Source organism: Neovison vison, chromosome 3 (genome assembly GCF_020171115.1).
Source record: "Neovison vison isolate M4711 chromosome 3, ASM_NN_V1, whole genome shotgun sequence".
Classification (NCBI taxonomy): domain Eukaryota; kingdom Metazoa; phylum Chordata; class Mammalia; order Carnivora; family Mustelidae; genus Neogale; species Neogale vison.
Genome location: NC_058093.1, coordinates 66,487,000 through 67,037,063, shown reverse-complemented (window position 1 = coordinate 67,037,063; position 550,064 = coordinate 66,487,000). Strand labels below are relative to the sequence as shown.

Below are 550,064 nucleotides of genomic sequence, written 5' to 3'. Positions count from 1 at the left end.
AATTTTTTTTTTTTAAAGATTTTATTTATTTGACAGGCAGAGATCACAAGCAGGCAGAGAGGCAGGCAGAGAGAGGAAGAAGCAGGCTCCCTGCTGAGCAGATAGCCCGATGCGGGGCTCGATCCCAGGACCCCGGGATCATGACCTGAGCCAAAGGCAGCGGCTTTAACCCACTGAGCCACCCAGGCGCCCCTTGTTAGTCGAATTTTTAACTATTTCCTCCTGTATGTCAACTTCTGCAATAAGCACTGGAGAAAGAAAAACAGCTCAGGCAGTGTTCCAGAGCCTATGGGGTCCCTGGGTAGATGACAGACAAATAACATAACTAAGCACTGGAGGTTCAAGAGAACTAGAGAGTTGCATTAAGACTCTGGTAACCAGGCAACTTCCTGAGAAGGCAGGATAAGGGGAAGGTAAGGGCTCTGCATTTGGCTTAGTATTTACCCAGAGATTAAATTTTAAAACAAAACTGACATTACTTTTAATTGGTAAGTGCTTTTTTCCCGGCCATAAATGGAAGTAGGGGCTTCTGAGCAAATCAAGCACACCAAACAGAGAAAGTTATGTTTCTGAATATCTAAAATATGACTGTAAACCTTAAACACATTACATATGTTATCTTTGTTTTCACCTGGGTTTTAACTGCTTCCTAAAGCCATAGATTGCTTAGTTTCAATAGGTGGAAGAATGGGAAGCAGTGAGAATGACAGAAATTTTCAAGAAGTATCAGATAATGTTATTGCAATTTGCCTCTCAATACCCTGTCTCCTCTCATTTTTTAAAAGTACAATTTTTATTCTGACACAATGCTGCCATATAAAGACTACATTTTCCTGAGTTTCTTGCAGCAAGATATGCCCGTGTGACTGAGTTCTGGCCAATGATAAAACTGTTCAGTGGTGTTTCTAGGAACGCTTCTTAAAAGAGGGGAGATACGCCATCTTCCTTCTTCTCCCTTACTGCTTCCTGGAGTACGGATGTGATGGCTGGAGCTTGAGCAGCCATTTTGGACATGAGGTAAACCTGAAAATGAGAGCTATAAGTGGAGTATGGCAAAGAAGATAGGTAGGAAACTGGATTCATGATGACATGGCAAGCTGTTGTACAAGCTCTAGACTGCTTCCCATTAGTCTTCCTTACCAGGAGAGAAATAAATGTCCATAATTTTTAGGCCATTGTTATAATGCAATTAATCATAAGTAAACCAATAATAGTTCAGAGTATTATCCTATCACATGATGAGAACATAAGTTGATAAATGATATAGAAATACACAAAGATATGTGGGAGCATAATTAAGGAAAAAATTTACCCAATCTGTTAAGTCCCAGAAGACTTTCTGAAGAAGATGAGCTTCAACGGACCCCTTAAGATTAGGATGGATTTTTCAAGACAGAAAAGAGGGAAGCCACAACAGGCTTAGAAAACAACATGTGCCAAGTCACAGAAGCACAAAAAAGTCTGGGAAGTTCAAAGAATATGAGTAATTTTTTGAGGCTAGACTCTAGGATTCTTCTGGATCTAGAGAGAGAGAACAGGAGGGAAGGAAGAGTGATAAGAGAGAAGTATATGACTTCTCTGTTATGCATTAGAATTTAATTACCTTTCAGATCTTCTGATTCAAAGACCCAAAGGAAAATTATTTGTGTGCCCAGCTAGAAAGAATAGGCAGCTCAAGGTTGCCCTTCAGTTATTTTGGAGGCTGCCTCTATCTCATTCATTTTATTCAACAATATTTGCCTTTATCCTTCCCTTATATTTTTTAAATAATAAAAATACCATCATATAACTTCTGCTTCTGGGCTTATTTGAACTGACCTGTTCTTACTGGCTCCGGCTCTTTGAGGTCCCAGCTGTGGGCCTCAGTGTGGCCTCTCTTAGTGAGGTTATCCTACATCCTCTCTTAGAGCCCTTTCCCGAACTTGAACTTTCCTTGCTCTTCTTAGGTTTTCTCCTTCTGTTTTCACTGAGGTCAGTTCCGCAGAGAAGACATGCTTAAGCAATTTACTATCTAATAGACTTAATTCACCCTAAAGCAATTAACCGTGACCAAGAAGTCACTTATAGACAGAATAAACAGACTTCATTAAAACAACCTTAGTAGGCTCAACACTGGCCAGCTGAGCATGAAGGGACAGCCCTCTGTTGCAATTAAAGAGTGACCCAGCAAGAGTCCACTGGAGAAATGGATGGCAAGCGTCCACTCCTGTGTAGAGAACACTGCACTTTCCTGTTTTCAATCTGGTTATCAGCAGGAACTACAGGCTGGGGCAATGGGTTCCTGAGCTGGCCTGAATCTCTGCAGCAGAGCATAGAGGAAAGAGCAGGAGATCACCACTCACCCAGACCATCACCAATCCCTGGTGGCCTCACATGAACCCCACACAAGGAAACTTCTTGGAAGCTCCAGCATCATAGGAATTTGGTTTCAGAGAAGCTTATTAGACCTTGTAGGTAGGTGCTCTGTCTTTCCTGGAGTCAATCTATCACACTCAGGTTCAGTAAATAGAGATCTTGTGAAAGACGATTATCTGTGTGTAATGAAAACTAAAAGGAATTTGAAAGGCTTTATGGTACTTTGTTTGCAATAGGAATATAAATTCCAGTTCTCTTGCCATCCAGAAGGAGCACCAAAAAGTAACAGTAGTACCTTTTTGGCTATTAGTACCACAGATGCAAGCTGCAACCCTGCCTAGCAGGTCTCTCTCCAAAAGGAGAGATGCTTCTTGTTCAGTGCGATGGGAGAGTCAGTGCACGTAGCTGTGATTCAGAGACAAGCAGGCATCCCCCACTTACACATATGGATGCCAAGAGCCTGCAGAATGGATGAATGGTGAATGGCCGGAAGGACTGTGAATCTAAATAACCAGCTCTCATTTGGATAATGTTTATAAACATACATTTTGTTTTTTGAAAAAAAGGCAAAAGGCAAAAATAGTGGTCAGTGTTTGTTTTGCAGCAAGCCATTATAGGGACAGTGCAAAGCCCAAGCAATGAAAGAGGCCCCACCAAGCTCCTTTCCTCGGAACTACACTCAACTTCTCAGCATCACCCTGTCATAGCCTTGAATCCTGTCTGGGAACATCTGTATTTTGTCTCGATTTATGTTGTGTGTCCATTACCAATATGTGTCCTAAGGCATCAGAAAAGCCTTTGGTCTTGGAATGCTCAAAATTTTTTCTGTATAAATTAATGGCAATTGCTTCTTTGTTTTACATTATTTTGGCTCAAAAAAGATTTCATAGGAACACTCTACTTTTCAGGTAGCAGGGTAAACCTGTATTTGATCTGAGTTTTGCCTGCCTGGATTTTACTCCTGTGATTTGGACCCCAAGTTCAATTTCTATAAAGATGATCTGCTGCACACAGACAGTATTAGGGCTAGATGAGACTAGGAGGAATGGGGTGATATTAAAGAGAGTCCCGAACCTATTATTACCCATTTTTTACCTGGGTCCAGCAAACACAATGGGAATCAAGTTAACCTTCTTCTCCTAATAAATTGCTTTTCTGAACAGCTACACTGAATTCATTCTGGTTCCTGAAATGGAGAAGGAGCTGGCTGGGGCAAGCACCTGGCCTCTGGGTAGCCAATCTCCATTTAAACCATTGACCTATGCCGGAGCATGATGCAGAATGATAATCGGGGTCAATGTGATTCTCTCTAGGTTTTTTCCCCACCTTGAACCGAAAAAAATTAACACAAAACTAACAAAAGAATGAAGGAGTTTAGAAAGAGAGCTGAAGCTAAAAGATCCATGATGACAGGGAAGATGGGAAAGGTCACAGAGCACAATGAACACGCTAAAGTTTTAGGAAGCAGAAACTATGAGTAGGCAGAAAACCAGGGAATGAGGAGAAAACAGGCCAGGGAGAGGAGAAAGGAAGAAATGTGTCACAAAGAAACTGAGACCCGGTAGGCTATTCTTGAGTTCCTTTATTGAGTGCTGCTCTCTCTGGTGCGTCTAGAATATTATTGGTCCCAGCATTCTGTTCTTGGCCCTATTCTCTTCCCATTCTCCACATTAATTGAGAGCTCACTACATGTCAGTGGCTCCCTAATTTCTATCTCCTGCCTTGACTTCTCCTCTGTCTTTCAGTTAGTGCATCCAACTACTTTCTAGATGATCCATTTTTATTTCCCAGGGGCACCTCAAAGTCAGCATGTTCAAAACCAAACTTCTCTTCTTCCCCTAAATCTGCATTCCACTTGGTTGTTGGAGTCAGAAATTTGGGTTCTACACTCTCCCATAACCCCACATCCAACTGGAGAAGGCAGAAAAATGGCTCCCAAAGAAGTCCACATTCTAATGCCCAGAACCTATGAATACTCTACCTTCCACTGAAAAGGGACTTGGCCGATGTGGTTAAGGTTAAGGACATGAAGGATTACCTTAAATTATCTGGATGGACTCGATTTAAACTCTAGTCCTTTATTTAGATTTATTTACTCATTTGAGAGAGAAAGAGCAGGAGCATTGTGTGGAGGGGCAGAGAGAGAGAAAGAATCTCCAGCAGATTCCCCACTGAGTGAGGAGCATGACATGGGGCTCGATCCTTTGTCCCTAAGACCACAACCTAAGCTGAAATCAAGAGTCAGATGCCCAACTAACTGAGCCACCCAGGTGCCCCAATCTCTACTTATTTAAAGCAGAAAAGAGAGGCAGAAAGAAGGGGCAGGAAAGATTTGAAAAGTGAAAGGGACTCTATTTGCCATTGCTGGCTTTGAAGGCAAGGAAAGGGTGTCAGGTGCCAAAGAATGCACATGGCCTCTCAAAGATGGGAACAGGCCTCTGCTGATACTCAGCAAAGAAATAGGAACCTCATTTCTATAAATGTGAGGAACTGAACACTTCTAACAACAGGAATGAATAAGGAAACCAAATTTTCCCTTAGAGCCTCCAGAAAAATGTGCAGCCCTGCCAACACTCTTGATTTTAGCCTCGTGAGATCTATGTCAGATTTTTAACTTATAGAACTAGAAGATAATAAATTTGTGCTATGTTTAAGCTTCTAAATTTGTGGTAATCTGTTATGACAGCAATATAAAACTAATACATCAATCAAGTACCAAGTCCTATCAATTCTACTCCCTAAATTCCTTTCTAATCACCTCATCCCCTCTTTCATGTCCTAATTCAGTCACTTATCATCTCACACCCAGACTACTCCAATATCCTCCTTATTTTTCTCCCTGCCTCTACCCTCATCTCCCTCTAATCCATCTTTCACTTGGCAGCTAGAATTTCTTTATAACATACAAATCTGACCTTGTTATTTTCTTGTTCAGAATTCTTCAGTAGATCCACACTGCCAGCATGATAAAATTTCAACCCCTCTGCCTGATATAAAACGGCTTTCCCTGTCCATCTAACCAGTCTCATCTCAAACCACTTCCTCGTGTGCACCTGATGCTGCAGTACTGTATTGCACAGTACTTGTAGCTCCTAAAGCAGGTCCTGTTATTTTATGCCTCAAGGCCTTTGCATATGTTGTACCTTCAGTTCAGAGTGCTATCCCCAATTTGTCCACCTGGCGCACATGCTTCTACTCATGCTCCTACTCACGCTTCGTGTTTCTTTAGTATTCAGCATAGCAACACTCTATAAATTTTTGCTGAATGAATGACGACATGAAGGAATGCACACAAATATCCATTTATTGTAAGTAAGCCAAGAAATCATGCCAGTACTACATATGGCTTGGTCCCCAAAGTGGCGTAAAATTAGACAAAGTGAAACAGCTCCTTTGGATGTGAGCAAATTCTAACTAAATTATTCATACAAGCAGGATTTGAGGAACAAAGGAATCCCCTTGGGTGGTGATTTAGGTTGGATTTGACAATACAAGCCTCATCTTTATTCTTCGAACCCTGAATGTCCCCAGATCTTTGAACATATCTGACCAAAAGGAGGAAATAAATCATGATTAAAATCTCATCACAGACACAATCTAATGTTAGGACCATTACACACATATGCATGGTGGGTTGGAGATAAGAGGAGATCAATACTAATAACTACCACATGTTGAGTGCTAACTACCACCAATCTCCTTGCCAAACAATCCTATGAAATAGAAATTATTACTCCAGTTACACAGGTGGGGAAAATGCAGTTTAAAAGAAGAAATTTTCTTAAAAATATCTAACAAAACGTGGGCAGGTCAGGTTTTAAACAAGTATTTCTATCTCGATACCCATACTCCTCACTGTTTCCTGTATTTTATTTCACGAAGAGTCCATTACACTGGAAGATGAAGAGAACATACATGCAAAAAATGACAGAAAAACAATTAGCAAGCAACACCTGTACAAGGTGCAAAATGAAGTCCTCAAACACAAAAGCACACTCACCAAAGAGATGCTGAGTAAAAAATTTCTCAATAAGACTGAGTTAATTAAGAAAAGCTTCCTGGGGGAAAAAAAAGGTAAAGCTTCCTGGAAGCTGTGAATTTTAAGGCAGTTCCTACAAGGTACATATACCAGTTGATGAGGGGAGAAGGGTGTTAAGTAACAAAAGGGAGAATATAAAGAGGAAGACACATTAGTATAATAACTAATAAGTAATCATTAACATGCAGTTAAATAAACTCTTCAGTGTGTTCCAATGGTGCCCTATTTATTTACTCATAAAAGCAATAAAGTAAGAAGCTGAGCACAATTAACTGTTCTGCGAGTATTAACCACAGCAGCAGAGCTGCCATCCTGATCTACAATTGGTAGATTAATGAGGTTGAATGGCTAGGTGTGTATCTATGTCTCGTCCCTAAGTTATCACAACCTAGCTCTAGCCAAAGTTGCTCTTCTCCCTAGGGCACAACTTAATTGTTCAAAATCAATTACTTAAAATTTTTCATACTCATTCACAATATATGACTCCATCTTAATATAGAAAATTCCCCAGCGCAGGAAAATAGTGTCAGGGCAGAAGATCTTCCTTGGCCGTATGGTCCTTCTAGCTGGATTTAGAATCAAACTGACATGAGAGAGACTAAGAAGGAAAGTCCAGTTTAATAGTATATGCATGGGGAATCCACCCCAACACGGAGTTCCAAAGACAATGAAGCAACATGAAGCTTCTGAGAGCTAAGGAGAGGGATAGGAGCCTGAGAACACAAAGAGGAGAAAGACCATTAGCAAGGAGGTGAAAGGAAATGTTTAGAAAAACAAAGGTTTGTCCTATTATGCAGATCATTTTTTATGTAAACTGAGGCAGTTGAGGGAGAGGTAGAGAGCTTTTCCTGCATCTACTAAGTTTTGATTACCTTTAACACAAAGTAATCTTAATGCCAAAGTGGCACATTCTGGGGCATCTCATCCCGCATGTATTCAACAGGAAGCAAAAAGCAAAATACCTCTTCGCTACCACCTCTAATCCCAGAATCTCGCCTGTATCAGTGTGGCTTGTAATCTTTTAGACCTTTTTATATGTGTTTTTAGTATTTTCTATAAATGCATAAAGACTGTTCTGCTGTGCAATGAGTATATAATAAGTATAATATAAATTTTGTGATACACATAGTTGAGGATGGTAGAAATGAGATTAAATGCTACATATAAGTGTCCTGGTACTTCTACTTTCTATTCAATAACATGGCTTAAAGATCATCCCATGACAACTTGATACCTAAATAGTATTCCACAGTATAGGCATACTACAGTTTATCCATTTACTCCCTGATATTCAGATGGTTTCTATTTTTTTCACTCTGAGAACGAAGGTTGAAATGGTTTACACATGCCACATGTCATATGTGATTTCTAACTTTTAAAACCTTTCTTAGGTGACAAACACCAAACATTTGTCACTGAACATTTAGGATCTTACTATGTAACTTAAATGCAAAAAAGAGTAGGCACAGATTGACTCATCTTCTCAAGGTGGCCCAGTAAGCAATTCCAGAGCTGAGGAGAGCTGAGGAGTAAGTGAACGAAAAGGCCCTGCAGGCTGTGGAGAGTGCCCCTAAGTCATACTCCATACAACACACTGTGAATGGGAACTCTGAATAGGTGAACTCCACTGGTGTCAGGCTTTGAACCCTGCTGCTGGGTTCCATTCTGCAACTTGCAAGAATTTGCTACATAGATTAAACTGTGAGGTTCTTGGGGTAATTACCTTGACATATGGGGCACAGACCAAGATTTATTCAAAATATATATGCTATAAATCTGCTAAAGAGGAATCATTTGAAAAAATTAAGTAGTTGAAGATATTTCTTTAAAATCAGAAAATAGAGGATATGAAAATGACACGAATCAGAATCACAGGGTGCCTGGGTGGCTCAGTGGTTAAGCATCTGCCTTAGGCTCAGGCCATGATCCCAAGGTCCTGGGATCAAGCCCCACATCAGGCTCCCTGCTCAACAGGATGCCTGCTTCTCCCTCTCCCACTCCCCCTGCTTGGGTTCCCTTTCTCGCTGTGTGTCTCTCTCTCAAATAAATATAAATAAAACCTTTAAAAAAAAGATCAGAATCACAAGGCTATACACCGCACCTCAGTAAATATGAAAGGCAGTTGGAAAAGACATCCATGCTAAGTGCTGCACCATAAAGTCATCTTCCTATCAGGGTCAATTCTTTGAAGTAGGGAAAAGGAGAGGAAGAGGTCTGCAAGGAGAACACTAGATGAGGTGTCTGGTAGGAAATAAACGTAGAAAAAGAAAAGCATCTTTTCCTTTACCCTTTAGGTTCCCGACTGGGACCTCTGTAACAAGGAACAGATTAATTAGAAAAAAGCATACAAATTTATTTAAAAGAAGTTTTACATGACATGGTAGCCTTTATAAGGAAATGCAGACTTGAAGAAATGAGCAAACCTGAGTTTTTTTATGGTTTTTGTTTGTTTTTGAGAGAGAGAGAGAGAGAACACAAGCCAGGGCCAGGGTGCTGGGGAGGGAGGCAGAGGGAAAGAGAAAACATTAAGCAGACTCTACACCCAGTGCAGAACATGACAAGAGGCTCATTCTCACAACCATGAGATCATGACCAGAGCCAAAATAAAAAGTCAGACGCTTAACCAATTGAGCCACCCAAGCAACCCTGATTTTGATTCTTTTTTTTTTTTTAAGATTTATTTATTTATTTGAGAGAGAGTGAATAAGAGCATGAGAGGGGGTAAAGTCAGAGGATTAGAGTGAGAAGCAAACTCCCCACTGAGCAGGGTGCTCGATGTAGGGCTCAATCCTAATTGAGAATCTAAGATCGTGACCTGAGCAAAGGCAGACACTCAACTGTCTGAGCCACCCGGGCACCCCTGATTCTGATTCTTAATAACCAAATTTGACCCTGTCCCTAAAATAGCACCATCTGCAGTGTTAAGCTATAATCCTTAAAATATAAAGTTACCACATCCAATCACAGGACTCATAACAAACCCCTTCTTAACTATTTACTACCAGTAAGTGACAAGATGTTCACTTCCTCTGGCGTTTCAGCCCTGCAAGAATCTGTTTCAAAGGTCATTTCAGAATCTCAAGACTACATTACATTCCCCATGTCAGGGGTAACTACCCCAGGCCTATGTTTGATCTTGGGTGTGTTACAGAGCTTTATTATTCTTTGGCCACTACACCGACATTTCAAATGTTCATAAAAGTTGCATTTTCTCATTCTCTCTAAAACACATTGGGGTACATTTCTTTCCACTGTACTCTCCTATGCAAACACTTAGGACACACAAGCAACTCAGCCATGCATGCTGAGCGCAGGATAAAGTAAAGGACAATAAAAGGTGCCATGTCACTAGAGATGATGGAGGGGACAAGTGGTGTGTGGCTCACTGTCTGAGCCAATGTGATCATCTGCTGACACCTGGTTCTTCAATTTCCTCCTTCAACAAGAACTCAGCAATGCCATCAAATCCCACTGCTAAAGTCTAATATATCAGGGAAAGAGATCTTGCCCAAGGGCTGGCTATTGACCCTTTTTCTCCTTTTCCATGCACAGAGTCGAAGTCACAAGTCTATTTTTCTCACACAGTTTTAAATGCATTATCTGTTAATTCATGATTGAAAAGAGATGTGTTTCAAATATATCAAGTTGTTCTCTAAATGTTTTCCCATCATCAAATTCTGGACTATTTATGTGGGTTCTGTGGGAACCCACTCACTGAAGGTGAATATTACGGTGTGTCTAAGGATTCTGGCAATATAAAGTCACTCCCCAATTAGGGTGACATTTTAGGAAAGAACAGCTTTATACAGTGGCATGAAAGTCACAAGGACAGGGTAGTGGGCCAAGGGATAGGCAATGCTAAACAGACATGCTAGACATGCTGTTCTTTCCTGAAGTATCTTTTTATTTTTTATTTTTTAGGTGATAAGAAGGGAGAAGTGAAAGGAGCTAGGATATGCCTCCCCAAACTCACCATCTGTGTTCATCACACCTGATCCTCGAGGATCTATTAGTTTAGGTCCAATCAGAAGGCAGAAAAACACTATTAATTTGAACAGGGAAATTTTAATATAAATAATTATTTACTTATAATAGGAGATTAGATACTGAGGATAAAAGAAATCTAACAAGTACAGGAAGAGCAGATATTGGAAAAGAGCTACTACCTTTAGCTGAGATAGAATACCCAAGGAAGAGACTAATTTAGAAGAGCCCCTGACCCAAAACCAAGACTGAGATCCAGACCTCTCTGGAAAGGATGTGACCATGACCCACAGGTACTGAAGTTCTCTGAGGTAAGACAAGGCAGCGCTGGCAAACAGGAAACCACCTGCCCAGATGCCTTTGACACTTAAGTGGGAAGCTACTCAGTGAGTACTGGTAAAACTCACTGTAGAGTGAGCACCACTGGGTGCCCCAAAAGCCATAGAAACAAGAAGAAAAAAGTATACCAAAACAAGGAAGAGGCCCCTTTCCTCCTGCAGTGGCCTTCCAGTGCCCTCTACTGACAAAGCCTAACATCTGCCGTATGGCAAAGGAGGAATGTTTATGGCGTCTACTCCAGTATCACAAAGCAGGGCAAAGAAGAGTAGAGTCAGAGCTGAAAAGCACCAAATTAATAACGGGTGTAGGAAGGAAGTGAATGGGAAACAGAGAGGTGCTGGAGTGTGTTCTTTTTTATTTTTAGATGAAACTAAAATTCTTCAGGAAATTTCTATTTCAGGCTTGCAATAGACTACTTCCAGCCATCATCAACTGAATGAGTCCAGTATCCTCCAACATTAGGTGCACTTGCTAGATATATTTCAGAGGTAATGAAGAGATAATGGAAACCTTCTTCCCCCACTTAAAAAATCTGTTTTGTTATGATGCATGAAATTTTCTCATTAAGACTCACTGTTTTCTATCCCAGAAGCTCCTTATTGAAATGGGAATGTTCTGGAAAACATCTTATTGTAAACCTTTATTGGCCAAACCTTTACTTGGGATAAATGGCAAGACAAGAATAAAAACTTAGAAAAAGGCACCCAAAACAAGGACCAGTGAGCAGATAGGACCACAACCACAGACTTAATCTCTTTGTGATTTTCCATTTCTATGGTCTCAATTTTGTGCAAGCTGACAAACTTTAGAGCCTGGTAGTATGACACCTGATTTTATTCTTTCTGGACTCTCTCTCTGCCTCTTAGATTTCTCTTAGAAAAGAATTAATGACAGTCAGCATGGATCAAAATTCTTTTTGGATAATGGCCAGGATAATGGCCATAGAGGGGAACTCCTTTTTCTTCTGGGCCCCCTTTCCTACCCACATAAGTAATAAATAGTGAGGAGGCTGAAGGGAGCTGATTAATGGTTTTCCCCCCTATTCTCACAAGCCAGCCAGGAACCCATGACTTTCCCTCGGCTGGATTATTTTTGCATAGAGTCTAATAATATTTTTATGGTCTTTACCCTTAATTTCTTGAGCACTTATTATGTATAAGCACTGTGCTAAAAATTTACTCATTTAACCCTCACATATACTGTGTGAGGCATGTTACACAATTGCTTCCTAAATAAACCAAGGCTTAGGGAAGCTAGATAGTTTTCAATGCAGGCTGCTGATCCCAAAGAGCACAACCGCAACATTTGCGTGTCCTGCTTCCCCATTTAGGAATTCCTTTTGGTTAATTAGACAACACAACATCTTTAGAGTCTGCCAGAGCAATTTATATCATATTAATGGGAGAAAGGGGGCCTAATTTGATAAGCCAGCTCAAGCATAATACTCTTCAGATCACCAAGACATTAGCGAGCAAATCCAAAGAATATTTTGTTTGGGATGAGGAAGGATCAGTAATAGGGACTATGAGCTGGGAATGTTTTCATCTGTTGAGTTTTATGCATCCTCTGTCATTCAGCTCCCTCCAAAGTCACAGCTGGTAAAACCAAATGGGTCATTTTACCACAATCAGACTAATGTCACAGTTCAAGAAGCACCATTTGTCCTCTGAGGCAAAGCCATGCACCTAATTACAACACTCTGTTAATAAATTTATAATAGACAAAAAGAAATTGACTGCTATGGATTTTTTTTTCTTAGCAAAGCAAAATCATTTAAAGGGCAGATTGCAAATCTATTCCTTCTTTTATTGTTTCAATAAAGTTAGCAATATATTCTAGATAGGAAAAACCAGGGCAGACCTAAGACGAACAGATTGTATCATCAGATCCTACCACATTGTCTCTAATGGGGGAAATTAACAGCTGAATATCAACACCTGTCACTGTGAGCAGACCCTGGCATACACACCAGGTAGGAAGGCTGTGCAGTTCCTTAGAGCAATCTGAGCCTGGGCCACCAGAGACAATATGCATGCCAATGCCCACAGAAGCAGGCTCCACTTAATATAACAAATGCCAGGGGAGATAAAGCAGCAGTTCCTACAGAGGTCTGGGTGTTAACAATTGTGAGCTCTAAAGAGGTTTCAGAAAGACTGTGCTAACTGCAAGAATGGAATCAGACTTGGGCAAAGACTGGTCCCAGCAGGAACCACTGAACATTCATCCCTTTTCAAGGGCAAAAGGTACCACCAGAGCAGCACCCTCTCTCACACTTGGGTGGTTTGAGTCATGTCTCCTCTGGGTAGATTATAGTCAATTGTTTTCACCATCCTCAAAATCAATTACAATCATTGCTACTGAATGAATTATGTCTTAAGTCCAGGCAGTTTGTGAGCAAGCCCAAGTGAGCAAGCCCACATTTATTTTTCTGACATTGTAAGCATGTCTTCTCTTTACAAGGGCTTTGGCTATTTTTCTCCTGGGTTGCCTAGCAACCTTTGAAGGGACAGAAATATGGAGGAGGGATGCTGGAGACATACTGATGAGTGAATCTGTATTTATTTCACAGTTTCCTTTTTTAAAGTCATTCTGTTGTCCCTTCCTGTGGTGGGTGTGGGTGGGGGTCTGTGTGATACTATCATAGTTCTGCTACTCTTCTAGCAGGAACATTCAATGCCAGCAGATATATTTACATAAGCATATTCAGCAAATGGGAGGTTAGACTATTGCATATTACTACAGATGAAGATGAATAAACACATCAGAAACTCATTGAGTAAACACAATGCCCATTTGACTGCCCTCTCGTAAGGTCTCAGACCATGCCAGAAGAAAGCTCTCCTTTCATCCTAGTGGTGACTAGAGGATAATGCTGCGTTCTTGTTTGCCTCCTGTCCTGTCTTTTACTAAATTATATATGCCCACAAAAACAACCCATTTTGTTCAGGTGTCAAGTTTATTTGCAATGAATTGAGTGAAGGAGTTTCCCATGATTCTTTTAACTACTTGTGTGTCTGTGGTTACTTACCTCTTTTTAAAGTTGTTTATGTTTTTCTTTTTTCGTGATTAGATAACAAGTCATCTATTTTGTTATTTTTATCAAAAAAAAAAAGCTCATGACATATATTGGTTCTACTGCTTCCTATGTTTTACTTCATTAACTTCCACTTCTATTTTATTATTTTTTTCTACTTAGGTTTAACTTTTTTTTTTAATTTCTTGGATGGGAAGCTTTATTCATTACTTTCATTCTTTCTTGGTTATTAATATAAGTATTTAGGACTATGAATTTGCCTCTAATCCCTGCTTTAACTATTTCCCCTTAATTCTGATATACAGTGTTTTGACAATATGTTCTAATATATTCTTCAATTTCCAAGTAGATTTTTTTAGAGAGAGACAAAAATAAATATGTATCTATTAAATAAGTATGTATGTATAGTACATTTATATAACATATGTAATATAAGTATATATTACTCTCATATAAAAATTTATAGATCAAAACTTGTCCCTTACAACTAGAGAATGCCCTTTTCAAGTGCCTCTGAAACTTTCACAAAAACTTATACCATTACTTATTTTTTATGTATTGTGTCTGTCATGGATTGAAAGAGGCTCAATAAATAACTTCTGCAGCCCTGTATATCTTCTAGTAATTTATGTAGTTTGTAGTTCCTGCTTTATGAGCATGATGCCATAAATATACTTTTTGTATCTTCATTTAAAATATCATTTATTAAAAAGTTCCCTTCTTAGACTAATTTAACGATTTGGGTCCTGGATTCAGTATTGTCTAATATTAAGAACACAGTGCTATAATTATTGCTTCATAAAATCTTTTCTCTTCCATGAAGTTGAGAGAAAATGAGAAAAATGTATTTAAGGAGTCTTTCATAGTAACTCAAATGTCCACCATTTCTTCAGCTCTTTATTTCTTGCTGTGGACTTCAGTTATCATCTGTTATCATTTCCTCTCAGTCTAAAGGACAACCTTTAGTATTTCTTATAAGGCAAGTTAGCTAACAACAAATCTCTTAGTCTTTATTTAGGATTGCCTTTATTTTGCCTTCATTTTTGAAGGACAGGTTTGCTAGATACAAGATTATTGGTTGACAATTTTTTACAGCACTTTGAATATGTCATTCCATTGTTCTCTGATTACCAAGGCCAGATCGAGTGAGGTGATAAGTTAGCCATAAACCATATTGATGCTCCTCTGTACATTGTCAGTTATTTTTCCCCTGCTGATTTCAAGATTTTGTCTTCATCTTTAACAGACTGATTATGATGTGTATAGGTATTTATCTTACTTTGGGTTTATTGAGCTTTTGTTTTATGCTAATATTTTTCATCAAAGTTGAGATGTTTTCATCCATTATTTCTCAAATACTTTCTCTGGACCCTTATCTCTCTTACTTCCTTCCTGTGTCTGCTGAAATTTATGATGGTATCCCACAGGTCTCTGCAGCCCTTTTCATCTTTCTTCGGCTCTTTTTCTTCTGTGTTATTCAGACTAGTTAATTTCTACTGACCTAGTTTCAGGTTTACTGATACTTTCTTTTACCATATTAAATATGCTGAGTTCCTGTGACTTTGTCATTTTAATTATTATACTTCATACTGTCCTTGTGGTGGATAGAGGCAGCCTAGCATAGTGGAAAAAAACACAGCTTTGGAGTCAAGCTTCATGAATTCAAGTCTATAGACCACTATTTATTAGCTGTGTGACCTTAGGCATTATCACTTGACTCCTCTCTATCTTGAATTTCTCATCTATAAAATAGATATACTAATAATTCCTACTCTGTAGTGAATGCAGTATGAGAATTAAGATAATATATATAAAATGATTAGAACAGAGCCTGCCATAATGTGAGCACCCAATAACTCTTTGCTATTATTACTACTGCTGATGTAGGAATTTGGTCATCAGTAGGGGATATGGTCTGGAATTAGTTTTGTATTGCAAGTCTGAAATCTAGTATAAGAGTAATAAGCCCCAAGTAGGTGATCCCTTTAATTATTCTTCCCAAGTTCTAATTCCACTATGTTTGTTCCCTTGGTATATTTGGGTTTCTCTAAAATTACACTATACTTACAACACCGGGCTAATGCTCTGCCCACTTGGTGAGAACTGTAGCACATGACACAGATTTTTCTAGCCCCCTCTCCGGAAGGCCTGGACCTTGATTCTCATGCTTATAGGGGCTAGATATCATCAGACTCCAAACCACACCAACCTTTTTTTTTCTAGTAACTGTTAATATGCCATAGAACTTTGGGAAATGGTGCCCTACACCAAGCTGCCTCACAGGAAAGAGAGGGAAGGCCAGATTGTGTGAGGCTGGGGGCTCTTTGGAGCAGGACACATCTTTGAGCAACCTCTAGCCTTTCACCAAACATTTTGTCCACCAAACATGATCTCTGTAAGTAAAAAAGAACCCTATTGATAGGACAAAGTGGACTATTAGAACGAGGATAAGAAACAAATAAAAATTCACAGGTGTATGTAATATAAGACTGGGAATCTTCCCAAGTGGCCCTAGTTTTCAAAATGGAGTTTACAACACATGTACATCAGAATCATTCAGGAAATGTGGTAAACATGAAGATTCCAAGACAACACAGAGACCTGATGAAGAAGAATCTTTGAGAATGGGGCAGAAGAATCCACATTTAAAAGCTCACTAGATGATTATGCCACAACTAGAATCTGAGAGGCATAACATTTGGTAGTCAACAACAGATTGGAGACTTTTCCAATTGAATCAAAGTCACAAACCAAAATGAAAAGGGCCTGAGATGCATCCAGTGGGGGACAATTTAGTTCCATGGTAAGTAACCACATCTCAATGAGACCAGCCTTCCTGGGGAAGACTATTCCATGGTCTATCAGATCTCTTCATTAGGGAACTTCCCTGCTATTCCAGCTAAGTAGCTTTCCTTAATTTGATCTTATTACTCCCATGCTTTATACAAAGCTGAGTATAGCAATTATACTCAATAAACAAAAATGCCATATAAATGCCACACCAGGCTCATCTTTCCATTCAATTACTCTCAAATAGTCACATCTCCCTACAAAGTGAGGGTCAACCTAGCTGTGCAAGCAAGCTTCTCTAAGTCTCCAATCTTGATTTGGATGAGTAGTGCCAACTTCAGAGTTAAGTGTATGGCCCCATTCTTGCAAACAGATGGCATTCTCACAGCTCCTCAGCCACATTACAAAAATTGGGACTCAGAGGGCTGCCCAAGATGGAGGCACTTAAGGAAACTGTAATATAACCGTAACTATCGACTCAGTTACAAATGCTGTGATTGCCTGGCCTCAAGAAAAGGATCATGAATAGGATAACATCAGTATCATAACAATCAAATGGAATAAGCCAAAGCAGCAGGAGAGATGTGGACTGCACATCAGGAAATATCTGATGACTATCTTGATTATTAGGAATGGCAATAAGCTACCAAGAGAGGTGGTATGGTATCCTCTACAGATCATTACAAATCAAAATACAATTTTCTAAGATAATTGCCACTCAGATACAGGTGTGTAGACATGACAAAACTTTTCGGATTTTAGAATAACGATTATGTGAGTATTCAGAAGATGCAGTTAGTGAAGATTGTTCTTGGGATCAACAACAACAAAAAAGCTCTTTGGAAGAGTAAATGATCCACTTAGAGATCATTTGAAGAATTTCAGTTGATTTTCTGGGGAATACTTCGGTTTAGTAGCAACTGGTAAAGAGTTCAATGTATTGGTACACCTAAATTCAAATAATCAACTTTAAATTAGATATACCTCATTATTATTTATACCCCGCCCCACAAATATGTGTGTGTGTGTGTGTAAACATGTGCATGTATGGTTAGAGTTTTGAAAGTTGTAACACCTGGGTTTCCCAGTATGGAATACTTAGAAAATTATTCCACCTAAAAATTCAATGACAATAAATAGTGATCCTGTCCATAAAATAAAGCAGATTCCCATGAATCATAAGTTAAATGCTGCTTCTGATTCCTGTAAGTTCAGTCTGTTCAAAAGTAAAAGAGCGGAGACATTGAGTGCTATTTAAGAATCTTGAGAACCAAAAAATAACAACAGAACAGTGGCAAGATGTGTATGATGTGAAGCAAAACCTGACTGCACTGAAAATATCACTCAAGGCCTTAACCACTTAATACAAATTCCACACAGTTAATGAGCTCCTATAAGGAATGGCTGATGCTAAATGAAATACATGGATATCGGTCAACCACCCTTAAGGAGCATAACTGTGGACAAAACTGAATAATGCTGATTAATGGAGTCTTAGTGTGCTCTTTTTTTTTTTTTTTTAACACATTCTATTTCCAGAGATTTACTTCCAGCAGGAGATGCTTTTCTTCCAACACTTCCCATTCTAAATCAATCTTTCTTTCCATCTATCTATCCACCTATCTAAAGTAATCTCTACATGTGACATAGGGCTCAAACTCAAGACCCTGGGATCAAGAGTTGCAGGCTCTTCCAAACTGAGTAAGCCAGGTACCCACAAGGACTCCCATTGTAGAAGAACTTCCCATCTCTATCAACTAACTAAAATCTTAATCTTCTCTTAGGACTTGCCTCTCCCCACAGCCATCCCAAGACATTTAGCTTAAAATGCATTGTTCCTTACTTGAACATTCATTCATTCATTCATCCCACGCTGCTTGAGTGCCTACAAACAATACCTAGCGATATATAATAAACTCTGTGCTCAGAGCTGATGTTGACATATTGTGTGTGTGTGTGTGTATGTGTGTGTGTGTGTGTGTGTGTATTCCCTTTTCTTGGCTATATTCTCTGTTCTCCATAAGTTAAAGATCCAGTGAAAGATCCCAAGACAGAACAGCATAACTGAAGGGAAAGAATGCACTGATTGGGAGCCAGTAAATGGCATCACTACCTGTCTGCAAGAGATGTTACTAGGCAGGTTTAAAGCAGGGAGGGATAAACACTTCATCAGGAGGAATGCAGCTTCATTTCCCTCAGAATCTAGCACTCTGTGGTGAATTCATGACAACTGTTGGTTGGATGAATTAATGAAATAGAACCTATTTAACCCTCAACTGGGAAAATGGGCAAGTCAGGTCCTGGCTCAAGGTTATTGAGGCCTTTTGGGGAGAAGTGCTTGGCAAAATCTGGCCCCACTACCAATTCTAAACTGCACATTAAATAAGCATAATAAAAGATGTGAGTTGGGAGGGGAACTGCCAGCAGGATGTTATTTTTCTGAGAATGGCACATGAGAATGAACTGGATGAGGGGATATCAGAGGGGGGAGGCAGTAGGGAGGGAGCACAGACCCCTTCTTCCCTCTTATCCGTCAGGCTTCTGGTTCACTAAAACCCAATTGGACCCTTGTTTTCTTTCCTGGGCCAGTAATGAATGGCAGTAATTATGCATGCAGGGCTCTGTGTGAGTCACGAGGCAGCTCTGGCTCCCATTTCCTTGCAATTTTGAGCTGTGTGCGTGTGTGTTTTTCACCCACTACTATTGAGGAGTGGAAAAATAGATTACAATTACATTCCGGCTGGCTTTTGAAGACTTGATAGACAGCTGGAGAGAAATCTTCCCTGCAGCTGCCGGGATGAGAGGGTGGCCAAAAGGTGGGTGTGGAGAGAAAAAAAGAGGCCCTGTCAGGAGAGGAGAAAACCATACAAAATGGATTGCAAACATCCTCAAAGGTATTTTTAAAACATCAGGGTTGCTAATATTGAAAACAAATCTAGTGTCCAGGTGGCTGGCTGCGTATCTGCGGGAAGCAGGTCCCTTTCAGGAACACGTTGGGTCTTCAGGTCCAAAGATGCTATCATGGGCTCATACAGTAGCAAGATCAGACTTGAACCAGGACTGGCCCTGGGGATGGGTACAGCCCACAGCCCTGAATCAAAGAGCTCAGATACCTATTTCTGCCTCTACATCTGGAATCGCTTCACTAGGTTACAGCGGATATGTTTCGCCAAGAGGACAGATGAGATGATTTCTATATTCCTTTCACTCCACCCTATTTTTTTCATTTTTTGCAAAGGAACTCTTATTGCTTACCTAATACTATATGCTTACCACTATGCCCCATGAGTTCTGTATATATCCCATGTAATCCAGACCACTTCCCCTCAGAAGGAAAGGTCATAACCCTCATATTACAGAGGAAGAAAGCGACGTTCAGATAGGAAAAACAACTAGCTTACAGATGTTAACTGTCAGGGTGAGCAACTGGCAGGTCAACTTCAAAAGGAGTCTCCCACCCACAATGCAACACTGCGCCTTCATCCAGTCACAAGGTTCTGTGGTTCTCTGAAATACTGTCTCACAGGCCACTGGAACCTATTACTGAACCTATTATCACCTTATCAAGAACTAGTCAACCAGAGTGAGGGACACAGGTACAGGCAAATACAAAACAGAACAAGAAAGGCCCCATGTGCTGGGTGTGGTTCTGCGAGAACCCTCTCAGTGGGGTGCTAAAACACAAAGTATAGGAACAGCAAAAAGAGTGCAGAGGACAGTCACAAGTAGGGCAGGTCTTGGGAAAGGATGGCAAAGCTGAGCTGCAAAGACAAATTCAACCTACTTCCCACCTTGCCTTGGACTAGCCCTGACTCCGGGTTGTTTGTGCAATCCATACCTAGCCTAGACCATAGACCATACCAACAACTGTGTCCCTACAACATTAAGACACGACAAAAGGGCAGGCAAGGGTACACAGGTGGTGTGGCATGAGCACTCACTATGACCTCATTCCCAGTATCAAGGCAAGGGGGTGTGCCTTTTGAATATATGAAAACCACAGGTGTATCTTTAGATAGAGCTTTTCAATGAGTCAGACGTCTTCAAACAAACCTGCAAATCAGGAAACCAAGACGTAAGAATTCTCATACACTCCTTAGTCTACCCAGGAAACCAAGACGTAAGAATTCTCATACTTCCTCAGTCTACCGGAGACTTTGTAAATCTTCCTTAATCTGCTTAGAGTATCTCCTAACTGAATTATACCATAGCCTCCTACTCACAAAAAATAAGTAAGAAAATGATTGAAACAATGAAAACAAACCCTGCTTTGGAACAGCTGGCCCATATTTGAACTTTTTCTCAACACAATGGAGTGAAATCAGGTTACAGGCCTAAAGGGCAGGTATGGCATTTCACTTAGGGCCTGACCAAGAACTATTTATTCTTGCTTTGTTTCCAGATTCACTTGGACAGGACAGATAGATTTGGATCACTAAATACTCATCTATAAGATGGAAGGGAAAGACAAATACCTTTTCACTTGCTAATAGTCACCCTTTAGGCTAAATGCAATGTGCCTGCCATATTTCATCCAATCATTCCTGTTACTGAAATAGCATGCCAAAGCAAGAGAGACAGATCAAACCTGGCATCAAGGATGCAGAAATACAACAAAAGATTTTATCTTAATAAAATATTTCTGCAATATTTTGTTTCTATTATATTTTTTTAAAGATTTTTATTTATTTGAGAGAGAGAGAGAGAGAACAAGTGGTAGGGACGAGCAGAGGGGGAGAAAGAGAGAGAGAGAGAAGCAGACTCCCCCGCTGGGCAGGAAACCCGATGCAGGGCTCTATCCCAGAACCCAGAGATCATGACCTGAGCTGAAGGTAGAAGCTTAACTGACTGAGCCACCCAGGCAACTTTCTGTTTCTATTATAATAAAAAAACTAAAACTTTGGAAAGCAAGAATGCCAGTTACTCCAAGTAGTGGAGGGAGCAATGCTAACATATTTATCACTCTTCTCTAAAATAGATAGCCAGTTGTCTAAGTCCTAAAATTTCATAAAAAAACATAGTGTTTAAAAACAAATAAACAAGGGGCGCCTGGGTGGCTCAGTGGGTTAAAGCCTCTGCCTTCGGCTCAGGTCATGATCCCAGAGTCCTGGGATCAAGCCCCACATCGGGCTCTCTGCTCAGCAGGGAGCCTGCTTCCTCCTCTCTCTCTGCCTGCCTCTCTGCCTACTTGTGATCTCTGTCAAATAAATAAATAAAAATTTTTTTAAAAAAATAAATAAACAACAGGGGCACCTGGGTGGCTCAGTGGGTTAAGCCCCTGCCTTTGGCTTGGGTCATGATCCCAGGGTCCTGGGACCAAGCCCCACACTGGGCACTCTGCTCAGCAGGGAACATGCTTCCCTCTGCCTCTCAGCCTATCTGTGATCTTTCTGTCAGGTAAGTAAATAAAATCTTTAAAAAATAATAAAAATTAAAACACAAACAACATAGTTACATCACAAATGAAATATCGATAGCTCCTCTATGTGTAACTTAGACACATTTGTAGATATGTGGGTATAAGATCGTCATTCTGTGTAGGCACTGAGGAACTCACCAGCTTTAAGTGATACTATAATTCAGACAACAATTGTAGGTAAACATGTCCTCCAAACCACAGGTAGGTATAATTTCCCTAACAGATTGGAATGGATTTCAACAGGCCCCTAACATCCAGGGAGGGTGGTTAGCATAGTGGTCTGCATGGACTACATGAAGGTGCCAAATAAAATATTCAGAGAAGAATTCCTTAGCCTTAGCTAACTGCAAAATAAACACTTCCACTTTTTACCACCAGCCTTCCGTGCAGGGTTTGCTTCAATGTCATTTTGCCTATTGGTTTAGATCAAACATGGATCACAATTTAAAAACTGTTCTGGTCAGGGATTTCTTTATTCAGTAACATACTAAGTAGGCATAGTTAGCTTTTACTGAAGGCCAGGAGCAGTATTAAATACTAGGAGTGCCTTCCTCATGTTTCCACTGCTTACAGATCAATCACTGATAAGTAAGTGGATCATTGCAAAATGCTGTATGGGAGTCACAGCTGAATGGGTCACAGAAGGAGGTTGTGCCAGATTTTGGCTCCCTATTATGATTTCATCAAATTCTATACCAGTCTTAGAGGTGTTCACGTCATAAAATCATAGCAAACCCTAACTTCTCCCTGGAAACTTTTTTTGTGGCTATGAAAAAAAGATGAAAACCTGAAGAAATGAGCATCTTAGGGCACATGGTTATTTAAGTGGTACAAAGGATGGAGAAGAGGGTATACAAAGAAATAAGACAGTCTCAGTTGCAAGGAAAAAACTATTTGTGCCAAAAAAATATTGAAAAATAAGAATAAAGTTAAAAGATGAACACTTCCAGACTCTATAACTTACAAATCAATAGTAAACAAAATAGTGTGGTATTGGGGGCACGTAGGTGGCTCAGTTGGTTAACCATCTGCCATTGGCTTAGGTCATCCCAGGGTCCTGGAATCAAGTCCTGCACCAGTCTCCCTGCTTGGCAGGGAATCTGCATCTCCATCTCCCTCTGTTCCTTCTCCTCACTCTCTCTCTCAAATAAATAAATAAAATATTTTTTTAAAGTAGTGTGGTATTGGCATAAGAACAGATAGATAAATAGAATAGAATTGAGAGTCCAAAAATAAACCCATATATCCATGGCTGACTGATTTTCAACAAGGGTGCCAAGGTCATTCAGTGGGGGAAGAACAGTCCCTTCTGTTGCATGCTGGGACAACTGGATACCCACATGCAAAAGAATGAAGTTGGACCTGTACCTCACCCCATATACAATGACCAATTCAAATGGATGAGAATCTAAATAGGAGAGCTAAAACCACAGAGCTCTTTGAAGAAAACATAAGAGTAAATCTTTACAACCTTGGATTTGGCAACTGATATTTAGATATGGCACTGTAAGTACAAACAACAAAAGAAAAAATAGATTAGTTGTGCTTCAAAGGACACCATCAAGATATTAAAAAGACAACCCATAAAATGGGAGAAAATATTTGCAAATCATGCATCTGATCAGAGTCTAGTACGCAGAATATACATATATATACACACACATATATATAAACGTATGTATATATATAAATGTATATACACATATAAAACTTTTACAACTCAGTAACAAAAAGACAGTTAACTTAGAAAATGGGCAAAGGATTTTAATAGACATTTCCCCAAAGAAAATACATTCAATACCATTAATCATTCAGGAAATACAAATCAAAACCACAATTAGGTAACACTTCACCACTTCATGCTAAGATGGCTATAAGTTTTTAAAAGTGGAAAATAACTGGGTTCCTGGGTGGCTCAGTTGGTTAAGTGTCACGATCTGGATTTCCACTCAGGTCATCCTCCCAGGGTTATGACATCGAGCCCTGTATTGGGTTCCATGCTGGGTGTGGAGCTTTCTTAATACTCTTTCTCTCCCTCTGCCCCTCCCACACCCCATGCTGTACACATTCTCTTCCCCTCTCTCTCAAAAAGCAAAACAAAAACAAAAACAAAAACAAAACAAAACAACAACTTGGAAGGTAACAAGGCTTGAAGAGGATATAGAGAAATTGGAACCCTTAGACCTTACTGGTGAGAACGTGAAGTGGGGCAGCTGCTGTGGGAAACAATTTGGTAATGCCTCAAAAAGTTAAACATAGAATTACAAGAGAATTAAAAACAGGCACTCAAACAAATACGTGTATATACACGTTCCTAGCAGCACTATTCACAATAGCTAAAAAGTGAAAACAGCTCAAATGTCCATCAACAGATGAATGGATAAACAAACTAAGGTATATAGATATAATGGAATATTTAGACATAAAAAGGATTGAAATGCTGATACACTACAATGTGAATGAAACATGAGAACATTACGCTAAATGAATGAAACCAGACACAAAAGGTCACTTATTGTATAATTTAATTTGTATGAAATACCCAGAATAGGTAAATCCATAGAGTCAGAATACAGATGGGTGGTCAGCATGGGCTGGGGGAGAGGAGAAATAGGGAATAATTGCTTAGTGGGCACAGAGTTTCCTTTCGGTGAGATGAAAGTGTGTTAGAAACAGAAGTGGTGCTTATACTAAAACTCTGAATATACTCAAATATATACACTGAATTGTTCACTTTAAAATGGTTAATTTTATGTTGTATGAATTTTGCCTTTAAAAAATCCAGTAACTACAAATTTAAAAATAAATAAATAAATAAATAAAATGTCTATAGAACCTTCATTCATCCATTCATGCCACAGCAGGAAAAAAGGTCCAATGAGGAAATACTACTATATATTAAGGTACTTTGTTGGGGAGAAAGTGGTAAGCATACCTGTACCAGTCTAATGGCAAAGTCAGACCTTAATCAAATAATCATTTTCTTGAAGCATAAGCACCATGAATGAAAGAAAATGGTTCTAGACTAGATCAGGAAAGGCTTTTCTGAAGATATAAAAAATGAGCTGAGATAGAAAAGGTAAGTTAGAATTAATTAACTGAAGTGAGGAAGGATGGGTTGGGGCAACTGGAAATAACATTCCATTCAATGGAAACAAGGCATGCAAAGATCCTGTGGTAGAGACAAAAAGGAAGCCAATACAACCTCCGCATTTGAAAAATTTATTGTTAACAGTTTTGACTATTTGTAAGCCACCCACAGGCTTATTACATGTAGTAATTTACAATTTTACAGAGACGCTAATTCAAATTGTGAGGCTATGTGAGTGGCCTTAGTCAACTTTGTTATATTCATTACCACATTTTTTGTTGTTGAAGAGGACACTTAAAAGTCTTACATACTCTGTGGCATTTTATGAGGAAATGACATGCCATGGTGGTATCTATGATTTTAAAGATCCCAAGAGGTCCCCTTGAGAATATCCAGTGCCCTGTAGACTCAACAGAGAGAGTAAAACTTTGGTAAATGGCCAGATTTGGCCACAAAATATATTTTGTTTGGCCAGCATGGCCTTAAAAATAAGATTCTGAATGTCTTTTGGGAGGGCATGACCTCTTCAGTCTAGCTCCAGGCTTCTCTTCTTACTGTCTAATTTGACACCACCAACCTGTTTCTCTTACTTTCACTTTCTGTTTGGCCTCTGACTATGTTTGAATTTGTGCTCCTCCCGCCCCCCACAAAGAACAAGGAGAACAAGGAGAAGGCAGCTTGATCCTTACACAAGTCAAGACTGTTGTGGTAGCAGAGATTTCTGCACATTCGTTGACATAAACCTTGGAATCGATCTATACTTACCAGGACTGCGGAGGTGCCCTTGTGCAGAGAAAGAGAAGGGAGGTGCACATGTCTCATGCCAAGCAACACAGCTACAAAATAATTACAGAAAGCAACAGTTTCTTTGATTTTTGCCTTCAGGTTTTTACATGTCAGAAAGGCCTCCAAGGGGCACCGCCTACAGCAATTACAGCCTCTCCTTGCAATGTTGCAAGAACAGAACATTTGTGTTTTCCCAGAACTATTATCACAGTATGTTCTGAGACAATGGAGTTCAATAGGGCAAAGAAAAGGCTGGAAATAGGAGGCCAGCACATTCAAATCATTTTACCCTAGCCAGTCACTCAATAAATATTTATTGAGTACTTACCATGAGCTGGAGCAGGCCAGACATGGGAGACAGGAAAGAATAACTTCCCATTTTTAACTGAAACAAATCATTCCCTCTGTCTATGACACAAAAGGTCTTGCCTTCACACTTCAACTATAGTCCTAAAGAATTCTGATATTATCACTGCCACATTCTACAATGAATAGCCTCTGGAAGGGTATATATAGAAAATTAGCGAGAAATGTTTTGGGGGTCAGGGGGAACAAATGAGGACTCACCCTGCAGCTAAAAAAAAAAAAACAAACAAAACTCTTAAAGTAATGAAAACACTGTGGCACTGTTTTAATCACAGAACAGAATAGGAAGTGCAGAAACAGACCCATGTGTCTGTGGTATTTTAGTGTAAGATAAACAGACATTTTGATCATTGAGAAAGGATGAACTATCCTTTAGAGTAGAAGGGGATGAAGAATGTATCCTGTGGTATTGGGACAATAGGTTACTCATATTTTAATAAGCCTACTTACCTTCTGACTTGAATTAAACATAAAAATAAATTCCAGATGGCCTAGAAATCTAAATATCTAAAAACCCATATATTTCTATTATCTAAACACAAAACCTCAAATGATAAGATAAAAACTTTCAAAATTTTAAAGGTAGGGAAGAATGTCATAAGCATGATATAAAATTCAAAAGGCATAAACAGAATATCTGAGGTTTAACTGCATTAAGATTTCAAATACTATAGAGAAAAAGATAAATAAAATTAGAAGTCCTCCCAGAAAAACACAGAAAAAAAACTATAATATATAACAGTTTAGAGTCACTTTATAAGCATCCACAAATTACTAAGAAATATAAACCCCATTAAAAAAATCTATGAAAGCATGAACAACCAATTCACTCAGATAAAGTACAAATGACCAAAAACATAGAAATATATTAAACTCTACCAAAATCAAAGTAGTGAAAATAAAATTATTTTTACCCACCACATTTGAAAAAATGTTGAAGACTGATAAATTCAGTATGGATAAAAATGTAGGGAAATGGGTGTTCTCATACACAGGTGGAGAAAAATACAACTGGCACAGCCACCTTTTTAAATAATTTAGCAATGTGTGTCAATATTAAAAATAAATGTATCTTTTTACTCACGAGTTCCACTTTTTATTAACTGTCCTATAGAAATGCTCACAACAATACACAGATATACCAATGTACACACAATGATATTCACTGAAATTTTGTAATAGCAACAAAAAAGAAACAACCCAAAATACTCATCTATAAGAGAATAAATACATTACAAAACTCCGGTACTGTGGGATACAACACAGCCGTTTTAAAAAGAATAAGCTGGGCCTATATAAGTACTGACAAGGAAAGAGATCTTTGATAAAATTGGTAAGTGAAGAAAAAAAAGTTAGTAAAACATGAGCATTATGATGTTTTGGTCAAAAACTCCATTTACAAATAAGTGTGTTATATAAATATAGATTAATAGGTGCATAAAAAAGTATAAATGCACATTAACACATGAATACATATATACATATACCAGAAAAGAGAAAATGTCTGGGAAAGTACAAGCCAAGCTCTAATCAGTCACTACATCTAATAGAAAGATGCACGGTAGTCTGAATTGTAAAATCTTTTTATAACAATACCTATCACAGTCCTTTCATAATAGAAAAGCTAATCAAGGAATAAAGTGATAAAAAAAAGGGAGAGTAATGCGTCAAACCATCTTCTTTGTCGCTGCATCATGACTTCAAAACCGTCATCACCCTTGCCTCCTAGTCAACATCTCCACCCCCGCCTCTTTCTCCTATAAGATGCTTAACATCTGAGAGGTTAGTTAGCATCAGAGGTTTTTTGCAAGACTCATTTCCTAAGCAATGATCTCAGTGAGGGAGGTAAAAATTTTTGAACCACATGTGCCTCATGCCCTGGAGACAGTAATAAAATTTCCCCTACCCAACCATGGCATATCTGGGCTTTCCCTAGAATGAACTTCACAACTACAGGAAGTCCTTCCTGCTAATAGGAGTGTGTTATAGCCTTCAGCAGTTTGGAGGCAGGAAGAAGGTTGCCAACCACTGCTCTAAGGGCTGGTTAGTTAGATCCTCTGAAATCTAGTGACACTGGGATTGTTTTTAACTACTTAATACTTAATGGGCAGTAATACTTAAGATTGATTGTATGGTCCCAAACAAAGCCAAACTCATTCAGTTGTGGGAAACAGGAAACTAATTCATTTAAGGTGTGCTTTCATTCCATATAATGTTTTTTTTCCCCATTTAAAACTCTTAATAATTGGGGAGCCTGGCTGGCTCAGTCAGTAGAGCATGGGACTCTTGGTCATGAGTTCAGAGTTCAAGCCCCATGTTGGGCATGGAGCCTACTTAAAAAATAATAGAAACAATTTTTCAAAAGTTAAAAAATTTTAAAACTCTTCATAGTCATATTAACTAGATATCAACTGTGTATAATTATATATTAACTCTAAGAGAAATACTATGTAGAGTAAGAGTTAAAGAAATACAAGACCACATACAAAATAAGACTCTTCTTCACAAAATTTCAATTTACACTGTTATTACTCATTGTGCCTCTTCCTTTTTTAAAATCAGAAGTCACGAAGATCTCATTATCTGCAGCAGGGTTGAGGGTTTTAGGAACTTCGAGAACTGCTGAAGGATACATCCAGCCTGGTGGAAAGACTTGCTGACGCCTGCTCCCACAGTTCAGTCTTGCTTCAGGGCTTCAGAGAAGTATCCAAAGCTCACAAACACCTAGCTCTTTAGAATTTCCCAGTAAGGCTTTAATTTGCCTCCTGCTGCTAGCTGTAATTATCTAGCCAGCGCCTGAAAGGGAAAATCCACCCTCCTGCTTCTACTCTGCCTCTATGACAGCTCTATGTTGCTTGCTTCCTGTAGGCTTTCTCATCCTGCATAGACCTGGACACAGAAAAAGGCCCTGAAATACTGGGCCGCGTGTCCTCAACATCACCTTCTGCATAACTGTGTACCACACAATTAGGAAACAATTACTCATGATAATTATCATTTCTTATTGCAAGTAGACTATTGAAGATTAGCCATTAAACCACTCCAACAACTTCCAACTGTTGTATTGTTTGCTTGACGGAAGCTAGGATTCTGTCTACAGGCATTCTCTTTAAATCTGCCTCTTTCCCCATCTGACCATTTTAAACACAAATTGAAGTTAGCAAAAGCATTTGAATGTGAGAAATTTATTAGTAACATCCTACCTTAATGTGACTGTGTTTTGTGCCAAGAACATAAAATTAGAATCATCTGTAACTATTAACAATTCAATTTGAGGGAACCATGATTCCCTCAAATTTCAGATAAATCAATTGATCTACAAAGTAACTCAAAATAGCAACATCCCCAAATTGGATATATGAATACATTGTCTGGACTCATTTAAGTCTAGGGCATCTTCATAAGCCAACTTGGATGCTTCTTCCTAGGATTTCAGTCACCAAAATAAAACCTGGTTGAGAAGATGGTGCAGATAACTAGGGTCCTTGTGGTCTTTACTGTTTGGCTGAGGAACCACCACACACTGACAAGAGATTGGTTTAACATTCGGGGAAATTACTCTCATTGCCATCAGTTGATTCCAGCTCCCCTGTCTATTGGAACATCTTGCCAAGGCTGGGATGTCTCCTCAACAGGCAGCCTGCACAGATGTAGCCTCTAAAAGCCTGATATTCCTCCGCGCCGGCACCCACCATGGTTTGTCAACTAAGTGAACAAACCTTCTTTTTGTAATTAGCACCTCTTCTCCAGATTTGTTTTGATTCTCCGAGAGACCTGGTGTATGGAAATCTGTTTCGTCTTCACTTTTGGCTAGTTTTGAGATAGAAGACCATAAAAACAAAAACAAACACTAACTCTCAAGTTTTACCAAATAAGCCATTTAAGATATAATGTGGCAAATTTCCAAAAAAGCAGAAAAATAGCCCCCATATATCTCATTTTTGTTTCACAAGCGTAGTTGAAGCTGGCTGCAAATTAGATGTGTCAGGATGAAAACAGGCAGTAGGAACTGGTTTCAGTCTTATCACTGTTACTGTTTCTTCCAAGGCTCAACCCCTTCCTTTTTTAAACCCCAGTGGTGAAAATAAAAGGAGAAATCGGTAGGCTTGCATCTGTAGCACTAAGTCCTTTATCCTACCATTCTGGTCTGGTCCAGCCACCAAGTGCCTTATGCCTGATTACCAATCTCCCAAGAAGGCTTTCCACATTACTCTACCCCAGAGGGACATGACCTGGGGGGAGTGGTGGAGGAGGGGAAGGGGTTGGGATAAGATATGCAATGTAAGAATTTAGAAAAGAATTCAGGATCCTTAAATTGAAGGTTGGAAGGTTGGAAGACTCACTAGTCTTCTCTTGTGGCTCTAAATCACCTAGCATGGTATGAAATAAGAGAGGTGCTGATATGCAGATAATGACTCCATTTTTTTAATATGGGCCACCCCCCACACACATATCAGAACTCCAGCAAAAAGACTGACAAAACCTACACTATCAAGAATACTGTCCATCAAAATAGGGGAATGAGAACTTATGAACCACATAGAAATGTCATGTGTTACCTCCACTCACATTTCCTTGGTCAAAGCAACTCCCAGGGTGAGGCCCAGTTTTGAAACCCTGTGCCAGAGGAAGGGAACCGGAATACAGACCAGCTCTAACCACTACCATGCCTGCACTGCATACCTCAGAAGGGGCTGAGGATCAGATGAAACAAGATATGAAAATGCTTTTAAAAACTGCAAACCCTATACAACAGTGAGTTCTTTTACTAATGAGTTCCCCACCACTCACTGACAGTATTCAACACCTTTACCACACTGAGATTGGATAACCTCAACCCAACAATGCAAACATGTTTTCCGGCATTCGGAAGATGCTTTAGCTCTCATCAGAGACCCCATATAATTCTTACTGTAATCTAAGAATGTAACATTTTTCCATAATGCCCCTTCCCCTCACTAAAAAGCTTTTTACCCCTATTTCTGAGATCCCAGAATTGGGTTCAAATCTGTTTATACTCACTGTCCTGGGAACAAAGTGGGAGAAAATGTAAGCTATACTACTTGGTTGCTACTCTGGTCCTAACATAGGCTAGTCCTGAAATCTTTTTTTTTTTTTTTTTACATTAATGTAGGTTCTCCCCAGATTATATATATTTTTTTCAATTTATTTATTTTCAGAAAAACAGTATTCATTATTTTTTCACCACACCCAGTGCTCCATGCAAGCCGTGCCCTCTATAATACCCACCACCTGGTACCCCAACCTCCCACCCCACTGCCACTTCAAACCCCTCAGATTGTTTTTCAGAGTCCATAGTCTCTCATGGTTCACCTCCCCTTCCAATAGTCCTGAAATCTTAGCCAACAGCGCACCTAGTGGTATCTCAGACCTGCATTTTGCTTCAAGTGTGTTTGCACTGGGGCACCTGGGTGGCTCAGTCAGTTAAGCCAAAGACTCTGGATTTGGCTCAGTATCCTGGGATCAAGTCCCTCCTGGGGCTCCATGCTCAGTGAGGAGTCTCCTGCCCCTCCTTTCTCTCTCTCTCTCTCTCTAATAAATAAATGCATCCTTTTTTAAAAAAGAGTGTTTGGGTGTAACAGACCCAGAACACGCCCGTTCTTCCAGCCTGCGACCACCCTGCAAACTCTTTTCCCTTCAGAAAAGTGTTTTCCCTACTCTAGCCATCCTCTGCCTCCAGGGCCAGCCACCTCCGTTTTGGGGGCTTACCTCCTTATTGCCGACCAACCGGCAGCTCCCAAGTTTATTCCACTGAGGTGGAGGCTGCCATCAACCCCCTGGTAGACAGGCATCCGCAGGCCTCCTACAACTACCTCTCCTTGGGCTTCCATTTTGACCCCATGAGGATGTGGCTGTGGAGCGCAGCAGCCCCTGCTTCCCGAGTTGTTGAGAAGAGCAAAGGCTCAGGTGCATTGGGACCAGGGGACCTGCCCACAGCCACGCCCCATCCCAGGACGTGCAAGAAGAGCAGGGTGCAGCCCTGGAAGCCGCCAGAGTCGGAGAAGAGGCCAACCCCAGCCCTCTTGGGCTGCATGCTTGGGTTCTGCCTGCGCTGACTCCCTGCGCTGACTTCCGTCACTTCCTGGAAAGCCACTTCCTGAATGAGGAGGTGAACCATCAAGAAGATGTGCAACCGCCTGACTCACCTGCCCAGTCTGGGCTGGGCAAGTATCCCCTGGAAAAGCTCACCCTCAAGCACCACCAGGAGCCTCCAGAGCCCAGTGGCCTTTGGGTGGGGCTCTTCTGAGCTCCCCCAGTGCCAAGGCTTGTACCCAAGTCTCTTCCTGAAGCCACTAGACAGGTTTGTAACTACCTGCAGTCCTCTCCCAAGCCTGAGACCAAATGGAAACAATAAAACTTTTGGCAGAAAAAAAGAAAAAAAAAGCAAAAAAAAAAAAAAGCAAGAAAGAAACCTTAGCCAAGGGGCACCTAGATGGCTCAGTGGGTTAAAGCCTCTGCCTTTGGCTCAGGTCATGATCCCAGGGTACTGGGATCGAGCCTTGCATTGGGCTCTCTGCTCAGTGGGAAGCCTGCTTCTTCCTCATTCTCTCTCTGCCTGCCTCCCTGCCTACTTGTAATCTCTGTCTGTCAAATAAATAAAATCTTAAGAAAGAAAGAAAGAAAGAAAGAAACCTTAGCCAATCTTTCTGAGTCTCAGTGTCCTGTGAAAACTGGGATCATTAGCAGCTCTGCCCTACCAAAGGTATCTGAAAGGAATAAATGTACATAATAACATAGAAAGTCCTAAACCCAGTACCTGACTCACAATAAGCATTTCATTAACATTGTCTTTTTTTTAAGAGAAAAGAAACCATAAAGTTATTTTATTTTTTATCTTAAAGATTTTATTTATTTATTTGACAGACAGAGGTCACAAGTAGGCAAGAGAGGCAGGCAGGGAGAGAGAGGAGGAAGCAGGCTCTCCACAGAGCTGAGAGCTCTATGTGGGGCTCGATTCTGGGACCCTGGGATCATGACCTGAGCCGAAAGCAGAGGCTTTAACCCACTGAGCCACCCAGGCACCCCAGAAACCATAAAGTTATTTTAAAGGGCCATGGTAGCAATGAAGGTAACTGTTAGGTCAACCAAGATAGCAGCAATGTCTAGGGAGCAAGGATGGTCCTAGAAAATGGGACCTGACACTGCCTCCGTGGAGTAGTCACTCATTTAATTAGTCAATCATTCAGGCATTTACCATTCTTTCTACTTCAGGCACTATGCTAGGCCTATGACTCCAAAGATAATTAAAACACTATCCTTCCCTTGGGAGCTCACAATCTGTTAGGGGAAGCAGACGCATAAACTTACTGTTATTCCAGAGCATAAGAAACATGGTATGCAATATAAATCCTAAGTGAAGTCCAACACAGTCCTTAGTCACCCCCCATCCTAAACTCCCATGACAGGTTACCTTGCTTGAGATCTTGTCCCAAGATTTCTAGTCCTTCTGTGTAAAGATTTACCTCTCTAGTTAAAATGAAAATCGCACTGAAAGAAGGATCACATTGTTGCTTCTTGCCAACCAAGACCAGACTTAGGGTTATGATCTAGCTGGCCTCCGGGGAGAGCCCTATTCTCAAACTCTTCTCCCTGATCCTGCCATAGGACCTAATATTTCACAAAGGTTCATTCATTTGGATCATTCTTTAGGCACTGGGGACCTGATTTGGAAAGAAAACAAACTGCCTTTAGAATGATTCTAATTCTCTAGACGAAAATTCCCAGAGAACAAGCCCTGAAATATATATAGCATATATTTATATCACACAGATATAAATACACACACTTACAAGCCTTCATCAAAATTCTATCAACTCTCCAAATATTATTTCTAGAACACAATTATCATCATTATTATTTCCTTGCCTAATCATTTTTCCTTCATATAGTTGTGTCTTTGGTCTCATGATGGCACCTGTGATAGGCTAGAGTTCCCTAATTGTTAAAAGTACATTCATGAGCTATTCCTATAGTATTGCTGCTCTACTAATCATGAACAGCGATTAAATATCTTGCAAGTAATTTTAACATTCATCAAGCTGATAATGGCAAGAAACAAATTGGAGCCTTTCCGTGTTTTACCAGATGTGCTCTCTAATTCCTTATTACTCTATATATTTCTGGAAACTATTTCTATATACAAATCAAGCTGAAAAGAAATGTGCTCTTTGCTGCAAAAATAAAAGAACACGTTTAAAGCTGCTTGCCACCCTGAGTATAATCACAATCACATTAAAATGCAGCTCGATGGCTCATCTTTTGTCTTCCTCTCTACCAGTCAGTAAATTAATTTCTTTATAGATATGAACATCAATATTCTATTTTTGTTAAAAGTGCCTTTTTTTTTTTCAGTTACTTCCTGGGAAAAGTAGAGTTACTATGGCAATCTCTGAATCTTGCATCTGTAGCTTTAGACTACCACTGTTTTATAAATGGGAAGCTATACTTTAGTTCAATTCATTTTATAAGGTATAAGAACACCCACGTGTTCTTGACTGTCTGTGTCAACAATATGATATGTGGGGGGAGGGGTTGTTGCTAAAACCTATAATGTGGGATGGGGAGTGGGGGAATGAATCTTTTCCTAGGGTGAATTTTTATACGCAGCACCCACTGAATGCCTCGGTCACAATGAATGCCAGATCAGTTTGCTGAAAATGAAGATGAAGGAGAAATTGTGTATCTATCTTATGAATTTCTCCTATGACTCCCTCCCATTAATAATTCTATTCAACGTGTGAAGGAGAGCAATAGGTGAAAAGATTGTATGCTCCTTTGGGCTTTGAAGAGTGGTCTCATGGTCCATGATACCATCCCATTTTAGGGTTCTGCTCAGTTCTATAACCTCCTTTTAATCCCACAAGATGCCACTTTGCAGTTCCCCAACACCTGGATAACAAGAATCTTCTTTAACTGGTCTGCACTGATATGGAGACATCTAAGTAATCCTACTGGAAAGCCCAGCTGAATGTCACTCTGTTGTAAACCATGCAGGTGGAGCTGTACCATTAGTCACCAGTGGTTACACAGATTAGTAACATCCCAGCAACTTCTATTTCACCTTTAGATTCTACGTGGGTTGATGGATGGCCTTTAGCAATCTGCTTTGGACCAGCTTCTTCTTCTTTTTTTTCTTTTAAGATTTTATTTCTTTATTTGGGAGAAATAGAGAGAGAAAGTGAGCAAGAGTAGGGGGTGGATGAGGAGAGAGACAGGCAGACTCCCCACTGTAAGCCGAAGTCAGATAATTAACCAACTAAGGCACCCAGGCATCTGCCGAGTTTCTTCTTTTTACCACTCCTCTTTCAGCTAAGCCTCAGATGGGAAAGATAAGAGAAGTTCTCAACCACACACAGTCCAGCGCTCTGCACACCAGAGTGGGATCTTGGAGATGGGATTAAGACCAAAATCCAACATAAAAAAATATAGGGCCTTCTTCCACTTGGAAAGACATCCCCCCTTTGAAGGGCCTATAATAAATTTTCTTAATCTGGGGCCATGGATGAGTTTCAGAGCTCCATAAACTCTCAGATTAAGAGGCAATATTTCATCCAATTTCTAAATAGGAAGTTGTATGACTTTCAGCAGGCTCCTATAAGCTCAGGACCCCCAAAATGGGTGAAGCCCACTGGCTCAGCAAGTCTAGAGTGGGCTTCAGATAGAAGTTTGGAGAGGATAGCTAGAATTCTTTGCAATAATGTCTTCAACATACTGAAAGAAAATAGCTTTCAATATGGAATATGGAATGCCATTCCCAGATAGGTTATTTTTCAAAAGTGAAGATGGTTTATAGTAAAAAATAAAAATATTTTGGAAAGATAGAGAAGCTTATTATTCAAATACCATAAAAGAACTATTTAAGGTTGTACCTTGACCCTGAATGAAAAAATAGGATAAGAAGCTATGTTGAACAAAGAGATTTGGTAAACATGAGTAAGTTTTTTAAAAACAGATAATAGTAATGACTAATTCAGGAGATTAAAAGTGAGGTACAGTAGAATACATAGAAAATTCATAGAGAAGAATTGAGAGATTTATAGAGTTAAGTCTTTTTAAGGTTCTTTTATTGTTTAGGGAATAGGTAAAGATACATATTACCTTTAGATCTTGTTAAGTCAATATATGTTAAAAATTTAAGGGTCTCCAACATCCCCCCAAAATTTAAGGGTATCTACTAAAATATAAATCTAATATACAATTTCCAAATGATATAGAGGGAGGAAAGGAAGCAATAAGGAAAAATCAATGTAATAGAATATACACAATAAAAGGAAAGAAAAGGTGGCGGGGGGGTGGGAGGTTGGGGTACCAGGTGGTGGGTATTATAGAGGGCACAGCTTGCATGGAGCACTGGGTGTGGTGAAAAAATAATGAATACTGTTTTTCTGAAAATAAATAAATTGGAAAAAAAAAGGAAAGAAAAGTATCAAAAATAAAAAATAAACTTAAATAGTAGAAATCAATCCAAAAATACCAGAAATTATGCATATAAACAGAACAAACTAACCAATGAAAGAATCTCAGATTGATTTTTTAAATCCAACTATATGTTATTTATAAGGTATACAATTAAAGTTTAAAACTAATAGGAGATTACATAATAACAAAGGGAATTATTCATCAAAAATAAATAATAGTTCTATAGTTGAAAAGAGGAAAAATTAGTCAATCCAAGGTCAGTGTGAGAATTTTTAATATGCCAAATTTAAAGGCATATCCTTATGATTAAAGAACACACATTTGACCATGAACTAGTTCACAAATTCTCAGTAAGTAATATGAAACTGAGGTCATACAAACCACAGTGATTAACTATAGTACAATAAAACCAGAATTCAATTTTTTTAAACATAGCAAACTATTTTTTGCAAGAGTAAAACAAACTGACAAATAATTTAGGCACTAAAGAACAATACAAAAATAGAAATTAGTAACTATTTAGAACTAACACTAAAAAACTATATATTCAAAATTGTGAGATGCAACAAAAATGGTTTTTAGGAGAAATTTTATAAAATGTTGTATTTATGTGTGTAACAAAAGGGAAACAGGAATATTGACCTAAGTCTTCAATAAAAGATTACAGAGGAAAATAGCAAGATAAGCCCAAATAAAATAGTATGAAGTGAATTTTATTTGTAAGCATAGAAATTAAGAAAATAGAAAACAAAGAAATAACAGGATTGGTCAAACCAAAACCTTTTCTTTAAGCTTTGCGCAGTGGCAGTATCGTAGCCAATGAGGTTTATCCAAGGCGCAATTATTGCTAATTGAAACCTTTTCTTTAAAAGTATGGAGTAAACACACAGTCTTGTCTCACACTGAATGCAGCTACAATATGTGGACAGAATTCATGAAGCAGTTATTTGAGGACTCTGAAAAGTAAATGGGAGCTGGTATATTGAGAAAAATGATCCAAATTCTAAGCAGCACTCAACCAGTGGTGAATTAATCATTTTTCCCCCTGCATATCCCCCAGACTATCCTAAAGACAGACTAAAACTCAGAAGCGAATATTGGCATAGACAGAGAAGGCTCCAGGACAATACCTCTAATTCAGGCTTGAAAGGCAAAAAAAGGGGGGTCTCCTGATAGGAAATGGCACCTAACACTCTGAAAGAAGAGAACTTTCCTCTCTGATCAGATGTGCTCTGGTCCCAAAGAGTGAATATCTGTTCTTTTTTCTCTATCATCCAATCATTTGGCTCCAGATACATGTGCTATCATAGAAAGTGTATAACGGAGAAAGGTGACTAAATCCCCAGATTCGTGGCTGGATGATTAAAACGGGAACTCCGGGAAGCCAGACTGTACCATGGAGATTACAGAGAGGAGAGAGCTTAGGAAAGCAACCCATAAAGTTGTTTATGAACTCATGAACACACTCCCAAATTCTCCCTGTGTGGATCTGATCCTAAACAGCATACCAAAAAACTTAGAGAATTTAACTAGGAGATAAACCACTACCCAGGTCCCAGATTGGCCAGTGGATGGTGCACATGTTGGACAATCTCAATAATACTGTAAAGGCTTTGAAATTGATGGTAAAATCACAACTCACAGACAGTTGGATGGAAATTTTGGCCTAAACTCAACCAGAGCAATTTCCTACTAAAACAAAAATATTGACACTCCCCCACAGAATTAAATAAGACTCAGAACCTTAAAAATATACTACTCAGAATGTTGAGTACACAATCCTAAATTATTCAGCACACAAAGAACCATGAACATCTTGACTCAGATGGGAAGACAATGAATAGATATCAATACTAAGATGAGACAGATGTTTGAATTATCTGACAAAGATTTTAAAGCAGCTATTATTAAAATATTCTAACAAGTAAGGACAAACATTGCAGAAATGAATGGGAAGAGTAACAAACGTTCAACAATGAAACAGAAGAATAAAATACACAAATTTAGAACTGAAAAATACAATAATCAAATTTTGAAACTCCTAGAAGAATTAAATAGAGAACAGAGATGACAAAGGAAAAAGCCCATGAACTTAAAAAGAATTATCCAGTCTAAAGAATAGAGAGATAAAAGACTGAAAAGCTAGTTTCATTAATATAGTTATTGATTGGGGTGCCTGGGTGGCTCAGTGGTTAAAGCCTCTGCCTTCCGTTCAGGTCATGATCCCGGGGTCGTGGGATCGAGCCTCACATCGGGCTCTCTGCTGGGCAGGGAGCCTGCCTCCTCCTCCTCTCTCTCTCTCTCTCTCTCTCTCTCTCTCTGCCTGCCTCTCTGCCTACTTGTGATCTGTCTGTCAAATAAATAAAAATCTTTAAAAAAAACATAGTTATTTTTATAGTTACTAACTTATTACATTAACAAATTAAAGAAGAAAAATACATGATCATCTAAATGTTTAAGAAACATTTGACAAAATTCAACACTTTTTCACGATTTAAAAACATAAACTTTAAGCAATGTCAGAAAAAATTTATAAGCCCAGACAATATTATCACCAAAAAATATTTATAAAACAGTGGAACCATCTCTTAAATTAGGAAGCAAGAAAAATGTCCACCATCTCTTCTATTCAACATAATACAAGAAATAAACATCAGAACTAGTAAGAACTGGTATTAGAACAAACAAGAAAAATACCACTTAAAATAGCAAAAAAATACTAGGTATCTAAAAATAAATCTTCTTTTAAATATGCAAAACTTTTATTAAAAGTATAAAAGTTATCTGAAGGACATAAAAGACCAAAATTAAAGGAGGGCTATACCATTTTGACAGACAGAAAGACTAAATATTTTAAATAATTTCATTCTTCTCAAATTACTCTTTAAATATTTACAATTCCAAATAAATTCCCAATAGGACAGAACTTTGACAGACTGCTTCTAAATTTCATATGGAAAAGTAAAATGCCAAGAAGAGCCATAATAATTTTTGAGAAGGGGAAAAGGGAGAAGAAGGAATGTAGTGGCTTTGACTAGATGTATTTGGGGAAAATCCCTAAAATAGGCATAAATGGGAAACTTCCCACACCATGTAGTACAGGTACAGACAGAGGCCAGTTGCCCCAGGGCTGATCCAGCAAGAACCCCATGGACAGTGTAAAAGAATTACGGCAGTATTCATATGAGGATTGCCAAATAGACCAATGGAACAGAATACAGAGTCTAGAAATAGGTTTACAGGGACACCTAGATGGCTCTGTTAGGTTAACCGTCTGCCTTCGGCTTAAGTCATGATCTCAGGGTCCTGGGATCAAGTCGTGCATCAGGATAGTTGTTCAGCAGGGACCCTGCTTCTCCCTCTACTTGCCACTCCCCCTGCTTGTGCTCTCTCTGACAAATAAATAAAAGCTTTTTTTAAAAAAAAAATAGGTCTACATCTAGTAAGATCTAGACGTACAGTAAATAAGACATTGTAGGTCAGTGGGAAAAGATCAAATCAATAAATGGTATTGGCACAACTGGTTTTCCATATAACAAAAAATTGGGTTTGTTTCTCCCATTATCAAAAAATTGAAAATTCCAAATTAAAGACCTTAAATGTTAAAAAAAAAAGCAACACTTTAAAAAAACATATAGAGAATAACTTTATGGTTTCTATATAGATAATGATTTCTATAATACAAAAAATACATAAAATGAAAAATAGACTGAGAAATTTTTTTTTTAAAGATTTTATTTATTTATTTGACAGAGAGAGATCACAAGTAGGCAGAGAGGCAGGCAGAGAGAGAGGAGGAAGTAGGCTCCCTGCTGAGCAGAGAGCCCGATGCGGGACTCGATCCCAGGACCCTGAGATCATGACCCGAGCCGAAGGCAGCGGCTTAACCCACTGAGCCACCCAGGCGCCCCTAGACTGAGAAATTTGACCACACTAAAATTAAAAGCTTCTGCACAATAATAAACACCATAAACAAAATTAGAATACAGGCCACGGCGCACCTAGGTGGCTCAGTCGGTTGGGGGTCTGCCTTTAGCTCAGGTCATGATCCCAGGGTACTGGGATCAAGCCCCACATTGGGCTCCTTGCTCAGCAGGGTAGTTTGCTTCTCCCTCTGCCTGCCGCTCCCCCTGCTTAAGTTCTTTCTCTGTGAAATAAATAAGTAAAATCCTTAGGGAAAAAAAAATACAGGCCACAGGAGAGTAGATAATTACAACTCATAAAATAAAGGATTAGTATCCATAAACTATAAGAAATTCCTATAGATTAATGAAGACAATAAGTTCTTTGAAATGCAAGTTGATACTATTTGATTAAGTTGAAGATGTGTATATCCAAATACAGCAAGTTGATACTATTTGATTAAGTTGAAGATGTGTATATCCAAATACAGCTGCTTTACCTCTAGGTGTGTCCTCCAGAGAAATCCTCATACATGTACACAAGGAGACAAGTATAGTATTGCTTATAATAACAATGCCAATGCCCATCAATAAGGACAAGGAAAGATAAAGGGACATAGTCTAATAATGGAATATTATGCAACAGATCAAATGAACAAATGACCTACATGTATCAACATGGATAAACCTCAAAAATATGATGCTTAGCCATAGAAAAGCAAGCTGCAAATGAACATATACATTATGAGACAGTTTATGTGACATTTGAAACAATTTTCTATGTTATTAACAAATGCATATTTAATAAAAGTTTTTTAAATGCATGGGAAAGATATACACCGATTTTAGTGTGATGGTCACCTCTAGAAAGAAGAATGAGATGGGTAGGGGTTCTTTACCTTTCTCTATTACATTTTATTTGTTAAGAACAAGGAATTTAGGAAGATGTGGGAGGTTCACAGGTCTAAGATTTGTTGCATGTTTTAATGTTTAACACAAAAATTAAATCAAAATTCACAAATCGAAACCACTCTCTCCAGGGAATATATTATTATAAACATTTTTCCCAGAAGGTTCCCTTCTCTCTCTTTCTTCTTCTCTCCATTATTCACCAAAATTCTGTATAGGCTTCAACTCCTCTGGAAAATCTCCCTGACTCTTCACTCTGCCTCTCTCTCCCCCTCCCTCCTCTGTAGCCCCACTGGATACACTGTTACCAGAGTTACCACACTGACAAGACCCGCTGAACCACAAAAGACTGCTGCTCTTTCTAGGTCAAAAACATTTGAATATTGGGAATGTCATATGGTTCCACCAATAACTACATTTAGATATCTGCCTTTCCTACCAGATTCTGGGCTCCCTCAGTATTCATGTTAGATGCACAGCGTTGTGCAGGGGTATCATAGGGGTGTTCAGTGGTCACTTGAATTGAACTGATTCCATTAAGGATAGTCATTCCTCTTATGCCTCTTCTTCAATCTCTTCCCACTAGATTTGAAAGGGTAGATAACTGGTACAAACATTTTTTTCCCACCTATAGCATCAAGGAGCTCTGGAGTGGTCATTCCTATGGTCTTTGCTTTATGGAAGGAGCTAGAATTAAAATAGGTGAGCAAAGAACTCACAAGAGCTGCTCAGCTGTGGGGAAAAGGGATTCTTGGGAAACTGAGAAGCCAGTATACTGCTACACTAATGCATGAAGATGCAGGTCTATGTATCTATCTATTCATTCATTCATTCATTCATTCACTTATTCATTTGCTCAGAATCAGACGCAACTTATCCCGACTTACTAGGTACAACCCAAGAATCCAAGTGTATTGTGCCAATTTAACTGCCATCTTCAACTACTCCTCATTGTGAGCTTTCTGATATCTACACAGAGAATTGACCAGCATCTTTCAACTGAGGAAGAGGAAATCACCATTGTTGTTAGTGGCAGTTGGGTTCAGGAATGAGCCAGTTTGTGCTGCTTTACAAAGGACCATAAAGATGGTTCACTTATTTCCTTTCTTCTGTTTTTATAAAGGGTTGTATCCCATAACTGCAGTTCAAAGCAAGAGGAGATATTCTAACAAGGAAAAATAGCATAAAATTTAAACATTATAATGAATTCTTTTTAGTATTTAAGATATTTGGAAGCTTACTTAATAGCTTCAAAAGCTTGCAGCTGTTGCCTAAAATAGACTGTGTTATCTGAATTCCAAAGAGTTGTTTTATAAGGGAAATGGAATGCATTGTAGAAGAGATTCTGAGTATAATCCTTTCCTACATCTTTGCTGTATATAGGACTATGACATTCTTAAAATTTCAAGCAGGGAAACCTGCTCTGGTTACCTTGGTGATAAACTGGGGATAAAAATTACACATAATTGCTTCTGATGTCACTACTACCATATTGTTTCCAAGGCTACAGATTGTCTCCAAATAATTGTAATGCTTTGTGCACTGGAAGCCCACTCTGTAGGAAAAAGCTTCGTACTGCAGTTACTCTTTCTAAATCTATGTAATAAACCATCCATGGCCTCTCAGGGACTTTGGATAATTATGGAGATAAATTGGCATTGAAAATGCCTCTATCTTAAGCTATTCCAGACACACAAACATAATTTGAAAAATCTAACATAGGGAAAAGTTAATTTCTACTATGATATATCAGAAAATTTCCTTCTAAAATACATTTCCTTTAAATGCTAGCAAATAGAGCAAGTTGCAGAAATATGTGTGTATGTGCACTCTGCATGGAAAACAATGAAAAATGTGCAGCAGACTATATATACCTCAGTGGTACCCTCTGAGGGGGAGGATGAGGCGGGGTTCATTCTCTACAAGACATACATTTGTATGATACGTGAATTTTTTAAAAGATTTTATTTATTTATTTGACCAACAGAGATCACAAGCAAGCAGAGAGGCAGGTGGAGAGAGAGGGGTAAGCAGGCTCCCTGATGAGCAGAGAGCCGATGTGGGGCTTGATCCCAGGACCCTGAGATCATGACCTGAGCCAAAGGCAGAGGCTTAAACCACTGAGACACCCAGGTGCCCTGATATGTAAATTTTTGCAGTCTGCATATATTATTTTTGTAATCAGATAAAATAGTTCACGTAAAACAAAATTCCTAGTCCCTAGCAGAGTTATCCTTAAATTACCAGCCTAAAAGAAATAGTTTCCTAAGTTAAGTGAATAAACGAAGCCATTTATAAAGGTCACATTTCCCTCTAACACGTTTCATTTGTAAAAGCAGTGCCCAGTGAGTTCTTTGTGCAATAGCACTCAGCCACAGCACAGTTATTCTCATATGTTATACTATGCAAAAATCAAGAATCTCTTTGGGAATCAACAATTAATGTACGCTGATTTAATCACTCGTGTGTGTGTGACCCATAGACTGCCCAAGAGCTCACCACAGAACAGCTGTGGTCAATGAAAAACACCATTAAATTTTAGCTTCTTGGGAAATCCTATTTAAAGCATATTACATTCAAAAAACACTCCAGTAATGATGTCATTAACAATAACAATCATTAGAATAGAGTATCTATGCCGCCAAAGTCACCAAATCTGCCAGTAAAACTGAGTTTCTAGGTGCAGCTGGGGCCCCGGATTTAATTGCTCACCTGACCAACAGGCAGAGCAGGGCCCTTCCACTCAGCCCTCTCCAGGTGCTGCAGGGGTCTTGTGCTGCTTGATGACACCCAGTTCCAGCAGTGACCTTGTCAGCAGGACATTTTCCACTGGAGCAAAACAGCGTGGTGCTCACTGTATCTTAGCTGCCCTTGCTTGCCTAAGCAGCAGGTTTTGCACAGTAACAATTTACCTTTGGAGCCCATTTGCCATACAGTGCATGAAATGGTCCACATCTGGTGGTTCGGGAGGGGGACTCATGGAACAATCTTCATCTTTTAGACTAAAATATACAGAAACTAGAGATAGGAACTTTAATGCAAATAAATAATTTTTTTTTTTTTTAAAGATTTTATTTATTTATTTGACAGAGAGAGATCACAAGCAGGCAGAGAGAGAGAGAGAAGGAAGCAGGCTCCCGGCTGAGCAGAGAGCCCGATGCGGGGCTCGATCCCAGGACCCTGGGATCATGACCTGAGCCGAAGGCAGCGGCTTAACCCACTGAGTCACCCAGGCGCCCCTAATGCAAATAAATAAATAAATAATAAAACCAAAACATAGCCTTTTGTATCAGAGTTCTGATTCTTTTTCTGCTAGTGAAATTTACATAGGCAACTGTAGCTATGAAAGAGAATGGACATCAAAGAACTATGTTTACAAGAAAAACAATGGGATGTATTGAGCAGGTATCACGTTATCCACCTGTGAGGAACTGAATACTAACTTCTACTTGCCTTTTGATGGTCATTATTTGAGATTCTAATAACGATTAAATGATTTATTTTTGTGCTTCATATAATTGGCCATTTACGTGACTACTCATACACTTACAACCTAATTACTGCTACAGACTGTACAATTAAGATGGCACGACTATTAGGTTATAGGATTTACACAACATATAAAATGTTTTCTCATTTTACCAAAGTTGATTCTGGGAGCTCTTAGATAACCATAAGCATATAGGTTCCACTCTAGAAAGCTCTTTGGGACATCATGAGACCAGAATTAATATGGCTTGGGTTTTACGAGCAAGTAATCTATAAATAACAGAGGACTCAGTCATATTGCTGCAAGGCTCTCTAAGTGACCCATATGCCATTTCAATGAACCATTGTAGGAACAGTTCAGTGAGGACTTGATCCCACACCAGTTTCTGCATCACCCACTCCTGACTTGGGCAAAAATCTCTATGACAGTGGGTACAGATAGGAAATCTATACCAGCTTTTTGTATAACTCCATTCATCTAAAGCAATAATTACTATGTCAGGAATACAATTCATAAGTAAACTATGAATGACCTCTTCCAGAAGATGACATTGGCTAGCATGAAAAAATACGGAACCACAACTCCAAGAATCTTCACTCATTGCAGAGAGGAGAGCAGTTTGGATTTAGCAAAGATTAAATACTTCTGCTGTTAAAAAACCATAAATGATGGAGATTATTTATTTATTTATTTAAGGATTTTATTTATTTATTTGTGTGTGAGAGAGAGAGCACACAAGCCAGGGAGGGGGCAGAGGAAGAGGGAGAAGCAGACTCCCCACTGAGCAGGGAGCTCAACACGGGGCTCAATCTCAAATCCCTGAGATTATAATCTGAGCAGAAGGCAGACACTTAGCCAACTAAGCCACTCAGAAGCCCCATGACAGGGATTATTTAAAGCTTCATAACCACTGTAACTATATGCAGATGCATTATTTTTATTTTAATTTTCCTGTGTGAACAAAATATAAACACTATGGAAAATAAAAATTTCTTCCTTTACCTTCATAGAATGTCAGATAACTGGCTTAATCCATTTTTTGTTTTGTTTTCTGCACAGATTTTACTGGTTTTACAACACTGTGTGTTTTCTGCAAAGCATGAAACAATTCCTTAATAAACATGCCTCAGAAATCAAAACAAAAGGCAAGAAAACATTCTTGCCCTGACTATGAGTACTACTTATAAACACCAAACTCAGTTTTAAAATAAGGTAGTACTAAGCTAATATGTGAGTAGAAAGTTCAAGAGGCTCTAATGCTGTCTTTCTAAATAAAACAAAATAAAATGGATGCAACTGACCACTGTATAGGACATAGTACCCATGAAATATGTAATAGTAATGCTAATGACTCAATTAAACCAAGTTCCAAAGTAAAATGTAGGAAGGAGATGACAACATTTGGAAATTTAGGATGAAACAGGATTGACAGTAACTAGAGACATGTGCAACTTTCAGTATCTCACTTGGTGGACTCTATCCTAAGACATCAAAAAGTCCTGAAACAAATAAAAAAGCCTATTCACTTTGTTTAAACCAAAAGGCCCAAATGTACCTGATCACAGCAACTTTCATAAGTCATAACTGTTGTTTTCAATTAGCCTATTTAAACAGTCTATGAACCAGTGTTTAAGTCTGGGAGATGCTGGCTTAAGACAAGAATAATAATCAGTATTATTTAAAGCTCTCAAATAGTGAATAGGCAAAATGTTAAATGAGGGCCAAGCAGAAACTGGAGCTTAGGAATGTGGATTTATTTCTCTTTGAACAGTAGAACCAGAAAATGGAGAAATGGTACCTTCTGTTTTGGTGACATTTTGATGCCAAAAAGGAAAATCATATTCTATAATTAACATCCCTATTATCTGGACCCTAAGGTCACAAGAAAATAAAAAATGAGAACTGAGTAAAACTATACATTAAAAAGTATTAAGATTTATTATTAAGAGAAATTAATATGTTATATGAAGAAAATCCTGTTTTCTTATGCTTTCTTTTCTTTTTGATAGATTCATTTTTTTTTAAAGATTTTATTTATTTATTTGACAGACAGAGATCACAAGTAGGCAGAGAGGCAGGTGGACAGAGAGGAGGAGGTAGTCTTCCCGCTGAGCAGAAAGCCCAATTCGGGGCTCGATCCCAGGACCCTGGGATCATGACCTGAGCCGATGGCAGAGGCTTTAACTCACTGAGCCACCCAGGCGCCCCGATAGATTCATTTTTTTAGGTCAAGTTTATTGCATTATAATTGACATTTGGCAAAACTCACCCTCTTTAGGTGTATAGTTCTGTGCATTCTGACATATGTACAGAGACATGTGGCTACCACCAGAATCAAAATACAGAACATTTCCATCACTCCGAACAGTTGTCTGGTGCTCCTCCATGGTCAATCTCCAACCCCACTCCTATGTCTTTCAGTTTTAATTCTACAGAATAATTTCCTGAACACTCTATAGCAGCATTCATTCAATATTTACTGATGCCTATTAGCACCAGACACTGTGTTATATGGAAGTGAGAATATAAGGAGAGAAGAAGCCTTGTGCCTTTCCTCAGAAAGCTCCCAGAGATAAGCTAGTCAAAGCTCTCCTGGTTGCACTGAGAAAAACCCGTTTCAAATAGCTTGAGAAAATGGAGTTTTATTTAAGGGTATAGCACTCCAGTGAACCTGAAAACAAAAATTACATTCAAACAGGCCCCAAGTGAACCAGGCTGGGAGCAAAAAAAAGGGTAAGAAATTTGGATTGGATCCTTACACCATATTGTCTCACCAACTCCTCCTAAAGTTACCTAGTCTCTCTCTTCCCTACCCCCTCTCCCTCCCAGCTTGCTCTACTTATCCACCTTGGTATAGATCCAACATGGTCACCCCAGCCCCAACTCTTTCCAACCTTTCAGCCCATATAATGCTACAGACGGAATATTTGTGTCCCCATCCCAGAAATTCATACATTGAAACAAATCCCCAGTGTGCTGGCTATGGGAGGTGAATAGATCATGAGAACAGAACTATCATAAATGGAATTAGTGCCTTTAATAAATCCCACAGAGGTCCCCCACTCCTTCTACCCTGTGAGCACACAGCATCAGAATGGCTTTCTATGAATGAGGAAGCAGGTCTCTTCAGACACTGAGTCTTTTAGCACCTTGATCTTGGACTTCCCAACCTCCCAAACTGTGAGAGATAAATTCCTTCTATTTATAAGCCCCTCAGTCTATGGTATTATATTATACCTCCAATTGGAACAACCCTCTATATCTCAGTTAAAATTTCCAAGAGAGAAAATCTGATTGGCCCAGCACCTTAATCTATGGTTCCCCCATTTAAAGCAGGGATCTCCAAAAATATTTGCAAATGATATATACAATAAGGGGTTAATACCAATATATATAAAGAACTTATACAACTCAACATCAAAAAAGCAAACAATCCAATTTAAAAATGGGCAGAAGAATCTGAATAGACATTTTTCCAAAGAAAACATACTAATGACAAACAAGACAAATGAAAAGATGCTCAATATGACTTATCATCAGGGAAATGCAAATCAAAACCACAATGAGATATCACCTCACACCTGTCAGAATGGCTAAAATAAAAAAGATAAGAAACAAAAAGTGTTGGTGATTATATGGAGAAAAAGGAACTCCTGTGTATTATTGGTAGGAATGTAAATTGATACAGGCACTGTGGAAAATAGTATAGAGGTTTCTCTAAAAATTAAAAATAGAACTACCATATGACCTAATAATTCCACTACTGGGTATTTACCAAAGAAAATGAGAACACTAATTCAAAAAGATACATGCACTTGTGTATTTCCTACAGCATTATTTGTAACAGCCAAGATATGGAAGCAACCTGAGTGTCCATCTGGTTGTCCATCTATTCATCAATAGATGAATGGATAAAGAAGAGGTGGTATAGGGGCACGTGGGTGGCTCAGTGAATTAAAGCCTTTGCCTTCAGCTCAGGTCATGATCCCAGGGTCCTGGGATCGAGCCCTGCATTGGGCTCTCTGCTCGGCGGGAAGCCTGCTTCCTTCTCTCGCTCTGCCTGCCTCTCTGCCTACTTGTGATCTCTGTCTGTCAAATAAATAAATAAAATTAAAAAAAAAAAAGAAGGGGACGCCTGGGTGGCTTAGTGGTTAAAGCCTCTGCCTTCGGCTCAGGTCATGATCCCAGGGTCTTGGGATTGATCCCAGGGTCCTGGGATTGATCCCTATATCAGGCTCTCTGCTCTGCAGGGAGCCTGTCTTCTCCTCCTCTCTTTCTCTCTCTGCTGCCTCTCTGCATACTTGTGATCTGTCAAATAAACAAATAAAAATCTTTAAAAAAAAAAAGAAGAAGAAGAAGAAGAGGTGGTATACACACAATGGAATACTGTACAGCCATGAAAAGGATGAGATCTTGGGACACCAGCGTGCCTCAGTCTGTGAAGCTTCTAACTCATGGTTTAGGCTTCGGTCATGCTCTCATGGGTCATGAGATCAAGCCCCGTTGTCTGGCTCTGCACTCAGGAGAGAGTCTGCTTGAAGCCTCCCTGGGCCCCTGCCCCCAATCACCTGCTCGCTCTCTCTAAAATAAATAAATAAATAAAATCTTAAAAAAAAAAAAATGAGACCTTTCCATTTACAAGAACATGCATGGACCTAGGAGGTACTATGCTAAGTGAAATAAGTTAGACTAACAAAGACAAATATCATACAATTTCATTCATATGTAGAATCTAAAAAGCAAATTAATAAATGAACAAACAAAAAGCAGAATCAGACCTATAAATACAGAAAACAAACTGGGGGTTGCCAGAGGTAAGGGTTTGGAAGTACGGGCAAAATGGGTGAAGGGGAGTGGGAGATACAGACTTCCAGTGATGGAACAAATAAGTTGTGGGAATAAAAGATGCAGCATAGGGAATACAGTCAATGATATTGACTGTAATAGTATTGCATGGTGACAGATGGTAGCTACACTTGTGGTGAGCATAATATAAAGTATACATAGTATAACATAAAGATATTGAATCACTATCTTGTATATCTGAAACTAATGTAAAACTGTGTGTCAACTATATTTTAAAAATTTTTTTGAAGATTTTATTTGAGAGAGAAAGAGAAAGAGCAGGAGCAAGTAGGAGAGGCAGAAGAGATGGAGAAGCAGGCTCCCCACTGAGCAGGGAGTCCAACACCAGACTTGTTCCCAGGACCCTGGGATCATGACCTGAGCTGAAGGCAGATGCTTAACCAACTAAGCTACCTAGGTGCCCCTAAAAAAAATTTTTAATAATAAAAAAATATTTTAAATAAAATAAGTGGTATCTCCAGGCCTCTTTTTACTAACTTTGGCCTAGGAAATTGGGGTCATTTCAAGCTGAGGAATATATATATATATATATATATATATATATTCTAAGATTTATTTATTTTAGAGGGAGAGTGTATGCACAAGTGAACAGAGGTGAGGTTTAGGGTGGAATCTCAAGCAGACCCCTGCTTAGGACAGAACCTGATGCAAGGCTTGATCACACAACCCTGAGATCATGACTTGAGCAGAAATCAAAAGTTGGACACTGAACCAACTGACCCACCTAAATGCCCCTCAAGCTTGGAAATATCTTATTCTAGGGACAGGTCAATTATCACTAAAAGTATTTATTAGACCAACATTATGTGGTAAGTGCATACAAGAGACCAATCCTGCTTGGTGGGTTTGAAGATTTCATAGAGGAGGTGATAGATTAACCAGGTTTTAATAGGTGGTCACCAGTGCAAATAGTGGCAGAGTCCAAGGGTAATGTGGAAGAGGGAGTCCATGAGAGCATTCCAGGCTGAGAATACAGTATGCGAAAAACATAAAGAACCATGCAAGAGCATATCTTCTTTAGGGAACTTAATCTGATATAATTGAAGAGCAGAGTACCTTTGGACAGTGACAAGAGGAAATAAGTAGGAACCAGAATATGAAGGGCCTTCAGGCTATAACAAGAGATCTGAACTTCATCCTATAAGTAATTGAAAGATTTGAGGCAAGAGAAATATTCTAGATTTGTTGATATGATAAACTTAAGAACTCAGAGTCCCAAAGTCCCAGAATTCTCAGATCCTACCTTTGCCCAAGAGAGAAATGCAGAAAGATTGCTCCAGGCTAAATCACTCTGTTAATTATCAGCTGAGGCTTTCATTCCAACCCCCAGGATAGTCTTTGGGTGAGGTGGGCCAGACTTCAGAGGGCTGAGAGGACCACTTCTGACTTGGCTCCAGGCAGCCCTCAAATCTACACCCAAACCAGGCTGAGTAACCTCTTTGGATCCTTCCTGGAGACTCACTTTTAAATCTTGACCCTCTTGAGCTGGCACCCCGGCTGGCAATATAAATTTGATCCCAAGGGAAATACCTGCTCCCCACAACCTCCATCTAAAAGAAAAGGGGAAAAGAGTAGTTTGCCCAATGCTCCTTCCCATAATAGTTACCATCTCCCCACCTATGGCTCTATCCCTACTGTGGTCTTACTCCATCTACTGTCTGGGCCCACTGCTTGTGAGTGAGTGGAATAAAAGGGGGAAATTTGGGATCTCCTAGAGTGTTGAGGGTTCCAGTGGTGACAAGACTAAATCAGTCTTTCATTAAGAAGGCTGACAGCAATCTAAAGAATGAATTGCAGTTTGACTGTGGGGACTGGAGACCATTTGGGAGAACTGTTCCATTGGCTCGGGTGGGATGTTGATGAAGGACCACAAGAGAGCGGTGGTATAGGGCTTGGAAAGGAGTTCTTAAGCCTTAGGGTGCATCAGAAGCACCAGCAGAACTTGCTAAAACACGGGTATGTGGGCCCATCCCCAGAGTTTCTGATTCAGTAGGTCTGGGTTAGGAATTGAGATAATGCCTTTCTACCATTCTGCCCAGTGATGCTGATGCTATCGATACAGGGACCAAGCTTTGAGAACTACTGGAAGAGCACATTCCATGAACTAAGTAAATAATGAAGCATTTTCTTTTGTCCCCATTTGTAAAGTGGTATGTCCTTTGCGGTAAGGGCATTAAGATAAAATGTAGAACATTAATAGTCCCTCATCAGTCAGAAAGGTTCCTATACACAAAAAGCTATTGTCACATTGTTATATATTGAACCTCGGTACAGAGTTACCCAAATCTACCAGTTCCCACACTAAATTCTGAGACTACATTTGAAGCAACTTGAAAACAAAAGCAATTTTAAAGGTTTCCAAATTTCATTGCAGGTAGAATCTGAGTCAGCGCTGAGCATAAAGCCATTAAATCCTGCTTCTCAGTGGTCAAAATTCTCATTATGACTTAGCAATTTTCACAATTTCTTAATAAGATCAGGTAAGTAGCACTAATATATCACTTTTCACAAGATAATTCAGCTTAAAGAATTTCTGGGTTCATTGCATGTTAAAATGGTTCATTCCAGTAACTCTCAGCATTAGGCCACACTGTACTCTACCCACTGAGCCAGACTCAACACAAGCAGAGGCAGCAGATGGAGGAGGTTGAAAGTATCAAATACCAAAGTATCAGCTTTACTAGGCCACCTCCCTTCATAATTTAGACCCTTCTGTTGGAGATTTGAAAATATATTCTAGACAGATGACATGTTAACAGAATCATTTCATGGTTCAGCGTCCTCTCAGCATGATTTATCTATATCTGTAGGCACCGGAAGCCCCCTAGTCAAGAGATTTATGAGCTACCTATATAATTCTATTTTGTCGAAAGGAAATATGTGCAATTATTGAAAAACAAAATGATAATATTTATTTTAAGACTATGCCATTTTCCAATTAGGAGCTTTAGAGCTAAAACATGTTCACCACTTTTCTGTTCCCTGTACCCCCATCCACTTCTTTACCCCATTAGCAAACACTAAAATAATACCTTGAGGAGAAAAGGAAGAGGACCTCCTCATTTCTAAACTCTTGGGAAGGACTTGAGTTTATAAGACTGGATATAAATTCTGAATCTGCTATTTAGTAACAATCTTTATGGGCTTCAGTTTCTGTATCTGGAAAATAAATATAATACTTACTTTCAGAGCCTGAGAATTAACTGAGGTAAAAATATGTGGGGGTGCCTGGGTGTCTCAGTTGGTTGAGTGTCTGTCTTGGACTCAGATCATGGTCCCAGGGTCCTGGGATCAAGTCCCATGTCAGAAAGAGCCTGCTTCTCCCTCCCTTCTACTCACCCCCCACTTATGCTTGCTTCTCTCTCTCTCTCTCTCTCTCTCTCTCCCTCTCTCTAATAAATAAATACCTTTTAAATAAAAAAAAGCTTTAACAAATAAATAAATACCTACGGCTACAGTTTATCAATGGTGAAGCATTACACAACTCCATGATTCTAGAACTAGTAGTAGTAGCAGTAGTGTTAGTTGGAGTAAGATATCTTTTTTTCCCTTCTCTCACATTTACCATACAAACTCAGCTAAAGAAAGGTTGATGAAAGTTAACAAATGTCTAAGTTCATGCAATAGCCATGAGTGAAAGCTCCCTAGATGAATACCTCCTTCCCTTGGGCCACAGCTCTGACCCCTCAGCCCGACCGAGTTCTATCCTCAGCTGCCATTCCAACAACCTTGCAACAGCTGGAGGCCACACAGAATGGTGGTTCTAGCAGGAATGGTCAGGCTATGGCAGACTTCCACGCAGGGCACAGCATCATGCAAGTTGTTAGATACTACAAGTTAAAACAGCATTGAGTTCACAACCAAGGAACAGAAAAGTCAAATCCAAAATCTGAGAAAACAGGCCCAGGGAGAAAAAAGTGCCTCAGATCTAAGCAGCTGTGTGCCCAGAGTATATAAAAGCTGAGCACTATTGGAGTAAAAAACATGATTTTATGTCTCCACCACGCTATCATTGTCAAGTCATTCTCATCCAAACTCTAGTCCTGTTTCTCTTAAAACTACTGAACAGACTTACTAGTTCTCTTGTTTCTTTTTATAATTTTTTCTTTTAACATGAGTAACATATAAATATATCCTCCATGTAAAAAACTGAAATAATACAAAAGTACAGAATCAAAGTAAAAGTGAGGCCTCTCCTCAGGGGAAAGCATTGTTTGGAGTTCGGTGTATATCCTTTGAGCCTTTTTCCTTTACATGTCCATTCAAATATGTAGAGATTCATAGTAACTGGGAACATACTGTACATAACAATCTTCAACTTGATTTTTTCCATTTAGTTGTTCTCTAAGTATGGACCCTAGACCAGCTATATCATTATCACATGAAACTTTTTAGAAATACAAATTCTTCTGCCCTGCCACCAACACTAGGCCTCCTGAATCAGAAAGTCAGGGAATAAGCCCTGAAATCTGCCTTGTAACAAGTCCTACAGCTGGTTCTAATGCACACTAAAGCTTGAGAACCTCTATTTTTGAAATCTTTCCAGGTTGGGCCATACAGATCTATGCATTCTTTTTAATAGGTGCACGTTATTCCATAGATTGAATATATCATAGCTGTTTAGCCATTGTCCACCTGACAGTTTCTCCTAAGACAAAAACTGCAGCAATGACCATTCCTATCATGAACTTCTGTGGTATGTCTATAGATGGATTGCCAGGAGCAGACTACTATGCCGAAGTGTTTTGTTTTGTTTTGTTTTGTTTTTTCAGATTTTGATACTATCAAGTTGCCCTCCAAAAGTGTTTACCAGTATTCCCATCAAGGGTGAGAGTGCTCATCTCCCCCACATTTTTTTTTAAGATTTTATTTATTTATTTGACAGAAAGAGATCACAAGTAGGCAGAGAGGCAGGCAGAGAGAGAGGGGGAAGCAGGCTCTCCACAGAGCAGAGAGCCCGATGCGGGGCTCGATCCCAGGACCCTGAGATCATGACCTGAGCCAAACGCAGAGGCTTAACCCACTGAGCCACCCAGGCGCCCCCCCCACAACATTTTTAACAACAGTTGTTATTAGCAGTTTTCCTCAGTTTTCCCAGTCTGATGAGTGAAACAGAAATGACGTAGTAAAATCACTTGTTACCAGAGGGTTCAGGTTAAGTTCAGGTTCTAAAGTGGTAAAGTGAAAACCATGTATAGTCAAAATTATTTAGATGATCTCTGAAGGATAGCTACTTTGGAGACTACACACTCACTCCCAATAGGGACAGCCCAACAGACTTTTTTCCAGGCTGTTTCTGGAGATCAAGATGACATGTTTGGGGACACTGTCATAAGAAAAATACACATCTTTATCTTTTTTTAAAAATTATGTTATGTTAGTCACCATGCAGTACCTCATTAGTCTTTGATGTAGTGTTCCATGATTCATTGTTTGCATCTAATATCCAGTGCTCCATGCAATCCACGCCTTCCTTAATACCCAGCACCAGGCTTACCCATCCCCCCGCCCCCTCCCTTCTAAAACCCTAAGTTTGATTCCCAGAGTTCATAGTCTCTCATCATTCATCTCCCACTTTGCTTCCCCCCCCTTCATTTTTCCCTTCCTTCTCCTAATGTCCTCCATGCTATCCCTTATGTTCCATAAGTAAGTGAAACCATATGAAAATTGACTTTCTCAGCTTGACTTATTTCATTTAGCATAATCCCCTCCAGTTCCATCCATGTTGATGCAAAAGTTGAGTATTTATCCTTTCTGATGGCTGAGTAATATTCCATTATGTATATGGACCATATCTTCTTTATCTATTCATCTGTTGAAGGGCATCTTGGCTCCTTCCACAGTTTGGCTGTTGTGGACATTGTTGCTATGAACATTGGGGTGCATATAGCCCTTCTTTTCACAGTACACATCTTTAAATACCAGACTCACACTCCATGAGGTAGGAGTCTCTCACATCTAGAAGCAGCCTGTGAAATATGCAACCATATGAGCAAACAGCAACTCCTCAGCTCACACCTTACCTTCACCACCCCACTGAACCCTCTGTTGAACTGGATTCAGGTAACTTATGTGCCCCCTTGAAGCATCTCAAGTGTGTTCCATTCTTTTATTTTACATTTTCTTGATTTTTATGTATAGCAATTGGGCATTTTAAGCACATTTTCAGGTTTTCAATGGCCATTTGTATTTCTTCCATAGAATGCCAAGTTCTTTTGCCTTTTTCAATTGGACTACTTTTTTTCTTACTTATTTGAAGAGGTTCTTTATATATTTTGGACATTAATTTTTTATGGTATGATATTACAAATAAGTTCTTTCTATTTGAGTATTGTTCATTTGGTACTCCTTTATATACTTGTATTATTTATCTGATTCCTATGTCTTTCCAATTAGATGACTATTAAGACTGAAGAGCGGTGAGTGTGCCTTATATTTTAAAATGTATCTCCTCACCTCTCCAGTCGCCAAGTTTATAGTAGAGTTACAAATAGTTCTATGTTCAGTAAACTGAATGAATTATTATATAGGAAAAGCAAAGTCTTAAGCGCATAACCACATGTTATTCAATATTTAATAGTCTGAGCAGTTTCCATTAGGATTCCTTCTTTCAAACACTCTGTCCATTATCCACTATTTTACATTATTACCATCAGAAGAAATCTGTTAGAAACCATATAAGACTGTCTAAAGTTTTGTAGACCTTCCTTTAATTTCTGACTCCGTGGATGAGAACTTGTCATAAACTAGGAGGAATAAACTCTTTAGAGATCCCTCGTTATGATGCTTCTCTAAAACTTGGGCTTTCCTTCCCTCACTTATATAAGTCCTTCCACTCCCTTCATGACAGAAAAAAAAAATGACAAGCATACTTCTATATACAAAGTAATGATTTTTTTTTAAAACACAAAAACTGTTAAGAAATAGATGAGCCAAGGAAAGAATTACTTAAAAGGGGCACCTGAGTTAAGTGTCCAGCTCTTGGCTTCAGCTCAGGTCATGATCTCAAGGGTCATGATCTCATGGGTCATGAGATTGAGTCCCACATAGGGGCCCATACTCAGTGCACAGTCTACTTAAGATTCTTTGTCTCTGTCTCTGCCCCTGTCCCCACTCAGGCACGCATATGGGCACACACACTCTCTCTCAAGCAAACAAATAAAATCTTAAAAAAAAAATTTTTTTTAAGAATTACTTAGAAATATTCTAAAAGCAGGGGCACCTGGATGGCTCAGTGGGTTAAAGCCTCTGCCTTCAGCTCAGGTCACAATCCCAGGGTCCTGGGATGGAGCCCCACAGCGGGCTCTCTGCTCAGCAGGGAGCCTGCTTCCCCCTCTCTCTGCCTGCCTCTCTGCCTACTTATGATTTCTGTCTGTCAAATAAATAAATAAAATCTTTAAAAAAAAGTATTCTAAAAGCAGTAATAGCTTCCTGTAGATATGCTACAAAAATATAGTTAGTTTATAACCAGCAATAAACCAAATCAATCAGTTATCTAGAAATCTATTTTTTTAAACTCAGAGAGTATACCAGGAAATGGATTAAATAGATTAAAATTAGTCTAAAAATTAAAATTAAATGCACTGTTGACTTTCAATGTATTTTTACAGCCAAGGTAGGCATTCAATCTATTACTCTATAAAATCCAAAATCTGTATTAGGCCAACCCACCAGAAAGTTACACATGTGAGCTGCATTGTTTTATTAATTTCGACTGAATTTTTTCTTTATAGTCATGATGCCAATCTATACTGAAAAACTGTGTTGGATTTATCATAAAGATGATAGTAAAAACACTGTCTATTATGTTACCCATCTTTTTTTTTTTTTAAGATTTTATTTACTTATTTGACAGAGAGAGATCACAAGTAGGCAGAGAGGCAGGCAGAGAGAGGAGGAAGCAGGCTCCCTGCTAAGCAGAGAGCCCGATACAGGATTCAATCCCAGGACCCTGAGATCATGACCTGAGCTGAAGGCAGCGGCTTAACCCACTGAGCCACCCAGGCGCCCCTATGTTACCCATCTTGAGCACACTACTTGTTTTTATTCTTCTGACCACTGTAAATTGTGCAACTGAATGTATTCTGCTTTTTGGGTTGGCAACTAGAAAGTTCAGAAACAAATGAGTAGTCCATGAGTGAGTAAGAAATTAAGGTGTGCATTTTGTTTTTCAACCTCACCTTGGCTTAATCTTTTTCCTATCTTTGTTTTCTATTTGCAAAATTCTTTTCCTCACATATTTCATCTGATTGTATAGTCTGTGTTTTTGTAAATGGTTTTAAATACTTTTGGGAATGAGCCAAGTGATGAAGCAATGGATACCGAACTAGAGAAAAGAGAGAAATCAAGGTATAAGAGTGGAAGCTAAAAGTAAACCTTCAACAGAATCACAGATTTTGTTCAATCTACAAAGCCTGGCATTACCTGGGCCATAATCCAACCTGGGGACTAAATTCCTTGAACTCCCTGCCTATCTCCATCTACCTTGAAGCTCCTGGTTTTAACATCTCTGACTTGTTGGCTCCTTCACTTTTCTTCCTGGACCTTACCTCATCTAACCCTTGACTGTCCTCTGCTTATAACTACCTGCATCTTGGCATAGAGACCTGAGTCCCTGTCTAATTTGCTGATTTTGGCCCCAGCCATGCTATAATTCCTCCCAAATGCACATATGATAAAGGTTTTTTATCACATTTACCTTCCAAGCTATACAGAAAGTGCTTTCTTTTAGAATCTTTCTAGAATGCATGAATCTTTTCAGAGTGTTGGAGTCTCCAGTGGTATGATTTATAGGCAAAGAATTCATAGTTCTCTGAAATTGAGGCCAAGCCTTAAAAATCTAGAGGAGCTACATGTGTCTATCTCCAACCAGAGGAAGACTGGGAGACAAGGACAAAAGAGCCTTCCATCAGGAGGCAAAAAAACTTAAATAAAGAGATTGAGTCCTGCCATGACAATAAAATCCAATGACTTTCCGGTTTATAATCACAGCATTCTAAATAGAAATCTGTAAAATCTTAAGAAGGCTTTTTAAAACCCTGCCCTCTTTGATGATCTCCTCTCACATACCTTTATTTTCGACTCTCCACTTGCCCTTCAGCCTAACCCGATATTCCCACATGACAGGCCCTTTCACTGTCAAGCTGTGCTCACTGCCCTCAAATCCACTTACAGCATAACTTTTGCCACTGGCTTCTGGTCCTCAACCCACCTCTACTCTCTTGCAAAATCAGGCCATCATCATAGGTCAAATCAACAAACATCTGCTTCCCAATTTTCATTGTATTTATCCTTGTAAGTGCATGTGACAGTAGTAATAATAGTAGCTGCTACTTATTGAGCACCAACTGCATGCTAGGGCACTTTGCCACATCATTTCTTTTCCTTATAGCACCCAATAATGTTGACATTATCTCAGCTACGAGAATTCACATACCTTATGCCAAATCACACAACCAGCAGGTGGAAGATTAGGGTTTCAAATCCAAGAATGTTGGAAGGGTGGTTTCAAGGTGGCTGCAAATTTTCTGCCACCACTCTACTGGTCAATTCTCAATCTCTTACTTAACTCAGGAGCATCTGATACAGTTGATCATTCTCTCTCTTTCAACTCCTTCTTGTGGCTTCTGGAGCACCACCCTTTTCCAGGTGTTCTCTTGCCTCAAATGACCACTCCTTCTCAAATTCCTTTCCCGCTTTCTCTCCTTCTTTTCCATGTCTAAATGTGGAACTAGGCTTCAGGATCTTTTACCCTGTTCATCTACATCCACTGCTAGGGTAAAGACTACTAGACCCATGAGATGAGATAACATGTACACTCGGATGCCTGGGTGGCTCAGTTGGTTAAGCATTTGCCTTCAGTTCAGGTCATGATCCCAGGGTCCTGGGATCAAGCCCCATGTCAGGCTCTCTGCTCCTCCCTCTCCCTCTGAGGCTTTACCTGCTTGTGTTCTTGCATGCTCTCTCTATCTGCCAAATAAATGAATAAATAAATAAAACCTTTAAATATCATGTACACTCTGATGATTCCTACATTTATGCCTCCAGTCCAGATGTCTCCATAGAACTCCAGACTCCTATGTCTCACTGCTTACTCATTATCTCTATTTGGAGGACAAATTTTCATCTTAAACTTAATGTCTGGAACAAAAGTCTTGATTCCTGCCCTATCCCCCACGACGCCATCTCCTCCCACAATCACCCCTACCTCAGAAAATGGCAACTCCCACTTTCTAGTTTCTCTAGCCAACAACCTTGAAATTTTTACTATATCTTCTTTTTCTCTCATGTCCTATATCCAACCTATCAGTAATCCTATCAACTCTGCATTCAATTTATATCCATAATCCAACTAGTTCTTACATCATTCACACCTTGATCCAAGTTGCCATTCTCTCTTACCTGGATTATTACACGTAAGAACCTCTTACCTTGTCTCTCTGCCTCTATTCCTACCAGCACCTCCCTCCTATTCACTAGCATTCCAGTCTCCATGTAATATCCAGATCTTTAAACAGAAATCACTTCATGTCACTTCACTACTCCAAACTCATAATGGTCTTCTATCTCATTCATAGAAAAATCCAAAATCATATGGAGGACTTAAGGCCTTACATAGTCTGTCGCTAGCTCTCTCTTCCATCATCTCCTACCTTTCTCCCTTTCTCTGTGTTCCAGCTGCCTTGGCCTCCTTACCATCCCTAAAATGAGCCCTCTTCCTTCCTATTTCAGGGCCTTTGCTCTTACTCTTTCCCAAGGCATAGCTTGTTCCCTCACTCCTTTTAGACTCTTCCCTTTACCTTATCAGACAGGCTTCTCTCAGCACCTTGTATGATAGTAAGTCCCACCCCAGCTGTCACTCTCTATTCCCTTTATCCCACTTTACTTTCTTTAGTTCAGGCACCTATCATCACCTAGCATAGTATATAATTTGCTATTATTTCTTTCCCCCCTTTAAATTACAAACTCCATGAGGTTAGGGAATTTGATTTGTTCACTGCTATGTCTGATACAGTGCCTGATCACAGTATACACTTAAGTTAATTGAATAAGTTAATTGCAAGCATCAGCTCAAACTTCATTTTTAAGTAGGTCACTATTTACACATATGCTCCTAAAGACCTGAAAAGTTTTAATTAGGAAATGCTTACATTTTGCCAAACTCATTTGGCAAACATTTTCACCTTGGGGTCATTCTTTCTTTATGTGTAATTGTGTGCCAGCACATTAATTTTTTTTCAACCACTTTCAAGTTGGACTGTATACCCTTACCAAGCCATTTAATTCTTTCCTTGTTGATATACATACATATTTACAGTTAGGTTTTTTTTTTTCTTTTAAATAGATACAAAAGTGCCAACATGTGAACTTTGGGGAGGAAGTGAAGGGTGGGGCCAGAAGAAGGACCACGATCTCCAGGGAACTGCATCATCATCAAGGCAAACATGCAACACACTTTCCATTTGTTCCTTTAAAGTCATTAGAAGAATGGTGAGCTGTGCCAGGTCATGGTAGACCACTAAGGCAGGACTGATGCCAAATCTAGTGATGAAAGGGACAGGTCAATCTCCCCATATTTAGCTCTCCTGCCACTGAAGCTGAACTTAGGAGTCAGAATATGTGGGACTCAGCCATGTATCTCTCTTAATTAGCCCTGTCACCTAAGAAAATTCACTTCTAGCCTCTGGGCTTCTTCTTCTGTTTATAGCTGCATTGGATTTTATCAGTGACTTTAAATGTTTTGGGGTTCCTAGACCCCTTTCAGAACTATAAGCTATTGTGCTAATTTCTTAGGTCTGCCATAACAAAGTACCACAAACTGGATGGCTTAGCATAATAGAGCTACTTGTTTCACAGCTCTGGAGGCTAGAAGTCCAAAGTCAAGGTGTCAGTAGGACCACGCACCCTTTGAAACCTGTAGGGAAAGGATTCTTCCTTGCTTTTCCAGCCTGTGGTAGCCCCAGATGTTCCTTGGCTTTCCAGCAAAACTGCAATCTTCACATGGTGTTCTCTCTGTATCTCATACTGTCTTCCCTCTGTAGGTCTCTATCTGTGTGTCCAAATTAACCCCTTTTTTATAAGAACACCACACCAATCATATTGGATTAGGGCCCATCCTAATGATCTCATTCTAACTTACCTATCCCTGTAAGACATTATTTCCAAATAAGGTCACATTCTAAAGTAGTGGGGGTTAGGACTTCAACATATCTTTTTTAAGGAATACCATTCAACCCATGGAACACAACCATCTTCCTAAAAACAGTCCATATGCATTCAATCTTGGGAAATTTACAAGCCCTTTGAAGCTCAGCCACTTACTAGTTTTTATTAACTATATCTCTTAGAGCAAACCATAAGTCTTTTAAGCCCTCCATGCTCAATTCTAAAATAACAAAACTCTACTTATCAGAGTTGCAGTGGAGAGTCAAAGGAATCCATATAAGGCAGTAAGTGTAAATTGTGAAAAGACAAAAAATTATAAAAAAACAATTTACAGTGGCTGAAATGGGGCCCAAAGCTATTGGTTTAGACTGGGGTCTCTAATTTTTTTTGATTACACATTTTACCAGTAAGAAATTTTTGAGTATACCTCTAATAACAATTTCCTTTCTTATCAATTGTATACAAGTGTTACTAAATTTAAGAATGGATGAGATGAAATGTTTTTTTAACATTATCCAAAATATTCTGCAGTTAAACAGAAACATGAAAAAATGCTCTACATCACTCAGCATCAGGGAAATACAAATCAAAACCACAATAAGAAATCACCTCACACCAGTCAGAATGGCTAAAATTAGTCAAGAAACAACAAGTGCTGGTGAGGATGTGGAGAAAGAGGAACCCTCTTATACTCCTGGTGGGAATGCAAGCTGGTGCAGCCACTCTGGAAAATAGTATGGAGGTGCCTCAAGATGTTAAAAATAGAGGTACCTTCCAACCCAGCAATTGCACCACTAGGTATTTACTCAAGGATACAAACATGGTGATCCAAAGGGGTACCTGCACCCCAGTGTTTATAGCAGCAATGTCCACAATAGTCCAAATATAGAAGGAGCCCAGATGTCCATCAACAGAGGAATGGATAAAGAAGATGTGGTGTATATATAGTATATATAACAGAATATATATAATATATAATATATATAATGGAATATTACTCAGTCATCAAAACATCTTACCATTTGCAACAATGGTAATGTTGCAATTTTGTTTAGTAAATTCTGTTTTAATTTGACTTATGGGGGTCCTATACTAAACAAAATAAGTCAATCAGAGAAAGACAATTATCATATGATTTCACTCATATGTGGAACTTAAGAAAAAAAACAGAAGATCATAAGGGTGGGGAGGGAAAAATAAAATAAGACGAAATCAGAGAGGGAGACAAATCATAAGAGACTTGTAACTATACGAAACATACTGAAAGTTGCTGGAAGGGGGTGAGGGAATGGGGTAACTTGCGTGATGGGCCTTAAGGAGGGCACGTGATGTAATGAGCACTGGGTATGATATAAGACTGATGAATCACTGACCTATACTTCTGAAACTAACAATACACTAGATGTTAGTTAATTGAGTTTAAATTTAAAAAGAATTCTGCAGGTAAGACTCTAGAGGTTTGATGGTATCATACTGATAACTTCCTGCATGATACACATTAAGGAAGAGGTTCATCACTAACATAAATCCATAGTTCAGATAGTCTTTGTGGTAATTTTGAATTTTTAAAAACTATTCCATATAAATACGATTACCTTGTCATTGTTTTTAGCCTGACATGGCTGATGAAGAGCTTGTCCTAGGAGGAAAAGTTTCATCATCTCAGGCATTTTTTTCTGTTGCTCACTATCCTTGCATTAGAATTAGATTCAATCTGATGTTTCTTTGAGGAAATCTTTTAAAGACACTGGTTCACTTTGTGAAGATTTAGCAGAAATTCTATGGCATTTGCCATATAACCACTTAACAAGGCACCTTTTACTAAAGCGCTTTCTAGGACTCTAAAGTTGAACCTACAAGTGGGGCCTCCTGAACCCCTTGATGGAACTCCCTTATGATTCATCTGCAGATCAACCAGACAAAACCATCCAATGTTTAGACTGAGTGAACACACTAGTGTTGAACTTCATACATAGTAAGTGGAAAGTAAAATTTGTTTCTTGTTTTTTAGTCAAAAAAAAAATAGAAGTCCTAGTATTTTCTCTCTGCGCCCTGGTGAATTGTTTTGTATCCTCCCATGTTGGAGACCATTGGAACAGTCAGTATCTCTACTTTATTCCTCTTCTCCCTCAAGTTTATGTTGACATGAATGTGTATATAAGGAACCCACGAGGCCAAGAGGGTGAGGTCTGGGGCAGGGGAAGAATGGAAGAAAGTGGAAGAAGTGGTATGGGTTTGTTTCCTCTCTGGTTCCTTGGACTGATTAAAAGATGAAGACAAAAATGGAAAGAACTGCTTTTCTGGAGGTATTTGATGCTATTCTGATAGGAGAGGGTCAGAAGCTGACCAATATGGGGAGGGTCTGAGCAAAAGTAGGGCTGATCAGGGCCCAGCTGATGGAGTGTGGCTTGAAGCTGAGGAAAGGGCTTCCTTCCCGTCTTCTGAGTGAAACACAGAGTTTTAGTATCCTGAAACTGGAGGTTTTAAGAGTAATCAGAACCAGCAGCCCCACAAGCAGGGGTGTTCTTATGGTTATTAAGTGGACAACATATGAGGGCAAAGAAGATCCAGACAGGAAAGAAATGAGGGCAGAAGCCATGTAATGATGGTAGCTCAAAATGGGTGTAGGCACAAATGGAGCACACAGTTGAGGATTTCTAAGAATTTCTGGGCAATACTTTGGGGGAGACTGTAGGCAGAATAATGGACCCCAAAGATGTCCATGTCCTAATCCCTAGAATCTGTAAATATGTTAGGTTATATGGCAATAGGGAATTAAGTTTGCAAATAGAATTGCAGTTGCTGATCACCTGACCTTAAGATAGAAAGATTACTAGAGATTATCTCGGGAAGCAGAAGAGTGAGTGTCAGAATGATGAAATGTGAGAAAGACTTGACCAGCCACTGATGACTCTGATGATGGAGGAAGGAGACATGAGCCAAGAAATGTGGGCGGCCTCCAGAAGCTGGAGTAGGCAAGAAAATGAATTTTCCCCTAGACCCTCCAGAATGGAAGTCAGCTCTGATCTCTCCTTGATTTTAGCCCAGTGAGACCCCAGGTCAGACTTCTGACTTTCAAAACTATAAGATAATTAATTTGTATTGTTCTAAGCCATCAAGTTTGTGATAATGTGTTAGAGCAGCAATAGGAAGTTAACATAGGGGATGTGCAGCCCAGATCTTCCTATTTTGGAGTTTAGCCTGAAGACATAAGAAACACATAAATATAAACCAGTATTATCATGCAGAAGCTGAATGGCTTTCAGAAATTTCCAAATTAGCCAGGATCCCTGTGACTTGGTGGCAAACACCTCCTCAGCTCTTTAGGTACTATTCTTCCCATTCCCTCACTCTTCTGGAAGGAAGGAAACAAAGGGATACTTTCATCAGAGCTAGGTACGAACTCTAATGTAAGGACAGCCAGAAGAGGCCACACCCATCCAGACTAATGAGTAATGTGCCATGCATGTAGGAGCTTCCAGCCCAAGGGACAGGTGGCATAAAAAGAGGGGCAGGAGGGATTGGCAGTCGGACTCCTGATTTCGGCTCAGATCATTATCTCAGAGTCATGAGATCAAGCCCCACAGTGAGTTCCATGCCCAGCATGCTTAAGATTCTCTCCCCGCTCCCATGCTGGCTCTCTCTAAAAAAAAAAAAAAAGAAAAGAAAAGAAAAAGAAAAATGAAAAAAGAATACAAAACCAAGGTAAGTGGGAGTTGAGGGTTCAGATACAAAAGAAGCAGTAAGGTGGCAGGGTCCAGGAGGAACCCTCCTACCCACCCCGTTTGTCTCGCCATTCCCTGAACTGGCCACTTGTTTGTGTAAAGCTAAAGAACAAAACCCGGGTAAGGCCTGGTGGAGATCAATGCCCATATCTCACACCAGTACAAAACATAATTTGGATATGCCCACCTGCCCTCTGTGCAGGCATGAAGGCCCTTCAAGACATGAGAAGCAGAGAGTACTGCTCCTTGGATCATCTCCATAGTGCCTGGTCTTGCCCAGGTGGACACCTGGATTTTCTGGGAAACCCCCCTCAGCCTCACAGCACCTGTCTCAGGTAGGCCACCACAGCTCCTTCTGAATGCCCAAGTGCTACTTGTACCACACAGTCCCCTTTGTTCTAAGACGGCCAACTGACAGTTAAGAACCATCTACTTTCATTCCACACCCCATTCCAGAAGTCCTGAGTCTGGGGGAGAACTCAGAGAAAAAAATCCAGAGCTTTCTTTCCACACTGAACACTGTGGAAGGAAGGGAGCCTTCCCTGTCCAGGCAGGTCTGGATGAGGAAAGGAGTTCTTGGCTCAGAAGTCTAGAACAAGGAAGAAGAGAAAACTCTCATGTACCCACTTCCTATCTAGAAGCACACGGAGTCCTGCTAGGCACATTATGTAAGTATGTCTGGATTTCTACAAAAATACCACCTAGGGGTTGATGGGGTGGCCATTCTAACCCTCTCCTACCCCCAGGACTCTCCTAGGCAGAGCACCTCCCTTCCACCTCCAACTCCCCATCCTTAATCATGCCTTTGGCAGCACTCCAAGCAAAAGACTCAAAACGACATGAAGTCACTGTATCCTTTCCCTAGGGCTATCATTATAAAATACCACAAACTAGACGGCTCAAAACAATAGAAATTCATTCCCTCAGAATTTCATAAGCCAGAAATCCAAAATCAGTGTTAGCAGAGCCATACTCCTTCTGAAGCCTCTAGGAGAGGCTCTTTCCTTGCCTCCTCCAGCTTTTGGTGGCCTAGACTATTCCTCAGCTTGTGGTAGCGCTGTTGTCTTCCTGTGTGTCTCTGTCCTCGTGTGTCTCTGTGTATGTGTCCACATTTACATTTCCCTCTTCAAGTAAGGATGCCAGTCCTGTTAGATGAAGGGCCTACTCTGCTCCATTATGACCTCATTTTAACTTAATTACATCTGCAGTGACTCCATCTTCCAAATAAGGTCATATTCTGAGGTACTGAAGGGTTAGGACTTCGAGGTACCTTTTTGTGGGGAACACACCACCATTCAGTCCAAAGCAGTTATGGTTGACTATTCTGCAGGAATTCTATTTTCTATTTTAATGTTCTTCATAATGTGCAATACAGTTTTATCTGTATCATCTGTTATTTCTCAATTCTCAACCACAGAGTTGGGATGGAGAAGGCAGGAACCAGAATTCTCAGCAGAGATTATAGCTTTGAAATATAAATAAACAAACAACAGTCAAATGGTTATTTCTGGGCAGGATTTTTCTCAGCCCCGGTTATACCTTAGAATCACTTGGGGAGGGGCACCTGGTGGGCTTGGTTGGTGGAGCATGTGACTCTTGATCTCAGTGTTGTGAGTTTGAGCCCCATGTTAGGTGTAGAGATTACTTAAAAATAAAATGATAAAAAAAATTGGGGGCACCTGGGTGGCTCAGTTATTAAGCATCTGCCTTTGGCTCGGGTCATGATCCCAGGGTCCTTGGATCAAGCCCCACGTCAGGCTCCCTGCTCAGCAGGGGCCTGCTTCTCCCTCTCCCATCCACTTGTGCTCTCTCTCACTATCTCTGTCACTAATCTGTCTCTCTCTCTCAAATAAATAAAATCTTTAAAAAATTTTTTTTGATCTGAGAATTATCTGGGGCAACTTTGAAATATAAAACAATATGCATGTTATTACAGGGGTGCCTGGATGGCTCAGTGGGTTAAAGCCTCTGCCTTTGGCTCAGGTCCTGATCCCAGGGTACTGGGATAGAGCCCCACAACAGGCTCTCTGCTCGGCAGGGAGCCTGCTCCCCCCGACCCCCCTGCCCTCTGCCGGCCTCTCTGCCTACTTGTGATCTCTGTCTGTCAAATAAATAAACAAAATCTTTTAAAAATATATATGTATGTTATTACAAATATATATCTGGGTAAGTTAGTTATATATTTATATAAATGCTGCTCTTGACCCCAGATCAATTACACTGGACTCTCTGGGGGTGGTATCCAGGTGCTGCTATTGCTTAAAGCTCCCAGGGGATTCTAACCTAGAGCTAAAACTGAGGAATCCTGTCCTGGGTAACTCACTACTGCAGGGAACTACAGGGAATCACTGTAGGGACCATCCCTACCAGCTGGGTGATTACTCACATTCCTCTGTACTGAGACCCTTCAGAATACAGGGAGGAAACTGAAGAAAATAGTTTATATAGGCCCAGTTATCTGAGTGTAAAGCATTCTGCTTAAGGGTGGTGCCATTTCTGCCCCTCTGACGAGTGAAATGATGGACTGGTGACAGAGCAGGACTAGAAATAGCACCCAAGTGTCCAACCCAGTTTGAAATGCTAGCTTCAGGAGCATTAGGGCTCTGCCTGGCAAGCACTCTCTTGAAATAGTTTGAGTATGGTATTGAGAAGGAAGCCATCATTCCAAAGGGGTCTAACTGGGACATAGCCAATGTAGTGGTGGGGTGGTATTTGTTCTCTTAAATCTTATGTTAACCACACAGGATTATCTTACTGTTTGACTCTATTGGACTTACAGCTACAATCAAATTCATTTTTCCCCCTGTGGGTTATGAAGCCATGGCTGTCAAACAACAGAGCTCACCAGGGCTTCTGAGTTACTGGTTAGAAACCCTCATTGTTCTTGACAACTGAGATCTTTTGGGGTTCACAATCTGTCATCCATCATACCAGCTACTCTTCCATGAATGTGTCTAATAGGCTACCAATGTACAAATTGTAAAACATTCAACAGATAGGGTGGTCAGCAGGACCCTGACCGAGGCCTCTAGGACTTCCTTTGCCATGTTGACACTGACACCACTAGTCAACATTCCTTAATACAATCTTCCTTGGGTATGACCCGTTACTACCACCATTCTTTAGCCTATATTTTTCCATTGTGGCCACAAAGATATCACAACAGATTTTACCTAAAGGCAAAATTACAAATATATTATGTCTAAAACACTTCCATTTTGTACCAGTCTTGCCCTAATGCCAAACAAGGACATTAACCTGACATGTCTTACTTTTAGTGAACCCATGCTAATTCCTAGTGATCACAACTTTTGTTTCTAAGAATTAACAAACTATTCAAGGAAAAGAAGAAAAATCTTAGTAACTAGTTCATAATGAAAGTCAAGCTCACCAGGTGGTAATTTGCAAATTCTGCCTTCTTACCTTTTTTGAAGAATTGTAGCACATTCTCCCTTTCCACTTCCTGAACACTGTTCCTGTTCTGCAGAATTCTTCCAAGATCACTGATAGTGGGTCAGCAGTCTTACCTGTATATTCTCTCAGTACCTGGGCTATCACTCCTCCCAGCCAAGAAACCTGAACTCATCTGAAACAAGTAAGTGCTCTCCTTACAATCCCCTTGACTGGCTTGAGTTTCTATCTCCAGTTGCTAATGTTTTTAGCCTTTCCAGGCTGGGCTAGAAAAAAAGTCATTCTCTTTGGTGGAAAAAAATGGGAGCAAACTGGAGCCCAATCTAGAATCAGTGCTGCTAGAACTCCTACTCCTCTCCCTTTACCTGGGGACAAGAAAATTCCAGAACCTGGGGAAAGTTTGTACCTATCAAGGGAGCTAAAGGGACCTCTCTATAAAGGGAGCTAAAGGTGGAGGCAGCCAAACCCCCATTACACGACTCAAAGCCAAGCACAAAGCTACCACAAAGATGGAATTGACAGGAAAGGAAAAGCACTGTGGCCTCAGTAATCTTCAGAGGATGACAGCATCACTACTCGTCGTAGACACACGGGGAGTCGAGTCCAAGGCCAGCTCTGATTCCCAATGGACAATTCATGTCATCACATTCACAGGTGTGTATGGGGGCAGGGAGAGAGTCCATATCTCTTAGGAGTATGTCTATTAACAAAGGAGTTGTGAAATGGATATTCGTGGCAGAGTCCTTCAGACAGGTGCAGTAGAAGTAGTAAGGATTTACTGAAAATCAGTCTTCATTCTCTCTCAATTCCCCATACAATCATCAATCAATCACTTAGTTAAACTTTCAAATGATTGATCTCAGGATGGCTCTTTTGAATAGAAGTTTTCAATTCTTGAACTACAAGGGAAAGCAAATTCCTCAAAATACAACTATACCCAGAGATTTTTTTTTTTTCTGGAAGCACCCAGCAAAAATCAAATGCTTATTATAAACTGTTCTGAGCACTTTACACTGATAAACCGCTCACAACAATTTTGCGAAGCTGATAGTATTCACACCTTCATTTTACCAAGGAGGAAGCTGAACTACAGAGACATTAAGTAACTTGGTCAAGTTCATACAGCTTGAAGGCAATAAAGCTGGTATTTGAACCCACATAGACTGACTGTAGAACACTTATCTAGTGGTAAACTGATTGCAAAAATGGGACAATTTTCTACTCCTTCCTGTATCTATGCTTGGAATCCTGTCACCAATGTGAGAACAACCCTCTCTGCACAAAGCAGAGCCAAGTCATCCTAGCCAAGGCCATCCTAGACCAGCAGACCCCGGCCAAATCCCCAGCTAACCAGAGATGCATGAGTAAGCCCAGCCAGGATCCACAGAACCACCCTGAGACCTGACAGACTCTGAAATATAATAAATGAATCCTGCTGTAAGCTGCTAAGTTTGGGGGTGGTTTGTTACATACCAGTAAAGAACTGATACACAAATGCTTGACCACTACACTACATTTTCTTTCTGATGACGCTGGCTTCATCTGACTCTAAGATTGTCCTGGAAAAGAAAGTTTCTGCTGTGAAAACCCATCCTCCAGACTACTACCTAATCTCTCTTCATCTCTGTGTTGCCCCCTGCCCTACCACTATGCCAACTTATCGAGACAGTTTATAAATATTCCTCACCTTTAGTCCCTAGTTTTTTCTGGAATCAAGAGAAAAGTAGGGTACTTCAAACCCTTTGGTACTATTTTGAGCTCTGTTTCCTTCTCCATCTTCTTTGCCCATCTCTCCATCATTTAGGAGCTAAGCTGGAATTAGCCAAAGTAAGTGGTGCCAAAATAATGAAATCAGGGTAATGAGGGAGAAAGCATGTAGATAGTGCTGTAAATCAATATCGCTCCTTCTCAGGCCTTTCCCTTCTCTTGGGATAAGCTTCTTACTCAACATGGATAGGGACTGGCAGTCCCTGAAGGCACGCTTCTGCTTTGCCACCTGATCCCCTTGAAACCTTGTAGAGCTGAACTCTCCCTGTCTGCCAGGATTCAGGGAGGCAGCAAGCTGCACCTCCACAGGAACTAACAGTCCCTGCTGCTCAACTCAAATTAAAAAAGAGTTTGGAAACATGTTCCACAGAGTGGAAGCCTTCTTGGGCATTTCTTCCAGCTGCCTCCAGCTACTGTGTTCCCAAGGAAATGGGGGAGAGGGGGCACCCTTAAGGCATCCTGAGGGATAGGGACCACAATCCACTAAAAATGGGACTAGAAATCTCCCAAAGAAAGAAGAAGACTCATAAAAGACTACTGCTTTTTCCACTGGAGTATTTCAAAACTTTATTTTCTGTTAGGCACTCAATAAATGCTAAATGATGTTAATTCTTCTAGCTCTTCTTGCTTTAGGATTGAAGCCAAGATTGTGAGGGTTCATTGCTCAAAAGGCCAATAGCTAAGTGACCTGGGTTGGTGAAGAGAAACCAAAATTCCCTGGGGCAAATCTAGCCTTACTGTGCCATTAAACACCCACCCCCCTCACTCATTACACTTCAACAACAATAGCTTAGTTTTAATTTCTTTTCCTTATATTTCACAGCCCTAAGGGAAAATGTCCTGTGACAATTCTGTAATAGTAAGACAATTACTGGTGACTCAGGGCTCCCTGCTGCCTCTGCATCCTCTCGCAGCTGAGGAGCAGGCTTCCCACGTAGGAACAATTTGCCATGTGAATTAGTAAAGTCAGAATAAAAAGAATCTTTACCTTTAAAAAAATGACGGAAATCCAGATGAAATTTGATGAAAATTTAGCTCAAGGATTTTGTTTCAGAACAAGAGTCAATTGTAGGCACTGGGTGCCTGAGGAAACCTTTCAATTAAACTCACAAATATTTCAACTGGGAATTTACCTCTTCTGAGCTCACCACCCACATCATCCAGGAACCCCAAGAGTATCCTTCTTGATTTCTCCTCCTTGTTTCTCTTTTTCTGCTGTCTAACTTCTTCCTTTTTCATCTTTGACAATGAATAGAGGAGAAAACAGTGAAACTGTGCTCCACTTGAGAGAAAAACTGACAAACCCTGCCTTACAACTCAAACACTCAACCAGAGCTTAACTGAGAGTGAACAGTTAGAGATGTCCTAGGTTAGAGGGTATAGTCATTCCCAAATTCTCAGCAAACTGTGTTCAAAAACACTTTTGTGAATGGGTAGTTTAGAGCTTAGACACCTTTTTCCCCATAAGCGTAAAGTTCTAGGGATAGGCTAAGTCCTCAGACTCAACCATAAAACTCTACATGGCCACAAGGGTCTAATAATGTACTCAAAGTGAGAACTTTAGGTGTTACATTGCCTCCTTCTATTTAAACTCTAGTTTAAGTTAAACTCCTTAAACTTTAAAATAGTTTCCATGAGAGAATGCTTGAGAGGATGCCAGAAACAGATTTCCACTTACCCAAGAACCAAAGTGAACTTTTCCTATTAAAAAAAAACAAAAACAAACAAACAAACAAAAAAACCCACCAAAAAACGAGAGTTAGGTGAAGGGGGAGGAGATTCTGGTTCTACCAAAGTAGCCCTGATGTGGCAGGAGCAGGTTTTTCAAGGAGGGTAGGATGGAACAGGAACTTCTGGGTACCAGTGATAACCTGAAATGCCTCTCTGCTTTTACATAACATATATTCTTCAATTCTTTAGTTCAAACACTTACTTGTCTTAAGTGCTCCAAATTAGGAACTAGAAAGTAGTTACTTAGAAGGGAGCTTGGAGACGAAAGGGTTCTTTGGTTTGGGGGTCATAAATCAATCAATGAGCCAAGGAAGACCTACATTCACCTGTGATGACACTCTTGATTTCTGTTCTTCAATTTCATGGCTGACACAATCATTGATGCCAATAAAATTCTAACTCTTGGGTTTATAGTGGCAGTTTAAAATGGGAGCAAGAAGAATGATGCTGGATTATCACCTCTTTAAAGACCAGGATGTCCCATTTATTTCTGTATACTCCAGGCCCCTCAGTGCTTCGCTCATAATTCATCAATGAATAAACATAAGAGGGGCTTTAACTTTTCAATGTTCAAGTTAACCCTTAAACAACATGGACTTGAACTGAGTAGATCTATTTACAGGTAGGTTTTTTTTTTTTTTTTCAGTAAACATGGTACAGCGCTATAAATGTATTTTCTCTTCCTTATGATTTTCTTAATAATATTTTCTCTTGCTTAATTTATTGTAAGAATACAGTATATAATACATATAACATAAAAAATGTGTTTAACTGACTGTTTAAGTTATCTGTCAGGCTTCCAGTCAATAGTAGACTATAAGTAGTTCTGTTTTGGGAGACTCAAAAATTAAATACAGATTTTCAACCGCAGAGGGTTGGTGCCACTGCTGTGCAAGGATCGGCTGTAGTTGTAAAACATGTGGGCTTTAGAGTCAAAGTTCTCAAATTCAAACGATTTTCCTCCTGGGTGCATAAACAGGGGCTTTCTCCCTGGGCTTCCAGTTTTCTCCTCGAGGAAAAAAAAGGGTGGTGATGGTCTCTACCTCACAAGGTCACTGTAGGGATTGATGCATTTATATTTGTGAAACACATAGCACCACGCTAGCCACAATCTAAGCTATTACTATTTTTCCATCATCATTTAGCTCACTACCTAGAGTCTACCCCAAATTAGTTTCTCAGGGAATTTAGAAAACATGAAAGTTAAAAAAAAAAAAAAAGAAAAGAAAACATGGAAGTTGATGGTATAGTGGGCGGGCTCAACTGTGGCTCCCAGAAGATTGTCCAGGTGGAGCCTGAGAATGTGTCTTCATTTGAGATAAAAATCTTTTGCAGATGTAATTAAGACAAGGGTCTTGAGATGAGATCATTCTGGATTAGGATGGGTTTTCCTAAACCAGTAACAAGTATTTTTCTAAAACATGACAGACAAGAAGTCATCAAGAGACAGAGAAGAAAGCCACATGAAAATGGAGGCACAGATTGAGATTCTGCTGCCACAAATTAAAGAATACCAGAAGTAACCTGAACTTGGAAGGGGCAAGGAAGAATTCTCCTCTAGAGCCTTCAGAAGGAGCATGGCTCAGCCATCATTTTGATTTCGACTTCTGGTCTCTAGAACTGTGACAGAATACATTTGTATTGTTTTAAACCACCAAATTTGTGGCAATTTGTTGTGCAGTCTTGGGAAAATAATGTACAGTTTGGGTACAGTTTGGAACAACCTAAGTTTGGCAATGAAAACAAGCCCAAACATGAGCTGGTAATTAACATGAGGTTCTTTTTTCAGCATACTGTAGGGAAACTTCTCTTTAGGAAGGGAAAATCACTGGCTTCAGAGACTGAAATGTTCAGGCCATTCTATCCCATCTACTCCCAGCCAAATACATTTGGCTAGGAACCCTGAAAACATTCTGCATTTTTCCACAAGGAGTGAAGTGGAAGTACTTGATGTGTGTGTGGTAAGACAGTGGACAGAATCAGTCTCTATCTGGCCCCAGATAAATGGGCAAGCAATAGGGCTCTTAGATGATGTCCAATAAATACACTCGCACTGGTCCCCACTACCTTTCTGACTCCCATCTATGGAGGTCAAAGAGGTCATTAGCCAAAGATTCCAAGCTAAGGAAAGCTATCTGGTTGCCAAGAGAGCAACATAAGTGTATATGTTGAGATAAAGATCCTCTCCCAACTCTATGGGTTGTTGCAATCACACCTATGAAACAGATCTCCTTTTAAGAAAAAAATACATCCAGGTGTGGAACTAGAGGTTATTATGCTTAGCAAAATAAGTCAATCAGAGAAAGACAACTATCATATGATCTCCCTGATATGAGGAAGTTGATAGGGAACACAGGGGGATTTGGGGAGTAGGAAAAGAACAAATGAAACAAGATGGGATCTGGAGGGAGATAACACATAAAAGACTCTTTATATCACAAAACAAACTGAAGGTTGGGGGCCTGGGAGGAGGGGTAGGGAGAGAGTAGTTGGGTTATGGACATTGGAAAAGGTATGTGCTATGGTGAGTGCTGTGAAGTGTGTAAACCTGATGATTCACAGACCTGTACCCCTGGGGCAAGTAATACATTATATGTTAATTAAAAAATTTAAAAAAAAATGTCCAGGTCATCTGCAAGATCCTTCTAAGCCTTTGAAATTTTAAAGGAGTCCTCAGGAGAGTCATCAGAGAGATGGTGTCATCCACGGATGCCCAGAGAAATGGTTTTCATTCTTTGCCTCTCCTCTAACTCCTAGAGAAAAATAGCAGCAGACAGAGCAGCAACTGTCAGAGAGCGGTGACTTTTTTTGGAGCAAAGGCATTAGACAAGATGACACACGCTGACAGGTTCAGCAAATAGCGGGTGCTGTCATAACAGCAGATAATTTCTCTGTGTTTGCCATGTGAGAAAGACAGTGAGTCACGCAGTATTTCAAAGACAGGTCACGATTACTCCATGTGTCATCTTCTAACGTGAAGGTCAAAAGAAAGGGGAAGGTGCTCCAAAAGAAATGGAGGCAGAGAAGGGAAGAGCAAGGAGACCTGGGCGCAGGCAAGTCAACCACATCCAAGCAGGTCTCGCTTCATAGTTCCTGACAGTGTCCAGGGAACCCATGTAATTATCTGCTTTGTTGACATCTGAGGCTCTCCCCTCACATGCAAGCAACACTTCATTAATTCCTAAGTCCTTTGTAACTTGTGAAAGTCAGGTCTTCCCTTACTCAGTAAAGGGTTTCTTTTCTTCCCTTATTTTGGTAATTTACTCAGTTTATTACCGGTAAAGAAGGTTGTAAAGGGAAGAGGCAGGGTGAGGAAAGACACATACCGTGCCAAGAAGCCACATACAGTGTTTTGGATCCCAGAATACTCTGAAATGGACCTCACTGCTTAACTGAAGGGAATTCCAGAATACCTAAAACACTCATAACCAAAGAGGAAAAAAAATTAGAAGCCAAACAGATTCAAAGGATTTTTGTCGTTACTTGCCATTTTCTTTTCTCCATCAGGGAAGAAAATGCTGAGAGAATGAGAGAGAGAGATAGATAGAGAGAGAGAACCCCATGAAACACACAGGTAAATCTGGGTGCCTATTTAAAATACTTAAATGCTTAATTTTTCCCCTCTATCAGAGAGATTTTCTGAGGAAATGTACATTTTTAGCACTCAAAATTAAAATAGTGCACACACACGGGCGCTTTGTCAATTCACAATACTTTGTAAGAGAACTGCATGATTCTAATTATTAGGGTAATTTTTAAGTAAATAACTTAATGAGTATAAAAAGCTATGCAGTGTATGTAATTATGCTACATTAAACACACACACACACACACAAAAACACCTCTATCCTTCCTACCCAGGGAATGTCAAGTTGACTGTTAAGGTTGGAACAATGGCAAGTGTTCAGCACATATAATCGCAGTAAGGATCTGCTGACTGATTATTGTTGACATTACCTAGTTCAATCTGATTCATCACTTGGGCAGGAACCAAGAGATGTTGTAAAAGGGTAGGAGGTTACTTTAGGAGGAGAAAAACAAAGTTTCAAGCTATGTTTGGATAAGAATCCTTGTTGCCCCTGAGATCTTTTTCTAGCAATTGTCTTGTTCCTGGGGTTCACCCTGTCTGGAAGCAGGCAGTGGGAGCTTGGTTATTTGTGTTTCAGATCTGGAAGTTTCTCCCAAGATGGAAGAAGTGGGATGCAGAGATTACTAGGGACCAGAGATTTGGTTGCACTGAAGCAAGCTCAGAGGAGTCAACCGAGGCAAAGTCTATTTAAACATGCACATGCATGTGCGTGCACACACACACACACACACTCACATAGCCCTTCTAAGCTGCCTCACATTTACCACCCTATGAAATTTTGAACAGGTGGTCTGTACACAAACACATGTTTAAAAACAGAAAGAAAAAAATACACCCAAGTAGATGATCTCTTATCAAAAGTACTATCTTGCTAATCAGAAGCCACAACTTAATTCTGCTCTTTGGGAAATTATGTGGTCTCAGTAAATAAACTGTGAAAAGTAAATGATTTGTAAAAATCAAAGCACATATACAAATCATCCCAGACACCATTTCTCATTTTCTGACATAGTACTGCATACAATACTGGTCCTGCATTCTTACATCGTTTTGAATGATCACCAGACCATTAATTTTAAAAGTCAGTCGCTTTGTCTGTTCTAGTAATTGCCTGGACTTGTTTTTGTACTTTGGAAAAGGCAAAAAGATCAACCCTGAGTTGGGTGGGATCATTTTTGGAATAATGGTGGGTGGCTGTTCACATCTGGATTAGGTATAAAACGATAACATTATGATGATGAACGCCACAGAGCCTCATCTGCATATAAATAGACCTAATCAGAAATGCAAATTGCAATCAGGCAAAATTTTTAAAGGCTGTGTGATTGTACAGATAAGGAAAGGTTAACACTTGTATTGTTAAAGTAGTGAGCCCACCCAGAGTCTTCCTCTGAGAGAGAAATATTTTCGGAGAGTATAAATCTCTTAATCTGCAACCCAGCCAGGAAAGAGCTCCCTGATTGCTTCTTCTTCGGTAACCAGAAGCTTAAGCAGCCAAACAGCAGCCCGATTCCGATGAAAAACAAACAACCAAACCTCTTGCACAAACCTCTTATGAATACATACAATAGAAAGTATACTAGCATTTAAATGCCCTCCAAATGGACCTCTTTCAGCACAATGTCCCATTGAGATGGAAATCAGGATGGAGAGAAGGTCTTTTAACTGATTTACTTTTCTGATTTTTTTTAGTGCTGCTCTGAGTAGATATGAAAATATAATACTCACTTTTTCATCCCCAAATTTTCCTGAATATTTGAGAAAGAGTCAAACAAACAAAATGACCAGATGTGATTATATAATTAAAAAGAAAACCCAAGTATGTAAACACATTACTTAATCCAAAATTGCATTTTAGTCCTCTGGTGCAAAACACAATAAAGGAGTATTTCAGAAAAATCAAAGTACTGAAAATATATGTAACGGTTACAACACGTCCTATTTTCTTGGGATATGCTGTCTTTCAGGAGCATCCATCCTCTTTCCTCCTCCACTCCCCCTATTTTCCCAGAAAAGAAATACATTTTATAATCAGGCTTTCTCTGGTTTGGCCAGAAATTGTTCACGAACTATTTATTATTCCTTTTAACCAGCCTCTTTCACAAAGAACTAATGAGCCAAGAGCGCCATCTTGTGTCCTACCTTGGAATCTTAAAAAGCGTTTTCACAGGATGCATGTCAAAGAGGGGAGGGTCTCCATCCCCCAGTTCAATAGCTGTGATCCCCAAGGACCAGACGTCACACCGAGCGTCATAGGAAGAGTCATACTGCTGCTCACAAGCAATGACCTATCAGACAAAAGCAAAACATATCAACCCCACTGCCACCTCCGATGTCCTAAAAGACCCATGGACTATCCTAGCCCCCTCTTAGTTCTTTTGGTTATTCTGATATTGAATCCCAGTGATAGTAAGGCATGTGTCATCTAGATGTTATTTGTATGTGACTGATTTGTCAGCTCGATGTTCTTTAACTTTTTAAAATATTTCAATACAATAAGCATGCATTGAACCCTCTAGCAAGCACAGTGCAAGAGGAGGCATGAGGGTTCATACCTCACTGAGCCTGCTCTGACATCCCTTAAGGAAAGTCTTTGTCTGCCTTCACCTTATTACCAGCTGCTGAATTAACAGCAAGAAACAGTTGTTTGCAAAGATGCTTGTTTCCTGCACAAAATCTCCAGGAGTGTGGCCAATTGAGCAGAAAGATGTTTGGAAGACTGGAAGACTGATGTCGTTAACATAAAATAGGAACCACTCCCTTCCATCCCTTTTCTCTAAGAATACCTGCCCCTTCCACAAACCCCAGCAACTGGTTTGTAGTTCAGTAGCACCAGCTGCATCTGTTACTGGGCTGACTGTGTACAAGAGCAGCAGAACCAGAAATGTCCCTGGGCTTGTCCCTGGTTTGGGGAGCATGGAACCCTGTGAGGAAACCTCTTTCTATCAACCTTTTGAGTTAGACAGGAAAAGCCCCTCCACTGACACTTGGGGCTGTCACAGTAGGACTGGAAGAAAGCTGGGGTAGACCAGAAAATGTTGAAGAACCAGGTGTCCCTATTTGACCCCAAGTCTATCTCCTCAACCAAGGATGACCCTTGGCTACAGGCAGGTAGGAAATTCTGTACTGCTCTAAATGGCCTATGTGGCAGACAAGTGACATCACTGAAGAGCCCTGTGGGGCCAGAGTGACAGGCCTGCCCACCCTGTTAGGCCACTGGAAGGTATTTGGCTTTGATTCTGAGTAAGATGGGCCAACCGGCTATGAAGAACAGAGTGACAGATTCTGCTTTCACGTTAGCAGATCTCTGTGGCTGTTACGCTGAAGATACATTAAAATGGGACAGGAGTAGAGGAAGCAAAACCAATTTAAAATGCTACCACAAAAAAAAAAAAAAATGCTACCACAAGAATCCAAACTACAGACAGTGAGAAATAATCAGACTGATTGCATAATTTTGAAGGCAGAGCAAACTAGATTTGCTGACTGGGGCTCATGAGAAAGAGGAGTTGAAGACGAGTCCACAGGTTTTGACATGAGCAGTTCCAGAATAGAACTGGTATTTAATGAGATGGGGAAGACAGGAGGAGAAGCAGCTTCGGGTTAAAAGGCAGGAGCTCTGCTGCGGACCTGTTAAGTCTGAGATGCCGGTGAGACTTCGGATGGAAAAGTTCATTTTAGCGGGGTGAGTCTTATACCTGACTAATGACCTGAAGAACAAACATGTGTTGTTTTAAGCCTCACATGTGCAATATTACAATGGTAGTGACAGAAAACTATTATATCTCTTCTTAGACCCATTTAATTGGCCTTGCAATGCCAAATAATGCCTACCATCTCACCTGAGACCTGGTGCTTTTGCTTTTATCATTGCCCTCTACCCTTCTGGTTTCTGAACCGAAGTAGCTCTTTTCATGTTCTTGCATCCCTGGCCTGAACCCAGCCCTCTCTTCTGAATAGACTAGCCTGCCATAGAATATTGTGTCATTTTAAAACGTGATTTCCAAGTGTGCATTCAAACTAAAGTTCAAATAATTCCAACTTCAGAAGCAGAAGCCATTTCGCAGCCTCCCCAAACCTCCCTTCCATAACCCAATCAGGTGAGAAACACTGCTATTTTTAAAGATCTCCAGAGAAGGCTATTCACCACCTTCCCTTTCAGAAATGACATTTCTAAACATGTGGAACAAACATAATTTTAGACCTATCAATCAGCAAACAGCTCACCATTCTTACATGTTCCTAAGAGAGAAAGAAAAATAAGACTCTGTCCTTCTCCAGCAAAAGCTACATCCAACTAAAATTTAAAGTGAACCTATAAGTAAATGACAAACCATGACCACTCTAAATGTCCTTAGACAATATGAACTAGCATGTCGAATAAAGGATACGAGCTCCAAATGCTTGGGATACTAGAAGGAGACCATGCCTGGGGAAGTAAGACAACAAAAAGTGTCTAGTGCCCAAAGTCCACACTTTATGGGAGGAAATTCAAATGAACTTCCAGCCATCTTGGATGTGACACCGAAGGCAAATCCAAGAACCCACCCAAATGTGAGAATGGAGATATCCTAATGTTTCACAAGTGCAGTCATAAAATATTCAAAACATTTATCTGGTTTCAACTTCTCTTTACAGACAGATCTTATCTTCGGTTCTGTCGGACTAATAGTATCTTTTGGCCAAATTCTCCTCCCGAAACTTAGTTTGTAATTCAACAAAGAAATTCTTTAAGATCAGCCTTCCAAAGAGGTTTACAGAAAATTTTGCTACTAAAATAATTCACAGATAATTACTGAGTACTCATGAGTCAGGCACGGTACCAGGTCCTAGAGAGGGAAAGCTAAGTTCACACATGTAATATTCACAATTTAATTCCACATTGTGAATTTAAATTCACAATTTAATCTTCATAATCTTCTGTGAGGTAGGTGCTATCCTCAGTTTGCATAGGTGTGGAGACTGAAGCATAGCACAGTTAAATAGCTTACTCATGGCCCAGCTAGTCATTGTCACAGCCAGAATTTGAATCCAGGCAGAGAAGAGACAAGTAAACAAATCATTATAATATCATAAGTGTTCTACACAATAAAGTTTATGTTCAAAGAATGGCTGAATTATCAGCTGCTGCACTCATATTTTGAATAAATTAACCAGGTTTCTTGAGATTTTTGTCACTTAAACTCCCATCTCCTTGGAAGGAGTCTCTTCCAGGAGCAATCTTCCACAGAAGTAAAAGACCCCTTATGTGAGCTACATGTGTGATGGGATTCATAGACACACCCTAAGAGGATGCACCACAGCTAGGGTCAGCACATCTTGGACCTGGATTCCTTCTATCCAACACCAAAATCTACAACTATTTCTTAAGGAGAAGTAACCCCATTCTCCTCAGCACAGTATTCTCCTTATTTCTAGGTAAAATAAAGCTGAGTTAAGAATGCTTAGATGGTCAGTTGGTCTTTGGTTCCCTTGCCCAAAGGAGAAGGCAACCTTTCAAAGAGCTCTCTGAATCAGATGTTCTGCTACTCTCCTAAGAAAAGGACACTGGCAACAGCAAATAAGTACACTGTGCTGAGACCAAGTTTCCCAGGTTCTGTAAGTCATGTTTAACATGAGGGGTAGAGAGAAACAGAGTGAGATGGCATGGACTCAGGCCCAGGACCCCAAACACCTCATTCTCTTGTATCTCTTCACCTCACTTTACTACCACCACACTAAGGAGGAGACATACCCAAGGCAAGTGTATACATACATTCCTTGACCTCAAGTCTTTGCTTCAATCATAGGAGTATAAATGATGTTGGTGGCAGTGGAATAGGGAGGACGGAATAGGTATAAGAAAGAGCTCAAGAGAAGACCTGCAGGATTGGTCTTCCCTTGGAGAGGGATTTAATATGGGAGGTTATGGAAAGGGACACACCCAGAAAGACTGACATCTTGATCCTGGGTGATCAGGAGAATGATGGTGCCGTCAGGGATGTCGGGAGGAGAAGTCATTTTGGCAGGCAGTATGACAAGTTGAAATTGGGTCTGAGTTCTACCCCTCACCAGATGTAGAAAAATAGCTTGTACTCTTGGGAACTCACTTTTTTCCACATAAATGCAGTGAGAAAACCGAAATTCTCTTAAGATCAGAAGCAGACTATATACCAAAGGGTAACGATAAAATACATGTTTTCAGTGACTACATGAAGTTTTATGTTACAGTAAATATATCTTACATCTCAGAACTCTATAGATGTAAATCCTCCTATTGTTAGTTGCCAACAAAACTCCTCAAAATTTGTAGTTTTAATACAGTTATAAGTACCAGAAGCAGATACCAGGTTGTTTATCATAAACTTTAACAAATGTGTGTGTCTATCTTAATCCAGTGTTGTGAATAGAAACCTGCTAATAAATGTCAATTTTATAAAGTATGGATTCTCCAAAGTTGATTTTAAAGTCCCACAGCATGTTAGAGGTTGATGTGAAGAGGATATGCCTTCTGCAGTGTTCCATGAGACATGTATATGGACAGTTACAAATGTTTAGTGTACCCAGCAAAGGCTAAGAGCATAGCATTAAATGATTCAAAACAGAGACAGAGTCCTAGTACAGTATTTGCTAGTGGCCTAATGACTCCAAGATTAAAATATTCTCCTTTTGAGGTGCCTGGATGGCTCAGTCAATTAGGCATCTGCCTTCGGCTCAGGTCATGATCCTGATCCTCAGATCAAATCCCAATCAGGCTCCCGCTCAGCAGGGAATCTGTTTTTCCCTCTCCCTCTGCCTACTGCTCCCTCTGCTTGTTTTCTCTCTCTCTCTCTCTCTCTGTCAAATAAATAAGTGAAATCTTTAAAATAATAATAATAAAATAAAATATTAACTCTCTGACTCTTGAGAAGTTTCAGAGGTACATAAATCTTTACATAATTCTGCATAGCTGCCTTTAATAACCCCCAAGTCTCTGGCATATCAGTGTTTATACGGTTTCTGGGTTTTATTTTTTTTTTAAGATTTTATTTATTTATTTGACAGAGAGATCACAAGTAGGCATAGAGGCAAGCAGAGAGAAAGAGAGATGGGGAAGCAGGCTCCCTGCTGAGCAGGGAGCGCGATACGGGCTCCATCCCAGGACCCTGAGATCATGACCTGAGCCAAAGGCAGAGGCTTAACCCACTGAGCCACCCAGGCGCCCCTGTTTCTGAGTTTTAATAAATAGTTTTAACCACTTGGTGCTAATCTACTATTAACCTCATCATTTTTTTTTTTAATTTTTTAAAGGGGCCAGAGCCTTGATGATCTCAGTAAAGCGACCCCTTAAGTGAACAGAAGTAACCCACAGTAAGGATTATGTCTTATTTTTCTTTCCTTCCTGTCCACATCAATTTGTGGCACACTTCAGGGAAGCTGTGTTGAAAAATCTTCAGACTGGAATCTGAATGCAATTCAGAAAGTCTGAACTCCATTATTTACTAGCTGAGTGCCTTTGAGCAAGTCCCTTGAAAACTCTGAGCTGAGGCTTCTTGAGTTATAGGGCTCTCACTTTCTATCTATAAAACAGAAAGGTGGGAAGGAATGATCTCTGCTATCCCTTCCAGCTCATATACTCTTACGGCTTTATGCTTTCTAAATAAGTGATTTTGGGGTTGATATCAAACAGAGGTTAACCTCTCCATGCAAATTAGCTAGAGCAAACAGATTATTCTGGGGTGTGAGCCATAAGGCTGGAACCTTAAAGACTTCATTGTCAATATTTTTTAAAAGGTTGTAAAGTCTATGAAAAGATGCTGGTTGCTATGATAATGCCTGTTAGGAAAGATGAGCTTCAACATCAGAACAATGGTTTGGATGCCAGTTAATGGAGTATGTTCCTACCTTGAAATGTGAACTTATGGCTATGGCTTTTCTGGTACCCTTAGACTACACTGCTGCTTATTTTAAGATGAGGAAAAGCACTTATGCTTGGATTACTAACAATATCTATGCGTTAGCAGCCACAGTGCCCAATGGCAATAGCTATTTTAACCTGAAATGGGCTTGAGCCTCCCAAATGTCAGTCATTACTTCCTTGGCTGCCAAAAACTTCTCTTTCTAGAAGAACATGAGAACAAGAAATCAGTTTTCACTAACAGTTTAGCTCTACCAGTCTTAAGAGCAAAGGCTAGCAGTCAAACATCTTTGTTAGGGCAGTTCTCTTTAGCCTTCTTCAGGTTAATGTATTCCAAAGTTCCAGAACCTCTAAATGCCCTTTGTCATTCCTTCCCACCCCACAGAGGGAGGACCTCCTCCCTTCTTCCAAAGAAGTTCAGGGCTAAAACTGCACCCACAACTTGATAACACAACTGCTTTGACACATATCATCTCCTGGTCCACCACTGGGCATGGTCAGCAGATTTCTGTTGAGGATAGGTGACCCTTTCCTCATTTACCAGGGGAATGGCAGAGAAAAAACAACTCTTAGTAGCTCTTGGATTGTAGAAAAATTTGTACCTCTGGCTGGTGAAAGAAAATCCCAGAGCCAGGCACTTTCATCTTGGTTTTCCCAATCCCTTACTAGATTACATTGGCAAATTACCTCAACTCCTTGCACCTCTTCTTCCCATGCAAACCAAGCAACTGCTTTCTCTGGGCCTTGTTTTGATGTACTGATTATGAAAATGCTGGTTACCCAGCTTTTTCTATGGTATCAAAATTAATTAGAGATATCACTGTGTCACTGATGTATGGGTAATACCTATTTTGTTTACTTATTTAACCCTTTTTGCATTTTCTAAAGTGTCTAGAAGGAACATGAATTCTTTCTACAACAAAAAGCAAATATTGTCTGTTTTTTGTCTTGAAAACCCAAATAAGTACTAAAAAGTTTGCCTTAATTTTCAAGGACATCTTTCATTCCTCTAGAGTATTTGTTGGCTGTTGGGATTTTTCACCAATAAGTTGGCAGGTTAAAGGTAGTATCTTGGCCATGAAACCAGGTTCCCATGAGATTAACACAAGAAGAATTAAAGAAATTCCCTTTCCAACAATATCGCTTTCTATGTAAGCACAAGGCTACAGGTAGTACTTTCACTTTCTTAGGCCATCATGATCCCATGAAATGCTCCATGATTATAGTTTCATTTCAACCTTGACCAAGAGTAGGGCTTGCTGATAAAGCTCTGAAGATAGAATTAAGATCCACTTTCTATCTCTTGCAAAAATACTTGGGCTATAGGAACCTGAGGGAACAAAACAGTCTCTCCTCATCTCAAGGTCTTCATTATCTAAAAAGTACACCTGTATTAGATTAGATGTAAAGGGGATAAAAGACAGTAACATATGAGCTCCTGCATTCAGAAAACCTAGATTTCTCTGACAAGATATTTAACTTAAACCATTTATCAAATTATATATCAAAGAGCTGCTGGACTCAAATCTCAATAATGTGACTTTAACCAATACTTTCAAGCAAGTAGTATTATAGAAGCATCATCTAATATAAGGAAAAATATTTTTTACTCTTATAAAAAATAGCTCATCAAACTTAAAAAATAATAGATGTCACTCAGACACTCGCATTTTCCCACTAATATTTTTAAATGTCATTAAAAATGCAGTTAGGTTTGCCTTATATGTTCTGATTTCTTACCTTACTAGAATTGATGGTGTGATACAAAATTGTAATCAAAGCTCAAGATTAAAATTTCACTCAAGTACACAGGCAAAATGCTGTTCTTTCAAGAGCTAAATTCAGCTCTAAAATCGGCAAGGCAAATAGACCTAAAGCTATTAATCCTTGGCCGACCTTGAACCCAAAAATGCAGTCGACACACTGCCAGATAAGATGGGCTGAGAGGTGCATGGGCAAATAGGATTCCTCATTTTGCTTTTGCAATTTATGTAGCATAATCGGTATACGTTATTGATCCTAAACATTTCTGAAACAGAACTTTTCTTGAATCGGAAATTTCAGTTAAAAATATTTCAATGGCAAACATTATTCACCAGATTTACATACAAACATCTTAAAGTGTTAGAAGCTGAGATACTGAATAAACATATGAAGTCTCTTCCTTTAGATGAAATAGAACTTCAAGGAAGGATACATTTGAGATTTGCTTTTTTTTTTTTTTTTTTTTTTGTAAAGGGGATGTGGACTAGAAGATCTGAAATTGATAGGATTGGTTGGGTTTTCTTTTGGTGGGGGTTCTTTCATAAAACTCAAGGCTAGAATTGAAACTATATTTTATATACTGATAAACTGCCAAAAATAATTTAAATTATTTTTAAACCATCCTTATGAAAATCAGGAAAATCATCCTTATGAAAATCAGGAAGGTCTCGAATTAAAATATAATGTTTACAAGACTTTTCTCAGGATTGCTAACATTCAACTTTGCCTTTAGAGAAATAAAACAAGGTTCAAATTAATGCCTGCACAATACCAACTTCCCACCATGGTAGTAGAGGTTAGAGGTGAACTGGTTTTGGATTTGAGGCCAGGCTGACTTTGCACTTAAATTCCCCAAAACCCCAGGAATGGGTCATTTATTCTTATTTATGTGATAAGCCCCATATCCATCTCAGGACCAATATTCACAGAACTCCTTTGTGAAAGGTAAATTAGTGTGCCCATATTGTTCTATGCGCCCTTAGTATTCAAAATGTTCTGAATCCATGTAAGGACACAGCGAGGAGATGGTATCTATGAACCAGGAGACTAGCTGGCCCCACCAGATACTGAATCTACAGACATACTGATCTTGGACTTCCAGCCTCTAGAACTGTGAGAAATAAATATCTGTTGTTTAATTAAAAAAAGAAAAAAGGCTCTAAATGAACACATTTGCTTGGAAACCCAGTATAATCCCACTGTCCTCCCCTTGCAGCAGCTTTCCCTACCAGAAATGGATGCTAGAAGGGATCTTAGGATTCAGATTTTTTTGTTTGTTTGTTTTATTTTAAGATTTCTTTTATCTGAGACAGAGAGAGTGAACCAGAGAGGGAGAACATAGTGGGGTGGAGGGGCAGAGGGAAAGGGAGAAGCAGGCTCCCCACTGAGCAGAGAGCCTGATGCAGGGCTCAATCCCAGAGCCCCAGGACCATGACCCAAGCCAAAGGCAGACCTTTGGCAACCCCCTTGGAAACTCAAGTCCCAGAGTTGGAGGTGGAGGGGGCGGGAGGTGACTTGTCCAGAGTTACACAGCTGGTTTGTGGCCATACCAGGAGCAAGATCCATGGTCCCCCCACTTCCCTCCTGAGAGGCATCTCCTGGGAATTCTTATCAAACAGGGAACATTAGGTCATTGCCAAAGAGATTTCATGTACCATAAGCCATAGCCACAGTAACTTCCATACCTGGGAGCATGTAAGCACACCCTCCACTTAAGCAGATGGATTTACTGCTACCTCTCACTTCCTTGCTGTCCCTACCCTTTGCCAGCTTATGTTCCATTTCTTCCAGGGCTCAGTTAAGGAAAGAATGAATAGCAGTTCTACAATTCAGGGCATTTTACAGCTTGTTAGGTCAGGTTTTATTACCCCAATGAAGAAACAGATTCAGAAAGGTTAAGAAACGTGCCCAAAGTCACACAGCTAGTAGGTAATAGAATTGAAGCATGAGCCCACAATAAGAAACTAATGGGGATCTGGGGAACCTGGGTGGCTCAGTGGGTTAATTAAGCCTTTGCCTTTGGCTCAGGTCATGATCTCAGGGTCCTGGGATCGAGCCCCACATCAAGCTCTCTGATCAGCAGGGAGACTGCTTCCCCCTCTCTCTCTGCCTGCCTCTCCCCCTACTTGTGGTCTCTCTCTCTGTGTCAAGTAAATGAATAAAATCTTAAAAAAAAAAAAGAAAGAGGGCGCCTGGGTGGCTCAGTGGGTTAAGCCGCTGCCTTTGGCTCAGGTCATGATCTCAGGGTCCTGGGATCGAGTCCCGCATCGGGCTCTCTGCTCAGCAGGGAGCCTGCTTCCTCCTCTCTCTCTCTGCCTGCCTCTCTGCCTACTTGTAATCTCTCTCTGTCAAATAAATAAATAAAATCTTTAAAAAAAAAAAAAGAAAGAAAGAAAGAAAAGAAATAATAGGGGGTGTAGAGATTTTCTCTACTATAACAGAACTGCAGAAATGGAAAGGAAGCAAATCAAATAAAATATCTGAATGCTCCAACATAGGCATACCCCTTTATTTGCAAGTTGTCTCTGGATTCTGTCCTCTCACAGGCTGATGTCACCATGCAAACCAGGATGCCCTTGGGAATGTCATACACTCCTACCAGGGAGTCATTTCCTTTAACCTTCTAAAACTAAAGAAGGTGTGGAAAAAACCTGGGACGTAATAGAACACTACAAATACTAGTCTCCCCACACCCCACCTGCTCCTGCCTCACCCCTACCCCTTTCCTGAGGCTGAATACCCTCCTCCCTTTGCTTTCTCAGTGACCATCAGGCAAAAGACCAAATGCAAGGTTTGGCCTAGGCATGAATTCCCTTTCATGGGACTGAGCCCCTGGGCCCTGGGCCCTGGGCCCTGGGCCCTGGGCAGGGCAGTGGAGGCCCTGATGGAAGGGTAGCCACCAGGTAATTTGGGACTCAGAGCTCTGGAAGAGCCAAGGCCAGGTCTGACATTCCTTCAGCAAGTACTTTTGCCCCTGTGGGAACAGTTTGGCCCTTCTCACCTTCCCAGGGAGGGGTGGGAGGACAGCCTCGAAAGCTCCAAGTGTTCACAGAGGCCCTTATTTTGATACTACTTGCTCATCACTGAGTGTGGGATGGTGGGAGGAGAGGCGATAAAAGGCCTCTGCTCTGGCCCTCACATGCTTCTGCACATCTGGGAGCTGAAGCTTCAGATAGAGTTCTATATTTAGACCCACCGAGGAGGGTGACAACATGTCACCACCACCTCCAGGGCCAGCCCCCCACCTCTGCACTAACATATGACACATGACTCAACTTCCCTGCAGAGCTCCAGCTGAGAGAGGACCTCTGGCTGAAGCTGAGGTTAAAAGCTGGGGCTGCACTCAATCATTTTACCCTTACCCTGGGCCCTTCACCCACCAGAGCCCCAAGTACCTGGATTGTGCTTCAGAGCCCTTCAAGGCAGAACCACTGTGGGAAAGCAGGTAGGGTCAGCCCAGAACAAGAAGGAAAGGAATACCACTATTTCTTAGAAGCTGACATAACAGTCTGGAGGAAATCAGGGAAGACAAATGGGTACAGAATCTCAGGAATGAATGTCTTAAGGGAAGACACACAAGTCTTCCAGTCAGTGATCTGGGTGCTAAACCCCTCACTTGAATCTCCTGAGCAAACAAGCCCTGCATTTCTTTCAGAGATATGACTGGCACATGGGATCCCAATAATCCCCAGTCATTTAAAAAAAGTCAGGTAAAAATGGACTCTGATGTTCTCACCATTTATGCCACTTCTCCCATACTGAGAGCTTGGAGAGATCCTGCCTTCATCATCAGAGGAACACCAGAGCCATGGAATATGTGAGCTAGAGGAGGTTTTTCTCCCAAAAACCTATAAATCTTCTCTGAGAAACAGAAGAGAGCTTGGAGGCAGAAACTACCCAAGCCAATCTCTTCTTCTTACAGATGAGACCAAGTTAGGGAGGGCCAGGTTCAGACAATATGCACAACCATTTTAAAAAATACTTACTATGCCAGGGACTGCACAAAACATGTTCAGTGCATCATTTAATTTTGTCCTTTGAAGCTGTTTTTTTTTTTTTTCCTTCTCATTTTACCTCTTTAACTTCTACCCACCTTACTAATCACATATATTCAGGAACTTGCCTAAGGTCCACGGTTAGGTGGGTAAGCAGGATCTATAATTTGCTCCCAGGTCTGACTCCAAAATGTGTGCTCTTAACTTTTCTCCCCAAACTGAAGCCATATTACAATAACTAAGCCACAATCACTTTCTAAAAATGAGTGGCACGGCTAAAACTAAAATCCAAATCTCCTAAATTCTCTTCTGAAGAACTTTGTCATTTTGTTTTTTCAGATCCTTCCCTTGGGGATTAATCACATTGGCTTTTAGCATCATGTTGAATTATTACATTTTCCTCAACATATTAGGAAGGATCATTTTTATCTAAAGTAATTATAAAACTGAAAATGTTTAAATCTTATCTCGTACACTGGTGGTCACAAACCGTTTGCGCTAGTATAGCGGTTAAGGACTCTGGAGCTAAATAGCTGGGTTCAAAACCTGATGACATCATAATACCTTGTCCAAGGACAAGAAGAGTCTTTCTGTGACTTACTTAATCCAAACCACTGGACTAGTAATAGCACTGAACTTATGGAGTTATTGTGAGGATTATAAAAGAATTCATTCATATAAAGCACTTAGTGCCCAAAAAATGTCTGCACCCCTATGTTTACTACAGCATTACTTACAATAGCCAAGATACAAAGCAATACAAGTGTCCATCAATAGGTGAATGGATAAAGAGGAATGTGGTCTTTATATACAATGGAATATCACATAGCCATAAAAAAGAATGAGAGATTGTGACAACACAGATGGACCTACGGGGCATTATGCTAAGAGAGAGAAAGACAAATACCATATGATTTCACTTACACGTGGAATCTAAAACACAAAACAAAAGAACAAACAAAGCAGAAAGAACACCATAAATACAGACAACAAACTGGTGGTTGACAGAGGGGAGAGGGATGGCATGATGAGCAGAATAAGTAAAGGGGAATGGGAGGTACAGGCTTCCCAGCTATGGAATGAATAAGGCATGGGGATGAAAGGTACAGCACAGGGAATATACAGTCAATGGTATTTTAGTAGCATTTTATAGTGACAGATGATAGTTACACTTATGGTGAGGATAGCATAACAGAGTTACTGAATTACTATATTGTACTCCTGATATTAAAGTAACATTGTGTGTCAACTACACTTCAATAAAAAAAATAAGTAAATAATAAAAAATCATTTTCTAACAAAAATAAAAAATAATGCACTTAATACCTGGTACATAGTAAGCACTCAATAAATGCTAACTCTTATTTGGGGACCAAATCCATTAACTAGAGCTTAGGAAGCGAAATGGTAATAATGACAATACTATTTCAGTTCTGTAGTGTTTTTATGGCTTTCTGAGCCCTTCAACACAAAATATCTCGTTTGTCATCTCTAGTCCTGGCAGTACTAAAGGAAATCACATTATCGTATCATTTAGCTAGGAAAAGCATAATTAATGAAGGCAAGAGTGGTACAAAAAGCCTGTGATATTTCTGCATTGGTGTCAGCTTGTTGTTATGGCAACCGTCCCCTGTCAAGACCCTTTTTCAGGCAGAGACCCAGTTTTGGAGCCATCACAGCACATCTGTTTCTCTGCTCAGCTGATTAGCTCTTGTTTGCAACAACGAGCAGATGGAAGTAAAAACAAAAAAAATTTTTTTTCTGAAAAGAAGCAAATGTTTACTTTATCCACAAGTCTGCTTTCTAATACAGAAACAGACCTTTAGTTGTTTTAGGAAGATGCCAAGTAAACTGGATCCTTAATATATGGGCTACTTCTCTCACTGGTGGGACTATAAAGTGTAGTCAACTATAAATTACTGGTGGTAGGTCCTTCATGTTTGTGTGTCTTTTTAAAACGATGGTCTCCTGCTCCAGTTTCAGAATACTATTCCGCTACATCGCTGTGCGTCTTTGTTGTATGAGCTATCTCAGCACACATTCTCCACACTGAACACGCTTTGTGAACACGCTAAAGTGAAAGAGTACAGGGCTAGTAGGTTGGGAAACCTGAATTCTGGGACAAAGACTGCTCTGAACTGGCACAGAGAATAGCCTCTCTCTGCCTTAGTTTCTTCATGTGTCAAATGGGACCTGCATTCCATGCTGTCTGTAAGGCCAAACAGTTCAGGACTTACTAGGTATGTGGATTTGGGCATGACTTCTTTGAGCCTCACATTCCTCAGTGGTAAAATGGAGAAAATAGCATCTACTAGAGAGAGCTGTTGAAGTGAAATCATGTATTAAGCATCCCTAAACTAGTTCCTGATACATTAAAGCATCCTCAGCAAGTGAAAGTCCCCTGCCCATCATACATTGCTTAGCAGGTACAATATTTAAACTATCTGACACCCAGCTGGCTCATGACACTGGAGCTGGTCCTTGAGGTCCCTTACTTGACAGATACAACCTACAGTGGCTAAACCATTAGAAAATCTGGGGTGTCCAAAGGAAAGAGACAGGCACCTCTGGTGGCCAAGGAGAATTCAAGGGACTCTGGATGCCAGCCATTTACCATCCAGAATGGAAGTATTTCAATAATTTACCAATCAGCATGGCCACACACATGCATATCAGTTAACACCAAGGCATTATTCTAACATAGTCTACAAATGTCCCCAATAATAATGATACTTTGATCCCTTTTCTTGAGTTTCAGTCACTTACAAACATTCAGTTTAATTCTTTGCTACATGTGACAGTGGGAAGGGAAGATGAAGGATCAATTTCTCCAACCCCCACCATCACCATCAATATCCATAAAGTAGGCTTATATCCCATTTTGCCAGGATATTATGAGGCATGAATGTGATGCAAATACTAGCAGAGCAATACCAATACTGACAGTGGACATGGGTTGTACTGGAAATCTTCTAGTTCAGTGGGTCACAAAATATAGATCCTTGTCACCATGACCGACCTACCCCTACCACTTGGTATCCCTAGGCACTTAGCCTGCCAGAACCTTATATTCCTTATCTATAAAGTCACATACTCATGTCTAATTGGCAACCTCACAGATAGTTGTGAGCACTTAAAAAAAATATTTGTAAAAGTTATACAGAAATATGAGATATTATTATGCCTTTTATTATAGGAAAATGGCTGTCAGTATCAGATAAAGGGCTACTATCTAAAATATATAAAATCTATAAAGAACTTACCAAACTCAACACCCAAAGAACAAATAATCCAATCAAGAAATGGCCAGAGGACATGAACAGACATTTCTGCAAAGAAGACATCCAGATGGCCAAGAGACACATAAAAAAGTGTTCCATATCACTCGGCATCAGGGAAATACAAATCAAAACTACAATGAGATACCACCTTACACCAGTCAGAATGGCTAAAATGAACAAGTCAGGAAATAACAGATGCTGGCGAGGATGCGGAGAAAGGGGAACCCTCCCTCCTACACTGTTGGTGGGAATGCAAGCTGGTGCAGCCACTCTGGAAAACAGCATGGAGGTTCCTCAAAAAGTTGAAAATAGAGCTATGACCCAGCAATTGCACTACTGGATATTTACCCTAAAGATACAAATGTAGTGATCCGAAGGGGCACGTGCACCTGAATGCTTATAGCAGCAATGTCCACAATAGCCAAACTATGGAAAGAACCTAGATGTCCATCAACAGATGAATGGATAAAGAAGATGTGGCATATAGGGGTGCCTGGGTGGCTCAGTGGGTTAAGCCTCTGCCTTCAGCTCAGGTCACGATCTCGGGGTCCTGGGATCAAGTTCCACATCGGGCTCTCTGCTCCACAGGGAGCCTGCTTCCTCCTCTCTCTCTCTCTCTCTGCTTGCCTCTCTGCCCACTTGTGATCTCTCTCTGTCAAATAAATAAAATCTTAAAAAAAAAAGGAGATGTGGCATATATATATATATACACAATGGAATAATATGCAGCTATCAAAAAATGAAATCTTGCCATTTGCAATGACATGGATGTAGCTAGAGGGTATTACGCTAAGCTAAATAAGTCAATCAGAGAAAAAAAATTATCATATGATCTCTCTGATATGAGGAATTTGAGAGGCAGGGTGGGGGTTCATGGGAGAAAAGAAGGGAAAAACGTGAAACAAGATGGGAGTGGGGAGGGAGGCAAAGCATAAGAGACTCTTAATCTCAGGAAAAAAACTGATTGTTGCTGGGGGTGTGGGGGGGAGAAATTATGTGGCTGGGTTATGGACATCGGGGAGGGTATGTACTATGGTGAGTGCTGTGAATTGTGTAAGACTGAGGATTCACAGACCTGTACCCCTGGGGCAAATAATACATTATATGTTAATAAAATTTAAAAAAAATGAAATTGGCTCTCAGGAGACAGTAGAGGAGAAAAGAGACAATAAACATGGCTAATAGGAATATATATAAATATCTAAGACATAGGCTAAAGTAAGAGGCAGGAGACCAGAGCTCAATGTAAACAGAGGTTTGAGGGAGGTAACCTGTGTCACATATCTTAGGAGATAATTAAAAATGCTTGGCTAGAGATCAGGTAGGACAGAACAAAATTCTGAAGGTGCTGGGTACCCAGGTAGGAAGGCAATCTGCTATGCTTAGTACATCCAGAAAGAACTGTGCTTGCCTTAAACACCTGAGGCTGTGAGAGAATGGGGTGTGTGTGTGTGTGTGAGCACGAGTGTGTGTGTACAAACAGCCAAAGCTGGGCTCTCTAAGCTAGCTCCTCTAACATGCCGACCTGTAGATTCCAAATGACTATCTGATTACCTTGGAAACTTGAATTATTTACTAGAGAGGAGGGGTGTTAAGTATTTGGAGGGTTGTTATGGGTTGAGTTGTATCCTCAAAAAAAAAAAAAAAAAATGTTGAAGTGCTAACCCCCAGAACCTCAGAATGAAAACTTATTTGGAAATAGGGTTGCTACAGATATAATTAGTTGAGTTAAGGTAAGGTTATACTGGAGCATGGTGGGCACCTAATCCAATATGATGGACGTCCTTATGATAAGACAGCCCTGTTAAGGCAGAGGCACAGAGGGAGAGTGCAGATACTGGAGCTGTGCAGCCACAGGTCAAAGACTACCAGCAAACCATGAGAAGCTAGGAAGAAGAGAGAAAAGATCTTGGAAGCTTCAGAGGCAGCACAGTCCTGCTGATGCCCTGATTTTGGACTTCTAGCTTCCAGAACTGATAGATAATAAATTTCTCTTGTTTTAAGCCACAAAGTTTGTTCTATTTTTGCTATGGCATCCCTAGAAAATGAATACAGAGCTGACAGCGTTGGACCTCCAGGACAGAAGAGAACCTTCTTTACCTTCTTCAACACAAGATCAGCCTCATGGAAGTAAAGGAGGGTATCTGTTTGTACCAAGGGTACTTTAACTGGTGGCTACTGGAATGCTGGAGCCACTACTGCTTAGGCAAGGTTGTTCCCAAGTCAGTTTCTAACTACAAAGACGTGCAGGTTGCAGGGGGCGGTCTGGATTTTTGATGGCTTCACTTAGCTGCTGAGTCAACAAACTCTGCAACTGCCTACTTCTGTTCTTACACAAGAAACTAAATTTCCTATTGGTTAATTCATTTTGCTCAGGGTACTCTGTTAAATATATAGTTTCTATGCTGAATGTTTTCTTTCCTTCTTATCTTCCCTGACATAGTATGAAGTACTAGCACACGAAGGACACCCCTAGAATTTTTCTTATTCTATATTGCTGAGTTGATACTGCTTTTACCCAGTATTTTTCAACTTTAGTCATATCCAGATGAGGCAGAGAGAGGGAATAAATGGAGAGTGCTGATAATCTGTGAGTCAATGCCTGCCACAGCCTTGAGCTGCCCCAGTGAACTGTACGTTTGGACTGCTCATCAACATTTGATTGTGCTATGGTCACATTCCATTAGCTACCTGGTTTATAGTATAGCCTATTTGAACTAAATATTGAAATTACTCAAGCTGGTGAAATAAAAATGGAAATAAAATTGGGAAAAGAATAATTGGGTCTCATTTCTTAAAAATAAATGGTTCAAGGATCTTTCAGCTGCATTTTCAAAGAAAAAGCACTGGTCACCTGTAATTTCATCCCACTGGTATTGCACTGCATGCATTGTTGTCATGTTTAATCTGAACAGCACTTATTCACACTAGAGAAGTGAATGCATATTAAGATCAATATACTATGTAGGCTGTCATATGAAGACAATGTTCATTTGAACCTCTGCTGATTATACTTTCAAGATCTGCTCTTGACCCAAAGCTTTGCTCACCAGGGAGGATATAAATGTTTATGGAATCCACCTGACAAATGGAAGATTGTTCCTGTGGACATTTTTATGGAGAGTTATGAAGCAAAAAGCAGCTTTGTTGGAAAGAGTAATTCTCCATTTAGAAAATAAAAACATGAGGATTGTGTGGGCTTAAGTTTCAAGAACTATAGCCTGGGACTGACAGCATACCCGGGCAGAAGCAGGCATCCTGAGAGACTCTTTGAGGTAGGCATGAGCCATCAGGCACTTGCTGCTGAAAGGCACTGTCAAGGTCTCCATGCGGCCATCTGCCTATTCCTCAACCTAACCACTCTAGCAGGTAGGATGCCACGCTGGCTTTTCCCTGCTGAGAACACAACCAGTTCCAGACAATCCGGACAACAGAAGCTCACCACAGATCACTATACTGTCCCTTCTAGAAACATTCCCAAATATTTTATTCAACCTGGATGAAACTGAAAAGTCACAAACACCTCATGAGAAATGTAGAAAGTCAAGGGAAGGCTTCTCTTATTTATATTTTGTGATTCTGGAAACACTAGCTTGCTGTGGGTTAGAACAAAAACACCATCTTCTGTGTTATGTCACCCTAAATATGAGCTGAGTGGCCTCCGTTATGCTTATTACCAGATCAATCAAAATCTACAGAAAATTTTGTTGATACCAGTAGTTGTAAAACCTCCTCAAACTATCCTCCAAATTCATCTTCTCCTCTGGCTTCTTTTTTAACCAATATATTCATTTATCCAAGAGATGCTCACTGAGCAACTAGTGTATCAAGCACTATGTTGAGAGGTGGACATCACAGAACCCTGCCGACAATTATAATAAGATGATCACAGTGTGCTAATGGGGGCTCTAAAGGCTGCAACAGAAACAGGGATAGGAGCCTCAGCCAGGGATTAAGGAAGATTTTATACAAGGACAGAGGCATTTGTGCTAACACTTATTAAAGAGGAATGCTTCATGGTTCTGAGGGTTACTCCAGAAGATATAACAATGCATGGAAGGGTTTAAAGGAATGCTATATCAACATGGATTTGGGGTGAACTTGTTGTTCACTACTCTTGAGGCTTAAGAACTAAATTAGGGGGGCGCCTGGGTGGCTCAGTGGGTTAGGCCGCTGCCTTCGGCTCAGGTCATGATCTCAGGGTCCTGGGATCGAGTCCCACATTGGGCTCTCTGCTCAGCAGGGAGCCTGCTTCCCCCTCTCTCTCTCTGCTTGCCTCTCTGTCTACTTGTATCTCTCTCTGTAAATAAATAAATAAAATCTTTAAAAAAAAAAAAAAAGAACTAAATTAGGAATCAGTAACCTGAGAAGAGGGTAGGTAGGTAGATACATGTTAGAATACAAAAGGCTTTGTTCACCATCAAAGGAGTTTTGATTCTGTCCTACAGTGTTTCTCAAAGGGGGGTTCACAAGGTCCCTATGAAAATTTTTATGTTTTTGTTGCAATGATAATTTTATTAGTAATAAAATGACAGGAACAGTGATAAAAACATATTCCAAATCATCTGGATGACCGTTTGCCTCACAATTTCAGTGCCCCTATTTATGTTTATTACTAAGTTGGCATAAGCCAACAGAAATGTACCAGTCTGAGACCAAAGGAGATGCTGTTTGAACAAAGATCACCCTAGCTGAAATTGAGCAGAGCGGTGGGAGAACAGGGTCACTACATGGTATATAGTAGTAAGTAGGACAAGATAACTGAGAATAATGTATGCTGTCATGCTCTGAAACATATTCATATAGCAGAGGACAACTAAATTTCATAAAACAGTGTCATTTGGCTCATTAAATTAAAGGTGTTTATTTGAACACCTTTTATTTATTTACTGGCTTTGTAGCTTTTTCATAACACATTTTTTCCCTTGTAGTTTCATAGTTCTATAAACATAAGGCACAAGAAGTTTATATCTAGTTTTATGTTTTTGAAATCCTATTTAAGAAACAGTTAAGATTTAAGTAAACACTGAAATCTACATGGCTTTTCTTTTTCTCCAAAAGAAGCCTGTCCATTACCCAAGTATGAAAAAGGACCATAGACAACGGTGAGCCACTGAAAAACTTTCAACACATTGGTGTGAACCGATTACGGTGGTAGGAGACCACCTGTGCAGTCACATAGAGGAAGAACGGCCATGGGGACAGAATGGAGATAGAAAGACCTTTAAGGAGAAGACTGCCTGAGTACTGTTATTAAAAGCTCCCATTTGGGGGCGCCTGGGTGGCTCAGTGGGTTGGGCCACTGCCTTCGGCTCAGGTCATGATCACAGGGTCCTGGGATCGAGCCCCGCATCGGGCTCTCTGCTCAGCCGGGAGCCTGCTTCCTTCTCTCTCTCTCTGCCTGCCTCTCTGCCTGCTTGTGATCTCTCTCTGTCAAATAAATAAATAAAATCTTTAAAAAAAAAAAAAAAAAAAAAAGCTCCCATTTGCTTAATCCCAGAGACCTGCTCAGGGCAGAGGCCTCAGGACTGTGGAATTAAATGCTGATGGTGCAAGCAAAGCTGTGTGGGTGTTTCAGGGTAGGCCTTATCTTGCTGGAAAATTCCCCAAACTTCTCCATGATTCATCTCATGGAGGGCTTTGTGATGATGCCAGAACTAAATTAGGACCAAATCCCAGGTTTTACTAGAGAGCCAAAAAAGCATACAAGAGAAATTGCTATCGACCTCATAACAAAAAACAACCAGGACCTCTGCATATAGTGCTGTAGTCCATTTGAAGCTGAAATCTTTCTCAACCAGGACCTCTGCATATAGTGCTGTAGTCCATTTGGAGCTGAAACCAAGCCATGTGTCACTGGGGCTGCACCTATCAGGGAAGGTGACTTGCTAATTTATACAAGGCTGGGTAAACTTGCTAAGGCATGACCCGTGGAGAGAGCTGCATATTCTGGGGGAACACCTTTTTCTAATTGCATGAAGGTAACTTATAGGCTAGCTAAGACTTAATCCTGCTTTTCTCAGATTATGTGCCATCATTATCACTCCCCAAACCAGAATTTACAGTTCCAAAAATTTGGGGAAGCATATGATTTTCTCATGAAAAGGCATAGTACCAACACACTTAACAAACAGATAAATGTCTTCTGCTTACCTCGGGAGCCATCCAGAATGGGGTGCCAACAGATGTGTTTCTCCGTAGACGCGTACTGGTGAGTTGAGCTGAAACACCTATAAGAAAAGAGTACTGTAATTCAGCAGTGAACACAGGGTTGTGCTAGATCAGAGGTTAGCAAACTTTTTCCATGAAGGGTCAGATAGTCAATAGGCTCTGAAAGCCATAGGGTCTCTTCCATAACTACTCAGCTCTGCCACTGGAGAGCAAAAAGCACAGCCATGGACAACACAAACAAGAGTGTTGCTGTGTTTCCATAAAAATGTATTTATGGGTACATATAATTTTTACAGGTCATAAAATATTCTTTTGATTTTTTTTCCCCCAATCATTTAAAAATGCAGAAACCACTATTTTTCACAGGTCACATAATAGGAAGCAGGTCAGATTCAGCTGACACACTGTAGTTTGCCGATCACTGTGTAAGAGCATTTATTTACCACTCTTATCTAAACCACTAGACTATTTTTTTTCCTAATGAACATTTCCATCCATATTACTACAAAATTAGAGCCAAAAGAAAATATCAAGGGGCACCTGGGTGGCACAGTTGGTTAAGCATTTAACTCTTGGTTTTGGCTCAGGTCATGATCTCAGGGTCATGAGATGGAGCCCTGCGTCCGGCTCCAAGCTCAGTGTGGAGTCCACTTGAGATTCTCTCTCCCGGCCCCTCTGCCCCTCCCACTTATGCGCTCTCTCTCTCTCTCTCTCTCTCTAATAATAAATATTTAAATAAGTCTTTAAAAAAGAAAAGAAAGAAAATATCAAGAACTAAACCCAAAATGTCTTCCTATTAGATTTCCAAAATATTTCAGGTGATTTCTTTCTTAAAATGGTGCTTCATTTCATGGAGGAAGAAAATCAGCATATATTATTTATAATAGAGCATCAGTGTGGAGACATAAAAAGCTTCTAATCCCTTATCTTACCTAGAATCCCAGAAACCTGGCAAGAAAACTGTTTGTCAAGTGTAAAAAGAAGTAGCCTAAAAATATTATTATCTAGGGCTCAGTGTTGAGGATCTGAATTTTAATGTAATTCCAGTGTATTTTATCTATCTTAGTCTTCAGACAGTTCTCTTCTTTACACAACAAGTGAATAAAGTAGAAGTAAATATGTATCAGATGAGGAGTCAGAAGACCTGTTTTCCATCCCAATTATGCCTTTTCTTAATTGTATAACCTAAAGTAAACCCCCTCACTCTGAGCCTGTTTTCTTATCCTCAAGTTGGAGATAATGATACCTGGCACACCTAATACAGAGTTCTTCTTAAAGATCAAATAAGTAAACAAATGTGAAACAACTTAAAAATAGTAAAATATTTTACAAATATAAGGTGTTCTTTTTTACCAAGCAGACATCTAAGGTAGCCCTTAACAGAATGACAAGCATTGCCACTAACACTACTGAGGATGAGAACTTAGAAACCTGAATCAGGCACAGATTTGCGAAGGACTCATGGGTTATTTTGGTGGATCATTGCTGGACACTTACATTCTGTTTATTAGAAATCCAAAGAGCGCTCTCTAAACTCTATTGACCATGGATAATTTGTAATTTTGCCAAATTCTCTACTGTAATTTTGGTTAAAAAAAAAACAAACTTTACTATTCTGTTTTTAATTTCTAGAAATTTCTTTTGCAGCAGCTGGATGTTTAGGAACCTTCCACTGGCAAATTAGGAGACTTACTCCAAATCACAAAGCCAGTGAATAGATAAATCAGCATTAATCCCCATCCTCATCCTTCTAGGCTCTTTCCCTCACAATACATTGACTGCCCTTGGGACCATGTGTAAAATACAGATCTGATGTTATCCACAGCATATTCATAGGGTTACGCCATTCCTTATACAGAAGGAGGAGTGTAAGGAGTGCCTGGGTGGCTCAGCGGGCTAAGCCTCTGCCTTCAGCTCAGGTCATGATCCCAGGGTCCTGGGATGGAGCCCCGCATCGGGCTCTCTGCTCAGCAGGGAGCCTGCTTCCCCCTCTCTTTCTGCCTGCCTCTCTGCCTACTTGTGATCTCTCTCTCTGCCAAATAAATAAATAAAATCTTTTAAAAAAGAAGGAGGAGGAGCGTAAGACTTGAACAAAGTATCCCTCTGCTATTTTTCTTTGCTTGTTCTTAAATAAACCAGTACTCAAAGTAACTTCATTTATTTTTGAGTAATTTCTTCTGAGCAAATCATTCACTAATACATTTTAACACTGAATTCTTTCTTAACAACAAAGCAATGAATATTCAAAATCATCAATCTTTTCTCCTACCATGTTAATGTTTATAAAGAACATTTTAAAAAGTGCTTCCGTAAATATTTTCTCATTATTTGTAACAATCATACTGAAGTACTAACTGGTGTTGAACACATTTAGAAGATTAAAGCATTCAATATGCTTAAAAGGGAAAACCAAATGGTTTGTTGGTTTGTGACTATCAATACATGAATGAATATCGCAAGAAGATATTTAATAGGTCTCTGGCCTTACGTGATATTGCTCTGCATTTCCTCTCACACTTCCATTTCTTGTTAATGTTTCCAGTTCAACCAGCCTCACATGTAGCAGCAATAATCACAATTTAAAGGGATGTTAGCTGCCAGACCCAAAGGACTATTTTACCTTCTGCTCACGGGGAATAAGTATGCCTGAGGCTAGAAAAAGTCATTTGAAAGACCAAACTGCTTTCTCTTTTCATATGCAAAAGAAGAAATGACGAAATGTAAATTATAGACAACAGCCCTGAGACGAGAAATTCTTCCCAGAAAACCAAGTTTTTCCATCAAATTCTTCTTTTGAATTTGAATTCTTCTGCCCATTTCTTTTATTTTCTATCTTTAATAAAATTGCTTCTAAAGCTGAAAATAGATTAAGAAACAGCATCTCCTAGGGTGATCCATCTGGTAAAACCCCCATTCTCCAGTCTGTGTCTGACTGGAAAAGTCCCTCAGCCTATGGGATAGCACAGAGGCCCCAGTCTTCTGAGACTGCAATAAATTGTTGCCTTGGGCTAAACTGCACACATCAAGAAAACAAACGACAAGCAGTCATTACCAAAGTCAACGAGCTTAACTCCTCCTTCTGTTGTCAGAAGAATGTTATTCCCCTTGACATCCCGGTGGATGATTCGGTTATTGTGCAAATGCTGAAGGCCCTACGTGGTGTCCCACCACCACAAAACAACAGGAAAGACAAAGGGGAAATGTGAATGGTTATTTTAAAACAATTACCCTGCCTTTAAAAATCCAATCAACGTCCACATTTGGCTACACTGCCCTGCTGCTATACACCTTGCATATCACAGGGCTATTTCCACTTGTTAATACACAATAGTGACCCAACTGATCACAAATTGCCCCCTCTGATGTGATCCCTGTCTGATGGATGGTCTTACCAAGAGGGCCCCATATAAGATGTATGAGATCATTGCTTCATCCAACCGCTGGCCACGCCTGAGCAGACCTTTGACCAGCTCCGTGACTGAGCCCCCAGTACACAACTGCAGGAGGAGGTGCCAAGGAGAGAGAAAAACAGCGGGACACATACAAAAGAAAAACAAAAAGATGTTAAGAAGAAAAGCCGATTATTGACCTGATATAGCAAATTTACAGATCACAAAACTCCAGGTCAGAATAATTAAACTTCAAATGTACATTATGCAGTCAAACCTAAAGTATGTGTGTGTATTTATTCATGGTGATGATTTAAAACTGAAAGTACCTGTCCAAAAAGTTGATTGTCAAGTGAAATATAAAAGCACAAATTACTCAGACATTTGAAAGAGAACGTGCACGAGTAATCATGGTGTTACTGGATATTTTTCATTTTCCATGAATATTGTCTATTTAAACACACACACACACACACACACACACATTTTAAGGATAAGAGAAGACCAAAAGAGACAAAGATGGATGCCATTGACCCTTGGGAGGAAATAAATTTCATTTCGACCCTTCCTGTCTCCAGGGCCAGCACTACAGGCGCCAGAAGCCCTGCATGTCAAATTTATGGGGTGCAGTTGCCTCATCTGTGTGTTTACTCTTCTTATATTCAACCATGGGCATTCAGCAACTTTATGCTCTTTTCTGTAATGAAAAGCACTGTAAAAAAATATGTATCTTGCATATTTGCTCTATATTATTATACATTATATATTGTTACATATTATATATTGTTATATATTATATGTTACTGAGATTTGAGAGTACATGAACCAGGCAAACTATACCTTAGTGGAAACTCAAGTGTTTTCAAGGATGCAGGTTTGGACTTGCTACATGCTGTCTTAAAGGTTCTTAATTGGTGTGAGCAAGACATTTAAAAACCTAAAATTGTAGTCAGCATGTTATATATGCATCTTATATTTTTTCTGAGAAAATTCAGGGCTTTCTTCAGATTCTCAGAGCCATCCTTTCTTTTATGAGGTTAAGACCCCACTCTAGACCTAGGTTTCCTCCAGGCAACTTGTCAGCAATTTGGGAAAGAGTTAACTAGTGACGTGGCAGGCCCCCTGGGATGTGGCTGCTTGAATTAATTGGCCTTTCATAAACAAGGAAATATGAGGGAAGGAACACAGATTAGCACCTTTCCTAAAAGAAGACAACTCTTTGTCAACGTAATACATCTATTTCACTCTAATTATGAATATTTGTAATGTTTTAACAAAGGGTGAATCGATGTTTTTATTTGATATGTATTATTCCTTGTTACATACACAGCAGACACCTTGCATGCACATTAACAATCAAAATAACCTGGAACTGAGTCTGCCCATTTCTTACCATTTAAATTGCTCAAAAGTAATAATATGTGACTAAAAATCTAATACAGAATTAGCAATCCTTAAAACTATGATAAAATTACTATCAAGAATGATTTAGGAGGGACCCTAAAAGCGGTGAAATTCATTGAAGTCTATGATGGTCCCATCAGTTTGCAATTTTAAGGTCCTTTGAATCTACTCTCTACCAATGTCAGTTATAACTTGTAATTCAACACCCATCACTCTGAAGGCCCTAATGCTGTGAGTCCTGGGATCCTGTCTTCCAAAAGATTCCACATTCTTTTGATTATGACTATGTTTTGCATGACCCTGAAAGGGAAAATAACATTCAATATTCAATCTAATATTCTCTTGGGCCATGAATGTATTTTCAGTGCTATGATCTGTATTAAAAGCTAAGCTTTCAACAGACCAAAATAATTGTCCAGAAACCTCCGAACTCGATTCTATCTTTCAAGGAACAAACACTGGAGAAGTGACAAGTCAAATGATGATCATGACATGACAGAAAGTAAGTTCTCAAGAAAAAGAAAAACCCTTCTGGAGCTGGTGGTATAGAGCTTGGAGAGCTTGAGAGAACAAGATTGGAGTGACAGTGCTCCCTCTTGAGGGGTTCTAAATAAGGACACAGTTCTCACAGAAACTTCAATTTCCTATGACCCTCTTTTCTCTTGTAAATTTGAAGGCTCATAGGAGCCTCATGCCAATGAAGAGGTGTCCGTGTTGAATGGAAATGGTAGTAGGGCAGGGTGAGGCTGACCAAGGCTGGGACTTTAACAGTTCCCTATAGCCCATTCATGACTTATGGAAGATTCAGAACTTTATCGTCCATTTGAGGACAGGAACAAGACTAGAGTTTGAATGACAAGGACAAAGAGAGTGAGGACCTCATGACAAAAAGGAGTATCAGGGACCAAGGACATGGGCAGACAACAAAGCCAGATAGTACAGGAACTTAGGTTCACACACAATTCAAGGCCCCTGATCTCACTGCTATAGCTTTACATTAGCATCTGTTGTACACAAATCCAGATGCCATCCAGGACGAAGGGAAGAGGAAGAGGAAAAAAAAAGTTTCTACAAATACTAACTCTTTACCCCCATGACTTAGCTTTGACCTAGACTGTGAAAATGGGATATAAATAGTAGAATTTGCCCCTTTCCAAAGCAGTCACTCAGTTGGACTAAGTTTAACAGAATAAATTAAGATCAGTTGTCTCCTCTAGGTGGGCTAGGGGCTCAAGAACAAAGTTAAGTTCAGTTATTGAAAAGAAAGTTACCACTTTGTTCTCAATAGTTTGTGACGGTCCAGTTTATAACCCATTACTCAATACAACACAGTCCTTGACCTCAAAAAGCCCACAACCAGTAATAGACACATGAGTAATGAGGGCATGGCATAAGGAAGTAGAGGTATGCCTAAGGGAATGAGGTGGCACCAAGAGGGAATGGTGGCCTCCGCTGAGACAGGGTGAAGAGAAGACAGTCTGTGAAATCTTCTTAGAGGATGCAACATTTACAATGAATTTAAAGGACAAATGAGTTTAATGGATAAGAAGGGGAAGGGCATCTATGAATTCTAAATAATCAGCTACTCTTGGACAAAGAGTACCAAATTCCTAGGGCAGAAAGATGGGGAAGGAAGGTGGGGAACAAAAAATGGCAAGTGTGCCCTGCTAATGAGTACAGGCTTTATTACTGCACACACATCTATTATAACACCATAATATATCATTAGGTAGGAAGGGTAAACAAATCAGCAGGTTTTAGGCAAGAGGTCTCTATTCAGATTTATAGTCTAGAAGGACCTGGGCAGCAGACTGAAGAGTGGATAGAACAGGAAGACAACAGAAGCTGACACCTGCTAGGAGGTGTTGAAGCAATCAAAAAAGGGAGGGTCAAAAAGTCAAGAGTCATGAAGATGAAGATTCAGGGACAGATATAGGAGGCTTTTATGAGATAGAACCTGCTATCATTTCTGGCCCATTGGATATACACAGTGAAGGAGAGAGAGCCTAGGGATCTTATGAGAGTAAGGGAAAAGTCAATAAAGTTCTTTGATCCTCCAAAGCCAAAGTGATAAGGGAGCAGAAGGCATGCTGAGAGCAAAGCACAAGCCAACACCCCACATCCCCACCCCTGTGGTAGATATGTGACATTCCTCAGGCACTCCTGGCTGCCCTAGAACAAAGAAAAGAGAAAAACAAATAGTTAACTGATAGAGATCCTGGTCAAGCAGGACAGGAGTCTCCATTAGTTTGCAACTGTCTTGATGATTTACAAGGAAAAAAGCAATCTCCAGAACCTATAGACTCAATATCCTGGGGCCCTAACATTCCCCTCCCCTTCATAGAGTAGAAAATCTTATATAATCAGTCACACCTCACAACCCCAGTGCAGCTCTTTCTGCCCACGGGTCCTGTCTCTGTGCTTTAATAAAACACCACCTTTTTGCACCAAAAACATCTCAAGAATTCTTTCTTGGCCATTGGCTCTGAACCCTACCACTTCAAACCACATCAAAACAGTAAAAGGAATGCAAGGCACTATAACACCTTCAAACAGAACCTCTCCTGAGACTGGTTCTGGGAAGCACATGCTTTGCTGAACTCCAAGTGCACTATTAAAATTCTACCAAGAGAAAATTTCAATTAAATGCTCCAAGCTAACTCAACCCTGGAATTTTCCCCCAAAATGTCATTTTAGTCTCCCATGCCCTACTTTAACTGTGGCCACTTTTGTCACAAACACAGTCTATTCAGCGATATTTTATATAGATAGCCAACTTAAAAACTTTCTTCATAGCCCTAGAACCTATGAAGAGATTAAGAGCAGCCATTTCCATAGCAGGATCAAAACAGAGCTGTGGATTTAAAAACAACAAAAGGATCCTATTTGGTAGGTGTCTTTTGTTCACTAAATGTCAGAATTTAAGTGCTGTGTCACTTCCTGTGATTCACAGAAACGTAAAATTAAACTGCTCCCGGTCCCTTAAGGGAAGCTGTCCTGTGAAATTGAAATTTTAAAGGGCAGTATAATTTTAAAGGGCAGCCTGTGGGTTACAGAAAAAGGACCTTGGGTCCTCTGTACAAAAAAGGAAAGCAGGGACACACTGACAATTATCTTCCCAGTGTAAATGTTCAGTGAGATGAAATGAACATTTTAAAAGCATGACAAGAAATTACATTTAAATGCATCAAATAAACAGTCCCCTTAGAATTCTAAGAAGGCAACCACCCCCCCCCCCCGCCCCACCCCTGAAGGTTGGCGCCTGCAGCCCTTCCTTCCCACACACTCTGCCTGCCATCAGAGTCAAAAGCAGAGGTGTGTCGTCTCCATCCCTGTTTACTTCCCTACGGCCTCAGCATTCAGGAAATGTGGCAGCTGGATGCATCTAGAATTTAATGAGCATTTTGTTCCAAACCAAGAAAAATAGAAAAATCATTTATGTACCACATCTATTTTCTAAAACAGCGTTGAATATTGATTCAATCACAGTATGTGCATTTGCTAAGATGGCCATAATTTCAAGCAATAAAGTGTTCCTTGCTCAATAAGCCATCAACTTTCCTCCATGTTATTAAAGAATGGCCCATGCAGTACAATCACCAGAACTTTACTCTAGTCAAAGCTCCAACTTTCAAGTAGATTCTGTACTGGCATGTTAATTTGACCCAGTCAAATTGCAGAATTAAGAGGAATTTCTTTTCAGTGTCTTTTTGTTCAGTCAATTTTATCCTTCAAGGGTGTTGGGCTCAATAGGGAGGATAAAGCAAAAGCCAAAAATCATCAAAATTACTCAGTAAGATGCCTTAGTGAGTAAGGAAAGGGTTAAGTAGACAGGGAGAGATAGCAGGCCCTGACTCCCCTGACACTGCTCAGGCAAGGGGCTTACATGACCAGGCTCACAGAAATCCCAAATTCGGAGAAATGCTGAGGGGTACAAAACCAGAGATAAGGGAACAAACCATATCACCTGGCCCTGAATGTTAGCGAGTATTTTTTTTTTTTTTTTTTTTTTTTGGCAGCTACATTGTAATCACAGAAAATGACAAGGGTGTTATCAATAGTCCTTGCTCAAGGGGCGCCTGGGTGGCTCAGTGGGTTGGGCCGCTGCCTTAGGCTCGGGTCATGATCTCAGGGTCCTGGGATCGAGTCTGACGTCTGGCTCTCTGCTCAGCCGGGAGCCTGCTTCCCCCTCTCTCTCTGCCTGCCTCTCTGTCTACTTGTGATCTCTCTCTGTTAAATAAATAAATAAAATCTTTAAAAAAAAAAAAAAAAAAAGAATAGTCCTTGCTCAAACCAACAGGGCACAAGAATCTCAAGGTCACAAGCTTCCCAGTTAGTTCTCAATAAAAGACTGCCACTAAAACCCCACAGTGGCAACCCATTTGGGACTGCTCTGACTCTAGGGAGATTTTTTTTCTATTTCTGCTCTCACCTTCACTTAAGAAACTTTCACTTTGGGGCACCTGGGTGGCTCAAGCCATTAAGCATCTACTTTCAGCTCAGGTCATGATCTCGGAGTCCTGGGATGGAGCCCGAGTCGGGCTCCCAGCTCACAGGAGCCTGCTTCTCCGTCTCCCTCTGTGCCCTTCCCCCTCATGCTCTTTCTCATGGTCATTTACTCTCTCTTTCTCTCTCTCTCTCAAATTAAAAATAAATAAATAAATAAACTTTCACTTCACCTCACCCTTTTGTATCCACAAGATTCATTCTTGGACTCCATAAGGCAAGAACCCTGCAGCCCTGTGACATTAGGAAGCACTGTGCCGGTGCTGTCCTACTCTCATTAAGGCCAGAACAACAGATTTTTTCCTGCACACCGTTGGGGCAAAATAAATACAATACACATGATTGTATTTATTTTGCTGATGCCAGGTGAAGTCAATGGCTTGCACTAGAACAATGAAAACTGTGTCACTTGCAACTCTAGAGTTCCAGTCAGAGTGGGGAGGTAGGTGGGCCCTGAGATTCCCACCTCCCATCTCCTCTTTCTCCAGGGCACTTGCTTACTGGGGGTGGGGGGGTGGGGGAGAGTCCATCCCACTCCTTAGCTTCTCTCTCTTGCTTTTGCTGAAGACGCACAATACGCGTACATAGGCTGTAACACTACTGCATTTCAAAGTTCCTCTCTTCTCCACTCCCAAGGATCCTATAGCTTCCTCCTCCCCCCAGCAACCCAATTACTCTCCTTCTAGAACCCTGTGTTTGCAGTGTTTGCTAACCATCTCTGGCCAACCAAAATGTACTTGTCCTATGTTCCAAACTCTCAGAGTCCTGCTACAACCCTGATTTGTTAACATGATAAACTTGGTTCATGTCAATCTATCAGCAGGTGAAAATGGTTTAAAGTATGACACTTGCAGTGATAATGAGCCCACACCAGACTTCCTAGGGCCTTAAAGAAAAGCAAAAACTGGACAAAGATGTCTCCCTTCACTTCAGCCTAGCTTAGTTAACTTAAACACAGATCTCTGATAGAAAAAACAGATTTTTTTAAAAAGCTAGTTATTTTTATCAGGTTTTATAAATATTTCACTTTACAGACTCACTTATGTTCTCTAAACTTCAAACCGTTTAAGATGAACATGTGATTCATGCTAAAATTAATATTTCTATCTGATAAACATTTTACACTAAAAGGCAAAAAGAGAAAATGTAGTTTATACTTTAAGACCACACTAGGTATTTTTTCTAAGTATTATGTTTTTCTTAAAGGTCTAAATTCTTATATTTCATTTAGGTGAGAGGTAATAGGACTTACAGATTTTAAAATTTAATATTTAGATTAAAACTTATTCACAAATTTTCCAAAACATTATTATGTGTGTCTTTTCTCCACACCTTTCTGATACAGTAGCTGTGTGTTGACTTTCTGCTAACAATAAGCAATGAATTTCAAAAGTGATTTTTTTTTTTTGCTTTTGTTTTCAGAGTTGTAGTGATTTAAGGGGGTTATCAATAACATTTTCCTAGCCTCTAGAATTGCTCTATAGAATAGCTTGTCCCTGGTCCTTTCATTTCATTCAGCAAGGGAAGAGCAAAAGTAACATAAATTTAATCTCAGTATACATAATGATATGAACAATATTAAACAGACCATAAATTTGTTGTGTAAAGCTCCCTAAAAAATTACAGATAAAGCAAAATGGTCAGGGTGCTATGTAGACCCTCATGGTCTTTCTGCTGCATGTGTGGGAATGTGTGTGTGTGTATGTGTGTGTCCAGGAGCTGCTTTGAGCCAGAGAGGCCGAGTCTGTGTTCCCAGGACCCAACAGGCAGTGCCACAGGCTGTATCAAAACGTGATGGGAGAAAAATTCTTAAGTGTGGCTCTCCAACTAGTTCTGCCACAGGTAATTCCTTATGTAACCACAGGCATGTCACTCCTTCCCTGAGCTTCTCTTCTTCAACTGAATACCAGGGGACTGACCTGAAGAAAAGCCAAGGTTCCAGCCAGTTCTAGGAGCCTAAGAGTCCCTTTTCTTATAAGCATATTATAGGTACTGGACACACCTAACCACCCAGCAGCCCGGCAAAGATGGCCCATTCCAGGACCAAAAAAAAAAACCCCAAAACTAACGACATCTTGTTCTCCACACTACCAACTTTGGCAAGGACCAAAACAACTTGCAAAAGGCATACATATCAGCATATTGTATTGCTGAGATATGAATAATTCAGTATCTCAAGGTAGGCTCATTATCTGCCTTTGGTCACCCTGAAAAAAACAAACAACAGTCTGCAGGGGAGCACTTGCATGAGGTTTATTAGTTCCTAGTTCTGGGCTCCTTCTCATCTTTCAAGGCCATGTCCAGCCTTTCTGGCTGCCTTGCCAATGCCTGAGGGGCTGATGTTCAGTCACTCCTCATCAGGAAGAGCATTTATTCTTAGGGGGCCACAGGTGCAAGCAGCCCACCTGCCTGCCTGATCACATTAAGGGGAGGCCCCTTTTAAGACCTCAGAAAATTCTGGAAATTCCAGTCTTCCATGTTTGAATAGAGAGCCTTAATCATCAGTAAGTAAAAACAAACTGAAACTAAGATTTCTTGGTCACTGCTCTTCCATTATGAAATTGCAACAAGGTTTGAAACATGGAAATCCTTAAGAGCTGAAGAAGAATATAATCAGAGACCCTAGAAACAATACTTTGCATGTCCCAAGAAAAGCTGGATTTTAAAAATTAATTTTATTCTAGAGCTCATCGGCAGGATAAAATATATATTCTCCGGGTGGGGGTAGGGAATAATAAAATCCAAAAGAAGATACTATAAGAATATATTCTATAACAACCAGCCAACCAAATAGACAAAGATGATCTCTGAAAACCAAAACCCCTTACATATTTATATTCTGAGGAAGGCAATTGATTTGACAGAAACGTTCAAACTGGTTTCCCTGAAGGTTACCCCAAATGAATATAACAAATGAATTCCCCGTACACAGTTGCCATGGCAGCCAGTAATATATTGTTCCATGCCCAGGCCCTCTCAGAGCCAGGCAAAAGATTGCGACAAGAAGCTAAAGATGCATTGAGACCTGACCTCTTGTTTTAGCGCTTCTCTCTTAAGCTTTCACATATGTGCTTGTGCTCCTAGAGGGCATATGTGAAGTCAGGCACAGAAGTATGTCTGTTCAGAGGAGTGGAATCCAGAACAAATCAAGGTGGCCCTAATGAGCACGAGGCAACAGACCTATCCTAAGATACTAATTTCCTATATTGCCATTATTATGTCTTTCCCATTTTCAGCCTCACAGGGAATGAAGTTGTAGGGACTGACTCTTTTGCACCCAGATACACACATTTATTACTATTAATAAAAAAGAAAAAGGCAGGATTACAGTGTATACAGTGGTGCTCTTCCCAGATTCCTTCTTCAGAGCACATGCTGCCAGGAAGACTGCCTGCTCCCTGCTCCCTGCTCCCAGCTCCTGGCAGTACCACTCCCCAGGAACTTCCCCCAGCTACCCGGAACTGCTTCCACTTAGGTAACACCCCTCCCAAGGGAGCACCACGGCTGTGACTGGCTGATGCAGAGATACAATTCAGGACCGCTCTGCCATAGCATCCCAGCTCTCCATCTCCCAGAGAATGGGCAGCAGCCTCTTGTGACTACATTACTACTCCATGTCTCCCTTGCCCAGTCCTGCCTTCCTCACTTCCACCCAGGTCCAGATCCTGTAAGAACTCTCCAATAAACCTGCCACACGTGACACTCAGAGTCTGTTTGAAGGGAAACCAATCTAAGCTAAAGATTAATGAACGTGAATGGACTAATCCAGACTTGCCAAGCCAAATAAACCCTGGGTTAGCAATTTTTGAAAATGAGTTGCAATCAATTGGAACATGTTTTCTGTGAAACGTTCCCAGTTTAAGGAAAAAAATAGCCTTTTCCAACTGCATTCCTGTATTCACTCTGGATGAGAAGAAATTATTAAACTTTTGAAGCAGAGAAACATGAACATTTTTAACAACCTACCTATAAGAACTGCGGAGGAGATAGTCACATCTGTAAGGTACTTGTGACACACAGGAGGGACCAACTCCTCACATGAGTATCTTACACTCTTTAGGCAACAATGCATCTGCTTGTCCCTGGTGCTCTGTTTAAATGGATGGTTACCCAACAGGGCCTCTTACCTCCAGGACGAGCCAGAGCTGTCCTCCCACACAGGGATCCGCTTTGTAAAACATCCCATAAAATTTTACAACATTGGGATGATTCGGAAGAAACTGCAAAATGTTGTATTCTGCTTCAATCTCTTCATCCATATCCTATACAGGGTAAAAAATGCACGCTGGATTAAGTCTAACATCTGAGGAAGGGTACGGGTATTACATAATTTAATAAAGCATATTTACTCTGTATTTTTAACGTCATCATTACTGCATCTTGAAAATAGCTAACAATAGGCATTCACATCCAAATAAAAGCTGCTAATTATTACATCAATAAAATATCCTTATTATATCCTTTCTTCTTTAATAACACTATTTAAAATATCTATTTTTATTTTAAAATGTCTGAATTTTCAAAGCAGTTTAGGAGAAGTAGCTTGAAGGGACCCAACTCAGCTTAGGACACCTTATAACCTCACTGTGCAAGACAGCTTCCAGCATTACAAGGTGTTCAGTGCTCTGAAAGAAGATGAATGAAAGCCACAAGTCTGGACCACCCTGCAACTTAGAAAAAGACTAGACTCTGTATAAGGGAGTGAGAAACATAATCCTTTCCAAGAAAATAACTTTTGAAGAACTCAGAGGGTCAAAACCAAAAGGACAGTAAAATGGACACAAAACAGAAATTCAAAGAATTTTTTAACTCCAAATGGAGTCCTCTTCAAAATAAGCTGACAAATCATGACTCATTTTGAATTTCATGCCAGGTTTCATGAAAATCCTAACTAAAACCAGGAAAGAAGTTGAAAGCTTAACATGTGTGAGTTATATTGTGGTTGCAATTTACTACCATTACTTACACTGATTGGATCCAGAATTTTTACTGCGGCCAGGCTCCCATCTCTCTTGTTGGTTACCTTGTAGACCTTGCCATATGTGCCTTTACCTATGGTCTCTATAATTTCCCAGGTATCAGTGGGATCTGGAAGTGATTCAAGTCCAAGCATTGTGGGGTTATAATGAAACAATCCATACAGATGTTTCCTGATGGGGAAAAAATTTTGTTATGTGCAACAGATCACAGGATTGAGGGCAGTGGGCTTTCAAAACAAGAATATTCTTTAAAAAAAGGGGGGGATTTTATTTATTTGAGAGACAGATATTGAGGAAGCATGAGCAGAGGAATGGACAGAGGGAAAGAGAGGCAGAGCCAGAAAACTAAATGATGAGTTAAATGATTATAAAACTAAATGATTAGCAGAACAGAAAACTAAATGATTTTCCCACTGAGCAAGGACCCCCACCCCCAATGTAGGGCTGGATCCAGAATCCTGAGATCATGACCTGAGCCGAAGTCAGAAGCTTGACCCACTAAGCCACCCAGGTGCCCATCAGAACAAGAATATTCTTATTTCTTAATTAGCAACATTATGGTACTTTTTTCTTTTTATTTTCCTCTTTTAAGTAGATTACAAAAAAAGTATTTGAAACCTTCGTAAGTAATGGGGGTAGAAGGTGGAGGAGTGGGCAACATGATTCTGATATACCTTTTAAAACAATGATTATAAATGATAAGATTATATAACCCCTACAGGAAGGAGCCAAAGGGCCAGAACAGTTGCTACTGGGGGAAGAGTCTGAAAGCGAAAGGTCTAAGATCTTTGTGCTCAGGTTCTGGTAACCATGAGTACGCCTCCCTGATGGTCGCTGGACTCCAGTCTCCAACCTCCATGTGCAAAGTCTAGGCTACTAGGAAGGAGGATCTGGTGCCTCCACCAGGCATTAATCAATGTACAGCACCCACTGCTGACCAGGTTTTGGGTCCTGTGAGGATTAGTTAAGTTCAGACTCTATCTATACAGCAATAGCCTAGTGTGGGAACCACACTGAGTACTTCACCAGGAGCTGCAAACTCACTTTGCCTATTTAATAAGAACACAGCCCTGTGGAGTTAAATACTTTAAGCGCCAGAAGGAAGCTTGATAGGCAAATTAAGTCATCTAGGACTAATCCCATGAAAAAAGCCCCCTTAACTTCAGTTGCTCCCTAAAGAAGGGTCTCAAACCTGGTCTGTTTCTAATTGCAGGGGAGGGGCCAATCTGGCTTTAACAACAGAGTCATGGCATCCAATCCCCACACAGTGGCCTGGTAGCCATCCACCGTGAGCACTTCTGCCTCATCCTGGACATCCCAATTTGCACTTCTAATTCTGATTATTTTCTATACTGCATCCCCCCAAGGTTCAGCCTTCTGACCTGGCACAAGAATCCAGTTTTCATCCCCACCCTTTATGACAGGGGCATTTCAAAGATTATGAAAACCATCACCAAAACAAAATAAAATCCCAGTGAATATGGGGTTGATGCCGGAAAGACCTGTCTTTTCAGATCTCACCTGGCAGGCACACCAAGTTTCCAAAGGGGCCTATAATCATCACCTTAAGAGCCCAGGCAAGGTTGACCCTGGGTGAGGAACTGACCCCAAAAGACTGGACGGACCCCAAACAACTCCTGCCTTTCATATGGTCATTTCAAGATTCCAATAAATTCCTTTTCTCCTGGCCAATGTTTTATAAAAAATCTTTCTTACCACATGTTTCACTATTTTTGCCATCTGTACAGTACCTATGCTATCAGTTATTAAATATGTTTAATATTTTTTACTGGATGATTACACTCGTGACAATAAAGAGTTATTCAAAAGTTCAGCCAGATGCTGCTGCCTGTGCTTGCACTTTCAAAACAAAAAGGTGGGGGGAGACAGATCATCAAATAATGGAAGGGAATTACAGACAAGCACAAAGTATTCCTTAACATCATCAGAAGACCAGAAAAAAAAAAAAAAGAGCAAGGAAATAAATTTGTCTCTATGTGTTTCAGTGTTCTTTATCATGAGATTCCCAAAACCTCTCAACACCTTGAGAACTGTTCCAGGCGTAGCTTCTACAACAGCATAAAGTTGGACCAGCCGGGAGTACTGGTCAAGGCCAGACAGGCTCAAGGGGTACTGGGTAGTGAAATGTGCTTCCTGGAGAGAAGAATCTGGCCCATCAGCTAGATGGACTCACTTTACACTTGCCAGTGTAGTCTCTGTTCCCCCACCAGCTGGCACACTCACATCTGGGTTCGGTGTCCTGACAGTAGTGCTCAAGTCAAATTGTCTGCATGATTCTGGCCCTTCCCTGACCAACCCTGAGATGTGAACTGGCTACTCATCTCTCTGTACCTTGGTTTCTTCATCTGCATCATGGAACTGCTGCTATTGGTGATGCAACCCACTTCACAGAGTTGCTATTAGGATTTGGAGATGGAGAGAGAATAAAGTGAGCATTAATGAGAGCCCAGAGAGGGCAGTTGCCATCATAAAAGAATAGTACCAAGTTCTGCTTCAGAATAGGCAAGGCTTAATGGTTTCCTGTTTTGCTTTATCTCACTTCTAGCCATGAACTAAATGAGAACCAAATTAGTTTTACTCCAATCAGTTAATAGTTTCAGACAAACGGCTGGAATTTGGTGTGTGCAAATGAAATTAAATCACAGAATGTGGCATCAGGAGAGGACCCTAGAGGCCACTGAATCAAGTGGTTTTCTAATGATTTGGGGCCACAAAACCCTTTTGTTAAATTCAATCTCACTTAGGATGCTGATGTTGAAGCTGAAAGCAGCAGCACAGGTCTGGCTGAGGCAGGCTGGGGATCCCTGCGCCCCCATGGGAGACATGTAGAGTGACTAACCATCCTGGTTTACCTAGGACTGCTTTAGCACTGAAAATCCTATGTCCTGGGAAGCCTTTCAGAACTCAGAAAACTGAGATAGGCTCTTACTCTCTGAAGCCCCCTCAGAGCATTATTAGAAAAAAAAAAAACCAAAACACTGTTCAAGCACCCCCACTCCACCCCCCCAGTCCCTGTTATATACTAAATTGTATCCCCCCAAATTTATATGTTGAAGTCCTATAGTCCAACTATATTTGGAGATGTCTTTACAGATGTAATTAAGGAAAAATGAAGTCAGATGCAGAGCACTAATCCAATATGACTGGTATCCTTATAAGAGATTAGGACACAGACATACACAGAAAGAAGACCATATGAAGACCTAGAGGGAAGATGGTCATACCCAAGCCAAGCAGAGAGACAGAAAGATCTTGCCAATACCTTTATCTCAGACTTCAGCCTCCAGAACTGTGAGGAAATTCTGTGGTTTGAGCCACCCAGTCTGGGGAATTTTGTTATAGCAGCCCTAGCAAACTAGTGCACTCCCATTTACAGATGAAGAAAATAAAACCCAGATTGATGTCATGACTGTTTACAGGCAATGCAAGAATGGGAATCCAGGACTCCCTGGGCCTGATCCTGTGATCTCTGCCCCACAGAATAGAATGAAGGGAGTCAGCTGGTTAACAAAGGTCCTGTCTGACCAACTGCACCTAATATTTTAAAGCTCTGTGGTAGGATTACTCCCAATCACATGGAGCCTAAATGCCCCACAGATCTAATGGATGGCAATCTCTGCTCCCCATAGAACAAAAACAACTTATCTGGAGGAAGTCATCTACAGTTAGCACCAATGATGGTGAACAGAGGGAGGACGAGGTTCCACCGCCATGCCCATCACATCTGTCTGGGCATCCATAGATAGGGTTAAATAAATGTGCAACAGAACATTTGCACAATAACACAGTTGCCCGTCCTTCTCTCTTTAAAATCAATACCTGACTCTATCAACTTTCTGACGATTGATTAAATAGCCCCAACAATGGCTGCTTATACAGCTCTATACATGTGGTGGTAATCTGCTCTCAGGGGGCAGCTGGACTAGCCCTGCTGAGAGCCAAAAAGCTGTTCCTGGTCAGAATGTTAACCTTGGGGGAGACCACACTTCTGCCTATGTCTGTGTCTGGGGTGCAACAGCCAGAGCTGGACCTCATGGAAATGGTCATGAGTGCAGGGATGAACCTGACACCTCAGGACTGTGCAGAACCTCAGAAGTCCCTGCAGGGACACCTGGACTTCCTACAAGTCCTGAAACAGGACCCCAGTCATTTATTTGGACTAGAAATAAAGGGGTAACTTCAGGAGGCTACAAAACTCGGGTTATACAGGCTACTGTCTTTGAAAGACAAACAGGACTAGTCTGTCTCAGCAGAAGAAAACGATACAGTTCTCAGCGCAGGGTAGGCTCAAGCAACTCACAAACCAATCAGAAGTCCTATCCTTCACATGTCTATGTGTGCAGTTGCTCTAAAGCAAAGACTCGACGAACACTCTCTGGTTTTGCATTGTGTGAAAAGGGGTTATATCATAGTAAAGGAATAGATTCCTATTTTTGTCACACATAATTAGCCAATTATCTAGGAGACAGCCAAACCTCTCATTATTTAAGCCAAGGGAGAGACAGATTCATTGATTTAGTAAGAGACTTTACCCTTATGGTAACACAGTCTCTTGGACGTTAAGAATAATTGTCCTTTTTCTTGTTTTGTTCTGTTGTGAGGAGGTAAACTTGGAGAGGTCAGAAGCCACATCCCCTTGTTGAGAATATCTTGTAGTTGAGAATATCTTTCTGTGGATGAGGACTAATGGACCAAACACGACTGCTGCTTGCACAGTTAACATCAGGGACAGGGCTCACACCACCAGAGAGCAGCTCAGTTCCGGATCCCTCTTCCCACCAGAAGTGGGGGCTTACCCAGGTTACACACCACACTGCAGTGAGGAGTTTCCCATACAGCCGTAAAGTAAATAGCTCAGTGGCTGCTTTATCTTATCAGAATTGAATGTTTAGACTTCCTCAGGAGTTTGGGTTTCAATCATCAGCCAAGTACTTTAAAAAATAAGCTAGGGAATATTCCATAGTTAGTTTTTGTCAAACATGATTCCACAGATTTCTAGTTCCATACATATACACAAAGTCAGGCATTAGGCTTCCTAAAGGAAGAACGTCCCGCTACCTAAGACATGGTATTGCCAAAAAAATTAAACCCGAATCTCATCAAGCTTCTTAATTACCAATTTACACGAATAAAAAAGGGCAGGATAGTCACATCATAGTACATAGAACTGTCAGTCACTATGTTGTACCTCTAAAACTAAGGTAACATTGTGCGTCAACTGTATTTCAATAAAAAAGGCAGAGCCCATGTTAAATAATACAGTCTGTGTACAATAAGCAAAATCCAGACTTAAATCTCTCCAAGAAACTCTCCAAGACAAATGATCCAATATTCTCCAAAAATAAGTTGCAAATGAAAATAAATTGAGAAGGATAACCTCAGGATTAAAAGAGGCTTATAATACATATCAACTGTGAAATAAAATGTGGATTCCCAAAAAAACCCACTAAATTATAACATTTATAAGATACTCAGATCACCAATTAGTTATTTAATGATTATTAAGGAAGGAATTTTTAATTTTGTTTTAGTTGTTATGATTGTATTTGTAGGTTGTTTTTTTTTTTAAGATTTTATTTATTTATTTGACAGACAGAGATCACAAGCAGGCAGAGAGGCAGGCAGAGGGGAAGCAGAGAGTCCAATGCGGGGCTCAATCCTAGGACCCTGAGATCATGACCCAAGCCGAAAGCAGAGGCTTAACCCACTGATCCACCCAGGCATCCCTATGGCTATGTTTTCAAAAAGGTTCCATATCAGAGTGCTTGGGTGGCTCAGTCAGTTAGGCACCTGCCTTCTGCTCAGGTCATCATCCTGGGTCCTAGGATTAAGCCCCACTGGGCTTCCTGCTCAGTAAGGAGTCTGCTTCTCCCTCTCCCTCGTGCCCTCTCTCCTTTCTGTCTCTATCAAATAAATAAAATCTTAAAAAAAATTCCTTACCTTTTAGCAGTACACACTGAAATATTTACAGGTATAACATATGAGGAAAAAATAAGAAGGGGTATACATGACAAAACATTGGCCATGAGTGGTAATTACTGAAGCTGAGTACATGGCAGGGGCGGGAGTGGAGTTCATGGTTATATTCTGTTAACTTTCCTATGTTTTTCAATTTCCATAATAAAGTTTTTAAAATTTAGTTTAACTAATGTATGTAAGTGTACATTCTGGAATTTATACACCTGGTCAACCCTACCTCCCTGAACAGTTTCCCCACCACCACCCTTGATAATATTCTAAAAAGTCTCAAAGTCCCATGTAGACTAGCACTTCATTCATGTAAGAAACAATAAACCTTTAACCAAGAAAAACATACCCGAGAATTTGACACTAAAGCACCAACACTCAGACTGTCAGAAAGTCAACTTCTCATTCCCCCTTTCGCTGACCAAGGCACAGTCAGTGCCCCTCTGTGGCTGATGTCCCAGCCCAAACTTCCATTAAATACAGAACCATAGTCAGGAGTAACTAATGAACTGCTGAGCAGCACAGGAATATCAATAGGCAGAAGAAGCAAGTGACCTTCTTCTGTCCGTCCAACTCCTGCTCTTTCTTTCTGAAGGAAGAAAAAGGAAGGAACATCAATTTACAGACACTGAAATGAACAAGAAGACTCATAACCACAAAGATCTATAAACCTTTCCATCATGTCCCTGAAAAAGAAACTGCCCGTGGCATGAAGTTGAATTTGCCCAAGGCTAAAAACACAGTCACATAAAAGAAGAGAGAAATGCGTACTAACTAGCTGTGTGGGTGGCCCTGTGTGGGTGGCCCTGTGCAGCTGATGAAAGGCTTAGAAAGAAAATGAAGAATAGTCTAAGGTGAGCTTTGACTCTGGCAATAAAAGGAACCGATGGAACAAATTTCACATGATGCCCTTAAAACTGATGTGTTTACTGAAGAAGGGGGAAAAAAAACTAATCCAAAGGAGGAAAATGCTCTTGATAAATTCCTTGTTCATTCACCTGTATCTTTTCAGAGGCTCTAAGAGCTGGCATCAACATGGGGTCAAAAACAAATAGATGAACTCAATTCTATTCCAGTGTTGAAGTAAGCACTAAACATCCTCATTCTGAAGTGTGGCCATTTCTTCCAAGGCCTTGGTTTTTTCCTTATGCTTTACCTGTCACTTCTTTGATTAATCCAAAGCTAGATCTTTTAATTCCAAGGTGGTTGTACACTATCTCCCCTTCTTTCAATAATAGGTCACACATTAGACAAAATTACCGTAAAATTTAGTCCTGTGCATTCAGTAGTTTCTAAATGCTCATTGTATGCAACCCCTGATTAGGTTCTACAACAAATATAGGTAAGAGTAACAAACTCAACTCTGCTTTTGAGGTTCTAAACTTGTTTAGAAAACCCTTATGATTTCTGGAGCAAAATGGAGAAATGAAGTCAGGTACTGAATTTCCTTAAAACTAAGTGCATGAACAATGTTAACAAGAAAAAGCTGAAATCCAGCAAACAAAACAAAAACATATTAGCAGCAACTAAATAAAAGAAATGACAAAATTTCATGCCATTATCTTTGAAAAGCAGCATTCAGGGAAAGTGAGTGAGAGAGAAAGAATCCCACAGTCACTACTATGCTCAACCATGCTCTTTCTTCTCCCAGAAGTGTGGTAGGTTTTGGAGATGGTGAGTAGATAGAATGCTAAAAAACCTTAGCAACACTCCTTATCTAAAAAGAAGTAATCAGAGAGGGAGAATTAACAGCAGGGAAATTAATCAAGGCTCATTCACTTATATATTCAATAAGAATTTCTTAAGAAACTCTTGCATAATCACTCAAAACTAGGCTCCAAGGGTCATTAAAAGGAAGTAGAAGAAATAACCAGGTTCTATTCGAAAACAAACTGCATTTCCAGAGATATGCAGGAAAGATGCCTCCTGCCAGGTGAGATGACCCTAGCTCAGCACTTGAAACAATATTTCAGAAAGAAGAGCAAAATCAGTATCCATCAACCATGACTGCACCTAATGCCTAATACCTCTACATCAGGGAACACAATGAATAGGTCTTAGAGAGACAGACATTTCCTGATATAGCTACTGAATATCACAGCAGAGAGAGAATTTTTCAGTTCCCCCAAAATAAAACAAAAAACAACAAAACAAAACAAACTCTCAGGCACTCGATATTTAACACAAAAAAATACATAATCTATGCGAACAAAGTTCTGAAGGAGAAAAAGGTTTGAACAAGTATTTTTACGTTTAGCCAGATTGTTGTTCAAGTATAAAGACAACAGACATTTTCAGACTCAATAACTCAATGACTCTGTGAGTCTTACTTGAAAAAAAAAAAAAATGACTTGAGCCCCCAATCCAGAAAAACAAGAGATAAATGTGGAGCTCTAGTAAAAAGTCTGATAGGGAGAACTGAACCTAGACACATTTAGAAATTAGGTTAAACGACAGTATGAAGTACATTTATTTCATACTTGCAATGTTACACATTTCAACAATAAAAAGCAATAATAAACCAAATTCAACAGCCTGGGGAGAGGCAGAAGAAAAAATAAAGGTAGAATTTCCTAACATTTCTTTACTTATAAAGATGATAAATCAAGAAATTGAGATTTAAGTATTTGAAATTATTAAAGTTAACCAAGTAAAATAATATCAGCAAAAATAAGGACAAAGTGTATGTGATAATTTTCTTATCCATCTCAGTAAGTAGTCAACAGATAATTGATTAATTGATAAGGAGAGGTTAAAACCACTATGTAAATTTATAAAAGAAATCTCTAAAACACCAAAAAATAGACTACAAATTTTCAACATTATCATGAAAAAGTACACTTATTCACATTTGACACATACATACACCATAGAGAGAAAAGACAATCCATAGGGTAAGGGATGAGTTTGGGGTAGGGATGAAGGAATCATTTAAAACAGAAAATATGGGGCTCCTGAGTGGCTCAGTTGTTGAGTGTCTGCCTTCAGCTCAGGTCAGGATCCTAGGCTTTGTGCTCAGCAGGAAGCCTGCTTGTCCCTTTCTCCTGGACCGCCCCCCACCACCATCATGTGTGCCCTGTCTCTCTCTCTCTCTCTCTCTCTCTCTCTCTCTCGTAAATAAATAAAATCCTTTAAAAAAATAAAATAAAAACAGAAAATATAATGTAAATTTAAAAGTATTCATCTTATAATAAATATATTTCTTAATGAGGCCGAAATATAGAACAAAACAAACTGTAGAGATCCACATCTAAAATAAACTCTCCAAGAGACTCTCTATAACTCAGAAAATTTAAAAGTAAAAAAGACATCAAAGATAAACCAGGAAAACGGTAAGGGAAAAGAAAAAAATTCATAATCTTAATATCAGAAAGGAGCAAATTCAAGGCAAAAACTATTAAAGAACATATAAAGAACATAAAGGGTTATTTATACATTCAGTAATAATAAGTAAGCAATTACTATGCACCAGGAAATGTTCCACATACTATTAGAATCACTAAAGTTTAAGTCAATAATGTACTTACACATGTTATAAATCACCACCAAAAACAAAGTGATGAAATTCATTAAAAAAAAACCCTAGAAGAAACCAACAAAAGACAATAATAGTAATAGACATGGTTAACCATGACAGAACAAGAAGACAAAGTAATAAGAAATATACACAATACAGTCAATTTGGCTAACCCATCAGATATATATCATATATATCTATAACTACATAGATATCTACATATATATATATCTATAACAACATAGATATATCTAACATAAAACTTATTTTCAAGTACTTTTTAATTTTAAATTTAATTTTAATCAGAGAAGGAAACGTAGATTCATCATATTAACAGACTAAAAAAGAAAATCCATATGATCACCTCAACACATCCAGAAAAAGCAACTGACAAAATTCAATATACATTCAGGATTTTTAAAAAAATGCTCAGCAAAGCAGAAATAAACATGTACGTCTTCAACTTAATAAAGGCATCTACAAAAAACCCAGAGTTCCCATCACGTCTAATGGTGAAAAACTGAAGGCTTTCACCTTAAGATCAAAAGCAAGGCAAGGATGTCTGCTCTCATCACCTCTGCTTAACATTGCAGGGAAACCAGGGCAATAAGGCAAGAAAAAGAAATTAAAAGCATCCACATTGGAGATTAGAAAGGAAGAAACAAATGGACTTTATTTGCAGATGACATGTTCATCTACATAAAAAATCTGATAACATTTATAATAAGGCTACTAGAATTAGTGAATTTACAACATTATAAAATACAAGGTCAATATTTTAACATCAATAATATTTCTGTATTACTAAAAAGGAAAACTTTTCAACAAAAAATGCTGAGACAATTATATAGCCGTATACCAAAAGAGAAGAGGAACCTCTACCTTTTTCTCTCATATACAAAAATTAACTTTAATTGAGCATAGAACAAATGTAAAAATTTAAACTTCTACTAGATAAATGTACAAGGATGTTTATTGTAGCATTGTTTCTAATAGAAAACCAGATACAAACTTAAGCTCCATCATTAAAAAAAATCATGTAATAAACCATAATTACATAAAATGAAATACTATCCAAACACATGTAACCATTTAAAAGAAAGAAAATAAATTTTGTGTCAATTAATATGGAAAAAAATAACAAAATAAAAAATTATAGTTTTTAAAAATTATTGAACATCATGTAAAGATAACTTCTGTGTAAATAAAAAGAATATTTACATGTATAACTATTTTATGTGTATGTTTATGTGTATCTATATATCTGTACCTTTACATACATATTTTCCAGAAAGCTACAAAAAAAACTCTTGAACTTTAGGAAGAGGTACCAGGAGTCAGAGAAATTAGAAAAAGTAAAGATTAATATAATTTTTAGAAAATTTAGACCTTTCTATATTATTCATTCTTTTTGGGAGGTGCTAGTGCATATATTATTTTATTTTAAAAGCTAAACCATTTTTTTTTTAAGCAAATAAGAACTCTCTATAGAGGAGATCATTCTGGCCCAGATGCCTGCTGAAGTCATGGGAGAAACCATGTGAAGCTGTAGAAGCCCATCTGAGAAGCAGAGGAAAACAGAGAAGGAAGAAACCAAAAGGACCATGCTAAAAAGAGGACTGGCAAGGGGGTTCACTACCAATTCTAAATGCAGGCACTCTGAGGCCTGCTAAGCTTTGTCTGTCCTTATACATACATGAAATTTCCTACTGCATTCTTCTAACAAGCTGCTTCTTCTCACAAGCAAATTTACATCCTTCACAAGCTAGTTTTAATTTCTAACAACCCCAAAGGAGCCTGGCCTGTACCCTTTTTGAATACCTTTATTCCACAGTGGAGGTGCTGCCTTACCTTCTGAAAATGAAGCAATCTGAAGCATGTACCCTGTGAACTCCTGCAGTCAGTCAGGCCTAGAAAGTATGATTTAAATAGAAACTTGTCCAACAACATTTTCTACTTGTGAGAAAATTTATGAAAAAGATTTCCATCTCTGCATATGTTATTCAGAATATTTTGTCTAAATGTTATGGTAAGCTCTGTATGAATTACAAATCATAGAGGAATGCTTTTAAACCCAGAGAATAATTTTTAAAAAGAAATCAGAAAAGTAAACAGTGAAAGTTTAGAGGAAGGGGAAAGTTACACAAATATCAAATATAATAAACACCCAGAGACACCTCAAAAAAGATAACACCATATAAGCATGAACACACTACAGTATAATTCCAAACTAACATATAAGCAAGTATGTGATAAAATTGTATAGGTTGGTAAGAGATTAGAGCCATTTTCAGGAACTGCCTTCTTAACAAACAGAACCTACCTGTACAAGGCTACATAGAACCATTCAAGTAGCTTAGATGCTATCTCTTCTAGGAGGCCTTTCCTAATCTTCCCTTTAGTGGTGACCTTTCCTTTATGGTCTCACCGTATCAATACTCTTTTCTAGGAGTTACCACAATGCCTGACGTTTACAGATCACATGTTGGTCTTCTCCAAGTGGTCTCCTAGAGAACAGGGGTCATGCCTTCATAATTTTTTATGCCTCATAGGCAAATACCCATTGTATAATAAGTGCTCAATAAATTGTTGAATATAAGATTAAAAATCAGAACTTTAAGAACCAATAAAGTTTTCCTAATTAAAAAACAATACCTGTAGTTTCATAGAGCACTAAGAAAATGAGGAAAAATAAATGAAGAAAAATACAATGACAACGACACTCAAAATTCCACCATCCCAACTTATAACCACTCTTAACTATAAATATCATTGCAGATAAACACACAAAATCATTGATTCATTCATGTCACAACCTTGTGTAAACAAGTAACCTGCGATGACTTCAATGATAAATTCATTGTTGTCTAAATTCTTCAGTCAGATATTTAAGACCTCAGCAACCTAAATGCAGCCTTCCATTCCTGTCTTAAATCTCCTTTCATTTCTCTGTATCAGGCTTATGATGATTTTCAACCAAACCCCCTGTCATTTCCTGAATCATCCTTGGATGTAATTTTGCCCAAATGAAATTTTTCCCAAATGATTTCTACCATCAGTGTGTTCATTCCACCATATCCATGAATCACAAATCCTACCAGCCCTTCAAGAGCCAGCTCATGTTCCCTTATCCCTCCATGAATAGGCAGCTCCTTTTCCTCTGAAACTCTATAGTGCTCATACATGATAAGCTGGTCTGTGGTGTCATTTTGTGAATAAACCTCAACTGCCAAATGAGGTCCCAAGCACCATAAAGGCAGAGACTGTCTAATTCATATGACTCCCCTCTGCATTTACATTGGCTGTCACTCAATGAACACTTGTGAAACAAAGGAAGAGACTGAGTATAGTTAAATGTTAAACAGGGAGTGCTGAATGTTGGAGTCTCAAAGCAATAACTTCAGCTGATCCTTGAAGAAAGTATATACCTTAGATTAGCGGAGTGGGGATTGTGTGAAAGACATTAAAAAAAAAAATAACAGAGACATTTTGGGCATTTCAATAAGAAAGCCCAACATTGTGCAGGGCTATTCCATATATTTCAGAATTGTGTGTCCCAGCTCATTATGTACCAGCCACTTTCTATTGTGACAACCAAAAACCAAAAACATCCCCCAGCACTGCTTCCAGGTAAGGGGGGCCATGGGTATCTGGAGAGGGAATTCATGAGTCCTGACCATATCGGGCTGAAGCAAAAGAATTACTTCCACCAAAGAGGTGAGAAGAACACCCAGCCCCATCCACCTTTGAACTTCTCATGTTGTTATGGAGGAAGTAAGTCAACTGACAATGACTCCTTTTCATCTCTTTCCCAAGAGCTTCATTCATGCACATACTGAGTGAGAAGCTGTGAAAATTAAGGTAAAGAATATGGTCTCTAGTCCCATGCTAGGACTGATCAAGTCCTAGCTTTTATACTTACTAGCTATGTTGGCAAGGGAAGAAATGTTCAACCCTTCTGTGCCTTGATCTCCTCATCCATAAACTGGAAATAATGAAAGTACTCACCACTTAAAGTTGTGTGGTAGTCCCAGCAAATAAGAAGCACAAAATATATCATTTATTTTTACATTTTGGAAAAATCTGCTAGCTGGAAAAGAGGAATATCACTACTAGATACTCTTTTTACAACCTATAAAACCTCTATTTTAGGGAACATTTACTGAGTAAGTACTAGACATTGGACACTACACCAGATGGCATAGCTCCACGAGGCAATACCTACTACTATTCCTATTTTACAGATAAGAAAACTGATACACTGAGAGCTTAAGGAAGTCAAGATGGGAGCCAGGATTTAAATCTTTTTGTTTACCCCACTCTGCCTCATTGCTTTAATAAGTATTGAATGAGCATTTGCTACTTATCTGGCATATTTCCAGGTGTTGAAGATACAACAATGATCAAAATAGACCAAAACCACACCTTCATGGAGCTTATATTCTAGTTGGGGGAAAGAGAAAATCAACAAAATAAATAATATATATAGAGAGATATTAGATATATATTTATATACAATATATATTATATATGTTTATATATAATATATATTTATATATAAATAATAAATAAATAAATAATATATAGATAATAGGTAGCGATCAACTTCTATGAGAAAAATAAAGTAGAAAAGGTGACTAGAAAGTCAGAATGGGTGGTAGGCAAGGTAGGTAGCAGGACCAGGAAATATTCACTGAGCAGGATACATTTAAGAAATGACAGGAAAAAGATGGAAGAGTAAAATCTGGGGGGAAACTGTTCCAGATACAGAATACAGTAAGCACAAAGGCCCTGAGGCAGGAGTTTACTTAGCATATTCGAGGAATAGAAAGAAGCCAGTTGTGGCTGCACTGGAATAACCAAGGGAGAGAAATAGATTGTGGAATCAGAGAGATATGGGACAGGGAGGAGCAGATAAATCACATAGGTCTTTATCAGCCTTTGTAAGTTAAAGACCTGGCTTTTATTTAAACAGATCAAAAGCCATTGGTGGAATCTGAACAGTAGGGACATGATCTAATTTATGTTAGGTTACTTTGGTGGCTCTGCAGACAGTAGACTGAAGGAGGTGTCACTTGATCCCTTAAGAGCAGTCCAAGTTATTATTAGCAGAAAAAAAAGGAGCAATGCCTTCTTCAGTTCCAGCAGGTGTGATCACAATGGATTTTTTTTTTTTTCCAAGCAAAGTGCTTAGGAAGCCTCTTTCTACCCTATCTATGATGTCTTGTTGAATACATCAGTTGTAGGGAACCTCATTCAATTACACAGCCACTGGGAACCTTTCTAAAACAGGCTATCAAGTGCATCCACAGCGGCTGTCTAGAAATCCCTGCATTCTCACTCATCACTCCTCAGTGTTACCTTTTAGAACATGAACTTGAGCAAAGAATTGGTTGTCCATTCTTTTTTGTTTTGTTTTGTTTTTGTTTTTGTTTTTTGGTTGTCCATTCTTAGTACAAAGTTGGTCTACTGTATTTGAGACATTTAGAACACAGTCAAGTGGTAAAAGTACAAAGTCCAAAGAGAGCTAGGCTTAAGCTTAGCCGGACATTCTGCGAAATGCATACGGGAGTACCCACTCTGAGCAAGCCATTGAAAGACTTTAAAATGAATCAGACTCAGTTCTGACCTAGCATATGGTTCATAACAGTGAAAGGATACAGCTTAAATGCAAGAAGTATACACTATGGACTGCAGACTATACACTATAATTAGTGTATAGTCTAACTATAAGGAGGGGGACGGTCCATCCAGCTGGGAGGATCTGGGGATGGCATCTGACTCAGGCCTTAAAAGGAACTGGAGCTGGATACACAAAGATGAGTAGGCTAGCTGAGCAGATGGAGCAAAAGTAGAGAATGGAAAATGGAGGACTTGAGATGGGAACCATGGTTGGGAGAGTTTGGGAGGACCCAGGCACACCCATAAAAATCCCTTAGCAACTTATTTAAAATGCATATTCTGAGCTCACTCCCAGCAATTCTGAGTCAATAGTGGGTGGAAGAATCTATATTTTTATCAAGAACCCTCAAGTAATTTTAAAGTTTACCACTTAACTCCACACCTACTTTGAGAAACAATGGTGGAGATGAGTTAAAACCATCCCATGTAATCTCCCCTATTATTCTCTCTCAGATAATCCTGTTTATTTCCTCTAAGCATTAATTGCTACAGATACTATTTTCGCATCTACTTATTTATTTACAATTGATTTACTCCATAGAGTATGAGCAATGACTTTTCACCTTGGAACATAAGATTTCACCACAGAAAACTAAAATTATTTTTCTAAGTAAAAATAAGGATTCTACAGAATGTGTTGTATTTAAAATGCTGTTTCAGCTACCATGGTTTTCGTAAAGTACAAGTGTTTCCACAAATGAGATGCATTTTTAGGCAAGTAAATGAGACTTTTTTACTGATAGGTATTACCCCAAAATTCATATACTGAATCCCTAATCCCCAATATGCTGGTATTTGAAGGTGAGGCCTTTGGGAGGTCATTAGGTCATGGGGGCGGAGACTTCATGAATAGGCTTCCTACCCTTATACGGAGACAGTAGAGAGTGCTCTCTCCCTACCATGTGAGGACAAAGTAACCAGTAAGTGGGCTCTCAAAAGAACTCAGCTGTTCTGGTACCTTGATCTGGATTTCGCAGCCTCCAGAATGATGAGAAATAAATTTCTGTTGTTTAAGCCACCCAGTCTACGGTATTCTCTTGTAGCAGACCAAACTGATTAAGAGAGTCAACAAGCTACACCATGGATCAAAATGGAAAACTATAGGATCCAATCATTGAAGGCTATATATGGATGGGAAGAAAATCTTTCAAATTTACAAGAGTTTTTTACTAACAACTTCCAAATTATTTCACCTGTATGTAAGTAATTAATCAGCACTCCGGTGGACAATCAATAAATCCTGTCAGCTCTGCTCTAAATACAAATTCCTGAATATGGGTATGGGCACTGCCCCACAATCAGAGCCACCGCAAGCCACCAAGGAGCCTTTTGAGCAAATGAGAAAAAAGACCCTTCGCCAGCTCAGCCAGACCCCTCCGCCAGGGAACCAAGCACAGCACGGCCACCTCCTCTAGGCGACCAGGCCATTCTCATCCCCTTTGGCCCACAGTCTTGGGCTCCCTTCGGGTCCTCGACTTCCGCTCTCACCTCCTGCAATACCCCACCCCCGGCCCTCCCCCAGTCTGCTGTCCACGCAGCTATGAGTGCCGTCTTTTTCACAGTTGTGTAAAATGCCACTGCAGCTAGCACAGGATCCAGCCTTCTCCCAGCGCGACCGAGAGAACCCTCTCTCCCTTTCTGGCCGCGCCTTCTGCGGGTCACTCGCCACCGCCATCTTGCTGTCCACGCAGCACGTGGCATTCCCTGCCACCTCGGGGCTGTTTGGTTACCCTTGCTGTTCCCCGGGCGGAAAACCTCCGCCTGCTCCCTCCCGCCCTGCAGTTCGGCAACCTCCTTCCCACCATTCACAGCTCCATTTGTTTACCTCAGCCTCTGAGGAATCTTCTGGAACCACCTTACTCACGGTGGACCCTGAGATGGGTGGGCGGGAGTGTGTGGGCTGGTCTGGGGTCCCGCGAGGCGTCCCCAGCAGCCGTCCATAGGCTGCAGTTGGGACAGGAGTGAGGAAGAGCGCCGCCTGAAGGCGCCGCCTGAGGAGGGAGGGGAGCTCTGTGAGGGGCTTTTCTGGCAGCGTCCCAAGCTGCAGCAGAGTAAGTCTAAAGTTGGTTCGTGTGGGGCTTCTCGGCTATTGAATCTTACGTTGGACCTCCATTTGGGCTGGTGGCCCTGATGGGGCGAGGGAGCAGGGAGAGGCGCTCCGGGAGCACCCCACCATGACGAGGGAGGCCTGGAAGCAGGAGCAAGGCTAAGAGGAAGGTCTCCCTTCTCCCCACTGCGCGTGCTCGCGAAGGGAACCAAGTCTGGCTGCTGCGAACAGAGCCGGTAACCGCACGGTGCCAGACTAATTCCAGAGCAAGAGAAGCAAGGGACTGCACTGAATTGGAAAGCAGGACACCTGGTCTGCAGCAGCAGGCTTATCTTTCTGGGATCCCGGCAAATATCTTAAGTCTCTTCATCTCTTTGTGCCTCTGTTTCCTCTTCTAAAGAATGAAGTGGTTGAACGAAAATCACTGTTTCTCAAAGTTTCCTGCAGGCACTGCTCACTGTAGTTGTTTGCACCCAGGCCTGCTGACACGGAATCTTAGGCAGCGTGGGAACTGGCATTTTACAGGGCACCCAAGGTGATCCCAATGATCTCTAAGTTCCCTTCTCTAACGTTCTATGAATTTTTAACCTTAAACCTATACAAATATTGGGGGTGGGGGTGGAGAGTCATGGCATAATTGAATTTATTTACTATCATTCAAATTGCCATGTTACCAAATCACAAATCAGTCACGATGTTGCACTCGCTTAGGAAAAATACACAACCACAGCTATGACCAATGATTAACTAAGTGATCAGATTTTTCACTTCCTCACCAAAGCATGGGGAACTTTATCTTAGCTTTAGCTGCCTTAAACCTTACCGAGTGAAATACATTAAAAATAACTGCAAATTACTGATGACTAATGCCCTTCAATTTGGCCTCAAGCTGAGAAATTCTGTGCAAAATAAAGTGGTTTATAATCCCACACGTCCGTTCTATTATAAACTGCAGGTGGCAAATCAAGTGGCTATGAACAATGATGTGTGCGCGCGCGTGCGTGTGTGTGTGTGAGAAAAATCAATACTCAAGGAGGGTATTTCTTCACTGCTTTAAATTCCCCTTTAATGGGAATTTAACAGCCCAGGCAAAAGGCACATAAATGCAAGCTAGAAGCTCCAGGAATCTGGGTGGTGCCTCATAAAGGCCGGAGGCTAGAGTGGTCTTATGTCCCCCCTCCCCCAGGCCCCCATCTCTGCTGCACACCAGCCAAGGGCAGCTGTGCCTGCCCTTTGCAGAAAAGCAATCTAAAGCAAACACAGAAGCAAGTCGGAAGGAAAATAATTGCAACTCACACCGATGACCTATTTTCTGAATCCGGCTTATCCAAGATTGGATTTTCAGTCCTCCAAAAAGCAGCAGAACACTTCATGGTCAGAAAATATTGTCTTTGAGGAGTGTATGGATCAGAATGTATGACAGACACATTGTCACCAGAGGACTTTTTTCTGACCGAGGTTCCAAGTGGTGTTAAGCTCAGACGGCTATTGTGAGAGGGGCTGGTAAATCTACGAAATCCTTGGTGGCTTTGCTTCCCTGCTAGCCAAGATTAACATGATGCTAATGGCTTGTGAACCTGATCTGCTTAGTGTCTCCTACCAGCAGAAGCTGCAGAATCAAAACCATCTTCCCAAGCCCCACGTGCACATTATGTAATATCGCCAACTTTATATTCCCCCCACTTGAGGGTGCATTACCCCTTCATTCCAGACATGATACAAACATCATCTTTTTCTAAGTCAAGCGCTAAGCAAAGCCCGTAGGCAGACACACCTGTGAGTTTCTGGTTTGGCTTCCCAAGGAAGGAAAAGTGACTTTCAACAGCATTCAGTAGCATGCCCTGGGCTGTGTGCAGCTAACAGGACAGAGGAGGAGCTAGAAACAGGAAAGCAGGGCCTGCCAGCATACAGTGAGCTCCTTTTCTGGTCAGCCAAGGTGGCATGGAGGCACTTGTGAAATAAGCTGAAGACGGCAAAGCAGCAAACAGCAAGAGCCAAGTACCTTTGCATTAGCTGCATTTGTAATTTCTGAGAAAGAGTTGATTCAACTTGGGACTGAGCTCCAGTGGGATGACTTCCTGGAGTAGATAAACATAGGCATGGTTTTGAAGGAAGAAGTACAAAGGATAATCGTGCACAGGCAGGAACGGCACTCAGAGAATGCAGTTATAAGAGCACGGGTTTAGAGAATGAAGATGTACACCTTTGGTCAGTGCAACTTTTTGTGTTTCCATTTACTGTCATTAAGAATCTTAAGAATAAGGATAATGTGTTCTGTGTTCTTGTATTCCTCCTGGTGCACATAACGGATGCTCACATTTTGGCTTATACAATGACAGCATCATATAGTTGGACTGAACTTTTTGGTCATCCCACTTGTGTGCCAGATGAATAAATGAATAAATGTAACAGGATATGAAGAAGACCTGGTTTCAGGAGGAGAGGCAGAGGCATAATCAGGAGATGAAGATGAATTGACCGGGGGAACTTTCAGGCAGCCTACAGGGTTAAAATTTGATACCAGCTGTTTTTCTCGGAAAAGAGCAGAACAAGAAGGGCAGCAGGACACAGTTTCAAAGGTCACTGAGGACCTTTGGTCAAGAGGACCAAACTAAACCAGCTTTGCCAGAGATTTTTCCCTGGCCCTTCCAGATTATAGGGTCCCAGTAATTTATCCTGCTTTCCTTCCCACCTCTCCACCTCCTCCCTCATCCTCTAACAATACTTATTAGTTCAAAGTGAACCATCTGAAGGCAGGGACATGTCCCTGCAAATGGCTGAGAGCTCAACCTGCTCCAGATAAGTGTTTAAGAAGCGAGTTATGATGCATTCCCTGTGTGAGTGCAGTAGTGGCACCCTGACAGCTATTTGCAGAATTTCTCATAACAGGACTCAAAAATAAGAATAGGCAAACTGGATCGAATCTATTAATTTTAAATTTGTATGAGCTGCTCTTTTTAATGGAGGTAAATACTAAGCACCATGAAGTTTTTAAATCCACGAATTACATAGTATAACCTTTGTTTTCTCCAAGGAGATATTTTGCAGAATGGACACTTAATTTGTGTTACTATAGAATCACCAACTGATTCTGGAATGTTCAATTGCTCTGGAATAAGGTTGGAAGGGAACTTGTTTAGAAAGTTCATCTATGAGTGGCAGAAAAAAAAGGTATCAAAAATAATAATATATAATAATGGTATCAAGATAATAATAGTATCAATAATAATATATCAAAAGTAAGATATAAACACATCAAGTAAGCAATGACTCAAGAACCCTGAAGCAAAAGAATGTCATAGATGACTTTTACAGTTGCTGACATCACTACATGGTCAGTGACACATGGACGGGGACCATGCCTATCAGGTCACGTACTTCCAGGCCTAACATAAGGCCTGGCATGTGACTATAAGATGTTGAAAGAAATGACTGACTGGATGAAGGATGGAAGAATGAATGTGACCTATTTATATAACAAAGGCAATCCATATACTTTAAAAATGTATACGTAAAATTTATTTTTCCAAAAACCTAGAAATAGCAAGAATGTCATCATGTCCATTCATATACGCATATATGTAGACAAAAGTATTCCCAGACCGCAAGCAAAAACACCTTCAGAAGGTAAGTACATCAGAAAGAAAGGCTTTAATTTTTAAAGTCTTTACATAGCAGAAATATTCCAAAACTAGCAAAGCATATTATAACATTTGAAAACGAATTACTGCAGATTAACCTTTTAGTCGCCTTCATCTATTTATGGAATGCCAGGCACTACACTTGATGGTTAAAGAATTCCAAAGCAAGGGGAAAAAAGCTTCCTTTTGGGTTCCTTCCCCTGGATAATTTTTCCAAAGAACATTCTATTAAGTTTTACTCTAAACAGATGCATTTTTTGGCAGGGCCAAATAATCCATTTTCTGCTCTGTTTTAATATCCGTATTTTCATTTCATGGGTTTTATCCCTCAATTCCAAATGACATTCTAAGTCAAATGAGAACTTAACCAAAGTCATCAGCTGGTAGTTTTTGAAAAAAGTAGATGTCATTGGTGAAAGGAAATAAGATCCCTGGATATTAAGTCTGTCCTGAGTGGAGCGGCTGGAAAATGGCAAATAATGTGTTCAACTTGAGATTTTAAAGATTGGGAGGCTTGGAGTTCACCTGTTTTGTAATACCTACACACACACACACACACACACACACACACACACACACACACACGCACTTCATCTGTGTCTGAAAAAAACACGAAAGAAGGAATGGCGGAAGGACAGAGACAAAGACTGAGGACAGTGGTTTTGATGTAGGTCCTGTACTACCTGGGTGAAGGATTGTTCTGGAGAGTTGTTCCTACACTTTTAAACCTTGGTCAATGTACAGGACCACCTTCCTTCATTATGAACTAATATGAGATTGCTACAGTCATATTTTGGATAACGCCATGTTGACATCCTTTGGTGTTAGTATTTTTAAATTAAACCTTCTAACACAGCCTCTCATCAAAACACAGGTGGATTCATTCTGTCACCATTCAGTGGTGCCAGAGCATGATAGCTCCTGGTGACATAAAGCAGAGTTCTTGTGCTCATGAGTGTTACCGAAGAAAAGGAGAAGATAGTGCAGGAGGCCTAGACAAACAGAGCTAATCCATCCCACGAGGTGGTGGGCTCTCCAACTTGGTTACACATTGGAACCACCTGGGAGATTCCAAAATACTGATTCAGAGGTCCCACGCTATGATAGATTCTGATTTCATTGTTCAGGAGTGTAGCTCTGAGCTCCAGCAGTCTTAAAAGCTTCCCAGAGGAGTCGAATGCACAGAAACATTTGAGAATCATAGCTCATGGTTCTCAAACATTAGAGTGCACCAGAATTCCCCAAAAGAGTTATAAAACACAAGTTTCTGGGTCCCAAACCCAGAGTCTTGGGCATTAGTTATGGGGAAGAGCCCCAGAATGTGCATTTCTAACAAGTTCTAAGTGAAGTACATTCTTGTATACATACCTGATGATTTTAGGTCAAAGTCCTGGAAGCAGAATTGTTGGGTCAAAGGATTTGAACATTTTCAAGGTTTATGCATAAATTTGGGGGAGAACATAATAGCATAGACTAGAGAATGATCAAAATTCCTCAATATATTAAGAATATTTCTTGCGCTAAATGACGTTTTTTTCAATCATTTGTTCTTCTTATAAGCAAAAGACACCACAGACGTTTCTCTTTCTTACTCAGGTTTCAGAATAGTTCAGGGAACATGCATGCTCGTGGCTCCCAGGGAAGTTCTCACATTGCTTTGGCCTCTGAAGTCTTAACTAGCCGCTTAGGTCCTCTCAGGAAGACCAACACATTAGCCTTCTTAATTGTCCTAAGTACTGCTGACAACTCTGTTTGTCCTGTTTCTTCAAGGGGAAGCCTTCAGCAACTTCTTCTTTCCATGTCAGAATAGAAAGGCTAAGGACAATGATACACACATCTGCACACCCATATCCCCACACCTGCTCTTTTTTCAACAGGGAAAGTTTTCCTTGGCAGCCATCTGAATCACTGCCCCAACTCCTCCTGCTCACTAGGTCCCTAATGTTCCCAAATAACAATACCCTTTTTCAGGATCTGAACTGTTTCTATTTTACCAATTTTTCCCCCAGATTCTGTCTTCTTATGGGCAAAAATGGTGACTGTCTTCTTTACCATCAACTGCTGTTCTCCCAATGCCTGACAACAGTTCTCAAAACATGTTTGCTAAATGAAGAGATGAGATTTAGCGACCTCCCTTTTGTATGCAAGTCTTGTAAAATTCATAAGTATTTTGAATATTTAAAAACAAACTTGACAAGACAAAAACAATTTGCAAACAGCCATATGGTGGTTTCCTCACAAGACTTGTTAAGAATGAAAATCTCCTAGTTCTTCTGATTTGATCCAAACTGAATTAGCAATGCACCCATTAGAAGTAATTAATAAGAACTGAATATACAGAGTAGTGTTATTTCCCCAGCTAGATTATAAAGGGGGGCAATCTGTGGTTGCTGAGTATGGTTGGGGAAGTTGTACACTGCTCAAAGTCACCCAGCTGAGGAGACAAAAGGGTGCTGAAACACCTGTGCCCTGGCATGGGGCTTCATATCCTGAGAAAAGGAAAACTTTTCCTAATGGCTGCAAAGGCACAGTTTCTCACCAAGCTGTACAGCATTCCATAATTCACACAAAAAACTCTGGATGGGTCCTTTGTGTCTTATATTTTATTCATAGTCCTCAACCTCAGGTAGCAAAGTTCTTAAGTATGGAGGTACCCCATCAATATACATCAACTAGATTGAATTGTTGTTAACTGACAATTAATTGATACTTTTATTAAAACTACTTTGGAATGAAAAAAAAAAACCTACTTTGGAATGGGAATGGTGGTGGGAAATTCCAACTGAACTATGGTTTACTCTTTGGGGATCAAATACCATTTTAGCAGATGAAAAGGATTCAGAAAACATGTCGTCCTCATGTGATAGAAAAAACAGAGGGGTAGAGAGATGCCTTGTCACCTACATTAGTGGACTCTTAGAATAGCATTCTTAAGCCAAATAATCTAGGCCCTAAACAGCAAGCACATCATAACCATCAGGACCAACCATTTGGTCCCCTGCTAAGCAAGTGTAATGATAAGTGAGCAGCTCTGCAATCTGACTGGGACTTTGAATTTCAACTGAGTTGTTATATTGCATGAATGATTTTTTCATATCACCTCACATCAAGATATTCCCCTAACTTTCAAAATGAACTCTGATAGCAAAGAAATAAATCAAACTTTTATAAGATCTAATAGATGTCAGAGTGTTCTTTCTGTGGCAGGAGTTTTAATTCTTTTTTTGAAAAAAAGATTAATCATCAAAGCAACTTAGTATAAAATTGAAATTCCTCATTTATATTATATTAAATTTATATTATCTGCCGCTTCTATCAACTCTACAGGGGTAATTTTCTATATTGAATTATTTATATTCTCTTGTAATCAGATGCCTGATATACTTTTAAACATTTATACATCCACCTAATTCAAAGATGGTAAGTGAATTAAACCTGAAAATGAAAATCTGCCTGTCAGAACTCAGAGCACCACCGAATTTGTGTGTCTGTTTATCTATCCACTTACCTATATCCCCACGTGTATGATGACTGCTGCATAGTAGGTATCCAATCATTGCTAAATGAATGATGAATGAGTGTAATAAATATTGTAAATTATGATGGCAAGAGATAATGTCCACGATGGGAAAGAAAGTAATAGATTAGCAAATTACTTCAGTACTCTATGAATTTTAATGCAACCTACCTTGTTTGTTATTGCCGTTTCTATAGAGAAGGCTTGATAGTGTTGGTTTCTCCAATCATACTAAAAGTCTTACAATACAAGCTTATTTTAACTTGTCATTAGCCATAGGGATTCCTAATTCAGATACAGGCTACTAAAATAAAAATAATTAATTTGCTCCCTTTACGTGTCAAGATAATTTTTGTATTGTATAACAACTCTGCCTTTCTGTATTAGTTACCTAGTGCTGTTGCAAATTAACACAAACCAAAATTATTACCTTATACTTGTGGAGGTCAGCTGCCTGAAAAAAGTATCCCTGGGCTCAATTCAAGGTATCAGCAGGGCTGTGTTCCTTCTGGAGGGTCTAGTAGAGCATCTGTTGCCCTGCCTGGTCCATGTCTAGGGGGCACCTGCAGTCCTCGGCTATGGCCCTTCCTCCACCTGCAAAGCCAGCAGCATAACATCTTCAAATCCCTCTGGCTCTGACCCCAACTGTCCAGCTTCCCTCTTTCCTTACAAGGACCCTTCTGATCACATCAGGCCCACCCCGATAATCCAGAGTCATCTTCCCCTCCCAAGATCCTTCATTTAATCAATCTACAAAGTCTCTTTGGCCGTGTGAGTGAGCTTCCACGGGTTCCAGGGATTAGGATAAGGATATCTCCCAAGGCCGTTATTCTGTCTACCTCCCCTTCTAAAACTGTAGTTGGCATTTAGCATCAAGCACTATCCAGAGGGGTATGGCAAGGAAGCAGCAGACGGAACATGTTTTGGGAGTGGAGGAGAGCAGGGTTTGAATCCTGTCTTTGGCCACTTACTAGCTGTAAGGGTTTGGCTGTTTAGTGTATGTGGTGTTTAGTACACAGCATCTTAAACACTCAGAGTCTCAGGTGGTTTTTTTGTTTGTTTTTTTTTTTTTTCCACTTGTAAAATGGGGCTACAGTACCTACTTCATTTTATCGTTGCAAGGATTAGAGAGAAAACAAGCCTAATGCAGCTGGCTCCCAGCTCACAGTGGGTGTGGAATAAATAGGAGACGATTCTTCCCACTCATGCATTAAAAGGGCACAGAAACATTCAGCCACCTGCATGCTGATTTTTATTGTTCTGACATGAGGTTAATTATTATTAAATTCAGTACAGAGAGGTTTCCTCTGGCCCAGAAAGTTAAGGATGGACAGTTGATTACAGGTTTTCTTTGTTAGACAACACTGTTAGACACTAGCAGAGCTGCCTTAAAAAAATCTGCTCTATTCAGGAGCTTAAATGACAACCTGATTTAAAGCAACGGAAAGGATCTCTCTTTATCTCTCATTCTCAGTTACTTCCTTGGTGAGATATTTCTAGCCAGAAGTTACTAAAACTACACTTGAAATAGCAGGAAAAGATTGAATATAGTGGAATTCATATCAAAGGGCAATTAAACAATGCTAAATCTTACCTCCTACTAACTTTCATTATACTTTTTTAAATTTGGAAGTTATATATGCATAATATATGTTAGGTTGACAAGACTGACTAAAGAAAACAATGCAGTAATTATTTGAATGTCACAAATTGAGTTGTCATGGATCTAGCTTTAGATTTGGAATCAGATGATTATGATTATCAGGAGTCCCACGTCCAAGTCTCCTACCTATCCCACTCTTCTGCTGTGTGCCCTCAGGGGGTTCACATTACCTCTCTGAGCCTTATCTATGAAGTCAGGGTGACTACAGGGATTAACTAAGACTGAATGTGAAACCACTATACGTGTATAGGATAGTATCATCCTTTATTCGTTCAACAAACATTTTATCTTTACTCTGTTGTAGACATTAAAATAAAAAGAGAATTAAAAAATGAGTAAGACTCTTGTTGCCTTTCCTCGAGGCCCTGTCAAGATAATAGGGAAAGGGACAGAAACATACTATTTTTATAAAGTTTCCCCTTTAATTTTTTTACTTTTAGTTGCAATATAATTTGCCTAGAGTAAAATACTCAAATATTATACAAACCATTAAATCTCATTTTGTCAAGTGCATCTCAAGAGAAAACATTTCCACTACCCCAGCAAGTTTGTGCTCAATTCCCTAGCCAATCCTCAACCCCTTCAGACATAACAACTGATTAGATTTCTATTACCATAGGTTAGTTTTGCCAGTTCCAAAATTTCACATAAAAGGAAATATACATACATATATAATATATATACTTTTCTACTTTTTATATATATTATATATAATATATATATACTTTTATACTTTTTTTCATTCAGTGAAATTTTTTTAAAAATATTGACCCAAGTTGTTAATGCTTATCAATAGTCCTTTTGTTGTTTATTTTATTTTATTTTTTTGTACCAAATAGTATTCCTTTTCTGACTATCTTACAGCTTATCCATTCTCCTGTTGGTGAATTTGTGGCTTACTTCCAGTTTGGGGCTATTATGAACAGAGCTGCTATGAATAGTCTTATATAAAGTTTTCTTGTGGACATACGTTTTCTTTCTTAAATACCTTGGAGTAGTATTGATGGGCCATAGGATTTCCTTTCATTTTAAATTTAAAATTTAAATTTAAATTTAAAATAAAAATGTATGCTCTTTTTTATATGCTTGAAGTAATTATATGTATTTAATTATAATTTAATGTAAATTTATAATTTAACATAATTTAATGTGATTATAAATATTTTAAATTATTAATAACTATTTTGGACTTGTTAGAGCAACTCCTATATGAATAGAAATAACCCCAAGAATTTTTTTTTACCCCTATAAGTAAAACTTCTTTTACAAAGATAAAAAGAAGTTGAGGGGAATTGTATAAAACAAAACAAAGCCATTTGGAGAAAGTGGTTCTGGAAAACGCACACTGTGGGCCCGACTACCGGAGCCGGTGGCTAAGGAGCTGCCCTGTTTGAGGGCTTTCTCGGGCTTCTCTGTTCATAGTTATTCTGCATATTCCGAGACGGCATTGTTGATATCTTGTTTTTGTTTGATACTTACCTTGTCTGTCTCATTCCAATTATAACCCCATTGTCTCATACTCTCAAATCACATTCCTCAACCATCTGAGCAGGAGTGAGAATATCAGACACCACTGGGGCTCTTTTCAGGTCACCTCTGCCTCCACCTCTGGCCCATGCACACCCCCGCCCCCCAGATTCCACCTGCTCTCCCTGGGCAATCACGGACACCGGGCTGAGAATCACAGCATCAATAAGCTCTTGTCTTTGAGGGGAGGGAGTTGTATCCCTCAGATTTAGGAACTTTGCTCTAAACTCACCAAGTCAATCACTGTAAAGTGGACACAGACAGCAGGGAAAGTGAGAGTGAAAACACCATCTGCCAGCTCCTGGATGCACAATAATGAAAATGATATAGAGACTCGTTTGTTAGAGCCAAAAGCTTTCACCAATTTTTGACTCCACTTCCTACCGTAACAGACACAGTACTTTCACCATCTGATGTTGGAGAAACGCATCCTCGTAAGTTACTATGAATTTAGTAACACTGCTAAATGAATTTCTGTTTTATTCTTCCCACAGAAACATGGGCTGTGCCTGTTTTAAAGAAGCAATGCCTTTTGGAGGGATACACGCATCTGTTGTCCCTTTGTGATACTGCTGTGGCCTGGGCTCTGAGGTCTGTGGCTGGGGAGTGCAGGAGGAGAATGCGGATGGATTTCTCCTCTGTGAGAGAAAACTGGACAAGTGGAAATAAAGAACTCTGAACCGGAGAAAGGGTAAATATAGGGCAACATTCATAAGCCCGAGAGCAGCTCTATGGAGTCTGGTTTTCCATAAGTGGATCTCAAAACAAAAAAAAGCCCTGTTACCACTTGCCAACACATCCATACTCTCTGAATCCTTGGTTCTATGTACACCAGGCACATTAGCAAAAGCAAACGAGGATGATCTTTCAGCTATTTTTTTATTTCAAATATCCTTGGAGTGCCTGGGTGGCTCAGTGGGTTAAGCTTCTGCCTTCAGCTCAGATCATGATTCCAGAGTCCTGGGATCAAGCCCCGCATCTGGCTCTCTGCTCAGCAGGGACCCTGCTTCCCCACCCCCTTCTGCCTGCCTCTCTGCCAACTTGTGATTTCTGTGATAAATAAATAAAATTCTGTGATAAATAAATAAAATCTTTAAATATATATATATATATATATATATATATATATATATATATATATCTCCTTCTATATGAGTTACCTTAACCAGAAGGAGAAATCTATGATTCAGGAGAAGTTAGATGTAGAAACAAAACTGTGCAGTTAGTACATTTGAATAAGAATACACAGGTCACCGATACCTTGGTTAGACCAAGGGAAGAGGGAGAAGAAGCCAAAAGACCTTTCCAGAGACTTTTTTCTATTCTTCCCACTACCGAGAATGGGAAGAGTCTATGATCAAGTAGAACAAAGTCTTCAGGAAAGGTCGCCCTCACCAGGTGAACCCCTCCAGGTTGCTCTGGCAATGAGGCAGCAGTTAATGAGGATATTTTAATGAGATAATGAGGGGAAAATATGAAAATTGAAGAAAAGGTGTTTAGGGGTGGAGACAACATTTAGCCTTAATAATTAAAAAGTAAACCCATTTCATAACTCTTGAAATAGGCCATATCTTTTCCTTACAACTTTATCTTTGTCTGTAGCTCAAAAAGTTTGTAAATCCTAGCCAGATCTCCACTTTCAGGAGGAACATACCAGCTCATGGCTTCTCATCTCTGCCTGCCTGTTGGAATCACCACAGGAGCTTTCAAAAACACAGGCTCTTCCCTTAGCAATTCGTACTTAATTGGGCCAGAGCAGGGCCCAGGCACCTGTTCACAATGGCTGATATTATTAATAACCACACTAGCATCTTGATTATACAGAAACAATTTCATTCAAGTAGTTCATTAAGACTTACAGCATGTTTACTATTATTTACTATGCAGTTAGCAGACCAGATGCTTAGAGCTGGGAGCTACCACTATGTATGAACAGATTAGAGAAAAATGAGCTGCAATGTGTACTTTATACCATTAGCATAACCTGAAAGAGAGCAATCATTGGGAGCACATTAAAAATCCTGTAAAATGAAGTCTGTTGCTCCCATTCCCAGATGCCAGGGAGGGGAGTGATTGCGGTGCTGATCCAGGGAGACTGGTGGGTTTTGGTAAATGGTGCGGAATCAAGGAACTTTTCCAGTTCTGGGGCTTGTGGGCCAGGAAAGCATGGGCTGGAAGTCAGGAGACCCGGGTTCTACTCCTGGCCACCTGCTGACTTATCTCAGGGAAGTCACTTGAATTCAAATTAGGTACTGAGCCCCTTCAGAGAAAGGGACAATGACTGGGTTGATTTTTTTATCAGGCTAATTTTGAAGGACAAATAAAACCTCCAGGTTTGCACAGAACATAAAAAGCATTCAAGACAAAAGGAATTCTAGGTGGCAAAAGGAGGAAGCGTAACATGGCCCGACATGCTTGGGAACCAGAAGTACTTTAGCACGACTGGAGTATAAATATCCAGGAGAAGCAGAGGCAGGAGTGTGGAGACATAGATAGACCGACTTCCATGGGGTCTTATGAACCATGCTGCGAACATAGGCAACTGGAGAGTCGCTGGTTACCATAAGCAGCGTGATAACACGATTGTGTAGGCGGGTTAGAAGGATCATTCTGGCATCAGAGAGAAAAGGGGAAGAGCAGCGGCAACCCAGCAGCAAGAATTCAAATTAAGAGGCTACCACAGTCACTGTACCTCTCTGACTGTCAGTGTCCTCCTGTATAAAAACAAGGTACACAGATGTCGTGAAAAGAAGGGCCATCTGTACCCCAATGTTTATAGCAGCAATGGCCACGGTCGCCAAACTATGGAAAGAACCAAGATGCCCTTCAACGGATGAATGGATAAGGAAGATGTGGTCCATATACACTATGGAGTATTATGCCTTCATCAGAAAGGATGAATACCCAACTTGTGTAGCAACATGGACGGGACTGGAAGAGATTATGCTGAGTGAAATAAGTCAAGCAGAGAGAGTCAATTATCATATGGTTTCACTTATTTGTGGAGCATAACAAATAGCATGGAGGACAAGGGGCATTAGAGAGGAGAAGGGAATTTGGGTAAATTGGAAGGGGAGGTGAACCATGAGAGACTATGGACTCTGAAAAACAATCTGAGGGGTTTGAAGTGGCGGGGGGGTGGGAGGTTGGGGTACCAGGTGGTGGGTACTATAGAGGGCACGGCTTGCATGGAGCACTGGGTGTGGTGAAAAAATAATGAATAATGTTTTTCTGAAAATAAATAAATTGGAAAAAAAAAAAAACCAAGGTGTATATTAGTCTGGATACTATTTCTAAGTGACAGAAACATACTTCCAACCAGCTTTTTTCCCTCTTTTTCTCATGGTTAGAACTACAAGTGATGATGAAGATGCATTTCTTGCTATGTTGCATGACAGTAAAAGCTTTAAAGAATTATTTTGTGATCAGCAAACAAATCTTAGAGATAAAGGTAAGGAAAGAAGAGTGAAGACATTAAGCTACCTTTATTATTTTTTTAAGATTTTATTTATTTGTTTGAGAGAGAGAGAGAGAGTAAGACAGCAAAGCCAAGGAGGAGAGGCAGAGGGAGAGGGAAAAGACTCCACACTGAGCAGGGAGACCCAATTGGAGCTCGATCCCAGGATGCTGGGATCATGACCTGAGCTGAAGGCAGATGTTCCAGCAACTGAGCCACCCAGACATCCCAAGCTACCTTTTTTAAAAAAGTAGTTTCTTGGCTCACATTCCAGAAATGTCCAGAGATAAAAGGAGTTCAGGGGCACCTAGGTGGCTCCGTGGGTTAAAGCCTTTGCCTTCAGCTCAGGTCATGATCCCAGGGTCCTGGGATCCAGCCCCACATCAGGCTTTCTGCCCAGCGGGAAGCCTGCTTCCCTCCCTCTCTCTCTGCCTGCCTCTCTGACTAATTGTGATCTCTGTCTGCCAAATAAATAAATAAATAAATCTTTAAAAAAAAAAAAAAAAAGGAGTTCAGACCTTATTCACTCAAAAGATCTGATCAGGGTTGGTTTTCTCTATTTTTCTAACAGGATTTCCCTACATGAAAACCAGGTGGCCATCAACAACAAAAGGGTGCCCCACCTATATTCCCCTCAGTGGGCTAAAAGCTCCAAGAGCAAGGTCCCAGGGAGGCCTCCGGGCTCGCTTAGGTCAGGCGTCTAACCCTGAAGCAATCAGTATGGAGAAATGGAGCCTTCTGATTGGCCAGGCCTCAGTGACTACCCACTCCTGAGAGAGGTGGGCAGGGTCCATCACACTCAAGCCACGCAGAGTAGGTTCCCCATCGGAAATGGGACTTACGTTCCCAGATGAAAGGATAAAGGATACGGAATGGGCAAAAACAATAGATGTCCACTAGAAGAAGTTGGACTAAATGGTCTTTAAGATTCCCATGCTATAAGCCATGTTTTCACCATAAGCCCATTCTGTTTTCTCCATCACACCAGATTCCCAGAAAGACAAGCTCCAGTCCAGGAAGGGAATTTGGACATCTCTTACTGATGTTGGATAAAGTTAGGTCTTTGAAGAGAACACAGCACACACAGAGGCACGTGCTAATGTGGAATAATGAACAGACCCCATGACTTCTTCAGTTCTTGTATAGTCCATCTTTACATGAAAAGAAATGGGAAGAGGATAGTTTCCAATAAAGTTCCTCCTAAAAAAGCACTAGATATCAGCAACTCCACTTAATTACTTTTATTATGGAACTGGAGAGAGTTGAAAAGAGAGCTGCAAAATTAAAGTATCAGAGAATACGTTTCTGAAAAAGCTCAAGAATCTAGAATTTATCAGTGCAAAGAAAAGATTAAGAAGATTAAATAAAGGACTTGTACCAGAGAAATGACATGGTCCTTATCTGCTATATTCAAGAGTTGTATCAGACATTGGAATAAACTGTATTTATTTTTCCCTTTTCTCCCCTCTCTTCCTGCTCTGCCTTTTGACAGAAAGAATTTGGGGCATCTGAAAATGACAGAAAAAAATCCTACTAGTGAAAGGCACTGGAAATTAAAATGGTTATTAGAGTGAACTATTGAAAGAAAAAGAGAAAGAGACTGAGAGAGAGAGAGAGAGACTACAGATTCAACAGATAGATGGAAATTGCCACTTCTTTCCAAAGGCAAGGAGAACTAAGTGATGCTAAGGTCTCTTAAGGTTTTCTGTGTAATCTTAAAATTAAATTAGGTAATAATTTATATTCTTTTCACTTGACTTTTGGCCATTTTTTTTTTACAAATTTCCCCTTCATGTTTTAAAATATTTAACTATAAATAATTTAGTCAAACAATATTCTGTTACACATCATGTAATGCTTCAAGAAAACAATAAAGTACTATAACGCTAATATCTTCTGTTTCTAAGTACCAGATAGGATAAATGCATTGCTACTTAAAGATTTCCAAATCTTAAAAAATGTAACAAAGTTCCCACTAAGAAACTAAGTAACACTTAATTTTGTTTTTAAATTTCATGTTACCCATTTTTTGTTTAAAGTGGTTCATGATACAATTAAGAATATTTACAGGACATCAATCACATGCAAGATATTTTCCCAGAAACAGTGGAGAACATAAAGAGGCAGAAGGTAAGGTCTCTACCTCTGTAAAACATGTAATTAAAATCGTGTAGACAAAACATAAGTACTTTGACAAGTTAAACAAAATGCACAAGAATGGAGTATAAGAAATATCACCCGGCAGGTCATAAGGAATTACTAAACGAGTACAATACATTTGAAGTCCCAGCAGGGCCCAGCACTATGGATTGGGAAGACAGCATGCAAAAGGAGAATCCTGAAGGGGACCTAGATGAATGGGTAAGAACACAGGAGAAGGAAAGGTAAGTTGAAAATCAGGTATGTGAGGCTCAGAGCAGGAAAGCAAAAGGGACATCTGATCAATGAGAGCCAGCAGAGGATTCCTCTGGGGGAGCAGCAGAGTCTGCCTGGGTAAATATTTTGGGATAACTCTGGCCTTGAATTCTTTAGGGTTAAGAAGTTTCTTAAGAGAATTCCAAAATCAGCATTTGAGTACCATTTGTCTGGTTACAATTTGTTTATTTTTATATACTGCTTGTTATGTGGCAGATACAGTTCTAATTGCTTTAGAAACACTGACTCAGTTGACCATGATGATAAGCGTTTGAGGTAGATTCTAGGAAGCCAGAGCACAGAGCAGATACAGAAACTTGCCTGTGGCCACATAGCTAGTATGGGGCAGAGGCAGTATTCACAGCCAGGATTTATGCTGTGAACCACAGGACCAGGCTTTGCAGGGAACAAGCAGGAAAGAATGTACGTCCTGGAAACAGAATGGGAATTCCGACCCTGGGAGCTGACCACTGAGTCAAGGCAATGGTGGAAGGAGAGAAGGAGAAGGGACCCACTAGAAATATAATCAACTGGACAAAATGACGAATGGTTGAATGGGGGGAAGGGGGTGGTGCTAAAAGTGATAAGAAAGGAAAAGTCAAAGAGAACTTGAAGTCTTTATTTGTATGCTTCCTCTGGAGAGGAGGAAGTCTGGTTGGGGAAGATGAGTTCAAATATGGTAATGAATGAGTGAAAATGATATGAAAAGTATGAGCTCCTGGAAGTCAAACAAACCTGAGTTTGAATTCAGCTGTGTGACTTTGGGCAAGTTACACAATCTCTAAGTCTCTCTTTCTTCATTTGAAATGGGAATATTTCAGCTGATACGATATAAATCAGGGGTTAGCACAATATCTGACAAAGAGAAAGCCATCCATTTGATGTCCCCAGGCCGCTGGAAGTGTGGAACCCAGAGCTTGGGAATGAGTTCATGGCAGGAGAATGTGGAATCGGGATGAAAGAAAGGAAGAGCTTAAAATAAGCAATGACCAGTAATGTGACTGCCACTGTTCTGGGCTCTTCTAAAGCCTTATTATACATAATTCTCACAACTGAGTAAGGCCATTTACAGATGGGGAAACTGTGACCTACAAAGGCTGAGTAGAGGGCAGCTTTTTCAATATGAGTCTGCCTAACTCCAAAACCCTCAATCCCTACAGCTTGTGGTCTCTCTAGCTGAAACTATGTGAGAGACCAGATCATCAAGCCAGAAATAGGAGAGCGGGAAAGAGGGATAAGGAATGAACATAGGGAAAGGAGACCAGGAGGAGCCATGGGAATGTCTGCCCTTCTCCAGTGTCTTGTAATCATGGCTGCCATCTGCAAATTACAGTTATAAGCTGGCAAGTAGGGCTGTTCTTCAAATGTCCAAAAGTCAAAAGAGGGAAAGACCCTGGGCAGCAGTGGCCTTGTCCTCACAGTCTGTCTGTGGAATAATAGAAAAAAAAAATAGAAGAAAATCATATATTGGTTTCTGTCCCCAGTTCCTGCCACAGAGATCTCAAAACATTGTAATTTCCTAAATCTTCAAAACACAAGAATCTCTTTTTGTTCTAACATTTGGTCTTTGACCTAGGTTCCTGACACAGAGCTCCTAAATGCCTTGAAATGTCCTGGGTGATACAGAAGTGTCTTTCCTCTAATGAGGCAACTCCTGGTGGGCTCCTGGTTAGCTTCAGGGTAGAGGCCAGAAAGACTAGCCATTATTGGAAGCTTGGAACTTTCAGACCCTCTCCCTATCCTCCCAGGAAAGGGAAAGGGGCTGGGGATTGAGTAAATGATTGATCATGCCTGTATGATGAAGCCTACTTCTGGTTGGTGAACACACTACAAGCCAGGAGGGTGGTGCACCCTGACCCCATAGGGAGGCACAGAAGCTACTGCACTTGGGATGCTTCCTGACCTTACCCTATGTATCTCTTCACTTGGCAGTTCATCTTGTATCCTTTATCATATCCTTTATACATAATAAATCAGTACATGTAAGTAAGTGTTTCCCTGAGTTCTATGAACTGTTCTAGTCAATGACCTAATCCAAGGAGGAGGTCATGGGAACCTCAGATTTGTAGCCAAGGTGGACTATGGGTAACCTGGGGGCCTACTACTTACAACTGGTGTCTGAAGTGTGTGTGTGGTAGGAGAAGAGTCTTATAGAACTGAGCCCTGAATCCTTAACCTGTTGGGTCAGCTCTAACTCTGGGCAGTTAGTATCAGAATTGTTTGGTGTGGATAAGCCACACATCTGGTATCAGAAGTGATGGGGGTGCGGTAAGTAGTGATAGTAAAGGAGAAACGGAGAGTTTTTTCAAGTCGCTACCCTACATGAAAGCTCTCCAATCAACTTTGTCCCAGGTCTGGTACCCAGGAAAGGCCCAGGTGGGGGCCAGCTTTCTCTTCTTCCTGACAATCCTATTTCCAAGGCTGAGAGGCCTCTCTTTACCTCTGAACACAGCCTGCTTTGCATCTGAAATCCCATATCTGCTTTCCCTCTCAGAGACCTGCTCCCATTCTGCTCCCTTAAATACTGACATTGGCCCAGAATTGAACTGGAATTTTCTATGGCCTTTCCTTTTCCAGGGTGTTCTAACCCACTGGCCATTGACCTTTTCCTGGGAAGAAGCCACCTCTTCTGCTTTCCTTCAGGGCTTTCCTTACTCTCTTAAGCACAATAGACCCAATGCTCATATTCCCTGCCTGTCTTTCAGGCTCTTATCCCACTTCCATAAACTATTTCTGGCAGAGGGGTGAGTGGGGAATCCCCGTCACAGACAACCAGAGTGGTCAGTAGTGATAAAGGCTACCAGGAGACTGAGGAACAGGAAACAGCCCCTCGACTTAACTACTGAAGGTTAATGGTGGTTTTCAAAGATGCTGAACAACAGAGGCAGAAACCACATTGCAGGGATGAAGAACAGAGGAGCTGTAAACCACTTTTCCTCAAACATATATCAGTGAAGGAAGGGGAAAACAAGATATTGGAGAAAGGGGGCCACATGATCAACCGAGACTTTTTCTCATGATAGCAAACAACCTAGGGTTATTTTCAAACGTAAGATAAAGAAACAGAATATGGAACCAAAGTCTAAAAGTAATAAAATTCCCCTCTTGTTGATGAAATATTTATGTCTATTTGTCATCAAAAATTAACTTCACCTCCCAAAAGCTTTAATGAGTGAGTAAAGTATATATAAATATTGGTGTTTTTTTTAACACTTGGATTTTGAGAAAAATAAACATAAAAGCTAATACATGCAAATCCTTTAAAAATTATAAGCCCTGTCGTACTCTCTGACCCCTTTCAATTAAATTCGACTGGCATAAAAACAAGTAATTGAAGTATTAAGAATCAATTAGCAGCGATCTGGCCGATTGTCATTACACCTTTAATGAGCAGTATTGGTTTCAGTATCACAGTGCAGTGGTTAGTGGCTGCAAATGAATTGATTGCCCAGCCACCAGCTGACATTTTGAGAACCTTGAGACATCATCACTTTTTCCTGCTACTAATTAAGATTTATATCTTCCATGGTATTAATATTGCAAAGGCTTTTGTGAGGGAGGTAGGGTTTTTCCACTGTCTTTGTGTTCGTGGGTCTCATCAGTTACAAGTGTACAGGTAAACTCCATCCCCGGGACTCAGTTCAAACTGGGTCCTCTGCTGAATCATTCAACAAAGATTTATGAAATGATGGCCCTGTGCAGATCACCATGCTTAAATGCCAGAGCAAGTGAGGAGAGAGGACCACCAAGATGGATTAAAACACTGCCCTGAATTTAGGGGCCTTGTTGTTTCTGGGGGAGACACACATGGCAGAATGCAAATGAAAACAGGACAGAAATAATGAAGATGGGGGCATAAATAAGGGAGCAATTCATTCTGATTCCTAACAAGTGACTTCTTTTAATGCTACCGTCACCAAGATTCAAGGGTTCACCTGAGTCCATGCAACTGGGAAGGGGACTTTCCATGGATGATTCCACGGCCAGTCTGAACACTCATGGAAAAGGCTGCTCATCCATCTATAGCTGTGATTCCCACTCCGGAGGGAGCAGGGACTGGCACAGCCTGTGTCCCACTCTGGCCTGGACCTCTATTCACGGGTCAGAGGGGTACCTGCACCCTGACGGGCATACACTCTCCCTTTCTCCCACAGCCCCTCAATACCTTCTGTAGCTTTTTCAATTACACAGGGATGGCCACAATTGAATAAACATGCCCAAGAATCACTTTGGAAGCATTATTAAATGCCCATCTTTAGGCTCTACTCTGAGATTTTATTTAAATTGATGGCCTAGGTTATTCTGATGCTAGAAGTCTCCAGACCACATTTTGAGGAAAATGGCCTAACCCAGCACTCTCACTTTACAGCGGAGGGAATGGCACTCGAGAGGAAATCGTCCTAGGACGCACATAGTGTTTAACAAGAACAGACATTCTATGGCCATCGCCATGAGCAAGTTGTTCTCCCAAAGTTTCCCTGGGTGCAGAAGCCATCCCTTTAATTCTCACAAGTCTACCAGGTAAGGACAGGCATCATCTCTTGTATACGTAGGTAAGCAGACTGAGGCACAGGGAGGTGAACTAAGTTGCCCAAGGTCACACAGTGGGAAAAGAGCCCATCCCGCCTTTGAACCCAGACCACCTGACTCCAGAGCCCACCACAACCACTAGCCCAACAAGGTTGGGTTGAACCCAGGCTCCCTGACTCCCAGGCAAGCTGCTCTCCACCACACCACACTGTGTCTAAACCCATGATTCTCAGGTATGGACCTTGGGGGTTCTGTTGGCCACTGAGAGCTCCAGCGGGTTTTTTAAAGAAGAGCTCCCTTCTCTTAGAGACCTTCACATCACTTCTTCTCCTCTGCAACATTCTATGCTTTTCTCTGCTGAGAGCTTGTTGAGAACAAGAGATGCCCAACTTTAGAGCTATAGGTAAGCATCCCTTTGACACATTCTCTGAACAATTAAACTGAAGCTTTTCATGAGCAATTCCAGTAGGGCCAAGGAAGAAAAAGATATCCCATACCCATTTTCGAGTGTGTGCCTAGAATTAGAACCCCTCAAATTATACTTCCACCTTGGCCTCATCAGTGAACTTTTCATTTTTTTTTCTGCCTGAACAGACTGAGAGACCAAACTTCTCAAGGAAGACCTTGGAAACATCAGAAGTTCCAGGTCATTAAAAAGAAAGTATGGGAAGTCTGGCTGACGGAAATCTGCTCAAAAGCAGAGGAGCCAGACCACAGATTCGAGTGCACCCATCTGCACAAGAGAATAACCTTCATGAGACATTTCTCTTTATGACTCTGCTGTTTGCAATCTCTGGCAGGCTGTAACATCAATTAAGCAAAACTTCTTTATTTCTGAGTCCCTTCATAATAGAAAAAAATAAAATCTCCCTGGTCTCGTTAAGGAGCCCTTTCTTGCTTCTTTGTTCCTTGGTGCTGCTAGCTATAGGTCTGTGTTCCAGCTGGTTCTACAGCTCTGACCCCACCCTAATGTACTTATGGACTTTCAGAAATGTCATTGCTTAGTCTCTGCTGTTTTTCTGGGTGACGCTGGTGGCCGGCCAGCTCTGGTTTCCAGGAGGTGCCGGGGCTCAGCTGAACTGCCAGCTTCACACCACATGGCCTTGTTCTGAGCCTCTGTCCTTGTTCAGCAAACTGCTTCTCCACCTGCCTAATGTTGTCTTCACCGTGCTGTCCCTGCACAGTGTCATCACAGAAAGACAACCAGTGCAGTCCTGATGCCAGTGCCATGTGATTTAAGGAGCAGGGCTCACTTTTGCTGCATCTGTGTCCACGCCAACTGCTGGGCTCTGGATTGTTGGAACTAATGAGCAGAATTCTGGAAGCAGTGTTTCCTGGGACTTGATGGCTAGACCACACTAGGACAAGGAAGGCAACTGAGACGTAATGTTGTCTGGAATCTAAGCAGCCTTTGTTGGTTTTGCCACATTCGAAGTTTTTTGTAGATGCTCTTTATCAAGTGGAGAAGTTCCTAGTTTGCTGCAAATTTTTAATCACAAGTCAATGTGAAATTTTGTCTTCAAATGCTTTTTATGCAACAGGTGATATCATCATGTGCTTTTTCTTCCTTTGACTGTTGTTAGGATGGATTCCACTGATTTGTATTCAAATATAGAATCAGCCTTGCATTCCCACGATGGATCCCGCTTGGTTGTGGTGCAATATATATATATATATTTTTTCATGGCTGGACTTGTGCTTTTGTTGGGGATTTTAGTGTCTATGAAGGTATTGGTCTAGAGTATTTTCTTTTACTGCCCTAATCTAGTTTTGATATCAGGGTAGTACTGGCCTCATAAAATGAGTTGAGAATTCTTTCTCTTGTATTTTTGAAAAGAGATTATGTAATATTTATTTCTTCTTTGACATATTTGGTGGACTTAGTAAAACCCTCTGGTATTTGGAAGATTTTGACTATGGACTCAATTACATTTGGTAATTATAAGACTATTCACGTTATCTATTTTATCTTGGCTTAATTTTGCTAGTTTCTCTTTGTTTTTAAAACAGGTCTATTTCATCTAAGATGATAAATTTATGTGCATAAGAAACAGAAGCCTCAGCCTCACAGCCCCAAAAGAATGAATTCTGCCAAACTACATGATGACACACAGACCCAGCAACAGCCTGGTGAAACCATGTGGTAGAGAACATTGCTCAGGCACACCCAGACTTCTGCCCAACAGAACTGTGAGATGACAAATGTGTGTGTTTTTAACCACTAAATTTGCATTGTTAACACAGCATAGAAAGCTAATACAGTCTTTCCCCACCCTTTACCAGTATGACTATATTTGAAGTAAGTTTCTTATAGACAGAATATGGTTAGTGTGTTTAGACATATTTATTGATAAGTTTGGATTCTGGTCTCTTGTTTTATTGTTTTCTGTTTGTTCTATTATTTGTTTTGTTTTGTTTTTTTGTCTGTTGTTCTAATGTGCCTGGATGTATGTGTTTATTCATTTTGACAATCTCTGCCTTCGAGTACTGTTAGCTGGAGTTAGTCTCCTCTGTGCCTTCTTTTGGATGATTTGAACATCTTTTTTAGTATTCCATTTAAATCTGTTTATGTATTTTCTCACTGTATATCTGTGCATAGTTTTTTTCCCAGTGGTTGTTGAAGTGATTACAGCTTAGCCAGCATTCCACTTGAAGAAACACAAGTGGGCTGTGAGCACTCAGCATGAATTCGGGTCATGAAATGGAAATGATGCAGTGCGATGCACGGGGATGAATGACACGGGACATAATAAAACAGAGCCTATGCCCCATCCTTCCCACTCAAGCCAGAATGCCAGTGTCAAAATGCTCAAAAGTAAATTTTTTTTTTACCCTACTGGAAAATATTGGATTCTTTCCTGGACCACTTATCTCAAGTATTAGATGGATGTTATTGTTCTTTGGCCAGATTTGATATAATCTGGAAATTGGGTTTTGGGTTTTTTTTTTTTTTTTTTAATGTTTACTTTCTTTTTCTCTGTAGACCCACATACCCTGCCTGGAGGTAGTACTTGTGGGGCCTGGGGTCCTGCTTGAAAAAGTGATTACCACTCACAGCTGGGAGCCCCAGCCCAGCCCCCTTCATCAGTAGTCAGTCCTCACTGTGTCTAACAGACCATACGTATCTATCCCTGGAGGTCGACCCTGTGAGAAAAGGTCAGGCTAAGACGGTATTTTAGACCTTTAGTCTGGTGATTACACTGGGGCAGGGCCCAAAGCGGATACCAGCCCATTTCCCATCATGTTAAACTGCACCAGTAGACCTCTCTGTCCATCCTCTCCTCTTCTGCTGAGACTTCTCTGAGATTTCCAGCCTTCTCTCCTCTCCTGCGACAACTGTGTTCAGCACTGTGCCCAGGATCTCTTGGTCCCTGCGCCCTCAGCACCGTCCCCACGGCTCGAGATGCCAGAATCTCTTGAGATTTCAACAGAGAGCATCCCACCCAGTCACCACAGCAGCAGCAGGCAGCAAAAGGTGACTGAGCAGAGCAGTGTCACATGTGCAGCCTGAGAGAGACAACAACTCAGAGGCCTCTCCCTTGGCCAGACACGGGCAGCCCCTGGACTGCGCCATCTGCCTGTCTTCAAGGGCTTGTGACAAAGTATTTACCTTAATAAGTATTTACCTTAATAAAGTCCACTTAGATATACTTCAAAGGTGCAAGGGGGAAGGAATGGGCACAGCCCCGCTACCCTGCAAACCCCGATGACTCTGACCCTAGATGCTTATGGAGGCTGTGAGTCAGTTGCTCTTAAATTGTTTCTTCCTCCTTCCTTCCCCATTGACTTACACTTGGGTGACAAGAGGAAAGAGTTCGTTCCTTAAGTTACATGAATAATGTCTCATTCTCTTCCCTCTAGGTTTATAAAAGTCAAAGGGAACATATGTACAGTTGTGGTATACCATTTAAAGAACTCAAGGGACACAAATAATTACTTAGTACCGAGAAGAATAAACCATGTTGCCAAATGGAAAAGCACATTGTAGATAGTCCTGTCTATTGGTAAATGGTCAGGCATACACATGGACTGGAGCCTCCCTCCTTTCCTTCCTTCCTTCCTTCCTTCCTTCTAAAGTATTTACCAAACATTCATTCCATTCCTGGCACTCTGTTGTATTTACCAAACATTCATTCCATTCCTGGCACTCTGTTAGGCACTGGGATATTTTTAAGAATCATTCCATAGGAGTTAAAGAACACCCCTGTCCATCCAAAGCCACATTCGTGGTAATGTGACTGTAGCCGGATATAAAGTCAGGCTGATTTTCCAGCCTCTACTGCACTTACATGTGCCCATGTGTCTACATTATGCCCAATAAAGAATGACAGGTAACATGTGCCATTTATGACCCAAGCTTTTTAGAAGTAGATATGCTTCCTCTATGCTCTTTCTTCTTTTATCCATTAGGGGCAGTCCCAAATGAGAGGGTGGCAAGGCCGCAAGAGGAAAAGGAAATAGTCACATTCTTGAATCTCCATGTGAAGGAAGAGACTTTTTGACCAGGAATGCCTGCCTTAACTGTTACATACTACTTTCCTATTATGTCTGTACTATTACACATCTTGGGGCTTGGGGTGCAGTGGGCTGTTAGCAGTTCAGCTACTCTCACTGATGCAGAAATTGGTATCTCAAAGTGGGGAGCTGCTGTATGAAAAATGTGTATGTGAGAATTGGTTTAGTGATTTAGTACGAGATGCAAAGAATTACATATAGCGGGATGAAAAGGTGGAAATTCTTCTTGTCCTGTGGCCAAAATATTTAATAAAACTATTGTCTACGTTAACTTAGCAGGTTAACCCAGTATCTATCAGGCCTATAGCTCTAGGGTAGGGGCTAGTAAACTATGACTCCTGGGCTAAATTTTACCTGCTGTCTGTTTTTGTAAATAAAGTTTTATCAGAATACAGTCACCCTCATTCCTTTACCTATGGTCTATGGTTGCTTTTGCACTATAAGGGAAGTATTGAGTCATTGTAAGAGAGATCACATGACCCCCAAATGCTAAAGTATTTACTACCCAGCCTTTTGGGAAGGACTTTTGTCAACCCCTGGTATCCGGGGGTTGACAGTGACAATGATGGGATCTAAGTGATGATTCAGCTAGACAGTAGAAGGTACCTGGGTTCCCGGATCACTTTATGATGTACTGTTAAAGAGAAATGAGCTTCTACTGTTTTTGAGCCATTATATGACTTGGGAATTTATTTGTTTCAAGAGTTTAGTGTCTTTTACCTGTGGCAGATTGATGGGGAAAATGGCTCCAAATCCTCTCTCCTCCCTGGATCTCTTTCTTACAGAACTTCACAGTGCCTTCCCATTCTGGGTAAGGATTTCTATACCAACCCTTGACTCTTGGTTCAGCCACAAGACTTACGGTGGTCAAGAAGATGTTAACAAATATAACACAAACACATGCTTGGAAAAGCACTTACACGTTTTCACTTTCTCCCTCTTGTTCCTCTGATGTTGCCCTGAGAACAAGCCTAGGCTAGCCTGCGGGGGGATGAGACACATGGGCCAGAGCTGAGCTGGCACAGAAGTCTCAGCAAAAGCGCCCAGACACATGACAGAGCCCAAACAAGATCAGCAGAGCCACCCATCCAATGTATAAACTCCTAAGAAAAATAGCATGTATTGCTATAGGTCACTGAGATTTTTGTGGTTATTATAACAGGATGCTTCATTGGGGAGATAAATACCTGTATACCTATTAATATATACATATATGTGCTGCTCTTTCTTTGTGTTCATTCTGAGGGTTCTGGTTTTTCAGATGGGCTGGGGTCCTTCTCTTGTGTAAAGCTTTTACAAAATCTTACAAGGCAGCTGCAAATTCTTACTTTATATATAAAGAAAAAGACTCAGGGGTGCCTGGGTGGCTCAGCTGTTAAGCGTCTGCCTTCGGCTCAAGTCATGATCCTGGGGTTCTGGGATCGAGCCCTGCATCAGGCTCCCTACTTGGTGGGAAGCCTGCTTCTCAGTTTCTCCCTCCTCCTGCTTGAGTTCCCTCTCTTGCTGTGTCTCTCTGTCAAATAAATAAATAAATAAATAAATATATTTTTTTTTTAAAAAAAAAGACTCAAAAAGATAAAGTGATCTGTCCAAGTGACTCCAACTGAAAAATACCAGAACTGTGGGTTTAGCTCTGATCTTCACATTCCAAATGCAATGGGTTTGTTTGGGGGTTTTTTGCCTCAAAATCAAAGCAGCCTGTCCAACATCTTCCTCAAGAATCATGAACTCTAACTGACCCAGGAGCCAGGCAGGCACACGAACCACAAAGGGGACAGCTCGCATCCTCACCATGCTCAGGGAAGGGCAGAGATTGAGGGAAGTGGAAAGCATGTGGTTTATCGAAGGAACTGCCATAGTTCAACTCAGGCCAATTGCCGCCACACAGAAACAGGGTCCAGGTGGCCCCAAAGCTTGGTTTTGCAAGAGAAGCCAGAAGCCCAAAATGTTATGTAAATTGTCCTATTTTTAAATGTTAGGTCTATTTTTAAAAATACAGTGACGGCCAAATAAAATGCATATCCCCTATCGGGCCCAGAAGCCATTAGATCCCGGCCGAAGCCTTGTATTTGCACAACACTCTTTAGCTTAATGAGTAGTTTCATGTCTATTCTGTCATTTCTCCCTTAGAAAGCCACCATAATGATGGGGGAAATAGGTGCTCTTACTGACACTTGTATAGGTGTAGAGACCCAGGCTTAGAGGAAGTAGGTAAATGGCCCAAGTTCACGTGGCCAGCTGGTATCAGTCAAGACTAGCATCCCCAGGCCTTCAGGCTCCTATACCATTTTTACTCCTTTTTCATATCAAGCACACATGAGGGTTCAGAACATTCTCGCGTCCACGGCACTGGGGACAAGTGTCCCTGAAGGTTCCACTATTTCAGGGAGGCCACAGTCTGGCCAGGTCTGCCAAGCTCTGTGCTGTGGGCAGATCTCAATTTAAATTATGCTTATAGTCCCTCCCCCACATAATTTAAAATCTCTGATTATTTTTTTCTTTTCCTCTCTAAGTGAACCATATCTACTTATTTCTAAAACGTCTGCCTGCCCGTCAGATGGCCTCAGGCTACACAAACAAAGAAAATTCATAATTAAACTATTAATAGAGTTTTAAAAGCTAGCAGAAATAATGATAAAAACATGGGCCTCAAATCTATAAATTAAGCACAAAATTACGTTCAGAAACCATTTCCTCCCGGTATCCAATCAAGGCGGCTCAGTGGACTGCAAAGACGTTATAACGCGCAGCAAAGCGTCTGAGAAATAAATGGCCCACATCAAAACAAGCGTGTAATTTCTGCACAGGAAGCAGGACTGTTTTTACTTACTCACTTACTCTTTAACCATTTTAGCAAATTTATATTTGAATAAGGAGAGGCAGGGAGAGCGTGGGAGGCAGGGACGATGAATAGATGTTTTTTTCACAGGTCCCTGCCAGCCAGCAGCGGCCAGAAAGGCTTTAGAAGGTCAAAACCTTCCTAAATTCATTTGTCTCCATTCTGAGGGCTCTAGATTTTCAAATGGAATTCAAGGCTGAAGAGAAGTTTACAGTAAGCACAGGGGGGTGACAGCGGGGACATGCAAGGCCACCCATCTGTGCCAAGCAGGGATCTCTCTTCAGGACCAAGACCATTCACAGGCAGTCCTGTTTCCATGAATGCTCATGAGATGGGAGATATGTCAGCTTCTAGACTGACAGCAAACCACAGATTACCCACACAAGGAAACACAACTGAGTTCATGCTGAGCATAAAACATGCTTAAGGAAATTCCCCTTGTTGAAATTTCAGTCTTCTTTCTTACTATTTTGACATTAAACATATATTTGCTTTGGACTCACTATAGGGGGAAAAAACCAAAACCTCCTAGTCTGTGTATAGGACCAAAATAAATAAAAATGACTCGCTCACAAAATTGTTTTCATTCTGCCACATAAGCAAAGTGACCACTTGATAAGCAAGAATTGCACACAAGTCCTTAGATGATTATCACCAGTACAAGCTCTGTGAGTTGTTACTGATTGTTTCATTTTTTTTTTTCTAAGCAACTCAACAAAAATAATAGTCTAGAAACATCAGAGTGACAGAACTGAGTTCTGAGGAGACAGGACAACTAGATAAGTGGTTTGTAGAAAAAGACTATGGATGTGGATTCTCTACCGTTAAAATCCCAGAGTGTTCTGCTTTAGAATTAGAGTTTCTAGAAAGATCTCTTTGGCAGAGCTTTAACATCCCATCAAAGCTGTAGCCAGGGTGAGTCTCCCATTTGAAGCAGGTTAATGTTTCCTAACTGACTGAACTCTTATAGTCTTTAGACCAGACATTTGCAGGCACTTGTTTCCAAGGAGTTTGGAAGTTACCTGCAAGGGCACTTGGCTGAGACAGGCAGACACCTCAAGTCCCGGCTGGCTGAACACCCAGATGATGTGGAATGGGGAGACTGGAAGGTCAGGCTCCTCCCTCCACAAGCGGGTTTGGCACCGGTTAAATCCATTATGTCCCCCCTTGGAAGAAACAGGCTTGTCAAACGCAGAAAGGATGGAGCTTCCCCTACATCCCACAATTGCTGTCCTAGATATTTTTAGCATCTGACAAATACTGGTATTTAGGATTTCAACAAAGGGCTTTCTCGGCTAAAAATATATATATATGCCAGATATACTTTTCCACAGAGACAACCACTTCTAGACCCCATCGTTAATATTCTCTCTAATAAAGACTAGTAGGGCTTCACATGTGAGTCTGATTAGATCCTTCCTAAGTTATATGCAATCAGAGCATTAAAAGGACATTGTCCTTTTAATGTCAAGTAGACTGAATCTTTGGTGGCATCATTTGGACACTGAGCAGTCAGTTGCCTCCTCCAAAAGCACCTTCTTTTCACCATAGATCCTTCTCTAATTATTCACTCCTCACACATGAGTCGAAGCCCACGCTGTGACAGCCGCCGTGCAGGCCTGGGCGTGTGACAGTGACCACGGTGCTGTCTCGACCCCAAACAGATACTACAGCTGCATGCAGGAGAATCTTGGGCATCCTGCTTTTTCACATCCCAGGGAAAGTTGCCTTCTACCTTCATCTGAGGTGAGACTATTCCTCAGTATCCTACTATCCTCGGTTTTGTCAAAAATTTCTGATGAAAAAAGATATGTGTGCTCACTGAAAAAAAAACTGAGAAATATAGACATGGCTGAAGGAAAAAATAAAATCTTATGGAATCCTCTCACTCAGAACTTTTTCAGTGGGTGTGTGTGTGTTTGCCTGCAATTATATACACTATTTGGTGAAGTTTGCCCAAAAAGGAGAGAGCGAGAAACAGAGTGGCTGAAGTAGAGAATCGGAGGTATGTGAGGGAGAGAGGGGGAGAGAGGGAGAGAGAGGGCAAGTTGGCATTTTCCCTGAAATCAATCTAAGTCTCCTTTTCTCCAGGATCCATCCTTCTCAGGGTCCTGGGCAAGCCAATTAATGAGCCAAGAGCCTCTATCCTACTTGTCTTTCCAAGTACACTGTATCTCTAAACTAACCCTCAGTAACATGTGCACAAGCCCAAGGCCACTGGAAAGTTACATTGGGCCTATAAATAGTAAAAAGCATCACTGCTTCCTGAATGGTTTTTTTAAAAAAAATTTATTTAAAAAAATGTAAAGGAATTATGAATTTAGTAGCGTAGAGAGAGTTGGGGAAATATTAATAATTTCTATCACAAATTTTTGACTGCACATTTTTCAGTTTCTGATTAACTTGTCACATCACCTCCTGTTTTGACATTAAAAGCATTTCTTTGGCCAAAATGGGGGGAAAAGTACCTAGTCACAAACCAACCAAAGATTCTGACTGACTCCAAGGTCATCTCTGAAGAAAAGCAGATTGATGGCATTCAAAGGTTCTAGAATAAATGTTTTTTGTTTAAAAATACACCCAAGCCATGTGTCAGAACTAAGAGCCCAAAATAATCATCTTTTCAGGGAAAAAAAATTCTTACGATACAAAAAATATCCTATGCAAATTAAATTCATTTCTTACTCATTAGTGAGGGTTTTGATGTCACATGGAGAATGACTGTTTTCCTTCTGGTTAGAAAAGGAGAACAAGGTCTCTGACCACCCTCACTGAGCGGTCCCCCACCTTCCTGGATAACCTCCCAGAAAGCATTCTTCATGTTTCCAGGGTTTGACGACACGAGGAGTCATTTCCAAAGGAGAAGTAGCCACCTTGAGGGTCTGGGGATGGGCTGGGGCGGTGGGGACAAGAACACAGAGCATTCCCTTCTGTGGGAGAAGGAGCACCTGCTTGGGAAGGGCCTCTCTCAGCAAACTGCCCTGATTGTTCCCGACAAGGGCCAGTGGCACCCCTGGCTCTCACAGACTCCACTGCCTCAGAAGAAACCATGCTTGCTCAATTCGCTTCTGCCTCATCACAAGAACGGAGGTGGGGCCAATGACCAACTTTTCTGTTAAACATTACTCAAGGGGAACACAGTGAGCTCTTGAGATGTCTGTGATCATAGGACAGGCTCACTTAAAAATCATCATAAAACTCTCCAAAAAGGCTATGTGTCTGTTGGTGGGCTCTGTGAGCATTAAAACATGGCCCTGGGAAGACAGGTGATTTTCTGTGAATGCTTCCTGACTACCAGCCCTCCAGTCTCCCTGTCTCCCTGTGTCTGCAGATGGGCTGCCTGGAGGGTGCTCCCACCCTGGCTCAAGGCCTGCCAAAGGGCCCATATCAATTCAGGAACAGGGATTGTGATTAGGGGAGGGAAAGCCACCTGCTTCTCTGCTGTTGCTCCCCACTCCTGAATCCTGTCATCTCACCCTCCTCTCCCGATGACACAGTGTGGTCTTCCATCAGCCACCTGCCCCTCTGTCCTGCAGATGCCAGCCCTGGGAGATGGGGAAGAAGGAAGGGTGCTCAGCCTCCCACGGGCAGAGAAGGAGACAAGGCCTCCTTCCTCCCATCGCCTACCGGTGCTCGCAACCCTGAAGCCCTCCCAAAATGTGGAGAGATTGATTGCCAACTAAAATGTGGGGACTGTAGAGGGAAAAAAAAACAGGTAGTTTATTTCCTCTAAGCCCCAGGAAAGAGCAAGAAGTTCTGAGCAATTCAGCAACCCGTCTGCTTCCAATATTCCCGCTCAGCGAGGATGAGTCTGTGGCCTCCGTCTGCATGGACACCCCATCTTGCATGGCTCCTCCGGGCTCATCTGCAAAGGGAAGGTCTCACACAGCCTGAGGAAAGGAAGGCTGGAAAGCAGGACCCCTCACAGGGGGAGCAGGGGACACGCAGAGCACAGCAAACGTTGTTTCACCAAAAGATCTAATTAGAAGACAGGCAAAAATTTCCTATTTACTATACAAACATAGTTGCACTAAAATTCATAGCTGTTGCTTAACACACTTCTGACAAGAACACGTCAAACAAACATATATGTGGAGGGGTGCACAATGAGTGGTTTTCAATCGTATCTTAAATCAAATTTACTTAAACCCCGCTCATTTTAATTCTTCTTATGCTGCACCTAACAGAGTCATCATCACATGATTAGCAGATCTGGTATATATAGAAGATATTCTATATCTTCTATATATATATAAAAAATTCTTCAGGATGAAAGGATTCTTCTTCAAGATATAGGTATATAAATATATTACATACATACGTGTGTGTGTGTGTGTGTGTGTGTGTGTGTGTGTGTATACGCTCTTCTTCAGGATGAAGACAAAAACACATGCCAGAAAGATCAAGCCCAACTTAGGCTCATCGACCAGACCTACAGTCCAGTTCTCCAAGTGGAGAAGACATGGCTTTGGGGATTCTTTCTCTTACCCTGTTTTGTTTCCCTCGGGGCTTTCCCTGCTCACCTCCGATGCTGCTGCTGCAATGAACAAGAAGAAGAAACGCAGAATGCTGACAGCCATCCGACACCTGCAGCCCCCAGTCTGCACCAGCCCTCGGTGGCCACCGGGGACAGCGGTGGCGGGGGTGGAGAAGACAGCCATCACTGTCACTCAGCTCCGGGTCAGAGGAGGAAGGGCCTTACCTGCCATTGTTCACCTCGACCACAGGTGAGACTAACCCCGAGGAAGTCCGGCTCCCAAGATAAAGGACGAAGAGGGATGAATAATTAATAATTCACTGGAACTTGAAGCGGATGGTAAGTGTGAGGCCAGGGTGAGTAAAAGAAAGAAACACTAAACGAAAAAGCCAAGTTTTGCTTGTAAGGAAGCTAAGACAGGGGATGTTCATGCGGAACTGCTGGGAACTGGAGACACTTTTTCCAAACACCTATTTTTGGAAGCTGAAATCAGCCTTGGTTTCCCAAAAACCCCAAGGAGAAACTTGCTGTTTAAGGAAAATGCCCTCTTAGGAGCCAGTCACACTGGTTTCTGCACCTGGCCCCACACGCAAGTGGACTGTGAGGAGTCCCTCCCGTTCCTCATGTCCTCGGTAGTTCCCATTCCTTGGAAACTTCCTTTTCATCTTCAAAACATTTACTATTACAAGCACAACAACTCATCTAAGCCATTCGCTGATTCTTTCAATCATGTACCCTTCATTCAAGCCTCTCTCTGTGCCAGGATCTGTGCTGAGACACTGGCATCAAGAAGAAAAATAAGACCAAAGTGTCTCCACACAGGCTTGATGTCTTGTGGCTTTGAAGGCCTGGTCTTTGTCGGTGACCTCCGCATTGCTATCTCCAGCCCAATCTTCTCCCCTGAACTCAAAACTCAGAGCGAGCATCTCTCCTGGTTATCTCGTGCTGTCTAATAGGCGTCCAAGCAGAAGTTGTTCAAACCCAGACTCCAAACCTGCTATTCCCACAGCTTCCCCATGCACATGTTTCTTGAAGTCATTGATGCCTTTGGCATTAATCAGAGTCTGTTTGGGAATCTGATGCCACAAAAGTTATTTTAACAGAGAGGGTTGAATATAAATCATTTTTAACTGAAAAGGCAAAAGGAGACCCCTGAGGTAACACTGTGGTGGTCAGCGTTGGAACACCCCAAGAGGTAGGGGAACAGAAGACGGGTTGGGGTTATCTGAAACTACAGTCTGCAAGGTGGGGCCTGCAGAGCTAGACCTTCGAGGACAGAACCAGGGCCAGCAGGTGCTGATACCTTTGAGGGGGCCAAATGAGGCTGGTTCTGGGGGTGGTCGTGGTGAGGAAATTGGAACCAGCTACTGTAGCAGCGTCGCTGAGAGGAACAGGAAGTCCTCATGATGGAACATGTCTCCCCTCCTTCCCCAGGCTGGCAAACCCTCCTAGCACCTCCTGTCAGCAGAGCTTAATGTGGAGCAAACTGACAAAGTGGAAGGCTAGTCTGCAGAGAGACATGAGCCTAGAAACCTGGACTTAAGAACCAGCACAGTCCACCCCTTTAGCTGCTTGGCCTCCACACACCTTTCTACCAAACTGCTTTCTCTCAACTTGCCACTCGGCTCTACCTTTAAAATACTTCTAAGACTCAGCTGTGTCTCACCACTGCTCTGTCACCACTGTGTTCTGACCACCTGGACTGGTGCAGTAGCCTCTCAAGGGGCTTCCTTTACTTGCCCTCCAGTCAGTTCTCCACACCGAAGCCAAAGTTACTGTACTTACAGCTAGGGCTGCCGTGACACATTACCACACACTTAGTGGATTAAAATGGAAATGTACTCTCTCACCATTCTGGAGGCCAGAGGTCTGAAATCCAGCTGTCAGCAAAGGCACTGACTTCTACAGCCTCCTGAGGGGGAATCTCTATGTTCCAACCTCTCCGCTAGCTTCTGCTGGTTGCAGGCAATCCTTGGCCTCCCTTGGTCTTGTAGAATCCCTCCAACCATGGCTTCTGTCTTCACATTATCTTCTTCTCCATGTCTCTGGGTGTTTCCGTGTCCATTCCCCTTACTTATAAGGACAACAGCCATTGGGTTTAGGCCCATCCTAAATCCAATAGGATATGATCTTGAGATCCTTAACTTCATTATATCTGCAAAGACTCTATTTTCAAATAAATTCTCATTCACGAGTACTGGGGATTAAGACTTGAAAATCGTTTAGGGTCCACTGTTCAACCCACTACAGTGATAGTGTTAAAACACAGATCAGATCGTGTCACTCTTCTGCTCAAAATCCTGCAATGGCTCCCAGCATGCCCCGAGTAAAAACTGCACTTGTCCACAGCTCTGAATGCTACACCTCTGATTTCCTCTCCTCCTTCTCTCATCTTCTTCACGCTGCAGGAGCTCCTTTACTCCCCACACTCCCCACACATGCCAGCTTCAAGTTTCTGCATGTGCTGTCCCTCTTCAGAGAACATTGTCCCTCCAGATAACCCTGAGCTTCTTCAGATCTTTTCTTAAAAGTCACATTCTCAGCAAGGCTTTCTCTAACCTTGCTGTATAAAATTCCACTCTCGTCCTCATTTCCTGCTTCATTTTTTGCCAGATCACTTAATGATATATCTATACTATAAATTTTGAGTTCTATCACTTTCTTTTATGTCTCCTGCCACTAAAATGTAAGCTCCATGGAGACAAGGATTTTTTTTTGTCAATTTCATTCTCAGCTATACCTGAAGTACTTACTTTTTTTTTTTTTTTAAGATTTTATTTATTTATTTGACAGGCAGAGATCCCAAGTACGCAGAGAGGCAGGCAGAGAAAGAGGTGGAAGCAGGCTGAGCAGAGTCCAATGCAGGGCTCAATTCCAGGACCCTGGGATCATGACCAGAGCCAAAGGCAGAGGCTGAACCCACTGAGCCACCCAGAGGCCCCTATACCTGAAGTACTTAGAATAGTGCCTGGTACCTAGAGGCACTCAGTAATTATACTTTAAAATGCACCTTATACTTTAAAATGCAGCTTACATGCTTATGCACAAAAGAGAAAATATCGAAGTTCTTCTGTTAATAGGGGCCAATCCTAGAGAAGCACTAAAAACAGCATGTACGTCATAAATGAAAACATACACAAATCTCAATTTAGTGCATCTTAATCATCTTCTACTGGTGATATCTAATGATACCAAGCAGAAGCAGAATTGTCACCAGTGGAGTAAAATAGTTCGAGACTTTTCTCAAATATAAAAAATTTAAAAACCGATTCTGATTAACAATGATAGAGGAAAGACTGAATTCTTTCTTTCTAGCTGTGAAATATAATGTTACAAAATCCTTGCCATCTAGAAAGGCAATTAAAGAGTAGTCACCAAAAATTTCTATAGGGAAAAAAAAAAGGACTTTAGAGATATGCCAGAAGGTTAATTAATGAAAATCTGTTATTTTCTGGATTATTTTATGTTTACAGCATCTGTCAGCTTTTTAATGACATTTTAAACTACTTTAGTGAGACATAATTGCTGTAGAATAAACGGCACATATTTAGACTACACAATTTGATAAGTTCTGACATTTCTATAAAGCCATAAAATTATCACCCTCAAGATAGTGAATCATATCACAATTAAGATAGTGAATATAGCCATTACCCTCAATACTTTGGGACCCTTTATTACCCCTCTTTTTGCATTCAGCTTAAAATACTTTCTAATTTTTCTTTTGATTTCTTCTTTGACCCATTTAGAGGTATATTCTTTAGTTTCTAAAGATTTGGAAACTTTCCAGAGCTCGCTCTTTTGTTGGTTTCTTATTTAATTCCATTATGATTACAGAGCATGTTTTGAGTGACTTGGATTCTTTCAAATATGTTGAGACTATTCCTTGCTGCAGAACATGGCCTACCCTAGTAAACAGATTCTAGAAAGAATGTGTTCCCCTTAGATTGTTTTTCAGAGTCCATAATCTCTCAGAAACAATCTGAGGGGTTTGAAGTGGCGGGGAGGGGGATGGGAGGTTGGGGTACCAGGTGGTGGGTATTATAGAGGGCACGGATTGCACGGAGCATTGGGTGTGGTGAAAAAATAATGAATACTGTTATGCTGAAAAAAAAATGTGTTCCCCTTTGTGATCAGAGATGGCACACTTCCTAAATGTCAGGTGGGTCTAGTTGGCTGGTGGTGTTGATTTGGTCTTCTACATTCTCATTGATTTTCTTATTTATCTACTTATTCTATTGATTTTTTTGAGGGAGAGGTATTGAAATCTCTAGCTGTAATCAAAGATTGTCTATTTCTCTTATTTTTAAATTTTCTATCTGTCCCGTCTGTTCTTTAATCTTTTCCCTCTACTTTTCTGCCTCCTTTTTTGAATGAGTACTTTACACAATTTCATTTTGTCTCCTTACATGGCTTGTTGACTATAACTCTTCATTTCCTTATTTTAGTGTTTGGTTTTGGGAGTTGTACTCTACTTCATTAATATAGATGATATGCTTTCAAGTAAAATTATATCACTTTATGTAGAGTATAAGAACCTTACAACAGTGGGGCCCCTGGGTGGCTCAGTCATTAAGCGTCTGCCTTGACTCAGGTCATGATCGTAGGGTCCTGGGATGGAGCCCCTATCAGACTCTCTGCTCAGCAGGAAGCCCACTTCTCCCTCTCCCAATCTCCCTGCTTGTGTTCCCTCTCTCACTGTCTCTCTCTTTGTCAAATAAATAAATAAAATATTTAAAAAAATTTTTTTTAAAAAAGAACCTTACAATAGTATATTTCCAATTCTTCCCTTTAGGCCTTTATACTGTGTTTCACACATCCTACCTATGCATATGTTACAAAACTCCCAATTAATTGTTATTGTTTTTGTTTAAACAGCTATCATTTTTGTAATTGCTTTATTGAGATATAATTAATATACTATGCAATACACCTTTTAAAAGTGTACAATTTAGTGTTTTTTAGTATATTTGCAGAGAGTGAAATCATTACCACTATTTAATGCCAGAATACTTTTACCACCCCAAAAGGAAACCCCTTTTATCCTATATCTCCCAAATCCTCCATCCTTCCAGCCATAAGTAACTACTAATTTCCTTTCAATAGATTTGCCTATTTTGGACATTTCCTATCAACGGAATCATATAAGATGTGATCTTTTATGACTGGCTTCTTTTGCCTAGCATGCTTTCAAGGTGTAATTCATGTTGTCATATGTATCAATATTTTATTCCTTCTGATTGCTGAATAATATTCCATTATATAAATATATTACTTTTTTAAATACTTGTATCAGTTGCCGGACATTTGGGTTGTTTCCACTTTGAAACTATTATAAATAATATTGGTATGAACACTCTGAAAATAAAGAAAGGAAACCCCATTTTTTAAAAAGATTTTACTTATTTATTTGACACAGAGAGAGAAACAGTGAGAAAGGAAACAAGCAGGGGGAATGGGAGAGGGAGAAGCAGGCTTCTTGCTGAGCAGGGAGCCTGATGCAGGGCTGGATCCCAGGACCCTGGGATCGTGACCTGAGCCTGAAGGCAGATGCTTAATGACTGAGCCACCCAGGCGCTCCAGGAAACCTCATTTAAACTAGAGTCAGGAGCTCTGATGCACCACTTCTCAAGAACTATCACTCACTGTAAGAAGCATATCTTGAATTCCCCAACAGGAAGAAGCTCACTCTACATACCCCATCAGGAAGAAGAAAGGATTCCTCCTTGCCCAGAAACAGCCCAGCCAATGAGAAACCGCCACACTCAGAATCTGTAACAGGCCCTCCCAGCTTCTTTCTTTCCCTGTACAAGCAAACCCCTCTTCTCTGTTCCCTGATCTTACCTATGGTTCACCATAGTTGGCTTGTCCCAAATTGCAGTTCTCTGCTATTCCCAAATAAACTAATTTACTGAGAAAATACCTGGCTCTTTTTTTTTTTTTAATAATAATAAAAAAAAGGTCAACAGCACTCATGTATATGTTTTTTGTGTGGATATAAGTTCTTATTTCACTTTGGTATATGCTTATAAGTAGAATAGCTGAGTCATATGGTAACTGTCTGTTTAACCATTTGTGAACTGCCATACCATTTTCCAGAGCAGCTGCACCATTTTACCCTCCCATCAGCAATTATAAGTGTTCCAATTTCTCCATATCCTCATCAACACTTGTTATTGTCTTTTTGACTATAGCCATTCTGGTGGTATTTCATTGTGGTTTTGATTTGCATGTCCCTAATGACTAATGACCTATTAATTTTCTTTTATAAAATTAGATTTAAATATTTTTAAAACCATATATACTTAACCATGTAGTTATCACCTTCAATATTCTTCAGTCTTTTTTCTAGGTTCTTATTTCCATCTAGTATCATTTTTCTTCTGCTTGATGGACTTTATTTCTTGTACTATGGGTCGATAAGTGATAGATTTATTCATCATTTTATGTCTGTAAAGTTTTTATTTTGCCTTAACTTTTTGAAAAATATATTTGTTGGGTATAAAAATCTTATATTGACAGGGTTTTTTTCCTCCCCCTTTCAGTCTTTCTAATATGTTGCTCCACTGTCTTGTGCTTTCCTTGTGTGCTTGTGTGTATGTGTGTTTTCTGATGAGAAAATTACCATCATTGTTATCCTTGTTTTTCTGAGTGTAACCTGTCCTTTTTCCTCTAAGCTGCTTTTAAGATTTTCTCAGCAATCTGATTAGGGTGTGCCTTGGTGTAGTTTCCTTCTTTTTTTTTTTTTTTTGGTCATAGTCATTAAGCTCCATGTAGTTTTAATGAGATTTAAAAAGTTAGGGACCATTGTTCTTCAAATAACTTTTCTTTGATCATGTCCCTTTTAGAACCCTAATTGCTAATATATACTAGGCCCTGTTTATTTTTTTAAATTATTTTTCCTCTCTTTGCTTCAATTCAGAACTGATAAATCTCTCCCTTTTTTTAAATTTAATTTTTTTCAGTGTTCCAAAATTAATTGCTTATGCACCACACCCAGTGCTCCATGCAACATGTGCCCTCCATAATACTCACCACCAGGCTCACACAAACCCCCACCTCCTCACCTCTAAAACCCTCTGTTTCTGAGAGTGCACAGCCACATGTGTCACATGTGACACAGGGTCACAGTCTCTCATGGTTTGTCAAGTTCACTACTCTTTTCTTCTGAAATTAATTCTTCTGCATTAATTCTCTGTAATATATTTTTTCACTTCAGGCATTATGGTTTTTATCTCTAGAAATTTAACTTGCATCTTTTAATGACTCTGGTCTTTACTTACCTCTTTAAACATACGTCATGAAGTTAAAATGACTGCCCTATGTTCCTGCCCACCAATTCTAACATCTGTATAATTTTTAGGTTGACTTTTTTTTCTCCTTATTACAGGTCATATATTCTTGCTTCTATTCATACTTGGTAATTTTTTATTAAACTCCAGTTATGAATTTTTCTTATTGGTTGCTGGATATTTTTGAATTAAATATTTGAATATTTATTGAATATTTGAATATTGAATATTTGAATAAATACTGAATATTTGAATATTATTGAATATTTGAGTGTTCAAAAATTTGAATATAAATATTATTGGTTGTGTTCTGAGATGCAGTTAAATTACTAGGAAACAATTTGATTCTTTGTCATCTTGTTTCTAAGATTTCATAGGTGAGAGCAGACTAGTCTTCAGTCTAGAGTTAATTATTTCTCACTTCTTAGGAAATGTGCTTCTGATTATTTTACCTAATGTTTTGAAAATTTTGAAGAATTCCAGTCTGTGTGGTGGGAGGAGGTACAACTCTTGGCCTTGTACAAACTCCAGGTATTGTTCCTTCCAATCTTTTTGTTGGTTGTTTTCCTGGCCTTGTATAGTTTTCTTTCTTTCTCTCTCTCTCTCTCACACACACACACACACACACACACACACACACACTGAGGAATGCTCTGCCAAATACTTAAAGGGAACAATCTGTTCTTTGAAATTCTCTCTCTGTGCAGCTCTGTCCTTTCTAGTACTCTATGAACGTTAGCTCAACTCAGCCTCTTTATCCAGGGAATCAACCAAGTTCTCCCTGGATTTTTTTTTTCTTTGCCCTGTAGCTTGGAAACACTCAAAGGAGTAAGGTAGGGTAATTATAATGTTTATTTTATTTGTTTCCCATTTCTTGGGGATTAGTGTCCTTGGCTTCTCGATATCAAATCTCTTGAAAAATCACTGTCTCATTTCTCTTGCTCATTTTTCTGTAGTGTTGTTTGTTGTATATGGTAGAAAGCAAATGGGGTGCCTATTATTCCATCTTAGCCAAAAGTGGAAGCCTCTGTCAACCCTTTAAATTTTTAATTTATTATTATTTCTTTCCTCATTCTAAATAAATGTTCACTTTTCTACTTAATTTTTATCTGTCTAATCTCTCACTCATACTCGGGTTCTTGAGCTGAACCACATGGATTGTAATTCTGCCTCCACCTCCTATTAGCATTGTGACCTGGGACAGCCTCTCTCCTTCCATTTCTCCATCTATAAAACCAGGATGAAAATTGGACCTACTTCAAGGTGGTGAGCATTAAATGAGTTATTACATGTGAAACCCTTAGAAAAGAATTTGAAACCTAGAAACTACTCAATAAACTGTTATTATTTGAGCTTCATCAATATATAGGTGGTATTATAAATTATGGGACTGCTCATACAGAGTGTTAGTGCTTAGAATGACAGACATCCCCCTACATAACTGATGAGAGCAGAGAAAGTGTAGACCACAAAAGAAGAAAGAGCATGGCCAGAAAAAGGGATAACCAAAAGAATATAATGTCCTAGAAAACAAAGTAGGTAATCCTAAAGAAGGCAATGAGATTCATATATTCTATGTCACTAAAGATCAAAACAAGGACATAATAATGGCCCCTGAATTTGATAACAATCATGACTGATGTTGTCAAATAGGGATATGAATAGGCTGTACCATATATGTTAACAATGAGTGTTAAATAAGAAATTCATGCTAATTCCTTAGCACATAGTAGGCTTTAAAAATATAAGATATTATTGTTGCTATTATTATCAAAATTATGTTCACCTTTTGCATCACTAGATCCAACCCATGTCTCACACTAGTACATTAATGTTAGGGCAGATCCAGGGTCTCTCTCTGATACTGTCTTCTGTTTCCTTTGGCTTATCACCACTCATAACCCAAAGTATGACACGAGGATCTTTCTGTCACACACACATCACATCATGTCACAGACAATTGATACTATAGGCTACCTCGCTTTTTTCTGTGGGCAGCCATCTCTCCCAATATCCCTCCCTATCTTATGAAAATACTATAGACTTCATCAATTATTAGCGCTTCTTGTCGATTCAAAAGGCAAGGCCAATTTTGGGCAATCCTGGTTATATGCCCATACCCTTAGAGTCTAGGAAAGATGTTTGGGCCCAGCTCTCCACCACAGTTCCCCTATAAGTAAGAAGGGGAATGGACTCTTAGCAGCAAAAGACTATGGTCAGTGTTCCCTACACCAACCAATTTCAGGGATCCAGGATATAACCAACTAAACCAAAAGGAAGTTGTAGTAGATGAAACACCTTGAATTCTATTTCTAAATTTCCTTTTTAATTTAGGGAAACACTGAATCCATTTTTAAGTCCATATGGATTCCAACCAAAAAATTGATCCTGAGGTTCTGATTCATTGCTGTATGAATCACATTAATGCTATTTGCAAAGGTCTATGTGAAGTCTCAAATTATACCTTTCAAGACAGGAAGTATAATTTGTACCAAGAATCAGCTGATAAACCCCAAACACACCTGTGTTCAAGTTGAAAATTTGCTATTTGGGCTTCTCTGAACCTTGTACCATGAGTCTTTCTAGATGACTAAGTCTTCCAATACTTGAAAGTTTAATCATTTAAACAGAAGACTGAAGAATTTTAATGATGTGAGACAAAAATCTTCCTGAACAAATACAGTCCGATTTCATAAACAAAGCAAAATGAACATAATCATACCTTTTCTTAGAGACTCCAGGTTACTCATAAAAATATAATAAATAGCCCAATATAGAATAGATTTAAGACTCCAAGGATTATTTAAGCCTACACTAAATGGGCCCAGGTGGCTGGTTTTTGGTTTCTGGCTCTTATAGTTTTTTTTGTCTCCCTTCTTGTTGGCACCTGTCATTTCCTGCTGTTATCAGTCACCTACTGTAGTAGGTTCTTCCACATTTATCTGTTGCTTTTTATAGCTGAGAGTTTAGACAATGGATGAGAATTAGGTATAAAGTTTGTGTAAATGGATTCTGAATGGGGCCCTGGGAGATTTCACAAGTAAACAATCTGAAGTTGTTCTAATGCTCTTTTTGAAAATAGGTAGGGTATAAACAAACAAAACCAATGGAACATTGGGTAACATCAATGCTGGATTCTCAGTTGTTTTGTTGGTTTACTTGTTTTCCTTACTTTGTGATTCTTGGCCCTGTCCTGTATTGGTGAGGATGATGAATGGGAAGTTTCCCACAACAGAGACTAGGCTTCTGGTGTGTTTCCTTCTCTCTGCATCATCATGGACATCAGCCTGGTTGAAATATAGCCAGAATGACTAAAAGCATGAGCTCTTGTCCCAGGCCTTTTTGGAAGAACTCTGTTCCATGGGTTTGGATTTGAGCAGACTGAATCTCGTGAGGGGAAGTCAGGCTATCAGCCACCACACTCCCATCCTGCAGAACGGGCTCCCAAGCATGGCTTTTTCTCTGGACTCTCTTCCAGCAGCATCCCATCCAGTCCCAGAATTTCTCTGTACCAGGAAAAACCCTTGCCCAATGTTTCAGTATAATCCTGGGGAGTGTTTTCAATGGATGAGTGGGCTTCCAACCATTTAATTCCTTAAACAGCAGAAACTTCAACTGTTCCCAGGAGTCTGTGCATTGGCTCAGAAAAAAAACCCTGCTGCTTCTATTCCCTAAAAATCACTGGCAAAGGATGGCTGCAGCATCCATCATCTGTTAGCACAATGGCTGTAGGGGGGTCCGCTGGAGAGGCAGGGGTTCTTGTCCTGGTGCCTGTGTCTCATGGCCTCACCCCCTGCTCCCCGGACAGGCTGGCCCATGAGCTTCTTTCCAGCCTCTTCCCTCTGGGAAGCTTCTGGCTTACTTGACCTATTTTCCACAAGCTCAACACAGAGGGGATAGGTAAATGCTGAATCACTCTAGGGTCTGCATTGTGTCCAGTTATAAAGCCCAATGTCAAAGTGAAATACCAACCTTTAGCAGCCCCATGTCTCACAGATTTAGTGGTCAATTCTAATTAAAGATCAGTTTATGTTTCTTTATTTTCTTTCCCTAGAGTAAAAGGAAAAAAAAGTTCTTTTCTTTTAGAAGATTCTAGATTCTTTGTTTCTAAACATCATTAGAAGCTATATGTTGTCTTAATGATAGGAAGAGTAAAGATTTCATCTGTTCACCCAGTTAGGATAGAATTGTTTCTCCTTTTATTGTTAAGAAGTTTTCTCCTCTCTCCATCTCCAGCTCAGTGACCTGAGTCTCTAGGTACATAGCAGCTACTCAAGAAATATTCATTGATTGAGGGGGACCTGGCTGGTTCAGTCAGTAGAACATGAGACTCTTGATCTCGGGGTTGTGAGTTTGAGCCCTGAGTTGGGTATAGAGATTATTTAATATCCTTAAAAAGAGAGAGAGAGAGAAATATTCATTGGCTGAAAGAATGAATGGAAGGATGGCTGGGTAGAAAAACATCTGTGCACTGTTGTCTACCAGGGCACCCTCCCAACTAGGTAGAGAACCTCTCACAATGGTTCTTGGCAGCTCTTCTTTAGGGACCATTGAACCAAAACAAAATAGAATCTCTATGTCAGAGACAAAATGGAAATGGCTGACATAGGTACCTAAAGGAAAATTTACCTAACCTTACAGGAATTCATGGTTCTTAGAAATCAGCAGAGGAAGAGTGCCTAGGTGGCTCAGTCGGTAAAGTAGCCAGCTCTTGATTTTGACTCAGGTCATGATGTCAGAGTCCTGGGATCAAGCCCCACATCCGGCTCATACTCAGAGTGGATTCTGCTCAAGGATTCTCTCTCCTTCTTCCTCGGTCCCTGCCCCCCCACCCACATTCTCTCTCTCTCTCTAAAATAAGAAAATAAATAAGTCTTTTAAAAAAATCAGCAGAAGGCACAAGCCAATCCCTGAACACTAAGTCTGTTCATGACATCTCAGGACTTACTTGTTCCCCCGACTAAGCTACCCTGATCCAAATAAGAAAGAATACCGCTAGGCAGCCAATCAGCTGAAAAAGCCAAATAACTTCTGCATTTACCCATAAAATATCTTAGTCTGTAAGGAAACTTGAACTCCCTTCTCCCATAGCCATGAGCTTCCCAGTCTGCCATTTAAAAGTCTTGCAATAAACTCCTCTTCCTGTTTTGTTTTATTCACCATATGCAGGGTTTGGTTTCAGACAGGACCCACTAACCAAAGGTGGGTCAAAGGCCTATTTGGAGTTCATACGATAGAATTAAATGCTGAAGACACTTTTATTTATGTCTTTGTTTTGCAGAAGAGCTGGATGAAGACCTAGCTCTATCAGTCCTGGGTAGAATTTCTCAGTGGTTGATTGGAGGGCTTTGTGTTTCCCACACAGCTAGGAGCAGTCGGGCACCTTGGCATCCACTTGGTCCTGGAATGGCTGCGCATAACCAGCGTCTGAACAGGAGTTCAATTGGCTCCTCTGGGGCTCTGAAGCAATTGAAGTGGAGACTTCTTCTTCTTTGTCTTGAGGCTGTTGGGTTTTGTGGCCTTTGTAGAAGCCTTGGCAACTGCTGGCCCCATGCCAGAGGGCATCCCCGCTCAGATGTTCCTGGGTGCTGCTGGGCCCCTGAGAATGCTGCAGCCGAGGCTGCAGGGCCCACAGAGTGGAGGTCAGAGGCTCAGTTTCATGCAACCAGGCCAAGCTTTCCTCGGGCAGCTCAGTGACTCTAACTTCCTGCCTCCCATCCCCTGCAGTCAGTTTCTGCCTTTCCCGGAGCTGAGTCGGGCTTCTGAAGGCGGTCTCCCCCTCTCAATGGGGCCCTGTGATTAAGATCTCTTCTCTCCTCTTTTTCTCTGCTCCAGGTCCATCTGCAGCTGCCTAATCCCAGCAGTAACAACGGCAGATCTGATCCTGTTCCTGGACCGCCTACCACAGAGGGTTCTGAGCCAAGAGAAGACAGGCCTGTGGTCAGGAGAAATGGAAGGAACATCCCCAAGATGAAAAGGGGTCACATCTGTAACTCACAGTGCTTGGCATGGGAAAAGTGTTCTTATAATAGTTGCTGTTCGGAGACTAGTTGTGTCTTCTTAAAGTGACTCCCCACATATTACTCACCAGTGTCAAGGGAGGTTAAAAAAAAACCAGCCAAGTAGACAATGGAGAAATTATATGACACCTTGACTGGATGGTCCAGATGTCCATCTGCATGGGACAGATGACATGGTGTGGCTCCAGATGTGGAGGACAGGACACACCTCATCTGGGCAGAATTATGGCTGTGATTACATAACCAATGTAACCATGAGGAAACACCAAACACAGAAGGAGGAGCACGGCATAAAACAGAATGGCACCCAGTACTCACTTTGGCAGCAGATGGACGAATGCTGGAACAATACTGGAAAGATTAGCATTGCCCCGCACAAAGAAGATACACAAATCTGTGAAGAAAAAAAAATGGTGTGGGGGAGACAGGGGATTGACATCATAAAAACCAGATTAAAGGAGACTAAAAACATATGACAGCCAAATGTGGGACCTGACCCTGGACCGGGGAAGTGCTATAAAGGGCACTGACAGGTCAACTAACAACACTGACTTGTGGAGGGTAGATCAGAAAAAGCGCTTCACCAGGCTCTATGGTTTTGTAATAGGATACCTGTAGCCCTAGAAGACACACACTGAAATATTTAGGAGTGAAGGGCCATGAAGCATGGAACTTACTTCAGCATTGTTCTGAGAAGAATTACATTTTACATATATACATATACATCTGTACAGCTAGAGAGACAAATAAATACAGGTGTATATTCTATATATATGACATTTTCCTCTGAATGGTTTCTATAAATGTACACATATATGGAGTGGGGGAGAAATATGCAAAAATAAAGCAAGTGGAGGAAAACAAAGACAATATAGGTGCTCCTATAGTATTTTTATCTTTGTTGCTTTTTTGTAAGTTTGAAATTGTTCCCAGACAAAAAGTTCAAAAATATGGCTACAGGTTTTCGGTTCTCCTCTGTTTCACTGAACCTTTGGAACTTGGGCGGACAACAAGAGGCCACATCTCCATGAAGCCTCCCAGGCGCATCAGTCCTCACGAGCTGGGACCGGTTTTGAACTTACCTATAATTCTGAGGCCAGTGTTCTATGATGACAACCCCTCTGGGCCTCCGTGCAGGGAAAGGCATCCAGATGGACTGAGAAAGACACAAGCCCATCCTGGGTCTGGTTTGGAAAACAAATAAATTGGCCATCATTACTAAATACTCAACAAATGCAAATTTAAATTCAAATTTAAATTCCATTGTTTGAGCAAAAAGCAGAGATGCAGCACAGAAGTTTGGGTGTGGCGTGGGGGGTTGCGTGGACCTGGGTCTAAATCCCGGTTCCCAGGGCAAGTGACTGCCCCTGCGTCTCAGTTTCCTTCTCTGTGGAAGCACGGTGTACGAAGCTTGGTCAGGAAGCTCAGCCAGGCAGTACATATCAGGTGCTCAGGGGAGGGCATGAAGTTGCAGGCGTGGTAAGAGCTCTGCAACCATGAGGTATTCTGATCACAAAGATGGTATCTGCTCTTGATGTTGCAAGACGCGTTCTCACCTTTATAAAGGCTCTGGTGAGCCAAAAGGCAGGGACATCCAGGGGGTGCAGTTTGGGAGACATTGCTGCTGTGGGGGAAGAAGAGTTCCTTGGTGGGAGAAAGCCTCACCAAGAAAGCCACCTAAACAAGACCTCGTTTGCTCTAAGGAGCTTCCCCCAACTGAAGCTGTGGTCTGCTCAGGCCTTCCTCCACTGTTCACTGTTGAATAAGGACACACACACACACACACACACACACACACACACACCCTTTATTGGATCAAAGGGCTGTGCATACAGGACAATTTTACCAGAAAGGCCAAATCTCTGCTGTAGGAATTATCAATCCCTCTACTGAGGGATTGATATCAATCCCTCCACTTTCGCCTCCAACAAACACTGTAAACAAATAAAAATGCCTTTAAACAATGAACTCACCTCTAAGAAATCTTGAAGGCATGAAGGAACCAGAGTCTGGGGCAGGGTGGGGGGAGGAGGGCGACACTCCTTTCTGCAGGTCGTCATCACAAAACCTGGATCTGTTGCCCACTTTTCTGGAGTTGTCCGAGGTCCTCTCTGTTGTAATTCCAGAGACGCTTACTTGAGCCAATGTGGATTCTGATTTGGGCCCTAAATGCCTGTTGCCGGAACACCATTTGCCTATTAGGAGCTAACTCTCTGTATTTCTAAAATTCTTTTCCCATTGCCCTCTGTCTAGACCCTACTCTCAGCAAGCGGGATCCAAGGTGGCCTGTCGTCAACACAGTGAGCCACGGACAAGATAATTTCTTCAGACAGTTCTTTAATTTGATTAACATTGTCCTCACACCAGACCTCCTCTCATTCATGCCCCAGACATTTGCCTGTGAGCCAGGCACTGGGGTAGAGAGGCAGGCATGGAGAAGAATGAGCCATCATCCCTGCCCATCAGAAGCACAGCATCCAGCAGACAGATGGACACAAACAGTCAACACAGGGCAGACTCGCGGCTCAAACACCAGTGTTCCTCAATCCACCATCTGTGCCAGAATCCCTGAACAGCTCACTGAAAAGGCAGTCTCAAGGCCCTACCTCACACACCAGACCTACCAGAGGCAGAATGATCAGAGGCCTTGAGATCAACATTTTAATGGTAAAGCCTTAGATACTCCAACATTGAAAACTCACAGACCTGCCTTCTACCCTCCTACAAATTCAGACACCTCTGGGAGTTTCTGAGGGACCAGCAGGACAGGTCCATCAAGGATCTATTTCTGTGGGGTTCCTAGGAGCCCAGGAGACTGCAGGAGGTATCAAGGGCTAGCACAACCCATGGAAATTCTTCAGGAAATGGAAGGCCTGGAGCTTTGGGGACACAAGAGAAGGTAAAGGGGATTCACCCCACTCCAGTGTTGTGACTGTTGACGGAAGTTGGGTTGCAGCATGAGAGGAAGTGGAAGAGGCCATTAGGCACCACCATTTAGAAGCAGGAGCAGCGAGTCAAGCGGACCACCCAAGACTGATGGTGCCCCCCTCCCGTGTCAGGTGAGGAGGAAGCAGCCCTGAGGTCGGCATAGTCTGTCTAGCATGGCTGTGCCACAGTCTGGGGGCCCCCTGAACACAGCGGGGTCAATGTTTGGGGGGACGGGAACGTGAGTGAGCTGTCTACACCAGAGCTGCCAAGGTCTCCCATCGTCTGCTTGGAGAGAAACCTCTGGGCATTTCCAAAGTGTCTGGCCCCAGGGATGCTACAGCTTCCTCCACAGTTCAAATGGAGCCTCGTCCCCCAGGCCTCTGTTGAGTCCCCAGGCTGTGTGCTTTCCTACATATACCCCAGAGGGGCCACTGAGGAGACGAGTCCTGATTCGCAGGTGAGCCTGTGTTAGACCCAAGCTGGTTCATCTACACTGGCTTTGACATTGGCCTTATCGGGTGCACCCAGTCACTGGCTCTGTCCATGAGGGATCATGCGATGACAACTAGACCATCTGCAAGTCCACAGACAGCCAGAAAACTAGCCAGCCTCCAACATCCCGAAGTCAGTGCTGCTGGGCTCCCCACCTCTCTGCTGGGTGGTGGAAACCACACACACTGGAGCTCACAGAATCCTGCCTCTGCCACCGACTCATCGTGGAAGTTGGGGAAAATTATTTACCTTCTTTGAGCTTCAGTTCCCTCTTGTTTTAAACTTGGATTGTGACATGTATCTCACGGTACTGCTTACTAAGTCGCAGCCCCTTCCCACTTCTTTATAGTCATGTGTCCTACCAGGCCCGTGGATTTGCCGTGTGAAAAGACACGTTTATAATCGGCCATTTTGTTCATATTTTCACATATTGATCTCAGTTTGAACATTTAGTTAATAGAAAAGACTTTAGATGCATCAGGAAATTCTCCAAAGATATTTTTCAATGGGTGGTAGGTTTTAAAGTGTCTCTAGGCCTCTGGAATGGATGGTAGACAATTAGCCTGCCTCTTGCCTGAGAAATCAGACTAATTACTGATGAGGCTTGGCTAATGGGGTCTTTTGTGAACTCCCTCCCTAAAGGAGAAATCTTTAACTTTTCACGAAAACTCAATCTCATTTGTGCTGCTGATTCCTAATATTTCTAAATAAATGCTTGGCCTCTGGGCTTTTGTAGTCAAATAACCCAAATCAAACCAAGCTGCTCTGCCAAGGGACAAATTTATTTTGTGTAAATGTACTGGAAGAAACTTTTAGAATTAGTTTGCAACCACCATTGGCAAAGACTAGCTGCAGCACACTGTGGGGCAAGTTTTGTGGATGTGGGCTAAAAGATGAATTTACTCCATTTAGGCTTAAATGGCTGGTTGAGCTTGTTTAAAGAGAAAACACCGGCATGTTTAAGAGATCAGAGTATTCAAGAAGCAGACTTGTCCCTGGACCTCAACTCGACTGCTAAACGGAGACAGGGTCAGGGCTCTGTGTCTAAGGCAGAGGAGCCAAAAATCCAGGGAAGCCCGTTACCTGTCCTGTACCAATCTAGAAAGGAGGGGAAAGAGCCTGGGAGGACAAGAGGAGACTGAGGCAGGTGGTCACTCAAAGACAGTCAGACTTGAAACAGAGATACATGTAAATGCCAAGAGGAGTAGAGGGAAGAGCAATTCAGATCTTGGCAGGAGTCTGGAGAAGATTTCAAAAGTGACCCAGAACTGAGGTGTAGCCTACATGGTTGGCTGGGGGGACCTGCTCCAACAGAATCTCCAGTGACCTTGGAGGGGAAATCTGGAATGTTCTACATATGAGTCTTTCCTTCCTAGTTCTTCCTCATCAAGGACTTTCACAACAACTCTTAAAATACAGGGTCAAAGTAGAACTTGGGAGTTCTGGGTGTTTGGGGATTCTTTTTGTAATATTAAATTGCTTTGAATTGTCTCTTGGGTGACACTGAGATCTTCTTCCATTGTATTTTTACCAGCTCCATTGGTTCTTTCCAAAAAATTTCAGAAGAGATGGCTGTCCGTTCCATAGCAGCTAGGGATATTATGGGTTTGCAATCTATTCTGACTATGGAATAGAAAAAAAAAATTCCTTTTCTTTGGCTTAAAAAAGATACTATTCAATTTTTTTCTAAAAAAATTTTGGATAGAAAATTTCAAGAAGATAAAACAAAGAGGAACAAAAATAATTTCAAGAGATTTTTTTTTTAATTGTAATAAAGTACCTGGCAAATGTTAGGATCCCATAAATCCCTTTTTCATTCCCTCTCATCTATGCCTCCATTTGGCCTAGAATATCCTGACCAAAATCCTCTTTAAGTTCTTCAGTATCTCCATTCTGTAGTTCCATTCTTAGTATGTGCATTTCCCCTCCAGGAAGTAAGTTTAGGTAGGGACCTCAGTCATCACATGCAAAACTATGTATGTCTCAAAGGCCCATTTGTAGCAGAACAAGAAAGCCTCTCATTTCTAAATGACAATGCTTCTCAAACTGCAGTATGCATATGGACCAGTTGGAGAACTTACTAAAATACATAGTTTTGGGAACTTCTTCTAGAATCACCAGGTCTGGGGTACATTTTTGAATAGTCATTCTAGTTAATTCTGATTCAGGTATAAAAATGACGCTTTTGAAAGCCTGTTTGAGGGCTACAATCACATCATGCGTCTTAGAGAACCAGTATCAACTCCTAAGAAGAATAAAGGGTCGTTTCCCTCTACTTCTCAGAACCAAAAATGAATCATCATCAGGATGTGGACCTCAAGAGACCACCTGGTTCAGTCATCCCACTCCAAGATGGTTCTCTGTGAGTCTATGCTAACCACAACAGCTGCTACCTCGTCCTAAAGATCACATGGGAGCAAGAGTCCGTAGCCTCCCATGCAAAGCCATTTCCGTGTTCAATTGCCCTTCAGTTAAGAAGTTCTTCCTTACATGTAACCAAGTGTCTCATTGCAAGACTCATCAAGTTTTGCTCATTCTCTGTGGAGATGGACAACTTACTGTGCAATTTCTATACATTCATTGCATCTTAGTTGTTGATTGAAATAGGACACAGAAAATCAGGAAGATTATATAATTGCTGATTGAACAATCACCATCAGCCAACTTATCTAACTGACATCCAACAAGAGTAGAATATGAATTCCTTTCAAGTGCACATGGAACATTCACCAACCGAGACCATATCTTTGGTCATAAAATAAACTTTAACAAGTTTAAAAGAATTTGAGTCCTAAATATATGTTCTCCAATCATCATGGAATTAAACTAGAAGTCAGTAACTAAAAGAAAAACCAGGAAAATCCCCAAACATTAAATTCTTATATTAGAAAAGAAAAAGAAAAAGATCCCAAACGAGTTATCTAAGCTTCTACCTTAATAAACAAAGAAAAGAAGAGAAACGTAAACCTAAAGGAAGCAGAAGGAAGGAAATAATAAAGGTCAGAGTAGGAATTAATAAAACTGAAAGCAGGGAAAAAGCCAACAGGGGAAAAACACAACTAAAGGCTAGTTGTCTGGAAATAACATTGATAAATAAAATTGGTAAACATCTTGGAAGACTAAAAAGAAAAGTGATAAAAGACAATTTCCAAGATCAGGAATGAAGACATCACTATAAATTGAATAAGCATTACTAGGATAAGTGAGCCCTATGAACATCTCAATGCTCATAAACTCAAAAATTAGATAAAATGAAGTAATTCTGTAAAAACCTCAAACTACCAAAACTTACCCAACATGAAATAAGTAATCTAGGTAGACTTAAAACTATTAAACAAACTAAATCTATGGTCAAAATCTTTCTGAAAAAAGAATTTTCAGCCTCTGATTGTATCACTGCTTAATTCCATCTAACATTTAAAGAAAAAATAACGCAAATGTTGCACCATGTCTTCCACAAAACAGAAGAGGAAAAAATACTTTCCAACTTATTTTATGAGGGCAGCACTATTGTGATACCAAAACTCGACAAAGACAGTACAAGAAAACTACAGACTGATATCTTCCATAAGCATAGATTTAAAAAAAAAAAAACCCTTCAATGAAATATTAGCTAATTGAATCCAGCAATACAGATTTTAAAAAAATACAGCATCATCAAATGGGGCTTATGCTCAGAATGCAAGACTGGTTTCAATAATCAAAAACCAATCGATGTAATCCATCCTATCAACAATCTGAAGACAGTATCAATTGATGGAGAAAAAGAATTAGACAAAGTTTAACATCTGTTCACAGTCAAAACTTTCAGCAAACTAGAAGGAGAAAATACCTTCTATTAAAGGACATCTACAAAAAGCCTATGGCTAGCATCATACTTAGTGGGTGAAAGACTGGATACTCTCCCACTAAGACTGAGAACAAGGGAAAGATGTCTGCTCTTAAAACTGCTATTAAAGGGGCGCCTGGGTGGCTCAGTGGGTTAAAGCCTCTGCCTTCAGCTCAGTCCATGATCCCAGAGAGCCTGCTTCCCTTCCTCTTTCTGCCTACTTGTGATCTCTGTCTGTCAAGTAAATGAAATCAAAACCTTTAAAAAAAAAACAAAACTGCTAATAAATACCACACCCAACATCCTAGCTAGTGCAATGAGGCAATAAAAAGTAATAAAAGGCATGCAAATTAGAAAGGAAAAAACTGTCCCCATTCACAGATGACATGATTGTCCTCATGGAAGATCCCCAAAAAAGCTACAAAAATTCTTAGAAGTAGCAAGTGAGTTTGGTAAGGTCTTAAAATACAAAGCCAACACACAAAAATGGCTACTATACATTTGTTGGAAACTAAAAATTTTTCAAATGCCACTTATAAGATGAAGTTTCGGGTATAAATCTAATATGGAGCCTAGATTGTTTTCAAAATTCCTACTGCACTAAAGCATGTGAAAATGCTAACCTGAAGTTCAAAAACAGGTAAAAGGTGGGTGCTTGGGTGTCTCAGTGGGTAAAAGCCTCTGCCTTCGGCTCTGGTCGTGATCCTAGAGTCCTGGGATCGAGCCCCACATCGGGCTCTCTGCTTAGCGGGGAGCCTGCTTCCTCCTCTCTCTCTGCCTGCCTCTCTGCCTACTTGTGACCTCTGTCTGTCAAATAAATAAATAAAATCTTAAAAAAAAAAAAAAACAGGTAAAAGGTAAACTATGGTACTAGAAGACAGAGACATCACCGGCAGGGGCAAAGGATGTGGTATTTGAGGAAGGACATAGAGAGGCTTCTGGCTTCTCCGATGCTGTCCCATTTCTTGCCTCAGGTGATGATGGCATGTTTACTTTATGAGCATTCGTTTAAAAAAAACTACTGTGAACTGCATACTTTTCTATGTTCTCCATAAAAAGTTTTTAAATAACACTGATAAACATGAAAGGAGAATACAGAGTTCTGTCGTGTCTTGAAACATGTGTAAACTACACGTTGAAATGGCAGTTCTAATTTGGCATTAACCAATTCAGTTAGTTGGTTAATCGGTTAATTCACCTAATTAACAGTAAGTAAATGATTTGAGAAATCAAATTTAATTTAACTTCACCCGATTTACAAAGATGATTAGATCTCCATTAAATATTTTTTTTTAAAGATTTTATTTATTTATTTGACAGAGAGAGATTACAAGTAGGCAGAGAAGCAGGCAGAGAGAGAGAGAGGAGGAAGCAGGCTCCCGGCTGAGCAGAGAGCCCGATGCGGGACTCGATCCCAGGACCCTGAGATCATGACCCGGGCTGAAGGCAGCGGCTTAACCCACTGAGCCACCCAGGCGCCCATCCATTAAATATTTTTGTTTCATAAAATTTGCATCATCCTCACCCAAATTTTCTTTGCACTGTTACCTATCAACGATAGTAAGTGTTGTTACAGTGGCTAATGCTAATCATCCTTACAAAGCTTAAGGATGTCTTCATTTGGGGATGGTTGGTCTTAGGGTCAGAGAGTTGGGATAATGCCCATCTACACAAGGTCCATCTTTTTTGTTTGTTTCCAGCATCTGCAGTTCCTCTATTTCCCTCTCTGTCCTCCTCCTGCCCCTAGACATAAGTAACCAGAGAATGTCCTTGTGATCACCCTTATCTATTAATGTATTCTTTAAAATTATAAATGGTAGAAAGTTCTGGTTATACAGGATGAATGAACTCTAGAGATCTAATGGACAGCACAATGACTATAGTTAACAATACTATGCTGTGAGCTTGAAGTTTGTCAAGAGAGGAGATCTTAAACGTCCTCAACACACACACACACACACACACACACACACACACACACATACACACCCCACAAATGATTACTATATGAGGTGATGACTATGTTAATTAGCTTGATTGTGGTAAACATTTCACAATGTATATACGTATCAAAGCCTCACATTGTGTACATAAACATATACAACTTTTATTTGTTAATTATACCTCAATAAAGCTGGAAAAATTATGTAGTTTTTATGTGAATAATTTTTAATTTATACAAATGATTTATGCCATAAACCTTACTCTTTTTTTTTCCACCTGACACCATGGTTTTGAACAATTCTTTCATGCTGTGTGCACATCAATTTCATTATTTCTGACTGCTGCAGAGTTTAGGCAATGTGTATGTTCTAATTTTTTACCCATCTTTTTCTTCTGTGATGAACAATAAAAAGACACTGCATACTTCCTATGCATCTCTTCCTGGTGCAAAATATTTCTCTGAATTACATATCCAAGGCTGGGATAGCTAGGTCACCAAGTATGTACATTTAGCTTTGCTAGGTGCTGCCAAAATGCAGCTCTCTAGAATAGTATCCCATTACGCTCTCAGTTTGTATTTCCCTGATTGTTCGTGAGGTAGAGCATTTCTTTCATAGACGTACCAGTGGTTTAGATTACTGGTTTGGTAAACTGCCTATTCCTATCCTTTGCCCATCTTTCTTCTGGGTTTCCAAGTACTCTTTACTGATGTAAACAAGCCCTCCCCAAAGTACAAAGTAAACAATTAGACATCAAACATTAAACATTTTTCTTCCATAAATAACACATTATAGGCAGAATTAAAGTGCACCCAGATAACCAACTATGAGAAGATATTTGCAGCATCTAAAACTCACGGGAGCCTCCATTCTAACTTATTTAATTCTCCCAATGATCACAGAAGTCACTGCGCCTATAACTCCCATTTTATAGATGAGAAAATAGAGACCAAGAGAGGCTAAATAACTTACCGTGGTCCAATAGCTGATGAGAAGATTATTTGATTTTAAAGTCTATGCTCTGGGACTTCTGCTTTTCCTTTCCACAAGGAAGAAGCTTGACAGCACTCCACCCTAACAAGTAAAAAGCTGAACGGACTGGAATATCAGCAACTCGTGTGGGATCCATGAGCGCGGAAAGGACACCAGGCAAACCGCTGCCCCCAAGACTGGACAGACAGGCGAGTACATGGAGGTGCCACTGACTAGAGCAGAGACTCAGGAGGAGAATATCCTGTGGGAGCCACTTCCAGGCTAGAAAACCTGCCTGGAGTTGGTACTTTGCTGAAGACTCAGTGTAGACAGGTCTCAGGGTTAAAAACTCCGGGGGGCCCTGATCATAAGGGAAGCCCTCAGTATTACAAGATTTACCTCCAGGAGCTTGACTAGGTTCCCACAGTAAGTAAAGAAGAATCCCTCATATTTCTGGCAGGGGGAGGGGAAAAGAAACCATTTTGAAAAGCATCGGGGCACAGCGTTCTTCTTATCAAGGCCTGCCCACAGGAGAAACTATTTAAGCAGAGCCTAACCAGCTCAGATATTCTCAGAGCCTAATTGGCCTACGGAAGGGAAATACCAGCTCTAGCCATTTTGTCCCAGATAACAGGGAGGAAAAAAACCGAGAAATACCTCTGAAATTCACAGTCCAGAGGCATAGGCTCAGTAAAAGCCTGAGCCCTAATCCTAAGACTACAGAACACTTCCCCTCCCCCAACACCACACCATCATATTATGAAAAGACCTGTTTACAGTGGTTTCTTTTTCCCAGTACATCATGTCTGGCTATCAAGAAAAATAATTACAAGGCATACCAAACGGTAAGAAACACAATATGAAAACACACAGCAAGCATCAGAACCAGATATGGCTGGGATGTTGTAATCATCAGACTGGGAATATAAAGTAACCTTGATTAACATGCCAAGAGCTCCAATGGATAGACAGCATGGAAAATCACATAGGCAATGTAAGCAGAGAGATAGAAATCCTAAGAAAGCACCAGGAAGAAAAGAAGAAAGTTCTCCAGGGCGCCTAGGTGGCACAGTCGGTTAAGTGACCGACTCTTGGTTTCAGCTCAGGTAATGATCTCAGAGTCCTAAGGTCAAGCCCCACATCAGGCTTCAGACACAGTGGGGAGTCTGCTTGAGATTTACTCTCTCTCCCTCTCCTTACCACGCTTGCTCTCTCTTTCTCTCTAAAATAAATAAATAAATAGATCTTTAAAAAAAAGAGAAGAAAGTTCTAAAACTAATAATCTAAGTTTCCATCTTCAGATTCTAGAAAAAGAAGAGTAAATTAGGGGCGCCTGGGTGGCTCAGTGGGTTAAGCCTCTGCCTTCGGCTCAGGTCTTGACCCCAGGGTCCTGGGATCGATCCCCGCATCGGGCTCTCTGCTCAGCGGGGAGCCTGCTTCCTCCTCGTTCTCTCTGCCTGCCTCTCTGCCTACTTGTGATCTTTGTCTATCAAATAAATAAATAAAATCTTAAAAAAAAAAAAAGAAGAGTAAATTGAACCAAAGTAAGCAGAAGAAAAGTCTATGCCCTTAGCAGTTTCCTTCCACTCCTTCTAGCAGACTGAGAACACCAGTTCCCCAATTCCCCACCTTCTCTTGCATCTCTTCTTCCCCCTCCCCTCTGTCAAGGTCCATACTCCTCAATAATGTCAATGTCTTCAATGCTAGGAAGTTTTAATAGATTTTTTTTTCCCACTACACGACCTTTAAAATTTTCTTATTATACTAGCCAATTGTGGGTCATACTATAATTGTGATGCTAATTACTTTTTTACAGTTAACTTAATGTTTCACCAGCTACAGTATAACCCCCTTGAGTACATGGACGTTTTAATTCTTTGTATTGCCAGGAATAAGTACCATAGGGTCTTGAATTTAAGGCCTTCAATACATACATGGTGTTTTAAAATAAATAAATACATGAAACACCTCTGTGTTACTTTCTGTCATCAATTTCCCACAGAGAATGGAATGTGTATTTTAGGCATCAGCCTGATTTTCTTTTGCTGCTTGTGGTAAGTACGAACTTCTTCCTTTTTTTTGTTCTTTATAGTGTCTAATTAAGTAAACAGTTATAATAGAAAGAGATGAAAGATTTACTTGCATCTTTGGCCTGAGCATTCACTAGTTGAATCATCTGAGGGCAATGATTTCTGTTATTGTTTTAGTTTTCTTATTGGTAAAATGTGGAAGATTGTATCCTTCAGGGTCTTCTGGACAGAATAATACAAGAATATAGAGCCTTTGTAAACATGTGGATGGTGAATTAAAAAAAAAAAGTAGGGACGCCTGGGTGGCTCAGTTGGTTAAGCAGCTGCCTTTGGCTCAGGTCATGATCCCAGCGTCCTGGGATCGAGTCCCACATCGGGCTCCTTGCTCGGCAGGGAGCCTGCTTCTCCCTCTGCCTCTGCCTGCCATTCGTCTGCCTGTGCTCGCTCTCTCTCCCTCTCTCTCTGACAAATAAATAAATAAAATCTTTAAAAAAATTTAAAAAATTGAAAAAAAAGTAGTTGTTAAATCCCTTGGTGGATGAAGCAGCATCATACAAACCTATAAATGTGAACATATGCAGGTATATCTTACTTATACTATATCTTTCTATCCTTTTCAAAATAGTAAAATATGTATAACAGTGGTGACAGAGTAGTATTGGACTTGCAATTCAGACAGGTAGATCTAGAAGCACGTAGAACTGAAACCAAGGGAGGATAAAAAACAAACATCAAGGTTGATTAAAAACAATTAAAGGAGTATTAAGAAAGGCCCCAGATTTGTTGTCAGTCAACTGATCAAAAACAAAGATATCAAAGAGAGATTTACTATACAGAATCATCTGCCTTTTTTTTTTTTTTTTAAGATTTTATTTATTTATTTGTCAGAGAGTGAGAGAGGCAGGGAGAGGGAGATGCAGGCTCCCGGCTGAGTAGGGAACCTGGTTCAGGACTCGATCCCAGGACTCCTGGGATCATGACCTGAGCCGAAGGCAGACACTTTACCGACTGAGCCACTCAGGCATTCCTCATCTGCTTTTAAAAAAACAAACAAACAAAAAACAAACAAACAAAAAAAACCCCACAACTTTTTACTTTGAAATAATTACAGATTTTCAGGAAGTTGTAAAGATAGTACAGAGACAGCCCTATACCCTTCACCCAGTTCCCCCAATGCTTACATCTTATAACCAAAGTATGACTTCAAAACTGAGAAACTAACATTGTAAAATACCAGTGAGGTTCTGCCACTTCGCCATGTGTGAATTTGTAGAACCACCACCGCAATCAAACGCAGAACCATCCCATCCCACAAAAATCCCCCTGTTGCTACCCTTTATAGTTCAGTTTGCTTGTAAGGAAAGTAACAATAAGTAGAAAGAGAGTGAATTGAAAGCCCGGGGTCTGCGAGCACATTCAGGGATGTGTGTGTGGAGACAGAAGATGGAAGGAAAAGACCCTCCATGGACTGTCACTAAAGCCAGACTCTCCAGTGTGTTAGGAATTCTTGGTTGAGGCACTCCCACCGTTGCTCACGACTCCCCGGAGAGACAAACTCTTAAGTAGGAAGAGATTAAAATTTTTCCTGCTACATCACCCCCTAATGGTGCGCTCAACCTTTATCTTCAGCCCTGTATCTCCCTAACGTGGCACATTCACTGGTTGTCTGGCTTCTCACTCACTAGGAGTTGCACCCAATTCTCAAATCCCTCAGTCAGACCTGGCCTGCCCAATCTCACAAGTACCACCACCTCTCCCAGGTAACCCTACCCCACATGTACTTCTAAGTAGAGGTGTTCCCAGGACTCTGTCCCATACCCTCTCTTACTGTGTCTTATCCTCATGGCCCCATGGAAATCACCCCGGCTTGCGAGTATAGCTCCAGACAATTTGCCGTGTGGGAGCTCCCCGTGGATGGCACTAGCACCAAGAACTCAACTCCATTATTCCACTGAAACTCCTCCTCCACTGTGCTCCCTCTTGTGGTAACTAGAATCATGACCCTCTCAGTCACCTAGTCTAGAAGCCTCAGTAACCTTGAATTCTCTCATATCCCTCACCCCCAGCAACCACTAGACTGGTCTTTTGAGTACATTTTTGTGGTTCCCTAGTTTTTCCTGCATTCCCCTCAGATCCTGATTATTTCTCATGTGCATCACTAAAATAATTTCATTCTCTTTCACAATGCTGCAGTGGTCCTTCCCTCAAAACTTGGAATGGTCCCCTGCTCACACTCCCGGGATGGCTCATTGCTTATAAAGGTGAACTCCTCCTTTTGGCACGAGAGGCCTCCATTCCCTAGATACAGCGTGGGCTGTAGAGCTACACTGCCTTTATTCTGCTGCTCCTTCACTGTCCCTTTTACCTGTTTAATGAAATTCTATGCATCCTTCAAAGCCACTTTCAAAGCCGTTTTCTCCTTTGAGTTTCTTTGACAGATGGAATTAACCCTCCTTGGCATTCCTGTGACACTTCATTTTAACAATTACTTAAGTCTGCCTAGAAATACAGTTTATGAACATTACTAACATTGCAATCACCTTGGTATTTTCGATATAGCAAAATATTGAAGACAGATAATGGGTTTTAAAATTTAACTAGGGTTTGAATCTCAGCTCCTTTGTTGACTGTGGGACGTTGCACCAATCAGCCTCTGTGAGCCTAATTTCTTCATAAGTAAAATGAGATATAGTATCTACTAAGGTTGCTATAGGAATTAAACAAGATAATGTGGATGAAATGCCAAGCACAATGTCTTCTTACTCATAGTAGGCACTCCAAAAATATTAGCTCATGTCTCCGCTTTGTATCATACCTAATATCTAAGGCAAGGCTTTAGGAAAAGCAGGCTGTTTAAAAATGTTTCTGGGATAAAATTGATAATCTGATGGAAGAAAATTGTATTTAAAGAGTATAAGGAATTATAGCTAAAGCCACAAAGTAGCTGAAAACTGAGAAGATACTGGGAGAAAACATTTTTAAAGAGAGGAAAAAAAGGAAGGATGAGCTTTAGGAAGTAGAATGGTAAACAGGGATTCCTGGGGCCAAGAGCCAAGAGGAAGACAGTGTTTATGTGACTTCCTAATGAATACCAATAGTAATAACACAACCAACCTCACCTTTGAGGTATTGTTTTGAATTGTGCCCATTTTCTCTCATCTCTCTATCTTACCACAAATGCTGAGCAGTGGACAGTCCACTCAATGCTCCGTATTCATCCATTTCAGATTAGTTGCAATAAGAACAGGTACTTTCACAAATGCTTTTCTCAATCACAAGGGTAATTAGTTGACAGGCTTAGCCTTCCTCATCCACCAATTCAGGGTCTTAATCTAACATGTTCTCTCTATTATACCCTCTAGGTAGAGTTGGCAAAAAGAATTGTGGGATAGCTGATATATGGGAAGTGCACTTTAATATTAGGGTAAATTATGAAAAACAAAACAAAACAAAAACAAAAACACAACAAAACAAAAAACCCTGGGATGCCTGGGTGGCTCAGTCGTTAAGCATCTGCCTTCAGCTCAGGTCATGATCCCAGCGTTCTGGGATTGAGCCCCGAGTCGGTCTCCCTGCTCAGCGGGAAGCCTGTTTCTCCCTCTCCCACTCCCCCTGCTTGTATTCCCTCTCTCGTTGTCTCTTTCTCTCTGTCAAATAAACAAAATCTTAAAAAAAAAAAAATCTCTAAACCTACCAGACTAAATATCAGTGAGCTTACAAAACAGGTGTGAGAAATGCCTAATGACTTGTATACGATAGGAGACCCACTGGCTAGCTACCATGCATTCTGGGATTTGTCTTGTGTATTTTCCTCTATAAAAGTGAATTGCTATCAGGAAACACCTAATAGGAGAAAAGACACAGAAGAACCAAAAGTATAATTTCCCCCAACAGATTTGAAAGAACCTTACTATTTGTATCATATTTTAGAGAAATAAAATTATGTGTGACAAATTTTATCAACAGCAGTTAATATATGGTAATATCATAGATGGGAACCATACATTCTTATTTTATAAATAATTAATAGTTGAAAATTGCAGAGAGAATAATTTTTTGAAGCAACTCTTCCTTTGAATAACAAGAGCACTTAGGAGAAATTGCTTGTCTAAAATGTACATTCTAAGCAAGCAACCCATCTGTGTAGATGTCTCTGAGGTGATGGAATTATCTCTACATAATCATTCATCATGGATATCCCCTTTGGAAAAACTAAAGTGAAGGGCATTGATCTGAAGATATGTAAAGGTCATTGAAAAAAATATAACCTTAAAAAAAACCCCAAATGTCATATAAGGAAAGAAAACCCTAGAGATAAAGTTATATAATTATGATTCTTGTAAAGTATCCAGATGATACAACTAATGTGGACAACAAAGAAAATACAGTAGCAAGTGGAGAGCAAGAGAAATATAATCTATTTTTTGAAGGAAACAAACTAGAATATATGAGTTAATATATGGGGCAATATAAAAAACTCCATAACATTGAAATAAAATACTTTACCTCAGATAGAAATAATTCTTTTTCTTCTCCTTTTCCTTCTCCTTCTAGAAAGAGAAAGCACATGCGGGGTGGGGCAGAGGGAGAGGGGAAGAGAGAGAGGATGCCAAGCAGTCTCCATGCCCAGTGGGGAGCACAAAGTAGGGCTTGATTCCATGAGATCATGACCTGAGCCAAAATCAAGAGCCTGACACTTAACCAACAGAGCCACCCAGGTGCGCCAAGCGTCACAGACTTCTAATATCCTGATTCATGGTTTCTTTAATATAACTCTCTTAAAAATGTAGTAGACTTTTTTGTTGTTGTTTTTCTTTTTTTTTTTAATTCTTTTTTTTTTCCTTCTTTCCTCTTTTTTTCCTCTCTCTCCTCCTAATACACACTTTTTTTAGTAAGGGGAATACCATGATGTCGCTCTAGCCCGGTCCCTGTAGACACGACCCCAGGGCCTGCTGTTAAAACCACTGTAGAATCGAGAGCGGGAACTGTTGTAGTTGGTGGTCCGGGCACGGTATCAGGCTCGTGGGAAACCCCGGTCTGTTGTGCTGATGCCTGGTCTGTTGGTTCGTTTTGGGATCACCTTGATCTGTCTTCCTCTAAATAGGGACTCATCTAAGGCCAAAGAAGTCCTCACTGACTCTTTGTCTGAGCGCTTTGGGGCACTTGAGTGGCTCAGTCTTTAAATGTCTGCCTTCCGGCTCAGGTCATGATCCCAAGATACTGGGATCTAGTCCTGCCTAGGGCTCCCTGCTCAGCTAGGAGCCTGTTTCTCCCTCTACCTGCTGCTCTCCCTACTTGTGCTCACTCTCTCTCTTTCAAATAAAAAAAAAACAAAATATTTTTTAAAAACATAGTAGACTTTTTATCTACCGGTGTCCAGTAATTTCTAGGTTTTGAAAGTTCTAGCAACAATTCTTCTCTAGACATTCTTCTTAGATTTGCTCTGTATCATCGTTCTCTGGCTTCCATGACCCTCTTTCTACTTATTTGTAGGTAAATTAAACTTATCAGACCTCAGTGGGAGAGCCACACTTTTAGTCTCTTTTCCATAAGCCATTTTGTCCAACTGAAAGGCTATATTGCACACCACACCCTTAGTTTGATCTTTACTCTGAAACAAGTACTTTCACAAAGCCTTTCAGAGGTTTTAACAATGATGTCAAGACTATAATTTCATTTCATCTTTGCCAGAGGCTGAGTTTACTTTTACTAAAAACTTTTTCAGTTTTATCTTTTAGTAATTGCAGTTGAGAGAAGCTCTGTTTTCCAAGTCTTCAATTCCCCAAATTTCTGGACTTTTTTCTTTTTCATTCCTGCTACAAAATGGTCAGTTCTTTTCCAAGCTCACTTGCTCTTGTAATACCTTGTGTAATTCAGCCAACAGCAGGCAACACGTTCTGTTTTCCAGCCCTTTCCCCATAGTTACAAGTTTGTTAAGTATGTTATTCATCTTATAAATTATTGCAGACAACAGCTTAACAATATTTTGCCCCTGGATAACATAGAACTCCTTTTCATCCTTCATTGTCAGCTTTCTTGCTATCTACCATCAACTCTTAAAACATTGTCATATATTCTATTATTTTTTTGTCACAAAAAGTCCCATTTCTCATAGCAATTTCTCTATCAGTAAGAATAATTCAGATTATATTGCAATAACAAGCAATTACAAGAATCTCATCATATTAAATGCTAGATTTACTTTTGGTTTTTGTTTTTTAATTTTTTAAAAGATTTTATTTATTTATTTTGAGAGAGAGAGACAGAAACAGAGCATGAGCAGGTGGGAGTGGGGTGGAGAAGCAAACTCTCTGCTGAGTAGGGAGTCCAAAGCAGGGCTGGTTTCAGGACCCTGAGATCATGACTTGAGCCAAAGGCCGATGCTTAACCAACTGAGCCACCCAGACACCCCAAGATTTGTTTTTGTTCATGCTTATCCAGCACAGGGTTGGCTTATTTTCAAACTGGGGCCCAGTAGTAATCTGGAACAGAATAGTCAGCCCCTAGAGCATCACCAGTTGCCCTAACAATGGGAAAAACAACAGGATGAATCATTCACTGGATTTTAAGATTCTACAAGGGCGTGCACATCACTTGTAGAAATATTACATTGACTGAAGTAGGAAATTATAATCCTAACATGAACCTGAAAATGAACTAGAAAGTAATTGATGGACAGCATTAATGATTATCACATCCCCCAAGATCTTTATTATTTTCCTTTTTCACATTTAGGACTAGCATCTACCTAGTATAGATTTCGGTATGGTGTGATGTGATCCAATATGGATACCAGTATCATTTACTGAAAAACCCCTTCTCTTCCCACCGCTGTGCAGTGCTATTCTTGTTATAAATCAAGTGTTCACATATGCAAGGCTCTGTTTCCGGGCTCTCGCTCTGTTCCTTCGGTCTATTTATCTATCCTTACCCTAGCTGCATATAATCTTAATTCTTTTTTTTTTTTTAGATTTTATTTCCGTATTTCACAGACAGAGATCACAAGTAGGCAGAAAGGCAGGCAGAGAGAGAGAGAGGAGGAAGCAGGCTCCCCTCCAAGCAGAGAGCCCGATGTAGGGCTCAATCCCAGGACCCTGAGACCATGACCTGAGCCGAAGGCAGAGGCTTTAACCCACTGAGCCACCCAGGCACGCCCATAATCTTAATTCTTAGTGAACTATGGTTAAGTCCTGGTAACAGAACAAGTCTTATCTAGAAGAACTTTGTTCTTCTGTAAGAATGTCTTGGCTTAACTTGGACTTCTGCATTTCCATATAAAATTTAGAATGAACATACTTGAATTTTGATTGCCTAGCAATGTAAGGAAAAATAACATCTTTATAAATAAGTCAACCCTTTTATAACATGTAAATCTAGTTAGATTTTTCTTATTCATATCTTTGATTTATCTCAATATCATTTTATCTAAAGAAGTCTTACAGATCTTTTATTGGATTAGTTCACAGGTGTTTGATACTTGTATGCTTTTGTAGATGGTATGTTCTAAAAACCTTTTTAGTAAATAGAAATAATTGATTTTTCTATATTCATTTTATTTCTAGTAACCTATTTAAACTCTAATTGGAATAAGTTATCTATAGATTCTTTTGGACTTTCTGTGTACACAATCACATCATTACTGAATCTGAATACTGACTTTATTTCTTCCTCTTTAATCCTTATCAGGACATTACTACAATGTTGAACAGAGCAGTTATACAGTATATCTGGTCTTGTTCCCAATCTCAAAGGGCAAGTTTTCAATGTTTCAACATTAAATATGATTTTTGTAATAGGTTTTTTGTTTGTCTTTCTTCATTTTTTTTGTACCCAACCTTTATTAGGTTAAGGAAATTATCTTCTATACCTAACTCGTCAATAATTTTAACTATGAATGCATGTTAGATTTTTGTCACCTTTTTTTGCATCAACTGATCTTAACATTTTTTCTTTTACATGTTAACATAGCAAATTACATTGATATTTTAATATTAAACAATACTTCCTTTATTTGAGTGATAAGCTCAACTTTGTCATAATTTGTTATGGAAAATTTCAAACCACGTGTACCTATCCTCCAGCTTCAATAATTAATAGTACATAATCAGCCTTCTTTCATATATATTCCTATCTCCCCATTTCCCACCTTCACCTCAGATTATTTTTTAATTTTTTAAATTTATTTTCAGCATAACAGTATTCATTGTTTTTGCACCACACGCAGTGCTCCATGCAATCTATGCTCTCTCCAATACCCACCACCTGGTTCCCCAACCTCGCACCCCACGCCCCTTCAAACCCCTCAGATTGTTTTTCAGAGTCCATAGTCTCTCATGATTCACCTCCCCTTCCAATTTCCCTCAACTCCCTTCTCCTCTCTAACTCCCCTTGTCCTCCATGCTATTTGTTATGCTCCACAAATAAGTGAAACCATACGATAATTGACTCTCTCTGCTTGACTTAGATTATTTTAAGGCAAACTCCAGACAGTTTATCATCATTATCATATATACATCAGTGTATACCACTAGCACTCTTTCAAAATATAGCCATAATTATTTTGGATGTGTCTCTGGTAAACATCAAATGGTAGTTTTCTATTTAATCTAGTCTGACAACTTTTTTCTTAACCAGGAATTCGACTATTTGAATTTAACATAATTTCTGTAAGTATGAATTCAAATGACTACCTTCTTACATAATTGTATTTCTCTCTATTGGTCACATTTCTTTTTCACTCATTTCCTATGTTATTGTTTCTTAAGACTTTATTTGACAGAGAGAGAGCAAGAGGGCACAAGCAAGAGCTCCCTGAGCAGGAAGCCTGACAAGGTGCTCAATCCCAGGACCCTGGGATTATGACCTGAGCCGAAGGCAGATGCTTAACCAACTGAGCCAACCAGGTGCCCCTCGTACTATTTTTTACTGGTTTTTATTCCTTTCTCCACTTCCATATTAATTTGTAGGCTTTACCCTCTTCTTATTCTATATTAAAGACTTTTTAAATTACTGTAGAAATTTACTTTACAAGGTATAATATTAATCTTATTTCACTTACCAGAAAATATTGAATAGCTTCATATATCAAGTGAAGTAAAAAGCCACAGAGGTAAAATGAGCAAGCAGTCTGGTCCTACTGCTTTTTTTCATTATGTAAATACCATTTGTTTATAAAAAGACCTAAATATTTCATAAACATATTGTAAAGATTGTCAGCAGTCTATTGCATCTTTTTCACATATTAATTATTTGTTGTTGTTTTGGCTCATCATTTTGGAAGATCTGGCTGCTCTGGATCTTTACAAGTATCTTTCTGTACATCACACCTATCCTCACAAACTTGTAGTGAAGTATTATCTCATCTGGTCAGGAAAGCGATTTCAGCGAGATTGATTTTTCCAGGACCACATATCTTGTGACTGTTGGGCTGGATGTGAATCTGGATCTGCCTCTCTCTAATGCTTGTACTTTTTTCCACCATATTACTTGGCAGGATTTGTCAAAATGAAGACTAGAGAAATTGTAATGTGTATTAATATCTTAAGAGCACATGATTGTCACTTGATTTTATCAAGATATAATTTACATACTATAAAACTCATCTTTTTATTTATTTAAGAGAGCAGGGAAGGGGCTGATGGAGGGACAGAGACCCTTAAGCAGACTCCTCACTGAGCATGGAGCTTGATGTAGGGCTCAATTGCATGACCCTGAGATCATAACCTGAGCCAAAATCAAGTCAGACACTTAATCAACTGGCCACCCAGATATCCCAAAATTCATCTTTTAAAGTGTGCTGTTCAGTGCACTTTTATTATATTCATTTTATTTTTTTTATTATATTCACAAAACTGTCCCACCATCACTACTATCTCTTTCCAGAATATTTTCGTCTCCCACAGAGGAAACCTTCATACTATTAGCAGCCATTCCCTATTTCCTCTTCCCTGAGAACCTTGGCAATCTCTAATCTACTTTCTGTCCTTAGGGATTTGCCTATCCTGGATATCCTGGCTTCTGTGTGCAGCCTTTGGCTTCTTTCACTCAGCCTGTTTTCAAGCTCTTCCATGTTGTAATATGCATTAGTGCTCCAGTCCTTTTGTGGTTGAATAATATTCCATTGTGTGGATATACCACTTTTTGTTTATCCATTCATTGGTTGGTAACATTTTGACTATTGTGGATAATGCAGCCGTAAACATTTGTGTACAAGTTTTTGTATGGCATTTCTTTTTTGTTCTTTTAGGTATATAATTCGGAGTATAACTGCTGGGTCATGTGCTAACTCTATGTTCAAATTTTTGAGGAACGGCCAAACACAGCAATGCTACTTTACATTCCCACCTGCAAAGTATGAGGGCTCCAATCCTTTCACATTGTCAGCACTTGCTATTGTCCAGTGTACTGACTAAGCCATCCCAGAAGTCATGAGGTAATATCATACTATGGTTTTGATTTACATTTCCCTAATGGCTAATACCTTGTTAATAGAGTTTATTTGCCATTTGTGTATCTTCTTTGGAGAAAGTTGGTTCAAGTCCATTTTTTAATTGGGTTGTCTTTTGTTTATTGAATTATAAGAGTTCTTAATATATTTGGTATACTAAGCCTTATCATACATATGATTAACAAATATTTTTCTCCTACTCTGAGTTTTCACTTTCTTGATAGTGTTCATTGAAGGAGAAGTTTTTAATATAGATGGAGTTCAATTTATCTTTTTTTTTTTTTTTGAGGGGCAATGGGTTGTTTGTGCTTTAGGTGTCATTTCTAAGAAACTACTACCTAATCCAAGGTCATTATAACTGTTTTCTTCTAGGTAAATATTACCTTTACCCTCTTCTGAGACAATGTAAGAAATTTGAAACATTTCATTCACCCCTGTAGCTTACATTCTATCATTGCCAAACACTCACATACATACATATTGAAATTCTATATAATGATTATCCCAGTCACTTTATGCAATATGTTCACATAGCTATACTTACATATTCACCACAATTTTTGTTTGTTTCTTACTGAAATTTAATCTTCCACCAGAGCTATTTTCCTTTTTTCTGAAAAAATCTAGGGGGGGGGATTTTCCTTCCTTAGGGAGGATCTGTTGCTATTATGTTCTCTCAATTTTTATTTTAATGTCTTTACTTTGCCTTCATTCTTAAAGAATATTTCTGTTGAGTTTTCTTCCAACACTTTGAAGATGTTTTTCTACTGTCTACTTGTTTCCAATATACTATTGAGAAATCAGAAATCTTTTTTTTTTAGATTTTATTTGACATAGAGAGAGATAGCACAAGCAGGGGGAGCAGGAGATGGGAGAAGCAGGCTCCCCACTGAGCAGGGAGCCCAATGCGGGGCTCAATCCCAGGACTCTGGGATCATGACCTGAGCAGAAGGCAGATGCTTAACTGACTGAGCCACTGAGCATCCAGAGAAATCAGAAATCTTCTGAAGGTAGTCCCTTCTTTTTGCATTTTTCTTTCTCCTTCCACAGTCTGCCATCCGCCCCACCCCCTGCCTGCCTTCAGTTTCAAGATGATGTGTCTTTTTTTTTTTTTAAAGATTTTATTTATTTATTTGACAGAGAGAGATCACAAGCAGGCAGAGAGAGAGGAGGAAGCACGCTCTCTGCTGAGCAGAGAGCCTAATTCGGGGCTCGATCCCAGGACCCTGAAATCATGACCTGAGCCTAAGGCAGAGAGGGTTAATCCACTGAGCCACCCAGGCGCCCCTCAATATGATGTGTCTTGATATGGATTCCTTTCTATTTATCCTACTTGGGTTCTGCTGACTTCTTGAATTTATGGCTCAATGTCTTTCATCACTTGCAGAAAATCCTCAGCTATTATCTCTTTAATATTGTCTCTGACACATTCCTTTTCCCCTTTCTGGAACTCCAAGTGCACTTGGCATTTTCACAATGTCCTCTATGACTTTTATGTCTCTTACCCACTTTCTATCTTTTAAACTCTTCTTTTAATCCAGTTCACCAAGTCTTTCTTTAACTGTGTCTCAAATGATATCAAACAGCTCCATTAAGTTCTTAATTTTTTCAGTACCAGAATTTCTAACTGGTTCTTTTTCAAATTAAATAAAGTCACAATTTTAGTATCTAGAGTCCCTGTGGCCCATTACTATTATTTTTCTATTGATTTTGGCTTATATATATTGCCTCAACATGTCCTTTCACTTTATTTGAAATATTTTCTGAAATAATTTAGATGATACCTTCCGGGGAGGTTGTTCTTTTGCTTGTCACTGGAAAGCATTAGCAGTCTAGGACCAAGACTTTTTTGAGCTGGAGTTACTCCCTTCATTTCATCACTCATTCTTTTTTTTTTGAAAGAGAACATGCAAGTGGGGAGAGGGAGACAGCAGACTTAACAGGGAGCTTGAGGCAGGGCTTGATCCCAGAACCCTGAGATCATGACCTGAGCCAAAACTAAGAGTCTGACACATGACTGAGCCACCCAGGTGCTCCTACTCCATTGATCTTTTTGCGTAAATCTTTCCAGTCAACTTGTGGTTAGATAAAATGAATCTTTCTCAAAAATACTCATATTTGGAGGCTTAAAAACTTCTCAGGTCTTGGAACTTCAGAGGACAATCCGAACTTAAAATGATTGGGTTACTTTCTTTTCTAGAGGTTTTTGAAAGTCTGCTTTTGCATGTTGCCTTGCTTTGCATGTTGCATGTGAAGTCTGACACAGTATAATTATCTTGTCCTTTTTAGTTATTTGATCTTTTCTTGTCTGTAGGCCCTGAGAACTTTTATCTTTATAGTCTAGTCATGTTTCCAGAGTGTGTCTTAGATTCGGTTAAGGGTCACTTATTCTGGTACTCTGTGGGATCTTTCAATATGAACTCCAGTCTTCCTTTTATTTGAGGGAAATTCTTAGTCTAGATCTTTTTAAAAATTTCACATTTTGAACAAACTTCAGACTTGCTTAAGTTGTATGAATAGTGCAGGAAAATGATCAGAAAATGATAAAAATCAGAAATTAACATTAATTTAATACTACTAATTAAACTCCAGATCCTATTTGAATTTCACCAGTTTTCTCACTGTGTTTTTGGTGTTGAGATCGTATTGTCAGGATTCCACATTGCATTTAGGTGTTTTTCCATTGGCCCTTCCAGTCTTGTAACAATTCTTCAGTTCCTCATCTTTCACCTTGACACTTTGAAGAGTACTGTAAGTTATTTCATAGAATGTTATTTTGTAGAATGTCCTTTGATTGGGTTTGTCTGATATTTTCACATGACTGGAATAAAGTTATGCACTTTTTGCAGTTTTATTACATATTTCTCAATAAATCATATTAAGGGTTCATGAAGTCAGTAAGCTTTATTCCTGGTGATAGTGACTCTTACCTCTTCATTATAGTGCTATCTACCAGGTTTCTATACCATAAAGTTATTATCTTACCTGTTGTGGTTAATAAACATCTTGTGGGGCATACTTTGAGACTATACAAATACTGTTGCTTCTTCAACTTTTGTTCACACATTTGGCTTCAATAAGATGGGCCCCTAATGATCACCACCTCCTGTCTTAAACACTCTTGAGTAAATCCCTCTCACATTGTACCAGGGTTGGAATGTGTGGTGGAAGTTATCATATGCCACTCCCAAGCTCAGGTTATAAAAGACACTGGGGCTTTCATCTTGGGCATGTTTTTTTTATGTTCTCAGTCTTTCCTTCTCCTTTTGGATCACGTGTTCTAGGTAAAGTCAGCTGCTGTGTTCTTAGCAGTCCTGTAGAGTGTTCCGTGTAGTGAGAAGCTGAAGTCTCTAGTCAATAGCCACTGGCTGAGTTTGGAAGCAGATCCACCAGCCCCAGTCAAGCCGTGGACGACTGCTGCCCTGGCTGATACCTTAGCTACAGTTCATAAGGGACTCTGAGGCAGAACCACCCAGCTAAACTACTCTTGGATTCCTAAGCCACAGAAACTGTGAAGCAATGAATATTGTTTTATTGCATTAGTTTTAAGGTAATTTGTTTCACAGCAATCAATAATGTAGTCTGAAACACTTAATCTGATATTAATAGAAGCCAGAAGTGTCTATGTTCATTTAGTTATACCGGCTGTTGTCTCTATCACACAGATGAGAAACCAAAGTGTGGCAGGCATTGAGTTAGCTACCTAGAAGTCACTCACAGTCCCTTTTATCTGCCTTGTATTCCTCTAGCATAGAGGCTCAAAAACCAAAACACCTACCTTCCCAGATTTCTTTTCATTTAATAGTGGCCATCTGACAGTACTGACTAATGAGATTTACATAAAAGCACACTGGGAGAAGGCTTCTCGATGAACAGTGGGTAACACCCTTAGGAAGAAATGTTTGGCATTTTTTCCTGCCTGGAAAACAAGGTTAGCAGCCATCTTGCTTTTCATCCGCATAGCAGCCTGGAGATTACAGCTGTCTTGTGGCCATGAGGATGAAAACTATAACCTAACAATATAGAAAAGACAAACAGTAGGGGTCCAGATCCATGAGGATTTCCTTGTGCAGCTTCCCCTTCCCGGTCTGCCTACCTTGGCTTTCTCTTCCTTGAAACTAATAAACCCCTTACTTCTTCAAGCTATTGCTTAGTCACTTTTTTGTTTGGAACATGGCACATTCCTCACTAACACACTGAGGTGAAGTGAGGTCATTCGAACCCAGGTCTGCTGACTTCAAGCCCTAGACTCAGATAGTCAAACAACACACCATCTGAATAATAGCAAAAACTATCTGAAGGGAAGTTTTGATGCAAACACAGCCAGGTGTCCTACAGAGAGGAAAAGGACCTGGCCATTCTAGGGAGAGTCAAGAAATTGTTCTACTCCTCCACTTCATTGTCAACCTTCTACCTTCTCACCTCCAGAAGCTATACTTTGGTTTCTACCTCTACCATTTCACCAAAACTAAGCTTGGCAAACTATGGCCTGTTTTTATAAGTAGCTTTATTGGAACACAATCATGTCAATTCACACTTCCATAGAACAATGGAAGCTGTTTGCATTGCAATGGCAGAATGTAAGAGCAGTGACAGAAACCAACTGTTCCATGTGATGTCCCTGACAATTAGCTTCGAGTCTGGAACACTCAGGCACTTAATATTCCTTGCTCTCCCTCACCCTACTGATTTGTCAAGTCTCTTCTGACACTGTCCACTTCTGTCTCTACTAGGATTCACCTAGCTGAGCCAACTGTCATGTCTTGGCTCCTTCAACAGGTATCTAACAGGTCTTCCCACTCTGGATTTTTCTCCACAGTACAGCCAGACTGATTTCTCTAAGATGGAAATCGGATTATGCCACTCTCCTGTCTAAAGCCCTGAAATGTCTTCCCATGCTCTCTGAACAAAGTCTAAAACTCTTAGAAAGCTTATAAAATCCCTTTGTAATTTAGATTTTCTCTCTCAAAAGCACCTGTTAGAGTCGTAAGGATGCCCTTTCAGATCTTAACTACAAGTTCTCTCTCAACCGTGGGTCTTTGCCAATTGTACTCCCTATACCTGCCTGAGACATTACTCCCCACACCTCCACTTTCACCCAGGTGTCTCCTACACAGTCTATGGGAAACACCATAGACATCTCTATCCCCTGGAACCCTCATCATACTTCCCAAGTCTCATTTAGACGTTCCTTCAATAGTAACTTACACTCCATTCTCCTCCTAGCTAGCCCCCAACCCCTTAACACACACACCATTTGTAGTATTCATCACACAGAAAGCTATCAAGAGAAGGGACTATCTGGCTTTTTCCCCACTGTACTTCCAGTATTCATCACTGCTTGGTGCATAAGAGGAGCTCAATATTTACTGAATGAATTCAAATGATTCAACAGAAAAGCAGTTTGTCCTAATTCCAAATGAAAACTTTGAAAACTTGCATCACATCTCCTCATTAAGTCTCATCATGTTTTCCAATCCTATAACCCATAATTTACCAGCAGGGACCCCACACTCATTTCAATCAGTATTCCCAATTCTACCACCTGATATTGCACTCACCTCTCAAATCCCCAAATTATTAGTTAATTTAGTAGTCTAGTTTCTACCCTTTGGGTTCTGGACTCCTGATGTTAGGAGCTCTAAAAAGTCACAGAACCTTTCCAATTGCTCCATGGAAATGTGGCTTCTAACCCCACTGTGTCCTCACTATGACTTCTGTGGTACTTCTCTTTATTTCTAGCCTGTTCTCTCATACCATGTCTAAATCCTACCACTTAAGTCAAAACTCCCAGATACACTAGGCTTGCTCACCCTCCACAGATGATCCTGCTCCTCTGTCACCAACATAATAGGGACCCAGATATGAATCCTCTTCCTTTGCTCTAGACTTTCCTTCCATAGCCTTGATCTGTGCTCTTGACCTTACTTCTCTGGCTTGTTCTTGGGCTCTGCCACATTAGTTTTGTTATTGTCACATCTTACTTTGCAGCCATCCTTAAGATCCCATCATGCCTTTTCAGCTGGAGTCATGTTCACTCCACTGCTACTTGATTATGGCACACTAGGATGGTAATAGCTCTTTTGTATTTAATGTGCTTTGTTATCAAGGGGGCTTGAAGTGTCACAAATCAAGAAGTGATCACGTTGCCATCCTTCTGCCCACTCCAGCCAGATCATAAAGGAAAACAACTATGTGCTGTGAATGGGACTGAGACCCACCAACCATCACATGTCAGGAATAACCCTCAGTGAATGTATCTTTTCTTGTTAATTTGATTAAAATCATGGTTAAAATCACGTTGTGCTGGGTGCCTGGGTGGCTCAGTGGGTTAAGGCCTCTGCCTTCGGCTCAGGTCATGATCTCAGGGTCCTGGGATCTAGTGCCGCATCGGGCTCTCTGCTCAGCAGGGAGCCTGCTTCCTCCTCTCTCTCTCTCTCTCTGCCTGCCTCTCTGCCTACTTGTGATCTCTCTCTGTCAAATAAATAAAATTTTTTAAAAAATCACGTTGTGCTTTGTTTTTGTTGTTCAACAGGACCACAAAAATAAGCCAACAACAGGAACTTGAGAGTCAGCAATTACAATCCTGGAGATGCTACAGACTCTTGGTTCATATATTCTCTCGCACTCTTGTCAGTGTTTTCAATCAGCATCTTTTCTAAGTCATAGAAATAAATAAATGCTGGGTGGCTCAGTGGATTAAGGCCTCTGCCTTCGGCTCAGGTCATAATCCCAAGGGTCCTGGGATCAAGCCCCACATAGGGCTCTCTGCTCAGCAGGGAGCCTGCTTCCCCCCTCTCTCTCTGCCTGCCTCTCTGCCTACTTGTGATTTCTGTCTGTCAAATAAATAAATAAAATAAAAAAAAAGAAATCAATAAGTGCCAAAATATGTAAAATAGGAAAAAAAAGGTTTGTGAACACAAATGGATGCTTAGCTGATAACTGCCTGGTGAGCTTCAGGATGGAGGGGGTAGGAACGAACACTGTCAATTCCAACAAAATCACACTCCATTCAAAATAAACATTATCATACAGCCCTTTAGATTTCTGAAGTCTAGCTGAAATTTTTAGAAAGCAGCAAGGACCAAAGTAGTGTTCCTCAGATCTGCATACCCATTCCCTTCTCCCAGCTTCCAAAAATATACACTTAGAAAAAAGCTTTGCATTCTTTTAAGACAAGGACAGAGAAACAGGAACTACCTCTGCAAATAAAAGGTAAAAGGAAAAGCAAACCTTTATATTTAACTCCACCTTAGAGCAACTACCAGTTATGTTATGCTTTGATCTTTTCTGCTATGCTCACTTACACTTACTATTGTCAATACCTTAAAAAAAAGAAAAACATTTAAGAATTGAACATTTTAAGGATCTTTCACAAACCAAATGACAGTAGGTTTTTATTAACATATCTTACAATGTTGATTATTCCTAGTTTTGTAATCTCTGCTTAATTATAAAGATTGATTTAGCCTCTACAGTAATGTACTGTATTAAATGTTCATTCATACAAGATACCACACCAGTACATTTTTTTAATAATATACACACATCACTCTAGCTTGGACCTGTTATTTTTAAAAGTGGGCTTATAAATGGGACTTATAAAAGTTATGGGGGAAAAAATTAAAGTTCTAGTTTAGCAGCATGCATGTATGTAATTCAAGTACAATTTTCAACCAAGTGCTTTTTAAAAATTTACTGGTGACTAATTCACCAATATCAAAATAAACACTATCAAATACCCAAATTTTAATGTTAAGGCTAATATTTTCACTTCACATCCATATGCACAATCATAAAACATTCCATTTTAAATATGTAGTAATCAAAGTCTGAATACATTATACCATGTATATATAGCATCAGAGTTTCAAACTGTAGAATTATTCAAGTTCATGAATCCTGTATCAGTATTTACTAGAGATTTAAATTAGCATTTGCTCTTCAACCACACTTACAAATGGTCTGGTATTCAGAATGACCAATGCAAAAAATATGACAGGCTGAACTTATGATACAGTATTTAAAAAAGTAGCAATGTGTTTGAAAGGACAACTATTTAGTTAAACAGAATCATTCTCATCTTTCAGAAAGTTATCTTAATATTTTGGAAATGTATATAAAAATAGCAAGCTATTTCCATGTATTTTATTGTGGAGCTATAGGTAATTTTTTGACCTTTGAACACATTTGAATATGTACTGTTCTGCTGTATTTTAATGCAAGGCCATCATTTAATGTCCATTTTCACATTCTGTAATGTCATGTCATTCAATAATTTTTAGAACATAGATCTGACTTTATTTTTGTATTTTATCATTAGATGTTTTTTAGTTTATTTTTACATGTAAAAATGTAATTTTATATAACAAGCCATGGAAGTCCAAAGTATCAGGAATTGCTTGATAACACTATCTATTAAATAATCATCAAATTACTAAATCATTTGGAAGAAAAATCTTGTTAGCAATATATAACATGCTTTTCTGTAATCTTCCTTCTCTATTTATAGAGTGGGTTTTAGTTCAATCATTCCCATTCTTACTGATTAAAAAAACCCAACAAACATAAACTGCTTTTCGCAGCAGCTTCTAAGAAGAATGCAGATGCATGGCTCATTCATGAGGGTCATCACCACTGAGCCTTTTTTTTTTCCTTTTAGGAAACTAAGCAGAAATAGCAGTGATTACGCTGCACAAATACAAGACAGATGAACCTCTCGAGCTGACAGGAAAGTTCCAAAACTAAGCTTCATTTGTGGGTAAGTCTGAGCAATTTCCAATTCGATCACTTAAACAAAAACTTGGATGGTAATAAATGGTGGGCATGCACAGAATCAAAATCTGCCATATGTATGTTCTTAAAACATCTGATTTTATAGTAAAATCTATTTTTTAATACCTTAAGTAAGTCATCCAAATGAAATGGCAAATTTTTATTTTTAAGGACTCCCTTCCCCAACCACACATATGTCCCTCAAAATGTACTGTACTATATTAACAGCAGCTATCTACTTATTTTACAACTATTTCAATTATTTACCTGGGGAGAATATTTATGAAATTCCTGAGAATGAATTAAGTTTTCAGCAAAGCCTTAAACTTTTTAACAGATTCCTCACAATAAGAAAAAATTTTAAAGTCCTACTATTAGACCAACTTTTACTATACAATATTTCACATAAATCATGTTTTATATTTTTTTTTCTAATTACATACAGCAAAATTCTCAAATCAACACAAGAATGCCAGAGGGAAAGGATGCATTGTGTTTAGCAGATGCAAATTAAAACACACAGATATAAAGAAGCAGTAAAACTTTAAATAAATCACATCCACTCCAAGTATCAATGAATAGCTGATATGCATTGCTGGGAGAATCATTTTTAAATGATTTTGTCAACAAGTTGTGCTTCTTATTAATTGTGGACTTAAAAAAAAAAAGGACCACTAAAGAATGATATACTTGTTATTTGTTATGTTCTCCAGATACTTAAAAAAAATTTTATTATACCATTAATGTGATTACCAAGCACCTAATTTTGGAAAGGCTTTATAATATATGTTTTCTTTTTCTCCCTCAGCAAAAGCGTTAATCCCCCAAATTAAGGTAAAGCTTATTGTTGATAAATTCTTAATGAAAATGATATAATGCAATGCTGAGGTGGTGAGTCACAGCCCATTGTAATGTGGACCCCATCTTTTATTGATGTGATCAAAAGTATGAGAAATCCACTGTTGCTCAAGAACTTTGTATCTTTCCTTACAAATGTAGAGAGGTTTGCCTCGCCTAGAATAAAAAGGAAAAAAAGGTATTAAAAGTTGTACAATACAGTGAAGATTTCACACACATTTAAAAAAAATAGATTCTTTATGGCTAAAATCTCACATAGTAGTTTGGTTTATTTTATATTCCCTTAGCATGTGTAAAGTAAATTTCCTTAGGATATGTAAAGTATCTCAAAAACTAGAAACAGCTTTAACTTAATGACTATCAGAATTTCTTAATATAAAAAAATAATTATTATTACAATTACAAAGCCAGGAATGGTACATTGTTCTTATTGATGACACATCAATAAAACATTCAAATATATCCATGCATATCTAACCTAAGATCCCGATCTTCTTCTCCATGAGCATCCAAATACACAGAACCCCAGAGGCAGAAGCGGTGGCCTCGAATGATGATAATCACCGAAGCATTGATCAAAAGGAAAATTCCTGTTCCAGCACCACAGTTCTGAGAATGCTAAATAATTAAAAATATATCAGTGATCTTCATAATCAAATGGACTTTATAAGAAAATCAAGAATGCCTAAATTAAATTTCTTCTAAATAATACCAAATATCTCTTCAATTCTTAATAAGATTTCATCTAAGTTAATTACAATTTCATTCTTAACATTTCATTAGGAATACATTAGGAGGAATTTGGGTTAAGGATTATCTAGGAAAGCAATTAAGAGCCAACCTAAACCTAATTCAGAGGCTGGCACCCACAAGAGCAGGTATGACCACTGTCTTACTGCTCACCATGTAAGAGTTCCTATCATGAAAGGACAATGGGCACAGAGGGAGGAAGTGGAAGTGGACTTAAGAAAAGTTTTACTCACTTAAGTAAAGCCTCAGATGTTTGGGTTTTTCTTTTTTTTTAAACCCTTCTACTGGATTAACAAAAGAACAAAAACAAAATCCTTGTGTACTGTGTATTTAATTCAAAGAAGAGCTAATATGAAGAGCAGGATTAACCACATATACCACATTTCCATGTGCTGGTACATTTGAGATTTCATACATTTTCTATTATTTACTATTGCTTACCAATACACATTCACAGTAGCTTTGTTGCTTGCAGCAAAGTCCTTTCAGGCATACAAAAGTACCACAAACAAGGCAAACAGCAGGATCCTTAGGAACCTTAGTGCAGACACTACAGGTTTTTCTGTGGTAGTACTGAAAAATGGTGTTGTAATTCTCAGGCAACTGGAGCAGGTGTGGTAATTTCCATCTTGACTCTTGGATAAGCAAGGCCTAAAATATTATCCAAAATTACTCATTAATCCTATGTATTTAAGTCACTAACACAAAATGCTTATATTTTAAAGGCTTTTTTTTTTCCCTAAGAAAAACACATCTGTCTCTAAGTATGTGGCTTATTTTCTTTATTAAAACTCTTCTCATTTTCATTTTACAAGTGACTAAAATAGTACAATTACCAATCTCTATTTTAATGTTGTTTCCAATTACAATACGGTATCGGTTTTTAGATTATGTACCCTAAAACATTTAAACTTGTCATTACTTAAAAATATTAAACATAACTAAGACTGCACTAAGACTTAGTTATTAAAACTGCATAACTAAGACTGCATATATCTAGATGTACTTGTTTTTAAATATACTTAATGCAAAATTTTAATAAGTAAACTTTTAAAAAATCAACTTTTGATCTTTCTCAGATAAACAATTTATTGGCTTTTCTTCAGGTAAGGTTATGGTTATAACTCATTATTTCTACCTCAACAATTTATAATTTAGAATCTCCTAAGAAGATGTAAAACCCTCTTGTACCACCAGCTGTTAAGGCCTTTTGTATTCATAAGTGCTATGGCTACAACTCTTTTTATAAACTTTCTGCTACAAGTATGAAAAAAAAATGCCAAATTAGTTAAGTTTCCCCACAGAGTATACTTAATTCATTATTTTCAGTTTATAAAAATACTGGCAATAGCAGTAATTCCTTTCTAGACGCCCCTCCATGAATAGATAAAATGTAGTATGAATCTAATATCTCAAGAAACCGACAATTTCACATTACTTACAACCATAACCTATCTAAATCGATGCAGTACTTATGTAGTCAGCCTGGCATTTATCAATAAGCTCATGGATAAAGTGGCCATGGAAGCAAGGCCAAGGCCAATATATGTGCTTACAGTATGCTATTTGCCTACATTCAGTGCCCAAACTCAGACTGCATATTCTGTAACGGGTTGGTTATACCGCACTCTTCCATCAGTGGAACGGAGAGCAATTTGTCCTCACCGAACTTGATACCTATCTAGATTAGGCTGTCTATTACCCAGCAGCTCACACCACATGGTCTTAAAGAATTTTTTTCATAATGATAGATGTGAGGCAACAGGTGGATGTCTATGGAAGTAACTGATCCTAACATATATTCAAACATCTGACAAAACGGCTCATCTTTTTTTTTTTTTTAAGATTTTATTTATTTATTTGACAGACAGAGATTACAAGTAGGCAGAGAGAGAGGAAGGGAAGCAGGCCCCCTGTTGAGCAGAGAGCCCGATATGGGACTCGATCCCAGGACCCTGAGATCATGACCTGAGCCGAAGGCAGTGGCTTAACCCACAGAGGCACCCAAAACTGCTCATCTTTTAAATGACGAACTACTTCACTGATAGAATGCAGATGGTACCAGCTGGGAGAAAATAACTATAAAATGAAGTATATGCTCCTACAGAATGAAGTACATGCTCTAAAACAGCAACCAGTACATTGTGGGTGATCATTTTCCTGCAGATGAAATCCATCAGTCTGGAAACCAGGGAGTGAGAAGTGGTTTTGGCAGGTCTAAGAATTCAATTCTTTTGGGGCGCCTGGGTGGCTCAGTGGGTTGAGCTGCTGCCTTCGGCTCGGGTCGTGATCTCAGCGTCCTGGGATTGAGTCCCGCATCGGGCTCTCTGCTCGGCGGGACCCTGCTTCCTCCTCTCTCTCTCTCTGCCTGCCTCTCTGCCTATTTGTGATCTATCTCTGTCAAATAAATAAATAAATAATCTTTAAAAAAGAAGAATTCAATTCTTTTATTTTTGTTTCCTGCTATTCTGAATTCTTCTGTGGTTTAGGACCATTCTAAGAAAGCTGTGTACCATCCTCCATCAGAGGATATGATAATAGTCCCACTGAAGTAGAAACCAAATGTCATCTGGCCATTTCTTCTCACTAGAAGAAAGGAATGGCTTATAGCATAGTCTGAACTATCAAGAAGAATAGAAATATTGCTACACAATTAGAAGCAGAATGTTTTAAACTTAGAGATCCCTGAGACCCGCTGCTCACCATGTCCCAAGATCAAAAGATAAAAATTTAACACAAAACTATTATGGCCTTAATATAAGCAAGACAGAACCAATTACCAGAAGCTCAGATCTCTCAGAATAAAGTGTGGTTCACATCCTTGGTTGAATAAATACAACCCGTTGAGGTTCTGGTCACAGAAGATGCAAGAAGAAAGTCATATATTCGACTATATATTAGTTACAGCTTTATGACTACTTGTAAATGTTCTTGCTTACAATGGTGGCATATCTTCTTGCAAAACTTTCTCTTTTTCTTTCACTTAACTATGGAATTCAGGGTGAGGAGCTGCTAATTAAAATTTTCCAAGCCACCAGGGTATAAGTACAACAAATACAGAAGGAATGGACATCTCTCAGAGCCTCTGCATTCAGAAGGGTATGATGATGTAACTATTTGGATGTGACTTTATTTGCATATTTGGCAAAGTGGTAGATGCATTTGTGATAATAAATGCAATGGTTACATCATTTTGAACAGGGGAATAAATGAAACTCTGTGAATGAGAATAAGGATGTCTACGTGCCAACGGGTAAGATATGAAGACAGTGGGCCACCATTGTTTGTTATTTATGTTTTTCAATTTGTCCACAAGCTTACCTGCCTACTTATATTATTAACGGTATTACAGTATTTGGAAAATAACCTCTTTTCTTGTTCCATACAGGTCTGACAATTGCCCTAATGCAAGATCCTGCCCCATCACAGGGGTATACATAGGATACAGATTAGGTCAATCAGATCCTTTCTCCCAGGAATCTGAATCTTGAGCACCATATAGAAGGGCGGAAAGTGGTTCAGATGGGGTTATCCAGCAGTAGCACTTCAGAGAAAACACACCAAAACTGTCTGTGACCAAAGAATCTTAGCTGATACAAAAAATCAGAGCAGTAATTCAGACTTTCTTCCTAGGGTACTTTTGTTGGACTACTCAGCTCCAAATATTGTTTCTATCTTGTTCATATTTAAAGTTCCAGGTGAAGAAAATCTGGTTGACCTGGGTCAGAGTTGGGACTAGCAATAGAACAGAGCGGAACAGGGATAAAAGTAGGGATGCAGGTCAGATGGGAGTGCATTCAAATAACTGGAAAATTTTGGAATAAGTAGAAATAAATGACACTGTTCTGGCTCTAAAACAAATCATTATCACTTAATTTTACACAAAAGATGATTTTTTAAATGACAAATTCTTATTTTCCATCGATATCCATACTAATAATCATACATCTAACATGGGAGCTTGTTATTATACTATCAAATGAATTAATTTTTTAAAAGATTTTATTTATTTATTTATTTATTTATTTATTTGAGAGACTGTGTGTGTGTGTGTGTGTGTGCGCGCGCACGCACGCGCACACACACAAGTAGGGAGAATGGCAGGCAGAGGGAGAGGGAGAAGCAGACTCTCCTCTGAGCAGAGAGCTGGATGTGGGCCTCAATCCCAGGACCCGGGGATCATGGCCCAAGGAGAACGTAGACGCCTAACCAACTGAGCCACCAGGTGCCCCTCAAATGAGTTAATTTTTATCTATTGTTTAACCCATGACTCCTGTGAAAACAAAAAATTTTAAGTACATGTATACTCTTCACTTTCTCCTGTCCTGGTCCCAAGTTATATCCATCTCTTACCCCTAGTCATTCATTATAGGTTTCTAGACATCAATATATAACTTCAGATTCTAACTATTATCTAAAAATAAGGAAATTACTAGATAGGAAAAAAATTTTTATACATAGTGTACAAGGCTCAAATAATGTCCTGAAATTGTCTTTCCTTTAAAAAAGAGAGGGTATAAAATATTATTTCCTTAAGGATTTCAATAGAAAACAGAAGTGAACAAAAGCAGAGACATTTATTATTTATGCTTACCTTGCCTTTATTATTCACTCAATGTCTATTCTAGTGTGATACCTCCATCTAAAATACTGAGACTGGGTGGCAAAGTGAGTTAAGCATCTGCCTTTGGCTCAGGTCATGAATCGGGAGGGTTCTGGGATCCCATCCCATGTTGGGCTCCCTGCTCAGTGGGGAGTCTGCTTCCCAACTCCTTCTGCCCTTTCCCCTGACCATGCTATCTCTCTCTCTCTCAAATAAATAAAATCTTTTGAAAATAAAATAAAATACTAATTTTTTATTATCTCCTTTTTATTTATTTTTTATTTTTTAAAAAGATTTTATTTATTTATTTGACAGAGATCTCAAGTAGGCAGAGAGGCTGGTAGAGAGAGGGGGTTAGCAGGCTCCCTGCCATGCAGAGAGCCCAATGTGGGGCTTGATCCCAGGACCCTGGGATCATGACCTGAGCTGAAGGCAGAGGTTTTAACCCACTGAGCCACCCAGGTGCCCCTATTATCTCCTTTTTAAAATTAAAATTAAAATTCTCATTTTCTCTGAAACATGGCTCTTCTTTTACCAGTTCTATTTCTACCAATGATATCATCCTACCAGTTAACTGTTCTACAAATATTTATTAGGTGACCAGTCTATATCAGGTACTTTCTAGAAACTAGCAATTCAAAGAAAAATAAGGAACAATTTTTGCTTTTGGAGCCCCCCATTCAGACATATTAAACAAACAAAAGTGATAAATATGGTGACTGTTAGAGACCATGGCAAAAGTACTGTCATATAACACAACAGAGGGAGGGGATTAGAACTGAAGAAGAAAGATTATCAGACAAAGCTTTACAGAAGAGGTACACTTATCTTAGCAAAGCCTTGAGGAGTGATTAATTCAACAGGAGAAGGATAGGAAAACCGCTTTAGATAAAAGTAACAGTAAGAAGAAATAACACAGATGTTTAAAAACATATAGCACACTTAAAACATTCTTCTGCAGTTTGAGCAAGGTGGTAGCAGGGAAGTGGTATGGATGAAGTTTAGAAAGGCAAGCAAGATGGTGAAAACCCCTGAATGCCATGCAAAGACTCCAGTCTTCCTCCATACACCATCAACGGTATTTTAAGCAGGATCAGATTTTTATCAGAATTATGTCTGCTAGTTACTACTCTTTCAATGCTTTGTGTTCAGATCTTAAAGTCAAATATACATCTGGTCATCAAGTCCTATATAGTTTTCTCAAATGTCTCTTGCATTGGTTATATTCTGTCTAATTTCTACTGTCAGAGTAATACCAGATTTTCTTCACCACCTAGATAATCTCTGGCTTCTCTCTCTCCTTATTTCAATTTGCCTACTAAAAAATTACCCAAATTATCTCCCTAAAATACCTCCATCATATTATTCCATTTCTCAAAAACTGTAGTTCCGCTTATAGTTTGAGGTAAAAAGTCTAAGCATCAGACCATGGAATTCATAGCCACTTCCCACTGCCCCCACTCTACCTTTCCAGTTCACCTATCTTCTACACAAAACCCTTCACTAGCCAAGCTGGCAGGATAGGCCCAGCAAATTTTAAAATTAAAGACATGGCCTTTTAAATCTGCTACTCCAAATCTTTGATTTTTGTGTGACAGCTGTCTTCCCAATAAGCTTATAAGTTCCTTGTCTATCTTAAAATTCCTTTATATCTTTCAAGTCTAGGGCTATGATTATTTAAGACATTCAATAAAAGCCTAATGACCTAAAACCAACTTAAAGTAGCATATTAATAACCTAGCTTTGTTAACTTAAGTATTTTTGCTTTTAGAATCATAAACATGAGGAAACCATTTATTCAACATAATTAGTTTAGTATATGCTCCCCAAAACCGCTGACCTGAAATTTTTAATTCTTCATTATTCTCTTACCCTATTAACATATCACCCCTATGTCAAGTGGGCAATACTACTCTTTTTACGTACCTTTCCTTGTTCTGCATGTCTTTCAGTAAATGAATTTATCTCAAGACACCACTGAGATATAATATCAAATGCTGGAACTGGCCAATCCAGACAAGAGGCACTGATGAATGGATGTTCTGTTTGGTAAAATGTTGGCAGAAGTCCCAAGCAGCTGGAAAGAACCGAAAATTCTTCTTCTTCCTTTTAGACATGAAACAGAAAATTCTCAAGGCATTTCATAAAGAACAGTTCCCATTATAGATATTTTAAATGTCACCCTCATCAGTTACTTTTGGACAGTAAGAAAATTTTCTCAACGGAGTCAAGTAAAGGAAAGTATAGGGAGTAGAAGGAGCAAAGAAGAGATAATAGGTTCCCAGCTTTCTATTCAAATATCCCACAGTATTTCTCATTGAAATTTAAATCTTAAGTGATTTAAGATAGCGTCTGCTTCTTCTATACATTTATTTTTTAAATAGCGTTGCACATTTCTGGTGAATAATACAGTCTATAGAATCTAGCCACTCTATGAGAGCAAATATTTTGGGGGCAAAGGGAAAGTAACTTTTGCGTAAAAAGACATAGGCTGTCAGTGTGGCTGAAGAACAGTGAAAATATGGAATTCACAAGATGCAGTACAAAATAATATGCCAGGACCCTGAATGGGTATGAAGATCCAAAAGAGGGTGGAGTTTTTAAAAACTTGAGAGATCTAAGTGCCAGCTAAGTTGAAGTTCTATCAGTAATAAGAGAAACGAAGAAATCAGTGAGCTAAAGGACTCAAATCCTGTGTTTTAAAGGACTTTGTTAGTCTTATAAACACCAAAATACACCCCCCCACTCCCACTCTATTTAACTAAAGACTATTTAGGAGGCTAGTATGTTTACTTTCCCCTGTCCACTAATCAATTCCTCCCATCCTTCAAATGACAGCTCCCCAGGGAATCCTTCCCTGACCAAACTTAAAGACCCCTTAGATTACTCAGCTCCATTCAGCTAAAGTTAACCCGTCCATACTTTGTAAACACTTCTCTTCTTGTGTTTATATTTTCTAATAACTAATTTAAAAATAAATTAGCATTTCCTGTAAGACTATGGGAATAGTATCTTGGGATAGGGGCTCTGTTTTCCCACTGCTTGGCACATAGTAAACATTCAAACATCTGTTTGCAAAATTGAACTAATTATGTAGATTAAGTATAAATTCTAAAATGTGCTACAAAGGAAAAAAATAAAGATAAAAATGTAAAATGAAATGCAGGCTGAAAAAGATGTTAATTTTTGTAATCTCTAGAAATGAGGCTATACACCTCCCATTTTTCTAGCAACAATAAAGAAGCCATCTTAAAAAAACAATATAATTGAGGTGTATTACACATACCATAAAATTTGCCCACTTTAAGTGTAGTTTGATGAATTCTGACAAATGTATAGTCAGGTAACCACTACTACAATAAAACTTCAGAACAATTCCATCCCCTCCAAAAATTTTGCTTTTGCCTATATGCAATCAATTCCAGCCCCTACTCCTGGCCCCAAGCAATAACTAATCATGCTTTCTGTCTTTATAGTAATGGATTTTTAAAAAATTTCCACATAAATAGAATCAAACAGTGTGTGTGTGTGTATGTGTGTGTTGGTCTTTTGTGCCTGTCCTCCTTTCACTGAGCATATTTTGAGATTCATTCATGTTATTGTATCAGCAGTCCATTCCTTTTTATTGCTGAGTAGTATTATACTGTTTGGATATACCACATTTTATTCATGTGTTTACTTGCGAATGAATTCTGGGTTGCTTAGTTTTTGACTACTACAAATTAAGCTGTTTTAAACATTTATGTAAGTCTTTATGTGAACATATGTTCTATTTCTTTTGGTAGATACCTAGGAGTAGAACTGTTGGGTTGTACAGTAAATGTATGCTCAGCTTTTAAAAGAAATTGCCAAACTTTTTTCAAATTTGACTATGTACTACATCAAAAACTAATGATGTACTGTTTGGTGGCTAGCATAACATAATAAAAAATTTATATAAAAAAATTTGACTATGCCATTTTGCATTATCGTCAGCAATGAGTGAGAGTTTCAGGTACTCCAAATCCTCATCACTTGTGACATTAGTTTGTACTCTTCTAATCAACAGTGATGATGAATACATTTTCATGTACTTGTGGGTCATTCATATATATTCTTATGAGAAGTGCCTGTTCAAATTTTATACCCACTTTGGTATTTTTTGTTTTGTTTCCTTACATTACCAAATTATAGGAGTCCTGGATATATTCCAGATAAAAGTCCCTTCCCAGTATATTTTTTATTTTTTATTTATTTTTTATTTATTTTTTATTTTTTTAAAGATTTTATTTATTTATTTGACAGAGAGAGATCACAAGTAGGCAGAGAGGCAGGCAGAGAGAGAGAGGAGAAAGCAGGCTCCCTGCTGAGCAGAGAGCCCGATGCGGGACTCGATCCCAGGACCCTGAGATCATGACCTGAGCCGAAGGCAGCGGCTTAACCCACTGAGCCACCCAGGCGCCCCCCCAGTATATTTTTTAAATTGAGATGTAATTTGTATACCATAAAATCCATCCTCTTAACATGTACAGTTTAGTATATTCACAAAATTGTACAACATCACAAACCTAATAGAGTATTTTCCTAACCCTATTCTAAATGGAATTACTTTTTAAATTTCATTTTCAGATTGCTCATTTCTAGCACAAAGGAATAAAACAGATTTTTTTTTGTACATAGATCGTGTAGTCTACAAACCTGCTGAACTCATTTATTAACTCTAATAATTTTTTGGAAATTCCTTATAATTTTCCACATATAAGATCATGTAATTTGCAAAAAGACATTATTTTACCTCCTCCTTTCCAATCTAGATGCTTTTATTTATTTTTCTTGCTTAACTGTTCTTTCTAGAACTTCCAATTCAATGTTAAAAAGAAGTGATGAAGGCAGCTATCCTTGTCTTGTCCCTGATCTTAGCAAGCTCTCTACCTTTCACTCTTAATAATTATGCTAGCTATGGGTTTTTCATACATGCCCTTTATCAGGTTGAGAAAATTCCTTTCTGTTCCTTTTTTTTTTTTAGTGCTTTTACCATGAATGGGTGTTGAATTTTGTCAAACATTTTTTGACTACTGAGATGATCATATGCTTTTAACAAATCAATTCTATTAATATTGCAAATTAAATTAAATGATTTTTGTTGTTGAACCAACTATGCCTTCCTAAGATAAACCCATTTGGCCATAGTGTATTATTCTTTTCTAGTACTAATATTGTTAAGGCTTTTGCTTCTATGTTCATCAAGGATCTGGAATTGTAGTTTTCCCATGATGCCTGGTTTGGGTATCAGGATAAAATTGGCCTAATAAAATGAGCTTCGACTGTTCCTTCTTCCTCTGTTTTCTGAAAGTTTGTATGTATTGATACAATTTCCTCCTTAAATGTTTCATGGAAATCACCATGATGTTTTCTTTGCTAGGGTAAGTTGCTGACTTCTCTTTTTTTGAAGGATATTAATTATATAAGTTTAATAAGCTAAATCAACTTTCTTATTTGATACAGATCTAATCAAGATTTTCTATTTCTTCTTGAGTCAGTTTTAGTAATTTGTATTTTCAAAGAATTTGTCCATTTCATCTACATGATCAAATTTGTTGGCAAATGTTATTCATAATATTCTCTTATGTTTCTGTAGGGATGTTTCCTCATTCATTCCTGGTATTAGTAGTTTGTACTTTCTTTTTTTTCTTACCAATCTAGTGACAAGTCTGGCTCCTGGTTAAAAATCTATGTGTGGGGGCGTCTGAGTGGCTCAGTTGGTTAAGCAACTGCCTTCGGCTCAGGTCATGATCCTGGAGGCCCGGGATCAAGTCCCACATTGGGCTCCCTGCTAGGCAGGGAGTCCGTTTCTCCCTCTGACCTCTTCCCTCTCATGCTATCATTCTCTCTCTCTCTCTCTCTCTCAAGTAAATAAATCTTTAAAAAAAAATCTATTGTGATTTTTTTTTTCAGGCCTAACTATAGGCAGTGTACAAAGGTTTTACTTCACAGGTTCTGTGGGTTAAAACTGCTCTCCCCTATATCAGACTCCATATACTGCCAATGCACTGTGGTCTCTGAAGGAATTTATAGTCAAGGTCTCAGACCCCTATACTGCCCCAGTCACATTCTTTCACATATTCACATTCCTAGCTCTGGTACCTCTACTCCTAGGCTGCTTTATCTGAGGCCTTGGGAAGGGGTCTCTTCTACTCTTATCCCTTCCCCCCAACCTTTCTTTACCTCAGAGCCCATAACATTGCCAAAGCCCTTTGTTTGGGGGCTCCCTCAACAGATCCCCACATCTGTGCTGATCCACGTGATCCACAATTGGTGTTCCATTTCACTCCCTGAGAGTAAATGGAACAGGAGGAACTGGCATTTTCTCTGGTTTAGCCTCTTGCTTATACTATCACAGTAAGTGATTAGAGACTTAATTCTCACTTTTTTTTTTAAATTTTTTTCCAATTTATTTATTTTCAGAAAAACATTATTCATTATTTTTTCACCACACCCAGTGCTCCATGTGAGCCGTGCCCTCTATAATACCCACCACCTGGTACCCCAACCTCCCACCCCCCGCCACTTCAAACCCCTCAGACTGTTTTTCAGAGTCCATAGTCTCTCATGGTTCACCTCCCCTTCCAATTTACCCAAATTCCCTACTCCTCTCTCACTTTTGGCTAATTGCTTTAATCAACTACTCCAACACCTACCAGCTCAGTTCTTGCTCTTCCAGCTCAGCTGAGCTCCTAACATTTAGGTTTATCCATTTTTACTGGTCTTTGCAAAAAAACAGACTTTGATGTTCACTATTATTTCTCCATTACTATTTCATTGATTTCTGCTCTGATTTTTGCAATTTCCTTTCTTTTACTTGCTTTGGGCCTAATCTGCCCTATTTTTAGCTTCATAAAATAGAAATTTAGATGAATGACTTGAGAACCTTCTTCATTTGAAGCTGTATCTCTCCAAGAATTATTTCAGTGACATCCTGCTTTTTTTGCTATGCTATGTTTTTCATTTTCACTCAGTTTAAGTATTTTCTAATTTCCTTGGGATTTCTGCTTTAAGTTATTCAAAAGTATGTTGCTTAATTCCCACATATTTGGGGATTTCCATATTTTTTGTTATTGACTTTAATTCTTATGTGGTCAGAAAATATGCTGTATGATTTCAACTCTTCTAAATATATTGATAACTTGCATTATGGCTTGGCATATGGCATATTCTGAGGAATGCTCATGTGCACTTGTAAAAAATATGCATTCTGTTATTTTTTGGTGAAGTATTCTATAGATGTTAATGACACAAGTTGATTGATAGTACTGTTCAGGTGTCATTTATACTGTCTCCTTATCACTGACTAGTAAGAAAGAACACTGGAGTGTCCAGCTATCATTGTGGATCTGTCTATTTTTTCTTTCAATTCTGTCAATTTTTGTTTATGTACTTTGGGGTTTTGTTATTTCATGCATATATATTTTTAACTGTTAAAAATTTTCCTGCTGTGTTGAGAAAGGGCATTTATTTCCAATGTAAGGCACGGAAATAACTTGAGAAAAAGGGAACTACCAATGGTAGAAAAATTGCAATATTTTTCATCTTATGATAGGAAATTGAACAATGAATAAAAATTAACAAAGAACTACATAAATGAATTTTTTTTCTCCTGGCATTCATAGACTACTTCAGGATTACTTGGCTTATCTTCATGCAGCAGATGTTGAGTCCAAATGTGGGTCACTAAAATGAGAGAAACCCTAGCTAAGGAAAAACTTATGAAAGAAAAATAAAAGTTTCTCACTTGACTTAGATAAAATAGAGTGGAATATTATTCTAAACAAAGAAAAATCATGAGATACTTTCAAGATCAGATAATAAATTATCTTTTACTTATATTCATTTTCTAATTATTTTCAAAAGAAACATATAACAAGTAACCTGTAGAAAAAGAAATAAAATGGCTCCTAAATATGGAAATGCTCACCCTTAGGAGAAATGCTAATTAAAACTACACTGAAATATATTTTACCTAATCAAAAGATCTAGAGGCAAAGATCAAATAGTTTGAGAACACACTGCACAGACACATGATTAGGGAAACTCTCATACATTACTATTAATGTAATTGATACAATTTTGGTGAAAGGCATTTGGTAATAATCGTCAAAACTACAACTGTATGTAAGAGCTGACACAGCAAACCACTTCTAAGAATTTATCCCACAAATACAATAAAAAAAAACAAGCAAAATGTCTTGCATGTGCTATTACTCATTGTTTTATCATTTATAAATAGCAAAGGATTATAAATAACCCAAATGTTTACTAATAAAGGACTGATTAAATACATCCTGGTACATCATACAATGAAATATTCTTTATCTGTAAAACAGAATAAGGAAGGTCTTCATACATTGAATATGAAATGATCTCTAAGATACACTCTTAAGTGGGGAAAAAATGCAAGCTATACAACAGTATGTTTAAAAGGGGCTAAAGAAAAAATACACCCCTCTATAGACATATTTTTTGGTATATGTTTATCTGGAATAATACAGAGTAAACTGATAGCACCTAATAGTGACTGAGTGGCTAGGAAAAGGAGTAAAATAGAAATTTCTTTATTAGAAAATAACACAGAGATGGGGCGCCTGGGTAGCTCAGTGGGTTAAGCCTCTGCCTTCGGCTCAGGTCATGATCTCAGGGTCCTGGGATCGAGCCCCACATCGGGCTCTCTGTCAGCAGGGAGCCTGGTTCCCCCCCTACCCCCTCCTGCCTCTCTGTCTACTTGTGCTCTCTTTCTATCAAATAAATAAGTAAAATCTTTAAAAAAAAAAAAAAAGAAAGAAAATAACACAGAGAAATGGAAAGACATTCCATGCTGATGCATTGTTACAATAAATATTGTTAAAATGTCTAAACTACCAAAGCAATTTACATATTTAATACAATCCCTATCAAAATACCAACTGCATTTTTCACAGAGCTAGAATAAACAATCCTAAAATTTGTATGGAACCACAGAAGACCCCAAATAGCCAAAGCAACCTTGAAAACGAAAAGCAAAACTGGAGATGTCTCAATTCCGGACTTCAAGTTATATTACAATTCTGTTGTGATCAAAACAGTATGGTACTAGCACAAAAATGGACAACAGATCAATAGAACAGAAAAGAAAACCCAGAACTACATGGCCAATTAAACTTTGACAAGGCAGGAAAGAATATTCAATGGGAAAAAGACAGTCTCTTCAACAAATGGTGTTGGGAAAACTGGACAGCAGCATGCAAAAGAATAAAACTGGACCACTTTCTTACACCACATACAAAAGTAAATTCAAAATGGATTAAAGACCTAAATGTGAGACCCCGAACTATAAAAATCCTAGAGGAGAACAAAGGCAGTAACTTCTTTGACATTAACAATACCAACTTCTTTCTAGATATGTCTCCCAAAACAAGGGAAACAAAAGCAAAAATAAACAATTGGGACTTCATCACTATAAAAACTCCTGCACAGTGAAGGAAACAATCAACAAAATAAAAAGACAACCTACAGAATGGGAGAAGATATTTGCAAATGGTGTATCTGATAAAAGGTCAGTAGTCAGAATCTATAAAGAACTTACAAAACTCAACACCTAAAAACCAAATAATCCAATTAAAATATGGGCAGAAGAGATGAATAGACATTTTCCTAAAGAAGACATCCAGATGGCCAAAGACACATGAAAAGATGACTAGTATCACTCATCATCAGGGAAACGCAAATCAAAACTACAATGAGATATCACCTCATACCTGCCAGAATGGCTAATATCAAAAACACAAGAAACAAGTGTTGGCAAGAATGTGGAGAAAAAGGAAACCCCTGTACTGTTGGTGGGAATGCAAACTGTTAGAGTCATTCTGGAAAACAGTATGGAGGTTCCTCAAAGAGTTAAAAATTGAACTACCCTAGACCTAGCAATTATATTACTGGATATTTACTCAAAAAATACAAAAATACTTTATCGAAGGGATACATGCAGCCCAATGTCCATAGCAGCATTATTTACAATAGCCAAATTATGGAAACAGCCCAAGTGTCCAATGACTGATGAATGGATAAAGAAGATGTGGTCTGTCTATATGTTTATATATATAATGGAATATTACTCAGCCATAAAAAGGAATGAAATCTTGCCATGTGCAAGGCCATGGCTAGATCTAGAAACTATTATGCTAAGTAAAATAAGTCACAGAAAGACAAATACTATATGATTTCACTCATACACTGAATTTAAGGACCAAAACAAATGATCATGGGGGTAGGGAGGCAAACCAAAAAACAGACTCTGAACGTGGAAAACAAATTGATGGTTACTGGATGGGAAGTAGGGCGGCAATCAAGGAGGTGATGGGGATTATATATATAAGCAAATATAAATACCACTATTTCTCCCCTATCTGTATTTAATACAAGCATGCCTCGCCTTTGGTCACTTAATATATTTTTGAGATTTTTCCAGATTGGTACATAGAAAACTTTCTATTCTTTTCTTTTCTGCAGAGTATTCCAGTGTCTAGCCAGTTTCTAATTGATGAAAATATTTTCAATTTTTTTTGCTATTTCAGTATGTCCATTCAGCTATCAATAAATTATTAGCAGTAATATTAGTAATAGTACTACTAATAATATTAGTACTATTATTGTGGTATAAGAGACATCTATAGGTGGAGTATTCATAATTACACCAAAATTCAAAGAAATTCAAATATAATATGCAATATTATAGTGGTTTTTATAGTCTTAATACTAGAAGAAAATTACTTGAACTCCTCAAAAATATTTTGTGTAGCAAGCGGCAGCACAGCTCAGAGGTTAATAGTGCAGATTGGGCATCTAGACTAAATGTGTTCAAATCCTGGCTGCTTTAAATACTAGCTGTGAATCTTGGGCAAGTTATTCATCTCTCTGTTTCTGTTTCCTTGTCTGCAAAGTGAGGATCATAACAGCCACCTCATAGTTGTTGGGAAACTTAAATGAATTTAAGTACAAAGCACTTAAAACAGTGTTAGCTGTGTCAATACACAATAAATGCTAGGTATCATTATAATCATTCATGGAAAAACTACTGTTGACAGAAGAAAGAAAAAAATAACTAAAGGAGATACAGTAGAGCACTGTTTTTCAAATTTGGGGGGTGGTGGTGGTAATCATAGTTTCCTATAAGAGCACTGCTGGGTATTTACCCCGAAGATACAGATGTAGTGAAAAGAAGGGCCATCTGTACCCCACTGTTCAGAGCAGCAATGTCCACAGTGGCCAAACAGTGGAAAGAGCCAAGACGCCCTTCAACAGATGAATGGATAAAGAAGATGTGGTCCATATATACAATGGAATATTACGCCTCCATCAGAAAGGATGAATACCCAACTTTTGTATCAACATGTACGGGACTGGGGGAGATTATGCTGAGTGAAATAAGTCAAGCAGAGAAAGTCAATTATCATATGGTTTCACTTACTTGTGGAGCATAAGGAATAACATGGAGGACATTAGGAGAAGGAAATGAAAATTGAACTGAAGGAAATCAGAGGGGGAGAAGAGCCATGAGAGACTGCAGACTTTGAGAAACAAACTGAGGGTTTTAGAGGGGAGGAGAGTGGTGGGATGGGTGAGCCTGGAGGTGGGTACTTTGGAGGGCATGTATTGCATGGAGCACTGGGTGTGCTGAATAAACAAGGACTTTTGGAACACTAAAAAAATAAAAAATAAAAAATAAATAAATAGTCTGATAACCATTTTCTTCCATGAAAACTACATATGTACAAACATCTTACAAACAATGCTCTGGAATTCAAAAATTACCTGAAATTCCTGTGTAAGGAACTGTATCCTCTGTATTTATGCAGAGGATAAATGTGAGAGGCTACATTTGAGTAGGAGAAAATATAAGAGAACCATATAGACTACTATAATTAGCCCTATTATGGTAGTAGAAACAGTGCTTGACTAAAACATTTAACTAAATTGGGAAGGTCTAATAGATTACTGTGGAGAGTACTGTGGAGAGTTTCCTATAAGAGCACTGCTGGGTATTTACCCCGAATGTTTTGTTGGAATATGTACTACATATCACTCTTGATGAATTCCCATGCTTACCAAAATGTTAAAAAAATTTAAAAATTTATTGTTAAACTCAAGAGTCTCCTGGCTATTAGAAATAATTACTGAATTTATTAGCAAAATGGTTAAATGTAGATGATTAATGTTCAAAAATTCCAAATGGATTTCTACATTTTAGCAATATATTAGAAAATAAAATTTCAAATGATTCCACTTATAATATTAAAAAATTTAATTACATTAAATTCAAACACAAACCAAAGGCATGCACAGAGAACTTGAGAAGAATTCTCTTTGGGATAGGGCAGGAAAAAATGGATGCTGCCTGTTACTTACACTGTTCAAAATCCTAACTGGACATGTATTGAGACAAGAACAGAAAAATAAAGATTTGAAGAAAAGGGACAATACTGTCCTTATTCTCAGATGATATGATCATAATTACACAAAATATCTAAAAGAAGCAACAGACAATGGTGGTGGGTATTAAGGAGGGCACATATTGCATGGAGCACTGGGTGTGGTGCATAAACAATGAATCTTGGAACACCGAAAAAAAATAAAATAAAACAAAATTACCAAAAAAAAAGGGGAATCAACAGACAAACTATTAGAACCAGTAAGAGAATTCAGCAAGTGGCCAGCCACAAGAACACACCAAAATCAATAGTATTATTCCATTCCAGCAAGGAGTAATCAATGTGCAATAGAAATAAGACATCATTTAGATAGAAACTGAAACCATAAAGCCTCTAGGATTCACTTTATAAAGAACGCTCCAGACTTTAAAATGACAATTTTTAAAAGTTCTATAAAAAATATTAAAAGAAGACCTGAATGGACATATAAACTATATTCAATGCCTTAAAACTACATGTTCAAAGTAATTCTAATCTATCATCTTATAGGATTTTGGAAGAAAATTTATAAATTGATTATAAAATTATTTATGATTATGGATTATAAAATTATTATTATTATTCAAGTCTCCCAGGCTCAAAACCCTAGTACAGTCTGACTCATCTTCCTTGACTCCCTACATGTTCAACTAAAATCCCGACTATTCCATTTCTGAAATCTCTAATTTTTCCCTATTCTCTCCAACTAGCTTCTCTGTTCTCAGTCTCCATTCCCATACCCCCAAATCGGTCTTATTTTAGAATGAAATTTTATACTAAAATAAAAATTGAATCATGTCACATTTTGGTCTCAAATCTTTCAATGGTCCAAATTCCTTCATGTGAAATTCAAGATCCATTACAACTTTACTTTAATCTATTTCTAACACTATGTAGCATTGTTTCTTTTTGTGCCTCCTAATTGATGCATTTCTTTCCTGTTCTAAGCACATGCCTGGTATGCTACTACAAGCATCACAGTCAACACCCAGCCAGCTTTCAACGCCCAGTTCAAGAGCTTCTGCTTCAGGATTATTTCCAACTTATGGGATAAAAATACCTTAATAATAAACCAAAAAAACCCAAATGACAAAATAAACCATATAAGGCAATAAGCACACAAAGAATCATAACCTATGGCCTTTAAATATGAATGGAGAAAAGTTAATGAAGGAGGCAGTAAATTTTTTTCTATTAATCTCCATGCCTGAGGGTGCTCATACAGTGGTTCCCTGCCCTACACCTCCCCCCCCCCAATGACAGTTTCGCCTTCTGTGATTTCAGTTACTGGTGTCAACTGTAGTTTAGAAACAGATGATCCATCTTCTGACATATGGTCAGAAGGCCAATAGTAGTCTAACTCGACATTACAATGCCTACACATCATTCATTTCATCTCAACATGCAGGCATTTTATCATCTCACATCATCACAAGAAGGGTAAGTACACTACAGTAAAATATTTTAAGAGAGAGACTGTACTCACATAATTTTTATTATAGTATATCGTTATATGTATCTATTGTTATATGTCCCATTATTATTGTTAATCTCTTAATGTGCCTAATTTATAAATTATAGTATCATATGTATCCATGTATAGAAAACAAAAACCAGTATATGTAGGGTTTGGTACAAGCCCTGGTTTCAGGCATCCACTGGGGGTCTTAGAACATATCCCCTGCAGATAAGGGGGAACTACTGTACGCCAAAGGAAACACTTTTAAGTTGAAATTTAAAAATAACTATGAAAGAGAATACCTAATGGATGAAGATTTTTAATTTATTCAATATCCATAAACTTTAAATGTTTTGAGGATAAATGTGCAGAGTTTATCTTAAATCACTTTAAAAAAGCAAAGAATCTAAACTATTTAATGCAATGGTCAATTATGTAAGAGAGAAAGAAGGATCAACTGCTTAATTCTGATGTACTGCAGGCTTCAAACACCATATATGTGATAAATGTCTTAATTCCCATATCAAATTTCCTAGAAACAGATGACAGGAGTATAATCCTATAAGCAGTTTCACTGACTTACCTTCTGGTTCTCTAGTCTGCCACTTTCTTGCCTATTCACATCAACCAGTTTTATAAAATAGATTCAACCCATGATAATTTGTGTTTCCAAATTTTCAACATAACTATCTACAAATTGAACATTTTCCTGTTCTAAAATTATATAAATGCCATCATGTCTTCAGACAAACAGCTTTCTGACCAACATAACTTTTAAAAGGATAGTAAAAGCAGATGACAATCAGTGATTAATATATCAATATAATAAAAATAATGATAAATATATCAATATGAATACTATGGTCCTGTTCAAGTATTGGGCATTATCACTATTCTACAAAAGTGCTCAAGTATCAAGTATTAGTAATATTATCATAAAAGTGAGTAAATACTAGCAAATAAAAAAAACAACATTAATAGTAAATGTTCTAAATATTTATTCCTTAGAGTTAGACTAACATACTTACATAACAGTTCTATATATAGATGTATTATACTACATGTCAGTATATTTCAAAAAATTAATTAATTGTAAAAACAAGACTTCCTATTCTCTACCCCAAATTATACCTGGCAGCTAGGTAAATCTTCCCCAAAAAGGTGGTGCTGAAGAAGGCTGGTGATTCTGAGGAAAGGTAAGCAGAAGTCCTGTAAGTATTTTTCCATGGATTCAGGAGACCAAGCAACAGGGCTAACCTAAAGTTAAAAAAGAGAACCTGAACAATTTATTCTGTAATAGATATAGCTTAAAAATTATATTCATAATGGCAACAATATCTAAATTTTTAACAAATAACCACTACATCTGGAACATACCATTGCACATTCCTGAGTGCCCTCTTCATGGTATAACTTTCCTTTAGATAGTTCGCTTATCACAAAGCTCAGTAACACTTCATAAGACTTTTCTGCATCACTTGTATTCTAGGAAAAAATGAAAATTTAGTTCCATCAGTCAATGAAAATTACAGGAAAAAATTACATTGGAAAGAACACTTTTTAATAAGTAGAGGTATAATGGTGACTATATTTTTTTCACAAATGTAAACTTCAATTCCTCAAAATCTGTGTACAACAGTACACCTCTAGATTTACAATGAAATTGGGTATGTGATAAAACTATCCCAATACTTCTTTATTTCTTCAAGACTTTTTCAAGATTTTATTTAATTATTTGCTAGAGATGGAGAGAGAGAGAGAGAGCACACGCAGGAATTGAGGGTAGGAGCAGAGGGAGAAGCAGGCTCTGTGAGAGAGAAGCAGGCTCCATGCTGAGCAGGGAGCCTAACCTGGAGCTTGATCCCAGGACTCGGAGCCAAAGGCAGATGCATAACTGACAGCCACACAGGCACCTCTCCAATACTTTAAAACACAGATGTGGGGCGCCTGGGTGGCTCAGTGGGTTAAAACCTCTGCCTTCAGCTCAGGTCATGATCCCAGGGTCCTGGGATCAAGCCCCACGTTGGGCTCTCTGCTCAGCAGGGAGCCTGCTTCCCCCACCTCTCTCTGTCTGCCTCTCTGCCTACTTGTAATCTCTGTCAAATAAACAAATAAAAACTTAAAAAAAAAAAAAAGACAGACGTAAATTACATAATGTATGTGTAAATGAACATATGTAAATCATATCTTTTGACCCAGTAATTTCCACTCCTGGAAATTCTTCCTAGAGATATAAATCTAAAAGAAAAAAATAACTAAACACTTAAGACACAGCACTATAATACTGAAAAACCAGAAATGACCAACAAGTGAAGCAGCTACCTAAATTGGTAGGTCTCAACTCAAAAGAATATTTTATAGGCAGTGAATATGACAAATTTGAGCTATATGAAAAAATGTTCATAATATGATGTGAAAAAAGCCAACAGAAGGAATGTATACATACACTTATTACAATAGCAAAATCATACATGCATGAAATGGAAGAAATCACAGACCATAAATTTTTTCTTTTAGAATTTCCCTTGAATTCCTTGAACAGGATTTGTTAAAACAATTTAATGTAAAAATAATATAGGATAATGCTTATTAAAGAATGTATAGATACTTATATTAAATAACTTTACAAATTAATTAAGCTTAATGATGCTATACTTTTTATAAGAAAGGAGAAATAATGGCTATTTGTAAATTCAAATTTATGTTAATAAGGTTTTTTGGTTTTTTGGGGTTTTTAAAGAAAGAATGTGTGTAGTGGGGTGGGATAGGGGAGGGGCAGAGAGAGAGAGAAACTGAATTTTAAGTAGACTCTAAGCCCAGCACGAAGCCCCACATGGGGCTTGATCCCACAACCCTGAGATCATGACCTGAGCTGAAATCAAGAGTCAGATGCTTAACCTACTGAACCACCCAGGTAACCGGGTCAGTAAGTTTTTTACACATTAAAAAAATGCCTCTTTTTATATTCACTGAGATATTAGAGGTTGTTGCAAATTACAGTAAAGTGTAAACTGGGCTACAGTAATAACCTTGCTATGATGTCATTTATTCTACTCATAAACTATACTTTTTAAACAGTAATATATAAGACTTGAGTAAACACTATAGGATATATGCTCATCCTGACAGTCTGATAAGCACTAGTTGTCTGAGCTACAGAATTTGTTATTTGATGATACTTAGTCTTTCTATTGTTTCTCATGGGTAATTGTGCTCTCTTCACCTAGACAGTAAATTCCAAAATGTCAGGAACTATACTTTGTATTTTATATGTTTCCCTTTGCATAACAAAAATCTGAGCAATAAGTACCTGCTGTCTACTTGATAGAATTTATTTTGGTAGCACTGGAGTTTTTGACCTTGGAACTTGTCTAGATAATAAATTCTTTGTATTATCTTTAAACTACTCCTCTTACTGTCCTATCATTCAGCCATGTAGTGTTATCATGCCCTGCTTCTAAACTACAAAAATAGTCCTCTGACTCTATAACTGCACTCTTTAAATCATGTGATCCATCCCACTCTTGCCAAATTAACCAAGTGGATGACCACTTGCCAAATATGATGACCTATAGGTTACATATAATTCACAACAATTAATATCCCACTATTTTAAAAACAGCAATACATTATGTTCTTAAAATTAATTTAATCAGAGCTGTTTTTAAATAGGTAGAATTCACTTAAACTCAAAATGCAGAAGACTCGAGATAGTATTACCATGATTTTGCTGCTTATATCAATGTGACATATTAAAGTTTCTAAAAATAGGGTGCCTGGGTGGCTCAGTGGTTAAGCAACTGCCTTCAGCTCAGGTCATGATCCCAGAAACCTGGAATGGAGTCCCGTGTCTGGCTCCCAGCTCCACAGGGAGTTTGCTTCTCCCCCACCGCCCACCCCAAAATAAATAAAATCTTTTTTTAAAAAAAGTTTCTAAAAATAAACAATTCAGCCTAAAGGCTTCCTAAATTCAGTATACCCTTCAGTAAGAGATTTATAGTACAACAACAGAGAAGTATTTCAAGTCAAATACCTTCTAACTTATGAGGAAAATACCCTCCAATAAAAATAAATGATGTTCAGATCATCCAAGTAAGTTACAGAATGATAACCAGTTTTTAAGTCATTATTATCAAAATACACCTTAAGCACTTCTTTCATACATGGCAGGAACTATATGAGATCAGGAAGTCAAATATAATGTAATATTCACTCTTTTATGGAGAACTTCTGGCCAGAAGATTTATTAGATAAGAAAATAATTTTATTTCATACATAAGAAGTCTTAGAAGAACACATTATTATATAGGCAATATTTGAATTTACAAGTAAGGTTGTAAAGCTTAAGAGGAGTATTTCTGAGGCCATCGGTGAAAGACTAGAATTAAGATCAAAAGAATCCAAAGAGAAGGGTGCCTGGGTGGCTCAGTTGGGCGTCTTGCTTCCCCTGGGGTCATGGTCCCGGGGTCCCTGTGTAAGGCTCCCTGCTCAGCAAGGAGTCTATTTCTCCCTCTTTCTCTGTCCCTCCCCACTGTTCGTGCTTTCTCTCTCTCCCAAATAAATAAATAAAATCTTAAGGGAAAAAAAAAGAGAGAGAGAATCCAGTGGGAGAGATGGCAAAGATATATGGATTAAATGAAGAAAAGGATCAGAGGTTGAGACATGTAACAGTTATGTGTGGGGCAGATACTTTGTCTAAATTATAGTAGTTCTTCAAATTTTGCAAGTGACAGGCCCTTTGAGTATGCTGGATGCTATGGTCCCACTCCTCAGCAAAACAAACAAAACAAAAGGAAATGAAAGGAAAGGAAAGGACCTCAGGTTATGAAATCCCAATATAGTCTTTTAACAGAAATTCCACCAACCAAAAGAAAACAATTTATATCAACTGTAATTATGATTTTTCCAGCACAACAAAACTTCATTATCTTTTAAGAATACATAGTACCTATATTTTTATGGCCCTGGACCAGATTAGAGCTGGCAAAAATCTGTTTTCGTTGGAATTATCGTATCTGAGGGATAAGAAAATGAGGAATGTAATGAGTAAGTGAGACTCAATGAAGAAAGGAAAGAAGTAAAGAAGGGGGTGAGAGAGGGAAGTAAAAGAAGAAGGAAACTTTTAAAAAGGAATGAATGATGCAGAATAGTTACAGAAATCACACAATGATATGTTTCACTACTTGTAAATATTATTGTTGCTATTATTTACAATCTGCTATATATCTAAATGTTTAGATTATGGAAAAAACTAGAAAGAGTATTTAGAAAAAAGAAAGATAATTATAGAAGGTAAAATTACCCAAGAATGAACTATTTAGTGGCAGGACCTCAGCCTAGCATTCAAGCCAAAACCAATACCCCTAATTATGACATAATGAACTTGGTGATACTATATTAAATTTTTGTATATATGATCATGGTTTGTGAGTAAGCTAGTATAAAAGTGAAGACTATATTGAATTCAGTTCATGTGTAAGTTTACTTCCCTTTGATATAAGTAGATAATATGATTTTAATACAAACCTTTCAGTAAGGTTTATAACCTCTTGAAGGGTCTATAAACCAATCAATAGGTTTAATTAACATTGCACTTACTATTTTTTCCTACCAACTTCCCCAATAAACACTAAATTAATTTTCTTATTTTACCTATGCCTCAGCCAAACCACTAAGTCAGTTCTTTAGTTCTACAGTATCACTTTCGTTCTGAAGTCACTGAAAACACTTACGTTTAACTAAACTTGCATATTTTTTCTAAATTGCTTATGTAATTTTAACCAGAAAACTTTAAATTTGCTAAGAACTCATGTACATTTTTGAAGAGGGGAGGGGTGTGGGGCAGAGGAACAGGGAGAGAATCTTTAGCAGGCTCCAAGCCCAGCACAGAGCCAGGCATGGGGCTCAATGCCACAACCTTGCAATCATGACCTGCGTGAAAACCAAGAGCCAAATGCTTAACTGACTAAGCCACCCAGGCTTCCCACTTACGTATTTTTTTAGCATGGAAAAATTAGTATTTGAAGAAGCATAATTAAGAAAAGGCTAGGCTTTTTAGTTCATTAGTGATGAGTCGAAACCCATCTTTGGATTGATTGGAAACAGGAGCAAGTAGAAGAAAAGATGACAAATAAGTAAAATAGGTAAGTCTGCAGATATTTTATTACTTGCTCATGGGTTGGCACAATTTTTATAATTTCTCTTAAGTTTAAGACTTGCAAGCAAAAGCAAAACAAAACTTCCCATATGAAAAGGGAAAAAAGGCCAAGGTTTAAAGATAGATGCAGAAGACCTCATTGATTAAGGAAACATTTTTAACCTAACGGTGCTCCATTTCAATTGAAATACTTTTTTTTTCAAAAGGTTTTTTTTTTTCAAAATAAATTTTTTTAAAAAAGTTTGCCTTTCAAACACCAAATCTCATTTATTCATACCCCCAACTTAAATGAGTTAACCAAACTACTAAATGACAAATTCAGGCAAGACACTAACCTTTTTGAGAGCTCCCGTGTGTTTCCAGGCTGACCTATCTTCCTCATTGCATTTAACTGAAAGTGCCACAAGAGCTTGTGTGTATAGAAGGGTAAAAAGCACCTTCACAATGCAGGTGAAATGGTCTACAAGAGAAAGAGAAGATCATTATTTCTTTGAAATCTAGACATTTTGTACTCAAGACCATTTCACAAGTATATATTTTTCTTTAAACATGTAATTGGTTTTGTTCAACATTTAAGTAGTTAATAAAATGAGATTATGGGATATTATATTTGCTGCCAATTGATCTGAAACCCTAAAAGCAACATTCCTTTATTCATCCACAGAATATGTAAATGAGAAGCATTTAGTATAGCGTAAAGTGTGTTCTGTTTTAGAAGAGCAGAGTGCTAATGTCACTCAACCTTGAATAGCTGTGTAATGTTGGCAAATCCCCTTACTGGACATTATGTGATCAACAACACTGTCTAGGAGCTAGTGTTTAAAACCAACACTTCACCCGCTTCTAGTACCATATAAACCTTATAAAGAATACAATAGATAATACAGAACTTCTAAAAAAAATTTTAAAAAAGGAAATACCAATATTTTAGGTACTCTGAGTTTAAAAATTCAATTTAAAACTATAACAATGCAAAAACAGTGGTAACAATATATAAAATGCCTGGTAGCTTCTGGAACATATTCAGTACTTAATAAATGATAGCTCAAAAATCATAATATTTACAACCAGCTAATAATTTAGAAATTTCCTCAACCAAGCCTCGTAACAGTCTCAGTTGGACATCTGAGTTTCAAAAGGATGTGCCTCTATTAACAAAGCTAATAAGCACCCAGGGCTGAACTTGAATCCACACAGATCATTTTACTGCAGGTTCAGTTTCCTTCTATTGTTGACACTGCTCCACTAATAAATGGGTAGTACCACTTAATTAGTTGCTAAAGTCAGAAACCTACAGATATCCTTGATACTTTCCTATTTTATTCTCCCCACATGAAAACAATTACTAAGTCCTATCAATTCTACTTTTAATAACTCTCTCAAGTCAGTTCCAACACCCCGAACCAGGCTTCTAACCTTTCTTGCCCACACCTATAATCCCAGATTAAAGAGCTGTGTTTGGAGGTCCCCAAGACAACTTCCAAGCTGATGATGCACTAGGAGGACCCATAAAACTCAGCATATGGTCTTGTGATTTATTAGAGCAAGTGATACAAAGTAAAATCAGAGAAGGCAAAAGGTACATTGGGCATAGTCCAGATGAAGCTTCCAGAGTTCTCCAACAGTAGAGTAACACAGGGCATGCTTAATTCCTCTAACAATAGACTGTGAAAGCATGTGAGAAACTGACACCAGGGAAGCTCTTTAAAAGAAAGTGCCCAGGGTTTTCATTGGGGGCAGGTCACGTAGGCACCCTCTAGCACATATTAAAGTTCTAGCACATATCAAAGTTCTAAACTTCCACGAGGAAAGCAGATATGTTCAGCATAAACCACTGTTTGTACAGTTTAGACACAGCAAGCCACTCTCATCAGCTCTATGGATGGTGGAAATGATGGAGACCCTCCCCAAACTGTGGTTCCCAGATGCCAGTCAAGGCCTTGCAAAACTTAACAGTCAAGCCTTTTATGTTAACTCTTTCCTGCACGATGATTTATGTGCATCATCCCTTAACCCCCTGCAATCTACCTTTTTTTTTTTTTTTTTTTTTTTTAAGCAGCCAGTGATCCTTATAAAAGAAGCATCTGGGCACCTTTAAGTGGTGACTCCACATCTGTCTGCCTCCCCATGTCTGATCCAGCCCCCCAACCCAGCAACAGGGTCCCCAGGGAGCCTGTTCCCTTCCTGAGCCAGGGCTACTCAGACTGTCCTGTGCCTTCTCTCTCCAGGAGCTCAGAGCTTGTGGCTGCAGACCTAGCACCACGAAGCAGGTGTTCTGCCTCGGGCCCACCTCTGGCTGAGCAACCCCTACCTCCCCTCCAAAAGAAGTATTTGGTATCCTTCTACTGGGTCTCTGTACAAGTTGAAACACTCTTTCCTTCCTCAGAGCCTGGCTAACTCTTGGTCAGGTGACAACTTAAGTTCACTTACTAAGGAAAATTTTTCCTGATTTTAGAGTGAGTGAGTGGTATGTGTATGCACACATACACACGCACTGCCTCGTACTCATGTTGGTAGATTGGGGTGGGAACTTGACATAGCTGAGCAAGTTGGAGTGCCCATCTGGGATCTTTCTAACTAGAGGTAAATGGAAGGTATAAAGATGTGAGCCTGGACGAGCCCCTGGTCCATGGCAGAGACTGTCTAAAGTAACACTGAAAGAAGCAGACTCACAGAGAGAAGAGACCCAAGACATCAAAAACCCTGTCAGCATCCAAAGCCCTGGTTCTGATAATTCCCACAACTACCCTCAAATCTACAGTTTGGTAATGTGAGTCCATAAGTGTTCTTCCTCTGTGCTTTTAAGCCAAATGTTTTAAATGTCCTAACACCTAGGTGATGAACACATGCAGGATTCAGACAATAAGAACTTACAATCTGGATAGAGAGAAAGAGACAGACAGATGACTACACACATGCACATGATATACTGGGAGAAAATAAGAGGAGGAACTAATGGAGATAAGGACAGGGCATAGAAAAAAATTAAAACCTCCTGTACCAACCAGGAAAGTTAAGTCTTAAATAATAAAGAGAAATAAGCCATTTAATAAGGAAGGCAGGGAAAGGGAGAGGTAAGGAAAAGGGGATTCCAGACAGATGAAGTCATTTCTATGAGGGCACAGAAAAAGCCCAAGATTTACAAGAATTGTAAACTATCCAGTGTAACCAGAATACAAGTAGTGATTTTTGAGAGATGAAGCTAGAAAAGCACTCTTTGTGCTAAAAATGAAAGGCTGTGAACTATAGGCTACCTGTTTGCAGCCTACAGAGATATCTGGTTTGCCTTTACCCTGTTTAGTTTTTAGTTACTGATGTTTAAAAATAAAATATTTCTTATAGAAGTCTCAAATTCCCCTTATTCTAAAAAAACAGGAAGATCTGACAACCCTGGGCACACATTCTTATATGTCAACAATGATCTGAAGCTGAGTGATAACTGTCCTCTTCAGCCAAGCATACATTCTAGAGATCTGTCACAGTCCTCCACCCCTCATTATATCAAACCAAAGACTGTTTCACAAGGAGTCAGTACATAGCATTATGGTTAAGAATGAATTTAGGCTATGAAGCCAAATTGTCTAGATTTAACTCTGACTCTTCAGATCTTAGGCAGGTTAGTAATAACACTTTTGCTTTTATTTCTTCATCTATTTAATGGAGATAATAATCTCACCTACCTTAAAGGGATTAAGTGACATAAGGTTTATACTTAAATGCTTAAAACAGTAAACAGCAATGGCAATCAGTAAATATCTATTGTTATTAATATTAATATTTATGTTACTTGATTATCTATAGGCATTTGATTTATAGCCCCTAGACTGGCCAATAATGGAAGCCACTGAAGAACTTCATGCATCAGAATGATATGAGATTTTAATACATTAACTGTTGGTTTAAGGTTAAGATGGTGGAAGAGTATGGCAACCCTAAGCTTGCTTCTTCCCTCAAAAACAGCTAGATAAATATCAATCTATCCAAATGTCATACCCAAGAAGTCAATCTGAGGACTGAAAGAACAAAGCTACATGTCTACAAGCAGAAAAGGTGACCAACTCAAGGAAGGCGGGAGCTGCAGAGTTGATCTTGGGGAGAAAAGAGCCATGGGAGCTGTGGAGGGGTAGGAGCTCTGATTGCAGAGAGAGGACCAAAAGAGAGAGAATGAAGAGAGAGAAAGAGTAAAAAAGAGAAGGAGAAGGGGCAAGATGGCTGAGAAGTAGGAGATCCTGGTTCTACCAGTCCCCTGAATTGAGCTAAATATCTATCAGAACACTCTGAACACCCATGAAATCAGCCTGAGATGTAAGATTATACACTTCTAGATCTCTACAGGAGCCGAAGACACCAGTGGAGAGAGTGGAGTGGGAGCACTTGGGACTGATATCAGAAATAAACAGAAGGGGGAGAAAGCCACCAGAAGCGACCCATTGGAAAGAACTACCCCAATACGAAAGTGCCCTATGCTTGGAGACCAGCATTAACTTGGAGTCTGGTTAAAAGCACTCAAAAAGAACAAAGGGTCTTAAGGAGCAATTGGTGGAATCAGGTGGCCACAGGCACAGATCTAAGCCCACAGTCCCAGGGCAGTCACAGCTGGCACCGCCCCCCCCCCATGTCTGAGAGATCCTGGTGGGGGCCCCAGTTGGTGGTCCCTGAGGCCATGGCTTTCTGCTGCTTCCATCACAACTGGGGCTGTGCACATCCCTGCCCGTGTCTGAGAGAGCCTGACGCAGGCTTCTGCAGGAGGTTCCTGGACCCTCAGCCTTCTGTGACCTGCGCTATGAGGTCAGAGTGCACCTGACAAGGGCATGGACTCCAGACAGCGGTCCTGGCAATGGCAGCCACTGGCATCAGGCTTGTCCAGACCAATATCATGGCGGTTTTAATGGCACAGGGGTACAGGGACAAGCGGGGGCCTTGGGTGACCACTGAGATGGTGGCACCACCTGTGGGAAATTGCAGTATTCAATGGAGTACCCAGAAGGGGAGTCTGTGTGTTCTGGACCATCCAGAGGGGAGCAGACTGAGGCTTCTCTCTGAGGCATTGGTCTGGATGCCGACAGTTTACTTTGCGCTAACCCTCCAAAAAGCCGCAAAAAGCTGCCAAAGAACAAAAACCTCCAGAGAACAAAAGCCTGAAAAACCGATTTCCACAGAGCCCAGCCCCTTGAAAGAGGGCAGAGTGACTCGCCCCAAGCAAGACTAACTAAAAAACAACAGGGCAGGCCCCTCCTCCAGAAGACAAGCCAAAAGAACAAGAGGACAATAACCACAGGGTCCTCATAAAACTGTAAAACCCCAAAATCAGGGGAAAACAATATATTAAGCTCCCAGTATTGTCCCAAAACCTGTATATTTCATAGATACAACTTTTTGTTTTAATTTGTTCTCACGATTCTTCTGAATCTTCTGATTCTTCTGAATTCTTCTGAAAGCCTGCTTCCCTCTCTCTCTCTGCCTGCCTCTCCATCTACTTGTGATTTCTCTGTCAAATAAATAAATAAAACCTTTAAAAAAAAAAAAAGATACACCCAGGAAGAACTGAAATAACCTTTCTCACACGCATCAAGAGTTTATAACCTCCTTCCCATCTTATTCTTCTGTCAGTGTTTCTATGTATTTACTTTTGGTTTTGTACTATATAAATCTTACTCTTGGGGTTCATTTTGGCAGGGGTTTTCTTTTTTTTCTTTTCTTTTACTTTTATTGGTCTTTTTGTTTGTTCATTTTTGTTTACATATCTCATAAATCTTACTTTTGGGGCTCATTTTGGTTGGGTCTTTTCTTTTTTTTTTTTTTCTCTTTCTCTCTCTCTCTTTTGGTGGTGCCTTCCGATTGCTCCGAAACTTTCCAAGGTGCACCTTGACTGGATTGTGGGTTGATACATACATTCCTTCAACCACCTCTCACCAAAATGACTAGAGGAGGAACACCCCACAGAGGAAAAATTCAGAGACTGTGACCTCTGCCACAGATTGGATGTGGACATAAAACAACATGTCAGAACTGGAATTCCGGGTAACAATTATCCAGGCAGTGGCTAGGATGGAGAAGACCATTAGTGGCAACATAGACTCTCTAAGGGCAGAAGTGAGAGCTGATCTGGCAGAACTTAAAAATGCTATCAATAAGATCCAATCAAATCTAAATACTCTAACAGCTAGGGTAAATGAGGCAGAAGATCAAATTAGTGATCTAGAAGACAAACTGATAGAAAAGAAGGATCAGGAGGAGGCCTGGAACAAACAGAAGCCATGAAAATAGAATTAGGGAAATAAATGACACCATGAAGCTTTCCAGTGTCAGAATTATTGGGATCCCTAAGGGAGTGGAGAGAGAAGACTAGAAGATATAGATCACAATGCTTTGAAACTGGAACTTAACCACAGGAAAAAGTTTAGAAAGAATTCAAACACTTGGAAACTAAAGGCCATCCTGCTCAAAAATGTTTGGATCAATCAGGAAATCAAAGAAGAACTTAAACAGTTCATGAAAACCAATGAGAATGAAGACACATTGGTGCAAAACCTACAGGATACGGCAAAGGTGGTCCTAAGGGGAAATACATAGCCATCCAAGCCTCACTCAAAAAAACTGAAAAATCCCGAATACACCAACTCTCCTTATACATTAAAGAACTAGAAAATCAACAATAAATTAAGCCAGTCCCATGCACAAGAACAGAAATAATTAAGATTGGAGCAGAGATCAGTGAGTTAGAAACTAGAGATATGATAGAACACATCAATGAATCTAGAAGCTGGTTTTTTGAAAGAATAAGATTAATAAACCACGGGCCAAACTAATCCAAAAGAAGAGAGGAAGAGAGGACCCAAATTAATAAAATTATGAATGAAGGGGGAGAGATCATGACCAACACCAAGGAAATAGAAACAATCATCAGAAATTATTATCAACAGTTATATGCCAACAAGTTAAGCAACGTAGAAGAAATACATGCATTCCTAGAAACCTATAAACTTCTTCCAAGACTGAAACAGGATGACACTGACAACCTGAAATGACCAGTATCTAGTAGTGAGATTGAAGGAGTGATCAAAAACCTCCAAAAAAACAAGAGTCCAGGACATGACGGATTCCCTGAGGAATTCTACCAAACATTCAAAGAAGAAATAATACATATTCTCCTGAAGTTGTTTAAAAAAACAGAAACAGAAGGAAAGCTTCCAGACTCTATGAAGCCAGCATTACCTTGATCCCCAAACCAGGAAAAAAACCCCATCAAAAAAAATTTCAGACAAATATGGACATCAAGATTCTCAACAAGATCCTACATAATAGGATCCAACAGTACATTAAAAAGATTATCCACCATGACCAGGTGGGATTTATCCCTGGGATTCAAGGGTGGTTCAACATTCACCAATCAGTGTGATAGAACAAATCAATAAGAGAAGAGACAAGAACCACATGGTTCTCTAAATTGATGCAGAAAAAGCATTTGACAAAATACAGCATCTTTTCCTGATTAAAACTCTTCAAAGTATAGGGATAGAGGGAATATTCCTCAACTTCATAAAATCTACCTATGAAAAACCCACAGCAAATATCACTCTCAATGTGGAAAAACTGATAGCCTTCCCATTGAGATCAGGAACACCACAAGGATGCCCACTCTCACCACTATTGTTCAACAAAGTACAAGAAGTCCTACTAACAGCAGTCAGAGAACAAAAAGAAATAAAAGGCATTCAAATTGGCAAAGAAGAAGTCAAATGCTCTCTCTTCCCAGATGACATGATACTTTATATGGAAAGCCCAAAAGACTCCACCTCCAAACTACTAGAACTCACAGAGCAATTCAGTAATGTGGCAGGATACAAAATCAATGTGCAGAAATCAATTGCTTTCTTATACACTAACAATGAAAATATAGAAAGGGAAATTATAGAGAATTGATTTCATTTATCATAACACCAAGAACCATAAGATACCTGGGACTAAACCTAACCAAAGACATAAAAGATCTGTACTTGAGGAACTACAGAACACTCATGAAAGAAATTGAAGAAGACACAAAAACATGGAAGAGCACTCCATGCTCATGAACTGGAAGAATAAACATTGTTAAAATGTCTATACTTCCCAGAGCAATCTATACTTTCAATGCCATCCCGATCAAAATTCCACTGGCAGTTTTCAAAGTGCTGGAACAAACAATACTTAAATTTGTATGGAACCAGAAAAGGCCCCGAATCGCTAAGGAAATGTTGAAAAAGGAAAACAAAGCTGGGGGCATCATGTTGCCTGATTTCAAGCTTTACTAAAAGGCTGTGATCACCAAGACAGCATGGTACTGGCACAAAAATAGACACAAAGACCAATGGAACAGAGTAAAGAGTCTAGATATGGGCCCTCAACTCTCTGGTCAAATAATCTTCAACAAAGCAGGAAAAAATGTCCAGTGGAAAAAAAGACAAGTCCCTTCAATAAATGGTGCTGGGGAAATTGGACAGCTACATATAGAAGAATGAAACTTGACCACTTTCTTACACCATACACAAAGATAAACTCAAAATGGATGAAAGACCTCAACATGAGGCAGGAATCTATCAAAATCCTAGAGCAGAACATAGGCAGTAACTTCTTTGACATCGGTCTCAGCAACTTCTTTCAAGATATGTCTCCAAAGGCAAAGGAAACAAAAGTGAAAATGAACTTTTAAGACTTCATCAAGATAAAAAGCTTCTGTACAGTAAAGGAAACAGTCAACAAAACAAAGAGGCAACCCATGGAATGGGAGAAGATATTTGCAAATGACACTACAAAGGGTTGATATCCAAGATCTATAAAGAACTCCTCAAACTCAACACCCAAAAAACAGATAATGGCATCAAAAAATGGCCAGAAGACATGGATACTTCTCCAAAGAAGATATGCAAATGGCTAACAGACGCATGAAGAAATGTTCATCATCATTAGCCCAGAGAAATTCAAATCAAACCATACTGAGATACCACCTTACACCAGCTGGAATGGCCAAAATTAACAAGACAGGAACCAAGTGTTGGAGAGGATACGGAGGAAGGGGAACCCTCTCACACTGCTGGTGAGAATGCAAGGTGGTGCAGTCACTTTGGAAAACAGTGTGGAGATTCTTCCAAAAGTTAAAAATAGAGCTACCCTATAACCCTGCAATTGCACTAATGGGTATTTACCCCAAAGATACTGATGAAGTGAAAAGAAGGGCCATCTGTACCCCACTGTTCAGAACAGCAATGGCCACAGCCACAAAACTGTGGAGAGAGCCAAAATGCCCTTCAACAGATGAATGGATAAAGAGGATATGGTCCATATATACAATGGAATATTACATAGCCATTAGAATGGAAGAATACCCAACTTTTGTATCAACATGGATAGGACTGGAGAAGATTATGCTGAGTGAAATAAGTCAAGCAGAAAGTCAATTATATATGGTTTCACTTACTTGTGGAGCCGAAGGGGTAACATGGAGGACATCAGGAGAAGGAAAGGAAAAGTGAACTGGGGGAAATCGGAGGGGGAGATGAACCATGAGAGACTGTGGACTCTGAGAAACAAACTGAGAGTTTTGGAGGGAAGACGGGTAGTGGGATGGGTGAGCCTCATGGTGGGTATTAAGGAGGGCACATATAGCATAGAGAACTGGGTATGGTGCATAAACAATGAATCTTGGAACACTGGAAAAATAAAATTAAATTTTTAAAAAAGAGTAAAAAAGAATAAAAACACACACAGGGGACTGCACCAAAAAACCCTTCCCCAAAACCACTGATTGAGGAAAGGAGAAAGTTTAAATACTGCATTTTTTGTAAATAGCGAAGTGCAGAGTCTGAAGTTTCAGAGCTCAACACCATCACCAAGGTCACGACTGATGGCCTTAGTGGTACTCCTGTAGGGAAGAAGGGTGGAGACCAGGGAGTGGGCAGCATGGTCGGAGGATGCCCTGGGTCCCACAGAGAGAAACAGTTCCCCTGCTTGGAGTGCATTTGGCAGAGATTATATGGCCTCCATGGGGGTCAAGACCCTGCAGGTGCCACTGAGCTGCCCTCTTCAGCAGCACAGGGACAAAGAAGATGGCTGAGGGCAGCAAACCTTGGCAGTGGCTTTGTGCTATGATTTACTCTAAACTCCAAGCCACTGTGCAGTTGTGTGGCAGTTTTCTGGGACTAACCAGCACCAGCCAGAGTGCAGTGAGATCTTCCCCCAGAGGATCAGTGCAGGTCCAGCCTCAGGAGGTCTCTGAAGTTTGGAGTTTTGAAACTTAGCCGTGCCTGAGGTAAAATACAGGGGTGATGTACCACATGGCAGTCATCCAGCCTGGACACAGACAGGGTGAACGTGGAGATCTGATGGAAGCTGGAGACAAAGGAGGGGTAACTGTTTGCTTGTCTGTGAGGACTTCCTGAGGAGCGATGGGCATGAGCTCTCAGTCCTGAAGTAAGAGTGGGTTGAAGCCATTCCCCCCACCCCAACTCTGTCCCCCATCAACACTGATCAACTTCAGTGAGCAAAACATAACCACCAAGTGGAAGCCAGAGCTGCTTACACCAAGCTCTACCTCCCTGCACCCTGCAGATGCATCTCCACTAGGATAAGTCCACCTGAGAGTAAGAGCAGCAGGCCTCTCCTCCAGAAGACCAGCACAAACCGCTTGCCCACACCAAATCTACCAGTCACAGAGCACTGCAAAGCTTCAGCTCTAGGAGAAGCAGGATGTAACTTCTTTGGGGGTTTTCTTGGGTTTTTTGTTTTCTTTTTTGTTTTTAATACAGAAAACATTTTATTTTATTTTTTAGATCAACCTTCTCGTAACAAACAGACCAAAACACCCCTAGGATCTAGCATCCTTTATTTTAATTTTATTTTATTTGGACCTCCAAAATGACAAGATGGAGGAATTCACCCCAAAAGAAAGAAAAGGAAGAAGTGACAGCCAGGCATTTAATTAAAACAGATATAAGTAAGATGTCTAAACTAGAATTTGAAACAACAATTACAAGGATACTAACTGGACTTGTAGGGGGAGGGAGCATAGAAGACACTAGAGAATCCCCTACTAGAGATAAAAGAACTAAAAACTAGTCTGGCCGAAATGTTTTAAAAATGGTATAATTGAGATGTCAATCGGATGCCACAACAACAAATGGATGAATCAGAGGAATAAATCAGTGATGTAGAAAGTAAATGGAAAATAATGAAACTAAGAAGAGGGAAAGAAACATACTGGATCACAAATGTAGATGTAGGGAACTCAGCAATTCCTTAAAGTGTAATAACATTCATATCATAGAAGTTCCAGAAAATGAAGAGAGAGAAAAGGGGGCAGAAGGTTTGTTTGTGCAAATTACTGTTGAAAACTTCCCCTAATCTGAGGAAAGAAACAGATGACAAAATCCAAGAAGCACAGAGAACTCCCACTAAATTCAACAAAAGCTGGCCATTACAAAGACATATCATAGCCAAATTCACAACATACACAGAGAAGGAAAGACTCCTGAAAGCAGCAAGGGGAGAAAAGTCCTTAACTTACAAAGGAAGACAGAGGTTCACAGCAGATCTGTCCACAGAAATTTCGCAGGCCAGAAGAAAGTGGCAGGATATATTCAACATGCTGAATGGGAAAATACTTTATCAAGCAAGGCTGTCATTCAGAATAGAAGGAAAGATAGTTTCCCAGACAAACAAAATGTAAGAGAGTTCGTGACCACTAAACCAGCCCTGCAAAAATATATTAAGGGGAACTCTGAGTAGGGGACCAAAGCAACAAAGACTAGAAAGGAATAGAGAACATCTCCAAAAACACCACCTTTACAGGTAATACAAGGGCACTAAATTCATATCTATCAATAATCACTCTGAAAGTAAATGGACAAGATGCACCATACAAAGACAGAAGGTATCAGAATGGATAAAAAACAAGACCTATCTAAAATATTCACTGCTATTTCTTAGGAGAAAAAGACTGAAACGAGACAAAATTATAGGCAAGACAACGTATTAGCAGATAGCAAAAGTACCACAAATGAGAAATTAGGTGACCTGAACTAAGGAAGAATAATGATGATAGAGAGAATGAATTAGAGAAAGATTTAAATGATAAAAACAACAAGATCTGGTAGCCCTCTGTAGGTAGAGAATGATGGAAGTCTCTCACTGTACAACAAAGAGCAGACCAAGGTAGCACTAAAACTGAATGACTAAAACAGAGGAAGAGGGCAAGTTTGAATGGGGAGAAAATGAATTATTGTTACATATGCTGAGCTTGAGGTATGTGCGGGAGTCTGGATCTGGAGCTCACCAGGGAGTTGTCAACTGCAGCTAGAGATTTGGGAATCATCAGAGAATAGGTGAGTTGAAGTTATGGGAAAGAAGATAAAATTGAGAAGGGGCAGGAACAAAGAACAACTCCAAGAATGGTGAGAGGAAGAGGTCAATGAAAAGGAACGTTAAAAATAAGCAGAAAAGAGATAGGAGGAAAACCAGAATATGATGGTTTCATCAAGAAAAGAATATTTCATGACTTAACTGAATGTCTAAATAGAATGATGAACACTACAAAATTTGCCTACTAAGAACAAAATGAAGGAAGCCATTTATATTGCCCAGAAATAATACTCGTACATGACGTCCTCTCATTTTAAACCACATACAATTTTTTTTCTGCTTAAAAAGAAGTAATATATTTTAGGAAAATAATAGCTACCATATGCATCATCTTAGCTTTTCAATGTAGCAAAGTACTAATTTGGTCATTTTATCTGCCTTAATTATCATTTTCCAAGTATTTCCTATGGCAGTTTAAAGTTACAGCTTATGCTTAGATTCTCACATTCACTCATCCATCCAACAAATATTTACTAAATGGTTACCACATGAAATTAATGTTTTTTAGGGACTTGGAACAAAACAAGGATTCATTCATATAAGATGTACCTTCTCTATGCAATGGCATTTGTGTTGAGTTTTGTAAAAGTAATCCAAGGAACCTATAGTCTTCTGGGGAGATATTTACTAGTCTGCAGGTATCCTGCTCAGTGCAGATGATAAAACAAGAAGACAAACAGGATTCAGATACCTGCAAAAATTCCCTTCCCATAAACTGTTTTAGAGTTAAGATAATACAAAATGCTCCAAGTTTCTTTTAGGACAGGTATAATATATGTAAAACAATAAAACCCTAAGGGGAAAATCATATAAGTAAAAAGGAAATAATCTAAAGTTGGTATCAGACATTTTATTGTTTTCCTAAAATTATCATGAAAAGTTTCTGTAAAGAAATATACTATTCCACTGCCTTCATAAAGCTCTTTGCACATATCCATACAAACATCAAATCTTTTCGGTCTTCCTTTTTATGAAGGAACTCTGACTCTCTTCAAAAAGTCTAGTCTACAACAAAAATCAATTTTTGATGTGTTTTATGTAATAAGCTCAACGCCATTTTCTCTTTCATGAGTGAAGAACCCAAATAGTTTAATAAGACTTTCTTTACATTAATCAACATAGAACTGAGAAAAGATTCCAAGTCCATCTAACATCTAATAAGGCAGTTAAAGCTATTCCCTTGGCTATACTTCAGGGCAACTGTGGTTTGGGTCTAATAAACTGCCAACATCCTCAAAGAACATTATATAGAAATGATCAAAATATAAGATATAAAGTTTCAAACCAAAGCAATAGCTTTCTTGAATTCCCAAAAAGAAAATAACCAATTTACCAGAAAATAAGATAATTGGATATTTAACATATCCATTCCATAATCATTTACTGAGCATATTATGTAGCAGGTAGTCACTAGGGATACATGTAAAATGATACAAGTCCTGAAGGAACTGATAATTTAGAAACAGAGATATTAAAAGAAAACCTACCATTATGACAAAGAGACAAGTGTCAAAACAGAACTATATATGAATTATTATGGGAAAGGGAAAACCACCCATTTAAGTGAAAGGCTACCAGGAGAGGGTAACAAGGTAAAAGTACCACCATGAGTTAGTAAGTAAATAATGGAGAAATGGCAAACATTTAAACATACTCAAAACTCTCCTAACTTAACAAAACAAACAAAAATAACCTGTTTGACTATATCCAAATATAGCTTGTGCTCTCTCCCCACATTCATTCTTGACAGTTCTGCTGTTTCCTCATTGCTCCCTCATTTCTCATCCCACTATAATCTGCTTCTGATTCTCCAACTACACATAAGCAATTTCCTTATTACTATCCTTATACTGTATATAACCAGGAGTCCTCAGGAGAATTTATAGCTAACTCATTTTTAGGGGTCAAGATTCTTTTGAAAACCTGGTTACAGGCTATGGAACTTCTCAGAAAAAAACACTGCACATACACATACAAAAACTTCCTATATCATTTTAGGAGATGGATTCCTTCTAATGAACTCCTAAATCACAAATTAAAAAGCCTTGGTCTGAAAAAACTATCAAAGATTACTGGGGTCACATCATCAGAACACAAGCCAACACAAACCAAACACAAGTGTTTATACAGTTAGTGTTCTACATCGGGAATAAAAGACATCAACTTTGTTAAAAATCTATGCATTCATAATACTAATAAAAAAGCAATCATCTCTGGAGGATGCTTAAAAAAAAAAAAAACACTCCATAGGGATGCCTTGCTGGCTCAGTCAGTACAGCATGTGACTCTTGATCTCAGGACTGTCAGTTCCATGCTGGGTATAGAGATTAGTTTAACATAAAATCTTTAAACGAAACACACACACACACACACACACACACACACACACACACATATTAAAAAAACAAACAAACAAAAAAAACCCAGAACAATCTAGGCAATCATCCATAGCCTCTAATGTCACAAAAAAGAGAGACACCTGGAATCTGTCTTGTGATGAAAAGTATGTTACACCATCCATGAGGTGTTTTTTCCAAAATAAAAATAAGAAAATCTAGGTATTTAGATCTATCCGCCACTTTGCAGGAAACACATGGGAATAGAACATATTATTAAAGGTTGCCATGGGGATGCAAGTAGTAAAGTACAGACAAAAGATCCAGATTCTTCAACAAATAAAAAATAAAAGGAGAGGGTAAGCCCATAGAATTGAAAGAGAAATCACCACCAAATCCAAGGTGTAGACCTTGTCTGGATCCCAAATCAAATAAACCAACTATAAGAAACCATTTATAACAACTACAGAAATCTGAACACTGACTTGGTATCTAATGATATTAAAGCAAAACTGTTCATTAAAAAATAGGTTCATAGTACTGTGGTTATGTTTACTGAACAAATCTTTATCTTCTAGAGATATATACTAAAGACTATATAGATGAAATGATATGATGTCTGGGAGTTGCTTTGAAATAACCCAGAGTAGGAGGAAGAATGAAATAGGAGAGAGTATAAATAAGACATGAGTTGAGGGCACCTGGGTGGCTCAGTGGGTTAAAGCCTCTGCCTTTGGCTCAGGTCATGATCCCAGGGTCCTGGGAACAAGCCCCGCATTGGGTTCTCTGCTCAGCGGGGAGCCAGTTTCCCTTCCTCTCTGCCTGCCTCTCTGCCTACTTGTGATCTTTGTCAAATAAATAAATAAAATCTTAAAAAAAAAAAGAGTGATAATTGGTGGGTATACAGAGTTTCATTAAACTCTGCTTTTTATTGTTATATATGGTTGAAATATTCTAAAATAAACAGTTTATTCTTATAAAGCCTTGGTTTGTGACAAAGCAAGACTGAAATATTTCCTTTCTTAAAGTGAGTGAGAAATAATAAGTAATCTTCTATCTCTGGATGCTGGGTGCAAAAGATAGTCTATGATCCCTAGTACAGGATGTCCCACTAAATCCTGGAATCTCTATCCTATAAGGCATGATTGAACAGAATCATGATACTTCTCAAAGATTGACATGGGAAAGAACAATGACATGATCCAAATCTGAGTAAGTGACCCTTCCTAAAAAGGATGATGATTTTATGTTTTAAACCCCAGAGGTAAGAGAGAAGGAAGAACTTCAGCCAAAGATATGTATAAGTTTTATGTGGAACTTCCAAGAGGACTTCTTAAGTGCTCTTTTAGACTCAGACGTATTTTTTTTTTCAAAATTTTTTTATTTATTTGACAGACAAAGATCACAAGTAGGCAGAGAAGCAGGCAGGGGCGGGAGTGGGAAGCAGGCTCCCTGCTGAGCAGAGAACCCAATTCAGGACTTGATCCCAGGATGCTGGGATCCTGACCTGAGCCAAGGCAGAGGCTTAATCCGCTGAGCCACCCAGGTGCCAACCCCAAGAGGACTTCTTAAAAGAGAGAGCGAATTTCCTCTCTCAACTCTCCATCCTGCTGTCTTAATAAACAAGACTATTAAGGCCACAACTCCTGCAACTTCCTTGAAACATGAAGATGAGAGCCACATCATAGGACCACAGTCCTGTGAAGTAGAAGGACCTGACCTGCCTACCTTCAGACTTCCTACATGAAAAAATAAAAAAATCTGTCTTACTTAAGATACTGTGTGATCTGGGGTTTCTTTTCTATTCTACACAGCCAAGCCTGATCCTAAGTTATAAAAAACAAAACACGAATACCTGAAAATAGTGACATACCATAAATTACTTTAAAGCTTATTTTTGGATGCCAGGGATATGACAGGTATAATAATGAATAAAATATATGAAAATAGATAAAAGGAAAATAAACATGTATCTTTAATATACTAACTGAAGCTTCTAATGAGACAATTGGTGTAAAAAAAAGGTCTTTTAACCTAAATACAGTGCTAAACACTAAAAAGATTAAGGTAAATTTCTGCATCACCTATTTTAAAACCATGGGAGCATTTAACATTCTGCTACATGCAAACAGTATTTCCTTCACTTTCCCTTCCTCTTCTAATAACAACCAGTAACTAAATAGATATACAAATACATATTACAATAAAAACACAAATACAATAAAGACCAGTGCCTATTAACCCTAATGTCAATAGGGAATACAAAAGAAAAATTATATTAACAACTCCAATTATTCTATTCTACAACTTCCCACCTTCTTTAAAAAAAAAAAAAGCTGTCTGAGAAAAATTCAAGTAACTTATTATAATTAAGCTCCAAACTCCCTAGTAATTAAATAAAGATCTCTATCTGCTAATACATAAAGGTTTCTACTTAGTTCTCAATGTGTGACAAACTAAAAAAAATTTAATAAAGAGTGGCAAATTTTTTCTGGCCCCAAATTCTTTTCTTTTTTTTAAGATTTTATTTATTTATTTGACAGAGATCACCAGTAGGCAGAGAGGCAGGCAGAGAGAGAGAGGAGGAAGCAGGTTCCCCACTGAGCAGAGAGCCTGATGTGGGCTCGATCCCAGAACCCTAGGATCATGACCCGAGCTGAAGGCAGAGGCTTTAACCCACTGAGTTAACCCACCCAGGCGCCCCCGGCTCCAAATTCTAAGAGGAATTTATGACTACAATGACAGTGAGCATAACTATCACACAATACAGTATCTTTGAAGCTGTTTTATAAAAATAGATAATCCAATATTGAATTCTTATGAAGTTTTAAAAAATATAAATCATAGACTTTTAAAAAGATTTTATTTATTTATTTGATAGAGAGACAGTGAGAGAGAACATGAGTGAGGAGAAGGTCAGAGGGAGAAGCTGACTTCCTGTGGAGCTGGGAGCCCGGTGCAGGACTCGATCCCAGGACTCTGGGATCACGACCTGAGCTGAAGGCAGTTGGTTAACCAACTGAGCCACCCAGGTACCCCTAAATCACAGATTTTTTTAAAGCAATTCTAACTGAAGTTAATGACTCTTAAATACTTAGCTCTGTGGTTCTCCAAAGATAAAGTCCATGTTTTATTCATCTTTGCATCATCAGCATCTAGCAAAGAAGCATAGCAACCTGGCACATAGCAGGTACTCATTAAGTATTTCTTGAGGTACACCTAGGTGGCTCAGTTGGTTGAGCTTCTGAAGCCTTTGGCTCAGGTCGTGATCCCAGGGTCCTAGAATCCAGTCCTGTGTAGGGCTCCATGCTCAGCGGAGAGCCTGCTTTTCCCTCCCTCTCTGCTGCTCTCCCTGCTTGTGCTCTCTCTCTCTCTAATAAATAATCTAAAAAACTTGTTTTAATTAAAAAATATATTTACTGAATTGAATCAGGCAATGACTTTTACAACTAAATACTATATAAACAATTGTTGATTAAATTTGTCCCCTAAACAACATTTCTTTAATGATATTACTTTAAGGTACAGTTACAAACAGTATTATAAATATTTATATGGATGTTTCTCTAGATCTATTCAGTTAGCCATTATTAAATTAAGATCAATTTTCTTGACTCATATTTTAGTAAATAATTTTAGAATGCATTTCTAATGAATTTAATTTACTATGTTCAATTAATTCAACATATTAGGTCTTCTTCTGGTATTAAGTTCTCCTTCTATTAAAGGCTAGTGTCAACAGTTGTCATCTCATGATAAGGGAGATGCACCAGTTACAACTCTCAGACACTAATACAATAGGTCCTTTATAATCAACTGAACTATTTTTCTCTTCAGATAAGTATTAATTATAGAAATAAGTCTATTTCTATATATCAAGCTTCCTTCATTTTAGCTTCAGATTTTAGCTTCAGATTTATGTGATAATTATGCATATATGTAAAATGTATATTTAAATACAATTAATTAAATAAGTAAATATCTAACTATTTTGAAGACTTTATAAAACAAAGTAAAATTGTTTAAATTCCAAAATGGTATAACTAGAAAACTACAGTCAGGGAAAACCAACATAACTCCAAAGCAACTAGTTCCCTAAAATAAGGAAATCTAACTGAAGTAATACACACACACACACACACCCCTAACAGCTTATAACTAATTTTGCAAAGAGATGAAATTCAATAAGGCTATTTAACAACTACAAAATAAGTAATGAAATTCATATACATAGCCAACCCCCAAATAAGTAACATTCAAAAATATCTGAAATTTGGCAGTTCTTCAAGAAGTTAAACATAAAATGACCATGACCCTGCAAACCCACTTTTAGCTATGTACAGAAGAACTCAAAGACAGCTATTCCAACAAAAATCTGTAAACAAATATCACAGTAGCACTACTCACAAGAGCCAAATCGTAGAAACAATCAAAATGTCTATCAAATGATGACTGGATGAACAAAATGTGGCATAGTCCTACAATGAAATATTACTCAGCCATGAAGGGAAATGAAGTACAACACATATTGCAACATGGATGAACCTTGAAAACATTAACTGAAAGCAGACAAACACAAAAAGTCATATACTGTATAATTTTATTAATATGAAATATCTACTACAGGCAAATCCATAGAGTAAGGAAGCAGATTAGTGGCTTCTAGGAGTTGGGGAAAGAAGAAAATGGGAGTGATTGCTTAATGCTGGGCTAATGAAAATGTTCTGGAGCTAGATAATGGTGACGGTCACATAACATATGAATGTACTGAACTATACATTTTAAATTTTTAAAAAGGTGACTTTTATGGTTTTCTTTTAAGCAATATAATTATTTTAGAGAGAGAGCACACACATGAAGTAGGGGAGAGGCACTCAAGGAGAATCTCAAGCAGACTTGACATTAAGCACGGAGCCCAATACGGGGCTCAATCCTAGGGCCCTGAGATTATAACCGGAGTTGAAATTAAAAGTTGGCAACTTAATCAACTGAGCCACTCACAGGCCCTGTGAATTTTATGTTTCATGAGTTTTATATTTAAAAACAATCCAAAATTATCAGATAGATTTAACAGATGCACTCAAATAATTTCATCCCAAAACAACAGAATAATATTCAAGTGCACATGGGATATTCTCCAGAACTGATCACATATCAGGCCATAAAACAAGCCTCAACAAATTCAAAAAGATCAAAGTAACTGCATGCATCTTTTCTGACTACAACCACAAGAAAATATGAAACTGTAAGTCAAATACAAGAAAATATCTGGAAAGACCACAAATAGATGGAGGTTAAATAACACGTTACTAAACACTGAATGCATCAACCAGGAAATAAAAGAAGAAATTAAAAAGTAAATGGAAACAGGGATGCTTTGGTGACTCAGTCAGATGGGCAACTGCCTTTGGCTCGGGTCGTGATTCTGGGTTCCTGGAATCAGGCCCGGCGTTGGGTTCCCTGCTCAGCAGGGAGCCTACTTCTTACCCCCTGCTTGTGCACTCCAACGCTCTCTCTCAAATAAATAAAAATCTTAAAAAAAAAAAAAAAAAAGTACATGGAAACAAATGAAAATGAATGGTTCAAGACCTTTGGGATGCGGCAAAAGCATTTCTAAGAGGGAAGTTTGGAGCAATACAAGCTTACCTCAAGAAGCAAGAAAAAATCTCAAAAAACCTAACCTTACACCTAAAAAAGCTAGAAAAACAACAAACAAACCTAAAACAAGCAAAAGGAAGAAGACAATAAAGATTAGAGCAGAAATAAATGATACAGAAACTAAAAAAATAAAACCAACAGAACAGATCAATGAAGACAGAAACTAGTTCACTGAGAAAAAAACTCAACAAAATTGATAAACCCCTAGCCAGACTTATCAAGAAAAAAAGAGAAAGCATTCAACTAAATAGATCACCAAAGAACCAACATCACAGAAATAAAATTATAAGAGAATATTATGAAAAGCTATATGCTGGGGTGCCTGGGTGGTGCAGTCGTTAAGTGTCTGCCTTCGGGTCAGGTCATGGTCCTAGGGTCCTGAGTCCCACATTGGCCTCCCTGCTCAGTGGGAAGCCTGCTTCTTCCTCTCCTACACAACCCCCTGTCTCTTTGTGTTCCCTCTCTTACTGTCTCTCTCTGTCAAATAAATAAATAAAATCTTTAAAAAGAAAAGAAAAGCTATATGCCAACTTAATTGGACAACCTAGAAGGAATGGATAAATTCCTAGAAATATATAAACTACAAAAACTGAAAAAGGAAGAAACAGAAAATTTGAACAGATTGATTAACAGCAAAAAATTGAATCAGTAATCAAAACACTCACTCACAATCAACAAAAGCCCAGGACCAGATGGCTTCATAGGCAAATTCTACCAAACATTTAAAGAATTAATTCCCATTCTTCTCAAATATTCCAAAAAATAGAAAAAGAGAGTACTTCCAAATTTGTGCTATGAGGCCAGCATTACCCTGATAGAAAAAAATGATAAAAACACCACACACACACACAAAGAATTAAAAGCCTATGTCTCTGTTGAATATAGATGCAAATATCTTCAACAAATCAGCAGGAAATCAAATCCAACAATGCATTAAAAAAATCATTTACTACCATCAAGTGGGATATACTGCTGGTTTGCAAGGGTAGTTCAATATTAGCAAATCAATTATTATAATATATCATATTAATAAAAGAAAGCAAAGAACCATATGATCATTTTAATAGGTATAGAAAAAGCATCTGTCAAAGTACAATGTCCATTCATGATAGAAACCCTCAACAAAGTAGGTTTAGAGGGAACATACCTCAACATAATAAAGGCCATCTATGAAAAACCTATAGCTAACATCATCCTCAATGGGGAAAAACTGACAGCCTTTCACCTAAGGTCAAGACAAGACAAGGATATCCACTCTCACCACTTTTATTCAACACCGTACTAGAAGTCCTAGACACAGCAATCAGACAAAAAAAGAAGTAAAAAGCATCCAATTCAGTAAGGAAGAAATAAAAGTTTCACTATTTGCAGATGACATGACATTGTATATAGAAAACCTGAAAGACTCCACCAAAAAACTGCTAGAACTGATAAATGAATTCAGTAAACTCCCAGGGTACAAAATAAACATTCAGAAATCTGGCATTTCTTTTCTTTTTTATGTGGCATCTCTATACACCAATAATGAAGCAGCAGAAAGAGAAATTAAAAAAACAATCCCATTTACAACTGCACCAAAAATAATAAGATATCTAGGAATAAATCTAACCAGAGAGATGAAAGACCTGTACTCTGAAAACTAAAACACTGACTAAAGAAAGTGAAGATGACACAAATAAATGGAAAAACATTCCATGCTTATGGATTGGAAGAATAAATACTGTTAAATTATCCATATTACCCAAAGCAATCTACATATTTAATTTAATCCCTATCAAAACACCAACCACTTTTTTTTCACAGAGCTAGAATAAACAATCCTAAAATTTGCATGGAACCACAAAAGACCCCAAATAGCCGAAACAACCTTGAAAATGAAAAGCAAAACTGGAGATGTCTCAATTCTGAACTTCAAGTTATATTACTAAGCTGTTGTGATCAAAACAGTATGGTACTGGCACAAAAACAGACAACAGATCAGTAGAACAGAAAAGAAAACCCAGAACTACATGGTCAATTAAACTTTGACAAAGCAGAAAAGAATATCCAATGGGATATCCAAATGGTGCTGGGAAAACTTAATAGCAGCATGCAAAAGAATAAAACTGGACCACTTCCTTACACCATATACAAAAATAAATTCAAAATGGATTAAAAACTTGAATGTGAGACCTGAAACAATAAAAATCCTAGAAAAAACACAGGCAGTAACTTCTTTGACATCGCCATTGTAACTTCTTTCTACATATGTCTCCTGAGGCAAGGTAAAGAAAAGCAAAAATAAACTATTGGGACTGCCTCAAAATAAAAACTAAAAGACAATGGACAGAATGGGAGAAGATATTTGTAAATGACATATCTGATAAAGGGTCAGTATCCAAAACCTATAAAGAACGTATACAACTCAATACCCAAAAAACAATCCAATTAAAAATGGGAAGAAGATGGGGTGCCTGTGTGGCTCAGTGGGTTAAAAGCCTCTGCCTTCAGCTCAGGTCATGGTTCCAGGGTCCTGGGATTGAGCCCTGCATTGGTTCTCTGCTTGGTTGGGAGCCTGCTTCCCTCCTTTCTCTCTGCCTGCCTCTCTGCCTACTTGTAATCTATGTCAAATAAATAAATAAAATCTTAAAAAAAAAAAATGGGAAGAAGACATGAATAGGCACTTTCCCAAAGAAGACCTCCAGATAGCCAACAAAAACATGAAAAGATGCTCAGTATCTCTTATCATCAAGGAAACGCAAATCAAAACTACAATGATATATTACCTCACACCTGCAAGAATAGCTAACACCAAAAACGCAAGACACAAGTGTTGACAAGAATGTGGAGAAAAAGGAAACTTCTTGCACTGCTGGTGGGAATGCAAACTGGCGCAGCCACTCTGGAAAACAGTATGGAGGTGCCTCAAAAACTTAAAAACAGAGCTACCCTCAATGGGGTATCCTCAATGATCTAGCTACTGGATATTTACCCAAAGAATACAAAATTCTAATTCAAAGGGACATATGCACCCCTATATTTACAGCATTATTTATAATAGCCAAGATATGGAATCAACCCAAATGTACATCGATTGATGAATGGATAAAGATGTGGTGTGTGTATGTGTGTGTGTATATTATATATTTATGTGCGTATATTTATATATTATATGTGTGTGTGTATAAACGTGTGTGTATAAACACATGTACATATTTATTGGATTTACTCAGCCATAAAAAGAATGAAATCTTGCCATTTACAATGAAATGGATGGAGTTAGAGAGTATTAAGTTCAGTGAAATACGTCAGAGAAAGACAAATTACCATATGATTTCACTCATATGTAGAATTTAAGTAACAAAACAAATAAGCAAAGAGAAAAAAAGAGAGAGAGAGGGGCAAATCAATAAATAGACTCCTGACTATATAGAACACACTAAGGGTTACCAGAGGGTAGTGGTTGGGGGGAATGGGTGAAATACAAGATGGGGGTTAAGGCGTGCACTTGCCTTAATGAACACCAGGTGATAAAAATAAAAATTTTTTAAAAACCCCCAAATTTAAGTATAAAATATTAAACTACAGTTCAAATATAAAATATTATGCTTATTTATTAATGACATTTAACTCCTCAGTATCACAATTTGCATAAAATACCAATTTGCTTATCTTTAGAATAAATGATCGCTTCACACCCTTAGGTAAAAAATTATATCAAAAGATCAAGTTGAAGTACAAACAAAAAGTATCTTCCCCAGTAACAAGGCCTTTATACACCTATAGATGTTCTTTCATGTAACTCATAATAACACAAGAACAAAGCTCTTCACCAAAAGGGAATGGTTAATTATTTAGTAGAATATTTTAAATGTCTTTAAATGAAAACTACAAAGACTATGGAACAATAATTAAAACATTATTAATATAATATTAATGTTATTGTTATCACAGTATTAATGCTGTTAATATCAAGATAGTACATTAACATTAATTAAAAATTATGGGGTATCACATTTGAATAACCCTATGATTACTACTATATAAAATATTTATGCACGTAGATAGAGTAGAGGCATTAAGGCTGACAATTTGCTCTTTTTTTTCACATTTTTGAATTATCACTTTAAATCTTTTTAAAACAGAAGTTTTCAGAGTGATTTTCCCTCATCTTTACCTTATTATTGAATAAAAACCTTAAAAGAACTGTCCTCTTCTTTTTACTTTTTATTTTACTTTATTTACTTTTACTTTTTACTTTTTATTTTACTGTCCTCTTCTTTTAGATATATATGATTTACTACTAATAAAAAAACAAAAAACTCCTTGACCTCACAACATTACCAACAGAATTAATATTTGTCCCCATAATTTTTAGAGTATTATGTTTATTATATGGCTAAGAAGCAGAATTATAAAGACATACCTTTTCGTAAGGGTTGCGGCATCATTAAGATCTGGATGAGCAAAAGGGATGTAACATCATGATAAAGAACTGGAACCTCAGGCTGTTGTTCTTCATTTCCCTGCCTAAAGAAAAATGCATTATCACTTTAGACAATATTGCATATCTTTTCTAATTCATTTTATATTTCCCACATATGTCTATGGAACAGAAATCAAACTTTCATAAACAACTGAGAAATCTCAAAAGAAAAAGTTAGGGGCCATATTTTTTTACTTAAAAATATAATCTTTACATCCATATATTCCCTTGACTCTGCCTAATATGAAAAAATTACATGGAAAATTTATTAGATCTTACTTAAGTAAACAACTGGGATACATTAACTTGATATGAATTTTTTTTAATTTCTTAAATTACAGAAATTAAATGAAGGATTAAATGGAACTTTAGAAGATTAGTTTCACTATACGTGGAGTGAATATAGGATACTTGCCATCACAAACCTTGCACTACAGAGTAAATGTTCACATTATTAAAAAAGAACAGGTACAATTCAAAAACAAGTTATACAGAAGAGGCATGATTTATATATTTTGTTAACAAGTTGTTTCAATTTTATGACTATCATAAAAATTCAAAAAATCTTTAAAATTTTCAAAGTTTCCAAAAAAAGATAATGATAGCCAAAGCAGAACTTAAAACACACTATAAAAGACAAAGTAGTAAATCGTAGGAATGTGGAGTACTAAGAGAAACACAGAATATATTCCAAAGCAGATCTCATTCTAGATCTATAAGAATTTTTAAAACCCTGAAGGAAACATTTTTTTAATCGTAGGTTTAATTTTTAATGTCAGAAAACAAAAACAAATCTTATGCTTCTAGAACTGACTAAATTTGAAACTATCACTCAGACTAGATTTACAATGAACAAAAACTGTTCAACTCTTTTGTTAGGCTCCATCATTGATCAAATACTTCCTACATGTCAGGCACTAGACACACTGATAAGTAAACCAGTGCCTGCTGTTCTGAAGTTTTTAAGTGCCAGGGGAAGACAGCTCTTTAAATGTCTCCATTTTCTACCAATACCCCTTAAATTAACTTGTCTCTCTCTCCAAAGCTAACTTCCTATTAATGCTATGAAACCTACTATTTGTCTCTCCAGTCTCTCTTTTTTATAAGCCCAAAGTTCTTTTTTTTTTTTAAATGGGGGAGCGGCTACCATTCACTCATCTACTATTTAAATCCCCCCAAAAAGGGTTTTCCACATGGTCAACAATGACCTCATATTTATAAAGTCTAGTGGATATTTTTCAATCATTATCTTATTGACCTTTAACTCTGCATACAGTTGAACATATTTGTCTGGAAAATTCTCCTGGCTTTTGTGAAACACTCTCTCAGGTTCCCTTCTAACTTTCTGATTACTCTACTTTCATTTTCTTGACAAGTTCTTCCTCTGACTAACCTAGAAATGGTGCTGCTTCCCAAGGCTCCAATTCCTACTCTCTTTTAATATAAAGCACTCATTTTGAAAGACTTCCTAACCCAATCACCAGCTATACATTGATGACTTCCAAGTCTGCATCTTTAGCTATGATTCTCTTACACTCTCTATCTGAATACTCACTATCTCCACTTGTATATCTAACAGGAAGCTCAACCTGAGCATGCCTGAAACTGAACTCATGCTCTACTCTATACCCACAATCCCCGCACCCCCCTCCAGCCATAACCAATCTACTCTCCCTTCTGTGTTCTTAGTCTTGATGTGGTTCATTTATTATACCCTCTAGCATTTAGCACAATGTCTGAATGCAATATAATATATACAACACTAAAAAAAGAATGAAAAAGAATGAATAAATAAGGCAGCATCTTGGGGATATCCTGAACCTACCTTCTCTTGTTCACCCCATATTTATCAGTAAGTCCTAACAACTATCTTTATTTTCTTTGTCATCTCTATAGCCACTGCCTTCTCACTATTCAATCTCCAGAATTTTATGTTCTCCCAATTCATCCTCTACACTATTAAGTGCCCTGGAAAAAAAGAAAAAAAGGAACCTTTCACGGAAACTATATCTTGTTTGCCGTCATTTCTCTGATGCCTGATTAAAACAGTTTATAAAAACCAGCTGAATAAATTTAAAAATGAAAAATGAATGGATGGCTAGATGGAAAAACAGGTAGAAAAAGAGACAAAAACTAGTTAGCTAAGACTACAGAGCATCAAGAGAGAAATAAAATGCACTGAGGGAAGAAACATCATAGAAAATCACAAACTTTAATAAAATTAGGGCCTATAATTCCTACATGTATTTGTATTTCTCTGGTTTTACCACAGTTCCTTTAGTGAAATGAACAAAATGACTCCAAAGGAAATATGCAAAGAGGATAAAACCTGTTCCCAAATATTAAGAGCAAAGTAACACTGAAAAATCCTTGCAGACCTATAGATGATAAAGAAAGTGGTAAGAAACATGTCCATTAAAAACTACTTAGAGGGGCACCGGGTGGTTCATTGGGTTAAGCCTCTGCCCTCAGCTCAGGTCATGCTCCTAGGGTCTTGGCATGGAGCCCCGCATTGTGCTCTCTGCTCAGCAGAGAGCCTGCTTCCCCCTCTCTCTCTGCCTACTTGTGATCTCTGTCAAATAAATAAATAAAATCTTTTTAAAAAAACTACTTAGAATAAAAATGAGTTTGGATTATCAAACTACTGTATTAAATCTAACAGCTGACAAAAGACTCATACTTAGAATTCAAAAGAACTTGATGGATCCATTTAAACTAACCCAATCTCACTTCTATGCAAAGATAAATTTTACTGGACAAAAATCAGAGAGGCTTAAGAACTTCTTGCATCATGACCTAAAATACTAACAAATTACAGAGATTTTAGGAATAGAAAATAAAAATATCCCCAAATGAGTAAATTAACTATAGTTTCTTAAAAATAGGGATATTATAAGCAACTGAAAAGTTTAAAGGGCTAACATAAGTTTATATTCTCATTTATTTTATTATGTGTCAATAATTTTTTTGTAATAGAAGCAATCCTTTTCAAATTTAGAGGTTAATTATTTTGCTATTATGTCTTGTTTGCTTATTATTATTATTGTACTGACCTTCAAATATTATTTAAAATCAGTCTAAATCTCCATATGCATGGACAACTATAGTTCACATTATATCCTCATTATAATTATTCATATACACTTGTTTTAAATTTAGCGATCTTTATATTAAATATAATATATTTAATAAATTTAATAAATAAAAATTTAATAAATAAAAATGTTTAATAAACTGAGAATGTATACTTAAGGAATATTTCAAAACTACAATGATACAAAAAAGAATTTTAAAAATGGGGAATGTTCTGGGGTCCCTGGCTGGATCAGTTGGTAAAGCATGCAACTGTTGATCTTGGGGTCATGAGTTCAAGTCCCATGCTGGGCTTAATAATTATTTTTTTAAAAATGGGGAAAGTTCTTAGTTGGGAAACGGTCTCTATAAAGATAACTATTTTCCCAAAATTAATTTACAAATTTAAAATAATTCTAATCAGAATCTCAAGTGAAGGTAAGGGCTTAGAAAATGGTTCTAAAGATCATCTGGAAGAATAAGCAGATGAGAACAGTAAAGGAAAATTGGGAAGCAGGGGATGGGGTTGGAGGTGGAAGAAATGAGAGAAGCCTAATCTAACCAGAGACATACACATAACATATCTTCCCAATAATTAAACCAGAATGGTTCTATCACAGACATAGGCTTGTACGTCAAAAAAACAAAGTGGAAAGTCCCTCATCAGGACCATAACATACGAAAATTTAGTATATAATAAATGAGATGTAAAATTGCTAAAAAATTAGTTATTTAAAAATAAATCTTGGGGCACCTGGGTGGCTCAGTGGGTTAAAGCCTCTGCTTTTGGCTCAGGTCATGATCCAAGGGTCCTGGGATCGACCCGCATTGGGCTCTCTGCTCAGCGGGGAGCCTGCTTTCCTTCCTCTCTCTCTGCCTGCCTCTCTGCCTACTTGTGATCTCTGTCAAATAAATTTTAAAAAATTAAAAAATTAAAAAAATTAAAAAATAAATCTTAAATCTTCACGTATTACTGATGAAAATAAATACCAACATTTTAAAAAACCATCCCATAAGAAAATTCTACAAAGAATAAATGAGTAGGTATTGCAAATCCTAAGGCAGGAAACACAATGTAATACAGGTTTTAAAGGTAAACTCCAGAACTTGGATGGGCTAGATAGGTATTCTAAGTATGAAAGGAACCAGAAAAAATAAGAAATACAGGGCCTGACTGGTTTGGCTAAATGAAATTTTCAAACCTTAATATGTCAAGAAAAGTAATATAAAATTAAAAGGCAAACATATTTTGGAAAAATGTTTCAACATCTATGAAAAAATAAGGTTTACTACTTTAAGCTGTAAAGAATCACTAAGATAATTTTTTAATTCTTTATTTAAATACAATTTAGTTAACAGATACTGTATTACTAGCTTCAGAGGTAGAGTCTAGTGATTCATTATTTGCATACAACACCCAGTGATTATTACATCAAGTGCCCTCCTTAACACTCATCACCCAGTTACTCCTTCCTCCCACCGACCTCCCCTCCAACAACCTTCTGTTTCCTAGAGTTTAGCATTTCATATAGTTTGCCTCCCTTCCTACTTTCACCTTATTTTATTTTCCTATGTTCATCTGTTCAGTAATAGATAGTTTTTTAAAAATAAGATGCCAACAGAAAAATGGGCAGATGTTCTAAACATAAAATTCACAAAGAATGTACACAAATAACTAGTAAACATGAAATATTTATATAAAGTTAACTTTACTTTTGTTTTACTAAAAAAATGTCTATTACTTTGGAAACCCATTTTTTTAATCTATCAAACTAGCCCAAAATATGTTTTTAAAGTGATAATACTCAAGAGTAACAGAAACAGGACTATCTCTGCATTGCCAGTGAAAGCTAATATAGGTACAATCTTTCCAAAAAGCAATGCTATGTAACACAGTGCCTGACATACAGTGAATATTTCTCAAATAAATGACTAAATACATAAAATATTTACATGCTTTCACATTATTCTAGAGTTCTGAGATTACATCTGACATGTCAATAATTGCTTAATACATCATCTGATATTATGGCAGAAAAGGAGAAACAATTTTAAAAATTAACAATAGGAATGAATACATAAATTAGGTATGTTTACAAATGTTTAATGATGTGGGAATTTGGGTGTCATGTGTTAATTTTAAAAAGCAGATTCTAAAACTGGTATAGTAGGACTCAAAAAGTATTTAAAATTTTAAAATATATATACAGAAAAAAAAGAAACTGGAAATAAGTATCTCAAAATGTTAACAATGTTAGAGGAATTCCTAGAAAACAGGACTGATTTCTCCCCCTCATATTTGGTCTCCTTTTTATAGTTCATGGATTCATGAAACTATAATAAACTATATATAACATGTGGATTACAAGATTTTTGATTCTTTTGGGGAGAGAGTCCAAGACAGTGGAGGATTAGGAAACCTTAATTTCATCTGGTCCCAGAAATTGAGCTAGATAGCTATCAAACCATTCTGAACACCTGCAAACTGAACTAGAGATCAAAGAAAAGAATAGCTGCAACTATAGAAAAGTGACCACTTTCTTCAGGGTAGGACATGTGTAGAAGTGAATCTGAGTAAACATATGGGAAGCTAGACCATGGCAGGAGAGAGCCTCCATCAGCCAGCTACTGACAAGTGACACAGCAGAGGAGCACAAAACTGGAACTTCTAGAAGTCTGCTCCGATGAGGGATGTCACTCTAGTGGATAAGCAGGCTGGGTGGAACCCTCGCTGGGACAGTGTGACCTGAGGAAGGATGGGGGCAGGGCGGGGGGGGGGGGGCTGAGGGCAACAGACCTCCCAGGTATTGGAGTGGGGAAGCTGACTGCAAAGAGTGAGCCCAAGAGTGGGCTCTCAGTTGGGGGTTGCCATAAACTGTGATTTGGAGCACAGTCAGGCCACTACTCTTCGTGCAGGGGCCCAACAAGCAGCAGATCCAGGGAGAACCCCCCTTCCTACCCTGGGAAAGGAAGTACAGGATTGCACCACAGGAGCATGCTGAGTTTGGAGACTCCAAACAGGGTCTTGCACTGAGACAGAAATGCTCGGTCATAGGCTGGGTAAACATCAAGTGCAGCCAGAGACCAGGAAGATAGGAGTGACTGACTGCTTTTCTCTGAGAGCCCACTGAGGAGTGGGGCCCAGAGCTTTAGGTTGGGGCCAGAGATTGGAGGTCACCATTTTCATTCTAATCCTCTAAAGCTGTGCAAAGCTTTCAGGGAACAAAAGCAACATAGAGCAGTAGAAAGCAGATTACTTAGCCTGTCCCCAGGCAAGGGTGGTACAATTCTGCCCGGGGCAAAGATATCTGAGAACCAGTGCAACAAAAGATCAGCAAGAACGTCTAGTATATGTGCTGCCGAAGCGAGCACGATCAGCAAGAACGTCTAGACAACACCAAGTTTACCCATCAATGAGAACTGCAAAACTACAGTACAAGGGGAATATAGCACATAGAACTCTCGGCCTTTTTGCCCCATGATTCTTTAGTCTCTAAACTTTAATCTTTTTTTTAAATTTTATTTTCTTTTTAAAAAAAATATTTCTTCTTTCCTTTTTCAACCTTATCATATCCTTTTTAAATATCTTTTTAAGTTTTCATTTTTACAGTCACATTCTATCCCACCACTGTATTTAATCTTATTTTTATATATAGATGTTTCTCTTTCTTTAAAATTTTGGGATGCAATTTCTTCTAACAGACCAAAACACACCCAAAATCTAGTGTATGGCTCTGTTCTATTCACCTGCCTAATCATACACTTTTTTTGTCTTTCTTCCTGTTTTGTTTTGTTATTTTTTGGAGATTTTATTGTCTTATTAAAGTCCTTTTAATTTTTAAATTTTCATTCTCATGGTTACATTCTATCTTTTCAATGTATTTAATTTTATTTTTCTATATATAAGTTTTTCTTCCCTTACAATTTTGAGTTGTAGTTTCCTCTAACAAACTGACCAAAATACACTCAGGAAATAGTGTACTGCTCTGTTCAACTGTCTGTTTATATCCCTTCCTTTTGTTGTTGTTGTTTTCTCTCTTTTGTTTTTTCTTGTCATTTAATTTCCATTTTTATAGTTACATTCTGTCCTTTCATTTTATTTAATTTTATTTTTGTACATATATAAGTTTTTTTTTCTTTACAATTTGGGGAACTAGTTTTCTAAAAAAACAGACCAAAATACACACAGAATCCAATGTATTGCCTTATTCTGCTCACCTGTCTGATTCAACTCCCTACCCTCACCCCACCCAGTTTCAGGTTTCTTCTGATTTGTTTAGCATGTATTTCTCTGGGGTCATTGTTGCCATTTTAGTATTTTGCTCTCTTGTTCATCTATTCTTCTCTGGACAGAATGACAAGATGGAAAGACTCACTTAAAAGAGAGAACAAGAGGCAGTACTGACTGCCAGAGACCTAAGCAATACGGACATTAATACGATGTCAGAACTAGAGTTCAGAACAACAAATATAAAGAAATAGCTGGGCTTGAAGTAAGTATAGAAGACACTAGAGAATCCCTTTATGGAGAAATAAAAGGACTAAAATCTAACCAAGTCACAATCAAAAAGGCTATTAATGAGGTGCAGTAAAAAATGGAGGCTCTAACTGCTAGGATAAATGAGGCAGAAAAGAGATTTAGTGATACAGAAGATCAAATGATGGAGAATGAAGAAGCTGAGAAAAAGAGAGATAAACAACTACAGGATCACGAGGGGAGAATTTGAGAGATAAGTAAAACCATAAAGCAAAGCAGTATTAGAATAACTGGGATTCCAGAAGAAGAGGAAAAACAGAGGGGGACAGAAATCAGATTGGAGCAAATTGTAACAGAGAAAGAACTTAACTATTCTGGGGAAGGAAAAAGGCATCAAAATCCAGGAGGTACAGTGAACCCCCCTCAAAATGAATATAAATAGGTCAATATCCCAACATATAATAGTGAAACTTACAAATCTCAGAGACAAAGAGGAAATTCTGAAAGCAGTGCAGGACAAGAAGTTTGTAACCGACAGAGGTATAAACATTAAACGGGCAGCAGTCCTGTCCACAGAGACCTGGCAGGCCAGAAAAAACTGACATGATATATTCAACGAGAAAAATATGCAGCCAGCAATACTTTTATCCACCCAGCATGTCATTCAAAATAGAAGGAGTGATAAAAAGCTTCCAGGTCAAACAGAAACTAAAAGAATTTGTGATCACCAAACCAGCCCTACAAGAACTATTGAAAGAGGTTCTCTAAGCAAAGAAAGATCCCAAAAGTAACAAAGACCAGAAAGGAACAGTGACAACATACAGTAATAATCCCCCTACCCCACTCCCCACAGGCAATACAATGGCACTAAATTCATATCTTTCAATAGCTACCATGAATATAAATGGGCTAAATGCCCCAATCAAAATATACAGGCTATCAGATTGGATAAAAAAGCAAGACCCATCGCTATTCTGTCTCCAAGAGACTCATTTTAGACCCGAAGACACCTCCAGCTTTAAAGTGAGAGGGTGAAAAACCATTTAACATACTAATAGACATCAAAAGAAAGCTGGGGTTGCAATCCTTATACCAGACAAATTAGATTTTAAACCAAAGACTATAATAAGAGATGAGGAAGGTCAGTGTATCATAATTAAATGGTCTATCCAAAAAAGATTAACAATTGTAAATATTTATGCTCCTAACATGGGAGCAGCCAATTACACAAGCCAATTAATAACAAAATCAAAGAAACACGTTGATAATAATACAATAATAGTAGGGAACTTTAACATCTCCCTCACTGTAACGGACAGATCATCTAAGCGGAAGGTTTATAAGGAAATAAGGGCTTTGAATGACACACTGGACCAGATGGGCTTCACAAATATATTCAGAACATTCCATCCCAAAGCAACAGAATACACATTCTTCTCAACTACACATGGAAATTCACCAGAATAGATCACATCCTGGGTCACAAATCAGGTCTCTACTGGTACCAAAAGATTAGGATCATTCCCTGCATATTTTCAGACCACAGTGCTTTGACACTTGAACAAATCACAAGAGGAAATTGCAAAGAACTCGAATACACGGAGACTAAAGAGAATCCTACTAAAGAATGAATGGGTCAACCAGGAAATTAAAGAAGAATTTCAAAAATTCATGGAAACAAATGAAAATGAAAACACAACTATTCAAAACTTTTGGGACGCAGCAAAGATGGCCCTAAGGGAAGTAGATAGCAATAAAAGCCTTTCTCAAGAAACAAGAAAGGTTTCAAATACACAACCTAGCGCTACACCTAAAGGAGCTGGAGAAAGAACTGTAAATAAAGCCTAAACAGAGCAGGAGAAGAGAACTAATAAAGATTAGAGCAGAAATCAGTGAAACAGAAACCAAAAGAATAGTAGAACAGATCAACAAACTAGGAGCTGGTTTTTTTAAAGAATTAATAAGACTGATACACCCCTGGCCAGACTTACCAAAAAGAAAAGGACCCAAGTAAATAAAATCATCAATGAAAAAGGAGAGATCACAAGCAAAACTGAGGAAATACAAACAATTACAAGAACATAATATGTTCTTACATGCCAACACATTATGTTCTTATATGCCAACAAATTAGTCAATCTGGAAGAAATGGATGCATTCCTAGAGACATATAAACTATCAAAACTGAACCAGGAAGAAACAGAAAACATATAACCAGCAAGGGAATTGAAGCAGTAATTAAAAATCTCCCAACAAACAAGAGCCCAGAGCCAGATGGTTTTCCAGGGGAATTCTACCAAACATTTATTCTTTTTTATTTTTTTTATTTCTAAAAATTTTATTTATTCACTTGACAGAGAGAGAGAGAGCTCACAAGTAGGCAGAGAGGCAGGCAGAGAGAGAGGGGGAAGCAGGCTCCCCACTGAGCAGAGAACCCGACACGGGGCTTGATCCCAGGACCCTGAGATCACGACCTGAGCCGAATGCAGAGGCCCAGCCCACTGAGCCACACAGGCGCCCCTCTACCAAACAGTTAAAGAGGAATTAATACCTATTCTTCTGAAGCTGTTTCAAAAAAATAGAAATGGAAGGAAAACTTCTGAAGCCTTTTTATGAGGCAAAGATTACCTTGATCCCACAGCCAGACAAAGACCTCATCAAAAAGGAGAATTATAGACCAATATCCCTAATAAACATGGATGCAAAATTTTCACCAAAATACTAGCCAACAGGATCCAACAGTACATTAAAAAGATTATTCACCACAACCAAGTGGATTTACTCCTGGGCTGCAAGGTGGTTCAACATCCACAAATCATCAATGTGATACACTACATAAATAAAAGAAGGGACAAGAACCATATGATCCTCTCAATGGTTGCAGAAAAAGTACTTAACAAAGCACAGCATCCCTCCTGATTAAAACTTTTCACAGTGTAGGGATAGAAGGTACATACTTTAATATCATAAAAGCCATCTATGACAAACCCACAGCAAGTATTATTCCTCAATGGGGAAAAACTGAGAGCTTTTCCCCTAAAGTCAGGAACACAGCAGGGATGTCCACTCACCACTGCTATTCAACATAGGACTAGAAGTCCTAGCCTCAGTAATCACACAACAAAAAGAAGTAAAAGGCATCTGAATCAGGAAAAAAAAAAAAAAAGGCAAACTCTCACTCTTTGCAGATGACATGATACTCTACATGGAAAACCCAAAAGACTCCACCCCAAATTTCTAGAACTCATAGGAATTCAGTAAAGTAGAATGATATAAAATCAATGCACAGAAATCACTTGCATTTCTATACACCAACAATGAGATAGAAGACAAAGAAATTAAGGAGTCAATCCCATTTACAATTGCACCCAAAACTAAGATACCTAAGGAAAAAACTAACCAATGAGGCAAAGGATCTGTACTCAGAAACTATAGAATATTCATGAAAGAAATGGAAGAAGACACAAAGAAATGGATAAACATTCCATGCTCATGGATTGGAAGAACAAATATTGTTAAATTGTCTATATTACCTAGAGTAATCTACACATTCAATGCAATCCCTATCAAAATACTGTCAACTTTTCTCACAGAAATAGGATAAATAATCCTAAAATTTCTATGAAACGAGAAAAGACCCTGAATTGCCAAAGGAATGTTGAAAAAGGAAACCAAAGCTGGTGGCATCATAATTCTGGACTTCAAACTGTATTACAAAGCTGTAAACGTCAAGACAGTATGTTACTGGCACAAAAATAGACACATAGATCAATGGCAGAACAGAGAACCCAGAAATGGATCCTCAACTCTACGGCCAACTAATTTTTGACAAAGCAGGAAAAAATATCCAATGGAGAAAAGACAGTCTCTTCAATAAACTGGACAGCCATATGCAGAAGAATAAAACTGGAACATTTCCTTACACCATATACAAAAATAGACTTAAAATAGATGAAAGACCTAAATGTGAGACAGGAATCCATCAAAATCCTTGAGGAGAACATAGGCAACAACCTCTCTGACCTTGGCCACAGCAACTTCTTGCTATACATGTCTCCAAAGGCAAGGGAAACAAAGGCAAAAATGAACTATTGGGAATTCATCAAGATTTTTTTTAAAAAAGGAAAAAGTCAACAAAACCAAAAGACAACCAATAGAATGGGAGAAGATATTTGCAAATGACATATCAGATAAGGGGCTAGTATCCAGAATCTCTAAAGAACTTATCAAACACCCAAAGAACGAATAATCCAATCAAGAAATGGATAGAAGACATGAATAGACATTTCCACAAAAAAGACATCCAAAGGTCAAGAGACACATGAAAAAGTGCTCATCACTCAGCATCACGGAAATGCAAATCAAAGCCACAATGAGACACCACCTCATACCAGTCAGAATGGCTAAAATTAACAAGTCAAGAAACAACAAATGTTGGTGGGGATATGGAAAAAGGGGAACACTCTTACAATACTAGTAGGAATTCAAACTCATGCAGCCACTCTGGAAAACAGTATGGAGGTTCCTCAAGAAGTTGAAAATAGAATTTCCCTATGACCCAGTAACTGTTCTACTGGGGATTTATCCCACAGATATAAATGTAGGGATCTGAAGGGGCACCTGCACCCCAATATTTATAGCAGCAATGACCACAATAGCCAAACTATGGAAAAAGGCCAGAAGTCCATCAACAAATGAATGGATAAAGATGCAGTGTGTATATATACAATGGAATATTACACAGCTATCGAAAAAAATGCCTTGCCACTTGCAACGACGTGAATGGAACTAGATAGCATCACACTAAGCAAAGTAAATTAATCAGAGAAAGACAATTATATGATCTCACTCTTATACGGAATTTAAGAAACAAGGCAGAGGAGCATAGGGAAGAGAGGGGGAAAAAATGAAACAAGAGAGGGAGACAAAAGCATAAGAGATTCCTAATCTTAGGAAACAAACTGAGTGTTGCTGGAAGGGAGGGGCATAGGGGGATGGGGTAACTGCATGATGGGCATTGGGGAGGATATGTGTTGTAATGTGCACTGGGTATTATATAAGACAAATGAATCACAGACCTGTACCCCTGAAACAAAGAATATGTTCTATGTTAATTTAAAAAATAATTATAAATCAATCAATCAATCAATCTTGTAGGTTCTTTCATTTTTTCCCCTCACCATTTTTGCACATTCTAAACATTATACAATATAATTTTTATAATCAGGAAAGAAATTTACAAAAATAATAATAACCTGTAGCTTGTTAGCTACAAAGACAAAAACAACCATTCTGAGGACAAAAAATGGATCTTTCCTGGCACATAGCAGGCACATAAACAGAATAAATCAATATAGAAAAAAGAAACAAAAATTTTAACTATAGGGTTTAATACCATCCTTGTGATAACTATTCTTTTAATGTTTAATATTTTAAAATACAAAAAAATTTTTAAATATATAATTGTTTCTATTTCTTAAAGTTTTTAAATAATCTTCAAAATCCAGATTATAAAAATGTATACTTCTATTAGCTCTATGAATGATAAGAGGAAAAGGGTGTGTTATATTTAATAGGCTTGAGTTTCCATTTTTTTTAAACCAAAGTCATTATCATTATAATGAGATAAAGATAACTTTCAAGAAGATTTTTAAAAAGGTATATATGAGAAACCCCTAACATTAGACATAGAATTTTATATTCAGAAAGTATTAAAAGTAAGAAAATAGAAAAAGATACTTCAATATTCTAAAATCTAATATATAGGTAGGAAACACAGATATCAACTATAATATTATAAGTTAGTGAATCAATGAACCATAAAATTGAGAACAAATACGGGGGTGGGGAGGGAGGGTCAACCAGATTTTCCAGAAATTGTTCGGATCTCTTATTACTAAGAAAGGAAACAGAGTAATAGTTAGACTTAGGCTCTTGAGGGGCACCTGGGTGTCTCAGTTGTTACGCATCTGCCTTCAGCTCGGTCCTGGGATCAAGCCCTGCATCAGGATCCCTGCTCAGAGGGAAGCCTGCTTCTCCCTCTCCCTCTCTCCTGGCTTGTGTTCCCTCTCTCACTGTCTTTCTCTCTGTCAAATAAATAAATAAAATCTTTTTTTAAAACAATAACAAAAAAATATCTAGGCTCTTGAATCAGAAAGATATGAATTCAAATGCCACCCCTATTTCTTAATAGCTGTGTCCCCTAAAAACCAGGTTAATTAATTTTTCTTTTTTTCTTTTTTTTTTAAGTAGACTTCATACACACCATGGAGCCCAACATGGAGCCTGAACTCACAACCCTGAGATCAAGACCTGAGCTGAGCTGAGATCAAGAGTTGGATGCTTAACTGACTGAGCCACCCACACACCCCAATTATTTCTTAAGCCTCAGGTTTTTCATATGTAAAATTTGGGATAACAATGGTACCTCATGTATACAGTTACAGTGATGATTAAATGAGATTACATATGCAAAACACAAAATTACCTAGTATGAAATAATCACTGGTTAAGTGTTCATACATTTGCTACTAACCTAGTAGGTATTAAATCTTAGGGGTTGATAGTATATGTGCTGCCAAAGCGAGCACTCTTAGGGGCTGATAGGAACACATCTGACAAACAGTACTATTGAAAGCATCATACCTATGTCTCGTCTTTAAAACCTTTACTTCAGGTGCCTCGTTAGCGCAGTAGGTAGCGCGTCAGTCTCATAAAACCTTTACTTCATCAATACTACACTTAGGAAAATTTTTGTTTGCTGAACATCTTTAGACTCAGAGAATTAGGTCTTCTAATATTTTACTAGTACACCATCCCTGCCTTTGAGTATGTAAGTCTAGCTAGGAAAGAAAATTACTAGCTGATGTCAACAAATTTAACTTTCCTTAGCCATAGCATGCAAAATACTCATAGCTTGCTAATTTTGTCTATAAACACAAAACACAGACACAACATTTTTTTTGAGAAGTAGCAGGACATATTCACTCAAAGTATCTCCCCAGAAAAACTATAATTACTGATTATAAAGGATAAAATAATAAATTTACAGTTGAAAAGCCTGGCAGATACCACATTAACCAAGTGATCAGAGTCATTATCATCAATAACAACACAAATCAATAGCATGTACCTCCTAATATGATGCACCAAAAAGAATATGTTACTTTTAATATTTCTGCCAAAGATTATCATCTGAATTTAACCACAAGGAACTACTGAACAAAAATAAATTGAGGGATTCCACGAAATAATTGGCCTCAGTTCCTTAAAAAAAAATCAACGTCATGGAATACAAAAAAAAGGTTGGGAAGAATTTCAGATTAAAGGAAATTAAAGAGATAGGACACTCTAAATGCAAGCAAAATCTTCAATTCTCTATGCATTGCATTTGTATTTCTAAGACATTTCTGAAACAACTGGCAAAAGGTGAGTAGTTCTGTATGAGATAGGGGTCAATATTATTACTTCTCGTATAAATTTCCAATTAACCCTGCACTGTTTACTATAAAGACTAGGCTTCATTCACTGTTCATCAGTGCCATCTATGCTTTAATTCCAATATCCAGACATGTGTGGGTCTGGGTTTGTTTTAACAAATAAATGCAAATGCATTTTATCAGCCCTACTTGATTACACAAATGGTGGCATAATGAACACATTTTTTTTTCTCCTGTATTTTCCTCCTAACATTGTATCTTGATGGAGATCTTTTCATATCAATAAACAAAGTGCTTTCTCACCTTTCTTTCCATTTCTTTCTTTCTTTTTTTTTTTTTGATAGTTCTGTTTTATTTTACTATTGTATGGAGGGCAAAGCAATAGGACATCTGTTAGCTATACGGACAAAAATAAAACTGGATCTATTCCTTATATCAGATATCATGGCAAATTCCAAATAGAGATCTAAATATAAAAACTGAAGTCACAGAAGTATTAGAAGAATCATAAACCTGATAAGAGGTTACTATCCAAAATACATAAGGAATTCATACAACTCAATAGCAAAAAAAAAAAAGCCAATTAAAAAATTAGCAGAGGATATAAACAGACATTTTCCCAAAGAAGACATACAAAGAGGTACTGAAATACCTCTTTGGTATTGAAAATACCTTTTCAGTACCAAGAGGTACTGAAAAGATGTTCAACATCACTAATCATCAAGGAAATGCAAGTCGAAACCAAACTGAGATATCATTTCACAACTGTTAACATGGCTATTATCAAAAAGAAATATCAAGTATTGACAAGAATGTGGAGAAAAGGAACCTTTGTGCATTGTTGGTAGGAGCGTAAACTGGTATAGCCATTATAGTAAACAGTATGGAGGTTCCTCAAAAAATTAAATATGACTACCATATGATCCAGCAATTCCACTTCTGGGTATTTATCCAAAGGAAATAGAAACAGTAACTCAAAAAAATATATGCACCCCCAAATTCACTACAGCATTATTTACAGTCACCAACACAAGAAAACAATCTAAGTGTCCATCAATGTATGAGTGGATAAAGAAAACATTACACACACACACACACACACACACACACACACACGCAAATATTATTCAGCCATAAAAAAAGAAGGAAACCCTGACATTTTTGACAATAAGGATGGACCTTGAGGACATTATGCTAAGTGAATAAATCAGCCAAAGAAAAACGAATACCATATGATTTCACTTACATGTGGAATCTTTTTTTAAAAAATTAACTCATAGATAAAAAGAACAAATTGGTGGTTGTCAGAGATGGTGGACGGTGAGTAAACAAAACAGGTGAAAGTAGTCAAATGGTACCAACTTCCAGTTTAAAATAAATAAGTCATGGAGACATAATATACAGCAGGATGACTATAGTTAATAATACTGTGCTGTGTATTGGAAAGTTGCTAAGAGGTTGCCTGGGTGGCTCAGTCAGTTAAGCATCTGCCTTCAGCACAGATCATGATCCCAGGATCCTGGGATGGAGTACCACATCAGATTCCCTGCTCAGCAGGGAGTCTGCTTCTTCCTTAGCCCCTCTCCCCCAATGCTTTTTCTCTCTTGTGTTTGAGCAAAAACAAGTAAAATTGGGGCACCTGCATGGCTCAGTCTGTTAAGTGGCTGCCTTCAGCTCAGGTCATAATCCCAGCATTCTGGGATTGAGTCCCACATCCTTGCTCTGTAGGGAGCCTGCTTCTCCCTCTGCCTCTGCCTGCCACTCTGCCTGCCTGTACTCTATCTCTCTGACAAATAAATAAACAAAATCTTAAAAAAAAAAAAAAAAGGTAAAATCTTAAAACAAGAAGTTGGTAAGAGAACTTAAAAGTTCTCATCACAAGAAAAAAGTTTGTAATTATGTACAGTGACAGATGTTAACTAGACTTACTATGGTGATCATTACACAATATACAAATATCAAATCACTATGTGGTAATCAGTTTAATTTCTCCTAAACTAATATTATGTTGTATGTCAATTATATCTCAATTTAAAAAAAGAAACAGGAAAAGAAAACCCAAGTGAATTTCTTTATAACCAGGGAGTAGGCTAAGACCTGAGTAAAGAGAAGTCAAATTCCAGAATTAATAAATGAAAAGATTATGAAAATGACATTTAAAAAAACTTCGGATGGCAAAAAAAATCATAAAAATATGTTTGACAATCTACTGAAATATATTTGCAACTTAAAATACAAAAGGCTAATATCCATAATCCATAAACATGTTTTTAAAATGATGAAAAAGACCAACAACTCAATATTTAGAAACAGGTAACAGATAAAGGGTAACAGATAAAGAGTTCTCAAAAAGAAATGCAAATGGGCATGAATGGGAGATAAAGGTCTCTGAATTGATCACATAGTTTTTCCTTTGGAAAAATATAAGCTTTATAAAATTAAGATAAATAAATCAAGGGGAAAAGGTAATCTTTACTGAATAAAAAAAGAACTAAAACAAGTGAGTCTCAATATAAATCAAGTTGAAGGCAGAACAACACAGGAAAAAAAGTTACTTTAAATGACTTAAAAGCAATATTTTGCCTATACATCCTTAGTGGTATATATTCTAGATGAAAAGAACTTAAAGTCAGTAGTAGTATCATTTTTTCAAAATAATTATAGTTATACGTAAGTAATAGAAGTAGTAATAAAGTTAGTATCATTACGAACCTAGATTTTCAAAGAAGAGAAAAAAGATGGAAATAACAAAAAGTTAAAAAATAAAACATAACTTTGCAATCTTAATATTTGAATTACAAATATCATTAAGAACTTGGGATCGTTATCTTATTTAAAAAAAGAAGAAGATTTACGAGGTGCCTGGGTGGATCAGTCAGTTAAGTGACCAATTCTTTTTTTTCTTTTTTTTTTAAAGATTTTATTTATTTATTTGACAGAGATCTCAAGCAGGCAGAGAAGCAGGCAGAAAGAGAGAGAGGAGGAAGCAGGCTCCCTGCTGAGCAGAGAGCCCGATGCAGGGCTCGATCCCAGAACCCTGGGATCATGACCTGAGCCGAAGGCAGAGGCTTTAACCCAATGAGCCACCCAGGCGCCCCTAAGTGACCCATTCTTGATTTCCGCTCAGGTTATTATCTCAGGGTCCTAAGATCAAGCCCCACATCAAGCTCCGCACTCAGTGCAGAGTCTGCCTGTCCCTCTCTTTCCTCATCCATCCTCCCCCTGCTTGTCTGCTATCTTTCTCTAAAATAAATAAATCTTTTTTAAAAGACTTCTGGGGTGCCTGGGTGGCTCAGTGGGTTAAAGCCTCTGCCTTCGGCTCAGGTCATGATCTCGGAGTCCTGGGATTGAGCCCGCATCAGGCTCTCTGCTGAGAGTTTCCCCTGCTCAGTTTCCCCTTCCCCCCTCACCTGCCTCTCTCCCTACCTGTGATCTCTGTCAAGTAAATAAATAAAATCTTAAAAAAAAAAAACAGACTTCCTTACTGCCACTGGAATGGCCTATAAGCCTATAAATTATTGTGATAACACGATAGCTAAATATACCCCTTAGCACCAGGATTATGATCTCTAAATACCATTTCCCATTAAAAGGAACTACTCAAAGAAATGGCTGATGCCAGGTAAAAAGTGTAAAATGTACAAAATAAGCCTAGATTAACTTACTGTGCCAGAAAGTAAGGATATTATCAAAGACTGCTTGGATCATTTCGAAGTACAACAGCAATTTTAAAGGGATTCTCACTAACCTAAAAGAGAACAATATATCTCTCTTCAAATTAGTGTCTTCACTTTCTTTGGGTAAATACCCAGAAGCAGAATTTTTGGATTGTGTGGTAGTAGTTCTATTTCTAGTTTTCTAAGGAACTTCCATAGCAGCTGCACCAATTTACATTTCCACTAACACTGTATGAGTGTTCCCCTTTCTCCACATTCTTGCCAACACTAAGGAATAGATACACACACCCCTATGTTCACTGCAGCATTATTTATAATAGTCAAGATATGGAAGCAACCCAAGTGTCCATCAATGGATGAACAGATAAAGATGTGATGTATACACATGTGTGTCATATATACACACACTAGAACATTACTCAGCCATAAAAAAGAATAAAATCATGCCATTTGTGACAACATGGATGGACCCAGAGAGTATTAGCTAAGTGAAATTAAGTGATGGACAAATCCTGTATGATCTCACTCTTATATGTGGAATCTAAAAAACAAAACAACCAAGCAGACAAAACAAAACAGAAACAAACTCATAAATACAGGAAACAAACTGGTGGTTACCAGAGTGGAGCAGAATTGGGGATGGGTGGAACAGGTGAAGGGAATCAAGAGGTACAAACTTCCAATTATAAAATAAGCCATGGGGATGTAATATACAGCATAGGGACTATAGTCTGTAATATTGTAATGACTTTGTATAGTGACTAGACTTATCAAGAAGATCATTTTGTAACACACAAAAACACTGAATTTCTATGATGTGCACATAAAACTAACAGGATATGGTATGTCAATCATACTTCAATTAAAATAAAACAAGATAAAATAAAATAAAATGGGACAATTTGCACCAAAAAGAATGGCTGAATGAAGTGAACACATCAAATATATAAAAACTATGAGATTATCAAATAAATAACCACAACTTATTGGTCACCACTGGAACCTGCTAGGGCATCAAGTCCCTTCTTTGAAAACTTTGTGAACTGGGAAATATCAAGCATTCATCCTGCCAAACTATATTTCAGGGTAACCAAATAGATGATATCAGAAAGCTTTCCTTTATAAAAAAAAAAATCATTCCTAGTTAATAAATCAGAAGGGAGGTTTTTTGTTTTTGTTTTGTTTTTACAAAATCACTCTTTTGAATCATCTAAGGGAATACTAGATTTAGACAAGAATCATCAGGGGTGGGGTGCCTGGCTGGCTCAGTTGTTCAGCATCTGCCTTTGGCTCACGTCCTGCTCACCAGAGTCCACTTCTCCCCACCTCTCTCTCTGACCCTCCTCCCCACATCCCTAAACAACAACAATAATCAGGGGTTACAAAAATCACTTGGGTGTAAGGCTGATGGAGAACAATAAACTAAGGCTACCTGAACCCACTAATCAATTCTGACTTAAAAAGAGGGGCAATAAGTCATTGTGTACTTCCATTCAAACTTTTTAACTGCTTAAAAATTAATGGATTCTTTAAGACATTTTCTAACTTGGTATGAATTTTTAGAGAATTTTTACAGAAAGCATAATGTTAAATTTTTTTTATTTTTTATGTATTTCTATGTTTAAAAAGGAAAATTCACACATTCATAAAGAATTTTAATTCTATTTCAGTATGTAACTATTTCTCAAAAACAGTTTTAATTGACTTCAATCTCCCAATAATACTTACTGTGAATTCTCCTCTTCTACTAATTGCGTAAGCTTTCTCCAGGGATTAAACTCAGAATCAATGCTATAAAGCCGCATGTGCAAGGCTAATACATGGAACAGTTGATCTAAATAAATTGAAGAAAAGGTTTAATTATTAGAAAGTTCACACAATTCTTCCAGGACAAAATTCATACAAAATTTCTAGCTAATTCATGTGGAAATATTTCCCATCTTCATAATCATAATTCACCAAGTTTAAGTATCAACTACTTCATACTCTCTTTTAAGGTAAACTCTGAAATATTTATGCAAAAAATTACCACTAGAATCTGGACTATCCTTATGCTCAGTCTCAATACTGGAATGGTTCGTTCTCCTTTTCTCCTGTCAGACCTACTTTTCCTTGGCTTTATGCATCAGGCTTGACGAATGGTACTTCTCACACTCGTGGCTGTCCCTAACAAAAGATTTACTATTATCAATACTCTAATCTGAGTAATATTGACAATGACATCCACATAAACTGCTGTTAGATGAAATTCTTTACATAGTATTTTCCCCTAAGTCCTCTTTAGACTGAGTTGTGACTTCATTATCTTTTGACTCTAATGAAGAAAAAACTGATCATGTTATTACTTAGCATAGCTACTCCAGCTATTTTCATTTCTTCTGTCTAAATCATACTAATAATCTATAAGTCTTAGCTTTCAAAAAAATCTGCTCATGACATTTGGGGAAAAAAGGCTTTTCTTTAAAATTTTAAAACCATTCAGAAGAAAATCCTAAATTTTGCTTTCATACCACATATCCTTTTTGGCAGTAAAAATGACAAGGAATGGATTAGATTATTCTGCCACAAATTCTCAAAAACATGTGTGACACAAAAGTCATTTTTTAGAAAATCAGATAATACTTTCTGACATATGACTGAAATTAATTCTTAAAACCAGACAGAGGGGTTGCGCCTGGATGGCCAGTGGGTTAAGCCTCTGCCTTCAGCTCAGGTCATGATCTCCTGGGATCCAGCCCTGCCATTGGGCTCTCTGCTTAGCAGGGAGCCTGCTCCTCGCCCCTCCCCCCACCTGCCTCTGCCTACTTGTGATCTCTGTCTGTCAAATAAATAAATTCTTTTAAAAAAACAAAACAAAACAAAAAACAAAACAAAAACAAAAACAAAACAGACAGAGGGCACCTGGGTGGCTCAGTTGGTTAAGTGACTGCCTGAGGCTCAGGTCATGATCCCGGAGTCCTAGGATCAAGACCCACATCAGGATCCCTGCTCAGAGGGTTGCCTACTTTTCCCTCTCCTCCCTGCTCCTGCTCTCTCTCATTTCTCTGTCTCTCTCTCCCCAGTAAATAAATAAATAAAATCTTTTTAAAAAAGCCAAATAACACAAGCATTTTGTTGTCACTTATTCTCTAAATTAAAATCAAAAGAAAACAAGATTTTGTTTCTGAGCAACCAGCTTAGAAACCAACTATATTTTAGATTAATTTAAGATCTATCAATATGATTCTTGTGAGGGGGTATAGTAATAGTAAAGGTAATAGTAGTAGTTTGGTTTGGGGAAGCTATTGTAAGGCATTATGAGAGCTATAAGATGAACAAAGTAAATGTTCCACTCTGTGTGGCAGATAGAGGAAATGGGAGGTGGGAAAGGGAACTGAATCTTAACACTCTATACATACCTGTAAGTTTCATCCTGATCTCTCTATAACAAACAAAAGGTAAATACCTCAACCTGCTTTGCCTCATGTTTATAGATCAACCTATAGTACAAATCCTCTCTTAAAATTTCTTCATCCTATTAATACCCAGATTAGCTGAGTATTTGTTACATGCCATGTAAATACTTGGAAATCATTTTTTGAAATGAAATCATTTTTTGAAATGATTTCCAAGTATTTTGAAATTTTGAAATTTTTTGAAATTTTGAAATCATTTAACATAGATTATCTCAATGACTTTTCACAAAAATTCTACTTTGTTATCCCCAGTTTTGAGACCAGTTAAGTCTCCCAAACTTCCAGTTTTTCCAGTAAACTTGTTCAACTAATAACACTGACAACAGGGATGTTATCAGCAGAGAAATAAAATGATGAATAATATACCGGTCATTTTATTTCAATTTAATTTTACATAAGAGATTGTTTCTGCCAAGTACATAACGTATAATTGAAGTGTCTAAAACCTAAAAGTGTTAAAAAAAAACAAACAAACATAAATTTCCCTAGCAGGAAAATATTTAACTCAAATTGCTAGGTGGAGAGTGTTATGTTTTTTATATAGGTGTTAACTGAATTAAAGAGTTGTTTTTAACTACATCGGAAACTAAGTATGTACTACTATACACTGGCTAATTCAATTTAAATTAATTTTTTTTAAAAAGCTGTTTTTAATACTTACTTTCAATACAGAAGTCAATTATCAGTTTATCTGATTTAATCAAAAGCATAGGAATTGCAATTCTACTAACTTGTTTTGCATTGAAACCATGGTAGCATAGAAAAATGCTACAATCCATCTATTTTCCTAACCTCTACCATAATTAAAGAAAAAATGTTGAAGGAAACTTTTTTATCTCTTCTATTTCCTCATTTCTGCAAATGAGGAAATAGGCCCAGAGAAAGGAAGAACCTTGCCAGATCACCCTAATACCAATGGAAAGGCTAAGAAAAGAATTCAAGATTTGCAACTTCCTTGTTATTTCTATCACTCTAGTTCTCCCTAGGCTTTTTACAATAAAAAGAAAAGTGCAATATTCCTTCTCTAACACAAACATACCCCTTTCCATTCCTATGAAAAACTGATATTGTAACCCTGATGCATCTTCTAAAGCTATTAATATAATATATAACAAGCATCCTTGGTATTGATTTAAGAGCTGAAGACTACTAATAAGGTACATCTACCTTTGAAAAACAATGCTAGAAACTGCAAATAATTTCAGTAGGAAATAGAGAATTGGCCAAATAATAACACCTTTCACTATTCATTGTATTCTTCAAAATTTTAGTCTGAGGGCTATCAGTAATAAACTCTCATTTAGCAGCAAAAAGATCTCTTAACCAAAACAAATAATGACAGTAGGAGACTAAAGAGAACCTATGTTCATAATCGAAAAGTTAAAAAATGAAACTAATGGGAAAACATGTTTAAGTTCTATTTAAGTAATCTCTACACCCCATGTGGGGCTCAAACTCACAACCCCAAGATCAAGAGCTGCATGCTCGTCCAACTGAGAAAGCCAAGCACCCCAATGGGAAACTATTTTAAATTCCAACCATTTTTATAATATTTTAAAAACTGAGAAATGATTATATCAAGAAATTATATTATTAAAATCTTGAAAAACAACAGCAAAAAAATAGATAACTTCTTTTCTGGAACAACATGTTTTAAGTTCTAAAGTTAGACCCACATTTATAAAAGAGTTTTGGAAATGAGAAACACCATTAAATTTATTTAGAGGTATGCTATGATTTTAACACACGTATAGGAGGCACCATTGTCTACTAGGAATCAGGAAGTCCTAGGTTTGAATCCAAGTTCTGTACTGATCATGTGTCCTTGGACAAAAGACCTTAGTTTTAATATCTGTAAAATGGGAATAATGCCACCTTTTTGGCCTGTTATATAGCAATAATAGTTACAGTAATCACGTATATATGTAGTGTATAGGTAGCTGTGCTTACATATATACACACGGTTTGCAAGAATAAATTTCAAATAATAAATTTAATATTTATAAACTTGAAATATTACAATTAAAATTAGAAATTATGGCATTACAAACATCAGGTCTCTACATAAGACTACCTCTCCACAAAAAATATAAATATATATTTTTAAGTCTCATCTTTTCTCTCTTCTCCTGAACTTTTGGTACTACTCATTCCTGGTTCTCCCTCAGTTCCGTCTCAGTTACCTTTACACATTCTTCTTCCTTTGTTAAACCCTGAATGCTAGGATTCTTCATAAGAAAAAGGAACCCTTCCTAGTTCTCCTTTCCTCTCATTCTGCACATACTATTTCACCAAATTCAACTGCCATGTCTACTTGTAAGTTTACAATTCACAAATTTCTCTAGCTCTTCAATGCTCAACAGGCACCACAAAGTCAATATATCTAAAAACAGACTGATTATTAGCCCAGTGTTATCTGGGCTACAATGTTCAGTTCCTCTTATAATCCCTATTTGGGGGAATAACATCATTGCCCCTGCAAAACAAAAACAAAAACTAACAAAAAAAACTTGGAGACTCAAATCCCACATCCTTGCGCTCCACAGCCTACTGATTAGCAATCCTACTGGCTCTACTTCTGTGATCCATCCTCTTCTGCTTCACTCTACAGCTATATCATTTCTCAACTGGATTACCCAACAGAGTACTCATTCAGCTTCATGCCTTTTGTTTCACTCTCTCCCTCTCTCCCAATCCCTGTAAACAATAAGTCTATCACATTATCTCATAACTGGTTGTTGAACCAAAGAAGGAATAGGTTTTGAAAGCCCTTCATGAGATAACCTCTATCTTTTATTTCCTAACCTCCTTTCTTCCCAAGTATTCCCCAGTGTTGTCATGTTGTCTCATTCTGTCTCTGCAAGCTGTTCTCTCAGTCTAGAATAGTATATTCCTATTCTCCAGGCAAACCTGACTCATCTTTCAAGAGCTAGCTCAAGTTCTCCTCTGTAAAGTTTTCTCTAATACTGTAACTGAGACAGAAGTAATCATCCTTTGCTTTATACATTCTCTAAACCCTAAGTTAACTCTATCACTCATATAGTCCGGTAATTATTTTCACATGTTTTTCTCTCCTGTTAATGGTGAGCGCTCCCTGAAGAAGACAACTGTGTCCCTTCCTCTTTGTACTTTGTAGCCTAGCACAGTGCTTGGCATATAGAAGGATTTTAAGTATGCTGAATATTGCATGAATAATCAACAGTCCTATTAAAAACATCATACAATATAAGCATAAAATTCATGAAGGATTTATACTCTTACTTTTTTGTCATGACACACTAGCTCAGTAACCAAGAAGTAGGCCAATTAATCAGCCCTAATTTTATTGCCCCAAAGAGACTGACCTCTCAACTCTTAACTACTAGAGCAGTGCTTGACCTACTTGCTCTCACTATCTTCCTCCCCATGCTGGTTGCTCTGACAACTCACCTGGGACAAAGAACTCTATTTTCTGCAATACGAAATCAAATTCATTATAACTGTGATAAGTCTAAAGTATTCTAATGTGCTTAATCACAAGACAGAAACGTCCTTACCACAAAAGACTGGTTTGTCCTTAAAACAAAACAAAACAAAACAAAACAAAACCCTATGCTTTAATTATAAGAACTCTTAGCTGGAACAAAAAAGTAAGCTTTAACAGTCCCTTCTATCTTTATCAATATTAAAATAACTAGTAATCTAAAACTGGTAGATTATTTCTTAGTAGAACCCACATCATTAAAACAGAAATATATGTTAAAGAGCTGTCCTAAAACCTTTTATAAGTTGGTTCCATGTTAAATTGTACCACTGTTAAAATTTACCTACAGTAAACTTAACTGGGTCTGCATTTCAGATCATTCAAGATTTTAGTCCTTTCAGTGCAGTTACCTCTGACCAAATAATTGTCAGTGAAAAAAAAATCTCAATTAGCCAAATGACTCTCTGAACTACCGAGGGAGGAGGGGGATCTCAGTTTCTCCATAACTGACCAATCAAAGTAAAGAAACAGTTCTGTCCAATTTATCCAAGGTGAATATACTAGCTGTGGATATACTCCTCTCACACCTGAGTCAGTTAACCTTGGTTCCTCTACATACTCCTGAGAAATTAGCTGTAGAAAGATGGGATAGTACTCCTCAAATGAAGTCTGGGAACAACTCTAAGGAGGGAAGATCTGTATCTCTGGTTCCCAAAAAACACGAGGTTCATGCCATGGGATGACAGAAGCTGACTCATCTTGCCCCATCCCACTCCTCACCACTCCACGGAAGGCTGGGCAGGGAATAAAATGTTAGTCATGGTAGGAATTTTGAAGGGTTAAGAACAATTTAATAATAATAAAATAATATATATAAAATACTTCAGTTTCATATATAAACTGTATGTATGTATACATATACATACTTTCAGTTTTATCTATTTTACTTGATCTTTAAGTTCACCATGATACATATGTTCAATAGTCAGCACATCTATTATCATCCCCATTTTCATAATAAGGTAAAAAATTAGGTGACTTCCCTAAAGTCCAAAAGAAAACAAACATGACTAGAATCCAGATCTTTTAACTCCAGTGCTCCTTCCAGCACTGTATCCTATGTTGTTTCTAGTCAATAAAGGCACAGCCAAGGTTGGGGATAAAGTAGCAGAGCTTTGTTTACTTAAGACAGGTTTTATTCCCCCATGTGAGTATGGGAACATGTGAAAGGAAAAAGCTATCATTATACTTTCTTGTTCTCCGTGCTGCGTTCCTTTCCTGCCTCCCGGAGTTCCTGTGTCTCCATTCCCCAGCACACTGTGCCATCATTTTCTAGTCACCTCAAGTATCATAGCATTAGTATTTTTATGGAACTGTTTTCCTTCTACTTTTAAGGTTTAAGGCAGCCTCCTGCTTCAGGTTTGCAACACTGTGTGGAGCAATATGGGGAAAGGCACAAATCTGCTTCCACACATAGGTAATCATAAGAAAGATAAAGAAAACATAGCTTCTTAGGAATCCCAATTTCTTCCTTATCGAAAAGGACACACTCCATGAATTCAGGTCTAATCTGAGTACCTCAAATAAGGGGCAGGAGTTCTAAACTAAGAAAGGCCCCTAAGCCTAGCAAGATCCGAGGGCCCCCACGCTCCCTATGCCCTGATAGTGGAAATTACTCTCTGTGGTATCTAGTTCCTAGAATAGACAGATCATAAATTCTGGAAGCCCTGACTACCTGGCCACAAAGCATAGAACTTTCAGAATGACTTTAAAGAATAAAGCCACTCCTTTTAGTCAAATTTTCAAGCTATACTCTTGTCCCTCTAACTCAGGCTTCCCAAAATTAGCAATCTATTTCGTTAATAGATAAACTATATCAATCTTTGGTAATAAATCCCATTCTGACCACCTCATCTCATCTCTGAACAGGTCAACAAAGTATCTGTTAACCCCTTAAAAAAAAAAAAAAAAAGCTGAGCTAAAAATTAACTTTTATCTTGCTTCTAGTCTCCTTACTCACACACATCCATGCCCAAATTTGATAAAGGTAGTGTTGAAGTAGAAACAGTAATGTCAAGATTTATAATGTATGAAGACTTGACATACATTACAAAATTGAGTTCTTACAACAATCTTTTCGTTGGGTAGAAAGAGGAAGAGAATCCATGAGGTAAATAAGCTAGCTCCCAAATCATCTGTCTATTCATAAAGAATAGAATCAGGAGGCAATTTCCACATTTTTTTATATTAACTTAAGCATTTTGACTGTTGTAATGATTTGGTTTTCCTCTTGTTATATGGGGTAACAAAAAGAATAGAACAAAAGTTGTTAGTCAACCTATTTATAGAATTCATAATTTTAAAATCTAAAAACAGACCTTAATAAGCTATAGATACTAGAATTTTACCACTGTTAAAGAACAAGGTCGGACTACTTACGAGAAATTTTGCGATCTTAACAATATCTTTATGTAGTCTTACGGTAGGATGAAATTAACATTAAATAATTTTTCTAACTCTGAATTCAACAAAAATTCATTCTTCGAGCAATTATAAAATTATTTTAAGTTGCCTGTACACATCAAAGCTGGATTGCTTTCTATGAATAACAAAACACATGCATCATTTCTTGATAAGATCATAACTTGTATCAAAATTACTACCATTATTGTATTATTATTGATGTGTTTCTTTGATTTTGTTTTTTTTTTTTTTTAAAGATTTTATTTATTTATTTGACAGAGAGAAATCACAAGTAGGCAGAGAGGCAGGCAGAGAGAGAGAGGAGGAAGCAGGCTCCCTGCTGAGCAGAGAGCCCGATGTAGGACTCGATCCCAGGACCCTGAGATCATGACCTGAGCCGAAGGCAGTGGCTTAACCCACTGAGCCACCCAGGCGCCCCTTTGATTTTGTTATTAATTGGCTTATATAGTTGGCTGCTCCCACGTTGGGGGCATAGATATTTAAAATGGTTAGATCTTCTTGTTGGACAGACCCTTTGAGTATGATATAGTGTCCTTCCTCATCTCTTATTATGGCTTCCCAGAGGAATTCTACCAAACATTTAAAGAAGAACTAATTCCTATTCTCCTGAAACTGTTCCAAAAAATAGAAATGGAAGGAAAACTTCCAAACTCATTTTATGAGGCCAGCATCACCTTGATCCCAAAACCAGACAAGGATCCCATCAAAAAAGAGAGCTATAGACCAATATCCTTGATGAACACAGATGCGAAAATTCTCACCAAAAGACTTGCTTGTTAAGTGTCCCAAAGGATACAGAATTTTTTTCTTCCTTAAGATTTTATTTATTTATTTGACAGGGAGCGATCACAAGTAGGCAGAGAGGCAGGCAGAGAGAGAGGGGGAAGCAGCCACCCCGCTGCGCAGAGAGCCCAATGTGGGGCTTGATCCCAGGGCCCTGGGATCATGACCTGAGCCAAAGGCAGAGGCTTAATTCCACTGAGGCACCCAGGCGCCCCAAGGATACAGAACTTTTACTCATGGGTTTAGTCAGTGACTTCTTACTGTATACTATTGCCTTGGTATCTTTCCAGGCTCTGCCTGCTAATACTCCTGTTATTTTACCTATTTTCTTTCGTTAACCTTTCACTAAGATTTCTATTTTTGTTTTGGGCCACTCCTTCAGATATTTTCTCAAGTCCTGATTCCTTCTTCCTTGGATACCAGTTGAGTTTTCTTTTATTTTTCACCAGTTTGCTGGCTGGTTCCCCCTTGTTTGAGATTATATTTAGCTGGTAAATGTTGAAAATAGAACTGCCCTATGACCCAGCAATTGCACTACTGGGTATTTACCCTAAAGATACAAAGTACATTAAAAGGGTTATTCACCATGACCAAGTGGGATTTATTCCAGGGCTGCAAGGTTGGTTCAACATCGGCAAATCAGTCAGTGTGATACAACACATCAATAAAAGAAAGAACAAGAACCATATGATACTCTCTATAAATGCTGAAAAAGCATTTGACAAAGTACAGCATCCCTTCCTGATCAAAACTCTTCAAAGTGTAGGGATAGAGGGCACATACCTCAATATCATCAAAGCCATCTATGAAAAACCCACCACAAATATCATTCTCAATGGAGAAAAACTGAAAGCTTTTCCGCTAAGGTCAGGAACACGGCAGGGATGTCCATTATCACCACTGCTATTCAACATAGTACTAGAAGGCCTAGCCTCAGCAACCAGACAACAAAAGGAAATTAAAGGCATCCTAATCGGCAAAGAAGAAGTCAAATTATCACTCTTTGCAGATGATATGATACTATATGTGGAAAACCCAAAAGACTCCACTCCAAAACTGCTAGAACTTGTACAGGAATTCAGTAAAGTGTCAGGATATAAAAATCAATGCACAGAAATCAGTTGCATTTCTCTACACCAACAACAAGAGAGAAGAAAGAGAAATTAAGGAGTCCATCCCATTTACAATTGCACCCCAAACCATAAGATACCTAGGAATAAACCTAACCAAAGAGGCACAGAATCTATACTCAGAAAACTATAAAGTACTCATGAAAGAAATTGAGGAAGACACAAAGAAACGGAAAAATGTTCCATGCTCCTGGATTGGAAGAATAAATATTGTGAAAATGTCTATACTACCTAAAGCAATCTACACATTTAATGCAATTCCTATCAAAGTACCATCCATCTTTTTCAAAGAAATGGAACAAATAATTCTAAAATTTATATGGAACCAGAAAAGACCTCGAATCGCCAAAGGGTTATTGAAAAAGAAAGCCAAAGTTGGTGGCATCACAATTCCGGACTTCAAGCTCTATTACAAAGCTGTCATCATCAAGACAGCATGGTACTGGCACAAAAACAGACACATAGATCAATGGAACAGAATAGAGAGCCCAGAAATAGACCCTCAACTCTATGGTCAACTAATCTTCCACAAAGCAGGAAAGAATGTCCAATGGAAAAAAGACAGCCTCTTTAATAAATGGTGTTGGGAAAATTGGACAGCCACGTGCAGAAAAATGAAATTGGACCGTTTCCTTACACCATACACAAAAATAGACTCAAAATGGATGAAGGACCTCAATGTGAGAAAGGAATCCATCAAAATCCTTGAGAACACAGACAGCAACCTCTTCGACCTCAGCTGCAGCAACATCTTCCTAGGAACATCGCCAAAGGCAAGGGAAGCAAGGGCAAAAATGAACTATTGGGATTTCATCAAAATCAAAAGCTTTTGCACAGCAAAGGAAACAGTTATCAAAATCAAAAGACAACCGACAGAATGGGAGAAGATATCTGCAAACAACATATCAGATAAAGGACAAGTGTCCAAAATCTATAAAGAACTTAGCAAACTCAACACCCAAAGAACAAATAATCCAATCAAGAAATGGCCAGAGGACATGAACAGACATTTCTGCAAAGAAGACATCCAGATGGCCAACAGACACATGAAAAAGTGCTCCATATCACTCGGCATCAGGGAAATACAAATCAAAACCACAATGAGATATCACCTCACACCAGTCAGAATGGCTAAAATCAACAAGTCAGGAAATGACACATGCTGGCGAGGTTGCGGAGAAAGGGGAACCCTCCTACACTGTTGGTGGGAATGCAAGCTGGTGCAACCACTCTGGAAAACAGTATGGAGGTTCCTCAAAATGTTGAAAATAGAACTGCCCTATGACCCAGCAATTGCACTACTGGGTATTTACCCTAAAGATACAAATGTAGTGATCCGAAGGGGAACGTGCACCCGAATGTTTATAGCAGCAATGTCCACAATAGCCAAACTATGGAAAGAACCTAGATGTCCATCAACAGATGAATGGATCAAGAAGATGTGGTATATATACACAATGGAATACTATGCAGCCATCAAAAGAAACGAAATCTTGCCATTTGCGACAACATGGATGGAACTAGAGCGTATCATGCTTAGCGAAATAGGTCAATCGGAGAAAGACAACTATCATATGATCTCCCTGATATGAGGAAGTAGTGATGCAACATGGGGGCTTAAGTGGGTAGGAGAAGAATAAATGAAACAAGATGGGATTGGGAGGGAAACAAACCATAAGTGACTCTTAATCTCACAAAACAAACTGAGGGTTGCTGGGGGGAGGGGGGTTGGGAGAAGGGGGGTGGGGTTATGGACATTGGGGAGGGTATGTGCTTTGGTGAGTGCTGTGAAGTGTGTAAACCTGGCGATTCACATACATGTACCCCTGGGGATAAAAATATATGTTTATTAAAAATTAAAAAAAAACTACTCACCACATGCATCAATTCTTGGTAAGATCATAAACTGTATCAAAATTAAGTTAGAGCCCCCCCAATAAAGCTGTCTACTATAACCCCTCTCGACTAAAGTTTAGTTTTTAATCTCTATAAAATCATGAAATTCGGGGCGCCTGGGTGGCTCAGTTGTTAAGCGTCTGCCTTCAGCTCAGGTAATGATCCCAGGGTCTTGGGATTGAGCCCCGCATGGGGCTCCCTGCTTCTCCCCTCTCCTTGGCGGGAATCTTGCTTCTCCCTCTCCCACTCCCCCTGCTTGTGTTCCCTCTCTTACTGTGTGTCTCTCTCTGTCAAATAAATAACTAAAATCTTTTTTTAAAAAGTCATGAAATTCATTTGTGATGAGAACTGTAGCTTCTTAAACAACAGTAATATGCAGAAAGCCTCAGACCCAAAGATAGGGAAAGATGTTGTTTACCTAAAGATAGACATTTTTAAAAAACTTTCCCCAAGATTAATAATTTATCAAATGACACCTCTTCCTTCCACCACACCCTAGTCAGTGGTTCAACAATTTTTACTTGAGAAATTGTTGTGCTACTAACTTCACTGGACTCTATGGAGCTCTGTATCTACTTACAAATTACCTGAATGAAGAAATTAACTAATTAAAAAAACACATTATTCTTAACAAAAAGTTATCCTTCAATTTTTACATCTGTTTTGTCCTACATCTACTGCTAATAAAATTGGTGGTATTTATCAGTGTATGTATCAATTTGCAAAAAAGTCCTAAATTCACTTATCTTTTTTATAGTCTTGTTCAGATGCCATGTCCACCAAAAGCATCGCTGATTTTACCAGCTAAATATAATCTCAAACAAGGGGGAACCAGCCAGCAAACTGGTGAAAAATAAAAGAAAACTCAACTGGTATCCAAGGAAGAAGGAATCAGGACTTGAGAAAATATCTGAAGGAGTGGCCCAAAACAAAAATAGAAATCTTAGTGAAAGGTTAACGAAAGAAAATAGGTAAAATAACAGGAGTATTAGCAGGCAGAGCCTGGAAAGATACCAAGGCAATAGTATACAGTAAGAAGTCACTGACTAAACCCATGAGTAAAAGTTCTGTATCCTTGGGGCGCCTGGGTGCCTCAGTGGAATTAAGCCTCTGCCTTTGGCTCAGGTCATGATCCCAGGGCCCTGGGATCAAGCCCCACATTGGGCTCTCTGCGCAGCGGGGTGGCTGCTTCCCCCTCTCTCTCTGCCTGCCTCTCTGCCTACTTGTGATCGCTCCCTGTCAAATAAATAAATAAAATCTTAAGGAAGAAAAAAATTCTGTATCCTTTGGGACACTTAACAAGCAAGGGATATGTGTTACATAACTGAATTTAGAGTCAGAATAGCTGGATTCTAGAGCAAGCTCTGTATTTGCCAGCTTATGACTTGTCAAGGTAACCACTCTGAATTTCAGTTTCCTTTTCTACGAAAAAGTGATAACAGCTATTTCATATGGCCATTCTATAGGACTAAATAACTTATGTGAAAGTATTTCATAAACTTTAAAACTACAAACGTTAAGTATTATTAAAATACCATAATATGCTGCTTTGTTGATAAATTTTGCTCATTTTTTACTTTGAAAAACTTCCCAGATATATATTTAAGAATGAACTTTTACTATGATTGGGTACTGGTTATTTACTTAAAAAATCTGAAGTTAGTGCTGAATGGCATTGTTCCACTACAATTTTATCTCTCAGTATAAATTTGGCCAGTAATATTTTTCTGCTTTCATTGTTATAGAAAAAGCAATCTTCTGCTCTCAAATCTGTGTGTGTGTGTGTGTGTGTGTGTTTCTCCATCCATAATTATATACTGGGCATCATTCAAGCTGCTCCAGGCAAAACTTTTAAATCTTTTCATGACTAATCTTCAATTTTATCAAGAAGTTGTAATGGAACACTTTTCCGAAGTGTAAGTTCCATATCATTTACTTAATTGACTCTTTCCCCAAAATATTATGAAAAAACAAACAATTTACAAATAAGGTATGTGGGGCACCTAGGTGGCTCAGTCATTAGGCAACTGCCCTCGACTCAGGTCATGATCCCAAGGTCCTGGGATCGAGCCCAACATCAGGGTCCATGCTCAGAAGAGAGCCTGCTTCTCCCTCTCCTTCTACCTGCTGTTCTGCCTACTTGTACTATCTCTCTGTCAAATACATACATACATATGCTTGAAAATGAAATATTTAAAAGGTAACAAGGAGCAATAAATGGAAATGGGAAAATACTGACTTATGAGGAGTCTCTAGAGAAAAGAGAGAATCTTTAATAATACCATTAAAATTCTATTGGAAAATGAAAAAATGAAATACTTGATCTAAGGTCCTAAGACACACCATCAATTTAAGTTCTGGTGTTCAACAAATCAGGTTTGAGTTAGGCTTGTGTAAACAACAAATACATTAAGTCTATACACTTGCAAAATAGTGAGATTTTATACAACATAAAATACATTCTGCATTAGGATAAATAATGTGTAAGCAATTAAACAGTAATAAATCATATGGAAACTAAAAGCAAAAGGCACATGTTGTACAACCTATACAACTGTATACAATATAATTTGTCAATCATACTTCAATATAGTTTGGGGGGAAAGGACTAACATAAATCATTAAAAAAAAAGAAAACCAAAAATAGTATTAAATTTAGATTTAGGATGATCTTCATCAGGACCTTTTCTATACTGGCACGTTTTGATTGCTTATTCACGAAAGGGGAAATGAAAGTGGAAGTAACTACCAATTTAATAATTTACATTTAAATTAAGGACGCTAATTGAATGGTCTTGCTAGAATTTTATACCAGCATTTTTAAAATTCTGAATAAATTCGTTATTTACAAATCTCTGGATAAATGTAAGTACCTCAGAGGGGAGAAAAAAATGAAGTAGAGCTTTGAACATAAGACTGAAATTCCTTTACTAAATACTTCCTAATATAACAATTTCTGGATTATTATTAACCAATGTCAAACAACAATTAAGAATAAATTAATAAGAAAAGATAATTAAAATAAGTGAACTTACAGATTTTGCTAATTCAAACAGTCTAGAAGCTAAAACTCCTATGTATCAACAACTTCTCCTTTAAAACATAATACTAAATCACTGGGTGTAAGTAGAGCTTAAGTATATAAAAGTCAGTAAATACTAGGTATTCAGTAAAAAATAACTTCCAAAACCTTACATTTCTAGCAATCAAGTGATAACAAAACAAAAAAAAAAAATCAAAATCTAATACAATTAGCAAGAATTTTAAAAGTAACTCAGTTGAAATTTCACATAAGTTCGTATCTTTACATTAAAAATTTCAAGAGAGGCATCTGGGTGGCTCAGTCAGTTAAGCATCTGACCCCTGATCCCAGCTCAGGTCTCTATCTCATGGTGATGAGTTCAAGCCCCATGCTGGGCTCCCTGCTGGACATAGAGCCTACTTAAAAATTAATTAATTAATTAAAATCAAATGAATATCTTAAGATGTTTTTGATTAGTCCTTTGCTTTGAAATCATCCCCAAGTAACATATATATCTTTTCATAATAATACACATATATTTTGGGGGCGTCTGGGTGGCTTGTCGATTAAGCATCTGCCTTGGGCTGATCATGATCTCAGAGTCTTGGGATCAAGCCCGGCATCAGGCTCCTTGCTAAGCAGGGAGCCTGTTTCTCCCTCTCCTCCCCACTCATGCTCTCTCGCTATTTTATCTTTCTCTCTCTTTCAAATAAATAAATAAAATCTTTAAGTACACACACACATTTTTGAAAAACCTATGTGTTGATAATTTTTATTAACTACTAATATTTTTAGCATTTATGAAAATATATTCATTTTTCAAAAGAATACACTATGTATTTTAAACAATTTTTATTTTCTGTACCAGTCATGTTAGGTAATATTTTAACTCCAGTGATTTGGGGCTAATAATTAGCTATACTTGACATTATGTAATATTACCCCTAATATTCACATTAATTCTCTAAACAATTGCTAAATAGTGAAACCATCACTATGAAGAATCTACATTAAGTTCTAACTGACACTTCTCTCAAACCTACCCTTACAAGAAGTACTGAGAATCATGCTCATTTTACAATGTAAAGTATATTCATAAATAAAACCAAACATCCATAATTTTAATACATTTTAATGTTCACATCAAAATATAGTACAATGCCTTCATTAATTAACAGCAGCACTATATATTATAGGAATCTGCAGGCAACACAAATTATTTTTATAAAAATATTTTCTTAAATCTAGACAATGTAAAAATTCTTTTAAAGGATTTAAGTTTTAAGATAATTTTTTATAGCCAAGGATACCACACTGTTTAATTTTGAGCCAGTGTAAATCTGATCTATCGGTATGACATTTATTTACTGAGCAATCATAGTATAGAAAGAGCTAAATATTCACATGATTCTTTTAAGATTAGCCATTTAAAGCATATAATCACCATTAAAACCAATTATATGTCATATAAAAAGAATCTGAAAATACATCAAAAGACCACTTTGTTTGTATAAGCTTTCAAAAATGACATAATTTAAAATGTTTTTAAATTTACACTTTTTACTACTTACTTAAGCAAGAGCGTTTGCCAGCTGTGCTTGCACCACCTGAACACAAATTGCCTCCCCGATGAATTAATTCAAGTTCCAAATTGGTTCTGTAAGTAAAGCATTAAAATATATCTCAATTAGGCTAAAGTGATACTTTTTCATTTGTTTTACTGATATGTCTGAATGAACCTAAATAATAAAGTTGAAGAACTTTATGAATAGTTTATGGAATATCTGTAATAATATTTTATCTGATATTTAGAAATAAAAAGGGAAACATATCCTTATATGTTCATATTTATAACCTCAAAACTGTACACATCATTATGTAATTGTTGCAAAATCTCAAATGTTGGCAAATACTAAAAACTGGGCCTTAAGGAAAACAACAGCAACACACTTCATAAACCCACACATGAATCTGGTGAAAGAGCTTATACCCAACTCTTAGCCACTGAGTGGGAGGTGGTTACTGTCATCTAAAACACAAAGGCATACCAACTTTTTATCAGAGAAATGATTATCACTCACTAGAGCTTAGATGGTTTCTAGAAATCAATATTAAACAAAATCACTAACATCATAGTAGGTATGAACAACACATAAAATGAACAGTAGCCTCTTCTATGGACTTCTAAAATTACAGTTTTATTAAAGTACACTGTGTTAATTCCTGACACTGCTAAACATCAAAAAAGTTCATATAGATCTGAAATTATAATATATTTAGCAATTTTTAGCTTACAGATTAGTTACAATTAGTAAATTGACATTTTAAAAATCAAATTGCTTCAGAATCTAAAGATTTACTCAAAAAAATATAGTAAAATAGCCAATGAACTTTGTCAGAATAAATGAAAATTGTGAGTGATATAATGCATGTATTTTTACTTCAACAGTATTAATAAACTTAAACACATCTTCATTTGCCACTGCTACAACTGAATAATTTATATCCAAAATATGCATTCGACATTAGCAATGAGATATCCTCGTCTTTAAAAAAAAAAAAAAGGGGGGGCAAAATTTTAAGCTTACTTCGCAAATGAATTCAAGGAAGAATATGATCCTATTTTACTTAAAACAGTCTGAACTGGTTTGGGTTGTATTTTAACACAAAATGTTTTTGAAACATTATTTTCAGATATTTACTTATAAATGCAAACTGTTAACAAAATTAATATTCTTAAATCTGTATATTTGCCACCCATTTTTAAAGGAATGCTTTAATCCTCTCTTCTGGGGTGGGGGAAAAGCAATTTAACATTGATAATGTTCCTGCTCAGAGCTCCATCTGGTTGCTGCTGATAAGGGCATCTGTGTGACAAGGGAATTTTCCACCCTTTAGGCGATTTGCATTGCTCACTGAACTTCTAAAAACCTACCAGCAAGGAAGCAGGGACAAGGATTTCATATTAGTGGACAGAAAGCGAGCGGAGACCAGCATGTGTTCCTTCATCAAGGGAATATAAATGAGATCAATATATTTTGTTTTCACAAATCTTCTGTTGCCTAATCTGTAGAAAAAAATTAACGGCTATATTCTCTTATAAAAACTAAGATTTCCTAGATTGTACTTTTAAAAGAGCTAACCAGAAACACGATCAATTTTTACAAACGAATGTCAGAACCAGAATGTCAACTTTTATTTTAGCACAGTTTGCAAAAATACTAAGATATAAATATAAGAACAATTCTGTTTATTCAATCATCAAATAAAATACTTCAAAAGCTGATAAACATGTTACCAGGAGTTTGATTTTAGAGAATATTTGAAAGAAAACTACTAAATCTAATTATTTCAGATTATGGCTAGAAAAATCTCTAAGAAAACATTCCTCCTGACATTAAAAAACAAAACAAAACACAAAAAAATCTATCTATCCAAACGGTTATTGTTATGTAATAACCTAGGACTTTAAAAATCAATATGTCAGAGGCCCTAACCCTCAGCTTTTCCTGATTTCACTTACATCAAAACTAGGCCTTTAAGTTGAAACTTGCTAGAGAATCGAACACACAAACATGTCATATGCCCTATGTCTGTTTGATCTCTAACTGTTGAAAATCCCAACACAATATTCTGTTTCTGCCCTCCTGAATAGATGATAGAAAAATAAAGATTGTTCCCAAGAAAAGTAGACTCTACTTTTTATATTCCTAACACAAATCTATTCCAATCAGTTTGGAAAGAAAAAAAAAAGAGTAAAAAAAAAAAGAAAAAAAAAATCTGTAACTGAAATAATAATGAGAAAGATTACTTACAGCCTATCTTGGCACCCACCTACATATTCCATTTAAAAACTCCTCCAACTATGCTCCAGCTTCTTTTTGCATGACTGAGGTCTGCTTTCCCTTCTATCCCCTCTCCACCCTCCTTTGGTATGAACTTCTATTTTTAGAGCTATAATTTAAAAAACAAATGTGTGTATACACATGCACACACAGAGACACTCAAACACGAATTGATGTCCGTGTGGGTTCAAGGCCTAAGCCTACCACTTACTGGTTGAGCAAGTTACCCAATACCTCAGAGAGAAAAAATATCTTCGTTCATACCATAGACTATATTATACAAGACTCAGCTCAAGCTCTAACTCTTCTAGGAGTTAGGGAGAATTAATTCCCTTTTCTTGAGACGGGAAAGAAACATTACCAAATACTTTATATTTCAATTTGTTCATCTTCCCTTTTAAAGTTCTATAGCACTTTTTCAATATGATATTTTTAAAACAAACTCTATTCTGTTTTATACGGACTGATGTATATTGGTTTTGTCTCTCCAACTAATGGTAAATTCCTGGAGAGAGGGACCATTTCAGATAAATTTCTAAATCCTTGATGGTACATAGCAAAGTGCTCAAAAACACCTTAGGAACCAGAAATCTCTTTGTTTGGGTATGGAACCAATAGTAAGACTCTCTTTAGTCCCCATAGCTTATTCTCTTTCTTCTGTTGACCCTTCCTTCGATTCCCTTAAATTCGGACACGAAAAGAGGTGAGGGGAAGGAAAAGTATTTTATCAAAGAATTTCTTGGCTTTAAAAAGGATTCATAATTTGGTATTTTAGCAAACATTCCTTTTATTTTGAAAATACTTAGTTTATAAAGTTTAAACTTATAATGCAACTAGTATGTAAAGTAAGTTGACTCACTCTACTGAGCAGTTCACCCACTGTGAATTAAACATATCTCTCCAGCTCTATCTCAGTTATTCATGTTTCATCTTCTTTCCATTTAAATGTTTCTCACTACATACAGGCCGAGTGTCATGCATCAATACCTCTAGGCTATATGTAACCTGAGTCCAAAACCCTTGGAAAAATCAATTATTAAAATTAGTCTTATTTATTGTTTCAATTAAGAAATAATGAACTGGTATTTAAATGAGGAAAGCTTTCCTCCCCCATATTAACCTTCCATAATCCATCTGAATGGTATTTCTAACAGACTGTTCTTTAGAAATATAATAAAACCTGAATATAGTAATTTTGATTAATTTTAATGTAAGAGAAAGATACCATTCCAACAATTTCTTCTCTGCTGCCCTCAAAAAATCCTCCAAGGCTTCACCATGCAAATAAAATAAAAAACAAAGGGATAAGGTGCTCTACCAAAAAACCCCAAAAAACAAAACAAAAAAATCCTCTAAAACAATTACTAAAATTAACAGCTTTACAGGCTACTCAACCATTAGAAATATTTTGTTCCTAAACAACAAAAAAATTTAAGTTCCGTAAAAAACAACTAAATTGCTCATTCAGTGGAGAGAAACTCAGCTCTGGGAAACAAGGGCTGTATTCTATTCAAATTTCTAATGTCAAATACAAATAAATGTGCTCATCCTAATGAATTATACATTTAAGAATCACAATATTTAATTTAAAAGTTAAATAATTCAAAGTAAGTTTACTTCTAAATAGTTCACTTAAACATTTAAGCATTTTAAATATTACCAAATATTTTAATGCCTACCTTTTAGGCACGAAAATAAGCATAATCTGTAATCATACATATTTGTGAAATAATGCTATATGCTAGGCATTGGATACCTATAAAGACCAGTTTCTTAACTTGAGAAACTTAAATTCTATCCTAATAGGATACAACATCCTTTTTTCTCTCAATTCATGTTTTTGTTAAATTTTTTTTTTTTTTTTAGCTAATTTGGTTTTTGTTTTCTCTTTAATAACTAAGTAAAACTAGAGAGGGCATGCAATCTCACTGTGAGAACTTCGCAATGGCCTGCATAACTTTAACCAAAGGATAATGAGTGTTTTAATAGTTACATACTCTGATTTTCAGAAGCATTATCTTGTTGCTTTGGAGTTTATCATGAGCAATCAGAGAAAAATGGAAAGACAACAATTTTCTGTTTCTCTATATACATTCATAGCAAATTACATTTGATATCTGTCCCTGCTTCCCAATAAGTGAGAAAAACCAAAACATGCTGACATAAAAAAGTCTATTACCACAGCAAGCTATATAGGAAGAAAACAAGAATTTATATATTCAAGAAATAGGAATCTAAAACTTCCACTAAACTAAATTTAAGTCAAGGCATTTGATTTATCATACTATAAAAAATTCCATGGAGAGATCATTCCTATTCACCCAGAATTTTCTTATAAGATCAATCCTAAGAAATATACATAAGAGATATAAATACAGTATTTACACACATGCGCGCACACACACACACACATCTATATAAACAGACACATATATACATGGCATAACTCAGTTGGTCTATATTCATCTCAATTTTCTACAACATTATTACCGCAATATGATATAGAAGGTTTTTAAAATCTTGAAACCATGGCAAAATTAAATCATTTTCAATTTAGTTTTCACATAAAGTGTATTTTATTGCAAGCATGCAGCTGGTAACTCTCCAGACACAAAATGCTGAATTAACTGTTAAATCTTCTCCTGAAGCATTCTGGATAAATAACAACAATAGTTTAGGAATGTACAGACTATAAAGTTACTTCCCAATCCATTACATTCTATTACATCAATCCATGTCTGGCATTTGCATTCTTCAACTAAAGACTAACGTTTCCTTATCTTGAGCTCTAACTTGCTTGTAATTTGCCTAAGTTTGGTTGCTTTTTTCCTGGGTTCTAAAGACTACATATAGTTCATTTACTCTTGTTACCCTCTGGTCCATGAATGGGGCAGAGAGATTGGCCCAGTGAACTGCATGTACATATGACCTATAAAAGTTGAATACGGGAAGGAAAAAGAAAGACAATAATTGAAAGTAAAATAGACCTTGACTCAGATCTGAGTTGTGGTCCTCTATGGCACTAATTTGCTGCATGACAGTCAAGTTATATTTTCTGTCTAAATCTTATCTATCATAATACTACTTGGGACAAGATACCAAAAAAGTATATACTTCTAGAGATACAACATCAATTCTGGCAGAATGTGTTTACAAGTTTCTAATTGTGCCTGCTTCTTGCCTATATACTTCTTTTATGGTTCTTCATTTTCATTCAATTACATTTTCTAAAATCCCTGTTTGGAACCATTTCTTAGTTACTAAACACCCACTCAGTCAATTAGACTAATCCTACCTACACTGAAAGATGAGGAGTATCTCTGAAGTATCTCCAAAAACAGAGGTTCTTTGGAAATATAATAAAACCTGAATATAGTAATTCAGTAAACAGAGGTACTGTTTTCTGGAGTGCCAGGCTAGCTACTAATATAGGCTTAGAACTTGCCTGATTACTTGTTCCATCTCCCTCATCTGATTTTCTAAACCACCTACAGGATATTACTGTTTTACTAGATTAAAACAAAGTAAGTTCTTCTTACTTAAAAGAAATTAAAAGTGTTTAACATATTACAATATATTCCTTTTCAGTATTATTAATTTTTGACAGGACTTGAACAGTGATTTCTTAACAAGACCCTTCATATTTTTTTTTCCAATTTATTTATTTTCAGAAAAACAGTATTCATTATTTTTTCACCACACCCAGTGCTCCATGCAAGCTGTGCCCTCTATAATACCCACCACCTGGTACCCCAACCTCCCACCCCCCCCGCCACTTCAAACCCCTCAGACTGTTTTTCAGAGTCCATAGTCTCTCATGGTTCATCTCCCCTTCCAATTTACCCAAAAGCACATATGCTTCGAGGTAGACATCTGTCCCAAAATGTTAATAATACACCTTTTCCCACATATTCTATAATATATAATAACACTCACCCAATATTTCATGAAAATAAAAACGCTTCAGAAAATGAAGGAAACGTACATTTTATGATCCTTTGAGAAGGTTTGAAAACTAGCCATAATTTCAAGCACCATAAAAAATATGCACCCTTTCTTCAAATAAATATTAATGGCATAAATAAAACAAAAACCAACTATTCATAGTAAGTAAATATTAAAGTATATACCATGTATACCTACCTAGCAACAGAATACATAAAGAGAAAATCATTGTCTGGTGAACCTGGGGTCTTGCTATAGTCTCTATACTTTTTCTGAGTAGTATTTTTGATATCTTTCATTACAGATTCCATTTCTTTACTTAAGTTGGTTTCTGACTGTAAAAAATGCAAACATACATATCAAGTTTATTCATATTCATTTTCTCTAAAATAGTCCAACACTACAATGTTTATCATATGAATTCATTAGGAAATTAAAAGTTAAAAACAGATGTACATTAGCTATCCACTATAAATATTCTTAGTGCACAAAGATAAAATAGATCAAGAAATACCTTCTCCTATTTTAGACTAATTCTATATTGTGATTGGTTAGCCTATAATCTAACCATGAATTAACCACACAAACCTATATTCTAAAGAAATGAGTAGATGTCATTAAAATAATATTTTAGAACAAATTCAATGTTGATAAGCAATCTTTCATTTACATTCTCTTCTCAAAGACTAATATTGATGTCCCTTGCTTTGAGCCTATTTTAAATACATAAAAATTTGGATTTACCAAGGGGGGGGGAAACCACAGATTCTAAAATTAGTCTTCAACTGAGAAAAGAAACTGTAAGGAGAGAAATCTTTGAGTAGCATTTAACTATGAATTTCTGTTTCAAAAGTCAAATATTAATAGTTTTCATAAATTCACTGCTAAAACTAGGCACAGTTATCACTTCTTTCAGATACTATATCCTAAATCTATAATGCAAGTGAAATATTTAAATAATTAAATGAAATAAATAAATCCTACTGGATGGGATAAAAGATGGGTTCACTTACATCAAATCCCACAATAAAGTAGACTGACTTCAGTGAATGGCTCAATCAAGTATATGATATTTTATCTGATACAAACACACATAAATTGGACATAAATCTATAATTACATACATATAAAGTATGTGTGTGTATATAAATGTATCATGTTAATCCTAATATACCTAATGGGCATATTTTTAAATGATTAGACTATGCTTTACATGACAAGATACATATATAAGTAATTTATTTGTTTGGCTTGGCTTTGTTTTTAAAGATTTCAACATTGTAAAAGAGTCTAACCATATCTAAGCTTATAGAACTTCATGGTCTGGAAGAAGTATATTAAAACTATAGCAATTTGGACTAAGGAAAAGTATAGCCTTTGGTAATAATTTGTTCCATTATTATCATTTTTGTTTTTAGTAACCACAAATAGAAGAGAAAAACATCCAAAAGCAATTGTTGTTAAATGTTTAAAGGTCCCCCCAAAAAAAGTTTCAAAGCTCCAGAGTAATTCAGAAAGGAATGAAAATGAAAGGAACGAAAATGAGAGCTGAAAGCAGAGCTGAGTTTACCAGGATATTTCTGCCTTACACTGATGCTTACTGGGAAAGCTCCCGGCCGTCCCTGCAGCTCTTCCACTTCCTTTATGAGATCTTGTATGCTTTTGTTACTAGGACGTTGCCAAAGGTTACTTTCCACATTGCTCCCAGGATAACAAGGAAGAACACTGTTAGCAAACTGCCTACAGAGAGGACACGTGAATTCTCCTTTGTCCACCGAGAAGCCCTGAAGAACCTGATCATTCTAAAAGATGAAATACACATACAGATTTATATTGCACAACTTTATAGAAAACAAAATTTATACCATTACATTTTATAGTAAACAAATGAACCAGGCCAAAAATGAAGAAAAAAACCATCTCTAATATATGTCATAAAAACATAAAGTCTCTTGATTTAATGAATGCAGGCTGTTATATGCAACTGATGAATTAATAAACTCTACTTCTGAAACTAATAATACACTATATGTTAATTAATTGAATTTAAATTTTTTAAAAAAGACGATGTTACTTGAAGAAAAAAAAACATAAACAATGTCTCTCATTTTACTGTTGAAGCTTATCAAATCACTTGTTTCAACATGACAATCATGCAACACATCACCAAGAACTGTTTAAGTATCTTACTCTTCTCTCAGCATGAAACATTCAAATACTGAGGCAATTAATGTGTAATATAGATTTAAGATAGAGAATAACTTAAAAAGGAGGCCACTTTACAGTGGATCACCTTCCCCTTACCCCATGCCCCTGTTTTTATAATCTATAGGTGACCACTGGGAAGATTCTCTCAGGGCCCATGTTCCTTGATAGAGAGTAGATAACTTCTGAGAATAAATCAAGCCTAAAAAATGTGGTATGTCTTTGTCAAACACAATTGACTGGACTTTATGCAGTGAATCTGTTTAGCTTTAATGGATAGGGGAAAGATTCAGTTAGAGTACTCAGAATGTAAGTGTGATATGAGGGAAATTAATGTAATACCTTTCCTTCAGATATTTCTGATAGAAGGAGAGAAAACAGAATTGTTTAAACATAGACACATAAGCATATGTGCCTAGGAGGAAATTCTTACTCATGAGAGACTGCTATACATGCTAACTAACTAGAGGACTTAAGGCAGGAATCCAGACTATTAAATCTGTTCCTTTCTTTTGCCTGAAACCACCACACAGCCATTTTGTTCTTTTTGGCTATTACAATTGTGTAGTCCTAACCATTATTTCGCTCTTTTTCCCAGTAGTTTCTTTCTTACCCTGCCACTAACCTAATGCTTTATTTCAAAATATGTTTTAATGCATTAATGTAAATGTATGAATGCTACAATATGAACATTATTACTAACAAACAAAACAATGAGGACAGAAGGAGAAAACGAATTTGTCTATGATTACAAAGGTAATGACAATATTAGGAAGAATCTAAGTTTCCCCACTCTTAATTTAGTGCTCATTTCATTATATCTTAGGTCTCAAATACTTTGACTAAAAAACCAAATTCTACTTTTTTTTTTTAACTTTTTGACATTTATTTTTTTCAAGTTCTTAAAAATGAAACACCACATCTTTTTAAATCCAATTCTGCAAATATTTACTAAGCTCCTATCATATATCAAATGCTATGCCAGGTAAGGGCATAAAGACTTAAGGTACATCTTCACGTAAGGTACTAACAATATAAAAGCAAACAGAAACAAATAAATTATAATAATTGCGTGAAAAATACAAAAGAGAAGGCTTCTCAGAGAAGACTTGTGAGCCAACTTTTTTTTTTTAAAGATTTTATTTATTTATTTGACAGAGAGAGATCACAAGTAGGCAGAGAGGCAGGCAGAGAGAGAGAGGAGAAAGCAGGCTCCCTGCTGAGCAGAAAGCCTGATGCGGGACTTGATCCCAGGACCCTGAGATCATGACCTGAGCCGAAGGCAGCGTCTTAACCCACTGAGCCACCCAGGCGCCCCGTGAGCTAACTTTTAAAGATACACAAGAAGGGTATATAGAAGGTGGCGCTGAGAGTCCTGATCATTGAAGGACATTCTATAAGCTCCCCTACAGCCTTAATTTTAAAGAATGCTAGATCCTCATCCTTGCCTTGACTGAATCTACGTTTTTTCTTGAAGCCTCTCCAGAAGCCTTCTCACAACTCTCCCCTCACACCTCAGTATTCTTCTCATTTTTTAGTACTGGCTTAGGATCTTTACTCTTGCATTCTCCCATCTTTGTGGCTTATATCATTTAGGGATATCACACTTTTCCTTCCTTTTTTCTGTCATCCACTGCCCTCAGTCACTGAAGACTTTGGTTTTCCTCATTGCTCCAAGACCTACGACCCTCTTATGCTACTTCAGTGAGTATGGGAACAACCAATCTTGTATCTTAGTCCATCAGCTTTTTGACCTCATTAGCTCCTATAGCACTGACCTCCACCTACCTGTTACCATGACCTGTTACCTGTAACCTTGACCACCCCCTTATACTAAAATGACCCAAAACTGTCCATATCTAAAAATACTAAAACCAAACAGCTTACAATCTGATTGCCAACTGCTATCTCCTCTTTTAGTTCCTTCCTTTTCTCTCAGTTTATCAAGACTTTCCTATTCTGCCTATACACCATGATGTACCACTTCAAAAACTGGTCAATACTTCTCATTCACCCTCCGTATGTCCTTCCATCATACATACCCTATAAAATCTTCATACAAAATTAATCCAGTGGATAACTTCTTTTCATTCTGTACTCAAATTAAGTGTTGTTAAAGAAGACTGAAGTAACTTCTTGCTACAAGCTGTTTCCACCTCAACTGAGGCCTGAATATTTCCAGGCAATCTTTCTCCAACATCCTATGAAGAATTCTCTCATCCAATTCCAAAGCGGTTTTTCCAAACCACCTCTTCACTTCTCAAGTCCTGTCACCTACCCCAGCCTTGCTTCCTTTACTCTAGAAGCATAAAGCTACATCTCCTACCGCAGAAAGAAGAGAATCATGACAGTTCCTTCAGCTTTCTGCCTTCTTCCACTCCAATATTTACTTCATAAATCCCATAAGTCCTTCCATCCACTTTCTTTCTTCTAGTCTCTTTGCTAGTATCTCCTAACTAGTCTTCCAATCACACTGTTGCCACTATGATCCACCTAATGTGAGACTCTTACTCCCAATCAAAATCTTTCAGTGATCACAATTATCTCTCACCTTGATTCCTTCCTCCTTCTTACATTCCACATGTCATCTCTCACCACGTCCAGACTTCCTCTAAATAGATTTCAAATCTCTAAGCTCTTCTCCATCTCCAGTGTGATGACTAAGCTCAAGCCACGATCATCTTGTACCTCCTGAATATCATCACATTCTTTCTTACTCTACTGCAATCCCACAATAATCCCCTACCATCTACATAGCTGCCACAATGACCTTTCTGAAGATGTCATAATTCTATTTAAAAGTCTTTAATAACTTTAGTGGCTCTCTGTAAAGAACTTATCTAAATAAAGTTCAAATTCCTTACACCAACTACAAGGCCCTTTACAATAAGACCTCTAATTACTTTTTCAGTCTTACCTCTCATCACTCAAGCACCATACTTCATCAAATGTTCTGGCACTCAGGAGAAGTTCCAGTAACACTTAACACATATACTGCAACTGTGTATTTATTCTGTCTCACGCAATGCATAGTAAACTCCTGGAAGGAACAGTGTCTTATTCACTGCTGAATCCCCAATGTCGATCACAGTATCTGGAACACTACAGACACTAAAATATTTGTTGAATGAACGACTGCAGATGTATGAAAAATGCATATTTTTCTTAAGGAACTATTAAGTAGTTTATTAATGCTGAGTTGATGAAAGATAAGATAAAACAATAGGCAAGCCCAGATCATGAAGTACCCTGAATGCCATTCAAAGAAGAGTGAACTTTATGCCATTAGGAAGAATTCAGTAAAGGATTTTTAAGCCAACGACATATGTCATCAGATTTACATTTTAGAAAGATCAATGTAGTAAATAAATTAGACTTAGAATAAGGAAACTGATAAGAAAGGAACTGCAATAGTCAAGATGAGAGATGAAGGCATACACAAAAATGAAGAATAATGAAAAGTAGAATACAGTCAAGTGATACTTAAGAGACAGAATAAGTAGAATTTACTTAGTGACTAAATGTGAGAGGTAAGGATATGAAGGGAAAAGTAGGAATCCACTCCTTTTAAGTTGGGAACTGGGAAATAAGAAGGCCATCCTTTTAAGAGGCTGAGCTGAGAAAAAGAAAAACTGCAGCTACAGGGGAATGCAAAGTCAAGGAAAGAAATTCAGAATGAGAGGGACCTGAGCATCTTTAAGAATTGAAAGAAAGGACAGAATAGGCAGAAAAACTGAAGATAGAAATAAAAAAGAAGTTACCTTCTAAGAGGTAAAGGCCCCTGAGGTGAAGAGGAGAAAGGAATACTAGAGCATCAACAGGAAAATTATTCCTGAACAGAAGAAAGAATACTACCTCAAAGAGTAAAAAAGAAAGGATTGGTTGGGATGCAGACTTATTTGTCAGGGAATAGATAAGCAAAGCAAGAAGCTAAGCTTAGTATGTGACAGAAAGCCACAGTTTTCTTGGTGACAAAGAAAGAGATAGAATCTGTTGAAAGAAAAGGGGTCTTGGAGTTCAGGTGAAGAGCTTGGGATAGGGGAGCAAAGGATTGGAATAGCTGCTAAAGATACTAGGAGAGGAAACTAATCAAAGGTAGGTAAATGAATTGATAAGTAGTATCCACAGTTGGTAACCCTAGTTTAAGATGCTATTATACAGGAAACCACAAATTTACAGACATACTACTTCACTTAGTTTTATGATTTTTCTGGCAGGGCTAGCTGTCTGGGTCTCAAATCAAGGCAGGAGGATTAAATGACTGCTCTTCAGAGCAGAATAGGCATAGTACAAAAAAGTGAGGCTAGGAAAGAACTAATGCTGGGAAATATACAAAGGGGTAAAGGACTAGAGATCTTGATGTCAGAAGCAAACACACTAATCAGAATGAAAATAAGAGAATCTGAAGGATAATCATATAATAAAATGATATTGTAGGATATTTTAAAGCTTAATATTTCAGAACTAGAGTAGCAAAGTCTAAAATTACTAATATGGAAATCATTTGCTAAAGTCATATAAAAAAATGAAATCCCCAAAAGCTGAAGAGGTCAAGGAACCACAAGGCTGCATAGTTCAAATGGCAATCAAAATCATGTAAGATGAACTGGGATGTATATGCTAGAATGATATATACATTTTTAAAAGATATATACATTTTTAAACCAACTTACCCGTAATGATTCCATGTAAGATTTATGACAATCTATGTGTAACGTGTGGCCACAGGTTTGTACATAAACACCTCCTTCCCAACCAATTGATACTGCCAAGAGACAAGAACTCTTAAAAAAAAAAAAAAGACAAAATACAATTAATTTAAAAGAAAAATATACCTATTTAAATATATACATGTAAACCTCTAAATGATTTCATAGTCATATTAATGAGAACTTTCTATTTTTGTGATATAATGTTAGTACCCCTTTGACAGTCATAAGGCAGTATCTTTAAACTTGAAATACCACAAAGTTTCAGCTTCCACATATATAGGCTCATAATTAGTAAGAATAATTATAAATTATACTTTCTCCACCCCTTGAAAAATAAACTCTCAATATTATACTATACTTCAGTGTAAACTATTCTGCTGTTGATTATTTTACCTATTCTATATATTTCTCTGTGATACCTGACATTAACAACTTCCTTCTTTTCTTTCAATTTCATGATAGTTACCAAACAGTGTTATATTAGCTTCAGGTGTACGACACAGTAATTCAACAGTTCCATATATGACCTGGTGCTCATCACAAGTGCACGCCTTAATTCCCATCATCTGTTTCACCCCCACCCCACACACCTCCCCACTAGTAAATATCAATTCATTCTCTATGGAGTTCATTTCTTATTTTGTCTCTCTCTTTCTCTTTCCTTTGCTCATTTGTTTTGTTTCTTAAATTTCACATTAGTGAAATCATATGGTATTTGTCTTTCTCGGACTGACTTATTTTGTTTAGCATTATACTCTCTAGCTTCACCCATGTTGTAAATGGCAACATTTCACTCTTTTTTATGGCTGAAAGGAATAGTATCCAAAATACATAAAGAATTTATACAATCCAGGTGCCTGGGTGGCTCAGTTGTTAAACATCTGCCTTGAGCTCAGGTCATGATCCCAGCATCCTGGGATCAAACCCCTCAGGGGGGTTCCTAGATAGCTCAGTCATTAAGTGTCTGCCTTCGACTCAGGTCGTGATCCCCGGGTCCTGGGATCAAGCCCCCCACAAGGCTTCCTGCTCAGTGGGGAGCCTGCTTCTCCCTCTCCCACTCCCTTGCTTGTGTTCCCTCTCTCACCGTGTCTCTGTCAAATAAATAAAATCTTTCAAAAAAAATTTATACAATTCAACACCCCAAAAAACAAGTAATCCATTTAAAAAATGGGCAGAAAACATGAATAAACACTTCTCCAGAGAAAACATCCAGATGACCAACAGACACATGAAAAGATGCTCAACATCACTCATCATCAGGTAAATGCAAATCAAAACTACAGTGAGCTATCACTTCACACCTGTCAGAATGGCTAAAGTCAAAAACACAAGAAACAACAGGAGTTAGCAAAAATGTGGGAAAAAAAAGAACTCTCATGCACTGTTGGTAGGGATGTAAACTGGTACAACTGCTATGGAAAACAGTAAAGAGGTTCCTCAAAAAGTTAAAATTAGAACTACTCCATGATTCAATAATCACACTACTGGGTATACACACCCAAAATACAAAAATCTTAATTCAGAGAGATACATGTGCCCCCCTATATTTATAAAAGTATAATAAGTATGGGAGCAGCCCAATTGTCCATCGATAGAGGAACGGATAAAGATGTGGTATATATAAATATATATACATACACAATGGAATAACAACTTCTTTCTTAAAATACCTACTTCCCCCTGGCTTCCATAATACTACTCTCTTTTGATGTCCCTCTGATCTCTTTAAACCATTTGGTTTAGGCTTCCTTTTAAGACTTTTTTCTTCATCTGCCCCTTCAATGTTTATATTCCTTAAGGTTATATGTTTTTTGTGCTACTCTCTTAATAAATTGTTCTCCCTGAGTGACTTTAATCAGTAAATTCAACTATCTTACCAACTTGGACCGCTTGCCTCTGTGACAGATATTTGAGTATTTCTGCAATCTCTAGTTTGATGTCCCTCAGATAACATTAAATAATGTGTCATGGGGCGCCTGGGTGTCTCAACTGATCAAGCGTCCGACTCAATTTTGGCTCAGGTCACGATCGTCGGGTTCTGGGATCAAGCCCCAAGTCAGGCTCTGCACTTAGCTTGGAGTCTTCTTAAGATTCTCACCCTCTGCCCTCCCCACTGCTCGCACATATACATGCACACACTCCCTCTCTAAAATAAATAAAATCCTTTTTTTTTTTTTTAACAAATGTGACATTTTTTTCCATGAATCTTTCTTTTCCTCTTGGTTTAAAAAACTCCACAATCGGGAAGGAGTCAAGATGGCGGAGAAGTAGCAGGCTGAGACTACCTCAGCTAACAGGAGATCAGCTAGAGAGCTTATCTAAAGATTGCAAACACCTGCAATTCCATCGGCAGATCGAAGAGAAGAAGAACAGCAATTCTAGAAACAGAAAAACAACCACTTTCTGAAAGGTAGGACTGGCGGAGAAGTGAATCCAAAGCCACGGGAAGATAGACCCCGGGGGGAGGGGCCGGCTCCCGGCAAGCGGCGGAGCAACGGAGCACAAAATCAGGACTTTTAAAAGTCTGTTCCGCTGAGGGACATCGCTCCGGAGGCTAAACCGGGGCGAAGCCCACACGGGGTCAGCGTGACCTCAGGTCCTGCGGGGTCACAGAAGGATCGGGGGTGTCTGAGTGTCGCAGAGCTTGCGGATATTGGAACGGGAAAGCCGGCTGCAGAGACAGAGCCAACAGTAAGCTCGCAGCTCAGAGTTGCCTTGAACCAGTCGCAAGCACGGTGAGCTCAGAGCACGGCCAGAGGTTAGGCAGACGCGAGTTACTAGGAGCTGTTCGCTGAGGGCGCACAGGGGAGCGGGGCCCGGGCTCTCGGCTCCTCCGGGGCGGAGACCAGGAGGCCGCCATTTGTATTCCCGTCCTCCGGAACTCTACGGAAAGCGCTCAGGGAACAAAAGCTCCTGAAAGCAAAGCCCAGCAGATCACTCAGCCCGGCCCCTGGTAAGGGCGGTGTAATTCCGCCTGGGGCAAAGACACTTGAAAATCACTACACCAGGCCCCTCCCCCAGAAGATCAACAAGAAATCCAGGCAAGACCAAGTTCACCTACCAAGGAGTGCAGTTTCAATACCAAGGAGAGAGCAGCAGAATTCCAGAGGAGGAGAAAACAAACCACGGAACTCATGGCTTTCTGCCTGTGATTTTTTAGTCTTGCAGTTAATTTAATTTTTTTCTTTTTCATTTTTTTTCTCTTCTTCTGCTAAAATTTTTTATAACTTTTACCCTTTTCTTTTTTAACGTTTTTTAACTAGATTATCTAATATATATATTTTTTCTTTTTTATACTTTTGTTTATTCATTTTCTTTTTTTTTTTAATTCTTTTTTTTTCTTTTTTTCTTTCTTTCTTTTTTGAACCGCTTTTTATCCCCAAATCAGAAGAGATCCTAATCTCTTCAATCTTTTTTTTCATAATTCTTTTTTAAATTCTTGATTGAATTTTTAATTCAATCTCTTTTTTTAATTCTTTTTTTCTTTTTTTTCTTTCTTTCTTTTTGAACCTCTTTTTATCCCCAAATCAGAAGAGATCCCAATCAGAAGAGATTGGGAGATCCCAATCAGAAGAGATTGGGAGATCCCAATCAAAGGAGATCCCAATCAGAGGAGATCCCTCACCCAATCGTGAGGGGGGAGAAATCCCCCCTCACAATTTGGGATCTCTTCTGATTTGGTTAAAGCATATTTTCCTGGGATTGTTGCCACCCTTTTAGTATTTTACTTGCTCCTTCATATACTCGTAGCTGGACAAAATGACAAGGCGGAAAAATTCACAACAAAAAAAAGAACAAGAGGCAGTACCGAAGGCTAGGGACCTAATCAATACAGACATTGGTAATATGTCAGATCTAGAGTTCAAAATGACAATTCTCAAGGTTATAGCTGGGCTTGAAAAAGGCATGGAAGATATTAGAGAAACCCTCTCCAGAGATATAAAAGCCCTTTCTGGAGAAATAAAAGAACTAAAATCTAACCAAGTTGAAATCAAAAAAGCTATTAATGAAGTTCAATCAAAAATGGAGGCTCTCACTGCTAGGATAAATGAGGCATAAGAAAGAATTAGCGATATAGAAGACCAAATGACAGAGAATAAAGAAGCTGAGCAAAAGAGGGACAAACAGCTACTGGACCATGAGGGGAGAATTCGAGAGATAAGTGACACCATAAGACGAAACAACATTAGAATAATTGGGATTCCAGAAGAAGAAGAAAGAGAGAGGGGAGCAGAAGGTATACTGGAGAGAATTATTGGGGAGAATTTCCCCAATATGGCGAAGGGAACGAGCATCAAAATTCAGGAGGTTCAGAGAACGCCCCTCAAAATCAATAAGAATAGGCCCACACCCCGTCACCTAATAGTAAAATTTACAAGCCTTAGTGACAAAGAGAAAATCCTGAAAGCAGCCCGGGAAAAGAAGTCTGTAACATACAATGGTAAAAGTATTAGATTGGCAGCTGATTTATCCACAGAGACCTGGCAGGCCAGAAAGAGCTGGCATGACATTTTCAGAGCACTAAACGAGAAAAACATGCAGCCAAGAATACTATATCCAGCTAGGCTATCATTGAAAATAGAAGGAGAGATTAAAAGCTTCCAGGACAAATAAAAACTGAAAGAATTTGCAAACACCAAACCAGCTCTACAGGAAATACTGAAAGGGGTCCTCTAAGCAAAGAGAGAGCCTACAAGTGGTAGATCAGAAAGGAACAGAGACCATATACAGTAACAGTCACCTTACAGGCAATACAATGGCACTAAAATCATATCTCTCAATAGTTACCCTGAATGTTAATGGGCTAAATGCCCCAATCAAAAGACACAGGGTATCAGAATGGATAAAAAAACAAAACCCATCTATATGTTGCCTCCAAGAAACTCATTTTAAACCCGAAGACACCTCCAGACTTAAAGTGAGGGGGTGGAAAAGAATTTACCATGCTAATGGACATCAGAAAAAAGCAGGAGTGGCAATCCTTATATCAGATCAATTAGATTTTAAGCCAAAGAGTATAATAAGAGATGAGGAAGGACACTATATCATACTCAAAGGGTCTGTCCAACAAGAAGATCTAACAATTTTAAATATCTATGCCCCCAACGTGGGCGCAGCAAACTATATAAACCAATTAATAACAAAATCAAAGAAACACCTCAACAATAATACAATAATAGTAGGGGACTTTAACACTCCCCTCACTGAAATGGACAGATCATCCAAGCAAAAGATCAACAGGGAAATAAAGGCCTTAAATGATACACTGGATGAGATGGACATCACAGATATATTCAGAACATTTCATCCCAAAGCAACAGAATACACATTCTTCCCTAGTGCACATGGAACATTCTCCAGAATAGATCACATCCTCGGTCCTAAATCAGGACTCAACCAGTATCAAAAGATTGGGATCATTCCCTGCATATTTTCAGACCACAATGCTCTGAAGCTAGAACTCAACCACAAGAGGAAGTTTGGAAAGAGCACAAATACATGGAGACTAAACAGCATCCTTCTAAAGAATGAATGGGTCAACCGGGAAATTAAAGAAGAATTGAAAAAAATCATGGAAACAAATGATAATGAAAATACAACGGTTCAAAATCTGTGGGACACAACAAAGGCAGTCCTGAGAGGAAAATATATAGCAGTACAAGCTTTTCTCAAGAAACAAGAAAGGACTCAGGTACACAACCTAACCCTACACCTAAAGGAGCTGGAGAAAGAACAAGAAAGAAACCCTAAGCCCAGCAGGAGAAGAGAAATCCTAAAGATCAGAGCAGAAATCAATGAAATAGAAACCAAAAAAAACAATAGAACAAATCAACCAAACTAGGAGCTGGCTCTTTGAAAGAATTAATAAAATTGATAAACCCTTGGCCAGACTTATCAAAAAGAAAAGAGAAAGGACCCGAATAAATAAAATCATGAACGAAAGAGGAGAGATCACAACTAACACCAAAGAAATACAAACTATTATAAGAACATACTATGAGCAACTCTACGCCAACAAATTTGACAATCTGGAAGAAATGGATGCATTCCTAGAAACATATAAACTACCAAAATTGAACCAGGAAGAAATAGAAAGCCTGAACAGACCCATAACCAGTAAGGAGATTGAAACAGTCATTAAAAATCTCCAAACAAACAAAAGCCCAGGGCCAGATGGCTTCCCGGGGGAATTCTACCAAACATTTAAAGAAGAACTAATTCCTATTCTCCTGAAACTGTTCCAAAAAATAGAAATGGAAGGAAAACTCCCAAACTCATTTTATGAGGCCAGCATCACCTTGATCCCAAAACCAGACAAGGATCCCATCAAAAAAGAGAGCTATAGACCAATATCCTTGATGAACAGAGATGCAAAAATTCTCACCAAAATACTAGCCAATAGGATTCAACAGTACATTAAAAGGATTATTCACCACGACCAAGTGGGATTTATCCCAGGGCTGCAAGGTTGGTTCAACATCCGCAAATCAGTCAATGTGATACAACACATCAATAAAAGAAAGAACAAGAACCATATGATACTCTCAATAGATGCGGAAAAAGCATTTGACAAAGTATAGCATCCCTTCCTGATCAAAACCCTTCAAAGTGTAGGGATAGAGGGCACATACCTCAATATCATCAAAGCCATCTATGAAAAACCCACTGCAAATATCATTCTCAATGGAGAAAAACTGAAAGCTTTTCCACTAAGGTCAGGAACACGGCAGGGATGTCCATTATCACCACTGCTATTCAACATAGTACTAGAAGTCCTAGCCTCAGCAATCAGACAACAAAAGGAAATTAAAGGCATCCAAATCGTCAAAGAAGAAGTCAAATTATCACTCTTCGCAGATGATATGATACTCTATGTGGAAAACCCAAAAGACTCCACTCCAAAACTGCTAGAACTTATACAGGAATTCAGTAAAGTGTCAGGATATAAGATCAATGCACAGAAATCAGTTGCATTTCTCTACACCAACAACAAGACAGAAGAAAGAGAAATTAAGGAGTCCATCCCATTTACAATTGCACCCCAAACCATAAGATACCTAGGAATAAACCTAACCAAAGAAGCACAGAATCTATACTCAGAAAACTATAAAGTACTCATGAAAGAAATTGAGGAAGACACAAAGAAATGGAAAAATGTTCCATGCTCCTGGATTGGAAGAATAAATATTGTGAAAATGTCTATGCTACCTAAAGCAATCTACACATTTAATGCAATTCCTATCAAAGTACCATCCATCTTTTTCAAAGAAATGGAACAAATAATTTTAAAATTTATATGGAACCAGAAAAGACCTCGAATAGCCAAAGGGATATTGAAAAACAAAGCCAAAGTTGGTGGCATCACAATTCCGGACTTCAAGCTTTATTACAAAGCTGCCATCATCAAGACAGCATGGTACTGGCATAAAAACAGACACATAGACCAATGGAACAGAATAGAGAGCCCAGAAATAGACCCTCAACTCTATGGTCAACTAATCTTCGACAAAGCAGGAAAGAACGTCCAATGGAAAAAAGATAGCCTCTTCAATAAATGGTGTTGGGAAAATTGGACAGCCACGTGCAGAAAAATGAAATTGGACCGTTTCCTTACACCACACACAAAAATAGATTCAAAATGGATTAAGGACCTCAATGTGAGAAAGGAATCCATCAAAATCCTTGAGGAGAATACAGGCAGCAACCTCTTCGACCTCAGCCGCAGCAACATCTTCCTAGGAACATCGCCAAAGGCAAGGGAAGCAAGGGCAAAAATGAACTTTTGGGATTTCATCAAAATCAAAAGCTTTTGCACAGCAAAGGAAACAGTTAACAAAACCAAAAGACAACTGACAGAATGGGAGAAGATATTTGCAAACGACATATCAGATAAAGGACTAGTGTCCAAAATCTATAAAGAACTTAACAAACTCAACACCCAAAGAACAAATAATCCAATCAAGAAATGGGCAGAGGACATGAACAGACGTTTGCAAAGAAGACATCCAGATGGCCAACAGACACATGAAAAAGTGCTCCATATCACTCGGCATCAGGGAAATACAAATCAAAACCACAATGAAATATCACCTCACACCAGTCAGAATGGCTAAAATCAACAAGTCAGGAAATGACAGATGCTGGCGAGGATGCGGAGAAAGGGGAACCCTCCTACACTGTTGGTGGGAATGCAAGCTGGTGCAACCACTCTGGAAAACAGTATGGAGGTTCCTCAAAATGTTGAAAATAGAACTGCCCTATGACCCAGCAATTGCACTACTGGGAATTTACCCTAAAGATACAAACGTAGTGATCCAAAGGGGCACGTGCACCCGAATGTTTATAGCAGCAATGTCCACAATAGCCAAACTATGGAAAGAACCTAGATGTCCATCAACAGATGAATGGATCAAGAAGATGTGGTATATATACACAATGGAATACTATGCAGCCATCAAAAGAAACGAAATCTTGCCATTTGCGACAACATGGATGGAACTAGAGCGTATCATGCTTAGCGAAATAAGTCAAGCGGAGAAAGACAACTATCATATGATCTCCCTGATATGAGGGAGTGGTGATACAACATGGGGGCTTCAGTGGGTAGGAGAAGAATCCATGAAACAAGATGGGATAGGGAGGGAGACAAACCATAAGTGACTCTTAATCTCACGAATCAAACTGTGGGTTGCTGGGGGGAGGGGGGTTGGGAGAAGGGGGGTAGGGTTATGGACATTGGGGAGTGTATGTGCTTTTGGGTAAATTGGAAGGGGAGATGAACCATGAGAGACTATGGACTCTGAAAAACAATCTGAGGGGTTTGAAGTGGCGGGGGGGTGGGAGGTTGGGGTACCAGGTGGTGGGTATTATAGAGGGCACAGCTTGCATGGAGCACTGGGTGTGGTGAAAAAATAATGAATACTGTTTTTCTGAAAATAAATAAATTGGAAAAAAAATTTAAAAAAAAAAAAAAAAAAACCTCCACAATCTATTTAGTCACCAAATCAGAAAGCTAAAAGTCATTCTACATCACATTCTTTTCCTTTACACCACAGTATTAGCTCCCAAACCACACAGATTCTATCTCCTAAATAACTTGTGATTTTGGCCCCTCCTCTTTGTTCCCACTATAACATTCATGTCTGTATCATTTGTTGTGGGGGAGTGGGTTCTTCAATAAAGTTTCTTTTTCTTTTTTTTAATTTATTTGAGAGGGAGAGAGAGAGAGAGAGACCACGCTCAATCATGCATGTGGGGTGGGGGAGGCAGGGAGGGAATGAAGGAGAGGGAGAGAGAAAAGTCCCTAGCAGACTCCCCACTCAGCAGGGAGCCCACAAGGGGCTTGATCTCACATCTCTGAGATTACGACCTGAGCCAAAGTCAAGAGCTGGTCACCTAAACAACCAAGCCACCCAGGCACCTCTTCAATAAAGTTTCCTGACTGGTCTCCCTGACTCCAATATCTTCTCTGCATAATGTACCACCCTCCATACATTTTTCTAGACTACAAATTTGGCCATAAGATAACCTCAATAGGTACCTTAACATTTACAAAGGTTTAATATAATATGCAATAAAGAAGGGACCTAGATTATATAAACAACAATACCTTTTTGAAATCTATTCTAAAAGTTAATTGCTTTTATCGCCTCTCCCTCTCTTACATCTTCAACTTACTCTTCTCTCCTTCCCTACCAATTCTTTCCCTTCAACCTATAAATAGGCTTAGACTTTTCCTCCTAAAATAATTTTCTTTGAATTTTCATTTGGCCTCTGTTAAACAGTACTTGGGCCTGAACTTGATTTTACTCTCCAGAGTCTGTAGTAAACAGATGACCATGTGAGAGCAATAAAGGTGTACCATGGGTGCCTGGGTGGCTCAGTGGGTTAAGCCTCTGCCTTCGGCCCAGGTCATGATCCCAGGGTCCTGGGATCAGGTCCCGCATCGGGCTCTCTGCTCAGCAAGGAGCCTGCTTCCTCCTCTCTCTCTCTCTCTCTGACTCACTGCCTACTTCTGCCTACTTGTGATCTCTATCCATCAAATAAATAAATAAATAATCTTTAAAAAAAAAATAAAGGTCTACGAGTGACAGCACTTCATGAAAGATTTAAAAAGTCATTAAAACTGAGTACACCTTTAAACTTTATTTTTACACTGAGATGAAACATTTACATTATAATGTAAGATAACCAAATAATCTTTAAACAATAACAAACAAAATTCCAATGTTAAATCAAGATTGTTCACAAGGAACTAAAAGTTGAAAATATGACACAGTGCAAAATGCTTTCCCAGCCAATTTAAAGATGCGTAACAGCACAAATCAAATACCCATAGCAGGTGAGCTAACTTCTACTGTTACAAATCAGAAAAGCAACAGAGACCTCTCATCTCTGTTTTATGTTTTAGAGCCACTTGAAGTAGCAGATTTAGATCATTTTAGAATGGTTGGTATTCAGGTAATAAACAAGCTGCTCTCTTTGGCAATATATTATAAAAACATAATCAATCTTTCCTTTTAATAAAAGCAGTTAGCTTTCAAAACTAAAATCAGGGGGCGCCTGGGTGTTACATTCAGCTGAGCATCTGACTCTTGGGTTCGGCTCAAGTTGTGATCTCAGGGTCTTTTTTTTTTTTAAGATTTTATTTATACATTTATTTGAGAGGGAGAGAGCGTACACATGAGCACAAGCAGCAGGAAGAGCAGAGGGAAAGAGAATAGGGAGAAGTAGACTCTCCGCTGAGCAGGAAGCCAGATGTGGGACTTGTTCCCAGGACTCCTGGATTATGACCGGAGCTGAAGGCAGGCACTTAACCAACTGAGCCACCCACATACCCCATGACCTCAGGATCCTGAGATCTGGCCCCACAGCGAGCTCCATGCTCAGCACAAATCTGCTTGAGACTTCCTCTTCCTCTCCCTCTGCCCCTCCTCCAAATCCTGCTCTCTATCTCTCAAATAAATAAATCTTAAAAAAAAAAAAACTAAAATCAGTATATCATTTGCCTATGTAATGGTTATGGTTAGATTTCTTACATGAATCAGATAGAATAAAAAGGGCAGGAAACATTTACTAACATAAGACTAATATTTTAAAAAGACTTCAATGATGTGCCCATCATTGTGCTAAGAATTGCTTAATGCTGAATCTTAACCTCAATATTTATTAAAACCTTACAAAAAAGGAATGAAAAATTTACCAAGATCACGCAGTTACAAATGCCAGAGCCCCACTTCAAAGCCAAGTCTATCGACTCCAAAGCTCAGGTTCCCTCCCTACTGGGTCCCATCTCTTATATATATAATACTCTAGAGTCTCAGTAAGGTACTACTTGCATGACTAAAATTCTATAGGTCATCTCTGTAAATTGCATGCAACTCATGTGAAGAGAGCAGAGTCTACACAGTTCGATTCTGTAATCAAAATCAGTGCCCATTAACAGTAACTCTTCTGCAGTAGAGTCTGTCTGCCTACGAAACCATACTAGAGTAGTTCAGTAAGAAATCTAGTAAGCATCTACAACCCACACAACATGTGGTATGCCCTGAGGGAACCATAAAACCGATGTAAGAACAGCCCTACACTTCTAGAGGTATACAGTCCAGGGAACACACTAGGTATTTTGTGTATACTATTTATGTATATAAATAACCACGTTGAAAGTAGGAAAGTATTGTGTGAAAATACATATATTTAAGAATAAAATCCCACATCACTGACAAACACACAATAGAGATTCTGCCCAATTCAGATATCAGTTCAGAATTTTTACAAAAGAGATTTTTTTCTAGAAATGAATAACTATTCTGGATACTTTAAGAAAGAGATACCATACTCTTTATCTCCTTTATTAGATCTCCCCTTCCCTCAAACTTATTTTGCTCTTAAGTCTGGGTTATATTCTCATTTGATCAAGTTATTTTGCTTTTCTGTTTGGCTCTAGAATTCATCTCTACTCATCTACTCTAGAGTGATTCAAAATGACAAAATCAAAACCAGGATTATGGCAACAGAATAAAATCCAAATAAAGGTGGTAGTAAATTTATGCAAAAGCAGAACTTAGTACAATTTAATCATTTTCTTCAAAATGAAGATATTTATTGGTCTATGACATATATATACATATATATATTACCAAAAAATTCAAAGAAATAGAGAATAAAGAAAAAACTGTGAAAATGTGTGCATATGTATGCCAGTACATGCACGTGCACGCACACACACACATACACACACAGGCTTCTTTTTCCAAATAATAATAATTTTTTTAAAGCCTCAAAACATATGGAAGCATGGTCCTCATTACCTAATCCAAACTGCCTTATAAGCCCTATCTAACCTGAGCACTCTGAAAAGGCTAGCTTAAATATTAAAAACTCTACTATACATTTATACTGACCTTTAAAATGTGCAAAGTGATTTAAAGAAATCTTTAACCTTGTAGGTAATTGCATGAAAAATTACATGAGCCCTATTTTATAGCCAAGGAAATTGAATCCTAGACTGTTTATCTGGCAAGCTTACATTGCTAAGACCAGGCCCCAGTTTTCCTCACCTGGAACTCTTTCCGCTCTACACAATGTCTCCCTCACTAGAGCCACCATCTCCTCAAGAACCCACCAGAAGCCTCCTCCTCAGTCCAGGCTACTGAACCGCATCCTATTCTGATGCTCATCATTACTAGGTCAGTTATTGTTTACTTTACATTTTTAAAGCATTATAATGAGATCTTATTGTATATCTTTAAGTGCAAATAAAAGAAGGAGGCAAAAATCTTCATAAAATATTCAATGTAAATCTAGAAGTTTTTATAGAGTGAATATCATTGCATTGAACTGAATGTGTATATCTCACAATAAACAACATTTAAAACGTAGTTGTAACACTTACAACCTGAAATTTTTACTTATTAACAGATTTCCATTTCTTTACTACCTATGTAGTAGCTTTTTTTTCTAATAAACTTCAACATTCCAAATAAGAATGACATTTGATAGAAGAAAAAGTAAAAAGTAAAACTCTGGAGAAAGTAACCATCAATTTTGCTGACAAAAATACTATATGATAAAAAGGGTACTTACATCCTTAAAATAACGCTGTAATAATGAAAGTCTCACATCATGAACTGCTGCACATGTATCCCAAGGGTAAATCTGCTCCTCTTCAGTGACAGGCAATTTTTTTGGATCAATGTTGTCACGGCACTGCCCTAAAACTACATTAACAACAAAAATAACATCTCATTAAATAACCAACCTGATTCAACATGATTCATTGAAAGTTGTTATTTATCACAAGCTACATTAGTTTTTCTACAATTAGGATATTTTTTAAAGACCCCAAAAAAAGTGATATTCTAGTTTTCTTCTACAGAGTAAATAAATCTTAAAATATGACAAGGGTGCCTGGATGGCTCAGCTGAGTTAAACATGCAACTCTTGGCTTCAGCTCAGGTTATGATCTCAGGGTTGTGAGACTAAGCTCTGCATACACCCCATGCTCAGTGTGGAGTCTGCTTGAGATTCTCTCCCTCTCCCTGTCCCTCTATCCCTCCCACTTGTCAAAAAAAATAAATAATTCTTAAAAATCTGACAAATTTTTTTTGAAGTAACACTAGAAGATTAGTATGAACTTTGGGTGGATAGATGGATGGATTGTAATGGAGGATGAATGGTTTTCAAAACATGTCCCCTGAAAAAACCTAGAAATTATGATTCTCTAGTATCAATAACCTTTATTTCTAAATATTCTGTTTCTCACTAAAAGGAAACAGAGATCCTTGGAGAAAGAAGTGCATCCAGGGTTGGAGCCTGGAATTGTATGTAATAAAGAGCAAGGGAGGTATTCAAACACAGAGGGGCCACATCATAAAGACCTGCAGGAGTTCTGAAGGCCAAATTTGAGAAAATTTGAGTATTAAAAAGAGTAATAGTAACAGATAACACATGCATTGATTTAGGCAAGGAACATCAAGTAAAAGGGTGAAGTGTCAGAGTCTCAATGTATCATCCTATAGATTACCTACCACCATAACCAAGCGATCAAATTTGGTTGGCATCACCAACAATGAGACAAACTGTCACTATGAGCCTCTTAATGTGATAGAATGGGAAGGGACATCATTTACATCATTAATGCTATTGCCAAAAATGTTTAACTTAAACCCAATAAGGAAATAATCACAGGAATCCGGAAAATGAGATATTCTACAGAACTGACCTAGACGCTTCAAAATTTTAAAAAGGGCCTGAAGAAACTATTTTAGTCAAGGAAACTAACAAGAAATGAGAACTAAGGGGTACCTGGGTGAATCAGTCAGTTAAGTGTCTGCCCTTGGCTCAGGTCATGATCCTAGGGTTCTGGGATCAAGCCCCACACGGGGCTCCCTGCTCAGCAGAGAGTCTGCTTCTTGCCCTGAATCTCCCCTCCCCCTGTCCCCAGCTTGCATTCTCTCTCAAATAAATAAATAATATCTTAAAGAAAAAAGAAAAAGAAATGACAACTAAATGCAATGTATGATCGTTTTCTTGGATCAAGAAAAAAATCTGAGGCACCTGGGTGGCTCAGTTAGTTAAATGTCTGCCTTTGGCTCAGGTCATGATCCCAGGGTCCTAGAATTGAGCCCTGCATTGGGCTCCCAGCTCAGCCCGAGAGTCGGCTTCTCCTTCTCCATCTGCCTGCCATTACTCCTGCTTCTGCTCACTCACTCACTCTCTCTCTCTGTCAAACAAATAAATAAATAATCAATCAATCTTTATTTTAAAAACCTGTTATAAAAATACTAAGAATCTGAACACAAAATATTAGATATTACTATTAAATTTCTTGGGTATAATAATATAGAAGATTATCTTTGTTCTTAGGAGATACATTCTTAAGTATTCAGAGATAAAACATCATGACATCTGCCATTTTCTTCTAAAAAGTGTGTGTGTGTGTATGAGTGTATAGATAAGAGAGGAAAAAAAAACAAACATGGCAATATGTCAACAATTGTTGAGTGCAGGGAAAGAGTATTCTGTAGATTCAAAACTTTCAAAATGAAAAGTTGGGGAAAAGGTATATAGCAAGAGAGAAAAAATAATATTAATAAGATTTTATAATTGTAAAATATCTAAAGCACAAAAAAAGGGAGTAGGGATATAAACATACAGTGCCATATATTATTACAAGACTCAGTAAGCATGGGAAGGATATTCTTCAGGAAACAGTATTAGATATATGAATGTGGGCCCTAAGTTCTGAAGAGATTTACAGCAGCAGCAGAAAGAAGAGACAGAAGGAGGGAGATGCTAGGAACCAAAATAATATTAACTATAATGTATAATCCTCTTAATACACTGCTGGATTTGGCTTGCTAGGATTTTGTTGAAGATTTCTGGATCTATATTCATAAAAGATGAATATCTATCATTTCTTTTCATGTGATATTTTTATGTGTCTTTGGTATCAGGATAAGGCTGTTAATATAGAATGAATTAGCAAGTATTCCCTCTTTTTCTTTTTCTTTTTCTTTTGCTTTTTTTTTTTTTTTTTAAGTTTGAGAAGGACTAATGATAATTCTTTAAATATTTGATAGCATCATGAGTGAAGCTTTCTGATCTTAGGCCTTCATTCATTGAGAAGTTTGTGATTACTGATTCACTCTCTTTAACTATTCAATGTCTGTTCAAATTTTCTATTTCTTCTTGAGTCAGTTTTGGTAGTTTCTGTGTTTCTAGGAACTTATCCATTTCATTTAGGATATCAAATTCATGATATAAAATTGTTCATAATATTCCTTTATAGTCTTCTATTTCTTTAAGACTGTGGTAATGTTCACAAGTTCCATTTCTGATTTTAGTTATTTCTGTGGTTTTTGGTTTTTTTTTTTAAAACTCTTGGCCAGTCAAGCTATAAAAATGTCAATTTTGACATTTTCAAATTTGCTTTTCAAATTTTGCTTTTGCTGACTCTTTCTACTGTTTTCCTATTATCTACTTCATTTACCAATGCTTTAATCTTTATTATTTCTTTCCATCTGCTAGCTTTGGGTTTAGGTTGCTTTTCTTTCTCAAGTTCCTTAAAAGTGTAAAGTTAGGTTATTGATTTGGGATCTTTGTTTTTAATGTAAACATTTACAGTTACAAATTTCCTTCTGTGTACTACTTTCCCATAGGTTTTAGTATGTTGTGTTTTCATTTTCATTTATTTCAAAGTATTTTCTAATTTCACTTGTAATCTCTTGTTGGACCCAGTAGTTGTTTAAGAATGTGTTATTTTATTTTCCCCCAACTACTTCTCCTCTCCATCTCCCAATGTCTCCATGTTATTCCTTATGTTCCACAAGTAAATGAAACCATATAACTGACTCTCTCTGCTTGACTTATTTTGCTCAGCATAACTGGGAATCAGGAGAGGACATAAACCATGAGAGAAAATGGACTTTGAGAAACAAACTGAGGGTTTTGGAAGGGAGGGGTGGGGGTGGGTGAGCCTGGTGGTGGGTACTGTGGAGGGCACATATTGCATGGAGCACTGGGTGTGGTGCATAAACAACGAATTTTGGAATACTGGAAAAAAAATAAAAATTTTAAAATATCAAAAACAAAAAATAAAATAAAAATTTTAAAAAAGAATGTTATTTTAATTTCCATTTATTTGTGAATTTTCCAGTTTTCAAATTTTCCAATTTAATGACCTAGTTTCATTCCATTCTGATCAGGGAGGATATTTTGGATGATTTCAATCTTTTTAAATGTATTATGGCTTCTTTTGTGGTGTAATACATAGTCTATCTTGGAGAATTTTCCATGTACAACAGAGAAAAATGTGTATTCTACTCTTGTTGGCTAAAGTGTTCTATATAAGTTGGTTAGATCTGTTTTATACTGTTGTTAAAGTGGTTTGGTTTTGTTTTTGTTTTTTAATTTAGAGAGGGGGAGAAAGAGAGAGAGGTGGGGGGAAAAGGCAAAGGGAGAAGGAGAAAGAGATTCCTAAGCAGACTCCACACTCAGCACACACCCAACATGGGTCTCAATCTCACAGCCCTGAGATCATGACCTGAGCCAAAGTCAACAGTCCTGAGGCTTAACTAACTGAGCCACCTGGGTGCCGCTGAAGTGTTTTCCCTTTTTGATCTTCTGTTTAGTTGTTCTACCCATTATTTAAAATGGGGCACTGAAGTCTCAACTACTACCATAAAACTACTTCTCCCTCTAATTCTGTCAATTTTTGCTTCATATATTTTGGGTTTCTGTTGTTTGGTATGTATTCTTTTTTTTTTTTAATTTATTTATTTTGAGAAATAAAGTTATTTATTTTGAGAAAGAGAAAGAGCATGAGGGATAGGCCAGAGGAGAGGTAGAGAGAATCCCAAATAGATTCTGCACTGAGCAAGGAGCCTGACACAGGGCTCAATCTCACAACCCTAAGATCATGACCTGAGATCATGACCTAAGCCAAACCAAGAGTCAGATGTTTAACCAATTGCACCAACCAGGCACCCCTATTTGGTATGTATTACATCTTTTAAAAAAAAAGAAAACAAACAAAATAAAAAAGACTTTATTTATTTGAGAGAGAGATAGAGAGAATAAGCAGGCCCAGGGCAGAGGGAGAGGGGGAAGCAGACTCCCTGCTGTGTGACAGAGCCAGAAGGACATGGGGCTCGATCCTAGGACTCTGAGATCATGACCCAAGTCAAAGTCAGATACTTAACCAACTGAGTCACCCAGGTGGCTCTGGTATGTATCATGTTCATAACTATTTTATCTTCTTGATGGAGTGACTCATTTATCAATATATAATGTCCTTTTTCTTCTTGTGACAATGTTTTGCTTAAAATCTATTCTGTCTGAAATTAGCATAGCCATCCCAGCTCTCTTTTGGTTCTATTCGCATGGAATACTTTTTCTCATCCATTTTCAACCTATTTGTGTCTTTGGATCTAAAATGTCTTTTATAGACAGCATATTCATGTTTTTTAGTCTATTCTATCAATCTCTGCCTTTTAATTGGAGAGCTGAATACATTTATATTTCAAATAATTATTGATTTAGAAGGGCTTAATTCTGCTTTTTGCTTTTTATTTCTATATGTTCCTCACTTTGTTTATTACAACTTACTTTTGTGATTAATTGAATATTCTAGTTTACCATATTGATTCTCTTCTCATTTCTTATCTTAGATTTTTCTTAAATGGTTACCTTCACTTTCTAAGAGTTAAGGTGGAAACATTAATATCAACTTCCAATAGTATACAAAAATTCTGCTTCTTTACAGCTCCATCTCCCCTCCTTGCAGTTCATGTTTTTGACTATCTGCATTTTTCTACAAGAACACTGATATTTGGTTTAAAAATCTCAATCTGCAGGTCTTTCTGGATTCAGTTCCTTATTACAGGCTTTTTGTTTATTACATGTTTTTTAAAGCACTAAGATTAAAACTTTCTTAAAGTTTTGACTTTCTTGAGTTTTTCAAAGACTGTGGTGAGTAATAAAATGGAAAAGATTATATAATATTGTATTCTTCTACGAAGAACTGAAATTCCCCAAGTCAATAATATTTACAACAGACATTCTGCACAACAGTGAGAAAGCATATAAAACAATACCTTTAGAACTTTATAAAACTGCTATAAAGGCCCTTAACTTAAGCAGTGTTTTGAAGGGCTCCTAATCAAAAGTCTATAATTCAGCACAACTCGAATGTTAGACTAAGGGGAGAAATCATGGGACTCTTCTTTGATGCATGGTTTCAAGACAGGCCAATAAAGGACTGATGGCTATAAAAAAGTCTAGAGCAATAAGCACAACTAGCACCCAGACCGTGGTCTCTAAATACCATTTCCCAGTAAAAGAAACTAAGAGAAAGGTATAACTTGCCATGCCAAAAGATGTAAACTCCCAAGTCTGTAAGTTTTGTATCAAAAGAACTGAGGAAGTAATATGAAGAGGCTCTCACTGAACAAAGAAGAATGTGATCATTAACAAGAAATTAACTGCAACAGATCATAATGATACTAATTAATAGTATCATTATATATATTATATATATAATAGTACTAGTACTAATACTAGTACTAATTAATTATTTTGGGAAAGTACTAAAGAACCACTACCTCAGTACTTGGAGCACTACTAAATAAACGGAAAGAAGATGGTATTTATCCTGTCTTTCAGGTATAATTTATTTGTCAGAGTAACCAAAATAGTTGATGAAGTAAAATTTCTTTTATAGAAATATTTCAGGTAATAAACAAAAAATGAAAGATTTATGATCTCTGATGAACTGACTGCTCTAGGCAATAGTCATCATTTAAAGTGAATTATCTCAAACAGACAGAAAACAGAGTGGACGGAGGAAAGAGTTAAACATCATGGGGATATATTCAGCAAAATCCAAAATGTTCTTCAATGAGCCAATTTTGTAAAAAAAAAGAGTAAAATGTACGGGAGTAGGAGAGCACCTACTTGAGAGAATGGAGGAGGAAGACAGGAGAAGAAAAGGAAACTGCTAATTAAAAGATTACAAGGAGACCCTATAACTATAAATTAATTAATCTAATAAAGTAAATAAGAAACAACTAGAGAATTTTGAACACTGATTAGATATTTAATTATACTGAGGAACTAATTTACTTATGAGTCACTGTGGTTATGTTTTAAAAATAAGAACTTTCTTTTTAACTGAAACAGTAAAAATATTTATAGAAGAAATGAAATGATGTCTGGAACGTGCTTCAATGTAATTTGGGGCATGGGGGAAGATAAATAAGATTAGCTCAAGTTAATCATTATCGAAGATTGATGGAGACATGGAAGTTCATTTCACTAGTCTCTTTACTCCATTATGTGGTTAAAATGTTCCATATTCATATTCACCATGATCAAGTGAGATTTATTTCTGGTCTGCAGGGAATGTAGGGTGGTTCAACATCCACAAAACGGTCAATGTGAAACACCACATTAGTAAAAGAAAGAATAACCATATGATTCTCTCAACAGATGCAGAAAAAGCACCTGACAAAATACAGCAACCATTCTTGATAAAAACTTCAACTAAATAGGGATAGAGTGAACATACCTCAACTTCATAATGGCCATGTACAAAAAAGCCACAGCTAATACCATCCTCAACGGGGAAAAACTGAGAGCTTTTCCTCTACAATCAGGAACAAAACAGTGACATCCACTTTCCCCACTGTTATTTAACATAGTACTGGAAGTCCTAGCCTAACAATAAGACAAGAAACAAATAAGAGGCATCCAAATAGGCAGGGAAGAAATCAGACTTTCGCTATTGGCAAAAGACATGATACTCTAGGTAGAAAATCCAAAAGACTCCACCAAAAAATTGCTAAAACTGATACAAGAATTTAAAGTCACAGGATAAAAAAACAATGTAATGAAATTGGTTTCATTTGTGTACACCAATAATGAAGCAGCAGAAAGAGAAATCAAGGAAGCGATCCCATTATTACTGCTCCAAAAACCATACCATACCCAGGAATAAACCTAACTAAAGAGGTATAAGATCTGTACTCTGAAAATAACACTTATAAAAGAAATTGAAGAGGACACAAAGAAATGAAAAAAACATTCCATGCTCACGGATTGGAAGAATAAATATTATTAAGATGTCTACACTTTCCAAAGCAGTCTACATATTTAACACAATCCTGATCAAAATACCAACAACATTTTTCACAGAGCTATAACAAACAATCCTAAACCATGTATGGAACCACAAAAGACCCCGAACAGCCAAAGCAATCTTGAAAAAGAAAGCAAAGTTGGAGGCCCCACAATTCTGGATGTCAAGCTCTATTACAAGGCGCCTGGGTGGCTCAGTGGGTGGAGCCGCTGCCTTCGGCTCGGGTCATGATCTCAGGGTCCTGAGATCGAGTCCCGCGTCGGGCTCTCTGCTCAGCGGGGAGCCTGCTTCCCTCTCTCTCTCTCTGCCTGCCTCTCTGCCTACTTGTGATTTCTCTCTGTCAAATAAATAAATAAAATCTTAAAAAAAAAAAAAAGCTATAACTATCAAAACCGTATGATACTAGCACAAAAACAGACACATGGATAAACAGAACAAAATAGAAGGCCCAGAAATAGACCCATAACTATATGGCAACTAATCTTTGACAAAGCAGGAAAGAATATCCAATGTAAAAAAAGACAAGTCTCTTCAACAAATGGTGTTGGAAAAACTGGACAGCAACATGCAAGAAAATGAAACTGGACCACTTTTTTATACCATCCATAAAAATAAATTCAAAATGGGTTAAAGACCTAAATATGAGACCTGAAACCATAAAAATCCTAGAGGAAAACACAGGCAGTAACCTCTTCAACATCAGCTATAGCAACTTCTTACTAGATACATCTCCTATGGCAAGGGAAACAAAAGTAAAAATGAGTTATTGGGACTACGTCAAAATAAAAACCTCCTGCACAGCAAAGGAAACAAGCAACAAAACTAAAAGGAAACTGATGGAATAGGGTAAGTTATGTGCAAATCATATCTGATAAAGGATTAGTACTAAAAACTGTAAAGCACTTATCAAACTCAACACCCAAAAAACAAATAATCCAGTTAAGAAATAGGAAGAAGACACGAAGAGACATTTTCCCAAAGAAGGTGTATTTACAGATAGCCAACAGACACATGATAGGATGCTCAACATCAGTCATCATCAGGGAAATGCAAATCAGAACTACAGATACAGAGATATCACCTCATACTGTGAGAACGGCTAAAACAAACAGCACAGGAAAACAACAGGTGTTGGTGAGGATGCGGAGAAAAGGGAACCTTCTTACACCGTTGGTGGGAATGCAAGCTGGTGCAGCCACTCTGGAAAACAGTATGGTGGGTCCTCAAAAAGTCAAAAATAGAACTACCCTATGACTCAGGAATTGCACTACCAGGTATTTACTCAAAGGATACAAAAATACTAATTTAAAGGGACACATGTTTATAGCAGCATTATCAATAATAGCCAAATTATGGAAAGAGCCCAAATGTCTGATGACTGGATAAAGAACATATGGTGTGTGTGTGTGATGTATCACACAACAGAATATTACTCAGCCTTCAAAAAGAATGAAATCTTGCCATTTGCTACAAGGTGGATGGAGTTAGTGTTTAGTATGTTAAGGGAAACAGGTTAGTCAGAGAAAAACAAATACTTGATTTCACTTACATGTGGAATTTTTTTTTTAAGATTTTATTTATTTATCTGACAGACAGAGATCACAAGTAGGCAGAGAGAGAGGGGATGGGGGAAGCAGGTTCCCTGCTGAGCAGAGAGCCTGATGCAGGGCTCAATCCCAGGACCCTGAGATCATGACCCGAGCCAAAGGCAGAGGCCTTAACCCACTGAGCCACCCAGGCGCCCCTTATATGTGGAATTTAAGAGACAAAAAAGATGAACAGAGGGGGAGGGGAGAAAAAGAGAGGTAAATCCTAAGACACTCTCAACTATAGAGAACAAACTGAGAGTTGGTGGAGGGGAGATGGGGGAGAAGATGGGCTAAATGCATGATGGGTACTTGTTTTGATGAGCACTGGATTTTATATGTAAGTGATGAATCATTATATTCTATTCTTGAAACTAATATTGCACTATATGTTAACTAACTAGAATTTAAATAAAAACTCGAAACAAAAAATAAAATAAAATATCCCATATTAAAACTTAAAAAGATACAAGAAAAAGGGACAGATTAAAATAGAGGTCGGAAGTAAGGAAAAAGTAGAGAGTGGTAAAATGCAAGATGTCAGTAGGTGTGTGAGGCTCAGAAAGTTAGGAAACAGTCAGAGACTTCACCTGCTACAGTTCCCAATTAAAGTCACTCTTTAGAGATCTAATGCTTTTTCATGTTAGTTTCTTATTCATTTCCTTGTATCTATAAAAAAGAGCTACAATATAGTGGAATTATCCAGTATTAATAAGTTTAGCTAGTGTACAAAATTGTAAAAAAGAATTAAATGAAGTGACAATTTGGTCAAAGCAACTTTAAAAATATAAAATAATACACAAATAAAGATTAAAACAACAAAAACAAAATCTCTACCTTCATTAGGGCAGAGATTCTGTTTTGCTTTGTTTTATACTATGACAGTATCTGGCACCTAGGTTCCTGATAAATATTTGTGGGATGAATGAATGAAGGAATACATAAAACATTAATGATTATGAAGTATTTGGTGAAAAAGTTATAAAAAGTTAAGTGGCAATAATTTAATAGGCTAGTTTTGTCACAGCAGTAGAAAACCGAAATAGCTACAAAACTAGCCAATACTCTCAGACATCTCCTTATTTTTTTAAAGATTTACTTATTTATTAGAGAGACAGAGAGACAGAGAGCACGCACGTGCCCGGGGCAGGGGGAGGGTAGAGGGAGACAGGGGGAGGCAGACTCCCCGCTGAGCACAGGGCTCCATCTCATGACCCTGAGATCATGACCTGAGCCAAAATCAAGATACTTAACCCACTGAGCCACCCAGGTACCCCATACATTTCCTTTTTAGTAGGCCCTTCTGGTCTTGACAGCTCTACTCCAATGTCCTATTCAACTGGGATTTTCCAGAGGAATTTTATTTTTAAGCAAGAAAAGTAAGAAGAGGATAAACTAGTTTAGCAGCACCCCATTAGATCCTTTTGCCTATATTACATTACTTAAGCAAACAATCCTCTGAAGTCAATAATGTCTCCATAGTTAAAAGAAAGCAACAAACTTAGCCAGATTACATCAAGCAATACTTGCATTTGAACTCAGGAGAGTCTCATATCTCTTTCCACTTTACTCTACTAGTTTAGAGAATAAACACCCTAGGAAAAAATGCTCAGAAGCAAGGTCAAAGAATTTTATTTTCTCTTTACTTCACACAAACTCCTGTTGAAAATGGATTGAATACATTAGGACTAGAGTGTGTAAGAGTTATCACACCTTAAAATACTTTAGCATGGGAAAGGATAGAGAGCATTCAGACAAATCCTTCAAAATTTTTTCAAAAAAAACTTTAGGGACACGTGGGTAGCTCAGTCAGTTAAATGTCTGACTCTTGATTTCAGTTCATGTCATGATCTCGCTTATGAGATGGAGCCCCATGTCAGGCTCCCTGCTCAGTGCAGAATCTGCTTGAGAGTCTCTGCTTCTCCCTCTGTCCCTCCCCTGATGACCCACACACATGCTCTAAAAAAATTTTTTTTTAATTTTTAATTACATATTGGCAAAGATATTCAGCAAGCTGTTTCAAGAATTACTGCTTCTAATAGTTCAAGAAATAAATGCAAAACTACCTGAATGTGCCTTATGTAGTTAAAATACTTAACTGACAATATTTCTGGGCTTAAAATGCGCCCCAACTTTAAAACAATTAAATTGTCAAGAAAGTTGAACTCCGTTCAGGCCTTCTAGGATAAGTAATATACCATCACAGTTTAAGGAAAAAGACTGTATAACATATAGAGAGACTTCTCTGTAAAGGGCTTCTTCCAACACTCATACCCAGGAAAGTCAGATAAAACCAAATTTAAAATCCTTGCTAACAGATCTAAATTGATCCCCGCTATATAGATCATTATATATCAAGACACTGATTATATCAATGATATAATCAATGATATATCAATGATATATCATCATATCAAGACAAAGATATAACTTTCAATTAATACAGATATTTATTACCATGTTGTATACACTTAGGCTCTAAGAAAATCCACTGAAAAATTACTTTGATTTTACCTGAGGATGCTTGTAACAGTACAACCAATCCTGTAGGTCGGTCTTCAGAGGAGGGGCCACTCTGACCACAAATAACACAATCATATACTGCTTCAGAAACTTGTGGTTCTGCTGTTGTGATCTCCATAGGAATATCATTCTCAGGAGAATCTGAGGTGAAAAACATTACAGCTCTTAATTCTTGAGGATAAAAATCTTTCTTCAGTGAAAATACAGAGAAAAAAAATCAAATTCAAATAATTTTGTGCTTCAATACCAATAAAGTTTTATAGTATTAAAACTATGGGGGAAAAAATTAACCTTGCTGAAGTAAAACATTCAATCAGAAAAAAAAATACAGTTTATATAATGAAAGATTTTGGTTTTTTTTTAAGATTTTATTTATTTATTTGAGAGAGATAGTTGTGGGGGAGAGAGAGAGAGAGAGACATGAGCAGGGGAAGGGACATAGGAAAAGGGAGAAGCAGACTCCCCAGTGAGCAGAGAGCCCAATGAGGGGCTTGATCCCAGGATCCCAAGATCATGACCTGAGCAGAAAGGAGATCTTAATGAACTGAGCTACCCAGGTGCCCCTATAATGAAAGATTTTAATTTATATGGTTAAATACACTTCAAATGCTGTTGTATCATTCACATATAAAAACTGAAACCAAAACACAGGAAGGAAAGGATTTTAGGAGAAGACTGTTTTAATTTTTTTTTTTTTTCCTGAGGCACTTCAGAAAGGAAATGTATAACATGGCAGCTCCTGGGGAAGAAAATGGCAATATTTACGAGGCGATAAAAGAGGAACTAACCATTTCTCCTTTATTTTGAATTCTAGTGATTATATCTTGGCAATAATGATAATCAATATATATTTATGTAAGGAAATCATTTAGATAAAACCATATATATTAATAAAGCAGAACTACTACAGAAAATGACAGTAATCCTCTGGTATTAATATCATTAACAGCAAGAAATTAAACACTGAGCCAATAATGATACTCAGATAAAGACTCTTACATTCTGTGAAGAACATGATGTTGTCCACAGTGGCAAAGAAATAAGTAGAGGGGATTGGGAAAACCAGAAAAACAGAAATGATGTATGACATGTTTAAAAGATGGAGGCATATCTAAATAAATAGGTAAAAATACATGAGAGAAATAGAAAAAGAAAGATGTCAAGTTCAGATATATTTTATATAAAGATTCATGCAAGTAAACATATCTAATATGTATTAAGAGTTACTGAGAAGAAATGGAGCCAGAAACCTAAAATAGAACTTTGGATGATGCTCAGTATTAATGGAAATAAAAAGAAGCCAATGAAGAAATCAGAGAAAAAACAATTTAACAATAGAATACAATGGAACTAGAGTAGAATCAGAACCAGAAAGCTTGATGCCAATGAGAATAAGATTAACTGGTCAAAATGAAAAGATTTCGAAAGAAGTACCAGAAGGTATTAAGATTTGACACATGATTGCTCTTTTTAGGGAGAAAACTTTAGTACAGGAAAGAGGGAATGTAACTTATTGCTCTCAGGTTCAAAGGAAAACAAAGAAATACCTGACCTGAAGTGACATGAAAAATAATTGTCTCAGATTAAATGCTAAAGAATTAAATTGTCACTGACTCTATCTCACACACATAGTTTTCCTTTTTTCTGTCTTGGTACAATCAACTTGAAAACTTCAGGGAAATCCCCATAGTAAAACACATCTTCAAAGAAGCTGCTAAATCATTCTTTCTGGAGTTTTTTAAAGTAAGGCTTGATAATCTTCTATAGTGATACAGGGTTAAAAGCATGAAAATAAAATAGATGACCTCTTTTTCATGCACAGTAAATTTTATCTGAATTCTAATTTTAGTAATTACAGACACCAACATCCCTTTTTGCTTTTCCTCAAAAAACTAAAAAAAATCATGCTTTATTTCTTAAAAGAAAAAAACCACTGCTTCTGTATATTTGATATATACAATAAATATGTATGTATATTCATTATTGGTAACTTATAATTGAGTCTATCATTCAGCATCCAATCTCAATTTTAGTTAAAATTTTAAAATGATCTCTGACCAAATTATATGTGGTTATTATTCCTTACCTATACAGACATGGAGAAATATTAACAGCATCTTATTCTGAAAGAGTCAAACTCAGAAGAGTAGGTATTATATTTAAATGGTTACATAAACAACAAAAACAGGCAAAACATGTATGGGATTAGGAATATGGACACTTGTTACTCTTTTTTTTTAAATAATTTATTTTATTTTATTTATTTGACAGAGAGAAACTAGGCAGAGAGGCAGGCAGAGAGAGAGAGAGGAGGAAGTAGGCTCCCTGCGGAGCAGAGAGCCCGATGCGGGGCTCGATCCCAGAAACCTGGGATCATGACCTGAGCCGAAGGCAGAGGCTTTAACCCACTGAGCCACCCAGGCGCCCCGACACTTGTTACTTTTACCGGCAGTGACAGAGAACATGAAGCAGTGACAGAGAACATAAAGGGGTTAGAGGATGCTGGTAATGTCCAATTTCTCAACCCAGATGCTGATTACCCAGGAACACCCAGTTTTTAAAAACTCATATAGCATGGAGTGCCTGGGTGGCCCAGTCAGTTAAGCACCTGTCTACAGCTCAGGACATGATCCCAAGGTCCTGAAGTCCTGAATCAGGCTCCTTGCTCAACAAGGAATCTGCTTCTCCCTCTCCCTCTCCTCTCTCTCTCTTTCTCTTTGTCAAATAAATAAATAAAATATTTTTTTTAAAAAACCAACTCATATAGCTCTATACTCATGATACATGCATGCACTTTTCTATGCATATGTTATATTTCAACAAGAAGTTGAAAAGTTTTTAAGCTTTATTAAATGAACAGCATAATAGGGTATATTCTGTAATAAGTATTATAATAAAGATACTTAATTCTGGCAATCACATGCACACATCAATACCTGTACATATTTTCCACACCAAAAAAAGAAAAAAAAATTCTAAAAAGATATGTCATACAAATTGATGCAATGAAGAGATTACGATGATTTCTTTTAGGTAAACTTAAAAAATGAAGACTGATGCAAAACTGAGACAGTAATAGTAAAAAATGAACAATCCAAGTACAACCAGAGATGATTCTAATAATGAAAACACTCCTGCTACAAATCACACTTCAATTACTTAAATTCTACTCTGACTTTCAACACAATTAAATTTAAAATGTAAGATGTTGGCAAGGATGCGGAGAAAGGGGAACCCTCCTAGACTTTTGGTGGGAATGCAAGCTGGTGCAGCCACTCTGGAAAACAGTATGAAGGTTCCTCAAAAAGTTGAAAATAGAGCTACCCTATGATCCAGGAATTACACTACTGGGTATTTACTCTAAAGATACAAATGTAGTGATCTGAAGGGGCATATGCACCTGAATGTTTACATCAGCAATATCAACAAGAGCCAAACTATGGAAAGAGCCTTGATGTCCACAAACATCACACACACACACACACACACACACACACACACACACAGGAATACTATGCAGCCATCATAAACCCTGAAATCTTGCCATCTGCAATGACATGGATGGAACTAGAGGGTATTATGCTAAGTGAAGTAGGTCAATCAGAGAAAGACAATTATCTTATGATCTCTCTAATATGAGGATTTGAGAGGCAGGGTGGGGGGTCGTGGAGGGCAAGGAGGGAAAAAATGAAACAAGATGGGACTAGGAGGGATACAAACTATAAGAGACTCTTAATCTCAGCAAACAAATTGAGGGTTACTGGGTGAGGGATGGTAGGGGGAGATAGGGTGGCTGGGTTATGGTCACTATGGGAGGTATGTGCTACGGTGAGTGCTATGAATTGTGAAAGACTGATGATTCACAGACCTATACCTTTGAAGCAAGTAATACACTATATATTAATAAAAATAATTAAATAAAATTTTAAAATTTAAAATGTGTTTCTGTTTAAAATTGACACTTGCCCTTTAAAAACAACAGTGCCTGGGGCGCCTGGGTGGCTCAGTGGGTTAAAGCCTCTGCCTTCAGCTCAGGTCATGATCTCAGGGTTCTGGGATCCAGCCCCACATCCGGCTCTCTGCTCAGCAGGGAGCCTGCTTCCTCCTCTCTGCCTGCCTGTCTGCCTACTTGTGATCTCTATCTGTCAAATAAATAAATAAAATCTTTTTAAAAATTTTTTTAAATAAAAATAAATAAATAAAAACAATAGTGCCTATTTTAAGTTACCGTAAGGAATATTATTACAATAAATGCAAAATGAAGCGATAGTTAATTCACCTGTTTGGTTTTACATGAACAGAAAAGAATCTATCTGAATTAAGCAGATGATTCTTCTGAATACTATTTCAAATTTGCCCAAGTTCTGTTTACAGTCACTGTTATAGAAAGACTGCAAAATGGCCTCAATTCTCCACTTCTCCATCCCTGTTTCTATGATCTTTGCAATGTGATTTTGAAACTCCTCCTATCAAAATGTAAAATTTATTTCCCCACCCTTTGTATATGAGCTGGTCTTGATTTGCTTTACTCAAGAGAATGAGGCAGAAGTAACATGCTTTTCCAAGACAAGGGCTCAAATGACGTTGCATGCTTTCCCTCCTTCTTTCCTACACTCTACACCATGTCACCTATATGAGAATAAGTCTTGGCTAGCTTGCTTGAGGAGGAGAACCTACATGGAGCAGCGCTGGGTTGTCCCATCAATTCAGCTCAGCCCCAATCAGCTGAATAGCAGATTTCAACCAACCAGTTAAACCTCTCACAGAAAAGTCAGGTCCAAATTAAAACAACCAGCCAACCCACTAACCACTAACTCAGGAGGAATAATAAATGGCTGTTGTTTTCAATCACTAAATTTGGGAATGGTTTGTTACACAGTAACTGCTAACTGACAAAATTTCTACTGTATGTTAATTACAGTATGTAACCTCTGAAAAGAATTTAAGAACTCTGCCTTACTGAGATATGTGAATCATGAAAGCTAATATTTAAAGTGATAAAGGTGTTTCCATTCAGATATATTCTGATTTAAGGGATTAAAAATCATTTTCCAATGGCAGCATTTTAACACCTATTTAGTCAACTACTCGTTTTAACATCACCAAAGAGAAAAGCTTCAGTATTCATGAATATTACAATTCCACTTCAAGAGTTGATACTGTTATGCAAAATTTCTTATTCTAATATTGGTTTAAATTGCTTAAAATCTATTTTCACATAGAATTAATCTTTATATAAAAATAACTTTGCCTTTACTTTTACCTTTGACATGAACTCACTGCATTAAACTAAAATAAGTATTTGTAAAACAATCAAAAATCTTCTTGGTGCATGTTTTGTCTTTGTATTTCCGAAGTTTTCTTGGATGAATAGAGGAAAGAAAAGATAAATGATGTAGGGAAGATATATTTAATGCCCTCAAAATTATGAGAAACATATTTTTGTTTCAAAACATTAGGCCTCCTCTGGGAACAGTCAACTGCAAAGCACTATTATCACAGAGTGAAGCGTGGTTTGTAGCCCAGTGGTAGGCACAGAGAATTTTCTTTATTGCATAAACTGATCTAAAATGTGAAGCCTTTTATTTTGTTTTAAAAACACACATTTTTTAAAAAGATTTTATTTCTATGACAGAGAGAGATCAAAAGTAGGCAGAGAGGCAGGCAGAGAGGGGGGAAGAAGCAGGCTCCCCTCCAAGCAGAGATCCCCAAGTGGGGCTCAATCCCAGGACCCCGAGATCATGACCTGAGCCACAGGCCTCTGAGCCACCCAGGTGCCTCAACTCTGTTTTAACTACAACTGAGTACTTGTTAGTAACCCACTAGGTGAGTTACTATTCATAAACTAAGCACACTATTAGAGTTTACTGTTTTCTACTAAGAAGTCTGACTGCCCTGTGACAAATGCCACAACGGCAAAACTCTCACCATACATCATTAATTCTAGTAAGGAAGTATAATTTTTTATTATTTTTTAATTTTTATTACCATCATTCTTGCTTTCCTCTTTTTTTTTTTACTTGCCAAAAAACAATCTCATTTTAAAATAATTTTAGATTTGTAGGGAAGTTTTCAAGCTACTACAAAGAGTTCATATACCCCATACCCAGTTTCCTTTTACATCTTTTATTAGGTGTATGCTTGTCACAATGAACTAATATTGGTATATTACTGATCCATTTTTATTGGCAAAATGTTGATACGTTAACTAAAGTCTATATTTCCTTCAGATTCCCTTAGCTTCTACCTAATGTCCTTCTTCTAGTCCAGAATCCCATCCAGGATACCATATTACATTCAGTTGCCGTGTCTCCTTAAGCTTCCTCTTGGCTGTGACAGTTTCTCAGACTTTCCTTGTTTTTGATGACCTTGACAGTTTTGAGGAGTACTCGTCAAGTGTTCTGTAGAATGTTACTTAATACTAACTCATCTAATGTTTTTTTCAAGATCAGTCCTAGGTTATGGGTTTTAGGGAGGAAGGCCACTGAGGTAAAGTACCATTCTCATCACATCATATCAAAGGTACATAATACCAACATGACATCGCTGTTGATATTTACCTAAATCATCTGGTTAAGGTAGTGTTTGCCACCTTTCTCTACTGTAACATAACTCCCTCCACCCCTTCCACACTGTACTTTTTGGAGGAAGTCATGAAGTACAGCCTATACTTAAGGAGTCGAGGAGAGTTGTTCCATTTGCTTGAGGGTGAGTTACTACATAAATTGTTTGGAATTCCTTTTTTTTTTTTTTTTAAAGATTTTATTTATTTATTTATTTGACAGAAATCACAAGTAGATGGAGAGGCAGGCAGAGAGAGAGAGAGAGGGAAGCAGGCTCCCTGCCGAGCAGAGAGCCCGATGCGGGGCTCGATCCCAGGACCCTGAGAGCATGACCTGAGCTGAAGGCAGCGGCTTAACCCACTGAGCCACCCAGGCGCCCCAAATTGTTTGGAATTCCTCTGCGTGGGAAATCTGTCTATTCTTCCTCATTTATTTATTCATTTGTTTATTTATATAAGTATGAATTGGGGATATTTATTTTATACTCAGGGTTATAATCTGATACTATTTATTTTCTTGCATAAATTGTTCCAGCTTGGCCACTGGGAGCACTTTCAGTATCTAACTCTATTACCACATGAACCATTCCAGCCTTCTCCTCTTGCCTATCTATTACTTCCCACTCCAGCAGTGAGAAATCTGGCTCCCATCATCCACATCCATTTATCTAACTGTTCAGTATATAAGGATAGTGGTTTCAGAAGAGTAAACCCATAGTGCCACAGGAGTAATGTCATCAACTAGACTACAGTGCTTGTGTGTAGTTCCCTTTGGCTTCAGTATTACAGACTCCACTAATTTACAAAGTTACTTAGCACCTTTTCTCCCCATCCCCTAAATGAGGTTGTTTCATGTATTTGTAATATAGATTCTCTCATCACATTCTGTAGTCCATTCTGGGACCTCCAACCTCCTAAATGACTTTTTAAACTTGAATAAATTAAAATTCACCTTACTGTTATAAAGTTTTGACAGATGCATAGTGTTACATATCCAACTGTACAGTCTCATACAGAATAATTCCACTACTCTAAAAAATACCTTGTGCTTCACTTATTTAAGCCCATTCCCCAACTTTGGCAACCATTGATTTGTTCACTATATATAGTTTTGGCCTTTCCAAAATGTTGTATAATTTGAAACATACAGTATACTGATTATTTTCATTAAGCAATATGCATTTAAGATTCATCCCAGTGTTAGCATGGCTTGACAGTTCATTCTTTTTTATTGCTGAATATACTCCACTATATGGATATATAATTTGCTTGTACATATTTGCTTATACATATCATTTGCATATACATAACTTGCTTATCCATTCATCTATTGAAAAACATCTTGGCTACTTCCAGTTTTGAGAGATTAAAAATAAAGCTTCAATAAACATTCATGTGCAGATTCTTGTGTGGACCTATATTTTTACATCAATTGGGTAAATACCTAACAGCATGATGGCTGGACCATACAGTCAGACTAAATTTAGCTTTGTAGGAAAATGTCAAATTCTTAAACCCAAAAATTCTAAGAAAGAACTTTTTGTTCTTTAAACGGCAACACACAGAAAAAATATGAGTTAATATCACATTTACATCACTATAACTAGATCTTTTTTTTTTTTTTTAAAGATTTTATTTATTTATTTGTCATAGAGAGAAGCGAGAGTGAGCACAGGCAGACAAAGTGGCAGCAGAGGCAGAGGGAGAAGCAGGCTCCCCGCCAAGCAAGGAGCCCGATGCGGGACTCGATCCCAGGATGCTGGGATCATGACCTGAGCCGAAGGCAGCCGCTTAACCAACTGCGCCACCCAGGCGTCCCACTATAACTAGATCTTTAGAAATTTTGGTTAATACACTTATCTCCATCTAGTGGCTATCAAAGAGTAGATACATACAGTGATATTCCAATTTCAGAAACTTAACATTGATTGTTTACTGCATTGATTGCTACTGTTTACTAAGGTAGAGCAGAATTTAAAAAAAAAAAAAACTGAAAATAAAGTGAATGTCTAATAATAAAGACATACTAAGTAAATTATTTCCTTATGGACCATTAAAAGTGGGCTTTTCCCACTTGCCCCCAAATAAAGAAAAGAAACACTAAATTAAAGCAGTGGTTCTCAACTTTAGCTGCACATTAGAATCACCCGGGAACTTTCACTATGCCTGACCCCCACTCTCAAAGATTCTTCTTTAACTAGTCTATGGTGGAGCCTAGATACAGGTATTACTTCAAGGAGACTATCATGAGTCTAATATGCACCACGGTTGAGAACTGCTGAATCAGAACTACTGGTAAAGACTTCGAAGTATTACTGAGATACAGAGCGAGGAAGGGTGATCTCACGTGGAAAGTAAACAATGACCAAAAACAAGGAAGGAAGAAAGCAGAAGGAGGAGAAAGAGAGGGAGAAGATTAAATGACCATATAATCATAGTATGATTGTATACGATTATACAAATATAGAAAAAACCACAGGAATGCACAAACCAAGTTGTAATCACAGGTCATGGAAGAAAAAGAAAAAACAACACAAATTGAAAGCATGTATATTAATCTCATTCATGTAATACTCCACGCATGTGTGCACACACGTGTTCATAATGAAATCCGGTATAAAAAGAGATCTATATATACCATACAAAATTTTCAGGGATATTCATGATACATTAAGTTTTTTAAAAAGGAAGCAAAGTCAGCCTTATGTACAGTATAATTTTATTTTAGAAAAAAAAAATAAAATCCAGTTATATAATTTTTATATGTATTCATATGAAGCAAGAAAGTCTGTTTACAGTAATTTATTCCAGAGGGGTGAGGTTAAAAGAAACCTAGGAAGAGATGATTAGCTTTGCTTATATTTAGTTTTATATGATATATTAAGCACACTATTATGCTTTTTAAAAAATGTTTTAGATTGGTATAAGTGTGTGCCTTATTTATAGAATAACCAAAATATAACTTTTATTTATGGGCTGCAGTTTTTGAAACACACCACATCACAGATGACTGACATAAAATGTCAGACCTAGCCCCAAAACTATATGGTCAACTGATCTTCAAAAAAGCAAGAAAGAATACACAATGAAAAAAGACAGTCTCTTCAACAAATGGTGTTGGGAAAACTGGACAGCAACATGCAAGAATGAAACTGGACCACTTTCTTTTACCATACACAAAAATAAATTCAAAAATAAATAAATAAATTCAAAACGGATTGAAGGCCTAAATGTCAGACATGAAACCTTTAAAATCCTAGGGGAGAATACAGGCCATAGTACTGATCTTTGGCATTAGCTGTAGCATTTTCTTACTAGGTATGTCTCCTGAGACAAGGGAAACAAAAGCAAAAATGAACTATTGAGACTACAAGAAAATAAAAACCTTCTACACAGCAAAGGAAAACTACAGAATGAAAGAAGATATTTGCAAATGACGTTGATCAAGGGTCAGTATCCAAAATACATAAAGAACTTCTACAACTCAACACCCAAAAAAACAAATAAGAACTTAAACAACTCAACACCCAAAAAACCAAATAAGCCAATTAAAAATGGGCAGAAGACATAATAGACATTCTCCTAAAGAATGTCTATTCTTTGGCCATCCAGATGCCAAGAGACACGTAAAAAGATGCTCAACATCACTCATCATGAGGGAAATGCAAGTCAAAGTGACAATAAGATACCACCTCACACCGTCAGAATGGCTAAAATCAACAACACAAGAAACAACAGGTGTTGTCTAGGATGTGGAGAAAGGGAATCCTCCTGCACCACTGGTGGGAATGCAAACTGGTACAGCCATTCTGGAAAACAGTATGGAGGTTCCTCAAAAAGTCAAAAGAACTACAATACAACCCAGCAACTGCACTACTAGGTATTTACACAAAAAAATACAAAAATATTAATTCAAAGGGAAATATATTTAAAGCAGCATTATCTACAACAGCCAAATTATGGAAACAGCCCATGTCCATCAACTGATGAATGGATAAAGAAGATGGAGAGGGAGGTGTGCGTGTGTGTGTGTGCGCGTGATGGATATTACTCAGCCATAAAAAAGAATGAAATCTTGCCATTTGCAATGACATGGATGGAGCTAGAGAGTATTATTTTAAGCTAAGTAAGTTAGAGAAAGAGAAATACCATATGATTTCATTCATATGTGGAATTTAAAAAACAAAACAAATGAGCAAAGGGGGAAAAAAGAGACACAAACTAAGAACAGACTCTTAACTATAGAAAACAAACTCATGGTTACCAGAGGAGAGGTCCATGGGGGATAGGTCAAATAGGTGATGGGGATTAAGGAGCATACTTGTGATGAGTATCATGTTGTACTTAAGTGTTGAATCATTAAACTGTACACCTGAATCTAATATTACACTGTACATTAACTAACTGGAATTTAAATAAAAATTTTAAAAACATGACAGACTAACACTATCCCCAAAACTGATATATTTATATTCAGAGCAAACAGTGCAAAAAATATTCTATACATGAGGTCTGTTTTCTAATTTCACTGAAAAGGAATTCATAGTGGGAATGCAAGCTGGTGCAACCACTCTGGAAAACAGCATGGAGGTTCCTCAAAATGTTGAAAATAGAACTACCCTATGACCCAGCAATTGCACTACTGGGTATTTACCCTAAAGATACAAACATAGTGATCCGAAAGGGCACGTGCACCCGAATGTTTATAGCAGCAATGCCCACAATAGCCAAACTATGGAAAGAACCTAGATGTCCATCAACCGATGAATGGATAAAGAAGATGTGGTATATATACACAATGGAATACTATGCAGCCATCAAAAGAAATGAAATCTTGCCATTTGCGACGACGTGGATCAAACTAGAGGGTATCATGCTTAGCAAAATAAGTCAAGCGGAGAAAGACAACTATCATATGATCTCCCTGATATGAGGAAGTGGAGATGCAACATGGGGGGTTAAGGGGATAGGAGAAGAATAAATGAAACAAGATGGGATAGGGAGGGAGACAAACCATAAGTGACTCTTAATCTCACAAAACAAACTGAGGGTTGCTGGAGGGAGGCGGGTTGGCAGAAGGGGGGTGGGGTTATGGACATTGGGGAGGGTATGTGCTATGGTGAGTGCTGTGAAGTGTGTAAACCTGGCGATTCACAGACCTGTACCCCTGAGGATAAAAATATATTATATGTTTATAAAAAATTAAAAATTTTTTTAAAAAAAGGAATTCAAGAAGTTTCTACTTAGTTGAGAGAGGAATTTCACAAGTTACAGAGAATAATTCAAAACTACAATACTTCATAAAATGTTTTTAAACATATATGCAACAGCCATAGATACATAAAACTATGCACTACATGCATTGCAGTGTCACAAGTAGATCGGTCCTACTTCAAAGAGAACAAAGTTCATAGCTGTGCCTGATTCTAAGGAAATGGAAGAGCACTAAAAAAGAATCTAATTTATGATAAAATTATACCCCAAACTGTCTAAAGCAGCAAAAAGATATATCAGGGAATAAGAAGCAGTTAAAAATATAAAGATCATGGGGAGGGTATGTGCTTTTGGGTAAATTGGAAGGGGAGGTGAACCATGAGAGACTATGGACTCTGAAAAACAATCTGAGGGGTCTGAAGTGGCGGGGGCGGGTGGGAGGTTGGGGTACCAGGTGGTGGGTATTATAGAGGGCACGGCTTGCATGGAGCACTGGGTGTGGTGAAAAAATAATGAATACTGTTTTTCTGAAAATAAATAAATTGGAGAAAAAAAATTTTTTTTAAATATATAAAGATCATCCTTTTTAATAGTAAGAGAAATGCTAATTAAAATTAGACTATGATACCATTTCTTCTCCCCGACCATGTTATCAAAAAACATTGATAACATTTGACAACCCATTCTAATGATAAGGATGTAAGGAAACTGATACTATGACACAATGTTGATGGGAATGCAGAACAGTAAAACTCCTATGAAAGCAATTTGATAATATCTAGCAAAATTACATATGTATTTACCCTTTGACCTAGCAATACCAATTCTAAAAATCCATCTTGTAGATATTATCAAAATATGAATAGATACATATGCAAGGATATTCACTGCAGTGCTATTTGTAGTAGAAACAACCCAAATTCCAATAACAGAAGACAATCTGAATAAAATATGGGGGGGGGGGAGAAACCTACAAAATGGAATACTATACAGCTAGTAAAGGGAATGAAGAAGATCTCTATGCACTACATGGTGGGATCTCCAGGGTAGAATGTTAAGTGGAAAAAAACATGGTAAAGAAAGCATACATAGTTATCATTTACCTAAGAATGTTATCATTTACCTAAGAAAGGGACACTAGGGATATAAATATTTTTATATCTCAACATAATTTATAAAATACATTCCTATCCTCACCCTCCCTTCTTATATAAATGATAACACTAAATATTTAGCATACATGTTAAAAAATAAGAGGATAAACCTCAAATTAAACTGTATTATTAAATAAGAAAATAAATAGCTTCCTCTACAACCAACAACAATAAAAATCAACCAATTCCTGATGTGTGCCAGCTGTTGCTTAGACAATCCCACATCCCAAATGAAATCTTAAAGGCTGGGTATGGTAGACAAATGTTATTTCAACTTACCTAGTATCTCCCGCCCTCAGCAGACTTCAGTTTTTGTTTAGCACAATTGCCCCCTCACCACTCCCTTTCAGTTCATGTGATTTGGGTGGGGCTGGCCCTAACAACAGGCTAGACTAATAGAGGAACATCAAAGATTTTTGATTCAGCTATTGGAAAAGCAGTATTCTTTTCATTCTGGTTTTTTAAAAAAAAAAAACAAAAAATTTCCAAACATGATGCATATCCCTTCTATCTTGTGCCTGTGCCTGACTCAATCAATCAATCATCAGGTCTATTCACCTCTTACTTGGCAACTGATCTCATGTCTGTCCCTTTCATCCTGTGGCTACCAACTTAGGGGAAGAGCACTTAACTCTCCTTTATTTGCTCCAAATATGAAGAAATAGTAAAGAGCAGACAAGCCTTGTTGATTGCCCAGGCCCTACAATTTACTACAGTATAACCTCAGAAGAATTACTTACTCTGAGTCTAGGCATCTTTGTCTGGAATAACACCACCTCTCTCATGGGGATGTCAGGACAAATAAGTCAATATACAGAATGTATTTAGCACAGTGGTGGGAAGACAGTTAACATACAAAACAATGTATCACCATCATCCCCCAAAACTCATATTCTTAGACCCAAACTCAAAATAAAGAAAAACTTTTGGCTACACAATATTTATAATTAAAATTAGAAAAAAAACATAGGGGGAGCCTGGGTGGCTCAGATCATGAGCCCTTCGGCTCAGATCATGATCCCAGGGTCTCGGAACTGAGCCCTGCATTGGGCTCTCTGCTCCACAGAGGGTCTGCTTCTCCCTCTCCCAGTTGCCCTCCCCACTTCTCGTGTACTCTCTCTCTCGTGTAAGTAAATAAAATCTTTTAAAAAAAGAAGAAAACTATAGTCTAATTATGAAGGGATAATTAAGTAAATCATATAATTAAAAATAAGAATAGCAATAGCCAATGCTTATAAACACTTCTTATATGCAAAGTACTCTAAGTGTTTTATTTATTTATTTGACAGATAGAGATCACAAGTAGGCAGAGAGGCAGCCAGAGAGAGAGAGAGAGAGAGAGAAAGGAGGAAGCAGGCTCCCTGCTGAGCAGAGAACTCGATGTGGGGCTCGATCCCAGGACCCTGTGATCATGACCTGGGCCAAAGGCAGAGGCTTTAACCCACTGAGCCACCCAGGCGCCCCTACTCTAAGTGTTTTAAATGTACTAATACATTCAATCCTCACAGCAACCCTAGGAAGTAGGTAGTATAATAATTCCTTTTTCACTATGTGAAAACTGATGCAGAGAGAGGTTAAGTAAATTGCCCCAGGTAATGGTGTGGCTGAGGTATAAACCTAGGCAGACAGGCTCCAGAGTCCATGTTCAAAGCCACTATACTTTGCTCTCTCTCCAATGAACTTTAAAAACTCATTCTTCAACTTTAAATATTATAGGAAACAGGAGTTTTAATAATAATACAAGGATATTTGTATGTTAAAATATTGTGTATTAAGGCAAAATTATAATATATAGTATCATATCATCAGTAATGTACATGTCTTTTGTATGGTGAGATTAGGGAAAAAATATGTCCTTCCTTATGCTCTCCTATACTGTACAATTTACACAATTAAAATGTAGTATGGGGACGCCTGGGTGGCTCAGTTGGTTAAGCAGCTGCCTTCGGCTGGGGTCACGATCCCAGCGTCCTGGGATCGAGTCCCACATCGGGCTCCATGCTCAGCAGGGAGCCTGCTTCTCCCTCTGCCTCTGCCAGCCTGTGCTCGCTCGCTCTCTCTCTCAGACAAATAAATAAATAAAATCTTTTTTTAAAAATGTCGTATGTTTAAGATCAGAAGATAATTTCCAAAATAAATTCTTATTCTATGTTAAACATCTGAACTCCTGCTTGGAATTCAATTCTGTTGCATTTCAGCCATATCTATATGATAAACCTTAATGGATCAAGGTTATAATCTAACATCCTGACTCCTATACCTAGATGACTAGTAAAAATAAATAATGGGAATAATGACCAGGAGAGAAAGATGAAACAATATGCAGAGGTAAATCTCGTCATATAAAAATGTGATAACTATAGAAAGGCATTAAGGAACAGATAAAAAAAGAGTACTAATCACAAAGCAGAAATCAGCTGTATTCAGAAAGAAAAGCTTTTGTCCCTAAATTTTTACTTACTAATGTACTATATAGATTAGAGAATTTGTAAAGTACTCTGTGTTATAAATTTGAAATATTCTGAGTGTTATGTTACTAGAAATCTTAAGAAAACATCCCTCATAAACAAAGATAAAGGCAAAATAAGAAGCAACTAAAAAATGCTAACATTTTTTACAACACAAATGAGAAATAATGCAAGAAGACAAAGGAATCTGACAAATGAAGCAAAGCAGTGGACTATATCTAGGTAATGCCAGATGGTGCCTCAGGTGCAGGCCATGTGTCATGTGTTAATAATATTATAATATATAATGTCAAAAGCAAATGGTAATCAGAGACAGAGAGACATGTGACTTTGCAATTTTTATCTCGGGAATTTGAAAATGGGCTCTCAAATAGGTTTTTGGAGTCAGATTTCTTTGGGAAGGGACTCAGTTATGAACAAAAAAAACATACAGATCTGAATGGTCCAGAATCCCACTGGCACTGCCATAACCAACATAAATAAACCAAGTGCTCATGAATCTATACTACCTCATTGTCACCACAGAGGCACGCAAGAACCGGGACTGGGAGAAAGCAAAGCTCATTATCCTGATGGCTTCTGTGATATTGCCTCTATTGGTTAGCAATCATACCTACCTAATTTCTCAACTGTTTTGCCAGTGCCCTGGCTACTGCCCAAAAAAAAAAGGTCCAACCTTCCACAAGTAACAAGATTTAGGAGAGAAAGTCATTAACTTTGCAGACTCATGACATTCAAAATGATCCTGAATATAACTGGTCTCTAAATATTGCTTATAGGGGCACCTGGGTGGCTCATTTGGTTAAGTGACTGCCTTCGGTTCAGGTCATGATCCTGGAGTCCTGGGATCGAGTCCCACATCGGGCTCCCTGCTCAGCAGAAGTCTGCTTCTCCCACTGACTTCCTCTTCTCTCATGCTCTCTTTGTTTCATTGTCTCTCTCTGTCTCTCAAATAAATAAATATTTAAAAAATAAATAAACAAATAAATAAATATTGCTTATAAATTTTTACACTTTTATAGTCAGCCTTCAGTGCAATATCTCCCACTGTCCTCAGCAGCTATTTCAAATCTCAGGTGTTACTCTTTTCACTCAGCAGAGCTTACCTTTTAATTAACCCTGAAAACTGAAGCAACCAAGTAATTGCCTCAATTTCCCATCTGCCTTAACCCTAGTGGAACTCACCTCGATCTCGATCTACTCTTCCTTCTTCTCTGCAGTCTCCTCAGGGGAAGGGTGACCATTCTCCTATTCAAGACAGCACTTCCTAACCTCCTCTAGGTACTTTGCTTAATCAGCTCCTCAGAAAACTATATCTGTTTTATCTCACTTGGGAAAGGGAGGCAACAGATAAAAGCAAGTTCCACAAATATTATTAACTAAGGCTTTTTTTCTTAGCTCCTAAAGTTGCAAACAAATAAGCCAAACTGTCTGTGTATCACACTGGTTACATTACTTCCCACAAAAAGGACGGCCTTGAAGTGACTTCAGAACACAGAATTTTGATATTGAAGGACAAAATGATCCGTAAACAATTTAAAATGTTTAACTTAATTTAATAATTTCATAGTTTGACATAATATCAAGGTTGATATTGTGAAGATGTTTACTTTGTAAAAAAAAAAAAAAGTAATGTTCTTACATATTATATATTGTGGTTGAATAGGAGAATATTTTCAACTCCAGGACATGTATGCTTAAGTATTTAGGGGTAAACTGTCATGATGTCTGTAACTTACTTCATTTATCAGAAATTTATTTTGCCATATTCCAGTGGTCATGCTCAGCAGGGAAATCTGCTTCTCCCTCTCCCTCCATCCCTCCCCCTGCTCATGTTTTTTCTCTCTCTCTCTCTCACTCTCTTTCTCAAATAAAGTCTTTTTTAAAAAATAAGTAAGTAAAATTTTAAGAAAAAAAAATTTTAAGTCCTATTATTTCTCAACACCTAAAGTCAACCTCTGGATGGACACCTGACTGTGACGGCAAAAGAAAATGTTAGCAACCCTAACGATTTAAAAGGAAATACCTAATAAAGGCAAAACATAGAGACGAGGAAAGGAAAAACAGGGGTGCTTATTAATTCACTTTGTATGAAGGAGTATGAAGGAACTGGCTACAGAGAGAACAGTTCATATACATTATAATTATATTTGATATGTGAAAAATAATACTAATCATGAATTTCCAGAAAGAAAGAGAAGATGGAATGGAAAAAGGGAAAGTAGTGTCAATGAACTAAATCCTCATCTTTCATATGAGAAAGTCAATTGATACTAAATTAATCTGATAAACAGTATTCTTTACATCAAAGTTATGTCTTGAACACAAACTCACCTGCTGAGGGTTCAGAAGACATTATATTGTATCTAGACTAACCCCCACCCCTCTTCTGGATGTTGATTATGTGTGCTTATGTGCACAAAAGTGCACGAGAATGTACTTTTGTACAGAAATACTATGTCATTTCTAAGATTACATTGTGAAAGAATGTATGCCTGTTTGCACATATGTGTATACACTTTAACTAAATGCACAACTTTATTTCAGCATTTCTGTCTAAAAGTTAAAAAAAAAAATCACTAGAATGCAAGAGGTAGTCAGGAAAGGGAATATCCTGGTTAACTGAAAACTGAGATTAACTGAAATTTAATCTATTCTTACAAGGTTTGTTAAACATTCCTCATAGCAATCTACTATCCTACAGGAAAATGGCATCCCCCTCACTATACAAAGGTTAGCGCTAATCTTAATGAAGTGAGAAGTGTAACTGATCTTAAGAACTACTGAAGAGGGGGCGCCGGGGTGGCTCAGTGGGTTGAAGCCTCTGCCTTCGGCTCAGGTCGTGATCCCAGGGTCCTGGGATGGAGCCCAACATCCGGCCCCCTGCTCAGCAGGGAGCCTGCCTCCCTCTCTCTCTCTCTGCCTGCCTCTGCCTGCCTCTGCCTGCTTCTGCCTACGTGCATTCTCTGTCAAATAAATAAATAAAATATTTAAAAAAAAAAAAAAAAAAGAACTACTGAAGGAGTAGTGGAAGGAGGAGGCACTAAAAGTATTTGAAAGCTATTTCAAAAGTCTTAGGATGATTTCACAGGAAAAGTCAGATTAAGTAAATACATGTTGGTGAACCTCACAAATCTGAAGGACAAAGTAACAGAGGAAAATAGAGGATATCATATTGTTACCATCAGAAAGAACTTTCTAACAATTAAAACCATGCAACAACAGAATAAACTGGCTATAACAGCCTGATTCTCCATCGCTCTACTGTTTAAATAAAGACTAGAAATCATCCATCGATAATGTTGAAAACTGGTGAAAAATTGAACTAGATAATCCCTGAAGTAATATGTGTCATTGTAAGAGTTCTAAACTAATAAATGTTAACTTACCAACATCCATTGCAGTTTCCATGAAGCTTTTCTGTCGTGAAGCAAACTCTGCAAGCAATTTCTGCTGCCTCTCTCTAGCCTTTTGTCGCCTAGATTAAACAGAAATAAAGTGATATGTATCAGACGTGTTTAAGACTTACTAAATTTCAGGAGTGTATACTGTATGAAAAGCCTTTGGCACACAGTTGAGAACAATCTGAGAGAATCTTTAAGTAGATTCCCCGCTGAGCAGGTATCCCAATGTAGGTCTTGATTTCACAATCCATGAGATCATGACCTGAGCCAAAACCAAGAGTCAGATGCTTAACCAACTAAACCACTCAGGCACCCCTCCACTGTTGAAAGATGGTTTGAAGATCACTGGCTTAAAAAGGTAAAAATAAAAGCCAAGATTTACTTTAAACTGTGAAATAATTAAAGCAGAAAATCTGGATTTTCAACAACACAATTTCCTAAGTATATGTCAGTTGGTAGCAAGAGTAAGAAAATTCTTTTTAGCAAGGAACCCACAATTTAACCCCAAGCACAAGTAACAGCAAACTGGTTGCTAGAATAAGCTAGGATGTTTAGATATGAATAAAATCTAAAAGATAAGAATAGTCAGATTTACTGTTACATTAAGAATAGGGCTTTACAGGGCACCTGGGTGGCTCAGTGGGTTGAGCCGCTGCCTTCGGCTCGGGTCATGGTCTCCGAGTCCTGGGATTGAGTCCCACCTCGGGCTCTCTGCTCGGCGGAGAGCCTGCTTCCTCCTCTCTCTCTGCCTGCCTCTGCCTGCTTGTGATCTCTGTCTGTCAAATAGATAAATAAAATCTTAAAAAAAAAAAAAAAAAGAATAGGGCTTTCCTATAAAAGACCTCAATGTGAGGCAGGAATCCATCAGAATCCTAAAGAACATCGGCAGTAACCTCTTTGACAACAGTCACAGCAATTTCTTTCAAGGTATGTCTCCAAAGGCAAAGGAAACAAAAGCAAAAAGGAACTTTTGGGACTTCATCAAGATCAAAAGCTTCTGCAGAGCAAAGGAAACAGTCAACAAAACAAAGAGGCAACCCACAGAATGGGAAAAGATATTCCCAAATGACAGTACAGACAAAGGTCTGATGTCCAAGATCTATAAAGAACTCCTCAAACTCAACACACACAAAACAGATTATCACATCAAAAAATGGGCAGAAGACATGATCAGACACTTCTCCAAAGAAGACATACAAATGGCAAACAGACACATGAAAAAATGTTCATCATCACTAGCTATCAGGGAAATTCAAATCAAACCACATTGAGATACCACCTTACACAAGTCAGAATGGCCAAAATTAATAAGACAGTAAATAACATGTGTTGGAGAGGATGTGGAGAAAGGGGAATCCTCTTACACTGTTGGTGGGAATGCAAACTGGTGCAGCCACTTTGGAAAACAGTGTGGAGATTCCTCAAGAAATTAAAAATAGAGAGTGCCTGGGTAGCTCAGTTGGTTAAAGAACTGCCCTCAGCTCAGGCCATGATCCCAGAGTCCTGGGATCAAGACCCACATCAGGCTTCCAGCTCCACGAAGAGTCTGCTTCTCCCTCTGACCTTCTCCCCTCTCATGCTCTCTCTCACTGTCTCTCTTTCTCAAATAAATAAATAAAATCTTAAAAAAAAAAAAAAAGGAACTGAAAATAAGAGCTTCCCTATGATCCTGCAATTGCACTATTGGGTATTTACCCCAAAGATACAGATGTAATGAAAAGAAGTGTACCCCAATGTTCATAGTAGTAATGGCCACAATCGCCAAACTGTGGAAAGAACCAAGATACCCTTCAATGGACGAATGGATAAAGAAGATATGGTCCAGCTGTTGGGGGGAATGTAAGCTGGTGCAGCCACTCTGGAAAACAGCATGGAGGTTACTCAAAAAGTTGAAAATAGAGCTACCCTATGACCCAGAATTCGCACTACTGGGTATTTACCCTAAAGATACAAATGTAGTGATCTGAAGGGGCACATGCACCCCAATGTTTATAGCAGCAATGTCCACAATAGCCAAACTATGGAAAGAACATAGATGTCCATCAACAGATGAAAGGATAAAGAAGATGTGGTAGATACAAACAATGGAATACTATGCAGCCATCAAAAGAAATGCAATCTTGCCATTTGCAACAATGTGGATGGAATTAGAGGGTATTGTGCTGAGCAAAATAAGTCAATCAGAGAAAAACAATTATCATATGATCTCCCTGATATGAGGAAGTTGAGAGGCAAAGTGGGGTTTTGGGGAGTAGGGAAGGAAAAAATGAAACAAGATGGGATTGGGAGGGAGACAAACCATAAGAGACTCTTAATCTCACAAAACAGAGGGTTGCTGGGGGGAAATGGGTAGGGAGAGGGTGGCTGGACATTGGGGAAGGTATGTGCTATATTGAGTGCTGTGAAGTGTGTAAACCTGGTGATTCATAGACCTGTACCCCTGGGGCTAATAATACATTATATGTTAATGAAAAATAAACATTTTTTAAAAAGATATGGTCCATGTATACTATAGAGTATTATGCCTCCATCAGAAAGGATGAATACCGGGACGCCTGGGTGGCTCAGTTGGTCAAGCAGCTGCCTTCGGCTCAGGTCATGATCCCAGCGTCCTGGGATCGAGTCCCACATCGGGCTCCTTGCTCAGCAGGGAGCCTGCTTCTCCCTCTGCCTCTGCCTACCTCTCTGTCTGCCTGTGCTCTCTCTCTATCCCTCTCTCTCTGACAAATAAATAAATAAAATTTAAAAAAAAAAAAGCTATCTCTAAAAAAAGAAAAGAAAAAAAGAAAAAAAAAGAAAGGATGAATACCCAACTTTTGTATCAGCATGGACAGGACTGGAAGAGATTATGCTGAGTGAAATAAGTCAAAGAGAGTGAGTCAACTATCATATGGTTTCGCTTATTTGTGGAGCATAAGGAATAACACAGAGGACATGGGGAGATGGAGAGGAGAAGTGAGTTGGGGGAAATTGGAGGGGGAGATGAACCATGAGACTATGGACTCTGAGAAACAAACTGAGGGTTTTGGAAGGGAGGGGCATGGGAGGTTAGGTGAGCTGGTGTTGGGTATTATGGAGGGCACGTATTGCATGGAGCACTGGGTGTGATGCATAAACAATGAATTCTGGAACACTGAAAAGAAAAAATAAATAAAAATTTTTAAAAAAAAGGTCTTTCCTAAAAGAGAATGAGCAGAAGCCAGAGATTTCCCAGTTTCTACTAAGATTTCTTTCTTCCAAGTTTAGTTTGTTTCAAGTAAAAAAAAAAATAAGAGACTCAAATATGACAAAGAATAAAACTATATTCCAAACCTAAGCATAAATATTCCTTTGGATTAATTTATCAATTATGAATTATTTATTATTTAGCCTATGCAATGATGAATTTCTGAACTCTACACGTGAAACTAATGATGTACTATGTGGCTAACTGAACTTAATTTTAAAAAAATTAAATATATCCTCAAAGGACAAAAATTTGCAACACAGAAGAAATGGAAACAAAGATGTGCTAGAGATGCTCGAAGCATTTTGTGGATCTCCAAAAATGCTGTCAGAAACAATAGCATTGACAGAATACAAGTTTGGTCTCCTACACCACTACTCTGTAAATTTATAAGTTTCTTATGTTTCTTTAATTAAAACAATCAGTTGGGGCGCCTGGGTGGCTCAGTGGGTTAAAGCCTCTGCCTTCGGCTCAGGTCATGATCCCGGGATCCTGGGATCCAGCCCCACATCAGGTTCTCTGCTCAGTGGGGAGCCTGCTTCCTCCTCTCTCTCTGCCTGTCTCTGCCTACTTGTGGTCCCTATCTGTCAAATAAATAAATAAAATCTTAAAAAAAAAAAGAATCAGTTATGCCACTCTGTAAATCACTTTACATGTACATTTAGAGTATAGCCATAAAAAATATTTCAAACAATAATTCCATATACCAAACATAAGGAAGCCACAAATATAACTGCTTAGCACTAGTATTAAAATGCATGTCTACTCTCCACAACCACATAAGCCTAGAAGACTGTAAGCTCCAGATAATTATGGCTGCAACCTTGATTTTAGCCTTGTGAGACTGTAAGTCGAGAACCCTGTCATACCACGCCTACATTTCAATATACATTAACAGCGAGTAAATAAACGAATGCTGTTTTAAACTTTTTAAAGAAAAAAATTCTATCCTCGCTTTCTGTGATTTGCATAAAAAAGGTTATCAATTATTTTTCTTTGTGAATTTTTTATTAACTTAGGTAATTCTTTTCTAAAACTGGGCATAAATGTAAATAAAAATGAAAAGACAAACAAGTTCTGGCAGATTTCATACAACCCAGTAATTTTCCATTATTATACCAGAGGTGGAAACACTGAGGTTGCATACTGTTATAAGTGTCTAAAGGTTTCCTTCCTATTTGTATCTTATCTTCTATGGAGTTACTATTACGGATGTGATGCCAAGTTTGTCCATAGGTGAGGTAGTTGGGACTGTATCACCATCAAGTTTTTATAAACTGTCTGGCCTTTATTAAATAAAACTTAATCCAAAATCCAAAATAAATTGAGAAAAGACGTGAGAAGCATAGTAAGATTCAAATAAATTCATCTTAATCCTTCACCATCTGCTATAGAATTAGCTTCAAGGACTTTTCAATATCATCAACATAACCACTCAAAGGAAACAAAGCCCAAAAGGGAGGAAAAAAAACACCTTTTTTCAGACTATTATTTATTACAACAGCATTAGAGCCTTTGCAAAAATGGCATCTGATCTACTCCAGTATCACATCTATTATGAGTAATTGTTACAAAATAAATTAAAATAACCAAGTAAAATAAACTTTGATTCACTAAAAGTTTATCTTCTTTAAAAAAAGACATTATTCTAAGTGTGTAAACCTGGCAATGCACAGACCTGTACTCCTGGGGATAAAAACACATTATATGTTTATTAAAAAATTTTTAAATTTATTTAAAAATTAAAAAATTAAAAAAGACATTATTCTATAACCAAGAAAATATGACCAATTTAAGAGGTTAATAAAAATAAGAATTTTACCTCGTTTTTCAACCTTCTAATTTATCGGTAGATCTATTAAATCTTAGGCAGTTACTGGCGCCTGGGTGGCTCAGCGGGTTAAAATCTTAGGCAGTTACTGATTCAAAATTAACAAACTGTCATATAAATTATATTTTAGTTATTTATAACAACTCCTATTTATGAAGTACTGTGAGAAATAAAACTCTTTGGGGCGCCTGGGTGGCTCAGTCTTCGGCTGGGGTCATGATCCCAGGGTCCTAGTATCGAGCCCTGCATCGGGCTCTCTGCTCAGCAGGGAGCCTGCTTCTTCCTCTCTCTCTGCCTACTTGTGATCTCTGTCTGTCAAATAAATATATAAAATCTTAAAAAAAAAAAAAAAAAAAAGAAAGAAAGAAAACTCTTCTACATTTTTTTCTAAGATTGATGGATTGATTTGAGAGAGAGCGAGCAGGAGTACACGGGAGGGGCAGAAAAGGAGCAGACAGCCCAATGCAGGGCTCAATTCCAGGACTCTAGGATCTTAACCTGAGCTGAAGGCAGACGCCTGACTGTCTGAGCCACCTCAGCACATTCTCCTACATTCTTCATCTACTGAGACTTTTACATATACTTTCAATATAAATTATCTGTAACAAATTTAATTGCATCAAAATGAAGTACAACTATATATGTGATTTAAATTGCTCCTGATACAGTTACCGAAGGACAACCTCCTAACTACTGAATCAAATGGAACTGCCAATCTTACCTGAACTTCTGTAATCTCACTGTTTCTTTCCTTCTCAACCCCTTTGAACACCACTCTCTACAGTGTTCCTCCTCTTTCACTCTAGCCATCCCTTTCCAGTCACCTTTATAGGTATTCCTTTCTCAGTCATTCCCTTTAATGTTTTTTTCTTATTCTATAAAAGTTTTATAGTAAGTGTTCTCATTTCTTACTATACACACTCTTCCATATAAGCTTTTGACTACTTACCTATATGACCACATCTAAAGCGCTAACTCAGAATTCTCCCCTAAGTCTCAAACCCTTTATCTGACTGGGCATCTTCACCTGGATGTCCTCTTTAAATTTAGTAATGGACGTAACTGAGCATGATCAACTTTACTGCTAAGCCAAAGCCTCTCTTATCTTGGTCCCCATCCTCCCCTATACTGGTAAACAGAAACATTATCCAAGGAAGATTTTTATTTTTAAATACAAATATTACAATTTAACAGGGGCATCTAGCTGGCTAGGTTGGTAGAGCAAGCAACTCTTGATCTCAGGGTCATGAGCTCAAGCCCCACATTAGGTGCAGAATTCACTTAAAAAATTCTTTCAATTTAAAAAAAGTTAAGTACATTATGATTTAACAACAAATAAAAAGCAACGTGAAGTTCTAAAAGCTAGAGCTATCAGTACGTTTTGAAACATTACTTGTTCAATAACTAGTGATCATTTGTTGGAAAGATTGGAAAAGGCTAAAAAAAAAATCAAATTTTTATTCTGAGAAATTAGGGTATTTTTTTTTTAGTTTTCTATTCTCATTTAAAGTTGAACTGAGGATAGTTTTTAAAGAAGCAGAACTGTTAGATAACCTACTAAGCGCAATTTTTCTAAAAGGGGCTGCCTACAAGTTTAGGGTAATAATTTAATGCTGGGGTAAGCATTCTTTTCACCCCCAACTAACTCAAGCATAATACATGCCCAAGCACTGACTGTGTTTGGCTCCCTTTATCTTACAAAGGAATCAGCTACGACTATAGATGTTAAACATCCAGGTGATTAGCCTCAGATGGCCAAAAAAGAAGATCTATCAAATCTTCAACTGTACCAGACAACATGTTTAAAACATCAAATAAAAATTACCTTTCTTCTTTGTCCAGTGTTTTCTTCTCTGCTGCAGTGATTTTTTTGGGTGGTACAGGAGGGGTCACTTTCCTACATATCTCTTCAATGATGCGCTTGTTCATTCTGCTTTGCAATGCAGCTTTTAGTAAAATTCTTTCTACTGCAGTTATACCATCTCCATGATTATATTTAGGAATTTCTGGTTGGATTAAAATTTCTATGTCATCAAGCCAAGGAGGATAGTAGGAGTTCTGTTTTCCTGAGAGTTTGTGATGAAGTTTAATTAACAAAGACAATATGCTTTCTTTAATTTCCAAAATGGCTGTAGTTAACTGTGGAGCCGAACCAGGAGCAGACCATTTACTTGAAGTTTTGGGACGAACCACCTGATTTGCTTCACTGCTACTGCGATTGATGATCTCTTGAAACTTCTTTCTACGCTCTGCTACTAAGCTGAAAACTTGAGCTGTACCAGAATTCTACCGTTAAAAAAGAGAAAGAAAATCAAGAGAAGTTATTCAGTGTTAAGTGTAAAAATATGTTAGCGCTACAATGTTCAAAGTTTCATGTGAGGATTTATTCAATAGATTTGTCCTTTGGGTAAGTCTATCCCTTTACCTCTCTTAAATATATTTAGTCTCATTCAATCCAGAAACAATTCTGAGGAGAAAGACGGCTATTCACAATAACACCTCTTTCTCAGCCTCCTAGGCCTATCTACCAGGAAAAACAGACAAAGCCTGAGTAGTATCTATAGCCATATTAAAGAGGAATCATACACTAAGTTCCTCACCAGTTTACAGGAATAAAATATGTTCCACCACTATTCATCAAGACTACTATATTCTTCAAATATAACACTGTATGTCAACTATACTTCTACTAAAAAAAGAATACTATACTCTTTACTAACTTGTATAAGACTGCTACATTTTCTAGTTAAGTAAATTATAAATTTTTTCCTAAATTAATGGATCTGAACTACTAATTAATTTCATTTCTAAAGAACTTCAAAGTTTGAAAATTACTTCTAACACACAGTTACTAAAAGGAAATATAAAGATGAAAAACCAAACTGATTTGTGTCATATCTGAATACCACTATAATTTGTTATTTGAACAAATTTTAAATATTTCTCTCAATAATTTATCTTCTAAATAGTCTTTTGTTCAAGCAGTCAAGCTGCATCAGAGCTCTTAGAAATCATCTTTTAATTAGGATCTGAGTCAATTTAATGGATTTAATTTTTTTTAAGCAAGCACTGAAAGGATGCTCCAGTATCAGTTGAGCTTTTATGAGCTAAATTACAGTATACACTATTTTTTAACATCCAAACTATTTTTCAAAGTACTCTGTACCAACGTTAGCGGCAAAAGCTGCTTCTTATTAAGATTTCAGTTTAATCAAAATTCTTTATGGTGTTCACAGTAAAAATATGTTGTCAAAGGCAAAGAAAGCTCCTATAAATGGACCCTACTAACAGAAACATCTGATGCAGTGCTCTCTACCCACAAAAATAGATTGTACAGATTAGAGGTGATTACGTTTAGTTACTTGGCATGTCATTTTAAGATTTTTCATTTCTGCCTTTTAAAAATTAGTTAATTAGCTACATGCAATGAAAAAGGTGGTTTTCAAACTAAATCCAAATACACAATATATTAAGATTTCTGTGGGCTTATTTTATCAAAGTTAATTAATTGCCTTACAAGCAAAAAAAAAAGAAACTATAAATGGACATGCTGCCAGCAATTATAGATTAAATTTATTTTGATTTAGGAAACATTCATTTTTAAGATGTTAGTAACAATGCTAAACGCAAACAGACCTAAATGTGCTGTTTATAATTTATCCAAAATCCTAAGAAATACACACTATTAAATACTACGTATTATTTTTTTAACTTCAGTAATATGAATTTTCTTTAAAATTAAGCCTAAATCACTATATAAAAACACACACACAGTAAACTTTTTTTTAATTTAACCATATTAAACACACACATATACACACAAATACTTCAAAGTGTTTTTCCGATTTCCAGTTAAAGCCATATTGCTAGTTAATGCAAATATTATATACATCTACCTCTCTTTGAAGAACTTTTGGCCTTCGTGAACTCTGGCAGATTAAAGGAAAAAGATGGGTGAGGAAGAAGTTGCTTAGATATATAATAGGAAACAAAAGACAATTTAAAGTTACCTAAAACCACATTTTTCTTTTGAGTATAATAGGATGATCTTAACAATATACCCCATCATAACATAGAGTCATTCCTTTTTACCTTTCTCTCTTCTACACTTACTTGTAAAGAACTCAAGCTGTCAGAGCTGGTACTTGCAAGTGAGTCTCTCTTCACTTCCGGAGCAGTCTCTGGAACTCTCACCCTAACATAGTTTATAAAGTGTCGCATGTTTGACACTAAGTTACTGCCAGGAAACCAACTGTCATGACAACGTTCTGGTCCACACACTGATGCCTAAAACATGAACACAATAAATATGAAAGCGTCAAGAAAGCGTCAAATCTTCTCTAACATACAAAGTAGATGTAATCAGCCCAAACAATCATCCACTGCCTGTCTTATTTCCAAATCCTTTACAGTCTCATCTTAATATATATATATTATAAAGTGCTAATAAACACAAATCCAAACATAAAATACAAGAATAAATTTCTCAATACTAATATGGGTAAGTCCAATGGAAGTCAGCTAAATTTCTCCTGAAAAAAATACACTTTTCAATCTGGAAATACTTAACAGTACAGAATATTTTTCAGTATCTATTAGTAATAACTCATAATATAGTCAAGTAATCCTAATGTGGACTAATTGCAGAAGAAAGTCTGAAAAATCAAAGTCTGACCTAGTCTTAAGGAAATATTAATGATCTTTGAATACCTACGAAAGAATATATGTTGACTCAACTTAGACAACAACATACTGCCTAGTCTTTTTACTTGTTTTTGCTGTTACTATGCTGTGCTATATTTTGTCTTTTTGGAGAGAAGGGATAAAGGGAATCTTACACTTGTAAAATCAATTTCTAGTAACAACTGTTTTTATGGAAATGATACTTCTAAAGTCCTATAACATTAACAACTTGTATTCTTGAATACTTTAAAAATTCTCCCATATTTACTTCATATACTTATAACCTTCCCAAAAAGAACTTGCTACTCAAAAATAATCCCTAATCAAATTATTAGGAATTCTAGATGGAAATCCTAACATAAGAATTATTAGTCAGTAGTCAATGTTATCAGCGTAACACCAAAAGTGCACTAACCCCTTTTCTTAGATCTACATTTTATGAATTATAAATTTCAAATTCAATAATATCATAAGTAGAGGGAAACCTCTAAAAGAATATATATATTTGAAGATCAAAAAGGGCCTTTTCCAGTAGTTAAGAATATCTTCTGTGTATGATGAATCCATAAATACATTTCCAGATGATACACTACCTTTGTTAAGGCATTTTATAATTTTAATATTTAAAAACAAAAGAAACCAACTTACCTCTTCATCTGATTCCTCTTCAGCTGAATTTTCAAGTCCTAATTCAATCAGATACAAAACCATGCAGAGTACATGTTCTGACAGATTTTGATGATCCATCAAAATCTTTAAAGAGGGAAAAATGCCTCATAATTACTTTTTCTGCACAATATATTTTATCCAAAAATATGTTGTTATAGATGAAAATGACATAATAGTATATATATATAAATAAATGTACAGCATGATCAGAAAATAAGTAAAGCTACATCTTCGTGAAAAGACAAACTAAAATCAAAAGAACAGGTTCCTTCTCAAGATCAACAGTATTTTAAACATCTAGAAATACTGGTTCATGGATTCCTAAAGGTAATACATTAAGTAGTCCACTAAATCCATCATTATATGGGACGCCTGGGTGGCTCAGCTGGTTAAGCAGCTGCCTTCAGCTCAGGTCATGATCCCAGGGTCCTGGTATCGAGTCCCGCATTGGGCTCCTTGCTCGGCGGGGAGCCTGCTTCTCCCTCTGACTCTGCCTGCCTCTGTCTGCCTGTGCTTGCTCGCTCTCTCTCCCTCTGTCTCTGACAAATAAATAAAATCTTTTAATAAAAAAAAAATAATAAATAAAATAAATCCATCATTATATACTAGTATCTAATAAAATAATTTTAACAAGAACGTTTTGCATCCTCGTTTGCTGATACTCTTTTCCTGATGACAAAAATACCAGATAAGTAAGTGTACTAAATAAGATAATTCATGCAAATGTATTTAGCTTAGCACCTGGCATATAACTGGAAGCATAATAAATATTTATGGAATATTAATGTTCTTAAAATGTCTCTAAAATTAAAGTTCCCAGCCTGAGTATTTTGTGCAGATGAGTATATGTATGTGTAAGTATGTGGTCTATATGGGTGAGAAAGGAAAAAGGGATGCAACTAGCTAAGAGAGGCTTCTCTAAGGAAACATCGATAAATCTGACTTTATGTGGATTACACATTGCAAGCTTTACATAGCTTATGCAGGATTTCAGGGCTGACCTACAAGAATCATTCATTCAATATGACACAACAAACTACTACCTGGAAGATACCTAAAATATCCTAAGAAAAAAAACGGCCTGGCAGCCATCATGTTGTCCTCACTATAAGAAACCCCTCTGGCCAAATGATGGAAGGGGTACAAAGAGGAGGTTCTGTGGGAATACCTTGCTAGCTGCAGGTGAGACTGCAGAGAGTACAAAAGAGGACATTCTAGAATGGGCCTCATAAAAACTGCCCAAATGGCTGGGAAGGCTTAAAAAAGGAAGGACTTGTCACCTAAGAGCTAATTTATTTGGACTAAAGAACAAAGACTTTCAGTTAGCTCCCTTTCTAATGTTTATTTTGACTACTAAGAAGGCTTTTCTGTTCATCTTTGGCACAGGGGTGAAGACAGTAAACTTTCATAATCTTTTAAAAACCTGTTTTATACAAATTCTGTATATACCTAGCTATTTGACCTTGAGCAACAGATTCTGGCCTTAGTTTTCTCATCTTTATAACTGGAACAATAGACCAGAATTATTGTGAGGATTATACAAGGTAACATCTACAATTTGTGTAGTACAGTATCTATCAACTGGTGTTCCACAAACAGTAGGCAGGTAGTGCAGATGGTGGGAGGATCAGCGTCAGGAGGAGGTGACTGTAGGCTGGGAGGCAACAGAGACCATCCTTCCTAATCCACTATTTACAGAGAGGAAACCAAGGCTCAGCCACACACCCAGCTAGTATGAACAACACTAGAACAGATTGCAGACTCCCAACTATGACCTATCATTACTACACTGCCTCTTCTTAATAAATAAAACATTACTAACTAAACTCAAATTTTGGCTTGAAATCTTATGACAGTGAATCCTACAGTTTCAAATGAGTAACCTAAAATCTAAGAAAAAAATGACTAAGAATAATTTTCTGAGTTTTATTAACATATTCTATATTAATATTTTTTAACATTATCTAAACTGGGTAAGATGAATAGTTTCCCACAAAGAATGGTGTAGTTACTCTTTCAACTTAGAATTCAACTTTCAACTTAGAATTCACATATATGTGTTTATGACATATCCTCACACACCTTTAATATGAATAGTATTTAGTATAAATACACTTTGCTTTATAAATAGTACTTTTACGTAAATATTATTAACACTTTTATTTGAAAATTATGGAAATTAATTCTAATCTGAATCTTTCTATTCAAATTACTACTGTACCTTGTAAAGCAGAGTGAATAGCACAATGTGTAAAGTTTTACAGTGCAAAAGTCTCATGAGACCTTTATAGCTGGGATGCAGTGGCGTCCTTTTCTTATAGGGAGGCCAGGGATTTCCAGGGAATTTTCCACTCTGTTTCAAACTGTAAAAATAAAGCAAAACTAAAATTAGGTGATAGATTTAAAATTAAACTGTGGTTTAAATAGTTTTCTATAATTTTTTGCATATTTTTCTATGCAGTACCATTTTTAATTAAATTGCTCAAAAATGCCAAACAGATAGCTATTCTTTCATAATAAACATGTTGTATAGAATAAAAAGGAGTAGGGAGACCTAAGCTGAAAACTAGAAAAAAGAAATATGAGGGGCACCTGGGTGGCTCAGTGGGTTAAAGCATCTGCCTTCGACTCTGGTCATGACCCCATGGTCCTGGGATTGAGCCCCACATCGGGTTCTCTGCTTGGTAGCAAGCCTGCTTCCACCCTCTCTCTCTGCCTGCCTCTCTGCCTACTTGTAATCTCTGTCAGTCAAATAAACAAACAAAATCTTTAAAAAAAAAAAAAAGGCACTAACAATGTGATTACCAATTATTTTAAAATCCTTGAGCAGGCAGATCTCAAGGTATTAGGCTCATACAAGGTTTAGAGATGGAACTGAGATTCCACATAAAGCTGACACCTTTGAAAAGCTTCACCCTCAAATAACAGCGGACTCAAAACACAAAAGGCAAAATCTAAGAGAATTACACAAGAAACTGACAAATTCACAAACATAATAAAGGATATTAACACATTTCTAACAGAAAGCCTAAGAAAATAAATTGATTAGGATGTTGAAGACTGTTTTTAAAGATTAATTGATTTATTTGAGTGAGAGAGAATGTGCATGTGGGGAGGAGGAGGGGGAGAGAATCTCAAGCAGACTCCCAACTGAGCACAGAGCCACACACAGGACTTGACCTCATAACCCTCTGATCATGACCTGTGCCAAAATGAAGAGTCAGACGCTCAACTGACTGAGCCACTCAGGAGCCCCAGGATTTTGAAGGTTTTTAAATATCATTAATAAGCTTGAACCAAAGACATTTAAAGAACATCCAATAATTAGAGAATACATATAATCTTAAGTGCATCTGGACTATTTAGGGAAATTTACAAAATATTAGAATTGAAAGTAAATTTCAAAAAATATCAAAAGAATGGATATATGGGCCACAACCACTTGTCACAAAGCAAATAAAATTAGAAATTCACTAAATGATAACCCAAAACTTCAAACATGTAGACATTTTATAACATGATGCTCTTAGAAATTCACACATAATTAAAATCATAATAGAAAAATTTTAAATTTAGAACTCAAACTATACAGAAAAAAGTTGTGAAATACAAATTCAGTTGTAGAATACAACTAAAGCAGTACTTAGAAGGAAACTCCCAGTATTAAATGTGTTTGTTTTTGTAAAATGCCACTAAGTGTATAAGGGAGAAAATCCAAACTAAATTGAAAGAAGATAATAATAAAGAAGAAAAAAGTAAAAATAGAAAACAAGGGGGAAAAGGAAGAAACAACAAAATCAAAGTTTATTCTTAAAAAAAAAAAGTAAAACTGGCAGTCCTCTGGTAAGATGATGAGGAATAAGAAACACCAAACACAAATAAATAAAAGGAATGAAAAAAGGCAAAGAACAATTTTTTAACTACTATATATTAAGACAAAATGTTTCCTAGAAAAATATAACTTGACCATCCCTTTCAAAAAGAAATTAAAGGGCGCCTGGGTGGCTCAGTGGGTTAAAGCCTCTGCCTTCAGCTCAGGTCATGATCCCAGGGTCCTGGGATGGAGCCCTGCATCGGGCTGTCTGCTCAGCAGGGAGCCTGCTTCCTCCTCTCTCTCTCTCTGCCTGCCTCTCTGCCTATTTGTAATCTCTGTCTGTCAAATAAATAAATAAAATCTTTAAAAAAAAAAAAAAAGAAAGAAATTAAAATCCTAAGACTATAAGCTTTAAAGAAAGTGATTTATTTTTAAAATTACAACCCTCTCAAAAAAAAAAAAAAAAATGAGGCCAGGTAGTTGAATACGCAAGTTCTGTCAAAACTTCAAGAAACATCTACCTAGGGGCACCTGGGTGGCTCAGTGGGTTAAAGCCTCTGCCTTCAGCTCAGGTCATGATCCCAGAGTCCTGGGATCGAGCCCCGCATCGGGCTCTCTGCTCAGCGAGAGATAGTTTCCCTTCCTCTCTCTTTGCCTGCCTCTCTGCCTACTTATGATCTCTCTCTGTGTCAAATAAATAAATAAAACCTTAAAAAAAAAAACCTACCTAAGTAAAAATGAAGCTGAACCACTACCTTATACCGTATCTAAAAATTAACTCAAAATGCATCAAAGACTTAAATACAAGAGCTAAAACTATAAAACTCTTAGAAGAAAACATAGGCATAAGTCTTTGTAACTTGGATTAAGCAATGGATACAACACCAAAAGCACAAACAACAAAAGAAAAAACTAGATAAATTGAACTTCATTAAAATTAACTTTTGTGCATCAAAATATATTCAAAAAGTGAAAAGATAACCCACAACCCACAGAATAGTAGAAAATATTTATAAATCCTATTTCTGGTGTTACTAGTCATATAAAGAGCTCTTAAAATTTAATAGTGAAAAGATACTCCAATTAAAAATGCACAAAGGATCTGGACAGTTCTCCAAAGATGATACACAAATGGCCAATAAACACATGAAAATATGCTCAACATCATCAGCCATCAGGGAAAATGCAAATCAATACTACAATGAGATACTACTTGACACCCACAAGGATGGCTATCATCAAAAAGATTGTGTTAGTAAGAGAAGGAGAAACTGGAATCCTCATACACTGCTGATGGGAAAGTAAGCTGCCTTGGGAAAAAATCTGGTAATCCTTTGACAATTAAACAAAGAGGGGCACCTACGTGGCTCAGTTAATTAAGTAAGGGTAAGTGCCTGCCTTTGGCTCAGGTCATAATCTCAGGGTCCTGGTATAATGTCTTGCATCTGGCTTCCTGCTCAGTGGGGAGTCTGCTTCTCCCTCTACACCACCCCCCTCATCCACCCTCATGATCTCTCTTGCCATCCGCAACAACTTGGATGGAGCTAGAGAGTATTACGCTAAGCAAAATTGGTCAGTCAGAGAAAGACAAACACAAGTTGATTTCACTCATATGTGGAATTTAAGAACCAAAACAAGGAAGCAAAGGGGGAAAAAAGTAAGAGAGAGAGAGAGACAAATTAAGAAATGAGTCCTTAAGTATAAAGAACAAACTGATAGTTACCAGAGGGGAGGTGGATGGGGGCAAAGGGGAGGAATGGGTTAAACAGATGATATGGACTAAGGAGCGCTCTTGTTGTGATGAGAACCTGGAGATGTATGGTGTTGCTGAATCACACTATTTTATATACCTAAAACTAATATAACACTGTATGCTAACTGGAATTAAAATAAAACTTAAAAAGGTGGCATTTCACCAAATTAATCCATGAATTAATCTAAATGCTATTGATTAATTTCAATCAACACAATTTCAATCAAAATCCAATTATGTTTCATCATTAAGTTTCATATGCTCATCATAAAATTCTAGGCAAAGAGCCAAGAATAAATAACTATTGTAAATAGTAAAGAGAAGAAAGGAGGAGAATGAAGAAGAGGAGAAAGAAGAGAAACTTAACAACATTTGTGATAGTATGGGATTAACTTACAAACTGAACAAAAGAGATACAGATCTATACACATAAAGATACCTGATACAGTCAAGTGCCTTTATTAACAGTAGTTATCTTCTATAAAATCACCACAAACATTTAATTATTGCTCCCAGAAGAAATACAGGATTAGATTCCTGTAAGTCTGAGGTCAATTTTGTTAATCAAAATTCCATTTGCATTACATTTGTCAATGTCCTTGTAATCAAGACACTCCTATAACAATGAAAAATCTGCTTTTTCATGGGACCCTTTTCTAACTCTTAGCAAGTATTTTAAAAATTCTTCCACCTCATGATCTACAAAACCTGCCTTGCCTGTATATTTTAAATTTTTCACATTATACTACCTTACTACCTTTTGAAACAGGAAGCCAGCCAAGCACTAGCAAAAAAAGGTTTAACGTTTTCCTGACCCTTGCTAAAGATGAAAGGAATTTCTTTGGCTTTCAGCCTCACAACAAAGCTATCCACTACACTTTTTTTATGAGTCTTCATTCACGAGTCCACAAATTTAGCTTTTAACCTTCCCATAGCTTCATCACACACTACAAGTGTTATTTTAACACTTTTTGGGAATGACCTCATGTACAGATCAGTGAATTTCCTCTACCTCTTTCTGAATGTACCATATTAGTGATTCATTACCACTGAAGTCACAGCCAACAGCACTATAAACCATGAATGAACAAAGCATATCTAACAATGAATTTTCTCTGGAAGGTACATCAAAGCCTCTGGCCCTTAGGAACACCAGAGAGCACTTCGGTATTACATTTGGGGGTCACTTTAAATAGCAAAATCAAACAAAAAAGAACAAAAATGCAAAAACATAGCATTAAATACACCACAAAAAAATACTTGATTAAAGTATGAAAGCTGAAAGAGAGGGCAGAACTTTGCTCTGTTCAACCCCAGCTGATGCACTCTGCATGTTCATACACACCTGCAAATACCCAGGAAAAACTACAAGTATTAACTGTGGATTCAAAACTTTAGCAAGTAGCCAAATTTGCAAATAAAGAATTTGCAAACAGTGAGGATCAACTATAAATGACAGAATTCGCATATTACAAATCAGTAAGAAAGGAATGAATCACTACCACAAACAAAAATCAATTCCAGATGGATTAGAGATCTAAATGTAAAAAGGAAAACTTGAGAACTAATAAACTGGCAAAAATAGAAAAACTGGCAAAAAATAACCCATACACAGTTCTCACAGCAAAAAACATGGAAAGAAATCAATAGATTTTTTAAAAGCTCAATCTCACCTAGTAATCCAGGCAATGCAAATTAAAGTGAGTTACAAATTCAGCACTGAAGTTAAAAATCAAAGAATGAACATTAAGTATTTGATTTTACTTTCACCCAAAACTCCAAGAGAACTATAGTGATGGTATTTTTTAAAGGACAAAAGCCACAAAGATGGGGAAAGTCTCACACACACACACACACACACACACACACATTAAAGATTTTGTTAACTAGGAAGCATATGGACACCTGGTAACTCATCTAGTAGCGTTAAGAAAACCAAATCACAAGACAATGGGGAAAGCTGAGCATCAATCCAAGTAACACCGCAGAATCCTCAAAAGGCTCAGAAACCAGCAGCACCTGGTACCTTGGTTAACTGGAGACAGACGATTAGAAGTGCTCTCCCAGGGGTACATGGGTGGCTCAGTCAGTTAAGGGTCTGCCTTCCATTCACGTGTTGATCCCAGGATTCTGGGTTCAGCCCCCCATCAGGCTCCCTGCTCAGTGGGGAGTCTGCTTCTTCCTCTCCCTCTGCCCCTCCCCGCTTGAGCGCACGTGCTCGCTCGCTCTCTCAAACAAATAAAATCTTTTTAAAAAAAGAAAGAGAGTATGAAGAACCTCAGACTATTTCTCCAAGGGTTTTAGAGAAAGGTAGAGAGAGATGCTGATGGCTGAACTAGGTTTGGTTTCTGTCTTTATTTTGAGGAGAAGGGAGGGGTCTGCTAAAACTCTACATTACAAACTACTTCAGATATATCTGTGATGGATCAAAAATTCAACATATATCTATTACTGCAAAGTCTTGGCAAAAGAGAAGTTTCAATTATATCTAATATCTATATTTACACCTCAATAGACAAATATTTTCTCAAGATCAAAGAAATTGTTATCATTTAAAACTTGTTTTAAAACATAAAAATAAAAAAATAAAATTTGTTTTAAAATATTTAATAGATGCTTTAGAAAAGCAGATAAAAGATATTATATGGCATTCAGCAATACATTTTTAAAATAGTCTACAAAAACAGCAAACAAAAATGAATTCTTTATTGAAAAAATATTCTTCAAAACTTTTTTCTGCAATCATTTTGAACCACTTTGTTAAATATTTACAAGTAAAATTTAATTTGCTTTAGCTATTTTCCCAGTTGTGAAAAACACAGCAACATCACCACACTTTTTGTAAATACTCATCATCTCTGATAGCAGACAATTTTATTCTCTTAACTTGTGCCTCCTCTACTGGTTTAAAAGTAGAACAACATAAAACCAGGTTTTGCATCCGACTGGTCAAATAGCAACTAAATGTGTTTTTTTTTTTTTTTAATTTATGTCTATTTCTGACATTTTATAAAATTTATCAGATTCTGCATCAAGAATCTTGAGAACAAAAATATCTGGAAGACATTTTTTTAATCTCAGAATATTATTTTCTCTCTTAAAGATTAAGAGTATACTTTAATGATAGCATATCACATTTGTGTTATAACTGAAATTTTTCTACATAAATAAAAAACACCCATTATTATACTAATATAACAACAGACTTACAATGCTGTGTATCTGTCCATTGCAGATTGCACATCTCTACGGTAAACTGTTCGAAGAATGACCATGACAGGGTCAAACTCCTGATCCCAGACTTCAGCTATTATTCAAAAGAAAGTAGAAACAAAACACTGACTTCAGTCAATCCTTGATGACTAAGTACATTTAAGTGTATTTTAAATTCATAAGATGGGATAGTTTAATTTGATTATATATTTGCTTTAATAAGCCTGATATTGTGACTACTATTCTAAGTCAAGAATCATAATTTCATCATTATGAATATTAAGTCAGCAAGAACTAATGAGCAAAAACTATATAATGTAAAAAAGGTGTTATAATGTGATAAAGCTTCACCATAAAGGTTTAGTTCATCTTTTTTTTGTAAAGTGACAACAGAATGTAAGAAACACAATGCATTAACAACTTTGAAAATATTCAGAGATATAAATATGAAAACTAAATTAAAAAACTAATGAGCTACTGATTTTCAAGAGTCCTACTTTGTAATATTTTGGTTTGTAAAAATTGATCAGTGATCACCTTACCGTCTTCACAGTTAGGAACCATCACCTTATGTGTGGTATGTGTATAACTGGTAGTACACAGATGATTTTAAGTGTACAAAGATTTTCATTTTAGTAACTATACAATTATAACATATATTAGGAAATTGTATATTGTATATAAAACCCATAATCTCACTAATAATCATGCTCAGCAGGAGGTAAAGTTTAAAAAAGTGAATCCATTTAGGGATATACAGCAGACTAGGTATATAATAAAAGAGATGGTATTTAGATTTGGTAAAAATCTACAACACGGCCTGAGAATAGTAATTTTAGAAACCACTGCCTCAAGAGTATATCTTGCCTAGATTTATTTTTTCCCATCTCATTCTAGCAAAATTCTTAGCATCTGAAAACATTAAGAAGCTTAAGTTTCTCTCTATACATCTACTGTAATTTCAACTTCCTGGCATAAGAAACTGTTAAGAATTGTCCCTATTTTCATGTAACAGACCATTCATTCATCTTAAATTATCTCTCATAAGTATGACTTAAGATCCTTAAGATAGGCCTCCACAAAGACAAAGACCTTTGTTATTATATCTATTATCATTTATTGTCCTTCACTGTTAAATCTATTAATCTGTACAATTAAAATGCCAATGCTTTTTACCAGAATTATAAAACCATAGCAACAGAAGAAAACTTTTGTGATTAACTAGTCTAGCAGACTTTAGTGTTCTGTGGACTCCCACAGAAGTGGGGCCACTTCAGGAGCAAGGAGATGACAAAACAGATGAGAAATGATGTCCACTACCCACACCCACATTAACAAGAGCAGGTCTGCTTTCATTGGTTTTGTGTAACAGATTTACTTAAGGTTTAGTTCCCCAAAACTAAAGGTTTATTTCAACCACTTTTAAAAAGTCTTTAAAACTCTGATGCATTCCAACTCTCTCTTTTTACAAATAAGTCAAATCCAAAGTTAAGAGACTGCTTTTCTCAATAACACACAAACTAACACAATTCAATACTCTATTTGCATATGAAAACTAGTTTCTTGACTCTAAACTTCAAAAGCCCAAAGCTCCATCTCAGTGTCTCAAACTTTACTGTGCATGACAATCACCTTATAGAGCTTGTTAAAAATGCAGATTCCCAGAATCTATCCCCAGAGATCCTGATGAGAGCAGATTGGGGCTGAGGCATAGAAACCCATATTTTTAATAAGGACCACAAGTAAGTATGACAAAGGTAATCCTCACATTACACCTTATTAAGCACTGTACTACTCCACACCAAAAATTCATCTGAACTTTAGATGCAAAGTATTCTCTACAATAAAGAAACACTGTGCTTTTCCTTTAATGGAATATACACTGCAACCAGAGACTCTGGATTTACCTTTGTGATCTCCTGGGAAAAAAAAAAAAAAATCCCACATGATCAGGCTTATTCTGCTGTGTTTTGCCAAACACAGGATGTGCTATTTACAACTTCTATGTGGGCATCAGTTTTCAGTTAGACAAAGCGTCTTGAGGAAGTCAAGAAGCATGTAAGTGCCTCCTTCAGAATTTTAACTTAGATTAGTGAACATGTGAAAGTAAGAAAGACAAGACTGTGAATGAAGACTTCACCTACTTCTGGCTCTTGTCAAGCATGTCTCTATGAAGCCAGGGAGAAAACCTTGGAAAACCAACCACTTAAGGAAAAAAAAATGTAAGAAAATGTAATCAATATTCTATACAGATTTTAATTTTAAACTGTTTCAAGTTAAATTTGGGGTGCTGAGAACTATTTCAAAATCAAATTTAGAGAGCAAATATATTTTTAAAAAATTTTAAGTATATAGTTTTATAATTTCTGGCTCATTTACAGTTGATTCACTTATAAATGAACTAGAATTTACATGTAAAGTTCCTCTTCTAATTTAGAGTCATCTAAAACAGTTTAATATAACATAACACCATAGATTTGTAAATAAATAGAAGCAATATCACCATATACCATAAAAACTCAAAATTGAATACATAAAAAGCAAAACATTTTCTTGTACTATACACAACAAATCACATTCAGAAAACTGATTTTGAAAAAAAATGTTCATGTATATAAACGTACCTTTAGGAGTATACATGCCTTGCTGCATAGAACCTCCAGGTTCAAAAACAGGAGCCTTAAAATCAGCTACAGCTGAAAGAACTGATTCAAAACTGTAACTGCCTGGAATAATGCCACTTTTGGGATTTGGATTTTCTGGAATATGATGTATGTGTCAAGAAAAAAAATGCCTAAATCCAGCTTTTAAGTATAAAATTACCAAGGTACTCTAGTTTCTAACTGCTTTTGCTAAAACAGAGTAATTGGCTGTAATATAGAAAATTGGCCACAAGAGGGCTATACGGTACAAGGGCTCAATAATAATTTTTTAATTGTGAACTTTTAAAATATTTTTAATCTAGAAGCCTATTAATAAATTAAATGCTAAAGTAGTTCCCATTTATTTCCCCCCAAAGAAATTAGCTAAATCTCAAAAAATGAAAAAAGAAGTTTTTTAAAATTTATCTCCATTTTACAAATGTTATACCTTCCTTTAGAGAATCAAAAACAGTATACTAAAAATTAGCCAAGATTTTTATGAGCAGACTATTTTTCCAAAAATGCAAAATTTCATCCTCAAAAAAAATGAAAACGATGCTAAACAAATTTTTACAAAGAAGAAAACCAGAAAGCCACAAAGATCCTTTTCCATTGATTTCATAACAATTAATTAATTTATCTTTTAAATTCAAAGTTATGGAAGAGTGCTTTTGCTCAGTTATAGCACTATATACATTATATAACAGTTGAATGAAATTATCAAATATCAAACTGATGCCACTTATGAAAGTCTTCAAGGTTATCACATAGGCATTCCATAGAAGTTATTTCACAAAATTTTAGCCAATTATTCCAAACATATTCATAATATGCAAAGTAAGCTCAGTCCAAATTTTATGAAATAAATTCTTATCACAAAATAAAACAATCTTTGTCTAAAATGTTATTAACAATAACTTAAAAAATAATAAAATATATATTATATGTTCTGTCCTACCCAAAGAACCATAAGTTTTGTAAGTTTATAGATGATATAATCTTTGCCCTTAAAAACCTCTTGGCTTGGAGCATGTGGGTAGCTCAGTCGGTTAGGTCTGAGCCCATGTCCTGGGATCAAGCCCCCTCATTTGGGATCCCTGCTCTGTGGTGGAGTATGATGCTTCCCCCCTCCCTCTGCCTGCCGCTGTCCCTGCTTGTGGTTCACTCTCTCTCTTTCAGTCATTTAGAAAAAAAAGAAAAGGAAAAAAAAAAAAACCTCCTGGTTTAAGACTAAATTCTAAGGGATGCCTGGGTGGCTCAGGCCATTAAGAATCTGCCTTCGGGGGGCACCTGGGTGGCTCAGTGGGTTAAGCCGCTGCCTTCGGCTCAGGTCATGATCTCAGGGTCCTCAGATCGAGTCCCGCATGGGGCTTTCTGCTCAGCAGAGAGCCTGCTTCCCTCTCTCTCTCTCTGCCTGTCTCTCCATCTACTTGTGATCTCTCTCTGTCAAATAAATAAATAAAATCTTTAAAAAAAAAAAAAAAAGAATCTGCCTTCGGAATCAATGAAACAAGATGGGATTGGGAGGGAGACAAACTGTAAGTGACTCTTAATCTCACAAAACAAACTGAGGGTTGCTGGAGGGAGGGGGGTTGGGAAAAGGGGGATGGGTTTATGGACACTGGGGAGGGTATCTGCTATGGTGAGTGCTGTGAAGTGTGTAAACCTGTTGATTCAGAGACCTGTACCCCTGGGGATAAAAATATATGTTTATAAAAAATTTTTAAAAATTTAAATTTAATTTAAAAAAATATTCCAAAAAAAAATAAAAGAGTCTGCCTTAGGCTCAGGATCGAGGATTTGGCCTAGATCTAGGCCTAGGGTCCTAGCCCTAGGACCTAGATTCGGCCCTAGGATCGAGCCCTGCATAGGGCTCCCTATTCACTGAAAAACCCACTTCTCCCTCTCCCTCTGCCCTTGCCCCAGAGCATGCTCTCTGTGTCCCTCTCTCTCTCTCTCTCTCAAATAAATAAATAAAATCTTTTAAAAAAAAGACTGAATTCTAAGAAAAAAAAATCCTTAAAATGTTTAAAACCCTGGTAATAATTATGAAGTATGCCTTTAAATTTAAGCCATGAATTCCAACCTAGATATACAGTAAAGTAGACATAGCTGCCTTTTACAAAGTGTCCAGCTTCCTTTCAGGAATGCTGTCCTAGAAGGGCAGATCCTTGGGTACCCAGAGCTATCAGTTCTGAAATCTAACCAAGGCCAGTAAGAGTTCCCTGAGAGGTAACAATGGCAAAAACATCTGCCACTAGCCCTGAACACACAGTTGAACAAACAACTAAAGTTCTTTTCCACACTATTTTTCAACTTTAAAAATATTTTTTAACCACAAAAGTGAAATATCTTTAATCTGTACAAATAATTGTTTAGATCCTGTATTTAATAAGAAAATTAAACTTTTAAAAGGATATGAGGTCCAGCAATGAACTATGTGTCCTGTCATTCATACACAACTGGGCTACCATTTCTGCTCTGAGAATCTCATCATCAGACATCCCTAAAACAATTAAAAAGAGAATTAATAAATCTGAAAATATATAAATTTTAAACAAACAACTTACCACACTTTTTATTAAGCTGTTTTACAAAAAATGAGAAGCTTCAAAAATTAAAGAGCAAAGACTGCAATGCCCCAAATATAACCAGTTTAAATAACCTACTGTTTGCAGCTCTCTTAAATAAAGGGTTTTTTAAAGGATATTCTAAAAGGAGTAACAACTATACATCATGTCAAGAATTTGAAACAATGTTTAAAAATATCCAAATCCTTTTGTTTTTTCCATAAGCAATTTACAACCACAGGGAGAGGGGAGGAAAGGGAGGATAGTTAATACCCAAGCATTAGTATGTGTGCTTTTTACCTAAATGTAAACGAAGACTTAAAAGAATCACAAGAAATGTAAGAGCGCCTTCTAACATCGATCTCTCATGCTCTGCATCAAGTACTGTGTTTTGATGTTGTGACGCCATCGTCAACAAATCCACTACCTTAAATCTATAATAAGAAATATTTGAGACAGATTTTTTTTAAGTTAAAACAAAATCAACTTAAATTCCAAATACTTCCTAATACCTGTCTTAATAAACTATGCTTACCTTTCAAAGACAGATGAAATAAAGTAATCTGGGTCAAGTCTAGAAGCACAAACCTTTAAAGACAAAAAAAAAGAAAGAAAGAAAGAAATTTTATTTCTCAATATTGTTTCATTTCTTATATTAATTATGTTGGTTGTTTGTGTTCTGTATCTTATGTTTTGACATTGGGGGCAGGATGGCTTGCGACATGGAGAGAGACCACCTCTCTCCCATCTACCTATGAATAGTAAATATTCCTAAAGCTATTCCTAAAGATAGTAAACAACTTACCCAGCAGTAAACATCTTACAAGCAAGTCAATCACCCCTTTTATCTAACTCTCACACAGCAAGCCAATATTCCCCCTGCCCTAAACCAACCCAAGACCAAGTACCAGATCGGGAAGGACAGCTCTAATGCCCCAAAGTCCACAGGAATTATTCAAACTAACCAATCTTAAACTGTTTCCCCTGCCCTGTCTTATCCTTCCTATGCAAATGCCAAAAAAGGTTCTGCTCTAGGACTGCCCCTTGCCCCTGCTCCTACCACTTGACCAAAATCTAATGCTTCCCCTACAGCTCTGTATGGCATCGCACACCTCCTTCTCTTGGGAAATTTAAGTAATAAATTCTTTCAAGAGCACTGACCTCTCTGTGTCATCACTGAGTCACCTCTCTAAACTAATCCCGTATTTGTAAAGTACAATATCTGCATTATCAAGTTGGCTTACCTGTAGTAAGTAAATGTCAGGGTCAATCATGGAATTACAGAAATGAGACTGGACATAGGTCATAGCTTGTCCTTTGATTTGTAGACCATTTCTTACCCACATATTGCTATGGATTTCAGCAAGACTTGCCTAGTAAACCAAAAATTAAGTAAATTAAAGAAGTCTTCTAAATTTAATCTTTATGAAAAACATGTCACAATGAATAATCATTTCAAAATATTTTATAACTTGATCAGAGCATAAGCATGACATCCTGACCCATGTTAGTATAAAATATCCAATTCAAATACATATTTTAAAATTTTTAAGTGCTCATTATGCACTTAAAATGTATGAGCTTTTAAATGTATGTGCTCACTTAATGTGCTCATACAATCCCTTCTTTTGGAGTTTATACATGAGTTAGTTTTCCATGATTCCAGCAAACATTTATAACAATTTTCAATGAAATCTTTCATGAGGAATCAATGACACCTACATTTAACACCTTCCTTCTCGAGAAAAAAAAAATTAAGTTATGCTTAAAGGAACACAGGAACAAGTATAAAACAAAGTTGACTGTCCCAAACTAGTCATTTTTCAAATAATTAGCAGGTAACAGAAGGTCAGATTAGAATGTTTCATAACATTAATATTTAATTCTTCATGTATTTGCGTCCTGCATCAATTAAAACCAAGCACAGTCATAACTTCATCTCTTACTTGCTCTTAACCCACAGTGTGAAAGTTCAATGATAATTTAAAAATCTAAAATTGCCAGGAAAAACAAATTAAAGTGCCAGTCCATCTACTATACATAAGCAGTTGGCCCACAAAATTATAGTATTAGAACTGAAAGAAACCATAATGCTTATGCATGAAAATCCTCTTTTCTCTCCTCTCATTTTTCAGATAGGGAAACTAAGAATCAAATTACCCCAACAACATGGTAATTAAATTGATGTAGTACTAATGCTAGAAATCTGTTGGGTCTCCTGACTCTCAAAACAGTGCTGTAATATGTTAAAAACTTCCCTATGAGGGTCGTTGGGGGAAGGGAGGGAAAAATGAAACAAGATGGGACCCGGGAGGGAGACAAACCATAAGAGACTTTTAATCTCAGGAAACAAACTGAGGATGGGGACAGGGTGGTTGGGTTATGGACACTGGGGAGGGTATGTGCTATAGTGAGTGCTTTGAAATGTGTAAGTCTGATGATTCACAGTCCTGTACCCCTGGGACAAATAATGCATTATACGTTAATAAAAAAAATAAAAAAGAAAGAAAGAAACTTCCCTATGAGTAAATACAGTGAAAAGAATTCCTGGGGAAACTGTAACTAAATATAAGTTTCATAGGACAAAAAAAAAGACCAAACTATAATCTAGCAAAAATACCTAAGTTTAAAAAAAAATTTTTTTCAAACATTTTGGCTATAACAACAATGTAAATTTAAGGCATAAAAATAAAATAAAGAACGAACCACATAACCAAGAAATTCAATTAAAATAAAAGCCTGAATACGTACTTGAATTTGGAGTGGGTGAATCATTAGTTTCATTAACATTTCCTGATCAGGTAAAACAGAATCCAAATCTAGTTCTTGACATTTCACAGCCTAAAAAGTATGAAAGAAAAAAATTACTAATTCAACACTTAATTTCCAATATTTAAAATAAAAAAGAAACAAAATTGCTGGACAATAATCTTACCTTACTCAAAAACATAGCATAGTAACGATGAAGGGGAAGATGAAAAGTGACTTGATTAGGTGCTGGCTAGAATAAACAAACAAAATCCACAAGTCAAAGAATGTTTCAGAATGCTAAGTTCAAAGAAGGTTTCAGAATGCTAAGTTCAAAGGTTTCAGAATGCTAAAACCACACTTTTACCTTGATTTATTCCTATACCTTTTTAACAAAACTTAAACTTTTAGATGATATAGCTTTTAAAAACCACTGCATAGATAAAATTAATTCCATTTGAAATGCCTAACTGCAGGTTTCTGAAGGCAGAAATTATATACAACTCAAGGCTGAATCCTCCGAAGCATCTAGCACAGAACAAGGGATGGAATGGATTTCCCTTGACAGTAGCCTATTTGGGAATCTTCAAATGCATGCACACCAAACATGACGGTAGTAACCAGAACAATAATCACAACTGACCTGACTCACATTACCTCATTTAATCCTGAGACGAATCCTATGGAGTATAAACTATTAATGTTCTCATTTTATAAGTAGGGAAATTCAAGCTTGGAAAATTAAGACTGAAGAGCCAGTCTGGACTCCACTGTTGTACTCAGACGCTAAGAGGCTCTGATCACAGTCCTAGAGTGAGGTACAGGGGAAGGCCTTGCCTATGTTCACAAGCTGGATAAGTTGCTCCCCACACTGGCACTGAACACACACCCTCCTTGAGAAAGCTTAGTACCATATGTATCAAGGAACTCTGACATTCTTGTAAATATTATAAAAATTGTATTTTAAATCTACAAATCCCATGGATCATTCTATCACTATAGAACAAAACTATATAACAACTGTCCTTCTTAAACAAATAAGAAAAATTAAAAATTAAAAAGGTATTGTTTGTTTTTAAATGCTTTTGCAAATATTTTCTGGATAAAATTAAAAAAAAAAAAAACTTTATCCAGAACATTCAATTATGCTGGTGTAATATTGGTATAAAGTTATAAAAAAGTTATAAAGTGTTGCAATATGTCACCATCCCTTAGTTTTCTTTTTGTTTGCCTTCCGTAAAAAGGAGGGAATTTCTGATAAATGCAACAACATGTAAGAAACTTAAGGACATTATGCTAAGTGAAATGTTAGTCACAAAAAGACATACTGTATGATTCCACTTATATGAAGTACACAGAACAGTCAAAATCATACACAGAAAACATAATGATAGTTGTCAGGGGCTGGAAGGGAAAGGAAAATGAGGAGTTACAGTTTTCAAACATGAAAAATTCTGGAGTTTGGCTACAGAACAATGTGAATATACTTAACACTACTTACACTTAAAAGTAAACTTAATAATGCCTGATGGTAAATTTTATGTTCGCTTATTTTACAACTAAAAATAAGTTTGCTCCCACATTACTATAATCACCTGAGTAACGTATTCTATACGAACTAGCTAAATCAGAATCTCCCTCAATTTCCTCTGAAGGTATTAAGGACAGTGGTTAAGAGCAGACTCTTAAAAGCTAGATTTGCATGAGTTCAAACCCTGACTCTGCCACCTCCAGCTATAAGCTGTGAGCAAGTAACTTAAACTCTCCATGCCAAAATGACTGGCCTGTAGAACAGAAATAATAAGCAGCAGGACAACTGTGAGGATTATCTTTAACATTGTACCCAACACATAGTACTATTACCTACAAAGTCATGGACTCTGTCTTGTCTTTCAAGGCTTTAGTATTTCTTAAGTTCATACTCTTCTGCAGCATTATACTCCATAATCCCTTCTTTTTTAATGTGACAGGTTAGCCACTTGCTAAACTCTTCTTCCACTGCTTCCATATAAACCGGTGGTCGTCAGACATCATTCTCAGCTTTCTACTCCTCTCCTTCTAGGTGACTTTATCCAGATTCACAGCTTGGACTGCCAACTCAACCAAGAGGACTCCCAAATCTCAGCAGAAGTCTCGCTCCTAAATTCCAAACCTTACATTCCAGTGTCTACTGAACATCATCACTTAATAGTCTATGCGAACCACAAATACTTCGGGTCCAAACTAAACTCAGCATCTTTGTCCTAAAACGCAATCCTCCTCGATGTTTCTTCTCCAGTTCCCTAGTAATTCAAATCTGAAGTGTAGATTCTTTCCCTCTCACAAGTCTCCAACGTCTGATGAGGCACCAAATCGTGTTTATTAGCTTTTCCAAATATCTCTTAATCAACTTCCTTCCCTGTTTCCATGCTGCCCCAACCTTAGCTCAGCCCTCAACAACATTTAGTGCCTAGATTTCAGTAACACCTCCTGCTTTCTATTCTTACTCTTCATGACACACCTTTGTGCTATCTGCCAAACTCACAACTCTCCCCATCTTTTCAGAACATCTCTCCCTACTCCATCTCCTGAACGAACAGACAGACAGAATGGAGCCTGACAGTCAAGTTTATAATAGCCATATATAATTGGAATCGGGGCAGAACATATCTCACACAACCTGAACAATAAGAAATAAGTTTTTCTCTTAAAAAACTCCATGTTGGGGGACGCCTGGGTGGCGCAGTTGGTTGGACGACTGCTTCCGGCTCAGGGCGTGATCCTGGAGTCCCGGGATCGAGTCCCACATCAGGCTCCCAGCTCCATGGGGAGTCTGCTTCGCTCTCTGACCTTCTCCTCGCTCATGCTCTCTCTCACTGTCTCTCTCTCTCAAATAAATAAATAAAATCTTAAAAAAAAAAAAAAAAAAAAACTCCATGTTGGGGGGGCATCTGGGTAGCTCAGTTCATTAAGCATCCGACTCTTGACTTCGGCCCAGGTCATGATCTCAGGGTTGTGAGACCGAGCCCTGTGTCAGGCTCCTGCTTAGTAGGGAGTCTGCTTGAGGATTCTCTCTCCCTCCTGCTCTCCCTCTGCCTCTCCCCCAGCTCGTGCGCTCACTCACCCTTTCTCTCTCAAATAAATAAATCTTTTAAATTTTTATTTTAAAAAAAAAAGTGAATGTTGGATTCAGAGACATCCTCAGAATCTTGATATATGCTTGAAATTGTAACAACTTCATCACATAGGTAGGCAAAGAAGCACAGAAAGCCAATACACAGAGGGGGAAGAAAAAATAAGGTAAATAGGGCAAAGCAAAGGCCAAAGACAAGAGCTCCTGTTCAGCTTTCTACTCAGCTCCTCAGGAACTGAGGCTGCCATAAGATCCCTGAGATACCCACTTTGTACTCACAAGAAATTAGGCCTCCCCTAAATTAAGCTGCCTCAAGAATGTTTTTTTCCTTGCATTCAAAAATACCTTAAGTTATTTAAACCTCCATATGTTCCAGGAGGTGATCTTCCCAAAACATTAATTAAATCTTGTACCTCCTCCATTCACAATCTTTTAATGGTTCCCTATAGTTCTAACCCCCTGATAACCTTCTAAGCCTTGAGAAGACAGCTTACCTCTCCGGCCTCATCTCCTGTCACATAAACTCATGTACCACAGGTAGTATCCCTAACTCACCAACCTTTTGTGCCTCTATGCTGTTCTCTCTGCCTCAAATACTACACATCCCTTCTCCCAATGGATTAACATATCCTTAAGACTTGGCTCAAATGACATTTCCTCTAGGAAACATTTCCTAAATCCCTCAAGCTAAATCAGATACTACACTCTATTCTCCCCCATAGTACCTGGTCACAACTTTACAGGAGCACTAGAATCATGTTAACCATTTACCTTTCTCCCATTTCCTTAAATTAGGGACTGTTTCATCACCTATCTCCAGTGTTTTTTAAACAGCAAGCATTCAATATATTCTACTTCAATAAGTACCTAGTAAGTATACTACTTCCCTCTTATCAAAGAACTCCAATCAAACTACCCTGCCACATATTCATAATCATTGCCCTACAGGATATTCATGTATTTGAGGATTCTTAAATGGCCTGACTTACTGGGAAATTTATTCTATCCCTTGTTTCTAATATCACTGTTTGATTTGTGTTAATTCAGTTCAAAAGATTTATTTAATCTGTGCTAGACTACCCCAATAACTTCTGATATTCACTCACAAGGATGATAAAAGAAATATTTATCACAAGTGTAACATGCCTCATAGTCAATCCTCATTAGCTAATAATATTATCTTCAAATAAACAGATGAGATGGATTCAGCAATGCTAAAAAATGTTTAAAATAAAATAACTTTTAAAAACCTGTTTAAAGGGCACCTGGGTGGCTTAGTCAGTTACATGTCCAACTCTCGGTTTAGGCTGGGGTCGTGATCTCCAGGTCATAGGATTGGGCCCCAGATTGGGCTCCATACTCAGCGGGGAGTCTGCTTGGGTTTCTCTCTCTCCCTTCCCCTCTCTATCCCTCCCCAACCTCTGCTCGTGTGTGCGCACACACTCTCTCTCAAATAAATAAATAAAAATAAAATCTTAAAAAAGAAAAACTAAGACCATATAGCTAGTTGCTTTGTGGCAGAGCCAGAATTTATACTTGAGTCTGCTTGACTTTATAGCTCTTTCCACTGAAAATAGCCAACAGCACTGAAATACTACCAGACAAGGGGCACCTGGGTGGCTCAGTTGGTTGAGCATCTAACTCTTGATTTCAGCTCAGGTTGTGATCTCAGGGTCCACAGACTGAGCCCTACATAGGGCTCTGCACTAAGTGGGGAGTCTGCTTATTCCTGTCCGTCTGCTCTTCCCCACCCCCTGTTCTCGCCTTCTCTCTCCCTCTTTTTCTCAAATAAATAAAATCTTAAAAAAAAAAAAAAAGAAAGAAAGAAAGAAAAAGAAATACTACCAGACAAGGAATTAAGAGATGTGGGCTGTAGACTCAGAACTACCAGTAATTTGCTATGCAACTATAGGCAATTTATTTAATATCTTTGCCATCTCCATTGTACATTGTACAAAAAGGTGGGGGGTGGGGGAGAGATAATACCTTCTCTACTTCAAAGGGTTGTTTTGAGGAACAAATATGCCAAAGCACTTTAAGAAACAAAAAACTTTGAAAATACCTTAAAAAATAACCATACTGTGTGATCCCTTAAGTTCTATGCTTATTTTCTCTTCTATTAAAAATCCCTTTAAATTCTTTCCAATACTCAATAAATTCCTAAAATATTTCTGTGTGAAAAATAAATCTACTATTTCCTCAAGTTCAGCTGCTCTATATACCATACATGATTCTAAGTGTCCTTAACTCCACCCCTGAGCTCAACAATTAATTTCATGTTGTGTAACCCTCTGTGTGTAATGGTGTTTTCCCCTTCCTCAAAGCGTTGTCTTAGTAATGCTACCATTTCAACAATACCTCCTAAGTTTCAAATACAAATGAGAACTGGAGTGAGAGAAGTTCAGTTGAGTGACTAATCCTAGAGAGGGCAAAGGAGTAAAACAGGTTGAAAGTAGATATGGAGGCATATCTGAATCTAATCATGGGATACACCCAGACTGAGGGGTGTTCTATAGCATAACTGAGCTAGCTGTACTCTTCAAAATAAGAAACTGTCCCAGAAGGAGACTGGAGACAAGATGACTAAATGCAACATGGGATTTAGAATAGGATGATTTTGCTATAAAGGACAACAATGTACAATTTATAAAACATGAAGGAATTCTAAGGATTGGACAGTAATTATACATTAACGTTAACTTCCTAATTTTTGTAATTGTATCTGGTTGTATAAGACAAAGCCCTTGCTTGTAGGAAGTACACACTGAAGTATTTGAGAGTAATGGACATCAAGTCAAATGGTTCAAGAAAACTAAGTTCTTTGTACTCCACTTCCAAATTTTCAGTAAGTTTGTGATTATATCAAAAAAATTTTTTAAAGAAAGGTGAAGAAAAAGAAAAAAATTCCTCACCCTCAAAAAAAAAGAGAGAGAGACAGACAGACAGACAGCAGGAATTCTATCTGCCCAGGATTCAGAAATGGGATGGGGGAGTTGGAGTGGTCTGAAACACGGCCCTCCTTATGCATATGGCATACTGTGAACCCACTTTATAAAAGGAATAAAAGGGGCTTCTGAAAGAAAACTTGGGTTATTTACAAGCAAGCCCTTGTTTAATTCATACAGAGTATGTTCTGTGCCAACTCTCTTCAGCTCATTATTAATAATGTTCAAGCCCACAGAACACTGACCAATTAATGAAGATGTAACACCCTTTCCATTAAACTCTCCTATCCTATCCACATTTGCACTGTCACTTTAACCCCTCTAAATGAAACTAATTTTTACTCCTGAGAAATATGGAGACATAAACCCTTCATAACAGATAAAGGAATTGTAAGCAAGTATGATTAGTACACTTCAGAATCTCATAAATGTCAAAGAACTGATTGTCCACCTCTCCTTTTTTAAACTTAATGGTAATATCCTCATCCTAACTTCTTTGCCTTATCCCATGAAAAGATATTCATTATTTTCAGTTAAATGAGATATAACACTTTTCTTAAGTGCCTTTATATATGTCAAAAATATACATACCTCATCTACAAAGTTAATAGCATCAAACCAGTCTTGAAGAGCTTCAAGGCAGTATCTAACAACATTTCGAGTATACTCTTGAGTTTCCTAAAATAATAAGTTATACAAATTTTACATTATATAAATATGTATATTTTCAACTTCAAATTATATGTAATACAAAACTACATATAATGATAGCATAATATATATAAAATCAAAAGACCACATTTGCCATTTTAAGAAATCATTTCACAAACTAATAGTAACAACCAGAGACAATTAGGAAAATTAAAAAACACAGCATGTTATGTTTTATATAATTTATTCTTGGAAACGAATCAAAGCTGAAATAGTTTTATGTAATGTATATCAAGCTCTATTCAAAGAGATTCCAAAAATATTGTAAGTTTCTTAATATTAACTGTTTAATGAGTACAGCATCTTTGGGGATGATGAAAATGTCTTAGAGATGAATGGTGGTGATGGTTGCACAACACAGAGAATGTACTTAATGTCAATGAACTGCACATCTAAAAATGATGAAACTGTGCATTTTACATATTTGCCACAATAAAAAAAAAATAAACAGACCAACAAAGGAGCAGAGAACATTTAAGTACTATGAGCAGCCTGTGAATATCTTAGCTTGCTAAAAAGAAAAGATAAGTGTGTGCCACTGGAAGGTAATATGAAAGAAAATTAGAATGTCTTATGGAGAAATTGAGCCACTGAAATAGGAAACTATTAAGTTAAATGGCAAAATAAATCATGATAGCCTCTCTTTAAAAAAAAATAATAATAATGGGCAAAGGATCTGAATAAACATTTCTCCAAAGAAGATCAACAAATGGCTAATAAGCATATGAAGAGATGTTCAACATGATCAGTCAGTAGCAAAGTGCAAATCAAAGCCACAATAAGCTATCACTTCACACCTACTAGGAAGGCTCTATTTTTTTTTAACGCAAAATAAAAAGCGTTGACCAGATGTGGAGAAACTGGAACCCTCACACATTGCCAGTGGAAATATAAAATGGTACAGCCACTGTGAAGTTAAACACAGAGTTACCATATGACCAAACAAGTCTACTCTCATATACCCAAGAGAATTAAAAATATTTGTTCCCACAAAAACTTACATGCTAATGTTCATAGCAGCATTAGCCACAGTAACTAAAAAATGGTATTAACCCATGTATGGACAAGTAGAATGTGGTACATCTACACAATGGATTACTATTCGGCTTTAAAAAGAAATGACACACACCATAACATAGTTGAACCATGAAAACATTATGCTAAGTGAAAGAAGACAAACATAAAAGGCTATATAATGTATGATTCCACTTATATGAAATGTCTAGATTAGGCAAATTCATAGACACAGTTGGGAGAAAAGCAGTTTCCAGGGAATAAGAGCCGACTGGGACTGGGAAGTATAAGGTTTCTTTAGGAGATGGGTTATTAGTGGGGAATTTGTGGTACCAGCTGTACAGCTTTGTGAATATACCATATGACTGAACTAATACTTTAAGATGGTTAAAATATAGAATTTTAGGTTGTATAAATTTGAAATCTATAAAAAAAAGTTTTTAAAAGAAGACACTTTTGGCCTTGATGTATAATAAAAGTGCAGGTCACATCAAAGTCAAGTAGGTTAAAATCTTTATTATATAATTATTCTGTGCTTTAAAGAAAGCTAAGTTTCCCATTGCTGCCTTCTCCTTCATCCTGCTCAGTCTCCTGTCTTGTTCATTATTCTATCATATATATTATCATGCAGGTCCATCTTATGTCACTACCATCCAGACCAAATATCATTTATCTAGTTTCCTTGCCAACAGTCTCACCCTGTTTTAATTTATACTATATGAAATTTATCTTTAAAAAATATTATTTTATAGATTATGTTTCCTAATTTCTTACTGAAAAAATTTAATGGCACTTTTAAGTTACCATAAATAATGTATCATAACCAAACTAAAGTGGCAGATAAGTCACAGGTAAAGAAACATTTAAAACCAAATGTTCTCCTGTCTTATCAAGAGTTTGGGCAAAGGCTAACATAATACCCTTTCAGTACAAACTGATATGACCCTCCTGTAGAAAAATTTGAAAAGCATGTATCAAGAGCCTTTAAAAAAGTGACCAGTTAATTCCATTCCTAAATATAATATATTTAATAATGATGTCCAGATCATCTTTCTTCCATCTCCCACCACTAACACACCCATCCAAAAAAAAATGCAGTGTGCACATTACTAGTTGTATAACCTTTTCAGTCTGTTTATGCATATGTAAAAATGGACATAAATGGACATAATACTATCTACCTCCTAATACTGTGAAGGAAGCAAATGAAATAATGTTTGTAAAATGCTCCATGTCATTGTCTAGCACTATGTGTGACAAGCAGTTATGTGCTCCAAAGGGTCAGGGCCACAGTTACCTAAAGCTGCCACTAGATGGAGATTTCACAGCTTATTTGTTTTGTTAGGGAAGCAAAAACTAGTAGGATTCTGGAAATATCCCATCCCTTTATCCAATCTGTTATCGATATAGTATTAGTTGTTTAACTAGCTCTTAACATTTTCAAGAACCAAACAGCATTTAGGGCAATCATACAAAGAAAGTAAGCTACCAGGTGAAGTTATTTTTATTGTTAATCCTTTAGTTTTATATCTTTTAATTAGAGAACAGAAACAACAAAACAGCTGTTTTACTTTAATAGTCTTTCTTCTAGCTTACATTTCTAAAACCCAACAACAGTATTGCTAAAAATCTCTAGACACTCTTGTTTTTAACAGACAATTACAGCAAAGTGGGAAAGAGATGAAATCAGATGGATTTGTTTTCAAACTCAGCTTCTACTTAACAGCTGTGTGAACGTGGGCAAGTTATTTAACTTCTGCAGGAAAGACATGATACTATCTACTTTATAAGAGATACAATGAAGACTAGATTAAGAATATAATACAAAGAATATAGTGTGAAGAACAACGTCTGGCAGAATGTGGGGGCTCATCAAGATAATGTCTTAATTAGGAACTAAATACTCCCTTAACTGAGAAACTACTCTCTCAGATTCTCTTAGATGGGGTTGCTTTCTTGATTCTCTTCACTTCTTAGGTTAAGGGAACCATAACACACTGTAATCCTGGCCTTCAAAGCTAAACACTAAACTACCCAGAAACAATGAGTTCATTATCAGAGATAAACATAAACGCAACTTCATAATCCAAATTCATCTTAAACACAACTGTCAGAATAATCCTCCTAAAATACTGATCTTTTCATATTAACATCATATCAACCTCCCTGATCCATCACTGTCTTTTGTTGGCTTATAGGATACTGTGCTCCTCTAAGTTTTCTCCGCACCCTTATCTCTGATGTTGCAGTGTTAGTTCTTTCTTCAGGGTTCACTTCTCTCCCTACTTGATCTCATCCCACCCCCCTAGTGATAAATACCATTTATGTTACCAAGGCTCTAAAATTTATAATCTTAGTCCTGACTTCTCTTTTGAGCACAAGAAATCAGCCCCCACACTCATTACTCTCAGAGAAAACTGTTATTCTCCTACAGAGCACTTACAAATTAAATCTGTGTGTTTACCTACTTAACATCTATCTCCCCCATCAGACTGCCCCATGAAAATAAGGACCATGCCTATCTGGCTTAACACCAAAACCTAAGCATCTACATAGTGTCCAGATAGTGTCTGGCACAAGAACAGCATTAAACAAAAAAAAAATTTTTTAGTGAATGAACAAATGAACCTCTTATTATATAACAGGGTTTTGTTTTGTTTTGTTGTTTTTATAAATGCTACAGTGGAAATTAAACAAAGTACTCTGAAAGCACTGAAACTAGAATCATAAACCTGACTGAAAGAACTTAAATGAGCAGATTACATATCAGATGAATAGCATTTTTATAGAGCTAACACTAGTGGTTCTTTACTCTGGTTAGAATCACTGCCAAGGTCCTTCTGCACTCAAATAAATCAAAATCTCTGAAAATGGGGCTTAGGCACATGTATTCTTAAAGCTTCTTGGAACACTGAAAAAAATTTAAAAATTAAAAATTAAAAAATTAAATTAAACTTAAAAAAGGCTTCCAAAATGATTCTAATCTAAGAACAAGCAGAAAGAATGACAGACTATAAGCCAAAAGGGATTAGTTTGAACAAATGCACAGGTACCAAGAGAGCGATACCACATGTTGAAAAACGGTATTCAATCCAGTGACGACATACAGAAAGATAGAGTGGTATAAATGGAAGATGAATTATAAGAGACAAGTTAAGGGGCGCCTGGGTGGCTCAGTGGGTTAAAGCCTCTGTCTTCAGCTCAGGTCATGATCCCAGGGTCCTGGGATCGAGCCCCACATCGAGCCCCACATCGAGCTCTCTGCTCGACAGGGAGCCTGCTTCCCTTCCTCTCTCTCTGCCTGCCTCTCTGCCTCCTTGTGATCTCTGTCAAATAAATAAATAAAATCTTTACAAAGAAAGAGAGAGAGAAGTTAAGGGCAAATGATGGAGGATCTTAAATGTCTCTATAAGAAACACAAATGTTACCCTGTAGACTGATAAGAATTTTAACGATTTTTTAAGCAAAGGAGAAAGATGCACAGAGCTTAGGTAATTTCAGTACTGGGAGGGACAGATCGGAGTAGGAAGAATTTAGAGGCAGGAAACCCAGTTAAATTATCTTAACAACCCAGATTTTAAAGATATAAGGAAATAAATTAAAAGACAGGAAAGAAGTGGTAGGAAGGATTTCTGGAGTAGAAGAGAAATTTCATGGTATCTAATTACAGGCTGAATAAAACTGGCACAGCAAGGACAGAAAGTTTCTATATTAGATAACTATACTTTCAGACACCATTAAATAACATAAAGGATATAGTATGGGCCAATGAATTTAATAAGTAAGTTAGTGATTTGAGAAAATCCATGTACCTATTATGAGATCTACATGAATAACCAGAGCTGCTAGAAATCTGAACCTGGCTAGACTAACAAAGTTGTAAGTCATGCATTTGGAGAAGAGCTGAAGTCATGAGAGAAAATATAAATCTGATTAAAGGGACTCATATATTTAAAGCACATATGGAGGAGGGCCTCATAATAACCCTGTGAAGGGCAGGATTCAGGGTCCTATTTCTGTTTTCTTTTGTTTTGCCTTCTCAAAAACAAGGAGAAAGAAGGAGACTGTCAAATAGCTTTAAGTGAGTTGACCAAGCAATATAAATAGAAAAAGGCAGACCCAAGATAAGAATCCAAGACTTCAAAATATTTCCATTATAAAATCTGGTCCAGCATGCTTATGGATACACGCTGCCAGTTGGTCTTTATGGGATCCATAGAGTAAAAGCTCAGTCAAGTTCTTAGTTTAGTAGGGTCAGGAAATTCCATTTTTCTGGATCATCCAAGGACTCTGGAGATCCATTAAACCACTACTTTAAAAATGAAGAAGTAAAATCTGTATTTGTATACAAAGATTCAAGTATATCCAATTGATGATCATTTTCTTATCCAATTACAAGAATTAATGTTGCTGCTATGCTACTCTTAAGATTCCTTTGGTAAACAGCTGGAGGTTGTATGAAATGCAAACTAATTTTGTGCTTGGAATCTTAAAAATGTAATCATTATTAAGAACTATTCTCACTCCTTAAAGACAAGAAGCAACAGATAACTAACTGATAACGGATAAAATAAAGCAATAAAGATAAATGTGGAGACTTCTAAAGCTCCAAAGACTATTCACAGTAAGGAAAGGCTGCAAGGATCTGACAATATAATGAACTCCAACTTGCCAAAGAAGAGTAGTTAATGTCTCAGGTCAGTGTTCACAGAGCTGAATTCACAATTAAACATTGCCCATTAATATATATGAGTAAACAAATCAATGTTTTCACAAATCTTTTTCTTAAATCACTCTTTTAAAGGTAAAGACAGAAATTAACAAAAATATTTTCAACATACCCTAACTTTACAATGGGATAAGAGCCCCCACATTGGCTGTGCACAGGCCTCAAGTTCAGCAGCAAAGGCAGCATAGTAGGTCTGAGACTCAAATTCCACATGCTCATTTAGTTCTCGCTTGTTTAAGTTCATACCTTGCAAAAATTAAAGCAGATATAAATCTTGCCAAATAGAAGCAAGTATTCATATTAAAAATCAAGTAAAATACTTCCTAGTACCAAACACTCAGTGCACACAAATGGCATAAATGACACGATATGTAGAGAAATAAATAAATAATTTAAAGTAAAATAATCTAGTCCTTTTAGAAGTTTTCACAAACTAGGTTTTCTTAGAAACACTTTGTGAATTGTCTCTTATATAACATAATTGAGTATGTTAAATAAAGTCAAAACTATTTTAATTGACACTTCGAAATTTTATGAAGTGTTATAAATCTTTCTTGAAGAATAAATTAGAAATTTCTAGATTAATGATTTAAAGTGTAGGATTTACACTCCTGCTTCCTTTTTAATAATTTGGTATTTTTCATAACTCTGATATATTTTCATGAACAATTGATTAAAGTACTTACAAATATTAATTAAAATGAGATACTTCACATGTAACCTGAATGATGTGCTTTTATCTTTTAATCAGTATATTAGATCGTCTTGCATTAGGCATTTTGTAAGCTAAAAAAATTAACAAAAAAGTAAAATTCATACCTTGAAAGAAAGATACAAAGTTCATCCACGTAACTAACAAACCATGGTCCTCCAAAAATCTCTTAGCCACACTTTGATGAGAAAGGATATTAATAAAATCACTGACAAGAGGCCAATAAGTGTTATTCTTCAGTAATGCTTCTCCACAGTTCACTACCACATGTAAACTATTTTCTTCATCTAAAACAGACACACACAGCCCAGTAATAAATAAGTTTTAAAAAAACAAAAACTTTACCAACGATACACATTATATACATTAGAATCGGGGATATCTCAATTCAAACTCCAGCCAGACATATGGTGTGTTACTTTGATTCTGAATCAATTTCCCCATCTATAAAATGAGGGAAAGACACATATCTTAAGGAAATTAAATGAAACATTAATATAACACTAAGCACATCATTATAAAAAGATGTCTAACATATTACATGATACTGAGCTAGCTATATATTCATAAAACCTTATTATTTTCCTGATTTTAAAAACATAATGCAGTATCTTCAGTTCTAATCAATAAAATATTTTATCCCTAGATTAATCTCATTCCATCTTACCAAACAAATCTGTATGGGATGTATAATTGCTTTCTTCTACTCAAAAAATATGTGAATATAACTTTTTAGCAAGTACAGTATTCCAAAAATGAAAGATACACATATAAATAAACTTAAGCCTTTTAAAAAAAATCCTCAAAGTTTAATTACATTATTGTGTGTGGGGAAAGATTAGCTATGTACAAATCTTTACTATTAGAAGCTAAGCATATATGCCTTAGCTCTCTTAATCTAGTCCAAATTAACTAATTCACTGGACAAATGAGCCCCCATTCCTAATGTAAAACATACTAATACCCATAATATACAGAACGCATAAAGCTAGTAACCTGCTCCCTAGTACATATGCCAAGATATATACTTATCCAGAGTCCATTTTTGTTTCTGTTCACGCTAACTGTTCTTTTTGTTATAAATTTTAAATTAAAAGTACATAAACTGATGAAATATAAAGACAGGTATGACAAAAACTGAATCATAAGCTTTTGAGAGACAATAAAAATGTCTAGAGAAAAATCATAAAAACCTAGAATTTTTGCACTCAGATTGCTTTATACAGATTTTTTGTTTTAACTCTGAAGAAACTGAAACTGGAAATCACAGATGATGCCTTACAGAAGTGATGAGGTAGAACTCCAGACATGGAAACCAAAACGTAAAAATGCTTTGCCCAAAATTAACAGATTAGAGAATGAACAAGCATCTCTGTATTTTAAGTTAAAATGCACTGTTTAATACATGTATCATTTTTCTAATGATAACTCACTTTAACCAACTTTTTCAACTAATCATCTACTTGTGAAACTCATCAGTGGGGGCACTGGGTGGCTCAGTGGGTTAAGCATTGGCCTTCGTCTCAGGCCCTGATCTCAGGGTCTTGCCCTGGGATGGAGCCCGCGCTCAGTAGGGAGTCGGCTTCTCCCTCTCCTTTCGCCCCTCCCCCCACTGGTGTGGGCGCTCTCTCTCTGTCTCTCTCTTGACCACAAGAGCTCACTCTCTCACAAACAAACAGTATCTTTTTTAAAAATTTAAAATATTTTTTAAAATAAAAATAAACTCATCAGTGAAGAGGCTTCTATTGTACTTCTAATTTTCCATACATTAAATTTAGGTTTCAGTCCATGAAACTATTTTACCTAACTCTTAAATTTAATAGTATGTAAGAACAGGACCCACAAAGTTAAGTATGCACTCTTTTAGTGCCTCTCAATAGGAGAGAGAGTGTAACTGAATGAAGAAGTGGGGCTTCTACAAACCACGTACACCTGAGATTAGAAAGCCATCTCTGACTGACAACTGCTGCCACCATGAGTTGGTGGGCAGTTGGTATTAATGGAACAGTGCTCAGTGATGATGGAATTTAAAATTTTTTAAACACTGAAAATCACTGTTCTATTTAATTGAAACCAGAAGATGAATAAGCAGAATAAAATAAATCAAAATGACTACTTTCCTGGCACTGCTGTAAATACTATTGTTCTTATGAAAAACACCTTGGAACTTTTAGTAAAATAAAGTGACTAGGACTTCTATTTTTCCCCAACTGAGATTCACTCATCAACAAATATTTATTCAGCATTTACTGAGGGCCAGGTATTCTTTTAAGTTCTGAGAATAAAGTGGTAAATAAGTCAAAACTTATACAGTCTCTCCACTGAGATTAATATAAGACAGTGTGATACGGCTATCATAAACTAAGTATAAGAAGTCATAAGAATAAATACAGCTAGTCTACAATTCAGGAAAAGACTCTAACTTAGGAAGTGATGTCTAAACTAACATCTATAGAATGAAGGAGGAATTAGGATCAGCCAAATAAACCAGGGCAGGGAGAGGAAATGGTGTTGTAGGTAGAGGAAGCAATATTAAAAAAGGATGCAATCTTTGGGACAAAGAATGCAGGGGATAGGTGGCACAAATGAAGCCAGAGGGCCTTAAAAATCAGCTCCAGGAGTTTGGAGTTCATGTGAAGAGGATGGCAAGCCACTGGGGGTAGGGCTGAGAGACAGGGACATGATCAGAAGTGCAGTGTGGAAAGTGACCAAAGGAAGGTGATGATGGCTAGTGGTATGAGGCCTAGAGATGTCAATGGCTTGAACTATGGTGGTGGCATGAAGATGTAAAGATGAAAAGAACAGCTATTTAAAGATGTTTAGAAGGTTCAAATGCAGACTTGATGATGTTTATTAAATCTACAAGGAGCATGAAGAAGTCAAAAAAGGCCCCCAGGTTTTTAAGTTGGGCAGCTGCATAGGTGGTTGACAGTGGTACCAAAACACACACTTGCGTACTCATATACGCATACATATATACACACTCATACACACACAATAACAGAAAAGAAGCAAGCTTGATGGAGTGATAAGAAGGAATTTTTGGTGTGGACATTGTGTGTTTGAGGTACTTGCAGAGATTCAAAGAATACAGCTCAATAAACAGTTTAATATGCAGGACAGAACAATCTGGGATTAGTACATCTATAGACATTCCTATGGCTATGCAACATATGGCTTTTAGGGGTTTGGGGGTAGGTTTGGGTTGGGTTTTTCTTTTTTTTTTTAGGTTTTTTTGTTTTTGTTTTTGTTTTTGTTTTGTGAGAGAGAGAGTGTACAAGAGTGTGGGGGAGAGGGGCAGAGGGAGAGAGAAAGAATCTTAAGCAGGTTCCATACCCAGTGCAGAGCCCACCACGGGGCTCAATCTCATGACCCTGAGATCACGACCTGAACTGAAATCAAGAGTCAGATGCTTAACCAACTGAGCCACCCAGGCATCCCTGCAACATATGGTTTTAAGTTTCCATTTTATACAGATTGTTTCATAAGACAAATTGTAAAATTTCAGGGATATGAATAGCTATATTTAGAACCACAAAGTAATAAGGTACAGAAGAAAATATAACAAAGTAAAAGTGTAAGGTAGTGATCACTTACTACTAGAGGTTTTTTCCTGTTAATCTTTAGCTATTGCTGTGCCCATGTGAATTCTCATTGTATCAGCTTCTATGTTTACTAATAGTATAGACAAAATTTTCAAATACTGTCTAATGAAAATTTCTGCAAAAGCTAGATAGATTTATTAAAAAAACAAAGTATAGAGATCCTACTGTAGAATCTGTAGCTAGTTATAGGTAGGTCAAAATATTTAAAGCCTATTCTAATACTCTTGATGTAAAAACAGGAAAGTTTATGGTGCTTTTAGAAAGCCAGTAAAAATTAACATGAAACATAACGCTACTTTTAAAAGAGGACCAAAACACCATGGGAGCTAAAAACCATTTTAGACCTTGGCTTAGAAATAATGTAATTTACTGCTGGAAGAAATACATTTTATACTTAAAGATCTTACCAATGATACCACCAGATACTTAGCTTCCAGAAAATTCAATTTGTGTAAGAATTTTCAGAATAGACTAACTGCATTAGAAGGCAAGTATATGCAGAAGGCAAAAATAAGACTTTGCAGTATGATTTTAGAAAATATGGGAAAAGTGAGAAGAGCAAAAATACCAGGACAAAGTGCCAAAAAACACCAACATCAACAGGAGAAGCAGAAAAGAGCTTTGGGCCACAGAAAGAACAGACAATCAACAGTGTGAAACGCTGCTGAAAATCAGTAAAGATAAGGTCCGAAGAGTGGCCACAGGTTTCCCCACCATGTATGTCATGAAAAGGGTGATCCCATAATTTCCTGTATAAAATGGGACACTTTTGAGAGTAAAGGAGATTGCATGAATAACTATGTCAGAACAATAGCATTACTTGGAGCCATTCCGGGAAAAGTAGAACATGTGACCAGTGGAGTCACAATTTCAGAGAGAGCAACAAAATGGTGGAAGTGGACACTAGACTGAAGTCGGTTACTGAGTGACTAAAAAGCAAGGAAACAAACTCAAGAAATATGTCTACAGAAAAAAATATAAGAATAAACACATCTTCTCAAACATTCTTCCTTAAAGATCAAGTACAAACAATTTGTAACTAATAAGCATAGCTAAACCATTTAGTCAAGAAAAAAGAACTCCAGATGCTTTCCAAAAGAGCAGATACTTCTAACTTTTAAAAGTTCTCTAGCTTAGGGGGGTCTGGGTGGTGCAGTCAGTTAAGTATCTGACTCTTGATTTCAGCTTAGGTCATGATCTCAAGGTCATGAGATAGAGCCTGGCATTGGGCTCTATATTCAGTATGGAGTCTACTAAAGACACTCTCTCCCTCTGTCCTGCCTCACCTCTCTTTCTCTCTCAAATAATATCTTTAAAAATTCAAAATAATTTTTAAAATTAAAGTTTTCTAGTTTATAAATTAAAAACACTCTTTTAGGGAAAAGTCTTTCTCTAAATATATAATTTGATATATAAGAATATCATTGACACAATGAATTATGATAGATACCATTTCAAAAAAGGACAAGCAATACATGTAATATATGTAGCTGAATATTCAAAAGAAAGGGTCATCTTGTGAAAATAGAAGAGCTATAATACAAAGCACCTTTTAAATTTTCCTTTAAAAAAGTGAAGAGATATATTGCTTAATGTAAATAATGTACTATGCTCTCATTATACCTATAACAGGAAGACAGACTTACATAGTGGGCTGGAGTACAGGTTTAATTCAGACAACTAGCATTACTATTTACAGCTATAAAACCATAGATCATTGACTTCAACTCCCTAAGCCACAGTTCCCTCACCTATAAAATGGAAAAAAACAGTATCTACTTCACAGTTAAATGACATCATACAGAGTACTGAGGAAAGAGCATAGTACATAGTGAGTGCTCAAAAGCTGATAGCTATCATTTTAGCTAGCTATCATTAGCATATATAAGCACTGCATACCGCACTGAGCATACAGGTTATGGTGTCAACTGAGAATGGATGACATGAAAACAGAGAGAAAATAGTAGCTGATATGCAAAAGGAGGTAAGAGTGAAACAAAGCAAGTCTCAACTACAAGATCTCTCCTCCAAAGACAATGGAAAGGTCCTAGGTTTAATCTCAGGTATGTTGCTAAAGTTTAGCCCCATGTGCCAACTTGTAAGACACAGTACTATCAATGCGGACCTGCCTTGTATCATGGTTAAGGGTAGACATCAGGACATAAGAAGACCTTGGCTCTGTCATTTACTAGCTGTCTAACCTATGGTAAATGCGTTAACTTCTCTAAGCCTCAACTTACTCATCTTTAAAGTGGGAATAATACGGATAGTAATAATACCAATCTCAGAGAACTGTTCAGAGAAACTTAACTGAGACAACATATGAATGGTTATTAATACAGTGCCCCGTACACAGCAAATACTCAAATAAAACAAATTATTACAGGGAGGTAAAGTTAAGATGAAAGACCACAGTGAAATGAGAATGGGAGGAGATCCTAGAAATATTATAGTAGTTTGAGGAGTATCAATCATATAGTGGGCACAAAAGAAAAAAACTAAAGACCTCTCTAAGGGAAAAGAAAAAAAAGGAAAGATTTATTTCAACTTTTAAATTTAAAACTATAGGCATATAAAAATGTCTAAGGCAGATAATACAGATTTATAATAAAAAAATAGGAACATGACTACTAAAGAAATGGTTAAATTATGGTAAAGTCATATGACATTAACACCTGCAACCATTAAAAAACATGTTTTCAACACATACAATAGAGCAGCATATTTTTAAAGTATATAGTAGTATATTTTTAAAGTATTATTTGAATCTGTAAATATACTCGTATAATACAAAAAGACAGAAAAGAACTATCCAAAACTGTTAACAGTTATTTGTGAATAACAAAGCTAAAGGTAATTTTAAAGTTTGCCTTAAAAATAATAAAGTTTGTCTTTAAATTTTGATGAAATTTTTCAAAAAATTCTTTAACAAAGATGTATTACTTCGTAATATTTTTAAAGCTATTTTAACCATGTAAAGAGGTTTTTAAGACGAGTTACACAAAGTATACCAATAATAAAACTAGTGAAATAATTCTGAGTTTACCTTGTAGCTCACTTTTAATAAGGCAACTTTCCATCATGTATAATAGCACAGTGACCATAATATCCAGCAGCTGACATTCTTCTGTTACCTGTCTGGCTAACTCTTCATTGCTGAACAACTGAACACTAATATGCACAATTCTGTTAGACATTGTGTCTGACTCGTGACTTTTCTTCAGTGTTTTCATAATGAAAGCATAATGTTGAACAAACGTTTTTGTGAAAGCAACCTGTAAATTTTTAAATAGGAAGAAAAAAACATATTAGTTTAACTTTGAGTTTTATAATACATTTTCCAATATATTATATTAACATTTTAGAGCTATTATTAGCTTATGATGACACCCACAGAAATTTTAAAAGTGGTTTCAATGATGATGGTAGTCACATTCTTTTGTCTGAAACATTAGCAAAATACTTGGATAGTTAAAAAAATTTTAATAGACATTTTAAATTATTAAAGTTTTAGAACAATTATAAATATCATGATTTAAAAACACCAATTTTCACTTTGGTTACAAATATATCAATTCACTAATGTCGAAGTAGGTATCTTTGTTCTGTGCTATCTACTTTAACAACAAAATCTAAAGTCTCAGCTTAAAACCATACCAGAGGATTTAATATAATTAAAATCAAGAGAATCAATGTGATTAATTCCAAAAGAAATGTCTTCTCCTCTTTGACTGGAAAACTGACCGCTATCTGAGTAAATAAATACTCTCTCTATGTAACATACACACCACTTCTTCTTTTCTTAACCAGGTATAAAGACATAAAACAATACCATTATTCATTAAAGTGTAACTCCTAAAGAGGCTTTACTATATAAACCATAAGGAGAACTACAGCCAAAAACAAAAAGAAGAAGGAGGATAGCATAATTTATTTTCTTTTCTTACACTAGGCTGTGTCACTTTGCCATAACCACATGATGATCATAAGTGAGACTCTAGACCCTCTGGAACTACAGACTTCACCTATCTACCTGTGTATACAGGTCAATAACTGTTCTGTCTTTAATGGTTATGGCCAGCAGAAACTGACCCTGTGATTTTCTCAAACCTAACCTCACAAACCACTTTTTTTTTTTTTAAGTAATCTCTACACCTAACATGGGTCTTGAACTCATCACCCCAAGATCGAGAATAGCAAGCTCTACCAACTGAACGAGCCAGATGCCCCTATAATCCCACAATCTAAATTCAGCTGACCCCTTAAACATTCTCATAGCACTTTGTAACTCTCCTTTGGAGAACCTACCACAATTTAATTGACTACATTATTTACTTGTGCAATTATGTTTTTGTGTGTCCCCTAGCATTCTCTTTGGACCAAGTTCCATGCAGACAGACTACTCTTAGGAATACTGCTTTGTAAAGCTGCTTTGCCTCAGATCTATGATCCTGTGCTTTTTGTGCAAAACCTACTTTAACAACAAAAGAAGCTAATGCTTTTTATTAGTGTTATCTCAGTCCTTGAAGCTACAATAAAATAAGACACAGCTTAAAAACAAACCAAAAAATTTTATGATGAAAAGGCAAAGAAAGAGGAGCAAAGTTCAGAAAGGAAGGGAAAAAACATAGATACCTTATACTCTTGATCTGGAAGCATGTTGAGTAAGAAAGTTACCATCTTCTGAGGGAATTCATACTTTATAGTCCAAAACAATAGTTCTTCTAGAAAACTTTTATGTTTCAAAACATCCATTATAGATTGATCTACATTAAAAAAAAGAAAACTTATCACCTAATGATTTAAGCTGCTCATCTCATTTAAACCTTACTATAATTAATAACCATTAACTTCAAACACTTGAGTGTATCAACAAATTAAGGACACCCTTTCAATAATTCAATAATACTGACATCATCAATCCAGGTTTCTACAATTTCCATGGTAAACAATAAAATACTTAATCCTTATATTTAAATAGGAAGCAGTTACTTAAAAAATAAGTAATTACTTGCCCTTAACATAAGTAATTTATCTAAAATTTCTAAGATTCAAAATAATTATCCTACAAGAACAATATTTATGGTATTTTACTAATATTAATAATAATTTTAAGCTAAAAACAAAATATTAAAGCCATAAAGCCCAAAGTTATTGAATCTCTTCATTTTTAGTTTTTAGAGAAAAGGGGGGAAATTGTTATAGGATTCAATAATTTATTTCTTTAAAATTGTTATTCAGAAATGAAATACTAATTTTGCTACAGGAAGTAATTACTAATGTATTGCTTAATCTAGTATATACAGAAGCATTTATTTCTTACCTAGTAAGAATATACCAGGAAAATTATAAAGAATGCTATACATTCTTACTTGCTCTGAACTCAAGATGCCCTTCTTTATGCACAGGGAAACAGAAAATGGATGCCCCTTTTAAATATAAGGATTCAAAACGGGATAAAGTTACTACACAGCCAATTTCTAAGCTACTCCTTGAGGACTATTCTGTCTCCTACTAATCTCTGCAACCTTGTCACACTGAATCAACAGAAAGGTCTCAACAGGTATATAATGAACTGAATATTTTTAATACTTTGGCTATTTCCTTCTCTCACCTTAGTGTCTATCCCTAAAAAAGAACTACAAAATTCTGACTTCATCTTTGTTGGAGCAAATGATCTTGGGCTTGGGCTACTGCTCTGGATTATCAGGTCCATTATAAGGACACTTTAGAGGATACAACAAGTGTCAACTGTGAATGGATTGGTTCAGTGATAATGCTTACACAAGGACTAGAGTTAAACAAAGGATTCTAGAAAGTAATATTACATACGACAAAAAACCCATGTATAGCCCTAAATTGAATTATAGTTCAAGTTGTCTTGTAGAGTAACCCTGAATCATTTTTTCAATTAACCCTACCGTACCTCAGTCTCACAGTTCTCCTATTACTGAGTCATGTGGTCACACCACATCTCCTCAGGTCATGGGTCTAAAAATGTCACAATAAGGGCACCTGAGGGGCTCAGTCAGTTAAGCATCCAACTCTTGATTTCGACTCAGGTTATCATGTCAGGGTCCTGAGATTTAGCCCTACATTTGGCTCTACGCTCAGCACAGGGTGTGCTTGTCCCTCTCCCTCTGCTCCTTCCCCTTCTTGCACTCACACACTCTCTCTCCAAAATAAATAAAATCTTTTTTAAAAAATATAACAATAAGCAGGCCATCAATAAGCATGCCATATCTCTCTTGATTCTTCTTTAAAACATTCTGATTTTTTTTTAAAGATTTTATTTGACAGACAGAGATCACAAATAGGCAGAGAGGCAGGCAGAGAGAGAGGGGGGAAGCAGGCTCCCTGCTGAGCAGAGAGCCTGATGCGGGGATCAATCCCAGGACACTGGGATCATGACCTGAGCCGAAGGCAGAGGCTTTAACCCACTGAGCCACCCAGGTGCCCCTAAAACATTCTGATTTTAACAGGCTTGAATCAATACTTATTAGACACAACTTTAACCCAATTTTTCTGTTAATAATTAATAACCCATTATTTTTAGAGTAATTTTTAGAATCTCCATTATTCTGCAGATACTACAAATTTAACTACAGAGAGCCAAAAGTTATATCCCAATTTCCTAACTCCCTTTCAGTTTGCCTTTGGTATAAATATAAGATTTATATTTAAGGATTTAACATTTAATAGCAATAAAAATATAAATACAGGATATATATAATATAATATAATATATACAAATATAATATAATATAAATATAAGGATTTATATTTAAGGATTTAATATTTAATAGCGATAAAAATATAAATACAGGGGCGCTTGGGTGGCTCAGTGGGTTAAAGCCTTGTCTCAGGTCATGATCCCAGGATCCTGGGATCAAGCCCCACATCAGGCTCTCCGCTCAGCAGGTAGCCTGCTTCCCTCTCTCTCTCTCTCTGCCTACTGCTCTGCCTACTTGTGATCCCTGTCTGTCAAATAAACAAATAAAAATCTTCAAAAATTAAAATATATATATATATATATATATATGATTATGCTATACATCTCAGTGGAAACTATTTATTCTTTATTTTCTAAATGTCAGAATTTTCTACTTATGAAACAGAAATATCTTCCTCCTGAATTAGATCATTCCGAGGATACAACAATGATTTTAAAAATAGAAATAAATAAATCTTGCAAAAACTGAGGTAAAATATATTCAAAGGCACACACTGACAGATTCAAAGCCAAAAAAATAAAATTAGGGCCCAAGTCAATCAGATGGACAAAATTATATTCTAATTTTGAATATAACCCAGAGCATATTACTGATGTCAGTTTAAGTCTTACAATTCATTTAGCACTAATATGATTGAAAATTTTAGACTACCAAAAAAATAAATTAATTAAATCCTCAAAGATAAGTGTTTCTAAAAATATTTACAAAGTTAAAAAAACTTGTAGTATTAACCTTAGAACTCAGTTATGACTCTGCAAGTCTGCATTTGCCAAATGAAAGCCTGGAGCTACCATAATTATTATATACATATTATATATATTTGTGTGTGTATATATATATATATAATATATATGTGTGTATATATATATATATATATATATATATATAAAGGTATTCATTTTTTAAAATAAATAATCCAAATGAACCAGAAAAGCTACAGCTCCTACTAAAATCAAAATAACTGCAATTATGTATGATTCCATTTTTTCATCGCCAAAGAAAAAAAAACCACAGTATCTTCACTGTTATTGTTCTTAAAATAAGTGATGTCATTTTTCCCAAGATATTTAAAACATGAGTGATGTGCTTTGTGTTATGCTATGGAGATGTGGTTAGAATGCTTCCATTAGTTATGTATAACGACATATTTGCCTTTAAAATCTGGATTTAAATTGTCATGATTTTTAGAATGCCTAAACTACCTTAAGCCAAACTGTAAAAAGAGATTTTTGAGCAATCAGTATGTGGTACAAATGCATGAGTAACATAAAGATTTTCATTAGACAGCTGAATCCAGAATCCATAACTCAGGAGCTCAATAATCTCAGCCATGTTAGCTGAAGCCCTATAGGCCTCCGTTTCTTCATCCTTAAAATTTAGGTTTAGAGATGAGACAGTGAATGTGGCACAGTGCCTCAACCTCTTGCCTATTATTATCTTTTAATTTTCAGCTCACTATCAAACCACTGAACCAAATTCTTACAAAAACTAAACCAATTCTTGGACTTCTGTTATCTTCAAAAACAACTACCACTTTTTAAAAACAGAGGTTCTACTAATTCAAAAAGCCATTTCTTCCATGCACATACTTAAAGAAAAATTGGTAACTGATCAAGTCTTAAATCTCTGTAGCACTTCTCACCAGTGGAGGAAAGAAGAGAAGAGAATCTAATCTCAAATATGAAAAAAAATCAGGAATAAAATAAGCTTCAATTTTAAGTCTCCATAGAAAGTATCTTCACCCAACATTTGACCAGACTGTAGGAAAACAATGACCTCTCACACCATATCAAGTATTTTTTTAAGGCATCTCTAAAACTGAAACTCAAGTATGTATCTAAGAGTCCACTTCAACTCAGATGTATGTCAAGGACTCAAGTAAACACACAGACAACTCTGGTAAGTCAAAGGCCAGGTCACCATATGAGTTCTCATTTCCTTCAGGCATCACAATTTCCCTGCTAGGAAAGGAAGAAGGGGAACATGTGTACACATGTGCATCCTGGACCACAGATCAAATTTCATGCCCTTTGCTAGGGTGGAGCCCTAGGGGCAGGCCACCCCAAGATGGACTCCTTTGGTATGAAGATGAGGAGGTTTCTCAAAAAAATAAACACAGAAATACCATGTAATCCAGTAATTCCACTACTGGGTATTTAACCGAAGAAAACCAAAACACTAATTTGAAAAGATATATGCACCCCTATGTTTACTGCAGCATTATTTACAATGGCCAAGATATGGAAGTTTCCATCAACAGACAAATGGATAAGGAAAATGTGGTACATATACACAATGGAACATTAGACACCCATAATGAAGGATGGGATTGTCATGAGACAACATGATGGACCTAGAGGATGATGCTAAGTGAAATAAGTCAAACTGAGAAAGACAAATACCATATGATTCCACTCATAAGCGAAATCTAAAATATATATATGTAAATATATGTGTGTATACACACATACACACACACATGCAGAGCAGAATCAGAAGACCTATCAATACACAGAACAAACTGATGGTTGCCAGAACAGAACAGGTGGGGAGATAACCAAAAAAGGGTGAAGGAGAGAGGGAGGTACCAGCCTGCAATTATGGAATCAGTAAGTCGCAGGAATAAAAAGCAGACCATAAGGAATACAGTTAGTGATCCTGCCATAGTGATGTTACAGGACAGATGGTAGCTACCTACACTTGTGAACATACCATAACGTAGAAACTTGTCAAATCACTAAGTTGTATACTTGAAACTAATGTAACTTTGTGTGTCAACTATATCAAACAAAAGCAATCAAAATCCAGCAAATTCAGGAAAACCTCTTTGCCTTCCCCATCAACAACCTAAAAAGAATTCGGATAGAGGACCTGCTCCAGAAAGAGAGCTATCACCATAGATAACTACATTATGATATAAACTAAGTATGGTAGACAGGGAGGAACCTAGCAAGACCTGTGTCCCATTGTTTCTAAGAGGCCCAGCAAATATTTATTTATCAAATATTTACTCTTTCCCATCTTCCTGTGATTTGCATGTCTTCCCTTTGCAGTTCCAGACCGTTACCCATTTCTCCCTAGTTCAGAATCACCTATATACTTTATTTTGCCTGTTTTGGGAATTTCCACATCTGTGTGAATTCCCCATACATACACCATTAAATTTTATTTTCTCCTGTTAATCTGTTTACTGTCTTCTTAGTCTGGCTAGAAGGATCCTGAGCAGTCCCCAACACTGGGAGCCCCAAATTAAACGCAGCAGCATAACTAACTCTGAACAGACTTGCAAAATGAGCCTCAACTAAAACTGCCTGCTTGCTCCACCTTTCCAAGCAGTTGTAAATATTCCACAAGATACACTCAGCACCAGAAATAATAATTATCTTCTTTTCATCAAAATAATAATTCAACCTCTGGAGACTCTCTAACAGACAGACCATACTATCCCAGGATATAGACCATGTTAAGATTTGGAAATCCATGGCAAAAATCCAGAGCACAGGCTGTCAGCGAGTAATAAGTACTCTAGAAAATTTTTTAGTAAGGGTCAAGAAAACAGTGATTAACAGCTTAGGCTCTGGTATTTGAATTAAGGATCTATTTCTCATTAGTTGTGATCTCTAACATGCCTCCATTTCCTCATTCATAAAATAGTAATAACAGCAATAACAATAATAACAATAATAATTACTGTTTTGTATGGTGACTTTAAGAATCAAATGAACCAACTTATGTGAAATACCTGGCACTATGTCTAGCATGTACAAAAAGATCAATAAATATTACTTATTATTATCAATAATCTAGTCCCTTACTACAGACATACCTACTTCCTCCTCTGAGCAAACATATTGAGCCCTAACTGAACCCTTAAAAAAGTGCCACTCATTTTTATTCTCTCCCGCCTCCTACCTCTCTCTCTCACCATCTCTCCCATACTTGTGTTTTTTCACTGTAGAAACTACATACCCCAGATTATAAAAAGACGTAACTCAATCTAAACTTTATACCAAAAACATTGGATCCAAATCAAGGAATTAGTGAAAAGATTCACTTTTTTAATGGCTCAAATATAATAATGCACATCTTATGAAAAAAATAAATAAACAAAATTCTAATAGTAAGGGTTTCATTTGCTTTTGAGGTCCCCCACAATCACCCCCCTAACAATACTTTCTCCATCATTAGACAAATTTAAGAACATAACTCTCCCTTCAAAATGGCTAGCCCACTAAGTGTTCTTAATGATTAAACATTTTTAGCTTTTTTTTTAAGTTTTCATTTAAATTCCAGTTAATTAACACACAGTGTCACATTAGTTTCAGGTATACAACAGAGTGATTCAACACTCCATACACCACCTGGTACTCATCACAACAAGTGCACTCCTTACTCCCCCATCACCTGTTTAACCCATCCTCCCACCTACCTCCCCTCTGTTAACTATCAGTTTGTGTCTGTAGTAAAAAATTTGTTTCTTGTTTTTCATTTTTAGCTTTTTACACAAGGAAAAAATTAAATATAAATACCTTTGGTGCTACTGCTTAGTTTGACCCTCTTTCTCTTGCCCAGACCTTGACTCCCATCCTGATCCTCCTGGAGGAAAACAAAATTACCATCATATACAGTCCTATTCATGAATGTATACATTTCACATAAAGTAGAAATATGCTTATAGATTATGTCAAATATGTAACACAGGCATGCTTACATAGTATTAATCAACACATTTCATTTTTATGTATATACCATAATAAATTTTTTATTTTAAAATTAGCATAATATATAATGAAAATCCTTAGTATTAAAATACAAGAACTCTTAAATTTAATCTGTGCTTTTTTTTAATTTTATTTATTTATCAGAGAGAGAGAGGGGAAAAGAGCGAGCACAGGCAGACAGAGTGGCAGGCAGAGGCAGAGGGAGAAGCAGGCTCCCTGCTGAGCAAGGAGCCCGATGTGGGACTCGATCCCAGGACGCTGGGATCATGACCCGAGCCGAAGGCAGCTGCTTAACCAACTGAGCCACCCAGGTATCCCTAATCTGTGCTTTTAATGAAAGACTTGTAAGACCCGAAAATGTCAAAATAAAAAATTTCCTATTAAAAAAACTTTCCTAACCTTATAAATGTAACATCAAATGCACAAAGAATATAAAGAGGAGGAGGGAAGCAGATTAGCAAAGGAAGAAAGGAGAGCAAGGGAAAGGGGCTAAAACAATGAATAGAGAAAAGGTTTTGGAGAATTGGAGAGAAAAAATGAGTTCAAAAAATCAAATTCTGAAAAATAAATATAGGACATTAAAAGGTAAATTGACAGTTTAAAAAAAAAATTTTTTAAGTTACTTAGGGGAAAAAATCCAGGAAGGAAATACAGGCATTTCTGCTTATATGTGATACAGTCATTCCTAAAAAAAACTCACATGAAAAATAACAAAGCCTCTATGGAGAAAAAAAGATGAGGGGCAGACCCTCACAATCTATTCAAGTCTGTAACCAGAGAAGTAACAAAAGCAATAATCAGTCTCTGGGGATATCATTTGGATGCCCACACCAACATCTTACAGTGGTTTGAGGCTGTCTCAGGGGATGTTAGCACAGCATCACAACAACAGAATGGGAACCTAGCCAGCTAAGACAACACAGAGGGAAAAGGAGCAGAGGAAGCAACAGCCTACTCCTCCTGCAACCAATGTGAAGCTAGAGGTGTGCCTCCTGGGGAGGGAGCCCTGGATGCAAGTGCTCATTTCTAAATTTCTTTAAATATTGCTGAAAAGGCAGCAGAATTCACGTTTTTTCCCCTCCAGCTGAAGGAGAGGATTCTACACCCCATTATCCTAGTTCTCCTGAACTAGGAAAGACTGCATAGGAATCCCAAACCTCCATGTAATCCTGACATCTTTTTCCTATTTTCCAACATATATGAGCCAAATGATCTTGTAAAGACATGTGGTAGTTTGCTGTACTAACAATGGTGTTGTGCTGGTGGTGGCAGTTAGAACTGTGGTACAAATTCCCAGGTACTTTCTCAATTACGCCCACCAAATCTCCAACACAGAAAAGTAGTCAGTCTTGGCTTCATACTGCTGTTTTATCAACTTGTATGGCTTTCTCAGCCTATACACCACAGCCTTAACTTCAGGTTTCTGGCAAACCTAGCATCCATCCTCAGGGCTTCGATTTTCCAAAGACACCATTTAGCTCTGTCAATCAGCATCTACCCAGCACTTCTGTATGCCCTTCCTGTGAATCCCGACCTTTGCCAGTCCTCTCTGACCACCTACCACCTGGCAGCAGTACTGACAGTCAAACTACACTCTCCTCCTCTTCTACCACCTTCACTTTCTCTTGGAGTAACTTGCCAAAATGAAATTTGGAGGCTTAAGAGACAAAAAGCAGACACAAGAATATAAAATCATGACACAGGGTCCAGAGGGCTCTAAAGTGTGAGATCTAGCTATCAGCCATTTGTAAAACTGTTCTCCCAATCCTCAGAGAAAAGACAAATTTGGGGGGGGAAATAATCTATAACCCAGGCTAGGATTACTTGATAATTTCAAATACAAACTCCCTATAAAAAGAGCATCCTTGATCAAGCAATGGTCATGGCATAACAAAGTTCTATAAATTTCCCAACCTTACAGTCTAAAAAACAAGTAAAATTAACCAAGCAAAGGAGAGGAAAGCCATTCCAAGAAAAGACAGCATGAACAAAACCACAACGATGAAGTCTGGAAACAGACCAGTAAGTTGGGTTTCACATCATGGTACATTATCAAATACAGCTAGGAAGGGAGATTAAAGGAAGGGAGGGAAAAACGCACACTCTTGCAATTTTTCTGAATGGCCATTTGTCAATACACATGTCAAAAGCCGCTAGGTGTATTTATCATTGCAACGGAAGTTTTAGTTATAGGAATTTATCCTAAAGAAACAGATAACTGAATAAGGACTAGATGAATAACTATTTATCATAATGCTACCTGTAATGCAAAATAAAAGAAACTTTGGCTTCCAACAGCAGGTGATTAGGTAAATAAATCAGAGCATACCTGTACTCTAAGGAAAACAATGCTAGAGATCTATTTTCATTGTGACCAGGTATTTCTTCAAAAACCATTATTAAAAATTAAAAAGGCATGCTATATAGAATAGCATAAAGAGTATAAAACATTTAAGTACTGATAACATACACATATAAAACCTGTTAAAATATATTCCTTATGAAGTTCAAAACTGTCATTAGTGAGAAAAGCAGGCTATAGAGTAGTATGTATAGGATGAAACCATTAAACTATTAAAATATACTACATATAAAATCTGTTAGATTACAGATGTCTACAATTAGCCACCTCTAAATAATAGAGTAATATATAATTTTATATTTTTGTTAACATTTATTTTCTATTTATTCAACAATGAATATGGATTATAGTTTTAAGTCAATAAATAAATTTTAAATATGGTTCTGATTTCCAATCCTGTGACGATGTGCTCAAGATAATTGATTACTATGCTATCTATTACAAGTCCCACATTTTGTCTTGAGAAAAACAATACTTCTAACAACTGGAAGAATTCCCAGAGGTGGGAATTTCAGGATTAAGGAAGATGAAAATACAGTTATCATAACCACAGTGCCACACCCAACCCCAAATCCATGATAGTAAGTTTTAGTTCTTCCCTATTTATCCATGAAGAAGCAGCAGAGAAAGAACCCTGGGAAAAAATCATAGTTCAATGGACAAGGAAGGAAATAAATCAAGTACAACCTCTATCCAGAGAGCATTTGTGCAGCCCAGAAAAACACTTTTGAAATCTTAAATAATACCTGGGCAGGGAAGTGACACCTTCCCACATGTGTTTCAGGCACAAAATATGTATAACGTCCAAAATGAGATAAGATCCCAAAAACTCATTCAAATTCCTAGCCTGTAAAATTTACAACCAAATTAACCTTTCTTATTTTATGAATTTACTAAGCAGATGAAAAAAATATGACCCCCATAAAAAGAAGTTGGTAAATTCACAGATTGTTAAAATAATACTCAAAGGCTGTTAATACAGAATATACAAGGCTAAAAGGAATATATAACATATCAGGTTATAAAAATAAAATCCAAAGATCTTGAAGACTAGAACAATAAAATGAAACATAGACTTAAGTAAGCCACTATAATCTGAGACTGTTTACTTTAAATCAATTTTACAAGTACAAAGCAGAGAGGGACCTCTAGCTTGTCAACTGTTCAGTGTTGGAGGGATAGGAGGGTCAAACCTAGGCATTTCATTTTTGACCACTGGGTTCCTGCCAACATCTAGCATAAATGCTAAAAGGCCTACCAAAAAAAAAAAAAAAAAATGGACTTTAACCAACAGTATGCTTATCGAAAGAGAGCCCATGCCTGTGTATGGAATCAAATCACACACTGAAAGGGGAGTGAATAGATGAAAAAGGCATGTACAGCAGAAAATATTAAATCACTAAAGCTAAATATTTAAGGAGGTGTCTTATGGAAGTAAAAACAAAAACTTTTCAGGGACAACTGGGTGGCTCGGTCAGTTGAGCATCTGCCTTTGGCGTAGGTCACAATCTCAGGGTCCTGAGATCAGCCCTGCATAGGGCTCCCTGCCCAGCAGGGAGTCAGCTTTTCCCTCTCCTCTGCCCCTTCCTGCTGTGCTTCCAATGGCATACATGTTCACTGCAGCTCGCCTGCTCTCTCAAGTGAGTAAATAAATCTTTAAAAAAATAAAAATACTTCTAAAGGAAAAAAATAAGAAATGTGTGAAAATTATAATATTTAGCACAGTATTGAGAAGAACATCCTTATATATAATAATTAGAGCTATCAAACAAAAGAACAAGTTGCCTCAGAAACTAAGTAAACTCCCTATCATTCCAAGTGTTTATGAAAAGGCTTACCAACTGTCAGGAATATTGTAAAATCAATTCCTGCACTGGAAAAGCAATTCACTAGACATTTCTAAGCTCCTGCCTAAAGTTTCTATGATTCTCTACCTCATAACCATTAAAGTAATTTTTTATGATTAGAATTAAACCTTCTACCTCCAAAATAAAACTAAATAATACTAATTTTTTTCTTTTACCTATTAATTTATGAAAAGCAACTCTGTCTTTCAATTTCAATAATCCTGCTTTTGCCACACTTTGACAAATTAGTTTTTTTTTTTTTAAAGATTTTATTTATTTATTTGACAGAGAGAGATCACAAGCAGGCAGAGAGGCAGGCAGAGAGAGAGAGGAGGAAGCAGGCTCCCTGCTGAGCAGAGAGCCCGATGAGGGCCTCGATCCCAGGACCCTGAGATCATGACCTGAGCCGAAGGCAGCGGCTTAACCCACTGAGCCACCCAGGCGCCCGACAAATTAGTTTTAACTGCTCATCTGGATTCTGTCTTGAATAAAGGCAAGAGTATTGAAAGCATATTTACATAGTAACTTACTTTAAGTATTTCTCAATTACCTAAAAGTATGCAAGAAAAAAAAAAGACTAGAAGTAAACAAGCAAAATTAATAAATCATGGTTATCTCTGGTGGTACAGCTGAAAATATTTACCATGTTTTCTTTCTATGCTTTTTTCTACTTTTTAATTTTTGCACAATGGACATTCATAATTTTACAGTTTCACAGAGGGAAAAGTGTCTTAAATGCCTTCATCTGTATTAATAGCTAAGTACATCAATGTCACAGAAATTAATGATCTGGTCATTGCACACATACGGACATTGCTATAGTAATGGCGACAGTGAATATAATCTTAAAAAATTATCTTGATTTAAAAGATCCTATTTTCTCTAACAAACTCTAATTAGACCTATGTACATATAATACTACAGATAATCTTTTGAACTGAATTATCTGATCTAAACAAAAAATATAAAGGTAAATTTAAAAATACTTTATAAAGTCAAATGTCCTTGTTTTCTCTTCAGTTCCATATAACACAAACAACATTTTCTACTCCTATTTCATATGAGCTATACAAAAAAAGAATAAGAAGTAGTAGTATGAAGAATGTCATGTGTATAAATAGCCCTGCTGAGTACATAATGTTCTAGGGAGAGCAGAGACAAATTTCTGACACAACTTGTATGAATAAAATTAAGTAGACTGCAACATGTACCCTCATTCAATAAAACTCTTTACAAATAGAAATCTTGCTGCTGTTAATAGTTTCACATCTGTTCATTTTTAAAACAAAGGGGTAAGAACAGATTACCTCTGGGGTCTCTCCAATTCTAAATTCTTACATTTTTTCATTGTTACAGTCATTTCTCTACAGTAGTAATGAAGATGTCACTGCCCTCTTCTCATCCTGTTTTTTTATATCAATGTTAAATTACAAGAATGAAATCATGAAAAACGTCTGCTCAATAATCCCATGGCCCTGCAGGGTAAGGGTATAGAAACTCTAAGCTTTAACCATATCCAGGTCTTCATTAAATTTCAAATATAAATACTAAAAAGCAAACATATCATTTGTGCCTATAGTTGCAGAAAAAAAAATCAATATAGCTTTAAAAGCCTTAATGAATTTTAAATGGCATAAATAGGTTATTTGCTCAGGAACATGTCTATCTGGGTACTTTTCTGTCATACTCTTTTTATCTTATTCCTGCATTAGCTTTCTCCTTTACAGAGTTAAAAGGAGTTCAGAAAAGTAAAGATCAACTTTAAAAATATGTATCTTACAATTTTAAATGTAAACTTTCATTTTCTTGATCTTCAATAGTAACTACCACACTTAAAGAAAACTCTATAATTTTAATTAAAATCCTACAATAACCATTTCTGCTTACAGCATTATTTTACTGTCAGGTGACAGTTTTCCCAACAACAACAAAAAAAGCACTGAGTAGATGGAAAAATCTATAATCAATTGTTGGTATGTTAGTTAGCTATAATCACTAGTCATTATTTTGGATAGCAAGTGAATTCAGGAAAAAAAACAGCAAAGTCATATCTTAGAAGTTTTGAAACGTGTTTACAAATTCTTTGACACTCCTCCTTCTAGAGGTGGGATCTATGTCCCCTCCTACTGAATCTGGACCCACCTTGACAACTGCCAACTAATAAAATGCAGTCTTTAGTGACACTATGTAACTTCCAAGGCCAGCTCAGAAAAGGCTGTCCAGCTTCTGCTCTCCAGCAGCTCAAATCTGGGAGAAGCCAGTAAATATGTAACAACTTGAGACCTCCACTCTGAAGAAGCCACCTGTAGGCACTCTGGTCAAAAGCCAGCTGAGCTTCTTGCAGACTGTAAGCAATCAACAACCAGTCCTGCCGGTAAGCCACCTTAAATCTCCACTTCAGCTGAGACTTAGAGGACTGCAGTGGCAGCCAACAACTAACTAGAACTTCATGAGGAAACCCTAATGAGAAATGCCCAGCTGCGGGTCCCAAATTCCTGAGTCATAAAATTGTAAGGGAAAAAAAAAAAGGGTAATTTTAGGTCACAAAGTTTAGGACAAATGTGTTGTACTGCAATAATAATCAAAGAATCGTTTATCCACTTCACAGAAAGAACTCTAAACCAACTAGACCAACTAGATAAGAGACCTAGTGTCCACTTCCAACTCTACCAAAAACTAGTAAATGAAATTCACTAGCTTGAGTGAACCTGTTATTTCCATGGAATTCAGCTTCTTCATCTGTAAGTTAGGCAAAATGAACTTCAAGGTCTCTTTTCGCTCTAGCATTAGTAATTTTTATAACTTTCAAATTGCTTCCTCCTGATTCTCATTTTTGTTTTTGTTGTATTATATGATTCTTCTATTACTAACTCAAGATTTGAAAATGTGTTCAGAACCAAAAAGCAAGGGTATCTGGATGGTTTGGTCCATTAGGCATCTGCCTTTGGCTCAGGTCATGATCCCAGGGTCCTGGGATTGACCCCACAGTCAGGGTCCCTGCTCAGCAGAGAGCCTGCATCTCCCTCGCCCTCTTTCCCTCTGCCTACCACCCCTGGCTTGTGCCAGTGCAAGTGCTATCTCAAATAAGCAAGTAAAATCTTTAAAAAAAAAAAAAAAAAAGGCAAAGACCTTGTGGTACACACATCAATAAAACATTAATGAATATATGTTTGTATAAAAAATTATGATCATATAGAGTCCTGCATCAGGCTCCTTGCTCAGCAGGGAGCCTGCTTCTTCCTCTGCCTGCTGTTCCCTTACATGATGTGTGCTCTGACAAATAAATAAATAAAAATCTTTTTTTTAAAGAATTTTTAAATAAAAATTCTTTTTTTAAAGATTTTATTTATTTATTTGTCAGAGAGATAGAGAGAATACAGGCAGGCAGAGAGGCAGGCAGAGTGGCAGGCAGAGGCAGAGGGAGAAACAGGCTCCCTGTGGAGCAAGGAGCCTAATGTGGGATTCGATCCCAGGATGCTGGGATCATGACCTGAGCTGAAGGCAGCCGCTTAATCGACTAAGCCACCTAGGCATCCCAAATAAATAAAAATCTTTAAAAAAAGAAAAAAAAAACACACACACACAAAAAACATGATCACAATCTTAAAATAGAAAATTTCCTCCCTTTATCACTAAAAACCCTTTAGGACTGGCCATAGGTAATGGTCTTAAATTTATACTTTTCCATACTTTTCATTTTAAATATGTGTGTGATTTTATAATCAGAAAGAAATCAATCTATTAAAATTTAAGCTGTGCATACTTTGTGACCTAGCAGTTCCACATCTTAGAGAACTATTCGCACACCTGCACAAAAAGAAATGTAAGCACTGTATCTTGTCATAAAAAACTGCAAAGTAAGGACATGACTGGATAAGCTGTAGTTTAATTACAGAATACTACATAGCAAATGAAAAGAGTACTGACAAAGATGAATATGCACAGTACACTATGGAGTAAATGAAAGGATACAAAGCGGCATAATATTTTTTATTTATTCAAACACACACACACACACACACACACACACAATGCATTTCTATAAACACACAGTTATTTAACTCGATAGAAGAGGATCTGTCAAAGACATCCAAACTATTAACTGTAGTTACCCAAAGAAGAGCTGGTATTAGGAAGGGTAGAGAGGGGACTTTTATTTAATCTGAACTGTTTGGCAAAACAACTACAATCTATTTGTGCATTACTTGGGTAATATTTCAATTAAATTTTTAAAAATGACCTTCACTGGGGCGCCTAGTGACTCAGTGGGTTAAAGTCTCTGCCTTTGGCTCAGGTCATGATCCAGGATCCTGGGATGGAGAATGAGCCCCGCATCAAGCTCTTTGCTCAGCAGGGAGCCTGCTTCCTCCTCTCTCTGCCTGCCTCTCTGCCTACTTGTGATCTCTGTCAAATAAATAAATAAAATCTTTTTTTTTAATCAACTTCATTGTTTTAAAACATGCTTTAGTAAATTATTTCCTCTGTAAAGATGAGTAGAAATGTGATAATATGACCCACAATAGCTAAAAATTCAAATACTTGAATCACTCCTCACATAAAGTACTAGGACAAAAACATTTATCTAGAGTCTAATCTGTGTCTTATCTGTGATAGGTACTTTATGTTATCGGATTTAATCCTAACAGAATTCTCATCACTTTTCCAAGAGAAAATGGATATTCAGAAGTTAAATGACTGGCAAAAAACAAAGTGATATAATTATGAGACAAAATTCGAACTGTGGTCTGCCCAAATTTAAAGCTCAAGCTTCTCTTAAAGAAAAACTAAAGTAGGGGTATTTGGGTGGTTCAGTCAGTTAAGCATTTGCCTTCAGCTCAGGTGCCCTGGGAGCAAGCCCCATGTCGAGCCATATGTTGAGCCCCCAGCTCAGTGAGGAGCCTGCTTCTCCCTTTTCCTCCGCCCCCTCCCAATTCATGATCTCTGTCTCTCTCTCACTCTCTCTTGCTCTCTCTGTCTCTCTCAAATAAGTAAAATCTTAAAAAAATAAAATAGATATCTCTTCAATCCACTTCCAGCTAAACAACTCTACATCAAATTCTCAAGTTTTCAAATGCCCAAATGACCCCATTTTTATCCCAACCAGAAAATATAATAAATATATAAATTATAAAAAGTACTTTTAAATAAATTAAAATTTTAATTATAAAATATGATTTAAAAATCAGAGTCTAAACTACTTCTAAATGATTAAGTTAAATATATATCACATGTTCTAACAATAATTCTCTGCTGCTCTCAAAAAATGATGTATTTTGAGGATAGATGAAATGAATATTTGAATTTGTCACCACCCAGTTTTTAAGATGATAGTCACCCTGAGGCATAATCATAATTAAGGAACAAATTATTATATAAAACATTATACACAAAAGTTGCTGAAACAAAGAATCCCAGGGGAATGAACAGACAGAACAGAAGAAAAGATATAAGGACAGATTAGAAGCAATGGTAATAAAGAAAGAAAAGCCATATTTCAAATCCTCTGATATCCGCCCAGAAATTACTTCTCTCTCCAACAAACACAAAAGGATTTCCAGCTAGGAATGCTTGAGTGGTTCAGTCAGTTGAGTGTACGACTCTTAGCTTTGGCTCAGGTCATGACCTCAGGGTCATGAGATCAAACCCACATCAGGCTCTGCACTCAGCATTAAGTCTGCTTGAGCTTCTCTCTCCCACTCCCTCTGTCCCCTCCCCCCAGCTCATGTTCTAAATAAATAAATAAATACCATTTTCTTTAAAAAAAAAAGGATTTCCTTCTGGCACCCTACCATAAAATTCATGGCAACTTAAAAGGTAATTCAGAGAGTTTAGGCCAAGACAAAAATGACTGTTAGTTCTTTCCTAGATAGAGAAGAAAAGTATCTATTTTGAATATCAGCTTTCTATATGTCCAGAAATCAGATTCAATTCATGAAAATAAAGTAGAATTCTTATTAGATCCATGATGCCATGTACGCTAAAACAGTATGAAGGTTCTAACGTATCATATAAACAAACATTAACTATAGACTTTTATTGTTCTAAATCATATCTAGATGTTTAGATTATCTTTAAAAATGTCCTGTAACATCACTAAACCATTTTATTATGAAATAATCTTCTACAGTTACTACTGATGATACATACAGGCCCCTTTCCTGTCGGCTGGCTTTAAACAAAAATGTGCTCATGTACCCACTTATATACAATTTCTAAGTCTTCACAGATCTCATCTTCTCGACAGGACATTCTGCTTCTCCACAAAATGCCCTTAAAGAAAGCAGAATAGAGGTGCCTAGATGGCCCAATCAGTAAAGCCACCCACTCTTAACTTTGGCTCAGGTCATGATCTCAGTGTCATGAGATCAAGTCCTACATTGGGCTCTGCACTGGGCATGGGGCCTGAGTAAGATTCTTTCTCCCTCTCCCTCTGCCCACATCCCCTCAGCTCACTTGCTCTCTCTCTCTTAAAAAAAAGAAATAATAAAGCAGAATAAGTCACTAAAAACACATGTCTAGCGGTCCCTGGGTGACTCAAGTCGGTTAAGCATTCAACTCTTGATTTCAGCTCAGGTCATGATGTCACAGTTGTGAGCTCAAGTTCTAAGTCAGGCTCAGTGGTTGGTGTGGAGTCTGCTTGAGACTCTCTCTCTCTCCCTTCTGCCCCTCCCCTGTTCTATCTCCCACTCCTTCTCTCTCAAAATATATTAAGTAAAATCTTCTTTTAAAAAAATGTCTAGGGGCACCCGGGTGGTTCAGTCAACTGGTTAAGTGTGCAGCTCTTGATTTCGGCTCAACTCATGATCTCAGGGTCCTGGGATCAAAGCCCCATGTTAGTCTTCACCCTCAGTGGGGAGGCTGCTTGAGGATACTCTGCCCTTCCCCACCTCCCCATTCACACATGAGCACTATAAAATAAATAAATAAATCTTAAAAAAATAAAGCAAAACTACATGCCTATTATCTAATCCCTTCTTATTTCTTCTTTCTTTGACATATGAAGAATTAGTATTCTTACCTCCATCACTCCCCTCCCCTAGCTTCAAAATGGAATTAATACTATTTTAGTTCAAATGAATAATGTTTATATGTATTTTTTAAAGTCTATTTGATTTTTTTGTAAGTCTGTTTTAACTACCAGTAATTTTTTTCCCATTTGTCATTATAGCAAAATTGTTTGTAACTCTTTGAAGTTAAAAAAAGCAAAAGTTGGGTGCCTGGGTGGCTCGGTGGGCTAAAGCCTCTGCCTTCGGCTCAGGTCATGATCCCAGGATCCTGGGATTGAGCCCTGCATCAGGCTCTGCTCAGCGGGGAGCCTACTTCCCTTCCTCTCTCTCTGCCTGCCTCTCTGCCTACTTGTGATCTCTGTCAAATTTAAAAAAAAAAAAAAAAAAAAAAGCAAAGGTTTTAGCTAACCATTTACAGTATTTTTAAATGATTTTTAAAAATTATTTTTTTTTAAGATTTTATTTATTTATTTGACAGAGAGAGATCACAAGCAGGCAGAAAGGCAGGCAGAGAGAGAGAAGGAAGCAGGTTCCCTGTTGAGCAGAGCCCCATGTGGGGCTCGATCCCAGGGGCTCGATCATGACCTGAGCTGAAGGCAGTGGCTCAACCCACTGAGCCACCCAGGTGCCCCTAAAAATTAAATTTTTTTAAAGATTTGATTTTATTTTACAGACACATACTTAGTGCTTACAATATGCCAGGCACTAAGCTCTAAGTGCTTGCATATATGAACTCATTCAATCCTCACAATAACCCCAGGCAATAATATTTTTATTACTTCCACTTTGCAGAAGAGGAAATTTAGGCATGTAGAAGTTAAGACACTTGCCCAAAATCACACTACTAATTGGTACAGGAGCCCGTTTCAAACCCAGGCACTCTAATTCCAGAGTCAAACTTGTAAACAGCATATGAAACTTCCTCTCTAATTTGTTGAAAACTCTTTAAAACTGTGTGTCCAATAAGAGACTCCAGAAAATGTTGCATTTTGTGGGAGCCTTTTTAGAGGGGGAAAAATACTACTAGGAAGTTTAAATGATAAGGCATTAAATCAATTATGAGACATCAATAACAAAAATCATATTTTCCAAAAGAGGATATCTTGCTTACTTCATGTGATAGTATCAAATTAAAATGGTTTTTCAAAGAAAAAGTTACATTAAAATAGTATATTTAAATATAATACAATTTGGTTTTTTAAATTTTTAATCATTAAATTTGACCAAAAAAAGGAATCTACACTTCATAGGCATCAAGATTATACACAGACATTAAAAAAAAAAAAAATTCTCCCTTATAAATTGTATGCTAATAAAATATAGGAATGCTATAAAGGATTTATCAGAAGTATTTAATAAACACTAATAAATACTATAAAAGTTAAAATTTCAAACTGACAGTCTATTTCCGAGTACACTGCTTTTTTAAATAAGGTATAACATATAAGGTGTAACTTTTGAAATTGGAAAAGCAGTTACCTTTTATATTCTTTTAATACATTGTTGCAGACTTAGCTAAATTTCTTAAAACAATTTCCTTATATATTTGACAGTTTGGGTCAATTTAGGGATATCTGCCTAAGGAAAGATCTCTATCTCTTTCTATCTCCCATTTCTAAACTGTGAAAAAAGAGATAAATTATAAAGAAGTAAAAATCTAATAACTATAATCTTGGCTAACTTATTCCACTCTAGGCTTCCGTGTCTACAAAATGAGGAATTTAAGCTAGATAATAACCACAATTCTGTATAGTTCTATAACTTTAAATTCTATTTTCAATAAGTTTTAAATCTCACCTCATCTGAAGAATCTAGTTGTCCCAATGTTCCTGTTGCACCTGCAAAACCTTTGGAGAAGAAAAAGTTTACTTCGTAATTGTTACATACTGCGTCACTTTAAAATTATTTTCACACATAAACAAAAAGCCAAGTTTTATTACCTTAAGACAACTCATCCTAATATATATCTTGTTAGAGGTTCAACATTTATCTTTAATAAATTCGGGTCTAACAGACTTACACTTCAAAGAAAATCTCTGGTTATTATCCACATTTAATCATCACAAATGGTGTTTCAGAAGGATCGCTTTCTTCTTAGTTTTAAACCATGGTTCATTAAAATATTGAGATACAAAAGTTTTCAGCTATTGTTAATAGCAATGCTTTTCATGAGTTAGAAACAGAACCTTAATAAGCTAACCAAATTCCATTTAAGAAAAATGCCAATATATTCTTTCTTGCTTCCATATTTTTACTACTTTCCTTAAAGAGAATGACATACTATATAATTTCTTTAATAATTAGTCAAGTTTGAGGGTCTTTTTGTTTCAATGCAGAAAAGTTATCACTGTTCCAATTAAACTGACAAACCTTGAACTGCCAGAGTGCTAGTGCCAGCTGATTGCTCCTGTATACCATATACAAGCTTATCCTCAGGATATGTAAGTCCAGAGCTCTTCAAAGCTATAAGGTACTTTTCATGACTTTTCTTTGCACAAGCATTTTCTCCAAGACCTAATATTTAAAACAAACTTAAAATCAGAAAAAAATATTCTATTCAAAATATAAGTAAACCAATCTCAGCAATTAATACAGAACATATATAAAATAGCTAAATATTATAATGGCAGGAGAACCCTAGAATGAATATAAAACAGCTTCACACAATATTGCAGAGCATGTTTATAATGAATAATAAAATCTACTATGAAACTGAGTATCTAAAATATGCCAGATTACCTGCAAGTCACAGGAGGTGCAAAAGTTAACAAGGGCATATTATTTCCTGCCTTCAAGAAACTTGAAAAATCATGGTAGAGAAAGGTAAATAGTATGGTAAGTGACAATTGTATAGCAGACTTCCACCATGTGGTTTGACAATCTGATCTCATAATACTGTGCAGCTAGATCCAAAGCAAAATACTTAGGAAACGCATCCTGGATAAAATAATATCTGAGTGGAATTTTCAAATATTATAACTGAGATTACTCCTAATTCCCACTTTATCAAACTGTCCATCATATTTAAAGAATTAAATATAATTTCTACAGAAATATCAGTAAAAACTTATACTAAAAAAAAATATTGAAAAGCTTAGGTTCTATAATTACACAATCCTAGAACTTTCACTTTAAAATGGCAGTTTATTAATTGTTGCCAATATTTGTATTTTTTAAACATATTTATAGAGAATAGGGGCACCTGGGTGGCTCAGTGGGTAAAAGCCTCTGCCTTCATCTCAGGTCATGATCCCAGGATCCTGGGATGGAGCCCCGCATCGGGCTCCCTGCTCAGCGGGGAGACTGCTTCCCTTCCTCTCTCTGCCTGCCTCTCTGCCTACTTGTGATCTCTGTCTGTCAAATAAATAAATAAAATCTTAAAAAAAAAAAGAGAGAGAATAGAATGATCGTAAAAGAAATTTTATTTCTTTTACTATTTCAAAATTTCTTTTGAAATTCTGAGAATTCTTAAAAAGTAAAAAATTACTCTGTCTGAAAGCCAAATTACCATGGCATTTGATACCTCCTAGGCAAATTATGTATCTTAAATTAAAATCTCAAGCTCTCCAATTATAAAAATATATAAGTGAACTTCTTTAATATCTGTTGAGCTTTTCTGTATTTCCTTCCTTTGCCAGCCTAATAATTGCAATAGAACAGTTTGTTTTTTAAATATGTCTTTCTGGGCTGGTTTTTTAAAAAAAACAACAACACTCTAGTGCTCATTAAACAGTCAGGAATATATCCATCCTTCAAGTCTAATACCAAAAACAGTTATGCTTAGTTTAAAAAAAAAAATACACATGGTTTATAAAGAATAAAGACCTTCTATGCATCCTATATAAGAAATTACTAAATGTCTCCTGAATAATAAAAGCCACGTATTTATCTCAATCATGATAGATGAAATTTATAATACTTTTTAAATGACAAAATATATTTCATTAACCCTCACAACAAGGCTGAGAAAAATGAATGTATAATGACCATTTTTTTAGAGGAGGGGTAAGGGCAGAGGGAAGGAAAGAATCTTAACCAGGCTCCAAACCCAGCACAGAACTCAACACAGGGCTCAATCTCATGACCCTGAGATCATAACCTGAGCCAAAATCAAGAGTCAGACGCTTAACTGACTGAGCCACCCAGGCACCCCTGTAATTAACATTTTTAAAAGTAAAGAAATGGAGGGGCACCTCAGTGGCTCAGTCAGTTAAGCATCTCCCTTCGGCTCAGGTCATGATCCCACAGTCCTGGGATCAAGCCCTGTATGGGCTCCCTGATAGCAGGGAGCCTGCTTCTCCTTCTGCCCCTCCCCCTCCTCTTGCTCATGCTCTTTCTCTCTCTCTCTCTCTCTCTCTCTCTCTCTCTCACAAATAAATAAAATCTTTTAAAAAGGGGGGGGGTAAAGAAAGAGAGGCTTAAAAACATGGCTAGCCAGTGAATAAACAAGCAGTAATTACAAGTACGGAAGCCTATAAATTTTAAACTTCTGAACCAAAATTTAATGTGATTTCCATCACTAAAAGTCAGCCAAGGATTTCTGTTGTGTTGTTTACTTCAAGAAGTAATTATAAAGGAATTGTAGAAATAAGACAATTACCATAAATCATTCGTAAGGTATACATTCTTACAATGATTAAGAACAACTTGCTGCTTTCTTCCACAACAGCTGAGTTCCTAAATAAGGTTTGAAGAAATAACGGACCACCAGCTATAACTTGATCTTTCTCCAGCTTTCACCAAAATTGAAATACAAGCTACTATCATCTTTATCCTAAGCTGCAGTTGAGTTTTTCTATTTCTGCCCCTTCCAATCTATTTTTGGCAAAATCACAAGTCATCTTTTTAAAACACATATCTGATCATGTCACTCTTAAAATATTTCCATGACTTCCCAATACACTCAGGATAAGATATAAAATATCACATGGTTCATGACTGCCCTGGATCTAGCCGTAATGTGGTAACCTTATTTGTGCCACTATCTCTCTACATTCATTTCATTTCAACACTACACCATTTTTTAGTCCCTTTTTTAAAAAGTAAGCTCATTCTCACCCATAAGTATTCCAACATAGAATCTAGTAAGTGTCTAGGTGTGACTGATATTCTTTATATTTATCCCACTAGGGGCTCATTAGGCATCTTGTATCTATAAGTCAATGTTTTTCATCCAATTTGGGGAATTTTAGTCGTGATTTTTTCAAATGTTTCTTTTCTGCCACATTCATACTCTCATGTCCTCCTGGGATTCCAATTACAGGCACTTTAGATCATCTGATTCTAACAGATCCCTAAGACTCTGTTGCATTTTCTCTCTGTTCTCGAGACTGAATAATCTATTTTTTTAAAGATTTTCCTTATTTGAGAGAGAAAGAGAGCACAGCAGGGTAAGGGGCAGCAGGAGAAGCACACTCCCCTCTGAGCGGGGACCTCTCCTGATGCAGGGCTCAAACCCAGGACTCTGGGATCACGACCTGAGCTGAAGGCAGACACTTAATCAACTGAGCCACCCAGGTGCCCCCAGACTGAATAATCTATTAATCTGTCTTCAAATTCATTAAGTCTTTCTTCTACCCTCTCCAATCTGCTGCTAAGCCCATTGAGTAAATTTTTTTCAATTTAATTACTGTACTCAATGCTAACTTTCAGTTCTAGAATTTTATTTATTTATTTATTTATATTTTTTATTGTTTTTATTTCTTTGCTAAGATTTTTTTTAAGATTTTATTTATTTATTTGACACAGAGAGAGAGAGAGATCACAAGTAGGCAAAGCAGAAGGCAGAGAGAGAGAGGGAAACAGACTACCTGCTGAGCAGAGAGCCTGATTTGGGGTTTGATCAGAAGACCCTGAGATCATGACCTGAGCTGAAGGCAGAGGCTTAACCCACTGAGCCACACAGGCACTCCTCTTTGCTAAGATTCTTTATGTCTTCACTCATTAACATCATATTTACTTTTAATTATTTGAACAGATCTTCCTTTAATTTCTTGAACATATTTATAATAGCTGCTTTTTTAAATTTTTGTATTTTTTTAAGAGAGGGAGAGAGTAGGGGGTGGACAGAGGGAGAGGGAGAAAGAGAATCTTAAGCAGGCCCCATGCCCAACACGGAGCCCCACATGGAGATCAATCTTACAACACTGAGATTGTGACCTGAGCCAAAAATTAAGAGCCGGACGTTTAACCAACTGAGCTACCCAGGTGCCCCTATAATAGTTGCCTTAATGTCTTTATCTGCTAAATCCAACATCTGGTCCATTTCAACGTCAATTTCTATTCGCAGCCCTATTTCTTTGTTATAGGGCATAATTTCTTATTTTCCTGCATGTTTAGTAGCTTTTAGTAGCTTGTATTGTATGCTGGACATTCTAATGACACATTATAGAAGATTCTAGATTCTATTATCTTCCCTTGAAGAGTACTAATTTTAATTCTAGAAGACCATTCAATCAATAGCCTGATCACCAAAAAACTCACAAAGGTTTAGTAAAGGTTTATAAAGGGTATGTCTGTAGGGGCGCCTGGGTGGCTCGGTTGGTTAGGCATCCCCTCCTGATTTCAGCTCAGGTCATGATCTCAGGGTGTGGAAGTGAGCCCCATGTCGGGCTCCACAATGGGCATGGAGTCTGCTTGGGATTCTGTTTCTCTCTCTCTCCCTCTGCCCTTCCCCCCTGCCTTATTCTCTATATCCCATGCTCTAAAAATTAAAAAGAAATTTTTCAAATTAAAAAAAAATAAGGGCAGGTCTGTAGAAAGCCTAAGGTTCTCAAAAGGCCCTCTAAATTGACAGGAATAATCTCTAAACTGTGTCTCAACTAGATGCCTGTGGTATTAACAAGTTCTCTCCAGTCTGGTTGGGCTGACACTCCAATGTCTTTGGAAACTGCTTCACCGCTTCTATCTCTATTCTGCTCTTAACCCTACAGCAGTCACTCTCTAATAAGCCTGAGGCAGTCTCATCTTGTACATGTGAACCTCAGAACCTCAGACCCCTGAAAGCACTACCTCTTGGTATTATACCCCAAAGATGCCAGTTTCCAACTGTTTCAGATGTCCTAAACTATGATCTCTATTTCCTTAGCTCAGGTGGGCCACCACACTGCTTCAATGCCAGCTCACTGCACTGCAGTCAGGAAGGTATCCCTAGACAGAGATTCATAGCAATCGTGGGGTTCATCTCATGCTTTTCTTTTCTCTCAAAGATTTACAGTCTTGAGTCGCCTTCTGTCCAATGCCTAATAACAGCTGCTTCACACTGTTCCAGTTTTATGTTGTTTATGATAGACAGGCTAGCCCAACAGTCAAAAGCAGATGTCCTCTACCTTGAATACAACCCCATCCCATTACCACCCAATTTCCCTCACCCTATAGCTAAATGACTTTCTCTCAACTATTAAGTTTTACTTTAAATATCACTTCCTCAGTGAAGCTTTCCCCCATCTTCCCCATCAGTGAAATCAAGTCTCCCTTTTACAAACACTTGCCCTACCCTTTCATATCATTTGCTACATGTTTATAAATTACATAATTTTTTTGGTTTGGGAGTTGATTAATGCCATCTCACTCACTAGACCTTAAGCTTTATAAGGGCCGGGACAGGATTACCTACTTTACTACTTGCATTCCATACCCCAAACTCTAGTACCTAGCCCCAAACCAAGTGCATAGTAGGTGTTTAATAAGTATTTGCTGAAAAAAATAAATGTCAGATAAGACTATCTTTGAATAACATACGGTTCACAATTCACATGAAAATTTCATCACTCCAAAGAAAACACAAACTTCAATTTTTAAAATATGTTGTTCAGGAACCAGCAAAAATAATGCTATTTAAAGTATTTGTTGTACTATAAAGCTGAGCTAACCTGAAGAGTTTTAAACTAAAGCATTTTATATAACAGTATTATCATATACAAACATACTCAACAATTCCAAGTTTTGTAACTTAAATTCTACATTATTACAAAATCCTATGCCATACACATCCCAAAAATACAGAATACCAAAAATAAAGACACAGAAGTAGTTTTTGTTACTGTTTGGGGAAGGGGAGGTGGAATAAGATTATGAATATGTCACACCAAAACTTAGAGGAGACCTGGATTCTAGTGCTAACTCCAAAGTAAGTTACTTGTGAGGCCTTGAACTCAGTTTCTTCATCCATAAAATAAAAAGTACTTTTAATAACTTCCACCTTTAGCATTCTATGAAAAAAAATCTATGTTTTACACTTAAGTTTGAAAATACACAATTTCTTTGATTACAGTGATAGAAATAAATTTTAACTTTCTTCTATGCTGATGTTTTACTTACCAGAAGTCAGATCTTTGTAGTTTTGTTGGTTTGTCAAAACCTGAGTAAGAACAGACCGCATGGCGCCTCCCATTTTAGTTAGATCTTCTAAAAAGGAAATTTGAGGTTCCAAAAGCTGAAGGACTTTGTTAAGGTCTTTTTCTGAGGGTACATCAGCTGCTAAAAAAAACATATAATATAATTAACTTCCTTTAAAATATTTTGCTAAAAATAACCATACTTTATTCTTTTAAAATTATAGTAACTGGGTAACAGTATTTAAAATCAAAAAATTAATATAAGAACTCTGTTTAGAAGGTAGTTATCATTGGGGCACCTGGGTGGCTCCGTCACTTAAGCATCTGCCTTGGCCTCAGGTCATGATCTCAGGGTCCTCGGATCAAGCCCCATGTCAGGCTCCCTGCTCAGCAGGGAGTCTGCTTCTCCCTCTACCCCTGCCCCTCCACCTCACCCTTCTCATGCTCTCTCACTCACTTACTCTCTCTCAAATACATAAAATTTAAAAAAAAAAAAAGGAGGAGGAGGAGGTAGTTATTCATCCAGCACCAGTCTAAGGCAGACTCACTCAGGAATTCAATCCTCTGAGAAAAAGTAGATGGAAAAAAGAGATGACTTCGTAAAGTATTAAGTACTTAGTCTAGTTAAAAAGCATTCAATTTGAGGGTGTTATATTCTCCACATATATAAAGGTAAACATAACATCATTTCAAAACTAGACTGTGTTTAAGAAAAAGTTAAGATCACTTGCTAAAATAAGACAGAAACCAAATAATTTTGAGAGTAGTATAAGAATATTAGAATAAAATTATGTCAGCACTAAATTTAAACCTGTGTAGCAAATAATCCATCCTCTATCATAGTCTAAAAATACAGACTCATGCTAGCTGGAGGTCATAGCAACTAAGATTTTTAAAAAAACTGTTTTCATAAACATAAATGTTTTTACTAAAATAGTTTTTAAATACCAGAAAAGATATGCCTAGTAGAGCTGAAGAAAGAGAAAAGAAACTTGTACAGCAATTGAAAAAGAATATTTAAGAGGGGGGGAAAAAAAGAATTTTCAGAGAAACTGAGGTCCTGAAGAAATGAAAAATGAGATTTAGAGTTCAGACATAATTAGCTAAAAGAACACATATAAGGGAGCTAATGGAGAGGGCCTGTGTTCCCAGGAAAGAGGACATCAAATTCATTCAACATTTACTCAGCATCTACTACCTGATAGGCACTGGGAACCAAAACTAAATAAGACCTAGTTCCTACATCCAAGGAATTCACAACCCAGTTCAAAGATGATCTGTGAATGAAATTCTAGATAACTCTGAGTCCTGGGACCCAGACCAAAAAAATCTTAACTTTCTCAGTGGATAACTAACACTGTATATTACTCATCTCTATGTCCTCCCCAGTGACTTATGTAGTAACATGGCAAACATTTAATTAACAACTGTTCTTTGTTTGCAAGAGCTCTAGATGAACTATGACACTCATCTGAGGATTGTAGGATAAAATGAGAAATGGAACACAAGGTATCTGTCAAACAACAAAATCTCTGAGCTTCTATTACCTCAGATTAAATTATTTCAAGTCTGTTCTTTAATTTTAAAGTGATCTCTACACAAAGTAATATAGTAATTTTTCTTACACAGAAAGAAGAAATGAATGTAGAGCATAAGTGGTAATACAGAAAGGAAAATTTCATGACCCTAAGTTCATGACACTCAAGACAAAAAAGTGCTTCCATCATTCCTTTGCATTTTCAGATAATGAAATAAAAGCTATGTACCTATGTCGTCTATCTATTAACAACTATTAGAAGTCCCTAAAGAAAAAAATAAACATAATATACTTCTATATGAATTACTCTGATCAAAATAATTGTAAGTTTTAAGGTTCTCATAATAAATTATTTCCACTTATTACCTTTTTAAAATAGGACACATAATAAAAAATGTAAATTTCCAAACACTCTGCTAACTAGTATATGAGAAATAGCACAAAAGCAAGTCCAATAACCCAGCTGGTCTCTAGTTTCTTCATTCCAAAGACAGAGTAGTTTGGGCCTGACTCAAAATAATATTTCTCCCTGTATTTTAAGACATATACTCTGAGACAGGTGAAAGTTGTTAACAAGGAATTGTGTATTTTGCTTAAAATGTACAAACAAGAAGTTTAAGTGTTTGCTTACAATGAAAATAACATAGTACTTTTAAAAATGATGAAGATGCTCTATGTTTCTTCTACTTCAACGATGGGGGATGGATAAATATGTGTGTCATAATTTCAAACTGGATTTAAGATTATTTATAGTAAATAAATAATTCAAAACCTCTAAAAGTAAATCAAGATGCAGTCCTTTAAATGATAAAAATACAAGTATCATCAGAAAAGTAAAAGATCACAAAAAGTTAATAAATTTGATTTATACCACAGTAACTGGTATCTGTAATTCACAATGTCAGACTGACAACTTTAACAGATAATATCTAATTCCAAAATATTTAACTGAAGTATATTAATCAAGATTGGACTAATCTTACAAGGCAAGAATATCTATAATTTGCATGTTTCTTTTTTCTTTTCAGTAATACCATGATGTTCACTCCCATACATTCTACCTGTAACATGAAGAGTGAGCAATTTGACTCTTTCCTAAGTTATTATACATGTAGAAGAATAAAAACAGAGATATCTATAAAAAAAGAGAGAGAGAGAGAATGAAAAAGAGAGATATGGTGAAATAGTAATTTATCTTCTAAAATTCTAAGTTAAATTCAAACATTTCCAAGATTTCTTAATTCTGTTCTATCATAATATAATTATAAATAAAATCACTTTAACCCCATAAAATGATTATTTCCCCACCTACAAAAGGCCAAGTAAGTTTGATCCTAAGCATCTATGATCCCAGGAGCAGAAAGTCCCAAACTGTGTAACTAAAGGTTATCTATGAGGTTATATAATTGATGTATACTAAAGTATGTTTTTATTTAGTCTCTATTTCATAGTCATCTCATGAAACACGTTAAACAAAAAATTATATCTGAAGAAATTCACCTTGTTATTAATGCTAAACTCTGTTAATTGGGAACTTAAAAAGAGTACTAACAAAAAGTAAATTAAACATACCTGGTTCATTATAGCCTTCTCTTAAGTACTGAATAAGACAAAAAATAAATCTTGGAAGAACAAATTCAGACATCATCAATAAGTCTTTGGGGACACAGGGAATATTTGAACTTGATTTAATTTGATGCCTTTTGCAAAACCTGTAATATGAAAAAGAAAAAAAATTAATAGTGATGTCTGATCTGCCAGAAACATGTTACCTCTATATACAATATACATAAACAGAATGCAGGCCAGTATCAAAGTGATTTATTATTCCTCTATAATTCTTATGGTATCAAGTTAAAAGACTACAGTTTTAATCAGTCTTCAAATAAAATAAGTGGTTGAGGAGGATTTCCTCCTAATAAAAGACCATATACTAGTTAGGTGCCAGCTAGAATAATAAAAAAAAAAATCTCATTACAGGATTTAGCATTTTTTTAACTGCAATTTATAACTTTCACATATTACTTTATTACTTCCATCCTTTATAAACATCATTAAGTAGAAATTGATCAATTCCTAAAAAATTCACATTTTCTATTCCTTAATATTTCTAACTTATTGTATTAATGAGTATGTAAGTGACAGAAATACTTAAAGCTTATTTGAAAAGTTTCTATAGTGCACCTAAGTATATATATATATTCCTTCTAATCTTATTTAGACTTATTTTAAAGTATGATTGGTATACTTGAACAAAAATGAAGCAAACTTCTCTGTATTCACAATCCAAATAATCATAAATAAGATATTTTGTATCAATACAAAATAACCACCCTAAACATAAAATCCCCAGAAACAAACTAATAAGAATAGTGCAGAAACTACTTTAGCTAAAAAAAAAAAAAAACACAAAAGATCTGAATAGAGAACTATATTCTCAAATGGAAAAATCAATTTAATTTTTTTAAAAGTCAGTTCCACCAAGCTAATGCCATTACAGTTAAAGCACAATGAGACTAATCACAAACTAATTCTGAATTTCAATAAAAGAGCATTATGTGTGGTAAAAAAATCAATAAAACTCAGGAAAAAAATGATTACTGACAGAGACTTAGACCTTAAAATGTAGTACAAAGCTATTATAATTAAAAATCTGTGGGGGCGCCTGGGTGGCTCAGTGGGTTAAGCCTCTGCCTTCAGCTCAGGTCATGGTCTCAGGGTCCTGGAATCGAGCCTGCATCAGACTCTCTGCTCAGTGGGGAGCCTGATTCCCCACACACATACTTGTGATCTCTGTCTGTCAAGTAAATAAATAAATATTTTTTTTAGAAATCTGTGGTAATACAATATTATCAGTAGATCACAAAGGAGTCTAGAAAGAGACTATAAATTTGTGAATTTAATATAAATATGGCATAAGTTCAATGTGGTAGGAAGAAGACTTTCAATAAACTGCTTTAGGACAACTGATTTTTATGCAGGAAGTAAATTTTATTCTTATCTTATACTATATACAAAATATACTCCATACACAGCAAAAGTGAAAAGAGTTACCAAGAAAAAATAAACTATTTCCCCTCCATTACCTCAAACTATAGAAAGCATAAGTAAGTAAAACCTTAAACCAAAAGCCATAAATGTAAGATAAAAATTGACCACAAAGAGCGCCTGGGTGGCTCAGTGGGTTAAGGCCTCTGCCTTCAGCTCCAGACATGATCCTAGGGTCATTGTATCGAGCCCCGCATCGGGCTCTCTACTAGGCAGGGAGCCTGCTTCCCCCTCTCCCTGCCTGCCTCTCTGCCTACTTGTGATCTCTGTCTGTGAAATAAATAAAATCTTTTAAAAAAAAATTGACCACATAAATCAAGCTTCTATACAGAAGACAATTACAAATATTTACAAGAGGTAAAACAGATAAAAGATTATATCTCTGATAATGAACACTTGAAAATAAGTAAGAAAAAGAAAAAAATTTCAATAGAAAAATCAGCCATGAACAAGTCATAAAAAAACTGCTGAATGGCCAATAAACATAAGAAAAGATGCTCAAGTTCCCTAATAACCAAAGCAATGAATTTTATTAAAATAAAAAATGAGGGATGCCTCAGGGACTCAGTCTTTTAAGCATCTGCCTTCGACCCAAGTCATGATCCCAGGGTGCTGGGATGGAGCCCAGCATCTGGGTCCCTGCTCTGAGAGGAGCCTGTTTCTCCCTCTCCCTTAGCCACTCCCCCTGCCTATGCTCTCTGGCTCTTTCTCTGTCAAATAAATAAATAAAATCTTTTAAGAGAGAAAGAGAGAGAGAGAGAGAGAATCCCCTAAAGTGCCAGAGAGCCCATCAGAATTTTTTTAAAATAAAATAAAATAATGAGCAACTAGAAAATGACCACTTTTTGATGGCTTTAGAGAAAGGCTTATGGGGAAATTTTCTACTTGAGATCAGACAGTCACGTCCTTATCAATCTTAGTATAACTAGAAGTTTAAAAGAAAAAAAATCCATCACTGTGATGTTTGAGAAGCACACAGCACCATTTAGGAAGTGTTCTTATCAAACATGCTGAATTTCACACCAAGTCTCAAGAGCTTACTTCCATTTATAAGAAGTATAGGACGTAAAGGAAAAAGTTAAACACACCACAAAAAAGCAAACAGACAAATCATGAATGTAGACCATTACATAGGGCAACAGATTCAATTTCTGCAACCGTCAGTGACAAGAGGAAAAAGGAGGCGGAAGGACCACTCTAGGTTTAAAAACGCTTGACAGACCCAATAAATATAGTATGAACAGACTGTAACAAACCAACTTGAAAAAGGTATTTTTTTTTAAGACAACCAGAGAAATCTAATTATGAACTGGGTAATAGTTCATTAGATAAGGGACGCCTGGGTGGCTCAGTTGGTTAAGCAGCTGCCTTCGGCTCAGGTCATGATCCCAGCGTCCTGGGATTGAGTCCCACATCGGGCTCCTTGCTCGGCAGGGAGCCTGCTTCTCCCTCTGCCTCTGCCTGCCTCTCTGCCTGTGCTCGCTCTCTCTCCCCCTCTCTCTGACAAATAAATAAATAAAATCTTTAAAAATAAAATTTAAAAAAATAGTTCATTAGATAATTTTATTAGGTGAAATAATGGCATTGTGGTTATGTAAGAAAGTTCACGGGTGTTTTATGATATTAAAAAATTATTTTGTGTAGGTATAATGGTAGCAGCATATGGTTATCATTGAAAAATGAAGCCTTACCTTTCAGATATGGCTATATAAATACATACAAATGAAATGCTTTAATGTATGGGACTTGCTTCAAAATAATCTGGTGGGGTAAACTGAAAGAGGCAGGAATATACCAAGATGAATTATGAGTTGTTAACTGTTGAAACTGGGAGATGGATACAGGGGATACAGGTGCCCCCCCCACAAAAAAAAAACTTTAGGGCGCCTGGGTGGCTCAGTGGGTTAAGTCGCTGCCTTCGGCTTAGGTCATGATCTCAGGGTCCTGGGATCGAGTCCCACATCGGGCTCTCTGCTCAGCAGGGAGCCTGCTTCCTCCTCTCTCTCTGCCTACCTCTCTGCCTACTTGTGATCTCTCTCTGTCAAATAAATAAATAAAATCTTTTAAAAAAAAAAAACTTTAAATGCTCAAAAGCAAATGAGTATAGACTTCCTCGAGAATCTAATGAAAGTTATATAACTCTTTCTTAAGAAAAATATATACTAACGCAAAAAATAAAGCATTCAGAGTGTTCACACACTGCTTCAGTCTATCCATCCTTAAGGTAGAAATTCCAAATGGTAGATCAATAGATTACAGTGCAGAGATACAAATTTCGTCAGTCCTCAAGGCAGACAGATGCAGTCTGAGCAGCGTCCTCCATTGCTTCTGTGCCCCTTCCAAATTTCAACACCTACAGGTTAAGAAGTAATATATCTTAAGGTCCAAATCTTTATTTAAAGGTAAATATAGGGGTGCCTGGTTGGCTCAGTCATTAAGCATCTGCTTTCAGCTCACATCACAATCCCAGGGTCCTGGGATCCAGGGTCCCCACATCAGGCTCCCTACTCAGTAGGAAGCTTCCTTCTCCCTCCCCCATTCCCTGTTTGTGTTCCCTCTCTCGTTGTGTCTCTCTGTCAAATAAATAAAATCTTTTAAAAATAATAAATAGAATAAAATAATAAAGGTAAATATGGTGGGGTGCCTACCTGGGTGGCTCAGTCAGCTAATCGTCTAACTCCTGATTTTGGCACAGGTCAGGATCTCAGGGTCATGAGATCAAGTCCCACATCAGGCTCTGCACTCAGTGCAGAATCTGCTTCTCTCCCTCACTCTCTGCCCCTCCCCTGTTTTGCTGTCTCTAATAAATAAATAAATCTTTTTTAAAAAATAAATAAAAATAAAGATAAATATGGCTGTATTCAAGAGGGCCAAGTGGTCTAAGGCACCAGGCTCAAGCACCTGCTTCATAAAAGTAAATGTGAATTAAAGAACTTCTTTCAGCTGTGACACACAAAATCTAAGCAAAATCAAGACAATGTTTCTACTTTAAAAGGTTTTAGAATTAAAATATTTTTAAACCTGACTTGTGTGACTGATGATAATTTAATTAAACTATCTAGAAGCATAAATATGAAGGATAAAAAACAGATGAAAGAAATGCCAGAAGAACGGAAACACAGACACTAAAGGATGCAATGAAAAGCTTGACAATTGAAAAGCAGGAAAAGAGAAAGGATTAGATAAAGAAGGGCACAGAAAGCTCTCTTAGACACTTTCCATGTAGAAACGAAATGAATTCAAAAGTGCTACTGGGCAGAGAGTGAAGAACAATTTGAACAGAGTTTCAAGTGGCCTCAAAGAGTAAAACTGCAACCTGGAACTATGTCCAAGGAACAAGAGTGGTCTAAGCAACCCAGGGACTGGGATTACAGTAGTACATCAGATGGCTGTTGACTGAAAAAATTAACAGCCAAAAGATTTAAGAACCAAGCTTTGCAAGCTAGCGTTAAATAACATAGGACTATGCAATATGGGTATAACATATGATAAGATCAACAAAATTGGTTTTTGTATTCCAGGTTGAACATAGTGTGGGAACTAAAGCATCTTACATATCACATAGCAAGTGTTCACTAAAAACTTGAGGAAACAAAGACTAAATCTAATAATAGAACACCAAAATGACTTCAGTAGCTTTTAGGTAAAGAATAACCAGACTTCTTATGAGCAACAATGGAAAAGAACCAGACACCCATTTAATAACACCTGCTTTTCAACAATGTTTCGAATAACTACTACAAGCCTGGCACTGAGGCCCCAGGAACATAAGGCCTTGCTCTCATGGAGCTAACTTTGTATTAGAGGAGTGGGGTAAAAGGAGAGACAGAGAAACAAAAAAAGAATAATAAACTCTACAAAAATAATCTGACAGCAGATTATTTTTGTAAGGAAGGTTTTCAAAGCAGGTTTGAAATGGAAGGCCTTTCTGGAAAGGTGATATTTAGGCAAAATGAATGAAGGAGCTAGGTTAAGCATGCAAAGCTCTGTAGGTATATTGTCCAGGGGTCTGACATTGCAACTGTATATAAACAGGTATTAAAGATCTCCCCCCAAGTGAACAAGGAGAGACTTTTTTAAACAACTAGTAAGGCTCAAAAGAAAAAAAAAAAAAAGGCAGGAAGTAATGTGTTCACAACAGCAGCTCATAGATCACAAATATTTTCTTCAAGAAACCCAATAGCTTTGTTTTGTTTTGTTTTGTTTTCTTAAGGTTTTATTTATTTTATTTGACAGAGAGAGACACAGCGAGAGAGGGAACACAAGCATGGGGAGTGGGAGAGGGAGAAGCAGCCTTCCCGCCGGGCAGGGAGCCCAATGCAGGCTTGATCCCAGGACCCTACGATAATGGCCTGAGCCAAAGGCAGACGCTTAACAACTGAGCCACCCAGGCACCCAGGAATCCAATAGATTTGAATGATTAAGACTAAATATTCCTTAGTGAACAGGATGTTTGGGCAATAATAGAAAGGTTGAAAAGAACTACAGAAACAGTTAATAAAATGACATGTCCAAATTTTAACTTAGCTTTTAAAAATTGAAGTATAACTGAGAAAATTGCCCAAAAAATAAGTATGCAGCTCAATTAAGTTTCACAAACAACACACATATGCAACCACCCACTAGATCAAGAAACAAAATATTCCCAGCACCCCAGAAACTCTCCTTGTAACTCCACTGATACTGAGTTTAAATGACTAAAAGCAGAATTACGGGACTCTGGGAGGAGAGGGTTGGAAACAGGATGGGAAGGGAGCAGATGGGATCAGAAGGGAGAGAAGGGAGGAAAGAAAAAGGACTAAGGGGGCACCTGGGTGGCTCAGATGGTTAAGCATCTGCCTTTGGCTCAGGTCATCATCTCCAGGCCCTGAAATCAAGCCCCATGTCAGGCTCCCAGCTCAGCAGGAAGTCTGCTTCTCCTTCGCCCTCTGGCTCTCCCCCTACATGTGCTCTAACTTTCTCTCTCTCAAATGAATAAATAAAAATCTTTTTTTAAAGTTTTTAATAAATAAACGTAAATAAGATTCTCTATCTCTCCCTCTGCCTCTCCCCCACATCTCTCCCTCTCCGGTGCGCCAGGGGACAGGGGGCAGCACTGGGATGTTATTAACTCACAGAATTATACAGTCAAACATACATACCTTTTCAAATGATCTACACTGTATGCGTTAATCAACATACACATTAATATACCCACTCTGGATCCATTCTTCTCTTACTTAACTATGGCCCTTGAAAATTCATACACTGAAGCCCTAAGCCTCAGGGGCACCTGGGTGGCTCAGTCAGTTGAGCATCTGACACTTGGTTTCGGCTCAGGTCATGATCTCTGGGTCATGAGATTAAGCCCCATATCAGGCTCTACACTCAGCAGGGAGTCTGCTTAAGATTCTCTCTCTCCCTCTACCTCTCTCCCCACCTATACACACACTCTGTCTCTATCTCTATCTCTCTCTAAAATAAATAGTTAAATAATTTTTTTTTTTTAATGTTTTGAAGCCCCAACGCTGATTGTGACCACAAGTGGAGACAGGACCTTTGAGGAAGTAAGGTTAAGTGAGGTCATAGGGTGGGGCCCTAATCCAATACAAGTGGTGTCCTTAAAAGAAGAAAAACAGACAAGAGGAATACAAAGGTACACAGAGGAAAGACCATATGAGGATACAGGGAGAAGGCAGTCATCTACAAGCCAAGGAGAGAAGCCTCAGGAGAAAAAAAACCTGCCACACCTTGATCTTGGACTTCCAGCCTCCAGAACCATGAAAAATAAATTTCTGTTGTTTAAGTACCCCAGTCTGTGATATTATGTTATGACAGCAAGCTGACTATATATTCCCTCAGTAGAACACAACTGCCTACAAATAATGGAGACAGCTTTACCGCCAGCACTAAAATTAGCCCAGACCTACTGATGGCTTTTCAATACTGACAAGCAGAAAATATCAAAGAATGATATGAATCTTGTGGATCCATAATCAATATGGATCTTACTGACTTTATGGCGCTGAAGCACTTTAAATTGACATTACATAAACTATGTTCGCAGACCGCAAAGGAATTAAACTGTAAATCAATAAGAGACATATGTTTAAAAATCCTTAAAATTTGAAAATTAAATAACACACCTATAAACAATGCATAGGACAAAGAATAAATAAAACTATATTGTGACAATTTTTTCATACCTACATATTTCCAAAGACCAAAATTTATGATATACTATCTTGGTGAGGTACTAAAACAGTGGATATTCTTTTTTTTTTTTAGTAATTTATTTTTTTATAAACATATAATGTATTATTAACCCCAGGGGTACAGGTCTATGAATCGCCAGGTTAACACACTTCACAGCACTCACCATAGCACATACCCTCCCCAATGTCCATAACCCTGCCACCCTCTCCCTACCTCCCTCCCCCCAGCAACCCTCAGTTTGTTTTGTACGATTAAGAGTCTCTTATGGTTTGTCCCCCTCCCAATCCCATCTTGTTTCATTCATTCTTTTCCTACCCCCAAACCCCCCACATTGCATCTCCACTTCCTCATATCAGGGAGATCATATGATAGTCGTCTTTCTCCTATTGACTTATTTCGCTAAGCCTAATACCCTCTAGTTCCATCCACGTCATCACAAATGGCAAGATTCCATTTCTTTTGATGGAGCAGTAGATATTCCCATTGTACTGACAGAAAGAGTGTAAATTAACATACCAAATACGAGGACAATCTATAAAAATGTATCAAAAGTATAAACGCACACCCATATGACCCAGTAATTCAAGGGATTAGAATCAGGACTAATTTCTAATCTGGAACTCTTTGTCATGATACCTATAAGAACATCAAGGCACAAAGAAAGAATCTTCATATGGTGTCCAGGTGGAAGAAATAAGCTGTAAAATGTAGTCTAGGTATAATAAAATATTGTAACTCCCATACTTTTCAATAGTTTGAATAATCAGAGAGTAAATCAAAATCAGAACACATAAAATTCTACCAAGCAGGAAGGAAAGACTGGCACCTGGCCAGGGAACACAGCCTAGGGACCCACCCAATCAGGGCTGATTAAGGACCTAACCTGTGGCCCCACCCAAGCACAGAGTCCAACTAGCTACACACCCAGTAAGGGAGTTCAAACTATGACTCTACCCAACCAGAGGAGATTATGGAGCCCAGACAATGGCCCTGCCTGATCACAGAATCCAGCCAACAGCCCCACCTGAATGTAGACTTATTTGACAGTAGAACCCAGTGGACCCCTCACAACATCAGAACACAGGCAATGGCCCCACCCAACCAAAAACCCAGAAAGGAAATGCTGCCTGCCAGTGAATAGCATCAGATGACCCATCCAGAATCCCAGGCTGGGCTGAATGAAGAAAATCTTTCCCTTCCAAAGTGAACCTGTAAATACTGAAAGAGGAGACCACTCTTCAAATGCACAGATACCAATACAAGAACAAAAGGATCAAGAAGAATGAGGTAAACCTGACACCACCAAAGGAAATCAATAAATTTCCAAATAACTGCCCATGAAGAAACAGAGCTGAACTAAATGACAAAGAATTCAGAATAATCCTCTTAAATAAGTTCTATGAACTATAAGAAAATCTAGATAGACAAGTAAAAATAAAAGGAAAATACATGAATAAAGTAAGTTCAAGAAGAAATGAAAATCATTTCACAAACAAATTCTAGAGCTGAAAAATATAATTTAACTGAAAAATTCAATATAACTCTTCAACAGCAGACTTCACCAAGAAGAAAGAATTCATGAACACAAAGACAGGTCATTTAAAATCGGTCAGTCAGAGGAGCAAAAGAAAAAAAAGAATGAGAAAAGAGGAGGAAAAGTACAGGACTCCTAAGATACTACACAAACAACATAGACATAATGGGAATCACAAAAGGAGAAAAGAGAAAAGGGGAGCAAAAGTCTATTTAAAGAAATAATGGCTGGAAATATCCCAAATTTGGGGAAATAAATGGACATTAAGACTCAGGGAGTCCTAGAGTCCCTAAATAGATTGAGCCCAAAAAGAGCTACACTGAGACACATTTTAATTAAGTTATCAAAAGTCAAAGACAAAGAAAACTTTGAAAGCACCAAGAGAAAACAACTCATCATATAAGTAAGCCCCCATTAAGTCTATAAATAATAATTTCTCTGGAGAAATCTTGCAAGCCAGGAGAGAGTGGGATGATATAGTCAAAATACTGTAAGAAGAAACTGCCAACCAAGAATACCATGCCCAACAAACTGCGTGGCTCAGTCAAGGTAAGCATCCGCATCTGGCTCAGGTCAGGATGTCAGGGTCCTGGGACCAAGACCCACATCACGCTCCCAGCTCATCAGGGAGGAAAGAAATGAAGAAGAAAGACTTTCCCAAATTTAAAAAAAAAAAAAAAGGCTGAGAAAATTCATCACCCCTAAACAAGACTTAGAAAAAATGCTAAAGAAAATCCTTAAAGCTGAAATGAAAGGATGCTAATTAATAATGTAAAAATATAGGAATGTATAAAACTCACAAGCAAAGGTAAATATACAAAGCAAGATCCTCTAATATTGCAAAGGTAGTATCCAAATCACTTTCAACTCTTGTGTAAAAGTTAAAAAAAAATGAACATACTAAAAACTGTAACTACAATAATTTAAAATATAAAAAGATATAACGTGTAATACCAACAATCTAAACGGGGAGGGAGAAACGTAAAACTACAGAATTTTAGGTTGTTATCAACTAAAAAAAAACAACTTTTATCATTTACTGATAAATTAAAGTTTTATCATTTATCAATTTATCGTTTATCGATAAAGTTTATCAACTTTAAAAAATATCTAAGATATTTTGTCAACCTCACGGTAATCACAATAGAAGAACTTGTGGTGGGTATACAAAAAAGTTAAGAGAAACAAATCAAAGCATGTCATCACAAAAACTCATCAAGTCACAAAAGAAGCGAGAAAAATGGAACCATAAGAGTCAAAAAGCAATTAACAGTAAGACTGATGAATCAGAGACCTGTACCCCTGAAACAAAAACACATTCCATGTTAATTTTAAAAAGCAATTAACAAAATAGCAACAAAAAGTTCTTACCTATCAACAAGTACTAAATGTAAATGGATTAAATTCTCCAATCAGAAGTCCTACAGAAGCTGAATGGATTTTAAAAATCCAAAGACATTCTGCCTATGAGAAACTCATATTAGCTTTATGGAGCACACAAAAGCTGAAAGAGATGGAAAAGATATCCCAAGTAAATGATAGTTAAAAGAAAGCAAAAGTGGCTGCCCTCACATCAGATAAAATAAACTTTAAGTTTATTTAAACTTTAAATAAAATAAACTTTAAGTCAAAAAAGTCACAAGAGAAAAAAAAGGTTGTTACATAATGATAAGGGATCAATTAATCAAGAAGATATTACAATTGTAAATATTTCTGCACCTAAACATCAGAGCACCTAAATATGTAAAATAAGCAGTAACACAACTCCAAGAAAAAATAAAAAGCAATACAATAATAAGGGACTATGATACTACATTCTCAACAATGGATAGATCATCCAGACAGGCAATTAATAAGAAAACGGCTAACGTAAACAACACTATAAAGCAAATGTATGTAACAGACACATACAGAATACTCCATCCAACCGCAGCAGAATATACATCCATCTCAAGACAGAACATTCTCCCAAAAAGATCATATGTTAGGCTGTAAAACAAGTTCTTAACAAACTCAAGCAGACTGAAATTACATCTTTTCTGAACACAAAGAAAACTATAAAACTAGAAATCAATAATAGGAGAGCAACTGGGATTCTCACAAATACAGGAAAACAGACAATACACTCTTGAACAACAGTAGGTCAAATAAGAAAGGAAAATTAAAAAAAAAAAAAATCTTGAAACAAATTAAAATGGAAACACAACAAACCAAAACCTACAAGATGCCAAAAAGCAGCACTAATTGAAAAATTTATAGCTACAAATGCCTATATAAAGGAAGAAGAAAGATTACAAATAAACAACCTAACTTCACATATCAAGAAACGAAAAAAAGAAGGAAAGAAGGAAGGGAAAGGGAGGGAGGGAAGGACAAACCAAGTCCAAAGCTAGCACATGAAAGAAAATAGAAAAGAGCAGAAATAAATGAAATAAAGAATGAAAAAACAATAAAAAAGAACAACAAAACTTAGACTTGGTTTTTTGAAAAGATTTTAAAAACTGACCAATCTTAAAAAAAAAAAACAACCGACCAATCTTTAGCTAGACTAACCATGAAATAAAGAAAAATGACTCAAATTAATAAAATTATAAATGAAAGAGGAGAAATTACAACTGGTACCACAGAAATATAAAGGATCATAGAGTCTACTATGAACAATTATATACGAACAAACTGGACAACCTAGAAGAAATGGATAAACTCCTAGAAACATACAATCACTGAAGACCGAATCAATGAAAAAAAAAAAAGAAAGAAAATCTGAACAGACCAATAACAACAAAAGAGATTGAATCAGTAACCCAATAGCTCCCAGCCAGAAAATCCCAGGATCAGATGGCTTCACTGGTGAATTCTACCAAAATTTGAAGAAGAATTAATGCCAATTCTTTTCAAACTCTTCCAAAACAGTAAAGAGGAATGAACACTCAAATTCATTTTGCAAGGCTGACATTACTCTGACACCAAAACCAGATAAGGACACTAACAGAAAGGAAAATTACAGGCCAATATTCCTGATGCTGATTGATGAAAAATTCTCAAAAAAATGCTAGCAAACTGAACTCAACAGCACCTGAAAAGATCAGATCCATAATCAAGAGGGATTCATCCCTGGGATATAAAGATGGTTCAAGGGGCACCTGAGTGGCTCAGTTGTTAAACATCTGCCTTGGGCTCACGTTATGATCCCAGGGTCTGGGATCCAGCCCCACCTCAGGTTCCCTGCTCAGCGGGAAGCCCACTTCTCCCTCTCCTACTCCCCCTGCTCATATTCCCTCTCTTGCTGTCTTTCTCTCTGTGCCAAATAAATAAATAAAATCTTGAAAGAGAAAAAAAAAAAGAAGGAACAGCGACTGCAATGATTTAAACATGTATTGACATATATACAAAAGGTGAAGACTATTATTAAGCACAATGAGTTCCTTCTTGGAATGCAAAGGGTCAGCTGGCCATTTATTTAAAAAGATTAAAAAAATAAAAGATGGTTAAAATAAGCAAATCAGTGTAACACCTCATTCACAGAATGAAGGTTAAAGATCAGACAATAATCCAACAGATGCAGAAAAAGCAATTCACAAAAGTTAACCTCTGTTTCTTGATAAAACTCAACAAACTGAGTACAGAGGAAATATATTTCAACATAATAAAAGTTATATATGACAAGTCTACAGCTAACATCATATTAAATGGTGAAAAAATGAAAACTTTTCTTTAAAATCAGGAACAAGATTTAGGTGCCTATGGGACGCCTGGGTGGCTCAGTTGGTTGGACGACTGCCTTCGGCTCAGGTCATGATCCTGGAGTCCCAGGATCAAGTCCCACATCAAGCTCCCAGCTCCATGGGGAGTCTGCTTCTCCCTCTGACCTTCTCCTCGCTCATGCTCTCTCTCTCACTGTCTCTCTCTCTCTCAAATAAATAAAATCTTTAAAAGAAAAAAAAAAGATTTAGGTGCCTATTACCATCACTTCTACTCAACATAGTATTGGAAGTCCTAATTGCAACAACTAGGCAAGAAAAAGAATTAAAAGGCAACCAAGTCAGAAAGAAAGAAGTGAAATTATTTCTGTTCAGAGATGACATATTATATGTAGAAAGCCCTAAAAACTGTACCAAAAAACTATTAGAATATTACTAGTCACAGGGCACAAATCAACTTCATTTTTATATACTAACAATAAACTATATGAAAGAAAGATAAGGAAAGAAATACCATTTACAATGGTATCCAAAACAGTAAAATATGTACAAATAAATTTAACCTAGGAGGTGGAAGATCTGTGCACTGAAAACTATAAAACAGTGATGAAAGAAACTAAAGGAGAAACAAATAAATAGAAGGAAAGATATCCCATGTTCATGGGGAGGAAGAATTAATATTGTTAAAACGTCCATTCTAGGCAAACCAATTTACAGAATCAATGCAACCATTACCAAAATTCCAATACCATTTTTCATGGAAGTAGAAAAAAACCCTAAAATTCATATGACACCATAGAAGACCCTAAATAGACTAAGCAACCTTTAGAAAGAAGAACAAAGGTGGAAACATCACACTTTCTGATTTCAAACTGTATTTCAAAGCTACAGTTATCAAAATGGTATGGCACTGGCATAAAAACACACACACAGATCAATGGAATAAAATGAAAACCCCAGAAATAAACTAATGCATATATGGCGAACTAATATTCAACAAAGGAGCTAAGAGTAAACACTGGGGAAAGGATAATTTCTTAAATAAACAGCACTGGGAAAACTAGATATTCACATACAAAGAAATGAAATTAGATCCCTACCTTACACACACATATTAACTCATATCTCATATTCAAGGGATATGAGACCTGAAACAATAAAATATGAGACCTGAAACAATTAAACTCCTAGGGGAAAAAAAGAAGCTTTTTTTTTTTAATTTATTTGTTTTGAGAGAGAATGCATAAGCCTGGGAGAGGCAGATGCCCCCCAAAAAAGCTTCTTGACATTGACTCTGGCAATGACTTTTAGGATATAACGCCAAAAATGTAAGCAAAAGAGCAAAAATAAACAGGTAGAGGGGCTTCAGGGTGGTTCAACCAGTTAAGCATCTGCCTTCAGCTCAGGTCATGATCCCAGAGTCCTGGGATCAAGAAGCACATTAGGCTCCCTGCTCAGGGAAAACCTCCCTCCTCCTCTCCCTCTGCCTCTTCCTCTCTCTCAAAAAAATAAATAAAATCTTTTAAAATAAATTAAATAAATAAATAAATAAATAGGTAGAAAAACTTTTAACTAAAAAGTTTCTATACAATCAAAATCAAATCAAAATCAAAAAGCAATCTAAGGAATTAGAGAAAATGTTTGCAAACCATTACCATTCATTTGATAAGGGATTAATATTTAAAAATAATAGAACTCATACAATCCGATAGCAAAAAATTAATAAATAAAATAATTTTATTTTTAAATGGGCAAAGGAACAGAATAGACACTTTTCCAAAGACAATGTATAAATGGCCAACATGTACACGAAAATGTGCTTAACATCAATAATCATTAGGAAATGTAAATCAAAACCACAATGAGGTAGATCATTTCTTTTCCGTTAGCACAGCTTTTATCCAAAAAACAAGAGATAACAAGCTTGGCAAAGATGTAAAGAAAAGAGGACTCCTGTTTACCGCTGGTACAACATTATGGAAAACAATATGGAGGTTTCTTAAAAAATTAAAAACAGAACTAGCATACAACCCAGCAAACCCACTTCTGGTTTTATATATCTAAAGGAAATTAGCAGGGGGAGGAGGGGGGTTGGGATACCAGGTGGTGGGTATTATAGAGGGCACAGCTTGCATGGAGCACTGGGTGTGGTGAAAAAATAATGAATACTATTTTTCTGAAAATAAATCAATTGGAAAAAAAAAGATTCAAAAAAAAAAAAACTGCAAAAAAAAAAAAAAAAGAAATTAAACTGTTGGGCACCTAGGTGGCTCAGCTGGTTAAGTGACTGCCTTAGGTTCAGGACGTGATCCCAAAATCCTGCATCAGGCTCCCTGATCAGTGGGGAGTCTGCTTCTCCCTCTGACCCTCTTCCCTCTCATGCTCTCACTCTCTCTCTCTCTCAAATAAATAAAATCTTTTTTAAAAAAAGAAATTACTATCTCAAAGAGACAGCTGATCCCCCATGTTCAAAGCAGCATTATCATAATAGCAAAGATATGGAAAAAAATAAAAATAAAAACCAAAATTACTATAGTCATAAAAGGAACTGAAATGCTAACTAAAGAATAAGACTTTTTTTAAGAAGGCAAGTAAAAAAAGGGGGGGGGGCAGGAGGGCAAGTCAACATGAAAAGATTTTCCTAGAACTGAAAAATACATTTATCCAAATTAAAAACTTTAATAGACAAGCTAAACAACAGATGAGATAGAGTTGAAGAAGGAATTATCTAGAAGACAGATCTGGGGAAATCACCCTCAATTCAACCCAAGAAAGATATATGGATAGAAAATGAGTAAGCTCTAGTATTCAGAAGACAGAATGAGAAGAACAAACAAATATGTTATGGCAGTCCCAAAACACAAAAGAAAGAATGGGAGAGACTTGAAATTCAAAGGGACAATGGTTGAGAATTTCCATAAGCGATGAGATAAAAAATCCTCATCTAGAACCAACCCAACAAATAAAGTCACACCTACACATATCATAGGGAAATTACAGATCACCAAAAAGCAAACCTTAAAAACCACCAATGAGGGGCATCTGGAAGGCTCAGTAGGTTAAGCCTCTGCTGTCAGCTCAGGTATGATCTCAGGGTCTTGGGATGAGCCCCGCATCCAGTTCTCTGCTCAGCATGGAGCCTGCTTCCCCCTCTTTCTATGCCAGCCTCTCTGCCTACTTGTGATCTCTCTCTCTATCAAATAAATAAATAAAATTTTTTAAAAAATGAATAAAGCAGATTACTTACAAAGGAACAATTAGATTAAAAAACTTCTCAACAACTGAGACCAGAAAACAACAGAATAGTATCTTCAAAGTGCAGGGGAAAACAAACGTAACCAAAATTCTCCAGCGAGATAAAATATTATTCAAGGGAGAAGGTGAAAACTACTCTAGCACGTGACTGCACTATGTTCTTTCATGCCTGTGAGGCTTTGTGTGTCCTATTCCTTTTACCCATAAAGTCCTCCTTCACCTCCCAATCTCCCCACAGATCAAATTCAAATTCTTTGAAAAGTTTTCCTTAACTTTCACTAATATGCAATTACAACAGAGGCCCTAGGAAAGAGCTAAGAACACAGGTTTTGGATGTGGGCAGAAATGGCTATGAATAAGAGCTGTGTAAGTTTGGTCAAATTGCTGCTCTGAGACAATATTTTACTTATGTAGATGATCAAATCAATCCCTAGGTGCTTGTTCAAAATGCTAAGTGCTACATATGTAAATTTCTTGATATAAAATAAGCACTCATCAAAAGGAAAATCTATAGGTTAACTATTAGAGAAAACTTCAGAAGGCTGCTTAAAAAACTCAATAGTACTGAAAATGTTTATAATATAAAATACTGGATAAAAAGCAATAAACAAGAAATCGGAAAAAAATTTTTTCAAAAATAAGGTATCAGGGGGGCACCTGGGTGGCTCAGTGGGTTAAGCCTCTGCTTTCGGCTCAGGTCATGATCTCAGGGTCCTGGGATCGAGCCCCGCATTGGGCTCTCTGCTCAGCAGGGAGCCTGCTTCCTCCTCTCTCTCTGCCTGCCTCTCTGCCTACCTGTGATCTTTCTCTCGGTCAAATAAATGAATAAAATCTTTAAAAAAAAAAAAAGGTATCAGGGAAAAAAATCTAACAAAAGATACGCAATTTATGGAGAAAATTACTTTACTGGAAGCAAAAACAAATTAAACACTACCCTCAGGGATAGGCAGCTAAATACTACTATAAAAACAACAATATTATGTATTCTACTGTATTCTACTGCATGATTAACCCACAATTTACTAATCTCACTGCTTCTAAATTTTCCCAATTTCAAATGACATTATAACAAATATCCTTGTTCCTATTTCCTTTTGCAATGTCCTCAAATTAAATGTGATTCCAATCAATATCTAACAAAAAATTTCCACAGAATTTGACAAGCTGACTCTGAAATTCAAATTGAAAGAGTTAGGGACCAAGAATAGCCAAAATTCTTTTGAAGAGCAATAAGGTAAATCTTGCCATATCAACATTTATTCTAATGTTATAATAATTAAAGCAGTATGACACTGCTGCAAGAGACATACCAATACAACAGAGAGCCGAGGACACACATACGAAATTGATATATGACAGAGGCAGCACTACAGGTTGAGGGAGGGGGGTAAAAATGATTGTTCAAGGGACAAGGGGATGGTTCAGTCAGTTAAGCATCTGCTTTAGGCTCAGGTCATGATCCCAGGGTCCTGGGATGGAGTCCCCCATTGTGCTCCTTGTCCTCTGCCTGCTGCTCCCCCTCCCCTGCTTGTGCTCATATGCACTCACTCTCTCTCTCTCTGACAAATAAATAAATAAAATCTTTTTTTAAAAAATTACCTTACAGGGACATTAAAAAAAAAATTGTTCAATAAATGGTACTAAAACAACTGGACCCATGTATTAAAAAAGAAAAAAATAGATCTTAATCTCACATTATATGCTAAAATTCTAAATGAGGGGTGCCTGGGTGGCTCAGGCTTGGTTAAGTGTCTGCCTGCAGCTCGGGTCATGATCTCAGGGTCCTTGGGTCATGATCTCAGAGTCCTGAGATCAAGGACCGCATCAGGCTCCCTGATCAGTGGGAAGCCTGCTTCTCAGTCTCTCACTACCTCGTTTGTGTTCTGTCTCTCTCGGTCTCTCTCTGTGTCAAATAAATAAAAAAATCTTTAAGAAAAAAAAAATCTAAATGAACTGAAGACCTAAATATGAAATGCAAAAACTTAACCTTTTACAACAAAACACATAGCATTTTTTAAACTAAGGTAGAGAGAACTGCTTTTAAAAGACACAAATAATACAGTGGGGCACCTGGGTGGCTCAGTGGGTTAAGCATCTGCTTTTGGCTAGGGTCATAATCCCAGTATCCTGAGAACAGCCCCACTGTTCAGTGGGGAGCCTGCTTCTCCCTCAGCCTGCCCCTCCACCTGCCTGTGCACTCACTCTCTCACTCTCTCTCTCTCTCTGTGTCAAATAAATAAATAAAATATTTAGATAAATACATAAAAGACACAAATAATAAACTATAGAAGAAAAATTACATTTTTTATTTAAAGCTTTTTGTTACACTACGAAATATTATGAGACAAGCCACAGACTAAAAGATGAAATTAGGACTCTACATAACCAAGGATCAGTATCTGGAATATGTATATATTATTGAGTTTTTTGACATACACATATGTCATATATATATATGACATAAACATATATATATTTATATATATAGGACATATGTATATGTCATAAAACTCAGTAATATAAAACCCAAAACCCAACATAAAACTGGCAAAGAATATGAACCAGCAATTCACAAAGGAAGAACTCAAATGGCCTAAACATGAAAAGATGTTCACTTTTACTAACAGGAAAATGCAAATTTAAAGTGTGTGTCTGCGCGCGTAGAATAGCACTCTATGACCTAGCAATCCCTCTCCCAGGAATCTAACCTAAAAAATTCTAGTGTATCTACACAAAGAGACACATGCAAAAATGTTCACTGCTATCCTGCAGGAACAATGAAAAAATGTAAAGCATCTAATTGTCCCTTAGCAAAGAAACAGATTGCCAAACCATGGTTTACTCATACCACAGAATACTTAGTAGCAGTTAAAAATGAATTAACTAGTCCATATTAGTAACTTGGGAGGTGAAAAAGGCAAACTTCAAAAATATTCATATAATTTGTGTGCAATTTTAACACTAAAACAATCATGTATTGTTTAAATGTAGCAAAAGTACAAAACATGCATGGATTTTCACACAGGAATTTTAAGATAATGGTAGCCCCTAGGGAGGGAAAGAAAAAGGAAGGGAGAAGATGACCCTTAGTTCTTTGGTCAAAAAAAGCTCTATAGCAAATAGGGCAAAAGGTGAACATCTATTGATCTAAGCAGTGAGTACAAAGGTATCTTTTATATTACTTTTGTACCTTTCTGTGTATTGAAAATGTTTCATACCTGAAAATAGTTTTAATGGGTTTTATATAACATAAAAATGATTAGAAAAAATAATTACTATCTAATAAGACTTCCAAATTGCTGTGTTGTAGTTAAACGTTATTACAATGAAGATAACTAAAGATTATACTTCTAGCTCAAGTAGAATCTTCTACACTAAGAATCTCTCTATAATATTTCTGGTAAACTGGCAATGAAAAAATAAAGAAACTAAAAGGAACACAGAAAAGAGAACAAAAAACTTCTTCAACTCTTTCTTCCAAGCTCTTGAATCATGAGAAATGTCATGTTCACTTGCTTAAATTCATGACCTGAGTTAGATGAATATTGCAGTAGAGTAAATTCCAGATTCATAGGGAAGAAAATTTCACAAGTAATCCATGTAAATACACAGATACCTACATAAATAATTTAAGAGATTCGTTCTAACACCATCCCTACAAAACCAATAAACACAAAATACGATACAATTAGCCAATGTACTTAAACTCTAAATATGTGTGAGAGGATATAAATAAAAGAGTTGGTATGGCACAGGCCTTTATCATCAAATCTTTACTGAAAGTTTTTATTTGTAGAGATATAACCTAGAGATGACAAAAAAAATTGTTATAATTCAGAAAATCAAATCCTGTAATAGGGTTTCACACCGTACTTATGTTACAGAAGTGTTGCCCCTTCGGATGAGCATGACAGTGAAAGTAAAACTTGCCACCGGACTCGGCAGTAGATACAACATGAAACCTCAAGGACAGGACTATACATAGTGAGTTAAAGAAATAATGGAGGGGGGCACCTGGGTGCCTCAGTGGATTAAGCCTCTGCCTTTGGCCCAGTTCATGATCTCAGGTTCCTGGGATCCAGCCCCGCATTGGGCTCTCTGCTCAGCAGGGAGCCTGCTTCCCCCTCTCTCCCTCTGCTTGCCTGTCTGCCTGCTTGCAAACTCTCTCTCTCTCTGTGTGTCAAATAAATAAATAAAATCTTTAAAAAAAAAAAAAAGAAAGAAAGAAAGAAATGGAGGATCCCATTGCAATGAAGATTATAAGGCTGCCAGTGCAGAGAGAGGCCACATGTGAGTACAGGTGATCCTTGAAACTTTAAGAGTAGTCTAGAAAGAACTCTCAGTAGAATATGAAAGGTTACTACAATTGGAATATCATCATTTTGAAAACCCTAATAAAAATATGGATCTGTGGTGCCTGGGTGGTTCAGTCATTAAGCATCTGCCTTCAGCTCAGGTCATGATCCCAGGGTTCTGGGATGGAGGCCACTTCGGGCTCCCTGATGGGTGGGAAGCCTGCTTCTCCCTCTCCCACTCCCCTGCTTGTGTTCCATCTCTCTCTGTCAAATAAATAAAATGTTTAAAAAATATATATGGATCTGGACAATAATAATTAATAGCCACTAAAATCTTTAACAAGATAGGTAACTTTATAATAAGAGTCTCATGCTCTACCGACTGAGCTAGCCGGGCAATTTTATAATAAATGGGTCACACTGACAAATCTGAGCCCACTGATTAATCCTACCATTAACCACAGGAGAGACAAGGAAACATTCTGCAGCTCCTGACATGATCCAACAGGAAGTATAAAACCACTATGAAATTTCCTTGTTAAACAAAACAAAAAAATAGAATCTAAAATTCTATCAAGACTCTAGATCCAACCACTTGTTTATAGGAAATAATGGGCAGAGATGAATAAGTTAAACCTCACATCTCAGACAAGCAATCAGTAATATCCAGAATGTGGGTTCCTTCAACTAGTAAATTGCACACACACACACACACACACACACACAAACACCAAAAAGAAAAAGAGGAGGGTATTGAATGGGTTTAACATAAAAGAGTCCTAAGAGATATAAAAACCAAACACAATATGAGGACCTTGTCTGAATCCTAATTCTAAATCAACCCTAAGAAATCATTCATGAGGGGCACCTGGATGGCTCAATCTTTAAGTGTCTGCCTTCAGCCCAGGTCATGATCCCAGGGTGGTGGGATTGAGCCCCACATCGGGCTCCTGCTGGGCAGGAAGACCGCTCTTCTCCCTCTTCCACTCTCCCCGGTTGTATTCCCACTGTATTCCCACTGCATTCTCACTGTCTCTCTCTGTATCAAATAACTAAATAAAATCTTTTAAAAAAATTCATTCATGAAACAAATGGGAAAATCTGAACATTCACTGGATATTTGAAGACTTTAAGAAATAATTGTGAATTTTTTAGGTGTGGTAAGTGGTACTGTGGTTGTTCTTTTAATTGTGATAAAATATACATAACATAAAACTTACCATTTTAACCTTACAGTTCAGTAATATTAAGAAAAGTCACACCACAATCCATCTCAAGAACTTTTTCATCGTCTCAAATTGAAACTCTGTACCCATTACACAATAACTCCCCGTTTCCCTCTCCCTCCAGCCCCTGGCAACTACCATTCTACCTTCTGTCTCTAAAATTAAACTACTGCAGGTATCTCATAAAAATTGAATCATACAGTATTTGTCCTTTGTGTCTGGCTTATTTCACTTAGCATATATCTTCAAGGATTGTCCCTACTAGCATATGTCTGAACTCCATTCCTTTTAAAAGCTGGGTAATGTTCCATCTTATGTATGTACCACATTTTGCTTATCCATTCATGTGTCAATGAACACTTGGATTATGTTTTATTTTTAAGAGTTCACATCTCTTTACTGAGGTACATACTCAAATATTTATAAATTAAAGTATAAGATAGCTGAGATTTGCTTCAAAATACTCCAGTTTGGAAAGAAGGGGCAATGGTGGGGAGGGGTAATAAATGAAACAATATATCTCTTCTCACTTAACAGAGTAACAAAAATACTCTACCACCATGTATATTGGCCAAGAGGTGGAGAAACACGCTCTCTCATTCATTGTTGGTAGAGTGTAAATTCATGTCTTTAGAGGGCTCTATCAAAGTTTAAATGCACATTTTCTTTAACCAAGAAAATAACTTCTAGGAATTTATCCTCACCCACATGCTCACACACAAATACAAAGAGGTGTATACAAGCATACAACTGCAACAATGTTTATAATAGTCCAAGACTGGAAACAATTTAAACATCTATCAGTAGGTAAATGACAGCATAAATTACAGGGAAACAAATAAGAGTGCAATGAAATGAAATTTAACTGTTAAAAAAAGTTTCTATGTGCACTAATAAGAGACAGTGTCCAATAATTATGTTAAGGGGCGGGGGGGGGGGGAGCCAAGTACAGAAGAGTATGACACTATTTAACCAGACATTCACTGCTTTCATTTCTGGCACTGCCACACACCAAATAAACCTAAAAATTTCCCACAACAGAAGAGCTATAATTGCAGTTGCAAATTGTAATTAGTGTCTTTTAAATGTATAGCTAAGCTTCAAAGAAAATAAGGGAAATCTGTCACTGAGGAGAGGGATGGAGGAAAGACAAACTCTTTTTTTTTTTTTCCAGAATTTATTTATTTTCAGAAAAACAGTATTCATTATTTTTTCACCACACCCAGTGCTCCATGCAAGCCGTGCCCTCTATAATACCCACCACCTGGTACCCCAACCTCCCACCCCCCGCCACTTCAAACCCCTCAGACTGTTTTTCAGAGTCCATAGTCTCTCATGGTTCACCTCCCCTTCCAATTTACCCAAATTCCCTACTCCTCTCTAACGCCCCTTGTCCTCCATGCTATTTGTTATGCTCCACAAATAAGTGAAACCATATGATAATTGACTCTCTCTGCTTGACTTATTTCACTCAGCATAATCTCTTCCAGTCCCGTCCATGTTGCTACAAAAGTTGGGTATTCATCCTTTCTGATGGAGGCATAATACTCCATAGTGTATATGGACCACATCTTCCTTATCCATTCGTCCGTTGAAGGGCATCTTGGTTCTTTCCATAGTTTGGCGACTGTGGCCATTGCTGCTATAAACATTGGGGTACAGATGGCCCTTCTTTTCACAACATCTGTATCTTTGGGGTAAATACCCAGGAGTGCAATTGCAGGGTCATAGGCAAGCTCTATTTTTAATTTCTTGAGGAATCTCCACACTGTTCTCCAAAGAGGCTACACCAACTTGCATTCCCACCAACAGTGTAAGAGGGTTCCCCTTTCTCCACATCCTCTCCAACACATGTTGTTTCCTGTTTTGTTAATTTTGGCCATTCTAACTGGTGTAAGGTGATATCTCAATGTGGTTTTAATTTGAATCTCCCTGAGGGCTAATGATGATGAGCATTTTTTCATGTGTCTGAAAGACAAACTCTTACTTTTTACTTTATCCACTTATTTTATCTGAGAGAGAGAAAGCATGAACAGTACAGAGGGATCATGACCCAAACCGAAGGCAGACACTTAACTGCCTAAGCATGTAGGTCACCCTCCACTTATTTTTATGTTGTAACCAATATGTATTACTTTTCAAATTAAAAAAAGAAATTATGCCCAAAGCACTCTCAAAAAAGATGCTATGGGTTTAATAATCAATAAATAACCAGTTTATAATCAATGAATAACTAAACCAATGTACTCTCAAGGCAGATTTTCAGGTATAAGAGCCACAATTTTATCCAATTTAATTCAATTTAATTCATCCAATTTGCTAAGCACCTACTAAGAGCAAGAGATTATGCTGGCCTCTGATTAACAGCAAGATAAGGTTCCTATTTTTTAAAGAGCTTAGAATCTGTGAGAGAGAACAAGCAAGGAGGCAAAAAAAAAAAAAAAAAAGAAAGAAAGAAAGAAAGAAAACTATAAATACAGGATAGAACATAAAAATGGTCATCCTCTGCACCAAAATTTGAGAACTAAATGTTTAAAATTCCAACTTCTGGTTAGCACCATCAGAACCCCAAAACAATCAGATATTATTTTAGATTTTTCATTTTTTTAAATTTATCCATCCATCAACCATTTTTGACAATGACTACATTTATTCATTAGTGGCAATATTACACTGTTATACATAGTTATTAATATCTAGTTTCCATACCCTTTGTGAATTCATCCCACAAATGAATTTTTTTTAAGATTTTATTTATCTAAGAGAGAGTGAGAGAGAGAGAAAGAGAGTGCACAAGATTGGGGAGGGGGTGGTCAGAGGGAGAAGCAGACTTCCTGCTGAGCAGGGAGCCCAATGCAGAACTGGATCCTGGGACTCCAGGATCATGACCAGAGCTGAAGGCAGACACTTAACCACTGAGTTACCCAGGCACCCACCCCAAAAAAAAACTTCCAGTTGTTTTCTTCCTTTGGTTTGTGTATCTGTTAATATTTCCATACCATATCAATATCCCTACAAAAATAACTAAATCCCCCCCTATATTTTTATAATTATAAATATGAAAATTAAATAGTAATATAGGTTGTGGCAGATCCAACATTCTTCCCCACCTCCAATCACACATTCTACCACAACAGACACTTGGGAAAAGGATTAAGGCACAGCAGGTTTTCTAAGAAAGCAGATACAGAGAAAATAGAATCCTTCCTTAAAAATTTACTGAACGATGGTATTTAAAAATTTCTATTGCAGTTACAATAACAACCCCAAAAACAACATGTCTTCAATTCTTAGGAAGCTAAAAGGATTTTAAGAAATATCAAAAACTGAGAAAAGTTAAGTGTATTCTGTCCAAGCCACAGTAGTCCAGTTTGCCCGGCAGAAACACTACTGTAATTTGTTGATATTTCTAGTCCTGAAAAGGTTCCCGAGGCAGCCTTTTATCCTGCACTATTGGCTAACATCACCTATGTCTCTCCAGGCAGTCAATTAGGTGTATAGCCCAGAATTATTCTATCTAACCCAAAGAGTTGTAAAAATTCCAGAACTTTCACATGGCCACAATACATTTCTTATTTTTCTCCTTTATGAAATTGGACATGGCAACTGCTGGCAATACCTCTGCATTTCAGATAGGCAATAAGAATTATTTACTATGTATCAATTCACAAAGCGCTGCCAGGATAGGGTAAAAATAAGAATCTACCAGATGTCAGTAAAGGCAAGTGCTATAAAATGAGCACACGCCCTGCATTGAGTACCTTCAAAGAAACACTGAGATATTTCTGCTCCTACATGGAAGCATCACAATTGAGATCAGACCTACAACTCATGCAGACCAACCTGAATATTATGACTGAATTCCAAAATTCAGGAAAGAGTCAATATTATTTACTACTTTCCCCCTCTTTAGGGGTCCCAAATGCTAACTTCACCTAAGAAGTAAAAATGTTTAAATATCAATAAAGGATTGTTCCAATTCCCATTTTTTTTAAAAGATTTTATTTATTTATTTGACAGAGAGAAATCACAAGTAGGCAGAGAGGCAGGCAGAGAGAGAGGAGGAAGCAGGCTCCCTGCTGAGCAGAGAGCCGGACGCGGGACTCGATCCCAGGACCCTGAGACCATGACCTGAGCCGAAGGCAGCGGCTTAACCCACTGAGCCACCCAGGCGCCCCTCCAATTCCCATTTTAAAGATTTTTTTTTTTTAATATGTATTTGACAGAGAGAGATCACAAGTGGGCAGAGAGGCAGGCAGAGGGAAGAAGAAGCAGGCTCCCTGCCAAGCAGAGAGCCCTATTCAGGACTCGATCCCAGGACCCTGGGATCATGACCTGAGTTGAAGGCAGAGGCTTTAACCCACTGAGCCACCAAGGTGCCCCTCCAATTCCCATTTTAAAATCCCTCTTAAAAAATATTTTTTAGGTGTTTTGTTTTGTGTTGTTTTTTAAGATTTTATTTATTTATTTGACAGAGAGAAACAGCCAGAGAGGGAACACAAACAAGGGGAGCGGAAGTGGGAGAAGGAGGCTTCCCACTGAGCAGGGGGCCCGATTGTAGGGCTGGATCCCAGGACCCTGGGATCATGGCCTGAGCCAAAGGCAGACGCCCAACAACTGAGCCACCCAGGCACCCCATTTTTAGGTTTTGAAGAAGAAAAAAGAAACAAAGGCCCAAATAGGAATGGCATATTAAAAAAAAAAAAAAAAAAAAGGACAAAAACACAGTATTGAACAAAGGTACTCAATAGGAATGCTATTTGTAGAGGCAGTAGAGAGAAGTGTTGAGCGGTCACTCTCTGGAGCCAGAAGGCTAGCAGTAGCTTACTACCTGTATAATCCTGAGCAAGTTTTTTTAAAAACTGTGCCCCAATTTCCTGTTCTGTATCATGGGAATAATGACAGTAACAATCTCAGGTTTGTTGAAGATTAAATGAGTTACATAATGTAAAGCAGTTAATATTTGACCACTGTTTACCACACAGATGGATAAAAATCCAAAGTGTTAACACTCTTTTGATGGAGTTGGAACACAGAAAGTCCGATACTTTGCTTAGTACTCAGCCTTATGGAGGACAATTTGCAAATCCATTGAGCATTTATCTTACTGATATTTTTGCACAGGTGTAAAAAGATAGATATGGGGCACCTGGGTAGCTCAATCGTTAAGCAGCTGCCTTCAGCTCAGGTCCTGAGATGGAGCCCCACAGTGCGCCCCCCTCCTCCCCGCTCAGCAGGGAGTCTGCTTCTCCCTGGTCCTCTGCCCCTGCCCTACTCACTCTCTCTCAAGTAAATAAAATCTTTAAAAAAAAAAAAGTTGGGGAGCGCCTGGGTGGCTCAGTTGTTAAGCCTCTGCCTTCTTCAGCTCAGATCATGATCTCAGGGTCCTGAAAAGAAGCCCGACTTCGGGCTCCCTGCTTGGCGGGAACCCTGCTTCTCCCTCTCCCACTCCCCCTGTTTGTGTTCCCACTCTCACTGTCTCTCTCTCTCTCTGTGTCATATAAATAAATAAAATCTTAAAAAAAAAAAAAAGACAGGTATACCAGGTTTTTTATTTCATACTGGAAACCCAAATGTCAAATATCAAAAATGATGATAAACAGAGTGGCAGGACACCTGGGTGGCTCAAGTGGTTAAACGTCTGACTCTTGATTTCAGCTTAGGTCATAATCTCAAGGGTCATGAGATAAAGCCCCACAATGGGCTCTGTGCTGGGTATGGAGACTGCTTAACATTCTCTCTCTCTCTCTCTCTTTGCCCCTTCACTGGCTCATGCACATGAACACTATACAGCATATATATATACATATATATATATATATATATATATATATTTTTTTTTTTTTTTTTTTTAAAGTAGAGTGAGTACACTGATTTACTGACATGGAAAAACCTCTTGGTAAGTGCTTGGTAAGTGAAAAATGCAAGATGTTACATTACCTTTTGTATAAAAAGAAACAATAATCAAAATACATATTCATCCTTGTTTGTTTTTACATTAAGAGAAAGCAGTAACAATGAGAAGGAACTGGGCAGATGAAAGGCAGGATGGGAGGGAAACTTCAAACTGTGCATCTTTTTATTTTTTCTCTTTTGCTTTTTTGGCTCCATGAATATTTTGCCTATTCAAATATTAATTGTTTAAGTATTTTTAAGTGTACAGAATACATTTTAATTCTCAAATATTGGCTGCAATTACTATTACCATTGTTGTTGGTAGTAGTAGTAGTGATACTAGTTACAAGCTCAAAATACCTCCTTTCTGAAGCCTTTTTCGTATTCACTCTGCAGAGAAGCCTCCTCTAACTCCCAGAGTATTTAAAGAATTTATCATTTTCTACTGTAGCATAAGCTGCTTAGGAGGTAAGTCAGTCTTGTTCATTTTTAATATCCTAGGAGCCTTGCCTGCACCTGGTAGACACAAACATTCCGTAGTAACAGTAACCTACAAGTACTCCAAAGAAGAAAATAGTGACCCTTTCTAAAAGGAGTATGCTCTATTATTAATTATAAGACCAGAAAATATTAAAACTTGAATAAATGGGTTTGCTAACATTCTTTCAACTATTGCCCAGCCAAAATGTCCTCTCTTTCAACAAGTTTTTTTCTCTTCCCGGGACTTCCCCAGATATTGATAACATGTCCCATGCCAAAACACTACATGCACCAACTCTTTAACTCACTGCAATCTCTGAAATGCCTTTTGTCCTAAGTCCCAACACCCTGGTACACTGGTCCTATCAAAAAAGCATTTGTTGACCGTCTCCTTTTAGATAGACGTTCACATAATAGTCAGTGAATAAAGTGTCCTTTTAACTGGAGAAGACCTAATACTTGATTCCTAATTCGCTCAGTGTTTTGTTTGTTCTTCTGGTATGTAGTGTGTTCTATAACCGACTGTTCAGTAGCCCAATTCTAGATGTCATTCCAGCACACCAAATACTCCGCTGACAGCTCAACAGTCACTTTTCATGCAGGCCCCTCCCCTTCCCTCCTCCCTCAACCCTCATAAGCTCTAGAGCTCCTTCGCCGATACTGACAGACACACTGACAGTTCAGAAGTCCTTCCACCCAAGCTGTCCTCCCCTGCAGCTGTAAGACCACCTCCCCGACTCTTACCATCCTGCGACCTAATTCGGTCCCCAATACCATCCCCCTACCACTCAATCCAAATCACATCATTTTCTTCCCAAAGAACCTGGCAGCTTTAAAGCTTTTCCCAGTAAGTGCACAAATGACAGCTCGACACCAGATTCCCCGAGAATCTTCTGCTCCTCCTTCCCCTCCTACCCCACGCACTGGTTCCTCTGTCGCTACCACTCACTCGCCCTGGCTTCCCCGAAAATACACAGCCTCGCTCGGTAAACACGCTCTCCGCTCTCCCCTCTCCCCATTCCCTCTCCACCGCTGACAGCTCAGTCACCTCCATCCCCAGGCGGCTGCACCCTCCCCCACCCCTTCCCCTGACAGCTCAGGGTCGGCTCCCAGCCTTTCCCCCCTCCCCCGGCCTCCCCAGACCCGGCAGGAGCCGCCCGCGGTGGCCCCCGCCCCGGAGGAGGGCTCCACTCACCCACTCTCCCGCATCACGTTGCTGTCCCCGCAGTCACAGGCACCCCCAGCCTGGCTGCGGAACATATTGAAGTCGTGTCCGGTGTGGTCTCCCTGGTGGAAGCACTCCGCGCACAGCGACATGCAGGGGGAGATGCCGCACGTCCGGCAGCGGTAGGCCACGAAGTTGGCTGTCCAGACCAGGCCGCAGAGCGCCGCGGGGTCGTAGGCCCGCACCGCCGCGCAGAACTCATCGTAGCCTCCGCCGCCCGCCAGAAGGCACTTACACCACTCCAGGGCCTCCTCCTCGGCCGCCCCCGGACCGCCCCCGCCGCCGGCTGCCGCCGCCTCCTCGCCGTCCGCAGCCGCGGTCAGCGGCCGCTCGGCGCTCAGCACCCGCTCCAGCAGCGCCTGTAGCTCCTCAGCACCTGCCCTGTTGTCCGGCCGGCTGAGGGCCGCCTTCAGGTGCGCCGCGGTGGCCGCCTTGTCCACGGCCAGCCCAGGCGCGGGCAGCTCGGGTTGGGGCGGCTGCGGCCCCCCGACGGCCGCCGCGGCCGCCGCCGCCGCCATGATGAGAGCTCAGAATTTGGAGAGCCCAGGGCCGGCGGCTCCTCCCGGGAGGGTGGGGGAATTGACTGCTGCGACTGCACGGCCCGCCCAACTCTCGCGATACCGCGGAGTCGCCGCGCACCTCCGTCCGCGTCCCCGCCCCTGCACACGCCCCCTCGGGCTTTGGGGCCTGCTCCCGCCCCTCTCTCGTGGGTGCTCTTCGGGTCCTTTCCCCTCCTCTTGACTCCCAAAGTTGAGAGCTACGGAGATAAGGGACCCGCCTTTAAAAAAAAAAAAAATAAATATGGACAACTTTAGTATGGACCATATGAAAAATCTTTAATATGGACATTTTTTTCTTTACTTACCTGGACTATAGGAATTATACAGAGCATCTTTCAGATGTATTTTAAGCATTTGCATTCCGTTTTGAGATGTAGATTCCCATTGTCATTAACCCTTAATTACTACTGAATCACTATTACTGTTGAAGCAAACTCCTAATTTCCCCCCTATATCAATCCTTACCCTCACATTATTATCAGGTTAATCTAAAGTACATTTTTTTAGATGATTAAAGTACACTACATTCTTACTATCATTCTGTTCAAAGTCTTCAGCGGCGGTGGGGGGGTATGGTAAGCTCCTTAAATCTTCTCTCAAACACCCACTTTTCTCTTTTTTTTTTCTTTTTTTTTATTTTTTAGATTCTATTTACTTATTTCAGAGAGAGATCGAACACACCCACGGAAGGGGGGAAGGCAGAGGGCGAATCATGCTCACGCTGTGCAGGGATACCTGCTAGGACTCTGTCCCCAGAGCTAGGACTCTGACCCTGAGATCATGACCTGAGCAGAAGGTAGATGCTTACCTAACTGAGCCACTCAAGCGCCCCCCAAAACCCACCTATCTTTCGGTCCTTACCTCCTGACACTACTCCAGGTTTGCCATATGAAAGAGACCAAGGGGACTGTTCACTGTTTTATGAGGCTTTATCATTTCCTGCCTCTGGTTCTTTATTGCTTCTAGTTCCCACACCACTCCATTCCACTCACTTACCCTGCAGTCTAATCTAGCACAGTCTACTTATGTAATTTCTTTTCTTCAAAAGAATGGCTCTTAACTTACTTGATGATACAACTTCTTTTTTTTTTTAACTCTATACTGGAGGTGGGCTCAAACTCAGCACCCCAAGTTTAAGAATCACATGTTCTATCAACTGAATCAACCAGGCACCCCTTAATGATATAACTTACTGCCTTTACTGTAAAAATTTCATCTTCACCTCAGTAATTGGTAAATTTCCTAAGGGCAAGGAATGAGTCTTCTTCATTATAGGGCATAAATGTTGAAATATTTGTACGATTATTGTTAAATGGAACATACTTATAATAGATAATATTTGCTACATATTTTTATGGGCCCTGCTCTTTATATATGTTATTTCATTTAATCCTCTCAATAATTTGATGAGGTAAGTACTGTTAATAGAAAAAAAAACAAACTTCAGGAGATGATTTATGTGCCCCAAAACCCACAGCTGGCAATTAAATGAAATGAGACTTATATCCAAATCCATCTGATTCCAAAAGCTCTGCTCTTAACTACCACACCAGTATTTTCCAAACCTGCCTGATCCCTAAGAATCACCAGAAGTTCTACTCACAAAAACAGATTCGCATGAACCATCTCAGACCTAAGTAATCAAAATCTCCAGAGGTTATATTCCCCTATCTAATGAAATCTGAACCTTGAGGGAGATTATTATTAATGATCCTTCCAGAACTAAAATTCTACAGCTTATTAAAGTTTCCACAGCTTACTTCCAGACAGCTGACTGTGTTATACAAAGAACTTAGTAACATATTACAGAGAACAACCAAGAATGAAAAAAATAGAACTATAGGAGAAATAATCCAAGGAAGTAGAAAAGAGTATTTCCAATCCATAACCCTGTATTTTAAATGAACTAAACACAAAACATACTATTTATATATCGTGACCCTCTACATTAATAAAGCATGTCATAATAATTATTAAGCAGTGATAATTGATTCAAAATTGCTCAATAATTCTCTTTGTGAATCACCAAATTATAAACCAAGTAAATTCCAGAAACATTTCAAACGAAGGTAGAACTAGTGTGCGTTCACCAGTCAATGCTTATGGGTTAAGGCAATTCTGGGATTTCTGGAAACATCCACAAAATCCAACTAGTGCCTCTTTTTTGCTGTACAAAAATAACAAAACTTAAATACTAACCTGTATTTCAGTCACATAGACATTGCAGCACATGTACAGAAATCCAGACATTTGCCAGATTTCCCACTTATACTGGTTATGATGATATAAGACCTGTTCAAAATCAAAGAAACATTAAAAAAAACTGATAATATTAAGAATATAAATAAACCAATCAGAAAATGGGCAAAATATGTGAACAGACATTTAGAAGATATATAAATGGCTGATAGACTTAGAAAAGATACTCAGCATCATTAATCATTAAGGAAAATTACCACTATAAGATACCACTATACTATTCACTAGAATGGCAATAATCAAAAGATAGATAAGGGCACCTGGGTGGCTCAGTGGGTTAGGCCGCTGCCTTCAGCTCAGGTCATGATCTCAGGGTCCTGGGATCGAGTCCCGCATCGGGCTCTCTGCTCAGCAGGGAGCCTGCTTCCCTCTCTCTCTCTCTCTGCCTGCCTCTCCGTCTACTTGTGATTTCTCTCTGTCAAATAAATAAATAAAATCTTTAAAAAAAAAAAAGATAGATAATAACAAATGTCAAGGATATGGAGAAACAATAACATGGATAGACCAAGAAGTAATTATACTAAGTGAAGTAAGTCAGACTGAGAAAGACAAAAACCGTATGATTCCACTCATAAATTAAACTAAAAAAATAAATAAATAAACAAGAATCAGACATGTAAATAGAGGGAATAAATTGATGGCTGCCAGAGGGAAGGGGGTTGAAGGGATGGGCAAAATGGGTGAGGGGGAGTGTTAGATGCAATCCTCCAGTTATGCAATGAGTAAGTCATGGAAAAAAAGCAAATCATAATGAATATAGTCCAGGATACTGTAATAGTAATGTTATGGGACAGATTATAGTTATACTTGTAGTGAACAAAGCATGATGTATAAACTTGAATCAAATCACTAAGTTGTACTCCTGAAACTAATGTAACATTGTGTATCAACTATACTCTTAAAAAAAAGAGAGAGGTTCCTGGTTGTCTCAGTCCATAAAGCATGCAACTCTTGATCTCAAGGCTTAATCTTGAGTTCAAGCCCCCACTGGGTATGGAGCCTACTTCAAAAAAAAAAATTTAAATTAAATAGTAAACAAATTTATCATTGAGGCCTGCATTTCCACTCCTAGGAATCTACCCAAGAGAATCTACACTACAGATCCACACAAAGACTTAGATGTAAATATTCATACCAGTATCATTCATAATAGTCCCCTCAAACTGGAAATGATCCAAAGGTCTATGAATTTGTAAATGGATAAACAAAATGAATAAACTTCTAAAAATGTTTTGTCAAAGAAGAAAGTCAGACACAAAGGATGAATATTATATTACACATTTACATAAACTGTCCAGAAAAGACTAATGTACAGAGACAGAAAGTAGAGGCAGAAAGTGGTTGTCTGAAGCTCGGTGGTAAAAAAACAGGGAGTGGCTGCAAATGGATACAAGGTGTCTTTTTGGGATGATGAAAACATTCTAAAGTTGGTTGGGTGATGGTTGCACAACTATGTAATTTGCTAAAAATTACTGAATTTTACTCTAAAAACAGGTGGATTTTATGGTATGAAACTATACCTCAATAAAACAGTTCAAAACAATAATAGTAATCAGTAGTATTAGTTATTATTTGAGATGAATGAAAAAAATCAAGTTTCTGTCCAGGTACAAACTATTTTACTGCTTTAAAATGAGTATGATAAGCTCTCAAATCCTTGCTTCTCCTAGAATGTTTGGGACTTCTATCATTTGGATTCAGAAAGTCTGACATTTTTCTCTTTCAGTGCGTGAGTGTAATATAAAAACTCTTCTTCTAAATTATCTCTCAAATCACTGTGCTGTGTCATGGGGAATTCCTACAAGGATCATATTTCCATGAGGGAAAGCCAGATTGAAATGCAGCTGAAAACTCTGTACTCCTTAAATGCTATACTTCATTAAATGTTACTGTTACTCTACTGAGGACATTGAATGAATAATGCAACATACTGCTATTACAGAAAGCCACAAAATAATACCTAAAGAACAGCATTTTTATGTATTCCATCTTAATTAATGTGAAGAAGAATCTTGTGATGCTTCTTAAATTGGCTTTTCAAATTATAATAAACCACACAAGTAAGGTTAAAAAGCTACAAATGATAGATGACCCAATTGCTTCCAAAATTGGAGACCCTTAACAAAGAAATAACAAAATAATAGAAACACTCCAAAGCTGCTTTTGTATTTATCAAGACTTTCTGTTTGAAAGTCCTTGAACTAGCTTAAGCCAAAAAGAGGATAATATTAGATGATATAAACAATGGAGGGAAGAGGGGAATGAGCCTGCATGCACCCTCAGCTTTTAGGATGGGCTCCACTGTCTCCAACAGCTTATGTGTATGAGCCTCCCCAGCCCCAGCTCTAGACCGTATCTCCACACCTTCACAACAGAGAAAACGGATCTCTTGTCTGCCAGATCCACTTAAAACCCAGAGGAAGAACTCTGACTGACCCAGCTGATGGCCCATGCCATCTTTATGACCAGAAGGAAGAGGAAGAGATACCTGCTAGAAATACACACATGCAAGATGCCTACCACAATAGTAACTTCTAAATTTCTGCCTGGCCTCCATATATACACACCAGGTTTTTCTCTAGGTGCACAGCAAGTTCACCAGCTCTAATCACAACTATTAAAATTCACACCGTAAGAAAGATTGTGTCTACTATAGCCAAGAAATTCTGCCTGATCACATTTAAGATTCACAACCCTGAAAGGTAATTATTATTATTATTAGGCCCCATTTTACTAGCAGCAATGATACCCTTTAATTCATAGGTCAAAACGTAAGAACAAACCCTAGAAGAGAAATCACTTATTGTTCCCACATGTGCCCTTCTTCCTTCTCCTCTCTCACTCCACCCCTTCTTCTTTCTCTCCCTCCCCAACAACCCCTTCTCTCCCTTCCTTCTTACCTTCTTCAATACCTAAGTCTTGTAAAATCCTGCAACTATGCTTACTGTGATTCTCTCATTTGTTTAATATTGAAGCAAGGACATTTTTAGTAAGTTTCTCAACTCATGCTTTAGAAATATTTTTGGGAAAAAAGCATGACTGTGCATTAAGGGTTTGACCTATATTAGCTCCTCTACAGATTGTTCTGTGCAACTTTTCCAAGGCTATAAATGCTTAACAATCTTCTGGAGTCTTTCTCATCATCATTTAATACCATTATATATTGTGCTAATTTTCTTTCCCTCCTTTTTTTTTCTTAAACCAGAAGAAAGTTTCCTTCTCTGCACCTCCACTAAAGAACAGAACATCTTTGCCCACTGTCATTTTCATGCAACAAATAAGTGCAATATTTATTGAGTCCCTACCAGTTGCTCTCTGCAAGAGCTGAGGGTAGCAAACAGACATGATCCATGGCATACCTGGCGTGGCACAATGCCAGAGGTATCATTCACATAGAATACAATGCTTCTGATTACAACCTAATCCACAAATACATTACTATTGCTACATTATTATTACCTCTCATCTTGGAGTAAGCAAACATTTTTTAATGGACACAAAAAATACTAACCACAAAAGAAAAGACTGGCTGACAAAATTAGTTAATTTAAAATTTGTAAATTTCTATTCATTAAAAGGGATCATTAAGAGTTACCAAAAAATTTTTTAAAGATTTTATTTATTTGAGAGAGAGAATGAGAGAGAGAGAGAGAGAGAGAAATCATAAGCAGGGACAGGTGTTAGGAGGAGAAACGGACTCCCTACTAATCAGGGAGCCTGATGTGGGACTGGATGCCAGGACTCTGGGATCATGACCTGAGCTGAAGGCAGGCGCTTAACTGACTGAGCCACCCAGGTGCCCAAGAGTTCTAAAATTTCTGTTTGAGGTGATAAAAAAGTATTGGAAATAGTGATGATGGTTGAACAACATTATGAACATAATTATTGCCATTGAATCGTATCCTTAAAAATTGTTAAAATAAAAAAAAATGGTTAAAATGGCATTTTGTTATATATATTTTACCATGATTTTTAAAAGTTAATAATGTAATATGGCAAAACCATTGAATTGTACACTTTTTCTTTAATTGTTACTTCTTTTTTCTTTTTAAGATTTTATTTATTTATGTGACAGACAGAGATCACAAGTAGGCAGACAGGCAGGCAGAGACAGAGAGAGGAGGTAGCAGGCTCCCCGCTGAGCAGAGAGCCCAATGCGGGGCTCGATCCCAGGACTCTGGGATCATGACCTGAGCCAAAAGCAAAGGCTTTAATCCACTGAGCCACCCAGGCACCCTGAATTGTACACTTTAAATAGGTGAATTGGGGATGTCTGGGTGGCTCAGTTGGTTAAGCAGCTGCCTTCGGCTCAAGTCATGATCCCAGCGTCCTGGGATCCAGTCCCATGTCGGGCTACTTGCTCCGCAGGGGGCCTGCTTCTCCCTCTGACTCTGCCTTCCACTCTGTCTACCTGTGCTCGCTCTCGCTCACGCTCTCTCTCTGATAAATAAATAAATAAAACCTTTAAAAAAAAATAGGTGAATTGAATGGTATGTGAATTATACCTTTAAAAAGCCGGTTTAAAAAAAAAAAAGATATCATTAAGAGTAAAATAGGCAAGTTACAGAGTTGGAGAGAATATTTGCGACATGTCTAACCCAAAAAGGATATCCATCTAGAATATATAGAGAATTCCTACAAAGCAACAAGGGAATGACAGTCATCCCAATAGAATAATAGGCAAGAGACTTCAATAGACACTTCAAAAAAGGAGATAAAGGAGATAATCCAGTTAACAAATGAACAAAAGAAGTACTCATTAGTAATCAGGGAAATGCCAGTCAAATTTGTATTGAGTGTCTACTGTACACCCAAGAGAAGGGCTAAAATTTTAAAGATTGATTATGCCATATATTGGTGAGGATGCTGAGCTCCTGAACTATGAGTGCCAGTAGGAGGGCAAAATGGTTCAGCCACTTTGGAAAAGAGTTCAATGGTTTCTTATGAAGTTGAACATACACTACTCAATGATCCAAAAGTTACATTTAAGAGAAACAAGAACAGATATATCCAGGGAAAAAGTATGCAAGAATGTTCATAGTAGCATTATTCATATTAGCAAAAAACTAGAAACAAATGTCCATCAACAAATGAATATAAACAAATCATGGTATATTCATATGCTAAAACACTACTCAGCAATAAGAAGATACATCCGGGGTGCCTGGGTGGCTCAGTGGGTTGAAGCCTCTGCCTTTGGCTCAGGTCATGATCCCAGGGTCTTGGAATCGAGCCCCGCATCGGGCTCTCTGCTCAGCGGGGAGCCTGCTTCCTCCTCTCTCTGTCTCTGCCTGCCTCTCTGCCTACTTGTGATCTCTTTCTGACAAATAAATAAATAAAATCTTATAAAAAAAAAGATACATCAAAGATGAATCTGAAAATCTTTATGGTAAGTGAAAGAAGGCAAACACAAAAAACTGCATATGCATGACTCCATTTATGTGAAGTTTTGTAATAGACCCAAGTAAGCTATGATGATTGAAATTAGAATAGTGGTTGCCTGTGGGATGGCAGCAATTGACCCATAAGGAGCAGAAGGTAATTAATTAGGCTGAATAGTGGAAATCATTAAGATCAGTTACTTGACGTGGTGTTTATATGATATACGTTATTCACATTTCATCAAACTGTACGGGCAAGATTTGTGCACTTTGTGTAAACTAAGTCTTCATTTTAAATCTGAAACAAACTAAATATCCATCAACATTAAAATAAGTAGATTATAGTATATTCATATAATGGACTACTATATGGCAGTGAAAATGAGCAAACATGGATGACTCTTACGAATGTACTGCTGAATTAAAGAAATCTGATGTAGTACGATTCTACTTATATAAAGTAAAAAAAGAAACCCAGCAAAATTTATCTCTGGTGTTAAAAGTCAAAATAGTGATGGCCTTTGGAAAGGTGGGCAGGGAAGTGATTGGAAGGGAGCATGAGGTGGATGCTTTTGGGGTGCTGATGGTGTTTCTACAGATTGGTTCATTATAGTCACTTGTTCAGGGAGCTGTTCATCTACAATTCGTTTATATATGTTGTACATCAAGAGTAAGTTTTTTCTTAATTAGTACTATTAGTGAGGAAGATATATATTTTACAATTAGTAATTTGTGAGTAAATGAATGAAACTTCCCCACTAAGAAATCTTCCAAATTTAAAGGTTAGATGTGATTATAAGTCTATAAATATGCTTTCAGAGTATACTTTCTAATATTAGGAATATTAGAATAGTTTACTCTTAAACTTTATTGAAATTCTTTACCTTTCTTCCACACACGTGAAGGAGAAACTCTAAAGTTCATTTCATGACAACAACACAACATGATCAAGGGGCCAAGTGAGAATTCCAAGAGTTCCTGACTCCAGGGTATCCCTACAGGACATATGCATAAAGATACTCAGAACAGGTATTTTTTTGCCTGCTGCAGAGAACAGGTAAAGTTAAACTACTGGACTAGTGTAAAAAGATAAAGGGGATAAGATAAGTAGAATAAGGCCAGGGGTAAGAATTCATAAAACGATGTTTGGACAGTGGTTAGGAGAGTATGTTTTCTACTGCAACTGTCCTGAAGGAATCCCCCTGGCCTCCCAGCACCTCCTGTGCTTGGGCAACTCACACTGATTTGTTCAATCACACTGCCTTTTTTAATCACACAACTTGAGCAATTCATCAAATATTATTTGATAATATAATTTGAGTTTCTTGAGAAGTAGAAAGCATGCCTTCATTATTTTCCAGTACATAAACACAATCTCTTATAAATTCCAAACATTCAATATTTGAATATTCATTGATCAATTCTCAAAGTATGTCCCTAGAAACTTAGGCAGGAGGTGCCCAAGAATCTTTCAGGAGGTCCACAAAGTCAAGATTATTTTCATAATAATACTAAGACATTATTTGGTTTTTTTCTTACCCTTATTATTTCAGGGGCATGCAGTGGACTTTTCCAGATGCTTCATGATATATGATGACATCATCATTCTGACAATTAATGAAATATGTCCTCTTGCATTCTCGTGGGGTTTTTTGGAATTTTCTGAGGTAGTAGGATTAGGGTTTAAGTATGTGCATTTTCAGAAATTAACCAAGTTTGTTCTCAGTACTTCTACCATACTTACAGGCTATGCTCGGTTATATCTGCTACAGTCTCTGTAACCTCATTATCATGGACTAAATTGTTGTTTTGAAATATAAACTTGTCATCACAACTATACAACCATAAAAGGCTGGTACTAACTGTTGTCTCATTTTTCAATAACTTTTTAAAATTTGAAAGTGTTTCTAAATTTTAATTTTTTACCTAAAACTGTTTTTTAAGTATTTAATGGTATTTTATTCTAAAATAGAAGAAAATGCATTTATACTTATATTTAAAAATGACTCTCTGGGGCGCCTAGATGGCTCAGTCAGTAAAGCGTCTGCCTTTGGCTCAGGTCATGATCCCAGGATCCTGGAATGGAGCCCAAGTCAGGCTCTCTGCTCAGTGGGGAGCTTGTTTTTCCCTCTCTCTCTGCCCTTCTGCCTGCTTGTGCTCACTATCTTGCTCTCACTCTCTCTGTCTCTCTCAAATAAATAAAATTTTAAAAAAGGAAAAAAAGAGAAAGAAAAAATAATAAATAAAAATGACTCTCTGGGGTCCCCAAGTGGCTCAGTTGTTAAGTGTCTGCCTTCAGCTCAGGTCATCCAGGGATCCAGACACATTGGGCTCCCTGCTCTGTGGGAGGACTGCTTCTCTTTCTCCCACTCACCCTTCTTGTGTTCCCTCTCTTGCTGTCTCTCTCTCTCTCTCTCTCTCTCCCCCCGTCAATTAAATAAATAAATAAAATCTATTTAAAAAATATTACTCTCTGGCTTAAAAAAAGTAAATTAAATCTACAAACATGGCTGGCCTTGCTGTTTCCCTTGTATTTGTCCAGATTTCAGTGCCAAATAATTATCAAACATGATCTTTTACGTGAATGCTTGGCAATGAACCCATTTAATGTTGAAACATTCTATTGAATAACTTTCTTGAATCTCACGATTTATCCTTGAACAATCACCTTGACATTTTCACTGATGGTGCAAAAGTAATGAGGGATAAAACTGCTCACAACTTAGTATGTATCAAAACAATGGCACTGGGGCACCTGGGTGGCTCAGTGGGTTAAGCCGCTGCCTTCAGCTCAGGTCATGATCTCGGGATCCTGGGATCGAGTCCCACATTGGGCTCTCTGCTCAGCAGGGAGCCTGCTTCCTCCTCTCTCTCTCTCTGCCTGCTTCTCTGCCTACTTGTGATCTCTCTCTGTCAAATAAATAAATAAAATCTTTAAAAAAAAATGGCACTAAACTATCTATTTGACATTGTATTTATTTGTATTAAATACTTGCAGAAGAACAAGCCACTTTCCCTGAAAAAAAAAAAAAGGCTCTGAATAAAGCAGCAAAAGACATAAAATGTTATTACATTTTGATGCATGAGGACACATCTTAAAAAGTCTCAATGAATTAGTAATTACACATCAGGCACTTTAATTGCATACTGGAAACAACTAGGTAGTGTCCAGCAAAAAGCACATGTGCAGTTATAAACTGAACAGCTTTTTTAAACAAAATTGTGGCAAAATATACATCAAATTTACTAATTTAACCATTTTTAGTGCACAGTTCAGTGGCAAGTACATTTCCAAAGCTGTGCAATCATCACCACCACCTCCAGAACTTTTTCATCATCTCAAACAGAAACTATGTACCTATTACGCAATTTTCCTTCCTCCTAGCCCCAGTACCTCTATTTCACTTTCTGTCTTTATGAATTTTCTACTCTAAATATTTCATATAAGTGAAATCATATAGTAGCTGTTATTTTGTGTCTGGCTTTTTTCATTTAGCATAATATTTTCAAGGTTTATCCATGTTGTACCATGTAATGAATTTCATTATTTTTTAAAAGATTTTATTTATTTATTTGACAGAGAGAGAGAGATCACAAGTAGGCAGAGAGGTAGGCAGGGAGTGAGGGAAGCAGGCTCCCTGCTGAGCAGAAGCCCCATGCAGGGTTCTATCCCAGAACCTGGAGATCATGACCTGAGCTGAAGGCAGAGGCTGAACTCACTGAGCCACCCAGGAGCCCTCATTTTTTTTTAAAGATTTATTTATTTTAGAAACAGAGAGAGAGAGAGTGCAGGGGGGAGGAGCAGAGGGACCCCGAGAGAGAACGAGAGAATCTGAAGCAGACTCCTAGTGGAGCGTGGAGCCCAACGAGGGGCTCAATCTCACCACCCTGAGATTATGACCTGAGCCAAAATCAAGAGGTCTATACTCAACCAACTGACGCACCTTGATGCCCCAAATTTCATCACTTCTTATGGATGAGTAGTATTCCATTGTATGTATACACCACATTTTGTTCATCCATTCATCTACTGACACACACTCAGGTTATTTCTGCCTGTAGGCTTTGGGCTAAAATGAACATTGGTGTATAAGTATCTGAGTTCCTACTTTGAATTTTTGGGGGTATATAAGTAGAAGTGGGATTGCTAGATCATAGGATAGCACTATGTTTAACTTTATGAGGAACCACCAAATTGCTTTCCACAGCAGCTGCACCATTTTACATCCCCACCAACAATGCACAGGGTTCCGATTTCTTCATATCCTTGTCATCCTTGTTATTTTCCATTTTACTGATAATAGCCATCCTGTTTTATATTTCCTTAATGACTAATGATGTTGAGCATCCTTTCATGTGCTTATTGGCCATTTGTGTTATCTTCTTTGGAGAAATGTCAACTCTAATACTTTGACCATTTTTTGTTTCTTTGCTTTGTCTTTTTCTTATTATATTGTAGGAGGTCTTTTTTTTTTTTTTAAGATTTTATTTGTCTGTCTGAGAGGGAGAGAGCACAAGCAGGTGGGGTGGCAAGCAGAGAGAGAGGAGCAGGCTCCCCACTGAGCAGGAAGCCTGATGCAGGACTCGATCCCAAGAGCCTTCGATCATGACCTGAACCAAAGGCAGCCACTTAACCAACTGAACCACCCAGGTGTCCCAGGGGATCTTTATGTATTCTGGATATTAATCACACTATTTTAGTTCAAAGTATGATTGACAGACAAACTATGGTTTTTCGGACTTGGTATTTGGTAGGCATTTTCTGATAAATGGAATAAGACTGTCATTTCATAAAAAACGCCTAGCAGTATTTTTTTAACCAATAAAAATTTTTCATTTTTCAAGCAAAAATTAATATTTAAAAAGCTTTATATCTGCCACCATGATCTTGATAGTCCTTCCATTTCTTAAAGATTTTTCTGAGGAGATCAGAGGTAATACTAATAAATGTGATTTCTGACATGGAATAATAAAATATATCAGAAGACTTGGATAATTCAGTGAACTAATATTTTCCAAATGACTGATGCATAATGTTACAAAATCATGTACAGGTAAAACATCTATTTAAAGTCCAACATAGAGTAGAATTGAATTGTAGGTTGACAGTATGAAAAGCTCATTGATACAGCTTAAGATTCCACATTACAACTAATCTTCAAGATATCATTGCTTTCAAGCTGTGGCATCATACAAAAGAAGAATATCTACAATCATCTGAATAAGCAAGGAAAATACTCCTAGCTTCTTCTACTAAATATCTCTGTCAAACTGGGTTTTCTTCAGATACTTCAACCAATAAAAGCATATCACTACCAACTGAATGCAAAAACAGATATGAGAATTCAACTGTCTTCTATTAAGTCAGACACTAAAGAGATTTACAAAAATGTAAGCTAATGCTTTTCCACTAATGTCGTTTTAAAAATATAACTAATTCTCATACAAAATATACATCATATTTACTACTTTAGCCATTTCAAGTGCACAGTTCAGTGGCAAGTACATTTACAAAGCTGTACAATCATCACCACCATCTCCAGAACTTTTTCATCATCCCAATGGAATAATTATTGTCTTAAGTAAATTAGTGGATAATTTTTTAAAAATCTCTGTGTTAATCTCCAGTAATATATCAGTATATAAAAATATCAGTAGATAAAATCCACATAAACAAAAGCTTTTTGAGATACTTCATAATTGGATTTTATTTTTTTAAAGATTTTATTTATTTATTTGACAGAGAGAGACACAGTGAGAGAGGGAGCACAAGAAGGTAGAGCGGGAGAGGGAGAAGGAGACTTCCTGCTGACTAGGGAGCCAGATGAAGGGCTCGATGCCAGGACCCTGGGATCATGACCTGAGCCGAAGTCACCACTTAACGACTGAGCCACCCAGTTGCCCCTAGATCCTTCATAATTTTAAAGAAAACTATTCTGACACCAAAAAGTTTGAAAATTGTGACATTTATGCATAAATGATTGGTTTGCTATTATTACTAAACTGTTTTTTTAAAATCACATTTATCAAAGTATAAGTTACATACAGTAACATTTTTTAGGTACATTCTATGAATTTTGGCAAATTCATAGCCATATAACCAACACAGTCCATCATCCCAAAAAGATGTCAATCCTGCCCCCCAACCCAGTCCCTGGCATCCACTAATTTATATTCCTGCCTGATAGTTTTTCAGAGTGTTATATAAATAAAGTTACACAACATGTAGCTTTCTTTAGTTTGTTTTTTTTTTTTACTTAGCATAATGCTTTTGATATTTATTTGTGTAGTTGCACTGATCAGGAGTTTTATTTTTTTTTAATTGCTGAGTAGTATTGTATGGTATGTATGGGTATACCACAATTTATCCATTCATCAGTCAGCGGACATCTGACATGTTAAAGTTTTTGATAATTTTGAGTATAGTTGTTATAAACATCTATATACAAGATTTCCTGTGGACATATATCTTCATTTGTCTTCAAATAGCTATAGTCAGATTGCTAAATCATATGATAAATATATGTTTAACTAAGTAAGAAACTATGGAACCATTCCAAGGAAGCTGACTCATTTTGTATCCTCACAAGTAATGTGTAAGTACTCCAGGTGCTCCAATTTTTTCCAGCAGTTGGTATTGTGAATTTCTTCTCCTGTTCCTACTTTATTTTAGCCACTCTAATAGATGCTAGTCTTTGTTACTAAATGTTTCAGATGTTTATTTCTAGTTCCCCAAAGCAAATTGTTAACTGTCTGCTAGAAGGGATCACACATTTTATATAGCTTCCAGTTACCATTAAAACACTGTGTGTTACATAGAACCAACAGCGTATTTTACTAATCCATCAATTAAAGTTTAAGCAAAGAGGTCTCCTGGTGATAGGGTGGAAGTATTTGCCAAAAGTCTTGTGGTATCCATTTAAATCACTCTCTAACCCTCTTTACCAAGGTCCTGTACAAATCAAACTTGTCCCTACATTTTAGAAATAGTTGGCAATAGAACAGCTTTCCTCTACTTCTTCTTTTTTTTTTTTTTTTAAGATTTATTTTAGGCCGAGGGTGCACATGTGCAAGGAGGGGGAAGGGGGTGCAGAGGAAGAGAATCTCAAGCAGACTCCTTGCTGAGCAAGGAGCCTGATGCAGGGCTTGATCTCAAGACCCTGAGATCATGACCTGAGCCAAAATCAAGAGTTGGGTGCTTAAAGGACTATGCCACCATAATACCCCAGCTTTACTCTACTTCCTAAGTTCTTACCATCATGGAGATTTCAGAGTTCATTTACTCAAGATAGATCAAAGACCTAAGCATAAAATCTCAAGTTATACAACTCTTAGAAGAACAAATAGGCGTACATTTTTGTGACCTTGAATCAGGCAACAGGTTCTTAGATAAACACCAAAGGTATAAGCAACCGAAGAAAAAATAGATTTGGACACCACCAAAATTAAAAATTTTCACATGTTAAGGGATATTATCAAAAAAGTAAAGACAGTTCACAAAATGGAAGAAAATATTTTCAAACCATATATCCAGTAAAGATCTAATATCCAGAATATACAAAGAACTCTTATAACTCAACAACAAAAACAATTTAAAAGTAGGCAAAGGATTTGGATTATCATTTCTCCAAAAAAGACACAGAAATGGCCAATAAGCACATGAAAAGATGCTCAACATCACAAGCCAACAGGGAAATGCAAATCAAACCCACACTGAATACCACTTCACACCCACTAGGATGGCCATGAGAAAAACATAAAAGGAAAATAAAAAGTGTTTGTAAATCTATGGAAAAATTGGAACCCTCATATGTTATCTATGGGAATTTAAATGGTGTGGCCACTGTGAAAAGTTTTGGTTGTTCTTCAAAAAGTTTAATATAGTATTACCACATGACTCAGCAGTTCCACTCCTAGATATATACTCAAGATGACTGAAAATGTATTCACACAAAAACTTTTGCATGAATATTTAAAGCAGCATTATTCATAATGGCCACAAGTCAAAACAGCCTAAATGTCCAGGGCACCTGGATAGCTTAGTCATTTAGTATCTGCCTCTGGCTTAGGTGATGATCATGGTCCTGGGATGGAGCCCTGCAATGGGCTCCCTGCTCAGCGGGAAGCCTGCTTCTCCCTCTCCCACTCCCCCTGGTTGTGTTCCCTCTCTTGCTATGTCTCTCTCTCTTTCTGTCAAATAAATACATAAAATCTTTAAAAACAAAACAACAACTGAAATGTCCATCAACTGATAGATGGATAAAGTGTGGTATATTGATACAATAAAATAACACGGAACTATAAAAAGGAACAAAATTCTGACATACGCTACAACATGGATGAAACTTGAAGACATTGCTAAATGAAGAAGCCAGACACAAAAGAACACATGATTTCATTTATAGGAAATGTTTGCAATAGGCAAACCATACAAACAGAAAGCAGGTTAGTGACTGTCAGCTGCTAGGGGAAAAGTAGGATGGGAAGTTCCTACTAATAAGTTTATGCAGCGATGAAAAAGTTCTAGAACTGGATAGTGCTGTTAGTCATACAACCTTGTAAATGTACTTAAAAATCACTAAACTTTAGGGGTGCCTGGGTGGCTCAAGTGTCTGCCCTCAGCTCAGGGTCCTGCGATTGATCCCCAAAGTTGGGCTCCTTGCTTGGAGGAGAAACAGCTTCTCCCTCTGCCTGCGATTCCCCCCATTTGTGCTCTCTCTCTCTGTCAAGTAAACAAGTAAAAAGTCCTTTTTAAAAAAATCACTAAACTTTATACTTTCAAATGACAAATTACAAATTATGTATCTCTTAGAGTACTTCTACTGCCAAAAAGAATAGATACATTTTTCCCTATTTATCCCTGATACAGATATAGATATAGATACAGATATGGATGTAGATATGTACATGTAACATAAGGAGACACTGATGGAAGGGAGGAGAAGAAGACAGAACAGTTAGGGACCTCAGGATCCAAGGAAGAACACAGTGGGTAAGTTCCCTGTGCGTGTATATGTGTTTTGTTTTGTTTTGTCTCATATATTCCAGACTTAGACCTAAAGAAGCCAGTAGTTTATAAATGGCAACAGATGAAGCTCCAACAAAAGCTGCTCTCTCTAGCCAAAGAATCAGAAAAGGGGTAACTTAGCAATATAGGAAACGTTTAGACAATAACCACTCTACTCCAGTCAAACACCACAAAAAACACTGTGGTCCCACTCACATCCACACTACCAAAAGCTCAGTGGGACACCTAGACTTTTTTTTTTTTTTTTTTTTTTTTAGATTTTATATATTTATGTGACAGAAAGAAAGTGAGAGAGAAAAAAAGAGAACATGCACAAGCAGGGGGAGCAGGAGAGGGTGAAGCAAGTTCCTCACTGAGCAGGGAGCCCAATGTAAGGACCCTGTGATCATGACCTGAGCCAAAGGCAGATAGTTAACCAACTGAGCCACTCAGGCACGCAGGAAGCCTAGACTTCTACCTTCTTCAGGTTGTACCAAGGCTCTCCCCCATTCCTCCAACCCACAGATATCAGTGGAGACCACACAGAGAGCCACATTCACCCCCTTCTGACAATAATGTATGTAACAGAGAATACCATCATAGACCCTGATGGATAATAAGGAAATACAACTAACAATTCTATACACATAAATTTTACGATTTAGATGAAATGGACCAATTTCTGAAAAAACATAAATTACTACAACTCACCCAATATGAAATCACTAATTTGAACAGCTCTATAACTAACAATATTAAATTTGTAATTAAAAAACTCTCCCCCTCAAAAATTTCCAGGTCCAGATGGTTTCACTCTGGAATTTTACCAAACATTACAGAATTAATACCAACTATATATAATCTCTTCCAGAAGATGGAAGAGAAGGGACCATATTCCAATTCATTTTATGAAGCTAGTATTACCCTGATACCAAAACCAGACAAAGGCAGTACAAAAAAGAAATTTACAAATATCCCTCATAACTACAGAGCAAATACCTTTAATTACATATTAGCAAATAGAATTCAACACTATATGAAAGGAATGATACATCTTTACCAGATAGGGTTTACTCCAGGAATGCAAGGCTGTTTTAATATTTGAAAATCAATCAATATTATCCACCAAATTAAAAGGCTAAAGAAAAAAATCACATGATCATATCAATTGATATAGAAAAAGCATTTGACACAATTCAACACCCATTCATTATTAAAACTCTCAGAAAACTAGAAATAGAGAGGAACCTCTCAACTTGATGGGGTACATCTAAAAAATACCCACATCTAACACTATACTTTATAGTGAAAGAATGAAACTTTTCTCCCTAAAACAGAAAACAAGGCAAAAATATCCACTCTTACCACTCTATTCAGCATAGCATGGGAAGTTCTAGTCAGTACAGTAAGCAAAGGAAGGAAATAAAGGGCATATAAATGAGAAAGGAATACATTTTTCCTAGCTTCAGATGACATGATTTTCTACATAGAAAATTCCAAGGAATCTACCAAAACAAAACCAAACAAAAACTTCCTATAACTAACAAGTGAGTTTAGTTAAGATTACAGGATACAAGAAAAACACAGAGTATTTTTATATGTTATCAATAATTGAAATTTAAAATGTAATACTTATACTTATATACTACTTATATTTGCTCAAAATACAAATTAAATGGGGCACCTGGGTGGCCCAGTGGGTTAAAGCCTCTGTCTTCGGCTCAGGTCATGATCTCAGTGTCCTGGAATCGAGCCCCACATTGGGCTCTCTGCTCTGTGGGGAGACTGCTTCCTCCTCTCTCTCTGCCTGCCTCTCTGCCTACTTGTGATCTCTGTCATATAAATAAATAAAAATAAATCTTTAAAAAAAACAAATTAAATGCTTAAGTGTAAGTCTAACAAAATATGTACAGGTTATATGCAGAAAACCACAGAATGCTGATGAAAGAAGTCAAAGAAGAGCTAAGAAAATGGAAAGACACTGAATTCATGGATTGTACGAATTAGTGTAGTAAAGATGTCAATTCTTCACAAACTGATATATAGGTTTCATTCAATTCCTATCAAAGTCCCAACAACATTTTCTATAATATTGACAAGTTTACTCTAAAATCTATTTGGAAACAGAGGAATTAGAATAGTTAAGATGATTTTTTCTTTCTTTCTTTTTTTTTTTTTTCCATGCTCTATGTGGTACTTGACCTCAAGACCTTGGGATCAAGAGTCACATGCTCGGGACGCCTGGGTGGCTCAGTTGGTTGGACGACTGCCTTCGGCTCAGGTCATGATCCCGGAGTCCCGGGATCGAGTCCCGCATCAGGCTCCCAGCTCCATGGGGAGTCTGCTTCGCTCTCTGATCTTCTCCTCGCTCATGCTCTCTCTCACTGTCTCTCTCTCAAATAAATAAATAAAATCTTTAAAAAAAAAAAAAAAAAAAAGAGCCACATGCTCTACCAACTGAGCCTGCCAGGCACCCCAATGCAAGTTTTGTTTTAAGTAGGATCCACATCCAGCATGGAGCCTAATGCAGGGCTTAAACTCACAACCCTGAGATCAAGGCCTGAGCTGAGATCAAGAGTTAGGCACTTAACCGACTGAGCAACCCAGGAACCCCACCTCAACACAATTTTTAAAAAGAAAAATAAAGTGGGAGGACTCAAAATACCTAATTTATTTTATAGCTTCAGTGATCAAGACTGTGTGGTATTGGAGGATGTCTAGACATACAGGCTGATAGAACAGAGTACAACACCCAGGAATTGGCCCACACAAACAGACTCAGCTGATTTTTTACAAAGGTACAAAAGCAATAATGGAGAAAGTGTAGCCTTTTCAATGGATGGTGCTATGGCAAATTGGACATTCATAGAGAAGAAGAAAAACTCTACCAAACCCACAATTTTTATATAACAAATAATTTCATATGGATTCACAGATTAAAAATTAAATGGAAAACTATAAAACCTTTACATAAAAAAATAGGAGCAAATCTTTTTGAGTTTTAGGACCAAAGAGTTCTTAGACTTGATGTCAGAAGATTGATCCATGGGAAGAAAAGTTGGCTAATTGATTTTTATCAAAATTGAAAACTTTGTTCTGCAGAAGATTGTTAAGAGGTTGAAAAGACAAGCTGAAAACAGAAAATATGTGGAAACCACATATCTGACAAAGGACTAGTATCTAATATATATTAAGAAATCTCAAAACTTAATTGCAAAAAAATTCAATTAGAAAACAGGCAAAAGAAATGAACAGACATTTCACCAAAAGGGATATATAGATGGCAAATAAGCACATGAAAAAGTATTCGCATCATTAGCCATTAAGGATGTGCAAACCTCAATGAGACATCGCTACACACCTGTCTGAATAGCTAAAATGAAAGATTGTGAAAACACCAAATGTTGGTTAGGTTGCAAGAAACTGGATCATTCCTATATGACTGATGGGAATGTAAAATGGTATAGCCACTCTGGACAAGCTTGGAGTTTCTTTAAAAACTAAACATAGAGTCATCATATAACCCAGTAACTGCTGCTAGGCATTTATCCCAGGGAAATTAAAACTTATGTTCACACAAAAACTATACATTAATTTCCATAGCAGCTTTATTTGTAATAGATAAAAACCTGAAGCAACCCAGATGTTCTTCACTGAGGGACTGTTCATGAACTCTGTACATCCACACCACCACAATAAAAAGGAGTGAATTATTAATACACACAACTTAGAGGGATCTCCAGAAAATTATGGTGAGTGAAAAAAAAAAAAAGCCATTCCCAAAAGTTTACGTACTGTATGCTTCCATTTATATGAAGTTCTTGAAATGATAAGATTCTAGAAATAGAGAACACATTAGTATTTGCCAGGGGTTATGGAGGGAGTCAGGGATAGAATGAACTAGGTGTGGCCAAAGTGCAGCATCATGGATATTCACGGTGATGGAAATGCTGTCTTCACTGTATCACTGTCAATATCCTAGGTGTGATACTGTAGGATAGTTTTGCAAAATGTAATTATTGGGGGAAACTGGGGAAAAATGCACAGGATCTCTAATCACTATTTTTTATAGTTATGTACAAATTTACAGTTATTTCAAAATAAAACCTCTACCTTAGAAAAATTGCCTTAAACCTCAGTGAATTCACTGTCCTTCAATATATCTGGCTAGTTTCAATCCTTCATTTGGCTCCATTTCCTTACGCCAGCCACCTCCTTCTCAACAGATACCACCACCAATAGCCAACATATATTGGGCATTTGTTCTGTGACACCTTTGTGTACTATATGCAGTAAGAACTTTATATGGATTAACTCATTTAGTCTTCATAACAGACGACTTTGAATTTTATTATTCATAGGAAGTAGCAGCCTCAGAACCACTCTTTCTAGTTCATCCTCAATCATCCATTCCTTTTTTTTTTCTTTTTTTTTTAAATTTTATTTATTTATTTGACAGACAGAAATCACAAGTAGGCAGAGGCAGGCAGAGAGAGAGGAGGAAGCAGGCTCCCCGCTGAGCAGAGAGCCCAATGCGGGGCTCGATCCCAGGACCCTGAGATCATGACCTGAGCCGAAGGCAGAGGCTTTAACCCTCTGAGCCACCCAGGCGCCCCTTTTTCTTCTTTTAGCAGTGAAAAATACCCATTCTCCAGATAAAGGGCAATCCTTTCATTTAGGCACAGGATCCTGTCTTCTCAGGATCCTAACTCCTTCCAAGATCCTTTTTGTATTTTATTTATTTTTAAGATTTTTATTTTAGGGAGCAAGCGCGTGCGCACTGGCGCCCGGTGGGGAGAGAGGAGAGAGGGAGAGACGGACTACAGCCCAAGGGGGCTGAGCTCTGAGCCTTCTTGGGGCTGCATCTCACCGCCCTGAAACCATGACCTGGGCAGAAACCAACAGTGCCACGCCTAAGAGACTGAACCACCAGGCGCCCCTCTCCTTCTTATATTCTAAACGCCTGCCTTCCTGTTAGAGTTCTCTTGTTTGAATTGAGGTGTCTTCCTACCTCCTGCTGCCATTAAAAAACAAAACAAACTTCCCCCAACCTCACCTAGCAGCAGCCATTCTCACTTCTCTTCACAACCAGGTTCTTAAGAATTGCTCACATTTACTCTAATTCCTAAACTTCCATTTATTTCCTAGCCTACTCCCACCTGGTTTCTGCTTCTACTCTATGAAAGCCGAGCTCTTTGCAGCATTTGATGCACCCTAGTCCTTCATCTAAACTCTAGGCTTCTCTGACATCACCACCCTGTGAGTGCTGAGGTAAGTGACACAGGTGACCTAAAAAGAGGAAAACGAATGTGAAACAAAGTAGCGCACGGGAATGGCCAAGGAGGGAAGGGTGAGTGGCGACTGTTACTTTTTGAGAGGGGCCTCGTGAGATCGGAGTCAAAGGGCCACACCAAGCATTAACACCAAGTGACCGTGACTTTTACCCTGGCTTTCACCTTCTTTCTTCCCCTATCCTTTGAGGGCCTGTGGGTACTCAAGAAAGCGAGAGGGTTTGGGCCCGTGCCAGGCGGTGGGGGCCGGTTCCGTAGCTTCAAGAAGGAAGGGGTCTACCGGTCCTGCGGACCCGGCCGGGAGAGCGGAGGATGAGGCTCCGCGGTCGTCGGCGGAACCTGTGCGCGGGGCCGCCCTTGCGACTCCGCCGGCGGCTGCAGGGCCGCGGACACGGGCGCGCATGCGTGGCAGCGCTTCCGGCCCTGGTCCCAGCGCGAGGTCTGCTGAAGTGCCGGGACGCCGCTGGAGGAATCGTGGGTCGACTCCGGGGCTGGCCGCGGCCGCTGCGGGTCTCTGAGAAGCCCGAGACCAGCGCGGTATATCCTGGAGGCGGGTCGGAGGCTGGCCGGAGACTCCGCCCGCCGCTGGAGCTGGATGGAAAGCAGGAAGAGCTGGGCTAGGTGTGCCCTTCGCTCCCTGCCTCCCCAGGCCGGCCCCAGCCAGTGGTGCTGGAAAAGGGGTGGGGTGGGGTGGGGAGTAGGTAGGGGTGGAGTCGGGGAGCAATGCGGGGAGTTGCAGGTTAAATGGGTTTCTCTGCAGATTCAGTGTTGTTAAATCCTGCGAATTCACACTTTTTTAAAAAAATGAAGAAATTAAGGCTTAAGGAACTAGAAAGTCGTCTGCAACAAGTGGATGGATTCGAAAAGCCCAAGCTACTTCTAGAACAGTATCCCACCAGGCCGCATATTGCAGGTAGGGCGGCTGGTGACCATGTCTTTGCTTCCCGGGTTAGGCCTATCTGCTTACTCCATGATGAAAATGAAACAGTTATTTGAATACAAAGAACGTCTAGAGGAATTCTGCCCTGAGATTACATATCACGTTAGAGAGGACTTCTTCTTCTTTTTTTTTTTTTTTAAAGATTTTATTTATTTGACAGACAGAGATCACAACTAGGCAGAGAGGCAGAGGAGGAAGCAGTCTCCCTGCTGAGCAGGGAGCCGGATGCGGGGCTCAATCCCAGGACCCTGGGATCATGACCTGAGCCGAAGGCAGAGGTTTTAACTCACTGAGCCACCCAGGCGCCCCTAGAGAGGACTTCTTGACATGCAGCTAAACCCAGCAACACCGCCCCCCCCCCGCCCCCGGCCCCGCCAAAAACCATTTTATTGTTTCACTGCTTGGTTTTCTGCATACCTCTTAATACTGTAAGACATCACTTTAGTGTGTTTGTTTCTCTACACTATAAACTCCTTGAGGGTAAAGAACTTGTCAGTCATGTTCACACAATTCCTTGTCTAGAAGAGCTCCTGCTGCTAGTTCAGAGCTCAGGACACGTTTGCAAAGTAAAGATCAATTTTCTATTGCAATGAATTGCAAATGCAAGGATTCCTGTGTTATACTTGCCCTAGAATGAGTACTAGAGTTGGTAGCCGAAGGACTGTGTTTAACAAATCCAGAATAGGTGCTATAAAATGAGGCTGTGTTTTGGTTTTTAATGATCCGAGAGTCATCAGTGTTGCTTGATCCAAGAGATTGATACTGGGAGTACAGCAGACAACAAAGGAAAAACCATATTTAATAAACATTGTCAAATTCATTGAGGAGTCTTGGGAAAATTAATTTGGGAATCCCTTCCAGCTTCAACATTAGTTCTGTTTCTAAGCAGCCAATGAAAGTATATACCTGCAACAAGTATATACCACCAACATATTGTCATAATTCCAACCAAAAATTGGCACAAAACTGTGTCTGGGTTAAGACCTGTTTTCTCAATTTAGATGATTTCTTTAGTGTATTCTGACTGTAGGGTTTCTTAGTGAAGTCTGTTTTAAAAAATCCTTTGTTCATACCCAGGGTATAACATGCATGTGGACGTGCTAATTCTTTGAGATGCCAGCATCAAAGTCACTAACACTTGCAGCAGTAATTGGGATAGCAGTCAGACTGAGATATCCCTATAACTGTGTGAATTTTTCTTTTAAGATTTTATTTTTAGGGGGTACCTGGGTGGCTCAGTGGGTTAAAGCCTCTGCCTTTGGCTCAAGTCATTATCCCAGGGTTCTGGGATCGAGCCCTGCATCAGGCTATCTGCTCCGCGGAGAGCCTGCTTCCTCCTCTCTCTTTCTGCCTGCCTCTCTGCCTACTTGTGATCTCTGTCTGTCAAATAAATAAAATCTTAAAAAAAAAAAAAAAGATTTTATTTTTAAGTAATCTCTACACCCAATGTGGGGCCTGAACTTATATCTTGAGATGGAGAGTTGCATGCTTCACCAGCTGAGCCAGCAAGCACCCCAGTTGTGTTTTTGATAAAACCTCTAGTGCTAAGGCATCATGTTGGCCAGTAGTTCTTGCTGGTTCACATATCCACAGGGAGAGATCAGTAGTTTTATTCATGCTTAACCTTTAGTATATATCCCAGACCTTTGTGTATTTGGAAGAACCCTTTCTGATCTCAGCAGTTCCTGCTCTACCCCTCACTTCTCATTAGTTTATGAATTTATGTGTCTAAAGGCTGTATTGTGGATATAGGACTTTTCTCATTCTAGCTTGCACTTAGGGTACCTGTGTTCTGGTGACAAACTTGTCAAAAAGTTCTGGACCATTTTAATGTTAATGCTTATTCAGTATTGGTGATCTCCAGACTTAACAGATTTCAAAACAGTTTTGGGAGACTGATACAGGGTTGCCAAGTTTATATTTTGACAAGAAAAGATATTTTTAAAACCTGTTTATTCTCACCATCCTTGCAAAAATATTTCAACATCAAAGAAAGAACTGATATATGGGGGGAGGGGCAATGTTTTGAACAGGCTGAGGAAAAAACATTCTAGCCTTATTTTTCTCATTTTATTTCAGAATTTTGTCATTCTTCGCATTGTCACCAGAGTAGTTTTTGGGAACCGTTGGTGTGTGTTATTGTTCTTGTGGTGCCTCTTACTACATAACAAGATATTATACCTCATTTTTTTAAAAATAATTTGGAACACCATTTGGGGGAGGAATAATGCAAGACAAGAAATTGCATTAGTCATTTACATGAATTGGATTTTGGTCATCAACTTACTCTTTTTCCCTAATATGTTTTTTGATCTTTTAGCATGTATGCTCTATACAATCCATAATACATATGATGACATTGAAAATAAAGTGGTTGCAGATCTAGGATGTGGTTGTGGCGTTCTTAGCATCGGAACTGCAATGTTAGGAGCGGGGTAGGTGATCCTATATGTAAGGTTTGGGTATAGGGTGGTCTGAATAAGAAACATTAATAGGATTAACTAAATTAGATTTATGGGAATCTACAGTATGAGATGAGGGGAGCAAGAATATGATACTGAGTACATTTTGAATGAGCAGAACGGTAAAACAAAAAACAAAATATGGTTTGATTTTGTTATTGTTTTGGGAGCTATAAATAGTCATTTTTTATGTGTGCTCTGTATTTATAGGTTGTGTGTTGGATTTGACATAGATGAAGATGCGTTGGAAATATTTAATAGAAATGTGGAGGAGTTTGAGTTAACAAATGTTGACATGGTTCAATGTGATGTGTGCTCATTATCTAACAGAATGTCCAAGTCATTTGATACAGTAATTATGAATCCTCCTTTTGGGACCAAAAATAATAAAGGTTAGTAAAAATACTCAAGTGTACTGATACATGTATAGAAAAGCAAGTTTTAAAGTTATTTTCTTATTGTTTGGGTTAAATGATTTTGTCACTGTTCATTAAATAAACCATCTCTTACCTGTGTAATTTTAATAATTTCAGTTTGTTTAATGTATGTCTAGGAAATTGAATTTTTCAATCTTTGTTTTTCCACTCTTAACAAGGACAGTTGAGTAAATAGTTTTTTAAATTAATTTACTATTTATACTTTGCTTTCAAGAATGACTTACCTAACCCTTATAATTCTGTAAAGGATTTTATACTTTTAGAACCTCATTTTAATGCCTTAACACACCAAGAGTTTCAACATATGATCATGAGTAACAGTGACTGACTGTGGCTATTTATCCTGTGTATTGTAGGCAAGGAGGATAGAAAGCCTGTGAGAAGAAAAGATGTGAAGTTTACTTTTTTAAGATTTTATTTATTTATTTGAGAGGGGGCGGGGGAGGGGCAGAGGAAGAGACAGACTCCCTGCTCAAGCCCTAAGACCCAGGGATCATCAAGCCCTAAGACCCAGGGATCATGAACTGAGCCAAAGGCAGACACTTAACTGACTAAGCCACCCAGGCACCAAGAAGCCATGAATAAAGAGTTCTCCCTCCAGCCCCTGCCTGATTCTGATTACTGCTGTACCTGTTTTCTCTTCTCCCTTGAGTTGTTAATTTGGAACATTAAAACTTTTACTTTAGTCTTATTTAAAGAAGATAGTATAATTCTGATTTTATTCTATCAACCTTAAAAGATATATATTTTACTTTAAAAAAAATTATTTATTTGAGATAGATCATGAGCTGGGGGAGGGAGGGCAGAGGCAGAGAGAGAGGGAGAAGCAGGTTCCTGGCTGAGCAGGGAGCCCAATTCAATGACCTGAGGCCAAGGCAGATGCTTAACTGATTAAGCCACCTAGGCACTCCTATATTTTACTTTTTTGTATCTTGTCTTTTTGCAGAAGAATCTGAAGTGTCTATTTTGGAATTTGGGAAAAAAGTTTTTAAATACATGGTATTCTTTTAATCTTTTGTTTTGGTAACAGGTATATAAATTAAATGAGTTTTTTCTACTCTTAACAGGGACAGATATGGCATTTCTGAAGACTGCTTTGGAAATGGCAAGAACAGCAGTATACTCTTTACACAAATCCTCCACTAGAGATGTAAGTTCAAATCATCATGATGTTGCTGCTTCAAAATTCAAGATAGTGTTTTAAGGATTTGCTTTGAATACTAATTACCGGGGTATCTCTTTCTCCTGAACTTTTTAAACATCATGGCACTTAGAAACAATTTTCCCTTTAGCTAACATTTGTGATTTGTTTTCTTCCAGCCTATATAACTTTTTTTGCCAAAGATTTGCTCAGGCAGGAACCGTTACCAGGAGAGACTATAGTTCAGTAGAGAAGTGTGGTATAGCTAAGATTACAGTATGTCCTAGTTTGCCTAACTGTTAGTCTCATTGTCCCTTTGTGGCTTTGTGTGCGTTAAAGGAAGCAGTAAGACCTAATTTTAAGAACTGAAGCTAAACTGATCTGAGTTCAGAACCTCCCTTTTCCATTATTCTTGCCAGCAATATAACATATGGGGGTATAGAAGATTTATTCCAGAAAATTGGGTATATTTTTTGTCAGCACAACAGTGATTAAGGACACAAGACTATAGAGCCAGACTGCTTAGGTTGAAATCCAGACTACCACTTCCCTGTGTTATCTCGGTCAAGGTATTTGAATTCAGCTTCATCACCTATACTATACTCATCTATACTCTTATAATTGGTAATGGTTTGGTTTCTTAATTTCACAGTACTACCAATACAGCTGAAACATTTTTAAGAGTCTAAATTCTAATGAATTTTTAAAAGCTTAAAAATTTAATATGAATATTAGCAAAAAAGTAATTCTCAATTATTTAAAAAAAATCAGTTCTCATTAATATGTTGTTATCTTCAGCATATTCAAAAGAAAGCTACAGAATGGAAAATCAAGATAGATATTATTGCAGGTAAGACAATTTTTTGTTTCTCACAAAATACATCTAAACCCTAATTACTTAAGGTCAATAATTCATTAGCCCAACCAGAGTTTTAGGTGCCAAGAAAAGGTGCTGTAGAACATGTTTTCGGGGGCACCTGGGTGACTCAGTCAGTTTAACAGCTGCCTTTGGCTCAGGTCGTGATCCCAGGGTCTTAGAATCCAGCCTCAGGTGGGGCTCCCTGCTCAGGGGGAATCTGCTCCCTCTCCCCCCAGCTTGTGTGCTCGCTCGCTCTCAAATAAATAAAATCTTAAAAAACAAAAACACATTTTTAGTTTGACAAAATGTGAGGGGTTGGTAATGGGTTGGAAATGAAGTAAAGAGAGGGTATCAGTGTTTGCCTAAGACTGTCCCAATTTATGCATTTTGCTGAAAATTCCTAATAGTGCCCAACTATTTGGTCACTCCAGACGATGAGAGAACAGTTGTTTAGCATCATAGTGATAAAAGAGCTTGGGCTTGGAGTGGGTCAGACCTGTTTGAAATCCACTCGTGGAAAATACCAACAGATCATGCCTGATTACCTTTCCATTTCAATTTTCTAATTGTCCCTGGAGTCAGAGAACATGAAGCTGTTTTCTTTTAGTGGGGGATAGAGTATAATCATCCACACTGTTAGTAAACGTATGATACATTTTTATTAGCAAATTGGGTAATATTCACAAACACCAGAATGGGATAAACATATAACTAGAAACTAATGAAAATCCAAATAATTCTGAAGGCTGAAATAAATACAATAAGGGGGAAAATATTCTTTACTTGATAATAAGCTGACTAGGATTACCACTGTGGTAGTAACCATGTAACTAGTCCTATTCATAATTAGTAATGTACTGTGGAAAAGTCTGTCAGTCCTCCTATTTACCCAGTATTGTCATTCCTAACGTAGTTTAAGGTATTGTAATATTCAACTTGGAACACCTTAGAACAACTCCAAATATACCAAGCCAGTACCTTGCTATTCCAAATGTGATCCTCAGACCAACATTATTCACATCCCTTGGGAGTTGAGACTTGCCTTTTTAGCTCCAGCCAGACTTACTGAATTATAATACACATTTTAAGATTTATTGAAGGTTATTTGATTACACATGAAAATTTGAAAGCTGTAACCTACGGAGAATTTGTGTTGCAAAATATGAAGGTCAGGCAGTCTACTGCCATCCCTCTAAAACTGATGAGTAAATTTGGAGAACCTACATTAATTCTTAGAATAAGAAAATTGTATTTTCACTTGAGAGCTTAATAGAAAAATAATTAGCTACTTACTACCCATATTAAAATCTGGACAAGAAATTTTAAAAATAAGCATGATTGTTATGATTGCTAGCTATAGATTATTAGGAAATTAGAAAGATACCATCATCTTCTGTCCAGTTTTTATCCTTTCAAATTCTTCCCCATAACCTCAAATTTTGGCATAAATGACCAAAATAGCAGAAATGCCAACCTTAGTTAGCCATGGCTAATCTTGGGAATGTATCAGGTCTCAGTCTTTGGGAAGTTAAAGTGACAGGTCTGAAGTGTTCTGCTTACCAGGGTTAAGTACTTCCTTAATTTTATTTTAATTTACATATGTCTGTATGTATGTCAGGGACAGCAAGTGAAATTTTATTCTTAGATGGCTTTTGTTTTATAGAGCTGCGATATGACCTGCCAGCATCATACAAATTTCATAAAAAGAAATCAGTAAGTTTCTTGAATCTGGCTTATCTACATTCAGTACTGAAGAACTTTTCAATAAGTAATTATTTCCAATGTTATCAAGTTGCCTGAGTAAATACAGGAAGCTAGCATAAGAGACAGAATAACTATCAATGGGATAACAGCCAATATTCTACTTTAAGATATTCTTTCTCAAATGCTTTACACACAAAAATAAAAAACTAATTTTTTGCTCTTTTTTATATAGTACATATTTTATTAGTTTGTACTAATACATTGTCATATTACAAAGGCAATTTAGTGGAAGTCTTTTGATATTTGAATCATTTGAAATAACACAAACAGAACTATACATTAAAAAAAAATCTTCATTTGGGTAACAAAAAGACAAGTTAAAAACAAAAAATTTTCCTTTCTTACAGGTGGATATTGAAGTGGATCTAATTCGGTTTTCTTTTTAAAAGCCTCTAAAGACAAAAGCAGCTTAAAACCTAATTAAGATGAATAAAAAAATGTTTTACTAAACTACTGGTCTCCAGCACCATTTTCTGTTTTCTGTTGTTTTGGTGTAGGTTCTTCATTGTCTGTTTCTTCTCTTGCTCTTTTTACTGGTCCTATACAATAACAGAATTTTTGTCAAGTTCACTATATAAGCATTGCTCTTTTAATATTGAGCAAAAGAACAAAAATAATTGTTTAAAAAACAACAACTTAAAAAAAAGCAACAACTTCCTGGGGCGCCTGGGTGGCTCAGTTGCTTTAAACTATCTGCCTTAGGCTCAGGTCATGATCCTAGGCTCCCTGCTCAGTGGGAAATCTGCTGCTCCCTCTGCCTCTGCCCATCCCCCCACTTATGCTCCCTCTCTTTTTCTAATATATATATATATTTTAAAAAGCAACAATTTCCCAACACCAATGAGAAGGGTTTTCCTAGTATAGATCTTCTGCTGTCTAAACTTAACCTTCCAAATATCTGTTTCCCACTTATAAAATGGTAGAACTTGTGTAAATCACAGTCCAAGAATATCACTTATACAAAAGGTGAAAAACCATACTGCTGTTCTTTCCCATATAATTTCTCATGAAAGTACCAAAGGACTTAGAAAAACTTACCAGATGCACCATTTTGATCATGTTCATCATCGCTATCAAATTTCGTTTTCTTGCCCTGAAACTGTACTTTTCCTTTAGCAGACCCAGTCTGGGCAGCTTTATTTCCTTTTCCTTTTCCTTTAAATCTGCGACCTATAGAGACATGATTGAGAAATCCATGAGAAATGTTTTAAATCTCTTGTCACTGCCTCTGAACAAGCAAATGAGTTAAAATAACTAATGGTCAAAGACAAATCAGAACTAATGACCTTTTGATTTCCATTTGTTTAGAGATTCTTGTTGATCTTCTATGATTTTTTTCAGTGCTTCCTTTTCCACATCTCCTTCTAGTACTTCCCACGTCACTTCTTTGTTCCTTAATTGTAGGTTACCATTATTTGCATCTTTGGCTTTATCCAGTGCTTCCTTAGCTTTTTCTTTAAAAAGAATTATCCCCTGAAATAAGTCAAGCAGAAAGAGTCAATTATCATATGGTTTCACTTATTTGTGGAGCATAACAAATAGCATGGAGGACAAGGGCAGATGGAGAGAAGGGAGTTGAGGGAAATTGGAAGGAAAAGTGAACCATGAGAGACTATGGACTCTGAAAAACAACCTGAGGGTTTTGAAGGGTGGGGGGAGATTGGGGGAACCAGGTGGTGGGTATTAGAGAGGGCACGGATTGCATGGAGCACTAGGTGCAGTGCAAAAACAATGAATACTGTTACACTGAAAAGAAATAAAAAATTTAAAAATTTTTAAAAATCTTATTAAAAATAAGTAAATTTAAAATAAAAATTATCCCCCATACCAAAGACAGACAATAAAAGCCACACCCTTCAGGTTTTTTATAGTTCCATAGTTAATTCCTTCACTCAAAAACTTTTCCTACCCTGCAAATCTTCTCTGCAATTATCAATTTCAATGAATTATAACTGAACTTCAGAAAGCGATCACAAAACTTACAGTCACAAATACCAACAGTTATTCATAGCATAATTCAGAAAATATCAGACATTTACATACAGTGATGGCAATAATAAAATGGAAAGGAAATGACCAAGTAGAAACTACTTCATAAACACATTAATAAAAAAAAAAATTGCTTTGTTTCTACTAATGCTGTCTTCTAAAGTTAAGTTTCTTTGGAGTTTTAAACATTGCTAAAAAGCATATGAATGTTTCCAAACCTCTTTTGCTCCTCTCACAAAGTCTATCCATTTTATTTCACCATGACTTGAGAAAAGGATGTGCAAATCTTCTCTACAGGTCTGATCATCTAAGTCTCCTGAAAATTTCAGCAAGCAGCCAATCTTTTCTTCTAGAGATTTCTATAAAAACATACAAAGCAAGAAAAAAAGTTTCTTAAAAACAACCAAAAAAACCAGAAATGGCTTACACCACTCTATACCTAATACATGCAAAAAGCTAGAATCTAAAATGCTATTTTGTTTTTTTTAATAATTTTTTTATTTTTTATAGACATATATTTTTATCCCCAGGGGTACAGGTCTGTGAATCGCCAGGTTTACACACTTCACAGCACTCACCAAAGCACATACCCTCCCCAATGCCCATACCCCCACCCCCTTTCTCCCACCCCCCTCCCCCCAGCAACCCTCAGTTTGTTTTGTGAGATTAAGAGTCACTTATGGTTTGTCTCCCTCCCAATCCCATATTGTTTCATTTCTTCTTTTCCTACCCACTTAAGCCCCCATGTTGTATCACCACTTCCTCATATCAGGGAGATCATATGATAGTTGTCTTTCTCTGCTTATTTCACTAAGCATGATAGGCTCTAGTTCCATCCATGTTGTTGCAAATGGCAAGATTTCATTTCTTTTGATGGCTGCATAGTATTCCATTGTGTATATATACCACATCTTCTTGATCCATTCATCTGTTGATGGACATCTAGGTTCTTTCCATAGTTTGGCTATTGTGGACATTGCTGCTATAAACATTCGGGTGCACGTGCCCCTTTGGATCACTACGTTTGTATCTTTAGGGTAAATACCCAGTAGTGCAATTGATGGGTCATAGGGCAGTTCTATTTTCAACATTTTGAGGAACCTCCATGCTGTTTTCCAGAGTGGTTGCACCAGCTTGCATTCCCACCAACAGTGTAGGAGGGTTCCCCTTTCTCCGCATCCTCGCCAGCATGTGTCATTTCCTGACTTGTTGATTTTAGCCATTCTGACTGGTGTGAGGTGATATCTCATTGTGGTTTTGATTTGTATTTCCCTGATGCCGAGTGATATGGAGCACTTTTTCATGTGTCTGTTGGCCATCTGGATGTCTTCTTTGCAGAAATGTCTGTTCATGTCCTCTGCCCATTTCTTGATTGGATTGTTTGTTCTTTGGGTGTTGAGTTTGCTAAGTTCATTATAGATTTTGGACACTAGTCCTTTATCTGGTATGTTGTTTGCAAATATCTTCTCCCATTCTGTCAGTTGTCTTTTGGTTTTGTTAACTGTTTCCTTTGCTGTGCAAAAGCTTTTGATCTTGATGAAATCCCAATAGTTCATTTTTGCCCTTGCTTCCCTTGCCTTTGGCAATGTTCCTAGGAAGATGTTTCTGCGGCTGAGATCGAAGAGGTTGCTGCCTGTGTTTTCCTCAAGGATTTTGATGGATTCCTTTCTCACATTGAGGTCCTTCATCCATTTTGAGTCTATTTTTGTGTGTGGTATAAGGAAATGGTCCAATTTCATTTTTCTGCATGTGGCTGTCCAATTTTCCCAACACCATTTATTGATGAGTCTGTCTTTTTTCCATTGGACATTCTTTCCTGCTTTGTGGAAGATTAGTTGACCATAGAGTTGAGGGTCTATTTCTGGGCTCTCTATTCTGTTCCATTGATCTATGTGTCTGTTTTTGTGCCAATATCATGCTGTCTTGATGATGACAGCTTTGTAATAGAGCTTGAAGTCCGGAATTGTGATGCCACCAACTTTGGCTTTCTTTTTCAGTATTCCTGTGGCTATTCAAGGTCTTTTCTGGTTCCATATAAATTTTAGGATTATTTGTTCCATTTCTTTGAAAAAGATGGATGGTACTTTGATAGAGATTGCATTAAATGTGTAGATTGCTTTAGGTAGCATAGACATTTTCACAATATTTATTCTTCCAATCCAGGAGCATGGAACATTTTTCCATTTCTTTGTGTCTTCCTCAATTTCTTTCATGAGTACTTTATAGTTTTCTGAGTATAGATTCTGTGCCTCTTTGGTTGGGTTTATTCCTAGGTATCTTATGGTTTGGGGTGCAATTGTAAATGGGATGGACTCCTTAATTTCTCTTTCTTCTGTCTTGTTGTTGGTGTAGAGAAATGCAACTGATTTCTGTGCATTGATTTTATATCCTGACACTTTACTGAATTCCTGTACAAGTTCTAGCAGTTTTGGAGGGGAGTCTTTTGGGTTTTCCACAAATAGTATCATATCATCTGCAAAGAGTGATAGTTTGACTTCTTCTTTGCCGATTTGGATGCCTTTAATTTCCTTTTGTTGTCTGATTGCTGAGGCTAGGACTTCTAGTACTGTGTTGAATAGCAGTAGTGATAATGGACATACCTGCCATGTTCCTGACCTTAGCGGAAAAGCTTTCATTTCTTCTCCATTGAGAATATTTGCGGTGGGTTTTTCTTTTTTCTTCTTTTTTTTTTTTTAGAGAGAGAGGGTGAGAGAGCAAGCACAGGCAGACAGAGAGGCAGGCAGAGGCAGAGGGAGAAGCAGGCTCCCTGCCGAGCAAAGAGCCCGATGTGGGACTCGATCCCAGGACGCTGGGATCATGACCTGAGCCGAAGGCAGCTGCTTAACCAACTGAGCCACCCAGGTGTCCCTGCGGTGGGTTTTTCATAGATGGCTTTGATGATATTGAGGTATGTGCCCTCTATCCCTACACTTTTCAGAGTTTTGATCAGGAAGGGATGCTGTACTTTGTCAAATGCTTTTTCAGCATCTATCAAGAGTATCATATGGTTCTTGTTCTTTCTTTTATTGATGTGTTGTATCACATTGACTGCTTTGCCGATGTTGAACCAAACTTGCAGCCCTGGAATAAATCCCACTTGGTCGTGGTGAATAATCCTTTTAATGTACTGTTGAATTCTATTGGCTAGTATTTTGGTGAGAATTTTCGCATCTGTGTTCATCAAGGATATTGGTCTATAGCTCTCTTTTTTGATGGGATCCTTGTCTGGTTTTGGGATCAAGGTGATGTTGGCCTCATAAAATGAGTTTGGAAGTTTTCCTTCCATTTCTATTTTTTGAAACAGTTTCAGGAGAATAGGAATTAGTTCTTCTTTAAATGTTTGGTAGAATTCCACTGGGAAGCCGTCTTGCCCTGGGCTTTTGTTTATTTGGAGATTTTTAATGACGGTTTCAATCTCCTTACTGGTTATGGGTCTGTTCAGGCTTTCTATTTCTTCCTGGCTCAGTTGTGGTAGTTTATATGTTTCTAGGAATGCATCCATTTCTTCCAGATTGTCAAATTTGTTGGCGTAGAGTTGCTCATAGTATGTTCTTATAATAGTTTGTATTTCTTTGGTGTTAGTTGTGATCTCTCCTCTTTCATTCATGATTTTATTTATTTGGGTTCTTTCTCTTTTCTTTTTGATAAGTCTGGCCAGGGGTTTATCAATTTTATTAATTCTTTCAAAGAACCAGCTCCTAGTTTCGTTGATTTGTTCTATTGTTTTTTTGGTTTCTATTTCATTGATTTCTGCTCTGATCTTTATGATTTCTCTTCTCCTGCTGGGCTTAGGGTTTCTTTCTTGTTCTTTCTCCTGCTCCTTTAGGTGTAGGGTTAGGTTATAAACCTGAGACCTTTCTTGTTTCTTGAGAAAGGCTTGTACCGCTCTATATTTTCCTCTCAGGACTGCCTTTGTTGTGTCCCACAGATTCTGAACCATTCTGTTTTCATTATCATTTGTTTCCATGATTTTTTTCAATTCTTCTTTAATTTCCCGGTTGACCCATTCATTCTTTAGAAGGATGTTGTTTAGTCTCCATGTATTTGGGTTCTTTCCAAACTTCCTCTTGTGGTTGAGTTCTAGCTTCAGAGCATTGTGGTCTGAAAATATGGGGAATGATCCCAATCTTTTGATACCGGTTGAGTCCTGATTTAGGACCGAGGATGTGATCTATTCTGGAGAATGTTCCATGTGCACTAGAGAAAAATGTATATTCTGTTGCTTTGGGATGAAATGTTCTGAATATATCTGTGATGTCCATCTGGTCCAGTGTGTCGTTTAAGGCCTTTATTTCCTTGTTGATCTTTTGCTTGGATGATCTGTCCATTTCAGTGAGGGGAGTGTTAAAGTCCCCTACTATTATTGTATTATTGTTGATGTGTTTCTTTGATTTTGTTATTAACTGGTTTATACAGTTGGCTGCTCCCATGTTGGGGGCATAGACATTTAAAATTGTTAGACCTTCTTGTTGGACAGACCCTTTGAGTATGATATAGTGTCCTTCCTCATCTCTTATTATAGTCTTGGCTTAAAATCTAATTGATCTAATAAAAGGATTGCCACTCCTGCTTTCTTCTGATGTCCATTAGCATGGTAAATTCTTTTCCACCCACTCATTTTAAATCTGGAGGTGTCTTCGGGCTTAAAATGAGTTTCTTGGAGGCAACATATAGATGGGTTTTGTTTTTTTATCCGATCTGATACCCTGTGTCTTTTGATTGGGGCATTTAGTACATTAACATTCAGGGTAACTACTGAGAGATATGAATTTAGTGCCATTATATTGCTTGTAAGGTGACTGTTAACTGCATATTGTCTCTGTCTTTCTGACCTACCACTTGTAGGCTCTCTCTTTGCGTAGAGGACCCCTTTCAATATTTCCTGTAGAGCTAGTTTGGTGTTTGCAAAATCTTTCAGTTTTTGTTTGTCCTGGAAGCTTTTAATCTCTCCTTCTATTTTCAATGATAGCCTAGCTGGATATAGTATTCTTGGCTGCATGTTCTTCTCGTTTACTGCTCTAAAAATATCATGCCAGCTCTTTCTGGCCTGCCAGGTCTCTGTGGATAAGTCAGCTGCCAATCTAATATTTTTACCATTGTATGTTACAGATTTCTTTTCCCGGGCTGCTTTCAGGATTTTCTCTTTGTCACTAAGGCTTGTAAATTTTACTACTAGGTGACGGGGTGTGGGCCTATTCTTATTGATTTTGAGGGGCGTTCTCTGAACCTCCTGAATTTTGATGCTCGTTCCCTTTGCCATATTGGGGAAATTCTCCCCAATAATTCTCTCCAGTATACCTTCTGCTCCCCTCTCTCTTTCTTCTTCTGGAATCCCAATTATTCTAATGTTGTTTCGTCTTATGGTGTCACTTATCTCTCCAATTCTCCCCTCGTGGTCCAGTAGCTGTTTGTCCCTCTTTTGCTCAGCTTCTTTATTCTCTGTCATTTGGTCTTCTAGATCGCTAATTCTTTCTTCTGCCTCATTTATCCTAGCAGTGAGAGCCTCCATTTTTGATTGCCCCTCATTAATAGCTTTTTTGATTTCAACTTGGTTAGATTTTAGTTCTTTTATTCCAGAAAGGGCTTTTATATCTCCCAAGAGGGTTTCTCTAATATCGTCCATGCCTTTTTCGAGCACGGCTAGAACCTTGAGAATTGTCATTCAGAACTCTAGATCTGACATATTACCAATGTCTGTATTGATTAGGTCCCTAGCCTTCGGTACTGCCTCTTGTTCTTTTTTTTGTTGTGCATTTTTCCGCCTTGTCATTTTGTCCAGCTACGAGTATATGAAGGAGCAAGTAAAATACTAAAAGGGTGACAACAACCCCAGGAAAATATGCTTTAACCTAATCAGAAGAGATCCCAAATCGTCAGGAGGGAGAAAGGGGATAAAAAGAGGTTCAAAAAGAAAGGGGAAAAAAAAAAAAAAAGGAATTAAAAAAAGAAAATGAATAAAGTATAAAAAAGAAAAAATATGTATCAGATAAACTAGTTAAAAAACGTTAAAAAGGAAAAGGTTAAAAGTTCAAAAAAAAAATTTTTAACAAAAGAAGAAAAAAAAAATGAAAAGAAAAAAAAAATTACTTTAACTGCAAGACTAAAAAATCACCGGGAGAAAGCCATGAGTTCTGTGCTTTGCTATCTCCTCCTCTGGAATTCTGCTGCTCTCCTTGGTATTGAAACCGCACTCCTTGGTAGGCGAACTTGGTCTTGGCTGTATTTTTTGTTGATCTTCTGGGGGGGGCCTGGTGTAGTGATTCTCAAGTGTCTTTGCCCCAGGCGGAATTGCACCACCCTTACCAGGGGTCCGGCGTAATCCGCTCGGGTTTGCTTTCAGAAGCTTTTGTTCCCTGAACGCTTTCCTTAGAGTTCCGGAGGACGGGAATACAAATGGCGGCCTCCTGGTCTCTGGCCCGGAGGAGCCGCGAGCCCCGGTCCCCACTCCTCAGTGCGCCCTCAGAGAACAGCACCCAGTTACTCCCGTCTGCCTGACCTCCGGCTGCACTCCGAGCTCACCGAGCCTGCGACTCGTTCAAGGTACCCCCGAGCTGCGAGCTTACTGTTGGCTCTGTCTCTGTAGCTGGCTTTCCCGTTCCAATACCCGCAAGCTCTGCGACACTCAGACACCCCCGATCCTTCTGTGACCCTGCGGGATCTGAGGCCACACTGAACCCACGTGGGCTTTGCCCTGGTTTAGCCTCTGGGGCGATGTCCCTCAGCAGAATAGACTTTTAAAAGTCCTGATTTTGTGCTCCGTTGCTCCGCCGCTTGCCGGGAGCCGGCCCCTCCCCCCGGGGTCTATCTTCCCGTCGCTTTGGATTCATTTCTCCGCCAGTCCTACCTTTCAGAAAGTGGTTGTTTTTCTATTTCTAGAATTGCTGTTCTTCTCTTCGATTTGCCGATGGATTTGCAGGTGTTTGTTTGCAATCTTTAGATAGGCTATCTAGTTGATCTCCTGCTAGCTGAAGTAGTCTCAGCCTACTACTTCTCCGCCATCTTGACTCCTCCCAAATTGAAGTGATCTGACTTAGCAAGTATCTTCAAAACTTCAAATTTTCAGTACTTTATGAAACACAGCGTTCATCTTTATAGTTTTCCTACAGCGTGCGCATCACGGCGAGGTGACTAAAATGCTATTTTAAAGTAGTTTAACAGTTAATGCATTTTCCCTTGTCATCCCTTGTTCTATGATGGCTTCTGATTTTAACCTTCTTAATTTCTTCAATAAGTAGTATTTACTTAAGCTATATGTATTAGTTATTACGTACATCTCGTTACTAAGTTATTTCTCTGGATAGGTAATGAGTTTGGGCAATACTTCTGGGCTATGACTTTAGTGCAATGACAACTTCAGACCTGCTCACATACTTGCTTCAAAAAGTCCTGCTTTTTATTCTCATAAATTTGAAACATAGCTTTAGATACCAGTAATATATACTTACCATTTCAGCATTTTCTGCTAACTTTTGTTTTTCTTCTTGCTCTCTACAAAAGAAATGTTAATTAGAATGTTTCCATTTACTGTATGAGAAAATTAAATCTGATAGTTAACCTTGATCATGAGCACACACTGCTCAATAACCAAAACCAGTCATTAGGTTTTCTGATTCTTGTGGGTAGAGTGCAACACAATGTGCCCCCAGATTATCAAGGCAGCTTAAAATCTTAATATTTCACTACCAAAAGAAAAGCCTGCTACTCATTTCAGAATGCATCATCAAGCTCCACTTCCCAGAACCACTAACTCTATCCCTGTTAAAACTTGAAGGAATTAAAATGACTGGCTCAACGTACTTACTGTTTAGCTCGTAATTTAGCTTCCACTTTATTTTGCTTTCTTTCTTCATTTTTTTTTGCAAAATAATCTTCCCTAAAGAACACAAAACACAGGAGCTGAGTTCATGAGAACAAAAATAAAACTGCAAATTACTCTGAATGATTTAAGCACAGGAAGGAATATTACACTTTCTAGCAACATAATTACCTAAAAATTCAAAAGATGCCAAGGAAGTTATTTAGTAACAGCTTTACTAAAAACATTTCACATGTCATAAAATATACACCTCTTAAAAGTGCACCTCAATGGTTTTTAAGATACTCAGAATGGCACAACCATCACTACTATCTAATTTTGGAACAAAAAGAAACCTAATGTCTATAACCAATCTCATTGATTTTTACCTCATGTATAGGAAAAAAAAGTAAACCAGGATTTATATAAATAACTTCTCATAGAATTTTCTAGTGTTACTTTCACAAAAGGAAAAACTTCTACAATCTCTAAAACCGAAGAATAAAAGTAATTATGAAAATCACATTAAAAAATACTTTTGAAGGTTAACATTAATTACAAGATTCATCACAGTACATCTATAAGTCCATTAGGTTTAGTGTATGACACTTAGAAGATTACATAATGTGAAAGTAGGGGACAATGGCCTAACTTTATCATAAAAATGCTCTGGTTTGTTCTAACTTTTGACACACACATATTCAAGAATATGGTCCAAATCTGTATTAAATAATCCTTTCTACTAAACGAATACAGGTATATATAAACTATAAGAAATAAGAACAGACTGTACGTTGGACAGGGATTGATTCTCTAATAACAGATGCCAAAATTTTACTATCTAGCTTGATTATATATATTAGATGTAAAACAAAAAAAAAAAAATAAAAATAAAAAAAAAACAAAACTTAACCTTTATTAACTGCTAACAGTGAAAAGGTATTAAAAAAACACTTCCTTGGGGCACCTGGGTGGCCCAATTGTTAAGCATCTGCCTTCAGTTCAAGTCATGACCTCAGGGTCCTGGGATCGAGCCCTGCATTAGGCTCCCCGCTCAGCGGAATGCCTGCTTCCCCCTCTCCCACTCCCTGTATTTGTATTCCCTCTTAGTGTCTCTCTCTCTCTCTCTCTCTCTCAAATAAATAAATAAAATCTTTAAAAACTAAACAAAACCAAAAACCCACTTCCTTATGGTCTCAAAGAACTAGGAATTTCCACTGGGCAAATTTCAAATGTTTATCAAAGAAAGCCCAAGGATACTAAAAGTACTATCCTTACAGGGGTTGCTATTCCATATTCTGTACCCCAGTGTGTCAATTCCATGTAAATAAGTGGCCAAAAGAAACATCCGCATAAAGACTTACTTGAAAAGTATTAGCAGGTCTGTGTCTTTATACTTCTGGTCAGGGGTATCAACAAACTTCTTAGCAGATTCAATACTATCAAACACAGCAAAAATTGATCCCTATTAAAAGGGGGGGAAAAACTCTTTTAAAAAATGTCCCACATATTTTTCAACTTGAAAAAGTTGTAACATCATACAGAAAATTCTAATATCCTACGACCATACCTTAAATGCTTTGTGTAATGTTCTTCTCATCTGAATATTTAGTACTTGACCTTTATCTTCTAACCATTCTTTTATATCATCAAGGGTTGCATCAGTTGGGAACCCTTTCTGTGAAGAGTAGAAAGATGTACAAATGCCTTCTCAGGTAAATAATTTTATCAGAAATTCCAATTCATTTTGTCTTGAAACCAAACCAGGATATATGCATCTATCTATATCTATCTCTCTCTGTCTCTTAAATGTTTAGTGCAATTGAAGTGACTTAATTGGAATTTGCTTCAAAGTAATCCACTTTGTTCAGTTAGACATCTACCTTTGGCTCAGGTCATGATCCTTGGGGTCCAGGGAATCATCTCTCCCTCTGCCCCTCCCCCTGCTTCTCACTCTATCTCATCACTCTTTCTCTCAAATAAATAAATAAAATCTTCAAAATAATCCACCTGGGGCGGAGATAAAAGTAGATCAATCATGTGCTGAGGTTCGATAATGGTACATTATATAGTCAGCTACCTTTATACGCTTTAAATTTTCCTGAATAAAGAAAAAATCTACTTAAAAAATTCATATGCGGGGCGCCTGGGTGGCTCAGTGGGTTAAGCTGATGCCTTCGGCTCAGGTCATGATCTCAGGGTCCTGGGATTGAGTCCCGCATTGGGCTCTCTGCTCAGCAGGGAGCCTGCTTCCTCCTCTCTCTCTCTCTGCCTGCCTCTCTGCCTACTTGTGATCTCTCTGTCAAATAAATAAATAAAATCTTTAAAAAAAAAATTCATATGCTAAGAAAATTACTATCAAGTTTAGCCATTGACAAATAAAAAGCTGATAGGCAGTGGGTGCTTAAAATATGCCCAAGATTTTGTATAATGTTATATGGGTTTTTCATTGATTCTCACAAAAGCTCTACAAAGTAATCCCCATTTATGAAGATAAGATTAGACAGCTTAAGAGCACTGCCCAAGAACACACAGTAAGTGGCAAAGCTATGATTCCTGAGTCCTTATTCTTATCCATTCTACTGTTTCTTTCTAAGTAAGATACTCAAGATAAAATTAAACATGTTAAAGGCCCACTTACAATATAAACAGATCTGTTTTTTACATCATTCTTATATTCATCAGTCACTTCAGGGAGGGGTTTGCTTGGAGATCTTCTGATTTTAGTTTTATCTTCACTTATTTCCATGAGTTCAGCCTTTGATTTACTCAGTGCTTCTACTATCACATTAAAGTCTGTTGTTAGACGGTTTAACCTGTAAAATATATATAAAAGCATTGTAAAACTTAGTGGTAGCACTTGTTTACAGAAAAATCTCAAGTTTTTTTTTTTTAAATCTAAAGATGACTTTATAAAGATTTTTACTGGGGTGTCCCTATCGCTCAGTTGGTTAAGCATCTGACTCTTGATCTCAGCTCCAGTCCCGATATAAGGGTTGTGAGTTCAAGCCCTGTATTGGCCTACATACTGGGCATGGAGCCAACTTAAAAAATAATAATAAATAAAATAATAATAAAAAAGGTTTTTACCTATTGAACTTTATCATTATCTCCAAAGGGACCCAGCCTTCATCCAGTTTGATCTGTTCCTTTAAAAATTTGTCTCGTGGCAAATTGAAGTCACCAAAATAATACTGCAAGATAATAACATTATATTTCAGAGCACTGTACAATACTAACTTACTAACTCCAATCCTGGAGTTTTTAATTGCCATTACATCACCATGTTCTACTCTTTAAAAAATACAACCAACAAACATTTTCTCCTACGTACATGATAGTGAAACATTTATAATTCAAATTAGCAGAAAAGTAAAACTAAAAATTGATTACTGAAACAACATAATTAGCAGATAATGTCAATAGACCATCAAGTCTTAAATAAAACAAAAACATAGTTAAGAATTTATTATGTGAGAAGCCTCTTGTTTCAAACCAGTTTGGAAAGAACAGACTGTTAAATAAAAAGAACTAGAATACACTGATTAATTACTCTAATTTTTACAAATTAAAAAAATAGGTGAACGTTTATCTAATTTAAGCATAAAGGCACTCACTGAGTATAAAAGCAAGTAAGGCAAAAAACACAAAAAAATTATACATGAAAAGACTCAGGTGTGACTATTTGGAATGCCAAAAGTAACATACAAAGTAAAAGACAACAAAGAAGTTTGCTAACAATTTTTTTTTAAGATTTTACTTATTTATTTGAGAGAGAGAGATATCACAAGTAGGCAGAGAAGCAGGCGGGGGGTTGGGGGGGAAGCAGGCTCCCCACTGAGCAGACAACCCAATGTAGAAGAAATGTTGGTAGCATCCCCAGCCATGTGACTATGAAAAATCCCACCCACATTTTTTTTTAAGATTTTATTGATTTATTTGATAAAGAGATCACAAGTAGGCAGAGAGGCAGGCAGAGAAAGAGGGGGAAGCAGGCTCCCTGCTAAGCAGAGAGCCTGATGCGGGCCTCAATCCCAGGACCCTGAGATCATGACCTGAGCCAAAGGTGGAGGAGGCTTAACTCATTGAACCACGCAGGTGCCCCTTGTTAACAATTCTTATAAATCAAGGAAGAAGGAAAAAAACCCTGAAAATCCTAATAGAAAAATGGATAAAGGACATTAAAAAATTACTAAAAATAGGAATGTAATATAAATATATAAAAGTTCAACTTCATTATTAGTCAAAGAAACGCAAAAAAGCAATGAAATACCATTTCCACCTAACAAACTGGCAAAAATTCCAAAAACAAGAACACCTAGTATTGGCCTGAACACAGAAATGATCATGCAGGTGGAGATGTAAACTGGCAATCAGTATCAAAGGTTTTTGATAATATGCATACCCCTTGAGTTGGTACATCTTTTTCTAAGGAATTTTCTCTTAAATCAGTACACATGTTTACTAAGTTTTATATATAAAGATATTCATCATGAATTGGACAGCTCATGCAGAAGAATGGAACTGGACCATTTTCTTACACCATACACAAAAATAGACTCAAAATGGATGAATGACCTAAATGTGAGAAAGGAATCCATCAAAATCCTAGAGAACACAAGCAGCAAACTCTGTGAGTTCGGCTGCAGCAAGAGACTTGTTTCCAAAGGCAAGGGAAATTAAGGCAAAAATAAGCCATCTGGACTTCATCAAGATAAAAAGCTTCTGCACAGCAAAGGAAACAGCCCACAAAACCAAAAGACAATCAATAGAATGGGAGAAGATATTTGCAAATGTCTTATCAGATACAGGGCTAGTATCCAAAATCTAAAAAGAAATTACCAAATTCAACATCCCAAAAACAAACAATCCAGTCGAGAAATAGGCAGAAGAAGACATGAGCAGACATTTCTCCAAAGAAGACATAAAAATGGCCAAAAGACACGAAAAAGTGCTCAACATCACTTGGCATCAGGGAAGTACAAATTGAAGCCACAATGAGTTGCCACCTCATACCAATTAGAATGGCTAAAATTAACAAGTCAGGAAATAACATGTTGGCAAGGATGTGGAGAAAGGGGAACCCTCTTAACACTGTTGGTGGAATTCCAAGCTGGTGCAGCCACTCTGGAAAACAGTATGGAGGTTCCTCAAAAAGTTGAAAATAGAGCTACCCTCTGACCCAGCAATTAACGCTAGTAGGTATTCACCCTCAAGACAGAAATGTAGTGATCTGAAGGGGCATCTGCACCTGGATGTTCATAGCAGCAATGTCCACAACAGCCAAACTATGGAAAGAGCCCCAATGTCCATCGAAGGATGAATGGATAAAGATGATGTGGTATATTATATATAATGGAATACCACTCAGCCACCAAAAAAAGGAAATCTTGCCATTTGCATCATGAATGGAACTAGAAAGTATTATGCTAAGCAAAATAAGTCAATCAAAGAAAAACAATGGTCATGATTGCACTCCTATGCGGAATTTAAGAAACAAAACAGAGATGCATAGAGAAGACAGGGAAAAATAAAACAGTATGTAATCAGAGAGGGAGACAAACCAGAAGAGACTGTTAACCATAGGAAACAAACTGAGGGTTGCTGGAGGGATGGGGTAACTGGGTGATGGACATTAACGAGGGTGTTATATGCAACTGATGAATCACTGAACTCTACCTCTGAAACTAATAATATACTATATGCTAATTAATTGAATTTATATTTAAAAATTTAATTAAAAAAGTGAAGAGGAAAATGCTAATGTAAAATTGGATGGTGAATTAAACTTCTCTGTGTTAAGCTAATCTTAAGGCAAAAGTAGGGAAACATGCCAATAAAAATAATGATTTGCTGATTTTTAAAACTAAATAAATACAGGTCAGTGGGTTGGGCCGCTGCCTTCGGCTCAGGTTATGATCTCAGGGTCCTGGGATCGAGGCCCGCATCGGGCTCCCTGCTCAGCGGGGAGCCTGCTTCCTCCTCTCTCTCTCTGCCTGCCTCTCTGCCTATTTGTGATCTCTCTCTGTCAAATAAATAAATAATATTAAAAAAAAAATACAGGTAGATACATATTCATCATGGAACTACTGCAGCTAAAAAAATCAGAAATATCCTACTTAACAAATAGGGAATTGGGTAAATTACTAATGACATAAAGCTTTACTCTCCCAAAATGCATCCCATGTTCAGAGCGCATGGGTGGTTCAGTTAAGCAACTGCCATCGGCTCAGGTCATGATCCTGGAGTCTCAGGACCAAGTCCCACATTTGGCTCCCTGCTCGGCAGGGAGTCTGCTTTTCCCTCTGACCTCTCCCCTCCCATGCTCTCTTTCTTAAAAATAAAATCTTTTTTTGTTGTTGTTTTTTAAAGATTTTATTTATTTATTTATTTGACAGGCAGAGATCTCACGTAGGCAAAGAGGCAGGCAGAGAGAGAGAGAGGGAAGCAGGCTCCCCGCTAAGCAGAGAACCCAACGCAAGACTCGATCCCACGACCCGGAGATCATGACCTGAGCCAAAGGCAGCGGATTAACCCACTGAACCACCCAGGCACCCTTAAAAATAAAATCTTAAAAAGATAAAAAATAAAAAAATGCATCCCATGTTTATTGGGGGAAAGGGAAGAAAATAAAAATTATGTTGGTATGAGCACTGACCATGAAGTCTGAAAGTGTATTCATCAAGCTTTTGACTTTGATTACTTCAGGAAGGTAGAATCTGAGGTGACAGATTATGGAAGGGAAATTATTAACTTTGTCTATATACAGCTTTGTACTGTTCTAAATATCAAACTGAATTAATTAAAAATTTTTCTTCATAATTATAATTAAATTAGTACAAAAAGTTGTAGCACAGGACCTTTTTTTTTTTCTTCTTTTTTTAAAGATTTTATTTATTTGTCAGAGAGAGGGAGAGAGAGCGAGCACAGGCAGACAGAGAGGCAGGCAGAGGCAGAGGGAGAAGCAGGCTTCCTGCCGAGCAAGGAGCCCGATGTGGGACTCGATCCCAGGACGCTGGGATCATGACCTGAGCCGAAGGCAGCTGCTTAACCAACTGAGCCACCCAGGCGTCCCAGCACAGGACCTTTTAAATGGCAGGAAATGCAACTTTAAAAATAAGTTCTGATAGCTGCAAAACCACTAAATAACACGATCTGAAGTTCCTCAGATCAGAAAACATTAAGCGAAAATCTCCTATGCAGCCATTACTGACACTGTAAAGCTTCCATTTAAATACAATACTAGGGGTGCCTGGGTGGCTCAGTGGGTTAAGCCTCTGCCTTCGGCTCAGGTCATGATCTCAGGGTCCTGGGATCAAGCCCCACATCAGGCTCTCTGCTCAGCAGGGAGCCTGCTTCCCTCTCTCTCTCTGCCTGCCTCTCTGCCTACTTGTGACCTCTCTCTTTAAAAAAAATTGAATAAAGTCTTTAAAAAAAAAATACAATACTAAAAACGCTCAGATGACTGTGAAATAGATACTCTATTACAAGTGATAATGGCCAAGAACCCAGCTTAATTGGGCAGAAAAATCTATGAGGACCTTCAAACAGACAAAGTGTTATTTAACAAGGGAAGGTACTTTACAAAAAATTTTGCATTATTACATACCAGGAACTCTTTTGAATGCTTTACATTTTATTGACTAATGTAATCTTCACCAACAACCTTATGAGAAAAGTATCACTATTATCCTCAGTTTTTAGACCAGGAAATTAAAACCAAAAGGTAAAAGATAACACTGGTCTATAGTGTTAACCTTTTGAAATGTTTGTAGGTGTTGGCTTTCATAAACTGGCTCCACTAATACAAAACTGCATAGTATTTTAAGTCCATCTAATTTCAAGAATCAAAGACAAGAATCAAAGACATATTTAATACTTTACATGAAACGTTTAAAGGGTTATTACAGTGAAATTAAATGTTCCTTCTGTATCTGTTTTGAGGCTCTACATATCCTTTCAAAGAGCACATTTTTGCAGTTTAATATCATAAGAACCATACCTCAATCTGATGACAGATTTTGGCCTCAAGAGCAGCCATTTTTTCATTATCACCATTTTCAGCCATTGTGGCTATCTGTAAATTTTTCCAAATTGGCATAAAAAGGTTATTATTATTTTTACATAACACTCAAGATTAGAAGAATGTTTTAAAATTATCAATATTACACTCTTTTCTTAAAAATCAAGAATTTTTAATTTCACAGGTTCAATTTTTCTACTCAATTCTCAAATTTCAACAAAGAAAATGTTAGACTACATAATGGAAAACTGAAAAGCTATAGATAATCCGCAACCTTTTCAGTAATCACTGGTGTCTCTATAACAAAGCAAGTAGTTATCTTCACTTAGCTGGTAAAGAAAGCATTCAGCAAAAAACTCCAACTATTTACCAACCATTTCCAGCTTTAAGCAGATCACCATCTGTCAGTATATTTCTATGCATCTCAGTCTTATTTGTTCCTGTGGATTGCATTTCTTTTAAAATTAGTCACTGACTTACCAAAACCTTGTTATCAGCAAAGATTAAGTAGCATAACTTCAGGATGAAAAAAAAAATCAAATACAACCATCAGGGTTAGATTAAATGCTGTATGTTAAGGAACATATGAAAGGGGACACTAAATTCATGTTAAGCTGAGGGTTTGTCTCCTAATTCACCTATATACTGGCTAACCTTACAGCCAGTTTCTTGTTTCACATCCCTGACATGAGCGTTGCAGGAAAAAGTAAGGTGGTGAGACTGGTTTGCTAGGCATCACAACCGAAGTTTTCGGATTTCAAATCACTTGCCTCTAGTGCTCTATTAAATCTTCCAGTTAGCCACATTTACAAAAGTATATTCGTAAGAACTCATCAGGGAACCTGCCATTCGTTGACTGTAGTGAACCATCTTTGGTGTACTGGTGTACTTCTTGGAAGTATCGCTTCCTAAATTGTAATTGCTATGCAGTAACCTGGATGCACACTGGAAGCTCTTGTAATAGGAATAGGTGCCAACCCACTACAAAACTTACTCAATCCTACGCACTGTCGACCACAACCGACGTCCCTAAATCGTTACCAGGATCTAGGGCCCCTTACAAAGCAAAGGGTGAGATAAAAGAACTGTTTGGTCCGTACAAGACTTCTTTGGCCTACCCAATTTTGGAACTTCGTCTCATGTGATGCTTTTCCAGAGTGTACAACCACAAGTGAAATATTCCCTACACTTTCTCCCTTCGCGCAGAATCCCTGACATCAGTGAGTAAGGGACACTAAAAACCCTAGAGAGACGCCGGAGGAACACCTGCGGCCCCACCAATCCCCGATCTCCAGTTTGTCCCACAGGATCCAAGGAAGCCTCGGGCAATTAACCACCTCTAACCACCTCAGAAACTTAACCAGTGGCCCCAAACGTCTGCTCCCCGCGACTCCAGAAGGCAGTGGAGGTAGGAAGTCTTAACGACACGAAGGGATGCGGACAGCCTCCGTCCAAAGGACCCGCCAAAGCCCAGTTCCAAAGCAACCACTGGCTCGCTTGGGCCCCAGCCTCGTGCGGGGAAAGCCCGCCCCTGCATTCCTCTCGGAGACCAGATCTGCCCCTCGCCCACGCCGGTGCCCCTCCGCTCCCAGCCCAGCGCGCCGCCCCGGGCTGCGGCCCACGCGGCGCTCGCCCGGAACATGCGGACGGCGAGGAGTGGACGCACCGGCGTGAGGCAACAAGGAAATGGAATGCGCCGCTGCCACTCAAAGCAGAACCTTTTGTACTTCTTCCCCTTAGCCACCGGGAGTTGCTCACCTTTAAGGTCCCAGTCCCACAAAGCCACGCCGCACAAACACTAACAGCGACAACAACGTCTCCACTTCCCAGCGCCGCCGGCTGGCCTACCGTGCGTGAGGAAGATGGGGGCCGTCCCGGCAGCCCTCGCGGCCCGGTGGGCGGAGCTTCGGGTAGGCCGGAGCAGACAGAGCGCTAGGAGCTTGCGCGCCAGCCGAGGACTCCCACGGCCCGCGGAGTCCCGCCCTCACGCTGAGGAGGTCGGGTTTAAGCGTCCTGCGGGGCGTTTGGGAGAGTTAGGTTAAGTATTTATTGTTAAGCAATTCTGGACCGCATTTATATCTCCAGAACTTACTTGGGCTTTTCGCGCATATGAAGTATTTGGCTTTTTTTCAGATTATACTTTTCAAAAAAAAAAAAAAATTGTCCTGATGATCCATATATATATGTAGACTACATAGTGTTGTGATAGTTCTCAAAAAAAAAAAAAAAAAAAATGGCAAGTGACATTTTTTGGGATTCAGAAATCTTAGAGTTGAGAAAACAATAGAGCGTTTACGAGCTGGGAATCCGGAATCTGATTGCCTGTTTACAGGCTATGACATACGGCAAGTTACTAAACTTCTCTATTCCTTATGTATAAACTGGAGCCATTGAGAACTACCACTGTCTTCCTACAGTTGTTGTGAGCACTAAACGTGATGCAACATGTACCTTGCTGGGAACTGCAAATAACAAGAGGAGCAGATGACATTAATTTAAAACAAAAAAACATGATTTTAGAAGTCCAAAATGCTACCTAGTGAAGAAATCTATTGCCTGTGCTAGGGCCCTTTTCTATTAGTATACTTTTTGCACGATAATTTAGTCACTTAATTTAGAGGATTTTTTTTCTTGTGGTGAGATAATCTATTTTTCCCTTAGTTTTTTTTTTTTAAGATTTTATTTTATTTATTTGAGAGAGAGAGACAGTGAGAGAGAGAATGAGCGAGGAGAAGGTCAGAGAGCGAAGCAGACTCCCCATGGAGCTGGGAGCCTGATGTGGGACTCGATCCCGGGACTCCAGGATCACGCCCTGAGCCGGAGGCAGTCATTTAACCAACTGCGCCACCCAGGCGTCCCTATTTTTCCCTTAGTTTTCTTGAAAATGTGAGGTGATATTGGTGAAATAGCCTTTTAAGTGATCTCAAGGCTTTTTGGGAGTCCAAAACAGATCAAATGTATTTATTGGGGGAAAATATCCTGTTATAGATTGAATCCATACATTGCATCAAGCCAATGAGAAAAAATTAATGGTTATACTCAGGTCATTTAAATTCAAATTAATCAGGTTCTCTTTTATTTACTCAACAAATGCATACTTATCTAATCTCTACTTTCTGCCAGACTTAATTAAAAAGTTAATTTTCTTTTTGATCAAATCAGTGAGAATATGGGTATTGTAAAAACACACACACACACACACACACACACATATCAAGGGTCGCCTGGGTGGCTCAGTCCTTAAGCCTCTGCCTTCAGCTCAGGTCATGAGCCCAGAGTCCTGGGATTGAGCCCCACATCATGCCCCACGTAGGGCTCTTTGCTCAGCTGGAAACCTGCTTCTCCCTCTCCCACTCCCCCTGCTTGTGTTCCCTAACTTGCTGTGTCTCTCTCTGTCAAATAATAAATAAAATCTTAAAACACACACACACACACACATCAAATGTATATCAGAGTACTCCCAGTCATCCATTCAGCAAGCTATTACACCCCTACTAATGTCCTGGTATAGAGCTTAGCACTAGGAATGAAAAGAAGACCCAGATCCTGCCTAGAAACAGTGGCACCTAAATAAATGTAACTGCTCACTTATGCCCTACAGTGTCTGGGTAGAACAGCGGATACTTACATTCTACTACAAGAAACCTCACTTACTGGAGAACATTTATTAGTGTTCCATCCTATTTACTATCCCTTTCTTGTCCCTCCTCTCCCTTCCCCTCCCCCCTCCCGCTCTCCCCTCTTTTCCTCCTTCCCCCCTTACCCTCCCCCTCCCTCCCCACCCTTCTTTCCTGACCCCTCCATCTCCTCGCTCCCCTTCCCCTCCCCTCTCATGGGGCCAAGCTCCATGCAGCCACCACCCTTTGGGGAAAATGAATTCCTGGCTGCATACTAGGTAGCTTCATTTTTTCAGATAAAGCACCAGGAAGACTTTCAGGCTGATACCCATCTCTTTCAGAGTTTAACTTTATAGGATAACATGCTAAAAGACCATCTCTCTGGGTATAAATGTAATATAATCACTTTAGAGAGCAATTTGGTAATATCTCCTAAAGTGTATGATATGTGTAAAATCTCTTTCTGTCAAATAAATAAAATCTTTAAAAAAAATGTAGAAGAAATGTTGGTAGTATCCCCAGACATGTGACTATGTGACACATTTTTTTTTAAGATTTTATTTATTTATTTGACAGAGAGAGAGATCACAAGTAGGCAGAGAGGCAGGCAGAGAGAGAAGGAGGAAGCAGGCTCCTTGCTGAGCAGAGAGCCTGATGCGGGCCTTGATCCCAGGACCCTGAGATCAGGACCTGAGCTGAAGGCAGAGGCTTAACCCACTGAGCCACCCAGGCACTCTCACCCACATTTCTAAACACTAGGAGGTGATTACTGCTCCTCCTGTGCCCCTCCACCCATTTTGAGAACAATCTAGGATAATGCTATTATTCTATTTTGAACATTCAGAATTATTCTATTTGGAATTAATTATTAGGCCTCCAGGTAGAGATGTCAAGTAGACAATTGGTAAATGCATTTGGAACATAAGGGAAAAGTCAGGGTTGGAGATACAAATTGTGGAGTTATTAGCAAATAGAAGGCATTTAAAGTCACAGCATTGGATGAGCTCTCTTAGGTAATAGACAGTGAAGACAAGAGGGCCCAAGACTGAAACTCTAGCAATCCAATTTTTTGGATATTGGATAAAGGAAGAGAAGCCTGTACAGGAGCTAGACTAAGCACAGGCTGAGATATTTTAGAAAAATATGGTGCCATAAATGCTAAAAGGGGAGATTGTTAAAAGGAAGGAGTAATTAACTGAGCAAATTCTGCTGAGAAGGACTGCAGCCTAACCACCTTTGTCATATGGCCTAAACTATTACTTATCCTCCAATATTGGATCTTCCTTTACTCTATAATAATAAAATCACCCCTGATTTTTAACCAAGTCCATGGCCAATCAGAAATAAAAGCTACAGGGACACCTAGGTGGCTCAATAGATATGGTCCAACTCTTGATTTGGGCTCAGGTCTTATCTCAGTGTTGTGGCCTCAAGCCCCACCTTGGGCTGCGCACTTTCTGCTGTGTGCTGATTCTCTCCCTCTGCCCCTTCACCACCCACTGCCCCAGCTTGTTGCCGCTAGACCAAGCGCTCTCTCTCCCTTTCTGACTGGCTGGCTCAGTCAGTAGAGCATGCAACTCTTGATCTCTGGTTGGTTAAGTTTGAGACCCATGTTGGGTGTAGAGATTAAATAAAAATCTTTTAAAAAAGGAAAAGTACGGGGCGCCTGGGTGGCTCAGTGGGTTAAAGCTTCTGCCTTCAGCTCAGGTCATGATCCCAGGGTCCTGGGATGGAGCCCGTACTGGACTCTCTGCTCAGCAGGGAGTCTGCTTCTGCCTGCCTCTCTGCCTAGTTGTGATTTCTCTCACTCTGTCAAATAAATAAATAAAACCTTAAAAAAAAAAAAAGTAATGATCATAGGTGAGGTAGTAACGATCATAGATGAGGTTTGCCTGTTCTAGAAGGCAACATAACTGGAATCATGCACATATACAGTATATGTGGTGTATGAATATATCACAATTTATCCGTTCTTCTCTTGATGGGCATTTGGCTATGATGAATAAAGCTGCGCAGATGCTCTTGTGCATGTCTTTGGGTAGATGTTAGGAGTAAAGCTTGAGTGAAAAACCTGGGTCACAGGGCAGGTGTGTGTTTAGCTTTGATATACACTGCCAAATGGCTTTTCAAAGTGCTCATATCATTTTCACATGAACCAACAATGTATCTGCATTCCGGGAAGTACACTGTCATTATTTTTAATTTCAGCCATTCTAACAATGGTGTGATGGTATCTCATTGTGCCTTAAATTTGCATTTCCTTGGTGATTTACAATGTTAAGCACCTTTTTATGTGCTACTTTCCATTCGAACATCGTCCTTTGTGAAATGTCTATCCACATTTTTTGTTCATTTTTAAAGTTTTGTCTTTTTTTTTAAGATTTTATTTATTTATTTATTTGACAGAGAGAGATCACAAGTAGGCAGAGAGGCAGGCAGAGAGAGAGGAAGGGAAGCAGGCCCCCTGCTGAGCAGAGAACCGGATGCAGAACTCCATCCCAGGACCCTGAGATCATGACCTGACCCGAAGGCAGCAACTTAACCCACTGAGCCACCCAGGCGCCCAATGTTATGTCGTTTTAAAAAAGTGGATGTTTAACAGTTTGTTTATATAATCCAGATACAAGTCCTGTGTCAGATATATGTACTGTGAATATCTTCTGTGGGCCCATGGCTTGCTTTTTCACTCTCCTGTTAGTGTTTCTGGATGATTACTACATTTTATATTGTGTTTACGAAATCTTTGCCTACCCCAAAGTCCCAAAATACTCTGCCCTGATTTCTTTTAGAAGCTTCATTTTCTTCTTCTGACATTTAATTCTGTGATTCACCTCAAATTAATTTTGGGATACAGTATAAGGTAGATGACAGGGGCTTTTGTTTTGGGTTTTTTTTTTTCTTATATGGATAGAAAATCAAGTGTTTAACACCATTTATTGAAGATTGTTACCATGCTAGCTCTAGAAAGGTTATCCAAATATGGAAAGAAATGTCTTAAAAGAGAAGAAGTGAAATTAGCCGCTTTAAAAACCCAGGTAGTACACTCAAGTTCATAGCAGCATCATTCATAATAGATAAAATGAGTTATATTGTCTATTGTTAGTCAATCTATTGACTGATTAATGGAAAAGCAAAATGTGGTATAAAAGGTGGTACAGTGGGATTAAATTCAATACTTACAGTGGAATTCAACACATACAATGGAATTCAGCCTTTAAAAGGAAGGAAATTATGCAATATGGTAATGCATGGGTGAAACCTGAGGCCATTATCCTCAGACAAATAAGCTGGTTATAAAAACACAAATATTACAGGATTCCACTTACATGAGGTACTTAGAGTAGTCAAAATCAGAAAGACAGGAAGTGTAATGGTGGTTGCCATGGGCTGGAAGACAGAAGAATGGAGAGCTACTGTTTAATGGATATAGATTTTCAGTTTTACAAAATGAAAGAATCTGGGGGATCTTCTCGCGACACACAAACTGAAATCATACTTTGAGGCCAGTGCCTCCTACTGGGGGGACTGCTCTAATCCACTCAGTGGGGAGCATAACAGCAATTAGCAGAAAAATCCCAAGGGACCTAGTTCTGGGAGTTCTAGCCTATTCATTTAAAACCAGAAATGAAGAAATAAATTAACTCGAAAGAACCATGGGGAATTGTGAGAGAATCAAGGGACCCAAACGAAAGAAATCAAATGGAGTATTGCACTGTAAAGGTGTTACTAATAAATCATTTGTAGGGTTTGGAAACAATTCTCAAGAAGAGAGCTCAGAGAGTTGCAAGTATTTTGTTTTCTGCTTTTCATTTTGGTTTGTTTGCTTTCATTTTTACCACAGAAATGTTCTTTTTTTTTTTTCTTTTAAAGATTTTATTTATTTGACAGAGAGAGAGCACAGCAGAGGGAGTGGCAGGCAGAGGCAGAGGGAGAAGCAGACTCCCGCTGAGCAGAGCTGGACTAGACTCAAGGCTCCAGGACCCTGGAGTCATGACCCTGGAGCTGAAAGCAGATGCTTAACCGACCGAGGCACCCAGGTGCCCCATACCACAGAAATTTTCAAGCACACTCCAGAATTAGAAAGAATAGTATAATAACTCCCCAAATACCCATCATTCAGTTTCTGCATTTATAACCATATGATCAATTTTGCTATATCTTTAGGCCACCCACTTCTCCAAAACCCTATTTGTGGAGCAAATACCAGACATCATGATTTTATCCATTGAGTCTTACATCTGTATCATTAAGAATGAGGACTTAAAAATAACCACCTTGGGGCCGCTGGGTGACTCCGTGGTTAAGAGTCTGCCTTGAGCTCAGGTCACGATCATAGGGTCCTGGAGTTGAGCCTTGCATCAGGCTGCCTGCTCCTGCTCAGCAGTAAGCCTACGTCTCTGTCTCCCACTCCCTCTGCTTGTGTTCCCTCTCTACTGTGTCTCTCTCTGTCAAATAAGTAAATAAAATCTTAAAAAATAATAATAATATATATATATAACCATTTTTACCATTAGCATGCTCAAAAAAATTTAACAAAAATTATTTAATATCATCAATATGCAGTCTGTATTCAAATTTCTTCGATTGTCTCATAAATATATTTTCAGTTCCTTTATTCAAATCAGGCTCCAAATGCTATTCACATATTGCATCGTTGATATGCCTTTTAGATTTCTTTTAATCTATTTATCTGAGGCTCACCTGGGTGGCTCAGTTCATTGGGTGTTTGCCTTCAGCTCAGGTCATGATCCTGGAGTCCTGGGATTAAGCCCCAAGAGTGGCTCTCTGCTCAGTGGGGAGTCTGCTTCTCCCTTTCCCTCTGCTTCTCTCCCTGCTCATGCTCCCTCACTCTCTCTCTTAAATAAATAAATAAAATATTAATAAATAAATAAATAAAATGTTCCTCTTTTCCCTGTATTTCCTATAAACCAAATATTAGATCTAGAGGCTTGATAAGAATCTGGCTAAAAACTTTGGAAGGAACACTCCAGAGGTGATGCTGTGCTCTTATTCATCACATTAGAAGGCATGTAAGGTCTGTTAGTCTCCTTTTTGGAATATTAAAATCAATCACCCAGCTCAAGTATTGTCAGCCTGCTCCATCATCATTAAGTTCCCCATCAGCTTCTCACCTAATGATTTTAGCAGCTGTTGATGATCATTGACCAGACCAATTATTTCATTAAGATGGCAAAATGGTGATTAGTCTATCATTCCTTCTTCATTTATTAGCTGGAATTCCTCTAGTAAAAAAAATTTACCACATTTATGTTTGAGTTTCCTTGATGAGGAACTCAAACAGGAAAGGCAGGATATATGCTTGATTTTTCTTCTCTTTACCAGTTTCCAGAGTAATGATTTGGTTTTTCAATATTTTTTTATATTTTTATTTATTTATTTGACAGAGATAGAGAAAGCACAAGCAGAAGGAACAGTAGGCAGAGAAAGAGGGAGAAGCAGGCTACCTGGACTTGATCCCAGGGCCCTGAGATCATGACCTGAGCTGAAGACAGATGCTTAACCAATTGAGCCACCCAGGAGCCCAGTTTCTTAACATTCTTTAAGAGTAACCATTTACTCTGCCTACAAGTTTTGAGATTAGGTTCCCCGGAGCAAATCCAACAGTGCTAAGGATACCCCTAATTAGTACCCTCTGAGATGGTAACTGGCCCCTGGGCCTACTGAACTGATCCGTGTGTACAAGGCCTTGGGTAAAATGAGGACAGAGAAGTGTCTATTGAATCTGGCAACATGAAAGTTATAGATGGCCCAATACTAGTAGTTTTAGTGATGTGATGGGAATGGAAGCTCCAGAGTGGGTTCTAACAATGATAGGAGTTGAAGAACTGGAAAAAGAGAAGGAATGACAACTTGTAGAGCTTTTGCTGTGAAGAGGAACAAAGAAATGGGCTGCTCCTGAAGGAGCTCTAGGGTCAAGTAAGGACTTTTTATAACAATGGAATTTTTTTTAAGATGATATTTTACCTTTGAGGATGGTATATTCCTTAATAAGAAAGGGAGAAATTGATGATCCATGAGTGGGGACAATTCCAAGAATGATGTCCTTGAGAAAGAGAAGATAAGATCCAGAACATGAGGGGACCAGCCTTCGAGAGAGCAATAGCACTTGTATTGTACCAAGTAGGAAGATAGAAAATATTGCTTAAGATACTGAAAGAGTTGGTGGTCAGATTCCCTATTTAGTTGTTATGTTTTATTCAGTAAAGTATGTGATAAATCATTATCTGATAGCTTGGGAGAGTTGGAATTTCTTTTTTTTTTTTTTTTTAAAGATTTAATTTATTTATTTATTTAGCATGTCCATGTTAGCAGGGGGAGGCGGTAGAGGGAGAGGGAGAGAGAGAATCTCAAGCAGACTCTAACATGAACAGAAAGCCCAATCTCATGACCCTGATATCGGGACCTGAGCCAAAATCAAGAGTTGGCCACTTAACTAACTGAGCCACCCTGGTGCTCCAGGGATGGTTGGAACTTCTAGGGATAAAAAGGAAAATATAGAACAGTTGACAGAGAGAGGGAAATATTGACCATACTAGGAAAATGTTATACAGTTATTGAGCAGGTGTTGAACACTTATTTCAACTTTGTGATCATAAATTGAAGCCACAGCAGCTCTAGTGTTCAGCTACTGTGCTGCAGGCCTAGTGAAGGTGTGGAATTATACTCAGCAGGGAGGTAAGCATAAAAGAAGTAGAGTTGGGGGTGCCTGCATAGCTCAACTGGTCAAGCGTCTGACTCTTGATTTCAGCTCAGGTCATGATCTTGGGGTCATGAGATCGAGCCCCATGCGAGCTCCACTTTCAGCATTCAGTCTGCTTGGGACTCTCTCTCTCTCTCTCTCTATCTGACCCTCTAACCCCCCACTCCTCTAGGGTAAGTAAATAAGATCTTTTTTAAAAATCCACTTTTTAATCTAAGTTGTTTTTTTTAATGAAGGGCCTGGGTATCCAAGATAGATAAGTGAGAGAGTAAGACAAGAGAGATATAATAAAACAGTTAAAAAAAAAAAAAAGTAGTGGCGTCATTGGATTGGAGAACCCAGGGTGTAGGATGGATAAAAACAGTAAGAGTAGGGATGAAGAGGAAGACATTGATCAGATGTCAAATCTTCAGTGAAGGGGTGGGCATGACTGGGAGATCATTCAACTGTAGAACAAGGAGCCAGGGCTTTTGAAGAAAGTAGAAAGAATATGTTGAGGGGCAATGGGTGGCAAAAGAAAAAACAAGTATCTCTCATTCTGGCTTGGAAGTCTACAGAATGTGAGAGGAATACTTATTTCACTTGAAAAGGCTGTAGGGAGCCAGGGAACTCAAGAGATCAAAAGATCACACACAGTGAGGTGAAGGAGTCAGAAGGAATGTTGATGAAGGAGGTTAAGGGTTTAGGGAAACATGTTTGTCACACATCTGGAAGGCGAGGTTTCTAGAAGGCACATGGAAAGGGTTTTGGAGGGCCAGGAAGGGTGGGGGATTTGGTTGGATTTAGAACTGTGCTGAACAGCATGGGAGGAGGTGACTGGGGAGGCTTGAGCTTCTAGTGATGAAGGAAAAGAGGGAGGTGATGCATAATGGATTTCCAACATGTCAAGTCAGTCATTTGCAGGTCTTAGTTCAGACACTGTTTCTTGGGGGAAGTAGTCCCTCTTCTCTGCTGCCATAGTACCCCACACTTCCCCAAATAAGCACTTCTTATTTTTGTGTACGAATATGACTCAAAATCTTTCTTCTGGCCTTTGTATCTTATCAGAACCAACACATAAGTGCTTCTGATGTCTCTTGAAGGACATTACATCAGATCTAGGACCAACATACCAGAGTTCACTCAGTATAAACCCCTGAGCTTTCATAGCTCAGTGATGCTTGTTCCTACTGCAGAGGGCACACTAACTCTCCACTCTCTTATCCCTGGAAGGCCAAGACTCCTGCCAGAGGCTCTGGACCTCTTTCCCATGATACTCCTCATACCACATCAAAACCAAGATGACTAGGGCACATGGGTGGCTCAGTGGGTTAAGCCTCTGCCTTCGCATCAGGTCATGATCTCAGGGTCCTGGGATCGAGCCCTGCATCAGGCTCTCTGCTCGGCAGGGAGCCTGCTTCCCCCTCTCTCTGCCTGACTCGCTGCCTACTTGTAATCTCTCTCTCTCTCAAATAAATAAATTAAAAAAAAAAAAAAAAAAAACAAGATAACTGAGAAGCCACTGCAGACACCACAGAGAGGTTAAGTACTGTGGACTTCCCAACCCCAAAGAAATACTTGAGTTGGGGTAGAAGTGTATGGTAGTATGGTAGACTTACACAGAAGATCTAGTTTAAATAGATTAAATAATTTCATACTGGATAGTCTTTTACTATATTTCAAAGTACTATAAAAAATATAAGTAATTTGAAATGACAGATTTCCATACTATTACATAAAGTCGAGTAAATGTCCTGTGGTTCATTATAGGTCTTAAACCCCATAGCTTTAGTATTGCTTAAAAAGAAAATTAACAGAGTTCCGGAGGACGGGAATACAAATGGCGGCCTCCTGGTCTCCGGCCCGGAGGAGCCGGGAGCCCGGGCCCCCGCTCCTCAGTGCGCCCTCAGAGAACAGCACCCAGTGACTCCCATCTGCCTGATCTCCGGCCGAGCTCCGAGCTCACCGAGCTTGCGGCCGGTTCAAGGGGCACCTTCACCCCAATGTTCATAGCAGCAATGTCCACAACAACCAAACTGTGGAAGAAGCCAAGATGTCCTTCAACAGATAAATGGATAAAGAAGATGTGGTTCATGTATACAACAGAATATCACTCAGCCTTCAGAAAAGATGACTACCCACCATTTACATCGACATGGATGGAACTGGAGGGGCTTATGCTAAGTGAAATAAGTCAAGCAGAGAAAAACAATTATCATATGGTTTCACTCATATGTGGAACAAAATAGTGGAGGACCACAGAGAAGGGAGGGAAAACTGAACAGGAAGAAATCAAAGACAGAGACAAACCATGAGATTCTGGACTCTGGGAAACAAACAGGGTTACAGAAGGGAAGGAGGTCGGGTTGGGGGAACTGGGTGATGGGTATTAAGGAGGGCACATGTTGTGATGAGCACCGGGTGTTATACACAACTAATGAATCTTTGAACACTACATCAAAAACTAATGATATACTGTATGCTAGCTAACTGAACATAAATTACCTTCATTAATGTCATTTTAAAATTACAAGCAGTAAAAAAAATAAAATTACAAGCAGTTAACCATGTTTACAGTATTCAAGTGTTCATAGTATTTAAACAAACACAAGAAAGTTGTTCCTTATAAATTTGTCAAGTATGTCTTTGTTTATTCACTAATATTTTTTCACTATTTAAGGAATTTTTATTAAATCACAATCCAAATTACATTTCCTTGGTAAGTTTTCAATTCTGTTACTTAAAACAAATGACATGCTGAGATATTCTACAGTAAAGATTTATAAAATCAGAAAAAAAAGAAAATTAACATATAATATATTTTTTGTTTCAGGGATACAGGTCTGTGATTCATCAGTCTTACACAATTCATAGCACTCACCATAGCACATACACTCCCCAATGTCCATCTCCCAGCCACCTTATTCCTCTCTACCATCCCCCCGCTCAGTTTGTTTCCTGAGATTACAAATCTCTTATGGTTTGTCACCCTCTCTGGTTTCATCTTGTTCCATTTTTCCCTCCCTTCCCCTATGATCCTCTGTCTTGTTTCTCAAATTCCTCATTGATATTGCTTTGATGGGAATAGTTTTATACTTTTTGTCTCCCTTACTAGAAAGCCACCTCTTTGAAGACTGCAGCATATACTTCTAGCTGCTCTAAAAATAATACTTACTGTGCACAAACTGTCGTCTTTTATTAAATATGTTCACTGTAAACACAGAACTAGAGCTCAAAACTCAACCATGGGATTTGGTCTGGTTTGGGGAATGGAGAGAATAAAGACTTGGCTTGAATTCAAGTTTATATTACTTTGAGTTAGTTCTGAACGAGCTAAAAGCAGAGCAAAGGATAAAAATGAGATACAGATGCAGGTGGGTGAATGTGGCTTCCCATCACCTCCCTTGTGTTTCTCAGAGTGCACCCAAAGTTTGCATCTCTTGGCGATTCTGTACAACAGGTTATCCCCCAAGTCAAAGGAACATACAATGACAGACTCTCTGCCTTCTATAGTCCCAGAAACAGCTTAGACCACCACCCCAAAAGGTCATCATTCTGAGACTCAGTGAGCTAAGCCATCTGGGCCTAACTTCCATGTTCTGGGCCTTGAAATTCTTGGGACGCCCACAGTCAGGCACTCTCTCATTTTCGGTGACTATGGGGCCAGACCTGAAATTCTCCATTTCATCTTCTTGGGTTTTTGTTTTGTTTTTGTTTTGGTTTGGTTTTTGTGGGCAGAACTTGGAAAAATAATAAGAAACCCATATATAAGCTTGAGCCAGGCAGTATAGAAAAATCATGGTTGCTACTGCTCAGCTGAACATCAGTTATTAATTCCACAAGTATACATAGTGAGCCTACCAGGTGCTTCTCCCAAAGATATAAAAGTAAACAAAACAGGCTCTGCCTTCTGTTTCAGGAAAGCATGGAGTCTAGTTATATTTATCTTCACTCTAATGACCATTTCTTTATTGAAGGTAGACAGGAAAAAAACAGGATACACTGGCTTGAAACTTTTTCAAAAGCTTATTATTATTAATTCTGTGTTGTTTAATAACCTTTTGATCTCTTCTGGTTTTCCCCCATCCCTCCCTCCTCTGTTGATTCCCTTAAAATAACACTCAGAGCATGCACATTGTCTGTTTTCATTAAACGGTTATGTTTACTCTAAAAACAGAGCTGAAAGTTACCAACTTGAAGGATTCTTCCTCTCTTGTCTCTGGATAAAGTAAACTTTGGGAGACTCACAGAAGATATAAAGAGGTTTGTTCTAGTTCTTAGAGTCAGAGCACTAGAAAGGGCCACTGACAGAAATATAGAGAATTTAATTAATAATTTTAGGACTTTAGGAGTATCGTTGTGGAAGATTAAGTGTAGACATGTGAGTCAGCCTATAGACTTTGTAAAATCCTAAACTGCAGATTAATTTGCAAAATGAATTTTTCTCATGAAAATTCACCCTCTGCATTTCTTATGAATTGATTGCTTAATGAGTATATGCATTTATTAATATAATTGTTTCTCGATTCTGTATATGTAAAATATTCCGAAAGAATTAACTAAGCCTACAATAAATCCTTTTGGATAACAAATATACGGAAGATCTCGCAGTACAGGGCCTCAGGGCCTTTGCACTTGCTGTTTCTAGGGTTCTGGTCTTCCTTCAGACTTGAGCACAAATGTCATCTTATCAGAGGCCTTTGCTAATCACCCTGTATAAACAGTACTCCCTCACAATGACTCCACTCCATCTACTTTATCCTCATTTTTTTAACATAACACTGATCATCACCTGATCTTTTTTTCCTGTTTTATTGAGACATAATTGACATACAGTACTGTATGTATAAGTCTAAGGTAGACAACATCATGATTTGACTTATGTATATCATGAAATGATAACCACTTAAGTTTAATTAACACACTCATCATCTCATACAGATACAAAAGAAAAGTAAAACATTTTTTCCCTTGTGGTAAGAACTCTTACAATCTACTCTTAGCAACTTTCCTCCGTATCACACAGCAGTGTTAACAATAGTCATCATGTTGTAGATTATATCCCTAGTACCTACTTATCTTACAACTGTAAATTTGTACCTTTTGATCATCTTCATCCAACCATCCACCCACTCCTATCCCTTGCCTCAGGGTAACCACATATCTAATCTCTTTTTCTCTGAATTTGAGGTTTTTGGGTTTTGGGGTTTTTTTTGTCTGGTTGTTTTTTAGATTCTACATATAAGTGAGATCACACAGTATTTGTTTTTCTTTGACTTGTTTCTCTTAATATAATGTCCTCAAGGTCTATCCATGGTTTTGTTTTGTTTTGTTTTGTTATTTTAGATTTTTTATTTATTTGATAGAGAGAGATCACAAGCAGGCAGAGAGAGAGAGAGAAGGAAGCAGGCTCCCGGCTGAGCAGAGAGCCCGATGCGGGGCTCGATCCCAGGACCCTGGGATCACCACCTGAGCTGAAGGCAGCGGCCTAACCCACTGAGCCACCCAGGCGCCCCTCCATGTTTTTGTAAATAGCAGAATGTTCCTCTTTTTTATGTCTGAATAATATGTATACCACATTTTCTTTATCCATTCATCTATGATGGACACTTAGGTTGTTTCTATGTCTTGGTTGTTGTAAATAATGCTGCTATGAACATTGGGGTGCTGATGTGTCTTTGACATAGTGTTTTCATTTCCTTTGGGATTTGAAGTGGGATTGCTAGATCATATTATAGTTTTATTTATTTATTTATTTATTTATTTATTTATTTTGAGGACCTTCCATACTCTTTTCCACAGTGGCTATACCAATTTACAGTCCGACCAACAGTGCACCAGGGATCCCTTTATGCCTCCTTCCCACTGGCAAACACCAGTTTGCTCTCTGTATTTATTTACTTTTTTTTTAATTTACTTTTTTAAAAGATTTTATTTATTTATTTGACAGAGAGACAGAGAGATAGACAAGTAGGCAGAGCAGCAGGCAGAGGGAGAGAGAGAGAAGCAGGCTCTCCACTGAGCAGGGAGCCCCTGCGGGGCTGGATTCCAGGACCCTGAGATCATGACCTGAGCTGAAGGCAGCCAATTCACTGACTGAGCCACACAAGCACCCCTGATCTCTATGTTTATAAATTCAATTTTAGCACTATCACTTTTTTTTTCCATTTTATTTCTCTTCAGTGTTCCAAAATTCATTGTTTATGCACCACACCCCGTGCTCCATGCAATACATGCCCTCCATAATACCCACCACCAGGCTCACCCTTGTTTATTTGTTTCTTGTCTGTGTACCCTGTTAGGGGAAACTCTACTAAGAACAGGGACAGGGGCGCCTAGGTGGCTCCGTTGGTAAAGTGTGTCTGCCTTAAGCTCAGGTCATGATCCCAGGGTCCTGGGATTGAGCCCTGAAGTCTGGCTCCCTGCTCCCTCCTTGAGGAAGGGAACCTGCTTCTTCTTCTCCCACTGCTCTCCACACCTCCTCCACCCGCCCCACTCCTGTTCTCTCTTTCTCAAATAAATAGAATTTTTTTAAAAAGAAGGAAAAGAAGGGGAGAGTGTCTTGCTCTACTCTTTTCTGAGTTTAGAGCAGGGTGGGGCACAGAGGAGGCTCTCAATGTAAAGTTTCTGAATACGTGAGACTAAGCAGATAACTTTTCATGATGAAACTTGCCATATAGTGTAACTATTCCCGTACCTATGTTTTTACTCTATTTATTTGAAAATCTCATGTAGGTACTCAATTATATGCAGATTTATTCAAATACGAACTAAGTCTTTTATAAGTCAAATTTTAACAATCACCTTAATTTATGTGACTAAGTGTGAATGCATTTTGATCGAGTAAATGACTGATTGATAACCCATCTACTAACAAATTCGACTTTAAAGAGGTATACCTACTTAATAAGACTTTGAGACATATGATTTCTGCTTTGAATTTTCAGTCAGCCATTATTTTGTGACTTTAAGGAGCAACAAATATAAAATGCACCTACCTACCATGTTTCTTTCCCCTGAGGCAAAAAATAACTAAATATATTCATTACTTTCTTGTATTTCCTTCTTGAAATGTTCTATGAATGCACTAGCAAATATTTATGCCTTTTTCCTTTTCTTATACAGCTGATAGTATCCTATATTCACAGTTCTGTACCTTGTTTTTGTGTTGTATATGTGTGTGTGTCTGTGTTTTCCTTAATCTCTCTTTGGAGATTCCTCAAGTTTTATGGCTCTATAGTACTCCATTGTGAATATTGTCTTTTTTTTTTTTTTAAGATTATTTATTTACTTACTTGAGAGAGAGAGAGAGAGCAAGAGAGGGGAGAAGGTCAGAGGGAGAACCAGACTCCCCATGGAGCTGGGAGCCCAATGTGGTACTCAATTCCAGGACTCCAGGATCATGACCTGAGCTGAAGGCGGTCGCTCAACCAACTGAGCCACCCAGGCGCCCTGTGCAATATTGTCTTAATATATTTCGGTAATTCCACATGGACTTTCAGATTGCTTTCAGTCTTTTGCTGTTATAAACAACATTGCAATGAATAATTTTATCTATGTGTCATTTCATCCATATATAAAGTATCTATAGGATTATTCTTGGATGTGTGCTTGGGTCTTAGAGCAATTAATAACTTCCCTCATCCTCACCCAACTTTTGAGCCAATGGGGGAATAAGACAAAGAATTAAGCAAATAGGTAATCAAAAGATGACCTTTATTACTGATAAAAACTGATGTTATCTTTGCAGATAAGGGGGCTTCTTAATTCTCAATCTCTTTCCATTTAATCACGGCAATGTTGATCAACTATAGGCCTACCCGTGCAGGTTTTAGGAAGAAGAGAGGCTGAGGCGAGTCTTCCCAGTTTATTCTTGATACATTTAATAATTAGGAAAGCCATCCCTCCTTCCCTGGGGAGAAGCAAGAGAAGCCAAGGATATTAAACTAGCAGAGCTGCTTCTGCCTGGAAGGACCCATAGGAGATGAGAAGTGATCCCACGCTAATAAAGTTCTCTGCTCATTCAAAAGGATTTTTCATTTGTAATTTTGGTACATTTTTCTTGATTGCCCTCTTAATGTATTACTGGAGAACTGGGTTGGTAGCTCTCCTTACCCTCATCTTAAACTCTTCTAAATGTTTGGTTTTTATAGACAGGGACAGGGGAAGAAAAGACAAGAGCCTGATGAGAAAGTTTCTAATCCTGGATTTATGAGACAGGATGCTGAGCTACTCCCACAGATGTTTTGTTATATTTTCTCATAAAACCTGAGCTTCCTCACTGGGGAAAAAAAAAAAACCTGTTCAAAGCTTCAGCTCATCTACTGCAATGGCCAAGAACATCTTTATTTGTAACTTGTAGCATAAAGACACAGAGGTTCTCAGAAGGTGAATGTCACTATGGAGGAATGCCCAGTTGGAGGAGCTGTTCAAAATATTACAGGTATACAAGATGAAAAACTCTAAAAGGAAACACAAAACCACAAAATTCACTTGAAGACTGAAGTTTTGTTGAGCCAAGAGAATAACAGTAGTCTATATTAGGTGCAGTTTTAGTTTAAACTTGCCAATAATTTCATTACAAGGTGTGTGCTGTGATTTGGGTGTGGCTGCATGGATGTTTGGCTATGTGGGGCTTCTCAACTGTGCAATTCCTGACCCAGACCTTCTTTAGAGAAGCTTTTTCTTGTTCGAGGAGACAAAGGCCAAGAACTCCTTCACTTTGCCTTCCTCACTTCTTTTAAGAGCAGAGGTAAATAGAATAGGTAAATTTTTCAGCCAATAACTTTGGGACTCTTTATTTTTCTTAAAAACAGTTGAAAATAATTTTACATGTCTTTTGCGTTCATTAGACTTCCTAACGTGTTGACAAGGGAGAATTGTTATCTGGAAGAGTCCTTCCGTAAGCTCTCGGTTAAGTCCCCAAGCATAAATGCCTTCTGTTAGAAATTGGAGGATGGAAAAGCGGAAGGAAGGTCTAACAAAGACTGCTTCAAAGACCTTCAAAAATTATGAGGAACTTGGGGGTGCTGATTGGCTTAGTCAGTAGAGCATGTGGCTCTTGATCTTGGAGTTACAAGTTCAAATCCCCATGTTGGGTATAGATATTGCTTTAAAAAAATTTTTTTTAATTGTGAAGAATAAGATCCTCTAAAATGTTCTTACTTTTTACTTATGTTTAGACTTCCTGGCTGGAATTCCTTACCATCCCTTCCTTCTGTCTAACTAAAACCCCAAATCTCAGGTGGTAGCAAGCTAGTTTCAACCTTACCTCTACATCTACTTTCTGTTTGAAATTTTGAATCAGCCTCAAATTACTGAAAAATGCATACTCATCTGCACATTAGTACTGTTATTCTGAGTAGTGTGTGTATGTGTGTGTGTGTAAGATGTGGCAGAAAGCAAATGATCTATAGTGTGATATTCTTTTTTTTTTTAAAGATTTTTTCTTTTGACAGACAGCAATCACAAGCAGGCAGAGAGGCAGGCAGAGAGAGAGGAAGGGAAGCAGGCTCCCCGCTGAGCAGAGAGCCCGATGTGGGGCTCGATCCCAGGATCCTGGGATCACGACCCGAGCTGAAAGCAAAGGCTCAACCCACTGAGCCACCCAGGCACCCCTATAGTGTGATATTCTAATTCTAGTATCCCAGGTGACTCTGAGAACCAGACACTTCCTGTGGCAAAAGGGGTCTACAGATGTTAGGATAGAAGAGGTTGGGTAAACACCCTAGAGTGCTTTGGGGCGCCTGGGTGGCTCAGTGGGTTAAGCCGCTGCCTTCAGCTCAGGTCATGATCCCAGGGTCCTGGGATCGAGCCCTGCATCAGGCTCTCTGCTCACCTGGGAGCCTGCTTCCTTCTCTCTCTCTGCCTGCTTGTGATCTCTCTCTATCAAATAAAAAAAAAAAAAAAAAAAAAAAAAAAAACACCCTAGAGTGCTTTTAGCATTTCCCTGACAATGTTAAGACCTTAGAAAATTTTAACTCTAATTACCCCCTCCTGTCTTTTGTGTTATTGTTGTTATGTATTTTAACTTTAGACCTAGAAACAATGAACAATCTAGTGGCAGTAAACATTGCTAGCACCCAGGCTTTGAGTGAAATATCATTTCTTGAAATACCATTTCTCAGTAAAAGAAGCCAGGAATGCTTGGAGAAATCTCAGATTCCGGGTTTGAGGCAAGAGAGATACAAGATGAGCGAGGAGTATGCTATCCTACCAATCAGCAAAGAAGCTATGGAAAACTATTGGGACTCAGCCAAAAGGAACTGGAAAACAATCTGTATCCTTCTACCAGCTTAAGAATGGAATAAATCAAGCTTCAATAAGAGTAACTACAATAAACTGAAAAGTGACAAGTAGGTTTAAATCCACAAGTTCATAATGATTAAAGAAACCAAATCTAATAAATCACCTTTGAAGGATGCTGTTTATTTTGCAAACTGGTACATAAAGGTAAGAATCAAGCATTTATCCTACTTTTCCTATACCTCTGGGTAAAAAAACTAGTAAATGAAGAAAAGATTATAGCACTGGAAATCACCATTTGGCAGACTCTAAGGAATCAAAGATCTAGGTATTGTGTATCTGTGTTAGGGGGGCCCTTAGCTGGTGTATTAAATCAAGAATATGCAGATTATGTCCTGCTGAAGGAGAAGGCATAAGCCATGCACACAGGGATCAGCAGGTAGTTTCCTCAGCATCAAAGCTCCCACTTTGGGGAAGTGAAAACCCCAGCGTCATTTTGATGAAGCCATAGTTTCCATACACTCACATGAAGGAAGAAAAGTCACATGATTTATTACAAATGCCAGAAACCAAGAGTTGGGGGAGTAGGGGGCACAAAAGAAGCCAGGGCAAAGGCAATTTTCCGTCCCAGGCCAGGAGCAAGCAGGAGCTAGAGAGCAGGGTAGCAAGCACTTATTACTTATAAGGTGGTTGGGGCAGAAGCCACGAACTTTTTCCAGGCTCCACTCTACATGTTTATTTTAAAAAGTACCCAAGAGAAAGCAAAGCAGGAACCTGGATGGGCATCCTCAGCTCAGGTCTTCATCGAAATATCCAAACTCTGGCATGTACGGTACAGTATAGGGAACATAATAATACTGTAATCACTTTATAGGGCGACAGATGGTGACCAGATTTCTTGTAGAATCATCTCCTGATGTATAAAAATATGAAATCAGGGGCGCCTGGGTGGCTCAGTGGGTTAAGCCGCTGCCTTCGGCTCAGGTCATGATCTCGGGGTCCTGGGATCGAGTCCCGCATCGGGCTCTCTGCTCAACAGGGAGCCTGCTTCCTCCTCTCTCTCTGCCTGCCTCTCTGCCTACTTGTGATCTCTCTCTGTCAAATAAATAAATAAAATCTTAAAAAAAATATGAAATCATCTATGATATACACCTGAAACTAATAGGATACTATATGTCAATTATACCTTAGTAAAAAAATAAAATTCCAGAAACAAATATCCAGACTCTGGGTGTAATCAGGGTTGTCATACCAAGAAATGCCTAGCAGCAACTCAAAATAGCGGTTTTCTCATCACAGTGTCTGGTTGCTAACATCAAAAGGAGACAATTGCAACTGTGCCTTTTTTTTTTTAAAGATTGTATTTATTTATTTATTTATTTATTTGACAGAGAGAACACAGCAGTGGGAGTGGCAGGCAGAGGGAGAGGGAGAAGTAGGGTCTCCCCCGAGCAGGGAGCCCAGCGAAGGGCTTGATCCAGGACCCTGGGATCATGACCTAAGCCAAAGGCAGACGCTTAACTGACTGAGCCACCCAGGCGCCCCCCTGACAATTATTTAATAGCAGCCACAGGAAACTAAAAATCCAGGTGCTAATACTAGTGGAAGAAAGAAAATAATCACCACGGTAAGAACAGAGGTTATTCGCAGGGGTGGGAGGCTGTGTTCGGGATGTGCCCCTGGAGTGGTTGGCCGGTCCTCTGTCCTGATGGATGCCAGTTATAAGAGGTTCGCCTTTTTATAACTTATTAAGCTGTTCACTTGTTTCATGTGGCTTTCTGTATTTGTATCCTATTTGACAGTTTACAAAAAGGTTTAAGAAACCAGTGAAGCTCTTATCTCCCTGCCTGCCTATGCTCAAGGTCCCATACTCCCTTGTCCGGGAGAAGGCTTGTCTCATTTCCTTAATGAGGAGGGTGGGAGGAGAAAGAGCTAAAGGGTAGAAGAGGGCTGCAGAAGTATGTATCTGGGAAACACAAGTGCCATCCTTGTGTCTCCATCTGCACGTATAAGGAAAGATGTAGTTAACAAGTTTTGGTGTCAGGCAGGCATTGTTAAGAGTGTTCCCAGATTCCTTGAGCCCAGTCTTACGTTGGTGAGCAAAAGTGGTAAGGCATGTGGGTTTTTTGGGAGGCAAGGGGTGCTAGGGAACAATTGGCTCTATCTCTCCCTATTAAGGCTAAAGTCCACAGCTCTGGCATTTCACATTCCCCTACGAGAACCTGTGTAAGAGAGGCACTTGCAGGTTCACATAGGTAAGAGCTTGTGGTATGGTTTGAATTTCAAAGGTAAAAGTTGAAATATTGGTAATCTTATGTATACAACAGAACACAATTTACATTGATTCTTCCTAAGCCAGCAGAGAACACCCTAAATTGTGGCTTATTGGAATCTAGAATATTCACTGATGGTTTGAGCAAGTCGCTCAATACCACTCCAGTGAAGCCCCAAAGAGAATATTACATCTTAAATCAGAAAGCTAAGGCGGGGGCACCTGAGTGGCTCAGTGGGTTAAGCCTCTGCCTTCAGCTCAGGTCGTGATCCCAGGGTCCTGGGATTGAGCCCCACATCGGGCTCTCTGCTCAGCAGGGACCTGCTTTCTCTCTCTGCCTGCCTCTCTGCCTACTTGTGATCTCTGTCTGTCAAATAAATAAATAAAATCTTAAAAAAAAGGAAAAGAAAAGAAAGCTAGGGCGGCACCCAGGTGACGTGACTTGTCAGTTAAGCCTCCCACTCTTGTGATCTCCTGGTCCTGAGATCAAGCCCCTCGCTGGGCTCTGCACTGAGCGTGGAACCTGTTTGAGATTTTCTCTCTCCTCTCCCTTTACCCTCCCCCACTCCCTGCTTGTGCTCTCTAAAAATAAATCAAATCAAATAATATAAAATAAAATAAGAGTTAACAGTTTATGACTCACGATTTCAAAATGCATAGGTGTCCCTGTGGGGGGGGGTAGTTAGGGCATCAGTAGACACAGTCTTGGCAAGAACTAGGCAGACAGAAACCCCTAGCTAGCTACGTCTACTAGCACCTAAGAAAAATGAAGCTGTCTTTATAGAGTTTCAAACATTCTCAGACTAATAAAACAGGTGTTTCTGGTCGCTTTGTGTGGGAGGGGTGGGAAAGGCCAGGGTTGTCTAGGGAACAGACTGTCTACACCTGGCTGCTTCGGCGCCCACACCACAGCACGTAAAGCACTACTGCCTGTGTGGGCTGTGTGAGGCAGCTCAGCTTCCACAACCAAACATCACCAACTGGGTGACTCAAACAACAGAAAGTTTGCTGACAGTTCTGGAGGCTGGAAGTCTGAGACGAGACCCAGTTCTGGTGAGAGCTCTCCTTCCGCCCTGCAGGTGCTGCCTTCTCACCGTGGTGTCACACAGGCAAGGAGAGAGAAAGCTCTCTGGTGTCTCTTAGAAGGACGCTAAGCCTGTCTGATTAGCGCCGTACCCTTACAAGCTGAATTACTTCCAGAAGAGGTACTTCCTACCTCTGCAGTCACACTGGGGATAAGGGCTTCAGCCTAGGCATTTTGCGGGACACAGACACTCAGTCTTTTTTTTTTTTTTTTAAAGATTTTATTTATTTATTTGACAGACAGATATCACAAGTAGCAGAGAGGCAGGCAGAGAGAGAGGGGAAAGCAGGCTCCCAGCCGAGCAGAGAGCCCGATGCGGGGCTCGATCCCAGGACTCTGGGATCATGACCTGAGCTGAAGGCAGAGGCATTAACCCACTGAGCCACCCAGGCGCTCCCCAGACACTCAGTCTTTAACACAAGCAGATATTTACATGAATGTGAAAACGGAGGCTAACGTACTACCTTAAGCCAGTTCTCCAGATGCTGACCCTATTTCAGTTGCAGCTCAAAACTAAAAATATGACTTGTGAGAAACTGCTAACTTGTTTGTTTATTTATTTATTTAAAGAGGTGGGTGGGGGTGAGGAACAGAGGGAGAGGGAGAGAGAGAATCGTAAGCAGGCCGCACAACCAGCATGGAGCCCCACACAGGTCTCCATCTCACTTCTCAGATCCTGACCTGAGCAGAACTCAGGAGTCAGATGCTTAACTGACTGAGCTCCCCCCCAACCCCCAGGCACCTTGAGAAACAGTAACTTTAAAATTTGGATACTTAGAAAGTTCTCTTAATTCAGTCATACTTAAAATCATCTCCACAATTTTAATTATTTTGCAAAATAGTGCTGGCCCTTCCAAAGCCATGCTTTGCACTTAATTATAGTAAAATATTTTTCACTCATACTACAATGATTTGGAACTTGGGATAATGCTGATAGAAGTGTTTACCTTCCCTTCCCTAACACTTTCTTGTGTGTACAGAGCAACAGCAAAAACAGAATTTTACAGAAAATAGGCACAATAAATTAAATACCTCAGGCCACAAACTGAGGAATGCTTTTTTGTAAAAATAACCAATACCATCACCTTTCTTTAAAAAGTACACTGGAGAGACTAATGAAATGCTAGGACTTGAAAAAAAACTAAAAAGATATGATCCACGAACTCAAAATTGTATATACTTCACATATATAATGATAAATCCTTAAAATGTGACAATGGGAGTTTTACTGGGCCTGAGCTGCAGGGAAGAATTCCCAGAGGCTGGACTCCAGTCAGGATTCTATAGGACCTAGGTAAGCTAAAAGCAGAGGAAGGTGATTGCAACTGTTTTCATCTATTCCATAAAACAGATCTCTAAAACACTACTAAACATCACATAACTGGCCCAGCATTAATTGCTATGTGTCCTTAAAAGCAATAAAAGGGTCTATAATCCAATTATAGATTGAAATAGTCTATAACTCAATGGTTTCACTAACTCTGTCCTTTGACTCACTCAGGCCAAATTCAAGCAGTTTTACCACATATACAGTGATTTACTTATTTTTATTGAAAACACAAATATTAAAGAAAACCATTTAAATAAATTAAAAATCATTCCACATCCCCCTACACTAACACAAAGGATTTGTTTTGCTTATTACCTTCCACATGCAAAAAGATTTTATGAAGTCACAATCATAGTACGCATACTCTTTTCTATGGTGCTTATTTGACTTACCGTATCACAGACACAACCATGTTTTTACAGTCTTTTACAGTCTTCCAAATAATTATTTTAATGGCAGCATGATACTTCATTATTTTATCAGCCCACTTTCTTACTTTGACACATAGATTATTTTCAGGTTTTTTTTGCTATTATAAATAATGCAGACATAAACATCCTCATGCATTTCCCTTTGTTTTGTTTTTATATTATTCTTTATGTTACAAATCTAAGAGTAGAATTTATGGGTAGAGATATGGCCCTTTTTTGGGCTCCTTCTATGTGGTACCATATTGCATTCCCAAAAGGTTGCATCTATTTAAAATGCCACCTGAAATGAATGCATTGAACAGTCCCTTTCTTTAAAAAAAAAAAAAAAAATCAGAAGCATTAGGTAGTTTTCAACTTTCATGTTTTAAGTTAAAAAATAATTACTGTGTCTTTAAGAAAATGAAGAGTGTGGAGAGATGGTCTATCAGATCATTAAAACCTCAGCTAACTTAAGCAGTGCTTCCCAACTTTTATCAAGTTTTGGCACACACTGAAAGTAATACTGCAGGCACACTGGGGAAAGTGGTCAAAGGTGTTTCTGCTCAGAAGCTCCAGCTACCCAGGCTACCTCTAGCTGCCCCAGGGGTTATGGGAACCTACATGTAGGCACATCTGTGGCCCAAAGTCCATGGGTCATGAAGCTCTAATCAGGGAGTGGTTAAGTGACTGTGACTCAATTCAAGTCACAAAAAAATCTAGTTAGTGGCACAGCTGGGAAATGAATGCAAATTTCTTCTCATCAATGTATTTTCTATTACATCACAACTGTTCTACATGCCTTCTGGCTCTAAAAGTCAATTTTGTATGCAGTAATGTATCTACACTTATGAATAAAGAGGATTTTTCTAACATGCTTGAACTAAAGACACCTAAACTAGCAATTTACATCAAGGCTGAAAATTAAAAATAGCTCATAGCATTAGCAAATATTTAACTATTTTCTCTGCAAATGTTCAGATTTGCTATTCTTTAAAATTTAGTTTGTAAACTCTGAACCGTAATAATCTTTTGCACAGTTATCTTGTATGTATACCTCCGGCAGTCAGCAAATAAAGAACAATAAATTATACACACTACAAAGAAAAAAAGACTTAAAATAAGTCCACATTCTAAACTCATCTAACCATGGAAAAATGCTGTTTTAAAGTGTTGATTTTGTAGAGGTAGAGAAGAGTCCCTCCTTAAAATTTCAAATTCCTTGCTAGCTAAACAGAACCTTAATATACACTAGTACATTACAGGGTCAGAAGAGACATTTCATTCCAAAGAATGATTCTGACCTGCACCCAGTGTTGATGCTACCAGGAGAGTAATTCACTACAAAGGTATTTCACTTTTTGCCAAGTGTCCAAAATTCCATATTACCTTGAAAAGCAGAGATTATAGGGTGTTAACCCTACTGATTCAAATGTAAATACACATAGGATTTTTCCATTAATCACTGCATTAAGGTGAAGAGCTGGGGTTAGACATGGGAATTCACCCATTATGTGCCAGGCCACAACGATAAGTAAGGGACTCCAAATTCTGTCTCTCTTTCTCTCTCTCTCTTTTTTATTACACCCTAAAACAGTGATTACTGGGTCCACTTCTATGGATTCAATCAGACATTATACACACAAACACATCCATGGGACCGCATGGCGCTTGGAAGATTGCCCACTATTTCCCACTTATTAAGATCTGGATCATATTTCTCAATGCTCTGAAGATACGTTCCCTTCGAGTAGGAATATCCCCCAGTGACATAAATACATCCATTCATGATGACGGCACCACACTCCATCCTCCTTTCCATCATGGGAGCTATTTCTCTCCATTCATTTTGTTCAGGGTCATAGCATTCCGTGATTGTAGTCTGTCCGCCAACTAGATAGAGCTTATTTTCAAATGGAACTGAACACAATCCATATTCTATTAAAAAGAGAAAAAGCAAAATTTTATTAGGATAACAAACAGAGATCCCTTAGGCTGGTGATGTAAGAATCCCTTACAATGCAGCATACAAAAATTGAGTCGTCTTGACATTCTGATTCCTCTACCACAATACTGAGCCTTAAAATCCATCCCCTATCACCCGATTCAGACTGCCTCTCCCTGCCATTCTCTCTCAGGTGGTCCCTCCTCTGGCTTTACAGGGTGCCAGGGAGGAAGTCCTCCTCAGACCTCTACCCAGCACAGACACCTTTTATTCTACACTCTGGGTACAAGTTGTGGAGACCCCCTGACATTCTAACCTCCTTCAGGTCTTAGTGGCCACCCCTACAACCAGGGGCAGGCACTCTGTAGCGTCTGCAGCGCCGGGGGCAGGACGGAGGACCTGGCTTGCCTCTCTCACATTGCTGCTCAAAAAAGACAAAACCAGATTAGTGGGGATCTAGAGTCTATGATCCTCAGAGACCAAAAGCAGCTCAAAGGCAGACAGCTGCTGTGTGGGGTCTGGATCCCGGGCTGGGAGTCTGCCTCTGGAGTTGGGAGGAGGTGGGTCAGCCTTCTGGGCTGTTTTAATTTTTCCCATATTATTTATCCCTCTCCCTCCGCCCCCTGCCACCCACAGGCAATCAAGGCACCCAGCTCTTCTGGAACCTCACTTCCTTCCCTTCCCAGCACTGTCCCTCAGGCGACGCAGGCGAGGCAGGCGAGGCGTCCGAGGTACCAAATGCAAGGCTGCTGCTCTCGTTCTCTGAGGGACTTGGACTCTGTGCCTCTGGCATCGCTCTTGCCTCACCCTGGTCCCAGCCGTGCTTCTTCCTTGCCCCCATTTCCAGCACCACGACTAACCTGTGAGTTCATTCTCCGGGAATACCAACCATAGGATTACACTTAAACACCCCTAGCTGCAGGCCGGGAGAAGTAGCAGGACTTGTCAGGGGCCCAAAAGTTATGGCAAATAAATGAAGACTCGGCTTGCTATTGCTGAGGGCTTCCTCCTGCCTAGAAAATTCTGCTCCCAGGACTTGGCAGAGTCGCCCCCTTCTTGTCATCCAGGTCTCATCTTACGGTCATTTCCTCCGAGGGCCCTCCCCTAACAACCCAGCCTGACGTGGCCAGGCAGGCATCCCCTCCACCTCACCCGCTTTCATGTTCTCCACAACACTTCTCACTGTCTGACGTTTCTTGGTGACTCTCCGCCTTCCCTCTGACAGTGTAGGACCTGCATCCTGCCCACTATTCCATCCCTGTTGGGGAATGGCAAGTGTCCAGAACCTTGTAAGGACTCATTAAAGTTTGTTGGATCAATGAATGAATTGGAACTTATACCCTCTGCACCCAAATGTGCATTTGCATTATTTTGTGGGGAAAAAACAAAGCTTATAAGCCCCCCTTCAGAAAGAGACAATGTATAATAAAAAATGTGATTTCCCCTTTAAGAAGGTAAGCACATTCTTATCAGTAAAGTTCTTGCTATCTAGGGTTCAAAGGCTAAGGAAAAATCTCAGAAGATGAGTCCACATACTGGTTGTTCTCAAAGTATCTGACAGCGAGAAAAACAAGAATTCTCCTACCCCTGTAAAGCCCCATTTATTTTACCCGGGTTTCCAGTTACTGTACATGCAGAAGTTTTGTAGAATTTGTTTTGGTACTTGTGAAACATTGTTTATGTAAATTATATGAATGATTCTATTAAATGGTTGTGAAAATTAATAATTCAGAAATTTTATCAGTTGGTGTGATTCAACGAGTTCACTAGGCTTTTCTTAAATTTCAAAGTTTAGCAAAAAATCCTCAATTTGTGGTTCTTAAGAAAAATATCTTGATCTTCCTATAGCAAGAAAAATGTTTAAACTAAGATGATTCCTGGGGCACCTGGTTGGCTCAGTTGGAAGAGCATGCAACTCTTAGCGTTGTGAGTTCAAGCCCCATGTTCCGTATGGAGATTACTCAAATAAATAAACTTGAAAGAACAGAAAAAATAAATAAATAAAATAAGGTGTTTCCTGATAGTTTTTTTCCTGTTACCCAAATACAACATAACCTTCTGTTATTGTTGATGGAAACTTTTTCTGCCACAGGTGTAACTGTTTTTTTCCTGCTGGTCACTCTACAAAGCTATTGAGCCCAAAGGACTGTGCCTTGTTTATGGAGCTCCTAGCGCTACACATCACTTTCGGGAAATACTCAGCAAACCTTTGTTGGGCAAACGAAGGCATGAACAATTTCAAACTAAGTACAAGAATGGCACCATCTGTCATGGCTCAAGAAGTTTACACATAAATATTCACTATAAACACACACCAGTCTGTATTCGGTGTTGCATGAGTGATAGGAAGAAAGCCATGCAGGGGTTCACAGACAACCACAATATTTTCAGATATTCAATATCCACTGAAATGATTTAGACTTTTTTCCTAAGATTATTCACATCGAAAAGACCTGTAAAGCTTATCTAATCTAACTTCTTTACTAGAAAATAAGACCCATGAGCTTAAGCCGCTGCCCATGACTAGCCATGTGAATAAATGGCAGAGCCAGGAGAGAACTCTCTTCCCACTTGATGTAGCTCTCCATAGGCTTTATCCCTTTACTACTTTCTGCTTCTTCCCTGGTCTTCCCACACTCTTCCCAGCTCATCCCTTAAACAGTGCTGTTTCCCAAGACTCTGTGCATAGCTGTACTCTTGAGTCCTACCCTCCCATTGCACCTCAACCATCTCCACACCCACAGTCATAGCCTCCAAGCAAAGGACACCTTGATCTCTACATTCGGCCCCACGCTTCCTCCTGAGCTGCAGACCCGTATTTCCCAATCCCTGTTGGACAGCTCTCGTGGGTGATCCAAGCAGTCCTCCACAGTTAACTATAAAACTGAGCTCCAACTCCGCTCTCAACTCCCTCATGTTGGATGCGTAACGTTCCTCACATCTACCCGTTTTTACCTCCTACCGCTTTCAGGCTTTCAGCATATCTCACCTGGTGTATTATGACAATTTTAGCAGATTTCCCTGCTGTCTTTTTCCTAATCTATTCTAAAAGGTTCAAGACCTTTCTTTGGTAGTTCTCCATTTTTCAACTTCTCCTGACTGCCATTGGAAGCCCTCTGGGAAATGCTCTTCAACTGAACTCTCCCATCCAATCTCTCATTCTACCTTCTCACATCTCATCATACACATCCACTCCCGAGTACCCAAATAAACCTGGAACTTGCCTTCCTGCTTCCCACCACTGGTTCCCTTCTGCCAGAAAACACTTCTTCAAAAAATACCTTAATTATAGCCATTCTTTAAGGCCTAACTCATAACAACATACTCCTGGAATTCTAAGATTTCCAGATTTCCGTTAAATTAGACTCAAGCTCTTTCTACCCTCAATTTCAAGAGCACTTACTTGTATACCTGCCTTGTATTCCTGTTATATATGTATATTTGCTACTAGATTCTGGGTTCCTGTAGCAGTAGAGACAAGCCCTTAATCATCTTTGTGTCTTACAGAATAACGAGAATGGTATCTTTCCCAAGGCAAGGTCTCAATAAATATTATCTTGCATTGAATGGAATTAGAGTCCCTTGGTTTTTAACTATCCAAAACTACCACCCTTAAAGGCATTGAGAAAAAAAGATAAATTTGTATTACCCTTGAAAAATAACGGTAGTCATGATTTCTTTGTAGTCTAAGCTATGTATCTGTAAAGAAGGCTCAAGACTGGCACTGTACATTCCTGGGGAGGTGCTCCCATGATGCAGAAGAAGCATACCTTGCTACAGTTCACAGGACGCAACTCCAAATGCCTTCAGGGGCTAAGGAGCTAACAGACTAGTTGAATGAAGCAGGCAGGGTGGGGAGAAGCAAGAGCACGGTCCCCCAGGTCTATGACGGGATGAGAATGGAAGAGACTAGGGAAATGGAGCATGCAGGTGCCATTTAAAAGTGAGCAGCCACTATGTGGCTCCAGTGACCTCTGCCAGAAGGGAATGTGGTCCAAGGTTGCTACAATTTTTCCAAAGGTCAAAAATTATGACTTTTATTTGAAATCTCCCAGATTTTAAATATTGGTAGCAAGTCAGTTAAAAATATCTTAAGCACTGAAAGCCCAAAAAGAACAGACCAGGCAGGGTACCAACTTGCTACCTTTGTTTCTTGCATTATGTCAGGAAAAAGTCCAATGGAAAGCAAAACTTAACAAACATTATTATATGTTCCCATTGATTTATAGTCAAATTTGGTATTTATTTCTGATTGATTTTTCAGTTGGCCATGGATTTTCATGCTTTGGCTTACATCTCACTGCCTTTCAGACTCCCGTTCAAGCAGTGAACAAGGTACATGTAGCTTAAATATGTTATAAGATGTTTGAAGGATCCCTTATATGAAATATATATTAAATTGGTAATGTAAATAACTGTGCTCTAATTTGTTAATATGACTTTTCATACACTGGATTTTCTTTGTAAAAATGTCAAAGTCATGTCTAACTGTTAAGGTTAACAGGGGGAAGAAGCAGTTCTTAAAAACATGGCCTCCCTGCCAGATTGCCTGGATTTGAACTTCACCTCTAACAAGCACTAGCTAGCTGATCTTGGGCAATTTATTTAGTGTCTCTGTGCCCCAGTGACCTGCAAAATGAAATAGTAGTACCTAGCTCACAGGATTGTGTGCGGTTTAAACAGATTACGACATAAAAAAATTACTGGAATAGTTAGTGTCTGGCTCAAACTAACTAAATAAATGTTAGCTATAGCTCAATTTGAGCTGGTATTATTATTTTCCATTATAACTTCATTGGTCATAACAGAAAGTGGTGGGGGGTCTGAGCTAATACATCTGGGCTACTAGGAGGAAGAAGGCAGCCTGTTCCACGATGTCTTCAGAGCCAGGACAGGCTGTGGCTGAAGTCTCTTGTTAGGCAAAGCCTGTGGCCTATGGAGCTGCAGCCCAGGTGCAGAGGCTTCCTCTGAACCGCGAGATGAAATGTCTGTTGCTGGGGTGGATCCAGCTGCACTGGTCCAGAGCAGGACAGCCTGCTCCACTCCCTTAAGGAGAGGGAGGCTGCTTAGTCGCTGTAGCCTGGAGTATGCCATTAGACTGCCGAATTGAACCTTGGTCCACCACTTCCAAACTGTGTGACCTTATCCTTTCTTGCCACCATTTCTAAATATGTAAAATGGGTATAAACAATACCTATTCACAGGGCTATAGACATAAATTAAGGTAATATTATGTGTAAAGTGTTTAGTCAGTACCTGACGTGGAGAAAGTGTTCAGGAAGGTTCACTATTACTATCACTCTCGGATGGTTCAAGCTTGCGAATTTCAACCATGCTCGCCAATGAAGCACAGAGATAGAAGCCTTATGCTATATGGAAAATTATTCAAAGTAGTATAGTGATACGGTGATATAAATCTTTCCTAATGAAAAGTCTCAAACAAAAAAAAAAAAAAAGAAAAGAAAAGTCTCAAACATATGCCATAACTGTAACAGGCTATGGCTCCTACTTCTCAGAGCTCTTCACAAAGAGACAAGTCAAAGAACAAAGGCACAGTAGGCAGAAGGCTGGCCATTCCTTATGGGCAGAACACATGTCCCCTTCCTGATTGTTAAAGTAAGACTAACACAGGGTTCTGCCCATCCCAGGAGTAAGTGTTTAATAGTTATCAAGACCCAGAAAGAACATGCTTTTAAAAGAAGAAACCACCTCTTGTTGAACTCAATCAATGGGTACTACCCCCAACTGTTTGACAGACTAGTGCTTTTTTTTTTTTTTTTCTTGACAGTTTGGTGACTTTTTAAAATTTAAATTCAATTAGCCAACATATAGTACATCATTAGTTTCAAATGTAGTGTTTAATAACATATCGGTTGCATGTAACATCCAGTGCTCATCACCTCACATGCCCTCCTTAATGCCCATTAACCATTTACCCCATCCCCCCACCTCCCCTCCAGCAACACTCTGTTTGTTTCCTATAGTTAAGAGTCTCTCATGGTTTTTCTCCCTCTGCAGTAACTTCCCATTTAGTTTTCCCTCCCTTCCCGTGTGGTCCTCTGCGCTGTTTCTTATATTCTACATTTGAGTGAAACCACAGGCTAACTGTCTTCCTCTGATTGATTTATTTAGCTCAGCACAATACCCTCAGTTCCATCCATGTCCATGTAACTGGTAAGTATTCATCCTTTCTGATGGCTGAGTAATATTTCATTGTGTATTACATATTCTACATCTTCTTTATCCATTCCTCTGTCAAAGGACATTTAGGCTATTTCCATAGTTTGGCTATGGTGGACATTGCTGCTATAAACACTGGGGTGCAGCTGCCACTTTGGATCACTACATTTGTATCTTTAGGGTAAATACCCAGTAGTGTGATTGCTGGGTCATAGGGTAGCTCTATTTTCAACTTTTTGAGAAACCTCCATACTGTTTTCCAGGCCGGCTGCACCAGCTTACATTCCCACCAACAGTGTAAGACAGTTCCCCTTTCTCTTCATCCTTGCCAACATCTGTCATTTTCTGACTTGTTAATTTCAACCCTCCTGACTGGCGTGAGAGGGTATCTCATTGTGGTTTTGATTTGTATTTCCCTGATGCCAAGTGATGTTCAATATTCTTTCATGTGTGTGTTGGCTATTTGTATCAGACTAGTGCTTTTTAACTGTCTATAAGAATTGTGTTTCATATAATGCATTTACATGAAAGAACGCACACAACAGAGGAATAAGAACCACAACAAAAGAACCTAGGTGAAGAAAATTTTAAAAAGAAACTACCATTTTTAACCACCCAGGCTTAAAATGTGTCTCATAAAAACATCAGGGAAAGTATTTGTAGATGTGCTCTAATCAGAATAGCCTGTGATTACTGTTAGATGGACATATGAATATTCTGAGCCTTCTAATTACACCCATGGGTAGTCTGCTGTAAGTCTAGCATTTTCTTTTTCCAGGCCATTTTTAGCTGTCCCTCATAGTCTAAACTGTATTACAACATGTGCTCCCTGGAACAGTATTTAATTACCTGGATGTGGACTGGAGGTGATGAGGCTCCACTCATTGATATCTGAGTTGTAGCTCTGGACCTTGTCGTAGGTGCAGCTCCCTCTGTAGCCACAGTGGCCGCCAATGACATAGATAACTTCGTGTAAGACGCAGGCAGTCGCGTTTCCCACGCCTGTGTGTTAATCAAAATCATGTCTTCAGATGGATCTATCGTTGTGTTTCATGATGAATATTTGGGCTAAATTCATTATTGTTTCTGTTGTTACTGACAGTAGATGTCAGGTCCTGTTCTAGGTGCTATGAGAGATGGAAGAATGAATACGAAAGGTTCCTTGCACTCTTCTTCTTCTTCTTCTTTTTTTTTTTTTTTAAGATTCTATTTATTTATTTGACAGACAGAGATCACAAGTAGGCAGAGAGGCAGGCAGAGAGAGAGAAGAAGGAGGCTTCCTGCTGAGCAGAGGGCCTGATGCGGGGCTCGATCCCAGGACACTGGGATCATGATCTGAACTGAAAGCAGAGGCTCTAACCCACTGAGCCACCCAGGCGCCCCCCTTGCACGCTTCTAAAAGAGGGTGAGACACTTACCCAAATATTTAGAACACTGGGTGCGGAACCACTGTGAACGTTCAGAGCCTGGAGACACTGCTTTGAGCAGGGAAGTGATGGCTGGAGGTGGCAGAATTTGACCTGGGTCCCAGCAGGTAGGACTTTGGCAGGTAGAGGTGAGAGAAAGCCATCCGACACAGAGGAAAAGGCAAGTGCAAAGACCCAGTGGGCAAGGTCGCGTATCCCCGTTTGATGCCAGCACGCGCAAGGCAGGTGGCCCAGCTGGAGTTGCCAGATAGGAATTGAAGCTGATATAGTAAGTTGGGAGCCACGCTGCAAAGGATCCTGGTCCCCAACTATGAAGACTTCATTCAGCAAGACTTTAAAGATTTTTAAACCGAGGAAGAGAGAGACTACAGAAGCAGAAGGACAAAAAGAGTCAGACATCCAGATATTGGCCCAGGTAGGAAGGATTGAGGGCCCAATTTAGAAGGGGTTTTGGGTGTGGAGGGAAGGGCATGGAGGTAAGAGAGACAGATAAACACATAAGCCTTGATGCCCGACTGTGTCGGAAACAAGCAAAACTGATGGTGAAGTCCTAAGTTGGGGAAATTGGGAAATGCTGATGCTCTAGGAAAATGGGGAGGAAGAAATGAGTTCGGCAGAAAAAAAAAGCTCCGAGGAAGTAAGATGAGGCTCATTTTAGTCGAACACGTCAGTTTAGTCTTTCAACCAACAGTTGTTGGTTGACACATGCTGGATGCAGTTTAATCTCCTTGTGCGTTTCTACTCCAGCATAAATGTGAGTTTATACGCAGGGCAGCTATGATGAGGGAGAAAAAAGAAGTCAGGAGCTCCTAAACAGCCAAGTATTTATTTCTTCTCTGTACATCCCTAAACCAAAAAAGGAAATGAATTTGAAATTTGACTCTACACAATTTAAGTTCTGATTACCAGAGGAAGCTGATCATTCACGTCATGACTACAAAAGGAAACAAACTGGGAAAAGTACTGTTACCCTTGCAACAGAAAAATGAGAAACTTATAGTTCAAAACCAGCACTGTCCAAAGCTGGATAGAATGGATACAGGATTACCCTTCCCAAGGATGATCTAATATAACCAGGAATCAGACTTCAAGGTAAAAGTGTAACTAAAACTGGAATTTCAGACCCAGCTGGTGTGTGTGTGGGCGGGCAGGGGGGAGGTACTTCCGTGTATGAGGGTCTCCCATTCAAGGTGAAGGCAAGAACACACAAGGCTTTCTTTAACAGTGGACCCACCACGGAAGCATATCTTTCCAGCAAGCGTGTTTCAAATATGATGTTTAAAGATCGCAATAAAGTAACCAACTTTCCTCCTCATGAAAATATGCTCTGAACTATGAAACCATGGCAACCAGTATCTCGTCATCAAGAAAGAGAGGCAGAAATGTATCCAGGTTGACAACAGCCGCTACAATATTTGAACCTTCCTTGTTTCTTTAGTAGGAAAGGAGTCAGGAGGACACTGAAGACCATCCTGGGGACGAGACCAGGAATGGGCAGTTAAGCTGAGGTAGAGCCCAAAACAGGAATGGCAACAGCAGGGGGGTGCTCTAACCCCCCCGCCGTCCCCCTCTACCAACCACTACTGAACCTTCATGCATGCAGGAGAGCGGACATGATTTCCTATGAAAGATAATTTTGCTCTGTCAAAGTTGACGTGTTTTTTTTTTAAATAAGGGTCTTCATTATGACAATAATGAACAACAAACAGTGACAATTAACACCTACAACAACTCCTGACACTGTGTGCTTTCCCTGCTCCAGACTCTGTTCTATACACCTCACATGCATAAATTCACTTAATCCTCTCAAAGCCCTGAGCTTCATAATGTTGTCTCCCCCATTGTACACACAATAAAACTGGGGCACGGGGAGATGAAACAATTTGCCTGAGCACACTAGCAAGGAAATGGAAAGTCAGGATTTGGACTCAAGCAGTTTGGCTTCAGGAGCAATGTGCCTGATCACAAGACCGTTCTGCCTCCCGGGCTTCCTGCCTGTCATCCAATGATCACACCAGGTCAGATTCCCAGATCAGGTCAGATTCCCACACCCTCAGTAGTATTAAAACAGAAACAGAAAGGCCTGGGAAGGAACATTTGGAATAAAATGACACAAATTTAGAAACAACCTACCAGTTGTTTTTGTGCAACTCCCCAGCACAAATGAATAAATGTAATTAAGTAAGATTCCAGTTTAACTTTTTTGCCAGTGGGAGGGAAGGAGAGCAAGGCTAATCAAGTACTGAACACAGCAGAAAATAGAGTGTTTATCAGACAGACATTGAAACCCAATAGTGTGCCTGGCTGTGTGGACCACAGGAGGGAGGGGATGGGATCTGCCCCTATCTTTCACCTTAGGAAGAAAGACTTGAATCTCAAAAAGCAGGGGCTATCTGTCTCTACTTTTTTAGAGAATGTAATTTGTTACACTCTACAGGGACCGGAACCTTTCAAAGTTTTAATGAAATACCTTTTAAAAGAGAGATGATCAGATAATGGGAGGGAAAAGACTGAATATTTAAAAGCAGAACTGAAAAGGGTTCAATTTCAAGAGCATAAATAAATAAATAAGAACTAATAAAACCACCCAACTTTCTCTTTTCATTTAGCCTTTGACTTAAATATAAATTCTAAGGACCTGAAGCAAGATCTAAACTTGAAACAGGCTGTAGAGTAAGTGGGATGAATGATACTGTTTTCTTATATAAATGATATTTTTCTAGTCTGAGGAACATGCTCTAATCACATAACCTCAGACAAGTTGGGGACTGCTCTACTGTGCTTCTACTTGGAACATTCTGTCCACTATTATTTGTATAATCTATTATAGTTCCTAGATAGCATTCCAAAGTGATGCATTCTTTTTAAAGTTCTCTGCAGGAGAATTTAGACCACTGGCCTAACCTCAAACATCTAGAAAATTAGAGAGTAAATATAATCTGGACTTACCTTTAATCATGTTTGCAATAGGAATCCATTTCTCTTTTAATGGATCATAGAACTCGGCCTCTTCTGCAGGAGCCCCTTTCCTGTAACCGCCTAAAGCGTAGACGCAGCCACCCAAGGTGACGGCACAGTGGTAGTACCTGGCATTGAGCATAGGCAAACCTTCTGTCCATTCATCACTTTCACTGTTATAGATCCACACTGTGTCAAGAGCTTCTATGTTATCCGTTCTATAACCCCCAGTTACATAAATGTTGGGTCCCAAACATGTAACACCATAGCTCTCCCTAGTATAGTCTGGTATTTCCGCTCCCTGAATCCAAACATTTGTCAGAGGATCCCATATGTGAACCTCTGATAAAGGATGCCAGTAATAACCTCCAATGATGTACATTGTGGCTGTGGACCTCTGGGAAATCTCTTTATGCAGGGGATTCAGAGCATTGTATATTAAAGATCGTATCTTATTTTCAGTTAGTAGGCAGCTTCTTTGAAGACCTAAAGCTGTTTTTAAATACACTGGATCTATATCTATGTTTACATAGCTTAGTAAATTATACAGGCATTCAATTCGATTTTCCACATCATGAGCAGTCCACTTAATAACAGGCTCTATGATAGCTTCTTCTTTCCAAACACTGAGATTCTTTCTGGACAATATAAAGAGAAACTTTTCAAGGCTGATTTCCAGAAATTCTTCTTGCTGCCACACTTCCTTAAACCTTGAACAGAGAATTCTTCGAGATTCCTTCTCTAGTTCTGGACACATGTGAAACTCTGCAAAGGAGTGCATTCCAATACAATTATCAATATCCAAGTGCCTTACCAAAAACTGCTCACAAGCTTTCTTTACCGAAAGGAACTGTAGCAGATCTGCTGCTTCAAGGAGGCTTTGAACGTTTCTTTTAGTTATTTCAATCTGGGAAGTGTATGCATAATTCACAAGGCCTTCCAAAATATCATGGTGGATGCCAGAGATTTTTATTTTATTTTTAAATTTTTCTTTCATATCAGCTGTGAACATTGCCTTAAAATAATTGCTGCAAGCAGCTAAAACAGCTCGGTGACAATGGAAGATTATGCCTGAAGGACACTGAAGGGTAATATCAGTAAATAATCCATCCAAGTAGAATGTTCTGAATGCATCTAGAAAATCGACTGGATGCGCTGTATCCTTGAAAAGGTAAATATAATCTTCTTGTCCTTTTAGAGCCATGGCTGCAATAAACATGAAATAAACGAGTTTTCAATTTTGCAGATTACGGCAAATAATCAATGCTAAGGACACCAAGGCTTGCGATGATTGATTAGCATCGCACATACTCCAAACCTAGACTAAGTTCAGCATTCAAAGTAAGAAACGCAAAATGTGGATAGACTATTTCATAGTTTATGTGATGGTCGATTTAAATTCGGGGTAGCTTGGAGCCTGAAACGAGGGCCCCGGGGTTTTCAGTAATCTTTTAAATTAGAAATATTGATTTGCTACCCCATTCGCCCAGTCTCCGCAATCGGACCCGAGCTGGCTGTCCGAGAGGACCCCGCTTGGCAAACCAACTGTCGGAGGGGTCGCCCCACTAGAGACCGGACTTTGGCCGTCTCGGCTCGGCCCCAATGCAACCTTTTTTCACTAGCTCCATCTCCCTTGCAAGTCCCATCGAGCTGCCAAGAAAGGGAGGATCGAAATAGAATTGAAAAAGAAGAAATCTCGGAAAAGGGAAACCCTGTACCTTTCTGCTTGAGAAAGGAGAGAAAAGAAAGCGGCGGGGCCGCGGCCCCTCCACGGCCCCTCCACGCCCCGCCATCCCCGCGCACCCTCCCCCGCCGCAGCCGCAGGGGCTTCCGCGCGCCCCGAGCCTGGGCCCCGGGCCCGCGTTCCCGCCTGGAGACCGCCCCGCCCCGGGCCTGGCGCGGGGACTCGACTCGAGGGCGCAGCGCGCAGCCAGCCGGGCCGGGTGCCCGCGTCCCTCTGCTCCGGGACGCCGCACAGGTGTGGGGAGGGCACAGCGGGCGGCCCCGCGCTCGACCCAGCCCAGCGCCCGCGCGGCCATTGTCTCCGCGCCTCTGCGGCCGGCGGGCTCGGGAGGCGGCGCGGCCTCGTTCTCCCGCGCCCGGCCCCGCCGGCTCCCTTACGGCTGGCCCCGGGCGGCGGGGCCGCGGGACACCTACCTCCGGCGGCGGCTCCGGGACGCGGTGCTGGCCCACGGGCTAGCGGCGAGCGAGGGCGGGGGCGCCTCCGGACCCTCTGACCATCTTTGGAAGAGGCGCGGCGGAGGGTGCCTGCTAGTGCAGCTCCAGCCCACAAGCGGCTCCTATTTTGGTGCCCCGGCTGCTCCCCGCCTCCAACCGAACGGCCCCCCGCGCGGCCTGGGCGCGGGGCCACTCGCGGGAACTCCCGGGTGGCGGCACCGCGCTGCGAGCAGGGGTGGGGCGGCGGGGGTCGGGGGTCGGCGGGCACGCGTCTGCGGCCCCTTCCCGGCGGTTCCTCCCTGCAGCAGGTGGGAAGGCTGCCCTGAAGACAGGGCTTGCGCGACTAGCTTTCCCCTCTCTCCTGGGTCTGTGTTCCACACAGCACACACCCCCGAGCGTTTTCCGTCTAGACCAACTCAGTAAGTCCTGAGTTAAGACCACATATGGGAGCTGAGGGGGGGGGGGGGGACTGTATCCCTTCCCCCTTCCTTCGGTGCTCTCACCAGCCCAGGCCCTAGAGGGAGAGATGGAGAGGACCGCGTGGAGAGAACGCCGCAAACCTGGAAGGTCTGGGGTGGAAGAAGCCTTCAGAATGCCAGAAGTAGCTGCCGCTTTTCCACGAACCCTATCCCGCTCGCCAGCGGAGCACTCAGGAGCGAGTCCCTGGGGCTGATTTGCACACTAACCTGGAAGCTTTCAGAAAAACGGAGAGCAACTAAGGGGAAGGATTCAGGTTAAGGTATTTAGAGCAGAGTAGCTGGAAGAAGCAGCCTCCGGTCCTTTCTTCCTGGTGACAGCAGGTCCCGTCAAAGATGTCCATGTGCTACACCAGAAGGTTCATTTTCTTCCAGCAAAAGCCAGTTTCAAATCTTGTCGTTTATCATTCATCCATTCATTTGCAAGTTTTTATTGAGGGTCTGATAGGGCTAAGCATTCGTACCTAGAGATCTTATGGAGCTTACAGTCCAGCCACGTCAGGGGAGGAAAGAGACCAGGATGAAATGAACACCAGAGGCCCAGTGTGTTTCAGAGTATGGTCTGAGAGACAGGGCAATGGCCAAACTATATGTGAACACAGAACTCTGAACCACAGAAGAACCCCCAGAAGCCACACCATAACTTCTGTAGCCAGACCAGAACAGTCAGGACATCCTCAAGGACTGCCAACTTCCCTGTTTTTGCTGGACTTCCAATTCAGGACCCATCAGGGAAAGCCTGTGAGTTCCGCAAACCAATCACATAAAATCCCCCTTATTTCTAGTAGTCCGCCTCCAGCTTTCCCAGGCCAACAACTTCCAATCAGAACATACCTGAAACCTTCCCCTTTTTTCAGTTTTATAAAGCTTTCCCAATCCTCTATCTGCCTTTGAGCCTCTGCCAAAGGCAAGTGATGGTGGCTGACTCTGTTACTATTGCAAGAGCTGAATAGTGTCCGCTTGTTCTCATTTGGGTGGTTTTAGTTTCATTCTACAAGTCAATCTCAGTTGAATTATGTGAGATGCTAAGGATGCAGCACCCCACAAACACCACCACACCCAGACTTCCCTGGGGAGGAGCCCTAGGAATCTGTATTCTATTCAAGGGCATCAGGTGATTCTTTTGCACAATTCGAAGAATGAATGTTGGACCCAAAATGGAAGAAAAAAAAAGGTTCAGTATCTCAACATCTGGTGAACTGTTTGGTAGAGAAGAAAAGTATGTGAGATTTTGTTTCAGGGTTACGGTTCATCTCTGCCACTTTTGTTACATATAGCCTTAAGCAAGTCACTAAATTTCTCTGATCCTTACTTTTCTGATACGTAAAACAGAAAATACTATTTGCTCAACTTAACATAAGGTTATCAGAAAGACAAAATAAAATTACAAATGAGAGAGCATGTTGGATGTGGCATTTAAATGTTATGTATGAAAGCTATTATAATGAGAGGATATTTACACTTAACTCTTCATCATAACCTCAATTTAGAAATTAGTATTTTAAAACATGTCTTCAAAAAATTATAAATTTTGTAGTTAGTTG

At 38.2% G+C, this 550,064-nt stretch overlaps 5 protein-coding genes and 1 pseudogene across 12 annotated transcripts; 2 read left to right on the top strand and 4 right to left on the bottom strand.

Annotated features, from left to right (window-relative positions):
* Positions 1 to 37,433: 37,433 nt before the first annotated feature.
* LOC122903737 lies at positions 37,434 to 37,599 on the top strand (annotated as a pseudogene).
* Positions 37,600 to 78,336: 40,737 nt separating this feature from the next.
* LOC122902580 (myosin-IIIb-like) lies at positions 78,337 to 130,593 on the bottom strand. Its single transcript, XM_044242309.1, has 7 exons — positions 130,576 to 130,593; positions 113,551 to 113,734; positions 112,712 to 112,846; positions 102,678 to 102,782; positions 102,338 to 102,437; positions 99,268 to 99,344; positions 78,337 to 78,486 (listed from the first exon to the last, which is right to left on the bottom strand). The coding sequence occupies exons 2-7, from the start codon at positions 113,695 to 113,697 to the stop codon at positions 78,337 to 78,339; spliced, it is 714 nt and encodes a 237-aa protein (XP_044098244.1). The 5' UTR covers positions 113,698 to 113,734; positions 130,576 to 130,593.
* A 76,108-nt stretch (positions 130,594 to 206,701) lies between these two features.
* On the bottom strand, positions 206,702 to 460,311 carry UBR3 (ubiquitin protein ligase E3 component n-recognin 3). 3 transcript variants are annotated; one of them, XM_044242304.1, is made up of 39 exons: positions 459,764 to 460,311; positions 430,512 to 430,651; positions 427,386 to 427,544; positions 421,437 to 421,580; positions 420,864 to 420,913; positions 407,659 to 407,725; positions 401,031 to 401,161; positions 399,442 to 399,670; positions 392,898 to 393,077; positions 392,191 to 392,324; positions 386,216 to 386,302; positions 379,755 to 379,820; positions 379,571 to 379,660; positions 378,064 to 378,192; positions 377,355 to 377,407; positions 377,120 to 377,253; positions 376,670 to 376,755; positions 374,232 to 374,373; positions 371,605 to 371,701; positions 365,049 to 365,190; positions 362,807 to 362,911; positions 361,589 to 361,762; positions 359,301 to 359,761; positions 352,404 to 352,492; positions 333,608 to 333,757; positions 321,953 to 322,086; positions 308,828 to 308,938; positions 303,539 to 303,751; positions 302,148 to 302,284; positions 295,731 to 295,816; positions 279,655 to 279,760; positions 259,202 to 259,305; positions 234,745 to 234,869; positions 229,630 to 229,737; positions 229,384 to 229,509; positions 216,244 to 216,423; positions 210,156 to 210,365; positions 209,443 to 209,582; positions 206,702 to 209,120 (listed from the first exon to the last, which is right to left on the bottom strand). In XM_044242304.1, the coding sequence occupies exons 1-39, from the start codon at positions 460,309 to 460,311 to the stop codon at positions 209,003 to 209,005; spliced, it is 5,685 nt and encodes a 1,894-aa protein (XP_044098239.1). In that variant the 3' UTR covers positions 206,702 to 209,002. The 3 variants fall into 3 exon arrangements, with proteins under 3 accessions (XP_044098239.1, XP_044098242.1, XP_044098241.1); XM_044242307.1 differs by having other exon boundaries at positions 303,551 to 303,751; XM_044242306.1 differs by having other exon boundaries at positions 427,386 to 427,541.
* Positions 460,312 to 482,710: 22,399 nt separating this feature from the next.
* On the top strand, positions 482,711 to 490,344 carry METTL5 (methyltransferase 5, N6-adenosine). Of its 4 annotated transcripts, none has more exons than XM_044242301.1 (8): positions 482,711 to 482,828; positions 483,052 to 483,204; positions 485,552 to 485,666; positions 485,904 to 486,085; positions 487,198 to 487,280; positions 488,070 to 488,121; positions 489,794 to 489,843; positions 490,242 to 490,344. In XM_044242301.1, the coding sequence occupies exons 2-8, from the start codon at positions 483,096 to 483,098 to the stop codon at positions 490,278 to 490,280; spliced, it is 630 nt and encodes a 209-aa protein (XP_044098236.1). In that variant the 5' UTR covers positions 482,711 to 482,828; positions 483,052 to 483,095; the 3' UTR covers positions 490,281 to 490,344. The 4 variants fall into 4 exon arrangements, with proteins under 4 accessions (XP_044098236.1, XP_044098237.1, XP_044098235.1 ...); XM_044242302.1 differs by having other exon boundaries at positions 482,711 to 482,912; positions 483,102 to 483,204; XM_044242300.1 differs by having other exon boundaries at positions 482,711 to 482,912.
* On the bottom strand, positions 488,771 to 509,574 carry SSB (small RNA binding exonuclease protection factor La). The gene is made up of 12 exons (XM_044242299.1): positions 509,460 to 509,574; positions 507,681 to 507,755; positions 502,769 to 502,872; positions 502,320 to 502,494; positions 501,249 to 501,356; positions 501,043 to 501,143; positions 499,685 to 499,756; positions 499,329 to 499,371; positions 492,102 to 492,242; positions 491,181 to 491,367; positions 490,933 to 491,064; positions 488,771 to 490,433 (listed from the first exon to the last, which is right to left on the bottom strand). The coding sequence occupies exons 2-12, from the start codon at positions 507,744 to 507,746 to the stop codon at positions 490,345 to 490,347; spliced, it is 1,218 nt and encodes a 405-aa protein (XP_044098234.1). The 5' UTR covers positions 507,747 to 507,755; positions 509,460 to 509,574; the 3' UTR covers positions 488,771 to 490,344.
* Positions 509,575 to 533,147: 23,573 nt separating this feature from the next.
* KLHL23 (kelch like family member 23) lies at positions 533,148 to 548,095 on the bottom strand. Of its 3 annotated transcripts, XM_044242297.1 has the most exons (4): positions 548,024 to 548,095; positions 545,858 to 547,072; positions 542,331 to 542,483; positions 533,148 to 535,294 (listed from the first exon to the last, which is right to left on the bottom strand). In XM_044242297.1, the coding sequence occupies exons 2-4, from the start codon at positions 547,068 to 547,070 to the stop codon at positions 534,984 to 534,986; spliced, it is 1,677 nt and encodes a 558-aa protein (XP_044098232.1). In that variant the 5' UTR covers positions 547,071 to 547,072; positions 548,024 to 548,095; the 3' UTR covers positions 533,148 to 534,983. The 3 variants fall into 3 exon arrangements, with proteins under 3 accessions (XP_044098232.1, XP_044098231.1, XP_044098233.1); XM_044242296.1 differs by lacking the exon at positions 548,024 to 548,095 and having other exon boundaries at positions 545,858 to 547,334; XM_044242298.1 differs by lacking the exons at positions 542,331 to 542,483; positions 548,024 to 548,095 and having other exon boundaries at positions 545,858 to 547,334.
* Between the last annotated feature and the right edge of the window lie 1,969 nt (positions 548,096 to 550,064).

Coding starts and splice junctions, on each gene's coding strand:
- SSB (XM_044242299.1), bottom strand. CDS start 507,746: ATGGCTGAAAATGGTGATAATGAAAAAATGGCTGCTCTTGAGGCCAAA. Junction 501,144..501,248: donor CATTACACAAAGCATTTAAG/GTATGGTCGTAG, acceptor CCCTTTTAATAG/GGATCAATTTTTGCTGTGTT. Junction 492,243..499,328: donor TAGCAGAAAATGCTGAAATG/GTAAGTATATAT, acceptor ATGTTTTTATAG/AAATCTCTAGAAGAAAAGAT.
- KLHL23 (XM_044242296.1), bottom strand. CDS start 547,085: ATGTTTATTGCAGCCATGGCTCTAAAAGGACAAGAAGATTATATTTAC. Junction 542,484..545,857: donor TATTGCAAACATGATTAAAG/GTAAGTCCAGAT, acceptor ATTAACACACAG/GCGTGGGAAACGCGACTGCC. Junction 535,295..542,330: donor CACCTCCAGTCCACATCCAG/GTAATTAAATAC, acceptor TCTTTTTAATAG/AATATGGATTGTGTTCAGTT.
- LOC122902580 (XM_044242309.1), bottom strand. CDS start 113,697: ATGCTTGGACTTGAATCACTTCCAGATCCCACTGATACCTGGGAAATT. Junction 102,438..102,677: donor TCTTATATGGGGCCCTCTTG/GTAAGACCATCC, acceptor GACACCACGTAG/GGCCTTCAGCATTTGCACAA. Junction 99,345..102,337: donor AGTTAAGCTCGTTGACTTTG/GTAATGACTGCT, acceptor CTTTTCTTATAG/GTGTTTCAGCTCAACTCACC.
- UBR3 (XM_044242304.1), bottom strand. CDS start 460,311: ATGGCGGCGGCGGCGGCCGCGGCGGCCGTCGGGGGGCCGCAGCCGCCC. Junction 421,581..427,385: donor CTACAAAGATCTGACTTCTG/GTAAGTAAAACA, acceptor TTTAAATATTAG/GTCTTGGAGAAAATGCTTGT. Junction 361,763..362,806: donor AAGAGGAATCAGATGAAGAG/GTAAGTTGGTTT, acceptor TTCATGTTTTAG/GCATCAGTGTGTGGACCAGA.
- METTL5 (XM_044242301.1), top strand. CDS start 483,096: ATGAAGAAATTAAGGCTTAAGGAACTAGAAAGTCGTCTGCAACAAGTG. Junction 483,205..485,551: donor CACCAGGCCGCATATTGCAG/GTAGGGCGGCTG, acceptor TTGATCTTTTAG/CATGTATGCTCTATACAATC. Junction 489,844..490,241: donor AATTTCATAAAAAGAAATCA/GTAAGTTTCTTG, acceptor CCTTTCTTACAG/GTGGATATTGAAGTGGATCT.